Here is a 519,296-nt window from a genome sequence, read left to right on the forward strand (position 1 = left end):
AAATAGATACACGGATTAGAAAAGTGAGAATGAATCTGTGAGGCCTGGCTTGGTGCCCCACATCTAGGATACTCTAGTACTTGGGAGGCTGAGGCCGGAGTCTCACAAAGTTTGCTGGTCTGTATGATGAGTTCATAGCCCACTGCCGACTACACTGAAACCTTGTGACAAAACACTATGCAGGAGCCGTGAGACGGTCTGGCAGGCAATGGCTCCTGCTACCTAGTCTAATTTAATGTCTTTGAGTTCAATGTCAGGCAATTCCACAAGGCGGAAAGAATACAGGCTCCTAGAAGCTGTCCTCTGACCTCCACATGCATAGCATGGTATAAACACATACAAAACAATGTAAAAAAAACAAAAAACAAAAACAAACTACATACAACCCAGTGAGACAATGGGGATGGGCTGCCACCCTGTGCTTACCTGGAAACCTTGATACTTTTCAGCCTCTGGCACTGGGGACTCTGTGTGTGTGTGTGTGTGTGTGTGTGTGAGAGAGAGAGAGAGAGAGAGAGAGAGAGAGAGAGAGAGAGAGAGAGCACAACCCTCCCTCTCTAGATTACTTCTGAAAGAGGAACTCAAAGGTACAGTTGGGAAAATGGCATCTGGGGGCCAGAGGTCAAGAAAGTGCTCTGCGAGTGGGATCTGTGTTGGTTTGGCAGTTTGAAGGCAATGTGCGTCTAATTCATATATTGTCCCGGCTGGCAGTCCTCACCTCATATCCTACGGTGAAGACGGGTGCACCACTTGCGTCTTTCCTCAAGAAGCCATTCATATTTACAAAGAACCTGCAAGCAGGCTCCAGTGAGGAGTGCCATCTCAGGGGATCCTCCCGGCTCACAGCCACCTTTCCCTGCCACCTCCCTTTTGCTTCCCCTGCTTCCTTTGGGATTCTGAGGGTAGTCTTTCCTCGGTGTGTGCACACTACCAGAAACAGCACCTTTTCCTGGGAATGAAGGGTCCTATGCCATTGGTGTAGACTTCCACCGAGGCGACCACCGAGCCGTTTTTCAAGGGCATGGGTGTGTACCAGTTCAGGATGCACATGGCCTCCGCGTGGCAGTCCCCTGCTGCATGGGGCACAAAATCACAGAGGTATTAGAGACTGCCAGAAGCCCGGGTGGGCCTCAGGGTGCTCCCAGACTACCTATCCCTACCCACCACCACCAAGCAGTTTGGCCAACCTCTGCTGAGCATTGGAGCAGCCTCCAACAAGATCTGCAGATTCTCGGGCTTCCAACGGTAGAAATTGACTGAGTGTATGTAGTCGATTTGGATCATGGGTTTCATCCCCAACAGGTGGCCCTTTCGGGCCAGCACCTCGCTATCCTGACGGGGAGAAGAACTTAGTTTCAGGGTCCACTGCCCGGAGACTCCTGGAGTAATGCTCTGCACCTGAGCTAGGTGGACATAGCAGGCTCTCCCCACCATGGAAGGGTAAGAGAGCACAGCTCTGCAGCCTGCTGGGATGGCAAACACTTGTTCCCAGTGCTCCAGCGGGAGAGGTAGCACGCTCTTTAGTTCAGGAGGACATCCAGGGGGTTTGAAGTCAGCCTGGGCTATAAAGTAAGGCTGTCTCAAAATAAGCAAATCAATAAAATCTAGAAGCCGGGTGTACTAACATTCGCCATTTACCCTCTCAAGAGATGGAAACAGGAGAATCACCACAAGCTTGAGATCAGTCTGGTCTATACAGAGAGTCCTAAGTGAACCAGGACTGTGTATCTGTCTCCTAGGTTTTTAATTCTCTCTTCAGGAATCTGTAAGCACCAGGCACACATGTAGTATACAGACACATACATGCAGGCAAAACACCCATGGACATAAATAAAATGTTTTAAAAAACGGAAACTTTCAAGTCAAGGGTGGTGAATTGATTCTGTGATCCCAACACTCAGATAACAGAAGCAGGAGAATCACTGTGAATTCAAGGGTAGCCTGATCCAAGCAGGGAGTTCCAGAGCCCTGTAGTAAGACACTGTCTCAAAAACACAAAAAGAGAGGTTGGGGATTTAGCTCAGTGATAGAACACTTGCCTAGCAAGCGCAAGGCCCTGGGTTCGGTCCCCAGCTCCCAAAAAAAGAAAAGAAAAAAAAAACCACAAAAAGAAAGCTGGGCATGGTTGTACGCACCTAGCAACCTATCATCCCAGTACCTGGGAGAAGGAGGTAGGAGGATCCTGAGTTGAAGGACAGACTGGGCCACATATGACCCTAGTTCAAACCAATACAAAAAGCAAATGGTACTTGGATGACTGCCTAGCCCCTTGATCTTTGTAGCTTAGTCAATTAACTTTTCTAAGAACAAATTAATACTTTGGTGATGAGTTATATCATGAGTGAGTTATAGCTCAATAAACTTAAAACCTTTGGTGGTGTCTTGAGAAAGGATCTTCCTACATAGCCCAGGCTAGACTCCGTTGTTCTGTAAACAACATACACTGACGCTTCTTTTTTCACTCCCTTGCTTTAGATTTACTTGTTTTACTTAACATGCATAAATATTTTGTCTGAATACATGTATGTGGACCATGTGCATGCCTGTTGTCTGAATGCGTGCGTGTGTACCATGTGTGTGCCTGTGGAATTCCCTGGAACTGGGGTGATGGATGGTTCTGAGCTACCAGATGGGTGCTAGGAATCAAACTCTGGTTCTCTGCAACAGCAACAAGTACTCTTAACCAATGAGCTACCTCTCGGGCCCTGCTGTCAGACTGCTTTCCTAGTAGGCATGAGACCCTAAGCTCTTTTCCCATCACAGAATAAAATAGAGTGCAGTGGTGCACACCTGAAATCCCAGTACACTCCCATGGAGCCTGCAGGGGTAAGACACTCAAAAGTTTGAGGTTATTCTTTGCTACAGTCAGGTTAGCCAGCCTGGGTTTCATGAGACTCTTCATCAAAAACAGTAATAAAAGCAGCAGGTGGCGATGGCGCACACCTTTAGTCCCAACAACAAAGGAGGCGGAGGCAGGTCGATCTTTGTGAGTTTGAGACCAACCTGGTTTACATAGCAAGACCCTGTCTTCAAAGAAAAAGCCTACAGGATAAAGCACAGCATTTTCAAATCATCTGCATGACAAACTGCCCTCGTTCAAAATCTATAATTTTCACAAATCCATAGTTAAAAGGTAAAAAAAAACAAAAAACAAAAACAAAAAACCTCTTCATTCTAAAATGAGCAAGGGAGGCTGGAGAAATGACTTAGAAGTTAAGAGCACTGACTGCTCTTCAAGAGGACCCAGGTTTAGTTCTCAGCAACCACATGGTGGCTCCCAACTGTCTGGAACTCCAGTTCAGTGCACTTGACACCCTCTAGTAGACATACATTCGGGCAAAACACTAATACGCATAAAATAAAAAAAAATTATTTGGGCTGGAGGGATGGCTCAGCGGTTAAGAGCACTGACTGCTCTTCCAGAGGTCCTGAGTTCAATTCCCAGCAACCACATGGTGGCTCACAACCATCTGTAATGAGATCTGATGCCCTCTTCTGGTGTCTCTGAAGACAGCTACAGTGTACTTATATGTAATAAATAAATCTTTAAAAAAAATTATTTTAGAAAATAATAAAATGAGCAAAGGAAGGCCAATCAAGATGGCACATGCCGGGGTCGGGGATTTAGCTCAGTGGTAGAGCGCTTGCCTAGCAAGCGCAAGGCCCTGGGTTCGGTCCCCAGCTCCGAAAAAAAAAGAAAAAAGAAAAAAAAAAAAAAAAAGATAGCACATGCCACCTTTGATCCTGGCAGAGGCAGAAAGTCGAGTTCCAGGACAGCCAAGGAAGGTCTCTTTAGAAAGACCCTGTCCTAAACAAACAAACAAACAAACAAACAAACAAACCAAAATGGACAGGGGGAGGTTGGCATGATGGCTCATACCTACAATCCCAGTACAAGAGACAGAGGCACAAGAACTGTTGTAAGTTCAAGGCCAGCCCAGGTTAAATAACATTATCCTGTATCATGAAAGAAAGAGGGTGGGGCTGGAGAGATGGATGGCTCAACGGTTAAGAATGTGTACTCACTGTTCTTCCAGATGACCAAAGTATGAGTCCCAGCATTTATGTCAAGCCACAATGGCTGTTACTCCAATTCCAGGGATTCATCACCCTCTTCTGACCTCCATAGGCAACTGCATGCACATGCATATACCTCCATATCTATATCTATATCTATATTATACATATATAATTAAAAATAAGATGAATCCTTTTTTAAAAGAAAGATTAACTCTTAATAGACACACGGTTCTTATTGAAGGTAGCAGAAGCATTCAGGAGAAAGATAATGAGGTTAGTGTGATTGAGTGAGGGCAGCCCCTATATATAACATACGCACACACACATGTATGTATGTATGTATGTATGTATGTATGTATGTATGTATAATAGGCACCTATGTTTGAATGCTTGGTCCCTAGCTGTGGGTCTATTTGAGTAGTGTTACATATGGCCTTCTTGAAGGAGGTGTGTCACTTGGGATAGAAGGTCTCCAAAGTCTGCACTATTCCTAGTTCTCTTTCTCTGCCTTTTGCTTGTGAACGGAGGTATAAGCTCTCAGCTGCTGCATGATCGCCACCAGGTTCCCTGCTGTGGTGCTCATGAACTTTTATCAGGTTGCCTTGATCATGCTGTTTTTGTCATGGCAATAGAAATGTAGCTGAGACAGGTGTCTGACTCTGTAGATACACTAAAATGTACTGATCTGTAGACTTTAGAATGTCACCTTTAGGGGCTGAGGTCACGGTGGTAGCATGTGCAAAGCCTTGGGTTCTGTCCCTAGCCCCTAAACAAAACAAATGACGACCTACATCTCAATTTTAAAATGGGGGAACCTCATTTTAAACACCTCCCTATTGTGTTCTTGTATCTAGTGGGAGACTGAATCCCTAAGGCCTTCAGGGTGGTTGAAGACTACTATTAAACTGTATTGAAAAACATTACTGAAAGTGATGGGAAATTGGAGACTTACAGAAATCAGTCCACTCACACTGTAAACTCTCACCTCTCCCGGACACGTAAAGTTGATTTGCAGGTAGTAAGGAAAGCTCAAATATTTCTGTAAGGAAAGGTGGGGGAAATATCTAGTCACTGACTCATGATCCCTCTATTTACTGACCTCAAATCCCTTTGATATTCTTGATCTCACTTCCCTTACCTCTTGCGGATCAACTGGCGAGTCTACCAACTTACTGAACACCTCAGACACTGTATCGACAGGCTGGTGTTCCAGAAATCGATCCTTGCTGAGATGAAAGCCTACATTCTCGAACTTGTTCAGGACAACAAGCCAGTGGCAATTCTGTAAAGTACCTTCCGTTCTCGACTTCAGCGACAGCAATAGCACTAGCCGCAGTACCCAGAATGCGCATAGGTTTGGTTTTCTCGGCCACACAGGGCTGACAGGGGACATGGCTGGCCAGAACACCATGTAGCTAGAACCTGGAGAACGTGGGGATCAACACCCACTTGCAAGTCGGCTAACTGAGACTGATCTCTAGGAAACCGCTCAGTTTCTGCCCTTTTTCCCATTCCTTTTTCTAGCCCCACATTTGATCAGGCTTCTGGGACCTGCCCTGACCCTGCTCTTAGGCCTTGCCACGCCCTTACTCTCAGCTCCTCCCCTACTAATACTTCTTGCCCCTCTCCTGCTCTTGGCCCCTCCCCTACTAATACTCCTCGCCCCGCCCCTGCTCTTGGCCCCTCCCCTACAAATACTCCTCGCCCCGCTCCTTCTCTTACTCGCAGCCCCTCCTCTACTAATACTCCTCACCCCGCACCTGCTCTTAGCCCCTCCCCTACAAATACTCCTCGCCCCGCCCCTGCTCTTGGCACCTCCCCTACTAATACTACTCGCCCCGCACCTGCTCTTGGCCCCTCCCCTACAAATACTCCTCGCCCCGCTCCTTCTCTTACTCGCAGCCCCTCCCCTACAAATACTCCTCGCCCCGCTCCTTCTCTTACTCGCAGCCCCTCCTCTACTAATACTCCTCGCCCCGCCCCTGCTCTTGGCCCCTCCCCTACAAATACTCATCGCCCCGCCCCTGCTCTTGGCACCTCCCCTACTAATACTACTCGCTCCACCCCTGCACTTCCTCCCGGCCCCGCCCCTACTCTTACTATGGTCCCTACCCCTGCGGCTCTTTTCACCCCGCTTCCTAGTCGCTCTCCCCGCCTTTACCCTGCTCTTGCTCTTCTCTGTTCCAATTCTTGGAACTACTAACCTACTCTTTGCCAAGTCTCTCTTTTTTTTTCTTGCCTTGCCCGAGCCCTTCCTGCATTCCTCTCGACTGCGCCCCTCAGCGGTCGGCGACTGGGCTCCGCCCTCACAAGGTTCCCCGCCCTCACACTGCTCTTCACCACGCCCCTTTCCCGTCGCTTCTGCCTTGCTCAAGAACCGGTTTGTAGTGTTCGCGTTCTTTCGTGAGTCCTCGCCCACACCTCCCTCCTTGCTAGACCCTTTGCCTGGGCTCGAGCTTTGAGTCTTTTTGGAGATCAGGTCCTCGCTACGCTTTCTCTCCTGGCCACGTCCCAGGTCCTGGCTCAAGTCTGGAGTGTTGCCATAGAGCAGATCCTCACTCTGTCTTCTCTCTTGGCCACGCCCCTGGCCCTGATTCAGGCCCGGAATATTGTCGTAGCTCGAATTTACGTTCTGCCTCCTCTCCTGGCCACGCCCCTGGTCCTGGCTCAGGTACCGAGTGTTGAAGTAGTTCGAATCCTCGCTCCCCTTTTTCTCCAGGCTGCGCTCCTGGTCCTGGCTCAGACCCGGAGTGTTGTAGTTCGAATCTTCGCTCTGCCTCCTCTCTTGGCCACGCCCCTGGTCCTGACTCGAGCGCCGAGTTTTGCTGTAGATTGGGTCCTCTCTCCCCTTTCTCTCCTGGCCACGCCCCTGGTCCTGGCTCAGGTACCGAGTGTTGAAGTAGTTCGAATCCTCGCTCCCCTTTTTCTCCAGGCTGCGCTCCTGGTCCTGGCTCAGACCCGGAGTGTTGTAGTACGAATCTTCGCTCTGCCTCCTCTCTTGGCCACGCCCCTGGTCCTGACTCGAGCGCCGAGTTTTGCTGTAGATTGGGTCCTCTCTCCCCTTTCTCTCCTGGCCACGCCCCTGGTCCTGGCTCAGGTACCGAGTGTTGAAGTAGTTCGAATCCTCGCTCCCCTTTTTCTCCAGGCTGCGCTCCTGGTCCTGGCTCAGACCCGGAGTGTTGTAGTTCGAATCTTCGCTCTGCCTCCTCTCTTGGCCACGCCCCTGGTCCTGACTCGAGCGCCGAGTTTTGCTGTAGATTGGGTCCTCTCTCCCCTTTCTCTCCTGGCCACGCCCCTGGTCCTGGCTCAGGTACCGAGTGTTGAAGTAGTTCGAATCCTCGCTCCCCTTTTTCTCCAGGCTGCGCTCCTGGTCCTGGCTCAGACCCGGAGTGTTGTAGTTCGAATCTTCGCTCTGCCTCCTTTCTTGGCCACGCCCCTGGTCCTGACTCGAGCGCCGAGTTTTGCTGTAGATTGGGTCCTCTCTCTCCTTTCTCTCCTGGCCACGCCCCTGGTCCTGACTCAGGTACCGAGTGTTGAAGTAGTTCGAATCCTCGCTCCCCTTTTTCTCCAGGCTGCGCTCCTGGTCCTGGCTCAGACCCGGAGTGTTGTCGTAGTTCGAATCTTCGCTCTGCCTCCTCTCTTGGTCACTCCCCTGGTCCTGACTCAAGAGCCAAGTTTTGATGTAGATTGAATCCTCTCTCCCCTTTCTCTCCTGGCCACGCCCCTGGTCCTGGCTCAGACCCTGAGTGGTATGGTAGTTCAAATCCTCACTCTGTCTTCTCTCTTGGCCATACCCCTGGTCCTGACTCAAGCTCCAAGCTTCGCTGTAGATTGAATCCTCGCTCCCATTTCTCTCCTGGCCACGCCCCTGGTCCTGGCTCAGACCCTGAGTGGTATAGTAGTTCAAATCCTCACTCTGTCTTCTCTCTTGGCCATACCCCTGGTCCTGATTCAAGCGCCAAGCTTTGATGTAGATTGAATCCTCTCTCCCCTTTCTCTCCTGGCCACGCCCCTGGTTCTGGCTCAGACCCTGAGTGGTATGGTAGTTCAAATCCTCACTCTGTCTTCTCTCTTGGCCATACCCCTGGTCCTGACTCAAGCGCCAAGTTTTGATGTAGATTGAATCCTCTCTCCCCTTTCTCTCCTGGCCACGCCCCTGGTCCTGGCTCAGATCCTGAGTGGTATAGTAGTTCAAATCCTCACTCTGTCTTCTCTCTTGGCCATGCCCCTGGTCCTGACTCAAGCTCCAAGCTTCGCTGTAGATTGAATCCTCGCTCCCCTTTCTCTCCTGGCCACGCCCCTGGTTCTGGCTCAGACCCTGAGTGGTATAGTAGTTCAAATCCTCACTCTGTCTTCTCTCTTGGCCATGCCCCTGGTCCTGACTCAAGCTCCAAGCTTCGCTGTAGATTGAATCCTCACTCCCCTTTCTCTCCTGGCCACGCCCCTGGTCCTGGCTCAGACCCTGAGTGGTATAGTAGTTCAAATCCTCACTCTGTCTTCTCTCTTGGCCATACCCCTGGTCCTGACTCAAGCTCCAAGCTTCGCTGTAGATTGAATCCTCGCTCCCCTTTCTCTCCTGTCCATGCCCCTGGTCCTGGCTCAGACCCTGAGTGGTATGGTAGTTCAAATCCTCACTCTGTCTTCTCTCTTGGCCATACCCCTGGTCCTGACTCAAGCTCCAAGCTTCGCTGTAGATTGAATCCTCGCTCCCCTTTCTCTCCTGTCCATGCCCCTGGTCCTGGCTCAGACCCTGAGTGGTATAGTAGTTCAAATCCTCACTCAGTCTTCTCTCTTGGCCATGCCCCTGGTCCTGACTCAAGCTCCAAGCTTCGCTGTAGATTGAATCCTCGCTCCCCTTTCTCTCCTGGCCATGCCCCTGGTCCTGGCTCAGACCCTGAGTGGTATAGTAGTTCAAATCCTCACTCTGTCTTCTCTCTTGGCCATGCCCCTGGTCCTGACTCAAGCGCCAAGTTTTGATGTAGATTGAATCCTCGCTCCCCTTTCTCTCCTGGCCACGCCCCTGGTCCTGGCTCAGACCCTGAGTGGTATGGTAGTTCAAATCCTCACTCTGTCTTCTCTCTTGGCCATACGCCTGGTCCTGATTCAAGCGCCAAGCTTTGATGTAGCTTGAATCCTCTCTCCCATTTCTCTCCTGGCCACGCCCCTGGTCCTGGCTCAGACCCTGAGTGGTATGGTAGTTCAAATCCTCATTCTGAGTTCTCTCTTGGCCATGCCCCTGATCCTGACTCAAGCGCCAAGCTTTGATGTAGATTGAATCCTCTCTCCCCTTTCTCTCCTGGCCACACCCCTGGTCCTGGCTCAGACTCTGAGTTGTATGGTAGTTCAAATCCTCACTCTGTCTTCTCTCTTGGCCATGCCCCTGGTCCTGACTCAAGCGCCAAGCTTTGATGTAGCTTGAATCCTCTCTCCCATTTCTCTCCTGGCCACGCCCCTGGTCCTGGCTCAGACCCTGAGTTGTATGGTAGTTCAAATCCTCACTCTGTCTTCTCTCTTGGCCATGCCCCTGGTCCTGATTCAAGCGCCAAGCTTTGATGTAGATTGGATCCTCTCTCCCCTTTCTCTCCTGGCCACGCTCCTGGTCCTGGCTAGCTCCTCTCCTTGGTTCCTGGGCAACCTGGCCCCACTGCTCGTCGCACCCCTTCTCTTTAAAGCCCTTCTCCCTCCCTGGTGCTTTTTCCTCAGCACCAGCCTGCCCTTCGGTGCCAGCCTTCTCCTTAGGGAACCTTTCCTGATTGTTGGGCCTCTCTACTCCTTGGGGTCTCTCCTCGCCTCCGGTTTTGTTTTCGCAGGATAATCGATCCTCACTCCAGTCCTTTATCTTTCTACCAAACCTGTCCTCCCATTTGGCTCTCTCTTCACCGAACCCCCTCTCGTAAATAATTCTTTCCTTGCCCCAGTATGTCTCTCTGCCTCGACTTCCCTCATGATCTCTGGGTCTCTCCTGGGTAAAGATTGTCCTTTGGCCGCAAGACCTCCCGTCGTTCCACACCCACGCTGACTTCGCGATCCTCACTGTCCCCACAGACAACTTTTCTCTCCACCTCTCACCTCTCCTGTCCATTCCCTGAACCTCAACCTGCTCTATGTCCCGCCTCTTCTAGCCATGCCCATACTCATAGCAGGCTCCAGATCTTAACCACGCCCTAACCTTTACCCCGCCCTTTCTTTGCCTGGTCCTGCTCCTTCCCCAGCTTTTCCTTGCCTTGCCTTTCCACCCCTCCCCTCCCCTCCCCTTCTCAACTCCCTCCCGCCCCCCTCATCCCCTAGGATCCCCGCCCCGCAGTACCAGTCACTTGGTTAAAACCGGTCAACCGTTGCTTGGCAGCGCCTGTTCTACCCCTCTGGCCAGCTCCTAAAATGGCCGCTTGGACTTCCACCTTGCGCGAGGCACGCCTGTGTGGCGCGCGCGTTTCCATGGCAGCGCGCACCCCCCAGTCCCCAACAGGCGCTTAAGGGCTTGAGAACAAGGCTTGAGCAAGTCAGGCTCACAGGTGTGTGGCCCGCAAAAAAAAAAAAAAAAAAGAAAAAAAAAAAAAAGCTGAAATCGGTAGCTTTGTGCTCAGAAGGCCACGGAGGAATTTATAACGGTTGTTCTGACAGAGGCACTGTGCCTGCTTGACCTCTAGATCAAAACTTCTCCCGAGGAAAAAAGATTTTCCAGAACCTTTGTGGAATTGAGCTAATGTGATCTGGAAGTGGGCAGATCACATTCAATTAGGAAGCTAGTTAAATATTAGCCAACTTAGAGTTAGGCCTCTCTAGTCAACAGCCTGTAAAAACAAAGGGCCAAAACTTTAGTTACTGGTCACACAAATAGGACCAGAGTCATGTCTCTGATCAGCCACACTGTGAACTGGATAACAACCTTGCCGGGCACTTAAATGGTGCACATTTGTACACTTCAATAAATGATTTAATTAAATTTAAAGATTACTGCGTAGTAGCATATACCTTTAATCCCATCACTTAGGAGTGGGGAGGCAGGGGAGCTCTCTGTGTGTTGGAGGTCAGCCTAATCGACATTGCCAGTTCCCAGACAGCCAAATCTACACAATGAAATCTTTCTTCAAAGAAAGAAGGGGGTGGGGGTGGGGGCAGAGGAGAAGAAAGAAAAGGAAGGAAAGGGAGAAAAGAACAGAGGCTGGAGGCTCAGGGATGTGGTAGAGTCTTTTGCAAGTGAGCTGATAAAACCCCCTATTGCAAGAGAATCAAAAGTTTTAAGATCCTCTTAGGGAGGTCAAGGCCAGCCTAGGTTACAAGAGACCCTGTCTCAAAAAGGAGAAAAAGCTGGTTCCGGTGGTTTGAGCCTTCCAGTTCGTCCTCCGTCGAAGCTTAGAAGAGCTGGGGTTACAGACAAGTACCACTTCGTCCAGTTGCCTTTCCTGCATCCATGAGCTCTAAGGATGAAATTCAGGCTTGAGTGGCAAGCCCTTTATCACTGAACTATCTCCGGTTGGTGGCCGGTCTTGGACTCACATCCTCTAGTCTCTCATTCCTCAGCATATCCTGGCAGCATACGCCACGATAGCTGGCAAGTAATTTCAGAACTAGTATGAAGCCTGCGTAGACCATAGATCTACAATGGTCCCTTTGGTCATTGTCCTCTCAGCCCCTGAGAGTTTAGCCATCTGCTACACTATGCTCTTACATGTCTCCTGAATTCTTTCAGAGAAGATCACTACAGGGAGGCAACAGAGGTCTCAATGGCACCTTAATTCCTGGGTCCACATAGAAAATACCTAGTGGGTCAGAGCTTTATAGTGAGACGACAACCACCACAACAACAACCCTAATACCTGAAGGACGCATGGCCAGGTGTGGCTGCCCACACCTGTAGACCCAACCCTTAGGAAACTGAGGCATGAAAATCATGAGTTTGAAGTCAGCTTGGCTACACAGAAAGCATAATCCTTGGCCCAAGGAAACATTCGATGAGTTAACAATTTTCCATTATATCCTGGTGCCTGCCACATAAGCATTACTGATTATTTTTTAATACTTATTTGTATGTCTATGAGTACATTGTCACTGTCTTCAAACACACCAGAAGAGGGCATCAGATCCCATTACAGATGGTTGTGAGCCACCATGTGGTTGCTGGGAATTGAACTCAGAACCTTGGGAGGAACAGTCAGTGCTCTTAACCGCTGAGCCATCTCGCCAGCCTAGCGTTGCTTATAATAATCGGGTGAAGGACACTGTTTACACTGAGCTCCTATAGTAACTAACTGGCCAACAGGACAGTGTGACTCGTGTTGAAATTCTACACCACTAAGCAAAAGCCAAATATTCAGAGCAATAAGGAGAGGAGACAAAAGCTGAATCCTCATCCTGGCTAGTTATAAGTTCCCTGTAAACTCAGAGGTGCCTGCCTCTGCCACTCAGATGTTGGAATTAGAGGCCCAGCAAGTCCACACTCTCAACTTTGAGTCATGGCTCTCTAGCCCTGATGTTCTTTTGAGATTGGGTCCTAATATAACTAAGGCTGGACTAGAACTCCCAATGTACCCAAAGATGGGTTTGAACTCCCAATCTTCCTGTCTCTGCCTCCAGAGTGCTGGGACCACAGGCTTGTCCTGCCTACCACTTTTGGCTTACTGAAATTTTTTTTTTTTTTTTGGTTCTTTTTTTCGGAGCTGGGGACCGAACCCAGGGCCTTGCGCTTCCTAGGTAAGCGCTCCACCACTGAGCTAAATCCCCAGCCCCACTGAAATTTTTGAGACAGGTCTCACTCTGCTTTCCAGACTTCAAGCCCAAGACAACTCTCCTGCCTCAACTTGCCAATTCCAGCTTAGATCATAAATGTATGTATGTAGGTATGTGCACACACACACACACACACACACACACACACACACACACACACATACACACATTGGAGTTATTACATCAAAGACCATCTAGGAGCTTTGGTCCTTATTAAGAAACAGAGTTCAAAAGTGAGGGAAGAATTAGGTATTTTATTGACTCCCTGATGGTGCTATATAACAGGATTTACAAGCATTAGATTGCTGGGTGTTGGAGTACCTGAGGTAATGCTGTACAATACCCTTCATAAACAAGTAATCTGAGGCACAAATGAAATACAAGGACAAGGGTTCAAACTTACACACAGAGTTCTGCCTTCGAACCAGGAACAATTACCACTTGCCATTGTTGGTATCCTTTGTGTAGGGTGGGAAAAAACAACACGCACACATATATGCACACCCACAGATTGCTAGTTCCTGCATAACCTATGTGCAGATAAAGACTTGAGAAATCAGTCATACTTGGGTAGAATGTTTGGTTTCAGACCCCGGGACGAGGGATTGAAGTGCATATTTTTTTTTTAAGATTTATTCATTTATTATATATAAGTACACTGTAGCTGTCTTCAGACACACCAGAAGAGGGCACCAGATCTCATTATAGATGGTTGTGAGCCACCATGTGGTTGCTGGGAATTGAACTCAGGACCTCTGGAAGAGCAGTCGGGGCTCTTAACCACTGAGCCATCTCTCCAGCCCCTGAAGTGCATATTTTACATATCAAACATGGCCTCCAGGTTCTCCCAGCATTCCTCAGTCCCTACCTACCATACCCTGCCCCCAACCTTAAACTTTTTAGCTCAGGGGCTTGGCTACCCTGCCCTTCCCCCAGAGGCTCCTCCCTATATAATCCAGACCTCTCTCTCCCTCCCTCTCCCTCTGTGTGTCTATGTGTTCTCTCTCTTTCTCTCTCTCTCTCTCTCTCTCTCTCTCTCTCTCTCTCACACACACACACACACACACACATACACACACACACACACACACACACACACACGTGTGTCCTTTCTCTGCTCCCCAATCCCCCATGGTAATTTCCCTGGCCTCAATCCTTGGGACCAGTGAACTTGCCCAAGACCAGCTTCCCAATAAACCTGCCTTTAATCTAATCTAATCTGGCTTGAATTGGCTCACTTCACTGGCAGAGAAATAACCTATCAGATGGTGGCGCAACCCAGAAGTCCCCAGCCTAATGGCCCATGTCTTTCCTGTCTACTCGGCAACCACTTCTGTCCCTCTGTCATTCTCTGTTAGGTACATCATCTCTTTGAACTCTGTAAGTTCCATCCCCATCTAGTCTGTTAGAGTCCAGGACCCTCCGGGTTCTCTCTACTGAGTCATGGCTGTACCAGAGTTAGCCTCATCTGAACCAAGACCAGGTCTTTGGGGGGAACCTCTTATACAGGGAGGTCTTCTTTGAGGTTACCGCCCCAGCATAAGCTGTTTTGATCTCAGACTATGAATTGGGATGCTGATTCAATAGTGTTGGGATCTCCAGCAACTGCTAGGAAGATGGATGCCATAGGATCTAAAGCAGAAATGTATTCAAATTTGAACTCCCATGTCCAGTTCTTTTGAAAGCTGTGTTCTCCCACTGCAGCCCAGTCCCCCTTCCCCACCTCCCATCTGTCCTCGAATGGCCCCAGTGGCAGTGGGGACAGCCACAGTAGCAGCAACAGCAATTCCAACAGTGACAGTGACTGACCAGCCTGCTCATTTTAAATCATCCTGGTCCACCTACAGGAGCAGTGACAACCCATGGTCTCCAAAAAGATATGGACACAATAAGAAAGGACTGTTGGGGATGGGTTCTGTGATGGTTTGTACATGCTTAGAAGGTGGCCCTGTTGGAATGGGTGTGTCACTGTGGACGTGGCCTTTAAGATCTTCACCCTAGCTGCGGAAGCCAGTCTTCTGCTAGCAGCCTTCAGATGAAGATGTAGAACTCTCAGTTCCTCCTGCACCATGCCTGCCTAGATGCTGCCATGCTCCCACCTTGATGATATTGGATTGAACCTCTGAACCTGTAAGCCAGCCCCAATTCAATGTTGTCCTTATAAGACTTGCCTTGATCGTGGTGTCTGTTCACAGCAGTAAACCCTAAGACAGGTTCTAATGCTTTGATTTCGTCTGGAACCTGCTTGTTCAAACCCTGAAGGTCCTGGTCCCCAGTTGATCAACCAATAAAGATGCCGGTGGCTAACGGTTGGGAAGGGGAGATGGGGAGGGGCCTTTAGATTTGCATGGGCTAGGAACTGGGAAAAATGAGACATTCAATCCTTGGGATCAGTGAACTTGCCAGAGAGCAGCTTCCCAATAAACCTACCTTTAATATAATCCAATCTGGCTGGAACTGGCTCATTTTGCTGGTGAAGAAATAACTTATCATGGAGGTCAAAGGGGAATGAAATCTGGGGAGTTGGTTCTTTCCTTCCACAGAACCAACCCCCAACGGAGTCCTTTCTTGCTGGGTTCCAGGGATCTAACTTAGCTTGTCAGGATTATATAGCAAGCACTATCCCCTGATGAGCTATATTTTGCTGGCTCAGATTTTGTGTGTGTGTATGTGCGTGTATGTGCGTGTGTGTGCGTGTGTGCGTGTGCGTGCATGCATGTGTGAGTTTGCATATGGAGGCTAGAGTGTAATATTCATCTTTTTTCCTCAATCACTTGTCACACTATTTTTATTTTTTAGTTATTTTGTGGAGGCAGGGTCTTACTATGTAGCCCTAACTGTCCTGAAATTCACCACATAGACCAGGCTGGCCTTGAACACACAGAAATTCCACCAGCTTCTGTCCAGATGCTGGAATTAAAGGTGTGTACCAGAGGGCTCTGCTTGGACCCTATTTTCTTGAAGCCGAGTCTTTCAAGGAACCTGGAGCCCACTCATTTGCTCTGGATACTCTAGCTCTGCCCTCCACCCACAAGCTCCAACCCCCACTAGCCTTGGGATTACAAGGCTGCACCATGACATCTAGCATTTTTTAACGTAGGGCTTGGTGAGAAACTCAGGTCTTTGGGCCTGCCTGGCTAAGCCGTCTTCCCAGCACCTATACTTGTAAATTGTTCCTTTAGCACCTGAGGTAGACATGTCCCACCGTGAACATCGCTAACTCCCTTTGGCGTTTTCTGGTGTCATTATCTGTTGCCCCTGCTAGCCTAGCCTCAGGACTCTCCAGCGTCAGCCACCACAGTGCTAGGATGACAGGTGTGTACCAACACACCCAGTTCCCCTGCGTGACTTTCCAGGGTGGTTTGGTACTGAGCCAGCCTTCCTTAAAATTCTCAGTATACTGGCTGAAGTTCCTATAGCTTGCGCTAGGAATAACATGTCTGGGTTCGATGCCTGGGTCTCTGGCAGCCATTTGGACACCAGGAGGAGAGCACATTTGGAAGCTAAGTCTTCTGTGGAGAAAAGAGAATCTGACCCCAGGGCCACCGTGCTTTTCATAGCCACACAGAGTATCATGCTCAGGGCTCTCCCTGACAGTGTTCTGTCCAATTACAACTTAACAATTAGGTTACTTCAGTTCGGGTTTTGTGAGTTGTAGCCAAAATCTGTCTCTTTTTTAAAAAAAGATTTATTTTTTTCTGTATATGAGTACACTGTCGCTGTCTTCAGACACACCGGAAGAGGGCATCAGATCCCATTACAGATGGTTGTGAGCCACCATGTGGTTGCTGGGAATTGAACTCAGGACCTCTGGAAGAGCAGTCTGTGCTCTTCACCGCTGAGTCATTGCTCCAGCCCGCCAAAATCTTTTTTTTTTCCCCTGCCAAAATCTTTAAGTGATATATTGTATAAATAAAATAAGTCCCAGCCCTGAGGGTTATACATCCTTCTATAGCCTACTCTCATGTCCCTTTAAGCCTGGCACTATATTCCATTGAACATATCATCATCATCATCATCACCACCACCATCATCATCATCATTATTATTATTTTATTGCTTACATTGTTTTATTGCCTGGCTCCTGCCTTTGAACTCTCAAGCCTCCTGCTTCAGCTCAGGTTACAGGCATGTGCTACTGGTTGAGTTCGCCTTTTAGAGTAAGCGTTATTATGGTCACCATTTAGGAGACAGAGTCTGAAAGGTAGAGTGACCGTCCAAATGCATTGGTGAAACATGGCCCAGTCACAGGGCACGCCCAGGAAGACTGGCTCCAGAGCCCACGGCTATCAATGCCCAGTAAAAGACATGGTATCACCACAGGAACTACGCTAAGCTGCTTGTCTCATGCCACTTGGATCTCGGCTCATATCCTGGGTCAGTTCCTTGCCTGTTAAGTCACTGAGGGAGATGCTGGCCCATTGCAGGCCTCTTCCCACAGGTACTATGGCCCATAGACACCTGAGGAGAAGGGACTATTTTTTCTCTTGACTAGCAGGTCTTGGGTTAGTTCCTGTCCCCAGGAAAGATAACCCTGAACATATCAGGTTCACTCCTCAGTCCTGGCTACTCTTGCCTCTTCTGGTGCCCACTGGAGCTTGTCACTGTCAAGGGACCAGTCGGTCAGTTTACCTCACTGGCTGAAATGGAGCCCAGGGTTGGAGCCCAGAAGAACTGGATGTGCCAGATGTACTATGCAAGAGAGTGAGATACAGAAGAACAAGAACAAAACAAAACAAAAAGGCATAGAAACCACCACTCTCACAAAGTCAGAAAGCCCAAACGGTCAGAGTCTGAGAAGAAATGGGAGAAAAGATAGGAGGAGAAAATGACTGTGTCAGGGCCCTGAGGAGCGGAGGACACAGGAGCAAAGCGGCTACTCCTCACCTCCCAGTGGAGAGTGTGAGTGGGCTTTCTAGTTGATCTAATCACATGGGGCCCAAAGCCCAGGCCAGGTGTGTCCAGGTCGACAGCTACCTGGGGATGGAGGCGTAATTAGCGTGGGAGGCAGCAGAGAGATGCTGATGCAGATCTGTCCGGGCATCCAGAATGTCCACCTGGTCATCCTCATCCTGGTGGAGCCTGGCAGGGTCGGGATCCGGCAGCAAGATGAGTTCAGTGAGGCCATGGAGGTCAGAAACACGGCGGAAAGTCTGCAACACCAGCACCATGGCAACAAGGCCGAGGAAGAGGTATGCTATAAACATGGGGGAGGGGAGACGGAGAAGTGGCAAGTTGATCGCTCATCTTCCAGCTCAGCCTCCAGGGCAGCAAGGATGTGGTCCTAGAGGTACCTCTCCCTTGGGGCTGCTGGGAGGTTCTCAGAGCCCCTTCAACACCTCGTAGAACAGGGCCATTTCTCTGCCCAACCCCAGCCCCCACTGCCAGCCCGCAGGTGCCCAGCCAGCTCTCCAGCTCACCTGTGACAAGCACCTTGTAGAGGGATCGGTAAGGCTGGCCCGGGGCTTCCCCAGGCACATAGTCCCCCAGGCCAATGGTGGACAGAGAGATGAAGCAGAAATAGAAAGCATCCAGAAAGCTCCAGGCCTCCTCAAGGTAGGCGAAGACCGCAGCCGGGATCAGGAAAAATATAGCCACTATGACCATCAGTAGGGCCACCAGGTGCCAGCGGGCTGCCCGCTGCGGGTGCCAGCCCCAGCGCAGGCTCAGCCAGGACAGGGGTGCGTGGGTGAGCAGCAGTGACAGGCGCTGGGCTGAGGCAGTCAGAAGTAGCATGGTGATAGGCACGCCCAGGAGTGCAAAAACGATGGAGAAGGCTTTGCCTGCATCCGTCAGTGGGGTCGTGTAGCCATAGCCTGTGGGGAGAAGAGTCCTCCTGCACACTGGCCCCTCCACAGCCTGAGGCTAACCTCCGCTCAACCCTACAGCTCCCCCACTCCACATCCTCCCTGATTTCAATCGTGACACCTCCATCCAAGAGCTGTGATTTCTTCTGATGCCCAGGGAAAATCCCACAAATAAACCCTCTGGACCTGCTTTGAGTTAGTCACATTTAAAAAAAAACTTTACCCCACCAAGTTCTGGGAGATCAAACCCACAGACTGGTGTAGCTAGGTAAGCACTCTATGTGCCCCCAGGCCCCTCACTGGGGAATTCTGGGTAGAGGCCCAACCACTGAGCCACGCCCCCAGCCCCTCACTGGGGAATTCTGGGCAGAGGCTCAACCACTGAGCCACGCCCCCAGCCCCTCACTGGGGGATTCTAGACAGGGGCTCTACCACTGAGACACGCCCCCAGCCCCTCACTGGGGAATTCTGGGTAGAGGCTCAACCACTGAGCCACGCCCCCAGCCCCTCACTGGGGAATTCTGGGCAGGGGCTCAACCACTGAGCCACGCCCCCAGCCCCTCACTGGGGGATTCTAGGCAGGGGCTCTACCACTGAGACACGCCCCCAGCCCCTCACTGGGGAATTTTGGGCAGAGGCTCAACCACTGAGCCACGCCCCCAGCCCCTCACTGGGGAATTCTGGGCAGAGGCTCAACCACTGAGCCACACTCCCAGCCCCTCTCTAGGGGATTCTAGACAGGAGCTGTACCAGAGTCACATCCTGAGCCCCTCACTGGGCATTCTAGGCCATCACTCACATCAGTCACATCACTGAGCCATTCCTGCAGCCCTTGCCTGACACTGTCAAGCTTGGTCATCTCTCTCTCTCTGCCTGCTGTCCCCCTCTGGGCTCTGTCCCCTCTCTGACCAGAGAACTGGAGGTACAGTTAAGCTACCATGAGAGTGCTCAGAACTGAATGTGGTTCCTCTGCCAGGTCAATAAGTGCCCTTAACCACATCCCTTCAGCCCAAGCATCAGACTCCTGCGTGCTGAGATGACCCATGTGAGCCACCATACCCAGCCTTATCATTCACCCAGTCACCCTTTCCTGTGTCCAGCACCAAGCAATCCTCTTCATCTTGGTGTTTTATTTCACTAATCTTCTGTGACTGACCTTGCAGTGTGCTGTTTTGATATATTTAAGTGTTGAGTTCTTTTAGGACACATGTGCACGCATGCATGCGCGCGCACACACACACACACACACACTACACACACCACGTCCCTTACTAGTGATTTCTCTGAGGAATCTCTACTAATGACTAAGTCAAGCCCCAGGTTCCCCTGGTGTATTCTAGGCAGGTGTTGAACCCCAAGGCTTCTTTTTTAAGACAGCATCTCATTAAATCTTCCAGGCAGGCTTTGAAATTGGGATTCCTCCTTCTTTAGCCTTCCGGTAGCTGAGAATGAAGCCACCAGGCCTGGCCACAGCATGTTTTTTTTTTTTTTTTTTTTTTTTTTTTTTTTTTTTGCATGCTAAGCTATATGAACCAGCTCTAAGACAGCACTTCCCTGTTCCCACTGACTCTGCAGGCTGGCTTTCAGAACTGACCTCAAAAGTCCTACTCAGCTTGATGGAACCAAAAATCTCAGAGGACCAGAACACAGGGAACAGAACAAGAGCCCTGTGTTCCGGATTTGAAATCAGAAGTGCCACCCACAGTAGTAGAAGGGATCAGATGTATCCACAAGTTCCATCAGGACCAATGTACCTGGTATAGACCATTTCACCGAAAGTCAATGTTAGAGCCACTTGGCCTTCTATTTCCCCAGCTGTGAAGATGGGCTTAGGAGGCTGGAGAGATGGCTCAGTGGCTAAGAGCACTGACTGCTCTTCCAGAGGTCCTGAGTGCAATTCCCAGCAACCACATGGTGGCTCACAACCATCTGTAATGTACTACTCACATAAAATAAATAAGTAAGTCTTAAAAAAAAAAGAAAAGAAAAAGAAAGAAAAGACTCCTTAGCTACTGAATCGTAGAACTGTATCTCCACTTCCTCTCTGTTGGCAATTTTACCAATGTTATTTGCTTTCGTTGTTTTGTTTTGAGACAGGGTCTCACTACATATTCCTGGTTGGATTGGAACTCACTATGTAGTCCAGGCTGGCCTTGAACTTTTAACAATCCCAGAGTGCTAGAACTAAAAGCAGGTGCCACAATGTTCTGTATTATCCTAGCTATGTGATTATGTCCAAGTTGGCCAAGCTTCTTAGCTGTATAGTCAGAAAGACAGACAGACAGACAGACAGACAGACAGACAGACAATAAGTGGCAGCTACCACACAAGGCTATGGTTATGGCATTGCCTGAATTGTAACCCGGATGTGGTGAGTTCCTGCCACGCTTTGGCTGAGACATTGTGATCTTGGTTCACAGTTGAGGTGCAGCTGTGCAGATGCTCAGCCGGGCTATGTCTGTTGCACCTCTGACCCCCCCTCACCTGTCACCCGTCAGAAGTGAGAAATCTGAGAGGAGATGTTAGGGCTGTGACCCATGGAAGTCCAGCCCGGGAGCAGGTCAAGCCGGATCAGGGAGCTTGAGGAAAGCTAGCCCCAGGGGAGACTGGTTCATTGTTTTCTTTGAAGAGACACCCAGCTGTTGCCAAGGACCTCAGTTTGCTGGTCACATGCCATGAGCACCCCAAATGGGGGACAAAGCCACCCACAGTCCTTTAACCAGCTCAGTGTGGCTCAGCCTCCTCCCTGTTTCAAGTCCCCAAAGGAAGTCACCTCAGGGAGATGGAGGGTTGAAGAGCAGCAGAATCTGACCTCCAAGCCAGCGGTGGGGTTTCCCAGGTCTGTGGTCTGAGGACACAAGGGACTTTCTGAGAAGAGTTTCCCAGGGTTCTTAAGTACCGGGGATGCAAGTAGGGGTGGGTCCTACCTGGGCCTCAAAGAAAGCTCTGCAGGGCGCTAATATTTGTGTGTAGGTGGTGCTTTTTTATTTTATTTGCACACACGCACGTGTGTGTGTGGTGCGTGAATGTGTGTGCATAGGTGTGCACAGAGGTCAGAGGAGACTTGCCAATCTCTGACCCAGTGCTGGTGTGGCCATACTCAGCATCTCCATGAGCACTGGGATTTTGAATCCAGTTTCTCATAGGCACCTCCCCCCATGGCTTCTCCTTCGTCCTGTTTTGTCTTGTAGAGACAGGGTCTCACACAGTTCTGGCTGATCCTCTTGCTTCTACCTCCTGAGGACTGAGGTATCCCACCATGCCCAGCTGGGGAGTCCATATCCTTAAATCAAGACCGGGGTCCTGGTTTAAAGTGAGGCCTTGGGGGCTGGAGGGATGGCTCAGTGGTTAAGAGCACTGACTGCTCTTCCAGAGGTCCTGAGTTCAAATCCCAGCAACCACATGGTGGCTCATAACCATCTGTAATGGGTGTGTTGGAAGACAGCTACAGTGTACTCATATATAATAAATAAATAAATAAATAAATCTTTAAAAAATATAAAAAAAAATAGTGAGACCTTGGGGTCCTGGTTCCAGAGGAGGTACCAGCAGATATCATCTGGGATGTGTAAGTTCTCATGCAGCCAGAGCTCTCAAACCCAGGATATCTGAAGGAAGGAGGTAGACATTGCTAAGGTCCTTTCTGGCTGTCAAGTGGAGCGAGTAATACTTTTGGGGGGTGGGGTTCTGTCATAGAGGGCCCTGAATGTCCCAGGTTGAGAGAATGTCATGTCTCAGGCTGGGGCAGGGCTGGGTGGCAAGGGGATTCTCAGCTGTGGGGTGTGGAGGAGTTCCAGCCCCAGGACACCCCCTGTTTGTGAAATCCTCAGTGAGCCTGCTGGTCACCTGGGTAGCATAGTGACAATTTTGGAATCTTGTTGTTGGTTTTGTTTTGTTTTTTTTTTAAACACAGGAAAAAAGTGGGGGTAAAGAGATGGTTCAGAGGTTAGGAGCACTGGCTGTTCTTCCAGAGGTCCTGAGTTCAATTCCCAGCAACCACATGGTGGCTCACAACCGTCTGTAATGGAATGTATTGGAATCCGATGCCCTCTTTGGTATATCTGAAGAGCAACAGTGTACTCATATAAATTTTATATATATATATATGTGTGTGTGTGTGTGTGTGTGTGTGTGTGTGTATGTAAAGTCTGACTCTAGCACACAGTACTGAAAATTATACTGTCGTAGATGAACTCAAGAACAATGGGTACTAAGGCTGCAGGGGACTCTAGAACATTCTGAAAGTCAATCTAACCAACACAGGAAGTGGAGGCACTGGGCCTTCTGTCTAGTAGGAGCTACAGCCTTTAAACAGAGCTTCCAGAAGGAAAGCAAGCTCTTTCTGAAGTCCGGGGTGAGGGTGGGGTTAGGTGGAGTGGGGTGGACCTGTTTAAAAAAAAGGAAAATCGCTTCTCGGCCTTTTGGCTAAGATCAAGTGTAAAAAAAAGGAAAGAAAAAATCCACAAAGATATTATAAGAATATGTTTTTGTTTTAATCCTAGGTGTGGGACATGAGGCTGCTTTGGACAGTCCACAGCAGCTGACTACCATTTGCCTCGTTCCCTCGCAGGGGCTGCAGACAGTTTCTGCAATTGTGTCATCTGGAATTCTGGGACCTTTTAAAAGGGCGTATGTAATGCTAGAGCCCTGAGGCCATGCTGGGCTGTTTGTTGGTCACTGTTGGCTGTGGTGTGCAAAAGAAACAAGAAGTTAGATCAAACGTGCCCCCAAGGAACTTGACTTCCTAATCAGCAAAAAGTCTAACAATAACATTGCCCCTTTCTGACCCTTGACCTTATTCAGAGATCTCTTCCCTTTATCCTTTTCTTTTTGCCCTTATCAGGGGTTGAAAGGGTGGGGGGAAAAAACCCACGAAGTAGCAAAAGACAGCTACGTGGTAGGAAAGAGCAGATAGAGAGAATTTGTTTGGATTATGTGCTGGGGCGAGGATTGGTTCTCACTGAGTAGGATCCCTGTCTGGAGAAGGAATAGGATTCCCATTCATGAGTTTAGGCGTTTTGTGTTTTGAGGTACTAATGATTGAACTCAGGACCTCACACACGCTAGGCGAATGTTCTACCGCTGAGCTACACCTCATCCCTCCTCGACTGAGTTTAAAGAGACCCTCATGAAAAGGGTGAGAGGTTTAACCAGAAGTGGTTTGGGGTAGGAGTCTCAACTTTGAGGACTTCAAGCTGGACAGCGATGGTTCTTCCGTGAGAACACTCTTCTGGTTTGTTCCTTTCTTACACCCAGCTGTTGGGTGTAAGGTCCGAGAACCCTAAGTCCAGAGTGGAAGAACATTGAGACGGTCCCAACAACCCAGGGGAGGTGGAAAGATGGGAGGAGCCCTGTATTAGAGTGGGAAATGCTGGAGCAGGAAGGGGAAATAGGAACTTTCAGTCTGGAGCTCTTGCTGGAGAGTTCCCAAGGCTGAAGGGATCCTAGAAATGGCCTCAGGTCTGGCTAAAGTCTCTTCCTAGAAGACAGGCCTCCAGTAATGGTGCCCTGGGATTACTGACTAGCATGCATGAAGGCCTGAGTTCAATTCACAGTTCACTGGGTCATTGAGTTCAGGAAGAAGCTAAAGTGGGTTGTTCCAGGAAGGACCTACCTGGAGCCAGGAGACAAGACTGGAAAGAGATGGTGCGCCAGCCCTATTGTAACACAACCCCTGAGGTTAGACCCCCAAGGAAAGTCCTCGGCCCCTGCTGATCATCTAGGATAATCCTAGGGTTAAGACAAGAGTGAGCCAAGCCTGGTGACACCCGTAATCTCAGCATTTAGGAGACTGAGGCAGAAGGATGAAATTCCAAACCAGCCTTCGCCTAAAGGGAGATGCTATCTCAAAACCAAACAAAAAGGCACCAGAAGGGATGCTATCTGAGAAAGTATTATGAAGGGAGTCTCTCTACTCCCAGAGAACTGGGGTGTGTAGTACCTGAGAGGGGCAGCTCGACTTGCACGACTTGCACGAGGACTCTCCAAATCGAACAGCTGCAGCCAGTGCGGGTCAGTTGAGAATGGAGGTTGTTCCTAGAGGATCACCCGGCCCCGGGACTATTGGGATGAAGGTGTATGTTGAGGGACCTGGACGCTGGCCGGGAAGTGGATGATGGACGGCGCTCACTTACCCACGGTGGTGACTAGCGTGCTGGCGAAGAAGAGCGCCGAGGCAAAGTCCCACGCGGGGTCCGAAGCGTTGGCGGGTCCCGATGCGTTGGCCAGCACTGCGCGCCCCAGCCGTCCTGCCGCCAGCACCCGCTCCACGAAGGCGTCCAGGGCGTGAGCCGCCACGCACGGGCTGTGCCGCAGCAGCTGCTCCCGCAGCGTCCCCAGCTCTGCCCGCAGCCGGGCTTCGTGCGGCCGCTCCAGCCGCGCCACAAGCAGCGCGCCGAGCGCCAGGTACCCGGCGTAGGCGACCAGGGCGCTAGCCAGGAGCGCGCCCCGCCGCATAGTGCCCCTGCAGCCCCGCCGCCCGCTGACGTGGCCCCCGCCGGCCCACCGCCCGCGGTCCGCTTTTAGTTCCGGGAGCTTCAGGCGCGGCCACCGACGCCCCGAAGAGGAAGAAGAAAAGGAAAAAGGGGGAGGAGCGGGGCTGGCGGAACGCCCTGCCACTGGGAAACTGAGGCACGCCCAAACACCTGGTGTGTAGGAACAGGGACACCGGAGGGTGGAGTTCGACGCTCCGGGATCCGGGAGACAAATGGGATGGGGAGGGTGGCCGAGCCCTTTCTTGCCCGTCGTTCCTGTGGGAGTCGTGACTTCTTAACTCAGAACTGAAACTCTCCTCTGAAGTGGGAGTTTTCTGTCTGTAATCTTAACCACCCGGGAGGCTGAAGCAGGATCGGGTGCGAGTTCAGGGCAACCAGGGACAGAGCGAGACAGGCCTCTGGTGATCAGGCCTTAAAACACTTGTCTGACAACATCTGTACCCGGTCTTTGCCTGAGGCACTAGGATGTGGGATAAGTTGTGGGTGGGCGGGAGGGGGAGACGATTTCAGAATAATTGACCAGGAGTGTGTGTATGTGTGTGTGGGGGAATTGTTGGAAGGATTCTGTCTCAATAAATAAACAAAATATAACTTACTTTCATGGTGGCGCACCCCTTTTTCCAGCACTCAGGAGGCAGAGACAGATATATTTCTGAGTTCAAACCAGCCTGGTGTACATAGTAAATTCCAAGGCTACATAATAGGACTCAGTCTCAAAACAAAACAAAACAAAACAAAACAAAACCTATAAAACAAATGCAAAAGATGAACAAATAAACTTCCGGTGTGGTTGTGGTGACTTACACACAATACCCTTAACATCTGAGAAACAATCTGGGCCGTCACGGACTCCAGGCCAACCTGGGCTACCTAGTGAATCCATCCATGTCTCGAACAGGTACTGTGGAGTGGCTGGAGAGATAGCTAAGTGATTAAGGGTATTAGCTGCTTCTACAGACGACCTCCCTCGGTCCCACACATCCCCAGTGCTCACCTGGTAACTAACAACTGTCTGTAACTCCAGTTTCAAGGGACTCCAGAGAATCCAATGCCCTCTTCTGTCCTCCTGGGAAGTCAGGCCAACACAGAGTGCACAGACATAGGTAGGCAAAACACCCCTAGGCATAGAAATAAATAAGCTAATATATTTATATATAAAACCAGGGTAGGGATTCCTACCCTGATAGATCCCTTCTACCCAGGAAGCTGAGATGTTCCTACATACATTTGAAATTTTAAAGGTGGAGGAGTTGGGCATAGCCCTGTCTCAAAACAAAACAAAACAAAAACCAACAAGAGGCAGGGGCAGGGGCAGGGGCAGGGGCAGGGGCAGGGGCAGGGGCAGGGGCAGGGGCAGGGGCAGGGGCAGGGGCAGGGGCAGGGGCAGGGGCAGGGGCAGGGGCAGGGGCAGGGGCAGGGGCAGGGGCAGGGGCAGGGGCAGAGGGCTCTCTCTGAGAGGCCAGCTTGCTTGACAGAGGGAGTCCCAGGTCAGCCAAGGTTACAAAGTGAGACATTGTCTCAATATTAAATTTTCTCCTGTGGGTTGCCCCACACCCCTCTCTGGCCTGAACTTAGAGCTCTCTTACAGCTGTATAGGGCAGACCAGAATCCTCCCCACAACTAGACCACAGCTCAGATACATGCAACAGGCTCTATTTATAAAACTGTGGTAATTCTTGGGACAGAGCCCAATTTAGGGCTGGCAATCTCTAGGAAGAGATGCCTGATAATAAAAACAGCAACAATAGTTACAATGTCCCAGCGAGGGCTTAGTCAGGCCCTGTCTGTGTACATATGCCCTTTTATGGAGGCCTTCACTCTCCCACAGGATTCCCAATAAACGAAGGGGAAAATTAAAGCTTACCGCAGAATGCAGGAACCGGTCAGATGGGTCAGCGGCTAAAGACACTTCTTGTCTCTGTAGGTGCGGCAGTACTGCACCCAAACCCACTTACCTCTACGTATTCACACACACACGCACGCACACGCACGCGCACACGCACACACACACGCACACGCACACGCACACGCACGCACGCACACACACGCACACGTACACGCACGCACGCACACGCACGCACGCACACGCACAGGCGCACGCACACGCACGCACACGCACGCACGCACGCACACGCACGCACACGCACACGCATGCACGCACGCACGCACACACACATAAACAAACACAAACACACACCACGCCTAAGGACCTGAGATCAATATCCCTGGGACATGTTGAAGGTGAGAACTGACTCCTATAAGTATCCTCAGACCTCCATAGGCAAATGGTCACTCTCATGCCCACACTTACACACACATATGCACGCACACACAACAAACACATACACAATGGAGTAAAAGGCAGACGTAATAGTAGTGCGTGTCTGTAAGGGCTCGGGAGAGAGAGGCAAGAGAATTGGAAGTTCGAGGCCATCCTCAGGTACATAGTGAGTTCAAAACAGCCTGGATTATGTGAGAATCCTTTCACAAATAAATACAGGAGACAGAACAGACAGGTATGGTGGCGCTCACTTCTTATCCTAGCAGTAAAAGGAGAGAGAGGCAGGAGAATGACAGATGTCGCAGGTCAGCAGGTAAGTGCACTTGCTACTCTTCCTGAGGACTGGAGGTTCAGTTCCCAGCCTCAAGGGGCAGCTCACACCCATCAGTAACTCATTTTCCAGAGGATCCGGTGCCCTCTTCTGGCTTCTGAAGGCACATATGTGGTACACTTGCAGGCAAACTATCTATCCATCCATACAGACAAACATGTATGGTATCTTTTCTGAAAAAATTAAAAGCAGAAAAGAACAAATATTTTCGAGTTCGCATCATTCATGCCACATGGCTCACAACGCCCTATTAACTCCAGTTCCAGGGGCTCTAACGCCCTCTTCTGGCCGCTGTAAGAACTACACCCGAGTGCACCGCCGCCCCCCCCACTCATACCCACATAGCTTAAAAAATAATAATAATTTTTAAGTTGAGTTTTAACCTAGTGGTGGTGTTGCACACCTTTAATCCCAGTATTCAGGGAGGCAGAGGCAGGCGGATCTCTGAGTTCAAGGCCAGCCTTTACTCTTATCACACCATTGCTATACCACCACCACACTGCTTTTTTTCCCTAAATTTATTTTTATTTCATGTGCAGTGGTAATTTGCCTGCATGCATATCTGTGTGAGGCTGTTGGAGCTTCTAGAACTGGAGCCATAGACAATTGTGAGCTGCCATGTGGGTGCTGGGAATTGAACCCAGGTCATCTGGAAGAGCAGTCAGTGCTCTTAACTGCTGGACTGCTGAGCCATCTCTCCAGCCCCCCCCCCCTTTTTTTTTGAAGCAAGGTTTCTATGTGCAGTCCTGGCTGTCCTGGAACTTGTTCTGTAAATCGAACTCAGAGATCTACCTGCTTCTGTTTCACAACTGTTGGGTTTAAAGGTATGTGTCATTATTAAGGGCCCTAAACTCTTGATCCTTTTGGCTCAATATCAGGACTGTCACATACCTCATTTTACCTTTTTCTTTTCTTTTTTTTTTTCTTTTTTTAAGATTTATTTATTATATATGAGTACACTGTAGCTGTCTTCAGACACACCAGGAGAGGGCATCAGATCCCATTACAGATGGCTGTGAACCACCATGTGGTTGCTGGGAATTGAAGTCAGGACCTCTGGAAGAGCAATCAGTGCTCTTAACCACTGAGCCATACTGTCCAGCCCTCTTTTTTTTTCTCCTTTTTTTGAGATGGTTTTAAGTAGTTCATGCTGGCCTTAAACTCAGTATATAGCCACGGATGGTCTTGAACTTCTGAACCTCCTGCGACCACATCCCAAGTGCTGGGATTACAGGTGTGCACCAACACATCTAGCTGCACTATTTATATAAAAGAGGAGCATCGAGGACCCTGCATTGCAGGGATTCAGCAGACATCTGTATATAGACAGATGCCTATCTATAGTCACCCAAGAGGCCCACAGCAGGCCCACATTGTCTGCCTTATTAGTTTTTTTTTAAAGATTTATTTATTTATTACTTATAAGTACACTATAGTTGTCTCCAGACACACCAGAAGAGGGCATCAGATCTCATTACAGAAGGTTTTGAGCCACCATGTGATCGTTGGGAATTGAACTCAGGACCTCTGGAAGAGCAGTCAGTGCTCTAACCACTGAGCAATCTCGCCAGCCCTGCCTTACTAATTTTAAAAAGGTCATAGATGGGTTGGGGATTTAGCTCAGTGGTAGAGTGGTAGAGCGCTTGCTTAGGAAGCACAAGGCCCTGGGTTCGGTCCCCAGCTCTGAAAAAAAGAACCAAAAAAAAAAAAAAAGTCATAGATGATGGATTGAAGACGAAGACTGAGGTTGAGAAATGGAGGTAGGGCCCAGGAGTCGGACGCTAACACAGAGGCAAAATGATGTGTCTCAACAAAGGACTACATCGGATGCAGGTCTTCTCCCTGAGAAGCCAAATTCAGACGAGGAAAGGGAAGCCACATGATAGGGTCACTTGCTCACCACCTCCTTCTGGAGTGCTATCACTTCCCAGAGGAATTTCTGACCATTTTTCTTTGCCTCCGATAAGTGAAAAAAAGAAGGACAAAAAGGGCTAACCATGGGTCGTGGTGGCACACGACTGTAATTGCTGGATTTGGAAGGTAGAAGCAGGAAGATCAGGAGTTTGAAGTCAACCTGGACTGTGTGAGACCTTTTCTCATATCAAGTGGGGGCAGATTAAGGAAGAGAGAAAAGAGACCCTGAGTGAAACAAAGGAGGAAGTCGGTTTTCAGGGTTCTATGCTCGAGGTGCACTTGTGTGCATTCAACTGTGGGAGCTGTGTGCAGTACCTGTGGCAGACAAAAGTTTTGAGGGAAAATAGCCGTGTGAGAAAAATTTTATGAACTTCTGGGAAGTTGCCTAAAGGTACCTTCAAAGAAAGACACCGGCTCTTCTTTTTTTTTTTTTTTTTTTTTTTTCCAGAGCTGGGGACCGAACCCAGGGCCTTGCGCTTGCTAGGCAAGCACTCTACCACTGAGCTAAATCCCCAACCCAAGATACTGGTTCTTCTGACCTAATATGCTGAGGGCCTCTTTTTCTTTTCTTTCCCCTTCTTTTCCTTTCTTTCTTTCTTTTTTTCTCTTTTTTTCTTTTTTTGAAACTAGAGCTCACTATGTTCAAAGCATAGACTGCCTTTGAACCCGTGACTTTCCATTTCAGCCTCCTTAGTATTGGGAATTCAGAAGTGATCTACTAAGCTGTACTTCGTTTCTCAGCCTAAATGGACGCTGGTGCCACGTTCCTTTAATCCTCAGTCAGACATATCTCTGTGAGTTCGAGGCCAGCCTGGTCTACAGCGTGAGATCCAGGTCAGCTAAGGTTACACAGAGAAACCCTGTGTCGAAAAACCAGAAAAAAAAAAAAGTGAGTGCTACTTTTGTGTAAAGGATAGATGAGCGGGCATAACTGTGATAACCCATCATTCTCCCCGCCTTTCACCCTTCTTCAGCCTTCCTGTGTTCTCAGCTAACTAAATCGAGTGCCTGCCTCTACAGAACTACATTTCCCGTCGACTTCCGCGCTCAACACTAGGAACGTTTTCCTTCCTGCCTGAAGCCTTCTCCTCCTAGGCTCCGCCCCGCTGCCGCCAAGGTCCGGCCTCTCCCTTTACGTCATGGGCCCCAGTTCCCGCCTCTTATGTAAGCCACCGCCCACTCAACCAGTTTGCCCCCCCGGGGGGCGTGGCTCACTCGCGCCATCGTGAAATCTATTGGGTCGCTCGGTACCATTGGGGTGTGGCTACGGAAACCGGGCGGGCCCATTCCGAACTGCGGCTGTGGCGTTCGCGGTGGTGGCTTCTAAGCATGCACGCGACAGGTTTGGCGGCGCCGGCGGGGACGCCCCGGCTGCGTAAGTGGCGTACGTGGCCGGCTGAGGAGATCGGGCGGGCGAGGGTGTGGCGGGGCCGTCGTGACGGTTGGCGAGGTCACTCCAGGTCAGACGGAGGTCACGAGATCCCGGACCTGGAGTTTCTAGGTGTGCACAGCGCAGGGATGCCACGTCCGGGTAGGGGGCGCATCGCGGGTAGGTTCTTTAGAAAATTCCTTTAAAAGAAAGCAAGTTGGAGGAAGATTTAAGTGTGATGTTCAGAGAACCGCTACTTCCATTCATTTGCAGTCAGCGATTTGACCTCCTGTGCTACCCCACCTTTCCAAGGCTCTCCAGTGCCCACGAGCTGTCACCCACGCTCCGTAGTACGGCCCCTGGGCACTCCCTGTGCAGACAGGACCATATTTACAACCCATTTACAATCGCCACCAGTACTTATTGTCCTGTTAACCTCCTTTTTCCAGCTCTGTTAACCTCTTTTCCCAGATGTGAATTTGAATTCCTCCTGGTCTCTGTATATATATTTCTTTCTTCTTTCTTTCTTTCTTTCTTTCTTTTTTTTTTTTTTTTTTTTTTTTTTGGTTCTTTTTTTCGGAGCTGGGGACCGAACCCAGGGCCTTGCGCTTCCTAGGCAAGCGCTCTACCACTGAGCTAAATCCCCAACCCCTGTATATATATTTCTATGTCCTGTTCGTTTCATTTATTCATCTAACATACCATTACTCCAGTGAATCTTGTCTCAGGCCTTGGGCTAGAATTCGGGTACACACTAGTACCACCAAAGCCCTGTAGTTCTTACTTTCTTACAGCTAGAGTTCAGGAGGAAGATAGAGGGAAAAGATAGAGTTCAGGAGGAAGGAAACGCGTCAGTCAACAACAGTAGTTGGGGAGTAGTAAGAACCAGAGAGAAAGAGGGGTGAGGGTGGGATCCGGATTGTGAGTAGGGTTTGAGGAGGTTCCATTTACCCCTTCGCTCCTTAGCGTCTGGCCGGCCTGTGATGTGTAGCCAGCCAGCATTTATTCCTGTCATAGAACTTCCAGTACAGAGCAATGGGACTGCTGTGTGGGGGAGTGAGGGGTCAGTGCACACTTGGGAGTTGGAGGGAAGAGGGTTATGGGTTCGAGGCCTGCCTGGGGCAATCTGTGTTTAAAGAAAGCGATGGGAGAAGTCAGGGGTGGATTCCCAGAGATGGCTCCAGTAAGGGCACCTGCCACAAAACCTGACAACGTGACATTGATCTATGGTGGAACAAGAGAATGATTGTCTAACTTACACACACACACACACACACACACTCCTAAGATGAATTAGTTCTTCTTCTTTTTTTTTTTTTTCCAGAGCTGGGGACCAAACCCAGGGCCTTGTGTTTGCTAGGCAAGTGCTCTACCACTGAGCTAAATCCCCAACCCAGAATTAGTTCTTCTTAATAGGGTGCTGGGCGGATGGGTTGGGTCTGGGATGGAGGTGTTGAACTCAGTTGTTCGGGCTGGAGGTCTCCTTGCGTCCTTGAAGAGGGCATGCTTAATGATGAACCGTAGGGGACTCCTGGAGAGGGTGGCAGTGGAGGCCTGGGCCAACAAGATCCACAGTTGGGTTGAAGCTGAGGAGGGAATTCAGGAACCTGGGCGTTATGAAAAGGGACATCAAGGGAGAACGTTTGAGCAGAGTCCTGAGTGTGACTCCTCCTGGGGGATTGAGGATGAAAGCACTGTGTGTGAAGGAGAAGAGGTTGTCAGCGCTGGGACCGGAGAGGCCTTGGGACTGGGCCCAGAGCCACTGACTGGGCTGATGACAGGTCACACAGGGCTGAGGAGGTGTTAGAATTTGATTCTCTGCATAGTGGTCCTTGATCTCGGGCAGAGGATGAAAAGGTTGACGTTCATTAAAGGGATCTTACTGGCGATAGGCCTGTAAGGCAAGTAAGGCATTTGTAGTTCAAGCACTGGTAAGGCAGAGGCAGGAGGATTACCCATGAGTTCAAAGCCAGCCCAAGCTACAGAGTGAGTCCTAGGACAGCAAGAGCTACATAGTGAGGACTTGCCTTTTTTTTTTTTTTTTTTTTAAAGCCAAAAAGATAAATATATCAGAGGATCACAAAGCAAAGACTGTAATCCCAGCCCCATGGGAAGGAAAGGTAGGATCTCAAGTTCAAAGCGGCTTATGTCATTCCTTCTAAGTCAGCCGTACCTGGGGAACTTAGCAAGACCCTGGTTTTGGCTTTGTTTGTTTTTCTTTTTTTTTTTGGTTCTTTTTTTCGGAGCTGGGGACCGAACCCAGGGCCTTGCGCTTCCTAGGTAAGCGCTCTACCACTGAGCTAAATCCCCAGCCCCTTTGTTTGTTTTTCTTTTGAGACAGGTTTCTACTATGCAGACCAGGCTATCCTGGAGCTCACTATGTAGCCCAGGCTGTCCCGGAGCTCACTATGTAGACCAGGTTGCTCTCAAACCTATAGAGATCCTCCTGCCTCTGCCTCCTTAATGTTGGGATAAAAGACATGCACCGGGGCTGGGGATTTAGCTCAGTGGTAGAGCGCTTACCTAGGAAGCGCAAGGCCCTGGGTTCGGTCCCCAGCTCCGAAAAAAAAGAACCAAAAAAAAAAAAAAAAAAAAAAAAAGACATGCACCACTGCACCCCAGCAAGACCCTGTCTGTAAAATAAAAGGGTTGGAGGTGCAGCTAAGTGTTAAATCCCTGACTAACACGCACAAGGCCCTGGCTTCCAGTGCTCAGTACTTTTAAAACATAGCATCTCTGGCTACCCCCTGGAGACTTCCTTCAATGGGGCTAAGAATAGGCAAGGAACCCGGTGTGGTGGTGGCACACACCTAAAAGGCCCGCACTGCAGAAAATCGTGAGTTCGAGGCCAGCCTGAGCTACATAACAAAGCCCCGACTCAAAAAACAGAAGGAAAAAGAAAAATAGGTGAGAAGAGGCAAGATGCTTAAATCCAGTAGGCAGGGGCAGAAGGGAAGGTGAGAGGCACTGTGAGAAACTAAGGGACGGTTGGCAGGATGTCAGAGGGGAGCAGGAGGGCAGGAAGGTGAGGCCTAGAGGCAGCTGGTGGGAGTGCTGTTGGGGGCAGCACACCTGGGACTCCGAAGGCCTTGGGAGCGGTCAGAGATGGAGCCAAAGGCACCGTGTCTGTGAGATTACACTCTGTGGGAGGAGGGCAAGAGTGGAAAATCAGGTCACCCATTTCTGAGAGCTGGAAAAGATCCAACGCAGAGATGTCAGGGAGGGCAGGAGCCCTGGTCATCTTATCTGCTGCTATGTCTACTGTCAACAGGGCCTTACTGACAGACGCGCCAGCCAGACGCTTCTGGGCAAGACATGTGAGGTGAATCGGTGGTTTTGTGGCATCTCGGGAGCAGGGCTGGAGGTTGGCACCACCTGGGTTGAGGAGCAAATGCTCATAGGAGTGGAACAAGCTAGGCCAGAGAGAGAGAGGCCTGTTGTCGTAGATACATGGAAGATGGAGGCAGAAGGGTCCCGAGTTCAAGACCAACCTGAGCCAGCTACATAATGAGAGCCTGTTTCAGAAAAGGTGTGGGAGGGGGTGGGGAAATGACTTAGTCAAGCCAAGTGCACCTTGCTCAAGTGGAAGAACCTGAGTTTGCACCTACGTAAATAGCCAAGCACGGTAGTCCCTGCTGTGACCCCAGCCCTTCAGAGGCCAAGACAGGGTTCCAAGGGCTTGTCGTCTGGCCAGGGCAGCCAGACCAGCAAGCTGCAGGTCCAGTGAGAGATCTTGCCTCAAAATGTGAGGTGGGGAGGGATTGAGAAACAGCTGTTGTTGGCCTCTGTACACACCTGGGCCCTGTGTGCACACACAAACACATACAAGTGGCCCTGGAGACATTGGCTCACCGGTTAAGAACACTCGTTCAGCCAGAGGACCAGGCTCTGCCCCTAGCACTCATAGGGTGGCTCTCAGCAGCAGGCAAAACTCAACAACATATAAATAAAATGTCTTTAAAGCCAAAGTGGCGGGCTGGAGAGATGGCTCAGAGGTTAAGAGCACTGACTGATCTTCCAGAGGTTCTGAGTTCAAATCCCAGCAACCACATGGTGGCTCACAACCATCTGTAACGAGACCTGATGCCCTCTTCTGACCTGCAGGCATACATGCAGGCAGAACACTATACATAATAAATAAATAAATATTAAAACCAAAGTGGCACACGTTCAGGTAATCCTCTGGTCTCTGCCTCCTGTGCTGGGATTGCAGATGTAAGCCACTGTGCCCAGCTGCCCTGGCAGTGTGTGGGTGTCACAGCACCTTCACTCACAATCTGACTGCTCCTCCCAGTGCTCAAGTATCTGGGACCCTGGGCTACCCTGTCTCTGCAGACACCGCCTCCCACCCCTGCTTAGATCAATCTGAGAAGACAAGGGACTCTTCTCGCTTCCTCTCCTCAGCCCAGTTCCGCACAGATTCAGCACGCCCCATCCCCGGCTCAGTACTTAAATGGCTACCTTCCATATCCCCGCCCCAGCCCTGTCCGCCAGGGTCTCTAGCCTGGCCCACTCAACCGCCTCGACTTCCCGTGTTCCCCCCATGAAGTCAGATGGAACTCTTACAAATAACTTTGGGGTTTTGTTTTTGTTTTATGCCATGCAGGGGAATTGAACCCTGGTCCCTGTATGTGGATGCTCGAGGTCAACCTTAGATTTCATTCCATAGGCACTAGCTACCTTGGGTTTGGGGTTGTTTTTGTTATTGTCCTAAAGATTAATTTTTTATTTGTGTGTCTGCGTGTACCAGTAGAGGCCGGAAGTGGGTATCAAACTCCCTGGATTTGACCAGTTCCCTGGCGGTCACGGGTGCTGGGAATTAAACCTGAGTCCTTCAGAAGAGCTGAAGCACTCATCACAGCTCAGCCCTTCTCCCAGGCCTTCCACCTCATTGTTGGTTTTGCTTTGTTTTTTGGGAGAGAGTTTTGTTTGGTTTTTGAGATGTCCTGGCAAACTGTATGCATTCCTCCTGGCTCTCCTGGAACTTGCTATGTAGACCAGGTTGGCCTGGGGCAGAGATCTTCCTGCCTCTGCTTCCCACACCGGAATGAAAGGCATGCAGCACTGTGCCTGGCTGGGCCAGCCCTTGAGGAGAGCATGGTCTTGTGGTGCTGAACCTCAGGGTCCTTGGTCTTGGTCCTCTCTATGAAATGTGGGCAATAGCAATGCCTTGAGAAGCCCATGGTCATCTGGTACATGTCACCTTTTGTGACGCTTAGAGAAGCTCTCACCCATGCTCTCGGAGGGTCTTTTCTTCCTGACCCTTAACCCTGTGCTTAAGTCTGACTTGGAGCATGTTTATTGATAATTTAAAGATGGTAATAGCATCAGTTGAATCGGGCTGGCTGTGAGTAAACGAACTTAACAGTTGTGTTGTACTCCATACTAGCCAGGGAGCTGGCTGGGTTGTTTCCCATATCTGTCCCATAGGGCAAGCGCCCACTCGAAGCTTGTTCTGGGAACAAGAGGCCATTCCCACCCTGGGGACCCTACAGTGAACAAGAGAAAAGAAACAGCTCGTCTGCCAGTGGATGCTCAGTTGCCGTAGACATCAGTAGAGGAGGGATTGGTGGGGGCTTCCCAGAGAACAAGAGCTTGGGGCAGAGAGCAGGGAACCACGAGAGTTGGGGGAGAGCATTGCAGGCTGAGGTATGGCCGGTACCGAGCCCCGAGCTGAGTATGTGCATGTCAGGGACACTGAGGGGCCGGCTGGTGGAGACTCAGGGGAGTCAAGTCGGGAAGGGGTAGGAGCAGAAGCTCTGTTTGTCATGGTTGGTACAGTATTTATGCGGAGACCCCAAGACGAAGGGGCTGTCAGCATTGTCATTCGTTTAGATGGAGAGGGAGGGGGTGAATGGTGGGTGGGCGACAGATGGGTAAGTAAAGGATGGGTGAGGGGTCAATAGATAAATGGGTGATGGGTAAGTAGATGAATTAGTGGATGGATGATGGATAAATAGATGATGGATGATGGATAAGTAGATGAGTGGATGATGGATAAATGGATGGATAATGGATAAGTAGATGAATGAATAGATGATGGGTAAATAGATGAGTGGATGATGGGTAAATGGATGGATGATGGGTAAGTAGACGAATGAATGGATGATGGGTAAATAGATGAGTGGATGATGGGTAAATGGATGGATGATGGGTAAGTAGATGAATGAATGGATGATGGGTAAATAGATGAGTGGATGATGGGTAAATGGATTGATAGATGATGGGTAAATGGATGGATGATGGGTAAGTAGATGAATGAATGGATGATGGGTAAATAGATGAGTGGATGATGGGTAAATGGATTGATAGATGATGGGTAAATGGATGGATGATGGGTAAGTAGATGAATGGATGGATAATGGGTTCAGTAGATGAATAGATGAATGGATGATGGGTAAATAGATGAGTGGATAATAGATGGTAAATGGATGGATAGATGATGGGTAAATGGATAGATGATGGGTTCAGTAGATGAATAGATGAATGGATGATGGGTAGATGAGTGGATGATGGTTAAGTAGATGAATGGATGATGGGTAAATGGATGGATGGATGATGGGTAAATGGATGGATGGATGATGGGTAAATGGATGGATGGATGATGTGTAAATAGATGGATGGATGATGGGTAAATAGATGGATGGATGATGGGTAAATGGATGGATGAATGATGGATAAGTAGATGAGTGGGTGAATTGTTGATGGCAAGATAGATGGACAGATGGATGATGGACGTAGGGATAGTTGGCTGATGGATGGGTGGTAGATGTTACAGCAGGGGCTATTTTGGTGACCCTTGCCCCAGCTGTGGCAGGAGAGAGTGATGGAACCTGAGCAGAATTAATGAACCCCCTCCCTTTCTCTCTGCAGCCTCAAAGCGGAGGGTCCCAGTGTCCCAACCGGGCATGGCTGATCCCCACCAGTTTTTTGACGACACGAGTTCAGCCCCGAGCCGGGGCTATGGAGGCCAGCCATCACCTGGTAGCCTGGGTTACCCCACCTCTTCATCGGAGGCAGCCTTCCTGGCTGCTCCTATGTCCAACATGGCGATGGCCTACGGGAGCAGCCTGGCTGCTCAGGGCAAAGAGCTGGTAGATAAGAATGTGAGTGGGCCGGCATGGTGGGCTGTAAGCTGGGAGCAGTGTTGGTGGGGCCACAGGGCCTTAGGTTTGAGTTCTGCTTCTCCAGATCGACCGCTTCATCCCTGTCAGCAAGCTCAAGTATTACTTCGCCGTGGACACCGTGTACGTGGGCAAGAAGCTCGGACTGCTCGTCTTTCCCTACCTTCACCAGGTGAGTAGCACCCGCTCCTCACCTGCCCAGAAGCAGGGTGGAAGGACCCCCCAACCTCCACCCAGGGTGCTGCCACTGCCCCAACTCTCTCCACAGGACTGGGAGGTCCAGTACCAACAGGACACCCCCGTGGCGCCCCGCTTTGACATCAATGCTCCAGACCTCTACATTCCAGGTTGTCCCCTCCCACCAGTGCCCGGGCATGTCTGGGACAGGTATTTTGGTGCCTGGTGCCCAAGAAGGGCTTCCTCCCTCTGATGAGTGTCTGTGTCTACCTTCCACAGCCATGGCTTTCATAACCTACATCTTGGTGGCCGGCCTTGCACTGGGGACCCAGGACAGGTAAGAATCCTGGACCAGGGCAAGACCGGGGGATAGGAGGCCAAGAGCCATCTGAGAGACCTCAGCTCTGTCCTGGGACAGCCCCACCTTGTGGCCAGTCACTTCAGTGACACCTTTTACCCATCAAACCCATTTGTGCTGGGCCTCCTTCTAAATCCAGCCTTCCTTCCTCTTGGCCTCCGCCCACAAATCTACCCTTTATGTCCACAGTTCCCTATATAAGCTGCTTCCCACCTTCACCCCTTATAATGTCTGCATAGCAGCAGCTAAAACAAAAGCTCTAAGAGGTGGGCCTGGCCTCCTCCCCATCCTGTACGCCGTCAATGGCTCGAAAGTCAAGCAGCTCACCTGGCCCTGCTGCTGCTGCCTCAGGGCCCTTCCCCACCAGTCCCTGACTTTGTCTTCAGCCCAGCTGTCCTTTCTTTAGGGAGGAACCTTCCTGGTACCCCCTCACACCGCTGAGGTCCCCATCTAAGACCTGACTTGAGTGTCACTGTCTAGGGAGAGACCCAGATCCTTGGTGGTCTCTGTTCCATCTCCTGTGCTGTCAACACAGGGCTGCCTCGGCTGACGCTCAGGGGTGTCTCTTCTGGCAGGTTCTCCCCAGACCTCCTGGGACTACAGGCGAGCTCGGCACTGGCTTGGCTGACTCTGGAAGTCGTAGCCATTCTGCTCAGTCTTTACCTGGTCACTGTCAACACCGACCTTACCACCATTGACCTGGTGGCCTTCTTGGGTTACAAATATGTGGGGTGAGTGCTCCTGCCCTTGCCTGCCAGTCCCAGACTTGGCCTCTTCTCCACACTGATTCCTCTGCCCCCTCAGGATGATTGGCGGGGTCCTCACAGGCCTGCTCTTTGGGAAGATTGGCTACTACCTGGTTCTTGCCTGGTGCTGTGTGTCCATCTTTGTGTTCATGGTGAGTGGGGCATGGGGTGGGCTTGGGGGGCAGGGTGAGGCTGAGGCTACAGGCCTCCTGGACAGGCTTGGGGAGGTTTTTGGAGCATCCAAATCTCAAATCTGGGGGCTAGGAGGGCCTCCTGGAAGAGGGAGTCTCTTATGTGGGTGAAGAGACTGTCAGGATGCTGGGCTAGGGGCCGGGGTTGCCCAGTACACAGGCTCTCTCTCTCTCGCTCTCGCTCTCGCTCTCGCTCTCACTTCTATTCCTGTCTGCTGGGCTCTCTGCCAGCATGTCCCTGAGTCCTTCCAGCTGGAGTAGAACCCCGACTGGGGCCATGGAGACCGCCATGTTTGGGTGTTCTAATCTGTACTCGAGTGAATCACCTCTTCTACTTAAGCCTCAGTTTCTCTTGTAAAGTAGGATGCCTGGTGACCGCATCCTCTTGGGAGGATTAGAGCAAGCATGAGGGGGAAGCAGGATGGCAAACACTGGCAGTGTCCCACAAGCATAAGACTGGTCATCATGTAACGTTGGGGGTGCTGGAGAGATGACTCTGTCAGTAAGGAAGACCTGACTTCAATCCTTGGACCCCACATTTTTTTAAAAAAAGACCCAGAGTGGATATACCCTTACGGTCTCAGAGCTAGGAATGTGTAAACAGGGCATCTGGTGCTCATTGGTCTACCAGCCTAGCCTACTTGGTAAACGCTTGGTTAATGAGAGATCCTATCTGGATAATAAAGTGGACACTCCCCAAGGGTCCTCTAGCCCCAACAAATATATGTACATGTATACACACGCGCGCGCGCGCACACACACACACACACACACGCACATCCAAAAAACATCAGGGCCTGTGAAGTGTCTAAGCAGGTAAAGAGGACTTGCTACCAAGCCGGACAACTTGAGTTCTATCTCTGGAACCCAAATGGTGGAAGGAGATATTCCGGTGGGCGTGGGGGTGGGGGTGTAGGCATCTGAGCAAAAACAGAAAGAAAGTAGCTCTTCTAACTTGTCTTCTGGAGCTGGTGTGTTTTGGGAGTGTTATTCAGTGGTAGGGCACTGGTCTGTGAGGATCTGTTGCATGAAGGGGGACCCTGTCTCTGGGTAGGTGGAAGCAGCCGGAATCTACAATTGGTAGGAGAGGCTCATCTGGCCTCTGCCTTTGCAGCTCACTATGGTTTGCTCTGTGTGCTTGGGGGAGGTAGCTATTCAGTAGACCCTTCTAGGAACACAAACTGGAGGCCACAAAGGGGCAGGGACTCATCCCAGGATACCTGTGCACTTACGGGTCCACCACGCTGACCCACCTTCCCCTTGCTACCCAGATCCGGACACTGCGGCTCAAGATCCTGGCCCAGGCAGCGGCCGAAGGAGTGCCGGTGCGCGGGGCTCGGAACCAGCTGCGCATGTACTTGACTATGGCGGTGGCGGCTGCGCAGCCGGTACTCATGTACTGGCTCACCTTCCACCTTGTACGGTGAACTGCCGGCCTGGCCTCCAGCTCCCACACTCATCTCGCTTGACCAGGGCCCCCGCCCTCCAGGCCCGCGCTCTCCCTCCCAGCCAAGGTGCTCTTGTAGCCAGCTGCACACCCGCAACAATAAACCTGATGGGCTCGGCGCGGCCTCCGCTCCTGCCCGGCAGAGGGCGCCGGGGAGCGGAAAGGGCTGCAAGTTTAATAAGTTAATGGGGAGTCTTCTCTTTCTTTTTCTTCTCCTTCTTCACTTTGGGTTTCTTGGCCTTGTCTGAGGAGCGTTCATGCTTCTTGCAGCCAGCGGCGTGCGCCTGGAGAACCGAGGACAGTGGGTAGGAGAGGAAGTGGCTCGGTTGGAAGCGGTACTGGACCCGCCCACCACCCGGGCAAGGAGCCTAGACTGACCCTGACCGTGGCGGGGCCAGGGTTTGAGGTGGGAGAGAACATGCTAGGAGAGGGACGGCCTCTTACCTTCCCCTCTGCCTCTGAGTCGCTGGAGCTGCTGCTGCTGCTACTACTGCTGGAGTCGGAGGAGCCGCCAGGGCCATGCTAGATGAGGGTTTGGGGGTGGGAGTGTGACAGTGAGGACAGGGACTCGCTCGAGCAGCTTCCAACCCAAACTGGAAGGCAGATGTGTGGCCGAGGACCCGGAACGGAAGTTGGGCCCTCAGGACTCGATGCTGGTGGTGAAGTGACTTACCCTCGGCTTGTGAGCAGCGCCTGCCTCTGGCCGGCCCGGCGCCTTTAGAGGACAGTGTTTGGGGTCTCCCACTTGACCAGCCCCCTCTGGCTTCTTAGAACCAGGGCCCAGGGCTGCAGAGAAGAGGGGAGTTAAATGAGTTGTGTAGGCGACGGGACGTCCCTTCTGTAGGAATCCCAGGCTTTGAGTCCGGCCCCTTGCACCGCAAATCCACCACTCCCGGGGAGCGTACCAGCAGCCAAGTCAAACTCCATGGCGGTGACCAGTCTGTACGGATGGCCGGAAGCTTTAGGCAGTGCCTAGAGCAGAGGGTGGGACTGCAGGACCTGCCCACCTCAGGAATTCTGCGAAGCCCCACCCTCCGGACCTTTGTCCCTCTCAGCTCTCAGGCCCTGACTCACTGCACTGGCGCTCCCTGCTCCACCCAGACTTTCCTAAGTGGGAAGTGGGGGGTGGAAGTGACTGTAGGTTTCTGGGAGAATGAGACTAGTCATCAATTGCCCCCTTTGCGGGGGCATTTGCTTCGGAGAGCACCTTCCCTGTACACTGAACAAAGTTAAAGTGCACCCTGGGAGCGACGAGGTCCGTTTCCCAGCTCCTCTGACCTGAGATGAGATAGTGTCTGAGGGACTTGGTGGCCAGACTAGCGTGCCACTGCAGCAGCTGAAAGACATCAGCAAAGTTGCACCCTGGGGTGATGGTGGAAGGCAAGGCCGATGGGTTAAACTCCTAGGCTGGTGTTTGGCGGAGTGCGTGGTGGTGAAAAGTGTTGCATTGTTTTGGTAAGGGCAGGTGTCTTAATTTGGGCTGCTAAACACAACAGAAGTGTTTAAGCAGTTATTTACCTCATAGTTGTCAAGGCTGGGGGCCAGGCATAGGCAGAGAGATCCCTAGGACAGAGATGGCCTGTTTCCTGCGAAGTTGGCTTGGCTTTTCATGTCTGAATATAGGATCTCAAATTAGGGACATGGCTTTGCCATGTGACTTTTGGGAACACAAACAGGAGACGGAGGCAGGAGAATTGAAAGTTCTATCATAGCCTGGGCTACACAAAATTACCAAGTGTTGGGCTTGGTGGCACACACCTTTAATCCAACACACAGGAGGCAGAGGCAGGCAGATATCTGAGTTAAAGGCCAGCTTGGCCTTACAGAGTGAGGTCTGTGCCAGTCAGGGCTATACCTGACTCAAGAAAATTGGAAGATCTGCCATGTTAATGAGCTGAGTCTAGTCACCCAGAACCTCCTGGACGAAGAGAACTACAAATTACCTTTGGTCCCCCACACATGCACAAAACGATAATAGAAACAAATATCCAAAACAAAACACCTATATGTTCCAAAAGTGGGCACCTCTCGGCAGGAACGGGTGGCTACTTCAAGGATCAAGCTGGACATGAGCCACCTCGGTCGGATACAGATGCCTGCTTAATAGCGATTTGCAGAAATGCTTGCACTGGTCATGCAAGCTCCACATCCGTCATTGCGGCACACACTTGGTGCTCACCCTTATCTGAAAAACTTTACCTTTAAAGGTATGTGTGAATGTTTCCATGTATGTGTGTGCTGGTGTCTGTGGAGGCCTTCCCTGGAATTGTAGTTACAGGCGGTTTTGAGCCACCACCACAACGAATGCTCCTAACCACCTTCCAGTACCACAGCTCTTTACATTTTAATTCTCCCCCCACCCCCCACCCCCGGGGCTGGGGACCGAACCCAGGGCCCTGCACTTGCTAGGCAAGCGCTCTACCACTGAGCTAAATCCCCAGCCCCTACATTTTAATTCTTACACATGATGATGCTTTGCCTGTGTTTGTATGTGCATTCATGCCTGCCGCCTGCAGAGGCCAGAAGAGTGTAGGGTCCCTGGAGCTGGAGTTAGAGTTGTGAGCCACCGCCACCGTGTAGGCTCTGGGAACCAAACCCAGGTCCTCTGGAAGAGCCGCCAGTGCTCTTCATCTCTGAGTCATCTTTCTAGTACCCACCACCCTCTTTCTTTCATGTGGACTTAACTGGCCTATAAGTCAATATACAGCAAAGCACTGTCTTCAGTAACAGTGAACTCTGTATCCAAAACCCAACACCCACTCCACCAACCAAAGGAGTAAAGGCAAGGAGAAAAACAGTGGGGTGTTAATTGTGTGGTATGTTGGGGAGGGCTTGGATTTATTGTTGTTTGAGACAAGGTTACTCTGTGTAGCCCTGCCTGTCCTGGAACTGCCAGGTGCTGGGATTGCAGGTGTCCACCGCCACTGCCTAGCTATTTTTTTTTTTAAATAGAGGTTGGATTGTTAAAGTGAAAACCTCATTGCAGATGTTTGCTTGTGGTTTTGAGGCAGGCTGGGTCTCCGATAGTCCAGGCTGCCTTCAGGCTTGCTGTGTAAGTGCAGGCCACACAGGTATGCCACCGTGCCAGCATGCTGTATTGTTTTGTAATTTCAAGACTCTACAAACAAACAAGGCCAGTCTGTACACGTTAGCAAGACCCTGTCCCAAAGGAACAAAAGGGGTGTTGGAGGAGGGCTTTCCCTCAGTGATAGAGCACTTGCCTAGCATATGTGTGGCCCTAGGTTAAATCCTCAGTAAAATAAAAACTTTAAAGTTAGAAGTGGACCAGGCCTGATGACCCAGGCTCCAGAGGCAAAGGCAGGCAGAGTTTGAGGCCAGTCTGGTGTATGGAACAAGTTCTGGGACAGCCAGGGCTACCCCGAGAAACACTGAAGATATTGTGGTGGGTACAAGGGTTCACAGGTGCAAAGGCAGGGAGGCCACCCAAGGATCTCTGAGGAAGTGGGGGTGGGAGGGTTAGATAAGAGGGAGAGGCAGAGGTACGGAGGGAGTGGGGGACCTTTGGTCTGTATCACCATGGGTGACGGGGAGGGGCTGTGTGAACAGTGCTGGCGGTTGAGGCCACAGCTCCTTACAGAACAGGAGAGAAAGCCTGTCCAGGCAGAACATAAATTCCAAGAGGGTGGGACCCTGTCTGCTCTGCTCCTCACCCAGACAAGTGACTCAGAGTGGTGTGTCCTGTCGTTTGGTGAATTGGTTTACCTCTGACCGGGCAGTGCTGTGCTAGCAGATCATAGGGGTTGAGGACAGGTACACCTCAATTACCCCTGTGAAGGTTAACACTCGCCTAGCACACTGCGAGGCCCATAATCCAAGCACTGGGAAAAGGAAGGAAGGAGCGATGGGAGGGTCACACCCACCGTTAGAAGACAGCATGAGCGCCACAGTAAGACCCTGTCTCAAAACATCAAGTTGAGCGGCCAGAGATGGCTCAATGGTTAAGATAAGAGCATTTGCTCAACTCTCAGCATCCACAGGTATCCTTTTCTGACCTCCATGGGCACGGGGCATGCATATGGTGCACATACATACATACATACAAACAAACAAGCAAAACAATCACACACAAACCTAAAAGAGAAAAGATGGCTTGAGGGGCTGTAGAGATGGCTCAGTGGTTAGGAGCATGCGCTCTGAAGACCCGAGTTGAGTTTCCCTGAACTCGCACCAGGAACTGCATGGATCTGGCAATCTGACATCCTCTCCTGACCTGCACAGGTGTCCATGGCATACACTCACAGACACAAATCTACTTTAAAGAAAATCTATGATGCATTTGAGAACCCTTATTAAGGTAAGTTTTGAAAACTCTTAAAAAAAAAAAAGAAAGAAAGAAGATCTATGTTTAAGAAAACAAACCGGCCTGTGTGGCAGTGTGTGTCTCTGACGCCAGCACTCAGGAGACAGAGGCGAGTGGTCATCTGTGAGTTTGACTGAGACCAGCCAGGGATATATAAGACTTTGTCTCAAAACAAAACAAAAAGCCACACAACTGACCGCTCTGTAGAGCTGGCTGAGACAGCACATGTCTGTAATCTCAGTGTCCTGAGGTGAGATGGGAGGCAGAGAGAGAATACAGGTTCTCACAGACCAGCCAGTCCAGCACACACACAGAGCAAACAAGATTTGTCTGGACCAGAGAGATGGCTCAGCAGTTAAGAGCACTAACACTTCCAGAGGCCCAGATTCAACTCTCAGTGCCCACAAGGTCAACTCACAGCCATCTCTAGACCTCCTGTTTCTAGAAATGAAAGGCCTCATGGCCTTTGCTGGCACTTGGATGCACACAGAACTAACAAGTCTTTAAAAAGGGAAAGAGCTCTTGTCTTGTGGTAAAAAGGACCAATGTGTGTCTACATACATGCATACATGCACACAAGTACAAAGCACACTCTGACTTCCTTGTGCTCCAGTGTCTACATGCACACACAAAGCACATGTACATACTAAGTGACGGATCTTAAGGCTCAGTGGTAGGTAGAGCACTTTCCCAGAATCCAGTGAGGGGGCTGGGGGCGTGGCTCAGTGGTAGAGCCCCTGCCTAGAATCCCCCAGTGAGGGGCTGGGGGTGTGGCTCGGTGGTAGAGCCCCTGCCTAGAATCCTCCAGTGAGGGGCTGGGGGTGTGGCTCAGTAGTAGAGTCCCTGCCTAGAATCCCCCAGGGAGGGGCTGGGGTGTGGCTCAGTGGTAGAGTGCTTGTCTAGCAACTACAAGATCCTGGGCTCCATGTCAGTCCCCAAATAATAAAGTGTTAAAAACCCAAATTTCTTTTTTTTTTTTCTTTTCTTTTTTTCGGAGCTGGGGACTGAACCCAGGGCCTTGCGCTTGCGCAAGTGCTCTACCACTGAGCTAAATCCCCAACCCCAAAACCCAAATTTCTTATCTCGTAAAGTAAATGTCTTTGCAGAACCTGCTTGCCCTGAACAGGCAGTGTTCAGTAATGTCAACTCTTATCTTTAACCCTCCTCTCGGCAGGGCACGGGGGTGGGGGGTGGGAGGGTAGGGGGAGGGGATTGGAATTGGTGTTGAACCTCTGCCTTGGCCTCCCTAGGGTGTAGCTAGTAGGCCCTGAGGCAGCAGGGCTTCTGTACTCTGGAGATGAGGAATGTCCCATTGTGCTGTCTCGGAGTGGGAGAATGGTAGGTGGGAGAGGACACGACCTTGTCTCTGTACACATAGGATACCAGACTCCTACCCTTCCCCTCACTTGCCTTTCTGGAAGTCTCAAGCTTACGGAAGTTGTGTCCTTCCTTTTGTCACGTGTAAGCCCAGGCTGGTGGGAAGCCATTTCCACCTGCCCTTCTCATGTCAGGATCCTTCCCCTCACTGCTGCAGGCACTCCTGGGTCCTTCCCTCTTCTCACCTGAAGAAAAGGCACCCTCAGGGGCTTACTCCAATCCTGCCATTTTATTTAGTTTTGTTTTGAGACAGGGTCTATATAGCCCTTGCTGTCCTGGAACTCTCTGTGTAGACCAGGTTGATATCCAACCCCTGGGGATTTGCCCGCCTTTGCCTTCGGAGTACTGGGATTAAAGACCTGCACCGCCACTGCCCAGCGAGCCCTGGGGTTTTGTTATTTCAACTCACAAAAATATTTCTGGTCAACAATTACAGTGGGCAGGGAAGCCAAGGTGCTGAGGGGCCCAGTTAGATAGCTATATGGCCAAGGTCCCTCCTACATGCTTGAGGTCAATGTTTGTCTGGAAACGGGATTATGGTGAGGCTTCGTTTAGTCTTTCCTGGAGTTCCCAGGAACAGGGGCTCAGCTCCTATAAACAACATTATCCCCATTCAACCACATCCTAGCAGCTGGACGCCCTCGAAGCACGTAGGGACTGTCCTCTTATCAGACTGAGGCACTGTACTGGCCTGTGACTAGTGGGCTAAGCTCGGCCTACACCCAGTCATCAGTCCAGAGTTTATTTCCTTCTGCTTCTAAACTAACATCCTGGCTGTTAACCTCTAGACTCCCGGGCCAGAAAATGGCCTCCTAGCTTCTCCTCTGTACAGTTTTCTTTGCTCACAGGACCCCACATACATCCATGCATGCCTGGGCGGTAGGCTGTGACAAGGGAAGAACACAATTAGGTGAGGGTGTGTCACAATGGCCTGCCGATTGCCCCTGCATCAACAAGGGGGTGTTATAAAGCTTTACACCAGCAATCAGTTGCCCCTCCTCCTTAAACAGGAAGTGCTCAGGATCACCCGTCCTTAAACCTTGAAACCCTAGGGCCTGGGGTTCCTGGTCCCAGGATGTGGCAAGGATAATAAGGGTGTGTTCCCATTCCAAGGAGCAGCTTCACAGCTTCCTCCTCCAGGGCCAGGTACTCACCACAGTCCCACCCGTGGAGAGTTTGATGCAAGCACAACCAATTTGAAACTTCCCAAGAGTAAGACCTGCAGGACCAGAGGCCCGTGTGGGTGGACTCTCCTGTAATCCAGTGTCCAGCTCTCAACCACGGGTGTTCACTGCGTACGGACGCCACTCAGCACTTTGATCAATCCCTTCACACTGGTTCATCCCCAGGCAACACTGTACTACCCAGGAGCCTCAGGCTGGAGAAGGGTGAGCACACCTTATAGACTGGGTGGCTCTAAGGGTCTGCCATGTACTGGACCCACACTGACGGACCAGGCTGACTTGTGACTTCTGGTGCACTCTCAATCACAGTCTTAAGGGTCAAAGACAAGTGGCAACTGCCCAATACTGAAAATGGAGGTATTCTGGGGTGCTGGACAAAGCAGGGTTCAATGCTGACGGTGGTCTCATCTATTTAATTTTATGTGTATGAGTGTTTCGGTTGCATGTTGGTGTCCCGGAGACCAGAAAAGGGTAGTCACGGACAGATGGCTGTGAGTCACCATGTGCTGTTGGGCATTGAAACTGGGCCTTCTGCAAGAGCCATTTCCCTGCCTGAGTGTTCTTGTCTTTGAGACAGGGTCTTATAAGCCCAGGTTGGCTTTGAACTGAGATCTTCCTCCTGCTTCTGAGTGCTGGGATTACAGGCATATACTACCAAGCTGAGGGCCCCTGCCTAAGGCAGAACTTGGCTTTCCTGAGTCTCCCAACAACGCTATCACAAATGGACTCTGGAGGTCAGAGGGCAGGTGGCAGAAACAGTCTTTCCCAACACCCAGAGTCTCAGAGTGTCCGTAGCCAGAGAAGCGAGGCTCGTGGATATGTCCAGGAGAGTGGTCAGTGAGTACTCAGGAGTGTGAGAGGGGCTGGGGAGCCGGGCAGTGGTTAAGGGCTTGGCTCCCAGGCCCTCCATGGTGGCTCACAACCCTCTCTAACTCTAGTTCCTAGGGATCCCATACCTTCTTTTGGCCTCTTTAAGTACCAGGCATGCAGCACATGGTAGACAAAGATACATGCAAGCCAAACAGTTATATGCATAAAATAAAAAATCTTAAAAATTTTGGGGGTTGGCTGGGGTGTGGTGGTGGCGCACATCTTTAATTTCAGCACTTGGAAGTCAGCGGCCTGCGGACTGCGGTGAATTTGAGGCCAGTCTGGTGTATAGCGGGAGTTCCAGGACAGCCAGGGCTAGACAGAGAGACCCCTGTGTTGGTGGTGTGTGCCTGCACAGCAGATCAGGACCCTGGGCTCCACCCTCAACCAGGATAGTCCAGGTACAGGACACACACCTGAAACCAGCACCTAGGAGCTGGCAGTAGCAAGCTCAGGTCATCTCTGCTACGGAAGAGCTCATGGTCAGCCTGGGACCCTGTAGGGTCTAAAAAGACAAATGCTCTGTGTCTAAGACAAGACAGGAAAGCAAAGACCTAATTCAAGGATGACTCATCAAGTCCTGAGATGAACCTTGGCACCTGTAATCAGTAGTCATAAGAAACAAAAATTACATAGTAAATTTTAATTTAAAAGGCCCACTTTATTAAACACATTCTTTCTTTCAGAATCCTGATTTTTAAAAAACCTTTATCTACTAAAAAACAGACATATAAATCAAGCAAACAGTTAAGACTACAGGAATGGGGCTCCTAGTGACGCTGAAGGAGGCGATAGGTGGGGAAGGGCAGAGGGCTGTGGGGAGGGAGGTCAGGAAGAGGCTCTACGCAGCCCACAGGCTGGGAAACAAAGACCAAACTCCCTAATGATCTCAGGCACAAGCGTTGCTCTGTCATGGTGTCCCCCAGGCTCTCTGAGAACTGGGGCCTCTACAAGACACAGGTATTCTTCACCAGCTGCTCCTTGTCATCCGCAGTGCTCCAAACAGTGCGGAGAGCACGCTCCTGCTTTCTGCGAACCATTCGGATCAGGAACACCATGGAGGATCCCAGGAGGAGGATCAGGACCATGATGAACAGCCCCACCAGGATCACCGCTAAGGATAAGAGGGGACAGGTAAGACAAGGAGGAACATGGCCTCAGAGGGCCAGTAGGGTGACCAAGTCGATCCAGAACAAGGACCAGATGCCTACTTCAACCTAGGAATCTGGAGAGACTGTCTGCCAGGGTAGCCCCTGCAACGCCACATATATAGAGTGGCTTTTGAAGTTCATGTGCGTTTTGCCTGCCTGAATGTCTGTGTATCGCATAGTGCCTGAAGACACCAAAAGAAGGTACAAATGGTGAGAGCCATCATGTAGGTGCTGGGGTGGGACTTGGGCAGTGAGACTTGGAGGTAAGTGCCCTTGCCTGCTGAGCTATCTCACCAGCCCTATTTTGATTTTTGGGGATTTAATCTCTACTCCCATGCAGCTGACTCTGGCCTTGAACTCCTAGATGGCAAGAGAGAGATGAGTCCCTTAAGGAGTTGTCCTGAGCAGTGCTGTCTGTCAGATGAGGGTGTACCCTGCAGAACCAGGAGGGACCCCGGGGTTTCTAACTGTGGATGAACAGGAACCGCCCCACTCGGGTGGGGGTCCATCTCAGGCATGTGACTCCCTGTGCATTCACCTGGCTCCCTCCCCCATGAGCTATAGGACCTATCTATCCTTTTGGGGCAATCCCCTACCCAACTCCACCCACAGCCAGCCCTCCAGACCTGGGCATCTATCTTTCCAGCCCAGCCCTGAGAACCAGCTTCTACTTCTAGAACAAGGCCGACTTATAGGCCAGTTCTAGGCTCCTTCACAGGGGGAAAAGATCAAGAAAGAGGCCAAACCAGTGCGGCAGGTTCACAGGTAGCACTCATCTTCTACACAGGCTTAGAACAAAAGTGGGAGGACACAGAGCCCCCTCCCCAGGCCAGGCTGCCTACTGTGTCTTCCTCCTGATGTCCCTGACCATCTCTGCACACCCCTGACATGGCAGTTAAGTTCCCTCCAGGCCTGGGGTTGCCATCAGGCTTGTGTGCCCACTCTAAGCACAGGCTGCCTAGGAGACTCCCCACTGGGGCTCAGCCCCCATCTGTGTGCAGTGGTCAGTGTAGGGCAAATGCCCACACAGCCCAGTCGCCTACCCATTTTCATACAGACAGTCCTCTGCCACGAGGACACTCCAGTGGGGAACGATGCTGTACGTGACAGAGAGTACACTGGGCAGAGCCCAGTTAACCCAGGAAGGCGTAGGCGCAGGTGGAGGGCAGAGGCCACCACTTACCTTTTGTGCCCGGGGTCAGGAAAGGATACATCTGCTTCCCTACGGAGAATGCAAACACTAAGGTTAGTCCCCCTTGTTCTCCGGCCTCAGAGATGGGACCAAAGTTGCTCTCCTCTCCCCAGGAGCTCTGAGACCTTGTCATTCAATGGTCTGATGGACATTTCCAAAGGCTTCATGTTAGGGAAAGGGATGGGAAGAGCCTTAGGGGCTCCCGTGGTCCGGGGATAGGGTCAGCTGGCTTACCAGAGCAGTGCTGCATGCACGCTTCCTGGGAGAGGTAACTGTTCTTGTTGCCTCTGCACCCGCCATAGATGAAGCTGCTACAGGAATTCTTTTCAACATCATAGTACCAGCGAGGGAAGGCTGCGCGGCAAGGCCCAGTGACCGCCTTTGGGACACAGTATTCTGGAAGTATGAACAAGGGAGCCTCAGGAGCACAGACCAGCAGCAGGGCCAAGGAGAAGGGGGGGGGGGAGGGGGGAGGGAGGGAGGGAGGGAGGGAGGGAGGGAGAGAGAGAGAGAGAGAGAGAGGAGACAGAGAGTGTGTGAGTGTGTGTGTTTATATGTGTATGTTCCAGAACAATCTTGAACTCATGGCAATCCACCTGTCTAAACATTTCTTCTGCCCAAATGCTGGGATCTCAGCTGCACGCCACTGGCAGTGGGGGAGGGGCTGGCTCCATCCAGGCACTTGTTGCTAAGCGCGTCCATGTTACTGTAGTCCATGCAGTCCCAGGCACTTTGCCCTCTGATCCATCCTAGGACCCTCACCTTACATAGGCATCGGGACTATGTACAGGGCATAGCTCTACCCACAGCCTCAGAGCTAGTGAGAATCAGGGTTCTAGGCAAATACTGGAAGCACATACCCCTCTGACTTCACTCTCCTGGCACATCTGGATTCCCAACAGCCTGAGATACTCACTGAGGCTCTAAAGTATAGCTACCTGGCAAGGTCTGGAGGGACTCTGTAACAAGCTCCTCCTAGTGAACCACTTCCCAACTACATAAGGACATAATTGATTAAGTTATACCTTCATAGTTGAAGATCTCACCAGCGAGGTCCGCAGAATCCTGCTTTCTGGGAACTGCAACACAAAGATGTGGTCGGGAGACACAGCACAATCAGTCGGCCTAGCAGGGCTGACTGAAAGGGCCCACGAAGAAGGCTCAGGCGGTGCTGCCCTTAAGGGGTGGGTCTGCTCTTGGTCCTAAAGTCCCCTGGAGCACAGGACACACTGAACACTGGAGGTGGATGGGACTCTTGCTACCACAGGGGTTACCATGGAAAATAATCACAGCCATGTTTCTTGAGGCAATCAAGAAGATAGCTGTGTTTACCCTCTGAAGCACCCAGAAACGTGTTCTACTGGGCAATTTCATTCGGAAATATGCTGAAAATAAGTGTTAATGGTTCAGGGTCCTCAGCAGTCAGCAAGGGCCAGACCTCACCTGGAAGCCAGGTGAGCCCCAGAAGCCACAGAACTCCTATGTGGGCTCTGGTGTCAGAGACGCAGGGCCAGGGCCTAGACTGTGAGGCATGGGACTACCTACTGGGAGAAATTTTGTCCCCATCAGGAGTATACAGTCTCCTCCCCGTAACCCTGTGGAAGGGCAGGTACTGCTGGCTCAGCTGGGCCCCTAGCCTGGGGCCTAACCCCAAGGGTACAATCACTACTAGCTGGCACAAGGGGCCACTCACCCAGGCTCCTGCCGCAGGGTCCCTTAAGCATAAAAGAGGAGCAGGGCGGCTACAGACAGCTCTACAAAGCAAACTAACACAAAGCTACAGGTGAAGGACAGGCAGGCAGAGGGCGAAGGACTTCTAGAGGGGAGGGGGGGGCAGGACCCCAGTGGGAGCAGAGGATACAAGAAGGCAGACAGCAGCTTAGAGGGAAGGCAGGGCCTTGTGTGGTAAACACAAGTCAGCCCTGTTGCTAGTACACTGGAGGCAGAGGGAGGCATCTGACAGTTCCCAGTTGCAAGTATCCTTTCAGTTACCGCCTGGGTCCTTAGGAACCTACCGCTCAGGGCAGAAGCGCCATCACTGCTCCTGGCCAGACCATCAATGGTGTTCTCTGTGAAGGACAAAGAGCAGAAAAGAAAACTACCATCAAGAGGGCTGCATGTGTCACAACCAGCCCTTATGGAAAAGAGGTTCAGCCTGGGGTGCATGAGGGCCATGATAAGCTTTACTTAGAAATGAGCCCCTGGGACTGCCTAAGGACTCAGTGCAAGCTGAAGCGAAGCGACTTCGTGCATTCAGGGTTCCCGGGGCCGTGCCCATCTACTTGTTTTTAAAGCAGAGGTGGAGTTAGTGACTTCTGTTTTTCAAAATAGTGTTTCTCTGTGTGTCCCAGGCTGTCCTGAAACTCACTGTGTAGACCAGGCTGACCTCGAACTCACAGAGATTCATCTGCCTTTGCTTCCCAAGAGCTGGGATTAAAAGCATTCACATACAGCACGTTATGACATATTTAACAATATCTAAAAATTATTTTGTGTGTATGTATATGTCATGGAACACATGTGGAGGCGAGAGGACAGATTTCAAGAGTTCATTCCCTCCTTCCACCACATTGGTCCCTGGAGTTAAGCCAGGTGTCACTTGGCCTTTACTCCCACCCCCCAGTCATCTCGGTATCCCCACTCAACACAGATCTTACAGAGAGGTGAATGGAGATGCTTAGCGAATGAATAAGACATACCCATGGGTGGTCACATCTTTCCCAAGGAGATCGCCTCTACATTTGGGGGAGGGGGAAGCTTCTCTTTTAAACATTTATTTAAAATACCTTTGTGTGTACGGATGCATGAGTATGAGTTTATGTGTACCACCTGCCTACAGAGACCTGAAGAAGCCAAAAAAGGGCACTAGATTTAGGAACTGGGCAGTTGTGAGCTGCCTGATGTGGATGCTGGGAATTGAACCCTGGTCCTCTATAAGAACAATGCACACTCTTAATTGCTAGGTGGTCTCTCCAGATCCTTATTTTGACTTTTTGAGACAGGACTCTTTCCACTCTGTCACTCGGTCTGGCTTGGAACTGTACAGCTCAAATAGCCTCAGACTTGTTAGGAGTGGTTCACAGCCACGCGCCACACAGCCGGTCTGTAGTTATTCACCTACGCTTTTCAAAGGCACCAAACAGGGCAAACGTATTTAATATTGCTGAACGGCAGTTAAAATGGCTGAGAGGACACAGTAGGCGTGAGGAGACATCTACAGTCAACTACTTCGAAGACTAAGGCAAGACGGTCAAAGTAGACAGCCTAGGCCACACAGACCTTGTCTCAAAGGGGTGGAGTGCAGCAACAAATGAAGAAACTTCAAAATGGTCAGGGATTTTGCTTGCTTGTTAGTTTTTTGTTGTTGTTGTTTTGTTTTTGTTTCTGTTTTTGTAGACAGGGCAACTCTGTATAGTCCTGGCTGTCCTGGAACTCCCTCTGTAGATCATTAGGGCTCTCTAACCTACAGAGATCTACCTGCCTCCTCTCCCTCCTAAGTGCTGGGATTTAAGGCATGCACCACCACTATGACAAAATGGCTAGGTTTTTCTTTTTTTAAATTTGGGTTGTGGGTCGGTCGGTCGGTCGGTCGGTCTGTCTGTCTGTCTGTCTGTCTCTCTCTCTCTCTCTCTCTCTCCTTCTTTTTTGACACATTTGCTACATTGCCTAGGTTGGTCTCTTAATTCCTGGAATTCCTGCCTCTACTTCCCAAGTTTGCAGGTGGAACTACAATTGGGTTACATCATGCTTGACATCTGATCTAATTTTGTCTCTAGCACAGATTAAGATAGTGGGTATAAGGGGCACGGGGCCAGTCTGATGTCTGTCGCTTAGCAATCACCTCACCCAGGTTCCCTCAGCCTTCTCTGCCCTCATCAAGCCTCTTCCCCGCAACTCAGCAACTCGCTAGAAGGCTTGCTCACTTAGACAGCCTGGTCCCCTGAGAGGTTCCAATTTCCATTACAAATTAATGAACTGGCACAACACACACCTTTATTCTCCCTCAGAACTTGCTTGCCTAGAAAATAGGCTGGCAGAGGGTCAGTGGCACTGGCAGTCCAGCCTGGGTTACACAGAGCGCCAGGAGACGCACAAGCAAAGGCCCACAAAACCCCCAGGCTCTTGCGTCTGGGCTCCAGTTCTGAACCGTGTCCGGGGAGATGCTGTGTGCTTTATGCTCACTGACTCCTGCTCATGTCCTTGTCACTTTAGGGGGACAAAAACATGTCCAATCCCTCCCCTCCACGAAGGAGAGGAAACACACTGAGACGGACGTTTTCTTCACTTAGATTCCTGACAGACAGTTGCCACACAAAAAGTGAAGGACTGGCCTGTACCATCTGAAATCATCTAGGTATGGTGGTGGATACCTTTCAAACTTAGCACTTGAGAGTTTGGGACCAGTGTCCCAAAAGGGGCAGAGGCAGGAAGACCAAAGAAGACCAAAGAAGACCAAGAAGACGATGAAGACGATGAAGATGAAGAAGAAACAACATGTGTTAAGACACTAAATCACAACAATCCCTGTCCATTTGTCCACAAGCAAACTGAAGCACTTCACCCATTGCAGGAGACCAGAGGTCACTGCCCAAGGGCACTGCTGATCTGACTTCACACAACCTGATGATGTCTATCTAATCTCTGATGCATAGCTCAAAGCCAAGAAAGTCTAGCCACAAAGTGAGGAGTCAGAAACCACGAACACCACGGCCTATGGGGGACTGACTGAACGGGGCTCAACACAGAACCTGTCACAGCTTTAAGTCACCAGGCATATCTGCAAGTCAGGAAGGATAGCACAAAACCTTTGTGGGCAGCTCAGCCTTGGCCTGGCCTTGGGAACAGCAGGGAGGGATCCGGACTCAAAGGCTGTGCTGGGCATTCAGGTTTATTTGCACTGTACGGGCCAATTCTACCTTCAAGAGTGGAGATGGATAGATTTCAGGGCGCAAAAGCGTGTTCACTCCTAACACAGCTCTGTGAGCTTTTCAGATCACTTGTCTCAGAGGATGCCTGGGGAACCTGAGCCTGTAAGAGTGCGCAGGACGCCAGCCTTCTTGGGGTGTGGTCTAGTGTTTGCACTCAGAAGGAGGAGGATAGAGGAGGTCAGGTAATAGGCTTGACTCTTTCTGATAAGTAGGGAGCCTGCAGTGAAACCAGTGTGGCCACAGGAACCACCACTGGGTCTGCTTCTGCTTTCGAATCCCACCTCATCCCAGGTTCTGTACTGAGTGAAGACCCAGCAGACAGAAGATGTGCAAATCCCAACAAGGAACTCTAAGTCTCTACTTCTCCCAACTCCAGTCTTACCAGTGATACCAGCACACTTGTCAAGACACTCCTCCTTGCTTGGATAGTTGTTACCATTTCCCTCACAGCCTCCATAAACAAAGGGCTGGCAGGTCCCATCAGTGACATTGTACCACCACCTGGGGATGGAAGCCCGGCATTTCCCCACTACCTTCGAAACTCCACAAGACTCTGAAACAAAACAGAACCCATGTGGGTTGACGGGGACAATCCCAGGGTCAAAGGACACACATGTATTCTGTAGGAGGAAGTTCAAGCTGTTCAAGATACTCCAAGAGGGAAGTGAAGTGTTCTGAGCCTGCCAGTTCCTCTAGACCTGTTCCCAAAGCCAGTGCTGACACTGTTGTCCTTGTATGAAAAGAAAACGTCACCTGGTTACAATGTCCAAAGCACCTGCGGCAGCTGCAGGTGGCGTCTGCCCTTGACTCTTACCAGAAATGCACAGGTGAGGGTGTGGCTCGGCAGAGCACTCACGGTCAGGCGTGTGCCAGGCCCAGATTCCAGGCTCTACACATCCTCCCACAAAGAGGATAAGCACATAGACACCCACACTCAGATCCAAGGTCTTCAGAGACAAGCTTCCTAACTCTTGTTTCCTGTCCTAAAGGGCAACCCAGCTCACAGGCCTGGGTTCCAAGGAAGCCTAAGGCTTGCCCCACTCCAATCAAAGGGAAAAACACCAAGCATGGTATTCTAGTCAGACACATTTGCAGTCACTGAAAGAGGCTGGTCAGGGGGACGTGGACAGGGCAAGGGAATCACCTGAACCAGGAGTCATTCTGGAGGGCCCATGTTCTACAGTGGCACACTGTTCTCCCACCCCAGCCCGAGGGCCAATCTGAACGAGCACCCATGCATCAGCTCTCAAGAGCTGTGCACGTGGCCACAGGCAGTCCTTGTTGTTCTCCAGCTTGCTCATGTCTAGTTTATTCTACTACTGGAAATAACCTTGGAAAACGCAAAGGACAGGATTTGTGCTTCTGTTGTTACGGTGATGGGCATAGAACCAGATATTCTCAAAACACTGATCTATACACACAACACATTGCTACTGTGTAAAACAAAAAAACTCCCCTATTGTATCTCCCATATCCACAAGTAAGTGTTAAGTAACAGAAAAGGAAGATTTCAGGACCAACAAGACGGCTCGGTGGTTAAAAGCACCTTCTGTACAAGCCTGATGACCCGAGTTCAACACCTGGAAACCCCCCACTCCCAAAAGGCTGGAGGCAGCAGTGGCTGGCATCCTGGATCACTCTTAGCCTTCCTCCCGCACTGGCTTAGATATGGTTGCTGCCACACCTGGCTTTCATGTAGCTGCTAGGGATCCAACCGCAGGTCCTCATGCTCGTGACCTGAACCACCTCCCTAGCCAGGCTCATAGCACAGATCTGTAATCCTGCTACTTGGAGGATGGACCAGAGGGATTGAAAGTTCAAGGCCAACCTAAGTTGCAATGAGTTCAAGGCCGGCCTGAGGAGTTTATTAAGATCTTATCTTAAAACAAAACAAAAACTAGAAGAACTGGTGACACCTAACTCATCAGTAATGAAATTGCCTATTAAGTATTAGGCCCAAGGCATCTCACAGCAAAAAAGAAAGCAGCAGCAGCTGGTATACACCTGCAACAGGTAATCTGACAACGTGCCAAAGATCACAAACCACGGGTGGATCGACAAAGCCCAGAGTAAACACACACACAGAATCCTTTGGTTTCTATTTGGCCCAACCTACACACAACCAGACGGAGGAGGCAACACTGCTCCCAACAAGACAAGCTGAGGAGAGCCCACAAGACCTAGTCAGTATCTCTACTGACAACAGGAGGGGACGCAGTGCTACAGAAGCCTTGCTGAGCTGAGTCCTGCCGTCTCCAGCGGCTACTGTGCCATTGTTTCCTGTGCAGTTTTAGGACAGTGTGGTGGTGCACAGACATAATTCCACTCCTGGGAGGTGGAAGCAGGAAGATTAGAATTTTAAGGCTAATCTCACTGAGTACCACAAGGCTCAATTCAAGGCTGGTCTGGCTAGAGTTGTCTTTAAAAAACAACAACAAAAACAAGCAAACCAGAACACTGAGAGGATGGTGTAGCTGCAAGCCAAATGCTTGAATGTGCTCTCTGGTACCTACTTAGTGGAAGAATTCATTCCTACAGTTGTCTTCCTTCCTGTGACCTCAAGCGCTAAGACAAATTTTTGAGAGCAAACATGCACACAAATCTAACAACAATAATAACCTTCCCAATGAAGGAACCACAAAGTAATGCGCTTTACTTCCAAGCAAGGGCACTGGAGCTTGGGGAGGAGATCTAAATTCACACTGACCTGCTCAGAGCCCAGGTTCTGGGACAAGGGCTCCTCAGAGCAACCAAGGGGGAATGCTGAACTGACATCCACAGGCAGTGAGAAAACAGAACAGAGCTGCTTGGAAACCAACATTCCTTGGACTCTTTGCCACAATCTGAGGGTTCACAAAGGCAAATCTCCTTCATCAGAAGCCTCTGCTTTCAGTTACAGAGTCACGGACAGTAACTTGCCAGTCATACTAGCCAATAATTTCAGCAAGTTATTTCGTTTTTTTTCTTTTTTTCCCCCCGAGAGCTGGGGACCAAACCCAGGGCCCTGCACTTGCTAGGCAAGTGCTCTACATTGAGCTAAATCCCCAACCCCAGCAAGTTATTTTTTATGAGGGCTTTACTGTTAAACAAACAAGATTAAAAAATGATTTAGTTGGGTGTTGTACTCAGAAAGTAGAAGCAGGTGGATCTTGAGTTTAGCCAGTCTGGTCATTGAGACTGTCTAGAAAAAGAAAGAAATGTCATTGGTCTGAGTACTACAGGTAACAGTGAAAGGCATGTACAGTTTCTGTTTGCTGGTTTCTTCTTTCCAACCTTGAAGAAAGGTCCAGGGCCTAGATAAGCCTACCCATGAGTCACACAGCAGCTGCAAGTCCTACTGGCATGCACACTCACACAGGCCAAGACACAATTTTGGGGTGACGGGGTCCCAGATGCTGGGATTACAGATGCATCTAACCTAAAATACAAAATTATTTCTACTGCTTCTAAAATGGGTAAGAAAACCAGGGAGGCTGGGCAGACGGGTGGTCACACATTCTATGCAACCCCATAACTAGGAGGCAGGTACAAGAGGATTACCTCAAACTGGCCCAATCTACTCAAATGGTGTTTCAGGCTAGCCAGAGGAACAGAACAAGACTGTGTCTCTCTTGCTTTTATGCCTGCTACCTCTCTTCCCATGAAAACCAGAAAAAAGCTGAAGGAACACACCTAACTTGGCAGGCATTTAGAACATCAGCTGCTATAAAATTGCAGGCTGATGTCTGGGAATGTTGTCAAGAAGAAACAGGTTTATCTGGTTCTCAGGTCACTGGTTTTAACCAAGACAATTTGCCAATGGTTCAATGACTTCACCCTGCTTTGCCAAATGGAAAGACTTACCATCACCTTCCTTCCTTTCTCCTCCTCTCTCCCTTCCCCCCACTTCCCTCCAGGAGCTGGGGACAGCATACCATGACAGGGACTGCCAGCAGCAGGCTGGGATGGAGACATCTCAGAAGCCTGAGGCAGCTCCTTGCAAAAAAGAATGGCCTCGGGCTGGAGAGACGGCTCAGTGGTTAAGAGCACCCGACTGCTCTTCCAAAGGTCGTGAGTTCAATTCCCAGCAACCACATGGTGGCTCACAACCATCTGTAAAGAGATCCGATGCCTTCTACTGGTGTATCTGAAGACAGATACAGTGTACTTATATATAATAAATAAATAAATCTTAAAAAAAAAAAAAAAAAAAAAAAAGAATGGCCTCTGGGGCCCTAAGAAGCAGGAGACACATCCATCCCTCCAGGGGGACTGTCCGCAGTAGGCTGGAATGGAGACATCTCTGTAGCCTGTGGCATCCCTTTGTCAAAGACAGTTGTTCCCATTTCTCCTAACCTACCTGGACAATGGCTGTATAGATTTCCTTTGTGCGTGACTGATTTTCAGTTGACCTTGGTGTGCATAATTATTCTATTCTATCTGACTTTCCTACTTCTTTCTCCTTCTGCTCTGGTGAATTCTGTGAAACTAGATGTTCCTTGATGTAATGAATCTTAAACAACTGGAAACTGAGGCATAGGGGCACAGCACAGCACAGCCCTAATGGCCCAGGTGCATGCTGTGTGTTCTCATCTTGGAAACAGTGTAATAACTGCACAACAGTAGTTCCAGATTAATGCTTGACTTGCAAAGAAAATTTGAAGAAATTTTTAGAAAATGAATTAGAGCCAACACTGGGACCCCACGAAAGGAAAAGGTTATTGAAGTTATGAAATGAGTTTGCACCACATTTGAGAGTGGCTCCTGGATAAGTTAGAACAGAATTATATATATATATATAGAATTATATACTAGTAAAACTAAGTCAAAGTACTGGAATTTTTAGGAGAGTCATTGTGTGCAATGTAAAGGAACAGAAAGCTAGGGAACTGCTGAGTTAAGGGTGAGTTCAGGGTTAACTTGACTATTTCTGGCCACTGCCTGGCAGCTTTGCCTGTGTCATTTGTCATTAGAGCTTCACAGGAAAATGCAAGTAGCTGACCTCGGAGCTCTGAGCTCTGAAGTAAAATAAGTCAAAAGTTAAAGTTTAAATAATGGTAAGTTTGCAATTACTATTATTTTGGCCACAGGCCTGGGAATAGGGGACACTTGAAACTTTGGGGAACAATCGTAATTCTTGGTTTGTTGTGGGATGTGGTTATTATTTTGAATTTGATTTGGCAATGATTATACAATGTCTTTTTTCTACCTGCTTTTGGATTATCAATAAAAGACTGGGGCAAGAGAAAGGCCAGAGAGCCTGTGGAGCACATAAGGTGTGCGTGAGGTGAGTGTAGAGCGTGCGGTGTGGAAATAGAGTAAGAGAGTGAGTGAAGAGTGTGTGAGGAGAGAATGTGTATAAAGAGGAATGCAGAGTGTGTGAGTGTGAGAAAAGGAGCAAACGAGAGCGCACAACCTCCAGCCCAAAGAAAGAGCAAAAGTATATACAGCTTCAAGCTATGAGAGAGAGAGAGAGAGAGAGAGAGAGAGAGAAGAGCGCAGCTTTAAGCATAAGACACTGCCTGTCCGTTTGTACCCCACAGCTGTCAGCTGTTCCTGTGTGTTTATTATGCACCTTCCAGACATCCCTTCTTCCAGCTGAGAACTCTGACCCTGTGCCGAGGCTGGACCCCAACAGCAGGGTCTGTGTGCAGCTTTGCTGGCTTCCTGGACTCTGTGTGCACCAGGTTAGTATCTAACTCACAGCCTAAGAGCTGTCCCCTTCTAAAAAGGACATCACAGAGAGTTTAGGCTCTTAAACATTACCAATCTGATTTATAGGCTTAAAAAGACAGACTGGATCATTTCCCACAGCTGTGAGTACTGGCTGCAAAGGCAGTTTACTTTAGGAATATTTCAAAACGCACAGGAAATACTGCGTATCACTTCTTAGCTTTATCACACAGTTCTAAAGGGTGAGCCTGGGGCCTCATATGTGCCAGGAAAAAAGCTCTACCTCAGAGCGACCTTCCAAACCCTTGCTGATCTTCCCATTAGCTCTCTCCCACCAAATTAACAGCCATCTGGATCTTCATGTTTTCTTTTTTGATAAAACAGGTTTCATGTAGCCAAAGCTAGTCTTGAACTTGCTATGCAGCTGTGGATAGCTCTGAAGGAGTGATCCTCCTGCCTCCCAGCTTTTTCTTTTCAGAGGCAGGGTCTTACACTGCAGCCCAGGCTGGCTTTGAACTTAGGCCTCAGCCTCCCAAGTGCTGAGATTACAAATGTGGACCTCCTTACACCAGCTTCTTTCATGTATGTTTTTTATATCCATTCGGTTTACTCTTGCAAGATATGTGCATTCAAGTAATGAAACCTAGGGTATGACAGTTGCCATCTTGACAACAAAAGGTGTCAGGCAGCGTGAGAATGGACGTCTGCACTACAGCAATCGTTTATGTGCAGTAAAAACGAATTTCATAGAATTCCCAAATCACGACAGTGTCCCTGGATTTTGCTCAGCTATTCAAAAATAAACTCCTGGGTGCGGTGGCACACACCTGTAAACCCAACACTTATGGGTGGAGGCAGGCATTGTACAAAGAGCAGTTTAGGGCCGGGGAGGTGCTTCAGTGGGTAAAGACACTTGCCTTGGAAGTCTGAAGACCCAGGTTTGATCCTACACCCCACAAGGGAAGGAGAGAACTGACTCTTTTTGAATGCGTGGTGGCATGCTAGTGTCTGCCCCCACTCATGGATACCATCATGTCACAAAACACGGTAATAAGTTAAAACTACTACTACTACAACAACAACAACAACAACAAAAAAACAAAACCAAAAAACCCTTTCACTCCCTTCTTTGAAGTGTTTAGAAAACATCATTCACCACCATGGCATACCACAAGCTGTGAAGTGAGAACCCATAACATAGACTTTGAAGGTTTGCATAACACACAATCCTCATCAGTTCATCCTTTGTGAAAAAGTCTAGGCAGTGTAGAAAGCAGCTGTGCTCTTCTCATTAAAGCTGCTTAGAAGTCTTAAGGGTAAGGCCAAAGGCAATCAGGTCATAGCTACAAAGATCTTCAGGTAGTGGGAGGTTCACAAGCTGTCACAGTAGCAAAAGAAATCCAGCTCCAAGCTGGGCCTGGAGGTGCACAGCTTTAACCCAGCATGCAGAAGCAGAGGCAGGTGACTCTCTCTGAGTTCCAGCCCAGCCACAGCAGGATGTGGAGAAGAGGATGGGGAAAGCAGAGGGGAGGGGAGAAACCAGGAAAAGGCAACTGCACAGAGCAGGGGCAACTGTTAGGACATCCACATAGGGCTCCATGCTCAGCTTTATAGCAGCTGAAAAGCCTCACCAACACATCTGTTTGTGCTGGCAAGCAAAACAACTGGAGACATCCAGATAAGGGAATACTCCAAGCTGTTAAAAATAGACACGTGTGCACCGGGGAAGATAAAAATGTCTAAGACAGAGAATGGAGGAGAGTGGTTTTGTTTTGAAGTTAAAGTTTTACAAATGTAGTCCTGAAACTCGCTGTGTAGATCTGACTGACCAAAACTTACAGATCGCCTACCTCTCTGCCTTTTGAGTTCTGGGATCACACATCTGACTATCACTTCCAGCAGGGATCCTTTTAAAGACTGTCCTGAGATTGGGGAGTGTGGATTACCCCCATTCAGGGTAAGCTGTGCCTACCAAGTGGGGATGTGTGCTTGCCCTCCACACGCCTGCAATTGGGCAGATGCCCTTAGACTTACATGGATAGGAAAAAGAAAAATTGTTATAATCACACCCACATCTAAGGGCTTATTCTAAGTCCCATGTATTGTCATAAGGTACAAAGGAAACAGTCAAAGGGAGTGCACAGTAGGAACCACTTAGCACACGTGCCTAGCAGCCTGCAGAGCACCCAGAGCCAGGGAAGAAGCTGTGAATCCTGACTAGCTAGTTTCCCCCACAGTGACTCTGGCCTCCTCCTCTTCACTTCCTCATTCACAGGAACAGTAACAGGACACATGCGGGGTGTGCATGTGTGCGTGTATCATTTCCTCATTCACAGAACAGTAACAGGACACATGCGGGTGTGTGTGTGTGTGTGTGTGTGTGTGTGTGTGTGTGTGTGTGCGTGTGTGTATCTTACCACTAAGCCTGACACCTGGAATTTGATCCCAAGACCCAGTCGCTGGAAGGAGGGGACTGACTCCTAAGGGCTGTTTCTCTGGCATACATTTGCTTGTGAGGGAGCACATGTATACTCACACCCACAATAAAATGTAACAAAACTTAACAAGGGCTAGAGAGAGTGCTCCATGGTTTAGAGCACTGGCTACTCTTTCAAAGGACCCAGGTTTGAGTCTTAGTATCAACATGGTGGCTCACACCCATCTGTAACTCCAGTCCCAGGGGATGTAACACCAACTGCCTGTCTGAAGGGCAGCAGTGCACGCAGGCAAAGCATCCACACCTATAATCTAAATAAAAATTGTAAAAGTTTAAATCCAATGGAATAAACTTTTAAAACATTCCTGAGATTGACCACAGGCCTCACAGATTGCCAGGCGATGGCTCCACCACTGAGGCACACCCAGCTCTTCGAAGGCTTTGTTTTGAGGGTGGGCTGGTCTCGAGGTCGTCTGCAGCCAAGGCCTTAATGCTTGCTTCTCCTGCTTCTATATCCCTGTAGCTGGGGTTCCAGCCCTGTACCACTAGGTCAGGACAAAAAGACTCATATTCTTTGGTCAGCAAGCCCACTTTTTCTAATTTAAGCCTGGCTAAAACAAATACCAGGCAGACATGAGCCCTGACTGCAATGAGGAGGATGCTGAGGCAAGACAATCACTGCGCCTTACTAGCTCAGCCAGCAAGGGCAACACAGCGGAAGTGAACCCAAAACATCAAGTACACGGTTTTCAGGAGCTCCGAGGATAAAGCAAAGGCCTGCCTATGAAACTGCTGTGTCCCTCTGTATTACTAAGGACACTATAAATATAAACAGACCCAAGTGAAGACAAAGGCCTGCCTGTATGATTTATACCGGTTTTGGATCTAGTAAGTACGGAAGTGTTTCTTGGCAAGTTTATTTGCAAGCACTGGACTATGACCTTCCTTTAGACTTAGCTTCCAGCTCTGGAACACTCTGTTAATATTTTATTCCTTGGTTTGAAACCAGGTCTCATGTAATGCAGGGTAGCCTCAAACTCCACTGCTACGTAGCAGAGGATAACCTTCAACTCTTTCTTGTCCCCCCACCCCCAAAGCCCAGAGTGCTGGAATCATAGGCCAGAGCAACCACAACTGGTTTGCAGGCATCAAGGATGAAACCCAGGGCTTCAAGCATTGTACACAAGTGAGCCACATCCACTCCCAGCCCCACACTATCAACCTGGAGGCTACCTTGGCGAAGTAGAAAGTCAGCTTTTTCTGCAGAGTCCCAGAGGTGCACTGTGCTCCCTCCCCCATTCATGGCTGCAGAGCAGAACAGAGAGAACGGAGGTTCTTCTGATATAGTAAATACTGAGAACTTAGGTGCTAAGAAGATTAGTTATGGGTTGGGGATTTAGCTCAGTGGTAGAGCGCTTGCCTAGGAAGCGCAAGGCCCTGGGTTCGGTCCCCAGCTCCGAAAAATAGAACCAAAAAAAAAAAAAAAAGATTAGTTATAAATGCTTAAAATAGCCAAGGGGTGGTGGTGCAGCTCTGTGGTTCCAATACTCTGAGGTCAAGCCTAGACTATTGTTATTTGAGGGGGAAAAAAGGGTTTCCCGAAACTCTACAAAGCAGCAGGTGATGGACAGGGAAAAGTAAAGAGAGCAGCCTCAGGCAAATAGGACAGACCCGTAAGAACCACCACTCTCCCTCAGGAGTCCTCTCCTGACAATGTCTCTAGGGACTTGAACCCTGTCTACACCTTGACATTTTAGTACAAGGGTACAGAGGAGACACTGGGAGGCAGAGAGTAAGGGGAACTAAGGAAGGAAGAAACCTGGACTCCAGCTAGTACGTGGACATCTGGTGTGTTTTGCCTAAAAAAATAAGAGAACATTTTCTTTTGTGGTTGAGACAAGGTCTCATGTAGCTGAGGAGGGCCTCAAACTCCTGACCCTTCTGCCTCAGCTTCCAGAAAGGGGATTACAGGCCTGTATCACCACAGATACTGGACAAGAAGACAGTCAGGGTTATGTTTTAAGAACAAAACAAAACAGACAACACTCTATTTTCTTGAGACGCATGTACATCAGGCTAGTCTAGTACTCCACATAGCAGAGGATAACCTCCTTGAACTCCTCTTCTGCCTCTACCATGCCTGGCCTTGTGCTGTTCTGATTGTTTTTTGAGAAGGGCCTCACCATGCTGCTCAGGGCTTACCTCAAACTTCTGGGCCCAGGTGGCTCTTTTGTCTCCCAAAACAGTATTTTAATCCTCAAGTTCTAAAGCTGACACACACTTTAAAACGCATCCTCTTCTCACTGTGCAGCCTTGCCTGGCCTGGAGCTCACTTTACAGAGCGAGCAGGCCACACACTCTGAGATTCACTTGTGCTTGCCTCCTAAGGGCTAGGAATAAAGGCATGCAAAGGCATACTCCACTCTTTGCCTCGTAGTGATCGACAAAGCCACTTAGTGGCTAGCGAGCTAGCTGACATATCTCAATGCTTACTTCCAGTACAAAGCCCACCAACTAACTACCGTCTCCTCTAGACATTGGTGTCTAGTGACTAGAATGTGTCGTTATTAGGACTAATTCAATATTTATGGGTATTTATGAGGAAAGAACATTTATGACACATCCTACCTAAATTACAAGGGTCATAAAATTTCAGTGTTGTGGATATAAAATATTTAGATGTAAGTTACATTTCATAAGCTGTCAGCTGAATATACACCACTGTCATCCTCAGTTACTACCTGCCCTACTGAGAGTCCTGCCCTACTGAGAATCCTGCCCTACTGAGACAGCTTGCAAGGAAAGAAGTCATTTCTAAGACCTCTTTGCCTCTCTGTGGCACATGCATGAGTTCCCTGTGTGTATCGTGCTTGTGTGTAGCAGTCAGATCTCACACAGATGTGTATTTTTCTTTTTTTGCAGGCTACCTGACAGGCAGGCCTGGAGCTCAAGAGATTCCTATGTTTCTGCCTCCCAGGGTTGAAATAAAAAGCATAGAGCACCATTCCAAGCCCCTCCACTTATATTTTTGAGACAGGGGCTCTTACTGAATCTATAATTTACCAATTCACCTAGTCTGGCTGCCTTGCCTTGCTTTGACTACAGGCCTACCCTGTAATACCTGGCTTCTGACATGTGTGCTGGGGAGGTCTTCATGCTTGTGCAGCAAGGTCTTCACTGGCTTAGCTGGCTCTCTAGCCCACTTCGTTCAGTGCATTTAGTACGTATTTGTAAGTATATGTTAGTTAAATTAATAAGCATTTCAAATAGCATTGCCCACAAGCAGGACAACTCCCTTTTCAATGTGATACCAGTTGATACCATGTCCCGATACACTTCATCTCCTAGCTGCTACGTTGACCATTAGGGTCATACTAACCATGTAAGGAAAGAAAAGAGCCAGGAACTAATGACATGCTCAGTGGATTGGTCGAAAAGTATGCCTTGCAGTTTAGGTGTTGGGGAAGTTGTAATTAACCCAAGATGCTTGAAGTCAGTGGAGGCTCAGGAATGAACACAGCTGGGCTCAGCTCCAATGGAAATTCCCAAGAACCATGAAGGAAGCCAGATCAAGTTACCATCAACAACTCTGATGCCCTAGGCTGGCTGCTAACAGTTACTGCAGCAGGAACTTAACTCATGACTCAAAGGGATTTCCAACTTGGGAGAATTGTTACCTGACCTTGGAATAATGATCAAAATCACCTTATTTCAGCCAAAGTGGTTGGCATGAGTCTATAATCGTGGCTATTTAGAAGGCTGAGGCAGAAGATCCCAAGGGCAAAGCCTACCTGGGCTACAAAAGGAGTTCAAGGCCAACCCAGGCAACTATGAATCCACCTCCAGATAGAAAAGTAGCCAGGCACGCATGATGATGCCTACCTACAATAGGAGCTCAAGGTCATTCTTGGGTATGTATGTGAAGCCAGTCTAGGCTATATAAGACACCGCTTCAAAATAACAAATTTAAAAATTACACAAAGTGCTTGCCTAGCATATGTGAGACCTAGGTGAAACACCCGCACCTCTTAAAAGAAAAAAGAAAATTTAGGGCCCTTTGAAATCAGGGAACAGAGCATTAGGTAAAGAGGCATTTCAATTTAAGGAATATCCCTGAGATCTGACCAGAACTCAAGATATAAAGAGCAGGCAGGTGTATGATGGGAATGTATAATCAGAGACTTGGGAAGTGTGTATCCTGTTTCACAAGGGTCCTTGGCCTTGGCCCCTGGGTGCTGTGTGTGAAAGCAGGTCTGCATTCTGCTCAGGTTCTGTCGGACCTTCACACTTTCAGGCAATGCCCCCCAGATAAAATACTTTTTTTTTTCTATTCTTTTTTCGGAGCTGGGGACCAAACCCAGGGCCTTGCGCTTGCTAGGCAAGTGCTCTACCACTGAGTCAAATCCCCAACCCCCAAATAAAATACTTTTTTTTTTTTTTTTAGATTTATTTATTTATTATATATAAGTACACTGTAGCTGTCTTCAGATACACCAGAAGAGGGCATCGGATCTCTTTACAGATGGTTGTGAGCCACCATGTGGTTGCTGGGAATTGAACTCATGACCTCTGGAAGAGCAGTCGGGTGCTCTTAACCTCTGAGCCATCTCTCCAGCCCAATAAAATACTTTAACTGTACAAATGCCCAACTTTGGAAATCATACAATTATAGTAGGTTGTGACAGCCTCCTGGGGTGAGTCTCCATGGATCAGTGTTCCCCTGCTTGCCTGCCTCTAAGTAACCTGTGGACCTGCCTGCCTTCCCACATGTGACCAGTGGGAGACTCTTCCCACTGTCCTCGGCTACCAACCCTGGCAATGTCAGATCACAGACCCTCAACCACACACAACCCTCACAGCCTGCTGTCTCCACCTCCATCCATCCACACCCTCATTTCTTCCATCTCTTTTCTGAACCTTAAGTAAAAAACTTAAGCCATGACGGAGGTGCACACCTTTAGTCCCACCACATGGGAGGCAGAAGCAGGGAGATCTGGGTCTGATGACAGCCTGGTCTACAGAGTTCCAGGACAGTCAAGGATACAGAGAAACCCTGATTCAAAAAAAACAAAAAACAAAAACCAAACAAACAAACAAACAAAAAAACCCCAAGAGAAACAGAAAGAATAAATTTAATTAAAAAATTAACATTTATTTTATGCCTCAGTGCTTTGCCTGCGTGCATACATAAAAACTACACACATACTTGATACCTGAGAAAACCAAAGGGCATGGACCAGGGCTATGAATGGTGGTGAGCCATCATGTGCTTAGTGGGAATGGAACCTCTGCAAGAACCCTGAGCCATCTCTGCAGTCCCCTCTGAGCCTTCATAATACCTTTCTCTAACAAGAATCTAGACCCATCTTGGGGATTGGTTCTAATGTTCTGTCTTATTTCAGTTTCCAAATGGCCTTGCTTCCAGAGGGGTCGGGAGAGAGAGATGAGAATCGCCATGGCAGGGAAAGAGAAAGATGAAACTTTCTCTGGTGAGTGGATGGAAGAGTGACCCACCAGGAGCCAAGTCGGTTTAACTAACTCACAGCTACACCCCTGCTTCCACACCCCTCTTCTCCCAACTTCCCCAAACCTCTCCAGGGACGGAGATGTCATGAAGGGTAGAAGGTTCACTGCTGACACACATCTGCTCCTCTCCAGTTCTTACCCAGGGCTCACCGCCTAGGCTGTGTTTACTTATGGGGATTTCCATTCAGACAAAGGAGCCTTGTTCTCTGTCTATCCTGCAATGACCTTGTCTTCCACATCACCTCTCAGTCTAACACAACATTTAGATTTCTTCAGGACCCCAGTGTCCTCACCTAGGCTCAACATCCATTCTATCTAGTTTTCTAGGTCTTTCCTTCCAGAACTTCAACTCTAACAGTCTGCTGGCCAGACCTGCCACCTTTCCACTGCCCCTCAGCCACTGGTGAAGATATGATTCTCTGAGAGGCCTTTCATAATCACTCCTGCCCAAGTTCCTCCACTTCCTTTGGTGGCACCATCGTATAGCTGGAATGTGCCAGAGAAACACCTCACCTGAGTACTTGACTTTCTTTGCTGAGAGAAACCAAACAACCCCCTCCACAAAGAACCCCAAACCTATCACCACTGGCTGCCTCAGATGAAGCCGTTGAGGTTTTCAAACAAACAGCACTTGAGATAAGTGAGGGCAGCAGTTCACCGGGCTGGACAGCTAGTGTGCTTCCAAAAGGTCAGTAGGTCTAGCCTGTTCACAAGGACACAGCCTCAACAGTCACTGTGTGTGACCTTCCAAAGGCCTGTGATGTCACCACATCAGGCTGGTTCCAGGCTTAGACCACACAAGAGCTTAGAAAAGCCATAACCTGACACAGTCACAGGCCATGAAACCATAGGTACAAGGCGATATACTGTCTGTACAGGCTGCTGGAGTCTGGTTTATACAACAGTGGTCAACCTCTGTGCTTCTGACTCTGAATCTCTGAGAGCTGAGCCTCTCCCCACTGGGCCTCGGCATTCCCAATGATTCTAGATGTTGCCCCAGTCTTAGACACAGGAATAAACCACTTCTCAGAAGCTGCCACACTTCGGCTTTCTCTTTCTTTTTTTTTTTTTTTTTTTTTTTTTTTTTTTTTTTTTTTTGGTTCTTTTTTTCGGAGCTGGGGACGGCTTTCTCTTTCTTAACGCTAAGGCCTTTGGCCTCACGGCTATGTCCTCTTCTCCCACTTCCTCTCTCCCCTTCCTGACTTCCAGCCTCGGATCACAACCAATTTTACTCTAGACCCTCACGACTCCCACTACTAGGGATACTGGTCCCTTCCATCACTGTTGTTGTCCCGCTGTCTGTTGTCACTGCTTAGTCATTTAATCTTTGGCGAGCAATCTGCATGTAAGTGTTGGGCTCACTGGAATCGACGATCTGCGAACGCAGAAACACGTCTTGCCTTGAGTCAGCCATGATCACTATCTTTACTGACACTCTGCGGGGACTCAGTGAATTCTTTAAACAGAGATCGTTTCAAAGCTGGCTAGTGCTTGTTTGAAGCAGTTAAAAGTTGTAACACCACTTGAAGAAGCAAACCCCAGCTGCTAGATGCCAATACCACACTCTGAAACCAGATGCTCCTACACTGGCAGGCACCCTGGCAAAGCTCCTCCCTTCTATCGCTGCTGCTTTCCTTCTTCCCTGGGACATCACGGAGGGCTGTAGCCATACATGCTATCAACAGGTGTCTGCAGATCGTTTTCCCTGTACCCAAAGCTGCCAACAGGTCTCCCGATCAAATCTCCACCTTCTGAGGACTGGAAGAACGCCCCACCCCCTCCTGGGCTTTCTTTGGCCAAGCAATTTCCGCTTTGTTGAGCTCCTCACCCACTTCCAGCGCCACGCCTTCCTGGGTCAATACCCTTCATCTCCCTTCCTCCCTTCCTCCTTCCTTCTCTAAGGAACACTTTGCTAATCCTTACGCCTCCGCGCTCGCTAGGCTCCAATATGTCCCCAACCTTTACGCCCCTCCACCTGCAGGACTGGCTCCACTGTCCACCCTCGCCATCCCTAAGGAGCCTGTGATTCCTTTGCGCACTGAGTAGCCCACTTCAGCTGCGGCCTCCTCTATCCCCTGCTCCCGGATCCCCCGCCTGGCCCTCACCGTGGACGTCTAGGTCTCTGCTGGCCGCCTGGGCCCCGGAGAGAAGCAGCGAGGCTAACAGGGCGAGAAGCGCCCGGCCCCGCCGCGGCTCACATAGCTGCGCCATAACCTGCTGCCCGCGCCGCGCGCCAGTCGTCGAGCCGCCGGCCGTTGAGGGTCTCGCGAGCAGGTGCGGGAAAGCCCACGGCCGCGCACGCGCACTGCAGGCCCGCGAGCTCAGGTGCGGCTTCGCCCCGCAGAGGACTTCGAGGCGCCCGGGTTCCCGGAAGCCCCTTTTTCTGGCTTTTGGCGCGTGCGACGCCTTAGTTGCCTCCCAACACGGTCCCTGGACGCCCGGCAACACTCTGCCACTCTCCCCAGACTAGGGAGGCCTCCACCCGTTGGAGGGGCGCTACGGAGAATGGCGGACGCTGGGACACAGGAGAAGTTGGCACCCAGGCAGGGGGTGGGGCGCACCTGGCGGGGCGGGGCGAAGACGGCGCAAGCGCAGAGGGCCTGCACCTGGCTCTGTCGCCTGCACCTGGCAGGGCCCCGGCTCAAGGGAAGGGGGCGTGGTCAGCATTGGTCCCGCCCCAACCGGACCTTGAGAGGGGTGGGTGTGCGGAGCGTTCTCGCTTTTCCGTGTGGGCATCTGCCACGACGTCATTGCGCCTTCGTGCTTTCGCTGCGACTAAGGCAAGAGACACACTTTTTAGAAACCTGTGGCTTTCTGCCCGCTTTACTTTAGCTTTACTTCAGGTGTGAGGGATTTATCCTGCCTAAATTCCTCGTCCTCTGAGCCATAACCAAATGTCCAGGATTCAGTAGTGGCCAGGGCAGCTTGGCCTGTGTGTCGTCAAACAGGATCAGCCCGGAGTAGTGATGCGGAAGCAGAGGGAAGAGTGATCAGGAATGCGATGGGGAAATCCTAGAGTTGAATGAGCAGGGGTTGGGACAGTGAAAATCAGGGCATGACAAGAGCCCACATAGGTTTCCTATACAGTGCGACTGCCAGGTAGGCAGGGCACTGCCTGGAAAGAGGTGACAAGTCCCTAAAACGGCAGGTTTCTCTGGACTCTGTACAGAAAGACAAAGACAGCTATAAAGAGGTGTTAGAGTGAAGATCAGAAGCTTACATAGGATGAACAGACCTGAAAGATGGTGGGACACGGGGTCTGGACTGGGAACACCATCCAAAGGAGATTTACCAACCACTACCACAGCACCAGGGTGGGCCGCTAGATAGAGGCTCTATTTAAAGTGGATGAATGGAGGGGTTGGGGATTTAGCTCAGTGGTAGAGCGCTTGCCTAGGAAGCTCAAGGCCCTGGGTTCAGTCCCCAGCTCTGAAAAAAAGAACCAAAAAAAAAAAGAAAAAAAAAAGTGGATGAATGGAGCAAGCAAGACTGACAGAGGAAGTAGAAGACACTAGCAAGAAAATTAAGATGATCACATTATCATTGAAAATACTGCTCTTGGGCTTGCAAAGTGGCTTAGAAAATACACCTGCCACCAAACCTGATGACCAGAGTTCAATTCCCGGATCAAACAACGGGCTTCCTGATGTTCTCTGACCTCCACATTGTAACCGTGGTGCCTACCAGCCCACGTATACAGACACACACACACACACACACACACACACACACACACACACACACAAATTAATGTATTTAAGAAAAAATAGCATTCTTTTTTTTTTCCCAGTTGGCCTCTTTTCTTTTTTCATTTTTTGTGAGTACACTGTAGCTGTCTTCAGACACAGCAGAAGAGGGAATCAGATCCCATTACAGATGGTTGTGAGCCACCATGTGGTTGCTGGGAGTTGAAGTCAGGACCTCTAGAAGAGCAGTCAGTGCTCTTAGCCGCTGAGCCATCTCTCCAGCCCCTAAAGTAGTATTCTTGTTACTGTGAACAAGGTAGGTCTAGTTACACAAGCCTGTACTCCCAGCACTCTGGAGGTGGGAACAGGACTAGGGTAGTTCACAGCCAACCCCCACAACAAGCATCAACCCCCACCCTCAAACAAAAAGCAAAAACAAAACCACCAGGTGTGGGGTGTAATTAATTCACTTGCTAGAGCGATCACCTAGCATGCAGGAAGTCCAGAGTTTGGTTCCCAGCACCACACAAAGCCAACCCTCTTGGCACAGGCCTGTTAATCCCACTACTCAGGAGCTGGAAGCCAGAGGACCCCAAGCAAGAGTTCAAGTTCATAGCCAGCATAGCAAACTCAGACCAGCCAGCCTGTGATTCACGAGACCCTGTTAAACAACAGAGAAAAAAAACAACAACAAACAACAAACCTAAACACTGGAGGGTGGGTGGATCCGGAGCTGGAACAGAAGAAGTCAAGAACTGTCGGTGAAGAAAGGGCTGTGAGAAGCAAGCCTCGATAACTGAAGGCTAAGAGACAAGAGACCAAAAACTGCAGGGCTGGAGAGATGGCTCAGTGGTTAAGAGCACTGACTGCTCTTCCAGAGGTCCTGAGTTCAATTCCCAGCACCCACATGGTGGCTCACCACCATGTAATGGGATCTGATGCCCTCTTCTGGTGTGTTTTGGAGTGCGAGGCTGTACATTCACACTCACCCGAAATGAGCAAACCGTGTGATTATTTCTTTGTTAGAGTTATAGAGAACTTGCCCAACCACTGTTTACTTCTGGTTACTTTTGTCTAAAGACCAGCTCATCATCATCTCCATGAAAACCGGCCTATTTGGAAAGGTTAGCTGTCATCTTTGGAAAAGCATGGCTTTGTAGAGGCATAAGAGGGGTAGGTAGAGCTGGGCTGGGCTGAACCCAGCTCCCAGGCCTTTGTTGCATGCTAGGCCAGCGCTCGCATGGATATGTGTGTATTCTTTTTTTTTTTAAGATTTTATTTATTTATTTTTTTTGGTTCTTTTTTCAGAGCTGGGGACCGAACCCAGGGCCTTGCACTTCCTAGGTAAGCGCTCTACCACTGAGCTAAATCCCCAGCCCCAAGATTTTATTTTATGTATATGAGTACACTGTCACTACCTTCAGACACACCAGAAGAGGGCAACAGATCCCATTACAGATGGTTGTGAGCCACCATGTGGTTGCTGGGATTTGAAGTCAGGACCTCTGGAAGAGCAGTCAGTGCTCTCAACCGCTGAGCCATCTCTCCAGCCCGTGTATATTCTTTATTTAACTTCTAATCTGCAGGTGCACTGGTGCACACCTTTATCCCAGTGGATCTCGGAGAGCCCTGCTTTATCTCTTTCTTCTTTATTCCTTCTAGATCGGATCTCTCAGTGAACCTCGATCTAGGTAAGCAGTCTCCTGTGTCTCCCACCCAGAACCACACTGCTCTATAAAGTGAGTCTTAGGCTCAATAACATTTCCACACCCCCTGTCCTAAGATAACAACAACAATAATGATAATAATGACAATAAGCAGCCTGAGGAGGTGGGGAGAAGGATGGAGACATGGCTCTGAGGTGGAACTGAAGCATATTACCCTCTTGGATGGAAGGACCCTTTAACACTGGTTTGTTTGGAATTGTGCAAAATGTCCTAAGAATGACTTTAGGTTCAGATAGGGTCTGTCTGTGTCTCCAACAATGGCTTCCTGTTTATGTATTTGTGGTCACGGGCATGGACTTGTAGGTAGAGGCCAGAAATCATTATCTGCTGTTTTCTTCAATTCACTTCCACCTTATATTTTGAGACTGGGTCTCTCATTGAACTCACAGTTTGCTGATTCTGGTAGACCAGTTGGCCGGAGGAGCTCTCCTTGTCTTGAATTCTCTAGAACTATTGCACCTCTGTACCCAGCTCTTGTTTTTTATGTGCAGAAGCATTTGCCTGAACGTATGTATGTGTGCCTACTGTGTGGGTGCCTGGTGCCCTTGTATGTCAGAAGAGAATGTTGGTTCCTCTGAAACTGCCACGACAGGTAGTTGTGAGCCACCCTGTGGGCTCTGGAAGCAAGACCTGGGTTCCCTGAAAGAGCAGGCAGTGTTCTTAACCTCTGAGCTACCTCTCCTGTCCCTGTGCCAGGCTAACACATGGGCTAGGGGTCCTAACCCAGGTCCCCATGCCTCATGTCCAGTGCTGTTGTGTGGAGCTGAGCTCAGGGACAGACTTTGGAACAGTCTTTGGAAAAGCACGAGTTGGTGCCACCAGACTACCAGTGAGGCTTGAGCTCACCCAGCCTCTCAAGAATAAGTGAAGTATGGCTCTGCAAGTCATCTTACTCAGACTAGGAGAGCCAGAGTCTTTCCTTGACGCCCTTGGTAACATCACCATCTATTTATCCTTGTCATGTGATAGACTGTACTCACCACACTCACTGTCATTGCCACAGCACGAGCGCTAGGGAGACTCTGTCTTGTGCTGCTGCTTGCCGCTTGTTTCTAGTGCAGGGGCTGACTAGCGTGTGCTGGTGCATGCCCCAGTGCTGAGTGCGTTTTTGAGGAGCCCTCGGGGGCCAGAAGAGGGTATCCAGTTCCCTGGGACAGGAGTTACAGGTGGTTGGGAGCCACCGTGTGTGTGTGTGTGTGTGTGTGTGTGTGTGTATGTGTGTGTATGTGTGTATGTGTGTATGTGTGTGTATGTGTGTGCGTGTGTGTGTATGTGTGTATGTGTGTGTGCGTGTGTGTATGTGTGTGCATGTATGTATGTATGTGTGTATGTGTGTGTGCGTATATGTATGTATGTGTGTGTGCGTGTATGTATGTGTGTATGTGTGTGTGCGTGTATGTATGTGTGTGTATGTGTGTATGTGTGTGTGCGTGTGTGTATGTGTGTGTATGTGCGTGTATGTATGTGTGTGTATGTGTGTGTATGTGTGTGTGTGCGTGTGTGTATTTGTATGTGTGTATGAGTGTGTGTGTATGTGTATGTATGTGTGTGCATGTATGTATGTATGTGTGTATGTGTGTGTGCGTATATGTATGTATGTGTGTGTGCGTGTATGTATGTATGTGTGTATGTGTGTGTGCGTGTATGTATGTGTGTGTATGTGCGTGTGTGCGTGTGTGTATGTGTGTGTGCGTGTGTGTATTGTGTGTGCGTGTATGTATGTGTGTGTGCGTGTATGTATGTGTGTGTATGTGTGTGTGCGTGTGTGTATGTGTGCGTGTGTGTGTGTATGTGTGTGTATGTGTGTGTCTGTGTATGTGTGTGTATGTGTGTGTGTGTGTGCTGGGAACTGAATCCGATCCCTCCACAAGTGCAGATGATGCTCTTAACTGCTGAGCCATCTCTCCAGGTTCCCCCCACCTCCCGTTTTTGAGGTAATTCTCAGCATGTAGCCCAAGTGTACCTTGAATTTTCATCTATCCTCCTGCCTCAGCCTCTCTTGTACTGTCTTTACCACCCCTCCTCAGTAGTTGAGATTCAATTCATCATGCTAGGTCCTTAGGCTTAGCACCAAGCCTCTTTACCAAGGGAGCTATCTCACTCGCCCAGGCTGTCTGTCTGTCTGTCTGTCTGTCTGTCTGTCTGTGGCAGGTCCACAGCTCAGCTTGTCCTGAAGTCTGAAACTCACTCTGTATCCTGTCCTCACCTTGAATCCCTGAATCTCCTGCCTCCACCTCCTAAGTGCCAGAGTTAAATGCTGTTGACACCACTCAGTAAACACTGTGCACTGGAACAAGTGAATAAATGGACGGATAGATGGGTGGATAAGTGCGTGAATGAGTGAGTGGGGTAAACTAAATGATGATTCAAGTACTTGCTTAGCATCCCTGAGGTCCTCGAGTCTGTTCCGATCACCTTCTAGTCGAAAAAGAAACACGGAAAGAACGAAAGAAAGAATGAAAGAAAGAAAGAAAGAGAAAAAGTTGTTCCTCAGGTTTGGAATCGCGTCACTTAGGAAGTGGAGGCAGGAGGTTTAAGAGTTCAAGGCCAGGCGTGGCTAATAAATTTCTCTGAAAAAGAGAAACTTCAGGGGTTACCCCACCCCACCCCCACCCCCACCCCCGTCCTGTACAGCTAAGCCCCGGCGCCCCCGCAACACCCTTCGCTACCGCCAGAGGGCGTAACAGGGCCGACCCCAGAGCGTGTCCCGGGACCCCGCCCTGAGTTGAGCGCCCCGGAGCCCTCTGAGATGGGCCCCCACCCCATCTGTATCCCCGCAGGACCCAGAGGTCGAAGCCTGCACATTAGCCTGCACGTCTCTGTAGGAAGGGAAACTGAGGCCCGCTGGTCGGAGTGGGGCGGGTCCCAGAACACGAGCCCCCGCCCCCGGTGGCCCCGCCCCACCCCGGCCCGTTAGAGACCCAAGCGCAAGACAGAGCGTAAAGTGCAGACAGCGGACGGCGGCGTGATGGCAGCGCAGCGGCTGGGCAAGCGCGTGCTGAGCAAGCTGCAGTCCCCTTCGCGTGCCCGCGGCCCGGGGGGCAGCCCTAGTGGGCTGCAGAAGCGGCACGCGCGAGTCACCGTCAAATACGACCGGCGAGAGCTGCAGCGGCGACTGGACGTGGAGAAGTGGATCGACGGACGCTTGGAAGAGCTGTACCGCGGCAGGGTGAGACCCAGAGGGGCCGGGATTGGGGAACGGAGGTAGCCTGAGACCCTGCAGACCCTGCGACCTGCGACCCTGCGACCTTGGTGACCCTAGTACATGCTCACTGGTGCACCGACAGCGGCCTTTGCTAGGAGGATTCATGCCCCAAGGCTCTGGTCTATGCTTAGAGGCATCCAGCTTGTGGACACCCAGACATGCACTCAGGGTCCCCAGACGTGTGTGTGTCCAGACAACCCAGACAACTGGGAAGGAAGGTCTGGAGATGAGATGAGAAAGAAGGAGGGGGCGGGGGGGGGTAGAGACAACATATTGAGAGAACGGATAGGGACGGGGATGTCCTTAAGCCAAACATAGACATGGGGTGGCAAGGGAGATAGGACAGCAGAGACTCTCAGCAGAGGAAGCAACAGTATACACAGATGACGGAAGTCACAGCCACTCACAGACACAGCACCAAAGTGAGCCGCACACAAACTCACAGGAATACAAGTGGATTAATTTAAGGGACAGCATGGCCTGGCATAGGCACAATAACGCACGCACAGCACAATCACCTCGGCGCCAAGTGAGGAGATGCAGCTGCACAGATACGCATCGGTTTCAGCCGCAGTGCTCCGAGCTCCAATACTATCTGGGGACACAAAGTGACTCAAGTTACATAGGGCCATTATCTGCTGTCAAAAAAAAAAAAAAAAAAAGTCTCACTGCCTACAAACTGAAGGGCAGATGTCACAACTCCACACACCACACACACACACACACACACACATACACACACACACATCTGTGGAAATTACACACGGAACTGGTAAAAGTGTCCCAGGAACACAGAGTGTTAGAAACCAAGAGCTGGGCCAAGAATGCTTGTGATGTCAGCACTTGGGAGGTAAAGGCTGAAGGGTTAGGGGTTCAAGGACAACCTTGGATAAGGAGACCCTGTCTGAAAAACCCAAAGCAAACGTGGTACGGTGACGTACCTCACACCTTTTAGACCCAGCACCGGGGAGGCCGAGGCAGACAGATCTCTGTGAGTTCGAAGCTAGCCAGGTCTACAGAGTGAGTTCCAGGTCATCCAGGGCTACATAGAAAGACCCTATTTAAAAAAAAAAAAAAAAGATAAAGATGGTCCCTACAGCTTGCCATGTCTGACATGAGATAGCCACACTGGAGAGAGGCAGCTGCACTGGGTACACTCAGGTCAAGTAGGCCAGGCACACTTAGATGCCAGAGGTCCCATCTCCCACACAGGGCAACACCTTCACTTCCCAGTTGGACAGCAGGACTTTAGACTGGGAAAGTAGAGGCTCTGGCCCAGGGGCCTCTGGCCCAGGGGCCTCTGGCCTAGGATATCTGGGTCTTGTCCACAACATAACCAGATATCTTTTATACCACCACCATGAGGCCTTAGCCTTCCCTCAGAGACGATTTCTGCTAGCCAGCCATGGTGAACCTAGGTGGTCACTTCTCTGACCCAGCAGCCTGCAATGTGGCCCAGGGAGGCTTGACTGGCCCTAAGCCCAGAAGCCCTTCTTGTCCCCATGGGAAGGGGCCCGCCCCAGCTGGCCCCCCTCCCCCACACCACTGCTAAGACTTTCCCTTGAAAGGGCAGAAGCCAATCCCTCCCGAATCCCAGAATCTGACATTCCGAGACTGGACCGGGCCTGCTTTGCCGAGTAGGAACTGCAGCCAAGGAGAGAGCCCTGTGCCAGCCAGCCCCAAGGACCCCGGGGCTGAGCCAAGGGTGCAGGCATCGGGCTGGTACCGGGACCTGGGCCTCCTCCCGCCCATCTGCCACTCCCCTCACCCCCACCCCCAGACCCAGATGTTTGACTCAGTGGCGCTGTCCCTGCCTGCCACATTATCACTGCAGGCCCGGTCAGCTGGGTCCAGCTGGTCCCGGCTTGGTGAAACGCCTCCAGAGCCCTGGACAAAAGGCTGTGCGGTGGGGCACAGGGGAGGCATGGGCTCTAACCGGCTTGCTCTCCCTGGCCTTAGGAGGCAGACATGCCAGATGAGGTCAACATCGACGAGCTGCTGGAATTGGACAGTGAGGAGGAAAGATGCCGGAAAATCCGGGTAGGTGCAAAGGAGAGAGTTGCCCCTCCCCCCAGCCCAGCAACTCACAGGGCCCTAAACAGGACAGCCCAAGATGACATGTTTATTAAACACTTCCTAAGCCAGACACTAAATCCTCCACAAAACACTATAAAGTGGGCACATTTACCACTGCAAGGAAAGTTAGACTTAGAGAGGCTGAAGTATTTGCTCAGGGTCACACAGCTTGTCCAAAGCTAGGAGCCAAAATCAGACTGCCCTGCTGCCCTGTCCTTCCCTCTGACCGCCCTGCAGAGGTGTGGCCTTCTGGAACTGGTTACTTTCAGCGCCTGATCGAAGCCACTTGGCCAGTCCACCTTGGGGCTGGCAGCCTTTTGTTTGTTCCCTTGGGAAAGGGGAGGGCCTCTGAGGGAATAGGTGTCATTTATTTACTGATTCTTTGTCTTTTTTTTTTCCTCTGCCCCTGCTCCCAGGGACTCTTGGAGGCTTGCCTGAATCCCACAGAGGTGAGTTTCTGGTCTTTCCGTGAGTGGACCCTCACTTTTATGGGGGTGAGAGAGGGGGAGGCAGGCCGTGGCCAGGATGGGTGGGGACAGGCCTAGGGGTCCCGTCTCTGTCCTGCTCTTTGTCATCCCCATCTCCTCCCCCTCCCTCTCCTCTCCCTTCCCCCTCTCCCTCTCTTCTTCCCCCTTCCCCTCTTCCTCTCCCTCCTCCTCCTCCTCCCCATCTGTCACCGGGATCCACAGGCTGCTGCCTCAGAGCCCATCCCCCATGGGGCTCCTGTTTCTGCCCATATGGTGCCTGTCCCTTGCTGGTTGTCTGGGGGGCTCACCCTCTCTCTCCCTCTCTCTCCCCCCTGACTGTCTATACTGTCCTGGGATTCCCTGTATACCTCTTGAAGGGGCCCCCATCCCGCAGGTTCTGAAGCTGGGCAACACGGCCACTCCCACTTCCTTCCCAGCTTTAAAAGGGAAAATATTCATGGTTCTACCCTTAGCTCCTAGATGCCTGAGAGACAAACGTCACCGCCTGTCAGTCTGCCTGGAGCTGGCTCAGACCTGGTCTCTGGGGACTGTTTCCCAGCCTGAGAAACATCTCCTCCTTCCTTCTGAGCCTGTGTCTGTCTATAAGTCTCTCTCAGATCGGGGTCTTTGTCTCCCCATCCCTATTTCTACCTTACTTCATTTTATGTGGCTGTGTGTTTTGTCCCCATGTCTGCCTGTGCACCACACACATGCCTGGTGCCCATGGAGGCCAGAAGATGGCTTAGGTCCACTACAGCTGGACTTACAGACAGTTGTGAGCTGCCGTGTGGGTGCTGGGAACTGAACTTGGATCCTCTGGAAAAGCAGCCACCGCTCTTAACCACTGAGCCACCTTTCAGCACCTTTCCCGTTTTTCTTGAGACAGGTTCTCAGCGTGTAAATTCATAGCAATCCTCCTGCCTGTGGTACAACTACAGACGAGGGGCGTAATTTCAGCCTCCTCCAATCTTTCTGCCCACCCCTCCCCCCTTTCTCTTGCTTATCTTAGGGCCCACCCCTCCCCCCTTGGCCCCAGATCCCACCCTGAATAAACTGTTGCCCAAAGAGACACAGGCCTAGGGGTGTAGGAGGCCTCCCCCCTGCTCTGTTCTCAGAATCCCACTCTGTCCCTAGGACTTCGTCCAGGAGCTATTGGCCAAGCTTCGGGGCCTGCACAAGCAGCCGGGCTTCCCGCAGCCCAGCCCCTCAGATGACCCCAGCCTGAGCCCCCGCCAGGACCCGGCTCACACTGCTCCACCGTGACTGCGCCCGCCTCTGCTCCACCCCCAAAGCCCAGATTGTTTCTAAGTTGTATTTAATGGTTCCGTAACTGGCTCTGGTGTCTGGATTTTCCTCTCTCCCCCTCATCCCCCCCCATTACCCTGGCCTTCTGCAGCCCCTGCCCTCGGTCCCCAAGCCACAGCTGGCCCTGACAGACGGAGAAACATTCCTCTTGGCCACAGAGCCTGAGAACATACCCTACTGACCCTAAGGCGTCCTGGAGACTCGCATCCTGTCCCCACCTCCCCCATATGGACCCAGTCCCAGCTCCTGGGGAAGGCCAGGGCCAGATCCCTGGGCCACGGGGGATGTGCGCGGCCCACTATGACCCCCGCCATCTTCCCATAGAGCATCACACAGCGATGAGGCCACTAGTCCACCCTATGGAGAGTGTGGTTGGGGTAACTGGGAGCCGAGGCCGCAGAACAGCAGTACATGGCACTGAAGTGGGAGAGAAGAGCCCAATTCAGCCAGGGGCAGAGTCCAGAAGTGCACAATGGGCTTAGGTACCAGGGATGGGAGGAGCCATTGCCCCTTCTCCGGCAGGCGCGGAGAACAATGGGACAATAGAGGGCTTGCTAGAAACCACCAGTGAGAGACTAGGGGCGTGGCTCAGCAATAGAGCACCTACTTAGCATAATCAAGACACTGGTTCCATCCTCAACAGGACAAAAATATCTGGGAGGGCTTCCTGGAGGAAGCAGCATCAAGGCAAGAATTTACACAGGTTGCTTCAACCATATCTGCAGCGTGAACTCCGTGGAAGCAGAGAAGTTGATATTAGGGTTCTCTTGGGGATAATACCAACTATTGATCAGGATGAACAGTGTCCCCAGAGCCAGGCAGGGAAATCTACTGATGAAGAATTACTGAGGCCTTCCGTACGTCTCAGAAGTGGAGAGTGGCTATTCACTACAGCCCGCGTGAGATTGAGGCTCTGACCCCCAAAGTTCCGGTGTCTAGGGAAACAACTCACCCATCTTAGTGAGACCGCCCACCCCACGTGCTACCCAGCCGCCTGTCCTGGACCAGTAAGGATGTTTAACATCTAGCTCTTCCTGGCTATCCAGCCCCGCTGGGGGGCCTAGCTGTCTCCACACAGGTGGGCTTCTCAGCCTCCTCCTCCCTCAGTGCAAAGGACAGGGATGGTGGGTGTCGAATGGTTCTCATCACCATCACCTGGCCTCTTGTCCCGGAACACTGTCTGAGCCACAGAATTCTCTACTTCCTTTTCACAGAACCTGTTTTTGGTTCCTCATGGTTGTGGAGGTGACAAACCAGAGTTCAAGCCCTGGATGTTCACTGTGTCAGAGCTGCAGTTGTCTATAAAATACGCACAAGGTTGTCCCAGATGAAGACTCAGAGGCCCAGATCACCTGTGCCATTTGCTGAAAAGCTGGGACACGGTGAGCCCCGGGGCTCAGCTCTTTACTGTTTGACTATGGGAGCCTTATCACCGGGTCATTTTTAGTTCTGGAAGAAGATTGGCTAAATGTTCTTTATTTTAAGATTCATGTATGTGAGTACACTGTCGCTGTCTTCAGACACACCAGAAGAGGGCATCAGATATCATTACAGATGGTTGTGAGCCACCATGTGGGTGCTGGGATTTGAACTCAGGACCTCTGGAAGAGCAGCCAGTGCTCTAACCACTGAGCCATCTCTCCAGCCCTACCTTCCCATCCCCCATCTAATTCTTACTAGGGTGTTGGTGACTGTGCTGAACAGTTCTGGGAGATGATCCCGTGAAAAGGCACTGCAAATATATACATGTGAGGTCATAGCAAAAGCACCAAGAAGCTGCGTGCCTCTGTGGTTAAAAGCCTAAACTGAGAGCCAGGCAGTGCCAGCACACCCCTTTGACACCAGCACTCAGGAGACAGAGGCAAGCAGATCTGAGTTCAAGGCCAGCCTGGTCTACATAGCTCCAGAACAGCCAGGGCTACAGAGAGAAACGCTATGTACAAAAACCTAAGCGGGGCAGTGTTCTGCAGTCCTGGCATTGGGGCAGAGGCAGGAAGACTGACTTCCAGGATGGGTTACATAGCCTGGTCTTTTCTCAAATAGTAAAGAACAAACAAAGAGGCAGCTGCAAAAGGAGCTGGCTGCCAAGCCCGAGGTCTTCAACTCAGGCTCTGGGACCCACTTGATGGAAGAAAAGAACCAGCTCCTACAGGTTGGTCCTCAGACCCCCTTCACATGTGCACCTCATGCAGAAATTCAAGGCCATCCTGGTCTACGTAGGGAGTTTGAGGCTAGCTATGGCTAAGTAGTGAGACAGTCTCTCAAAAAATGCTGGGCAGTGGTGGTGCACACCTTTATTCCCAGCACTCAGGAGTCAGGGGCAGGCAGATCTCTGAGTTTGAGGCCAGCTTGGTCTACAGACTGAGTTCCAGGACCGCAAGCTACACAGAGAAACCCAGTGTACTCATATAGATGAAAATATATAAATAAACCTTTAAAAGAATAAAACAAAACAAAACAAAAAAAAAAGAAAATATCCCTTCCCAAAAGGAGGAGGGGCAGTGGAGAGATGGCTCAGAAGCTAAGAGAATTGGCTGCTCTTTAGAGGACCCCAGTTCAATTCTCAGCACCCACATGGCAGCGCTCAGCCATTTGTAACTCCACTGTTCTCTGGCCTCTGTGAGCGCCAAGTACCACACGTGCAGTGCAAGCAAAACCCTCACCCACTATGTCTTGAGAAGTCCTGTCACCTTCATGAGCTTCCATGCCTCTGTCTGTAAATAAAGGTGATTAGAGCGGTGCCTGCTTCCGAGGGCTGTGAGGTTTCCGAAGAGACAAGGTGTGCACGCAGGATGAACGCGGTCTCGGTGGGAAGGGGGGACAGCCCCCCCCAGATGCTCTGCGTCACGTGCGGGTGGTGTGCTGTCCCTGACGGTGACTAGTGACCCAACTCACCACCCTATCTCGCTGTGCCACTTGCCTCCCTGGGGACCCTCCGCCCCCTACCCGGCAGACAAATGATGAGTTTTCTCAGAGTCCTCTAACATTCTCTGCCCACCCTGTTCCCCTTTCCTCCAAAGTCGTCTTACCCCCACTTGGATAAAAATCCATTTCCGCAGCTGTTGAATTGGCTCAGTGACATCTGCCATTGACTATGACAAAAAGCTCCATCCTCAGGACCCACGTGGTGGGAAGGGAGAGCCTCTCTGCCGTCGTCCTCTGATCTCCACACGTGCCCTCTCCCAAATAATTTTTTTTTTTGCTTCAAAAAGTCAAGTGTGGGTACTTTTCCTATTAGTCAGTCTTTCATTCTTTCTTTTGTTCTCAGTCTGAGGATCGGTCTTTTTTTTTTTTTTTTAAGATCGGGTTTCTCGGTGTAGACCTGTCCTGGAACTCACTGTTTAGACCAGGGTAGCTTTATACTTAGAGATCTGCCTGCTCTGCCTCCTGAGTGCTGGGATGAAAGGCGTATGCCACCACCACCCAGGTGGATCTGCCTTTTTTTTTTTTTCCCCCTGGAGCTGGGGACCGAACCCAGGGCCTTGCGCTTGCTAGGCAATTGCTCTACCACTGAGCTAAATCCGCAACCCCTGGATCTGCCTTTTTGAAATGTTTGTTCGTGTGCCCGAATGTTTTGCCCACATGTATGTGGGCAGCACGTGTGTGCCTGGTGACCAAGGAGCTCAGAAGAGGGTTTCAGTTTCCTAGACCTGAAGTTATACATGGTTATGAGCCCCACGTGGGTGCTGGGAATGCAACCTAGGCCAGGATTTTTATATTTTTTTTTGGTTGTGAGCCTAGCCTTTAACGGCTGAGCCATCTCTCCAGCCCCAGGATTTTTAATATCTGGACCATATCTCTCTCTAGCCCCAACATAAATATTTTTTAAAAAATATTTTTAATTAATTAATTTATTTTATGTGTATGAGCACACTGTCTCTGTCCTCAGACACACCAGAAGAGGGCATCAGATCCCATTACAGATGGTTGTGAGCCACCGTGTGGTTGCTGGGAATTGAAGTCAGGACCTCTGGAAGAGCAGTCAGTGCTCTTAACCACTGAGCCATCTCTCCAGCCCTTAAAAATATTTTTTTTCTTTCTTTTTTTTTCGGAGCTGGGGATCGAACCCAGGGCCTTGCGCTTGCTAGGCAAGCGCTCTACCACTGAGCTAAATCCCCAATCCCTAAAAATATTTTTAAAATAATATTTCTTTATCTCTACTGGCGGCATCCGCACCTCCTGGCTTCTTTCCCACAGGCCCCGCCACCCTGCTTTTCTGAGTCCCAAATCCTCTGTCAGCACTGCCAAGGAACACCTGTTGTCAGAGTTAACCTGATTAAATTTCTTCCAAAGAATTTAAGATGCCATCAAAAGACGCATGAGTTTAATTGAGCTCGTTGCGCTCCTGGCTCCAACAGCGCCGGTCTGTTAGAAGTTGCTTGCTATTAGTGCCCCCTAGTGGTTATATTTACTAACTGCAGCCTATCCAGACCTGAAGTCTCCCAGTGTCTTCCCCTGGCTATTTGAGTCTTTCCCTCGCACTCACCCACCCTCCCTCCCCATCCATCAGGCTATCTTTTGTCTTGTCTGGGTCCCATGTTGCCTAGGCTGACCTAAAAATTCCTATTTAGCAGAGGATGACCCTGAGCTCCTGATTCTCCTGCATCCGCCTCCCGAGATGCTGAGAGTGCTGACACACGCAGCACCTTGCCTGTCTGCTTGAGTTAGTTTTAAAGCTATATTCCAAAGTAGGTGTGGGCCAATCCCAGAGCTCTGGAGGCTGAGACAAGAGCTCAAGTTCAAAGCCGCCCTGAGATATAGCAAGAGACAGAAAAACAAATGCTAGAGATGTCCCAATCCTGGGTTTGACTTTTGGCACAGAAAAAGAAAGAAAAGAAAAGAAAAGGAAGGAAGGAAAGAAGGAAGGAAGGAAAGAAAGAAAGAAGGAAGGAAGGAAAGAATGAGAGAAAGAAAGAAAGAAAGAAAGAAAGAAAGAAAAGATTTATTTTGACTCAGTTTCCAACATTTCATGTAAAGCCCAGCCAGCTCTGCTTTCTAGTCCTTGGGGTCTGAGGTGAGACAGGGCATGTTTCAGGAGGTTTATGAGCCAGAGGAAGCTACTCCCTTCTCCTCCTGGTGTCCCTGAAGCAATGCAAGATGGGAAGAGACCAAGGCTAAGATGTCCTTTGAGGGCCTGTCTTCAGTGACCTACTGACATGCTTCTTCCTGATAGCTCACCTGGCTATTAAGTTCTCAGCGGATTGATCCACTGAAGAATTTTGTGTCCATGCTGAAACTCCAGGCTGTGTTGGGACTCTCTGTACTGTGTAGGCTGTTCTGGAACTTGCTATGTAGACCAGGTTGGTTCTGAACTTGAAGTGATCCTCCTGCCTTAGCCTATTTTTTTAAAAAAAACAATATTTTTATTATTTGGAAATTTTCCATCTTGTACCCCACCAAACTCACTCATTTCCAGTCTGCCCAGGTTTACCCTCCACCCTGATGACCTCCCCCAACACAGAGGAAGAGGAGCAGGAGCAGGAGGAGGGGGAGGAGGAAGAAGAGGAAGAGGAGGAAGAGAAGCAGGAGGAAGAAGAGGAAGAAAAGGAAGAGGAAGAGGAGGAGGAAAAGGAGGAGGAAGAAGAAAAATTTCAAGTCCAATTTGTGTTGCCCACATGCTCCCTGTAGCAGTCTCAAACTCAGTGGCCAGCCCCTTAAAGAGCACCAAGCCCTTCCCATGTACGCCCCCACCAGACACCATCAACTGAAACGATGCACTTAGGCATCCCCAGCACAGATTTGTCTTGTTTTGCTTTTCGAAACAGGGTTTCTCTGTGTATCCATGGCTGTCCTCTGTAGACCAGGCTCAAACTCACAGAGATCCGCCTGCTTCTGCCTCCTAAGGGCTGGGACTAAAGGCGTGTGCCACCACCGCCCGGAACCTATCACAGGTTTTAAGCATTCTCTTCAAGGGCCTCCTGGCTAGACTGCTTCCTTTTTGGATGTTGTCCCAGAGGCTTTCCCTGCTTCTCAGTCTCAGCTGTATGCCTGCAGCCATCCACACAGCTGCAAAGACACTTCCTTGGACTTTACAGTCAGCAGCAGCACGGACCATGACTTCTGCATGGTTTCTGGTAACAGCCTGGGCCACGGACATCAACATGGCTTCGGATGGCAGCATGGGCCATGGACATCCCCATGGCTTTTGGTGGTGACATGGATCACGGATATCATCAACACAACCACCTATAGTACCAGAGAGCATGGCTTGCAGTGGCAGCATCCCCACAGAGTTCAACAAGGCCTCCAGTGGGAGCACAGACCACGGACATCCACACAAGCCTCAGCTGCAGCTCAGATCACGAACACCGTGGTGGCCCTTGGCAGTAGCACAGGCCATCGACGTGGTCTGTGGCAGCAATATGACCCATGGATATCAATATGGCTTCAGGAAGCAGCATGGACCACAGGGCATCCCTGTGGCCTTCAGTGGCAACACGGGCTATGAACAGACCATGTCAGTGGCCTGAGCTGCCACCAAGGGCCACAATGGTATCTGTGCAGCAGGACAGGCCACACACATCTACAGGGACTTTGCACATCAACCCTGACTGGGGTGGCAGTAGGGACCTTGGCTGCCAGCCCTTCTCTCAGCTGTAGCACGGATCGTGGATACCAATATGGCCTCTGGGGGCAGCAAGAGACAGGGAGGTCGGGTGGCTCATAGGCAGAGCCTATGCTAGCTCCAGGCTGCTGCACGCCACCCTGCTCAGCTGACCCTGCTCGGCTCCCTGATGGATTCATTGTATCCTTCTCCCAGCCCCTCACCACAGTGGCTTCTCTAGTTCCACCTCTTTCCACCGCGCACCACACACTTTCTCCATCTTTCCCACCTCTCCTCCAAGTATCCATTTAAGTGGCACTGCTAACTGCAGTGCCTCCCACGGTATAAAACACGCACGGAGACACACATGTTTGTCCTCCCCAGACAGCTTAAATGCAAATATTCATTGCCGTCAGTCATCGGTCTGGCTCAAGGTTTCTGAAGCACCAGGAACCATCCCAAGACTCTTACTGGATATCCTGCTGTGGCCTAGACTCAGGGTGATCTCCGGGCTAGTCAGGGCTTCCCGGTGTGGGATCGGTACCACGAACCTTCCTGCTTTCGATGTCGACAGCCTCCTCCACTGTCTCCCTTCAGAGCCTCCATGTCATGGGTTGTCTCAGGCTTCCCCAAACTGCACTGAAGTCCCGAGGCAGGTACTAGACATCACAGCCACCTTCAACCACAACCATGCTTCTGGTTTTCATCTTTGACGGCAATCTGGTCCTGCAGGAACCAGAATCTGATTCTCCATGTGCTTCAGCAGCTCATAGATGGATCAAATGTTGGGATGGACCAACTTAAAGCTCTGGCCAAGTTGGTCAGAGTGCCACAGTCAGAGCAGGTCTTTTCTCTCTTTCTCTCTCTTTTTTTTTAAAAACAGGGTTTCTCTGTGTAGCCCTGGCTGTCCTGAACTCACTCTGTAGACCAGGCTGGCCTCAAACTCACAGTGGTCCACCTGCCTTGTTCCACCACTGCCCCGACAGTCTTTGTGCTGGTGTTGCGGGTGTGTGTCATCATGCCTGTCTCTTGTTTACCTCGAGACCTGGCCCCAGGCTGGCATCTAGCCTGAAATCCCCTGCCTCAGCATCCCTCCTCCACTCTCCCTCCATGCTGGGGTTATCCGCAGCTCCATTTCTCTGCTGCAGTTTGCCAAAAGGAAACACACAGTTCTGCCTTCCACTCTTCCAGCCACAGGCTTGGGTTTCCTTCTGGGGACACTAGACTACAGTCACATCAGAAAAGACTCAGCAGGCCGGCGCTCCACCACCACGCCGTGCTCAGGGTTTCTTCCCCTTTCCTTCAGACACTCAGGAACACTCTGATGTCCCTTTCGGTCCTCCTGTTGGTTACCTCTGTCTCTCCACCTATTGACTGCCCTCCCAGGTCACCACTCTCCTTTCTAGATCTGTTTGCCTTGTCAGTTCCGACTTCCCCTCTGCATGTCAAGCAGTCCCAACTCCCAGTTGTCTCTCTTAGCTGCCCATGGCCTCCAGACCATCCCCTGGACACACCAGAGGTTGGACAACGTGGCCTCTCTCACATGGACTCCCAGCCCAGGCTGCCCTAGCTCAGGGGATCCCACCTCAGTGTCTCCAGTTGCACCAGCCACAGATCCAAGCCATCTTGTCATTCCCAAGACTAGCTCTCTTACGTATAAAGGCTGTCCATTTTGCAGGGCAGGCAGAATAACACTAGACCCTGGTCACAAGGAAGCAGCTAGAGTTTGCAGATGTGAATGGGCAAATAACTTTTGCCGGGGGGAAGTGGGGTGGTGAGGGTTTTTTGGTAGCTTAGTCTGGTCTCCAAATTGCTATGTTGCTACGTCCTGGTGTCGAGTGTTGGCCAGACGGGCAGTGAGAGAATGAGGAAGGACAGACATTAGACACATTCAGAAAAGCTGGGATCAAGTTGACTATGCTCGTTTTGGTGGAAGGGACCTTTACAACTCAGAACCTCAGCAAAAAGGTGGGGGTGGCTCAGCCCGTCTGTCTGTGGGAGTTCTCTGTAGGGGAGCTGTCTCCAGGCCTGCACTGCAGTCATCAGCCTGGGGGAAGCCTAGAAGCTGCTGTGGGTATTTTTGTTATCCTTCACCGTGGGGAAGCCACTGCCCTGAGTATGAGGCATTGGGGACCTGAATATGGCCGTACCTATGTCAAAGAACACACACTCATTCAAAGCTTTCTCGGCTCCCTCAGCGTCGGTCAAGGATGATGGAGAACTCCTGCGCCTCCGATCTCCACCTCCCAAGGCCTAGGTTTACTGATGCAAAAAACAGGAAGCAGGCTGAAGCTTTTTATCCTCAGCCTCTACCTCACAGGTAGTTACCACCGTGCCTAGCTGTGCCCGGGAGCCTGTGATACCGGGTGTGGGGGTGTGGGAGTGGGGAGCAGACCTGGTGCCTAGGCCTCAAATAGGGTCAGAGGTTCAGAACTAAGTCTGCATCTCCTTGGCAGCCCCCAAGATTTGGGATGTGGCTTCTCCATCCCGAAACACAGGAACCGGCTCTACAGGACAAAGACTGAGCCATACTGCCCTCTAGTGGCCAGTCCTTTCGGTTCCCGATTGAAGAGAAATGACCAAGGGTTTAAGATAACTTTAATGCTAGCACTTGGGTTGAGGACAGAGACAGATGGAGTTTGAGGTCAGCCTGGTCTACAAATCTAGTTTCAGTACAACCAGGACTACACAGAGAACCCCTGTCTCGGAAAACCAAAATATCGATGGTGATAGTGGTGGCGATGGTGGTGGTGGTGGTTGTGATAGCTTTGGTCCCTAGCACTTGACAGGATAGGGAGGTGTCATGGATAAGGAGGTGAGAATACCAGGACCTTTCCCAGTGATCAGGACACATAGGTCAGCCAGAAACACAGAAACACATCAGCTTCACATAGTGGGGTTGGGAGCTCCTTAGGGACCATAGTACTCTGGGATTCCACCAGGGATCCCTTCCTCCAACTTGTTATGCAACCAAAGCAGGCCCTGAATTCCTGATCCTCCTGCCTCAGCCTCTGGAAAGCTACGATCATCATGCCCAGACCCCTACTAACCTTTCTCTCTGCCCTGAAGCTACAGCCCAGGGCTGTCCACTGGGTGAAGTCCTTACTACAGCAGCTGAACCCGCCCTCAATTTAGGCTGCCCCAGGTGTGTGACAGCACAGCCGGCCACCTCACTACTTCTGCCTGCTGTGTTTGTCTTCAGAAATTCACAGGGGACAGGGGAGCGGAGGACGGGGCTAATTTGAGATTTTTGTCTATTTATTCAAGCAGTGAGGACAGAGCTATGAATGAGACCACAAACCCTTTGGAGCCACCATTCTTTCTTCTCTCTCTCCCTCTCTCCCTTTCTTCCTTCCTCCCTTCCTTCGTGTGTGTGTGTGTGTGTGTGTGTGTGTGTGTGTGTGTGTGTGTAGCTAGCCTTGGCTATTCTGGAACTCGCTCTATAGACCAGGCTGGCCTTGAACTCAGAGATCTACCTGCCTCTGCTTCCTGGGTGGTGGGATTAAAGGCATGTGTCACCACCACCGAGGACCAGCGTTCTAATGAGTGGAGTGGAGGCAACAATGGACTAAATGGTTAAATGTGTCATATATATATATATATACTATATATATATAGTATAAATATATATGTATAAATATTCAGAAGGAAATGTACTATTAGCTCCAGACCAACCTAGTCAACTTAGTGAGATCCTTTGTCCAATAAAGAGTAAAAGGCCAGCTAGTGAGATGGTTCGGTGGATAAGAGCATTTCTCAGCAACCCTGTAGACTTGAGCTCTGCCTCTGGGACTCACAGTAGGAGAGCGGGCCTCCCGTGTGTGTTGCTCTCTCGCTTCCACACAAGCGCCATGCACACAGTAGGGGTGCTGAGTGGGCACATGCATTCGCACATGCACACAAAATCAATGTGTCAAATATTATAAAAAGAAGTATGACAGGTGGACTGGCAAGCCAATCCTGAGCCCTGAGTTTATTCCCAGGCCCCACACAGTAGATGGGGACCCTTGTGTAATGGGATTTGGTGATGGGTGTGGCATGCTCTAAGGAAGAAGGGCTTGGAGGATGAATCTCTCTTGGAACACATTGCTTTTTCTGCAGTGGCCTATAAGATCTTACACCATCCGTGTCCTTGCTCACTTCAAATTTGCCTCACTTTTCACTCACCTAAGGTACTTTTTATTTTCTAAGATTTGGTTTTAGATTTATTTTCTCTGCATTAGTGTTTGCACGCGTGTGTCTGTGTACCTTGCCTGTGTCTGGTGCTCACAGAGACCAGAAAAGGATGTCAGACCCCTGGAGCTGGATTTTCAGGCGAGTGTGGACAGCCCAATGTGGATGCTGGGAACGGAACCTGGGTCCTTTGGAAGAACAGGAGGAGTTCTTAACTGCTAAGCCATCTCTCCAGCATTAGAATGTGAACTTCTTGAGAAGAACAGCGACTTCGTCATTGCTGTATTCCCAGCGCCAGAGAGTACTGGCCCATAGGTGCTATGCCAATGGACAAAGACATTGATTAAACCCTTCTGTTCTAAGACAGCTTTACAACAAGTTAGAGCCACTCACACCAGCAGGGACAGAAAAAAAAAATATTCCTTACACCCTGTGGGTCATCCACATCCCTTGGGGTGGTGATGGTGGTGGTGGTGGTGGTATGGGACTAGATGGTGGAAGAAGCCCCAGCTGGGACCTAGACATCCTCAGAGTGGGAAGGATGCTACATTGGGATGCTCAGCCCCGCCCTGTATCCCCAGCAACCAATGGGTGCGCCATACTCCCAACGGCCCCTGGGACGTGTAGTCCCCGCAGGGGCGCCCTCGGGCGCCGCCGCGCGCCCCTAGACTCCAGGTCCCGTCGTGCGCCGGGAGGCGCGGGGATTGGCTGGGCCACGCCCCCAGCCCGCCCCGCTTCGCTCGCGCCGCAGCCCCAAGAATGAATGAAATCGTAGCGCGCTGGGCGGCAGAGCGGGCGTCGCAGGCCGGGCTGGGCCCGCGCGCAGCGGCAGCGGCAGCGGCGCCCCGGGCCGGAGGCGGCCCAGCGGAGCGGGCCATGGCCACCGCCATTCAGAACCCGCTCAAGTCGTGAGTGTCCCTTCCCTAAGTCTGGACCCCCTCCCTCAGGAGCCTGTCCCCCCCCCCCGCACTCTCCGGGGCCGGGGTGGGGGACGCAGCGCGTGGATGGTATAAATGGTACTTGGGGATCCCCTTGCACACCCACTCCCCTGCTGACCCTTCATCCCCTATCGCCTCTGGGGTTAGATACCGGAGCCCTTCTGGATCGCGGGGGCACCTCTTCTTTGTCGCTGTCAGTGAAGGAATGTGCCGGGGGCTAGGGGGTGGTGGAGGCCGTGTCCCCACCCAGAGTGGGGGTAGGGGCTTCACTCGCCTACTCCATCTCTGCTCCTCGGAGTCTTTGGGGTGCCCGACTTCCCCGGGTGGGTGGGAGGTATCAACCTTTAAGTACCGGCCAGGAGCCTCACGCATCTCACCCCATTCCCCCTCATCAAAGCACCATCCTCTTGTCGGGTCTTTCTCCAGGAACCCCGTGGCTGCAGAGTGGGATCTAAGGCCATCCCCATTTGAGTCCTTACTGTCTCCTCTCTTTGCTCCCGGGTCTCCCAGACCTAGAAGTCTTGATGTCTCGGTCGGCTCGGACCGCGGCATTCCTCCTTCTCCCCGCCCATACCCATCTAATGCGAGCACCTCCCATCCCTTTGGGGACCGGTGCCTCGGGAGCTGGTGCTGGGAGCGCCCTCCCTCTCCGGGAATTCCCTCCCTTTCGGTCTGTGCTATACTCTCTGAGTGCTGGCTGCCTGCTGGGCCGGGTGACTGGACACCCGGCCGCCTGGGTCTGAGGCTAGCCCCTCCCCGTCCCTCCTCGCTTTTTTGCCATCGGATGCCAGCTTCACCTCTTTATATCTCCCTCCTTCCTTCCTCGGGATCCCGGACTCCCGGGTCCCAACGCTCTCTTTCCCTCCCACCCCCTTTCCCAGGCGGTGACAGCCGGCTCCGAGTGACAGGAGCGTGGCCGCTCCCGCCCTCTCTCCCTGCAGGAGAGCGGCACTCCCCTCCCCCGCTCCGGGCCCGGCAGAGGAGGCGGAGGGCGAGCGCCCGCAGCGCCGCACAAAGGGGCCGGGGCTACTTCCCCCTTTCCCCACCCCCTGCACTCACGGACTTGACCTTGAGCCTGGAGCTTTGGGATGACTGGGGGTGTGCATCCCCCACCCCCGTCCACCCAAAGAACAGTTGTTTGGACCCAAGCCCCTCCCCGGTCGCTTCTGGTTTCTGGGGGCGGGGGGAGGGCGGTGAGAGTTAGGGGGCCGGGATTTACAGTGGAGCTAGAGGAACTGTCTGGTGCCTGGGTCAGTGTGAAGGGGAGAGTAGTGGTAAGGTGCTCCGCTTGCCTCTCATTCGAAGCCACACACACACACCGAGGTTGCCTTTTTGAGGGACACCCTGAAATCACTGAAGATTGGAGTTTCAATCTGGGTCGGTGGGTCTGCAGACACGTTGGAGGAAGTGTGCGTTTGATATGCTCTCTGCAGGAGTAGAGGGGGCAGCCAATCTCTTCAGGTTATCTTTCAAAGGGTCTGTCTATTGGGCTGGAAGTGGGGACACAACTTGCTCCTCAATGGTGCGGGAGCCACAGGTCGTAGTAGTGTCCCACGCCTTTAATCGCAGATGCAGGAGAATTTCTGCGGGTCTGGTCTACCCATGAGCTCCGGGCCAGCCAGGGCTAGAGCCAAATCCCCTTGGGAAGAAGAGTCCATTGGCACTGGCTTTAGTTCCTTCTGTCTGAATTCACACTTGGCTTTGAAGCCCACTCTGGGCCTCAGTGTTACAGTGTGGGTTGGGCAGAATAGCTGTTTGCATTACCTCGTGGGGGCAGCAGCCAGGCCCGTGGAGGCTGTTGTGTTATGGACATGATCTTTGATACTCAAGCCACCTAAGTCACTAAATCAATGAAGCTGGCCCGGAGTACCTGACTTCCCGTTGACACTTTCGAGGTGCTGGGATTAACAAGTGTGTGCCAGCGAGCCTGGTCCTTGAGTCTTGTGGGTTTTTGCTTGTTAGTTTTGTTTTCAAGACAGAGCCTTAAAAACTCTCTAGGCACCGGCTACCATCCCATGCTAGGGTGACATACCTGAGCCACTGGATCTCACTAAAAGGTCCATCTTTGTCCAGCACTTTGCACAGAGCCTGACTCAAAGGATTGATGTGAATAGTGACTAGTTAGTATTATCACACAGGGCACTGGGCTGGGGACAGGAGAGTTGCCTGGGCAACTGAGAGGACTGGGAGGGCCAGGTTCTGAGGAGAGTGTGTGCAGAAGGGTCTGTGATGGTGATGGGCAAGCAAAGGGAGCCAGGCCCTTTCCTGGTGGTCGCCTGGGTGTCAGAGGTGACCTGAGCTGGAGAAGGAGTGTAAGTAAGGGCAGGACCGAGGTAGAACCGTGGAGCCAGTTGGTGTGGTGAGGATCTGGAGGGTGGTAGAGGACTGTTACAAGGACCCTCCTAGCTGAACACTGGGCCTGGAAACTGGGCATATGGTGGCATGGTCTGGAGATGATACAAAGTCAGGGGTGCCATTTATTCCTGGGTAGGACATAAATTAGACACCATACCAGTGCCGGGGAACGGATGGGTCAAGGCCTTGGATGATTTGATATGGGTGGGCGGATGGGGACATTTGTAAAAAGGAGCTAAGTCTTGAGATGTATTGTGTGTTTGAAGTGCGGGGAGATCTTGAGACTTGTGAGGATGGGTGGACCGCCCCCTGCTGGACAAGAGTGGTTTTGTATTAACACTTGATATGCTAATTTATGCAGCCACTCTAATCAGAATGCTAAGTTATTCCCCAGAGGGTGGGGCTGAGTGAGTGAGTGGTGTGTGTGTGTGTGTGTGTGTGTGTGTGTGGTGTGAGACTCAGTAGGTCAGCTCATTCTCTGGGGATCTCTTACTGTGGGTGATGGTAGGAGAGAAAAGAAGACGAGGCTCCTGTAGGGATGGATGACAGGCGCACGAATCCTACATCCAGACAACAGTCAGGAGCTGCGAACAGGTAAGGTTTCCTCAGGATCTCAAAGTCCTCCTCTGGAAAATGAGACTAGTAAAGGTTTAGCGTGGAGTGAGTGTTAGGTGCACAGTAGGTGTTAAGTATTCACTCAACAAATATTTGTTGAACACCTACTAAGGCAGGCTACTAATTCTTCCTAATAACAATGTTACCGGGGCTGGGGATTTAGCTCAGTGGTAGAGCGCTTACCTAGGAAGCACAAGGCCCTGGGTTCGGTCCCCAGCTCCGAAAAAAAAGAACCAAAAAAAAAAAAAAAAACAAACAAAAAAAAAACAATGTTACCACTTTATGTCTTGGTACATATCAGATCCTCTTTGTAGATATCTTCTCTGTGGAATAAGTGAATTTATTAGTACCTGCCAGAGATTAATTCCAGCACTTGGTGGTGTGGAGTCACACACTAATTCCAGCACTTGGAGAGACAGAGGCAGCAGAATTGACCAGCTTGGGTTGAACAGCAAGATGCTGTCCTTAAAACAGCCACTTACCCTGTTACTACTGTAATCTTCAGTCCGTCGAGACAGGCCCAGAAAGCTTAAGTAATGCGCCTGAAGTCCTATCGGCGAGGATTTGAACCCAAGAAGAATGACGGCAGTTCTGTAGTGAGGTGGCCGCGAGAGTTATCTCTCAGTCACGATGGATTCTCTAGAGTTTGGAGTGCCAGGTGGCGTCTGGCGCGCCGGTGACACCGCCGGGTGGGCACCTGCGAGGTCCCCGCGCCTGTGGCTGGGTGTGCGTGAAGGTGGGGTGAATGGAAGTCTGCGAGTGTAGTGTGACTGTGTGTAAGCGGCCATGTGCGCGTGTGTGCGTGCATGCGTCTGTGCACGTGGGGCTGGGAGTGCATGTGAGTGAGCGTGTGTGAACCACTGCGTGATCCTCCATCCCTCTGGGTCGGAGGACCCGCTAGGGACTACCACTCCCAGCATGGCCTGGGCGGCCCGCCCTGCCAACCTGATTGGTTGAGATCCTCGTGCTCCCGCCCCCCGGGAATGAATGGATGGGCGGCCTCAGCGCCCGCCCGACCGCTGGGAGGACCGACCCGGCAGGGACCTGCTGGGGGCAGGACCCGGGGAGCAAGATGGCCACGGTCATCCCCAGCCCCCTGAGGTGGTGCGGGCGTGCGCGAGGCGGGGGAGTCAGCGCGGGCGAGTCTGTGTGGCTGCGAGTGCGTGTGTGTGTATGTGTGCGGCCGCTGGGGGTGGGGCTGGTGGGGTGTCAGGGGGCTGTCACCGCGTGCGGGGGTGCGAGTGTATGTGACTGTGGGTGTCTGGCAAGAATGGTGTACGACGCGTTGCTCCTGGACGGGTGGAGGGCGTGGGGGAGGGGTCTCCAAGGATTTTTAGGGGAAAGGGGTCATGTCCCCTCCCAGGGATGCTAGGGTTTGAGAGAGGGTAAATGATTTAGAGAAGATGGGGCCTGGGTACACTCGAGTCGAACCCACGCTACCTTTGTCTTGGGGTGTGGAGTGTGTTGTGAGACTTATACATTGCTTTTTGTTTTGTAGCTGAATGTGTGGGTATGTATAGGATTTCTTTTATTCTGCACTACCTATCTGAGTATTTGGGTCTCTAAGTGTGTGCACATGTCTGGTGAAACTGCACCATTTATGTTCCGTGTCTCTGGATAGGGAGCTGTAGGGATAGGTCTAAATATTTGCACGAACAGAGGCAGACCGGACTGTCCCTCTGTTTCCAAGGGGTGTACCTGTGTTTGTGAATGTATTTTAAATTTGGGTTTGTTTTTCCCCGGAGGGTGTGAATGTGTGTATGTGTACCTGTATAAATCTCTGTGATGTCTTTGTATTGTGTGTTTGGCTGAAGTGTCTCTGGATGAATATGTAAGCGCATATGTAAATGATTCTAGGGTCCCTATCTTTTGACAACGTGTGACTGTTGGGATGAGTGTTGTGTGGTGTGTTTCCATGTTGTGGGGCTTTGTGGATAATCTTCCTCTGGACACATCTGGGGTCTCTGGATACATGGCATTCATAGGTAGTTCTATGGATATTCTTTTAAAATTTGGAATATTTGTGTTCTGCAAGAGATGTGCGGCTGTGCGACAGAGAGAATTTGTTTGCTACTCCTTTGTGAATATTGGGATATGTTTCTCTTTGTGTGTGAATCCCGTGTGGCCATGTGCGATTTGTTTGTATTGGATGTTTGGCTACATGTGTGGACGGGTCCCGGTGTGTTTTGGTCTGTTTCTATATTGTCTGTGAATACTTCTTAACCCGAGACATAATCAAGTTTTAGGTAACTGCTTCCCTGCCTGCACCCTGCCCCGCCCCCGGATCCTGAGGGGTGGGAGGAGATGGGGGAGGTGAAGGTGGACCTGGTCGGCTTGCCCTTTGAGGACCAGCGGGAACGGGCCGCGGGGGAGGGTGCTGGGCCTCCTCGCACCAGCCCTTGCTGACAGCCGCCCGCCCACTGCTCGCCCGCCCCCGCAGCCTTGGCGAGGACTTCTACCGGGAGGCCATCGAGCACTGCCGCAGCTACAACGCGCGCCTGTGTGCCGAGCGCAGCCTGCGCCTGCCCTTCCTCGACTCTCAGACCGGCGTGGCTCAGAACAACTGCTACATCTGGATGGAGAAGACCCACCGCGGGCCTGGTACCCGCCGCGAGGCTGGGGCGGGGCGGGGCCTGCGTCCAGGGACCTCACTCTCACAGCCTCTCTCCTCTAGGTTTGGCCCCAGGACAGATCTACACTTACCCCGCCCGCTGTTGGAGGAAGAAACGGAGACTCAACATCCTGGAGGACCCCAGGCTCCGGCCCTGCGAGTACAAGATCGGTGGGTGGAGCTGTGTCCCCTGCGCTTGCTGTGGCCCCAGTCAAGGCCTTCAACCCCCCCTGCTGCCCGTCTGAACTGTCTGAACTTCGTCTTTATTATCTTGAGTGTCTTCACAGCAGGGTATCTGTCCCTGGATGTCTTGAGTTACTTTCTTTGAGTTCCTGAGCTGCCAGCTGTACCTGCTATGTGGGTCAGGACGAGCAGGTGTATGGAGGACGCGGTGTTATCCATGTCTAGATGTATCAAGTCTGACTGTACGTGTTTCTGAGTGAGCTGGGACACACCCGTGTCTGGCAGTGTTTCTTTCTGTGGGTGCTTGAGGGCTGTCTCACCGTGTATGTGTTAAGAGTTAGCCACAGTTCTCCAGCTGTGGGTCAAGACCCCGCATAACCTATTTACATTCACGATTTGTATCTGTAGCAAAATTACTGTTACAAAGTAGCAACGAAATCATCTTATGGCTGGGGGTGACCACAACATGGGGAACTGTATTAAATTTAGGGTCACACTTTTAGGAAGGTTGAGAGCCACTGAGTTAAGGGTGTCTAGTTGTATTCACTGCTTGAGTGTTTTAGAATGCCTGTTCCTTTCTAGGTGTTTCCAAGAGAGAATATGTATCAGAAAGTGTGTATTTGATTGTGTGTGGGTGGTAGGTCTGTGCGTACCTAGCTTTTTCTGGGCTCTATGTGATTCTGTCAGCGCATCCTGTTAGGGTAGTGTCTGTGAGAGCCTTTCTGGGTTAGGTGTTTCTTCTGGAGTTTTCCAGTGTGTTCTGGAAAGGCAGACATTGGTCTCGTCCTCTGTCCAAATGTGTGTGTGAAGGTTTGCTTGTATCAGGAGTACTGGAAGTGCTGACTGGCTGTGATTTCCGGTGTATGTCAGACTGTGTTTCTCTGTGCAAGTGTGTGACCACATTTGAGTGCTTCTCCTTGGGGTTGTCTCTGAGTGTCCAGGTGTATCACGTGGCCTGCCTGTGTCTTCCTAATTAACGAAGGCCCAGATTTCTCTGAGGCTCTGCCTGTCTCTTCCTGAGTATCTCTGTATCCAAGGACTTAATCGTATCTCTTCTGTGTGTCCAGCTGTACTCAAAGGTTGGCTGTGTTCCTTCGTGTGGCTGGCCATCTATCTGCATGTCCCGCATATGTGTCTGTATGTATCCTATTCAAATGTCTTTCTAACTTTCTTTGGGTGTATCTGAGGGTCTAGGCGCCTTTTCACTGTGCAGGTGTTTATGAGGGTCTGCTATTGTTCCTGAGGGTTTCTGGTGTATGCGGGTCTCGCCCTGTCTTCTTTATCTAGTAGAGCTGAGGGCATGGCTGTGTCTCCCCAGGGTATGGGCATTCTTTCCAGGGCCCGAGTTGAATCCTTATGTCCATTGTTGGTTGAGCGTGGGAGAGGCTGCCCCTGCTACAAGGACCACGCTCCCACCCCCACCTGCCTGCAACCTGGGCACTTTGACCACAGCCTCTTCAACTGATACCCCTTTCCCTGTGGACTGTCCCCAGATTGTGAGGCACCTCTGAAGAAGGAGGGTGGCCTCCCGGAAGGGCCAGTCCTTGAGGCTCTGCTGTGCGCTGAGACTGGAGAGAAGAAAGTGGAGTTGAAGGAGGAGGAGACCATTATGGACTGTCAGGTAGGAGCCCCCTCCCTGGCTGCAGGTGCGCTGTCACCACTATGCCTTCCTGCTCTGAGATGCCCGGCTCCACAGGGCCTTTGGGGACCCTACAGCCCCATTCTCCCAGAACACCTCTGCTTGTAGAAGGCTCCCTGACTTGCTCTCCCACCCCACCTGCAGCACATCAGTGCCCCCACCTTCTTGACCCCCCAATCTCCCTTCTACTGGGCCCAGAAACAGCAGTTGCTGGAGTTTCCGCATGATCTCGAGGTAGAAGACTTGGAGGAAGACATTCCCAGGAGGAAGAACAGGGCCAAAGGAAAGGTATCTTCCAGAAGCTTCTCCCTCCCACCTCCTCCCCAGAGCTATGTGAAGGAGTAGAGGGTTTTGCACCCATTCTTATGGGTGAGGAAATGGAAACTCAGTGGATTATAACAATTTCAAAATTGGAGCTTGTGGATCAGAACTGTCTTGCAGACCTGGGTGTGGCAGCCCACACTTGTAATCCCAGTACCTGGGAGGCTGAGGCAGGAGAATTGCTCCAAGTTTGGGAGAAGTGAATCCCAGGCTATTCTGAACTCCATAAAGAGACCATGTGCAAAAAGAAAAAAAAAATCCTAAACCAAACCAGCCACCCAGACAACAACAGCAACACACACACAAACACACACACAAACATGTATGCACACATACGAACACGTACAAACACGTATGCATAACCACATGTGGATATACACACATACAAACACATGGACAAATATACACTCCACATACACACATAAACACACATATACATGCACACCACACACACAAGTGCACCTGCATATACGAACATATACACACATATACCATGCATATACACCACATATACAGACACATATGCAAATACACATTTACTACATGCACACAATCAAACATACACACACACAACACACACATACACACATACACACACACCCTCCATTATGAGCAGTAAAAAAGTGTTAGAACACACCTTTAATTCCAACACTGGAGAGGCTGAGGCAAGAGGACCTCTGTGAGTTCAAGGCCAACCTGATCTGTATAGCGAGTTCTCGGACAGCAAGGACTGTGTGGAGAGACTCTGTCTCAAAACAACACCAAAAAGAACTATCTAATAGGTGTACTGCGAGAAGTTCAAAGGCTCACAGCTAGAAAATGTGCCTGGTTTTAATGGGGAGACTTCATTATTGCTGTGTGGCTCTGCGATGGCACCCAGAGTCTCATACTCCCATGACACCTGCTCTGTCACTGAGCCACACCCCTAGTACTAAGAAAATTTTAACTTTTTTCTTCAGTTTGAATTTTCAAGTCTAAATGAAGAAACCCACTAAGGCATGGTAGCACATACCCGTAACCCAGAGGCAGGAGGATCACTGCATGTTTAAGGCCAGTCTGATCGACAGAGTGAATTCCAGGTCAGGCAGGGCTACACCATGAGACTCTGTCTAAAGCAACGACAGCAACGACAAGGACAAACTCAAAAGCCCCAGGAATGATGAGCCTTTCCCTGGTTTCCTGGCTTCCTTACTCCTAACCCTCCTCCCTACAGGCGTATGGCATTGGAGGTCTCCGGAAACGCCAGGACAACGCATCCTTGGAGGACCGAGACAAGCCGTACGTCTGTGATAGTGAGTTCTGCCGAGGGGAAAGAGAGAGGGGGTGTGGGACCCAGGGACTCTCCCTTTTGGCCCTTGGCAGAGCAGGGGGGTGTGATCCTGGAGACCCGGGGTGGAGGAGGTGGCCCTGGAGTCTGACAACCACCTGCTCACTTCCCCTCCAGTCTGTGGGAAGAGGTATAAGAACCGGCCAGGGCTTAGCTACCACTACACCCACACCCACCTGGCTGAGGAGGAGGGGGAGGAGCACACTGAGCGCCACGCCCTGCCTTTCCACCGGAAAAACAACCATAAACGTGAGTTGTGAGTTGGAGGGTCAAGGCTGGTGGGTGAGGTGCGAGGGGTGGGGCGGGGGCGGTGGAGACTGGTAGTGTCTGGGGAGGTGGAGGCACAGTTAGACATTTCTGGAAAAAATCTTCACGGTTCCCTCCCCCACCAATCATAGGGATGCTGGCTCTAGGGTTGCCATGACAACCAACCCCCTCTCTCTCTCTCTCTCTCTCTCTCTCTCTCTCTCTGTCTCTCTCTCTCTCTCTCTCTCTCTCTCTCTCTCTGTCTCTCTCACTCTTTCACTCACTCCCTTCCCGGGTTTATTTCTGGGTCTGATTTATTGTTTCAATTAGAACCTGGAGTGGGGTGGTAGATGATCCCCTCTCTTCCTAGACCTCCCTTGTCTCCTCTGCTATGCTAGGGTCCAGGGGCAAGGTCCCCAGGGTCCTTGATACCCACTCATGGCTGTTCCATGCCATGACAACTGAACCATGGGGGGAGGGGGCCTAGCTCACCTGTCCCTCAAAGACAGCTTCTACAAATCCACAGGCCTGACCCAGAACCTTCTGTGCTATAACAATGTCCTCCTGATTAGGCGTTGCAGAACTGCGGGCTAAGCGTTGGCCTAGGCAAGCTTACCTGGGGGGTGCAAACACACGATGGTGGCAGCAGCCATGGGTTCTTGCTAAGGTTATGTCTATCCTCACACTTTTACCCAAATAGAGAAAACATACCCAAATAGAATCCTAAGAGTTAGGGTTCTGGTGAGCATTCCTTGTCCCTCCCCCAGCTTTCTTGCTACTTCCCAGTGCCTGGGCCAAGGGTCCGCCCCTGGGGCTGAGGCTGGGGACAGATGGGACCTTGCCTATGGTAAGAGCCCCTTTCTGTCCCCCTACCCCCAGAGTTTTACAAAGAATTGGCCTGGGTCCCCGAGGCACAGAGGAAACACACAGGTAGGGGCACCTCCCTCCTCCCCGACTTCTGCAGTAGTCTTTGACTGGCACGCCTCACCTGTCCTGTGCCCACCGCTGCCTGCTGTCTTTCAGCCAAGAAAGCACCAGATGGCACTGTCATCCCCAATGGCTACTGTGACTTTTGCCTGGGGGGCTCCAAGAAGACTGGATGTCCTGAGGACCTCATCTCCTGTGCGGACTGCGGGCGATCAGGTGAAACTCACTACGTATTTCTGGAAGATCGGAGGCGGGAGGAGGACATCTCAGAATCTGAATTTAGGGAGTGGGAGGCAGGCGAGTAAGGGGCTGTCCCTAGCCTGTCCTAGGGGCTGCCTCTGCTGCAGGGGTTTGTGACAGACTGAGCAGGCTTGCTGGCACAGTGGGAACCAACAGTACAAGGTGCCCTGGCTTTGTGCTTTCCCGGCAAGGAGAGTAGAGAGAAGCTAGGGAGGCATTGTGGGTAGGGGACGGAGGTGTGGGAGCAATTGCACCACCTGGGTGCTGTGAATAGCAGGATTGTGTGCTGTAGAACTGTGGTTAATACAGTGTGGTTTTCCATGGAGGCCTCCTGGGTAGTAAGGCTGGTCACTTGAGCAGCGTGGATGATGGACTGTGGCTGTGATGTGCTGTGGGCAGAGTGCTGTGGCTACTGGCGTCTGGCTCTGAGAGATGTAGTTGTAACCGTTGGGTGCTGTGGGCAGTGGCTACAGGTGCCTTCGCGCCGTGGGAGAATGGCTGAGCCGATTCACACCGCGAGTGTTGTCAGAGGAAGTTCGTTTGCTGGTGCCTGGTGCGGGATGGCCTTTGGTTTTCAGAGAAGCAAGGTGTGGGGACCCTGTTGTGGAACTCAGTTGCCATAGCATCCTGGTTGGCAGAGGTCGGCTGCCACGTTGCTGTGGTTAACAGGAGGGCTGGACGCTCTGCTGTGGGTATTGGAATGTGGCTGCCTAGCGCAATACTTAACAGACTGTGGTGGCCGCGGTGTTGTGGGTGGTAGAACGTGGTTGCCACAGCACTGTGGGTAATGGAATGTGGTTGCCATGGTGTTCTGGGGAGCAGAGTGTGGTTGTCATGGTGGCTGAGTAGGAGACTGTGGTGGCCAACACACGGCTGCTTGCCCGACAGTCGAGCTTCCGGATGTTGGTCTCAGGGTTAGGGTCCCACTGCAGAGCTCACCTTGACCTCTGGGTCGGGGCTGAGGATAGAGCCATTACCTCCCCACGTGTCAGTAGCCACCAGAGGTACAACGACTCCGCTAACGGCCTCCCTGCCCCTCAACCCCCAGGACATCCCTCGTGTTTACAGTTCACGGTGAACATGACCGCAGCCGTGCGGACCTACCGCTGGCAGTGTATCGAATGCAAGTCCTGCAGCCTGTGTGGCACCTCGGAGAATGACGTGAGTGCCCGCCCCACCTCCCGGGCACATCCCCAGCTTCCCTTCCGGCCTGGCTCTGCCACCTTTGCTCGTGAAGCCTAAAGCCTTCCTTGTTCATAACCCCTGGGTGACCAGCATTAGCATGCATTACGGTCACCATCGTCCCTAGTGTTCCTTTGTCATATTCTTCCCCTTGATGCCTCCCAGCCTCCCTTGAGGCTGGTGCTCTGGTTCCCACTACACAGAGACGATACTGAGCTCAGAGAGGGAGAATGACGCCTGAGGTCGCCAAGCTCAGAAGGTCGTAGGGCCAGCATTCGAACCTATATATTGGTCCCAAGTTGGTCTCTGGCTAGTTGAACATCGTTCAGCGTTCTGTAGCTACAGAATCCAGACCACACTGTGTGAGCCGCGACAAGGCCAGTTAGTTTTCTCATAAGGGCCCCTGGGACCCAGCCCCTGCCCCAGCCCCCCACCCCGGTTTCTGGTGCCCGTGCCCCCAGGGTGCCAGCTGGGCGGGTCTCACCCCCCAGGACCAGCTGCTGTTCTGTGACGACTGCGATCGGGGTTACCACATGTACTGCCTGAGCCCTCCCATGGCGGAGCCCCCGGAAGGTGAGGGAAGAGATGGGTGAGACACGGGGTGGGTGGGTTGGAACATTGTCTTCTTGGTGGCAGAGACCATGTGCTCTGGGTGGGGACAGGTGGGGGGGGCGCTCTTCATCGGCTTGAGTCTAATTTTGTCTCACTGGCTTCCCCCGCAGGGAGCTGGAGTTGCCACCTCTGTCTCCGGCACTTGAAAGAAAAGGCCTCCGCTTACATCACCCTGACTTAGACCTGGCTCTGCTTCTCCAGGACCTTTGGGTGGTGCTATCCTCGGCCTCTTGGAGCTCCTGACTTTTCCCGCCTGGTGTCCCCAGTGGAAGGGATAGGGTGAAGCCCAGAGAGGGGCCAAGGCGGTCTCCCTCTGCAAGTGGAATGTTACCCTGAGGGAGGGTGGGTCCAGCAGGGTCCCTCCTGTCCCCCATCTTCATTCCTTGACAAGTGGGCACCAGGCTTCTGCTCCCCTCAAAGCCATACCCCGCCTCTGGGCGGGCATAGAGGGGTAGTGGATGCCAGCCAGTGGCACGGAAAAAGCCTTTTTCTAAAGAAAAAGACAAAACGTGAAAAAAAAAAAAGGAAAAAAAAAAAGAAATTAATATATACAAAGATTCCTCTAAGCCTGGCTGGGTGGGGGGCCACTGAGTGTCTGCTGGGACCTGACTTTACCAGTTTCCTGAATGGCCCCTCCCCACCCCATTTCTGGAGTTGCAATTGTCTCAACTCCCATCTGAGGTGGGTACCACACCTTCCTCACAGCCAGGCCAGGTGGGCATGGTGCCCACACACTGCCCCCTCCCGGTACCCACCGTGGATACTGCATGATGTGAACCATGGTTTTGAACTCTTCCTGCCCCTCCTTTGAGAGCCCCGCCCTGCGCCCACCCGGTGCCTGCCAGACCTGGGGCTTGCAGCTGGGGGAGGCCGGTGGGGTGAGGCAGGCAGGCAGGCAGCCAGCCCGCTGCAATGAGAAGAAGCACAGATTGCAATGGACTCAGTTGTTTTTTGTTTTTTGTTTTTGTTTTTGTTTTTTTTTCTTTCTTTCTCCCTTCTCAACCCTTTCCTTCCCTACCCAGCCAGGCTGGGCTGCCTCCTTCCCCCCATCGCTAGCCATTTTGGGGGTGGCAAGGAGGTGTGGTCGTTTCTCGTGGTTGTGTGTGTTTGTTGTTCGGGTTTTAAAAAAGGGAAATTGAGACTGCAAGTGGGGGGAGGTGGAGGGTCTGGGGGAGTCTGCCCCCCAACCCAGGAGTACCCCCCTTGCCACCAAGTCTCCTTTATTGCCTGCCTCTGCTGTGAATTAACTTGTTCTGTGTATTAAACTGGGCCGGACCCCTCTGCCCACAACTGCTTCCATCTCTAACCTCTCTTGGGGTGTCACCAACATGGGAAGTCAAGGGGCCTCACTGGGGTAGAAGCCACTGTGGCTGGCCCCCACCTCTTTGCCCCTACACCATGCCTCCCTCTGGCTTTGTCCCAGCTCCTCCCTGTCTTGCTGGAGAGAAGAGGGGGATGGGGTGGAGGGGCTCCCACCCAGCCAGCTGTGGTTGCCATAGCAACGGGCTGCTGCAGCTGCAGCGGGAGGCAGCTCAAAGAGGGAGGTGGGAGTGAAGACTTGGGGGGAAGGGAGGGCTGGAGAGACCAGAAGGCAGCCCCCTCCCAGGCTAGGGTTCGGAGATTGCACCTCAGCCGGGTTGGCTGTCACTTGGGATTCCCTGTCCTGGGTGTGGCTAAAAGTGGAGGACAGGAGGACGTCTCAAAACACAGGGATTTAAGGAAACAGGCAGGGTGGGGTGGGGGTGGGAATGGAGTACCAGGGCAATGGTCAGAAAGGAAGAGGATTCTGAGGCCACAAATTTACTGAATGAAAAAAAGAGGACAAAGCTCATTTGTGGGGAGATGGGCAAATGTGAGAGTCCCAGGAACTCCGAGGGAAGAGGACTGGGACGGGGTGGAAGACTAGTCCAGGACATAATAGTCTAAAAGAAGGAAAAAAAAAAAAAAAAAAAAAGCCAGGCTCTGGCAAGACCAGGGGAGGGAGAAGTGGACAGCTATTTGGAGAGACAAGCTGAAAATTTACAAAGTCAGAGGGACAAAATGTGGTAAGGGGACAGGCAAAGCCCCCAGACAAAAGACACGGGGCTGAGGGAAGTGGGTTTTGTTGGAAGGCAATAAAGAATGTAAGGACCGCCATCCAGGATGGTAACACACCATGTGGCTCAGAATCCTAGCACTGGAGGCTGAGGCAGGAGGACGGTGAGTTACATGTCATTCCTGGGCTATGAGACGTCTCTTTAAAAAGGGGTGTGGGGGTGCAGACAACAGAAATCTAGAGAGTGCCAGGCAGATGAGGCCAAAGAGATAGTGTGGCAGGCTGAGGAGAAGTGGGGGAAGGGGCAGGAAAAACTGGGGCAAGAAGGGAAAGGGACTACAGGGTGCAGTGCAGGCGCCATCAGGGTTTGGCGTGCGGGTGCGGGTGCGCGTGTGAATTGTGGGGTGTTGGGAGATGGTGGTATGTCTCCCAGGCCAGGAGAGGATGTGAGAACAGTTTGTTCCCGGGTTCCCTCCCCCACTTGGCCCAGGTTGGTGGGGGGAGGGCTGGGCTGGATGGGGCCCTGAGGAGGGTGGAGAGTGAGGATGTCTGAGTAGCTGGAAACCCTTGCGAGGGCTGATTCTCCCCTGGAACTAGGCAAACACCTTTCGGAAGACATTTGGTGGGGTGGTGAGGGTAGGGTGCGGAGGAGTACCACAGTTCAGCTCAGACTTGAAGAACGTAAAGACAGCTGATGGGGAGGGGGCAGTCCTGTCCAGAGAGGCCGACTTCCCACAGGAGGCGGGTCTTTAGGATCTTCCCGTGGAATTCCTGAGTCTAAATAGTCAGTTTGCCTCATGCCCCGCCCACCCGCGGATGTCCACAGTTTCGGCAGGACACAGATCCAGGGCCCCAAGTTTCAAGCCGCCCCCACCGGTCCTGCCAGGAGGGCCATAGAAAACCTGGTTTTGGCTGAGGCTTCAGGAGTTTGTCTGATATACTTCCTTTACCTAGATGGCAATCTTCCTTTATCTCTGGTCCCCAGGGACCCCGGGGCAGCTCTCCGCTGCAATCCACTCCCTGCTCTATTGGCACAGAGAGGTCCTCCGCACAGTGGGACCCAGTGGAGAGATGAGTAGGTGGGGCAGGGCACAGAAATGTAGCTGGGATGGGGAGGGGTGTGGCTTGGGGCCCAGCGGAGGCCTTCGAGCCAGAGGCTTCACACAAGTCCCACAAACATGCCAGTACTTGCTTTCCCGGCAATCTCCCGTGTTTTTTGTTTCCAGATAGACTTACTCTGTGTAGCCCTGGCTGCCCTGAAACTCACTATGTAGACCAGGATGGCCTCAAACTCAAAGAGATCCACCTCCCTCTGCCGGGATTAGAGGTGCATTATTACCTTACTTTGCCTGTTTTTTTTTTTTTTTTTTTTAACATACCAGAAGAGGGCATTGGGTCCCATGGATGTGGAGTCAGACAGCTGTGCGCATTGACCTGGGGGGTCCTCCGGAAGAGCAGCGGGTGCTCTTAACCACTCAGCCACTTTTTTAAGGGCTTTGATACCACTTGGGGTCAAGCACAGGGTGGCCTCAAACTTGCTATGTAGCTGAGGAAGGTCTTGAACTCCTGATGCCCCTTCACCTCCAAGGCTGAGATTCCAGATGTGTACCAATACAACTGGCCTTGAACTCTCTGGGATCCTCCTGCCTCAGAGAGCTGGGATCACAAGTGTGAACCATCACACCTGGCAAAAGTAGACCGTCCCCTCCCCCTTTGATGACAGGGTCTCGGTGCAGCCCTAACTACTTATTTCCAACAAGCTGGCCTAGAGTGCACAGAGATCCACCCACCTTGTCTCCTGAGCGCTGGGATTAAAGGTTTGTGTAACCATGCCCACAATGCAGACCTAGCTTCTTTTCTAACTTCAGCACATTCTACATCCTGAGGGTCGGGTTTCTTGTCTGGATGCCTAGGAAAAGCTGCAGGGCTGTGTGCTGTGCAGCAGGGGTGTGATATGAGCCTATGAGGAGGGAGCCAGCACTGACTTTCGGGCAGCTGCCAGAGAGCACACCAGCCATTTCTATGAAACGTTTATTTCCTTTGAAACCTCCTGAAACATGCCAGAAATCTCAAGACAGGGATGGGAAGAGGGGGAAAAAAAGACAATAAAGAATGATAAAAAATCCAAAAAGAACAAATCAACATGAAAAAAACAAGCCTGCTGCTAATCTCCAGTCATCAGAGTATCAACCTCAAATTAAATAGATTTCTTTTTTTTTTGCAGAAATTCTTACAAAAATAATAGAACAAAACCAAAAATTATAATTTACAATTCTCAATGTACATGATTAGGTCCCCAAAATGATTTGAATGATCTGAAGATTCGAGGAGACGCATTAAAGAAAGAGATGAAGGGAGGGGGGAGGGGAAGGCTCCAGGTTGAAATCTGAGAGGAGAGGGAGGGGCGGGGGCTGGAGAACCCTTCAGAAAGGGGATCAGGAGGGGGACATCACAGTAGTTGGCCAGGGTTGAGGACACTGGGTGGCCAGGGTTGAGGACACTGGGTGGCCTGGTCTGCCACCATCATCCCATGTGAGTTGAAGGCATGGCAGGCTGCTCCCTCACAACCAGGGTTCCCCAGGGTCAGAGCAGGTCACAGGGAGCTGTGGGTACCCTTTCCTCAAGCCCTGCCCTTCAGCCTGGCCCATCAGGAGCAGAGCGCCTGTCCTGGTCTGAGGGCTGGGCCACCTATGGCTCTGGGTCCAATCTGTGCTGCCAACTACTTGCTGACTGCCTCCCCCATATACTCTGGGTCCTCACACCGACCTCCAGCCCACGGGGGTTGGGGAATCCACAGACTGTGGCCATTCAAACGTGTTCCGGCACAACTCTACATGAAAAAATAAATATATATATATATATTCTTTTCTGTTTGTTTTTAAAGAAGGAAAAAAAGGGGGGGTGTTTCATGTTTCCTGGGTAAGCAGCGTGTCGCCACACCGAGCTGCCCCTTATTGCCTTTGGAGAATCTCTGGGGGCTGGGGGCTGCACTGTGAGTGCTCCCCGGGGAGCACAGTGAGCGTGTCTGGTGGCCACTGGGGGATGGAGTGTGGCCAGGGAGACTTGTAAAAGAGAAGAGGACCATATGGGGGGGGGAGAAGGCTATGCCTCGGCCCTGTCCCCAGGCCCCTCAAAGCCTCTGGAGTGGGAGGCAGTGGCCTAGTTGTCCTAGGGGAGGAGCCCATGGTTGGCCGGATCAGTAGCTCGAAGGTAGACGGGCCTGTGGCTGCTCGGAGAGAAGATGGTAAAAAAGATCATATAAACAGTCCTAGCTGTACAAATGGGGTTTCTCAAAGGAGTGGGTCTGGGTGCTAGCGGTTCCCATCCATTCTGGGGCCCCAGGAAAATAATTTAAACTCTGTGAAAGTGCTCCTGGCTGCTGTATGGAAGGGGGACTCGGGGTGATGTCCATGCTACCTGGAGCCAGTAGTACACTGGGGACAGAGGAGCCCCAGAGTGCTAGGGAGTGGGGGAAGGAAGGGCTCACTTTGTTCCATAGTTCTCATGCAGGGGCTCCTGGGCCCCTCCCACTGTCACAGCTCCAGGCAGCTGGGTCCTAGGAGTGGCCTACGGTGGCCTGTGGGGTGGCAGGGAGCAGCTGACAGGGGCCTGAGACACAGCGGAAGGTCGCAGGGCGGTGGGTGCGGGGCTGCGGCTGGATGCCCTGTTACCCCTGCAACCAGAAGCCCACTGCCTGCCAGCCAGGGCTGTCCAGGGGCCGAGCCCAGGGCAGCTCAGAGTTCCTTCTTCTCCCTGCTGAAGAGCTCTGCGAACTTGCGAAGCTGTTCACTGGCAGCCTGTGACTCCTCCTGCAGTCGCTGGTTGTTCTGCCGCAGGCTGGCCACCTCTGACTGCAGCACCACCTTATCCTGCTTCTCCTGGGAGGGTGAAGGGGCTGGGTTAGTCAGGTGTGGCAGCTGAGGCGCTCCTGGTAGTGCTCAGGACAGGAGAGGACCACAGCCACTGGGTCCTGAGATGTCTGGCTGCAAGGGTTCAAGTCCCAGCTCTGCTTTTCCAGAAGAACCACCCAGGGCAGATGACTTCATGCTCTGCCTTCAACTCTGTGACAGGTGTTTCGGGAAGCCTGCAGGTTAATTTCTTCTTCTTCTTCTTTTTTAAGATATGGTCTTAGTATGTAGCTCAGGTTGACCTCAGCCTCCCCAGTGCACCCCACCACTGACAGGCTGAAGTAGTCATCTGAAAGCCCTTCTCACTGCTACCACCCCACCCCACCAAAGCTTTCCTAGAAGAAACAGCCAAGTCTCACCACGGCAAGGGTGCCTGAGCAGGCTCTGCGCTTCCGGGGTCACGTGACATCCTAGCGCAGGGAACCAAAGCTGTGCAGCATTAAATACTGGGATGGGGATCTGAACTTGGGTCCTGCCTTGTTGCATCGCCTCAAATAAATGAATTAGTAAAGTTTCTCCTCTCATCCCCCTCCACCCTGATATGGGTGCACAGACCCCACAGGTACAACGGCAACATTGCTAAGAATGTGCCCTTCCACAGAGGACTGTCTTCTTTTTATTTTTTATCTATTTTTTGGTTCTTTTTGAGGCAGGGATTCTGTGTAGTCCTGGCTATCCAAGCTGGCCTCAAAACTTACAGAGATCAGCCTGCCTCTGCTTCCCAGCAATGAATGGGGAGGTGGAGGCAGGAGGATTAAGGCTAGCCTGGACCATTTCCCATTAAGTTATTAGCCTGCCTTGCATGGTAGTCGCTGGATAAATCTACTATTCATTTACCCATTTTAACTTTCGTGTGTGTGTGTGTGTGTGTGTGTGTATGTGTGTGTGCTCACACGTGCAGAGGTACCTGTGTCTGAAGAGAGCTCCAGGTGTCCTCTGTCATTTCTTTGTCTCTTTCCCTACCTGTGTCTACCTCTGTGACCCTCCTGTCTCTGCCCTGCTCAGACTGGGGTTACAGGCATGTGAGGTACTACGAGGCTCGACTGAAACGCTAATTGGCTGCAATGGACTCCCACGTGCATGGGTGTCCTGTAATCTGTTCTACCATTACTCCCTTGATGGCCAACATTTGCCTCCCATTTTTATTTATAATTATTTATAATTACCTGAAGGCCTACCCTTGTGTGTCTCAGGCTGACTGACCTGAGAGCTGGGATTACAGCATCTGCCATCATGCCCTGCTCAGGCAGTGTTGGAGCCCAGAGCCTTGTACATGCTAGACAAACGCTCTACTGAGTTACATGCTGATTTTCTCTATCCTTGCTTGACTTGTCAATTCCCTGGTCATCGCATTCCAGAGCAGAGGGGCAGAGTCCGGGCGGGGGGGGGGGGGGGGAGACAGTGCTGCCCAGTGCAGTGGGGAGAGGGAAAGGGAGGGGATGGACAGGGAGGGGGAGGGGGAGAGAGGCGGGGGAGGGGGAGGCGAAGGCACACTGAGGCCTCACCTTCTGCAGGTCCGTGTGCAGCTGTTTCAGCATCACCTCCAGCTGGTACACCTTGCCCGTCAGATCCAGCGGTGACTCCTCACTGGAGAGACAAGGGAAGGGATGGGGTCAATCCTGAGATCTGAAACCTCGGAGGAGGGCTTGTACTCAAGAACTGAAAGAGATTTGGGGTACTGGCCCTCTGGCCTCTGGTCAGTCCTCACCTTCCTGAAAGCCCAGGGTGTGCAAGGCATAGACAAGCAGCTCTGTGGGGAAGCCAGAGGCAGTGCCCTCCCACCCCTGGCTCCAGGCCGCCTGTGAGTATAGGCTGAGGACAGCACCAGGTCAGGCCAAGGCTAGGTGGGAGCTGCCCTGAAATATGCATCCGCCCCTCAGAAGGGGTATGCGTGTGCTTTTAGGAAGAACATTCTTTGTGTACTCAGGAGACACAAAGAACTCACTCAGCCTGCATGCAGTGAGCATTATGGATGAGCCCATCCTGAGCCCATAAAGCCCATGGTGGGCCAATGGACAGCACCACCAAGGATGGCACGATTCACTTCAGTGCTCGGTTTAACAGAATCACTGCCCTCTGTGGCCTGCAAAGGTGCCACACGGCTGCTACAGAACAGGAAGCCCAGGCTGAGACGGAGGACGCTGCCCACTCAAGTGCGGGGCTGGGACCCACTGCCTGGGTTCTAGCTGTGGAGACCCTCCGCCCCAGGTCTGCCTGGCACTCTGCGAGCGGATGGCTCCTCTCCGCATGGAGCTGATGCTAAAGCGATGCTTCGGGGATCTTAGACTTGGAGAGGTTTGGGGAAGGGCTGAGGTGGGGCTGCTGGGTCCTCCTAGCTCTCCTCCTCTTTTCCTCCCCTTCCTGGTCCTCATCTTAGGGGAGCTGTAAGTATGGAGGGAGGAGGGAGGGTAAAACCCAGGAGTGGGCCCAAGGGCCACAGGTCCCATTTTCTATAGCTACAGGTCCCTGTCCCCACCCTTCTGATGGGAGTCAAGATCTAAGACTGACAGGGCTATGAAGGGGGCAAAATACATCTCACAGTTTTCCTCAGAAAAAGGCTTCCAGTAACCATTAAGCACCGTGTAGTCCATTGGCAAACAGAACCCTGTGGGAAGCACATGCAGATGGTTCGAGTGCCCTGGTAATGCCCCGCGCAGGCAGCAAGGCCCCTAAAGCTTTGTCTGCTGAGTGTGAGTACTCAGATTCACGGCATTCGGTCAGAGGAGCCGGGGCGAGATGCTGATGCCTGTCTCCTTGTCCTCTCTCCTGAGGGTGGAGCTTCGTCTTAGCACCTCAGTAGGCTGAGATGGTCTGTACCAGCCCAGCAGTGTAGTGGGTGAGGACAAGTCTGCATCTTCAGAGGATCAAGCTACAGATGGATGAATGGAGATGGGAGACAGCTAGGAGGCTGGGGGACGCTCTGGGGGCATGGCTCAAAGTTGGAAGTACAAGCCCCCTTGTCCTGGGCCATCTTGGGTGGCCTGCAGGGCCTGCTCACTCCTGTCTTGTGCATGTGTGCTGTCTGCTGAGCTCTGGCGGTGATGGGCCCGTTTCCAGGGAAACTTACCTCATGGTGGGAGTGGTTCTAGGAGTCTGGGGGCCTCGCTCCAGGCTCAGATGGCTGTGCACAGGGCTGTGTGCAGGAGGGATATCTGGACTCAGGGCTGGGTCGTTCAGAGAGAAGAGGGACACAGCTCTTTGCACTGCCAGGGAGAAGGAGAAGGAGGTTAAGTTCTGGGTAGACAGGTAGGCGGGCCTTGACTTCTTCCTGACAACTCTTCCTGTCAATTCCTACCTATCTTCATCCCATTCTTCCCACCAACTCCTCTCTGGTCTGGTTTCATTTTGCTGCTCTGGCTGGCCTTGAACTTACAGTGAATCTCCTGCCTTAGCCTGAGCCACCACATTTGGCCCCTCCCCCCTTTTTTGGTAGGCAAAACATCACTGAGCTCAGGCTGGCCTTAAAGCCCTGGAAATCCTGCCTTAGCCTTCTCATGGTGTATCTGTACGTGTGTACCACCAAGCTGGGCTTTCTAAAATAATCTGTGTTCTCCTAATGATATCTTTTTCTTCTCCCCTCCTCTCTTCTTTTCTTCCTTCCTTTCGTTTGTTTGAGACAGGGTTTCTCTGTGTAGTTCTGGTTGTCCTGGACTTTTGTAGATGAGGCTAGCCTTGAACTCAGAGATCTGCCTGCCTCTGCCTCCCGAGAGCTGGGATTAAAGGTGTGCACCACCACGTCCTAGCTCCTTTTCTTTCTTTTGAAACATTCTTTTTATTTATATACATGTGTTTGTCCATGTGAGCGTATGCCACAGTGTGTGGCTGCCTGTGGAAGCCAAAGCAGAGTGTCAGATTTCTCTGGAGGTACAGTTACATGTGGATGTAAGCCCCCAGCGTGGACGCTGGGAACCAAGTCAGGTCCTCTAGAAGAGCAGCAAGTTTTCTTAATCAGTAAGCCTTTTCTCCAGCCCAGAATCTGAAGATTTTTTTTTTTTTTTTTTGGTTCTTTTTTTCGGAGCTGGGGACCGAACCCAGGGCCTTGCGCTTCCTAGGTAAGAATCTGAAGATTTTAAACAGGATCTTGCTATGTAGCTCAGGCAGGCCCCTGGACGTGGGAGGACTCATTAGATAGAGGTTCCTGTCCTTTTCCTGGTTCTCGGGTTAAATATCCAAAATTCATCTGAACTCACAAGAATAAAGCTCATACTACATTTATACTACTATACCATATCTACTATAGGCAGGAGCTCCACCACTGAGCCACACCCCCAGCCCCTCACTGGGGGATTCTAGGCAAGGGCTCTACCACTGAGCCATGCCCCCAGCCCCTCACTGGGGGATTCTAGGCAGGGGCTCTACCACTGAGCCACACCCCCCAGCCCCTCACTGGGGGATTCTAGGCAGGGGCTCTACCACTGAGCCACGCCCCCAGCCCCTCACTGGGGGATTCTAGGCAAGGGCTCTACCACTGAGCCACGCCCCCAGCCCCTCACTGGGGGATTCTAGGCAGGGGCTCTACCACTGAGCCACACCCCCAGCCCCTCACTGGGGGATTCTAGGCAAGGGCTCTACTGTTGCTTATCTCTGCACTGCCATGGTTGGTTCATGAACACTTTAACAAGTACAAGTTTATCTAATATGACTTGTAGGGCAGAGAGATTTTACAGATGAGCAACTGAGGCATGAGGGGTTAATGGCTTGTCACAAAGCTCCTCACAGGCAAAGCTGGAGATCACACGTAGGCGGCAGTCTCCGGTTTCCTTGTCAACCCATTTGGTACTTCCTATGTTGGGAGCCAGCCTAGTTTTTAGATCTGGTCTTGTCCCCACCGCTCCCTCTCCCTCTCGACATCAGGGATCCCAGCAATGCTTGGCCTGACCCCACACTGCAGTGGGGACGTCAGGATAAGCCTGACGTCCTTGGGGCTACTGCTAGATGGCAGAATGCATGATACACAAGCACAGAAGCTCCATTTTAACTAAAATCATTCTTGCTTTTCTACTATGGTCTTTTGGATAGAGAGGTCAGCATAAAAAATGCCCACCCAGTCCATACATGCTGTGTGATGATGGTACTCTGGGCTGGGCTGAGAGGGTGGGCATTCAGAATTACAGGAAACACGACATGGCTGGGCTGGGTCAGGGGTGGTGTCACAGCCCTGCAATTCCAGCACTGGGGAGGCTGAGGCAGGAGGACTACAAATCTGAGGCCAGGCTGGGGAATTCTGAGCTGGGCACAGTGCATATACCTATCATCCTAGTACTCAGTAGACAGACCAAGAAGGAGTTCAAGGCCAGCCTGAGCTACATGGTGAGTTTGAGACTAATCTGGGCTACATGAGATCTGTCTAAAACAGAGACAGGCAGACAGACAGATAGACAGACAGATAAACCCAGGGTCTTATAGCTGGCAGACGGTGGTCCACACCTTGAATTCCTGCACTCAGGAGACAGAGGCAGGTAGAACTCCAAGTCTGAGGCCAGTTCGGTATACAGAATTAGTTCTAGGACAGCCAGGACTACACAGAGAAAGCACTGCCTTGAAAAACCAAACCAAACCAAGCCAAACCAAACACCCTGCCTCCCCAAATCAATCCAAACCAACCCAAACACCAAACCAACCCACCCCCCAAAACACCGAACATAGTCAATAAGCCAAGCCAAACCAAAACCAGAACCAGCCCAACCCACCTCTCCCCTGCAAAACAAAAGAAAGACAACAACCCAGGGTCCCACAGCTGGGCACTCCACCCGTGCTATCCCCCAGTTCACAAATTCCCAGTCTGAATAGGTCCAGCCGTGGGCGGAGGGTCTGGCAAAGAGGAGGTTGGTAAAGGCTTCCCCTGAGGGAAGGTGTGTGTCTTTCTTTCATCCTGCTGGCTGAGGTGGGGATATGGTGGCCAGAGTGCTAACAGTTTTCTCTAACACACGGGGTGTGGCCCTACAAACAGCAGGCCAGTGGCAATAAGGACTCTGGGTCCTGCTCGGTTTCCTGAACTTAGAACAGTAACCTGTAGTCCGACTGCTCAACCAGGATGGACTTTTTGTGAGACAGGGTCGTTCTACATAGCCCTGGCTGTCCTGGAACTTGATATGTAGACCAGGCTAGCCTACAGGGGTTTGCTTTGTTTTTTGGACATGGGTCTTATGCAGCCTTCAGTTGGGGCGCTGTTTGTGGAGGGCTTGCTCTGGGCCCATTTTTCACACGACCATTACGTAGCCCAGGCAGATGGTGAGGGATCTCCTTCCGTAGACCAGGTAGCAGGGGACCAGAAGAGGTCACCTGCTTGGGCTGCATGGTTAGCAAATGACAATGAAAGGCTTTGACTTTGCTCCACGTGACTCTGGCGCACGGGCGTGAGGTTGGGCAAAGCCGCAGGCCCTCTAGTTGTCTTCTGAGGACAGGTAACCACTGCGGACCAGGAGCAGTTGGGTGGAGGGTACCCACCTTCGTAGGCCTTGGCCGCATTCACTAGGCTGGACCACTCAAGGCCAGCAGCCGTGTCGGGTAGTGGCATCATCCCAGGGTCAAGTCGTCGCAGGGGCCGGTCCCGTCCATCAGCCAGTGAGAGCTCCGAGGCTGAGATGGCAGCTATGTGGGAAGGCGGAGACAGGGAGGTGGCTGAGCGTGCTGGTCAGTGTGGAAGGGACAGGTATTTCGTACTGTTCCGCATCAGGGGGAGGCTCCAGCAGGGCAAGGCCACTGTGAGCTGGGTGTCTGTGTGGTGTGGGCAGCTCTCTATATATGGGACTGGGAGGTCCTGCCGAGGTGACGTTAAAGCAAAGCTCTGCAATGGGGGAGGCCGGGGATGGAGCAGCCCCAGGTTTGTGGAACACCCACTGAGGAGGCCTGGGGTAGCTCTGGAAGAGCAGAGTGAGCAGAGAAATGACAAGCCTGGTGGTCACCATCTGAAGTGTCTCGGTCCTTCCTGAGGAGGTGTGCAGGCCACCCCTGAGATGTGGACAGGCTATCTGGCTCTCTCCACAGCAATGCAGGGCAATGATGCCCTTACAATCCCATGGCAGATCTCCTCAGGACTGACGGCCTATGGAAGGCTGTGTAGTAACCTATGTGTTCCTGAAGCAAACACCCAGAGTCCTGGGTATTCCTAGTCCAGAGGGGAGACACCCAGAGTGGATGCGGCTGTCATAGGGAAAGGGGGCAGAGTGGTCAGGCATGGGTGGATGGGAGAACCCCCGAGACTACAGTCTGACAGGCTGAGGGGAGGGATGCTAGGCTGGAGAGTGTGGCAGAAGCGGAGTCTGGGCCTACATACACAGAACTCTCAGCCTCTTCTGGCTCAGTGTTGGGTACGTCCTGGGTACCAGGCCCTACCTAGGAGCAGGCAGGGCCATCAAGGCCTGGGTAGATGGTGAGTTAGGAAACTTGGAGGTGTGGTAGTGTGCTGGCCCCAAGGGACGAGCACAGGGAGACCTGTGACGGATCAGTAGCTTTGTCAGGCGGGAGGAAGAGGCTGGACTACCTGGAAGAGCACAGGTGTGGGGTGCCCTGAGGCAGGGGCCGAGGGAGGAAGGGTTACAGCCTCAGAACACCAAGGCAGGGACACAGATACACAGACAGGGGGTGCCATGAGAGGACTAAAAAACCCTGTTAGCTTTTGGAGGCAAAGTTTCACTAGACCATGTTGGCTTCAAATTCACTGCCCTTGAACTCTGGTCTTCCTGTTTTCGCCTCCTAAGTGCTAGTCATAGGCGTGCTCCCCCATACTTGGCTACTGCAGGAAGATTTTAAGGGATGATATGGCCACCTTAAGACAGCCCAGAGTCCCCTTTATCCAGCCTCCACGTGTGTGAAATACTGGGGCTTAGCTAGATGGTGTGGGGATACGCCCCAGCTGAAATCCTAGGCACAGAACACATGTGAACTTAAGACCCGTCTGGAATTCAGAAAAGAAGGGGCGCCATATACTTCCTAACACCCTAACGGTGAGCAGCGCCCGATGCAGCTCTCGCCAGCACACACCAGCAGTGAGGCTAGCTGCCACTCCTACCAGCACGGGGTATGGAAGGCAGCAAGGAGGGATGGCCTAAAATCCCAGCACTCTGCATCGAGGAAGCTGAGGCAGGCAGATCTCTGCGAGTGAGTCCCAGATCAGCCAGGGCTACTCAGATACTCAAACAAAAGCCCCACATGAAAAAACAGCCTCCAATGTGTCTGGGTGGGCTGTGCCCACGTGAGCATGGTGTAGTTGTACCCACTGCCTGTCAGGGCGTGAGAGAAGGGCTCATGGAGTGCATCTATGCAGTCATGTTTCCTTTTCCAGTTGAGATGGGTGTTGCTAGGATTCTAGGCTGGCCTCAACTCATGATCCTCCAACCTCCAAGGATTGACACATAACAGGACACATAACAGGAGCTGCTGTTCCAGTGGTCCACTTATGGGGCACAGCCCATAAATACATAGATGAAATAAAGGTGTGGAGGAATGTCGCCCAGGGACCCCACACTAAGCATGGCACAATTGGGGAAGTCAGGTCACTAAGTAAATGTTCAGGAAACAAGACTTTTAGGTGGGAGCAGGGAGGCTGAGAAGACACAGCACCCAGGGGGCCGAGGATGTGAGCTCCTGTCCTTGCCCAGTAATAGTTGTTCCTTGTGGTTCCCTGGAGCGCCAGTGCACCCTTCCCTCCCCGATAAGGCCCGGCCGCCTATGACTGGTGGTGCCTCCCACCTGCCCCGGGGAACCTGCAGCCCCCAAATGCCCAGGCTCACATTTCTTCTCTGGGAAGCCATTGCCAGTGGCTGGAATGGTGTTGGGTGCCCCGCTGGGTGGGTGGGAGTGCTGGTGCTGGCGGCGGGCGGGCAGTGTGCTGGAAGGGAAGGTGCAGGTGCTGGTGAAGAGCACGTCGCTGGGCAGGCCAGGCTCCAGGCTGGTAGGGCTGGCATAGCTGGGCTCCCGGCGTCCGCTACACAGGCTCTCATCTGACAGTGTCCGCTGCAGGCTCTTCTGGGGGGACTGCTGCCAAGACAGGGTCAGACAGGGGATTGGCACGCTGGGTTGTGGGTCAGGCCTCAGGGGCTTTTTGGCAAGTTCTTGCCCACTCAGTATCTGTTTTTGTACTTTTACTGGTCAAAGCACTAGACTTCCCCCAGGGCTCCCAACCTGTGCCCAGGCTTCTGAGCCTGTCTTCCAGTTATAAGTTTATATAAGCACTTTCTCGCTGACTTCGTACATGCCTTCTCTTTTCAGAGACGGCCTTAGCTAACCATGTAACCCAGGCTGGTCTCAGTCTCCTGAGAGCTGGGATTACAGGCGTGTGCCACAATACCCAGGGAAGAGCTGCCTTGGTTCCCATAGACAGCAGGCCTGACAATGGGGGACAGGCAGGGCAGTGGAGGAACCACAGTGCCTGCTGCTTTGGTCTCACTGTCTTTGGGAGTGAGAGCCTAAGTTGTTTCTGGGAGCTCTTCCTGTTTGTGGCTGTGCTCTGAGGAGCTAGGTAGAAGAAGCATTTTCTTCTTGGGCTCTGGGAGAAAGGCATGAGACTCAGGGTCTTCGGGGGCCTTCCCCAGCTGGCTTAAGTCCTGGCTCTGTCCCTGACTAACAAGAGACTTGCACTCCCCAACAGGAGCAGCAGACACCAAAGGGGCTGGCGGAGAGCACCACCCCCTCCCGAACTTGCCACCAGGCACACGCACCCCTGTGTCCCGATCCTGCTCTGGCCCCAGGTTGTCCATGATGATGAGCTTCTTTAAGTCATCCTCGATGGTGGACTTGTAATTCTTCCGTGGGGACCGGAGGTCTCGCAGGGATGCCCTCAACCGTGGCTGACCAAAGACGTTTTTTGCATTGGTGTCCACCTGCCTGGAATGAGAACACTGGAGTCAGAGGGCTGTGGGCTGCTTCTTAGGGTCTGGCCTGGAGAAGGCTAGCCTGGGCCTCATCTACATCACCCAGCTCCTTGTGCTCATTGTGCTGGGGACCTGCTACTCCGAGAGCTGTGGTACAGCAGGCAGGGGCTGCACAGCCACCTGCAGGAGGGGACTGACTCTAGGCAAGTGAACAGAGTGGAGCCTGTGTGTGAGACAGAAACTTGTTTTGAAGCAAATAAGGTTAATAGAGGGATGAGATTGGAAGCATTCTTCAGAGGGGCTGACATCTAGGGGGAAGGGGAGACAAGGGAGGAATCCACCCAGAAGAGCCAGCAAAGTGTTGAGGTGATGTCCGGGAGGAGCCAGGGACAGACTGACTGTGTGAGACTCCGGACTTGAGCCACTCTTCAGTCTGTGATTGCTTCTGAGGGAGCTGAGAGCAGGCCAATGTGTGTCCTGATGGGTATGCCAAGAGGATGGGTGGGCGGCAGGACTCATGAGAGCTGGGTGAGGGGGAGGTGAGCAGGTAGGTCCCTGATAAGAATGATGAGCTACCCCAGAAGTCATCACCCCTGCTTTAGGAACTCTGGGGTTTTCTGTCCCATCACATGAGATAACACTCCCCCATACCACAGGGTCCTGAGGTCAAACTGCTGTCACCCTATGCTTCCTGATCCAGAAGGTGTGGGAAGTGGGCTACTGTCCTCCTCACTCTACATCATGCTGACCCACAGCTCTGTCCCCAGAGCATTCCAGAACTACCTCTGGGGTCCCTTGGCCACAGTGGACTGGGGCAGGGACAGGACAGGCTTGGCTCTCAATCATGCTCTGCTGTGAGCCCTCAGGCAAGCCCATCACATCTGTGCTGCTTTAAATGAGGAAGGCCCCCAGAAGCTCACAGTAGGTCTTTAGCTGGTGGATCTATTTGGAAGGGATTAGGACCTGTGTCGCTAGGGGTGGGATCTGAGGTTTTAAAGGACTCTCCATTCCCAATGACTTTCTGACTAGTGATTGTGTCTCGAGATGTGAGCTCTCAGGGTGGCTCCAGCACCAGGCCTGCCTAACCAGCTGACATGCTTGATGGTCATGGACGCTAACCCTCTGATATGGTAGGCCCCGCTCAGGGAGCTACTGTCAAGCACCCAGCTGGCCCCTGACAGAAGCCGATGTTTGGAACAGAGGCCCTGTGGGCTCTCAACTCTCTCCAGACCAGCCTGCTCCCCCATGGCTCCTTGCCTTCTACCCAGAAGCCCCAAGGGCCAGTGTGACTTGCAGGCCTCCTCTTGCCTCTGTTTGTGGCCTGGCTCCTGGCCTAGGACTGACAACCTGGGCTCTGACTTGAGTCCTTGACAGCAGCCAAGGCCTTGCACTGGGCGGACAGCACCTTGCGCTGGGCCTCGGCGTGCTGTTTGCTCAGCATGCACTAAGCTCTAGGCCCCTCAGGTTCAGCATGTGCCGGACGCCAGGTGCCAGCACACACCTGCAATCCGAACACCTGGGGGTGGGGTCAAGAATCAGGAGTTAAAGGTACTCTGTACTGAACCCTCGGCCAGCCTGGGCTACATAAAATCTTGTCTTAAAATACGAACTAAACCAAATGAGAGGCTGGAGAGAAGGCTCAGTGTTTGCTCCTCTTCCAGAGGACACAAGTTTGGTTCACAAGGCCTATGGTGGGCGGCTCACAACCACTTGTCACTCCAGCTCTAGGGAGTCAATGCCCTCATTGGCTGGCACATATGCACACAAACACATGTACACACACACACACACACACACACACACACACACACACACACAATCAAGCAAACAAAAGCCAAGTCACTCCTATGAACATAGGCTTGTTTTTGTTTTCTGAGACAGGGTCTCTCTCTGCAGCCCTGGATATTCTAGAACTTTCTGTGTAGCCACACTGGCCTTGAACATGTAGAGACCCGGTTTCCTCAGTCTCCAGAGTACTGGGATTAAAGGCACATACTGCCATACCTAATTTATTTTTCATTTTAATTTTTACATTTTTATTTTATGAATATGTGTGTTTTGCCTACATGTATTTCTGTGCACTTTTTTTAGTGTACCTGGTACTTAGGAAGGCTGGAATTGTCAACCCTGTGGAAAAGAAGTCAGCGCTCTTAACCGCTGGGCCATCTCCCCAGCCCTTATTTTGAATTAGTTAATTTCTCTGTGAAGATTGGATCAAACCCATGACCTCACGCATGCTAGGCAAATACTCCACACCACACCACACCACACCACACCACACCACACCACACCACACCACACCACACCACACCACACATCTCGGCCGGCCTCCCCTATCCTGCTTTTCCTTTGTTCTTCTTTTGGCTCTTTTGAGAGAGGATCTGCTATGTGGCTCAGGCTAGCCTGGAACACACTATCCTCCTGTCTCAGCCTCCTGAGTGCTTGGGTGAGCACATGAGTCACCACACCTGGCTCTGACTGCCATGTTTATATCACAGACGGACTGAAAAATGAAAGACTATTGGGAATGTGGAACACGGTCACATTTGATTTAGGAAATACTTTGCTTACAGAGCATGGTTTCTGGGAGGTCTGAGGACTGATGGGTACCTCTCGGAGCAGGAGTTCCATTCCACTGTGGAGAGATGGGGCTCTCCCTTCTGAACTGTGAGTCTGTTTTACCATGAGCATGGGTCATGAGCAGCCTAAAGCAGCCTAAAGCAGCCTGGCGCCTGGCCTTTACTGACTGTTCCTGGAGAAAGAGTCTCTGAGCCCAGCAGAGAAGCGAGATGTTTTGGGCTGCGGGAGCCTCTGAGGTCTGCATCTTCTTTGTTTCTCAGTGGCTGCCTGCCTAAGTCAACCTGCAGGCCTAGGGCATGCGGTCTCTGTCCCTTACAAGGAAGGAGTTCTCTGGGCAAATTAAAAGTTTACAGTTGGGGGGAGAGCAGGAAGAGGCAGAAGGACAGACAAAGCAAGTCTCCCACAAACGCTCTTCTGAGGGGGTGGAAGACCTTCCCTCCCCAACCTTGGAATTTTGGCTTTTCTCAGGGTCCTCAATGCAGGTTCCTCTGCTCTGTTGAGGAGCTGGTCTGTCTCAGTGTAGCTTTAATGGAGAAAGCAATCATCCAGCCTCCTCCTCTGGAAAGACTGTAAAAACACCCATGCAATACACTGAAATGGGTACTATCTCATGGCTTAGCATGGATTTAAAAAACAAACAAAAAAATTTTTATTTATATTTTTTTGTTTTGTTTTAATTTTTTATAATGCTGAGGATGAAACCTAGGGCCATGATAAACAATTGTGTTCCCACTGAGCCACGCCCCCAGCCCCTCCCTGGGGGATTCTAGGCAGGGTCTCTACCACTGAGCCACGCCCCCAGCCCCTCATTGGGGGATTCTAGGCAGGAGCTCTACCACTGAGCCACGCCCCCAGCCCCTCACTGGGAGAGTCTAGGCAGGGCTCCACCACTGAGCCACACCCCCAGCCCCTCACTGGGGGATTCTAGGCAGGGGCTCTACCATTGAGCCACGCCCCCAGCCCCTCACTGGGGGATTCTAGGCAGGGGCTCTACCACTGAGCCACGCCCCCAGCCCCTCACTGGGTGATTCTAGGCAGCGGCTCTCCCACTGAGCCACACTCCCAGCCCCTCACTGGGTGATTATAGGCTGACCTGCTACCTTTAAGCTCCATCTTAAAATGCTAATACAAATAATTTCCTCAGAGAGAGGCTGGCTTCAACAGTGCTTTTCTTCTTTGTCCAGCTCTCTGGCTGGTCTGATGCTGCTATGTATCTAAATGCTAAACACTGACCTGGTTGCTGTAAGACTAGCAGATCATACATACCAGCTTTTGTTATATAAACCTTGCCCCCTAAGTTATCCATGATTGGTTAATAAAGATACCTACAGCTTGTAGCTGGGCAGAAGAGAGAAGAGAGGTAGGTGGGGCTTTGGTTCCCAGACTTGGCGGGGAGGCAGGGACAAAGAGGGGAAGAAGAGAGAGGGAGAAGAAGGAAGAAGTTGGCACGGGGAAGGCAGATCCTGAGTGCATGGCTATGAGGGCTGGCCTGCTAGGGTAGGAGCGGCCCAGGTAGAACATAGCAAGCAATACCTTGGGGTTATTGTCAGGAAAGTAGACAAAATAGCACAGAGGGTTGCTCTCTGCCCAGTTCTGGTGCTTGAAGGGTTATTATAAACACAGAGGTTTTGGGTTTTTGATTTGGGAACTAAATGATCTAAGGTGGGTAGAAGACCCCAAATACTATTCACCCCAACACTCTGGTCTCTAAGATCTAATGACCTTAGGGTTGGTGGCTATACCAGTCCCATGGGAAAGCCATTCCATGGCTCTTAAGTGCAAGGCCCTACTGTAAAGCCATCGCCAAAAGATGCGAAGGGAAAGGCACAGAAACACAGTTAGTATCTGTGCTGACACACAAAAAAGGGAGCAAGGAGCCACAGAGGGTGCACATTCCCAGAACTGAAGTAATCACGAGGCTGAGGCAGGGGGACTCGAGTTCAAGGTTACCCTGTTCAGTGACAGTTTTGGGGGGGGGGTTAAGAGAATCCGCTGCCCTCGAGGAGGCCCGCATTTGCTCTCCGGCACACGCACTGTGGCTCACAGCCACCTGTTAACTCCTCTGCTTCTGAGCTGTGCAGGTGACAGGCGTGAAGGTGGTGCAGAGCAAGGGATGGCCACATAATCACGTGTATAGGGTCACTCACGCTCAGCACACGTCTGCAAGCCCAGCCCTTGGGGGAGAGAAGCAGGAGAGGGTGCCCAGGTCATCTTCAGCTACGTACTAAGTTCTGGGCCAACTTGGGAAGGGTTGGAAGGGAGCTCTGGGGCTGGAGAGATGGCTCGGTGGTTAAGAGCACCGGCTGCTCTTCCAGGGAACTCTAGTTAGATTCCTGGCACCCATGTGCAGGCCCACAAACTACAGTTTCGGTATAGCCTGCGACTCCAGTTCTGGGGGCTCCGATGCCTCCTCTGGCCTCTACAAGCACTGCACACATGTGGTGTAAACACAGGCTGGCAAAAACATCCGTATACATAAAATGGTGATGATTTTAAAAACTGAAGAAGCAGAAGGAAAAGGAAGCTGTGTGGTGGCTTCCTCCTCTGGCAGACAGGGCAGGAGTTCAGGCAAGCACCGAGACAGGCGTGGCTATGCGCCATCCCAGGCATCTGCCCTCCAGATGGGGTGGCTCCCTTGGGACCAGGTTAATTAAGCTAATTAGTATGGCTGTCAGCCTGGCAGGGCTGAGGGTTCTGCCAACATGGCTGGCAGAGGCCAGTGGGAAGAGGTAGGGCCAGGCCTACTGTTTGTGGGTAGCTGGTGCCCAGGAGAGGCTCCTCTGGTTCTTTTCTGGGTGGCACTGAGCTGGAGTTGGGGGGGTTCCTGAGCCAGAGGAAGAAAGGAGCCTGGAAGCAGACGTCGACCACCAGGAGCCGGCATCCTCAGCCCACTGAACCCTCAATACCACTTCTGTGTCAGAAGAACTCTACTGTCGGCTGGGGAAACTGAGGGTGGCCATGCCCTCATGTGCTCTGAGCCACAAAGGGACTTCCTCAGCAGACAAGCAGAGCTCAGTGTGCTGGTCTTAGGCCGTGGCCAGATGCTGCGTGTGTAACTGTGTGTATTCCTCAGGTAGCCATGAAAAATGTATTCCCACACCATCTCTACGTCCCTGGCGAGGACACTGATGTTTTTGGTTAAAACAAAGTGGTATGGAACTTGGATGCAAACTTAAGTCGTGTGACCCATGGGGCTGCATTTATTTATTTATTTTTTCTTTTTCTTCGGAGCTGGGGACCGAACCCAGGGCCTTGCGCTTGCTAGGCAAGCGCTCTACCACTGAGCTAAATACAGGCAGCAGCTGTATTAAGACTGTCACCCCCTGTGGCCGCTTACTCTCCTAGGTCCTGGGATGCTCCTTGCTGCCAAGATTTTCTCCAGTCCCCTCCACGGTGCTGTGTGAGTGGTTGTCCTGATTCATGGATGCGGTGTTCATGCCTGGACCCCCAGCAGTGAGTACCCCTCAACAATGTTGCAGGCCCTATGTAAAGGGGTCAGTAGAAGCTGTTCTAGGGGCCTCCTGTGACTAATTCTCAGTCCCTGACAGGACCACTGGGCCTTATAAATCATGTCTCTATAACATACTATGCGGTGGCTCTGAGGGGAGTGGGCTCAGTGTGGCTGCATACTGGAGGACGGGCTCCAGCACGGCTCTAGCAACTTGAATTGTCCCTGGCCACACAGCCACCTAGCTGGGAGGTAGTGCCAGCCTTCCAGCTAGACCAGCCTTTGGGGTGGAGGAACCATGGATGCAAACGGTCCTAAGCAGAGAAGGCTGCCATGTTCTGGCCCTGTGCCTCTAGCACAGGGTGGCTTTCATCAGACACCCTGAAAGACCTCATAGCATCCCTGTAGTAGGAACTACCACCACCCCATTTTAGAGGTGGACCTTGAGGTACAGCCAGTGGTGGGTCTCCCTCCCTTGCCATCCCTCTGGTGGCAGAGTGAAGCCAGAGCTGTTGGTCAGAGCCAGCATGGTGTCCCTGTTGTGGCAGATGCTCAGGCCCTACAGCACAGGGCCTATTTCTCTCTAGCTCACCAAGCAGTGTGTGCTTCCCCCAAGATGTTTCTCTCAGAAGGGAGCACACCATCTTCTATATGGTCCCCATGCTTGAGTCTGAGAGATGAGATGCCCTTGGTTTGAGCCTTGAGTTTGCTGGGCCTTGTCTAGTTGGGGACCATGGTGCCTTTGGGAAATGGGGTAAGAGCAAGGCCCCTCTTGTGGGGTTGCCAGGAGGGTGGGGCGAGGGGGGAAAGCCTGGCTGACAGACTATGGTCCTTGTGGGCTATCAAGATTTACACAAGGCCTGCTGGGACTGTTGGAGACACTGAGTAGGCTCCTTAAGTTCCCTGGTGACCTTGTGGAGGGAAACTCCACAACACTGACAGGTGTGACAGATGCTATGACCAAGTAGCCCAGGTAAGAGACTCCGATTCTCCTGTCTCTGGGACGCAGAGCCCGCCATACCTGGTGACAGGCTGGCAAGGCAAGGTTTCTACCCCTAAGCCTGACCCCTAACAACAGTATTGTATTTCAGTGACAGTGTCTGAACTCAAGGAATTTAGCCAGGAGTCAAAAATAGTGTTTTCTGAAAAACTGGGTTAGATGACTCAAGAGTCTCTCTCTAAGAGACAAGGTCATGATCTTGAGATGCTCAGGCAGAGTCAGAGTAAACAGCTCTGTGGCTGGGATGCGACTCAGCAAACAAGACCTTGCTTAGGACACACAAGGCCTTGGAGTTTGAGCTCTGGAAAATACAATATGCCCCTGTCCCACCCAGCAACTTTGTAAGTCGGGCCGGGAGGGGTGGCCCAGTGGTTAAGACAAATTTCACTCTTGCAGAGGACCTGAGTTCAGTGTCTAGCACCCACATGGTGGCTCAGAACTGCCTGTAACTCTAGTTTAGGATCCAACGCCCTCTTCTGGTCTTTATGTGCACCAGCATGCACAAAGTACACACACAATCACACAGGCAAACACCCATACACATAAAATAGATGAATCTTAAAATATAAAGCATTTAGTCAGTCTTTCAGATTTGAGATTTTAACAACTATATCAGTAGCCAGGCATGGTGGTGCACATATCTGCAACACTAGCACTCTGGAGACAGAGGCAAGGCAAGTTTCTTTCTCAAAGGACCGGGGCTGGGGATGCAGCTCAGGGAATAGAATACTTGCCTACTGTTTACAAGACCCTGGGTTCCATTGTCAGCACCAGGGGGAAAAAAAAGAGAGGGGTGTGTGTGTGTGTGTGTGATATGTGTATGTGTGTGTGTGGTGTGTATGTATGTGTGTGTGTTTGTATATGTGTGTGTGTGGTGTGTGTATGTATGTGTGTGTGATGTGTGTGTGTTATATGTGTATGTGTATGTGTGGTGTGTGTGTATGTATGTGTGTGTTTGTATGTGTGTGTGTGTATGGTGTGTGTGTGTGTTTGTATATGCGTGTGTGATATGTGTATGTGTGAGTGTGTTTGTATATGTGTGTGTGATATGTGTGTGTATGGTGTGTGTGTGTGTTATGTGTATGTGTATGTGTGTGTGAGGTGTGTGTATGTGAGAGATCCGGATCATGGGTAGAGTCCTTGCCTAGTGTGTGCACTATACTGGATTCAGTAAGAGAAAAAAACCAGTGTGAATGTGACTGTACCTAGAAACAGGGCCTCTGGGCAGGCCATCAGGCTGAAATGAAGCCGAGGGGTGGCTGACAGTCTGGTAAGATTGGGGGACAGTGGCCACAGCCCCACCCAGATGAAAAGGCCCTGTGAAGATGAAATGGGTGCTGGTAAGTGGAGCAGGTCCTCCTGCAAAGCAGCGGAGGCCAGAGGGGGCCCTGGAACAGACGGCCTCTCCTCACAGCCACCCATGGGAGACCCTGCTGAGCCCTCCAGAACCGTGAGAAGACATCTGCTTCTACAGAGCCAGTTTGTGTCCCTCAGTACAGTGGGCCTACAGAGCCACACCTGGCAGGTGAGGTGGATGGGAGCTCCAGGCAGAGGGCATGATGTCCATGAGGAGGGGACAAGAAGACAGAAGGCACGAGAGGAACCACAGGACACAGAGGAGCAGGTGAGGCTCTTCAGGGTTTGATCTTCTAGCTGCATGGAAAGGGGGGGGGGGGCTCTCGCTTAATGGGGTTGTAGAATCAAGGGAGATCCACGGCTAGTCCATTTACTGATCAAGCTACCCCAGTGTGTGCGAGGCAGGTCACAAGTGCCCATGACTGAGACAGTGGCACCTGTCTTCCAGTGGGAGAAATGTGAGGCAGATCACAGTGAAGGGACACACACTGACAGTGGAGACTCACCTATCCAGGCTGGAAAGGCCTGTCCGAGCAGGTGGCATTAGCCTGAGACCACATGGAAGGAGACTGTCCCAGGACACTTAGAGGCAGTGCAAAGGCCCTGGGGGTGGGGTCGGCATGCATCAAACTTGAAGCCCAGCATAGCTGGGGCAGAGTGAAGGATGGAGATATAAAACTGACCAGGCAGAACCCGGCAGGAGTCTGTGCAAGGAGGGTGGTACACAGCACATGGTACAGAGCATGCCCAGTGCATCTGAGCCTCTAACATCAACCCTGGGATGGGGAGAGGTGGGGTGGGGCGGAGCGGCTGGAGACAGTAAGAAGGAGAGCGAATGACCAGATTCTAGTTTTCAGAGTCCCCTCTGGCTGTCAGTGAGACATGTGAACTGGATTTTCAGAGCCTGCCAACACCTCCAGGGACCATTTTCTGTCTCCTGGTGCTTCTCTTCCCCCAAGCTCTGTGTCACCCACGGATTTAAACAGCCCCATCCAGGTCAGGAAAGAAGGTGTTAAGAAGAACAGACGGAGGGGCCAGAAACTCCTCAACCAACAGACTGGGAGTTTGGATTTGGCTGTGTGGGCTCTGATCCAAGGGCCATCTCCTACTGCATGGAATCCTGAGCTCAGTCGCCTTATCTGTGAAGTGGGGAGAAGACTGCGTCCTCATGGAGGTGTTGTGAGCCTTCTATAAATGAATGCATTTAGAAAAGGCTGGAGACATGGGAATGGTGCTTGCCTCCAAACTGGAGGACCTAAGTTTGATCCCTGGGACCCACATGGAGGAAGGAGAGAACTGCCCTCTAAAAGGCAGGGGGAGTCTAGCAGGGGCTCCACAATTGAGCCACACCCCAGACCCTCACTGGGGGATTCTAGGCAGGGGCTCTACCACTGAGCCACGCCCCCAGCCCCTCACTGGGGGATTCTAGGCAGGGGCTCTACCACTGAGCCACGCCCCCAACCCCTCACTGGGGGGTTCTAGGCAGGGGCTCTACCACTGAGCCACGCCCCCAACCCCTCACTGGGGGATTCTAGGCAGGGGCTCTACCACTGAGCCACGCCCCCAGCCCCTCACTGGGGGGTTCTAGGCAAGTAATCTGCTAAGTTATGCCCTAGTAACAAAGCCTTTTCTTAACTGCACAGCCTACTTCTCTCTTACTCTATATGGAGCTGGAGAGATGGCTCGGCAGTTAAAAGTGTTTGCTGTACAATCATGAGGACCAGAGTTCAATTCCTGGCACCTATGTAACAAGCCAGGCATTTTGCCCATTCCTGCAACCGCAGCTCTGAGGAGAATCACAGTATCTTGCTGGATTCTAGTCTAACAGAGAATGTGGGAGACCAAGGTCCATGGAGAGACCTTGCCTCAGAGCGATAGGCAGAGAGGGACAGAGAAGGGCACCTGATGCATTTTTCTGGCTTTCACATCCACAAGCACATAAACTCACATAGAAACAAATGAATACGTTCAAAGGCAGGCAGGCAGGCAGGCAGGCAGGCAGGCAGGCAGGCAGGCAGGCAGGCAGGCAGGCAGGCAGGCAGGCAGGCAGCTGGGAGAGGAGGACTCGGCAAGTTAGAAAGTAAATGCCATGCAGGCCACATGACCCAAGTTCAACCCCTGGAACCCATGTAGAAAGATGGATGTTGGGGGACCCATCTAAACTACCAGCATGTCTACTCAGGGACGGGAGTGCTGACATACAGTCGCATGCTGCCATACTCAAATATAGTTCCTTATTCACTTCCTGTCTGTTGTCCCAACTGAACTGTTAGTTCCCTAAGAACAAGGGTCTCTGTTACCCGTCTTGTTCACAGATGTAAATCCTGGGTATAGAACAGCACAGAGAGTCACCCTTTTCCTGTCCCAGAGAGAGGCCCGGGTGGTCTCACGGTGGCACTTACTTCTTGCTTTCGGTGAAGGGGAGTGGCCGTGGTGGGGGCTCGTCTGCTCTCTTCCATCCCGTTGAGTGCTTGTTGTGTGCAGGCTGCTTGGAGAAGAAAGACTTGGGGACCGAGGTGGAGAGCTGGAAGGGGCTGCACTGGGAGAGCTGGGAGGGCCGGGGAGTCTCTGCACTGGTTGTTTTGTAAACCTGAGTCGGGTAGCCGGTCCTGGAACCCATGTCACTGCAGAAGCAAAGACAAACGTGTCGGTCAGTCACGCGACAGTTAAAGGGGCGCTGTTGTTATAACCGCCTATTTACTGTCCCTGTGTGCACTGGGGTGGGACAGCTCTGTGGACCTGGCTCACTCCTCCCACTCTGTGCTGAGGTTGCCGGGTTTGCACAAGAGGATCCACTGAGCCGGTACCCTCACCGCCTTATCTTGATGAACGGCTACAAGGAGCCTCCCGCTATCAACTGCACCCAAACTTTGGAAAGCCAACTGTGCCGGCGGATCAAATCTTTCTCCTGGTGATTTGATTTTGAGGAGGTCTCACACCACCTCCTGGGCTGGCCTGAAATGCACAGCCGTCTTCTTGCCTCAACTTCCCGAGGAATAATAGCAGGGGGTTATAGGTTTGTGCCACTATTTCTAGTTGTAAATTAACTTAAACATTTTTTTTTTAAAGATAGGAGCTGGGAGAAGTGTGCTCCCTGCCCCTCCAGTGGGCCTGAATTTGATTCCCCGCAATCGCCTGTAACTCCAGTTCCCAAGGGGTGCCGTGTCTCTGGCCTCCACGAGAACCTGTAGTCACATGTGACGGTGACAGGCAAATGCACATACTTAGAGATAAAAACAAACCCTTGACACCCTTTTCTTAAAATTTAGGATTCTAATGGCTCACTCTGGTTAGGCACAGTGTTCCAGGCTGGTCGTGGGAGCACTTCCTGTCAGGGCCAAAAGGACAGGGGTTCCAGATCATCTCTGGCTAAATCCCTGGGGTTTTGGCCAGCCTGAACTACATCAGACCCTCTATCAAAACAAACCCCCACCGCAATACCCAAAACACCAGTGAAAACCACATCAAGGATGAACGTTCTGTCAGACCCAATTTCGGATGTCCATGCTGGATCGCATGTGTCACACTCCCAAGTGGTTCGGGTGACTGGACTGTCCACGTCAGAGCAGCATGCGGGGGCACTGGTTCTGCACGTGGCAGTGAGGGGAACGCAAGGATGCAGGAGTAAAACTGAACCCCACACAGAGGGTGCCAAGTAGAGAGGACGAGGCCACCTGACACCTCGGCTGCAGAGGCCATCGCAGAAAACCTTCCCTTCACTGTGGCGAGTGGATGAAGGCTTGGATTTTGCTTCCAGATGAGCAGGGCTGCCTTTGTCCCCTGTGTGGGCTGGCTTTGTCCCCTCCCGTTAGTGAGTCTGCTTTCTCCTGAGAAATGTCCCACTGATGGCAATCCTGAGCTGCACGTGTATGGGGTGGCCTGTCCGGGGCTATGGCCCTGCTTCAGCTAAGGCAGGACAGGGACACGGGAAGGTGCATTCTGCACTGGCGTCCTGTCTTAGCCACAGGCTGGGTGGACATGGCCCTCTGGCTCCGTGAGGCTGTGCAATGTTACTGCTCCATCCGGGCTCTGAGGGGCTGGTAGGCGGGCCTGGATGGAGGATGGCGCACAGGAGAAAGCTGCGGTCCTGCCTTTGGGGGAAGAACAGTATTGGCCAGGGTGACAATGACAAGGGTGACCCCAAAGATCCTGGATACAGGCCTGGTTTTAAATATTTCCCACCTGTCACCTCATACAGCACCGTCACTTCCTGCTACCAGTGCTGGGTTTCGGGTGGGGGCGCTGGGGCTGGGGGAGCCTAGGTAGCTTCTCTATAGTGATGCATGGGACCAAGGTTAAGAGGCCAGCCTCAAGCTTCCTTCTGTACTCGCTGAGGTCATCGGCAGGATAAAGGCATAACAGACAGACTCGAAGCACAGCAGCAGCCGGTATTTCTGAACTCAGCTGTGTGTGTGGGCAGGGCCCATGCCAAATGCTTTAAATTCATGGCCTCACTACGCACATGCCCTTGGCTGGACCACAGCTATCATACTGTTATCACCAAAGTCTGAGAGACAGGAACTCATATATCCTAGGCTGGCCTCCAGCTTTGGGCAACCCTGACCTCCTAACCCTTCTACCTCCTGAGTGCTAGGGTTCCAAGTGTGTAGCACTGTGCCCAGTCTGGCCACCCATTATTGTCCCATCTGATGGAAGAAGGGAGGTTGGGTCTCAGCGACCAGGAGCCCAAAGGAGTTCAGTTAAATTGTGGCTATACCCAAATAGCCCAGGGGGGAGGAGGGGACAGGCTGCACTGCCTGGCTTGTCCCCACCCTCCTGTCTGCAGTGACCTGAGGGTCAGAAATGACGGGTCCTATGTCCATTGCTGTGTGCCACCTCCACCAAGTGCCACCCGCCAGCATTACTACCGCTGCCTCTTCTACCTGCCTTCCCCATTCTCCCCACAGTCACAGGGACCCCAGAACTCCTCGTAGTGCTGGCTCATGCAGACAGGCGGAGACCCCCACAGGTCCCACTCAATCTGCCGCCTCCTGTGTTCCTCAGTTTCTCCACTTGCCTGTCTTCTCTGTAGAAGTCATGTGATGCTATTCCTCCAATACCCAGGAATGTTTCTACTCCAGGGCCTTTGAACTGCCCCTCTGCCCACAGATCTTGGGCACTGCCTCAACCCCTAGAGTTCTAGGAAAATAGCCTGCGTTTCCCCCCCCTTGCTGACAGGTCTATCATGTGTGGTTCCAGTCTCCTGACACAGGCGGGGTGGGCCCCAGCAGACCCCCAGATTACCTCTTAGGGCTGTGCCCGAGATGGATCCCCAGACAGATCCGGAGACTGCTACCGCAGCCTGGGGAGCAAAGCCACGTGCTTCCTGCCTGCTGGGAACGCCCAGCTGCGTCAGCTCCACGTGGAGCAGAGTCTCAGATCCCCCTAGCTGACTGACAAATTGCTCTGGAAACCAGGAGACTTTGGCATGTGCACTGCTTAGGGGCCAGGTAGTTATACGCCTGGGCTTGCTGGGCCATTCAGGTGCCCATGACAGGCGCCAGCACCTGGCAGGGGGCTTGGCCGTTGGGCTGCCATGACGAATGTCTGGGGTGGGGTGGGGTAGTGTCTGTGAAGCTGCTGAAGTTATGGACCTGCACGAGCAGATACAGGCTACGTGGGCTTTGAAGAAAAGAGCTGGGGCTGGGGGAAGTGGGTGGGGCCTTTCTGGGTGTGGCCATGCACATCTTTTCCTGGCAGCTTCCACACTCTGCTCTCTCTCTCTCTGGTCTTCCTTTTTAACAGCCTGTTTCTCTCAGGGAAAGACTGGAGTGCCCCACCTTCCCCCTAAAATTAAAGACTGATCTCACTATCTAGCCTAGGCCGGCCTCCATCTCACAGTCTTCCTCCTGCCTCTGATACTGTGGTTACAGGCCTGCCCCCAGAGTGACATTTAAAAAAATATTAAAAGGGGCTGGGGATTTAGCTCAGTGGTAGAGCGCTTACCTAGGAAGCGCAAGGCCCGGGGTTCGGTCCCCAGCTCCGAAAAAAAAAGAACCAAAAAAAAATATTAAAAAAAAAAACCCAAAACATCATTTTATGGGCTCAGCCCCCTTCTATGGCTCCCACACCCTCCAGGATCAGATCCTAGCAGCCAGTCACAGCAACGAGCCTGCTAGAGCAGGGCTCCTGCCCCCTGAGCTACTCTGATCTCCTGCCGTGCTTCCCTGGGCGAGCCACCTCAGTCTCCTGGCCACCCGACATTCCCAATGTCCTGCAGGGCAGGCCAGTGAGGTACTGGCATTGCTGCCGGCTGCCAGGACCCTTGTTTTCTCTGACAAATCAAGGCACTGCCTGCCTCTCTATTTTCCCCCTGAGCCTTGACTGCCATCTGTGTCTCACTTGGTTGTTGTCTGTCTGTTCATCTGTTTCCTCTCTGCATCAGAGTGTCAGCCCCACGAAGGAGGGCTGGACTCTGTTCCCTGGAGCACAGAGGTATGGATGGCGCTGCCTGCCAAGGAGAGCTGGGCTGGTCCAAGATCCCCCTCCAGTCAGTGGCCAGTCCATGCTCCTCACGAACAGCAGTGAGCAGGAGCTCAGCCCTTGTCCATTCATTCCAGGCCTGTGCCATCTCTGAGTGGGTTCACCTCATCCTCCCTGGGACTCCACCCTCCATCTTACCCAGGGCCAGGGAGCCAGTTCAGCGGAGAAAGGCACCTGCCACCCAAGCCTGGTGACCTGAGCTTGATTCCTGTGACCCATGTAAGGGTGTAAAGAAGGACCCGACTTCATCAAGTCGCTCTGACGTCCTCACAGGGGATACACCATGCACACCGACCCACAATTAGAAGCAGCACACATCTGCCCGTCTCCTCCTGCTGAGACCTTTCCTGGCTGTCTCTGGCCCTTAGGGTCAAACTTAGTAATTACTTAGAAATGGGGAGCCTGTATGATCTCCCTGGCCCCTTGGGCCTGTGCTCAGCAACGTGTGAGCTCACCCTCTCTCCCGGGTCCCAGCTCTTTGTACCTAAAGCTCCTTCTTCTGAGAAACTGCTCTATAACCCTACCTTTCTCTTCTGCTCTTCAAATATGAGGCAAGTCTCACTGTGTGGCTGAGGCTGGCCCAGAAGTGACCAACCTTCTGCATCAGCCTCCAGATACACACACACACACACACACAATATACAACACAAGCAGCCACATAGTGACACCAGCCTACAGACACCAGCCAGCCTGCTCTGAGGATGCAGCTCATCCCTGACTTTGCTACCATTTGCCCGGTGTCTCCGTGGGGCCAGCAGGCACTGGCCCTCCATGCACATACTTGCTCTTGAATAGTTGGTGAGTGCTGGTTGGGTGGAGATAAGGCCGGGGCTCCTGTGACAGGACTGTCCAGATAAGAGCCTCCCCGGTGTCTGGGTGCTGGGTTCAAGAACCATGCTGTCTTTTGTTGTCAAGGACCAGACCACGATGGTGGATGCAGAAGGCTTCAGAACTAGTTGTCCGCTACCAGGGGCAGTGTGGTCAGCAGATGGCAGAGGTGCTTGGGGTCTCCTGAGATGGGGTCTGGTCCAAGCGGGTGACCAGTGACTGCCTCGGGGAATATGTACGTATCCGTGGAAGTGTGAAGAATGGTTGGGGGGGAAGAGCGTAGTGGGACAACACCGACAAATTGCTGCACTGGCTGGAACACCACCGCTCGTGAGCATGGTGTGTGTGTGTGTGTGTGTATGTGTGAGCGTGGTGTGTGTGTGTATGTGGTGTGTGTGTGTGTATGTTTGTGGTGTGTGTGTGTATGTTTGTGGTGTGTGTGTGTGTTTATTTGTGGTGTGTGTGTATATTTGTGGTGTGTGTGTGTGTGTGTATGTGTGAGCGTGGTGTGTGTGTGTATGTGGTGTGTGTGTGTGTATGTTTGTGGTGTGTGTGTGTTTGTGGTGTGTGTGTGTGTATGTTTGTGGTGTGTGTGTGTATGTTTGTGGTGTGTGTGTGTTTGTGGTGTGTGTGTGTGTTTGTGGTGTGTGTGTGTGTTTATTTGTGGTGTGTGTGTATATTTGTGGTGTGTGTGTGTGTGTGTATGTGTGAGCGTGGTGTGTGTGTGTATGTGGTGTGTGTGTGTGTATGTTTGTGGTGTGTGTGTGTTTGTGGTGTGTGTGTGTGTTTGTGGTGTGTGTGTATATTTGTGGTGTGTGTGTGTGTGTGTGTGTTGTGTGTTGTGTGACACAGATCCTCCTGTCTCAGCCTCCTGTGCTGGGATGATGGGTGTGGTATCACTACAACTGGCTGAATATGTTTCTTAAAACCATCTCAATGCTAACACTGTGGTGGCAACTAGGGGTACTACTTCCAGCACCTCAGAGGCAGAGGCAGGAGGATTACCATAAGTTTGAGTCCAGCCTGGTCTACATAGTTGAGTTACAGGCCAGCCAGAGTAAGGTCCAGTCTCAAAAACAGATCCTTTTCCCTGTCCTCCACCACCATCAGCACCAGCACCAGCACCAGCACCACTGCCACCCTCTTTCCCCTGCCACCCACCCCCCTGCCCCCACACACACAAGAGGAGAGAAAGCAAAACCATAAAAGAAAGTCATTGTCCACAGGGTCCAGAGCAGTGTCTGTGAGATGGGGGTGGGTGGGGGTGAGGTGGAGGGGTAGGGGGTGGGGTGGGCTGGAAGCACTGCTGCCTCAGAAGGAAATGTAGAACCATTTAAGAGACAACATCTCCCTCCTCTTAGCACCCAGATCACCTCAGGCACCCCATTTTGGGAAATGCTGTTCCACACTAAAACCCGTTGCCTAGGAGAAAACTTCAGGAAGCAGCTTTAATGAGTAGATAAGAATGACTTGCAATTAGCATCAATTGTCTATATGCAAATTAAAGCTAGCAACCACCAGGGCCACTTGTACAGTGGGGCTCCCCCAACCCCCTCCACTTCTGGGTTTGGCAAATACTTTTTAGATATGGGGTAATTTGTTCCCACCCCCTGCCTCACCCACCATCCATGCCTGGCATCACTGCTGCCTTTATGTCATGGGTTTCAAAACCCTACAAAAATTTTCTTTTCAGCGCTAGGGGTTGAACCCAGGACAGCTCCAACGTGAGGCCTCTGGTTACACCTCCGGCCCCTGCTTAACTTGTTGCTGCTTTGTTTTTTCTGAAACAGGGTCTCACTAAGTTGCTCGGGCTGGCTTTGAACTTGTGATCATCCTTCCTCAGTCTCTCAATTAGCTGAGTTAACAGGCCTGTGCTACCAGGCCCAGCTCCCGCCAATGTCCCAAGAACAGGGACCACAACAGGCTGGAAATGCCCTGCTATGTTCTTGTGTCCACGTCCGGGCACTGCTCAGTGGGCACAGTTCTACTTTTGCTCTGAGTGGTGACTGGTGTAAATCACCTGTGGGGGTGGGCCAGTGTTACCTGGGGCAGCACAGATCTCTGAATGAATGAATGAATGAATGAATGAATGAATGAAAGAAACAGTGAGGTCAGAAGTTGAAAACGACTTGTCTAGGAAGGTAGCCTAAGATAGCACCCTCATGCTGCCTTTTTCTTTGTTTCCATGGAAACCCTCCTGGGCTCCCAGAGTCAAGAGCTACAGAGATGGGGAAGCTGAGGACTCAGGCACTCCCAACATTGCTGGTTTTTCTTTTCTCTTTCCCAGCTCTCCTAGTTCTTGTGGTTCTGGGATTTGAACTCAGGGCCTCACAAATATTAGGCAAACATTGTGCTACTGTGCTACATCCCCAGTCCAACCATGATAGTTTTCAAATGTTAGAGACCCCGGGGGAAATCATGAAATCCTTCTAGTAAAGAGGAAGCTATGCTCCTCAGTTTACGACCGGAGCAGGTCAAGGTGTGCAGCTAATGGGATTCACTGCTTAGAGCCCAGCTATTTCTATACAGAAACGCAGCTCTCTCCCATGTGAGCTTCTCAGAGCGTGGTCCTGAGACTGTGCCCGTCAACAGCTCGGAGCGGGAGAGATGGCTCAGTGGTTAAGATCACTGAAGGCCTTTCCAGAGGACCCAGGCTCAACTCCGAGAACCCACAGTGTGGTACATAATCATCGGTAACTCTAGCTCCAAGGGATCTGATGCCCTCTTCTGGTGTCCTTAGAAGCTGGGCACACGTATGGTGCACAGACACATGAAAAGGGAGAAACAAAACAAAACAAAGAAACAAACAAACAGAACAACAACAACAACAACAACGACAACAACAACAACAACAACAAAGGAAAAGGAAAAGGAAAAGAACGAAGCCAGATATGGTGGCGCGCACCTTTAATCCTGGCATTCCTAAGGCAGAGGCAGGTGGATTGCTGTGAGTTCAGAGACGATATGGGGAGCTCCAGGCCAGTTAGATCTACATGGTGAGACGCTGTCTCAATAGAAGTAAATTTTTTTTTTTTTTTTCCGGAGCTGGGGACCGAACCCAGGGCCTTGTGCTTCCTAGGCAAGCGCTCTACCACTGAGCTAAATCCCCAACCCAATAGAAGTAAATTTAAAAGAAGAAATGAAACAAAGGCCTGGAGTTCTATAGTGGGTCACATGGGGTTCTATAGTGGGTCACATGGAGTTCTATAGTGGGTCACATGGGGTTCTATAGTGGGTCACATGGAGTTCTATAGTGGGTCACATGGGGTTCTATAGTGAGTCACGAGTGCACAGGCAAAGAGGCCAAGAAGCTTTTTCTCCCAGGAAGGCCCTGAGGTTTGCTGGAGGTCGTAGGTTTAGGCCATCTGGGCAGTGAGGCTGTGGCCTCCAGAATTGTGTCAGTGGGCACCTCTACTGAACTCTGCCTCCCTTTCCCCGGCAGACTGCCCATTGCTTTCCCAGGAGACTAAGTGTGAGGGTTCGGACCTCGGGCTGAGGTGCTTCCCTCTCTCTCCTCCACCTGCCTTCTTACCTGTGCTTCTCAGAGCGTGGTCCTGAGACTGCCATGCCCACCCACAGCTAAGAGCTTTAAAAGAAAATGCATCCTCTTGCACTCCACCCAGCCTACCGAGGAAGAACTCAGGGTTGGGGGTGGGTTGATCAGGGGTGGGTTTGGGGACAATGGCTCTAAGCCAGAGGCTGGAGGCCAAACTGGACCTTTGGCGACCTCAGTTGCAGCTCGGGGTGGCTGGGGGAAGCATTTGCTTTCTCCATACAGAGGGGGATGTCAGAGATGCTCTAAGTCCCCTTTGTCCTCTGACCCTATCTTGAGACCAGAGAGCTACCAACACGGTAAGACCAGTCCTCGAGACCTACGGAGCCATGCACAGCCTGCTCTACCCAACAGGGATGTTCAGCCCCTGCTTTTTTGACCTGAAAACACACTTGTGAGAAGATCTGAAACTCTTCACAGAGTTAGAACCATAGAGGGCAGAGAGAGGAGAAGACAGGGTCAGAGAGGACCAGAGACATGAAGGCAGAGTTCGGGGCTGCTCTCCGTCTGTCTATCTAGGTTCTTGGAGGCTGACGGGTATACTGCGCGTGCTTGCCAAAGCGGCTCTGCAAGCACGGCTCTCAGCAAGTGTGTGTGGGGCGAGGATTTCACACAGGGTTGAGGGTCAGAGAGGCGGTCAGCCCTGAGCGGGCTGTGGGGTCTCACCTGGCTTGCCTGGGTGGGTCTCGGCTGCCCCCCACCAGGCCTGGAGGAGTGCTGGAGCCCGAGGAGTACATCTTCGGTCGGTAGCCCTTGTTCTGAGCGGCCACCGCTGGAGCAGGGGAGACTTCCCGCCGTCTGTCTGCAGGGTGGGGTCTCCCGGCCGACTCTCGGCCACCGCCACAGAGACCTATACTTCCGGGGGGCTTGTGTGGCTTGGTGGGCCTCGGTGTTTTGGCTAGGGACATACAACTGGGGCTGGAGGTGTAGAGCGTGGTATCGATGCCACTGTCACTCGAGCCTCCCTTGGAAAAGGGGTCTGGCTCTGGCTCCAGGGGGTCCAGGGGGTCGAACCATCGGTCATCACTATGGCTGCTGGAGGCGTTGCTGGAGAGGGTATTGCTGCTGGAATGGCTTGAGTACTGAGGTTCACCCTGGAAGGCAAGACAGGTGTGTCATCCTGACTCTAGGGATGGGAGCCTCTGCCCTCACTGGCACCCCGGAGCCAGACTTCTCCATATTCTGGCTCCTCCCTTATTGGTACAGTAATGGGATTTACTTTCTCCTAGCCTCAGTTTATACATCTGTAAAATGGGTCTGTGGTTAGAAGTCCTGGCTCATCTGGTCCTTGGACTGATACATCTCAAACTGAATGTTTCTCACACCGAGGTCTGGGGCTCCCTTCCAAGCCCAGCTCCCTCCTTCCATCCTCACATCTTTTCAGCACCATCTCTGCAGACCTGCTGCCTGTATCTTCCAGACACATTCAGGAACTGTCATGTTGGCATCCTCCTTTGTTTTCTCTGGGCCCTGTCTGCCGCAGCTTCCCGTGGGGCTGCTGCCGCCCCGTCCTCTTACCTCCCTAGCCAGATTTGCTCTCAACATGTGGTGAGAGGACAGTTGTGAGCATCTGTATGGAATCACGTCCCTCCCCGCCTCCTGAAACTCTCCTGCGGCCACTTCAGGGTCAGAGTCCTCAGCACAGTGTGGGCCTCAGTGGTTTGCCTCATGCTCTGCTGCCTAAGGCCGCCTCCTTGTGTCTAGATCATCGCTCCAGAAGCAAGAGCCTCCTGTATTCCCTGCATGTGGCAGGGACGAGTCCTGGGCCTTCACACTTGTGCCCTCTCTGTGACACTTTCAGCTCTTTTTATGGTTCCGCCCTGACTTCATTCAAAGTCACCTTCTGCACTGGCTAGCTTCATGTCAACTTGACACAGGCTAGAGTCATTACTGAGGAGGAGCCTCGATTGAGAGAATGCCTCTGCAAGAGCAGGCTGGAGCAGGCCTGTAGGGCATTGTCTTAATTAATGACTGATGGGAGGACCCAGTCCCATAGATGGTGCCATCCTGGGGCCGGTGGTCCTGAGTTCTCTAAGAAAACAAGCTGAGCAAGCCATGAGGAGCAAGTCAATAAGCAGCACCCCTCCACGAACTGTGTGTCAGTTCCTGCCTTCAGGTTCTTGCCCTGTTTAAGTCCTGCCCTGACTTCCTTTCATGATGAACAGGGCAGTGACAGTGTGAGCTGGATTGAGCCTTTCTGGAATTGCTTTGGCCCTGGTTTTGTTTCAGCATGGCAGTGGTGATGTTGGCTAAGACACCAACTCCCAGGGCTTTGGTGAGTATTCCCTAAAGCTGCACTGGGCTTTCTTTTCTTTTTTTTTTTTTTTTGGTTCTTTTTTTTGGAGCTGGGGACCGAACCCAGGGCCTTGCGCTTCCTAGGCAAGCGCTCTACCACTGAGCTAAATCCCCAGCCCCTGCACTGGGCTTTCTTAACAAGTTGCTTCTGCCCACTTAAGGCTTGCTACCTGCATTGGGATGTCAGCTTCCTGAGGACAGTGGCTCCTCTGTCCTTTTTAGGGTCCGGGTGCTCAGCATGAGAAGCAAGGTTGCCAAGACCAAACTAGACATACAGGACTCCATTTTCCAGCAGTCTTTGCAGGGATGGAGCACAAGCCATGGCAATGTGTGTGTGGAAGTGACTCATGCCATCTCTGGCCTGGGCTGAAAAATCTCCCCCTTGAACCCTTCTCCCTCCTACCCTACCACTGGCTGCAACAATGCGGGTCCTAGCCTAGAGAGGGACCCAGGAGAGGGCTTGGAGGACTTGAGGGACAGCAAGTGACAACAGGGAGCCCAAGTCCCTGACTCTCCCTGTGCCACACTGCATCTCTGGGGATAGACTGACCTATGGCCCAAGATCTCTGAGATGCAGGGGTTGCAGGCACAGTACTTGCCTACCAGGACCTCTGTGGTGCAGGGAGGAGGGAAGGGATTTGTCAAAGGTTACTCGGCTGAGGGCTGGAGCCTGGGTGTTATTTAGCCCCTGGAGAGGTGACCGTGGCTATGGCTAAGGATGAGCCCTGCTCCAGAGGCCACACCCAGAGAAAGCTGCCCTGCTGTCTGCAGCCATGGGCTGAGGAAGGGCGCCAACCAGCAACCGGCTAGCGCAGGCCTCGCCCCCTGGATGAGGCCGGGCACGGTACGGTGGGGCGGGGCAGTGACTCACTTTGGAATGCCTGTTGGGAGAGTCTTTGCCAGCCGCGTCCTGCCTGGAGGGATGCTTGCTGCCCATGCTTCCAGTCATGGCGGAGAGCCGGGCCTGGGCTGGCACGTGCCACAGAGGCTCTGCAGGAAAAGAGAACATACACCGGTGGGTGGTTAGTGGTGATGCAGGCCAGGGCCTGATAATCTGCTCTAAACTATGGCTGTATGGTCCCACTCTGGCTAACCTGTCTTCTCTTCAGGGTCTATCAATGCCAGCACTCAGTAGCAGGGGTATTTGATGAGCATGTACTATGCGCCGGAAAGCATTCTTTGACCTTTATGTGGTTAACTGGGGGAAGCGTATGCCCTTCCAGTCCCCAGAGGAGGCTGGGCACGTTTGCCACGTCCTGGCCAGCTGCAGCCATGCACAGCTCCTTCCTGCTGTTTTGGAAGAGACACTGGAAGGTCTTTATGTAACACATTTATTTTATCTCTGCATGTGAGAGTGTGGGTGCCTGAGTGCCATGACAGACGTGTAGGGTCAAGGGCAGCTTTTGGGAGTTGCTTCTCTCTTTCCACTATACTGCTCTTTCCTTTGTTTTCTGTCCCTGAGATGGGAGTTCTCTGTGTGGCCCTGGCTGTCCTGGAACTCGCTCTGTAGACCTGGCTGGCCTCGATCTTAGAGATCTGCCTGCCTCTGCCTCCTGAGTGCTGGGATTAAAGGCGCTAGCCACCATGGAGTACAGACATGTACCGCATTTGAATTATAGATGTGCGCCACCACACCTGGCCTTCCGCGTGGGTTCTAGGGCTCTAACGCAGGCTATCAGGCTGGTGAGGCAACTGCTCTTACTCAGAGCCAACTCCCTAGCCTTGGGTTTATTCATTGACATTTTTACTACATCACTTGTTTGTGTGCGTGTCCATGTCCCTGGGGACAGAATTAAGGTCTTCAGGCTTGGTGGCAAATGCCATCTTGCCAGCCCCTTATGTTTGAGACAATGTCTCACTGTAGAGCCCGGGACTCCTACTTCTGTCTTCCCAGTGTTAGGACTCTAGACACGCGCCACCATGCCTGGCTGCATGGATCAGTTTGCTGGACAGGACCAGTACTACTGAAGTAGATATCACCTCACGTACAAGGGTAATAATGATGCTCAGAGAGATTAAGTAACTGGCTTGAGGTCATGCAGAGAGAAACTGTCAAGTAGGAACTGGAGGTCAGAGAGAGTCTCTGCCACCTAATCCCCCACCATTCTGGGGTTCCCAGCCTGCCAGCAACAACCAGCAGTAACCAAAAGGGCCTGGACAGTATCCCAAGGCTACTGGGGCCTGGTGGGCCTGAGTTAAGACCTTCAACCTTCCTTGAAGGGGAAATGCTTAGGATTCTGCCTCATGTTTGGATCACTATAGTGGACCTGTGTCTGACCCAGAACTTACTCCAGCCCCACGGAGTATGAACTTACAAGCTGAAGTCCTTGAGGGCAGCCCGGAACCTCAGGACCCACGTTCAGTCTAAGGGAGAGGGGCCTGGGCCTAGGAGACACTTTGCTAACCTGAACACTCTGTGGTACAGGAAAACAAGTGGCCTGTATCCACACCCCATGGATGATGGGGTTACCCAACAGGTTCCAGTTCAAATCTCAATCAAGCCACTTACCAGCGGCAACCTCGGGCAAGTGACAACCCTTCCCGTGCCTCACCTGCCTCATTCTTGTACCAGGCAGTCAGGCGCTGCTGCAGTGACTCAGCAGACGGGAACGTGGGGCACTTAGCTCAACGCATGCACACACGTGGTGCACGCCCATGGCGACAAGACAAAACTGGGCTGCTGACATCATGATTCTCTCTGCGGGGCGGCCGGCAAGGCCCTCTGTGTGTCGTTGCTTTGGGTCCTCGATATCCCAGCCACTGTTCTAGAACTTTCCCTTTCATGATTTCTCAGCACAGATCTTCCCAGCGTACGTGTGAGTGCACGTATGTCAGGGAAGGAAGAGGAGGCTGGGACTCTAGAGGACAGAAGGGAGAACGGCGGGGTCTGACACCCCCCCCCCCCCCCCGCCCGAGGGCCTCTGCTGAATGTGTAAATTGTACTTTGCTGTGTTAAAAGAGCCAGGTAACATATTCCTCTCCTTTTTATAATGGAATGGGAAAATAACAAAAAAGACACACATCTGTCCTGGAAACAGACCTCAGACCCATGAGCTCGGCAGGAGCAGCCCACTGAGGAGGGACAAATGGGGTCACAGGCTCTCAAGGCAGCCGAGGGATGACTGGCAAGAACAAGCTAGCACCCCCACCTGGGTTGAACCACTGTCTGGTTCAGGACACCCACGCTCTATAGAGTCCTCCCTTCTGCTAATCCTTGGCATGTGACCGAGGACACCATTCCCGATGCCTGGGAACCCCCAACACCTCCCAGAAGCATGTCCGCCTCTCTGCCGCTCCTTCCCGACACTTCAATAGCCATCTTCCTTTGGAACCCACCTGACTGTCCATCAGAGGTCCTTAGGCTTCAAAGGGTGATAAGGTTGTTATAAGAGATTGTGCTTTAAGCCTTCATTCAGGTGATTTAGGTACAGAATTCATAATTGTGTGTGTGTAAGGTCTTCAATCCCATCAGTCAAAAAAAATGGAAATTAAACTGGACGGTGTGGTCATACATGCCTGTAATCCCAGCATTTATGAGGTATGGACAAGGAGGATTAGAAATACTAGGACATCCTCAGCTACATAGTGTGAGGCCAGCATGGGCTACATAACGTAACAAACAACTTTCTAAATAAATGCATGGATATGTCAGTCTAACCAGAATTGAATTAAAAGACACAAAGAAAACAATACTGTGACAGCAATATCCGTCCACCCCAGGGGCCCAAACAGAAAGGCTGTTAAGGACACACGGCCGTAGAGTGCTTTTATGTCATGGGTGGGTGTGGAAATGGTTCGGCACTTTGGGGTACAGTTTGGTGCAGTTTCTTATAAAGTCAGACACACAATCCAGCTGGTCTACACCTAGGAACGCATGCTCATGGAGAGACAGAGGAGCACGCTTCTAAGCAGCCACAGACTGGTCCCCTCAGCACCCCTCGAACAGCAGAGTGGGGTGTACTCAGACAGTCAGATACAGAAATCCCACACTGCACTCAGTCACGTGGCTGCCGGGCACTAGCATGACATTATGTCACAGAATCCAGAAGCACACGAGCAGAGGGGACATGGCATGATAGTCTACATAGTCTAAATCCAGCCGAGAAGGGAGTCACTTGGGATTGGCGGGGGGCTGGGGGGTGGGCTTTGGGGCCCAGACGGTCTTACCTGGTTTGGGGCGCTCCATGGTGCTCTCCTGGCTGGTCAGGCCACCTGAAGAGGAATCACCGCTGGACATGCCATCGTGGATAAAGTGAGGATCAAATGACAGTAGTGGGTGTGGGGCGGCTGCATACCTGTAGGCAGAGAGGGAACAAAGGTGGGGCCCCGAGGGACAGCACCAGGTGAGCCCATGCCCTGCTTGTCAGTGGCTTTTTAACATCTAGGAGACTGCTGTGGACTGGAGCTACGAGGGAGCTGCTGGCAAGGCCATCTGCTCTTAACTGAAGCTCAGCAAAGAGGCTTGCCCGCCCCGGGATGTCTGCCAAGGGGGTGGTGGTGACAGGGAGTGCAGGGCAAAGCAGGCTTCTCAAGGAGGGAGGGTGCACAGCCACTTGGGCGACTGCCCTGCTTGCTCAGGGTTCTGCCTCTGGGCTGTAGAAGGGGGTTCTTAGCCCCAGCCTCACTGCAGACTCCCTTCTCTCTGAGGGAGCTAAGCAAATCAGGCAGCATTTGGTGGGTACAGCAGACCCAGGCTGGACAGGATGGGTTTCATAACCTCACTGGGGTCTTTGGCCTCTTCAGGTATAATTAGTTCCTAGGCCAGAGCCTCAGTTTCCCTAGCTGTTAGAAGGGGACAAACAGGGAGTTGAGATATTTGGCCCTCAGGGTAGGACAGCATTCCTCTGCAGTTGGGGGAAGATGTCACAGTAGGCAAGGCCCATGGGCTTCTGGCTTGAGAACAAGGCAGTTTTGGGCTCTAACCCAAACTCCAGCCTTCAGTTGGGGAAGATCTGAATTATAGTTCTTTTCTTTTATTGTTGTTGTTGTTTTGAGGTTAACAATTCATTCTTTAAATTTTTTTTATTACATTTATGTAATGTGTGCACATGTGCCTGTACCACATACGTAGAGGTCAGAGGACACAGGAATCTGTTCTCTCCTTCTAGCATGGGTTCTAGGGTCTGAATTCAGGTTGCCAAGCATTGGCGGCCAGTGCCTTACCCACCTCTAGAGATCTCGCTGGCTCTGCCTTTTTTGCCTTTCTGTTTTGAGACAGCATCTCATGTAGCCCACGCTGGCTAGGAACTGGTTATGTAGCAAAACATTACCTTGAACACCCGCTCGTCCTGCCTCCCACCTTCCCTGATGCTGAGATCGCCAGTTGAGTACCACGAGACCATACTGGGCTGCATTGTGGTCTTTGTGTTTGAAAATCACGGTCAAGGTTGGGGAGTGGAGAATCAGCAGAGATATCTGCTGACAGCACTGCACACCAGGCAAGGGCCAGGGCTCTGGGGAGGTGGCAGTGGAGGGCCTTCCCTGTGCGGGCTCCTAGAGATACCTGTTTGGGCTTGAATCTGGAATGACCCCCACCCCCAGAGCCCATGTTTTAGAAGCTTGATCCCCAGCTGGTGTTTCTATTCTGGAAGGCTAGAGGAGCTTAGGGAGTTGAGGTCTATTCTGAAGAAGTAGGTTGCTCCTGGGCTCACACTGTCCTTGGACTCCTAGCCTGCTGCGATGGGAACCGTTATCTTCCTCCACACACACTCCTACAGACACAAGGCCGAGCAGCTATGGCTCAACTGCCCTTGAAACCAGAAATCAGTTCTCCTAAGTTGCCTTTGCCAGACACTTGGGTTACAGTGACACAAAAGCAAGTCCCCCTCTGTCAGAACACGGTCAGGGAACGGAGTTGTGCGAGGGGAATCCTGAGAGCTTGTGAGAAAACCCTAAGAAACCAAGACAAGTCTTATGACCTCAGTGTCTTCAAAAACACGGAATTGTTCTTGGGCTGCGCTCTCGTGCCTTCCTAGTTGTAAGAGGTAGGGTGAGTTTATTTCCGGTTGATCATTACTACTGGCGAGTGTTACTTGTATACATGCCCCTGTGGGAAAACGTGTTTTTGACATATGGCAACCCTCACTCTTGTGACTACACCTTACCATGTAGTTCTTGACTCTCACAGCACAATGTCTGCTGCTCTGAACGATGTTGCCCATTGCGAGAGACTAACTCACCTCACCCATCAGCTCCGATCTCCCAGGTCTCACTGCCTCTAGTGTGGTGAACGCCCCACACCTCCCTCATGCCCATCTGTGTCTGGTATATGGTACAATTATGGCTAAATGTAGGTTTTTAAGATTATAAAATATTTGTGGCTTCCCACTCCCACCATGTCGTGGGCCAGATTTCCTGGCCCCTGGGATTGGCTTGATGGTGAAAACCAGTTGTCACCAACAAGCTGAAAGGAGCGTGATGGTATGGGAAAATGGCTGCTAGGACAGTCTGGGTCCTCTGAAGCTCTGTTAACCAGAGGTGCAATTCTGGAGAAGGTAAGGAACTTTGTTATTTTGGGAGACAGGGCTTCACGCAGCCCTGGCTAACCCTGAAACCACTACATAGCTGAGAATTAACTGGAACTCCAGACTGTACAGTCTCTGGTCTGTGACAGCCCAGTTTAGGGATCTGGGCTCCGTCAAGCTGGGCAAGTGTTCTGTCAGCTGAGCTACATCCTAACCCCCTTTGTTTTCTCTTAGGCTTTGGTGCTAGGATCGAACCGAGATCCTTACTCTTAGGGACACACTGCGCCAATGAACTATACCCTCAGCCCCAAGTACATCTTTGCTAACGTAAGTTTCAGATATTCCAGCATAACGTGACTGAAGTGGGCGGGCCAGAGCCCTGCAGCACCTGGCAAGAAAAAGTCCATCTCCTTGCTCCCAAGAAAGGCAAGAAAAGATGGCCTCTGTGGGAATTAGCACTGGCTGCCACGTCTGATGACCTGAGTCCAATCCCAATGTGGGATCCAAATTTGGGAGAGCCAAATCCTGTAAGCTGTCTTCTGGTCTCAACATGTGTGCCATGAAGCATGCACACATTCGCATGGACATGTGCACACGCGCACACACACACACACACACACACACACACACACACACACACGTGCACACACATGCGCGCATGCTATTTTAAAAAAGGCAGTGTGCTGGTTTGATTGAGATAGTCTTGGGCATTTGAATACTTGGCCTCCAGCTGGTGTTGCTATTTTGTAGGCTTAGGAAGTGTGGAGCTGTTGGAGGAAGTGTGGGGTTGGAGGAGTAAGTGTGGGGCTGTTGGAGGAAGTGTGGGGTCGTTGGAGGAAGTGTGGGGTTGTTGGGGGAAGAGTGGGGTCGTTGGAGGAAGTGTGGGGCTGTTGGAGGAAGTGTGGGGTTGTTGGAGGAAGTGTGGGGCTGTTGGAGGAAGTGTGGGGTTGTTGGAGGAAGTGTGGGTTGTTGGAGGAAGTGTGGGGCTGTTGGGGGAAGAGTGGGGTCGTTGGAGTAAGTGTCGGGCTGTTGGAGGAAGTGTGGGTTTGTTGGAGTAAGTATAGAGTTGTTGGAGGAAGTGTGGGGCTGTTGGAGGAAGTGTGGGTTGTTGGAGGAAGTGTGGGTTGTTGGAGGAAGTGTGGTGTTGTTGGAGGAAGTGTGGGGTTGTTGGAGGAAGTGTGGTGTTGTTGGAGGAAGTGTGGGGCTATTGGAGGAAGTGTGGGGTTGTTGGAGGAAGTGTGTCAGCAGAGGTGGGCTTTGAGAGTATGAAGGCTCGAGCCATTCTGAGTTTGCTCATTCTGTTTTGTGCTTGCTGTTCAAGATGTGAGTCTTAATCTGCTGTTTTAGCTGCTATGTCTGCCGCTTGCTGTGTCTGCTGTACCACCATGGCCTGTAGCCCTCTGGAATCCCGAGCCAAGTAAAGTCTTCTATAAGTTGCCCTGGCAATGCTATTATGGAAAAGCACTAATCCAGGTGGCCTCTCATGTCCTTGGTCTGGTGTGGCTTGGTGTTAGATAGAGCACCATGAAGAGAGCTCTGCCTTTCTGCCATCAGCCTGAAGGCGAGGCCATGGCTGAGGGGACTGCAGATGTGGAGATCAAGGCTGGAGCACTTGAAGAGTGCTCCCTAAGCCTGCCCTTTCTGGGTTGCCTCTGCTACATAGAATACATTTCTGTGGCCTTTAAGTCTACTTTTGGTGTCTGTGGTCAAGTGATCTGATGACACAGGTCTTGGATGCTGTAGTTTGAATATGCTTGGTTCACAGGGAGTGGCGTTATTGGAGGGCGTGTGTTACTGTGGGCGTGGGCTTTGAGATCCTCCTCCTAGCCATGTGCAAGCCTGTCTTCTCCTGCTTCCTTTGGGTGAAGATGTAGAACTCTTAGCTCCTCTAGCGCCATGTCTGCCTGGACACTGCCAGACTTCCTACTGTGATGATAATGGACTGAACCTCAGAACCAGTGAGCCAGCCCCAATTCAACATTGTCTTTTACAAGAGTTGCCTTGGTCATGGTGTCTGTTCACAGCAATGGAGACCTTGACTAAGACAGACATGGAGGGAGTGCTGAGCCTCTGTGACCCATGTGATGCTCCTCACCTCTCTGGCCTTCACTTTGGGAGGGGACACAGGAAGGAGAGATGAGCTAAGGCCCTCGACACTCTAGAGTCACTGCCAGCTCGAAGACACATTAGAGCTGGGCCTATGGAGACCTGGTCGAACTGCTAATTCAAGCTCCTGACAGACACTGGATTTTCTGAAAACTCAACTCCATGCCCCTGTCAAGAAAAGACAATCTCCTTCCTAAGACCCCTCCTCGGCCTTAAAGTTCTTCCAAAAGAGATGGAGACACAGCACTAGAGGATCCAAGGGTCCATTCTTTTGTGGTTTTGTTTGTTTGTTTTTGAGACAAGGTTTCTCTGTGTAGACCTGGCTGTCCTGGAATTCACTCTGTAGACCAGGCCAGCCTCCAAGTCAGAGATCAGCCTGCCTCTGCCTCCCACGTGCAGCCTGGGCCATACAGAGAAACTGTGTTTTAAAAACAAAACCAACTAACCAACCAACCAACCAAATGAACGTTCTAAAAAATGTAAGCCGTTTTCAGGGCTGGGGTGCGGTTCAGTAGGCGTGCTGCTTGCTAGCACGCAAGGCCTTGGACTCATCCCGCAGCACCACGTATGTCTGTGTGACACTGTACACCTATAATCTCAGCGCTCGGAAGCCTGAGGCAGGAGCTCGGGGATGTCCTGGCCTATGTGCTGGTTTCCCTGAGCCCCTGAGATGAGGCATGGGGACACGGATATGAATGAGAAAGCAAGCCAGCTGAGTACCAGCATGTGTCTCTCTGCTGCTTCAGCCCACTGCGGACAGGCTTTCCTCACCAGGACTCACTGCACCAACTTAGCACCAAACCGAGGGAAGCCCTTCTTCCCTGAAGCTGCTTCCTGTCAGTCATTTGTTCACGGCACACTATAAGTAACCACAGTGCTGTGATAGTTAAATCCGGGTGGCTTAGGGTCTGAGTGTGCTGGGGATACCTGGCCAAGCTCAAAGCCAGGGAGACAAGGAAATGCAGAGCCATGAATCACAAAGGCCAGGCCTGCGGTACTGGAACCCCGAGAAGAGAGGTGTGGGCTTGGAAGAGCTAGAATCACGGGGGAAGGTCCCAGGGAGGCTGACCCCCACCCCATGAGTGTGACGGTGGGCGGTGTCTCCAGGGGACCATGCACATGGTAACGATCTGGAAATGCTCAGAATTCTTGGAGCGGATGACCTGGGTCAGCCCCTGCTAGTCTCAGGCTTGACTGCTGTCCAGACTGCTTCCTGGCACAGACGTACTAGCCAAGGGGATTCACTTTGCTGAGCCCCAGCTTTACTTCTGCAAAGTGGGGATAATCAATTATGTCACGAGGCTGCTGGAAGACTCCCTAAATCAGGCATAGGAGATGGCAGAGATCAGAGAACTTGGAAAGAAGACACACAGATGTGTCCAATCCCTCCATTATTTTTGCTTTAAGTAGCGAACGCAATGCAGAGGAGGAAGGCATCAGAGGCGGAGGAATGGCTGGAGCAATCAGATATTCTTGACAAAAATGGAAACTTGACCTAGACTTCTCACAGAAACAAAACCAAAACAATCAAGGACACTGACTGCACTGGCATCCACACTGGGTTTTTTTGTGAGGCTGAAGCAAGAGGATCTCATTGTAAAGTTCTGCCTGGGATATAGATGGGCAACTTAATGAAACATTGTATCAAAATAAAATAAAAAGTAAGAAAAGGCTAGAGATGCAGCTTATCAGTACAGCCCCCTGCCTAGAATCCGCCAGTGAGGGGCTGGGGGCGTGGCTCAGTGGTAGAGCCCCTGCCTAGAATCCCCCAGTGAGGGGCTGGGGGTGTGGCTCAGTGGTAGAGCCTCTGCCTAGAATCCCCCAGTGAGGGGCTGGGGGTGTGGCTCAGTGGTAGAGCCCCAGCCTAGACTCCCCCAAGGAGGGGCTGGGGGCGTGGCTCAGTGGTAGAGCCTCTGCCTAGAATCCCCCAGTGAGGGGCTGGGGGTGTGGCTCAGTGGTAGAGCCCCAGCCTAGACTCCCCCAAGGAGGGGCTGGGGGCGTGGCTCAGTGGTAGAGCCCCAGCCTAGGATCCCCCAGTGAAGGTCTGGGCGTGACTTAATGTTAGAACACTTGGGTAGCATTAGAGAGGCCTTGGCTCAGTTTCCACTATGAAGGGGAGATAGGTAAGAATATCAAGGACTTAAAATGCCTAACAGTAAAATGTTTGATTTATATTAGGAGAAAGAAGGATAGTAGAAAATGTTTTGTTTTAAGAAAGACCCTATGAGGGGTTGGGGATTTAGCTCAGTGGTAGAGCACTTGCCTAGCAAGCGCAAGGCCCTGGGTTTGGTCCTCAGCTCCAAAAAAAAAAGAAAAAAAAAAAGACCCTATGAAGAAGACGAAAAGAAAAACTGACAGCCACTCATACAAAGGGCTCTCGAACACTGCAGAGCACTGAGTGAAGTAGAAACCAGGCAAAAGACAGACACTTCGCTGGGGAGGATATGTGGCTGGCAGATCAGCATACAAGATGCTCGGCATGGTTGGCCCTCAGAGCAATGCAAATTACGGCGACAAGAGACAGCACCGTGCACCCATCAGACACATGGCAGTTAGACCGTGGAGACTGGATTACGCATATGCTGCGGGTGGGGACGTGAGACGGACGTACCACATGGCAAGCAGCTGGACTGGGCACTGATCCCAGGAGAATGGAGACTTGTTTCTGTGCAGAAAATGTGTGTGCTTGAACATACATGTTACATGTTCACAGTCTGAATATTTATAATGGCCCAAACCCAGAAACCCCCATGTATTTTTTATTTGGGTAGATGGTTAACCAACTTTATCAATTGGATGCACCTTCTCTTAAAAAAAAAAAAAAAAAGAAAAGGGCTGGAGAGATGGCTCAGTGGTTAAGAGCACTGACTGCTTTTCCCGAGGTCCTGAGTTCAATTCCCAGCAAACACATGGTGGCTCACGACCATCTGTAATGGGATCTGATGCCCTCTTCTGGTGTGTCTGAAGATAGCTACAGTGTACTTATATACACGAAATAAATGTTTAAAACAAACAAACAAAATAAACCCCCAAAACCAAACCCACCACCCTGCAAAGACACCCAAAACAACAACAAAAACCCTGAAACTTTGTTTTATGAGTGAGTGTTTGCCTGCAGGTCTCTGTCTCTCTCTCTCTCTCTCTCTCTCTCTCTCTCTCTCTCTCTCTCTCTCTCTCTCTCTCTCACAGGTGCCTGTGCCTGTGGAGGTCAGAGGAGGGATCAGTCACCTGGAACTGAAGTCACACACAGTTATGAACTGCTCTGTGGGTGCCAGGAACTGAGCCTGAGTCCTCCTCGAGATCGGCCGGTGCCTTAACTGCTCCCTCACTTCTTATTTTTGAGAGGTGGTCTTACTAAGTTGTGTAGGCTGGCCTTGAGGTTACTCTGTCCCCCAGGTTAGCTGTGACCTTTTGACCCTCCTGCTTTTGCTTCTCAGTCCCACCCCCACCCCTTTTACTGCCTTACAGTGTAGGGTGGCTGGGATTGCAGGCCTGTGACACCAGGCCCACCACTATCACATCTGGTGCCAGCCAGTTGCTGCCATTTGCACTCTTGGTCCTTACTGAGGCCCAGGTGTCGTCCCAGCAAGCTACACATTCTGGAATCTTCTTTGCCTCTCTTTCATCCGGCCATTTTGCTCATTCCTGCTTCTTCCTCTCTGTAACAAACTCCCATCAATGTCCCCTGATTCAAATGCCCTATTCCTGGCACGGTTCTCCTGATGGGGCCGTGTTCCCCTCCTCTGTTGATGTGCTCCTCAGTTGTGCGGCTTGTGGGATCTTTCTAGCACAAGCAAGGGGGGACAACAGAAGCCCCAGCAACCGAGTAGGTGGGACATTCCTCTTGGTATTTTACACACCAGAAGCTCTTGGGACTGTGTTCTAATGAGGGCTGCACAGTGGCCTCTAAAAGGTAGAACGAAGGGTTCCTCTCCCCCTTGACTTTCTAACTGAGGCTTAGCATAGCCTCCAACATGGCGCAGAGTGGGGCTCTCAGGGCACTGCCTACCAGTGAGGACAGAAACTCCAGGTTGGGTCCAGGAGTGTGTACTTGGATCAGTCCTCCTTGGGTGAGAACCTCAGGTGTGTTGGCCTGGTCCCTGGGCTAGAGGTGAGTGGTTTTGCTCCTTTCTGTCATCATTACAGACCAAGAATTTGCCTCTTGTCAGCCCCAGTCCCCTGTGCTGGAGACATGGACCACCCGGCAAGCTGTCAATCTGGGAACAAATTCACACTCTCATTTGTGCATATGGACACGGGCTATGCCCTAGTGGCTGGCCTCTCTCTATCATATGTGGCATGTCCCTGCGACTAGCCTCTGTCTGCCTGTCTTTCTGTGTCCTCTGTCTCCTCTTTCCCTCCACTTCCTCTTTTTTATCTCTCTTAACTGGGCTAAGAGAATGGAGGTGGATTGTGGCCACCATCATGTCAGGGACCACAGAGGGAGCTGAGGGGCAGGGCTGATTGCTCCCTTCCTTGGGGCAGGCTTCCAGGAGGAGCATGGCTCAGATTAGGAGGTTGGCCTCTCTGAGGGGTTTCCAGCAAGGAAAACCCCGGGGCACATGAACAGAGTACCTAGAAACCTGAAAGGAGGTGGCTGGTGGGCTGCTATGTGGCATTCATAGTGACTGTGGCATTCCAGGGCCCTTGGTCAGGGCCGGCGAGGGGCAGATCTGAGGGCCAGCCATGCCAGAGGAGGCATGGGTCAGAGTCTGGGAGGCTGAGCAGACTGAGCACAGTGGTGGTGGGGGAGGGGCAGGAGGGATTCAGGATGAGGCTCACAGCTCTGCCTGGTCCTGGTCACATCTCATAGGGACTTGAATGGTGTACTGTCCAGCCATGGAGATTTAGGGAAGATGGCTTACACTGCCAGGTTGGAGTTGGCTCTCAGGGGCAAGTTTGAAATTGGAAAGACCATATGACCTGGATAATACTGATGGCCTGGTTTTGGTGTGTGGGAACTAGAAACAGACGAATGGGATGCTAGGGGAGAGGATGACTTTGCTCAAAACACCAAAACCAAAAAAAAAAAAAAAAACCCAACAAAAAAAACCCCAAGACCAAACAAACAAAACCAAGAGTCAACCACAGGCTCTGCCAGATCTGCTTAGCTCTGATTTCTGTTCTGTTTCTTTGTTCTAAACTTTAAGGAGACAATGGCCTGGTGGTCATTTTCTGACCTCTTGGGGATGGGGGTGGGGTCCATAAACCCGTGACATGGCGGATGAGATAGTGAGGTGCCTTTCCTAGGAATAAAAACCTGCAGCAGCAATCACCAGATGACATCATTTCGAAAGCAAGGGGAGACTCTGACCTTTCAGGAGACGGCTTGTATCTGGCGTAGGTGGCAGAGCCTGGGGTGGAGAAGCTCCCAGAAGGCTGTCGGTAGGGAGGGACTCTGTCGGCCCCTGCTGGTGATGCTGCAAAAGGTGTCTCTGGGAAGCTGACAGGCCTGGAAAGACACAGGAGTGGGGACAGAGGCCGGGTAAGGAGGCATTCCTGAGGAGGGGAGGAGGAGGGAGAGGAAGGAGAGGAGGAGGAGGGGGAGGAGAAAGAGGAAGAGGAGGAGGAAGAAGAGGAGGAGGAGGAAGAGGAGGAGGAAGGGGAGGAGAAAGAGGAGGGGGAGGAGGAGGGAGAGGAAGAAGAGGAGGAAGAGGAGGAGGGGGAGGAGGAGGAGGGAGAAGGAAGAGGAGGGGGGAGGAGGAGAAAGAGGAGGGGGAGGAGAAAGAGGAGGGGGAGGAGGAGGGAGAGGAAGAAGAGGAGGAAGAGGAGGAGGGGGAGGAGGAGGAGGGAGAAGGAAGAGGAGGGGGGAGGAGGAGAAAGAGGAGGGGGAGGAGAAAGAGGAGGGGGGAGGAGGAGGAGGGAGAAGGAAGAGGAGGGGGGAGGAGGAGGAGGAAGAGGAGAAAGAAGAGGAGGAAGAAGAGGAGGAGGAAGAAGAGGAGGAGGTGGGGAAGGAGAAAGAGGAGAGTGGGAGGAGGAGGAAGAAGAGGAGGAGGAAGAAGAGGAGGGGGAAGGAGGAAGAGGGGGGGGAGGAAGAGGAGGGGAGGATGAAGAGGAAGAGGAGGAGGAAGAAGATGAGGAGGGGGAGGAAGAGGAAGGGGAGGAAGGAGGAGGATGAAGAAGAAGAAGAGGAAGAAGAGGAGGAAGAGGAGGAGGAGGAGGAGGAGGAGGAGGAGGAGGAGGAGGAGGAGGAGGAAGAGGAGGAGGCGGCTGCATACAACTACAACAGACCTGCCCCTCAAGTCCAGCCAAGTTCTGGCGGCTATCCACTCCTTGGATCTGCATGCAAGGGAGAGGGAAGAGGGGAGCCCCCTCCTCCCTCTGTGCTCCACACTCAGCTCTGCAGCTAGGACTGCCCCTGGAGCCAATTCTCTGCCCTTTCCTGGGAACAAAGCTGTTCCTCTGCCCCTTCATTTTAGGGAAACTTAAATATGTGTGTGTGTGTGTGTGTGTGTGTGTGTGTGTGTGTGTGTGTGTGTGTGTGTATTTAATTTTTTAAGATATATTTACTTTTATTTGTATATGACTACTTTGCCTGCATGTATATATGGATACCGCATGGGTGCCTGATGCCTGCGGAGGGCATCCGCTCCCTTGGAACGGGAGTGTAATGGTTGTGAGCTACCATGTGGGTGCTGGGAGCTGAGACCGGATTCTTGGCAAGAACAAGTGCTTTTAAGCACGGAGTTATCTCTCCAGCTCCCTTACTTATTTACGTTTGAGACTTAGTCTCACTCCCAGCTCTAGCTGGCTGGGAACCCAGGACCTAGGCAAGGCTGGCACTGAGCTCACTGAGGTCTGCAGCTTGGCTTTTGTTACTTCGTGGGCTCCTTTTTCTTCCATCCTTCTCCATCCCTTTTAACCTCCTAACACTAGGTAAGAAAGAAAAAAAAAAAGGATAAAGAAGAAAGGAAAGAGGTCCCTTGATAAAGTCAAGGGTCACGAAGAGGGCAGTCCTTAGACTACTTCCTGCTGATTATAGCCAAGTTTGATCTTCACCATCAAGATACCAAATTTCTTCTTTTTGTTATTTCTTCTTTGCACACAACTACTCAACAAACTGCAACCAACAACCAATAACCACTCAGGGGGTTATATACCCCTGAAAAGTCTCCAGAATTCCAAACAGCACACTTGCAGAAACTCTCTGCTGCTGGCAAAATCATGCCTCTGCTAGGGCACGAGGCAAATCACAGTCAGCTGCTGTGGACGATCTGAAGCAGCCCCATATCCCACATTTGGGAATAAAACAAAAACATACAATAGTTGTGTGTGTGTGTGTGTGTTTTTAAGAGACCAAAATCCCAAAATTGTTACTACAGAGATCCAGCTGCCTCTGCCTCCCAAGTGCTGGGATTAGAGGTGTGCATTGCCTTGTCTGACTATTTTTATACTTATTTATATATTTATGTATTTATTTATAGAACGGGGCAAGACCGAGGGCCATACGCACAGCATGCTTTATCTCTTAATATATAATGCATCCAAGTGAGTATTTCAGCTGGGTCTGCCTGGTGGTCCAGACCTGTAATCCAAGTTACTGAGCGGTCTGGAGCAGGAGGCTTTTCAGTTTAAGAACAGTCTGAATAGCATAATGAGATCCTGTTCTACAGAAAGGGGAGTGAGCTGAGGATGTGCTCAGTGGTAGAGCGTCTGCCCAGCATGCCTAAGGACCGAGGTTCAACCCCCAGTTATCCATAAACACAAAATAGTATAAACTAAATACCAGTATCAAAGTCCCTGAGGCGACTACCAGCTCAGGGACTTGATAGCGGCTATGAGATCCACTTTTGTGGGTCTCCCTTGGACTGCTTCCCAAGAAGCCAGTCCTGCAGGTTTTATTATTGGCCTTGGAAAAAAACCTTTTTCCAACCTCCTATAGAGAGAGTTTTCTGTCCCTGTCCTGGGCCCTTGGGCCAGCGCAGGAGTGGGGAGAGAAGGAAGAACTGATGGGGAGGGCAGACAGAGACGGAGGGATAAGACAGGAAAATGGCCAGGCAAGGTGAATACCTTTAATCCCAGCACTCTGAAAGCAGAGTCAGGGCAGCCTGGTCTACAGAGTGAGTTCTATCTAGGACAGCAAGGACTACACAGACAAGCTTTGTCTCAAAAAGTCCAAAAAAAAAAAAAAAAAAAAAAAAAAAAAGAGGGCTAGAGACGTGGTTCAGTGGTTAAGAGCACTGACTGCTCTTACAGAGGTTGAGTTCAAATCCCAGCAACCACATGGTGGCTCACAACCATCTGTAATGGGATCTGATGCCCTCTTCTGGTGTGTCTGAAGACAGCGACAGTGTACTAACATACATGAAATAAATCTTTTAAAAAAAGAACAACAACAAAAAAAAAAAAAGAAAGAAAGAAAGAAAAGTGACAGAGGGGAAGAGGAAGAGGGAGGGTGGGAAAAGCAGAGGGGGGGAGGGGTGGCTCGTGGGCAGGTGGGACAGTGGACAGCAGGTGTCCTGGGGGTCCTTACCTCTTGCTGTGCAGTGGCTGGGACTCCCGGAAGGGCACCCCGGGTGTGTGCTTCGGGAGTCGGCTCAGGGACTGGGCATGGCCGGGAGTGGCAGGGGTGGTCCACTTGGTGGCTGGCAGGGAGTTGTGGGAGGCAGGCCCGCTCCACTGCCAGGGAGCGTTGCTGCGGTAGGGGGGTCGGCCCCCAGGGGTGGCGGCTTCCGACTCCATCTTGGGTTCCGACGTACTCATGTCATAGGTCTCTGGCCACCCCCTGGAAAGACAAGTTTATTACTTGTAAGCTCTGGGCCCGCTAGCACACGGGCCTTCTGCTGGAGAGGGATCAGCTGTCCTGCTTACAGTGGGCCAACTCCAAACGGTGGTGATTCATCTTAAAGCCTGAGAGGCAACTTTCAAATTAGGCCTGAAGCTTACGCAGGGCTATAACCCCTAGACCTGAATCTCTTTTTTCCTCCAGGTCTTGGCTTCTCTTCGTCCCTTCCCTTTTCTCTGGCTCAGGCCTCTAGTTGGCCAGTGTTTTCAACGAACCAGCCCCTCCCAACACCCCAAGCAGTCCTTTGGGCCGGAAAAGCCAATGCCCTCAAAAATCAAAGGACAGTCCCTGCCTTGTTCCCTAGAATCTCAGATGCTGATGGAAGGGAGGCAGGTGACCTACTTTGCAAGGTGGCTTAAAAAAGGAGAAAAGCACACGAAACCCAGAACCCTGGAAATAGACGCAGGCCCGTGTCTGGCTGGCACACGCACCACAGTGCAGAGATGCAGCTTGGGGTGTGGGGACCCAAGCTGGGCAGGCAGCTTTGCCATCGCTGCCACAGTGTGCCACGCAGCACGGGAGGGAGCCCGAGCTTACAGAAGGCTAAGCTCAGGGAAAAATCCTCCTCTTAGATCACAAGGGCCAAGCTCTGAGAGGCAGGTCCAGAGGATCTCATTCCGACGTTCCTATGGCCTGAGACGCGCTCGGGCCTGGCTGCAACAAAGCCATGTCACCTGAGGGCCTGAGGGCGTGTTCCTGTCCCAGGCCCTACTCAGGGTACCTTTCTGCAGTTGTGTGGTAGAGCTGATGTTCAGCGTTCCTTATGGCTGTTTTGGGGATCAGAAGCCCCCAAGCACCAGGTAGGGAACAATGGGGATGCACCCCTCTGACAGAGCCACCAGATAGGCCAGGCTGGCAGAGGTGTAGGAAGGCCACATAGCCTGAGATTGCTCTGAGCTCTGAGCCAGGCAGAGCTCACCCCTGGATGCTGGGCATGAGCATGTGATCCGTATCCAACCAATCGGGAACGCCTCTCATCCCAGACAAAGTGACTAGTGTAGGACTGTCACGGGCTTTAGCAGTTCCTGTCAGAGCAGTGAGAGCAACCTGGGAGACACTTCTGGAATTACTGGGGTAGGGTGATGGCTTATAGGCCATTCTGCTGTGCTCCTCCCGGGGACCTAGTGGCGCCTTATGTCATCGCTTGCTGCAGCCAGGTGTGATCTAGGCGCAGCAGTGTATAAAAAGGACCGTTTGCTCCCCTGCACCCTTTCTCTCTTTCTGTTCCCATGTGCTCCCTGCTGGCCTCTCTGTGTGTCCTTTCTGTCAGTCTTTGTGTCCCTTTTTTGCCCTCATGGCTCTGCTGCTGTCTGTCTGCCTCTACTACTTCTTCAGGCTCCCTTCCCCTCCCCTTCCCCCAAATAAATGTCACATGGCTTGATTTCTCAGGGGGACGGACCCTCAGGCATCCCCTGACACTGCACGCTGCCGCCGCACAGCCGTATTATATTTTACAACAGGGCAGTATAAAGATCTATTTTTGCCATCGTTGCTATGCTGGGGAGACCCAGTCCAGAGCTGTGTTGTTGTGGTGGGAGACTGACTGAGAATGACAGCAACCAAGCTCAAGACCTTGAATTCTGGGTCCTCTGGCCTCCACTTCCCCAGTGCTGGGATTGCAGGTGCATGCCACTACATCTGGGTCATGCAGCGCCGGGGGAACCGAACCCAGGGCCACGTACGTGTTATATGAGCACCCTACCATAGCCTCAGCTCCAGTGTATGACCTTTCACAGCTAAAGACACTGAGCTGGGCTGGAGGCACATGTCTTTTTTTTTTTTTTTTTTTTTTTTTCTTTTTTTCGGAGCTGGGGACTGAACCCAGGGCCTTGCGCTTCCTAGGTAAGTGCTCTACCACTGAGCTAAATCCCCAGCCCCGGAGGCACATGTCTTTAAACAGCACTAGGCGCGGGGGCAGGTGACTCTGAGCTCGAGGCCAGTCTGGTCTATATAGCACTCCAGGACAGCAGGGTTACATAGTGAGACCTTATCTTAAGGAAACAAAACAAAAGCCAAAACAACCGACTGAACAAAGCAAGCGACATCCGTGTCATACCCAGAAGTCAGCATTCCACGCCGCTCCCTCGCCACCCTCCCTCCAGCTCTCACACGTTGTCTGCCCCCTCGTCCATGCTCCCAGAGCCTTGGAGAGGATGCCTGAGCGTTCAACAGCCATGCGCCCTCTGTACTGTGACCAGTGTCTGCAGCCACCACTGTCACTGTAAAGAGAGGCTTCTGCAACCAAAGCCGACAGCGCCACCACCCACAGGCACAAGCAAGGTTATTCAGAAGACATTTTGACAGGTCCATCAGGCCCCTACAGCAAACAATAGCAGTAGCGTTCTCCAGTGGGGCCTCTGGCCTTCCAAGCCAAGGTGGATTCCCTTCTGTGGAGCTGGCCTCAAATTCAAATCAAAGCCACTGCCTGCCCCATGCCCACCCCTTCTTGAGACTGGATCTTTCTTCAGAGTTGAGGCTGGCCTCGAATTCAGGCGCACCCCCCCCCGCCCCCAGCCCCCAGACCTTGTGTGTCTACTTCTGGATCTATCTCTCCCTGTAGAACACAAAACGGCTTACTCTGCCCTGTCCACTGTGCCAGGCCTAGCACTGCAAACGGAGCTTGCATATAGCACGGAGCCCAATAAATGTCCCCGTGTCCTGCTGTTTTCACACTTTGTATGCCATCTGGAAAAGGTGACTACTAATGTATGTAATGTAATGGGTGCTGGGGAGGTATACACCGGGGACTAACATTGAGAACCAGTCCCCACAAGACCCTCATTTACGCCACTCCCACTGTCATTAGCCCTCTGAAACAGGGCTTATCAAAGCGGTTCTCAACCCGGAACCCTTTCTCAGGAGTTGCTTAAGACCATCAGAAAACACAGATATTACATCGTGATTTATAACAGCAGCAAACTTACAGTTAGGAAGTAGCAACAGAAATAATTTTATGGGGTGTGTGTGTGTGTGTGTGTGTGTGTGTGTGTGTGACCACAACACAAAGAGCTGTGTTAAAGGGCTGCAGCATTGGGAAGGTTGAGAATCACTGACTTATAAGGTTCCTTCACTGGGGTCTTGGGTGACTTATGACAGGGGAACCCCTTGCAGTCATCTGGAAGCTGCCAATCTTGTCCCCTACCTGCCCCCCAGGGTGATGCTCTTACCGTCGGGGAGTGCCGTCTTCAAAGGGTGGGATGATGACCACCTTCACGGTGACGGAGGTGCGCAGCAGGTCGATCATCTGGTCGTGGCTTAGTGTCACCACGGCCACCTTGCAGATCTCTACCAGTCGGCTGCCTTGCCGGAGGCCAGCCTGCCAGGCAAACCCATAGTCCTCCACTTCAGCCACTGTCCCATCGTACTTCACGTGGAAGCCCAGCTGCCCCAGCCCATTCCGCCGCAGGGTCATATCCACCGTCTCCCAGCCATTGGTCATCACCTGTGGGAAGTGGGAGGGATGAGTCTCAGCTGTTTGGCTCAGAGGCGGGCTCTGAAGACCCCTGTCCAATCAGTCCCCTCTGAGAGGGACTGGCAAGTCCCACTTGCCTTCGAGGTGTCACCAGGATCCCAGTCTGGGCAGGAAATATATACATACCACTCTGTGTAGCCATGAACTGTATTCTCCAAATATTCCTGTTTCCTCCCTCTCCTCTCAGCCCACTGTGGTCAGCTGTGCGAGCTGTGAGCTGAGCAGTCCTGGCCTTTTGGTTGGGGTACTAACTAACTGATTGATTGATTGATTTTGTGGCACTAGGGATGGAATATAGAATTATGTGAATTCTAAGCAAATGTTCTACCACTGAGCCACACCCAGACTCTCATTGGTGGGTTCTGGGCAAATGCTCTCACCACTGGACACCTTCAACTCCTTACTGGTAGGGTGCATGCATGCGTGTGTGTGTATGCCCAGACGTGTGTACGTACATGTACACAGAAGACATCAAGTGTCCTCTCTGGATCTCTGATTACTCCCTTGAGGCTGGTCTTTCTCTGAGCCTAGAGTTGGTTGCTTTTTAGTTAGGACAGTGGCTAGAGGAACCCACTGATTTGTCTGTCTCTCATGCCTAGCGCTGGAGTCCACATGGCTATGTGTTATGTTGGATGCTGGAGCTGAAACCTCAGGTCCTCACACTTTTACAGACGTTCCCACCACACCGAGCCATCTCCCCAGTGCCCCCAGCCTTCTCTGTGACTTTTAATTTTGAAGCAGGGTCTCTCCCTGAATTGCCCAGGCTGTTCTTAGACTTGTGTTTTTCCTACCTCAGCCTCCCTCACTGAGGCCTGGGTGAACATTTAATTGCCGATGTGAGACTGCATGGGCCTTTTTGGGTTCTGCCATGGAGACTAGTAATGTTCTAGGTACGGGAGGCTGTCTAGATGGCTGGAGGCCCCAGAACTAGAAGAGGGTTGGGCAGAGCCCTTGGTCACTTGGATAACCGTGTAATATGATATAAGCCCTTGCTGTTTTAACCATGAGTGTGTCCTGACCTGCACAGTGGTCCTAAGCATTGCAGTAAGTAGGGAGTGTGGTAGGCTGCAGTGTTAGGTGACCGTCACTGGCTTGGGGTCTCATGTCACATACTTCCACTTGGTGGCATTGTTCTTGGAGGCCCAAACCTCCCAGCATGGGGCAGACCAGGTCACACAGGCCTTATTTCTCATTTCTTTCAGCTTTGCTCATGCGTGATGCCTTAGTGCTTATACATGAACGTCAGACATAAATACATGCTGACTGGAAGCCCCAGGGTCTGCCTACCATTAGTGAATCTTCTTGGGACGCCAAAAAACCCTTACCTTTGCTATGCTACCAACCTGCCAGGTAGGATGTGGTCACTGGTGCTACAGTGGCCCGGACAGAAAGGACATCACCAAGCCTTCTGCCCTTTTCTTTATGTATCTCTGTGTGTGTGTGTGTGTGTGTGTGTGTGTGTGTGTGTGTGTGTGCGTGCATGCGTGTGCACACACAGGTCAGGGGAGGACAGTGAGTGTGCTGAGCTAGCCTTTCCCACTTTATTCCCATGAGACAGGCTCTCTTTGAACCAGGCTAGCTTTCTGAACTAGACTTGCTATCTGCAGCCAGCAAGCCCCACCAAACATCCTGTTTCTGTCCTCCACGTTGGTGGGGTACAGGTATGTGCATGGCCTCACTTGGCTTTTTATGTGGGTGCTGGGGGGGGTTGAACTCAGGTTGTCCTCAGGCTTCTGTAGCAAGTGCTCTTACTCACTGAGAGCCATTCTCCCCAGCCTTGCCAACCACTCTGAGACTGCACTGGAGGTCCACTCCTCAGGAAGGAATGGTCATAGCCTACGGTTTGGGCGGGCATAAGCCCTAGTGGGAAAGCTAGTTTGCTAAACGGAATGCAATGTGCCAGTCAGATTGCCATCTAAACAGTCATGGTCTCGCCATCGATTAGTACTGCCACCAGCTTGGTCACACATGCTTCCTTCTGTAGTGGTGTCTTGTTCTGGGGCTGGGGAAAGCAGTGGCGGTGTTAGCTGTAGGAGACTGGATGGCGGTTTAGACTACGCCGCCTACCCGCTCTTCCACTTCTACTTTTCCAATGTGTTTTGTGTTTTGAATGAGGCTACCCTTTCCTTTCATTAGGATGATCACTACTCACTGCTTGGGGAGGCCACTTCTGCAGGGCGGACCTCCTCACAAGCCGGGGTGCTAGGGGACAGTGCCTGCAGTCCATGTGGGTGTGTCACTGACGGGTGTCATACTTGTGCTCCTTTGACCCACCTGACCAGCTGACAGCTGACCGCGTCTGTGTACCTGGGGACCCACTCCATGTAGACTCAAGGTCTAAGGGAAAACAGCAGCAGCAACAAAGCCCAACGCACAGTACAGAAAAGAAGGCAACGAGGCAGATGTGGCAAATGGTTGGAGCTTACTGGCAGGGTCTTCAATTCCAGACAATGAGACCACAGGGGACATGTGACCAAAGGCTTGCAGGAAGGGAGTGACTAGGCCATGCTGCGGCCAGAGAGTTTCAGTAACAAGGGATTAGAGTACAAAGGCCCTGAGGTCGTACACCTGCCTGGCAGGTCTGTGTGTGAGGAGCAGGGTGCGGTGGGAAGCGGCTCCTAGAGGGATTAACAGGGAGTGAACGCACAGGCCGCCTGCTTTGTCTTTCACCTAGGGGAAGATAGGGTTTGGAATACAGGACCCAGGTGAATAGACCCCATGCTGAGGTCAGATCACAACGGAACAAAGGGAGAGAGAGAGAGAGAGAGACAGAGAGAGAGAGAGAGAGAGAGAGAGAGAAGGGGGTTGTGTGTGCATGTGTGTGCCGTGTGTAAGTGCACCATGCACACATGTGTGTAGGCTCCTGCATTAATGTATGTGTGCATGTGTGTGTATATGCACCATGCACACATACGTGTGTAGGCTCCTGCAATAATTCGGGAGAGGCTAGGCATGGTGGAGCAGGCCTGCAATCTTAGCATTCCTGAAGTTGAGGTAGAAAACCACAGCTTCGAAGCTAGCCTTGGTTACATTATGAGAACATGTCTTAACTCTCCCCCAAATCCAGAGCCATGGGTGGCTTGTGTTATGGGGTAGGTATGGATGGGAGCGGGAGAAGCAGCTTCAGGCTGCTTGAAGGTGGCGCTGACAGATGGGGTGTGGATGTGAGAACAAGGGGGTCCCTGGCCGATTACAAGTTCCCTGACCTCAAACAAATAATGGACTTGGCCTTTCTGAAACAGGAAGCATGGGAGCATGGGAGAAACCACAGCTTGCAGTGACTGTGAGGTTTCCGGGGTCACTTGGGCAGCCCTGGGAAGATTCTGAGGAAGCAGCTAGAGACCAGTCTTGTGTTCTGATCGAGAATGTCGGGAGGCAGAACAACTTGGAATCAGAGGACAATTCTGCTACCCGCAGGCCATGTGGGCACATGTGAGTATGTTCCTCTCTGAGCCTGAGTTTCTCCATCTACATCAAATGGAGAGAACAGCATTTAAGCTGGCAGAGGACGTTTGATTGATCCGCGTTCGTTGAATGCCTACTGGATGCCTTTGTAAACTTAAGTTTGAGATCAGAAGAGATGTAGACCCCTGGGGTTCAAACCTTACTTTTTCATCAGAGTACTAACCAGGCCCAACCTGTTCAGCCTCCCAGCTCATACAGATTGGATATGTTTGGATTGGCCGTGCTGTGAACGGGACCCCCCTTTCTGTCAGGCGACTGACACACTAGCTACAGTGGTTTCACGAAGATGTATGAATTGTGAAGTCAGGCAAGCTGAGATTGGAGTTTAACCAATCCCACCTGATTTAACAGAGAGTGATGCTACAGGGCGAGGTCATGGCCAAGCAAGTCGAGGAAGCTCGCCTAGGCAACGTTAAGTCACTGATACTTTAAAACTTTCATAACATATATATAATAAAATGAAATAAAAATTTGCATATTATATAGGACTCCCCCCCTCCTTCCCTCCCTCCCTAAGTACTAGAGACTGAACTGAGGCCCTCAGGTGTGCTAGGCAAGTGCTCTACCACTGAGCTCTGTCCCCAGCACTGACAGGATGACTACTCTTTCTGTTTCCCAGTAGAGAAACTGAGTCACTATGATGTTTAAGGTTGCCAACCTGACTGGGAGAAGGGGTTACCTTACCTGTGGGTAATGACTGTGATTCTGCTAACTAGATAGAAAGATCTGCCTACAGCGGGTGATGCTATTCCCTGCGTCCCCCCGCCCCCAATATATTATCATAGCTACAGGATCACACAGAGTAGAGTCTAAGTGTGTCTGGTGGTCACGCCGCCAGAAAATGACAATACTGGTGGTTTGAAGCCAGTCTATAGACCCCATACTCTTAACCACTGTGGGTACGGCTTTCTCTGGCATGCTTAGCACGCCGCTACCGACCAAAGACCTCAGAGCTGACCCCAGTGCACTCTCTGTGCAGTTCAGGTTCGATCTCAGCTCTTCTCAACACAATGTTCCAGGCTGCCATTACCACTCATTTGATGCTAATCGACCGCTCTTGGTTAGGCCAAGCGTTGAGCTGTCCACAGGAAGGAATTAAGACTTTTTAGCCCTTAATCTGACCCTGCCTGGTGGTGCTGGAGATGAAACCCAGGGTCTCAAACATGCCAGGCAATCAGTACTCTAACATCAAGCTATATCCTGACTCAGGGATTAACTTCTTTGTTTTATTCTGAGACAGGATCTTTCCACAAGCTCTAGATGTCCTGGAACTCACTCTGTGACCTGGCTGGCTTTGAACTCACACAGACCTACTTGTCGCCTCCTGCTAGTCCTGGAATCAAAGCTGTGCACCACACAAGCAGGGTGAGAATAGAATCTTCATCGTATTTTATGTCCTTGTCTTTTATTACAGAAAGTCAAACCATTCATGATCATTGTGACTACTGGTAAGAAACAGAACCCAGTGTCTTTCTTTGTATTTTCTCATTATTTTTTATGTTTCTTGCCCCTCCTCTATACTTTAATGGTCTAAACTGGGGTAGGCAACCTTTTGATATCTGATGTGGTGGTATGGTCTACAAATGTTCTGGACCACATTCATAGCTATCCTGGTTTATGTGGGGCTTAAGGGCCACAGGTTAGACCAACCTGGTCTAGAATCTTTTACGTAATTTTCACTTTTGTAAAAGTGTGTGTCTGTGGGCCGGTATGTGCATAACAGTGTAGGGACTTGGCACCCATGGAGGCCAGAGATCGGAAACCTCTGAGGCTGGAGGTACAGGCAGTTGTGAGCTGCCCGATGCAGACGCTTGGAATTGAGCTTAAGCCCTCTGCAGGAGCAGCACAGGGTCTCAACTTCTGAGCCATCTCTCTGTCTCCAGGAACCTTTTCTTCTATTGTAATTCTCCCAGAGAAAAGCTCTCTCAGTTTTGGTACTGGGAAATGGACCCAGGCCTTGTCAAATGCTCTGCCTCTGGGCTTATTCCTCCAGCTCCTCTGAGACTTTCAGTGTGTTTACACTTGCGTGTTCTACCTACTTTCAGGGGGTTGGTTGGTTTGTTTTTATCCTTCTGAGGGGAAGGGATGGTTACCACAGACTGGCCACATCTTCTCCAGAGCAATGGGGCTGAAGGATTCACCAGACTCTGTGTGTGTGTGTGTGTGTGTGTGTGTGTGTGTGTGTGTGTGTGTGTGTGTGACAAAGACCGAGACAGAGAGTGAGTTCTGATTCATAGGGCATGTTACGCCTGACTGCCTGGGCCAGGGAAGGTATCACAATCCTTCTGGAACCTTCTGCCAAACATGCAAGACACCCACTATTGCGCCCTCTTCCTTACCTTTAGCCTCTGGACAATGTCCCTGATGTCCTCCACAGAACCCTCTGCAGCCTGTAGAAAGATGTGGTCCCCTCGGCCGTAGAAGATTTTTATTGTGGAGGAGTCTGGTGTCCAGCCAATGACATCCCCACAGTAGCAGTTGAATACCACCTCCTTGGTGCGCAGGTCCAGGAGCACTACAAACTCGTTGGAAATCCCCAGAATGCAGTCGATCTCTGAGCCCTGGGCGTAGTCCTGAGCTGCCACTCGCCAGGCAACGGCCCCGGCACTGTGCTGTTCTGCTCCTGCCCTGGCCTTCGTCTTCTCCTTTTTCTTGGAGGTCAGGGAGATGAGGTTGAACTTGCCGGAGGAGTCAATGGGGGTGTTGGAGACACAGTTTTCAGCGAGGTCCTTCAGGTACTCCTGACGGGTCCTGGTGGCCATCGTATGGAATTTGTCAGATTTGTGAGCAGCGTTCTCAGCATTAATTACCTTGGCTAGCAAAAAGTCTCTGAAGACATCAGACTTGCGGAATGTGGTTCCGTTGGGGATTGGGGGGCCAAAAGGAGGAGCGTCTTTGGATCGGGTCACGGCCATGCTGAGGAGGGAGAAACCATTTAGAGGAGGGGTAAAAAAATCCAACTTCTTAAAACTGATAGGAGATATACTTGCAACCCCAGCACTTGGGAGGTAGATGAAGGATCGGGAGTTCAAGGTTGGTCTGGGCTACTTACAACTGTCTCTAGCCAGGGTGATAGCAAGCCAGGTGTGGTCAGCCTGGTCTACAGAGTGAATTCCAGGACAGCCAGGGCTGCACATGGAAACCCCATTCCCACTGACACCCACCTCCCCACCCCAAAAAAGGAGATAAAGCGCAGATCTTGTCTCCTTCCTGTCTGCCATGCTGGAAATGGAACCATGGAGCTAGGCGAGTGCTCTGTACTGAGCCATATCCTAGCCTTGGGGTTTCTTTTATGAACAGAAGCATATATCTAATCAATAAATGGTTAGTCAATTAGACTGGAAAGTTAAAGAACACGTATATATATATAGTATATATACATATGTAAAAAAAAAAAATATATATATTATACACATGCATGCGCACACGCACACAGTGCCGGGGATCAGACTTGGGTTTTCACATACTGAACAAGTGATTTACCACTGAGCTGCATCTTCCGCCGTCCTTGGTTTTCCTAGACAGTCTAATGATGAAGCCCAGTTGACCTTGAACTTGAGACACCCCATCTCAACTTCCTGAGTGCTAGGATTACAGCTACAGCTCCTGGCTCCAGTTACTGGCTTCACTTACTCTTGTTTTACATAAACTATGTGTTAGATTACGGTTTGGGGGGGAAAACACCAAACAACTTTCTGTCCTCTCTACTCTCTACTGTCCTAGTCAGATGCGAGCTTACTGCATGCCCGCTGATCACATGATTTGATTTGGCCGACGCCTTTATAGGAGGATGGAGGAACATGTGCTTCCGTACTCTTAAGCTGCAATGGCATGGATGGGCCCTGGGGAAAGCCCACTGCTCTTAAGAGGGTGAGGAAAATCTGGAGCCTGCTTGGACACGAGCTGATTCTAAGGGAAAGGTCTTTCCCTGTGGGTTGAGACCCCTTGGTGGGGTGGTGCTGGTGCTGCTGAGTAACTCTTTCAACAGAGGCTACATATCAGATACCCTGCGTATCAGGTATTTATATCATAATTTATAACAGTAGCAGAATTACAGTAACGAAGTAGCAACGAAATAAGTTTATGAGCTGACACATGAGCTATACTAAAGGGTTGCAGCGCTAGGAAGGCTGAGAGCTGCTGGTCTAAGGCAGGGGTCAGAGCTGCAGTTCTTGTCGGGCACTGTCAGTGTCGGGCTAGTTGGCTGGCCATGGAACACGTGTGTGCGACTTCGTGTTTTAAAAACACTTACTTGATACTAATATACATTGTAAATCATATCAACAAAGAATTTGAAAATCTGTGTGGTGGCACATGCTTATAATATAAAAACTCAGGAGGTAGAGGCAGGAGGATCAGGAATTCAAGGTCATCAGACCTTTTCTCAAAAGGAATAAATAAAATAAACAGACTACAGATTATACACTACCCTATGCGACCCAAATACAGCCCAATGCCTGCAGGCATTTTGGTTGACCTCTCTCTACAGCACTGTCCCTCATCTTGACAGGGAATGGGGTAACATTCACCCATCTGCTTGACAGGGGCTTCCTGGATGCTCCTCTCAGCTTTCGGATACAGAGATCCTGGTCTTTCCACAACTGCTAACTCAGCACACGAATAAACAGACACTGATGAACACAGAGTGGTGGCCAGGGCAGGACAGAAGCTCCTGCTTTGGACAGCAGTGTCTGGGGGTGGGGTGGCGGTGGGGCTGAGAAGGTGACAGCTAAGACCCCAGAGTCGGGGAAAACACAGCAGACAGAAGGAACAGCATGTGGGGCAGCCCAAGTGGGAAAGAGTACATGCAGGAGGCAAGCCCAGGCCAGAGCTCAGGCGACAGGGGCATGCCACACATGGCCCTGGAGGTGTCTCACACTTCCCATCTGCCATCTTCCCATCTGGGAGGAAGGCCTCTGTACCTGGGGTCCTACAGGCACAAGCTTCTAAGTAAGTCTGGGGAAAGGAGCCACTGGTAAGAGGAAAGATGCTGGGGTTCACCCACGTGCCACCTAGTGATGTGTGGAGAGGCCATCTTCCGTCACTTTGTGTATTGTGTTGTCTACTGATGACAGGGTGTAAGCATGCCCTGCAAAGCCTATGCAATGGTTGGTTTAACCATTAACGCCATATTCCCTGCTGCTAAATACAACTGTATTCACCTTTCTCCTTTCCTTCCCGCCAGGCTGCGACAGTGGCGGGGGCTTTGGCTTGATACCTTAGTCACAGCCACGGCTCTTGCTAGGCAGCCCCTTTCTCAGAGCCACAACTCTCACCAGCTTCTAGAAACTCCTCTCAGGCCCCTTGGTTTATGGGGTGGGCGATACTGGTTCCTTGCTGCCACTAGTCCTGGATACGGCAGTTCCCTGCTGTCCCCTGAACCATCCACACTGAGTCTGTCAAGTCCTCAGTGGTGACAGCAGTGGCTTCTGCTTCTCTCTGACTCCATGACAGAAAAAGATGCATCTGCAAAGACCACTGTGGCCGCCTCAGATGCACTGAGCAACCAAGGAGCCCCAAAGGTTAGCCTGAACCCTGCCTTTCATTTCCATCATCCTAGCAGTGTCCTTCCCAAGTGGGAGGGCCCCACATGCCCGCCAATCCGGCCTCAGTGGGTTCTCCAGCATCAACCCAGGCACCCATTACTATGGTGTGTGGATAAACACTGGGAGAAGAAAATGTATTCCACCAATAAGCAAGGGTAAGTGTGACCACAGAGGGTAGTGACAGTGCCCTAGCCAGGTCAACCAGGATCGCTGTCTCAACTCTAAGGGAGCTCTGCAACTTCCCCTGGCATTCAACTGCTCGCTGACAGGCTGGCTTGCCTCACATCCTGACTCATGATTTGGAGTCATGAGATTGTAAGCTGCTGATGGTTCTGGACAGCTGGAACGGCTGGCTCCTCAGTTTTAGCTGGAGGGGCTAGGCTTCTTTACAACCCTCAGGCTCAGGGAAGATGCTGGTGGCCATTAAGGAATGGCACAAGCAGAAGATGTGTGGCCACCAGGCCTCCTTGTCCTCTAGAGCTCAGCAGGAGCTTCTAGGACATGTGCAATTAGTCATTCAACTGTTGTTCTCTCAGGGCCAATAGCGTGGATCACCGGCCTTTCAAGGTCCTCTGATGCATTAGCCGGGCATGGTGGTACACACCTGTAATTCTGCCACTTGTGACAGAGAAGCAGGAGTCCAAGGCCATGATTGGATACACAGAGTTTGAGGCCATCCTGGGCTACATGAGTACATGTATATGCACGCACGCACGCACGCACACACACACACACACACACACACACACACACACACACACACGCATACACATGGTCCAATGGGGCCAGGAGGGAGGGTGGGGCAGGCTGGCCTCGGTATTCTCCTCAGAGCTGGGGGAGGCACTGAGGGTAGGTCTGCCCAGAGAGTGGGTGCCTGGGAATGGGTGAGGCACAGCTGTTGTATTACTAACATTTCCTTTCTTTAAAAAAATCTAGAAAAGAGGAAACAGTGAGGCAAGGAAGGCAAAATGCTAACATCTGTTAAATCTGCTGGCGGGGCACATGATCCATTATTTCCTGCACTTTTCAGAATGTTTAAAATATGGCATAATAAAAATCTTTCAAAATTAAATCGTGGGGGCTGGAGAGAGGGCTCAGTGGTTAGAAGCATGGACTGCTCTTCCAGAGGCCCTGAGTTCAAATCCCAGCAACCACATGGTGGCTCACAACCATCTGTAGTGGGATTGGATGCCCTCTTCTGGTGTGTCTGAAGACAGCAGCAGTGTGCTAGTAACATAAAAAAAAAAATTAAATCATAAGACAACAGCAACAACAAACCTCCCCAAACTAAGAAGGGCTGTGTGTCAGGAAGAAGTCACGCTGGAGAGCAAGCCTGAGAACCCGGGAGGTGGGAGGCAGGAACAGGCTGCTGGGACTATAAGGTAGGGGAGGAAGGCACAGATAGGAGGACAAGCACTGAGTGCAGCAGTGTACCCCTATATTCCCTACATTCGGATAGCTGAAGCGGGAGGATCACATGTTTGAGGCCAGCCTGGGCTATATAGTTGAGTTGCAGGCTAGTCTGTGCTAGAGAGCAAAATTGCCTCAGAAAAGTCAAGGGCATGGCTGGGGCTATAGGTCAGAGGCACAACACATGCCTAGCATGAGTGAGGGCTGTGTCCAGGAGACACACACACACACACACACACACACATACACCACACATACACACACGCACACCACAACGGCCAACCCACTGTACCCCCAAGCCCCAAAGAAATCCTGACTTAGGGGTGCTTTGACACATTAAGTTTGTCATGGTGCCTCAGGTTTATAATTCCAGTACTTGGGAAGCTGAGGCAGGAGGATGACTATGGGTTTGAGGCCAGTCTGAGCTATAGAGCATATCTGAGACCAGAGTGGCTATGCGAAAGTCTACAAAAAACAATACAAACCAAGCCCTAAAAATAAAGCAAAACAAGGGTTTAATGGTAAAGTGCTGCCTAGCGTGGACTCAGCCTGCATTCGATCCCCTATCCTGTGCCACTCCCCTGCCAAAGTAGAAAGGTCTGAGGATAGGGGAGAAGGGCTACCTGGCTACCTCAGCCTCCCTGCTGACTCTGAGACACAAGCAGGCTGCTTGCTCTTCCCTGGCACGTGTGAGCATCTGTTCTCTGTCACCTGGGCTATCTTTCAGGTGTGGAGAAACAGCCAGCATCCTGCAGCTGCGACAGTATGTTCCAGTAACGAGGGGGGTGGCCTTGGGCCAGGGCAATGACTGATGGTGCTGGTCCCCAGCAGCCACTGGGCAATTCGTCCCACACAGCAGCTCACATCAGCTGCATGCTAACATCAAACTATTAAATACCTCCAGCTCTCACAAGACCAAGTCTACCAGTGTACATGGGCAGGGGCCCTTGCGCCCCCACTTCCACTGCAACCATTTCCTAGACAGCTCCATGCTTGATGGTGACTGCAATGAGTGCAGAAATGAGGTGACTGTCCAGGCGCCAGCAAAGCGTCCCAATGCCTGTCCTTGGAGGGCAGTGGGAAACTGTCACGTATCCACTTGACAGAATTCTGGAATGCAAAGACCTCGGAGACTGCTGAATGGAAGCCCCTAGGCTCTAGAGCAGAGGCTCTAGCTAGCCAGCACTTGTGCTGACAGGGAACACTATGTACAGGGACTAGAGACATAGAAGCAGCACTCTGGTGAGGACGGCTGTGCGGGGGAGGGGTGATGCAGCTGCACGCCCGCCCTCCTGTAGTCTTGGGAAAACAGTATACCTGTTCCAGTCCCCACAGCCTGGGCCTGGGCTGCTGGGTTCAGTGCTTCTGAGGATCCAGCTCTATCCTGCTCCTAGTCTCCAAGGGCTTCCCCTTTAGGTTCTGGGGACAGCCACTAACGTGGGGTAGCCCTGCTATTGCAGAGGGTAAAGAACAGGCTTGAGGCCTAGGTTACACATCTATGTGGGGACTAAAACCTCCCAATTCAACATGCCTATCATCCTAACATTCAGTCAGGAGGAATGTGAGTTTGAAGATAGCCTGGGCTACATAGTGAGACTCTGTCCCCCAAATCTTCTCAAACCATATTCCCCAACAATACCATAAGCAGGGTACCCATGTAGGTGGTCCCAGAGAGCCTCCACCCCAGTTTCGTCAGGGTCTGACTCCAGGTCATCACCCCCGTAGCTCTCTGTTGTCACGTACAACGCCAGGCCAGGCATTTAGCTCCCAGAGGCACCTGACTCCGGCCAGGCCAGAGGGTCCCCACAGAGCCTCTGCTCAAGTCCCAGTGACTGACTGGTGAGGTTCTTTATCTCTTTCCCTCATTGAGACAGGGTCTCACGTAGTCCAGGCTGGCCTTAAACTTGATATACGGCTGAGGGTGACCTTGAACTCCTGATTCTCCTGCCTCCACCTTCCAAACACTGGAGTCACAGGAATGCACCACTGTGCTTGGTTTACGTAGCACTGGGCATCAAACTCAGGACTCTGTGCGCTAGCTATGCCTTCTGTGAACTGAGCCACACCCCAACCCAATCAATTTTTACTCCCTACAGCTGGGAAGATGTTAAACTGAATGCTGCCAGAAAAGGAAGTTTCCTTCAGGACCATGGGACACCAGGCCGAGCCTTCCTGCACTGTTCCCAAGAGCCAATACATATGCGCACATCTCCCTGCGGGCCATGATGAGGTGGTTTCCCATTACTTACAGGCAGAAAATTCCAAGAAATATAGGCCCTGATGGGAACCTGGGAGCCAGGAAGAGAGGTGAGGTGGGACCTGCGACCAGGTACATCCTTCCTCAGCCTCTCAGGACCTGGCTGTGGTGGTCAGGACATTGGCAGCCATACCTATAGCAGACATTCTCAGTGCAGGGGTTATGGACTCGGACGATGATGAAGACATGCTGGAAGTGCGAGCGGATGTTCTTAGGGGTGAAAGGTAAGGCGCCGGGCTCCTGGAAGATGATCGTCACGATGTCATTCCCTATGTGCCTCTTCCTCAGCAGCTGGAAGCAGACAGGGAGGAGGTAAGGGTCACGGTCCAGCTCTAAGAATCCTACCCGGACTGCCTTGCTGGCTTCCCATGCCCACTCCCACCAGAGGGCGCATGTGAGCACCGGAGTCAGGCCTTGTCCCTAGAAGCTCAGAGCCCTTCTGGCTCCTTCTCACTCAGGGGAATGGACTAAGCCAAGAAGCCCCACACATGGCCCCCCAGCCTCTGACACAGCCTGTTCTCCTCCCACACCTGCCCGGATGCTCTCCAAACATTCCAGGAAAGCCTTCCTCTTGCAAACTGTGGGAATGGCTGTCCCCGCTGCCCGGGAGCCCATGTGGCTTCCTTCCTCCTTTACTCCTCCTGGAGGGATTTCTGTCATCCACAGCAAATCTCTAAGATCTGACATGCCCCAGCATGCCTTTCTTTGCCTTTCTGTCTTCCTTATCTGATATTTATGGCCGCATTCTGCACAAAGAGGCTCTCTCTCTCCCTGTTCCTAGTTTATCTCTTCCCATTCAGGTTGTCAGTGACAAGAAAATGGGACATTGTTTTGACTGTTGCCTGTAACCGTACCCTTAGTTCCTAGCAAAGAGCTGGACAAACTGGAGTGCTCGGCAAACCGTATTTGCTGCGGGAGAGCTCAGGATGGAGACCTGGGATCTGCTCAGGCCAATGAGTCTGACCAGAGTGCACAGGCAGGGCCAATTCTAGGAGGTGCTCTCTCCTAGACTCCCGAGAGTTGGGGTTCCAATGTCCCAGGGAGCCATGTCCTCTCCCCTGCTTCCATTTCCAGAATGGGTGTCCTCCATGGTGTCTTATTTATTTGCCAAGACTACAACTGACATCCCCGACCCCTTTTTCTCCTTTTCTGGAGGGTAGGGAAGACAGGTCTCATGCAGCCCAGGCTGGGGACTCAAACTGAGGAAGCAGCTGAGGATGATCTTCAACTCTCTATCCCCCTGCCTCACAAACAGAGTTGGCTACCATACCCCGGATTGGCCTTAAACCAAACTGGGCAGTCTCCTGCCTGAACTACGATATCCAGCCTTAGTTCTTTTTCATTTGTCCATTTTGAAACAGGGTCTTCTACGTAGCTCTGATTGTTCAGGAAGTCCTGAAGTATACCATAGTCTAGAACTCAGAGATCCACCTGCCTCTGTCTCTCCAGGGCTGGGATTAAAGGCATGTGCTGCCAAGCACAGAACCAAAGGTTTTTAAACTTAGTAATTTTTATGCATGTGTGTTTTGCCTGCACGTATATCTGTATACTAAGTGTGCCCTCAGAGGCTGGAAGAAGGCATCAGAGCCCCTGGGCGGACATTTGTAAGACACAGTGTAGATGCTGGCAAGTGACCCTGGGTCCTTTAGGAGGAGCAGCCAGTGCTCTTGAGCGCTGAGCTGTCTCTCCAGCCCTGCCTGTTAGCTTTCTAGTTCTTCATGCCTCTGAACTACATGAATGAAGTTACTAAACACAAAAATTGCTTCCTATGGCTGACCCCAAGAGGCCTACCTCCCAGTCAGATCTTAAATCTGAACCTTGCCCAAACCCTGAGTGGTAGTGACTCATGTGACTGCTTTTCATAAGATGGGAAAATTTGGTTCAGAGAAGTTAAAAGTGACCTCTGCCTTCTGTCCTGCAGGGATGAAGGCAAAAGGGTGGGACCCCCAACTTGCTTTTGACTTTGACTTTGCAGGACGAGCTTTCTCCAGGCCCTGGTACTTAGGAACAGGCCCCTGCTTCCTAAAGGTATTGGCTGCCTCGTGCTCAGGGTCTGCTCATGGAAGCACGGATCTTTCCTAGTACCCGTGCAGTATCATCAGGACCATGTTGTCAATGTGTGGAGCAAGGACCTGTGGCCTAGAGAGGTACTGTCACTTTCCTGAGATCACACAGCAAGCAGGGGACAAAGAGCTCAAATTTATGTTTAATCCCGGTGCCAATGCTCAAAGTGTGTTATTAAGACAGCCTTAGGAAATGGCCTGCATTTGACCGGTTTTGGCCTACAGAATCTACATTGTGAGCTGTCCTAGCAAATGAAAGAACAAAAACAACAAAACCAAAACCAAAACCCATGTTCTAAATTCCTAGTACTCTGGGTTCCTACCCACTAGAAAGTAGTTCCATTGTCCCGTTGGCTTCCCATGCTCAAGAGAGGGAGCTGTCACATCTGCAGTCTCCTGTAGCCCCCTTCCATAGGTGTCTACTGCTATCTCCCAGCACCCAGCCACTGAACCATTCGCCCTTTCCAGGATGGTCACGTATTTCATTCAGGCTTGGTTCGAGGGCCCACTCCCCGCCAGCCCTACTCTCTTTCCTCTGTGTGGCTGAGTGGTGAGATGAGAACGTGGACTGAGGGGTGCATCTCTGCTGTCACTAAGACGACCGGTGAGTGTAGCCACTACAAGGAGCAGTGGAGGGTGAGGACTCTCCTTCCTTTCTTTGTTCTTCGGGACAGGGTTTCTCTGTGTGGCCCTGGCTGTCCTGGAACTTGTTCTGTAGACCAGGCTGCCCTCAAATTCTAGAGCACTCTAGAATTCAAATTCAGGAGCCTCTGCCTCCTGAGCACTGGGATTAAAGGTGTGGGGTACACCATCCGGCCACAGGTGAGTGTTAAGACTGAACCTCAGGATCCAGTCATACCTAAAACCAGCCCTCTCCGAGAACTCTGGTTACACAATCCCATCTTACGCTTTGCTTACGCCAATTTGGTTTGCGTTTGGAGTAAACTCTGTTGACTCGTTTATTTTTCTCACTCTTAAAACTGGTGATGACTATCAAGAGACCCCTGGAAGGCCCTGAAAGGAGAAGGGTCAGCTGGAAGGAAGCAGAGTGGCGTGCACCAGACGGGCCTCGAATCACATCAGGCGTTGTCTGTGACAGCGGGACAGAGGGCCACTGACCTGCTGCCTGTTGTTGGGAGTATAAGGGAGCAGGGTGGAGACGTGGAACATGATCTCGTAGTCCTGGTACGTTGTGTAGAGGGAGTGGGTCCCCGTGGAGTCGGCTGGGATAGAAACAGTAGTTAGTACCACGGTCCCTGAGCCTCTGGCTTTCTGCTGTATCCCACAGGCCATCTGCCGGTTTCAAAGCTTTTACTTACCTTCGCTCTTTAAAAATGAAAGAAATGTAAGGCAATCTCCCATCGTATTAATTATTATGTTTTTAAAGGCAAAGTCTAGCTATGTAGTCCAGGCTGGCCTTAAATTCAGTCTTCCCAACTTAGCCTCCTAAGTGCTGGTAACAGCATGCGCCACCATGCCTGGTGAGTGCCTTAGCGTTTACTATCAGCCAACAAACCCTCAACGTCCTGCTATGCTCTTAAAATACTTGGCACTTAAAAGGCACCCTTCAGTACACGGTCTCCTGAGGCTCACTGCGTGTGACAGGCGGCCCTCACCTGCGTCCCTGCTCTGTGAATACACAGTCCTGTGGCACTCTGGGGTGCTCTCCAGCTGCCCATGGCTGTGCCCAGGCCTCATATCTGATGCCCACGGCACAGTGTGCAGAGCGCGTGTCTAGGAGTGCCACTGCTGAGTCACACACGAGGGGTGACTTCACACCTCCCTAGAACACTTCCTGCTGCTTCCCGAGTGGGGGCGCTGTTCATTCTGACAGTGGTGCTAGGGACCTCCCACCGGCCTGCACCCTGGCATCACCAGACCTTTGAGCTGGTCAGGCAGACAAGCAGGGGTGGCTCCTTGACATCTCAGTGGTCCCTACTTAGCAGATTTCCTGATGCTCCCCCCTTCCCCCACTTACTTATCTATCTGTCCATCTGTCTGTCCACCCGCCCATTAGCTATCTATTTTTTTTGAGACAAGGCCTTGCTCTGGAGCCCTGGCTGGCCTGGAATTCACTATGTAGGCTAGGATGACCTCGAACCCGGAGATCTGCCTCCCTGATAATCCCACTTACTCTTGACATCCAGCTGGGCGGCATACTTGGTGAAGCCCTTCAGACAGACCTTGTCGCCCAGGAGGTCCAGGAACTCCTCGAAGGCAGGGCCGGCCTCCTCGTTGTTGTACATCTCCTCCTCTGAGCTCTGGCCCGCCTTGCAGTAGAGGATGCCGACCTTGTGCTTGCGGCACAGCTGTGTGGGTGGAAGAGAGGTGTAGGTTCAAGGGGGTTCTGGCCAATGGCACATGGGGGGTCCTGAGCGCTAAGCCCCACACTGCTGGGACCTCTTGGGGACTCGATGCACGGCCCGTGGGGAAGGAACCAGTGTGCGGCATGTCCCAGAGGAACGCGGGAAGTATACACTCTGTCACCTGTCTTTGTATGGCTGTGCCAGTGTATGGTGCTCTTCAGGCAGAGCTGGGAGCTGGGGCTGGCTTCCTATAGATGACTGGGTACAGGATGAGACCCTGCCAAAGCAAAACCTCAGCTACTTGGGGTCTGCACATGTCTGGAAGTCCAAAAGCAATGCCAGGGGCTATGGACGGGCCAGATGGCAGTGAGTGGGTTTGTGTTTGTGTGCTGGCACACGTTCTTTCTCCCTCTCTCATAGAAACCTTGTGGTGTCAATCTCATCCCCAGGCTGTTTCTATGACAGTGCTCTTGGTACCCTCACAATGTGCTGATGGCTTCCTCCTGTTGCTCAGTCAGGCTTATAAGTGAGTTTGCTACTTGTTAAAAATAAACGTAGAGATGGAGACAGAAAGGGTTGCGGGAGTGGGGCTGGGGTTCCTCAGCCCCTGGCTTACCCCTTGCTCGTCGAGCTTCAGCAGCTGCTCTGTGACTTTTGGAGTGTTGAGAGCCAGTCGCAAGCAGTGGATGTTGAGCTCTGGGATGACATACTCCAGGGCATCCTTCAGGGGCAGGCCCCGCCCTGTCCCGTGCTTGGTGGCTGTAGGTGTGGCATCCTCTAGAATGGAGCCCCGCAGCGTGATGAGCTGCTCAACAGAGAGAGGAGATGGTCAGGGGTGATAGGGGCTTTGCGAGGGTCCTCCCTTCACAGACAGGTGTAGCCAGGCCCGGAGCTGCACTTCTGCAATCCTAGGTACCATGAAGGTCAAGGCTGGAGGGTTGAGGCCAAGGCTGACCTGGGATACACAGTGAGAGTCTGCCTCAATGAAAGAAAACCAGAGCTGGGTGTGGTGGGCTGTAGTCCTAGCTTTTAGGAGGTAGAGATGAGAGACTAGAAGTGTAAGATCACCCCTGGCTACAGAGTTAGTGGCTAGCTTCTCTACATGAGACCCTGTCTCAAAAAAAAAAAAAAAAAAAACCAAAAAAAACAAAAAAAACCAAAACAAAACAGGGGCTGGAGAGATGGCTTGGTGGTTAAGAGCACTGACTGCTCTTCCAGAGGTCCTGAGTTCAAATCCCAGCAGCCACATGGCGGCTCACAACCATCTGTAATGAGATTTGATGCCCTCTGCTGATGTGTCTGATGACAGCTATAGTATACTTATATAATAAATAAATAAATACTTAAAAAAAAAAAGAAACAACAACAACAAAAAAATCCCCCAAAACCCTAAAGCCGAAAACCAACCACACCTCCAAAAAGGGGAGGGGGGATGATGAGAGGGACCCTAGGAGCTTGGAGGCTGGGTATGGAGGATGGGCCAGGAATCAGATTTGCTATCTCTTTCCATGGCCCTGACGAAGGGACCATGGGTCTCTGAGCCTCAACCCTCTCTCTCTTCTGTGGGACAAAGGCAGGCAATGGAACATGAAGGGGAGGCTGAGTGAGACCGCACATCTTCCTTGGTTCAGCACACACACTGGCTGCTGCCTCCTGTGTGCCGATCCACTCTAAGCAAAGACCCTGGAGAACTGACAGGTGGGAGGGCTGGGGCAGTCTATTAGGAAGCAGGGCCCAGGATGAACCAAAGAGGCTCCCCGAGAAGGGGCCCTCAGTCTCTCCGGCGCCATCTCGAGTGGTAGACATGTCAGTGTATGCTCAGAGACCTGCCCCTCTAGGATGCTGGTGCCACTTTGCATCTTGAATTGTGGCTCCTGCTGTGGTTCAACCGGCTTCATGGAAAACATCACCCAGGTCTGCAGTTTGGTCTGGGGTGGGGCTGGACACAAGCATATGCATTTACGTGTCCTTGTGTATGTGTGTGAGAGTGTTAAACCTTTCCAGTTGCTTCTGCTGCGCTACAAAGGTTGAGAATACTTAGTCAAAGGCCACCTCGTGCCTCTTCCCTTCTTCCTCAGATGTTACTACCTCCCAAGTGGTTCCTAAAGCTGACCACATGACCAATTCCAGGAAATGAAACGTGAGAATCCTGTCTGCCAGGACTTTTTTTTTTTCCTTTTCTTTTTTTTCGGAACTGGGGACCGAACCCAGGGCCTTGCGCTTGCTAGGCAAGCGCTCTACCACTGAGCTAAATCCCCAACCCCCTGCCAGGACTTTTTACTGGCCCACATTTTCTTGCTGGGGACAGTAGTGCAAAGATGAGCCCCCCGCCCCTGCCGTCTTTCCCCCTCGGCTGTCCCAGAAATCACTGAGTACACCAGGCTGGCCTAGAACTCAGAGATCCTTCAGTCTTCCGAGAGCTGTGTTCATTTTATTTTTTTAAGACAAAGTCTTGCTATGTAGCCTAGTCTGAACTTGCAGAGACCCTGTCTCAGTCTTCTGAGTACTGTCACTATAGGCAGGCAGCACCAAGATGCCTTAAGAGACTACCATTGCCATCTAGTACAATCTACATATATGTAGATACCTGGTGTATGGCCACCGTGATTAGGCTCGGGTATGGACCCTCAGGGTCAGTGTCTTCCTGCCTGTTTGGAGCTTCCCGAATCTCGCATTGTAGCTGTTTTGTCAGGAGTGTGTTGGGGGCTGTGACGGAATCGTGGCCTGCTAGGGAGTGCTATGATCCGGATCCCAGGGTGCAGCTGGCAGTTACTGTTCTCCTGTTATCTGGCTTCCTGCTCTACCTGAGTCAGGATCTCATGTAGCCCAGGCTGGCCTCAAGTTCCTGACTCCTGCTTCTCCCTCTTGAGTGCTGAGACTATAGGCAAGTACCACCATGCTTGGCTTCTTTCTCTCTTTTTGAGATAGGGTCTTATTCTACAGTCTAGGATGGCCTTGAACTTGAGATCCTTGTCTCAGCCTCCCAAGCCCCGGAGTGACAGGTGTAGCCGTTGTTTACTGCTTTGTGTGTTCTCCTTCTCCATCCTTTTCCACCCTTTCAACCCTCTACCACTAGATAAGAGAGAAAAAAGGATAGAGGGGAAAGAGAAGAGCCCCTGAATAAAGTCAGGGGTGAGAGGGGCGCAACATTATCATCAGACTGCTTCCTGCTGATTGGGGGGGGGGTTCCTTGGGGGCAAGTTTGATCTTCCCCATCAGGATGTCTAATTTCTTCTTCCTGTTTCTTCTTTGTGCACAACTATTTAATAAACGACCAACAATCAACTAATAATCCACCCGAAGGAGCAACCAACAACCGACACCCATAACCCACCTCGGGGCCCTAGCATTTATATGTGCCCTCTGAAAAGCCCCCAGAATTCCAAAGGTCACACATTTGCAGAAACTCTGTGGCTGGCAAAATCACGCCCCTGCTAGAGCACGAGGCAAATCACAGTCAGCTGCTGTGGACGGTCTGAAGCAGCCCCACATATCCCACACCTGGGAGTAAAACAAAAACAGACTTTTATAATATTTCTGTGTTTTAAAGAAACCGAAATTCTAAAATTGTCACTCAGGCAGCTTGCCACTGTGCCCGGCTTGGCGTCTTTCTCTGAAGGGTGTGCGTGTGGGACGCCAGTGTGTTGTGCGGAGAGGATGAAGTCTGCACTGCTGTGGATTTTCATCCTTCCCAGTGCTCAGCACAACTGCTTCCAGGACTTGACAACTGAGAATGGCACTGCTGGGGACAGCCACAGACGCACCTCTCGGTGCCCACAAACACATTTCCTTTTGGGTTTATACCCTGGAGACAAGCTGCTAAATCATTCAGACATGCTAATCTTCAGTTTTACCCAAAGTGCCAAGTAGTTTTCCAAGTGGTTGTTCTGATCTACACCGCTAGCCCTGAGAGCCCCCATAGCCTCGTCCTCTTGACAGTTCTGACCACCAGCTTAGGCCAGGCTCTGGGCCAGCAGAGTAGGTGGTAGCTGCATCAAGAATGCACAGAAAGATACCTGAAATACCACAAGAAAGAAAAAGGAAAACCCTCCCCCGGGGCCTGTTCCACGCACCCCAAACCTACTTGGTGCTGCCCCTTAAACACGAAAAGATGATCGGTGTTAACTGTAAAAACACAGTCTCCTAAATCAATGGGCACACAAAGCAGCAAACACATGCCACGGTTTTGCTGCCAGGCATGCAGCCCACCCTTGCCAAACAAGACCCAGGCAAGAGGTGTGTGGAAGGAACGGAGTGAGCTCATGGTTGGGAGTTCCACGGTTCTGACCGTGCTCCTTGACACACACACACCTCTCTTATCGAGAGTAAAGCAAGCGTGAAACATGGGGAGCAGTGATGGCGTCAGGGGTTTGGCTCTCCCGTCTGGTTGGCCTTGGGGTTGTGCGCTTCCTTAATACAACCACAGGACCGGCATCTTTGTACCCTACTGATGCTGCTCCACAGCGCTCTACGCTGGAGAGCCAGTGTGGACCAAGAATCCTCTGACCTTCAGTGCTGCCCGCTTGCAAACCTCCCGGCTCTCCTTCTGGCGGGGGGAGGAGAAGCAGGGCACTGACAGGTCATGAGAAGCTGCCTCGCTCCTCCCTGCCTTGGTCCTCTGTCACTTCCCGCTGGCCCCATCTCTTGGTCTCCCCGCCCTTGTCCCACTGCCAGCCCATTTTCTCCATAGCAGCCTGAATCAGATCTTCTGTGAGCCCTCTGACATCTGGTATCCCTTTGCTGAGGGTGACAGACCAAGTGAGCTGTAGAAAGGACACCGTGCCACACAAGCAGAGGGCCTATCTGTGAGTCAGGCCCATGACCGAGCCATGAACAGGTTGGCTGCTCTTTGTGCTGGGTGGTAGGTCCCTTCAGGGACTTTAGGGAGGGCACTTGGCACTCTCAGCCTGTGTTTCTGATCCCCAGCTTCGCTTTCTCCCTAGCGCTGCAACCCTGAGCAAACTGCTGAATTTCGCATCCCATTCCCCATTTCCTCCCTCCCTCCCTTCTTAGTTTTTGAAACTGGTTCATGGAGCGCAGGCCCCCAACTCATGCGGCTCCCAGGCACCAGGACTGCAAGGGTCACCCACCACATTCTATTTAGGGTAGATTTTTACTGATAGAGTTCTGCTATGTCCAGTCCTGGCTGGCCTCCAACTTTCGAGATTTCCACTTTGGAGCCTCTCACCTCACTGCCTTGTTGACAAAATGGGAGTAAGAATGTGACCTTGGCCAGGTGTGGTTGTGCACACCTGCAATTCAAATATTCTTGGAAGCCTAATAGGATGGAGAGCTCAGGCCAATTGGGCCAGCTGAAGGATACGGTAAGGAAGCTCACACAGAGCTCACCACTGTATCTGAAATACAGTGAGAGCTGGGCAGACCAAATAGCTAAGCCCAGAACCTTAAGGAGAAGGCTATGGTCACCACCCACTTCTCCTCAATAGGACAAGTTAGAGATCTGGGGAGGCACATACAGGAAACCAGATGTGCCGATCCCACCCACAACAGAATTACACTTTTTCCCTTCACTTTGTAAGACCTTCCCCTTTACTTTGCATACTATGTATGGACTAGGTATTACATACACATATACAAAAAAGTAAAAACCAGACTCCTAAGCCTCCCAAAGCTAAGGCCTAACTGGGCACAGCAGTGTATGCCTGCAGTGCCAGCGCCTGGGAGGCTAAGGGCTGGGACTGTGAGTTCCATGCCAGCCTTGGGCAGTCTGTCAAAGACTCCCACTTGCTAGGCTGAAGGAGTGCACTGGGCCAGATGGTCCAAGGCTGGCTGGGGCACCCCATGTGTCATCTAAGCAGTTACTGGCATGGGGCAGCCAGTGCTCAGGTGTGTAGTGCCTCAGCCCAGCCCCGGGTATGCTTCTGCCTCAGTAGGAAGCTTGGCTCTGCCAATACTCATATGCCATCTGCTGAGAGACATGGGCCCACTGGAGCCTGTCTGCTTGGTGGCTAGGGGTGGGCATCTAGGACAGACCAGCCGGCTGGCTTGGAAAACAGCCTGGGCCCCATGCTCTGGTTTGTAGGGGCGAGAGGTGTGGTTGTGTGGACAGGAAGATGGAGCTCTGTCTAGTTCCCCGGCATGGCCCCGGCCTCCTGGAAGAGTTATAGTTACGACAGGCTGCTAGTAGGATGGTAGGATCTGCCACTCAGAGCTCTTCCTGTCCTGAAGTCTTTGTGGCCACTTCCCAGCCTCACTAGGAGTCAGGAAGACCCTCTCCTCACCTCACTAGGAAGTCAGGTCACAGCTCCAAGCCTGTTTTACAGAGGAACAAACAGAAACACATGGAACCTGTCCAAGTCATGGGGCACTGAAGGAGGGCACTGGCCAGGCAGCCCAGAGCTGTGTGATCCTAACTCAGCCCAAAAGATCCTGGTGGTGGGAGTGGATTGGAGCAGGGCATCCAGGCTTTAACACTGGGTGACCTTGGAAAAGTAATTCTCTGGCTCCAGTGTCCTCATCTGTGGACACGGTGGGATGAGATGATAATGGGACCTCTGTGGTAAGAGCTGAGAGAAACCGCTGGGGCAACGTACCTGAAACACTGAGATTAGTGCCCGGCAGCAATGTGTGTTTAGACTTTAGTGTAGGTTTCTAGGCTGCTGGCACAAAATGGGGACTGTGTGACTCTCTGCCCTGCCCCCGCCATGGGAAATGAGGTGAGGCGAGCCTTGAAGTCAATGCTTCTCTTCCAACTCCAGATGATGGGAGGTCAGGCCTGAAGGCCTTACAGGGTAGCTCTGCAGGGGCTGGGGCCAGGGCTGGGTCTGCAGGTGAGGGCAGACAAAGGCTGCATGGTGAGTGTGTGTGTGTGTGTGTGTGTGTGTGTGTGTGTGTGTGTGTGTTTGTGTGTGCGCGTGCACACATGCGTTTATGTGCTGAAGCTCAGGCTGGACTTGAACTGATGGCAGTCCACCTGCTTCAGACTTCTGAGTGCTGCAGTTAGAGCTGTGAGCCACCACACCTGCTCCCTGAGCTCCCTGGCCATTTCAGAGGTGCCTCCATCAACCATCCTGTCTGAAGATCTGACCCCCTGCCTCTGCCACCCATTTCCCTGCTGTGTCTTCCACCTTACCATGCCTACCTGGCATGGGCTATGAGGGTGCCTTGTGTAGCACTGCTGCTGTCTTCCCCCAAGAGAGCAGCCTTCAGGCCACTTTGCTGCTTTGGTTGCTACTGTACTCCCAAAGCACAGCCTGGGGCTGTGAGGTGACCGAGTCTTGGTGGGATGGGCGGCCATGAGCCAAGGGCAGCATGGAACAGCTTCAAGTTATCAGACGAGATCGGGCGCGTTCAGGGTGGTATGGCCGTAGACAGCTTCAAGTTATCAGACAGGAGCCAGAGCAGAGCAGTCACCCCTGGCCTGCTGAGGAAGCACTAAAGTGCCATGGCCCTCAGTGCACGTGACATGATGTCATTTATCATTCTAGGGGGTGAAGAGTGATGGTTTAGCATTTAGGAGCACTTCCGTACGCCAGGCACGGAGGCGCACACATTTAGTCTCAGCACCTGAGAGGCAGAGGCCTCTATGAGTTCAAGGCCATTCTGGTTTATATAGGGAGTTCCAAGCCAGCCAGAGCTGCACAGTGAGACCCTGTCCAGATAGGATTAGATAGACTGGATTAGATAGACAGACAGACAGACAGACAGACAGACAGACAGACAGATAGATAGGAAGACAGAAAGAATAAAGAAGAAAGAAAGAAGCACTTATAGAAGCCTCAGGTGCCATTGTCTATAACCCCAGTCCCTGGGGCTTCAATGTCCTCTGACCTCCATGGGCATTGCATGTGTATGTAAATGAACTCTTTCATCATGAACATGCCCGGTGTGGAGCAGGGAGAGGGCTGACCTGTGTCAGGTGACTGAGGCAGCTGAGTGGGATGGCCAGAGGATGGAGGACAGAGAGCTACTTGGCCCCGCCCATTCCTGGAAGGTCCTGACAGTTCTGTACCTGCTGCTCTGTCATAAATGAGGGTGAAACTATGGGCTGATGTGAGCCAGCCTGGGCGAAGGAGTGAGGCCCACACTGCGGTGCTAAGCCTGTTTGCCGCCACTGCCACTGTGAGAGCATGCATTTCTCATGTACGCGCACAGGCTTTGTCACTTCACCAGCATTTGCTCACATGTCTGAAGCTGGGTGAACTGTCACCTCACATTCTGCCTCAGTGATCAACTGGCCAGAAAGGTGAGCAGAAGGAGAGAGGGGCTGGCTAAGACACGGGTAGAGACCACCTGCAGTCTGGGCATGTGATTTTGGGGCCCGCTCTCCTCAATTGACACAGAGCCTGTGTCATCCAGTTGAAAGCCTCTGATGGGTGGGTTGACTGTTCTCATCTGTCTGCCAGGAGGAGCTCCCAAACCCGGCCGGCCCCAAACTCCAAGTCCATGGCAAGAGTATCATGCTGGGTTTTTAATGCCGGCGTGAGGCCTGGCATACGGGATCCTGGTGTGTGGGCCTGTATCAGTTGGCAGCCGCCTCTCTAGAAATGCCACCTTTAGGGACAGCTGGGGATCAGACTCAGAGACAGGGAGCGGTAACTCAAACCTCCTTTCTGTTGGATGTGGTAGTGCACGTCCAGAATCTCAGTGTTCAGAAAGTGGAGGCAGGAGGATCAGGAGCTCAAGGCCAGCTTCAGATACACAGTGAGTGGGAGGTCAAATTAGACTGCATCATACACGCTCTCAAGAGCACACCCAGAAAAACACAGAAATATTACAAGAACGTGCTTTACGTTTAATCCCAGGTATAGGGACGTGGGGCTGCTTCGGACTGTCTATGGCAGCTGACTGATTTGCCTCGTGCTCTAGAAGAGGCGTGGTTTTTCGAGTAGCAAATAGTTTCAGCGACTGTGTGACATTTGGAATTCTGGGGACTTTTCTGAGGGTACATAAATGATAAAGCCCCAATAGGCGGGGGGGGGGGGGAGTGGTTGGTTGTTGTTGGGGGTGGTGGTGGGAGTGGTGGCTGCAGTCATGCTCAAAGAGGAAACAAAAGGAAAGAAATTAAGGAAATTAGGTTTCTAGACACCCCCTCCTCAACACATACTCTATTCTTTCTCCCCTATCTACTGATAGGGGGTGAAACCAGCACGGATAAGGGGTGAGAAAAAGAACCCACAAAGTAGCAAAAGACCAGCTGCACCCAGGGAACTGTCGATCTCAGTGTGAGGGTGGCGCTAGCCCTCAGGTGGATTGTGTCCTAGATCTGGCTGCATATCTTTCTCACCCTCTGTCACCCCTGTCGGTGCCTGGCCCAAGGTGTGGGCGTGGGATCCATGGAGAGCCAGTCGGGGATCCTGCAGAAGTGAATCATCCTTCTGTATAGAAAGCTATCAGGATCTAGAAGGCCTGGACTGAAGACAGTTTGCTGGTGACAGAAGAGAAGGGTGGCGGAGCCAACAGGGCTGAGCGAAGAAGAGTTGAGTTCTGCAGTCTCGCAGAAGACTGGGTCAATCTGTGCCCGGAGCAGGGTCCATCCCTCACCGATAGTGACAGAGATCAGTGAATCTCTGTGACTTTAAGCCAGCTTTTAAGTCAGAAATGCATCCTGTCACAAACCACTTGTGTTGGTGTGAGGGTACAGCAATATGCCTTCTCCCCATTGTTGGAGCTAAGCTTTAATCAGGGATGGTTGGGCAGGACAGTGGAATTCTTAGCTGAGAGGAACAGGCTTGTTGGGAGAGGTTGAAGCTGCTTAGCCTGTCAGGGCTTGTTGCTATGCCCCAGGCCTGCTCAGACTGAGACTTGAAGTCTTCCTTAGTACCTGAGTCCTAGAAAGATCCCTCTCCTTCCTCCTCAACCGTGTCTTTTCCTCTTATGCTCACTGGAATCAGTCTCTTGAAAATAGATTTGGTGACCCTGAGCTTTGAAGTCACCTGCTAGGTTCGGATCCTGGCCTGGCTTATTTGCTACAACTTATGTGATTTCTGAGGATCAGTTTTCCCCTCTGTAAAATGGACAGACTCACAGAATACTGGACCTCTTATGAGATGTGGCAAGGAAGTTTGGCCTGGAACTTGGTAGAACCAGGACATGGAAGCGGGAAGGGTTTATGGCTCCTGTTTACCCAGCAGGCATGTTGGCATCGGGCCCTACCTCTCGAGTCCGGAAGATTATCCTGTACTGGTACTGAGGTCCGTGGTCCTTATGATCCTCCAGCTTCTCCCGCTTGATACTCACGGCCACTGGCCCCAGCTTTTCATCCACGCCAAAGTAATTGGCGTGCTCTGAAAAGGGAGAGCAGGAAGTGTGGTCAGATGTCTGGAAGGAGAGGGCACAGCCCCATGGCAGCCTGTCTGTGGGGTGATGGGAGCGGGGATAAGGCAGTCTCACATAAAATTTATGAATCAAAGGTCAACAGAGAAACCCTGAAGTTTGATCAAAGCTGGGATTTCTGTACGGGTAAAGTCACAGGCCTCCCCTGAGCCCCAGGGCTGTCATCTGAGGAACAGGGACTCAGAGGTTATTCAGAACTGGTGTGTGAGAGTGATAGGTCATCAACCCAGGGCCACAGGGATTAATCCTGGCTCTGTTAATGGCTTGCCTGGTTTAGCTCCCATTAGCCGTTGTGGAGCAGTTAAGCCCTGAGCCTAGGGAGTCTCCTGCCAACACAAATTCTGGGTTGAGATTAGATGTGTGGCCCCAGCCAGGTCACATGATGAGGTTCTTAGCAGTCAAATGCGCTTAACTCAGCAATGTGAGGATTAACTGAGTTAGCACAGCGCCAGGCTGGCACACAGCAAGCACGCGGCTTAAATGCTGGCCATCAGTAGCCCAGGACCTCAGAGGAGTTCAGGACCCTGAGACACAGATCCCTAAGTCATGCCCGTATCTAACCAGGCTTCTACAGATCCACGTAATGGGAATGCTGAGAGTAACAGTCAAAAATAAGACAAGGGGCCAGCTTTCTGCTCTCCCCTTTCTCCTACACAAGCCGCCGAGCATTCTACCAGGGAACAGTTCTTTCTGATATCCAACCCTAGTGGGTTAGGGTTTGTTTTGTTGTGGTTGCTGTTGTTAAGATGGCGGCAGCAGCCTGCATGATTCTGGTTCAGGGTCTTCCTGTTGTAATCAGCAAAAATTCAAAAACACAACAGATAACGGACTGCTTTTTGTCCTCACCCTGGTATTCTGTATATTTAACTGACAGTTCCCATTTTTAGATGCTCCTGGGCGAATCTAAGGCTAACCCAAAATAATGGGTGCAAACCAATGAGGACAGCATCAGTACTAATAATGCACACTGTATTCCGCAGGTGAGAGTTTCCTCCTGAGGACGCCACAAATTGCTGTTGGTTTTTCTACCTATGCACAATGCCCAGCATCGCAGAAATCCCAGGAGATGGTCAGTGCCCAGTAAACATTAAATCAACCACAAGCCTCTGTGGCTACAAAGAAGTTAATTTAGAAAAGCTACTTTAAACATTTTGGGGCTTAGACAAGGTCATACTATACCATTCTGTGTTGTCTTTGCAAGTGCTTATGTAGACTAACCAGGCCTCACACTTGGAATCCTCCTGCCTCAGCCTCACTACTGGGATTCACCTGTGCATCACCACACCTGGAGGGACATGACTATCTGCCCCCATACCTCTACTTTCTCTCCTTTTTGAGGCAGGGTCTTACTGTGTAGCTCAGCTCTACCTCAAACTGAAGATCCAGCTGCCTTGGCCTCCTGAGGGCTGGAATTAAAGATATGCGCCAACATCAAACAGCCCTTTCGCCCCTTAGGCTCTTTCCATCTTGGGATCCCACGCTACTGACATGGAGCCTCAAAGCCTCCATTCTGCTGGCCATCAATTTCACCCCTTTACCATTCATCTCAGTGCTATTCTGGAGGGGGTACAGGATCCACTACAATGGATCCTGTACCACTGAGATCAGTCCCATGAGATCAGTCTCAGGGTGAAATCTCTCATAAAGTCAGCAAGCTATCGGACAGACACTCCAGTCCACGGTCTGTCTGACTGCAGAGACCACTCTGAGCCCTGTGGACGACCTAGCTCACATCTGCTATACCTGACAAGACCCATTTATTATTTGTTTGGTGGCGCTGGGGCCTGAAACGAGGGCCGAGTGGGAGATGGGGTCAGATGGATGTAAGCAGGGGGTGTGTTTCAAAGACAAGCCGGGGCCCAGCCACTCATCACCTTTGCCCACAAAGTAGTCCTGGTAGTAGCGAGCGCCCAGGTCCACGTGCTCGATGCTGTACTGCCTGGGCCGGCTCTGTGTCCTCTGCTGCTCCTTGGGCACCTCCAGCACCGAGATGCTGGCATTTGTACGGTGGGTGCTCAGGGCGGGCTCAGCCATGTGGGCCTCGCTGCTGCCCCCTGGGGAACCCACGGAGGCCCTGGAGAAGCTGACATTGCGCTCTCGCTCCCCGCCAATCTCATTGCGGAAGTGCGGGCAGCTAAGTAGCAGGTCGTTGCTATTGTCGTCGCCCAGGTCCTGCTCCAGGTTCTCTTTGCAGTTCAGATCCTCCGTGCTGGTGAAGGTCGGGTCCAGGGTCCCCAGGCTGTGGGCCCGTGATGCTGTGAGCGCCACCATAGCTGAGGCGGCAGAAGCCGCTGAGGCCCCTGTGGTGGTGTTACGCCTCTGGGCCACCGACACCCTGTTGGCCGCTGCCTCGTTGAGGTCGAACAGCATGCTCTGCACGTCAAAATGGGCAAAGCTCTTCTGGCAGACCCATGGTCTGCTGGCTTCTGGGGGGCTTCGGCCTTCCTCAGTCTCTCCCAGGGGTCGCCCCACTTCCCCCTCTGGTTTACTGCTCCTCAGTTTCCTGAAGATGGACGAGTCCACAGTGTCCCCACTGCCCAGGCCCCGCACCGGTTTCTTCCGGGCCTTCTCCTTCTCCTTGAGAGGCTGTAGACTCTGGAGACTATCTTTGGTAGGCTGGCCATTGCGGGGGTCTCCCTTAGCTCCACAGCTGCCCCCTGAGAGGGCGCCGGGATCCACCCGCAGGAGCTCACTGAGGTTCTGGGAGCCCCGAGCCTCTGGCTGCTCGCTGCGGAACTCATTGAGGATGTCGAAGAAACTCTGCTCTGGTACGCCCTGCACGTCGATGGAGGACGTGCTGCCATACTCTCGGAAGAGGGGCAGCACCCCCGGGTGCCGGGTCCCCCTCGGGTCTCCGGGTTCCTCTACATCACACTCACTGAGGGTGATCTCGCTGCTGCTCCGATGCCGAAGAGGGAGGAAGGCCCGGCCAGGGGACCGTGGCCACCCGTCCTGGAATTCTACATCTTTGGACCTTCTCCTGGACAGTCGGTGGAAGGCTCTGGATCCTGAGGAAGCTGGGGTGCTGGAGGGGAGCTGTCCATTCTGTAGGTTCCTCATGGAATGGGCTACTTTGGTGGTCTTCACACCATCTGTGTCCTGTGAAGGGCTGGGGTTGCTCTGTTCTCTCAGGGCATCTCGCTTGGGCGGCCAGTCAGCCACTCTGGCCCGCACTCCCATCTTGGGCATGGCAGGGGTGGTGGGGCTAGGGCGGGTAGTGGCGGTGGCTGGGCTCTCACCAAGAGGCTGGGACATGCTGCCATTCTGGGCCCAGAATCCCATGGGAGTGTAGTCCCTGGGGTGGGGCCCAGGGAGGATATCAGTGCTCCTGGCCCCACAGCTGGTTGCCAGGTCCACACCATCATTAGGAAGAGGCCGATAGGTGGTCATAGTCCTCGGGCACTGGAGTGCTGCTGCCCCTGGAAGTTGAGCTGCAACTCTATGGGGTCCCCTGGCCCTCAGCCATTGTTCAGGCCTGCCAGTCCTGGGACAAAGGGTGTTGGCCCCCGAAAGTGCACTTGAAGGTTGTGAGCCTGCAGAGTCCAGTTCTTCACCATCGCTGTGGACAGCAGCGCAGATGCAGCCTCAGGAGGCAGGTATCATGGGGGTGGGGGGTGGGGGGCTCCAGATGCAGTGGCTCAGTGGGGCGGAGAGCATGGAGGCTTCAGGCCATGGCCTGTGGGTGCTGGAGACGTCTTCTTGGCCATCTGCAAGGGGAGAAAAGAAACAAGTGAGGTGAGCAGAACGCTGCTGCCCAGAGGCAGGGGATGCGGCTTCTCCTGATGGCGAAGACAGCTTTACTCGTTTGAAGACTCGTTATTATGGAGTCTTGTCTGCCTGCTCTCTCCTTTCCTTTCTCAGACAGGGTCAAGCTATGTAGCTTTGAACTTGTAGAGATTCTCCTGCTTCTCCCTCCCGACTGGGTGCTGGGATTACAGGAGGACAGCGCTGTGCTGAGCAGGAGTTAAAGGCAGAGGAAGGACGGTGATGGGGCCGCATCCCCAGCTCCAGCATCCCCAGCTCCAGCATCCCCAGCTCCAGCACCGTTAGGGCCTTGCCACTCCTGTTTCACCTATTCACTGGTCCTGGGCATTGACCCCGAGGCCTGTGCATGCCAGGCAAGCGCTCTGCCACTGAGCTATACCAACGGGCACGAGCTCATTCCATCCACAAATACTTTACAGTTCACAATGCTAGTAGACGAGGTCTTTGTGTGTTTTTTTTTTTTTTTTAAGATTTATTTTATGTATGTGAGTACACTGTAGCTGTCTTCAGACACACCAGAAGAGGGCATCAGGTCACAACAGATGGTTGTGAGCCACCATGTGGTTGCTGGGAATTGAACTCAGCACCTCTGGGAGAGCAGTCAGTGCTCTTAACCACTGAGCCATCTCTCCAGCCCAGTAGAAAAGGTCTTAAAAACAAAACAAAACAAAACACTACGGTCTCATTTCATACCCACCAAAGTTCACAGGAATTCATTATTAGCCCATAATACTCTGTCCGCCCCAAGTCCTGGTCTGTCATCTCAAAGGGCCTTTTGTTGAGCTGGTCTGCCCAAAAGAGGACCCAAACAAGGTCCTCAGTGCTCTGGTGGATGCTCTTCCTGTCTCACCCGCTCCGTCACAGCCATCTCCCCTACTTCCCATTTCCCTCCGGGCTTAAGAATACACCTATTAGGGCTGGAGAGATGGCTCAGTGGTTAAGAGCACCCGACTGCTCTTCCAGAGGTCATGAGTTCAAATCCCAGCAACCACATGGTGGCTCACAACCATCTGTAAAGAGATCTGATGCCCTCTTCTGGTGTGTCTGAAGACAGCGACAGTGTACTTATATATAATAAATGAATAAATCTTAAAAAAAAAAATACACCTATTTCTCTACCTCACAAATGGTTTCCTACCCCGTGTGGATGGGAACCACTGGTAGGTCCTAGTATCGTAAGAAGAGGCAGGCAGGCTTGGCTCCTCATGCACACCACTGTGTGCTCTCAGGACCGCAGGGATGTGTCTCCTGTCTGTTAATGAACCCACTGCTTCTCCTGCCCAGAGCCTTGCATATGCTAACAGGCACTCTACTGCTGAGCCCAACCAGACCCGAACTTTCATCTGACACTTCTCTTCTTTTTTAAGACATGCTTTCTTCCCCCCCCCCCCCCCCCCGGAGCTGGGGACCGAACCCAGGGCCTTGCGCTCGCTAGGCAAGCGCTCTACCTCTGAGCTAAATCCCCAACCCCCAAGACATGCTTTCACATGTAGCTTGGGTTTGCTTCTTGTCATGCTCCTGCCTCAATATCCTCTGGAGTCCTGGGACTGCAGGAATGCTGGGATTAGAGGTGTGTTCCACCGTGCCTGGCTAGTTTTGCGTCGACTTGACACAACCTACAGTTATTAGAGAGGAGGGGGCCTCAAGAAAACGCCTCCGATAGACTTGGCTGTGGGCAAGCCTACAGGGCCTTTTCTTAGTGATCAATGCGGGAGGGCCCAGCCCGCTGTAGGTGGTGCCATCCCTGGGCTCGTGGTCCTGGTGTCTAAAAAAAAGTAGGCTGAGCAAGCCACGAGGAGCAAGCTGATAAGCAGCTCCCTCCGTGGCCTCTGCTTCAGTTCCTACCCTCACTGGTTTTGGTAATGAACCATTAACTGCGAGTGAAATAAACCCTTTCCTCCCCAAGTTGTTTGGTCATCATGCTTCTTCACGGCTAGAGAAACCCCAAGAGGGGAGCATTACTGAGAAACTGCAAGGGGTGTCCACAAAGTCGAAGGTGAGTTGGACATGGGTAGGGAAGCTGGGTTGCAGCCTCTGGTGACTGGTAGGTCCCACAAGATGGAGATGTTCACATCCGCTTATGGACTGACTCTACTATTAAACCAGCAGTTCGGGAACACGGGGGGTGCTTCTTCCCAGGACGGCTGTGCAGAGCTGTGCTCAGTAGGGCGTTGTGTGGCCCTTGTACTGCACAGAGGCAGACTTTTTCCTCTGATGTTGGCACACTGGGGCTGTGTGAGACAACTGGAGGCTAAGCAGGGAACCTGAGCTGCTGTGGTGTGTACCTCCTGCCAGATGGGCTCTCCTGATGGTGTTTGGCTCCGGTTCTGTGGACGCTTTTAATCGAACCTTGCTGTAAATACACGCAGATGTTCTACAGGCCTGAGGCGCTGTAAACATCTCCCCAGGCGTGCGACTGGGTCTCTCTGTGCTGTTCTGAGCTGAGTGGTTCCCCAGCCTCTGGAGCGTGTCGAGTGTGCTCCATGCAAAATAAACAACCCCCAAACCCCCCAGGTCTTCCGGATGGGGAATCCAGTTAGGAGAGAGGCGTGGTGTGCGCCTGTGAATCCAATGGCCAGGCTCCAACTGTGGTGTGCCGTGGCCCAGTGACTGACAGTACCCCACTCTCACCGTGAAGTGGGGAAATTCTTGCTTCCCGTCTCCTTCCAGGCTGAGCATTCCAAACTCGAAAATCTGAAACATATTAAGTGTCACGTGGGCATCGTGACACACGCCAACCCCAGCCTTGAGAGGCAGAGGTGGTGAGGATATTAAGTTCAGGGACACCCTTGGTTACACAGAGTCCAAGGTCACTCCTGACAGCATGAGATCAACCTTCCTTCTTCCCTCATTTTAAGGTTTAAGTGCCAATATGACGTAAATGGAAACTTTCTCTGATGATTTCTAGTAGGTTTAAGTGCCAATATTTATGACTTCCCCTGATGACTTCTGGTCCCAAGCATTCTGGACTCCATTTGTACTCCCATTCTTCCAGGAAGTTTTGGGGGAACTTTGTCCCACTCCCTCCCACCCCCGCATTATGAACACAGGCAAGGTCTGCTGAATTTGGGGGAGAGGAGGTGGTGCATCTCAAACCGCAGTATACCTGGGTCTGTAGAGTGTCGCTCAGTAGCAGGGACACTGGCTTGGCTTTTCCTGGGACTCTGGTTCCCTCTGGCTGGTGCTCCCAGTGGTTCTGTGAGTTACTCAGTGACTCTCTCTGACTGAGATCACCAAGCTTCTCTGGATTCTGGGACCACATACCAAGAAGAGAACTGGGGAAGTGTGAGTGGAGCAAAGGCTGGGCAGGCCCAGGGTCAGCAAGGCAGAAGAGAAAGGCAGTGGTTAAAAGTCAGCAGGACCTGCTGGGTGAAAAGTGTGGTGGTTTGAATAGGTATGGCCCCATGACTCAGGCGTTGGAATGCTTGGCCCATAGGGAGCGCCATTATTAGGAGGTGTGACCTTGTCGGAGGAAGTGCGTTACTGCGGAGGTGGGGGGGGGCAGGTTTTGAGGTCTCATCTGCTTAAGCTATGCCCAGAGTGACACACAGTCTCTCCTTGCTGCCTGCCAGATCAAGATGTAGAACTCTTGGTTCCATCTCTAGCACCATTGTTGGCCTGTATGTGGTTATGGTTCCTGTCTTGATGATCATGGACTAAACCTCTGAAGTTGTAGTAAGCCAGCCCCAATTAAATGTTGGCCTTTACAAGTGTTGCCTTGGTCATGGTGTCTCTTCACAGCCATAAAACCTGAAGATTGGGGGTTGGGGATTTAGCTCAGTGGTACAGCGCTTGCCTAGCAAGTGCAAGGCCCTGGGTTCAGTCCTCAGCTCTAGAAAAATGAAAAAAACAAAACAAAACAAAACAAAACAAAACAACAAAACCTGAAGATAGAAATTGGTACCAAGAGTGGGGTACTGTTGGGACAGGCCTAACTGTTTTTGTTTGGAGGATCATGGATTTTGAGACTTTGGAATAGGAAAGCAGTGGGATGCGTTAAGGGGGGCTCAATGGGCCACCTTAGTAGGAACAGGGAAGAGAGTGGTGCTAAGGATGATCTCAAATGTGTGTGGGGTGGGGAGGCTGGCTCAAGAGGTTCCAGAGGAGAATTTAGTATTCTGTCTAAAGACCATTCATGTGATATTTTGGTGCTTTTTTGTCCTTGTCCAAAGAGTCTATCAAAGGCTAAGGTAAAGAGATTTAGATGAATTATAATAACAAAGGAAATCTCAAAACAACCCTGTATAGACTCTGATCTGAGTGAGGTTCATTCTTATGGAGAGAGTTTTGATGAAATGGAGCAAGCTAACCAAGGAAATATACAAAATGTATAGTTCAATGATTAAAGGGGCATTAGGAAATGGAATGGAGTTAAATCCCGTGTTAAGGGATATTAAATGGAATTAAGGGAGTAGAGACCTTGGGGCAAAACCTCCCACTCAGCTAAGCTTCCACTTTGTGAAAGAGAATTAGAGAAAAGCTTAGGTCTGGGTGTGGTGGTACATGCTTCTGATCCCAGCACTCAGGAGACAGAGGCAGCAGATATCTGAGTTCAAGGTCAGCCTGATCTATAGAGCGCATTCCAGAAGAGCCAAGCTTAGGCAGTGAAGTAAACCATCAAAACCAGAAAGCTGGTGAAGATGTACTTTAACAAGGAGGCCATGTTCCAGTCCCAGCAAGCAGTAGAATTTGGCAGCTTTGACCATGTAGAATCAAGAATAGAAGAAAGAGGTTATGGAATCCCTTCCATGACTAAGGAAAGGTGCTGAGGTCAGGTGTGTGGCAGGAATGTCCCTACATGGAGGCCTAGAGAGGCCATTGCATGAAGCTGTGAGGGTGAAGCCTAGACTGCCCTGGAGACCTCAAGTTGTTGGCGATGCCAGAGCAGTAGGATGCCTGCCAGGGAGAGCTGCTAATGGGAGTGGAACCAGCCGGAGAGAGAGAAGTGTGTTGCAGGCAACAAGGCTGAAAGGAGTTGGAGAACTGAACAGTGCTCTGACATCAGACAAGGAGATGCAGAGTTTGGAGTTTGCCCAGCTGGTTTTCAGTTTGTTTTGGTCCAGTATTTCCTTACTACAATGCCTTTTGGAATGGTAATATACATCCTGTGCCATTATATGGTGGAGGCACATTATCTGGGTTTTTTTTTGTTTGTTTGTTTTGTTTTTGTTTTTGATCTCATAAGGGAATAGCGCTAAGGGATTGCATGAATTTCTGAAGAGACTTTGAACTTTGGACTTTTTAAACAATGTTAAGACTGTGATAGACTATGAGGATTTTTGAAGTTGGACTAAATACATCTTGCAATATGTTTTAACTACAAGCCTATGGGGGCCAAGGGGTGCAATGTGGTGGTTTGAATAGGTAAGGGCCCCACAGACTCATGTGTTTGAATGCTTGGCCCATAGGAAGGAGCACTGTTAGAAGGTGTGGCCTTGGTGGAGGAAGTGCGTCATTGCAGAGGCAGGCTCTGATGTCACACATACTCAAGCTATGTCCAGGGTGACACACAATCTCTCTTTGCTGCCTGCTTGACCAGGATGTAGAACTCTTGGTTTCATCCCCACCATGTCAGCCTGTATGCACCACGGTTCCTGCCATGATGATAATGAACTAAAGCTCTGAAACTGTAAGCCAGTCCCAACTGGGGACAAATTTTGTCCTTTACAAGAGTTGCCTTGGTCATGGTAGCTCTTCATAGCGATAAAACCTTAAGACAGCAAGTGGCCAGACTTCATCAAAAGGTCGAAATGAGGATGCAATTATTTCCAAAGTAAGGGCCCAGGGATGGCGGCTCTAGTCCTGGTTAGAGAGATAGGGCTGTGACATTAGGTGTGTCTTATTCTTTCTGCCTACAGCTTTTGTTGTTTCATGGTCAGGAGCTGGTGGGCCTTGCTCCATACTGAACCTCCAAGACTCAGGCAGATAGGAGACTTTCCGGGAGCATCCTTTGACCTCAATCCTTCCATATCATTGGGTAGAATGAGGTCATGTGGCCAATTTCAGTTGCAAGGAAAACAGGGAGAGACAGAGCGGTACTGTGGTTGTCCTGACTGCCTGTGGGCCAGCGGAGATTAGAAGAGCAGATAGTCAGCGGTCAGTCTGTGTTCCCACTGCCACTCGTGAAGTCTGGGGCTCAAAGAGTGTGAATGTTCCTGATGAGGCCTTCAAATCTTAGGGGCAGTATAGCACAAGGGTGATCCTCTGTGGCTATGCATCCCACATGCAATTCTCTGATCCGTCCCAGTCTCTTCCCCAGTAGCAGACCAGGTTTCCTTTGTGGGCCTCTGCCTACCTGCCTGTCCACAGTGGCTCTGTGCTCTGCTCAAGAACAACCCATGTACCCAGTCTGGTCCACTAACACCAGTGAGGTCTGTCCGGAATGCTAGAGCTGAAGGCTGCAGTCACCTTTTGGCCATGAGAGGAGAACGATCCGTGAAAGAAGGAAGCTAAGAGTTAGAATTCGAAGGTGCTTGTCATGATTTGAGGCTCTACACCAAGATGGGCGTGAAGCCAGTCCCGTCCCACTTCCCCAATGAAGATTTCAGTCTTAGAACAGACTTTTCCGCGAACAGAGGCAGCACGTGCAGCAGCAGCTGCGGGGACGGCCGTCTTCCTGTGGGCCGGGTTCCTTCCTAAGCACCTGCCATTTGCTAACTGCTTTTTGCTGAGCCTCACAACCCCACAGGACAGCTTTCATCACCACCTCCATTTTACAGATGAGCGAACAGGAGCAGACAGATGAAGCCATGTGCCCAAGGCCAGGACGTCCGAGCCCAGCTCTTGATCCCTGATTTGGACTTGAGCCTTAACCCTTCCTGCAGTCACAGGCGACACGCTGGACTCTGCAGCTTCCATTTCCCCCGTGGGAAGAGACAGACAGATACTTCTAGATCCAACCATTTTGCTCTTCGGCTGCTTATGATGTCCCTGGGAGCAACTTGCTCGCACTGCAGATAGAACCCTTCCTTATCTCCGTCCGTAGTCAGGACGGCTAAGCTTTGCTGCAGTAACAAATGACCCCAGATATGCGGCAGGGCACTCGCACATAGGTGCACATATGTCACAGGCTGGCTGATGGCTCTGCTTGTGTCACCTTGGCTTCCAGCGCAAAGTGGCTTTGCCTGAGGTGATGACCCAAGTTCAGAGGAAAGAGGAGTGGCAAGAACATGTCATGACCCTTAAAGCCTCCTGCTTCGGAGCGATACTCCACTCCATGGGCTGAAGTCACACGGCCAGCACTGATACCAATGGGGTGGGTCACCAGAGAACTCAGTACAGAAGGCAGCTGCATCTGAGTTGAAAGGCACCCCCTACCCCCAAAAATGGCTAAGGTTGGGCCTATCCATGCCATCCTTCCTATAGGCCCTCCCTCCCCTCTCTCCAGCCCTGAGGATCCTCCACAGCAGTCCAATCCTCCCTGGACCCACAGGCCTGGTCTCAGTTGCAGTAACTTCTCTGTGGACAGCTAGCTTCAGCCGTGGTGTTCTTCCTACTACAGTTCAGACTGCCCTAGTGACCTCAGACAGAGGACAGAACTCAATGATGTCACCTTAGCCCTTGTGCTTTCACTGGCTGAGGCAGGAGGACTGTGAGTTTACAGCTAGATTGGCTACACAGTGAGCTTCTGCCTCAAACAGAAGAAGCAAGCGTTACAATGTTCCAGTCACGTGACCCGTGCATTCCCTGTACCAGCTCTGAACATGTGAAACCATCGCTGAATCAATGCATCCCTCCATCCCCTTTTTGAGACATGGTCTCTGAGTAGCCCAAGCTGACCTCAAATTCCTAATCCTCCTGCCTCAGCCTCCCAAGTGCTGGGATTTCTACAGAAGTCCACCACTGCTCCCAGCCTAGACTTGATACTGTTGACTTGTCTTGCGCTTCTCTAAATCACTGCTATAGGTGTGAGGAAACAGCTCTGAGGGGAACAAAGAGGAGTCAGGGAACCAAGAGAAAGTGGGGCCCCTCTTCAGGGTGGTCACCCTTATAAAGGGAGGAAATGCATCATAAAGCAGGGGCTATAACTGAGGGGTAGGGTCGGTGATCTGCATGACAGGAGGGAAACTGTATCAGCTTTCCAGTGCTGTGAGCCTCCCCAGACCCCCCAAATGGACAATGCAAAAGAAGTTTGGTTTTGGCTCAGTGATCCACTGTATAGTTGCTTGGCCAAGCCCACTGGGCTTGTGGCAAGTCCAAACATCACAGCAGGGAGTGCAGGTGGGACAGAACTGACCACAGCATGGAGAGAAATGGAAGGAGGGATAGAAAGAAGGAGGGAGAGGGAGAGGGAGAGAAAGGGCCAGGGTCCTTGTACCCCTGCAAGGACATGCCTTCCAGGGATCAGAGTTCCTGTCATTAGGCCCCACCACCTTCCAACAGTATCACAGGCTAAGAATCTAGCCTTCAGTATGTGAGCCTTCACGGAACATTCTAGATCTAAAGCATGGTAGCACTGTGTGCCAGAGTAGAAGGATGGCCAGGAAACCCTTACAGAGAACTGGACTAGAGGCATGAACAGAGGTTCCTGAAGAAATCCTGAAGAAACAGGTGTCTGTGCTTAGCCCAAGTAATTCCAAACCAGCGACTCTGGCACTCAGAGCAGAGAGTGTGGAAAGTAAGTGAGCAACTGGTTCCAGTATGTGGCCAGTATGCGGCCAGCATGGAGGTCGGACAGCAAGCGGAAAGACATTGATCTGGAGGCATACAGTGTTTCTGACAAGGTCAAGGGGGTGTGACCAGAGCAGAGTCAGGAGGGCCGTGTAAGGCTGAGCAGCTGTATGACCTGGAAGTCCCAGGCAGTCTAGGTGCTTTTCCTTATCACTGTGATTGACCAGCCGAGACAAACAACTTGGGAGAAAGACAGGCGCGTGCTCTGAGAGGGTTCACTGCGTCGTGCTGGAGAGCTCAGATGGAACAGGGCCAGGGCTGTACCCCTCTAGCTCAGCCGGTGGCCCTTTACCTGCCAGAGAGCCACATAACCAAAAGCTTCCACTCTCTCCCACTTGGTGGGGACCAAACGTTCAGATGACACAAATCTGTGGAGCGTGCTTTGGATCAAGCCACAACCTTGGGGATGGGTACTGCTGAGGGTCATGTGTGGTACAATCACTGGAATAAAGGGAAGGCTCCGGAGACCTCTGCAGGAGATACTCCATGGAGCAGAGCTGCTGAGAGCCTGGTCCACTCGCATCCTCTGACCTCCAGTTGTTGCTGGCCCTCTGTCTTCTTCCTGTCACCTCCACAGAGCTCTCAGGGCTCCAGATGACTGAATCCATGAGGTGCTGGGAGGACTGGGGTCTCATTAATGGAAGGAAGGGATGGTGGGCTAATAAAACGACGAAGCCAGATATCCTCTGCCCAATGCACCGTGTTCAGGCTTTCTGTGTTAGAATGTACTAACCTGTATGCACTGACAACCCCACACAGCGGGGACCTCCACCGTGCCCATCTCAAACAGGCAAAGACGGTGGCTTGACGGGTAGCAACGACAGTCTGGTTCCCACCCTTGACCACTCTGCTCCAAAGAAAAAAGTGTGCTGTGGGAACACATGACCGACACATGGATTCTGGAAAGAGCAACAGCTTAGTGGGTCCAGCTGAGGCACTGGGTTTCTTCCTGGCTGTCTCTGATCTCAGTCAAAGCTTGAGCAATACCAGGGACCACGTTACAGTACCCTCAGGAGCCAAGACGGATGGACGCACTGGAAATCTTATTAGAAGTGTCGAGGCAAAGACAAGTCCTTCAACCTCACTCAGGGATCCAGGTCTTGACCATGAAAACCTATGTTTTATATTCAGTGCCAAAGAAGCCAGAGGATTCATGCTTCTAACTGAAAAGGGCAGTGTGCACCTGCAGCACTCGGCCTGGCCCTGGTGACCTGCCCTGCTTTTAAGGCTGTTTCATAGGCACGGTTCTGCTCCCTTGGGGAAAGAGGCATAGTGAATGGAAATTATGTACTGAGGTTCTTTTTTTTTTTTGGTTCTTTTTTTCAGAGCTGGGGACCGAACCCAGGGCCTTGCGCTTCCTAGGTAAGCGCTCTACCACTGAGCTAAATCCCCAGCCCCATGTACTGAGGTTCTTGGGGTGCTCTCTGCTTTATTTTTATACCATGGCATGTCAAGGCAGGTATGCGGGCGTTCGCGCTGCTGTCAATACAGAAGAGCTGTAAAGGCCAGATGCCCGGGAGCAGAGGCTGGGCGAGTGGTTTCCTTGATCCAGAAAGGACAAAGCACTTGTAGCAAAAGTGAGACAGAGCAGAGCAGAGAAGCAAGATGCACAGGAGCCTGGAGCTGGCGGGGGTGGGGTGGGGTTGGGGTCGGTGAGTACACACCGAATGCACACTTACAGCCTGAATGCGTGCTTACGGCACGCCTAGTGCACAGCAAGGGCTTTATGCATGAACCTGCCTAATCCACAGGACGAGTCTGGGAGGGAGGGGCTGATGCTCCCCTTGCCTTAAAGCTACTGGTCTAGGTGAGGTGGTGCATGCCTGTCCAGGGGAGGCCAGGGGGCCACAAGCTGGCTGGCAGCCTGAGCTACACATCAGACCCCAGTACAAAACAAACCAAAGTCTGGAGACTCGCTTGCTCCACTGCTGGGCAGTTCCTGTGTCAGCCTTGCTCTAGGGCAGAGTCCTCAGGCCCACCACCGAGAGGCTGGGCCCACTCAAAGGCTTACACTGCCACATCAGCCTCATTTTGACTTTGTTCTCTTGTATAGTTGAGTGCACACTGGTTAAGGGCTTGTGTGCTCGTGTGCTCATAAAGGGAGAGGGGGGAAAAACAAAGCAAACTAGCAAACGAGTCGATGCCTTCAGAGTCCACCGCCTGATCCTGGAGGTTTCCCCTGCAGGGCAGCCATGGCACTGGGGACTGAAGCGGAGATCACTCAGGCTCCATCTGCCTGCCACCAAACTAGCTAGGCCTTGGGTACACAGAGGACCCTTTCTATACCTCAGTCTCTCATCTGTGAAGTGGAGATGACAGGGCTTCAGCCTGAGCAGAGTCTGTGTCTGCATATGTCAAGGCTCAGCGGCTCACTGCCTGGTGATGTCCTAATAGGTACTAAGCAAACCAAACGTGGCCTCCTGGTGGCACCTGCTGAATCAGAGGAGCAGCCAGCCGTCTTTCCCAGGAGCCCAGAGCCTGGGGTAGGGGAGGTAGCCCCTGGAGCACCTGTGGGACCAGATGGACGAGGGAAGGTGTCACACCTCCCCCAAAGCGCATGTGGCTTGAACATCTTGTTCCAATCTGGGCACAGTCAGTCCCACTCTCTTAAATAAATGAGACTCTGAAGTGCACAATTGGAAAGCTGCTTCCTGGCATGTGAGCTTAGGAATGGGCCCACCCAGCAGCAACAGCGAGGTCCCTGAGAGGGGGAGGGTATGACAGAGCCAGCCTCAGAGACAGGAGAACAGCCTTTGGGGGTGACTACATGTTGGGGGACATGGCCTCTGCTCCAGGCTGCCTGTGGGTGTCATCAGGGGTCCATGCTGCTGCCTCTGGTTTCCACTGTCTCTGTAAGGGGCAGGTGATCCCCATGGGCCATATACCCAGGCCACACTCAACAGACGAACACTTAGGGCGTCCCCCTGTAAGGCTTGCTCCTGTGGCTAAGCTAGGCTCCTGGGCAGAAGATGGCGTCCTGTCAGCATGGGGCCTGACTTGCAAGCTAATTCCAGCTAATTGCCACCGAAACCTGCTAGGATCACATCTGTTGGGCCTGGAGATTAAATCAATATTTGACAATCTTGATTAAACACAGCCAGGGAATCCTTGTAAAAGAACAGCTGTTCGGGCCGCATCCTGTTCCTGGGGGCTTGAGGGGGAGGGCTGGGCTGAGGAGTCTCTGACTCTCTAAGCCTTCACCTGAGGATGGCTGGGGGGCTGGGAGGATATTGGGGGAGGGGGGGTTAGGGAGAGTCCAGGAGACTGAAGGGCTTCTGCAGGGAGGGAAGGGAGAGAATGGGGTGCAGGATACACCCTAGGTAGCGTTCTCTTGCTGCAGTGGTCATGTTTCGTTGTCAGTGCTCCCTGATTCCTCACTGCCACAACCTTGTCAGAGCACAGGACACCAGGCCCTGGGCTCAAGCTTCTATCTACTATCAAGGGAACGCTCAAACAAAATGCCCTTGAAACAGGGAAAATATCCGAGATGGCCCACAGAAAGGGGAGGAAGAGAGGGACCCTACGCCTGGGTTTGCTGGCTCCAGGGTCAGCTCTGTGACCCCTCAGCAGTGCAGCACCTTTTGATGGCACCAGATGTCACAAGTGGGAGAAACCCACCCTCACTTCTGTAGTGGTGAGGCCTCAGCTGCAGCCTGCTCATCAGGCACTCAGGACTGCCCAGTTCCACCCCCAAACCCCACAATCTCTCCCTCATGATCTTCTCCACTTCATAGAGTAGAGTTCTGAGGCTCAAAGCAGCAAGCCACCTGCAGTGAGACCAAAGGTTCAAGTGGGATTCGAACCTCGGTACATCAAATCCACAGCCATCATGATCACAGCCATGGGTACGGCCCTAATAAATGCCTGCCCTCAATCTCTGGTGACTGGCAGAAATGCTCAGGCTCTGGTAATCAGCGATCAAACTGCAGCCCCACTAAGTACCATGGAGAACTGCAGTGTCACATGTGTCCCTGCTAGTGTACCCAGCAAGAAGGTTCCATGAGGTACTCTGCACAGTAAATGGCACACCACAGACACTGGTACTGCTAACCCATCTTTCCAGCCCCACTGGGGATACAGCTCAGGGAGAAGTGTTTGCTTAAGCAATCGTGAGGCTGAACTGACAATATATGGAATGTAGGGGAGGAGTGAGAGATATCCATAGGCCTTCAAGACACTGGCCATGATGGTGCCAAGATCAGGTCTAGGAGGCAGGGAGAGGCTGAAGAGAGGGTCTGGTAGGTGAAGAAGTGCTTGCGATGCAAGCATGAAGGTCTGAGTCTGAATTCCCAGGATTCACATAAAAGCAAGGCATGGCAACGCACACTGGTAATACCAGGTAGAGGCAGGCTGATCCGGGGGCTTGCTGGGCTGTTTAGTCTAGCCTAAAGGGTGAGCTCCAGATTCTGAAAGGGCCCCTGCCTCAAACAAACAAACAAACAAACAAACTAACAAACAAACAAACAAACGAGTGAGTGAGTGAGCGAGCGAGCGACTGAATAGAGAGCGATGGAGGAAGACAGCTGAATTTGATCTCTGGGTTCCATGACACACACACCTGTACATACACATACATATTCCCCCTGCAGGACTGCCTTTGTCCGCAGTTTAGAGGATGCTCACCATCTTGGCTCACTCATTCAGAAATAGAACCATTCAAGAAAATTAGTTACTTTTACCAGTGATTGAAGTAAAAAAACAAAACAAAACTAAAACCAACATGGAGTTCAAAAGAATGGCATATTATCTTTTGTGCTAAAAAAAAAAAATCACCATATTAAAAAAACATGCTAGGGGTTGGGGATTTAGCTCAGTGGTAGAGCGCTTGCCTAGCAAACACAAGGCCCTGGGTTTAGTCCCCAGCTCCGAAAAAAAGAAAAAAGAAAGAAAAAAAAAACATGCTAAAACTGTTGTGGCCATTTTCCTCCCTCCCCTTCACACAGGTCAACATTGTGGAAAGGTCTAGAAGGCTGACCGTGGTTCCGCCTGTGTGGTTACAGTGTACAATCAGGTCCTCAGGATACCCAGCCTTCCCCCAAAGAGAACCCTCAACCGTGAAGCTCCCCAAGTCCAGCACCTCTTCTCCAAGATGGTGGTGCTTTTGAACAAGGCACTTGAGATAGACTTTGCTATACCAGGTAGTGGGCTCATTGTGTTTTCTCCCCCTTCTTAGTCATTAAATATAATTTAGAGCTGAGTGTGAGGATGCAGACTGTAGTCCCAGCATTTGGAAGCCGGAGGCAGCTGGGTCAGTAGGTCAAGGTCATCTCGGCTATTCCATTTTCTTTTAAACATTTATTTATTTATTATGTATACATCATACAGCTTTCTGCCTGCATGCATGCACCTGCAGGCCAGAAGAGGGCATCAGACCTCATTACAGATGGTTGTGAACCACCATGTGGTTGCTGGGAATTGAACTCAGGACCTCTGGAAGAGCAGACAGTGCTCTAACCACTGAGCCATCTCTCCAGCCCCTCGGCTATTCCACTTGAAGGCAGCACAGGCTCTGTGCTTGGTAAGCATGCACAGCCAACTAAGTTATATTTCCAGCTCTAAACAATGTCAAAATACTTGTCTTAGATATCTAATTTTTTCTGAGTGGTTCTATCTTCATTATCTTCATTCACACACACACACACACACACACACACACACACACACACACACACAGACATGCACACACATATATTGCACACACGTATACATACATGTACAACTTCATCTATGCATATAATGTATCTTGATGATGTCACTTTCCTGATATCCCTGAACGTCCTTCATCCCTATTTTTAAAAATATAGCTCATTAGGCCAGTGGTGGTGCATGACTTTAATCTCAGCACTTGGGAGGCAGAGGCAGGTGGATCTCTGTGAGTTTGTTGCCAGCCTGGTCTACAGAGCCCTGATGGCCAGGGCTATACAGAGAAACCCTGTCTCAGAAAACCAAAACCCAACCCAACCAAACCAAAGGGACAACAAAGAAACCCACTCAATATGGCTGGTGCTCCCTGGGTTCCTGTGGGTGCGGGGTTTCTGCTACTCCCCCTTCCTCAGCAGCTCCTCTGCCATGGGTGGGGCCTTGTTGGATATGTGATTGTTTAAAAATCCTTTCTCTGCCTTAGAAGCACACACCCACCCTCCACCCATGGGCAGGGTCTGTGTGCAAACACACCTCTGGACCTGTTGGGAAAGGAGCATTTCTAAAGATTTATTCATTTTATTATATATATAAGTACACTGTAGCTGTCTTCAGATACACCAGAAGAGGGCATTGGATCTCTTTATAGATGGTTGTGAGCCACCATGTGGTTGCTGGGAATTGAACTCAGGACCTCTGGAAGAGCAGTCAGTGCTCTTAACCATCTCTCCAGCCCCCGAAAGGAGCATTTCTGAAGTAGAGGGGACTGGGAGATCTGGCCTGTGCAGTCTCAGAGCAACTAACCACGGGTTATCTGGGGACAGAGGAAGGGAGGTGGGCACAGACCACAAGGGATGACAGGATGGCAGGAACATGAATGCCAGCCCTGTGCCTGCAGCAACACTACGGAAGGCTCTGGAAGGGTTACAGTTTCCTCTCAGGCCCATTGGTCTGGCTGGCAGATGGCGAGAGCTGGCTGCTCTGTTCATGTACCATCCTGTCCTGGGGCAGTGCTGCAGGGGCTGCTGCCTCAGGCTGGGTGGAAGGAGACAAGGTAGAGGCCCAGGCTCCCAGGAGGCCAGGGCAATGGTGGCCCGCCCAGCACAGGACGCAGGAATGGAGCCCTCCAGACTACAGTGTTTTTAAACAAAGGCACACGCATGCACACATGGTGAAACCTTTCTCCAGGCAATTTGGCAACCAATTTAAATGTAAAAATGTTTTTGCCCTCTGAACTAGTATCGCTACCTAGAATTGATCCCAAAGAAATAGCTAGAGATGAAAAAAAAAAGATTAATGGCGTTGATTATAAAGGGAAACAAAAACGAAGATGGCACTGGCCCTAATGATGGCTTGTGCAGCGGGGGGAGTGTGGTCCTGACCCACTGATGACAGCCGCTCCGGCAGCAGACTACACGCGCTCGGAGAAGGGCTGGGCCGACACTGCTGTTCATACTTCATGGATTTCCCCATGCTTTAATCCTTTCCTTTCCCTGCCATCTCCTCTCCCCTTCTCTCCCCTTTCCTCCTCTTTCTTCCACCTTTTTCCTTTTCTTTCTTTTCCTCTTTTTTCCCCCCATCTTCTTCTTTAAAGACAGGATCTCTCTAAGCTGTCCTGGCTGTCCTAAAACCTGGATATCCTGGAACTCCCTATGCAGTTCAGACTGGCCTTGAACTCAAGGGATCCTCCTGCCTCTGGAGGTGTAGGACTATTTGCCTGAGCACGAGCATCCGTGCGTGCGTGCGTGCGTGCGTGCATTAATTGCAAGGGTGGGGTGCAGTTACAAATGTTTCTGAGACCCTAACCTGGCTCTTCTACAAGTGCAACAAGTTCTTAAATCACTCTCCAGCCCAAACTCCACTTCTCTTTTCCCGATCTCGGGGTTGGGGATTTAGCTCAGTGGTAGAGCGCTTGCCTAGCAAGCACAAGGCCCTGGGTTCGGTCCCCAGCTCCGAAAAAGAAAAGAAAAAAAAAAAAAAAAAAAAAAGAAAATGTTCTCTTTCCCCAGTCTCACTATATAGCTAGGGCTGGCTGTAAACTGGACCTCTCCTCCATCAATCTTCTGAGTCAGTGGCTCTCAACCTGTGGGTCTCCACTCTTTGGATCCAGTGACCCTTTTACAGGATTCACCTAAGACCATTGGAAAAAACAGATATTTTCATTGTGATTCATAACAGTAGCAAAACTACGGCTATGAATAGTAAGAACAAAGATAATTTTATGGCTGGAGCTTACCCCGGCAAGAGGAACTGTATTAGGGTCACAGCATTAGGAGGGAAGGTCGAGAACTGCTGCTCTAAGTGCTGGAATAATGGTTGTGCACCCCCAGGCCCTGCTAGTGTATTCTCAACATGGGTGGGGGCAATCATCACCAAGTTTGGGGCCAGCCCAGGCTGCAGGGTGAGAACCTGTCTCAAAAAACCAAACAACAAACCCAAGGAAGCCCCCACACAATCGCATTTCCATTCACTCAATGCACAGCCCTGAGATCTCCAAGTGCAAGGCTAAGCCGGAGCTGGAGGCGAGGCTTAGCTATGGGCATAGCCCTAACCTACCTTGAGCAGCTCTGGGCTTGACCCCCAGCTTCTCATAAACTGGGTCCTGACCTGGCACTCAGGAGGTGGAGGCAGGAGAATTAGAGGTTCAAGGTCAATCTTGTTTCTGAAGATAAAGCCAACCAACCAAAGGAAAAAATGTAACAATTTTCTACGTCAAAGCCAGCCTTCCCGGCTCCAGAGAGGGGGCGGCTATTAACCTTCTTTCCCTAGGGATCTCGGCAGACCCCAGGGCAGGCAGTGCCACTCCCACTGCAGGTGAGGTGGGGGGGTGGAGAGTGGGAGGATGATGGGGGGGTGATGGGGTGGGGGTGACGGGTGGGGGTGGGGGTGTGGGGAGTTGGAGGGGTGATGTTTTTCTTTGTTTCCTTTCTGGAACCACAACCTGGGTGTACAGAGTGAGGACGGAAGCTGCTAACACTGTCCCCTAGGACACCATGGCAGGTAGATGAGCTGGGTGACAGGATGCATAGCCAAAGAGCAGCTCTGGCAGGTTAATTTAGTTACTACAAAGGTAAAGGGAAGTCCAGTAGGGGGAGGGGAAGACATCTGTGCCAAAGGCTGCTTTCTTAGTAAAAAGGAGTAGCCGCTCCCAGCATTTCCCTTTCAGCCTTCTGAATTTGAATGCTTCTGTCCTGTGCCACCCCCCCCACACACACTTTCCCCCCCTTTTCCTGAGACAGGGTCTCATTATGTAGCCCTGGTTGGCCTGAAGTTCACTATGTAGACCAAGCTTGCCTTGAACTCACAGATTCACCTGCTTCCCCTCCAGAGTGCTGGGATGAATCAGAGTGATGGATGACAGGGATGTGCCTCTAGACGCTCGGATGCTGTCCCCACTATTCTTCTCTGTCTAGACATCCACCAGACTCATCTTCTGTCCAGGGACAGATCTGGTTCCTGAGCTTTGCCTTTACCTGGGGTTTCTGTCTTCCAGTAGACACATCAGGCACGGGACAAGTCACGCCTACTGTGTGACCCTCCTCATCAAGGCCATCTGATGAGTGAAGGAGAGACATCCCAGCCTGTGTGCACAAGGCCTGTTCTCCACCAGGCCCCGCTCTAGGCACTGTTCCTGTGTTGGCTCATTTGATCGGCACGATCCTCCTAGAGAGGTTTTGCCGCTATCCCCTCTGTACACAACAGGAATTGAGGCTCGAGAATGAACATAACTTGCATGAGGCTGCATTGCTGGAGGAGGTTGGCCCGCTGACTAAAAATGTCCTTAACTGCTAAAATCCCCCACCTTGGACCATAACCAAAGGTGGCTTTGTCTATGCCTTGAGGACACCCTGGAGCCAGATCTGAGTGCAAGGCAGAGTTCACTTCCTGGTGCGAGCAAACACTCACTGGTTCCCCAAAGCATTCCAACCCTTCTTTCTGTTCACCTGCCAACCCCGAGGATGAAAAGGCTTGTGGAAGAGAGGCGGGCTTCTGATAAGAGAGTAAGAGGTAGGTGAAGTGGAAGCTTCTAGGTCTTTGGAAAGTTGGTTATATTAAACGTTTTGCTGGGACACACAGGTGAGAGGATGTCTTGCTGAAGCAGAGATGTGAAGGACTGTTGTCCTGAAGCAGACACGGGAGAGCGGGTGTTCAGATACAGCTAACACATGAAAGGACCCGGGATGAGGAGCATAACCGTGATCCCACAAACAGTGGGAGACAGGCACTGAGCTTTGCTTTGGTTTGCTCCGCCTCGCTATTGTACACTAAAGACACACGCGTATTGGTTCACCTTACACAGCGTTGTTGAGCTCAACTAGTGATACACCGCCATTGAGAGAAGCTTAATGTTCCTGTCCTTAAGCCATCTTGTAACCATGAAGGTCAACGTGACTTCCGAAGCACAGGCTGGGGGCTTTGACACGTGGACCCAATAACTAATTCTAGATTTAAAATCATATTTGATCATGATGCTGGAGGACTTCAAGAAAGACATGAAGAACTTCCTTAGAGAAACACAGGAAAACATAAATAAACAAGTAGAAGCCTATAGAGAGGAATCACAAAAATCCCTGAAAGAATTCCAGGAAAACAAAATTAAACAAGTAGGAGACTATAGAGAGGAATCACAAAAATCCCTGAAAGAATTCCAGGAAAACACAATCAAACAACTGAAGGAATTAAAAATGGAAATAGAAGCAATCAAGAAAGAACACAGGGAAACAACCCTGGATATAGAAAACCAAAGGAAGAGACAAGGAGCCGCAGATACATGCTTCACCAACAGAATACAAGAGATAGAAGAGAGAATCTCAGGATCAGAAGATTCCATAGAAATCATCGACACAACTGTCAAAGATAATGTAAAACGGAAAAAGCTACTGGTCCAAAACATCCAGGAAATCCAGGACTCAATGAGAAGATCAAACCTAAGGATAATAGGTATAGAAGAGAGTGAAGACTCCCAGCTCAAAGGACCAGTAAATATCTTCAACAAAATCATAGAAGAAAACTTCCCTAACCTAAAGAAAGAGATGCCCATAACCATTAACTAATTCTAGAACTGTCTTCTTTCTTGGCTTCATGTTAGATAATCCACCTCCAATGAATGTGTGGGGCCTGGAATTCAATTCCGAGCACAGTGGACAAAGCAAAACAAACACAACACAAACAACAAAACAGAACCAGATCCCATTTTATGGCCATCAGGCTGGCTGGTGGGCAGAGGAGGCAGCAGAGGGCAGGAGGTGGTGGGCATTAGATTTGCTTGCAGCCAAGCTACTATGGTGATGTGAGTACCTGCAGCTCTGGAGAGGACGTAGGCTGTCCACTGTCTCTCAGCAGTGGCACAGTGCTTGGCACAGCAAACAGTTCGTTCCTATTGGGTGGCAGGGTACAGAGATTATACAGCAAGCCCTTTGGAACACAGATATTCAAGTGGCATGTGTGAGCGTCACTTCCTGTCTCCTCTCAGGGAAGGCATTTTACCTCTCCATGCCTCAGTTTCCTTATCTGCCACCTCCGAGGTGAGCTTTATTTAGCCAGCCCCCATTATGACGATAGGGACATGTTCTTGCACACAGCCTCTGACAACTGCTCAATGTCTGTCAAATGGTGACAACTGACTCTGGCATAGTGGGACACCGCTGGGATCTTAGTACCCGAGAGGCTGAGACAGGTTGAAAGGCCAGCCTGGGCTGTATACATGGTAAGGCTGTCTCAAAAGGCAAAACCAAACCAAATCAAACCAGACCAGTAACAAAGGCAGTAATAAGAGTAACTGCATGGCTTAATCCTGGAACTCGGGAGGCAGAGGCAGGCAGATCTCTGTGAGTTCAAGGCTAGCCTGGTCTACGGAGCGAGTCCCAGGACAGCAAGGGTTGTTATACAGAGAAACCCTGTCTCAACAAGAGTGACTGCTAACACTGTCATAGCACATATGTAGCAGGCGTGGTTTTACCTGCTTTACCTATACAGTCCCATCAGACCAACAGAATACCAGCACATAGGTACGTACTATCGCCGGCTCCATTTTATAGACATAGAAGCTCTGGGACTTAGAGAGGGTTCACCTATTTGCCAGATCACAGGCTGGATTAGCATCCAGACCACTGACTTCAGAACCTCCCTTCCTGAGTGTGTCTTCACCGATCTTTGCCAAGAAATACCTGGTACTGACCAGACTGCCCATCGATGGAGATGGATCTGTGTTGAGAGCACTTGAAGTCTGGTGACCAACACCCACATCCGGCAGCTCACAGTCACCTATAACTCCAGTTCCTGGGGGTCTGACACTCTCTTCTGGCCTCTGCACACACATACCCATATGCATAAATAAAAATAATAAAGAACAAATCTTAAAAATGTGGCAGAGCACTTATTAATCAGCGTGTACAAGGCCCTGAGTTTGATCCCTGAACAGCAAAGGAACAGAGAAACAAGCACATCTCCAGATCACATTTTATACCCGTTAGCTGGCTGGTGAAGAGGAAGCAGAGTGGTGAGAAGCCAAAGCGGGCTGGGGGCGTGGCTCAGTGGCACAGCTTTTGCCTAGGCAGAATCCCCCAGTGAGGGGCTGGGGGCGTGGCTCAGTGATAGAGCCCCTGCCTAGACTAATCCCCCAGTGAGGGGCTGGGGGCGTGGCTCAGTGGTAGAGAGCACTTGCCTCGTATGTGTTGGACACTGGGTTTGATCTGCAGCACCACAAAAGCAAACAAAAAGGAATCCGAGAAGCCAGGGCTGTGATCAGTGAGGAGTGTGAGGAGGAGCTTGGGTGGAATGAGAAGGAAAGTCCCCTTTACATCAGCCCACCATTGCTGCCCAAGGCAGACCCTGAATTGGGGCTCACACATTCACAGAGGCACAGGCATGTCGACACTCTGAAGCACTTTTTGCTGAGGTGTGGATCTGGTACAACTTGGTACCTCACACTAGGGGACCAGAAACGTGAGCTGTGGCAAGGAGCACCAGGGGGACAGTTGGACTGTCACTGCTGGTACACAACATTGTAGCTAGCTCTCAAACACAAGATGTTTTGTGAAAACCGTAAGAGACAGAAAACACATTCCTGAGGCTGTTTTTGGAAGCTGGTGCGTTTTCTTGTTAGGAGATAGGGTTTCTTACATAGTCCAGGCTGGTCTCGAACTCAGAGATCTACCTGCGATCTACCTGCATCTGCCTCCCAGGTGTGCAACCACCACGCCCAGCTAGAAGCTGCTCCTTTACTCAAACTTCAAAATATATCGCGCAAGAATAGGTCCATAGCCATAGCCGTACCACAGACATAGGGATAGAGAAAACAAAGGAAGAATATCGACCCAGTGTGAGGAGGAGGAAGTTCTTCATGGCTCTAGTCTCTGCTTTTCTCCCTGTGGGGATGTGAGGCTGAAGGAGGCAAGCAGGAGGAAAAGACACAGGACTCAGGCCTTTTCCAAAGGAAAACCACACTGCTTTATTCTCAAAAGTTACCAAACCACTGTGTCTGTGAGCGTGTGAGCTCCAGTCAGGAACAGAACAGAGAGGCCTCTCTACCCTGTGATGGGCAGTGAGGTGCCTGGTCAATTCCCACTTCCTCAGCTCCTGAAAGAGGGACTCCAATTGGTCAAAGGCAACAGGGTGAGTTGCTCCTCTCTGATCTGACTGGCTGATTGGCAGGGACACATGACCTAAGATGGACCAACTATAGCCTGAAAGGGCCAATAGCTCATGGGGGAAGGGTCTTTTCAATGTGATCTTTCTCAATGCCCATAGACAAGAAAGCATGCGGCCCTAGATGTCACCGGAAGCCATTCTGGGACCTCGGGACATGAGGAGGAAGCTGAGGTTGAGAGCTGGCATCCGTGACACACATGTTGAGTAGCTGATTATATCCAGTCTGGTGTCGCCTACCCCTGGGCTTGCAGAACATATGAAATGGCTTTCCTGTTTGGCCAGATGGTGCCAGTGTGTTTCAAGCACAAGAATCTCGATGTGGATTTGCATGCTAGCCAGCTGTCTTTGCTCTGTTTTTCTAAGGCAGGTCCTGTTACACAGCCCAGGCTGGGCTTATGATTCTGCTGCCTCGGCCTCCTGAGCACTAGGATTACAGACATGTGTCACTACCCCTGGCCTGGCCAGTTAACTTTTTGATTATTAAAGGAAAATCTCTACAAGAGAGAAGTGGGCAGCGGCAGCGGTGGGAACGGGAAGGCGACTTCCTGTGCAAAGAGATGGCTTGCAGCTCTCAGGTGGCGTGTCTCCAACTCGGAGGGCACAGAGCAGTCCTCAGTGATGGCCTGTGTATGCAGGGCTCCAGAAGCCTCAGCAGAGTGGCCCACTGCACCCTCCCCATTCTCATGACAGCTGCCTTGCGGCAGGTTCTGTCCCCCAGCGCCTGGCAGCAGCAGGGGGTTCGTCCCCAGCTGCTGGGGCTGAGGATGAGAGGCAGCCCCAGCCCTGGCTGGCTTTCCTGCAGCTGCTCTGTTCCTGCATCAAAGGTTGCATTTGAGGATCTGGGCCACTGCTGTGTGCTCTGAGATGGCACATGGCCCGAGGAGGACCTCGGTGTGGACCTCCCAAGGCTCCCATGCGGTGAAAGGGCACTGGAGAGGAGTGGAAAACAAAGGGAAGCTCTCTCTGAACTCAGCCTGCCCCTGCTCCAGTGCTCCTGTGACTTGGAGGTCTGTAAAGCACCGAGTCACAGCTTGTCACAGGGATTTGGAAAGCACTTAGCAGAGAGTGCCAGGCACATGGCTACTTCATTACTATTGTTATTTGACAGTGTATAGCTATGTATTTAATCCCAGAAATATAGTTACATGCTGTAAAATATAAGTTTTTAGTATATATTTGGTGACCCCTCCCCCTTTCCTTTTAGCCTGGAACTCTGTAGGTAGCAGAGCAGAGGAGGATACAGAACCTCTGATCCTCCTGCCTCAGCCCCTGAAGTGCAGGAATTACAGGTGTAAGCCCCCGTATCTAATATGTACTGTTTGATAAAACATCAAGTGTTCAAATATCAGAGTCTATGGGGCCATCTTACTCCAACCACCCTAACTAGTGGTATTTGATGAATTCTGACATGCCTACAACTGTCTAAGTCTGGCTGACACATACTGAGTAAACTGTCCCCAGCACCTCCAAACAGATCTTCTCTGTGCCCCTTCTTAGGACAGGGTCTCGAGGGCTCCAGTGTTTGGGGGCCCTGTGGAAGCCCAGGGGTGATGAATAACCTATTTCTACAAGATGAAGAGGTTGGAGCCAGGGAGGCTTTCCTGTGCTCAAAGTCTGTCTTCCATCCATCCATCCATCCATCCATCCTTCCTTCCTTCCTTCCTTCCTTCCTTCCTCCCTCCCTCCCTCCCTCCATCCCTCCCTCCCCCTCCTAAATATGTGGGCAAACAGGAGGTTGAACAAGCAGCCTGGATCCTAGCCATCGCCCTAACCCTGTCATCTGAGGGCTGGTCTGCTGTCCTCCTCCTCCTCTCTGGATGGTTGGTGACTTTTAATGTCTCTAGCTGCTGTTCTCTGACACGGGTCCCTGTACCGCTGCTACAGCCATCAAGTGATGGTGCGAAATCTGGCCAGCTCCCTCCAAGGCCTGAAGGTCGGCTCTTGGCTGCTCTTGGCCGCTCTTGGCCATGGCCCGCCTCTGCTGAGCCACCCTCGCTCTTTCTGTCTCTATCTCACAGTAAACTTCTCAGTTTGTTTTGGAGATAAGGTCTCCCTGTGTAGCCCAGGCTGGCCTAGAACTCCAGATCCTCCCGTCTCAGCCCCACCCCCGCCTGATCTTAAGGTTACAGACATGTTCCGCCATGTCCAGCACCACTGACGACTTTTTTCTTTTTGAGACAGAGCCTCACATAGTCCAGGCAGACCACCAACTCAATGCGTAGCTCAGGATAACCTTGAACTCTGGACATTCCCACGCCTACCTCCCAAATGCTGGGGTTAGAGGTATATATCACCATGTAACACTGGCAACTTTTCAAATGAAAAAAAAATTTTAGATTGTGTATTTTCCTTTATTTTTATGTAACAGATTTGTATACAGAGTCTCTTATTAGAGAATTTGAGCAAGACAGTAGTCTACAGTTCACATAAAGACTCAAAGGAACACGTTGCACAGACTGATTCTGTGAGGTTCCAAGAACAGCAATAATGGTAGCAACCGCCATGTTCTGAGTCTGGGTATGCCGGGAGCCGATTAATCTCATCGAATAACATCGTTATTGAGATTACGGTAGACTCACGTGCGATTGTGAGACATAACAGAAAAAGTTACTAGTTTGTACGTGCTAACCCTGGACACAAGGCTAGAACAGTATCATGACCACATGCAATCTATTGATTTTATTCAGACTTTTTTCCTTTATTGTCTAAGACAGGGCCTTACAGTCTACAGCCTGTATTGTCCTGCAACTCCCTACCACAGCCTGAGCTACCACTGAATTTGTGGTTACTCTCCTGTCTCAGCCAACTTTAACCTCCTGGCCATAGCTTTGCAAGGGCTGGGCACTGCCCCGCCCATCCTACTGAGACCACATCATACTCAGCTTTTCTTCTTAGGAATTTTAATTTGTGCAGCAGGAGGGAGCACAGGTGCCGCAGCGAGTGTCTGTGGTGCCACACGTATGAGGGCTATGAGGTTGGTTCTCTCCTTCCATCTATACGTGGGTTCTAGAGACTGGAGTTGGGTGACCAGGCCATTATGTGTTGAGCTACCTTGCCAGCACATTATACAGGTTCTTTATATGTGGTGTGTAAGTGTGTGTTGTGCGGTGTGGGGTGTGTGTGTGTGTGTGTGTGTGTGTGTGTGTGTGGTGTTCTCCACAAGCTTATCGCATGCATGTTTATGTATTCACCACCATAGTGACAGGAGCAGGGAGGGTGTATGGTTGACCTTCAGTGAGCCCCGGTTTCACCCCGCCCCTGTTCTGGAAGACTTTTTCATGGTTAAGATCCCTCGAGCGGCAGCTCGTGGCCCTGACTGCCTCCCACCAACTCCTGTTCCTGGCCATGTAGATATGTCCATGGCCCAGCCCTGTAGCTCTTCCATGAGCAAATGCTTCCTACTGGACGCGCGGCACAGCGTTCTCACTCAGCACTGTCCCCCATGGTTCCTTCAGCCTACCTCACACACCCACCACAGCTCTCTCTGCTGAGGACGGAGGAGCAGTGCCAAAACCCCAAAGCTTTGTTTACCTGGATACCGGGGCTGTTTCCAGATGTGGTAAGGAGTAAAGCTTTCCATGGACAATGCTAGGAAGATTTTTGTGTGGACATCGGTTTTATTTCTCCGGGCTACGTGCCCAAGAGTTCACCGGCTGGGTCAGCTGACAGCTGTGTACTTAGTTTGTATGAAACTGTCCATGTGTTATTTTTGCATGGATGCCTTACTTTACATTCCTGCCAGCACTGTCTGAGGGACCCAGCCTCCACTCTTCACAGTGACTCAGTTTCATTCCTCAGCAAAGGTCCCCTACGGGGCTGTTGTGGAGCAAGTGCTGGTCTAGAGCTGGGGACAATGCAATGAACAAGTCTGCAGTTGAGCTGTAGTGTGTAGTGGCCATCCAGGAGGACTGGGAGGCTAGTCTGTGCTAACTGATCAGACCTCCACCTCCAAACACAGAAAGACAGTTTACTGGCTGACTGGCAGACAGGTAATATACAAATGCACTGAACGATTATGCTAAGAGCTGAAGGAAGCAGAGGACACAATAATAAAAAATGATGAGCGCACGGGCTCTGGCTACAGGGCCAGGCAGGCTGGAGCCCAGTCCCAACTCTGTTACATCTATTGTGAGTGTATAGCACAGGCAAGGGACCTGGTCTACCTGCATGTCACTTCCCCATCTTAAAACGAGATGGCAAGCCTCAACAGAAGTAAACAGAATGCTTAGGGTGTAGCTCAGTAGAAAAGTTCTAGCTTAGAATCACTAGTGAGGGGGTTGGGGATTTAGCTCAGTGGTAGAGCGCTTGCCTAGCGAGCGCAAGGCCCTGGGTTCGGTCCCCAGCTCCAAAAAAAAAAAAAAAAAAAAAAAGAATCACTAGTGAGGGGCTAGGGGTGTGGCTCAGTGGTAGAGCCCCTGCCTAGAATCCTGAGGGGCTGGGGGGCGTGGCTCAGTGGTAGAGCCCCTGCCTAGAATCCCCCAGTGAGGGGCTGGGGGTGGGGCTCAGGTGTAGAGCACCTGCCTGGGGCAGGTTTGGGGGCAGGGTTCAGTGGTAGAGCCCCTGCCTAGAATCCTCCAGTGAGAGGCTGGGAGCATGGCTCAGTGGTAGAATGCTTGCCTAGGACCGATCCAAACTACTGGTAAGAAAAACACCTTCACAGGTGCTGGAGGACTAAGTGGCTGGCCACAGCACACTGGCAGCAAAGACGGGCTTGATGGAGACCTGTTGATGGGCCTCTGCCTGCACCTCAGTCATGGAGGCAGTGCTGCTAAGAAGCCATACAGCTGTGAGGACTTCCAAGCGCTACAGGGCATGGGGCGCCCCATGTTCTGAAGGGAAGCCCGTTCTGCTGAGGACTGAGAGCTGTGCCACAGTGGAGGAAGGGACAGCAAGGCTGCTCACTTACCCAGCAGCATGCAGTAGTGTGGCAACTAGGGCAAAGGGGAACCTGGGACTTTCCACACCCAGGGAATCTGCCACCATTCACAGGTGACAGCAGCACCTGTGCCCACCACACTCTGGGCCCACAGAGAAACCACACTTGGGAGAGAATGGCAGTGTGGGAACCCCTGCTGGCCTGCCTACGTCAGCTGATACCTGGCCAAGAGTACTTGGTTGATATCCTATGAAAGAAGCAGGGAGATGCGGTAGGAGCAGGGAGCAGGCAGCTCGGGGCCTGGGAGAAAATGAGGACACCCATACGGAGAGCGGGAGGGAGCCTTGGCTCTGAGAGGACAGTCTGAGTCATGGCAGCCTAAGACTTTTCTGAGGAGCGTCAGAGCTGCAGTGACCTGCTTTGTGGGCCTCCCATGATCTAGAGTGACCAACAAGCTGCTGTGTCCTAGGGCTGAATCTAGAACTGGGGCACCTTCTCTGGTGCAGAAAATGACTTTGAATCCTGCAGGTAGGGCAGCCAGTTGGCAGGGCGATGGTGGAGCCTCTGACCATGAGCCTGGCTTTACTGGAGGAGAAGGGCACTGGGATGCTAAGCCTTGAATGTGCACAGAGGAATTCAAAACCAAACCATCACTTCATTCCTTGCAACCCTTCCATGAGACCGTGGTCTCAAACCGTGGAAACTGATCAAGGGTATCATGAGTTCAAGGCCAGCCAGGGCTATATAGCAAGACTCCATCTCAAAGAAAACAAATAAATTAGTCACACTCTTCCTTTAAACAAATATCCTTCTGCAACTCCCAGGGGCAGGAGAAAGACAGTCCAAACTTAGGGCAGCTCACTGTGCCCACTGTGGCCCACTGTGGGAAGGCCCATTGTTGCCTTCCCTCACAATGCTGGGATGACTGTTAGCTTCCCTTACACAGCCAACACCTTCCTGCCTCAGGCCCTCGTTTGGTTTTGGTTTATCCAGAGAAGATGCAAGGCCCACAAATTATGCAGCCGAGTTTCCCGAGTTTGGGAAAATTGCAGGGGTCAGCACACCTAGAGTGCAATGGATGCGCCTGCTGGGTAAGCAGGGGAAATATTCTACCACAAACAACAGGGCCCCGGCATACCAGTGTGTGGGCTCCTCTCTACCTTCGAGATGAAGATTGATGGCTGATGCTTCAGAAAAGCCTCCCACCCCGTTCTAGAAGGTCTCCTCCCTCTGATCTCTCTAGATAGTCTGTCTTTCCGTTAGTTACCCCAGGTAAGCCACAAGGCTACGGAGTGACTGCTCACCCAGCCAGTGGGGGTTATGATCAGACTCTTGGTGACACAGTGTAACTCCAACAGCAGCTCCTTGCTAAACACCCACAGCGCTTCCGCTTCCTGTGTCACCTCAGGGACTGGACCCCTGAAGCTGAGGCCGTATGAGGAGCTTCTCATAGCTCCAGGGGGCTACCATGATCCCAGTTTACCAATGGGGACGGCAGGCCGGGCCTGTCCAATAGCAAGGCAGTCAGGAGTTTAATCTGGGGAGGATTCAGAGAGTTGGGCAACCTTTCCAATGACCGCACTTCCTAACATCTGCTGGTGACGGGAGGTCAGAAGCATAGAACCTGCCACACCACTGGGTTGAACAGCTCATTCCAAGGGCACTTCCCAAGAGTGCTAAACTCCGCCCACCTGAGAGGCAGCCATTTAAAATGTAGCCCGTGGTTACAATGTGTCACCCACGGCCTTAGCATTAGAGGGAAACATAAATGTGTATAGGGCCACACATTTACCTGAAGTATCTATGCCACCCTGTACCTCCCATCGGAGTCTAGAGGCCAGCTCTGTATCCTTCTAGCTCCTCATATGGCTTCAGCTTCAGGGGTCCAGTTCCTCTGTCCTCCTCCCTCCATTGGCCCCCATTTCCCTGCTTTTTCTGCCTCTCTTCACATTTCCCCTGGGCAACTGTTCCTCTCTCTGGGTGCATCCCTCCTCCAATGATGACCCTGGGCCCCTGGCTTTCAGCACTATGTTTTACTGAGGACCCTGAGTTTCTTCCTGCCGAGGCCTCTTCTGTCCACCCCAGAACCACATGCTCCTGCCATCTTGCCATCTCTCATAGCTACCTGGCCAGCCTAGAGCTGTGCGCCTGGGTATTCACACCTTCTTCTGCATTGTTTTTTTTTTTTTTTACAAGGCTTCACACTGATGCATTGCTGTAGCCATCTCCTCCAAGATGAAGCATCCCACCTTGGAGCTCATTATGACTCAGGGTATTGTTTGTCTGTGTGAAGCAGAGTCGCTCTCTGTAGTCCTGGTTGGCTCAGAACTATGTAGTCCACAGTGGTCTAGAGCTCACAGAGATGGGTGTGTCTCTGCCTCCTGAGTGCTGAGATTAAAGTTATGAGCCACCATACCAAGTGATAGAGCCAGGATGTTCTAAAGGGAGATGAAACATTCCCTTCTTTCTTGGCTATGTTTCCTTAAGATGAGGATGCAAATAACTCAAGAGCTTCAGGAAGTCCCTGAAACTGACCAGATTCAGTAGGTACCTCTCTCAAGGTTACATAAACAGGAAGAAGTGTAAGATACTGTCAGACAAGACACGCCACCTGAAAGAGACAGAAAGTAACCAAATTGCCTGGAAGCGGCAAATCAATGAATTGAAGAGCTGCCTGGAAGAGGCGCTTTCTGATTTGTAGAGCTGCAGTTGCACAGCGAGCTCCAGGGTCCCAGCTTCTGAGAGCCATCATGGATGCTGGGTGAATGAGCTCCAAGTTATTTCTGCTCCTGTAAGTAATCCCTCACCCATACTCCTGTAAGTGACCCCAATAAAACTCATTGGCTCATTAAGTTGGACTTTGATGGTATCCTTTGGCAATCTGTCATTGGTCCCCTTATCTAGGGCAAGGTGACATCTGTTCACGTCTCCCAGGCAGAGTGTCGTACAACAGGTAGCCCAACTCAATACCCTCACCACTCACTTGACAGTTGGGTCTAAACCACACCTTAGGCTCCTTCCCCCACACCCCCAAGCAGGCTACAAGCCTCTCTGAGTCTAAGTGGGAGCTGCTCTTCCCACACCATCACCTGCTTTACCGTGGTGGATGCTACAAGGAGATCCTGTTGCCCACACAGCCCGGGAGCCCCTACTCACATACAGGTCAGATTCCCTGCAGCCCTGTAGGGAAAGGGCTTGTGTCCCTACAAGGCTACACAGGGAGCCCTGTGCTCTTCCTGTTTTTGAGCCACTGAGTGCGTGTGTGATGGTATCTCCTTGTGATTATCACTCGCCTTTCGGTAACAACATTACGAGTGGTGAGGTCTGAGCTCTAATGGTAACAGCAACGATAACGAGTTGTGGGTTGACGCTGACGCTGTATTTATTATGAGCCACACACATTCTGGAATTCTGAGCAGTTTGGGTTTTAGGAAGGCAAACTGGCCTGGTCTGGGGAGCGCTGATAACTCATCCCAAGGGGGCCTCTGCAGTGATGGTGGATATATCACCATAGATACGTAGGCCTCTGGGACATGAGGGCCCATGACCACACCCCAGCTCCTCACTGGAGGTCTACGTCTTAGCCCCCAGATCTAACACCAGTTTTGATTTCACGAGTCGCCATATTTCATAGAGTAGATAACATAAACACAGGTAGATGGCTATGTTGACTATATCTTTCAAGTTAAATTTTACATTTATTCACTGCATGTGCATGTGCATGCCACAATACACTATAAAGGTCAGAGAGAACAACCGAGACAATGGCTCTCTCCTTCCATCCCATGGGTCCTGAACAGCAAACCCAGGTCTTCTGCTTTGACAGAAACACCTTTCTTTCCCCTCTGAGCCACCTTGCCAGCCCTGTCTTTTTGTTTTGTTCTTTTAGGAAAGGGTCTCTCCATGTAGTCCTGGGGTGCCCTGAACTCGTGATTCCTTTGCTTCGGTTCCCAGGCATTATGGGTGTTCACTGTCATTACCGTCTTGTTCTAGGTTTTTCATGTGTTTACTTTGGGATGACGAGGTCTCTCATGTAGCCCAGGCTGGCCTTGAATTCCTGATCATGACAGCACCACCTTTTCTTCCTACTGGAACCCCTATCTCAGTTCCACTCAATGGAAAAGGCTCCGTAAGCCTTTTCCCTACAGGGCTGCAGGGAATCTGACCTGTATGTGAGTGGGGGCTCCTGGGCTGTGTGGGCAGCAGGATTTCCTTGCAGCATCCACCATGGGAAAGCAGCCCCCTCCCATGGCAGGTATCTACACACGTCAGCCTCTCCTCACATGAATGCCCGAGCTCTGTATCTTCTGCACTGTCAGCCCATGGTCTCCTAAAGATGGAAAGACTGGATCACTTTGTATTTTCAGAGTCCCAAGGAGGCATGGTATGCAGTCGGTGCTCAATAGGCACCACAGGGATCTACTCTGTGGCTACTGTATTCTTCACCTTTCCAGCTGGAGGTGGAAGTGCATGCAACTGCTCTGTGCACTGGGCTACCCTCCTGTCCCTGAGCTTTAAGACAGGAGAGCCTTAGTCAGGGCCTGGGCCCCTGAAACATAAAGTCAACGCTCTACCTGACCTGCCACACGCCACATGTCCCCAAGAAGGAGTGCCTCCTTAGAGCCTTGCTAGTGGCTGGCAGTCCTGTGAATGAACAGTCACTAGGGGCACAGACGCTGCGATCGGATTTGGTGGCTGCTGGAAAGCGGCAGTCTCTGGCTGCAGGGGTTACAGCACTGAAAGGCCTGGGGGAGGGGCAGACGGAACATTTACTCCCTGGGAAGCGCTACTTCCACTTCCTGTTGGGAAGATGAAAGGTCCCACCCAGAGCTGACGTCTTTAGATAAGGCTGCAGGCTGCCTCATCAAACACAGTCACCTCTTCAGGGAATCACACGCGGCCAACCTCCAGCCCCCTGGAGACAGAGGAGGCTGCTTAGAAGCCAGAGCCACCCTGGAGACCCTGTTAGCTGGAGGATGCTTCAGCAGCACGGATGCATGAAGGGTGTGGGCTAATTCGGGCTGACAACCTTCCAAAGAATCGCCCACTGGGGCGCTGCCCTCCCGCTCCGTCCGAGAGAATAAATCACACTGTCAGGTCTAATTTGGGATTCGGGTGATGGGCCGTACAGAGCATCCGTGTGTTCCGACTGCAGAGGTCAAGGGCAGTCACAATCCCGAGGCCAGGGCTGAAAAGCCTAGGGACTTCATGGGAAACTAGGCTGGGAGACCAACAGCTGTGGGTTCCTGGCGCGCACCAAAGAAAAGTCCTGTTTTCTCTTGGAAAACTCCTGGCCCAAGCCTTAAGCTAGCAGCAAATTCCCGTTCCCAGAAGATAGGCTGGTTACATCCAGACACACTGTGAGTTTGGCATTTGGTGGGTAAGGATCGCCATGGCGGCAGGGAACATTGGTAATGGTAATGGTAATGGTAATGGTAATGGTGTTGCTGCAGCTGCTGGTAGGTGGCAGCTACAGCTTTAAGGGCAAACGCATATGAGCTGCCACAGCCACAAGCCATCAGCACCAGCAACACCAGCGTCATCGGTATCCATTAAGTGATCCACCCACCCCCACCCCGTCCCATGCTAGGCACTGTCCCAGGTACTTAAGTTTGTAAGCACATTTAACCTTTGAAACCACCTCTAGGGACAAACAGCAGCCCCTGCGGCTTAGGCTGCCCAAGTGGGCCCAGCCTGTGTGCAGTTGAGCCAGGAACCTGGGTCAGCTGGACTCTGGGCTGGTGTGCTTGGGTTCCCTGTTAACCTATTTTGATTTGACTGACTTGGAGAAGGCAAAGTGAGGGCTAGGTGTCTGCTTGGGATGCCCACGGCCCTGTGGGTTTCCTGGTTACAGCTCTTGTCATTCTGCTGACATGCTGCACTATCGGGATGAGCACAGGGGTACATAGGATGCGTGGTCTGAAGCATCCTGCAGGGCGCCAGGCAGGCGGCAGAGTGGGGCCCGTTTAGACACAATAACTAAGGGTGCGGGTACTGTCTGCTGGGAAAGGAAGACCAAAAGTATTTTCCCTGTCAATTTACAAGCCCTCCCATGCTCCTTGAGTCTGGCAAGGAGGCTGGATATGTGACTGGTGGCACACCCCAGATCAGACCAAGACTATTGGGAGGGGCTTACATACGGGCATAAAGCAAGATAGGTTGTCTGTCCCTGGCTGGAAGATTTCGGACAGAAGCTGGACAGGAGTACCCGGGCCTGACATGGCTCTGGAGACAGGCTGCTGCCTGAGTTCCGTCCAGGCCCCACTACTCTCTAAGCACTCTCCCCATCCCGTGCCTCAGTGTTCACACCACTTCTACAGGGCTATGATGGCGGTGACCTCATGGGGTGGGTGTAAGGACAGAGTGAGCTCATGCGTGGAGAGTGCTTACAGCAGGACCTGGCCCGGAGTCAGCTCCCATTAATACCAATTATTACCGCTCTGCTCCCCTGCGGAGCCAGACGTTGCTGGCCAGTTCGCCATCTGACTCTCTCCACTGCCCTTTCCTCTGGCCAGAAAGTTGAAACTTAGATGAACTTTCCTACCTGCCTTGCTGAGGGGGGTGGTGATGGGACACCACTCTGCCCAGGGAGATGAAAGTGGTGTCATCTAGGGGATTCTGGGAGTGCTCACCCGGGTCACTGGAGTTAATCCCTACTTTTGTGTTATCTGGAACCAGAGCAGCAACCCTGCAGCCAAACCGGGGAAAGCCCACAGAGATGGGCGGCATCAAGCCATGGCACTGGCCCACCACAGAGTGTGAGAAACTTTTTTTGTTTTTTTAAATCAAAGGTTGTCAGCCTTCCCTCTAGCCCTTTGCACCAATTAGCCAAGAACTGTAGCTAACAGATGGGGAGGGTATGGGGACATTGCAAAGACACCTCAGTAGGCACCGAGAGGGGAGACAGCTCCGAGCAGATGCTGGCATTAGTGGACGGGAGCCTGTGGATCAGCAGGGCTTCATTTGGAAAATGATGGCGGGGTTGGCAGGGGACACCGGGCAGACAAGCACCACCAAGTGAGTCGGATGACACTGGGGTGATAATCACAGACACCGTGGGTCCCTGGGCTAACACCCTGAGGAGGAGACATCATTTCTGTGATACTCTTCCCATTCACAACATCGCCTTGATAGAGTCAAGGGAACACATCAAACAAAGCTAAATCCAGACAGTGCGAAGTCCCAGAGCGGGGTGCTTCCTGAGTCACAAAAGACAAGAGAGAGCTGGAACCTGGTACAGACTGGGGGACAGTAAGACGTCATGACTGGATGGGGAGATAGCCTAGTTAGTGAAGTGTCTGCTGCTCAAGCACGAGGACCTGGCAGTCGTGCAGAGAGCCAGGTGTTGGGGCACATACTTGTAATCCCAGGGCTGGGGGGCAGATAAGTAGATTCCTGGGGATCACTGGTCAGCCAGCCTAACCTGACTGGAAGTCTGTTTGGTCCAGTGTGAGAAGCTGTCACAAAAACCAAGAGAGAAGGCTCAGCAGCTAAGCGCACATATTGCTGGCACAGAGGACCCAAGTTTGGCTCCCAGTGTTTGCACGGGGCAGCTCACAACCACGGAACTCCAGCTCCAGAGGAACCCAACACCTAGAGGCACAACCTTTAGATTCCAACCCTTGGGAGGCAGAGGCAGGCGGCAGACTGTGAGCTCAAGGCCAGCCTGGTCTATGGAGTAGGACGACCAGGGCTTTATAATGAGACCTTGTCTTGAAAACAAACAAATAAGCAAGCAAGCAAACCAAGGTGGCAACCCCTGAGGTCTAACACCTGCATACCCATGCTGAGTCTGGCAGCTCAGGGAGGAACCACGCGGTTTCCCGAGGTTCACTGAGGGCCTCCCTGTCCTTCCAGCATCAGGCAACACTGCCTCCCCAGCGCCCCAACATAAAGGCGTTCAGGGACGCTTCATTAGGAACCAAAGAGCGTGTACCCTGAAACCGACTTCACCACCTAAACACTCGTTAGAAAAAAGTAAAAATTCTCCCAATTAGCTTAGATCTATGCACCAGATAAGTATTCACTACACACACACACATTTCAATCGTACGCCAGAGGCCGCCGAGTTTTAAACCTGCAGACAAGAGCGGCAGCTTTCGGCAGGGTGATGGGCCCGTTCTGTGTCTCCCTATGTATCGGGGGAATTCCTTTGTGAGAACTTTATAAGAACAAACAAAAAAAGTGGAGTTTACTCTACATAAAACTTAACTTGAATTAAGACAGTATAAAACCAAACACCCTGAGTGTGACTGCCCGTGAGCAAGGCTCTCTGAGACACACTGTTGCCGAGGGTGCTCCAGAAGCATCTGTACAGCATGGGTCTGTTCTCAGACGACAGACTGGAATACAAAGTGTGCATATGTGTGAGTGGGAAAACGGGGTAGCAGCACATGGCGCAGTGAATGACGGAACTTACCTCTGAGGGCGGGTGGGAGGCAGGGGCAGTGATGGAGACCGTTCTCTTCTCTGATGGTACTTTGTATGCACATTTGAATATCACAGAGGCATGTGTGTTGTTTATAAAACTTAGACAAACAGCCACAGTACTTACCTTAGCATGCACTGGATGCTAGTGCACCTTAGAACGTTGTCGAACGAGAGCCAAGGTCAAAGGTCAAAGGCCAGGGTCAAAGGTGATACTATACCTATGAAAAGGGAAAAGAAAAGGTCATGCCTTTCCTGCTGTAGCAGTCACCTGTCTCACTTGACCGACGCAGATCAAAGTCTGGCACTGAGAACACAGTAGAGTCAGGAGAGCTGCTCTCCTTGGGGAGTAGAAATTCTGGGGGAGTGGGGAGGCTGTGGCTGAACTAGCACACAAGACCAGGGCTGGCTGGTGTCTGATACGAACTGAGATGAGAACACGGGGTGGGGGAGCACGGCTGCCAACACTATGACTACCCTGGAAAGAGCTTCCAGGCCACAGGGCAGCTGGTGCAAAGGCCCTGAGGCAGGAGAGGCTCCGGGCAGGAGTGCATGGCCACCATGACAGTGAGGACAAAGGATAGATGCAGAAGTGTGGGACACACAGGAATGTTCCTTTCAGAGAGCTATGTGCGGAGAAATGACAACCAGGGCTTTTCTGACACGAGTCTAGGCATGACATGACCTGAGTATTTGTTTTGGCTGTATTTGTCCGAATGATAAGGTTTTGAAATTGTGAGTGTATAAAGTGTGTGTGAGAGCACACATGTATGTGCACGTGTGGAGATCAGAAGATAGCTTCTGGGAATCAGTTCCCGTCTTCTACCTTTATGTAGATTCTTGGGATCGAACTTGGGCTGTCAGGCTTGCTTGGCAAGTGCTTTACCCCCATATCGACCTTGCCGGCAGCTGGTGGGGCACTGTAAGCATAAAGAGAGCCTGTTCATACATGTGCTAGCATGCATGGCCCTGAGTCAGAGGAGATCTAGGGGGGCAACCCACAGATGTCCACAGGAAACGGGTATGAAAGGTTGCAAAGGCCCCAGTTCTATCTAGAGATGGAGATGTCCTAAAACAAACCAAATCCGTGCGTGCTTGCTTTTCTTTCATTTCATGTGTGTGTGTGTGTGTGTGTGTGTGTGTGTGTTGGGGGCGGGGCTGACTCTGTAGCTCAGGCTGGCCCAGTCTCCCGGGTGCTGGGTGAGGTGTGCATCGGTGTGCTTGGCTCCATCCGCACACTTGCTACTTTACCACTGAGGTCTAGTGATTTAGAAACAGGTGAGTAAGGTACGCTAGGTGTGGTGGCACAGTCAGGAGGCTTAGGGGCAGGGACAGACGCAAGCTCGAGGACCTCTGCAGCGCAAGGCCCCGCCTAGACGGGCATTCGTTCCAGACCTGGCTTCATGCTGAAGTCACTGCACTGCTTTTCCTGTTCCTGGCCAGGACACCAGGTAAGCTGAGCCGTGACCAGCAGCCCCAGGACAGGGAGGAATGTGAGCAAAGAGGTGGCTCGCTGACTCTGGGGGATTGGTCCCTTACATCTCTTTACATCAAAACAACACAGAAGGGCTGGAGAGATGGCTCAGTGGTTAAGAGAGCACTGACTGCTCTTCCAGAGGTCCTGAGTTCAATTCCCAGCATCCACATGGTGGCTCACAACCATCTAAAAATAAAGTAAATAAATTATTAAAAAAAAAAACAACAACACAGAAGACCAACTCGGACCACCACTGACTCAAAGAGCCAAGAGCTAGCACCCTGGTCACTGCTGGGAGGCCCCTGATCCTGCAATTCCCGATGATGCCTTGTTAATGGATGCCTTGTTAATGGGCTCTCCCCAGGCTGCATCTGGACAGTCCCTCTTTTACATAAGCAGGATGGCTTTCATCTGTGTTGGTTCTCAAGAAAAATAGCTCCCAACTAACACAGAAGGGCAGAGGCCGCTGCCTTCTCACTGCTTCCCAGAGCTCACTACCAGGCCATTTAGGGAGGCATAGGATAAAATTAGCAACAGTCACTATTCACAGAGCCAGCAACTCCAGGAAAACACACACTTCACGAGAGCCCAGAAGCAGCCCCTTGGGTCCTTGCCTGCTCCTCAGCAGGCCAAGCAGCTTTGAGATGTTCCACAGGATGGGAGGGAAGCAGAAACACAACACTGAGGATGCCTCCTGTGTCCCGGTTGGACTTGCCATTAGCAAATTCCTTGGATGACAAGGAAGCCTCTGAATAAAGTGCTTGTAAAAATTTTACCAGGCCCTTTAAGGATGCAAGGGAAACGGCTTTTCTTATTTTTTTTTTTCCTTCCTCTTTAGTTATACACATTTTTGTTTTCTGAGACCAGGGTCTTACTATGCAGTCCTGGCTGTCTTGGAATTCACTATACAGACCAGGCTAGCCTTGAACCCACAGAGCCTTCTGAACTCCGGGATTAAAGGTGCCCACCACCACAACATGCCCCAAGTCCCCCTCCCCCACTCATCCAAAGACAGGCTACCCTGGACTCAAGCTTTTCCTGCCTCAGCTTGGCAGTCCAGAAGGGCGAGAGCACTATGGAGCCCAGCTGCATCTGGCTCTCTTTCTTTGAGGGCTGCAAGAGACTGGAGGCCTATCTGCCTGGGGTCACCACACACCATGTGGAGAAGGAAGTAAAGAGCATCCCAGGGGACAGCGGTGAGGGAGGGCAACAGAGCCAGTCCAGCCTGCTGGGACACCTGAGCCTTCTCCGAACCCCTGGGGAGGGAGGACGCCCAAGGCCGCAGCTCAGCAGTCACAGGCCGAGCTCCTCACTGTCCACAGGCTTAGGCCAAGAACACAATCCTAGGGAAAGAAAGACGGCAGGGAAAGAAAGACGGCAGGGAAAGAAAGACGGCAGGGCCGGGTTCCAATAGGGACTCTCAGGCTGGAATCTTCCTCCCCTTGGCCACAGGCATGGGCTTGGAGAGGCATGGCTGAAGCAGGCCAATCAGAGCTGGCCCTGGGAGTTCTGCTGCTGTAGAGAAAAGCTAGTAGTAGACAGGGACTGACCAGGGCTGACTTGACAAGCTGGCAAATTCTCCAGAGGAATATGGTAGGTAAATGGTGACCGGTCAGGCCAGATCTGGGATTCCCGCATTCCAAGCTATTAGGTCCCTTTTGAGGTTTAAGACAGGGCAATTCTGTCCTAACAAAAACAAACAAACAAACAAACCAACAAACAAAACTAGAGTGGGAAGGGACTTGAGAGAACAGGAGTGCGTGGTCATCTGTGTTTAAGGGAACATGACCCTTTCAGGACACCCAGCTGCTTCTCTCCAAGGGAGCAGTCACACTGTGAGGCTGAGGAAAAGGGCACTGTCATCTTATCTGACCTGTCCACTCGATGGACAAGAAGACTGAGGTTCTGACTTATATGGGGACCAGGGTCAGCCTTGAGGACACTGAAAGGTCTACTCCAGCCCCAGAGGGAGCACAGTCTCCAGTGAGACCGCAGTGGAAAGACCATGACACAAATGACCCCCTCTCCCCCCCCCCCCCCGCCCCCAGCCCTGGCTCACAGTCATACTATTTGCTTCCTGTTTCACAAAATGGGCTTCCGGGGCAGTGTCTGACCAGAGTCCCACAACTCCTAATTGCTACTCCAAAAGCAATCTTTTGAGGGCTATTCTCAGGTAACCGAACATGGATTTGGCCCTCACTGAACCCTCCTGAAGCATGCATAATTATCATGGCCGGGTGTGCTCCTGGCAGCTCCAAACAAAAGGGCCAAGAAAGCCTGGGGGGAAGCCCTGGAACTGTGAGCCAAAGTAAACCTTCCCTCCTTTAAACCTACAGTCTCAGGTACTGTGTCACAGCAATGCGAGCTTAATCAAAATGATCCCCTTACATGCTTTCTCTTCTTTGTATGGAGGCTGGGTCCCACTATAAAGCCCAAGCTACCCTCACATCTGAGAATCCCCTGCCTCGGTCTCCCGAGTGCTGGAATCACAGGCATGTTACCATCCCGGGCCTGGCTAGACACCCTCTCTTAGCGTGTGTCATGATGAGTAGCCACATCTCTCTCCTCCACGCAGCCAGCTGTGCGAGTGGCTTCCTGGGCATTCCAAGCTGAGCATACCCTGTAGCCTTCCACCATGAGCTACGTTCTCCTTTCCAGACTGTCTGAGATCGTCCTCTGGGGCACGAAAAACTCGGCAACTGACAAAAAGTTGCTCAGTTTAGCCTCATTTAGGGGTGATTCCCCAAATATATCCAGCCCCACCCCATCGTTGAAATATCAACTCAGGGAAAGATCTGCTCATTCCACTGTCTCCCTCACATTCCAACAAAGAAGAGCTGATACAGGAAGAAAGAATTCTGCCTTGGGAAAACCGAGGCCCTCGGCAGCCGCTGAGCTCACGCTGCAATTAATCACGTTTTCTTTATGACCTACATTCTATTAATAACCCGCATGATGATTTAGCATGTGCCCTTGGTGACGGATGCCACCCTCAATGACTACGACTGGGTCACTGACTTGAAGGACCTTACCTCACTGCCCACGGCCCTGACTGACCTGCCTCTGAAGCTATGCTGGGGGCCCAGGGGAAAGGGCTACAGGAACACCACACGTGCCGGGGGAGGGGGAGGGGGAGCTAAGGGGGCTGGGGAGGATGCTGTTCTTCCAGCCTGCAGTCAGCCCAGGTAGGCTGCATGGCTCACGGGCAGACCTCCTCGACGAAGCTGCTTAGAGAAAGCAACCCTGTGTGACCGTTTCACACGCAGCAGATTGGCCAAAATGTCAGAGTCTGATGCCACCAACTGTGCTAGTGCTGGAGCCAGGGGAACTCTCAGTCACTGTGGGTGGTGACAGAGCTGGAACAAACGCTTTTGAAAAGAAAGTTGGCAAATTTCTTTCTTTCTTTCCTTTTTTTTTTTTTTTTCCCTTTTGGAACAGGGTCTCACTGTGTGGCCCAAGTCAGCCTCCAGAACGCAGGGACTGCAGGCCACAGCTACAGTCCTGCAACCTCTCGCAAAGGCAAAAGTTACTTCAGCGGCAGACATCTTCATTCTCCCACTGACTTGTGTTCAGGGCTCCGTGGAAACTCCCATTGGAAGGACAAGCATAGGTTGTCTGTTTTGCTCTGCGTGTGTATAAGCCACTCTTTTCAACTCCTGACGACTGAGCCACCAAACCCTTAGAGCGACCTGTTCCCCTAGCACCCACATTCCTGCCTGTCCACTGTGAAACTGGGTATCCGATAGCCCAAGATAGCCTTGGACTCAGGATGTAGCTGAGGATAACCTTGAACTCCTCATCCTCCTGCCTCTACTGCCTGACTGGCTGATTGACCGTAGGCATGTCAGTGACAGCACATACTGAAATCAGAGGACATGTGAGGGAACTGCCTCTTTCCTTCTACCATGTGGGTCCTGGGGATCAAACTCAGGTCAGTAAGCTTGCAGCAGGCACCTTTACCGGTGACATCTCTTGCCGGCCACCCTCTCAACAGATCAGATGTCCTGGTTAGTTGTTATGTCAGCCTGACACAGGTTAGGCTGGGAAGAGGGAACATCAATTGAGGGAACGCCTCCACTAGGCTGGCCTGTGAGCAAACTTATGGGGTATTTTCCTGATTAATGGTTGATGTGGGTGGGCCCATTCCACAGGGGGCAGTGTGCCATTCGGGGGTGGCTAGCCCTGGATGGCATAACAAATGGAGCTGAGCAAGCCTTAAGTAAACGGCACTGCTCCGTGGCCTCTGTGTGAGTTTCTGTCTCCAGGTTCCTGCCCTGCCTGAGTTTCTGATCTGACTTTCTTGGATGATGGACTACAAACTGTAAGACAAAGTTAACCCTTTCCTCCTCAAACTGCTTTTGGTTACAGCATTTTATCAGAGCAATAGGAACTCTAGCTAAGACACCGAGATAAACTTCATTCAAGATCTCATGGCAGAAAGGCGCTGAAACCAGGGGATTCAAATCCAAAGCCACCAACAAGGGCAGCGGTGGCGCACACCTTTATTCCCAGCACTTTCAAGAAGAAGCAGGTGGAGTTTGAGGCCAGCCTGGTCTACAGATGCAGGACAGCCAGGGATACACGGAGAAACCCTGTCTCAGAAACAAAACAAAACCAACCCAGTCTGAGCTACATAGTGAGATTGTCTCAAACAAAACATGTCAATCACTCAATCAATCAATCAACCTCTCTCAACGAAACCACCACCAATACAACAGGGAGGAGAACAGGCCTGCTCTTCACCCTACTGCCTATCCCTAAGAAGACATCAAAGGCTCAGAGACGCACAAGTGAACAGGAAAACAAACTCACTGAGCACGGAACAGCACAGGAGTACAGCTACATCACCTGGGGCAGCCATGGCATCTTTGCTCCTTTGTTTAGCTTCAGTCTATTTGAGACAGGACCTCACTACGAAGCCTAGGCTAGCCCGGAACTCACTATGTAGAGCCCAGGGTTATGACGCCTTATCCAAGGATGCTGGGAAAGGTTTGCACCTTCGCCTTTCTCAGCTTGGAATGCTGATGTGACAGCTAGATTTGAGATGGTCCCCTTCTGTCCACAGAAGAGATGGGGGTTCCTCTGGGAACCCTGGCTTCTTGACAAAGGTGGGTGCAGCAGCCATCTTGTGGGTATAGGTTGGTGATAGCATGAGCTATGCTGGAGTTGACCTGCCACCTTCTCTTTCCAATGTTGTTTTGCGGGTTGAAATGACAGGTCTGTGAATGGAGATGCTCACAGTCAAATGCACGAGACGCCTGGAAGCCATGCTCTAGCAGTTGTGGGCTGCTCCATCACATGGCTGGTGGTCAGACGCAGCCTGCAAAGTGTCTTAAAGAGACAGACTCAGTGGAAATCAAAGCTTTCTGCCCAGCAGGATTAGTCAAATGCACCTAGAAAGCAGGATGTGTGGGCTGAATCAATTCTCAGAGGACCTCAACCGAGTCTAGCTTTTTCTCTCAGCCTTCAAGAGCGTCGGCATAAAGGTCATGTTAAGGCTAAGTCCAGGCTGGGCCCAGCCTGCCCACACATCTGCACGTGCTCTGCTGGCTGGGAAATCCTGCAGAGCTCACAGATCCTTTCTCCTCCTGTCACCAGCCGGTTGCTAGATATGCCAAGAGTTAAGCCCCTTCCTGCACTGCACTGAAAACAGCCTGTCAGTGTGGCTTCCGCCCGCCCGGTGCATTTCCACAAAGCGTTCCCCCAGCCTCAGCTAATCAGGTGAAAGTTAGGACAGTGGTCAAGCCACCAAAATAGGTCAAGCTTTGGTTTCTAATCCTCTTATTCACAACGCAGTAAAAGGGAAGAATTTATCAGTGAAAACACCCACAGCTCCTTAACCTTTGAGTTCCTTCGTTTTGGTAAGTAGGAATAATGAGGGCTCCTCTGGGAGGAATAAGTTTAAAAAATGATTCAGTGACAACTGTTTACAGCAGGATCTGTCCTCAGAAAGTGCTTAACAGATGTGATAATTTACTCATAATACTGGTGATACAGTGGGACTTCCACTCATCTTAAAGTTTTATCCCTTGATCAATTGGACGTGTGGAGAACTTTGCGGCCCCAATTCTGGCCCTTGTAGGGGGTTGTGGAGAGCAGTACGAGGGCCCAGGCTGACAGCACAAGAAGCTGCTGTGGCCCAGGCTCTGTGGGAAAGAAACAGACAACAGAGATGCTGCAGTAGCCAGCTGTCCACCTGGCAGCCAGGCTTCCCTTCCTCCCAGGACTACACTTCCCAGCCTCTCTTGCAGCTAGCAGTGGCCGTAAATGAAGTGGGAAGCTGTTGTGAGGGTTTGAGGAAATTTCCTCCACAGACATGAATCTGGCCTGACTGCAAGCTATCTAGGGACGACTGACAGCTTTGATCCAGGGACAGTGAAGCAGAAGGATCCTTGACGAATGATCCTGCTTTTCTGGTGACCTCAGGCGCCACGCTATGGACATTTTACTCAGTGGGAAAATCACCCTGGTGGAGTTTACAATGCCATCTTTCGAATCTCTGCTACTGACAGTCTTTTGCCCTCTTTTGCTTGAAATAGGTTCTCACTGGCTGGCCTAGAGTAGCCCAAGCTGACCTCAAACTTTTGGTGATCTTCCTACCTCTCTCTTCCAAGTGCTGGGATTATGGGTGTTCACCCTCGCTCTGACAGCCATCTGGAATGCACCATTCAGGTGACACTGTGGTCTTCCACAGGAGAGGACTAGACACCAGAATTCAGTGGCTGAGCACCTGTTAACATTTAAAGCATTCTCGGGCTCCAGGACCTGCACACTGTCCGCATCGCCAAGGAGAAAGCCACAACGTAGCATTCCCCAGAACTCTGCTTATACCGTGGTTACACTGCTTTACTTGAGGTGAGACCATAAATGAGCAACAGGGGATTCGCCGAGTCGTTCACCAGACAACTCTCGAGCATCGTCCTACAGTGGATGTGTCAGGGAGAAGTGCCAGGCACTGTGAACTGAGGTACACGCAGACGGGCCCTCAAAGCTCATATCCCAGATAACGAGGAGAAACGCACAGGCGCACACGCGCCAATGGAAGTACGGGCATCGGGAATTAGCATGTGGAAAGCCAGTATGAGTTTAAACCTAGAACTTAAAAAAAGGAAGCTACGTGTAAAGGACATCCACCATGGGAGCACTGGTTAAGCAAACGCCATACATACATCCATACCATGAATATTCAGTTATGGAAAGAAACAAAAACCTGACTTCACGCACAATAGAGATGAGTCTTGAAGACGCTAAGTGAAAGAAGCCTAGCTGAGGTGATGAGGGAGGGGCTGCTGCGGGCTGAGAGGCCGTCTCAGCACCATTTCTTCTAGTCAGCACTGAGGGTAAGCAGGATGAGTGTGTCACGGAAGGCAGCACGGTGTCACCCAAAGGTCATCATTCTCACTCCACTGGCCAATGTGTGTCTTCTGAGAGCACGTGACTCTGGGAGCAGAGGACAGAATGTAAGGGGAGAGCATGCAGAGCTTCACTGGGCACTATAGCTGGAATGCTAAGGGTGCCCCAGGGTAGACCAAGGAGGCAGTCCTGTGGGAACATGGCCTCTTACAGCATATTAAGGACATGGTAGGAAGATAGGCATGATAGGGCATGCATTTAATCCTATCACTCAGGAGGCAGAGGCAAGCAGATCTCTGTGAGTTCAATGCTAGATTGGTTTACATAGTGAGTTCCAGATCAGGCAGGAGGACATACAAATACCCTCTCTCCAAAAAAAAGAAAAGGTAGGGGCATTCACAATCCACGTGCAGCTTTCTATCACCAACAGAGAGGCGCCCAGGTGAGCATCAAGGCCAGTGCCACCACTCCCACCTGTGCACTGCTCCCACCTGTGCACTGCTCCCACCTGTGCACTGCTCCCACCTGTGCACTGCTCCCACCTGTGCACTGCTCCCACCTGTGCACTGCTCCCACCTGTGCACTGCTCCCACCTGTGCACTGCTCCCACCTGTGCACTGCTCCCACCTGTGCACTGCTCCCACCTGTGCACTGCTCCCACCTGTGCACTGCTCATCACTCTTTGAGGAGCATATGTTTTGACACTGTGACAACACTGCTCTAAGTGTCCCTTTGCACCAGGGCTATGTCTTTCTGTAGGGTGTTGCTTTAGGACTGGCAGTGCTAGGTCAATGAACTGATTTCCAAGTCAAGCTGAGTGCTTCTTCCATTTATTGAGAGGACAGCTGACACAGGGGTCCCCTGTGTGGGGTGTGGGGGCTCAGGGTGGCAGGGACTGGGTAAGGAGTCTCTCTGTTCACTCTACACCTCGCTGCTTTTTTCTGAATGTTTCCTCACATGCGCATTCTGCTCATTCAAACAAGTAAGAAGCCCTCCCCCTGCTGACTTCTGTAAAGGTCGCAGTGATTCACTTTCCCCAGCAGCTAGGTAGACTCACTCAGTTCATTCATGCCCTACATATTCCTCCCTCAAGGCTGTGCACATACACATGTGCACACACATGACACGTTTCTCCCCCTTTCCTCTCTTCCTTTTGAACCTGGAATGGGCTGAGGCACATCATAGTCACCGTCTTTAGACTTGTGGTCCCTTCTAGTCTCCGGCCAGTAGGATGGCATGCTGAATTCCCACAGATGCAGCTCTGACAAGACGCCTGGCCAGGGCTGGGCCCAGGTCTTCAGGGCCTGTGGGCCCTGATGGCGGAAGGAGACAAGGACACTCTCCACAGCCGATTTCCAATTCACCCTAGAGGAGCTAACCTCAACAGCTGGGTGACACAGAGTTCCCTAGAAGCCTGAGGCCCTCCTGAAAGGGCGAGGGAGACCTGCAGCAGCAGCGGCAGCAGCCATCACTCTTGGGATCTGTACTCCCAGGAAGAAGGAAGAAGGCCCAGAGGGAAGGGACAATGCTTGAGGGACAATCACCTCATACAAACAAGATGGCTTCTGATACATCTCCTCCAGCCCTGGCTTCTCCTTGACCCAGAACCAAATCCTGCCCGGTTGGTACTGAGTCCCTGGGAAGGCAAAGCAATCTGAACTCTGCCATGGTGGGGAGAACTTCAAGACATGGGGGAGCATGAGAGACTGTCCACAGGTTAGCACCCCCTGTGTCTCATGGCTTGGAATGGGCTGCTGTCTCTAGAGGCGCTAAGCTGGGTTTGGGATGTGGTTCTGTGCAGCTTGGCTGTGAGGGGGCCTGGCCTTTGATTGGGGGTTGGGGGTGGGGGAGGCTCTCTTGAATGAAATTTCTTGCCCTCAACCCTTCTAGACTCATCCTGCAGCTCAGACTACAGCAGCCTGGGGTGGGGACGGGGTACCGGACTGCCCATCAGTGGGGATCAGTTAACAAACCAATATGGGGGGGGGGTAAGGGAGGTGGGCGGGGGAGGGGACTTGTCTATCCAGCCTTCTGGGATTAGCAAGCTCTTTTATGTCACTAGCTTTAAAATATATCCAAATCCATTCCCTTGTCGCCTCCTTTTTCCACACCCAAGCAACCACCATTACTCACTTGGACACACTCATCAGAGCCCTCTGCAGTCAAGCTCATTCCTGCCTTCCTGGATCCTCCTCTGTAACCAGCCAGATAGATCAGATCAGATAGGGGCCTCATAGCTGCCAGTCAAGTGCACCACCATGCAGCCCCTCCCTGGGGGAGTCTAGGCAGGGGCTGTACCACTGAGCCACGCCCCCAGCCCCTCCCTGGGGGATTCTAGGCAGGGGCTGTACCACTGAGCCACGCCCCCAGCCCCTCAGTGGGGATTCTAGGCAGGGGCTCTACCACTGAGCCACGCCCCCAGCCCCTCCCTGGGGGATTCTAGGCAGGGGCTCTACCACTGAGCCACGCCCCCAGCCCCTCACTGGGGGATTCTAGGCAGGGGCTCTACCACTGAGCCACGCCCCCAGCCCCTCACTGGAAGATTTTAGGCAAGTAGTTCGCAACTGAACGACACTGCAGTCATCCATGCATTCACAGCATTCCAAGGTAAAATGGAACTAGAATCTTTACAAAACCTCAATGCTCCCTCCATTCTCTCCCCTTTTCTTGGATAAAGGGGTACTAGATAATTATGACTGGGAAACTGGAAGTGGTGGTGCACGCGTGTAATCCCAGTACTTGTGAAGTAAAGGAGTAAGGATCATATGGAGTTCGAGGCTAGCTGGGGTATACAGCAAGTTCTAGACGAGGGTTACATAGAGAGATCCTGTGTAAAACAACCACCCACCTACCACCCCCCCCCCAACCAATACAAAGCAAAGCAAAACCAAACAAAGGAATCCACTTCTGTGACTGTGGCGGCACGAGGGCTGAGTTTTCAAGGGTTAATTCTGGGTAACCACACCCACTTATGAGTGTTCTGGTTAAGACCCGTCTTCTCTTTCCACCACACTGAAAACCCAGACTCTGTGGCTTCAGTCCCCACCTCTCTACTCCCAGCAATGTCAGCCAACAGTGTGGGAGGCCTTGTCAGGGGAGAAGACCATGCTGTCTTCCCAAACGACAACCTTCCACTTGCTCTCTGAGGCAGATAGCAGTCCCTAGCCACGGACAGGCTGGAGCTTGCGCAGGCCTCATTGTTCCACCCGCCCTTCCCAAATGAGAAGTAAGGAAGCCACCTTCATTTCCATTTTTATACTTGGTGGCATGCCACACCCACAGAAGGCCACCCAATCCGGCGTCCTCCCATCTTTATAGCTGCATAGTGTGCCACTACACAGGCCTCCTAAGTCATTCATTCTGCACCCCAGCACCACACAGGCTCGTGTGTGTGTGTGTGTGTGTGTGTGTGTGTGTGTGTGTGTGTAGATCCCCTGGAGCTGGAGTTACAGGTGTTATAAGTTGCCTGGCATGGGTGCTCTGGTCCTCTTCAAGGGCAGCAAATGTTCTTAACCGTGGGACTATCTATCCGACCCTTCTTGTAACAGGAGTGTTGTAAAATGGAAAAACAAAACAAAACAAAACAAAACAAACAAATTAACCTTGAGCCAGGTGTGGTGGCTCGCAGCTTTAATTTTAGCATGTGGAAGGCAGAGGCAGGCATCTCTGTGAGTTCAAGACCAGGTCTTCCAGGTCACCCAGGGCCGCTCAGTAAGACCCTATCTCAAATGAGTAAATAAATAAATAACCTTGGACACAATCACTTCCCACACTTGGGAACACCTATGTGCAGAAATCTCCAAGAGTAACGTTGCTGAGCCAAGAGAGATGACAGGCCATGTAGGCAGAGAGACAGCATCCGGCCCCCTCCCACCAGCAACAGACAAGGCCCTGGTGGCTGCTCAGGCCTCTCCCTGGATGGTACATTCATTTAGTACTCAATGCCTCTCCCTCTCCCTCTCACCCTTCCCTCTCTTTTGCTATCTACCCTGGGAATTAAAGAGATAATAAAAGGCCTCAGGCTGGACTTCCTGCATGCCTCAACTTGGCACCATCCATGCCCTGCACTGACTGTTGTGCGAGCTCCACCCTTGCATGGCAGGTCTTCCAGCTCTTCCCCACCCCAGGGCCTTATTGTGCTGCCTTCTACCCTGAAGTTACCCTTGGTACCATCTGTCCCTTAGAGTGCACCTCAGGCTCGCTACAGCCTCCCTAACGACCTCATGTTTTCTTGGTACCCGACTGACTCTAGGACCACTATTTCCCTGAGACGTGAGTCCTCCACGATCAGGGCCTAGCCTGGCACAGCAATGGATGGCCAGGCAGTTTGCAGAGTGACCGAGACAAGCGCTAAGGAAGAGGCAGGTGGCTGGCCCTAAGGGTACAGCACAGATACCAGACTGCCCTCATTTAGCTGGGTCTGTTCTCTTCAGCCAGCATCTCCTCCTCCTGAGGCTAGCGGGAGAGGAGAGCGGGTGAGGCTAGTGGGTGAGGCTAGCGGGAGAGGAGAGCGGGTGAGGCTAGTGGGTGAGGCTAGTGGGTGAGGCTAGTGGGTGAGGCTAGTGGGAGAGGCTGCTGGGTATGTACTTCCTCCGGATGCCCACAGCACCTATGCTACCCGCATGCCTCTCCTATCCCAGCCCCAAGTTTTGTGGCTTGCCGCAGTCTAGGGACATGGGTCTTGTCTCTGTAGGTGGATGTCCAGTTCTGGGAGGACATGTTCTAGAGCTGCCTTGCCCCTAGAATAGCATAGCCTAGGCTAGACTCAGAACAGCGTTCAGTAAGTTTTCAGAAATAAACAATGGCAACAAAGACTTTGTTGGTAGAGGAAACTGTAGTAAAACAGCACACGGACCCCTTAGCCATCCACACCCTCCATGCGCACGACACAAGGGACACTGAGACAGGTAAGTTTGGGGCTGGAGGGAGCCAAGCACTGCTGCTGGGAACAGGGAAGAGGAGGGTCCTTTAAGCAGAGGGGACAGAGAGTACCATCTTTGATGTTGGCATGTTTGCTCCTCCCCTGGCTGGGAAATGAAATTCGATCACATTCCCTCCAGCGTAACCTGTGTCCTCAGGCCCTCAGAATCTGGGCCACACCGATTATTTCTTACCCCATCTGTTCCTGGTTGTCAACTTGACTGCATCTGGAAAGAGCTAAAAACCCAGAGGACTGGGCACATCTGTGAGGGAAAACCCACTTCTAATCCAGACCTTGGAGGTGAGAAGATCCACTTAATCTGGACCACATCTGATGTCAGCCCGTTTAATGGTCACGGAAGAAGGAAGCCGGCTCTGTCACTGCCTGCTTGGCTGTCGCTCTCACGGGCAGGCCTACTCCTTCCTTGGCATCGCAGTCGACTTCTTTGGGGTTCCAGCATGCACCCTCAGTGAGCTGAGCAATTACTGGATTCTATGTTCATCCTATCAGTTCTGCTCCTCTAGAGAACACTGACTGACACACGCAAGAACTTGGCGATGATGCCCATCACATCAGCACGCACTGTGAGCAGCCAATGAGATGGGGAGGCAGGCTGGGGAGAGCTGAGGAGTGGGCTCAGCGTATCAGGAAGGGACAGCTTTGAGAAGAGACTCAGGGCCTGGACTTGGGGTGGCAGAAATGCTAGACACAGAGCCACGGCTGATGGGGATGGTGGGAAGTAAAATGTGTCGTGGAGAGGAGAGAGAGAGCCAGAAAACACTGTTGGGTGGGCGGGTATCTGGAAGAACAACCCACGCACAAAACTGGTAGATGTGGAAGACGAGCTTGGGCAGCTGGCAGACAGGGTGGGAGGGTGACTCTCCACTGTAGTCAGATGCTGCACTGATGTGGCAATGAAGACCCTTCCCCTAATAATGTCAGCACCTGATAGCATGCCTGTGTTCGCACAGTGATAAAACCGCCTAAGAATACTTCCCTGAGTTCTCTCCTGCATCGAGCATGAAGTGATATAAAACTGTGTTGGGCTGGGGGGCCTGGCTAAGTGGTAGAGCCCCTACCTGGCATCCACCAACGAACGGTGTGTGGACCAGAGACAGCCATGGTTACTGGTTTTGTGTGTGAGGAGTTGTTCTTCCAGACGACTCGCCCACCCACGGGTGTTTGTTGGCTCTCTCCCCTCTCACCATTCCCGTCAGCCATGGTTCAGTTTCCAGTGTCAGCCGCACAACACTTGCCTATATTCTACCATTGAGGGGCTGGGGAGATGCTTCACCTCGGTAGTGAAGCTCTTGCCAACCGTCACAAGGTCTGTTCCCCAGCACTGCAAAACTTACAAGGAGATATAAAAATTCCACAGATAGATTCTAATTATCAAACTTGAAAATATTAGCTACTCAACGAATGGTTGGAATCACGGCTCTGGTACATATATCAATGCATACGTACACGGCAAGCTGGTACTGAACTTGGAGCCAACCCCAAACACATGATGGTTGGATCTCTCTCTCTCTCTCTCTCTCTCTCTCTCTCTCTCTCTTTCTCGCTCGCTCGCTCTCTCTCTCTCTCTCAGATTTATTTTATATAAATAAGACCTTGGGTCTTGATTGCGGAGGCTCTACTGGTGACTAGATGTGTGCCATGGCCAAATGACAGACACTATCTAAGGCTGTGTCACCACCACAAAAGGGAGAAAAGGCAGCAGTGAGATGGGGCTGGTGGGACACTGCTCTCCCCTTTCCTCAACTGTCAAGTGGGTTCAGAATCTATTGGTCTGTTACTGTGGTTGTTTCTGGGAAAGATACATCACCAGCGCATCCCATCGGAGAGGAGCTCCGACATTTTGCAACACGGCTGAGGGTTAACTAACCTCCCCGCTCTCTTGGGACAGGGGCAGGGTCGTACAACTCCAATTACACTGGCAGCTTGACCTCCAGCCTCTGGGGAGGCCTTGATGGAAGGTGATGCTGAAATCAATTGCCTCCTCTGAACCAATGGAGGCACAGAAACGAAGTAGGTCACTGGGCACAGTCCCGCCCTCCTGACTAACCATCACAGACACTGACTCCGCCTCTGGGGTTTCTGGGAGGGTAAGCCATCCCTACCCCCATCAATTTGTGTCAGGACCAGTTGCTACTTGTTATTTGCAACCAAGGAACTGCCTGGTCCGTAGACCTTTCTGAGGCCCAGCTCTGGTTCCCTGAGCCACATCAGCATCCTCTGGTTAAATCCCCTCCCTTTTGCCTAAATGGCTGCCTTGGAGAAATCTGGCCAATAACTTAAGCTTACCCCCTGCTGCAGCTTCTCCAGCTGTGAAATAGGGAAATTATAAACACTTGATCAAATTGTTAAAAGGATTAGAAATTATTTAAAGATGCCTGAGCACACTTGAGCTCAGTCATGTGTGCACCACATGACGTTTTAGCGTAGAGCATGGTGGGCCCGTGCCATGGTGCTGCTTGAAGCCTCCTCAGCCATCTCATGTGAAGATGCTGGGTGATGCTGGATAGCAGATCGGAATTATTCTATAGCGCTGAGAGGGAGCTGGGCAGTGTCAGTCCCAGGGAGCAGGGAGCCACAGACTTCCCTCATCTTGGTGGCAGTTCCTTTGTTTAGGTCAGAGATCCCTTTCTTCTCCGTGGCCAAGAACAGTGAGCCCAGTTTCCGCCAGAAGGGTGACAAATCAGCCTTGGTGGGGGGTCTGAATAAAAGGCTGGCTATTGGCTTCCCTAGGAGCCGGGTGGTAGAGGAAGCTCTCATGAGCTCATGTCTCCACCAGACACAAGCGGGACTCTAGTGTTTCCAAGCACAGGCTGAGGCTTGCTGTCACCATCCTGAGAGGAGACAAAAGAGAGCATGCTGGGACTGGAGCGAGAAACTGTGACACGGCAGGTTCTACAACTGCCTCTAGCTGGAGGAGGCTCTCAGGCTGGATTCTAGCCACATCCGCCCTTCGAGCAGTTACAAGGCAGCAGGAAAGAGGGACCCCACCACGTCTGTATTTACAGCTGGGAACTGGCACCAGCATGGGAAACTAGCAAATAAGCTCAGTCAGGAAGGGAGAGGTGGAGGATGCTTCCATGGCAACGCCCATCTGGAGATCCCTGACCACAGCTGGAAGCGTTCAGGGGAGAGGCCGACTGAGAGATGGACGCACTGCAGCATTCCTTCCTCCTGCTTGCACCCGGACTTTGATACGTATGCTACACTTCCTTGGGCAGCCTCTGTGAGCCTCTTGTTCTACAGCTCAAAAAACCCACTCATTGTCTGAACGCTTACGCAGATGGCTGCAAGTTTCTGGTATTTTCCTCCAGACTGTCTGCCTGCCTTGCTCATCAGTCCTGGCCTGGAAGAAGTGTCCAGCTGAAAAGGAACTGCCTTGTTCTCCTATTCTGCTATTCATAGTCAACTTATTCTAAACCGAGAATGAGTGTGGCAGGGAACAGAGCGCTTGCTACAGTGGCGAAGGCCGCAATCGTGTCGCTTTCAAAACGAGATTCTTATCAACAAGCGCCGTCTGGCAGAGATGGAAACCTGAACCCCCGGGATGAGGCTGAACCCCTATCCTACACCAGGTGCAAAATCTAACTCAGAACGCATCCGAGATCCCAATGTGAGAGCTGAACCCGCAGAAGCCTTAGAAGACGCAGAGAGAGGCTTCTCGGCTCTGAACCAGGCAGCAATTTCTAGTTACAACACCCAAAGTGTGGATGGCCATGACAATGGCAACGGCAGCAGCAGCAGCAGCAGCAGCAGTAACAAGAACAACAACAACAAAAGACTGAACATATTTGAGAGAAAAACTTTTGTGTATTAAAAGACACTGTTCAACAGGGTAGGAAAGCTGCCATGGATGGGAGAAAGTATTTGCAAACCACATCTGCTAAGAGGTTAGGGCCAGCAAGAGGGCTCAGTGGGGGATGGTTCTTTGCCATGTAAACCTGGCAGCCGCAGCCTGAGTTCGATCCCGGGAACTCACATAAAGGTGAAGGAAAGAACCAGCTCTACAGAGCTGTCCTCTGACCAAGATGGAATAACACTTTTTAAAAGGAGGTTAGTGGGGCTGGGGATTTAGCTCAGTGGTAGAGCGCTTACCTAGGAAGCGCAAGGCCCTGGGTTCGGTCCCCAGCTCCGGAAAAAAAAAAAAAAAAAAAAAAAAAAAGAACTAAAAGGAGGTTAGTACTAAGAATACATGAAATACTTGTAAAACTCAGCAACCAAAATAAGCAACCCAATTAAGACGTGGACAAAGGTGTGAAAGCATCTTTGATCTGACATGTAACTGTCATCTCAGGCTTACTGCTGAGCAAGCTCGCCCTTTCTAGTTCAGAGCTCTGGTTCACTGGTTCGACTCAGCCGCTCTGGTTCAAACGTCTCTTCAGGCTGACTGATTCAATCTGGCTTCTCTCAGCTTCTCACTTAATTGCTCTGCTTGGCCTCAAACTACCTCTGGCAATTTGTTCTAATCTTCTGGCTCCTTCCTACTCTCCGGCTTCAACTGCGCCTGCTGACCTGCACTGAACTGCAGGAACTCACAAACTCAACTTCACTGCACTGCGCTCACTGCACCGACTCCCAGCTGACCGACGAGCTGAACTCCACCCTCCCTGCGCTGGTGCTCTGAGGTAGCTTTTCTTTCCTGTGCTGTTCTCGTGAGAGTTAGGCATATTCTATCTCTGACTTGTTCTGTCAAATCTTTCTCTGATTGGACATTTTGTCTGACCCTCAATTAGACGTCGTTTTCAAACATGGCTGCTTCCTTCTACAAACTAACCTTACCTAACCTTCACTGTTTGAGATCAGTGTGTACTAAGGGTGTGTCTGTATCCCAGTCACAGGGATTGAAGGTGCGTCTGTATTCCAGATCACACAGACCCACAAGGTCTCTGAATGTGATCCCTTGCCAGAGCAGCCATGTTGCTGGATCAAAATTCCTCTCTATAAAGGACTTGAGTAGCCATTCCTCCAAAGAGGAAACACCAAGACCATGATTCTCACGATTCTCAATTTCTTACTTAGTAAGTGCAAACCAAATGGGAGGTGCCCCCACAGTTTGTAAGATGGCTGTGACTGTAGGACACGGTGGTGTACCTGGAGCTCTCAGGAGGAGCAGTCTCAGGAGGGGGCAGAACTTGGGTGAGTTCCGGGTCAGCCCTGTCTACGTAGCTAGACATCATCTCACCAAAGAGCTGGAGAAGCTAACTCCCTGTGTCCCGCTGACATGAATGCCAACAGGGCAGCCACTGTGAGAACGGGACGGCAGCGCCCTACAAAATTAACTGGTGACCTAACTCAGTCCAGCAATCCCACTGCTGTGCACATAACCCCAAAGAGATAAAAGTGGGGACCCGGATGTGGTGACACAGGAGGCAGGAGCATCGAGGGCATCTGTACTACACAGAGAATCTGGAGTCATCCAGATTCTCAGAAAAATCAAAGTGAAACGGAAAGAACTGGGGACTCAGCATACACCCATGCTGGCTATCACTGTAGTCGAGCAGCAACCGTCCATCAGCAGATTGGGAAGGAGAGAGACTGACATGCCACAGTAAACCTGACATCACTATGTGAAGTGTGTGGTAGGCGGAGGGGCAAGTGCCACAGCCCTGCACTCAGTGTGTGCATGCACAGTGCTCAGTTTCACACCGGCATGGAAGGGACAGCAGTTGCCGGGAGCCTGAGGAACTACTGTTTATGGGGTACGAGCCCAGCTTGGCAAGATGGGAATTATTCTTTAGATGGATGTGACAGCGACTGTGTGATAATATGAATATAATTACTGCAACTAAACAGCGTGGTTAAAATAGCTAAAATGGGCCGTTTGGAGGGATTACATTTATCAATCAAGTAAGACAATGGGATCTAATATCTGAAAACTAGATTCTTGAGCGCTAGGTTACTATACATTTTGTACATATTAAAGAGGAACAGTTTTGTGTGTAAATTTTATTATTTGTAAATATGGATGCATACAAATGTGTACACACATGCCTATACACAAATTATATTGTAGAATAATCGCAATCGATCATAATCATACATCTAAAACAGCAAATTGATATTCTCTTATCACAATAAGAAACTGTTTATTAAATTATCAAATAGGTTACACTCACACACAGAGACACACACACACACAGACACACACAGAGACACATACACACAGACACATACACACAGAGACACATACACACAGACACATACACACATACACATAGACACACACACAGACACACACAGACACACACAGACACACACAGACACACACAGACACAGAGACACACACACACAGACACACACACACACAGACACACACACACACAGACACACACATAGACACAGACACACACACACACACACAGACACACACACACACACACGATTCTAGAGTTCTGCCATGCCAAGAATGAGGATGTGCCCCACAGGGTGATCTTTTATATAAGGAGCTTCTGAGTGACAATTTTCTATGCCTGGTAGGAGGCAGTGGAGCAATGGACTCTGGAGGACACTGGACAGGACACTGGGTTATACTCGGTGAAACTGTCGCTAACTACCTCACGTGCCACAGCATGCCTGCTTTCCACCTTTGTGTACTAGTGCACGTGTGTGGGTGTGCATGACCATGTGACAACATTGTCCTGTCATCCTCCATCACTGACCACCTGAATTTTCAGACAAGGTCTCTTGCTGAACCTGGAGCTAGCCAGTGACCCCCCAGCATGGGGCTCTAGATTGTCACTGAGCAATTTACATAGATGTTGAGAACCTGAGGTTAGATCATCCCATGTGACAAGGACTTCACCAACCTATTTCTTGTCTTTCCAAACAGGTTTCCTGCTGGGCACAGTGGTTCATGCCTCTAACCCAGCACTCACTCAGAAGGCTGAGGCACGAGGATCATGCAGAGTTCAGGGCCAGCCTGGGCAACGGAGTGAGATCTCAAAACAAACACAAAGTTCCAGTGAGACGCACACCTGCGATCCCAGCACTTAAGAGGCGGAGGAAGGAAGAGCAGGGGGCCGAGGTCAGCCTGTGTAAGCTGCCTGCACAGCTGTGGGAATGTGCATCACCCTGTATGCATCTCCGGAAGTCTGAGAAGAAAGAAATGCACTCCTAACTCCCACTGACGATCAGCACCGTGAAGAGGGAAGCTCGCTGCCTTCCCATCTTTCCCCTGAGGAAGCGGCAGACGGGCTCTCTTTTTCAGTCCTTCACCCAGGCTTTCCCAGGAGACTTTAGATAAGTAAAAAATGGCATTTGAGTACACGATGAAAATTGTTAGGGAAAAAAGTCAAAGCTATGTGTTTATATCTTTAAATAGTGATAAACATTAAAGCTCTTTCTCCCAATGGGAGGCTGGAGGAGGATGAGGCTTCTTTTTCTTGAGTTTCTGCATCCAATGGAGCCCTTAGTACAGGCACACAACCAAGTCAGACAGTGCTGGGGACGGGGTTTGTTAACTGTGCAACTTCTGTTTTGGCCGGTTCTTTTCTTTATTTTGGGGATGGGGTTGAGGTACATGCTTGGTCTTAATCTGGAGCACGGGTCGTCTTAGAATGTCCTAGAGTAAATAGCTCAGGATGTCCTTGAACTTGAGACACTTCTCCTTCCTATCTCAGACTCCAGAATACTAGAACTTGTGAGCCAAGTTCTAGCTTAAAAGCCATGTCTGGCTTAAAAGAGGTGAAGCTTAAAACTTTACAGTGATTATTTTATTAACCCCTATTATCTCAGGGGGTGAGCACGACTATCATTTTACAAAGATGTGAGGCACAGAGACCTAGTGACTTTCCTAATGTCACATGACAACTAAGAGGCAATGTAGGGACTTGAACCCAGGACACCTGGCCCCATGTCTTCGCTTTCCCCTGTTCTGCAGTCAGGACACCAATGACAAGCTTCGGGGCCAGGCTGCCAAGAGCTGCATCACCACTATTCATCCTTCTCTTCGACTCATTCTGTTTCCTGAAGGAAATGAGAGATTGCTGGAATTCAGCAAAAGTGAGACAACGGAAGCTGCAGCTGACCACAGGCCCACGTGGGTCTTCTGCAGGGCCTTTGGGGAAAATTCCTAAGTGATGACCTTACTGCACAGACCAAAGGCCAGATCCTGGGTGGGTCACCCTCTGCTGCCTGGGACACACCCAGTACCAGATGGGACTGGGCCTCATCTACCTTCCACAGCATGGAGGAGAAGAGAAGACAGAGGACGAGAGCTGTTGGCTCATAGCCACAAATCCTTGCCCAGGAGACCGAGGAGAGGCCGATGACCATGAGTGTACAGACACTGAGGGCTGCCCATGTGTGTTCAGAGCGTGACGGGGGCAGGGGCCTGGTGAAGCCCCACGGAGCTCAGTCAGTCGTTACGCAGATCCTTGTGGGAAAGCAGATAGTGGCTTCCCCAGCTCACAGGGAAATCAGACCTACCAGTGAGAGGAATCCTGGAAATTAACCACTGGGGAGATCTGTCTCGCCTCCCAATCAGGAAGAGATGAGAAATCATGACTTTGGAGGGAAAACTAAGATCATACCAAACGCTGAGCCAAAGAGTCCTAACCCAAGGGACCACAGTGTCACAGACAGGACAGTGCCCGACAATGACAGCCCAAACTACTTTAGTATAACTTCTCACAAACATGCACTGTCATTCAGTCTCTTGTCCTCTTCTGTCTCTTTCTGCTTCTATGTCTGTCTGTCTGTCTATTTTGTTAACATTCCAAAGAATTAAGAAAAGGTGTAATAAACATCCATGACTCGAACCCCAACTTAACAGCTGTCAAGACTGCAACATTTGCTTCAGCTTCTCCCATTTCTCCTCATACTGAAATATCGTTTTTGAACAAGGTTCCTCCGTGTAGCTCTGGGTGTCCTGCAACTCCCGGTGTAGACCAGGATGGCCTCAAACCCCTGCCTCTGCCTTCCCAGTGCTGGGATTAAGGGAGCGTGCCACCATGACTGGCCTGAAGTGCTTGTTAAGACAAGTCCCAGACACCATGTTGCTCCAAATTATGTACTCCAGTTTGCAGCTCTGAAGAATATGGGTGTTTTGAATTGTACCCAATGGTGGTATACGCCTGGAACCCCAGCACCCAAAGAGTTGAAGCCAGAGAATTGCTACAAGTCTGAGGCCAGTGTAAGTTACACAGCAACTCCCTCAAAAACATAAAACAAAATAAAGGGCAGCCCAGGGAGTGAGGAAGAGGGGAGAGGGTCGGTAGGGAGGGTGGGGAACAGGGCACACTGGTTCTGTTCTCGATCCCAGTGAGTGTGAACAAGCACACAGACCCAGGACTGACAGACCCCAGAGCAGGGTAGTGGGGCACCTCGGTTCTTGAGATGGAGCCATCCTTGCCTTTCTGGAAGGCCTCTTTGCAGTGCAAATCCAAGAAAAGCTTCGCAGGCCCTGGGCTCTCCTGTACCCATCAGAGAAAGTCCTCTGAAGTCGACCACGTGCCTGGCAGTGCCCAGGGTTACCCGGCTCTTTCACAACTGAGCCTGGGTTTGACCTGAAACAGGTGCTGGCATGATGCCAAGTGAGACCTAACAAATTAGGTCATAGTCACAAGCTCCTGGGTGCTCCTGACTCTGATGGTGAATGTCTGCAGAGGGGAACCTCCCAGACCTGAGGTATGAGGAGGCAGTGATGGGTCTATCCCTGCAGCTGTTTAGGGGAAATCTGAGTTAGACAATGATGGCATCATATTACACACAGTGTGTGTATTAGGGCACATATGGTGTGCCCAGCCTCCTTTCCCCCGACCCCCGGCCCCCAGCATCCCCTCTGTAGCTAGGCATCCCTGTTCCTTGGAGTAGGGTGGGTGAAAACAGGGTGGGTACTGAGCACTGTCTTTAGTCTTAGCAGAGGCCAAACACTTTGAGTTTGGGGCCAGCCTGGTCTATGGAGTGAGTTCCAGAGTGGCTAGGGGATACGTGGTGAGACTGTTTCAAAAAAGGAGCTGGGACTGGGAGATGCTGGGCAAAGGACACCAAGGTTCAGGTACATAGGAGGAACAAGGTCAGAGGAGGTAGCTGTAGGCTCTTCTAACAGGAAACAATGATGCGAAGTAGTGTACATGTTAACGAGTGAGCCGACCCACAGTGTACATGTATACCAAAGTCCACGATGTTCCCCATCAACATAAACAGGGTCGGGGTGGGGTTCATCAGAGTTCCGGGGTGCATTCCCAACACACCTTCGATCACCCCAATCTTCAGTGTCTAGAATTTCCACTTATCCAAAGAAATGAAAATGGAAACTATAAATCCTCTTTCTATTAGGGTAACAAGGGGCTCTGTACCTGGATCCAGTGTGCTGGCACACTAAGGGCAACATGGCTGGAGCAGAGCCTGTGAAAGGGTGGGGGACCTATGACATGGAATGCACACACCCACTCAAGCCGACAGAGGCTCTACTCCTCCAGACTTCCTGACTGTATAAGAAGAGGCAATTCCCAACGGCCTTGATTAGCCCCCAGCCCACACCGCCCAATCCACTTTCCCACACCACTTCCAGGAACCTGGCGGAACTCGGGCTTCACTTTAGCACCCAGCCGTCACTCCTCTCAGTTCCCGGGTGGGCCCAGGCAGAATCTACTCTTACTGATGCTCCACATGACCCAGACTCACCCGCCTGTGTTACGGCCATCTGGGTGTCTGGGCCCTGCTGGGGAGGTGGTGTCTACAGGAGGTAAGACCACAGGCTCTGCAGGCCAAGAAACTATGGGTTCCACCTTCTCTGGGCACTCTAAGCTCTTTGGATCCTGGCAAGCCATTTTCCCTTCCTTCTGGAGGTGATTTTAATGAGAATGGTCTGTATGGGCTAATACAGCTGACCAGTTGGTTCCCTACTGGTGGACTTGTTTGGGAAGGATTAGGAGGTGTGGCTTTGTTGGAGGAGGTATGTGACAGGGCTTTGAGATTTGAAAAGCCCAGTCCATTTCCAGTTAGCTCTGTCTCTATGCCTCATAGTGGTTGTCCTGACATGTGAGCTCTCAGCTTCTGCTCCGGTTCTGGGGCTGCCTGCCGCTGCTCTCCCCGCCATGATGGTCATGGACTCGCCCTCTGAAACTGTAAAGTAAATCCCTATTTAAACGTCATCTTGCATAAGTTGCCTTGGTTTTGGTATCGCTTCACAGCAACAGATGGGTAACTGAGGCACTTGCAATCCTTAACTCTTCCTGTCTGCGGAGGACACAGGAGCAATCCGAAGCCATAGCGGACAGCTGCCCGTGCAGCTGAAGGCCACTGCCAGCCCTTCTCTGACTTGCACTGGACATCCATGGGTTTTTCACCATCCCTCCTCTAGCTAGGGGACTCCTTTACGGACAAAGAGGTATAAAAGCCTCTGCTAGGCTTACAGTCCTTTCAAGACCACATGACAGCCAATGGACTAGCCAAGGAGCCTCTGCACTGACAGGTTTGTCTTCCTCAGGCTGTTTGAAGCCACAATAAGTCGTCTCTACCGCCTGGCCCAGATTCGCCAGGTATCCTGTGACCTGCGTGCAGAGGTGTCGCAGTAGATAGCCTCGCAGAGTGAAGACTCAAGACCATTCAGAGCAGAAGCACTTGCCACACTGACACTCAACATCCGTGAAAGTCCTTAGTGCTCGCACAAGCAGACCCTTGCGGGGTAAAAGGTGCTGGCAGCAAACACTCTGTCCTTCCACTTCATCACCCTCCTACCGCCTACCCTGGAGGAACTGCGGCTACTGGGATGCCGCTCCACTCTGAGTGGCTGTCATCGCATCTTCAGTGGCACTTGAGAACCAAGGAGGAGGTGCAAGGAGGGTCGGCAGCCTCCACGGTGAGCTGCAGCTTTCGCAGAACTGAGAAGCACAAGGGTGCACCTAGCCCGCCCCATGCTTCTCGCTCCTCTGTCACCCAGGTCCGTCCTTCCAGTGGCCAGTGTTCACCCTGCTCAGACCCCGGTGCCCTTACTTACTTACTTTGCACTTTGTTCTAACTAGCCTTGTTTTATTTTTGGCTTCAAAACCAACAACGGGCCACACCCAGAGCAGAAATGGCACGGAGTACTAGGCTTTGCTGTTTAAATTCTTTTCCTGTTACACATGAAAATAAAAGTAAGGCTGTTAAATTGCAGAGTGTTTACTCAAACACCACCTCCAATTACCCTGTGGGAGGGAGGAGCGGCCTGGGGACGGAAGCCTGCCCCTTTCTGTCCAGCTTCCCTCTTGCAAGTCACATTATTTAGTCCTCAAAGGCCAACTTTCTGGAGAGAAGGAAGTTTGCGCAGGAGGCCCACATCACCGTCTATAACAGCAAAGATGGTGTTTTCTAAAGTTAACCCGCTCCTAACACCGCTCTGTGCCTACTGTCTCCTGGCTGACTGCTGGGCTTTGGGCCCACGTCCTGAAGCAGTGGTTAGATCTGATGGCTCATGCTTCACTGACTGACTCACAGGACGCTCACGGCATCTTCCTGGGTAGGGACATTACTTCTCTGGCTTGGGGCTGAGGAAATATAGCCCCTAAAGGGGAAAGCCACTCACTCAAGCGAGGCCCCAGGGCTGGGAGTGGTAGCTCCAGAGGCCCTGCCCTCACCCACCTGCTGACACAACCTTTCCAGGCACTGAGCATGCTCACTGGGTATTAGGCTCTGGGCTGACCTCAGTTGCCGCCTGCTCCCAGCTCCCACCCAAACAACCCAATGAAGTCTTTAAAATGAAGAGCCGAGGCTCAGGGTAGTGAAGTCACCCACACACAGCCACAACTCCAGCACACGTGAAGCCAGAATATTGTTTCCTGGCAATGTAACTCCAAAGCTATCGACTTGCAGGCTCCAGCACCCCAGACCCAGGTTCACCAAGAGCCCCTCTTCTGTATCTTGTCCCTAGAAAGATGCTGAGAAAGACCAGTCTCCAAAGTTAGGGAATGACAGTGGGTCACTTCTGCACCAGAGCCTCAGAAGTCTCTTTGTCGAGTCTATAGAGAAAACTACAGGCAGCAGTTGCCCTGTTCCAGACACCACCATTCTGCATGGGCCTACTGGACACTCTCAGGATCTAGGCCAGGGCTTCCCGGGTGGCAACAGTGACCAGTGAGAGCTTTTTCCTTGGGGGTGAGTAGGCCTGGAGTGTCTCAACCTTCCCAGGATTCCATGCTGATAGGACCTTCCTCTGTCCCCATACAGACTGACTGGCAAAGCTCTGCCCAACTGTCCTGTAGCCATGGAGGGGAGACTTTGAGGACTTAGTTGGAGTTCTTGCCTGGGCTTCATGAAGCCCCGACTTTTATTCTTCAGAGGTATGGGTCTTAGGCTTGTGATCCTCAGGACTCAGTGAGGAAGGCCTTGTTCATCAAGGTCATCCTTATAATCATAGCCAGTTTCAAATGAGTGTGGACTACATGAGACACCCCAACACACACACACACACACACACACACACACACACACACACACACACTCACACACACACACACACTCTCTCTCTCTCTCTGCATATGGCCCACACTCAAATCTCAGTTTTGTCATTTACTAGCTGTGGGTCACTGGACAAGTTCTTTCCCCTCTCGGTGCCTCAGTTTCCTCATCTGGAAAGGGGTTAATCATAGCACTGCCAGTAGAGTTGTTACAGGGATTAAGTCAGAGCCAGTGTTGGCTATTGTCAGTTCTAGCAGCCCAATGAAGCAGTCACACTCTGTGATGACAGGTATCTCCCAGGCCTCTGAGATGCTCAAATCTCCCAGCAGCTAGCTGCAAGTCTTCAAGGAGCAGCATGCTGGCAATGCTGACACGCAGGGCATATCCACCTGGAGTTAGGATAGGGCTCTCGGTTCCTACTGAGCAACAATGACAGCGGCATCCATCGGCAATTATCTGGCTGTTTGGGAGTTTATTCACCTCCACTGTGGCCAGGAAGAAGATCCCGCAAAGGCAAAGCTGGCATTCCAAAGCCCTCGGTTCCCACAGCAGGCAAGCCAGCATAATGAGCACCCAGTGATGCCAACTATCTCCTCCCAGCTGCTGTTCACCCTCTGATGCCCAAGCGCTGCCCCCACCCCCCACACAGACGGATACTTAGTAAAGAGTGAATGGATGAAGATCCTGGGTGGTTAACAAGAACGCTCACCTCAGCTGGGCCCCTGGCCCTTCCATCTGCACCCCAGGCAACTGTCCCCCTTCACAGAGTAAGACATGGGTCTGGAATGACCTGAAAATCCATTTACGGTGGCTTGGAAACACAAGCTGACATTCCTTAGAATCCTGGCAAAGGCATACCTAAGAAGTCGTCCCCTCAGGTCTACCTTTGCGAGCCCTAGACACATGGCTCTTCAGACACCGCCAGGCCGTATGAAGGCCAGGGATGGGAGTGGGGGAGAGGGGCGCACAGAGTTGCCTCTCCTAGCTGTACCAACTAGCACAGCAGTGAATCCCATCTGTCCCCCTGCAGGGGCTGGCTCAGGAAAGCTCCAGCAATCCCACTGCCCAGGTGAGGGCCCGAGGCCCAGTGTGGATATGCCAACCCTGAACCGGCAGTGCAAGGTGTCAAGTTAACGAACTATCTAAATTCCATGAGATGGAATGCCCCAAATCCATGGGAGACCTCAGGCTGGGACATGTTACACCGGAACCCCAGCTTCCTAGTCTGTAACACTGAGCTCAAGCCGGGTCCGCTTTGTGGGGCCAGGGAAAGGACTCCAGAGGGCAGACACAATGGATACCAACAAGCAACGCTCACCCTCCTTCCTGCCTCTTAACTCTTTCAGCAAACACAAATACCAAGGACAGGTGAAGATATGGCCTCTGTCTAACGGGGAAGACCTCTGGGGAGGGGAGATAACAAACAGTGCAGCTTTTACCAGGGATCATGGCTAGGCTAACAGATGCCTCACTAGAGGCAACAACCTTAACAGAGACCCAAGGAGGAGGAAGGAGATGGGCAAGAAACCATCTGTGAGCAGGGCTGTGGATGGTGACAAGCCAGCACACGGCCCCAAAAGAGCCAAGCTGCCCTGCTGTACAGGACAGGAAGGAAGACAAGACCACTGAGGGGGGTGGAGATAAGGGAAGATGAAGTGTGGGGGGTGGGGGGTGGGGAGGTGCTTATGGGCCCTGCAAAGGACAGTGATGACAGTGAGCCAACCACAGGTTTCTGACCAGGAGAGGGACACGACCCAACTCAGGGGCTCAAAGACACTCCCTGGCTGTGGCGGGGCATAGGCTGTTAGGGGTGGCTGTACAGATATAGTGAGAGCCGTTCCACAGAGCAGGGGGGTGAGAGGGACAGGACTTGCAGAAGAGAAAGACAGGGAGATCAACATGAAAAAGTGGGTGACAGTGGCCAGAAGAGAAGCTACACCACTCCTAGAATGTTCTTACTAAAGAGTGACTCACACCACTCCTTACTAGCCCAATAAGAATGCCCAGCACAATGTCTGATAGTCTCCTCTGCTTGATTAGGCTACGCCTACCAACACAGGGAACAATGGACCCACCAGGAGGCTACCAAGACACTCCCTAGAACTAAGTTGCTGAGACTGACGGTATGGGGACATCACTTTTGAGTATCCAGCTGGCCTGGGAGGTCCTAGGCACAGTGAAGTTTGAAGGGATGAGGCCTCTGGTGCTCAATAGAGGCCACTTTGCCACCCCTATTCCAGGGCACAGTTGGAGACATTTCTGATGGCCTCTACGGGAGTTGAGGAACTTGTAACTGGCACCCAGTGAATGGAGACCAGGCATCCCACAATGCACAGGGTCATTCTCACAATCAAGAATCTGACCCCGAAGGCCTGTAGTGCTAAGGCTGAGTCCGTGGTTCTGTCTGTGAAGCCCTAATAAATGGGAGATGAGAGAAAGTGCCGAGTTTTGCCCAAGACTCTACATAGACGTCAGACCTCCAGACTCTCAAAGATATTTAGGGTACAGCTGTAATACAACCCTCATTAATTAAAACCTGTACCACAACAAAGTCCTCCGGTAACTCTCAGGCAACTGGAAAGCCTAAAGTTGTAGGAAAAAGAATCCTGTCCAGGCCTCAGGCCCTAACTAACGCTGGTCGGAGTGAAGAAAACTGGAAGCAGGCTAGGCCCAGGCTTCAGCTGTCTCTACCTCACTCACTCCAGCAAGCGGCCAGGGTGGAGAAGGAGAAGCAGGCAGCTGCCATCGAGGAGGCTCCGCTTACTCCCAATCTCCGTCAACAAATATCTTGCTGAGCTTAGCTTCCTGGCATCAAGTAACCTGCCCCCCAGAAGCAGGGCTGCTTTCTGGCAACTGAAGCAAGCGCCCAGACAGATGCCAAGTTCCCAGACTGAAGAAGGGCTGGTGTGGAGAGCTGAGGATCAATTCCAAGTGACTTAGCTGTTGACAAGAAACTAGAAGAAAGAAACCCATCTCATTGTGACTTACAATGGAACACAGTGTCTGTCTGCAGATGAAAACACAGGGCCAAGTCCGCAGATGAAAAGCTGAGGATAGTGGGGAGGCCACTCTGCCAAAGTCGTGAGACAGGGCCCAGTGAAGCCAGAGCAGAAGCCGTCGTCTGACCCCTCCAAGCTCTGCTGACTTAGCCGCTGCTTCCCCACTAAGATCTTTACTCTACCACCAAGCAGAGTGAGGCCTGGCCTGGCAGCTTTCTGGGATGGAGAAAGTGGGCTATGCCCCACTGACAGCATGACTGGACCACCTTCAGGGTGAGAGCAACCACATTCTAGTCTGGAATGGGAACCGCTCAGGACCTGCGATGGCTAGTGACTGAGAAGCTGAGTCTCTGTTTGCACACGGCCATGAGGCCAGAGTCAGGAAGTCCCAGGCTTTGCCTCTAGGTCTAAGACAGTACAGGCTTGGGGGCATGAAACTCCCACTCTTTTTCTTTCCTTTTTCCTTTCCCTTTCTTCCTTTTTCTTTCCTCCCCCCCCCCCTCTCTCTTTCTTCCTTTCTTTGAAAGAAAAGATCTCACTGTGTAGCCCAAGATAGCCTCAGATCTGGAGATGAGCCTGTCGCTTCAATCCAAGTGCTGGGATTAAAGGCAGGCGGCACCATGTTTTTACCAAATTCAACCAACTGAAGGCCCATGCTGAGTCTGCTCTTTCCCATAACGGAGCTTATTTATTCTGATACGCTTGACACATGCTGTGCTCTCTGCCAAGCATCCCCTTCCTCCCTCTGCATGGCTGGCTCCTCCTCTCTCAGACTGGGTACCACCTTCTCCGACATGCTCCTCTCTTCTTCTTTACTGTAAACTATCAGTACCACACACTTCACAGCCAGGAGTCTAGGTCTTGGTCTAGTGTCATGTCTTGTTTTGTCAGTGTTACCCTTCCTCTCTTCCCTTCTCTTTAAGAGTCCTGGGGAGTCTAAACCTCATACTCTGCATACTAAGAAGTGCTTTAACACTGAGTTACACAGCTACTGATTTATCTGCTGTCTGCCTGTCTATCTATGCCAGCTTATCTATCTATCTATCTATCTATCTATCTATCTATCTATCTATCTATCTATGCCAGCCTGCCTATCTATCTATGCCAGCCTATCTATCTATACCAGCCTCTCTCTCTCCCTCTCTCTGCCAGTCTCTCTCTCTCTCTCTCTCTCTCTCTCTCTCTCTCTCTCTCTCTCTGCCAGCCTGGACAGCAGAGTGAGTTCTAGGACAGCCAGGGGCTATACAGAGAAAACAAACCTGTCTTAGAAAACAAAACAAACACAACAACAAACTCACCACCATTTATTTCCAGTAGATTTCCCATTTGTAATAAATCTGATTGTCTATGTGATTAAGGCTGGGCACAACAGAACCTGGCACAGACTAGAAACCCTATAAATGTGTGGTGGTGCGTACCTGTTTAATTCCAGCACACAAGAGGCTGGGGCAGGGGACCAAGTGTTTTGGGATAGCCTGGGCAATACGGTGAGAACATATCTCGAAACACACAATGGAAAAGGCCTGTAAACACGCTAAAGGAACACAGGTGCCTCTGCACCTAGCAGCTGCCCTCTCCTTGAGGCTCACACACCAAGGCGCTCTAGTTTGCAGGAAGTGTCGGCTCAGGGGACATGGGAGGACACCTGCCACAACCCACAACAACGGAGGGGCAGCAGGGGTGTCGGTATCGCCGTTCTCAGGCTTGCGGGTTCCCATTCCCATGAAACCGAGCTTGCCTCTTCATAAGGCTGAAGCTGCTGGCCTTCTGTTAACAGTACCGTGCAGCGCCTAATCACACAGGCTGACTCTCACACTGAGCCCATTCCAACTACCTGGGCAGTCCTGTTATAACCCCGCCCACCTCCCTGAGCGGAGTGAGGTGTCCGGAGAGTGTCAATCCTTTGCCGGAGGTCAGGGGCCAGAGCCACACCTGAAACCCAGGCAATGGCTCCAGGGTGTAAGCTTTTAATAACGACCCTTCATTGCATCTCAATCCCTATTTGGCATCTGCCAAAAGACACTGTGAGCGAGTGCAATTTAGCTGCTAACTGCGCCTCGTGAGTCACTTCTTCACGCCTGCACTTTGCCATGGTTTTCAAACCTACTGAATCGAGCTAAGGGAACAGATCTCAGAGCCCTCCTTGCCAAGTATACAGCATTGACAAGTGCAAAGGCAATTTCCATTCAGCCTGGCTGGAACTGTCATACGGAGAGCCAGTGTGGTATGCGTTACAGACAAGCCTTGATGCCAAGAAGGAATTACTGAAGGCCTACGTGAGCCCACAAGGTCATCTCCAGAAGGGCTAGCCAGAAGACACCCAGAGTGATGATGTCCTTGCCTACCTGACACCGATTCCCCTCTTCTGGAGAACTCTGGTCACGGTGTCGGTGCACAGACTTCCCAGCCCGAGGCTCCGCACCCTCTGTACCTCCCTACTCTGCAGCCTCATTTACAGCGACATTACCCAGGAGTGCCCTCCCTGAGCTGCAACACACCAGCATCAGAAGCCAGGGTGTCTGGAGGAGGACGCTATGGATGAAAACACACGGCCTGTGCAGCTGCTAAGAGAAACTGTTTTTGTTTTTTTGTTTTTTGTTTTTTTGTTTTTTTCGGAGCTGGGGACCGAACCCAGGGCCTTGCAAGCTACCACTGAGCTAAATCCCCAACCGCTAAGAGAAACTGTTAACTGAGACTGAATGCATAGCTTCGAACTTGCTGTGTGACCTTGGACAAGTGACTTAGCAGCCCTGAGTACTTATCCAGGATGGGCTTAATGCCCTTTGCCCTCCTGGCAGCCATCGCTAGCACCGTGGACAGCTCCACACTGCCACTGCTCCCCCTCCACACCCCACTTCAGGTGCCTCTCCCCTACCCTCAGGCTTAAGGGGACCAATCATTTCCAAAGAGAGGATTCAAGCCAGAGACAAGGGTTGAGTAGAAGACCTCTGAGGGCCAGTGGGATTGTCCATGTAGTCAGACAGAAAGTAAACAGACTTGCCCCCAAGAGGAGAAACCAGTCCTACAGCTTCCCCAACATTGCTCTGGGCCCAGTTCCCAGGGCCAGTCTTTGATCTAGAAGAGTTAATTGTTTCCCTGGTTAGACAGACACAGAGCTCGCAAGGCTCTAGAACAACTGTGTTCCTCACAGGCTTCCTTTCAGCTCTCCGGATTGGAGCCAGGTGCTCCAGCATAGGCCGTGGGCAACTTCTGCAAATGGATCACAACACCAAAAGCACCGGGCTCCTGCTGATGGCTACATGCACCGGCAAGCAGACTCCCGTGCTTGCTAACGCTCTTAGACTGTTATCTGTAGTCTACAGGGGCAGATAGCTGGGAAAACCCTACATCCGAGGCCTTCATAGAGTTAAGGGTGGTCATGTGGCTTCTCTAGCTGGTGACTCAGAGTCAGGTCTGGCAGGTTTGACCAGAGTCCTCTGCTCCAGTTACCTTGACAGAAAAGCACTGTGTCCTTCGGGAAAGGTGAGGTGTTGCTGCTAATGATGGGCACCACTTCCTGAAACTGCCACCAGGTCCCCTGAGCCTTCCGTTCTGCAGAGCTCCAGACAGAAGGCAGAGCGTGTGAAATCATAGTAATTATCATAACAGCTGGCATCCGTTGATGTCACAGCATGTGTGTGCCCATTTTCAGAGTGTCACAAGTGTCAGCTCACTTCATCCTGAGCTCAGGAGCAAGAGGCAGGTACCAAGACCACCTTCAGTTACCTGTGGCCAGAGCCACGTACAGAGCGAGTACTGTGTCTGGAGCAGGGCACCTCAGATGGGTATTAGAACCCAGACAGTCAGGCTCCCGAGTCAAAAACTGTTTATTTAGGTTTCTTGGAGTTTTGTTTGAGACACGGTCTCAGTGTGAGGTCCAGGCTGACCTCAGACTCAGCTTCTCCCCATGATGGGGTAAAAAGTGTGCCGCCCTGCCGGCTCCCTCACCAGAGCTACTGACCATGAGCTTTGATTAAATAAAAAGAAAAGGTAGGTGGCCAAACTCGGTCTGTGAAAGCCCAATCCACTGCTATCACATACTGGGTACTGACTGTGACGGACGGGCTCTCCAGGACAGTCCTGGCCTTCCCTTGCTCACCTACAATGAAGGCCATGTATACCTGGCCACAGAGAAAAACAGGACACAGAAGGAAACAGAGCAGAACGCCATGCCCAGGTGCTCTCAGAATCAAGGCCATGTCTGCTCCCTGGCCATAAGCCTTGCTGCCTGCACATGCTGTTCATGCAAGAATGGTCTTCCTCCAGCAAACAAAAGCCTGCCCACCCTTCAGTACCAGCCGGAAGCCACAGGGAGATCTAAGATGGATGCACTTTTGAGCTAAGAGCCAAGCGCTAACGGGATGTTGCATAGGCTGGCTTTTGTAATAGAAAGGAGGACATACCAAAACAGATCTGCCTATCTGCTCCTATTTACAGAGTGAAAGGGGTGGAGGGGCCAGGTAGGCAGGGCAAGGGGGAGCAGAGCCCTCTTGCTGGGGTGTCTGTACACACTCATTCACAGAACTGATTTTGACGTATGTGAGTGTCTAATCTGTCTTTTCTCTTTTGAGTATCACAAAAATAAAAACAAGGCAGGGGTGATGGGGAGCAGGTCAGAGAAGGTTGTGAACACAGATCTGAATAAACAGAGACAATGTTGGCCTCCCCCACTGGCCCATAGATTCCTGCGGGCAGGCTGGAACCTGTGCTGGCTGCTGGCCAGGGGCCTGCCCAGCAGCTGGTGCCCCAGCAGGGCTCAGAGTGTGTAAGCGAAGACACCAGCAGAACCCACATCCCTGGGTTGCCCACAGCTTGCAGCTGGGCTCCACCTGAGGGCAGAAGGCAGGGAGAAAGGCACGCAGCAGACAAGAGGAGTGCTGGGAGCCAGTCCTCTCTGAGGGGCACAGGCTGAAGAAAAGTAGGGAGAGCCAGAGAGAAAATACTGAAAGCTTGGGGACGTACTGTCTCTTGCAATGGCTCTATAGTAGCCACAGACGATATATAACCAGACAACAAGGCTGGGCCCCACACACTTTATGACGTTGAAACCGTCATCTGACATGTCACCAGACCTGATTTTTCTTTCTTCTAATAAAAACAGAGAACAAACCACAGAGAGCCTATTTTTAGTTACCAGGTCATACGATAACAGGCAGTGGGCCAAATGCAGCCATGCCTCTACTCTACAGCCCGTGGTATACCTACCATGTTTATATATGCTTGCATTCACGAGGAGTAGGCCGCAAGCTGGGCCTCGGGGTACAGGCCTGTCATTTGAGCTAATCAGAAGGCTGAGGCAGGAGGATCTCAGGCTCAAAGCCTAACTGAACAACTCAGGTCTGGTCTCAAAATGGAAGCAAAATGGACTGGAGGTGTTGCCCAGAGCAGGGCCTTGCCCAGCGTGTGGGAGTCTAGGGTAAACACTGGCGTGCAAAGAAAACACAAATAGCTCGCAGAGGCCGCTGCTGTGAAAAGTCTATTATGTGTGGGAAGGAAAGGGTCTCTGCAGTTTTAAATTCTGAACAAATCAACTAAAATAATGGTTTTAATTTCTTTTTCGTTGTTGTTGTTGCTAGGCATTGAAGCCAGGGCCTCAGAGATCCTAAGTACCTTCTCTTCAACCGAGCATAATCCAGGGCAAAATAAAACGGTTATAAAGACGATACTAAAGAGAAGAAGAGCCCAGTCTTTGGTACAGGAGATCAGAGACACGTTTCCGAAAGGACTCTGCATTTGCTGGGCACTGAGTAAGCACACTGCTTCACAACTCCTCACGCCTCTGTGCGTTAGGCCTCCCAGGCTGCGGGGAAACTCTCTGGGTTCATGGTTCTGCACAGTAGCAGGTATCAGAAGTGGGGTCACAACGCTCTTTGCTATTGAGGAAGCTAAGTGTTACCAAGGCTGTAAGCCCCACCCCCACCAGCTGCTTGTGACTGAGGAAGTCACCCTGCATCACCAACTGCACTGCCCAGAGATGCACCTTGTAGCCACATCTCTACATCCCGGTCAACAGAGCGTGGCTCCCCAACATGGGATCACTTAACTCCAACATGGGGTCCGTTAACTGTCACAGTGGATGAACTATAGGACTGTGCATCTAAGAGATCATGCAGTCCCATTTATTAAATGCCTGTGAGGCACCAGGGTAGGACCTCACCTTAACTAGCTCTGATGCTGGAACTGGAAACTGGGTTTCTTTCTTATCTTCTTCTTGTTTGTTTGTTTGGTTTGATTTTGTAGACAGGGTTTCTCTGTAGCCCTGGCAGTCCTGGAACTCACTCTGTAGACCAGGCTGCCCTCAAACTCAGAGATCTGCCTGCCTCTGCCTCCTGAGCGCTGGGATTAAAGGTGTGTGCCACCACCAAAAGGTGCCTGCTCTTGCTGTACATTCCCACCAGCATCTCCATTCCCTGAGTGTTTGTCTCTTCAACAAGTATTTACTGATGACCTCCTCAGGCTCAGGAGCTGTTCTCAGCACTTGGCCTCTTCCAGCCCTGTTGGGCTTTGCCCTGGAGTTATCTGTATTTTGATGCTAATTCTGATAAATCCAGGATGGCTGCCTAGTCATGTGCTCAGGTCTCACATGACTTCACCAGAACCTTCTCCCCATTGAATTTGTAAAATACAGGTGAGGCAGGTACAGGCTAGAAGGAGGCCTGTCATTGGATGAGAAGGAAGGATGGGCGGGAGAGAAGTCTGAAGGAAGAGGAGGAGACTGGAACAGAGAGAGGGAGAGAGAGGGGGAGGTAGAGTAGCTGGTAGACCACATGGCAGGTGACGTTAGGATTCTGCTCTGTATTTAGTTATGAATGTTCCTAAGGGATGGATGGCACTGGGCTTTGTATGTTTAGGTGGGAAACTATAGCTTATCAATTGGGTTATTGTGTTGTGTGTTCTCTCATGTGCAGATTTAAGTGTAATGGAGTGTGGGACAGCTGGTCTGGGCCACCTCGGAGTTGGGATGTGTGCTTCTGGCATGGAAACCTGCCGGGCACTAGATAGGTAGAGAGATTGCTGACGGCTCAGAGAGAGGCCGTCGGCAGTGTGACGTGGGATGGAGCAAAGTGCGTGAGACGCTTTGCTGACTGAGAATTAAGATATCTATCAGATATCATGGGGCATTGCAGTGCTGGATTAAAGCAGGTAAAAGATAACCCTTATATTTTTTATATTCTTACAACAACAGAGCCCCTCTTCTCTCCATGACTGGAAGCTCAGTGAAGTAATGTTGTTCCTCCACGTATGAGTCATGGCGGGAAACTAACTATCAATATTGAGTCAAAGTACTGAGCATGTAGGACATTTGTCCCAACTCCTGATCACATCTGTCCACTCTTCTTAGAGAAACTGCTGTTCCCCCATCCGCCTCGTAGAGGTAAGTTGTGTCTCAGTATTAACTGTAGCTTGACACAGTCTAGAGCTACCTGGAAAAAGGCTCAATGGGGTAATTGCTGGTTTGTGGGCGTGCCTGAGAGCTTGTCTTGATTACTGATGCAGAAGGGCCCAGCCCACTATGGGCGGCAGCATCCCTAGGCAGATGGGCCTGGGTCATATAAGTCAGCTGAGCATACATCTATGAGTCAGCCAGAGTGAGCCAAGATCAGTGTTCCTCTACGGTTTCTGCTTCAAGCTCTTGCCTAGAGTTCCTGCCCTGACCTCAATGATGAATTGTGATCAAGTGTATACATACCATAGAAGCCTCTCCCAAATTGATACTGATCACAGCGTTTTATCAAAAACAAAACAAAACAAAACAAAACAGGTTGGGGACTACCAATCACAGGGTTCATAGACACATTGATCTAATCTGGACCAATCAGTTCTTGTACAAGGATTAAAATTTCAAGTTGTCCAAAAAAACAAACAAACAAAACAAACAATGGCACCAACCAACCAAACACCAAAAAACCCACAAACAGCAAAACAAACAATGGCAACCACATTAGCAACAAAATAAAAACAATGGCAGCTAATACTTATTTGGCCTCATGTTCTGTACTTGGTTCTGTTCTAAACTCAACTCAAAACCCGCTTACTGCATCCTCATGGCACCCACCTGTTCTCAGCACCCACCTCAAACCAGGTGCAAACAGGGCAGACAGTATGGGGGAGGCCCTGCTGTTGGCGAGCATGAGGCCGGCTGCAGAGGAGGGCCTGAGAGGGTGCACCTCAGCACCCCACTGGGGACACCCATCCACAGCTTGCTTCACTCTCGCTGCCTTTGTAGCCCAGGTTGGCTTCTGTCACTTGCACCCTACAAACCCTGCTTGGCAGATGACACTTAGGGTGAACGATCTTCTGTTACTGGACTCATCGCATGCATTACAGGTCACTTAGCACCCTTGGCCACCCGTGTCCTAAACTCTGTCACCTTGGTTCACTGCAAAATCAAAGCTGCCCTCTCTGACAGCTGTGCATAAATCCTCTCACAATCCCAGGGTCTCTGTCCCTTGACCCTCTCTCTCTCCAAGTCCCCGAGTTTGTATATGTCACAAAACAAGCCCTAGCTCATCACATTCACAGATGCGATGGGTGCCCCAACTCAAATAACGAGGAGGAAACTGAGCAGTGCCCGCAGCATGACTCGTGCAAAGGTATAGGATTCTTTCTGCACAGCAGAGTTCTGAGTACACTGAAGTGGGCCCTATCACTACAGTGCCTGGCCCTTTCCAATACCCTGCTCTCTCTGCTACCATTCAGCTCTAAGCCTCAGAGCAAGCATGTGCCTCAGGCTGTCTGTCATGTCCTCCCCTACCACTGGGGTCTACACACCACTTGGCCTACATACACTGTGTCCTCCTAGCTCTGAGTGTTTGTTCCCTCCTTCACGGTACGCCTCGTGGCTCTTATGGTGGTTTCAATAGGAATGGCCCCATAGGCTCACAGATTTGAATGGTTGGCCACCAGGGAGTGGCGCTATAAGGAGGTGTGGCCTTGTTGGAGAGAGGGTAGTGCTTGAGGGTGGGCTTTGAGGTTTCAGATGTCCAGAGGCTCACTTGTTCTTCTTGCTGCCTTCCGATCCAGACGTAGAACTCTCAGCTACCTCTCTACACCGTATCTGCCTGTGCGCCATTGTGCTTTCCACCCTGCTTCCCACCATGACAGCAAGGGACTAAACTTAAGCTCCAGTTAAATGCTTTATTTTATAAGAGTGGCTGTGATCAAAGTATCGCTTTAAAGCAATACAGCTTTGACTAAGACAGCTGGGTTTAGGGCAAGCTACTTGTTAAACGCATGTGTTTCCTGCCTCTTCCTCCAGACTCAGCTTCAGGAGGGCAGTCACTGGCTTAATGATGTCCTGTGTCTGGAAGGTCCGGCAGGGCACCTGAGCTACGCTGTATGTGCTGACCGGTGAGCTAACTTCCCTCCCTCCCCTTTCGTGTATGTGCTGACCGGTGAGCTAACTTCCCTCCCTCCCCTTTCGTGTATGTGCTGACCGGTGAGCTAACTTCCCTCCCTCCCCTTTCGTTTTTTACAGTGCTGGTGACTGAATGCAGGGACTCACACAAGACAATCAAACTGCAGCCCCGGTCAAAATCCCTTTTAAATTTTCATGTTTAAAACTAGGGCAGCAAAATACCTATTCCTAAAACCTGAAACCGGGGTGGAGGGCTGACCTAGAATCCAGGGGCATCAACCAGAGCCACTGGATCTGTAAGCAGTGGCACTGGAGACGGGAGACACACTAGAGGTGCTGGAAGAGCAGCAGGTAGTCCAGGCTGGCATGAGCTCAAAAATGCAAAAGCCGTCATTAAAAATAAAGACCACGGAGCTGGTGAGATGGTTTATCAGGGAAAGGTACGCACTGCCAAGCCTGATAACCTGAGTTTGATACTCAGGACCTCCATGGTGGAAGGAGAGAACTGACTCTTGTAAGTTTTCTTCTGCTATTCACAGGTGTGCCGTGGGGCTCATACGGCTGCTCGTATGGCCGCTCACACGAACGAAACAGACGAAAGCACTCAGGAGTCAGTGGCCATGAGCACTTGCTGTTCTTGCAGAGGACTGGGGCTCAGCTGCCAACACCCACAGGGTGGTTCGCAACTATCTGTAATGCCGGTGCCAAGGCAATCCCTTCTGCCCTCCAAGGGCACCAGGCACGCATACGGTAATATGCATGCAGGCAAGCAAAGCATTCACACACATTAAAAAAAAAAATAAAGACTAGCTATGGCGCACGGCTGTGATCCCAGCGCCTGGTTGACTGAGACGGGAGAATCAGGAATTCAATCCCAGCCTGAACTACACAGGAGTTCCAGGCCAGTGTGCTACAGGAGACCCTGACACAAAAAAACTGAGGATGGGAAAACGGTTTAGATGCCCCTGCTGCCCAGCCTGATGATCTGAGTTCAATCCCCAGGGCCCGTGTGGTAGAATAAGAGAACTGACTCCTGAAAGTTGTCCTGTGACCTCCATTGCACACACACGCACGCATGTGCGCGCGCGCGCGCACACACACACACACACACACACACACACACACACACACACACACACTAAATAAAATGTAAGATAAACTTTAAAGATACAAAAGTACCAGGGAAATAAAAGAAACAAACACAGCCTGTTCTGTGCAGAATTTTGCCTTTGGCCCCAGGACGGTACCGTCCGCTAGAGACAAGGGCTAGAAAGCTTCTCGGCGGAAGCCCACCTGTCCCAGGAGCTAATGACCATACGTGTGCGGCACGGGCAGGTCAATTAGTCCCGTGTGCCAGGAAATGGAGGTGTAGGTATTCGTCTCATCGGCTGGTGAAAAAACAAGTCGCCTGAGAGCCAGGCGCACGGCAAGTGTTCAGTAAAAGCCAGCCATGTGTCATTCTGCCTCCACAACCAAGACAAAGAGGCCATGTCTGCCAGTGAGCCGTCCACACCTTGCTGTTCGCTACCCGGAGGCTCTCGCTGCCTACTCGGGTGACTGATGTTCTCAGGCCGGCCAATCAGTCCCTCCTCTGCTGAAGGTGGGTTTCAACACCTAGAAGCAATGTTTCCAACATACCATTCCCACCTAGTCATCTGAGAAGCCAGCCACGTCTTACTGCGCAGGAAGAAGGTACAGGCATGTGGCTTCATGATGTGGCTACAGCCAGTGTCTTCTTTATACGGATAAATTCAAGTTAAGTACCTGACCTCTCCGTCCCTCACTAAAGGACAAACAAGGGAAGCAGACCAGATGTCCAGCCATTCCACTTCATGAGCGCTTGCTCTGGTGTGAACACTATGGCAGTGAGCATATGCTCTTCCCTTAGGCAGGCCGAGTTCTTGAGACATCATGGGGGCAGCTCCCACACTGGGCACTCTATTGACTCCAGACGCTTCCCGTACACAACACGGCCTCGAAAAACAAGCCTGAATCCTTCCGAAGGTGCTTATCACTAATAAGAAATGTTCTGAATCCGGGAGAGAAAATGGCTGCATGGGTGAAGTATTGGCTTAGCCTTATCTTACTACCCACGCCTTCCTTTAATAACTGAACCCCTACATTGTAGTCAGAAAAACAGCTGACTTGAATGAAGAGTCTCTCCCCCCCCTCTCTCACATACACACACACACACACACACACACACACACACACACACACACACACTTCCTTACAGCTAGATGTGGCCATGTGACTGAGTTCAGACCAATGGGAAGGGAGTAGTAGAAGTGTATAGATTTTGGGTCAAATCCTATAAAACACGGAAGAATTCACGGGCATATTAATTTGAGGGCGATGAAGCTGCCCCTCTATTTTCCATTAGCCTCTAATGAAATCCAGCATTTCCTTTAATTATGGCACACAGTTTTCCAACATCTGTAAATGTGTCACCCACAGAAACTACAAGTATTAACACCATATGTTCTAACACATCCCAAGATGACATTTATGCCTTTTGCTATTTAGAAACTATGGTACTAACTGGATGGGTTTGGCTGTACTATACCTCAAATACACCTTCACACTAAAAGACCTAAATCTCAACTGGTCTTTTGTAATATCGACTGTTTTATGAATTGAAAATGTCAAAGAGTCTGTAGTAATCAGATATAGCAGCAAATATCTGTAATCCCAGCACTGGGGAAGGCTGAGACAAGAGGACTCAAATTCCAAGCCAGTCTGGGATCCACAGTGGGACCGAGGCTTTTACAGAGAGAGGAGGACAGCCTTTAACCCTATATGGTATACAGGCACACATTCAGGGGAACTATCTGTATCTAATGCCTCAAAAAGTTAAACTTAACTACCATGTGACCCAATGATTTCACACTTAGGGTTGTGTGGTGTGTGTGTGTGTGTGTGTGTGTGTGTGTGTGTGTGTTTATCTCCATCCAAATACAGCCTATCCAGGAATAGTCATAGCAGCTCTTTTTGTAATAAACACCAACAGGCCTACCAACTACTGAATGGATATTCAAAATTCAGCCTATCTTCACAATGGAGTACTGTTCATTCATAAAATGAGAGGGGAAGTCCTGCTGGGTATCCTAACACGTATCTGCAATCTCAGTGTTTGGAAGGCAGAGAGGACAGAGGATCAGGGACTAAAGACCAGTTGGAGAGGGCTACACACTGAGTTGAGAGGCCAGCCTGGGCTACATGAGACCCTGCCTCAAAAAACAAAAATGAAAACAAGAAGCATTGATTCATGTACAAGACAGACCAATCTTTAAAACACACTGTGGAGGGGGAGGGGGTCATGAGTGCCCTCCCAAGCTGAGACGCTACTGACAGCTGATGGTTTATGACACAGGGAGGCTCTGTTGTTTTGTTATTTTTTTTAAGGGTATGGCTTCTGATAGGTCCATATACTTCAGTAATGGCCTCGCACCCCGTGAGTATATATATTGGCATAATTAGACTCAATGGGTTAAAGGAAAGAAGGAAGGAAGGAAGGAAGGAAGGAAGGAAGGAAGGAAGGAAGGAAGGAAGGCAGGCAGGCAGGGTGGGCTAGAAGTTAAAACTGTGTGGGGAGGTAGAGGGTAGATCTGGAAGGAGTTGAGGGAGGAAGATCAAAACAGACTGTATACATGAATGAAATCCTCAAAGAGCAAAAGTTTATTTTTAATATTATGCTAGGGCTGGGCCCATGGCTCAGCCACAGAGCACATGACAGAGCACCTAAGCAGAATCCAGTGGTGAGGGTCTGCAGAGGGGGCTCGGTAACAGCAGCCCAGAATGCTTCAGGCCCTGAGCTCCATCCTGGGCACAGCAAACAAGAGCAGAAGTTATGCTCGGCAAAAGGAGCTGGGCATGGCGGACATATTACATCACGCCATTTACGTGGACTATCCAGAGCAGGTAGCACAGTCCACGGAGGCTGCCAGGGTACAGTGGGTGGGGGAGGTCAATGGCAAGTCCAGGATTTCTTCTGGGGGCAATGACAATGTCCTGTAACTGGACTGTGACGATGGCTAGCCAACCTGTGCATGCACAGAAATGGCTGGCACCAGTGCCGTGGACTCTTGTGACATATGGATTCTGTCTTGACTAAACAGAGCAGAGCAAACTCCTGCCTTGAATGGAGAGCTTGCCTCTTCTTTTCTATCTCGCCAGCCAGAGTGCACAGTTGGTGACCATATGAGTCCCTTCAGACCAGGCAATGAAGGTAGCGACCAAGGAGAGACAAGAAAGCAAGGGCCTAGGTCCCCAGTACTATGGCACTGTCACACCAGCTGAGTTATAAGAGAAAAAAAAAATGCTCTCTGGTCTAGGCCACTGCTACTATGTATCTGTTCCAAATCTATAGATAACTTTTTTTTTTTAAATTTTAACATAGGCTCTTAAAAGTGGATGGTGGGAGGCAGAGGCAGGTGGATCTCTGTGAGTTCAAGGCCAGCCTGGTCTACAGAGTGAGATTCAGGAGAACACTTCCCCCACCCCAGATCCCCGCCCCCAAATCCAAAAACAAAAAACCAAAAAAGATAGGCTCTTATTAGGTAGCCCCAGCTTAACTCAGAGATCCACTTGCCTCTGCCTCTCAAGTGCTGGGGTTACCATACCTGATGATAAGACATCTTAATCTTTTCTGGGGAGGGCAGGCACATCTGTGTGCACACATGTGCAGACGGAGGGTTGATAGTACTAGGTGTCTTCCTCAATCCCTCTCTCCTTATATTGAGCCAGAGTCTCCCTGAACCCAGCGTTTGCTAATTTGATCAGCCAGCAGCTTCTTCCAGGGATTCCCTTCCCCGTACCCAAGCGCTGGGATGGAAGCGGCCGCCATGTAAATGCCCCACATTGACAGAGGTGTTAGGGATCTCAGCTCAGTTCCTCATGTTACACAGACAGCACTTTATCCACGGCGCCATCTCTCCAGTCCTCAGCCACTTCAGGACAGGGTTTTTGATGTAGCTCAGCGTAGCTTTGAACTCATGAGCAGTTTCGCTCAGCTTCCAGAGCGCTAGAGAGGCCAGCGGGAGCCGGCATCGGTGCTCTGACTCTGTGGCGTTTCTGCAACTACTGACGCTAATTCCTCCAGACACACTGCTCCTTCTGGAAGGTCCCCAGCCCCAGTCCGGGGACCTCCCCACTCTCATCCAAGAGGATGGACAGATGGCTTTAGGGATGACCTGGTGAAAGGCTTCCGACCACAGGAGAGAATCAGAACTGCATGAACCCCGGAGTACCCACTTGGTATTCGACACTGCTTGCCCTGGCCCGAACACGAGGTGACGAAGCATCTAATTAGAAATGTATTCATCATCAGACTCTCGCTAATGTGCCCAAGAACTCTGGCACTTTGGGTTCCACTCATCCGGCAGCCTGTGAACGCGGGGCAGGGGCACATACTCACTTCATCCACTCGTAAAACTCTCACTTAGAAAATTCACTGCCAAGGCTTTAAAACTTCCAGTCAGACTCCCATCCCTGCTCGAGTGCAGCGGCACCCCTAACCAAAGGTTTACGGGAGTAAACCACTCCACCCCAACCACACTCATTTCATAAAAAAACTTTTTTTTTTTTTAAATCATCTAGTAATGTACTGGGGATCTATTGTGATGGAAAAAAACAAGTCTGGGCCTGACCTTCTGGGGCTTCCAGCTCGGTAGGGAAGGCAGGCATTAAACATGCAAAGACCGGCATAACGTGTAATTAAATATTATGGTAACTGCTATGAAGCTTTGCCAGGCAGGAATAACAAGGGGCCCAGCTGGGCTTCAGGGCTGCTCAGCAGAGGCTTCGGGAAAACTGGATATGCAGGCTGGAATCTGAGGAGTGAGGCCGGCCCGGGGAAGGCAATCAGGACAAGTCTTGGGAGCCCCGGCAAGAACACACACAAAAGAGAGCAGGGTTTATGAACCTACATGGCAGTCGGGGTGTCCCGGGTGAAGACGGCAAAGGGGCGGGGCGGAGGCAGGGATGGGCGGGGCTTTACAGGTTGTGGTAGGGAAGGCAGCTATTCTTAATAAGGTCTCACTCTGCTCTTGAACACGTGGCAGTCCTCTAGTCTCAGCTCCCCCAGTTGTGTTGGTCTTAGCGACTGAGACCCTGTGCCTGGCTCAAAGGCTATTTTAAATGCTGGACTGTATTAGCAGAGGATTCTCCCCGCCCCTCCCTGTGTTATTTTACTTTTATAAAAGCATCCTGATGTTAGTTGACGCTCAGGTATCCTGACTTGAGGGCCATGACATGTCAGAGATGCCCTAGGCCTATCACAGACCTGACTGAGACATCAAATGGACTCTGGCCCTCCCCTGCTCACAGCCATGGCACAGCTGGACGCGGAACCTCAGCTAGCTGACAGAGAGGAGATCTTATTGAGGTTCTGACACAAAAGAGGTGCACTGTCTCCCTTTCCCTTAGACCCAAACACTGAAATCTGAGGACGGACTTGCTGCAGTCAACTTACAACTAACTACCACCGAACAACCAATTCACCATGAGGCCCAATCGGGAGATCAAGAAAACAAAGTGTTACGGTGACGTCGCCTGACCTCTGACTGAAGCTGCACTTACTGGGGATGACCCAACTTCCTCTGGGTTCAGCCAGGCATCTCCTGGCTTCCTTGTGCCATGAGTTTGGTTGTGATTCTGGTGGCTAGACACGGAGGACACCCGAAGGGCTCACGAGTTGGGCATGTGTAAACCACGCCTTCACTTACGGTTTTATGTTTGTTTTTGACACGGTTTCTTCTATAGAACCCAGCTGGCCTCAAATTTGTGTTCCTCCTGCCTTCAAAATGCTAGGATAATGACAGGGTGTGCCACCACACCTGGCTCGCCATTTGTTTCTGGAGAATAGAATGGAAGGTCCAAAAATAGAAGCAGCAAGTCAATGGGAGCTGTGAGTCCTTCTAAAGATGAAGATGTCAGAACTCAGGAGCGAGACTTTGCTCATACTTCATACAGGGCAGCAACTGGCTGAGTACTATTATTTTCTGTTATGGTTTTAATTTGCAACACCCATCATTCACATTAAATGCTTTACTTAGTTATTTTGATTTTGTGTATGTGGTACTAGGAACTGAACTCAGGGTCCTGTGCATACTTAAGTACTACTGAGCCCCACCCCCAACTATCATTGGGGGGTTCTAGGCAGGGGCTCTACCACTGAGCCACGCCCCCAGCCCCTCCTGTTATAAACCTTACACTTTGCATTTCCTTAGAATGCGACCTCATTTGGAGACTGGGTAGCTGGAGAGACAGTTCTTTAAACGTTACCATGAGGTCTTTCGAGATGGAGGCAGGAGGATGTCTGTAAGTTTCAGTCCAGTCTGGTTTAAATATTCAGTTTCAGGACAGCCAGGGCTACACAGTGAGCCCTTGTCTCAAAGAACAGAAAACAACATTAAAAAAAAAAAAAAGGCAATAATACTAAAAGGAAATAAAAGCACAAGGGGCTGGAAAGCTGTCTCAGCAGTTAAGAGCACTTGGCGCTGTTCCAGAGGACCCAGGTTTGATTCTCAGCAACCACATGCAGCCCACAGCCATCATCCAATTCCAGACTATCACACATCCTCTTCTGACCTCCGCAGCCAAAACAGCTATGTGCATAAATGAAGAATAAATAAAAGCATGAGCTGATGTCACACCTGAGTAGGGGAGGCCCCTGATCCAACATGGCCTGGTGTCCTAATAAGGAGAGCTAGAACCCAGTGGTGGTGGCTGTAGCAGCACATCCTTTAATCCCAGCACTCAGGAGGCAGAGGCGGGCAGATCTCTGTGAGTTTGAAGCCAGCCTGGTCTACAGAGTGAGTTCCAGGACAGCCAATGTTACACAGAGAAACTCTGCCTCAGAACAAACAAAAAGGCTAGTCATAGACACAGACATGCACACACAGAAACACCACACGAAAAAAGCAGAGACATGGTAAGGTTAAAAAAAAAAAAAATTCCAGGAAACTCCAAGGCCAGACAGCTCCCAGAAGCCATGAGATGGCCTTCTTCCCAGAGCCCGGAAGGAACCAACCTAAGACCATACCTGAGCTCAAGCTTGCAGCCTCAGAACTCTGACGGCTATCCTCAATTTCTGCTGCTTGAGCCGACCAGCTTGTGGCATTTTGCTCTGGCAATCCTAGCCAACCAATACTGTAGCTAAGCCCAGAGGACGCTGCCGTCTGTGCCAAATTCCTCAGCTTGCAGTGGGGGGGTTCTGGGCCTGCCTTTGGGGACCTGTGTTGCCAACCCCTGTCTGTTGATTCCTGACCGTGGGAGGAGCTCTCCCGCCCCCACATGCTCTATGACTCCTGACTCCACCTGACACCTGCTTCTCCTCCATCCTCACCTGCCCCCAGGGCCTGGGTAGAAAAGAAAGATGAATGAGACCAAAGAAGGGGGGCCTGGAGGCTGCGCAGCAGTGGGGCAATGCTGAACAGTGCTCTGTGCAGAAGAAAATGTTGAGGAGGAGGGCGGAGGTGGATCAAAATCACCTCCCTACCCAACTGGCTGGCACAATGCAATTCAGCCTCACCCACAGTGCATGGCAGAGAACAGCCCGCTCCAGACGACCAAGCAGAAGGAAGGAGGCCACTAACAAGAACTGTAGACACCCTTAGATCCCAGAGGGGCCCAGGCTTACCCCTGTGAATGTAGCAACTGACTTTCCAGCAGCCTCAGGGCATCCAGACCCATAAGGGAGGCTCTGTCCAAACCTGCCCTCAGCACCTGGAACAAGTCTCTGTCTGTGCCGTAACTGTCCTGGAGCCCGAGGCCTGGGCTTGTGCGCCTGGCAGAGGCCTGAGGCCACTGTGGCAAGCTAGGAACTACCTCCAGACACGGTGGTTTTGGACTAAGGCTGTGGCAGGCACCACTAAAATCCAAGTGGGACTGGAACCAATTAGCAGTTATTTCAGGAGAATCAGTAAGTGGTGGATCACACAGCAGGAGTGTGGGATTCTGTCTGTGTCTACACCAGCCGTGGCTGACAGTGTCGGTCGGTCGGTCGGTGGCTGGAGAATGGAGCCAAGGCATATCCTTGGGCCATATGAAATTGTCAAATCACAGCTTGTTGCTTCTGATGTACACATTCCCGAGCTCGTACCACAATCCAGAGTTGAGCACAGGCGGCAATGCCCACAGGCACTGAAGCTGCCCCTGACACGAACTTTTTATATGAGGACAGCAACTAAAATCACCTACCACGCCGAACATGGTGGATGCCGCCATGGTCGTCAGCAAACACTGAATACGATGCAGAAACGCACAAGTTTTCTATCACACAAAAGTTATGAAAAGAAAAACAAAGCACAAATCAAAATGTTTAAAACAAGTCACCAGAAAGCTACAGAGAGGCAGGGTGTGGTGGTGCACCCTGCCATCATAGCACCCAACAGAGCTGGAGTTCAAGGCCAACCTCAGCTGTACCAGACCCTGTCTTAAAACAAGAAGAAGAGATTGCAAGAGAGCTGGCCAAATCGTCGTTGTTTTTTCTCATAAAAGCCACATCCAAGCGATGCAAAATAATAAACACAACAACTTGGATTCGATTTCTTCTATAAACCTCTTCCCTAGAAATAGATGGAATTTGTTCTTTAATCAGATTTCCATGAATATTCATAAAGCCTGTTACATTAGGGAAAAAAATTCTCAAATTCCCCCATAGAAAGTTTTTCCTACCATAACACCCTGACTCTAATCCATTAAAAGGTTCGAAAGCACACACACGCACTCATGAACATACACACACACACACACACACACACACACACACACACACACAAAGTACCCAGACTGGGTGGCTCACAACCACCTCCGACTCCAGCTCCAGGGGATCTGTCTCCTCCAAACTCTGGCTTCCTGGGGCACCCACACACATACAAGACAGACACACAGACACAGATAAGAAAACCATTTTAAATAAATAATTTTGAAAAACTGGGTTTTTACACTAACTTATTTGTATGTCCTGTGTAGCTGTCTTTTCTACTTTGTGGGTTCTTCTTCCCACCCTTTACCTCCCTTCCTCCATCCCCATTTCACCCTCTATCGCTAGATCAGAGAGAAAAGGAGGAGGGAGGGAGAGAGACCTCTGAATCCAATTCCTTTTGTTCCTTCTTTGACCATGACCACTAACAAACCACAACCAACTCTCCTTAACAACCACTAACCCCACCTCGTGGAGGCCCAGCATTTACACGCCCTCCGAAAAGTTCCCAGAATTCCAAACCTCACACAGTCGCAGAAACTGTCTGCAGCTGGCAACACCATGCTTCTGCTGGAGCACGAGGCAAATCGCAGTCAGCTGCTGTGGACAGTCAGCCTCCTTATCCCTTCTTATAACATTCCTGTGTCTTTTAAAGAAACTAAAATTCCCAAACTGTCACCACAATCTTGTACATAAATCTCTGAAAAAGTAAACAAACAAAACTTGCAATCCTTTTCTCCCATTCTATGGGCTGCCTTCTTATGGTCTTAATGCCCCAATCTCAAAGCTCTTACTTGTGATTGAGTCTGATGTAACTGTTCCTTCTCTTGTTTGAGCTTTGGCGTCCTACCTAAGGAATATGGCTCAGAGTCACAGAGACGGACTCCTGTGCTTTCTTCCAAGCAGTTCACGGTCTTAATTCTTACATTTAGATCTGAGGTGGCAGGCACCTTTAATCCCTGCACTCAGGAGGCAGAGGCAGGTGGGTCTCTGAGTTCAAAGCTGCCTGGTCTACAGAGTGAGTTCCAGGACAGCCAGGGCTACACAGAGAAACCCTGTCTCGAAAAACAAACAAACCAATCAAACCAAAACAAAGCTCTGACCTAGATTAATTTTTGTACGTGGTGCCATATAAGAATTCAGATTCATTTGTTCCCCATTTGTCCTACCTGTAACCATTTTGCAACTTTCCACGAAATTGCTTCCATGTAAAAGGGAAACGGAGGCAGAGGTGAGAGGATCTCTATGAATCTGAGGCCAGCCTGATCTACAAAGTGAGTTCTAGGTTAGCCAAGGGCTACATAGACCAAAACAAACCAAATAGAAAAAGGTGCAAAAGAATTGTTTTAAAGGACTGAAATCACACTAAGACATTATGAAATTTAATTTTAAATCAATAGAAAGAACTGTGGTAGACCTCCAATTAAACAAGGTTAGCTTATTGGATTGGGACTTTAAGATCAAATGAAAATAATGGGTTTTCTTTTCTTTTTAATTCCTGCCTTCTTTTTCTTTTTCTCTCTTCCCTGGTCCCCCCTCCCAGAGCTTTAGTGTTGCTAGGGCTGGTCTCAGAGGCCACCACCTCAGTGATCCCTCCTCTCCACCCTCCAAGGTAGCTGGGGCGGCAACAGGTGTGCGCTACCATGCCCAGCAAGGAGGACACCTCTAAAGAACTCACAAGTCAAGCAAGAACCAGGAGGAAGAGTATGGTGGCTCACACGTTAAATCCTAGCACTTGGGAGGCAGGTGGATCTCTGTGAGTTCTGGGTCAACCTGGTTTCCTCAGTGAGACCCTATCTCCCAACAGCCATAAATAAGTAGATAGTATTTTAAATGGAAGAAAATAAAACACTTGATATCGGCATTTATAGGACACTATTAAAGAAAGGTAAATAGCATTTATAGCTTTAGGTGACTGTATTCAACAAGATTTCAGATGAATCATTTCAGCTTAGTTTATTTGTAAATCAGTAACACGTGGTTATAATTAAAATAGGAAATGTACAACTGAATATACACAGGAAAGGTATTTGAAAAATACTCATTCATTAAAAACAAAACCATATCCCTAGACCAGTCAGATGGCCTGGTAAACTGAGTTCCATTTCTGAAATCCACACACGAACATGGCACACCTCACCCACTACTATATGCACACACAGACACACACAGATACACACAGGCACTGAAACACACAGAGATACACACAGGCACACACAATCTTCCAGAGGCCAGTCCAGAGATGGTTCAGTAGACTGAGTGCTTGCTGCCCTTTCACAGAAACTGAGTTGGTCCCCAGCACCCACGTGACTCACAACTGCCTGTAACTCCATCTCCAGGGCATCTGAAGCCTCTGTGACTTCCGTGGGCATCCTCGCTCACACGCACATGTCCATACACGGACATAAAATTTAAAAAAAAAAAAAAAGAACAAAAAATGTCTAAATTAAAAAAAAAAAAAAACTCCCAGAGTCCTTTAAATTAGAAACAAGAAAATTTCTTCACCCTGGTAAAAAATACACATTTGCCCCCTGGTTGCCATCATCTCTGGTGAGGGATGAACTTCTGTCTGATGTGGAGGGCAAGGTAAGGACAGTCACTCTCACCTGAGTTTCCCAGGCAGCAATTCAGAAAGAGGAAAAAGAATGGCTAAATTATGTGCATTGTTTTAAATGAACGGGAATCAAATTGTTAAGGAAAAGAAGGAAGAGAGTTCTCTGGACGCCATGACCCTGTGTGTAGGAACTGAGTGCCCTGATGCCATCCCACCCGCACTGTGTTACATCTGCTCCTGGGCACTAATCCCCCTCTCCCAACAATGCAGGAAGGAGCTCCTCTCTGAAGGCAAGAGAGAGATGCATGCCCCAGCAGAGAGGGAGAGCCATTTAGAGCACGTTTTAAAAAGGCCTTTCTGAAGCAATGCCCTCTCAATCCTTCAGGCAGAGCCCTGAATAAAGAATTCAATCACAGCCAGGCATTGATGGCGCTGGCCCTTAGTCCCAGTGTTTGGGAGACAGGGGCAGGCGATGGATCTCTGTGAGTTTGAGGCCAGCCTGGCCAAGGCTACTCAGAGAAACCGTCTCAAAAAGCCAAAACCATTTTAAAGTTTCATATATTCAGCTCTTACCTCTTAAGGCTTGAGAGCTGACTCGGTGGCTCACAGCACTTGCTTGTGTAGAGGACCCAGGGACTCTGGCCGGCCTTGCCCTTCTCCCCATTCCCTCTGCCTTCTAAACCATTAGCGATCAGTCGTAAAGCTGGCTGCCAACATCTGCTCCCTTATGTGGCCACTTCCTCCTCCTGAGGCTGACCACCAGGGTCCAGATATCAAAGTACTGAAGCCCAGCAATCAAACACCCCTTCCCCCCTCGGCTACCACCCTAATTACTATGGGCAGTTAAGATTAAACACCTCACCCTAACGCAGGGGTTATCTCTCCATTCACAGCTCTTTGTCTCTCCAAAGCACGCATCCCATCACATCTCCCTCATCCTCTGTTTCCTGTCTTTGCCCCTTATTCCCTGACCTCTGCCCTTCTGGGGCAAATAAATCTTTGCGCTGAGAACTTGGTCTTGGGATAGCTGTTCCCTTTCAGTAATCCCCTCGCTCAGGAGGCAGGAGGATCTTGTCTGGAGCCAGCCTGGGCCATAAAGTGAGACTTTAGCCCTTAAAAAAAAACAAACAAACAAATATCCACGTATGTATAATGTACAGATTGGCAAGTTATTGATTAATGACTGGCATTGAATAAGGGACTTTTTTTGCTCGTTTGTTTGTGAGACAGGGTTTCTCTGTGTAGCCCTGGCTGTCCTAGAATTCACTCTGTAGGCCAGGCTGGCCTTGAACTCAGAGATCCGCCTGCCTCTGTCTCTCTGGGACGAAAGGCATGCGCTGGCACTGCCCGGCTCTCATAGAAGGTGTGATGGCAGCTGCTGACAATCCCAGTACTGTAGGTGGAGGCAGCAGGTTGGAAGTTCAGGTTTGTCGAACTGTTCCATAATGAGAAGCCAGGCCTGGCCACACACCATCATTCTCTTTGTTTTGTTAGTTTGAGACAGGGTCTGTCTACATAGTCCTGGCTATTCTAGAACGCACTATGTATGTAGACCAGGCTGGTCACCACACCAGGATAAAAAATGAACTTCTTTAAAAAATGCCTTGCTGGGGTTGGGGATTTAGCTCAGTGGTAGAGCGCTTGCCTAGGAAGCGCAAGGCCCAGCTCCGAAAAAAAGAACCAAAAAAAAAAAAAAAAAAAAAAAAATGCCTTGACACAGGAATGGTGGTAAATACCTTTAATTCTGGAACCTGGGAGGCAGAGGCAGGTGAAGTCTGTGATTTCTAGGCCAGCCTGGGTTACACATAAGATCCTGTCTTTAAAATCCAATCAATCAGTCAATCAATCAATCAATCAAACAAATAAACAATAACAAAAAAAACCCAAAGAAACCTTACAATTCAATTAGAGATCGGGGTGGAGCAGGGGCTGAGACTCAAAGTCAACATCTGCTTAGCAGGCACAAGGCTCTAAGTTCGATCCCCAGCACTCCAGAACATGGGGTGTGGTGGCACCCAAGTTTAGGGCCAGCGGTTCATGAGATGCTAGACCCTTCCTCTCTAGTCACTGCTGAAAGGGCTGCACAGTGGTGCTGCACCCCCACCATGCTGTACCCCCGCCATGCTGCACCCCCACCATGCTGCACCCCCGCCATGCTGCACCCCCACCATGCTGCACACCTGCCATGCTGTACCCCCACCATGCTGCACACCCACCATGCTGCACACCCGCCATGCTGCACACCCACCATGCTGCCATGCTGCACACTCGCCATGCTGCACACCCACCATGCTGCTGCAACAGCAAGTGCCAGTGAGGTGCACAAGCCCTGGGCTCCAGCCAACTGCTGCAAGGCTACAAAATGGTGCGACCCCGGGAAAACCATGGGGTGGATTCACCAAAGGTCAGTCACCAGATGCATTTGTGAGTAGAAGTGAAAGCATCTGTTGACATGAAGCCTTTCTGGAAATGATCATAGCAGCAGCAGCAGCAGCAGCCGCCTTACTCATAAGCGCACCTGCCTGGCAGCAGTATGGATCTACCAACCACCAAGTGGGCAACCGACCAAGTGGGCAACCGACTGGCGTAATCATACGACAGAATACTTCTTAGCAGTGAAAAGAAGTCGACTGCTGCTGCCTGCTCTAACACGATGGACCTCGAAACAGTATTTGAAACGGCAGAGGCCCGGGGCCCAAAACCATTAGCCACCCTATGACTGCGTCTATTTTAGCTCTTCAGAGAGGGCAAATCTACAGAGATGAAAAGCAGATTGGTAGCAGTTTGGCAGGATGCCGGAGTCAGGGTGAGGATGAGGCCGCACAAGAAGGCTTTGGGGATGATGGTAACATTGTAACTCTGGACTGGGATAACAGCTGTACAGCTTTACAAATTACCCTAAATGGGAACTGAATATACAGACTGTGCTCATGTAAGTGTGGGAGGTTATACACCCTGTCCCAGAACACACTGCACTCCGGTAACCTTCAAATCCCCAGGTTTCTACTCTGACAACTACTGGAAGTTTTAAGTCAATGCTCTAAAGGCCTGGATGATGTGCTGGTCTCTAGGAGAACATAGAAACTTACAATGAATTCAGCAGCACGGACACTTTTAAGGGAAGGACTCTTCTCCCTCTCAGTTTTCACAGGTTCCCCTTCCTAACACTGGTCCAAACCGGAACCGCCCTGCCTCCTTGATAATGATCTGTCCCCTACAGTAACAACTTCCCACAGCTTGCCAAGGGATCCAGGGGTGTGTAACCCTCTAGGACTCCAAAAAGGAAGGCACCCAAGTCAGTTCAGGGGAGTCACCTTTAATAAATATCTAAGCATCTTCACTCCTGCACTCACCTACCATAATTTTTCTGTCAAAGATGAAATTTGGATTTAGAAACAGGATATCCTGACCCACATGGGATTATGAACCACTAAGCAGTACAGGTTAGTGTCCTGACTTTAAAGAGAAATGTTTTTCAGACTGCAGAATTTTCCAAAGTTTATCACCAAAGAAAGGAAGAGAAGGAAAATACACACACACACACACACACACACACACACACACACACACACACACACACACACACTCATGTATTTCTTTTTGATTCTGACGTACTGATGAGGTAGTGAAACCATTTGCTACTTTGTGTGGACAGGTCTTCCCTATGTTGCCCAGTATGGTCTCAAGTTTCCTGTCCTTAGTCTCTCCAGAAGTTGGGACTGCAAACAGGTAGTTGCCACCAAGCTGGGCTGTGCAAGCCACTTTTGTGTAATTAACCACACTGCCAGTGCTCCAGTTATATCTGGCCTCCACCTTAATGCACTGCCTTATAAAATATGTACTCTCTTTTCCCCCACAAGAATAGCCTAGAGCCACTCCGAAATTATTATAGCTGACAGCCTTCTAAATGTGTATATAAGAGAGGTGTGGACTTAATAACTTGTGTGTGTGTGGTGGGAGGGGGACCGCAACATGGCAAAAAAAAAAAATCAATTTACATATGAATGACCTTGGCCGGACCCATGCTCTAATTCCTAGTGCTGACCAGCAGAAACTCCACAGGGCACAAATCCTCAGGACAATGACAAAATCACACGTGCCCGGGGGAAGGGGGGAACAGGGCCAAGGGGATGGGTCAGCCAGGCTTCAGAGCCCCACCCTCAGGGGCCTCAAAAGTAAAGCTGCTACATGAGAGTGTTTGAAAAGGGATTTTCTGGCCCGATGAATCAACTCAAAAGACTCTCTTTCACACAAGAGAAAGAGGCCTGTTGCCTCTCCTTCACCTCCGAGTAGGAACAAGCGTGCACACCCACACAGCTAGGGGAAGCACTCCCTTTCTGCTTGGAATACCACAGTATTTTGTTACAAAGCATACCCTGCTCTTTCCAAAGTTGCTCAAGGCGGATGCATATTGTTTACAGTTGTAGTGAGCTCATCTAAGCAGTCACCCAACACACATGCAGTCTAGGTGCTAGGTCCATATGCCGTACCCAGTGCTAAGGCCGACGAACAGGCAGGAGAGGAACAAATCTTTCTAAACAGCTTTTCAAACTGTAGGCTGAAATCCCTTTGGGGGGGGGTGTCGAACAACCCTTTCACAGGGGCCCCATATCAGATGTTTACATACGATTCATAACTAGCAAAATCACAGTTATGAAGTAGCAATGGAATAATTTTATGCCGGGGGGGGGGGGGGGTCAGCAAAGCATGAGTAACTGCGTTAAAGGGTCCCTGCTTTAGGAGGTTTGAGAACCATTGCTCTAGATTCAAAGTCCCCTGGTCTCTCTATCTAAGGAAACCTTAGGGATGGTCCTCGCATGATGCCCACGCTTGTCAGTCCACGATTATCAGAAGGGTTCACACGCTCTCGTGAATGTACCCAGTCACTGGGAGCACTGTTAAGAGCTCAGCTACTCGGCCTGAAACCAGGAGTCTTCTGCAATTTGGAACAGAGCCTCTGTATTTTTAACAAGTTCCTTAGGCAAGTCTGCTGCTCACTTAAGACTAAGAACCACTCAAAAAGTCTATGAAGTGTTTCTCCAACATCTGACTCATAGAAACCATCCCTGGAGACATTTTAGAGTGCGGATTCTGGGGCCCACAAAAATAACTAGAGTACTTGGGATTCTGGGTTCCAAGTGGCAGAGACCCAACTGAAAATAGCCTGGAAAGGGGGAAAGGCAGCCACACGACTCACAGATTGGAAAAGTTCAGGAGTTACTATGACTTTTCTGTCCTATCCTTTGGGCTAAGGTGGCACCTGGCAATACTAAGGCTATGCCCAGGCACTTGGCACCCTTTCCCTGACAGGCTAGCCAAAGCCTTCTTTCTCTCTCCATTCTGATTGGACAGGCAGGACTGGTGAGCCCTCCCCCTAGACCAGTCACTGATAGAAGGAGGCGGCTTGGAATGGCCTAGGCCTGCTGCAAACGGTTACACATCCTCATTATACCTGCCCAGAGCAGTCCACTTAGTAGGGGTTTTTTAAGTGATTGTTTTGACTTCCCCCCTTCTAAAAGTTTCTAAAATCTCCAGATAGAAAATGTTAACAAAGAAGAATGTGGCTCTGAGATTAAGATCACTCAATGCTCTCTCAGGAACCTGGGTTCAGTTCTGGGCCCACCTGGTAGCTTCCCAGCAGCTGTACCTACTCTTCCAAGATTCTGATTAAAAGCTTTTTAAACCTAGTAACCAGCACAGAATCAAGTGCCTGGGGGTCCAGGTCCTGGGGAGGCTGATTCAGAACTGCTTCGTCTAGGAGTTCAAAGGTCAGCCTAGGCAACTCAGTAAGACTTTATCGCAAATAAACAAAGTGGGTTTTGTTGGTTTTGTTTTTTAATTTAAACATTCTAGGCTGGGCGTGGTGGTACAGAGGCAGGTGAATCTATGAGTTTCAGGTCAGCCTGGTCTACATAGTGAGTTACTTGTAAGACTGCCGGGGCTATATAATTGGGTCCCATCTTTTAAAAAAAAAAATCAAACTTTCAGAATATTTCTCCTCAAAGCTAAGCATATGCATTGTCCCTTCTTAACTAGAGCCCTGCTCTATTTAACAAAGCATTTCACTGTGGCTGGGTTTTTACGACAATCCCTCCCAAACAGAACAAAAGCCAAGTATTCTAGTCACTTCCATATTTGCTTAGCTGATGCAGCCTGTGCTTCCTCTTTCCCATGAATTGGTTCTTGTTTTAACCACCAAGGATGCCAACAGGTCTTTCCCGAGAAGAGTGACGATCTCTCAGTCACAACTATCAAAATCAGGAAGCCAGTCAGGGATAATACTACAGGGCTCGCCCTGCAGTCAACGCCTCTGTCTGCCGTGGCCCCGCATCTGTAGTAGGCTAGCGCCTTGCACACACAAGCCTCGGTGAGGATGAACAATGATGAGGAACGCTTCCCAGGGAAACTGTTCAACAAATAATGAGTGGCTGTTGGGGGCTCAAGAGCATGATCTGGCCACAGGAAGGACAAATCGGGACAAAGCACACATCTCACTCAGACTAAGTCCCCAGCGCAGACTTCTTTTGTTGTTGCTGCTTTGCTCTGCTGTGTTTTGTTTAGTTGGTTGGCTTTTCAACAAGACAGGGTTTCTCTGTGTCGTCTTGGCTGTCTTGGAACTCAACTATGTAGACCACACTGGCTTTGAACTCACAGAGATCTACCTGCCTCTCCCTCCCAAGTGCTGGTATTAAAGGCATGCACCGCCAAGCCCAGCTTAACGCAAACTTCCTTAAGACACCACCTAAGTAGAAATATGTTCTCTCTCCCTTCCTTAAAGACAGGGTCTCAAGCAGCCCAGGTTAGCCTCAAAATGGACTACGAAGCCAAGGCTGACCTTGAGCTCCTGAGCTGCCTCGGCCTCCAAAGCACCAGGATTACAGGCCTGGCCCTCACCACCAAGTGCAGCCATGAATTGTTCGGAAGTGCCTTCAGCATCTCCACTTGAGAGATGAAGAAACCTTTAAAAAGTCGGCGGAGATGAAGTGATGACCGCAAGGTACCCAGCTTTCAATCTAACTAAGCCTGTGCCCGAGAGGCCATCTTGGAATTCTTAAAGGGATTCAACAATATCCCTGCCTAAGCAGGTCCCCATGCAGGGAGCCTGGAGGACAAAAAGTCTGAGACACCCACCCCTGCCAGCACCCTGCACTGGGATTTAACTGATCAGAGACACAGCACAAAGCCACAGAGACCACCATGGTGGACAAAAGGATGGGAAGCCAAGAAGCTGCAGGGAAGAAAGGCTGCTGAAAACACTGCAGTCCCGAGGCTGACTGCGGAGTCTGAGCTCTGCCAAGGGTGAGATGAGGAGCAGGCAGCAGCCTCCTCTGCGATCCTGTTTCCTCAGAGAGTTCAAGCAGGGAGCCTGGAGGGGGCACTGGACTCCAAGCCATTCATTCAGACCAAGCCAGGAGGGGTGGCAGATGCCTGTAATCCCTGAACATGGGAAACTGAGGCCGGAGGGCTGAGTTTGAGGCCAGCAAGGACTACGCATTGAGACCTGGCTCAAGAAAACCAGACGACCAAGACAAGGAAGCTGACCAGGGCCTTATTTATGCTGATCTTCATACTGGTGGGACAGGACAGATTATTTGGTCAATCGTATAGGAGCCAGCACTACTGAGTTGATAAAGAGGACATATGTATCTCAACCTGGGCCAAAATCGATGTCAGATGTTGGACACGGTGAAGGGGGAAAGTGTGTTGGGGGAGGGACCCCTAACTGCAGAGACACTAAAGACAGACAATTAAGGAATGCATTTGATTAATAACCATATAAAAGTTAGCTTGTAGAAAAGCAAAGGAAAACTGAGGGCCGTTTTTGGTCACAGCAGCAATGATCTAAGGAGTATTCAGAGGAAGAGTGGGTGCAGATCTGGGAAAATCTGGGCTCCCTCAGACTAATCAGACTCCATATTGATAGAACCTTGCCTGAATACAAGCCAGCAATATATATCACTGGGTTTCCGCAGTTAGCCATTTACTTTGTTTCAGTAATTGCAACTCTAAGACTTGTCTGAATAAAAACCAAAGAAGCAAACAAAGGGTGTTTGGAATCAGAGATAGTGAGAGTGAAAAGGCAGAACGATCCGTCCATCCAGCAAGGCCCTGATAGGAGAGAACGCCATGCCACAGGCCTTGACCCACTGCCGTGGGAGGAGCCCCAAGACAGACCATTTCAAGAAAGGTAGAGCCACAGAAAAACTAAAAGGCAGGCCAAGAACACAGCCAGCCTGTGTATGCTCACCATGTGCCAGGAGCAGTCTGACTTCTCTGCCTCACCTGGCCACTGAGACATCTCACGGTCTCAGACACGTGCCAATGGATACGGGTGTGGTAGTGAACGTCCGTGAAGCCAGCATTTGGGAGTGGACACAGGGGATTGGGACTCCAAGGCAGGCCTGGTCTCTGGGAGACCTTAGCTTAAGACAGACTGAGAGGGGGTTGGGGATTTAGCTCAGTGGTAGACCGCTTGCCTAAGAAGCGCAAGGCCCTGGGTTCGGTCCCCAGCTCCGGAAAAAAAAGAACCAAAAAAAAAAAAAAAAGACAGACTGAGAGAACCGACAGACAGAGAAGCCAGGTTTCACAGCACACACCTTTATTCCAAGCACTTGGGAGGCAGAGGCAGGCGGATCTCTGTAAGTTCCAGGCCAGTCAAAACTACTTAGTGAGACCCTGTCTCAAAAGAGAGGAGGGGGGGGGTTTGGGGATTTGGCTCAGTGGTAGAGCGCTTGCCTAGCAAGCGCAAGGCCCTGGGTTCGGTCCCCAGCTCCGAAAAAAAAGAAAAAAAAAAAAAAAAAAAAGAGAGAGGAGGGGGAAGGGAGGGGAGGGACATAACATCCCCCTGGGCAGGAACTAGGTAGTAGGCCAGTCCACAGACAAGGCAAAATGTTAACAAGGGAAGTCGCTCATTTTACACACATTCCACTGTGTGGCTTCTCAAGATTTAAATAAATGTAAAACTCCTTGCTGTAAGGCCTAAACTCAAAGTACTCAGTGATGAGTCTCAATTTGTGCCCCTGAGGATGATCAGTGAGAACAGAAGCCAAACCAGACTTGTGGGTGGGTGGGTGGGTGACAGTCTCCTCTGAGACACCAAGTAAAGTCTTGGTTCACACACCCTGTGTTGGGGGGCTTCCCTTGCCTGCTGGCTGAGCACTGGGGAAGGTGGAGAGAAGGATCTGACAGAGGTGAGAAAATGGAGGTGAGAAAATCTTCAGCCCATTGGTTCAGCAGGTCAAAGGTCAGGGCCTAGCCACACCTTATCAGAGTCACATGTAGAGTATACCCAGGTCAGCAGTCAAAAAGTCCCTGCTTTTTGCCCTGTAATAAATACTGTAATAAAAGGCATGTCAGGATCTGGGCTGTCGGGGAAGATGTTAGGAAATGCTGCTGGTATGCTTCCCCCCACTCTGAATCCATGTAGGATTCAATCACTGTGGACTGAAGGCTGTGGCTGGAAGGAAGGAGAAAAGGGTCACTCCACAGCCAGCAGCTCCCGCCCCAGCCCCAGTGCTGTGTAAACAGTAAGAGAGTGTCGCTTCTCTGGGCCTCACGCCCCTGGTTCTGCAAAGGGTATATGAAGCAATGAAGGTGGTGTATGCCTGTGCTCCCAAGGGCTAGAGAGGTGGAGGCAGGAGGATGAGGAGCTCAAAGCCATCTTGGCTGGATACTGAGTTTGAAGCCAGCCTCACATGAAGGCTACCCACTATGTGTATGGCTGTGTGTGTGCACCTTTATGTGTATAACCACATCAATCCATGTTAAAGGGGATTGGGAATACCTGGCGATTGTGGTGCACGCCTTTAATCCTAACACTCAGGGGGCAAAGTTCGAGGCCAGCCTGGTCCACAGAGTGAGTTCCAGGACAGCCAGGGTTACACAGAGAAACCCTGTCTTGGAAAGAGGGGGGCGGAGAGGGAGGCTGTGGTTACTGTGTTAAGTTACACTACTCACAGACCAGGCCTGAATTCTCTGGATAATGCTCTACCCTTCTCACTACCCTTCCTGTCAATTCCCCCATCAAGTTTAGCAAGGTCACAGCTCCCTCCACAGCATCAAATCCGGCACTCTGACCCTGCATGGTGCCTTTCCCTTCAGCTGGCCCAGGCTGCCCCAGAGCCCCACTTTCATGTTTCCTTGGGTAGCTGGGAGACAGGAGAGAGGCAACTCCCACACGCTCCTCCAAGCCCTCACCCTAGCCCTTCTGTTGCCTCCTCAGGCTCCAGCCACACCAACAACACTTCTCACACACCCCAGCTTCAGCGCCTTGCACCTGCTCTTATGCTTGTGAGGAAAGCAAGTCTTCGGCTGTCTTTTTATGAGGCTGGCACCTGTGAGCCATTCCACCTCCGTGGATGTGTCCCAACCCTGGTCCAAGGGAAGCTCCCCTACAACCTCAGCTGCCCAGGCTCCTACCCCCACCCCCACCCCGTCCCCACCTTCCGCCCAGGTGTGTCTCTCTCACCATTCTGCTTTAATGATTACTATTATTCATCCTGTCATTACCTTATTAGTCACTTACTTCTTGTTATCTGTACCCCTCACCTTGAACATAAACTCTAGGCGACAGACCTCAGGCTCTGTCCCCAGGCCTTGAAACATTCGTAAAGCTCAATGAATAGTTACTAAATATGTCAACAATCCAGTGGATTAATACACTGCCCTTCACTGCACATCCAACACTCCCCTCTCACAGAGAGTAACTCTCTAGAAGTCAGGAGGCTCTTGGGGATTGGGTAGACAATGCATAACCGGTCCCAAAGCATCCAAATGATTCTAAGCACGCTATTGCTCTAAAGAATTCATGACCCAGATAACGAGCCCAGGGTCAGAGCTCCCCCTGGCCAGGCCACTAGCAGGAATGGCCTCTCTCCACCAGAGCAGACCCCTTCATTGTTCTTTTGTCAGAATTGGAAAGCCTCTTCAGGAGCAGCACAACGCTCAGAAGCCTCCTGGCCCAAGCAGAAAGAATGAAACCTGGCTGCTGGGCAGACCCTCAGCAGACTCCCAAAGTCAGAAAACATTCTGGGGGTGGGGGATGGGGACTGTTAACAGCCTAGAGTTTCTTCCTAGTGACTGGACTAGACTAGCAAATACCAACGGTCCCACCTGGCCAAAGGTGAGGCTTGGGGCAGCCACGCCCGCCCAGGTGACAGCTGGGACCCAGTATCTGGGTGTGCAGTATCGAGGTCCTGTAAAGATCGAAGGGATGAACATAGACCCACAGAAGACTGGAATCACTGTTCCAGATTGTGCAGATTAGAAACCAGGCTGCCGGTTCAGTCTTCATTTCTTATGTAAGCAAAGGTTCAAAAGGGCCAGAACCCAGGGGGCAGGGGGGTGGGGATGAATAATACATGTGGTTTCTCCTTCCAGCACAAGTCCAGCAAGACGGAGAGGGCATATTATAATGTCACAATGCTGGCAGACCGCCAGTGACAAAACAGACCTAGGCAACAGTCACCCATGGCCACTAACACACAAGACAATGGACTTTCTCCATGGTGCCTACTGGATGCAGGGACAGCAACACCAGGAGACGGTCATGCCCTTCCTGCCAAAACAGTGTGCGCATGTGCCCCTGTGTGAGGGTGTGAGCATGTGTGCCCACGTGAGCATGTGTGCGTGTGTGAGCGTGTGAGCATGTGTGCACGTGTGAGCATGTGTGAGCATGTGTGAGCATGTGTGTACCTGCTGTATATCAAAGCTGAAGCTCTCTTGGTCTCTAAATCCAACTACTCGTTTACAGCAAACACCGGGAAAACACAGTCCACTCTAGACCTCACTGCATACAGGACAAATGACACAGCTTTCTTCACCAGGTAAACTGCCAGAAAGCTCAGATATGGCGGCGTAACCTGCAATCCTAGCACTCGGGAAGCTGAGGCAGGAAAGTCTTTAGCTCCAGGCCAGCCTAGGGGTCAAAGCAAGTAGAGGCCAAAGTGTGGGGTGGCAGAAGGTTCAGAGGGTCAGGTCCAAGTACAAGGGACCTGAGATCAAATCTCTACTCTCCAAAGAAAAGACAGGTAATGTGTGCCTGTAACCCCTGAAAGCTGGCTGGCCTAGCCTAGCCAAAACTTCAAGCTTCTAGTTAAAAGAGAGACCCTGGGCTGTCTCATAGTCTTCTGGACCCAAAACCTGCCCAGAAAGAGCAGGTCTCCGAGGAGCGCTCTCCTAAGACCACAGGTTCACAGGTCCACAGGAGGGACAAGCTCCAGTCAGAGACAGCAAGACCAACTAACACCAGACATAACCAGATGGCAAGAGGCAAGCGCAGGAACCCAAGCAACAGAAACCAAGACTACTTGGCATTGTCAGAACCAAATTCTCACACCACAGCAAATCCTGGATATCCCAACACACCAGAAAAGCGAGATCTGGATTTAAAATCACATCTCATGGTCATGATAGAGGACTTTAAGAAGGACATAAATAACTCCCTTAAAGAAGTGCAGGACAACACAGGTAAACAGGTAGAAGCCCTTAAAGAGGAAACACAAAAATCCCTTAAAGAATTACAGGAAAACACAACCAAACAGGTGAAGGGATTGAACAAAACCATACAGGATCTAAAAATGGAAATAGAAACAATAAAGAAATCACAAAGGGAGACAACCCTTGAGACAGAAAACCTAGGAAAGAAATCAGGAGTCATAGACGCAAGCATCACCAACAGAATACAAGAGATAGAAGAGAGAATCTCAGGGGCAGAAGATATCATAGAAAACATTGACACAATAGTCAAAGAAAATGCAAAACACAAAAAGATCCTAACCCAAAACATCCAGGAAATCCAGGACACAATGAGAAGAGCAAACCTAAGGATAATAGGTATAGAAGAGAGTAAAGACTCCCAACTTAAAGGACCAGAAAATATCTTCAACAAAATTATAGAAGAAAACTTCCCTAACCTAAAGAAAGAGATGCCCATGAACACACAAGAAGCCTACAGAACTCCTAATAGACTGGACCAGAAGAGAAATTCCTCCCGACACATAATAGTCAAAACACCAAATGCACAAAACAAAGAAAGAATATTAAAAGCGGTAAGGGAAAAAGGTCAAGTAAAATATAAAGGCAGACCTATAAGAATTACACCAGACTTCTCACCAGAGACGATGAAAGCCAGAAGATCCTGGGCAGCTGTCATACAGACACTAAGAGACCACAAATGCTAGCCCAGGCTACTCTATCCAGCAAAACTATCAAAATAGATGGAGAAAGTCCATGACAAAACCAAATTTACACAATATCTTTCCACAAATCCAGCCGTACAAAGGATAATAGATGGAAAACTCCAACACAAGGAGGGAAACTACACCCTAGAAAAAGCAAGAAATTAATCTTCTTTCAATAAACCCAAAAGGAGATATCCACACAAACATAGTTCCACCTCTAACAACAAAAATAACAGGAAGCGACAGTCACTATTCCTTAATATCTCTCAACATCAGTGGACTCAATTCCCCAATAAAAAGACATAGACTAACAGACTGGATACGTAACAGGACCCAGCATTTTGCTGCATACAAGAAACGCACCTCAGTGACAAAGACAGACACTACCTTAGAGTAAAAGGCTGGAAAAATTTTTTCCAAGCAAATGGTCCTGAGAAACAAGCTGGAGTAGCTATTTGATACATTTTGCTCATTTCTCTGTTCTGTTCAACTAAAAGATAAGATAATAGATATTTGAACCAACCCGAAGTGTTATTCTGATACATAAGAGTTATAATATCAATTGGGTATTGATCTGAACAACCCTGAATCTCCTGACATTGACATAGATTGAGTTCTAATTTTATTTTCCTGTTCTTAATAAATGATATTGACTCATTAAAAAAAAAGACCCTGTTTTAAGGAAATAAAAGAGAACAATAGAGACAATAGATGCCCTGCCCTCACACATGCACACATGTGCAAACCTGTACACACACACACACACACACACACACACACATACACACACACGCGTGCCCCAAGATAGGAGAGAGAGAAGATGCTCTACCCTATAAAAGACTAAGAGAAACTTAACAGGGTTGGGAACTAATCCAGTGGGAACTAATCCAATGTCCTAATCAGAACAAACAAGTCCTAGACAGACAGCGAGGGACCTAAACGCTAACACTGCCCAGTCCACATGATGTAAACGCTTACTTTGAATTACCTTAATCATGACAACGGTCCTGTCTTTAAAGAAGCCTTTTCTTACAGGGACAAACACTGGCTGTTTATACAGCAATGGAGGACTCAGAATGTACAGGTTACAAGGTGGCGATGCTAGAAGCCAGTAGGCTTTAAGCTTTAAGGCATCCTTGGTGAGAACTTAGGGTGACTCGTGATCACTTTCCCATCTGTGTACACCCTCTCCTCCTCGGAGCCCTGACAAGGCTCACCTCACTCTGGTGGATCTTTCCTGCAGCCCGAGGAGCCCCAGGTGATCTGCCCCCACCCCTCCACACACACTGCCAACATTCTCCCACTCATGGAGATCCAGAGTCCCTCCCATGCCCCAGGCACCATCTCGCCTCAGGCCCTCTGCACTGGCCCTATCCTTGTACCCCAATGCTCTTCCTCCCCTAGCTATCCAGTGCTCCCACACTGGAGCTGGCACAAGTTTGTTTGCCTCCGTCCAGGCCTCTTTTCTTGCCTTGTCACACTTTCCGATGGCTCCCTTCATAACCAGGGACAGGAACTATGCTTCATATGGTGCTGTCTCCTTGGTTCCCAGAACGGCTAGCCCTCTCGGGTGCTTGACCAGTATTTGTGGAATAAATTTACTAACGTAAAAGGGCAACATATAAAGCTTCCATCCCGGTATCTGGCAAATCCTTCATTTTTAGTAGGGTGTGGTGGCATTTACCTATAAACCCAGCACTCAGGAGGAGCATATAGGATCAGGAGTTTAAATTCTGCCTGGCCTACATGAGACCCTCTTTGAAAGAGACAACGATCTCTATTTTAGGGTATACCACAAATTAGTAAAGTTGCTAGCTGCTCATTCTACTGTTTGAACTCTTCTGTTAATTTAGGAAGAAAAGCTAATCTAATATGAAATGAAACTACTTTTCCCAGAACCCCCTTTCAGTTATACATGCCAAGTCGAATTTTTGCCTGAAACTCCCATCAAGTCTTTCTACAGACGAGGAGAGTAGCCAGGTAGGGCAGTAGCAGGGTAAGGAGAGTAGAAGTGTCTGGTCTCTTACAAGAACACGGCCTGGTCTGCTTAACATCAGACTCCTTCCTGTAAGAGAAAAATCTGTTTCCCATGTACCTACCAGGCCACTGTTATTTTGTGTTTTTATCGTTTTCTTTACCTGCAGCTGAAATTAATCCTGACACATGGTAGGTGTGTCAAACACACAGACACTGAAGGGGGGTCCAAAAGTGACACCGTAAAGTAGGAGCACCCAAAGACTGTGGAGGTGGGGAGGGGACACCCAGGAGGCCATGGAACTTTTATTAGCTCAAACAGCACTGGCAAGCGGGGTGGATAAAAGACACTAACAAACTAATGAAGGCCAGGCATGGGGTTGCACGCCTTTATTCCCAGCGCTCAAGAGGCAGAGGCAGGTGGATGTCTGGGAGGGTGGTCCAGAAATGCCTGATCTACAGAGCGAGTTCAGGACAGCCAGGGCTACACAGAGAAACCCTGCCTGGAAACAGCCAAAAAGCAAACAAAACGAAACGAATAAATAAATAAACCTGTGAAAAAGTGGCCACCAACGCAAAGCAGAGTGGGAGTGAGGACAAAACAAAAAGTGGCTTTGCCTTGCACAACATTTCCAGAACACTGCGAGTTCACCACAGTAAGGCTTCCTGTCACGTCCATTACACTAGGAAAGCTCTACCCAGCCAGGTAGAGTTCAAAGGAACTCGAGCTACCGTGCTGGGCAATCGCAAACTTCCTGTCCATGAATACCTAGAAATAAGCCCTCACCCAGTTGGAGTAACGCATGGTGAGCAAAAACAACCATGGAAACCAGCAGCATTCCTGTGGCCTTTGAAGCGACTACGAGAAGGTTGAGCGTGAGATGGCTCAGCATATGACACTGGGCCACAACCTGAATTCAATCCTCAGCACCAACTCCCGATCTCCACATACGTCCCACACACATACAACATATATGCACATCAATAAAACAGAATAAATGTAATGAATAAAAAGGAACATGACTAAACAGAAACACAGTCTAGTAGTTTTTTTTAAAAAAAAAAAAAGACCCACGGCTGCATCCATCGGTCTGGATCAATCTTAGAATTGTATTAAGCAAAAAACATGGTTTCAGAAAATACCTACATGTGTTGGGGTTTGATTTTTGAGACAGTATGTCGTCTGAGGCTCCCAATTACTGGGATCACGGGCACGCGCCACCATTCCGAGCCTCAGTAGTTATCTCTTCCAAAGCATGAGAAGTTGGGAGTTGTGATGCGGGCTCTTGGGTCTGCACAGGAATAATGGCTGCCTGGTACTGCACAACACACTTCTGTTTGTGTATTATGTGTTAAGGACCAGGGGTTTTCCTATTTTTTTCTTAAACTAGGTGTATTCAGGCCTAAGGATGGAGGTTAGTCAAAGAGCCTGCCCAGCCTACGGAGGCCTTGGGTTCCCCGCCCAGTGCTTTTTGACGAGGCACATCTTGATCCAAGGGACAAGCCACTGTCTTCTCTGCACACCGACGAGGCTGGGGCCGGAGTGCAGGGGAGGGGACAGTGGGTGGTTTCTGGTTTTTGTTTGTTCTGGTGTCACAAGCCCATTTCAGTAAGGAACGTTTCTAAAATAAATAAAGCAATGTGACAAGAAACTCAGTTCCTGGTTTCTAGGGCCACACGAGAGACTGAGTCAGCTCCATGGTGCCATCCCTGATGGACACGCACCGAGTTACTGAGCCAGCCCATGTCTCTGTCCTCCATGTGAGAACTGGGCATGGCGACAGCATCCGCTCCGGGGGACTCCCATAAAGAAAGTGCTCGCAGTGGCTTCACCACGCAGGTGAAGACTGGGTACTTCACAGCCATTTGCCTAACCAGTACCCAATGAGAGACGATCTAAGCCCAAGACCAAGACCTGCAGATGATCCTGACCAGTTGACTCCCACACGGGTTCACATCCCTGGTCCCTACAAGCATCCTATGAAGCCTGGTGTGTGGCTGACCCTAAGGACTTATTGAGTCATTGATAACTGAACACATGGCTGCCGGGGTTTACGTAACCACTCCTGTGGCTGTGAACAAAGCACTTGTACAGGACCCCATCCAACACATATGTCTCCTGCAACTACTCCTTCCTTACCAGTCCTTTGCCCAGACTAGCAACGCACCCTATAAAGCTACGTTTCCTAGACTTCCTTGCGGTGGTGGAGAGTGGACATGTCGGGGATTTCAGGAAAGCTTCTGCTTCCCTGTGGCGGTGTCTCCCTCCCCAGCACTCCTTCTTCCTCTCACAGGGATGTGGGGAAACGGGCTGTGGTGGTGTTCACGGGTGAACCCCAACAGGGTACCTTCCTGGCATCGATTCTTGCAGCATCCCTCCTCACAAGGCTGATACAGTGGCTCGCTTCAGCCAACAGGAGGAGGAAGGGGTAGGAGCTGGCTCTTGCCCTAAGCCATAAGAAAACCTAAGAAGTCAAAGAGGCAGGTACGGTGGGGGTGCACGCCTGTAGCTTGGGGCAGACACTAAGTTCAAGGTCAGCCAAAGCAAGATAGCAAGACCCTGTTCCTAATAAATTCAAACAAGCAAACTACAGAAGAAGGAGGAGGAGAAGGAGAAGGAGGAAGATGAGGAAGAAGAGAAGGAAGAAGAGGAAGAGGAAGAAGAGGAGGAGGAGAATGAGGAGGAGGAGGAGGAGGAGGAGGAGGAGGAGGAAAAGGAGGAGGAGGAGGAGGAGAAGCAGCAGCAGTGGCGGCGGCCACTGTTATACAAGTCTGGCTGACTACGAATGCTACATGGAAAGAAAGGTCTAGAGACCACACACACAGAAAGTTGGACGGCCATCCTAGAGGCCATTTGAAGGAAAAAACATCTGGAATATTCTAGCCCTGTGTACTCCCGACTTGCAGCCACTGCAGGACCAGCTGAAGAGCCATCCCATCCAGCCGAGCCTCAGTCAGCGGCACATGCATGAGAAATAATACTCGGTTGACATCTTAAGACATTCGAAGTTTGCCGGATGTCCTGTTGGGCAGCAGAATCTCATCCGAATGTTTCAAGTTTTACGGCGACAGGCACATTCCCAAACTGAAGCGCTCTCTATGAAACGGCCAGCAAAAAAAATCTCTTCCACATTCTGACTTCCCAACAAAGATTCTTAATAGGAAAGAACACGACCCCTCCCCTCCTGATTGTGTCCTAAGTACCCATTAGGCACAGCTCATCTGTATAATAATGATGCCTCTATTAATCATTTCTATAATTAAAAAGCACTTGGCGGAGGTGGCTCATCACTGCGCTGGGCCTGGCGAGCACCTCCAGAACACACACCTTGAGTCTGGACAAGGGGCATCACTCTTATGCCACCACTGCTCACGCTCAGCCTCAGAGGCCGACAGGGCTGAAGTTAAAGTAGCTAAGCTCCAACACCTCTGAGCTAATTAAAGAAGGCCAGCAATTGTAAAAATAATTTTGGGGAAAAGTTAGAAACAGAAGGAAAGCACATGACATCTAGCCAAATAAATTATGGCATACCCGCCAGAGTATGTTTGGAATAGGAATGTGGTTCAGTAGTAGAGCCCCTGCCTAGACTCCCCCAGTGAGGGGCTGGGGGCGTGGCTCAGTGGTAGAGCCCCTGCCTAGAATCCCCCAGTGAGGGACTGGGGGCGTGGCTCAGTGGTAGAGCCCCTGCCTAGAATCCCCCAGTGAGGGGCTGGGGGCGTGGCTCAGTGGTAGAGCCCCTGCCTAGGATCCCTCAGTGAGGGGCTGGGGGCGTGGCTCAGTGGTAGAGCCCCTGCCTAGAATCCCCCAGTGAGGGGCTGGGGGCGTGGCTCAGTGGTAGAGCCCCTGCCTAGGATCCCTCAGTGAGGGGCTGGGGGCGTGGCTCAGTGGTAGAGCCCCTGCCTAGAATCCCCCAGTGAGGGGCTGGGGGCGTGGCTCAGTGGTAGAGCCCCTGCCTAGGATCCCTCAGTGAGGGGCTGGGGGCGTGGCTCAGTGGTAGAGCCCCTGCCTAGAATCCCCCAGTGAGGGGCTGGGGGCGTGGCTCAGTGGTAGAGCCCCTGCCTAGGATCCCTCAGTGAGGGGCTGGGGGCGTGGCTCAGTGGTAGAGCCCCTGCCTAGAATCCCCCAGTGAGGGGCTGGGGGCGTGGCTCAGTGGTAGAGCCCCTGCCTAGGATCCCTCAGTGAGGGGCTGGCGGTGTGGTTCAGTGGTAGAGCCCATGCCTAGACTCCCCCAGTGAGGGACTGGGGGCATAGTAGAATATATGCTAGGATGAAATATAAAATATTTTTTAGATTTTTATTTAATGTATATGAATTTTTGCCTGCATATAAGTGTGTACCTGGTACCCACTGAGGCTAAGAGAGGGCATCAGATCTCCTAGATTTAATGATGGTTGTAAGTCACGATATAGGTGCTGGGACCTAAACCCAAGTCCTCTGCAAGAGCAGTAAGTGCTCTTAACCAACTGAGCCATGTCTGTCCCCCTTCCTTTCTTTTCCTTTTCCCCTTCCTTCCTTCTTTCCATCCTTCCTTTCATTTATGGCTTTTTTTTTTTTTTTTTTTTTTTGAGATAGGCTTTCTCTGTGTAACCCTGGCTGTCCTGGAACTCACTCCATAGACCAGACTGGCCTCGAACTCAAGAGATCAGCCTGCCTCTGCCTCCAAATGCTGGGACTTAAAAACATGTTCCACCATCGCCCGACCATTCTTTTAAAGAAGAGTGAATTGGAGGAACACTGAAAGATGGAGAAATACCTCTCTATGGTACTGCTGCGTGAAAGCGAAATGCGGGGAAATAAAGTCTGTGCTATCCCTAATGGAGAAACACTGTTCCCTGTAGCACTATATAATCACGGAGTTAATACCCGTAGTAAGATGTGGGAAGATGCTGATGTGGGAGGGCACTGCTTGTCCTCAGATAAGGAGGGGAGAAAGAAGAGCCTCGATGAGGGGGGTGGGGCAGACTGAAAACACTCAGAACTTAAAAGTCAGCTCCTGAACACTCTCCCTCCCCACTGTCTTCACTTCAGGAGTCTTCTGGCACACTAGCTGTCATCTGACCTCTCTTTAAAGTCTCGATTACACAGACACTATCAATTAACACCATCTTCCAGAAAAGGCAGCTAGGGCCCAGGGTTCAGGCAGCACAGGACTCAAACATTACAAGAAATGGCGCTTCCTCAACGTCCCCCAGAGTGATGCTCCTACTGCCACGGCAGCCCTCCACACTGCATCGGGATCTGGAGGGTGAAGGCACGTGACTGTCATATGGCAACAGTGGGCCCATGAGGTGCCTCAAAGCGTGGGGCGGGCAGCTGGGAGAAGCCTGAGAGGGCGGGCCCCTGACCTGGCTCCTGGGAAGCCTTGGGGAAACCTGCCTAGGATATTTTTACAGCATCAGTAGCTGCTACCTGGAGTCAGAAACAGAGAATGTGTCAGTTACGACACAGTCTGATTCCAACTCGCTGGTTAATTAAGACCTGCTCGGTGCAAAGCGAGAGTTATTGCCTGTTGAAGCAGAAAGAAGGACAAACCTGGATTGCTCCAGTTCTCCTGCCTTCCTGCCATAGAAACCTGGAGATAGGTCACCATTCCGCACACACGGCAGACACGCACATGGGGGCCTTCCACAAATCTCTGAGATTACCCCACTGTTCTCTAACTCACTAGTATCACACTTTCTCTGCCATGCGACGTGCCCAGAATGCCCAAATGGGCCACTGCCAGTTCCGGGCTGTGAAGCCTGAAGGGGCTGAGGGCCAGGAAGCCAGCAGCTTGAGGCTGACAGACCCCAAGAATGACCACAGAGAGACAGGTGCACAGGCCACGCCAACCATTGCCATGGCTTCCTGGAAATACTGGTGGCACTCTAGCCAACCCCAAATGACAGCAGCTTAGCCACCATCAGCCAATGGGCCACTTAGTAGCATAAATGCATTCACAGCATAACTGACGTTGCACCCACCCACATGTCAGGCACTGTTCTACAAGGATCAAGGCCTTGCCTGTGCTCCCATGGGAAGCAGGTGGAAGAAAAATCCAGTGGAGGAAGAGGCTCCAGGGTGACTGAGAGGAACGCACCCAGGGACGGGAATGTCTGAGCAGAGACTGGGGGGTGAGGGAATAGGGGTGTAAGGGGAGGTGGCTTTGGAAGGTTAGTCCTGAGAATGGCTGTGTGACTATGGGAGGGTAGGTGGACATGCTACCCAAACTACATCCACAGGCAGAGGACACAGCTAGGGAGAGGCTAGAGCAGGGAGCCAGGGACCCGAGCTGGACTACACCAGGTAACACAAGCGCAGGTCAGAGGAGCTGGGGCACACGGCATGACAGCTCAGTGGGTACTACTGCTACTTCCTATTTCCCCCAAAAGAGGAAACTGAGGCCCGGGAGGAACAGGATTCGCAGAAGTCTAGACAGTGTGCACATCAGGCTGGGGAACCCACAGTCCCTGGTAACAAAGTCTGCAGACAGCAGGGGCTCAGCTAGAGTCATCTCCTCTTTCCCTGGGAGTCCGTGGCCTCCATTTTCTTTTCACTTACAGACAGGTAACCACTTCATGGGAAAAGAGGAGGTAAGAGAAAGAGAAAAATGTAAAAGCCTGCGTTCTCAAAGAAGAAACACATTATTAACTTTCTCTGAAAGGTGCTACTGAAGTTAGGAGACATTGCTTACCTACCGGGCGTCCCGGAACACAGCCGCGATTACACTCCAGGAAGATGGCTACGAGGTTGGCCCCAGGTGTGGCTCCTGTCCCAGGTTTTCCCTAGGCAAGGGCCACCTGCCCCAGCTCCCTAGGCCGACCTGGGGTGGTGCCTCCTCCTGTGCTGTGGGTGTCTGGAATGCGGAAATGGGAACCAGCCGTGCCAGCTTCTAACGACTTATTCAGCGGCCTCCAGGCCATGCCAGCTACCGGAGTTCCCCTGAGATGGCTGCTCTCTGCATACAGGCACATTCCCAAAGAGGCTGTTTTGCCAATATTCCCTTTGGGGAAGGGAAATAACAGGATTCCTTACTCATCAGACACGTGGTCTTGGGTCTGAATGAGTTTGGGAGAAAGCTCAAAGGTAACAAAGCCTGCCTGTTACAGGCCACCTGCTTGGTGCTGAGCCAGGACTGGGTCAGCGCCACAGCATCCCTGCCCTGAGCCCAGCAGTTTCATTCACACAACCTTCCCACCCACAGGTGGGCCCCTCGCCTCTGCCGCCAGTGCTGGCTGCAGAGGCTGGAAGCTTAATGATTAAACCTGGGGAAGATCCTGCCGCCCCGCCTTGGATGCACAACTCTGCTCTAACCACTGCCATCTCTCCAGGGCCTCACGGGTAGCCTTTAGGTCAGAACTAAGGCCACTCCTATTCTACAGATAGTGTTGAACAGAAGTCACAGGACGGAGGTCACATAACAAGTAGGTGTTCAACCCAAGCAACATAGCTCAGAGTCCAGCTTCTGACTGCTGTGCTAATATGGCCCTGTGAAGAGACTAGTGTCCACCTTGGGAATAGGAATGGGAGTCAGTGAGGTCATCATCGCTCTGGAGCCCGATAGCTTATGACTGTATCAGCACTGGAAAAGAGAAACAGAATTTCAAGGCCATTCAAAGCTGCATAGAGAGTTGGGGACGAACCTGAGCTACATGAGGCTGTCTCAAAAAACCAAACCAAACAAACCAAAAACCACCAACAAAGAACAACCAACTGTTCCATAACTCACCGTTGCGTTATCACAGGCTGCTCACGCCTGAGCCTTTGAAACGGAAAACAACTGCTCAGTTACAGAGCTTAACCTCCGGACTCTGATGGAAATGTGTAGACTGCTGCACTTGGGGGAGGCTGAGGTGAGAGGAACTGCTACAAGTTCAAGGCCAGACTGGCCGTCAGCATTAGACCCCATCTCACAGGAGCCAAATTAAAACTCACTACTTCCCTCATCAAACTGCAGTGAACCAGAACCACGATACTCTAGCCTGAGGGAGCTCTCAGTCACCTGAGAACAATCGGGCAAAACAAAAGAATGACGGGGCACTGTCAGGCATTAAGCACAGCACAGGATTTCACAAGCTTCAATCCCCCCAACCTAGGAGAATGGATCGGTTCCAGCTCTACCTTGCAGACACGGACACCGTGGGGCCATGGGGCTTACCGGAGATCAATACAGGGCCCAGGAGGACCCAGGACTTGCACATAGGCTAAGTCACATTTCTCAGGCCCTCTGCAGTCTCCCGGGGCAACCACTGTCCACAGATAGGTAGAGGAAAATGCTGCCTATAAGAGGAAGGTTGGGGATTTAGCTCAGTGGTAGAGCACTTGCCTAGCAAGCGCAAGGCCCTGGGTTCGGTCCCCAGCTCCGAAAAAAAAAAGAAAAAAGAAAAAAAAAAAAGAGGAAGGTCGCTTTCATAGATGGTTGGGGACAGGGACAGAACCACCAGAGTTCACAATTTTGAGCTGGCAACCTGCACTTGACCTACATTCTCCCCTCTGTCCGCTCAACAGCCCTCCAGAGTCCTCAGAGTTGAGCCTCTGTGAGAAGCATCTTGCTCAGGAGTGGGAGGGGGCAGAGGGGACCCCAGGTGGTGCCAAGCAGCGAGGGTTCTCAGAAAGCATGCCTGCACCCCCAGTGTTGTGCCCGACTTGGGAGTCCCTACACTTTCAGACAAATTTTGGTAGCTGACTCGACAAAGGGCTCCTAGGGTACAGGGACTACGCACGGGTTTTCAAAGTCAGCCATGATTAAAGAGTGCACAGCTAAGTAACTGAGTAATTACAAATCTGAGAAGTGCAGCACAAACAGCAAAATGCAGGGTACTGTGGTTCTGCTGTCTCACCCACATCTCCGGCCGATCCTCGCACACTCTTGTGTGCTCCTGAACAGCGATGTGAGTTTAATCCCACAGCGCTGGCCTTGGCCTCTGATTTGCACAGACAGGGTTATGTGTCAGGCTATTTGTTCCAGTGCTACCCCGAGAGACCTAAGAGGAATCAGGAGGCAGGGCCTAAGAGCAAGGTTCCTTCTCTCTTAAAGGGACACACAGTAAGAGGTGCCCTTAACTGCTGCTGCACAGGGCCCTATAGGGTGTGCAAACTGGAGCCACACAGGGAGCCAGGGATCATGAGAGGTGCACAGCCGATGGCTGAGGGACACAAAGGACCCTTGCTGAGACCTATGGGAGTCTTTGTGATATCTCATTTCCAGTCCATTATGTTGGGGCTTCCTATGATAGATCAATGAGTCTCAAAACGTGGTTCCTAGACATGGACCCTGGTAGCTCCTGGGGGATTAAAAGTGCAAATGTTCACTCTCACTGGACCTGGAGCATAGAGCTTTCTGGACAAGCCCACTGTGATTCTGCAGGCCTGAGAACCACCCTTTGACCTCCAAAGTGAGTTATTCAAATTCTACAAAGGGAATAAGTGGGTTAGCTGAAGGGGTGGTTGAGAGGCTTGGGGTAAGTTGGTTACTGCGTGTAAAGTACCTAGCACCGTGTCCGGCACACATTAGATGCCTAAACTTGTTTTTGCTCCTGCTGCCACTACCGTCACCATTACCGTCAGCAGCCAAGGCCACACCAACCAAGGCAACTTCTGGCCCAGGTGTCCCAAGGCTGGGCCCTGCCTCGTTTGCATTTATCTTACACCAGGAGTCGGTCCTTGGGGGGGATCCTTGAGGACTTCTGATTATCTTTTTGGTCAGTATAAGGGTGTGGCAAATGGGAGGGGCCAAAGGGTGTTCTTCCTCCTCCACACCATGACTCCCAGACCTCTTCCCAAGCCACTTCCTCTCCACTGCAGCCCAGCACACACCACCATGGCCACTCTAAACTCAGGCACCAAGATGAGAAGGCTGAAGACTGGCCTACCAGGTCCCGTCTGGTAGGGAAGGACTCTGTCAGACTGCACCAGAGCCAAGCCTTGAGGCTTAGCTGGACAAGGGCTCTTACTCTGAGCTGTTACAGGCACTGCAGGCCATCAGTGAAAGCAAAGGAGACACAGGGTCTGCTCTCTGGCCACCAACCCTTAGAGTGAGTAGGAGTGACCAAAGCCTCTTGCTCATGGAAGGAAGCTGTCAGACCTAACTTCCTAAAGCTCAATGTTAAACCATTCTTAATCCACCCACGACCCACAGTCCGGTTATTGTCCAACCCAATACGAGTCAGGGAAGCTCAATACAATGTGAGGGACCGCAGGCTGGCGAGCACCGTGTCTCTCATGAAGGGACCTGGATGTCTAAGTTCCAGCCCACGCAGCGGTGGCTACCACGCAAATAGCAACACTATTTAACAGTCAACCCTGCAGTGGGCTCCGTGGCACCGAACATTCAGATTTCTCTTGTTATTTTAGAGAACAGGGAAGAACGGGCTCTTACCACATCCACCTCTGTCGCCCCCATCTCCCTAAATTGGTATTATGCCCCAGGAGCAACTCCACCTTACTCCTCTCAGGACCTTTGCATAGCCCTCGCCACACACGCCTACCTCCTCCATGGCTGTCCTCTGGCTTTTCTGCTTAAAACTTCCTCTTCCGACCTAATACTTCATATTCCCTCCTGACTAATCTCCTCCCCATAGTGTCTGCTGCTGTCCTACACCGCGCACAGCTTCTCTGCATTGTTTTCTATGGTTTTCTTAATCGATATTTCCCACACATGTGGAAGTCAAGAGACCAACTTGCGACTGTTCTCTTTTCTTCCACGATGTGGGTTTAGGGATCAAAATCAGGGTTTTATCCCTTGAGGTGTGTTCTTGGCCCCTTTTGTTCTATTGGTTTTGTGTTTCTTTTAGGTAGGTTTCAGGTAGCCCAGGCTGGCCTCAAACTCAGGACACAGATGAAGGCGGCCATGGATTCCTGAGCACCCTGCCTGTTTCCTAGGCTGAGGTTACAGGTGTGGACCACTAAGTCCCCTTCACTATTCCTGTCTCCCAACCTCACACTCGAGTGGGCCCCAGAACGGTGGGAAAGGTGAGGGGTGGAGGCTGCACTGCTAGGTAACTCACCTTCCACAACTCTCATGAGAGCATCATCACCCAGTAAGTTTAAAAACCAAAGCTAGGCTGGGCGGTGGGCGTACGCCTTCAGTCCCAGAGGCAGGCAGAGCTCTGTGAGTTCAAGGCCAGCCTGTTCTACAGAGTGAATTCCATGACAGCTAGGGCCATGAGGAGAGAGAGAGAGAGAGAGAGAGAGAGAGAGAGAGAGAGAGAGAGAGAGAGAGAGAGAGAGAGACCCAGCCTCAAAAACCCAAGACAAAAACAAACAAAAAAATCCAATCCGGGGGCTTTCGAGATGATTCACGGAAGGCACTTGTTGCCAAATCCTGACCTGAGGTCTACTCCCGGGTTGCGCATGGTAAAAGGAGAGAACTGATCCCCAGAAGAACTGACTCCACATGTATACCACAGCACATGCCCCATGCCCCCATACAGAGTTTAGAGAAAACTCAAAGCTCGACATTATGGCACAAGCCTGTAGAAACAACACTTGAGAAGCACAGGCAGAAGGATCAGAAGGCGTCTGAGGTCAGCCTGGGCCGCATGAAACCCTGTACTTAACTAGAAATAGTGCTGAGAAGATACAGAGCTCACTAGAGAAAGCACTTGCTGTGCAAGCACAAGGACTTCAGTTCCATCCCCAGAACCCACATTAAGAAAAGCGAACTCCTGAATCCCAGATGTGGAGAGGCAGGGACAGAACTGACCCCTGGAGCTGATGGCCATCCCACCTAACCTACTTGTGGAATCCTGGCCACTGAGGGGTTGGGGAGTGGACTGTGCCTAAGGAATGACAGCCCCATGTCTTCACATGCGAGTGCTAGCACTCATGCATGCACACCTGCACGCATCAGTGTACATGAGAATAATAAATATCAAATGCATAGTGCCAGCATTTGGGTTTTGCCAACCCTCGGATCCATCGCTGTGGGTCCACACACACATGCATGCCTCTAGCCTGACGAGGAGGAGACTGGTTTAGAACAAGGTACCTTAGAGAAGGATCCTCAGCTAGAACAAAGGGTGCCAGCTGTCGGACATAATCACACCAACTCTGTCACACCTGCCTCCTCCCTAAGACCTGCAGGAAGCAAAGGGGCCAGCAGAGGCTCCTCTGCCTCCCATTCCCAAGGGTTTCTGCTCTTCTGCCTGTCGGTTCTACAGAGAGATTCCATCATGGCCTGGGAAGTGAACACCGGCAAAAAGCAAATGCTACAGGGGCTTCGACATGGTGTGCCTGGGGAACACAAGCTGGCTGTGGCATTCACACCGTTGGCCAGTTATCGGGTCCCCCAAAAATGTCCCAAGCTGCCCCTCTTCATTCTTTGGTCAAAGCCCGGAATGAAAGCGGACATTTCCACTGCAGCGCTCGCTGCCTATAAACCAAAGGCTGGCTTCGGGTTCCTTGTGGAGCCTTCGCAGGGCCCTGAAGAGCCAGGGCTGGGTGTCAGGGCTGCTTTGGCTGTCTTGAGTGACGGATCAAGGGAGGATCTGAGTGAGGCCTCCTGTTGAAACAGGTCTTGGGAAAAAAAAATGTAGGTGGAGCCTCACAGTCAGGTGCTGGAAGGAACCATGAGGGACCAAGGGCCCCAGGAGGACCCTGGGCGCAATAGAAGGGGAAGCATGTGGCTACCCGGGCCGGCCAGGGGTGCTCGATGCTTCCAGAGCCTCGGCCACTTAATAACTTGCATAAGGAAGAAGAAGGGGAGCAAAAGCAAATAATTGTATTATGTAAGTGGGCTGAGCAGAGGCAGGGAATCCCCCACATGTACACTTGAGCCTGAACCACACAAATGCTGAGTGAAAGCTCCCCGTACTTGACTCTAACTTTTCTTGACAAGACACTTCAAACACACGAGGGTAAAGGGAGGCTATAATAAGCCTTCCCCGCCCAGCTGCAACCGTTCCCAGCTCATGGCCAATCTGGCTCCGGCTCTCACTCCCTCCCACGCCTCCACTCCCCCCCCCCACCCCGGCCAAGCGCTGCAAGGCACATGCTGGACACCCCAACAGTCCACTCACGGGGATTTCAGAATGTACGTCCTACAGATAAGGGCCGGGTCATGAGACCGTGATCACATCTGAAAAACTCACAAGACTGCACACACCCAGATCGCTTTGTTATTTTGGTGGAGCTGGGACCAGAGAAACTCCAGGCCCAGCATGGCAGTCAACCTCATGGCCCAAAAGCAACTGGAAGCTGCTGCAGGAGTTCCCCATAGGAGGTGCACTGGACGAAGAGGCTGGGACATCTGCCTGTCTGTCATTTCACGGACAGACCACAGGTAGCACAGGCTCTGGAAGAGTCACTTGGTGACTCTAGCTTCTCTCTATCTAGTTTCCCCAGATAATAAATAGTGACCTCGCTATCCCATGGAGTGGACCAAGGAATCAAAGCTCTTACCCAACAGAGCTCCCAGAATAGTGCTCCCTCGTATGGTCAATTCAGTCAATAGTGTCACAGCGCATGTTTTACACACCAGGCATTGCCAGGAGGTGAGCGTGGATCACCTTGGCAACATAACAAACTCGGAATCCACCTGCTCTGTTTGGCTGGGAGGTGTAGCTCTCTCCATCTTGCCCCTTCTCAGGTCTCAGGTCGTCTGTATATCTAGAAATAAACTCAAGCCAGAGGAGAGAAGGATTTCTGGTGGTTAGATAAAAGCCAGCATTCCTCAGGAACTTGTGAAACCGGTTCCCATGGGTCAAAAGAAGTCATTTCCCTTACCTCTGGCGAAAGGGACTATGGATACCTTCGGCTCCCATCAGCATATCGAGACCCAGGCTGGTTTCCAGGCTCCCTCAGTATCACAAGTACATCCAAGTACACACTAGTATCCTGACCCTTCCTTACAACCCACGCTGATTTCTCTACCCCACAAACTCTCACTCTATCTCTTGCTGTCTTGCCATTCTCACGCCTCCCTCCCTCTCTCCCTCTCGCTCTCTCGCTCTGCTCTGTTCTGATTAGTCTACTTCCTTTTCTCTCTGCTCTGGACTCTGCAAAAGCTCTGCCCCATGCCCAACCTAAAGCATCTCTGACAGTGGCCATGATGCCACAGCATCCCGTACTGTTTCCCTATTGTGTGAATGAGGTACTAAATACAGCTCCCAATGCTTTGCCTATCAAATAACCCAAAAAAGAAATGCTGTGCCCACTTCCCCCCCTGGCCTTTGCCTCCTAAAGAGGACCTGCAGTGAAGAGTATCAGTCTGCAGGGATCTCATTGGTTTGGGGGTTTTGTTTGCTTTGTTTTTTTTTCCAGACAGTGTAGCCCTGGCTGTCCTGGAACCCACTCTGTGGACCAGGCTGGCCTTGAACTCATGGAGATCCACCTGCCTCTGCCTCCCAAGCACTAGGATGAAAGGCATGGGCCACCACCCACCGCCGGGCTTCAGTGATCTCTTTTGTAAAATGAGTTCAATGAAGTTAGTTACGTCATCAGACTACTGATACTGTTAACTGAGGACGAGCAGAGCACTTAGCCAAGCACCTGGCCGCAAGTCCGCGCTGCTTAAATGTTAGCAACTCTGATTATTATTACTTTACAAGCTTTAAAGAAGTGTGAGCTCGGAGAACAGAAATCCACCCTATTCCATCCAGTGACAACAACATTGCCTCTGTGGCAAGTTCATTCTAACCTCCTGGCTCTGCACTTGATGTTCCCTCTGCCTGGAACTGCCCCTCAAGTTCCCCCCACCCCCAACTCCTGGCATAGGTGATGCCCTTGCTCATTCAGGTTTTACCTCACATGCCTTTCCCTCCCTCAGCTCGGGAGGCCATTCCTGATCACCCAGGCTATATCAATCACCCCCTCCCTACCACTCAGCCCTCCCCACCAGCTCTCTGGCCGTTTACCCTGCCATTTCTCCCTGATGTAAAACCATCTGAAAGTAGCATGAACTGGTTTGTTTTTTTAACTTCTAATCAAACGAACAAAACCCTGAAACTACCTGGTTTTAGTCTCCCCAGGTAGTCTGCAAGCCCTAAGAGAGCAAGGATCTTATCTGAGCCAGACCTGAGTCTGTAATCACAGAACTTGGGAGGAGTAACAGAAGCCCTAGAGTTCAAGGCCAGCCTGGGCTACAGTGCAAGAGAAAAAAACTGAGAATAAACCCTGCCTGGCTCATGCACTGTCAAATCCTCCAGTACCTAGAAAAAACCCTGGCACATGGAAGATGCCCAGTAAAACTGGTCAACTTCGTAAGATAAGAACAGTCACTCGGGCCTGACCCAGAGCTGACTGCAGCCCAGCAGGCCAGGATCTTATAGACATCTCATTCAATCTCCACCAACCACTGAGATAGAGACAGAAGTCGAATGGTCAACATTTCATAGAAGGAAAAGCTCCACGAGTATCTCATATGTTAGTGGTTATACGGGATTTAAATCCAGAGCTGCCATCTATGCCCCCTTTCAAGTATTTCCCAGTTCTTGCAAATATGAGGACCGGTACTCCCTACTGGTGCTCCCCCATGAGTCCCCAGCCCCACACCTGCTGTGGTGGACTCCTCCTTTTCTGGGCAGATTTTTCTCTTCATTCCAAGCAGTTAAGCCTCTCATCCCAAAGCCAGACATTTCCAAGCTGGTACCTGCCTTATAACTCCCCTGTATTTTTTCCTGTTATCTCCGATGGCCAGGGTAGCTCCTGCTGTGAGGAACTTTGGATTTCAAAGCAGCAACAACGGACCCTGCCCTTAAAAGTCCGATACACTTTTTCTCTCAACAGCTACCCCAAAGGAAGGTCCTGGTACCATTCTGATGTTCAGATCCAGAAACGGAAGCCCAGGAGAACATGTGCCATACCCAAGGGAGTGCATGAGACCCTGTCTCAGCACACGAACAGGAGCTTGGTCCCCACGCTTTCCTTTTTAAGGAAGGGATAGGAGGAGGAGGAAGAAGAAGAAAACAGTTGATATAAGCACAAATTGATAGACGTAACACACATACACACACACACACACACACACACAGAAGCATACAGCCAAATTACCAAGGCCAAGGGCATCTCCATTTTGTTCTCTTTGGTGCTCTAAAAGCTGACAGTAGACACTTATTACCCTTGGTCTAGATGAGCGGTTATCACAAGGGTTTGAGACTGGTGTGGAAGGCGGTACTTACTGCTTTCTTTCTATACCTCTGTAGTGCTTGGCATGTTACGGTGAGCTTATCTGCCTTGAATTTTTATCTGCCTGGTTTTTGAGAGAGGGCATCTCATATAGCACAGGCTAGCCTTGATCCTCCTGGCCAGCTCTACTGCCAAGTGTACAACAGCACGATCATTTTGCATAAATTCAACCACACATACACACAGAAGGAGGGAGAGACAGACAGACAGACTATGGCCACAACAAGCCTTTAAAAAATTAGCATTACAGATTCCCTCTCATTCTAGTAGCTGAAAACAAAAACCAGAGAAAATGATATTGTACTCTTTTATTAAAATGTAAGTACATTTAATTTAGCCTTCGCAAGATATTAAGCCTAAGCCTGAAAAACACAGACAAATACGTTTCACAGCAGAAAAGATCAGCGATCACAGCACATTCCATTCTTGATTTACCGCCTAACAACTGCAACATCTGAACGCCAGGCTCACCGTTAACTCTTAGACCATTCTCCCCGAAAGGTTTAAAAACCATTTGCTGTTGTCACTACAAGGGAGATAGCCCAGGATCTGTTTTAAGTCAGTGCCTTAATACTACAGATTGAAAAACAAAAACCAACAAAAAGCAAACAAAAACTTAAATGTGATGGCATCATTAATTTGATTAAGACCAGTTTGCCCACCTCGAATAAAATTGCAAGCACAGGTTTACCCTGACACAGGGTAAACCTCACAGAGACCCGGCACAATCCTTTCCAACCTCTGCCCTGGTGTGGTGGTGGTGGTGGTGGTGGTGGTGGTGGTGGTGGTGGTGGGTGCAAGCACGCGTGTGCGTGTGTTGCCTTCCCACACCGGATATTCTCATGCACTGAGAGTGCAGCTTTTCAGAAAGCAATTATTAACCAGCTTGTCTTTGGCAGGTTAAAGACCACAGAAATGAGTCGCCTGAAAGCCAGGCCTCCCTGACACATCTGTAGCCACAGCAGTCTGGCCAAATTCCCACTGTCTTCTCTGGGGCATATGGAGCACATATACACATGTATATCCCATGTGCATGCGTGCTGGCCTAAAAGAAACAACCGGACCTTGTCGGGAAAGCCTCTCTCCACAGCTAGGTTCATGCCTGAAATCCCAGGAGTTGCAGACACAAGGATGAGAAGTTCAAAGTTATCCTTGGCTACCTAGTGAACATAGGGCAACCTAGGTTACTTGAGACCCTGTCTTGAAACAGACAGAAAAGGCCACCTTCAGGGGATGGGGAAACCTCCAGCTTGGGTTCAATGATGTGCCGCTTCTGTAACAGGACAGCTCCGCCCTCCCCTCGGATCAACTGGATTTGAGAAGACTTTTGAGTTACTGCCTTGGGCAACCTGGTCACAGTTAGCCGATGTGCCGTGATGGCGACTACTAAGTCAAGGAGGAGAAAGAGGAGGAAGTGTTCGGATGGGGCAAGCTGAGTGTACAGTGCCCAATGTCCGTCAGGGGACATCAAGGAAATAGAAGTTCCATGTCTGGAATGGAGGTGAGGGAGATAGTGTCTTTGAGACGCAGAGTCCAGAGCTCTACACTGGGGTCCAGGGTTTATGTCAGCTGTAGAGTAAGTGTTTAACATGTATGAAGCCCTGGACTCCATCCGCAGTATATGATGATGATGATGATGATGATGGTGGTGGTGGTGGTGGTGATGATGATGATGATGATGATGACGACGACGACGACGACGACAACAACAACAATAAATATCGAACTGGAGTGAAATATACTGCCTTAGAGGAGAAGGGCATGCACAAGAGTTGCTGATGGCAACTGCAGGTCAGCAGTGCCTCTTTGGGTCCTTATACTAAAACGCGTTCATATTAAAATGATTTAAACTTTGCTGAGTAAACTTTTAAGGATGGGGGACACTTAACCTTGCACTCTGCCCTATAGGTACAAACAGAATCAGAAATGGCTTACTGCAGAAAAAAAGAGGGGTACATTCATCAAGTGCTTGGGGCCCTGTGCTTAAGCACCAACTATCTCCCCGAGTCAGAACAATCCTGGCGTAGAAGTCCTATGACTACCATTTCGCAGATGGGACACTGAGGCTGGGAGCAAAAGTGTGGGGGAGCTCAGGGCTGTCATGTCACAGCCCACAGTCAGGCAGCCTCTGGGCCAGATGGAGAACACTGAAGAACAATCATAATACATACAAACTGCTACTCAGTGAAGGATGGCTCAGCCTGGTGCCCAGCAAATCAGCACACCCTGACCAAGGTAATACTGCTATTGTCCCGTTTTTATAAACGGGAAACCTAAGTCTGGCAGAAGGGAAAGCCAACTGGACTCAGTGTTGAATTGGCCCAGTGGGTAGACCAAGGCTACAGTCAGAACCCTGCTCAGAGAGGGTCTCTAAGCTCCCCAGAAACGCTGAATAAATGACAGCATTTACCGACTACTGTGTGCCAGCGGCTGTGCTAAGCACTTGACACGGGGTGCTCTTATACATCTTCCAAACAATTCGATGAGGTGGCTTCCATTGAAATCTCCACTTTATATTTACGCATAGAAAGGGAAACTAAGGCACAGAGGGGTAAAGGTAGTAGCCCAAGGTCACACAGCTTGCTGGTGCATGGCAAAACCTAAAATTGAACGTGAGTCTCTCTGCTTCACAAGCACAAGCTCTTATCAAAATGATCGCAGTTAACAGCAGCTACTCTGCATTGAGTGTTAACTATGGACTCGGGTCTTTACATGCACACGGTCAACTAATTGGCAATCTATAGTACCTTCACCTCATTCCTCCAGGAACCAACAATAATGCGAACCCGTAATAAGTATCTTCAATGTGAAACGCCTTATTCACCAGATCTCAACACCTCAGAACAATCACCAGCAAAGGACAATTCCTCCTTCCTGGTTTTACCGAAGGCAAAAACGAGGTTCGGCGCGGTTTTCCCAGACCGCAGCTCCAGAGTGGCAGAGCTGGGACGTGCACCCACGTCTCCCGGACTCTAAGCTCTTCCTCACCGTGCCAGGTTGCACGTCTGGAAAGTTGAGCCATGAGGGCACGAGTCCCGCCGGGTACAGAGGGCGTGAGTCCCCGCGCTGCCGCCCCCCACAGCCGATGCCCACACCCGGCCGTCCGCCTGGTCACCCCGCCTGCGCTGACCCTCGGGGTCCGAGCAGCTACCAAATCACCACCACCCTTGCCCGAGACTGCTCCTGCATCAGGAGCCACGTACCTGGGCGTCCCAGCTGCACGCCCCGCGGGCTCCTCGACCGCGGCGTTCAGCACAGCGCGGCTCGCTAGAGACGCCGCCAGCTCCAGTGGCCCGAGTGACTTCCAGGCTGCCCACTTCCAAGCCGCTTCGCGCGAGGCCTCGTGGGAACTGTAGTTTCTCCCTAAGAAGCAGCGCACTGAAGAGAGCCTGGCGCGCGGGGCCTGCCGGGAATCGTAGGCACGCCACCGCACCACCTTCTGGGAATCGTAGTTTACTGGTCGCTTCGGTGCAGCGCCAGTCTCCAGAGGACTTCCGCAGCCCCGAGGGGTGTGAGGCAGGGAGGCGTGTCTTGTGTCGGCTCCAGCCGGGGATCCTGGCTCTTCACCCTGTTTGACCGGTTTCTCCTTTCTCCTAGCCACGTCCGCCTTCTCCCTCTGCTCAGGGAACCTTTCACTGTCCCTCTCCGCAGGGCGGGAGTCTACTACTCCGAGCCTGCGAGCCTGGGGAGGGGCGAGAAGACCGGAGCCGTGCGCTAGACCCCCTTCAGCGCTGGGCGGAGCGGGACGGCGGCGGCGCGCCCTCGCGCACGCGCGTTCTCTAGCGGACTCCGGCCAGGATTGCTGGGGGTGGGGGTCCCCCTGGGGCGGGGGTCGGAGGACTTCTTTTCCCACCCCCTTTTGGAACGCGTGCGCGAGCTACCGTGCACACGCGCGAGCTACCGTGCACACGCGCGAGCTACCGTGCACACGCGCGAGCTACCGTGCACACGCGCGAGCTACCGTGCACACGCGCGAGCTACCGTGCACACGCGCGAGCTACCGTGCACACGCGCGAGCTCTGGTTGCCGGGGTCAATCCGCCAAGTGCCGGGCTGCGGGACTAACCGTTCTGTTGGTGGGATCCTCCCACATCGTTTTCAAACGTAGCTTCCCAAGTCCCCTCTAGGTCTGTTCGTCTACACAGGAGCTCCGGGGTGCCGCAGAGCTCGCTGTCCCTTGTCGGGAGTCCTGTCACAGGTAACAGGCGCGGCTCCCGCCCAAAGGAGGTGGACACACCTACTAGCTCCCGCCCTTATGGATTCCCGGGAGCCGGAACGTGAGGACGCGGCTCCCCGTGTTCCTCTGGGCTCCAGACCGGTCCCGGAGATGGGAGGCGCAGAATCACGACCTGTAGGGGCTGCCTGGCAGGCCTTCTCTATTCATTCAGTAATGACATAGTCTGACGGTAACTAGTGTTTGTTGAGTGCCTGGGAAATATCGAGATTTAATCCACTCGTGGAAATGAGCGAAGATTCAACCTTAAAAAAAAAAAAAAAAGAAAACGGTGTTGCCACTCGCACTCCATAAGGGATTCTGAGCAACTGGACTGGGATTGCTCAAACCTCTAAATCTCATGCATTCACTTTCTGATTAAGCCTGCGTCCTGGGAAGGTGTTCATTATGACATGATGGAAAGCACTTATTTCTTATCGGGACAGATCAGAGGCGTCATTCACTTGTTCATTCAGCAAAACATCTCATGTAATCTAATCCAGGTCATTGTAATCACAAGCAGTAAATACCTAGCAAAAATACCTGCATAAACTATTTTAGTTTAATTTTTGAGACTGGGTTTCCCCATGTAATTAGCTGGCCTGGAAGTTTTAATGTACACTAAATTGGCCTTGAACTCACAACGGTTTGCCTGCCTCTGCCTTCAAGTGTTGCAGTTGAAGGCATGCACTACTATGCCTGACCAACTTCAATTTTTTTTTTTTTTTTCGGAGCTGGGGACCTAACCCAGGGCCTTGCGCTTGCTAGGCAAGCGCTCTAACACTGAGCTAAATCCCCAACCCTCCAACTTCAATTTTTACAGAAAGCCAGGCCTCTAACCACAGCACTCACAAGGCTGAGGGCAGGAGGGTTACTGCATATCATCTTGGGTTATCAAGTTAGAACTTTGGGGGGGGCATAATTTTCTATTAAAAATTCCTGAAGCCTACCTTTCCCTGAGACTCTGTAGGCTTAAAGTTAATGGTTGCTGGGGAGAGACATTTTGTTCAGTGGTATGGCCAATAGTTCATGCCCATGTGAATAAAACCTCGGCCATGCTCTTCTAAGTAACTAAACCAGCTGGTTCACATAAATAAAGTTTACATACAACAGTCAAAGATTAATCTCCACGGGCATGGTGGCACATACCTTTAATCCCAGCACTTGGGAGGCAGAGACAGTCAGGTCTGTGTGAGTTTGAGGCCAGCCAGGTCTACAAAGAAAATTCCAGGACAGCCAAGGTTGTTTACACAGAGAAACCCTGTTTCAGAAAAGCCAACAAATAAATAAATAAATAAATAAATAAATAAATAAATAAATATTAATCTCAATAATGAGCTGTGATACCTTAAAATGTAAATATGTTTTCCATTCCATTTACAATTTAATTAAAAGTATGAGACACCAACAAAGATAGGAAACTGCCCAGTGTCTCTTAATAAACCAAATACACTGGTAAAGGGTCTGTAATTTACAGGGAAATCTACTTGGGAAGTAGAGGCAGGAGGATTGGGAGTTCCTTGGCTACACAGCAAGGTTGATGCTAGCCAAGGCTACATGAAATACCTCCCCCACCACATACACACACACAGGACCAATATCTATTAATAGGAATTTGTGTGACTGAGCAGTCAGATACTCTGCAGCTGGCAACTGTTACAGAGTGAAGTCCAGTTGTATATTAGCATCAACTAGTCTCTAGATACAGAGAGAATGTCTGTATATTGTATGCAGACATATGTAGACCACGCGTTATTATACTTCTATATGTACAGAATGCCTCTAGAGACATACAGAAAAAACATCACCAGGTCTCTGTCATGAAGAGGAAACAGAGGTGGCCAACTGTGAGATGGTGACTTTTTGTTCATATGGCCCTTGGTATCCCAATATTCTTTCCATGTCCATCTCAAAAAGCTAAGGAGAAATAATAGCTAACTCATAGTACCATCATAAGAATTAAATGGGGCCTAGGGAGATGGCTCAGAGGTCAAGAGCGCATATTCTTGGATCTCTTGACATGGGCCCAGCCTCCAGCACCCATGTTGAGCAATTCACAACTACCTGTAACTCAAGTCCCAGGGGGATCTGACACCTTCTTCTGGCCAACTTCCAGGGCACCTACACTCATGTGCACATGCCCCCCCACTCCCAGCACATACACAGAATTTAAAAATAAATTAAAACCGTATTAAACGCTGGTCAGTACTTTGTGGCCTTGTGCTCTTTGTGTTTGTGGCTAGGTGCTGTGGTTCCCAGGGATCTGAGCTACCTCTCTGCTCACTGGAAACTAACCCACCGTATTAAAATACGTTTGTCAGCCATAAAGAAAGTTAAGTGCATTCTGGCCTATTGAATCTGCCCAAAGTCCAAGACTGTGTGGGCGCACTTCAGCTCCTTAGCTGTAATGCCACTCAAAGAACAGAGTAAGTCAAGGTGGCCTCTCCAGTTTTATAGTCAGCGAATGAGGCCCTCTGGTCCCAGCTGGACTACCGGACTCCTGCCTTTAATTCATTCAGGGATGTTTCTCAAAGCATGGGACGCACATCCCCTTCCTTTTGGGTGCTCACTGCTTGTTAAAAACACTCACAGTACTTTGTGATATGATATCAGCTACCATAGCCAGCTCCCCAACCGAGACTGAGGCAGGAGGACCACCTGAATCCACAGTTCAAGACTAGCCTGAGCACACATGCTCAAAGACATGTGGTGTGCAGGCACACCATGGGTATTAGACCAGGGGATTAAGTTTGAAACAGTTGAAAGCTGCAGAAGGAAAAAACTTTAGTGACCCATCACTCCAACTGTCCCATTGTTAATTTTGTGACCATCTGTTGTTGTCTCCTTTTCCTGCTAAACTGTAAAGTCTAGGAGGCAAGAAGTCTTTATCTCATATGCTGTTAGATTCTATGAAACCAATTGAGTGCCCAGAAGCATGTAGTGTGGTGGAGTAGAGTGCCCCCTGCAGGCAGGTCTCTTATAAGGCAAGTAAGGCTCTTCCTCCACAGGCTTTTCCTTGAATATTGTCTGTATATTGGACCTAAGAAAAATCAAATCCAAACAAACAAAAATCCCCACAGACTTGGGTTTTCTCTGCAGACAACAGGAAATAGCATATCTTAGTCCCAAATCCTTTGTCTCATAGTCACCCTGACTACAGACTGAGTGCTACCAGTAAAGCAAGCCGGTTGGTCAACCCCATGGGAGCTAAGTCTTCCAGAACTTACTCCACACTCATTGTTAGGGATTAGCCTGAGACTGAGGAGGAAGTTGGGAAGGGCTGAGGGGAGAGGTTTCCTCTGGGCCACCCTATGAATGAGCTCAAGGTAGGACTGACAGAAAATACAAACCTTGGTGAAGATTCATTTATGCCCCTCCCCCAATCCCAGCAGCGATAACCCAAAGAATCCCGACTGAATTTTTGTAGGCTGGGGAAGAAAAGGGGGACTCAATGCGTATGCCTAGAACAATAGGAGCTATTGGTGGGGACTGCAAATTTTCCACACATGATATCATTTCTGGTTCTGGGGACTAAGGAGGACCCAGTGAGGTAGATTGTGGGTATGGGACTGGCTTACTGCCGTGCAGTGGTGAGCTAGCAGAACCTCCCTATCTGTGATATAGATGAGTTCAGAACTGTGAATTGGCTCTTAGGTCTTGATTTGAGGGTTGGGGATAGGGTCACTCTCTGTTTAACCCAGGATAGCCTAGACCCCAATCGTTATCCTGTTCTCCTGCCTTAGCCACCCGTGGACTAGAATTACAGACAGTCTTGAACATATCTCTTTTCTTCTCCAAACAGATTCCCACCCACTCCGCATGTATGCTCTGCCTGCTGCTTTCTCTCTGCAAACATAGGGCCCTAAGCTTAGCCATGCCAGAGAGGTGATTTTGCTGCTGGCTTTGCTTCAAAAGATCCAAGCCAAAAAAGACCGTGAACTCCAACAGTTTCCTGAATGGATGGCCTTCCACTTTAGTGTGCAGGAGACCCAGCAGCTAGAGAGCTTGTTAAAAGCCAGGTTACCATTGGGTCTTATATAGGTGTTTACAGTGCAGTAGGGTCAGGCTTTGGTCCATGAAAAATTTGCCCTTCCGTCCTTCTCTTCTGCTCCCCTTTTTCTTCCTCGTTTTGGGGGTGGGGTGGGAGGTATTGAGATAGGTATCTCTAGAGGAGGACTTCACAGAGATCAAATTCAGAGAGATTTGCCTGCCTCTGTCCCCACAGTGCTGGGATTCTAGGTGTGCGCCACTGCGCTCAGGCTAAAAGGACCAGCACTGAAAAATCTAAGGAGTTCCTAACTCTGCTGAGTAGCACCCCTGGAACACCCTGGGAATCACTTCTCTGACACTGAGGGTTCCTTCACGTGGCAGTCATGGTTGGGCTTCACTGCCCTCTGCTGGCCAGAGAATAAATGTAGTCATCGTGTTTATAGAGCAATAGGAAATAGGAAGGGAAGGGGAAGAAAAGAAGAAGGCAAAAGGGAGGGGGAGGAGAGGAAGAAGGAATGAGTAGGGAGGGGAAGCAGAAAGCTGGGGATGAAGTAGGGAGAGAAATGGAAACCAAAGGCATCTTGGAGCCAATGGTAGTTGTCTGGTTGCTTCAGGGTATACATATCAAGGCTTCCTCAGGAATTCTGTCTGTTCGCAACGACAAAGACATAGCGCAGTACAAAGCAGGCAAGATTGGAATTTTCATCTTACAAGTCAGAAACGCGGGCTTGGGGAGGAAGCTCCGTGGCGCACGCTCAGCTCGCACGAGGCCCTGGGTTCTATCCCCTGACATTGCATAAGCCAGGCACAGCTGCAATCCCAGCACGGAGGAGGTATGAGCAGATGAAGTCACCCTCCGATATACGAGAAGTCCAGAGCCGGCCTAGGATACACAGGATGTCACGAAACAAAGGAAAACACAACCCAAACCATGGGCGGAACTAAGCACCCCTCTTTTGGGTACCCACAGGCTCGCAAGCAACAGTCCTAAGGAGGACCAGGGGGAAACCAGGCCAAGATGACCACCTCCAGGCTCATTCCCAAGTGGAATGAGTTTTTGATGCTTGTGAATGACATCATTCAAGAAAACAAGGTAAGGGCACTAACATCATTATCAGTTGGCCTCTTATCCATCTCACGGTAATAGGCACTTTGTGAAAGCAAGAACCAGGACAGACCATTGTGGTCCCCTCAACAGAAGGGGGCCACCAATTTCCAAATAATTGTACAGACATAACAGCGGGGCATCACGATAGTGGAACATAGACATTTGGGAGCCTTGTCAGAGGAACCACCCTGTGTGGGAAGAAACTTCCTGGAAGGGAAGAGTGTCTTCGTCACTGTCCTGTGCTGTGAAGAGACACCGTGACCAAGGCAACCCTTATAACAGGAAGCATTTAGTTGGGGGCTGGCTCACAGTTTCAAAAGGCGAATCTGTCGTCACCATGGCCGGGAACACACTGGAGAAGCAGCTGAAAACTATATCCTGATCCACGGGCAGCAGGCAGAGAAAACCGGACCTGGCATGCTCTTTTGAGACACATCCTCCAGAAATGACACGCCCCCTAAATCCTTTCCAATGCTCTGGTCATCTAGAGCCCATTCAGGTGTGGTTCCATTATGCATCCAAAGTTTCTTACACGCTTGTAAAGTGTGTCATATGCTATGCACATGTGAGGTAACGGGAGTTGGGGGGAAGGGGGGATATGTTCTAGTTTGCTTTCTGTTGCTGCGATAAAACACTGACCAAATGAAAGTTGGGGAAGGAAGGGTTGTATGCAGCCCCCCCCACACCCCCACTCGGTGGGCCCAGCCCTGACATATCAATTATCAATCAAGAAAATGCCCTCTAGACTTACCTACAGGCAGACCTGACTGAAGCAATCGTTTGGCGAAGCAGCTCTCTTTCCAGGTGTGTAAAGGTGACAACCAAGATAAGCCATCATAGTATAATTTGGGAAAGCCCTGCAATCTTGCCCCACCCCCACCCCCGCCCCCACTCCCCCATCAATATGTTAGTGCCTAATCCTCCGGTTATGCGCATCTCTCCCCCAGAAATCCTCAGCGGAGGAACAGAAGGACGTTATCGTGCTGAGTGACCGATCCCAAGTACTGTACAAAGAATCTCGATATCCTCTCACTATGCCGATCATATGCTATTACTTCGTCGATGCTCACTTCTTTGCCTCCCTCTCCTGGGCGTCATCCAACATAAAAGAAACCCTGGTAAGGTCCCTTTCCTTCTCCTTCTCAGTCTCTCCAAAGGCCACACCCTTGTAGCTCTCAACCCAGAGCCATCCTGTGAATGAACACTGTCCAGACTCAGGGTTTGCCCATTCACGTCCTTCATTCTGTGTAGACTTCATGGTCAACGTTAAGTTGGTGAAAGGATTCAAGCTTCCCTCCCTCCACCCTCTTTCCAATTCCCTAGAAGGCAAAAGTCATCCCAAGCTTCTGATACCTCCTTAGCAAAACAAGGAAGCCTGACACGACGCCACACGCCTGTCATCCCAGGGCTCAGGAGCCTGAGATGTTCCTTTCATATCTGGAGGAGCAGGAGTTGAAAGCCACCTTGGGATACAAAGCAAGACCCTGTCAAAAATAAATATCCAGGTGGTGGTGGTGGTGGTGGTGGTGGCGGCACACACCTTTGATCCCAGCACTGGGGAGGCAGGGGCAGGTGGACCTCTGAGTCCAAGGCCAATCTGGTCTACAGAGTGAGTTCCAGAACAGCCAGGACTACGCAGAGAAACCCCAACATGGAAAAACCAAAACAAACAAATAAGAAGGAAAAAAGAAAGAGGTCAACCAGGTCCCCCTAGTAAATTCTAAGCCAGTCAGGGCTATATAGGGAGACCTTGTTAAGAAAGGAAAAAGAGGAGGAGAGAGAAGAATAGAAGATGGCTGACTGGCTCTCTTCTCCTCTACTGCCTTTTACTGTCTGCAGGCTGTAGTGTGGGTGAAGAGCAAAACTGAGGACATGGTTGAAAAGAGAACATTCCCCATGTTGGAGCGACTGCGGCCTATCCAGGCAATGGTGCACACAGGCCCCTTTCATCTCATTGTGGCCTACTGTGGTGACATGGTCTTGAGGCTCTTTGGGGACCATTTTAGGTCATTCAGACCCCTGGGTACCGTGCCCTGCCGCTTTGATATCAACTGCCTCTGCTTCGATCCAGAAACAAAGATGCTCCTGTCCGGCATCCAGGGGGCAGTGGTCACTTGGATCATTGATCCAAGTGGCAAGGGCCTTCACTTGATTCAAATATCTCCCATCTCTGGCGAGGAGATGATCCAAAACATCTCCCTGGATGGCCCCAATGGCTGCCTCATAGCCCTGTGTGAAACTACACTGAGAGTCCTGGAACGCCAGGGCCAGGGTCAACTGGTAGAGTCCCAGAAGTTCATAGCCATTAACTGTGGAGCTCCGATCACCTGCTGCTTCACTAGCCTTGAGGACAGCCTTCTCTACGCCGGCAACAAGGCTGGGGAGATCTATGTATGGAGTCTCATGCAAAGTCAGTCTCCCCACAGTTTCCGGGCCCATCCCTCGTTAGTGGTGTGTATACAGAGCCGGTCCGAGGCCCACACCCTGCTGACGGCTGGCAAGGAAGGCGTAATCAAGGAGTGGAACCTCACTTCAGGGAACTTGCTCCGGCACCTGGAACTTGGCGAAGAGCTCTATAACCTCAAGTTTATCGACAACACTACTTTCTTCTGCCAGACAACGCACCATTTTTCCTTACGCTGTCTACCTGGCTTCTACAGTCTCTTCAATATCTGCGGCTCCGTTCCCCAGCAGTTACGTCGAGTCCGCTATCGGGACAGCTGCTTCCGGATCCTGTGCGTCACCGAGGATGGCCTGTTGCGCTTCGTGTCTCCTGTAACGGGGGATCTTCTGCTTGTCATTTGGCCCTTCTCAGTCCTTGACCATGCTGTGGACTGGGCCTATGATCCGGGGAAAGAGGAGCTTTTTGTAGCGATAGGCACCACGGAGGTGCTAGTGTTTGACACAACCCGCAATCCTTGCCCAGTCAAGTATCTCTTGTGCACCTCACCGGATGCTCAGGACTATGTTCATTGCCTGGCTTTCGGGAATTTCCATTTGGGGCGGGGGCTGGAAGGACTGATATTCTCTGGGCATCAGAGCGGTATGATCAGAGTGCTTTCCCAGCACAGCTGCGCCAGAATTGAGAAAAGTGTTCACTTTGGGGCCGTGCTGGCTCTGTCAGTATTCTATAGGGGGTTTTTGGCTACCCGGGACAACTCTTTGGTCTGTTCCTACGGGGTAGATGACTACATCCATTTGTCAGAAGCCGTGTTGACCGGGACCAGATTGCAACTTAGGTCCCTCGCTTGCATTCTCAGCAGCCGCCCACTAAAGCACCTGATCCTCCTACCGAGGGCCGTAAGTGCCATTACGGACACCAACTGCCTACGGCTCTGGAAGTTCCACGATTTTATATCCTTTGGGTCAAGGCAAGGCACCAAAGTCATAGAGACGTTGCCTCTGCACCAGTGCGCCATCACCTCCTTCGATGTCTGCTTGGCCTTGAGTATTTTTGTCACAGGCGGTTCTGATGGCTCCGTCCGCATCTGGGATTTCCATGGTAGACTTATAGCCATGCTGGACTCGTCCTTGCACTTTGGCCCACTCTGCTTTGCCAATGACCGGGCTGACCTACTTGTGACTTTCAACCAGAGTATTTACCTGGTGTCCTGTCTGCAACTGTTACCCGTAACCTTACTCTCTCGCCTTGCCCTTCTGAGCATAACAGATGACATGGTAGAAATGCCCAAACCTTTCCTGCCAAGCTTCTTCTTCTCTTTTGAGACCTTATTTGTGCCTAAATATAGCTACCAAGGTCAACGGAGACAGGACCTAGAAGGCCTGGTACACCTTCCCAATAAGCGAGCTATTGCCTTTGATCATAAGGTGCCACATGTCATAGAAGAAGAAGAAGACGGCAGCACTGTGCTACTGGCCGCTCCCCGTTCCGTTCCTCTGGAGGAAAGTAAGTTGCTGCCTGGGATGGACAAGCAACCCCAAACTCACTACGTGGTTCCTCCCCAGCTGCGGTTGACCGCCTGGGACGGACTGAACCCCTATGAGATCCTGCGGTGCTACTTCGGACATGGGAAGAAATGGCTCCTTGCCCCGGATTGCTACATCCCTAACTCAGTGATCCGCGCCCGTCTTTGGCCAGAGGGCAGCCCAATATTCCTCAAGTGCAGCCTGCACCCACCCCAGCGGACTCTGGAGTGGGAAAAGGATCAGCCATTCTTCTTCTGGCAGAGCAGGATAAGAGCTACGAGCGAAGCGGGCCAAATCCCACCCAAAGAGGATGAAGAATTCCTGGAAACGAGACTCACCAAGGACGTCACCTACAGCATCCTCACGGATGCAACGAACCGCAGCTGGCTGGGGAAGAAGATGAGCGAAGTGGCCATCAGCAGCCTGATTGAGGCAATCCTAAGCATCATGGCCCATGCCAACCCGCTGAAGTACCAGTGCAGCGTCGGCGCGTTGGGACAGATCTTCGCCTCTTACCAGGTGTCTCCACCTCTGCGCTCCGAGACCGCACACCGTCTGCTGGACGACACTACCCATCCCAACCCGCTCATCCGAGAACTGGCCTGGGAGGGGCTGAAGCGCCTGGGCATGATCACTCGTCTCTTTGCCTTGCCCCTGGCCCAGGGACTGATGGACAAGGACCAAAGAGTGAGGACCAAGGCCCTGAACCTAATGTCCGATACCGGAGTCCATTCCAAGAGCTCACTCTTAACCCTGATCCAGAAACCAGGCCTCTTCCAGGAGTTGCAGTGAGTCGCTTCGTGCCTACCTCCATTCTTTGCTGCTAGCTTTAATCTTCTCCCAGCTCCAACTTTTTCCTCCCCCGCCCCCTCCAGCACCCCCCCCCACATCTTTATCCCTAATCATTATCACTCCCTATATCGGCTCTTCTTCTTTTTCACAGCCCCTTGTGATTCCTGAACTGCCCTCTGATGGCCTCAGCTGCCCCCTCTTGCTTCTTCATCCCTTCGTCTATCCCTCTCCGTCTCCTACCCTGGTGGGGTTCCAGCTTCATCCTCACCATTGCCCTCTTGGCTTTTGCATCATACGCTGTCCTTCCTTGCCCCACCTCTGCTGAACCCCATGTTTGCTCCGCAGCACCTCTCTTCTTCCTGCTCCCCAGTTGTGTCTGATTCAACACAGCTCTCTCTCTCTCTCTTTCTCTCTCTCTCTCTCTTCTTGACTTTCACAGGCAAGAGATGATTGGGGAGGAGTCCCTGGACCATCTTCTGGGGATCCGGCCCATAGACATTCAAACCCTCACTACTCAAATAGAGCTTCGATTAAGTGATAACCTGTCAATATTTAAAGGAGATAAGGTTGATTTTTCTTTGGATGTCCCAGGGTTTTTTACACCTAGTCAGACCATCTCCTTGCTCCTACTTCCCCCAGCACCTCAAATACTTGAACTCAAGTCCACCAAAAGCCAAAGACGGATCCGGTCAGCGGGCAGAAAACGGGGTAAGTACAAGGTAGCCGGGCCCATGGATTGGATCTCTAAGAGCAAGGCTAGTTGGGATTAGAGAGGGTCCTGAGGTACAAGGTAGGAAGAAAAGTAGAGAGCTTGAATCAAAGAAGAGAACTCTCCTAGGGGATGTCTATATAGACTCTGGAAAACCTCAAGGTCCACACCCCACCCCACCTTCGATAAGGAGGCACAACTTGGGAACACACCTACCGAGGGAGAATTTCTTAAAGGAAAAAAAAAAAACTAGCCCTCCCTCTCTGTACTCTTTATTAAAAGTTTCATTTACCTGACATACTTTCCTCATCTCCATATCTTGTTCTGCCCCCCCCCCCGACCCCGCAGCCCGGAAAATATTGCGAGGCCTCAGAAAGTTGAAAGAGGCAGCTAGACAACAGAAACAGGAGGAACTAAGTGACCACGGTGAGGCAGAAGCAGTCGAGTCAGACCTCAAAATAACCTACTCCAGGTCTTCAACTGATAGCCTACTGAAGAGCCCCAGAGAGCCTGAGATCTCAGAGAAAGATATCCTGAAGGAACACATTTCTGTAGCCATGAGACTGAGGAAAAGGCTTCACCCAAGAACCACAGACAAAAAAGACAAGAAAGCTCACAAACAACGCAAGCACAGGAAGAAGAAGAAAGATGTTGCTCCAGAGGAAATCTTGCCTCCTGAAGTGGATGAGTCTCTTCTTCCTCCTCTAGAATCACCTCCACCACCATCAGCGAGGAAGAGAATTCATAAAATGTCTCAGCGGGGTGTCGGGGGAATACCAGGTAGGGTTCTCCCTCCGGACAGTGAATGGCGGGATGATCTCTGTCGGCTCACAAACCTGAGGATAGCTGATAACCAACCATGGATGGTGGATGATCTAAGCGCTGAGCTAGTGGCTACTGCTACTGAGGTGCTGGTAGATAAATATCCGAGCTGGGAACTCTTTGTGGACATGTGCCCCTTACTGGAGAGAGAAACGGGAGCTGAGGCTGAGGTGGAGGCAGAGGCGGGGGCAGGGGCAGAAGCGGGGGCTGAAGCTGAGGCTGAGGCTGAGGCTGAGGCTGAGGCTGAGGCTGAGGCGGAGGCGGAGGCTGAGGCTGAGGCTGAGGCTGAGGCTGAGGTTGGGGAAGAAGCCCCGCAAGAGGGAAAACCAGTTGTTATTGGTGAAGAGGCAACTAAAGAGGGTGTGGAAGTTACAGGTCAGGAAGAGAGGCCAGAGGCTGGAGGGGAAAGACTAGAAAAAGGACAGAAACCACAGGAAGTGGAGCAAGTGCCCTTCAAAAAGGACCAAAAGAAGGAAGTTGCTTTCTTAGAACCAGAGGATATAGTGAAAGAGAAGGAGAAACACAGGAAGGGAAAGAAAGCTAAGGAGGAAGAAATGAAAGAAGATGAAAGAATAGAGGAGACTGTCTTCACCGAAAAGCTGGCTGTGACCCCGAAATCAGAGGAAATGGCTGAAGGGGGAGCAGAAGGAGGAGAAGGAAGAAGAAGAAAAGGAAGAGCATGGGAAGAGGAGGAGGAAGAAGCAGAGAAGTGGGAGGAGAAGGAGAAGAAGGAGGAGAAGGAGGAGGAGGAGGTGGAGGAGGAGGAGAAGGAGGAGAAGGTGGAGGAGGAGGAGAAGGAGGAGAAGGTGGAGGAGGAGGAGAAGGAGGAGAAGGAGGAGAAGGTGGAGGAGGAGGAGGAGAAGGTGGAGGAGGTGGAGAAGGAGGAGGAGAAGGCAGAGGAAGAGGAGGGGGAGGAGGTGGAGGAGGAGGAGGCAGAGGAGGAGGAGGCAGAGGAGGAGGAGGAGGAGGCAGAGGAGGAGGAGGAGGAGGAGGAGGAGGTAGAAGAGGAGGAGGAGGAGGTAGAGGAGGAGGAGGAGGTGGAAGAGGAGGAGGCAGAGGAGGAGGAGGAGGAGGCAGAGGAGGAGGAGGAGGAGAAGAAGAAGGAGGAGAAGGAGGTGGAAGAGGAGGAGGAGGTGGAAGAGGAGGAGGAGGAGGAGAAGGTGGAGGAGGAGGAGGAGAAGGAGGAGAAGGAGGAGAAGGAGGAGAAGGAGGAGAAAAAGAAAAAGGAAGAGGAGGAGGAGAAAAAGAAAAAGGAAGAGGAGGAGGAGAAGAAAAAGAAAAAGGAAGAGGAGGAGAAGAAAAAGAAAAAGGAAGAGGAGGAGAAGAAAAAGAAAAAGGAAGAGGAGAAGAAAAAGAAAAAGGAAGAGGAGAAGAAAAAGAAAAAGGAAGAGGAGGAGAAGAAAAAGAAAAAGGAAGAGGAGGAGAAGAAAAAGAAAAAGGAAGAGGAGGAGAAGAAAAAGAAAAAGGAAGAGGAGGAGGAGAAGAAAAAGAAGAAAAAGGAAGGGGAGGAGCAAATGATTGAACTAAAAGAAACAATAAAAGACATGGCTGAGAGAAAGCTGTCTTGGCAAGAGTGGAAGAGGTCTTGGGATGAATGGCAGAGAGCCCAGACTCAGAGGACAGTGCTTTGGGAAGACTGGAAGAAAGAAAGTGATGAGAAGTATTTCAAAGAAGAGAAGAGACTCCAGGCTGAAGGGAAGCTGCCACCAAGTGAAGAAGTAGTAGAGGATCAGGAGAAAAAGAAGCTAACATGGGATGAGTGGAAAGACGTCTGGGAAAACATCATCTCAAAGACCCAAACTGAGAGAGAAGTGGATCTGGGAGAAATGCCATCCAAGGAAGAGGAGGAAGAGGAGGAAGAGGAGGAAGAGGAGGAAGAGGAAGAGATAGAGGAAGAGGAAGAGATAGAGGAAGAAGAAGCAGAAGGCAGAAAGGCTCTTAGTAGAGAGAGGAGACAGATCCAAGAGGCACAGAGACAGGCCAGGGCAGAGTGGAAACAAGCCCGAGCTGTGCGGCAACGAGCCAAAGAAAGGAGGTCGCTCGCAAAGGAAGAGGAGAAACTCGCCCAGGAAGAGAAAAAGCTAGCCCAGGAGGAGAGAAAACTGGCCCAGGAATATGTGAAAATGGTTACCAAGGGTGGAAAACGGGCCCACATAGAGATGACCCTCGGCGAGAAAGAGAACTTTCTGGGCCAACAAGAGGAAATCCTAAGCCAGGAAGCAGAGCTACTGGCCCAGAAAAAAAAGAAACTGGCCAGAAAGCTGGAGAGAGCGGCTCACGAAGAAGAAAGAATCGCAAAGAAAATAGATAAAGTAGGGGAGGTGAAGGCAGTGTTGGCCCAGAAAATAGAAGCCATGTTGGAAAAGGAGAAGAGTCTAGAGTTGGAGGAAGAGGAGTTGAAAGAGGAAGCCAAGAACCTGGAGTGGGACAGGAGGGAGCTAGCTCTGAAAGAAGATGAACTGTATGAGGATGTGGAAAAACTGGCGGAGAAGAGTGAGGAGCTGGCTAAGGAGGAGGAGAGGCTGGCCTTGTATGAGAAGTATCTGTCCTTGGAGGAGATGCTGGCCCAGGAGGAGGAGGAGCAGTTGGAGGAAGAGAACAGACTGGCCTGGGAGAAAGGCAAAACACCTGAAGAACTGAAGATACTGCAGGAAAGGGAGGAGAAACTGAGGGAGAAGAAACAGAGACAGGCCCAGGAGAAGGAGAGATTGGCCCAGAGAAAGAAAGAACTCAAAGAAAAGAAGGCAAGAGTCGCTGAGATGGAAAAAAGTCTGGACCAGGAGAAGCACTTGCTGTCTCTGGACAGAGGAAGGCTGGCCAAAAGGGAAAAGGCTCTCCACGATCAGGAGACAAAGCTCCTTAAGGGGAAGGAACAATTAGAGGACATAAAAGGCAAACTGGAGTCGTACAGGGAGAAGCTGATTAACTTGAGCAAGAAGCTGGACAGAGAGATGGATGCCTTCATGGTAAAGAGAGAGAAGCTGGCTGACACAGAGAAGAAAGTGGAGCAGGCAGATATGCTTCTGGCAGAGAAGCGAGGGAGGCTGTCTGAGGAAAAAGTAAAGTTAGCCCATGAGATCACGAAAATAATCCAGAAGAGCCAACCCATCAGAGAAGAGCCGGAGATTATTAAAGATGGGGAGAAGCTGACCTACGAAATGGAAAGGGTGGCCAAGGAGAAGGAGGAGCTGGTGGAAGAGTCAGCACAGTCCCCCACGAGAGACATCCAGAAAGCCATCTTAAGGAGAGGGAGGCTGGCCACCCATGAGATAGATCTAATGAGGAAGAAAGTGTCCTTGGAGGAGAAGATTCTCGCGTATGAAGACAGACTGCTGGCCACAGAGGAAAAGAACGCTGCCAGAGAGAGTCTGGAGCTTACCAGAGAACAGAGGATACATGCCCACGAGGAAAGGAAACTAGCCAAAGCCTCCAGGAAACTGGGCAGACAGAAGGGCATTTCCAAGGAGCTTGCAGAGACTAGAAAATCCTTAAAGGCACTTCAAAACCTAGCCAACAAAGAAAGGAAACTGGCCCAGAAAGAAGCCAAGATGACAAAGATAAACCGGTCACTGTTAATTAAGGAGGCCAGGCTAAGTGCGGAGGAAGAGAGACTCAATGCTAAGGAGTTGGAGGCCGGAGAAGAACAACCAGAGATAATCATGGAGGAGAGGAGGCTAGCTAAGATGCAAAGATGGCTGGCCAGGCAAATGAGAAGGCTGAGAACCCAAGAGCAGAAAGTGGCTAAGGAAGAAGGGGAACTTGACTGGGAGTCAATGAAGGTCTCAGAGGAGGAAGAGGAAGAGGAGGAGGAGGAGGAAGGGGAGGGGAAGAAGAGGGACCTTGAGGTAGAGGAGGAAGCTCTATCCTTTAAAAGATCGAGGATTCGGAGAAAAGCCTTCGTGGGTCTTCTTCCTGGGACAGAAAAGTTTTACAACCTTTTAAAACAGGTGAAACGCGAAGAGACCATTTCTCAGGACATGGATAGCCTGCTGTTTGAGGTAGAAGAAGAAAGTTCTGAGTCTGAGGAAGAAAGGGAGGAGGCTGAGGAAGAAGCTGAGGTGGAGGCTAAGGCGGAGGAAGAGGAGGAGGAAGAGGAGGAGGGCGAGGAGACAGAGGAGGAGGGAGAGGAGACAGAGGAGGAGGGAGAGGAAGAGGAGGAGGAGGAGTGGAAAGAGAAGAAAGGACAAGTGGAGGAAGAGGAAAGGGAGAAGAAAGATGAGGAGCTAGAGGAATGGGAAGGAGAAAAAGAACTGGAGGAGATAAAAAAGATAAAAAAGAAGAAAAGAAAGGTTAGAAGGGAGAAGGAGGGAGGGAAGGAACAGAAAGAGGAGAAAGAACAAGTGGAGGAAAAGGAAAGGGAGAAGAAAGATGAGGAGCTAGAGGAATGGGAAGGAGAAAAAGAACTGGAGGAGATAGAAAAGATAAAAAAGAAGAAGAAAAGAAAGGTTAGAAGGGAGGAGGAGGGAGGGAAGGAACAGAAAGAGGAGAAAGAACAAGTGAAGGAAAAGGAAAGGGAGAAGAAAGATGAGGAGCTAGAGGAATGGGAAGGAGAAAAAGAACTGGAGGAGATAGAAAAGATAAAAAAGAAGAAGAAAAGAAAGGTTAGAAGGGAGGAGGAGGGAGGGGAGGAACAGAAAGAACAAGTAGAGGAAAGGGAGAAGAAAGATGAGGAGCTAGAGGAATGGGAAGGAGAAAAAGAACTGGAGGAGATAGAAAAGATAAAAAAGAAGAAGAAAAGAAAGGTTAGAAGGGAGGAGGAGGGAGGAGAGGAACAGAAAGAGGAGAAAGAACAAGTGGAGGAAAAGGAAAGGGAGAAGAAAGATGAGGAGCTAGAGGAATGGGAAGGAGAAAAAGAACTGGAGGAGATAGAAAAGATAAAAAAGAAGAAGAAAAGAAAGGTTAGAAGGGAGGAGGAGGGAGGGAAGGAACAGAAAGAGGAGAAAGAACAAGTGGAGGAAAAGGAAAGGGAGAAGAAAGATGAGGAGCTAGAGGAATGGGAAGGAGAAAAAGAACTGGAGGAGATAGAAAAGATAAAAAAGAAGAAGAAAAGAAAGGTTGGAAGGGAGGAGGAGGGAGGGAAGGAACAGAAAGAGGAGAAAGAACAAGTAGAGGAAGAGAAAAGGGAGAAGAAAGATGAGGAGCTAGAGGAATGGGAAGGAGAAAAAGAACTGGAGGAGATAGAAAAGATAAAAAAGAAGAAGAAAAGAAAGGTTAGAAGGGAGGAGGAGGAAGGGAAGGAACAGAAAGAGGAGAAAGAACAAGTGGAGGAAAAGGAAAGGGAGAAGAAAGATGAGGAGCTAGAGGAATGGGAAGGAGAAAAAGAACTGGAGGAGATAGAAAAGATAAAAAAGAAGAAGAAAAGAAAGGTTAGAAGGGAGGAGGAGGGAGGGGAGGAACAGAAAGAGGAGAAAGAACAAGTGGAGAAAAAGGAAAGGGAGAAGAAAGATGAGGAGCTAGAGGAATGGGAAGGAGAAAAAGAACTGGAGGAGATAGAAAAGATAAAAAAGAAGAAGAAAAGAAAGGTTGGAAGGGAGAAGGAGGGAGAGGAGGAACAGAAAGAACAAGTAGAGGAAAGGGAGAAGAAAGATGAGGAGCTAGAGGAATGGGAAGGAGAAAAAGAACTGGAGGAGATAGAAAAGATAAAAAAGAAGAAGAAAAGAAAGGTTAGAAGGGAGGAGGAGGGAGGGGAGGAACAGAAAGAGGAGAAAGAACAAGTGGAGGAAGAGGAAAGGGAGAAGAAAGGGAAAGAGAAAGAAAAAGAGAAAAGGGGGATAGAAAAAGAAAAGAAAAAGGTGGAAAAGGAGGTGCGTGAAGAGGAGGAAGAGGAAAAGGAGGAAGAGACTGAAGAAAGCTCAAGTGAGGAGGAGAAGACGAAAAGTGTGACCCACGTAGAAGAGAAAAAGGAGAAACACTTACGGGAAGAAGAGAGGAGAGAAAAAAGAGAAAAGCCAAAGGTACAGGTAGAAAGAAAGAAGGTCCTACCAAGACGGGAAGTGTTCCCTCAAGAAATCCCTGTGCTCAGAGGAAGCTCTATGAGACTGGAAGCCCTGAGCAGACCTTTTGAGAAATTGACCCCAGTATCCAAGGAGCCGGAAAGTAAGGAGCCAGAAGCAAAACAGATACCCAGGAAAGAAGATGCCACAGTGAAGGAGATACCCACAGTGAAGCCCTTGATATCCCTGAAGGCAAAGGTGCTGGATAAAGAGAGGGAGCTGATGGAGAAATATAAACTGGAACCCCTACGCCTTCTGGAGGTGATCTCAGAGTATGAAAGGGCAGGCTTGGCCACGCCATTCACGTCTCGATTAGTTAGAAAAGCCTTGGAAGCCCACAGGCCCCAACTCAAAACGAAGTTGGTTTTGCAGGATCACCCTTCCCTGGCAGGACAACCGATCGGGCAGTTGCATCTCCCAGAGATCTTGGCAGAGGAACCATACTCAGAGATAGGGGTATCGGACATAGAGTGGCTGCATGGGGTCTTGAAGCAGATGGAGGCAGGAGAAGAACTTCCCAGATACAGTTTCCACAGACTGTGCCAGCTCCTCAAAGACTTCACCAAAACGGAAGAACTGCAGTGGGTGCACCTGGCGGTACTTGAAGCCATCGTGCACCGTCACAAGCAGACTGTGGATTCAGAATCTTCAAAGCCTTGCAGAGAACCTATGAGCCCCAAACACCTGAAAGTGATTCCTCCCATAAAGGGAAGGGAACAGGATGAATGGCTGGAACCTTCCGCGGTTCCCGTACCAGAGTCATTAGCTACCAAAAGGGTTACAGACCCGAAGCGTATACACTGGCGTCTTCTAGGGGAGCCGTACAGAGGTGCTCGGCTGCAGCAGTTATCCAACGCCCTCGACGAAATGAAGACACAGTATCTCGATCCTACCACCAGAGACATTTTGACCGATGCTCGTTCTTCCGTAAACGAGCAGACCCTGGCACTGATGTTTCAAAAGGACTTTGGGGACCTTAAAAGTAAAAGCAGGTATCCCAAACTGCCCAAGTTGGAGAAAAAGCCGATCTCCAAAAAAAAGGAAGAGGTGCCCCCGTGGGAGACATTTGTGGCGCTCTACCATGTTTTGCGGATGCTACAACAGCGGTACGCCACAGACAGGGCTGCTTGGATGGAAAAGTTTTACCAGCTCATGGACCTGTACCAGATTAAGTCTCCTGGAATCCAGAGGCTACTGCTGGACCTGCTAGTGACTGAAGAGCCCCAATACCAAGAGTTTGTCCCCAAAGAGACTGCGAAGGCCGAGGAGCTGGTGCCCGGGGAGCGGCTACTGTACTGCGTGGTTTGCGGTAGCTCCCACACCCCACATGTCCCTCCGGGGTTCCGGGAAGTCATACCCCTCCCCGAAAAGAATAATGTGCATACCCTCAGCCCCAAAGGCATTACCAAGTACGGAATCCTCGAACTTGCCTGGAAGAGTCTGCCCCAAGCTGATATTCACCTCATCAGGAAAGAGTCCCACATCACTGTCCCCACTCCCTAGCTTGGGACTGGCTAAAAGGTCAGGAGCTTCCTCGGCTGGAGAAACTAGACACACCTTCATCTCCAGGGCCCACGAAGGGGAAAGCCAGGTCAAAGTCGTTTGTTTTTCCATACCCAGGTCTAGAAAGACAGTTTCTGTCTGTGGAATAGACAGAAGGGACTCATTTGCAACAAGCTTTGATGTGTCCCTTCAAGCCAGTGTTAAATGTGTTTTCCAGAGAAAGCAGCCATGTGTCTGACAGCAAGACAACCTCCCCGAAGCCAGTTGGTGTATACCCCGTTAAAGGTGAGGAGGTCAGAGCCTCCCCTACCTTCCTCACCATCCACAGTTAATCCTAAATAAACAATAGAGAAAAAAAAAACAATTAGAAGACTTTCCCATTTAGTGCTTGGTGGCAGGATGGAGGCCATGGCTCTCTTCCCTGGGGAGGGCTCTGCTTGCTAATGACTCGAGACTTAAGTAGCAGGAGTCCAAGGGATTGGTTGTTTTGGGGACAGGATCTCACTATGTAGCCAGTGAGCCAGCCTGACAGCAAGCAGTTTACACGCTGAGCCATCTTACTGGCTCCCTGACTACATACTATTTTAACCCCATCATTGCAATAAAATTGTCCTGAGTCACCCGAAGTTAAGAGCCACCTGCGTGTGTCTATCATTAGATACACCAGTTCCGACGAATGTGGGGACCCCCATCTGCCCCATGGCCCCAGCACTTGGAGCAGTGTGCACCCAGGAGCTACTGACGTGTATTCTCCACCAATGAAATGAGCCAACTCAAGCCAAATTAAAGGATGCAAAGGCAGGTTTATTGGAGGGAGCTCTCTGGCAGGTCCACTGATGTTACAGGAGGCTAGGGAAGTAGCCACAAGGATGACTACAGAAAAGCAGGGAGGAGAGAGAGAAAATGCATGCACACAGAGAGAGGGGGAGGGGAGGGGCAGGGGGGGTAGAGAGACAGAGGAACCCAAAATGTCTGGGTTATAGAGTGAAGAGCCTCCGCTGGAAAGTTCAGGGTACAGGGTGGGGTATGCCAGCCATGCCCTGAAACAGGTAGGGACTGAGGAATGCTGGGAGAACCTGGAGGCCAGGTCCACTTTGGTATGTTAAATGCTCACCTTAGCCACTTGTCCTAGGTCCGCCGAATTTCAACAGCAGATCTGTCCATATTTCTCAAACTGACTTTTAATCTAATATTGCCTCCACCCCTCCCCCCTTGAGGACTATAAACACACCTCAGCTTCCTCTTCATCAGTTTAGTGACAATGAAACTCCCCCTAGGTATGTGTTTCAAAGGCGGTGAGTCCCTTGACCCCGGCTTTGTAACAATGACTGAACAGTCATACTTCATTCCTTGTTTCTAGTGGTTTTCATGAATGGATCCTGTGGTCTTCAGTGACACCTTAGACAAATGTCTTAACCAAATGGTGAGGTTTCTGAACACTCAATGGGTGGTAAATGTTCTATCAAAACAGAATTAAGTACTCCCCGTGCAAGGTGGCTCACGCTTATAATCCTATCATTCGGGAGGCAAAGGTGGTAGGATTCCCACAAATTCAAGGCTGGCCAGGGTAACACAGCCAGATTCTGTCTCTAGACAAGGACCCAGCCAGGTCTAATGGCGCTGCAAGGAACTCAAAAAACTCATTCTTGGGGCTGGGAATTTAGCTCAGTGGTAGAGCGCTTACCTAGGAAGCACAAGGCCCTGGGTTCAGTCCCCAGCTCCGAAAAAAAGAACCAAAAAAACAAAAACAAAAACAAAAAAAAACCTCATTCTTGGCCACACAAAGAATCTGAGATCAGTAAAAGCACATAAGCCATCGTTGCATAAGGCACACACATCACACGCAGAGATAAACATTTAGGTATACATAGTAGATCTGAGAGTTGAGCCGGTGCTGCTGACGTGGAAAGCACGTATCCTACCACTAAGCAGTGCGTCTCTAGCTCCTGTTTTTGTTTTTGTTTTTTTTTTTTTTGAGATGTACATGTGTTTTTGCCCTTATGTATTCATGTGCACCATGTGTGAGCCTGGTGTCTGAGAAGTCGGGAGGGCTTCAGATTCCCCAGAATTGGAGTTACTCACAGCCACTGGTCCTCTACAGAACCCAGGTCCTCTTCAAGAAGAGCATGTGCTTGCCAGATGTAGTAGCACACATCTTTAATCCCAGCACTGGGGAGGCAGAGGCAGGCAGATCTCTGAGTTCGATTCCAGCCTGGTCTACAGAGGGAATTCCAGGACTGCCTGGGCTGTTATACAGAGAAACCGTGTGTCAAAACAAAAAGAAAAAGGAAGACAAGGGGCTGGAGAGATGGCTCAGGGGTTAAGAGCACTGGCTGCTCTCCCAGAGGTCCTGAGTTCAAGTCCCAGCAACCACATGGTGGCTCACAACCATCTGTAATGAGATCTGATGCCCTCTTCTGGTGTGTCTGAAGACAGCTACAGTGTACTCATATAAATAAAAAAATTAATTAAAAAAAGTTTAAAAAAAAAAAGGAAGACAAAAGGCAAACAGAAAAGAATGGCATGTGCTCTCCACTGTTGCGGTGTCTCTCCAGCCCCCAGCTAATAATATTTAATAGATGCACTATAAAGCAAAACAAGTATATGATTTGCAAATAACCATGCAGATATTGGTATGAATGATAAAAGGCTTTATTGGTTCAATGTGCAATTTTTTTTTTTTAAATTGAGCCAGTTGTGGTGGCGTACACTGGTAGGATTTGCTGAAGGAGGCAGAGGCAGGAGGATCACGAGTTCGAGGCCAGCCTGGGCTACACATTTTTTGGGCTGGAGAGATGGCTCAGTGGTTAAGAGCACTGACTGCTCTTCCAGAGGTCCTGAGTTCAATTCCCAGCAACCACATGGTGGCTCACAACCATCTGTAATGAGATCTGGTGCCCTCTTCTGGCCTGCAGTCACATATGCAGGCAGAATGCTGTACATAAATAAATAAATCTTAAAAAAAAAAAATTGAAACCACTGTTAAAATGAACACTTGTAGACTGAGGATCATGTTTCTCTAGAGAGAAGAAAGTCAATAAAAAAAGTTGATCAAGAATCTTGCCAAGGTCTGAATTAATGGAAGAAAACAAACTTCCAGGGCCGGTAAGATAGCCTGGTGGTTAGGAACACTTGCTACTCTTGCAGAGGGCCCTAATTTGGTTCCAAGCATCCACATGGAGTCTCAAGCTGTAACTCCAGTTCCAAGTGATCTGACGCCCCCTTCTGGCTATCTTCAGCGCTTCAACACGTGCTGCACATATGAAGGCAAAAACGCGCACATGAACATCAAATCTTTTTAAAGACAGATATTTTAGATAGTTCAATCAGATGATTTTTTTTTTTTTGGTTCTTTTTTTCGGAGCTGGGGACCGAACCCAGGGCCTTGCGCTTCCTAGGTAAGCGCTCTACCACTGAGCTAAATCCCCAGCCCCCAGATGATTTTTAATTATGTGGTGGGGTTGTGTGTACGCCATGGTGTGTGTGTGTGTGTGTGTGTGTGTGTGTGTGTGTGAGAGAGAGAGAGAGAGACAGAGAGAGAGAGAGAGAGAGAGAGACAGAGAGAGAGAGAAACAACTTTGTTTTCTGGCCAAGGCAGTGTCTTGTTACATTTCTGTCACTGCACTGCATTGTCCCCTGAATGGCCAGCGGTTCTGTCTTCACATCTCATTGCAGGAGTGCTGGCAAGTGCTTTTACCTACTGAGCGATCTCCCCAGCCCCTGGTTGAGGTGTAAAATAGGGAACTGGTTATAAACACAACAGGGGGCTGGTAGAGCTGGTCGTGCTGGTGCATACCTTCTATTCCAGCACTCAGGAGGCAGAGGCAGGCAGGTCTCTGCATTCGAGGCCAACCTGGTCTGCAAATCGAGTTCCAGGACAGCTAGGCCTACACGGAGAAAGTCTTGTCTCAGAGAGGAGGGGTGGGGAAGAGGAGGGTAGGAGAAACAACTGGAAGTGTGAGCCCTGCGGACAGACGGACGCTAGGAGGCAGGTAGGATAGAGCAGCTGCTTTACTTCTGATGCACATTCACAGTTGGTGGTAGATTGCCAGAGGTAGAGGAGACCTACTGGGACTCCCGAAACCCAGTTACACCCATTCCTAGTGCTGATGGGGCAGCCACCATGGCCTCCGAGGTCAGAACTATGCGGAATACATCTTTCTTCTTCCTGCTTTTCTAATTTCTTGCCAGTCTCTCCGGAGGATCTCTGGTGGATCCTAAAAGGAAGGTAGCAGTCAAGGGATTGTGTCTATAGGTTGGTTCCCTCTCTCGGCTACTGGTGAGGCCGGCTCCTTTGAACACAACTGTAGCCATTTTGTATTCAGTCTCCATTTTGCTCATAAGGTGAGATTAAGTTCAGGCTCTCAGGTAATTATCCACAGCTGACACTGACAGCTTCCCCTAAAAGGGCATGGCACTATGGTTGTAATTCTCGTGATCTGTTACCTCAGTGCTCTGAAACTTACCTGTCCACCACCCGTCCACCACCCCTCACCTCACTTAGGACCAATCAGCTTAAAAGTCAGCTGATAGGGTTGGAAATTTAGCTCAGTGGTAGAGTGCTTGCCTAGCAAGCACAAGGCCCTGGGTTCGGTCCTCAGCTCCGGAAAAAAAAAACAAAAAAACAAAAAAGTCAGCTGATAATACTCTGTCTAGTTAGCCAAAACGGAGTACTGCCTCCGCCCCAGCCTTCTGAACGTCTGAACTTGCTTTGCCCTATGAAAAGACCGCCGTAACAGACCGACATCATAACTACCGTCCAAATTCTTCTTGTCGTCACGATCCGTCAGTCTTGGGGCGTGCATTCAATAAACTCTTCTTGCTTAACTGAGATCAGTGTTTGTACGGTTTGTGTGGTGATTCCTGAACCCCGACGATTACTACGCAAAACAATAAAACATTAAATGATCAAATCATATCAACATTATTTTCAGCATTTACATCAATTTCTAGAGAAAAACAGAGCCCTAACAAGGAAAGGCTTCGGGTCACAATAGATACTCTCTATTTCATGATTCACGGAGAGCTAAGAAAAACGGTTCAACCCTGCTTCGTGCGTGGTGCGTGCTTTTTTTTTTTTTTTTTTTTTTTTTTTTTTTTTTTTTGAGGATTGGAGTTCAGTTTCCAACCATCCACAACTCCAGTTTCAAGGAAGCTGTCTCCCTTTTCTGACCTCCACAGGCACTGCACACATGTTGTGTATAGACATAGGTGGAGACAAAACACTTATACACAGAAAATAAAATCTTTGCTGCTGTTTTGAGACAGGGTTTCTATGTATAGCCCTGGCTACCCTAAAACTACCTTTGTAGACTAGACTGGCCTCGAACTCACAGAGGTCTGCCTGCCTCTGCCTGTATGCTGGGATTAAAGGGGAGCATGACTGCCACCTGGCTCAAGAGAAAAAAAAATGACAGAAAGCATTTTATTTATTTTTCAATTGGGTTTTTCTTATTTACATTTCTTTTTTTCTTTTCTTTTTTTTCGGAGCTGGGGACTGAACCCAGGGCCTAGCGCTTGCTAGGCAAGCGCTCTACCACTGAGCTAAATCCCCAACCCTCTTATTTACATTTCAAATGTTATTCCCTTTCCAGGTTTCTTGTCCTTAAGTCCCCTAACCCCTCCCCCTGCCCTTCTACAAGGGTGATACCCTCCCCATCCACCCACTCCCCTTACTGCCTCTTCCCCCACCCCCAACAATCCCCTACACTGGGGATCTAACTAAGGACTTCTCCTTCCATTGGTGCCCCAACAAGGCCATCCTCTGCTACATATGCAGTTGGAGCCCAGGGTCAGTCCATGTAGAGTCTTTGGGTAGTGGCTTAGTCCTTAGAAGCTAAGGTTGGCTGGCATTGTTGTTCATATGGGGTCTCAAGCCCATTCAGCTCTTTCAGTCCTTTCTCTGATTCCTTCAACGGGGGTCCTGTTCTCAGTTCAGTGGTTTGCTGCTGGCATTTGCCTCTGTATTTGACATGCTCTGGCTGTGACTCTCAGGAGAGATCTATATCCGGTTCCTGTCAACGTGCACTTCTTAGCTTCAACCATCTAGTTTGGTGGCTGTATATATCTGGGCCACATGTGGGGCAGGCTCTGAATGACTGTTCCTTCAGTCTCTGCTCTAAACTCTGCCTCCATATCCCCTCCTGTGGCTATTTTTGTTCCCCCTTTTAGGAAGGAGTGAAGCATCTGCATTTTGGTCGCCCTTCTTGAGTTTCATGTGGTCCGTGGATTGCATTTTGGATAATTCAAGCTTTTGGGCTAATATCCACTAATCAGTGAGTGCGTACCATGTGTGTTTGACAGAAAACATGTTAAAACAAGATGAAATTTTAGTGACTATGAAGTTCAGATAGTTCAGCTGACAAAACTATTCTGTTTCTAAAGTTGTGAACTGCAAAGATGACCGTTCATAATCCTTCTGCAAACTAAGAGGTTAAGCAAAACAGCTGACTGTGTTGGCTTACACCTGTACTTCCAGATCTTGGAAGGCTGAGGCAAGATGAGTATTGTGAGACTGTGAGGTCAAGGCCAGTCTGGGTATCAATGACCCCATAATCCCCAGTCATAGTTCTATGGGGTGAATGCTCAGTCAAACATGGGTTTAAGCCAATAATAGTCTTTATTAGCTGGCTGGGGACTACACTGGGTGTTCGAGATTCCACAGTAGCAACAAGCCGCCTTCAGAGTGCGAGTTTCAGCACAAAAACCATATCCTGGGTCAACATACTTCAGTTAACAAGAACAGTTAGTCAGAAGCAGAACTATGGAAGCCAAAAAGCACGGTTTGTGTAGTTCCAGACTTTCCCGAAACTATGGGCTTTGATGGATCAGGTCTTTGTTTTGGTTTTGGTAGGTGTTGCTGTCTATGTGCTGAGTTTTACAGTCTGAATGGTACTTCTGCCATGGAGTCAGTTGTGCTAAGGTCTGGGGATTCTGTTACATTCCAACCTGGTCTTAGTGATTTGAGTTAAATCATGGACTCTTCCAGTTCGAAAGAAGGATAGTTTGTCCCAAAGGTCATTAATTTTACTGAACTGATACATAATTGGCCATATAATTTAAAATGCACTGACCCCCCATTAGTCCAATCAGAATGAGAAATACAGGTCCAGGCAAGGCTGATTGACAGAGTAGTCAGTCAGAGGGACCAAGAGGACAGACACTGGTATTATCTAATTTATTTCTATGTTTTTTCTTGCTCTCTTTTTTTAAACCATGGCAATTTTTTGATCAAATTGTCTTGATCAATTAGCACAAAAACAACCAGGTCTTTCCAGTTTTGTTTTTCACAGGTCATGCATAATTTCCTTCATCTCATGAGAAGTCATTTCTGCAAGAGACTCTAACTGTTGTTTTAATGCCTCTGGGTCCCAGTGAACCTCTTTTGGCACGCTCAGTCAAACACTTAGCACACACCCACTGAGTAGTCTTAGGGATTCAGTAACACTGCTGTTGTGAATTAACCCCCAAGTTGGAACAACAGGCATCAGAATAAGAGAAGTTCCTAGATTAAAGATTTTGGATATTAGACAATTTTTAGACTCATAAGCCCTCTAACGTTAATTCGGGCTGTCTAGTCACAGTGAGTTTTCCCAGTCAATGGGTTGACAGTCTGATTAGTTCCTATCCCTATGCAGTACAGGGATTGGCTGAGTTTTGGCTATGATTGATTAACTCTATCCCCAGGGCCTGTTTCTGTGGCATAGAGTTTGATTCTTCAGATTTTTCCTGTTTTTAAAAGCAAGAATTCTTCCTAAAGGAAAATTTGGTTTTATAATCCACATATATAAAGTGGGCGTTAGTGAGCAAAGGTCAAGATAAACATGTGTTACTGGTATATGGTCACACTAGCTAATCTCTTCCTCGTATCTGTCTTTCTCAGTTCCCAGATCTAGGCTTGATGGTAGTGGGGATTGTACCGTAACCCTGTATTCACACCAAACACAAGTCTCAGGATGGGGCAGTGGGCAGGGAGTAGAGGGGCACTGGGTGCAAAGGAACCTTGATTTCAATGAGCTCATGGTCCAGAGACAGTCCATTTGGCAGCAGCATCCACGGCTTTTGTTTTCTTGATCTGGGTGTAGTGGATCCATGGTGTCACGCCAGCCACTTTCACAGCTATAGGAGTAGAGAGAATCACTGTGTAGAGTCCTTTTCAAGTTGCTTCCAGTGGCCCCCTTGGCTACGTGCCTGACTCAGGTTCACTGGAGTTGAACAAGGGGTGCAGGGGCCAGCCAGTTGGTCAATATAAAAACCATGACCGGAAGAGTGAAGATGACTACAAGGAAAGGCAGAAAGAAGATGCAAGGCACAGTTATGGGAGGGGCGTGGTCAATGCCATACCAGCAGCGAGTGCGTTTTCTCAGTGTCTATGAAAGGCAAGCGGCAGAAAGCAGGACCACGTGGAGGAAGATAAACAATGAGCACAAGTGCCTCCATGTCAAGTTTATGGTACACAGTATCTATGTCCGACGGAGGTCGTTTCCTCCAGGCCTGGACAGTCTCTCAAGGACGCCTGCATGAGCCGAGGAACTTTGCAGAGTATAATGTACGTCCAAACAAACCAAAAGAAGTTCATTTTTAAAGACCTGTTTCTATTTTTAAAGTAAATCACTTTCTAAAGAATGTATTTGCTCGGGGTGGGGGAGTTAGCTCAGCGGTAGAGCGCTTGCCTAGAAAGCGCAAGGCCCTGGGTTCGGTCCCCAGCTCCGGGGGGGGGGGGGGGGGGGAAGAATGTATTTGCTCGGGGGTGGGGGAGTTAGCTCAGCGGTAGAGCGCTTGCCTAGAAAGCGCAAGGCCCTGGGTTCGGTCCCCAGCTCCGGGGGGGGGGGGGGGAAGAATGTATTTGCTCGGGGGTGGGGGAGTTAGCTCAGCGGTAGAGCGCTTGCCTAGAAAGCGCAAGGCCCTGGGTTCGGTCCCCAGCTCCGGGGGGGGGGGGGGGGAGAATGTATTTGCTACCTTAGGTAAATTTAGCCAGTCCAAAAAGTCTTATTTCAATACACATACCTGAGCTCAGAGCTAACATAAAAAAGCTAGGCATGGTGGTGCAGGCTTGTGATCTCAGACTGTGGAGGTAGGTACAGGCTGGTTTGGAACTTCTTAGTAAAATAGAAGAGTTGAGAGATGTCTCTGGAGATGTAGGTATGTGTTGTATGTCTATGTGCATGTGGACTCGTGTGTGTGTGTGTGTGTGTGTGTGTGTGTGTGTGTGGCCTTCACCTGTATGCCCCTAAACACACACACACACACACACACACACACACACACACACACACACAACCCCACAATGCATACTTACACCCAGCACATACACAAATTAACCCCATACCCACACCTCTCCAGACCACCATTGGGCCATTTTGGTTGTTCTGTTTCATTTCTTGAGACACTCTTTGAAAATATGAGGTGCATTTCGTCCTCAATTTCTTCTGCAGTTCCTTCACTAGAGATGTTACAGAAGCCTGCAGAGGCTGCAGGAGCCTGGCAAGGCTGGAATCAAGACGGAATCTCGAAGGCAGAGAAGTCAGAATGAATGTAACATGCCATGTTAAAAATTCCTGACTCTCAGGCAGCATCTGCGGGGCTCTCTACAGACAGGAAAGTCTGAATCAAACAGAAAGATAGGGTCGGGGATTTAGCTCAGTGGTAGAGCGCTTGCCTAGGAAGCACAAGGCCCTGGGTTCGGTCCCCAGCTCCGAAAAAAAGAACCAAAAAAAAAAAAAAAAAATAAAACCCAGAAAGATAACCCTATGCTCAAAGAGGTGGCACAGGATTGCCAACTGTGGCGGTTTGAACAAGAACGGGCCCCAAAGGTTCAGATATTTGAATTCTTGGGTCAACAGGAAGTGGCACTATTAGGTGCCTTGGCCTTGTGGGAGTAGATAGGGCTTGTTGGAAGAAATGTGTCACTGGGGTAGGGCCTTGAGGTTTCCGAAGCTCAAGCCAGGCCCAGAGGCTCATTCTCTCTTCCTGTGGCCTGCTGATCCCGATACAGAACTCTCAACTTCTCCAGCACCATGCTTGCCTGCATGCTGCCCCCATCCCCCCTCAACCCACTCCCACCCTCCCACCCCCCACCCCCCACCCCCTGCCCCGTGACAGGCATGAACTGAACTTCTGAACTGGAAGCCAGCCCCAATTAAGTGCTTTCTTTTATAACTGCTGTGGTCATGGCGTTCTTTCACCAACAATAGAACACAGACCAAAACGTCAACAAAACTGAGACTTTTGGGGTGCGGTATGTTAAAGTATGTTAAATCTACCTGATCCGGTTATTCTGTTGTACTCGCATTGAAAATGTTAACATACAAGTTCCCAGATGAAATGGTCTGTCTGTGGCAGCTGCCCATATTTCCTGCCACAACACAACGTTGTCCTGTTGACCTCTGCCTTGTCAATATGTCTAGGTATCACGAAGTGTGGATTCAGCCCATACCTGTCCACTCAGAAACTGATATGCCCATCACCATCAGGGCTCAAAGACCCCCGGGAAGCTCTTAAGGCACAGTGCAGGCTTTTGTCTACTTCAGAGTAGCTGCTGGAGGTCACATGCGACGCAATGGATTTGTGACATGGGTATGGGGACATCCAGTGTTTCTCAAGAACAGGATTAGGAATGCCAGCAAATGTGGAGAGGACACAGAATGACTGTAGGGCATTTGTTAACTTCTAGACAACAGGGTAAAGGATGCTCCCACCCCTTAGTATCACCATGACTGTGATGTCAGCCTTAACTTCTGCATGAGACATCTGACTGTAATGGCCTCCTTTTCAGCTGCTGTGGCTTTTTGGAAAAGCTTTCATTTCTTTTTTTTTTTAATGATTTTTTTTTGTATGTGTGTTCTATCTGCATGTACACCTGCATGCCAGAAGAGGGCATCAGACCCCATTAAAGATGGTTGTAGGCCACCATGTGGTTTCTGGGAATTGAACTCAGGACCCTGGAAGAGCAGTCAGTGCTCTTAACCGCTGAGCCATCTCTCCAGCTCAAAAGTTTTCATTTCAAATGAGGCATCTCTGGGTGGGTAGACATCCGAGGAGGCCAGAAACATTGGATTCCCCTGGAGCTGCAGTTACAGGTAGGCATGAGCTGCCAAGACCTGGCATCTGGGAATTGAACTCAGATCCTATGTAAGAGCCAGGATGCTCTTAACCACCAAGCAGTTTATTTTTCCTTTGGACAAGGTCTTACTATGTAGCCCTGACTGGTCTGGGACTCATTCTGTAGCCCACGCTGGTCTCAAACAATAATAGACCCACTTGTCCCTGCCTCCCAAATGCTGGGGTAAAGGTGAGTGCCACCATGGCCAGCTGTGGCGGCTTCTTTTCCAGATGTGGTCTATGTGGCACAGTGCTAACTCTGCATCGGGAATTACTTGGGTGACCTCAAGAAGGAGCTGCTCTTCTGGTTGTCCTCCGTCGGCACGTGAACCCTCTGACTACATTTCAGCTCTTCCAGAAGCTCTGGCCCAGAAACCCTGAGAATCTTTGGTTAGTTTTTATCAACACACTTAATTCTGACCCAAGGAATTAAAAAAAAAAACCCCAAAACCCTCTGATCATAGTAACTTAATCACATTCATATCATTTTTGTCTTTCACCCATACACATGAAATAAAATTTAAATTTAAAAATTGCCAGGTGTGGTAGCATACATCTTTAATCCCAGCACTGGGAGACAGAGACAGGAGGATCTCTGTGGGTTTGAGGTTAGTCTGGTCTACAGAGTGAGTTTCAGGACAGCCAGGGTTATACACTGAGACCCTGTCTCAAAAAACCAAACCAAACAAAAAACCCCCCAAAACCAGTATGCAGTGGGTAAAATGCTTGCTATGCAGGTAGGAATAACTGAGGTCAGCACCCCAACATGTGTAAAAGCCAAACATGGCAGCTTCTGCCTATAACCCCAGCACTAGAAGTGGGATGGTGGGAACAAGTGGATCCTCTGTTTTTTGGCCAGCTGATTTAGCCAAAACTATAAGCTTCAAGTTCAGGGAGAGAGCTTGTATCAAACAATAAGGAGGACAGTGACAGAGAAAGGTAGCTGAAGTTGACTTCTGGCCCCACCACAGACAGACAGACAGACAGACAGACACAGACACAGACACACACACACACACACACACACACACACACACACACACACACACACACTGGGCCTGCCATGAGCTTTTGAAACCTCAACACAGGGGCAGGTTGTGGTAAACCTCCAAGCCCATGTAAAGAAAACGCAATTCAGTTATATATGTATAAACTGCACACCTATATTGGGCAGATCTCCCTCTACGCCACTTTCTTCCCCAGCTATGAAATCCCTGCTACTTGCAGTTCCGCCGGGCCATGCACTTCTGCTCCATCTTCCTTCCGACAGCCCTCACTCTGTCCTCCTCCGTTTGCTGCTCCTGCAACTCCTCCTCCCCTCCTCTTCCTGTCTGGCCTGGAAAACCCGCCCCCTCATTTTGGGCCAGTGATTGGCTATTTGTCATCTTTTTTTTTTTTTTTTTTGGTTCTTTTTTTCGGAGCTGGGGACCGAACCCAGGGCCTTGCGCTTCCTAGGCAAGCGCTCTACCACTGAGCTAAATCCCCAACCCCTTGCTATTTGTCATCTTTATTAGCCAATCAGATAATTAAGGGAAATACCTCTACAGTGACACACTTCAACAAGACCACACCTCCTAATCCTTCTAATTCTTTCAAACGGTTCTACTCCCTGATGACTAAGCATTAAAATATAGGAGCCTGCAGGGGTCATTCTCATTCAAACCACCACTCATTCTTCAGTTGCCCTCTGCCATATATTTTGTACATTTTTAATAATTTTTGGTTGTGAGCCTAACTTTAATGGCTGAGCCATTTTTCCAGCCCATTTTTTATTTGGAGTGTGTGTGTGTGTGTGTGTGTGTGTGTGTGTGTGTGTGTGTACAGAAGTCAGAGATAACCTGCAGGAACCAGACTCTCCCTCCACTATGTAGGCTCCAGGGATTGAACTCAAGATGTCAGGCTTAGCCTCAAGCCCCTTTACCCACTGTGCCATGCTGTTGAACTGTCACCTTATTTTTCATTAATTATTCACTTTACATCCTGATCACAGCTCCCTCCCTCCTCTCCTTCCAGTCCCACCCTTACAAATCCCTTCCCTTATCACCCCCTCCTCTTTTCCTCAGAGAACCTCCCTTGGATAACACCCCATGCTGGGACATCTAGCCACAGCAGGACTAAGTGTCCTCTTCAGCTGAGACCTGACAAAGCAGTCCAGCTAGGGGAAGGGGATCCAATGGCAGGCAACAGAGTCAGAGGCAGCCTCCGCTCCAATTGTTAAGGGACCAACATGAAGACCAAGTTGCACATCAGCTACAAATGTACAGGGGGCCTAGGTTCCAGCCCCTGCATGCTCTTTGGTTTGTGGTTGAGTCTCTGGGAGCCCCAGTGGCCCAGGTTAGTTGACTTTGTAGGTCTTCTTGTGGCCTTCACCTTATTTTTTGAGGCAGTGCCTTTCACTGAACCTGGAGGAGCTGGTTGATGGAACCAGGCTGGCTGGCCAGCCTCTACCTCACCTGCCTTGGGATTACAGGCACATACAATGTCCTCCAGCTTTCTGGTGTGTGATGGAGACGATCAAACTCAGATCTTCAAGCTCTCATGGCAAGAATCTTACAACTGGGTCATCTCCCCAGTCCCCAGTGCCTATTCTTATGCAGCTGATGAAGATGCCCCCTGAATTGTGGTGTAATAACCACTGGGCATAACTGCCCCAATGCCTCACCCACCCGCTGACAGGGCCCTGCATGAACTGCGGACAAACAGAAGACAACTAGAGAATTGATTGCTGCACGTTGCTTCAGACAAGGTGAACTCAGTCTCTCCCATGTTCCTCCTCCACAGGAAAAGCCTCTCTACTTTCTGGGTCTGATGGCCAAAGACTGCCTCTGTCCTCGGTGCTACAGGGATGCAGGACGATGGGGTAACTGTGTGGGTGATGGAATATGGACTAGCCTCTGTCATTTTAATTCCTTCAAGTCCTCCCATCGCATCGATGGCTACTTCTAGTTTAATGGCTGGACCACAGGCAGCTAGCTTCTTTCTTCAAGGTAATCCACTACTGAGTTAGTTCATTGGTTAATTTGTCAGTTACAACTGTTAGGTCTCAGGCTGGAGAGATGGCTCAGTGGTTAGGAGCACTGACTGCTCTCCCAGAGGTCCTGAGTTCAATTCCCAGCAACCACATGGTGGCTCACAACCATCTGTAATGAGATCTGATGCCCTCTTCTGGTGTGTCTGAAGAGAGCTACAAGTGTACTTATAAAATAAATAAATCTTAAAAAAAAAACAACTGTTAGGTCTCTTGTTTTAAAAAGGCAGACAGGTTTGCATCATTAAGAGGCTTCAGATTAAAAGATAAACAGGTTTCAGATGTGTTGGGGATTGGTTCTGATGCTTTGTCTTAATTTTGGGAGCTGTGGCTCCCAAAAGTCACAGTCCAGATGCTGAGGGTCCCTGCCCCCCAGATAGCTTTGGGTGCCATACATCCAATGGCTGGCAGGGAGATGGAGGCGGGACTTTTAGATTGCATGGGCAAGGGACTGAGGGGGAAGGAGAACAGACAGAATCACCATAATCGGGGGGCAGCAGAGATATCAGACCTAAGGTTCCCCCCGCCCCGAAATGTAAGAACAGGGGCCACTCCCCTGACTGGGTTTGGAGCAGCCAAGATAAAATATAGATTTAGAAAATGTTAACTAAGACTCACCAGAGGCCTAGGGGAGGTTCAGGAAATTCTCGGCCATAGAGCTAGTTAGGCATATTAAGCTGGTGTGTGGTGTGTGTGTGTGTGTGTGTGTGTGTATGTGTGTGTGTGTGTGTGTGTGTGTGTGTGTGTGTGTGTGTGTGTGTATTCATTCACAAATCCAGAGAGCTCTGGCGGGAGGCTAGAAGCTTGATCGACCAACGGGAGCTCTAAGCAGGTTAGCTCTATACTGCTACACAGTTGCAGCTTTTTACTGTTCCTTAATTAAACTTGCTTTGCAGTAACTGCTCTCAGTAACAACTACTCGTGCCTCTGATAAATGGTTAGACGGAAAGAAAAAGGTTCAAAGTGTATGGAAGTTCCGTGTGTTCTAAGGCATATAAAAGTCTGAGGAGGTCAAGGCTTAGGTACGTTCTGAGGGTCTGAAAATTACCTAAGGCAGACAAATGCAAGTTGTAGAGGGATAAGGAAGTGACTCGAGGTATCTGGAAAGTGGAAAGTGTTTCAGATTTCTTTCCCTCATCTGTGCTTATCTTTTTTTTTTTTTAAAGATTATATATATATATACACACACACACACACTGTAGCTATCTTCAGATACACCAGAAGAGGGCATCAGATCTTATTACAGATGGTTGTGAACCACCATGTGGTTGCTGGGGTTTGAACTCAGGGCCTCTGGGAAAGCAGTCAGTGTTCTTAACCACTTGAAAGACCCCAAGAGAGGACCTTTCCCTCAGGAGGAGTCCCAAGCGCCCAATGACCGAGCCGAGTCCACTCGGATGCAATCAGCAAGAGGGTTTATTGGAAAACACAGGTACCTGCGGGCACACAGTCTCTTCGGAGGACTTGCGCGCCCAGCAGCTCCAGCATGGGGCTTTTATAGGGATTGGGGAAGCAGAAGCGGGCGTACAGAAGCAGATGCATAGTTACGGGAATTGGTGGATTCAAACGAGGCACATAGACATGTTCACATATGACTGGCTATTTCACATGATGAGGTAATAAGGTATAGCTACACACATTGGCAGGTTTGGGGCGTCCTGGATGTCGGGGGCTGGGGGCTTATCTCTTCCTGCCAGGTGGCCTGTGAGTCAGGTCCGGTACTCCTGGTCTGTTCTGCATTCCTTTCCTTTTATGGTCTGTTAGTTCTAGCGGCAGGGCGGGGCTGCCTGGACTTGCTTTTCACAGTGTTTAGTCCTGAGTTGAAACATACTCTTTTAACTTCATATTTTTAAACCTTAAATCTGTATAATTTTCCTTTCATTCCCCTCTTCTTCTACTAAGTAATTCTAATCTTAGAATTTTGATATCAAGTCTCGTATTTGGTCTCACCAGTTGTCCTAACTGACTGGTACTGTTATCTCAGAACCATCAACCGCACAGCACTCACTCGATTTGTAACAAAAGCAATTAACCTGTTTGTCACGCAGGGTCCAAAAACTAAAACCAAGAAAATTATTAGTAATGGCCCAGCCATATAGCAGAGAGTAGGGTAGTCATCCAGGGAGACCGAGTGAACCAAGACTCAAACCAACCTTGTTGAGCGTCTCTATCTTTTTGTAGGAGTCAAACCTATTAACTAGTTTCTCTAACACACATGGACCTATAATCAGAAGCAGAAGCAAAACTAAGAAGGGTCCCATAAGGGAAAATACCAGAGTAGTCATCCAAGGAGATCTACTAAACCAGCTCTCAAACCATCCCTGATGCGCTTCTCTGTCTGCCTTTTGTCTAACCTTTCTCTAAGTTTATTCATGGAGTCTTTAATTACTCCTGAATGGCAGTTCTGAATTCTCTATAAGCCTTGTATTGCAACAGCAGATGTCCTTGTGCTGCCCTTGCAGCACCTAGATAGCCTTAGCCCTAAGTAATTCTCAACTCCTTTTTTTGTGTCTTACTAAGTCTTTAGCATCAGGATTCCAATCTGGACACTATCTAAACCTACACACCAAGGTCATGACTAGCTTTTAGAACTTTTAAACTTATACAGATTGTGATCCCTGAGGCACAGTCCCAAGAAGTGTTAGGAGTACTAACATATGCAATGTTACATCATTTGTAATAGAAATCAAGCCTATCCCCACACCTATCTTGATAAAACCCGGGGCAAACATGAAATTAAGTCTAGGGAGCTTTTTGAAGATCTGAGTTTCCCTCTACATCCCAGCTCTCAGCCCCAACAGCTAGTACACGGCTGGTGAGGGCTGAGAGTTGATGGCTGTCAGGGTGGTCAGCAGCACCAGGTACGGTCCTTTCCAGTGAGTATCTGGGTTCGGTGCCATCGTATGTAGCCGAGTCTCCAACCTGGAACTGGTAAGATGTCTCAGGGGTCCCCAGGGCATAGGCTGCTGCCAGCTCTGAGCAGATTTCTTTCTGTATCACCTGTAGGTCTTTTAGCCTGGCACACAAATCATTATTACTATGGCACTATGACATGTTGGTTCAGTAACATCATCTAATACAGTCAGGGGGGCTGAGGCCCCATTTAAGATCTCAAAGGGGGTAAGGCTGAATCTGGAAGGGGTATTTCTTGCTCTGAAAAGAGCAAGAGGGAAGGAGTGTCACCCAGTCTGCGCCAGTCTCCATGGTTAATTTGGTCAGGGTCTCTTTTAGAGTTCTATTTATTTACTCTACCTGTCCTGAACTTTGAGGTCTGTAAATACAATGTAATTTCCAATCGACCTCTAAATACTTGGCCACACCCTGGCTTACCTTGGCAACGAAAGTAGGGCCGTTGTCTGACCAGATTACCTTGGGCATTCCAGACCTGGGGAAGATTTCTTCCAGTATCTTCTTGATGATTGCAGAGGCCATCTCTCGTTTGGTGAGGAAAGCTTCTATCTATTCCTGAAAAAGTATCTACAAGCACTAGGAGATACTTGTGATTATATTTTTCTGGCTTTATCTCAGTGAAGTTCACTTCGACTTTTCACTAAACTCTCTAGGTCTCTTTGCCCTGTTTGCTTGCTAAGCATTCACTTATTGACATACCTTATACTTTCTACTGTCTCTCTGGCTAAAATCTTAAAGTCTGTTACATACACTTACCTACTTGGACAAATTTTTTTATCTCCTAAATGAGTCCATTTCTGTATTTGGCAAAGTGAGTCTTTTCTTTGTTCTCTGGGGAGTATAGCTTTCCCCTCAAGTGCGTCATTGTCTTTTTTTTTTTTTTTTTCGTTTAAGCAATTTGGGCCTTTTCTTCTGTTTTACATTCTAAGTGAGACCATCCCTTAGTCCGATCCTAGTTCTCAGTGGCTGTCTCTTGCAGGCCTGCAACCAGGATAGGCTCCTGCATAGCCATTTCCCGAGCCACTTTATCTGCTTTGTTACTGCCCAATGCCACTGAATCTCTTCCCTCCTGATATCCTGAGCAATGAATAGTACTCACAGTTGTTGGCTTCACCAGGGCATCCAAGAGATGGCAAAGGCATCTGCGGCACTGATGTACTGGGGGGTTGAGGTTCAGCCATCCTAGATGACATTGTGTTGTCCACCATGGCAGCACCCACTTATCTCTGACCTTCATGAAGAGAACTGTTCCCGTCTGTGGACAAGGTAGCCTCGGCTTACAGCAGGGGTCAATCAGCCAGTCGCAGAGGTCTTTCCTCCACCCATGGGCTTCTGCCAGTGCTTGACACTCGTGCTGTGGTGGCTCCAGGTCGGATTGGGCAGCAAGGTGACCAGATTGCCCCCAACAGGTGGAGAATCTAGTCCATGGCAGCTGACCAGTGGTCCCATCTTTTGGGACACTCTATTCAAAGGCAAACATCAGCCACTCTATCACAGTTTAAGTCCTGGATTGGGTGATAATTGTTAGTGCCCGGCTGGCAGGAGTGATATGTTCCAAGTAGAACAGCGCTAAGCCATTCATCTCCCAGCATCAGGTACTGGTGCACTGAAACAGGTCTTAAGCTCCGCATACACAGTCTGTAGATATGCATACACATGGCCTCACCCAGCCATTTCAGCCCACGCAAGCCATTTTGGGGAGCAATTTTCTCATGAGCAAGGGATGGGGGCAGTCAGGGATGACTATGAACTAGTGGGTTACCCGGCCCACGCCAAGGTCCACTGTTCTTCGGGCAGTCCATAGTATTGTTTGTTGCCAGTAGCCCCCTGTACCCAAGGTCTTTGGATACTGGCCCACTGGAGCATAGGAGCACAGAGCATTGGGTCCCTGTATCCATAAAACAACTGGGCAGGCTTCCCTCCTATCTCTGCACATAGCCAGCACTCCAGGACCGAGAGGCTCTCCAGTGTCCCCTCTTGTTCTTTCTGGGGCAGTCCCTGACCCAGTGTCTTTTTTTTTCTTTGCATTAGGCACACTGATCTTTAGCCAGGAATTCTCTTCTGTTGCCAGGTACTGTCTTCCTAGGTTCCCTAACTACTGTGGCCAATATATGTTCCTCTCTTGTCTTTTATCTCTCTTTAGCTCTCTAGCTTCCTCTTCTTTTAGTCTCTTTTCTTCCCTAGCTTCCTGCTCTTTTTACCTTCTTTTCTCTTTCTCTTTGTTTAACCTTACTTTCTCTGTAACTTATACTAACTCTCAGCAACTTAGCATAACCCTTCAAATTTCTGTAACTTTCTCTTCATACCCTTTTCCTTATCTTAGCCAGATTGGTGGGGCATTTTCCAGCCCCTAGGAGACCCACCCTTGGAGCCTGGGGGCAGACCCGGAGCACTCCCTACCTTCAGGCGTATTGAAGTCAGTCGGGAGTGAGGGCCTTCCATCCATGTCTGGAACATTCTTTCTGGCCTCTAGTAGGATTCTGTCTTTCCTCAGTGGTAAAGAAGACCTGTAACAGTTACTAACAAGCATCTCACGTGGGATGGTGAGAAAACAAGAAGGGAATCTAGAGGAGAGAGGTCCACTGAAGAAGACAAATAGCGTTTAGTAACAAAAGGATGGAAAGACGTTAGAACCTGGGTGCTAGATACTAAGCAGCTGACAAAAGAATTGTAACCAGTTTACCTGGGGCTTTCAGGACTTTAGTAGCAGCCCTTTACCAAACTGTCTCAGTGGGCTATAGGCCCATGGAAAAGAAAACATTAATCCTGACTGGCAAAACAAAGTTCTTCACAGTTGTAGATTCTTTGAAACTATTTTAGGGGCTCTTTTTGTCCCCCAACCTGGGGCATTTTAACCATAGGGGAGGAGGCTCAAGAGAGAAAGATAAAACTCCTGGCAGAAAACAATTTCTCTCAAGCAAATTATTTTCAACTTTTAACTTAAGCACCAACAGGACCAAGTAAAACTCTTTGAGGAACAAAGCAAACAGTTTCATGATTTCAAACCCAGTCGTCAGTCCAAGATTTTAAACACAGTCGTCAGTCCAAATTCAAACACAAAACAAAAGTCAAAAAGACACTAACAGACACCAACACGTCCAGAAAACCACAGTCAGGTCACAAAGTAGACAAACAATTCCAACAGTCAAACAAGTAACAAACAGACGCGCCGCGAGGCTTCGGTACCAAACTGAAACCAAGAATTCAGACGGAGTCAGTGAGGGTCTTGGATCCTCTACTCCAATAAAATTCAGACGGAGTCATCAAGGGTGCGGATCCCTCCGAAAACGAACGGAGGTGCCACGGATCCGGATCTCCCTCTCCTCCAACCACCCTTGGAACGTCTTCCAGGGCTGCGGGGGAGAAGTCCGAGCTCGTCAGCTCCTTCTCTGGCCCGCCCAGATAGTCCCCAGATCTGAGCCTATTGATCGATCGTTCACAGGACAAGACACAACAGACAAGACAAACGCCGGCCGGCTTACCTCCCGGTGGGTGGTCGGTGATCTCTGGGCGGAGGGTCTCCAAATCCCGGACAAGCCCCCATAATGAACGACCCCCAGAGAGGACCTTTCCCTCAGGAGGAGTCCCAAGCGCCCAATGACCGAGCCGAGTCCACTCGGATGCAATCAGCAAGAGGGTTTATTGGAAAACACAGGTACCTGCGGGCACACAGTCTCTTCGGAGGACTTGCGCGCCCAGCAGCTCCAGCATGGGGCTTTTATAGGGATTGGGGAAGCAGAAGCGGGCGTACAGAAGCAGATGCATAGTTACGGGGATTGGTGGATTCAAACGAGGCACATAGACATGTTCACATATGATTGGCTATTTCACATGATGAGGTAATAAGGTATAGCTACACACATTGGCAGGTTTGGGGCGTCCTGGATGTCGGGGGCTGGGGGCTTATCTCTTCCTGCCAGGTGGCCTGTGAGTCAGGTCCGGTACTCCTGGTCTGTTCTGCATTCCTTTCCTTTTATGGTCTGTTAGTTCTAGCGGCAGGGCGGGGCTGCCTGGACTTGCTTTTCACAGTGTTTAGTCCTGAGTTGAAACATACTCTTTTAACTTCATATTTTTAAACCTTAAATCTGTATAATTTTCCTTTCACACTGAGCCATCTCTCCAGCCCCACCTGTGCTCATCTTATACCACCATTATACTAGGATTTCAAAAGTTCAGAATTTTAACATCGGCCACAAGTCCAGGATTGTAGTTCCCTTTCTTGTCGCCTGAGTGTGTCTTCTGAATGACGTAGAGGTGTTTCTAATCATGCCAAGACCATCTCTGCTCTGTCTGTACATCTGAACCGAGAAAAGAGTGTTCTGTGCCTTTTGACCCAAACCTGTCGTTTTACTAGGTCTCAGAGGCACGAGTCTACTCCTGTCGCCTTACAGACACCTGTTAACTATATTTCTAAAATACGGATTTCAATACCATGGCAAATACCAACGTTCATCCTTTTGTAAACTAAAGTTCACATAAGCTTCAGGGAGTCAAGAGTCCTAAGACTTGGATCTGCCTGCCGCAGGTCAAATGGACTCCAGATGAGCTCACCCGCCTGTCCTTAAAAACAGGATTTCCTCCTTGGCCTTGGGATTTCTTAACTTCTGGGCCTAGTTTATTTTTGTCCAAGCAGATTTTCACCCAGCTGACAGCCAGGGACCACCTGAGGACTGCAAAGTGCTGAGCTAATCACTTAACCAGCTTAATGGTTACGCTGGCTCCCCATCTTTCAGATGCTTCTGACAAACGCCTCAATTGCCCTGCCTTTGGCTAGCATTTCAGCTTTCTTGGGCCCCTCTGACAATGTCCTAATGCCAGGAAGAAACAGATACAGAAAAAAAATACAGCGTCCATTACCCCACCTGTAAGGGTAATGGGATGCTAAAAGGCCTGTGTTTTGCCAATGACATATGATTCTTAGGTCCCAATTGACCCCTTAGCCAATGACTCGGAAAAAAAAAATCAACAAATCAATGATTTGATTCAGGTACTAGTCAGAGGAGGGGATGAGAGGACTGAGTTAGCCAGGGCCAGGCTGACGCCATCATAGGCTACAAACTGGCAGTTTGGGAGACTAGGCCTAAGTTTCTGTTTCCCGGAAATGAGAACCCGGATCCGGGAATCTGTGGTCAACCGACCACACCTAAGAGCAGCCAGTCTGAGGACACCTCGTCATCTGGCCTGAAGTAAGGTAGCTAGAATGAGTTAGCAACGCCCTGGGAGGTCTCTGGAGGCTAACCAACTGTAGAATCAGTCAGACCCCTGGAGACAGCTAACCAATCCAAGGCACACACCCCTCCCTGGAATTCCCCTGACAATAAAAGCTGGGCCTAAGAATCCATCAGAAATCTCCATTCCCAAAGGGGGAGGCCCCTGTACGCAGGGAAATCAGTTGAATAGATGCTCTTTGCTTTTGCACACTTTTTGAGTCTGGGGTATCAATCTTTGGCAACTCTTGGACCCTAACACCGAGTGAGGGGTGAAAAGGTCCTACACCTGACAGTATCTTTCCCAACATTTACTATGGCTCAGCACTTCGCTTTTAACTGCCCTTTCCTTTATGTGCTGTGGAATGAACACAGAGGCCTGTTCCCTTATACCCTCAGCCAGCACTTCTTAAATTGCCAAACAAGGGCCTGGGATCTAGCTTTGGAGTGTAATAGTTGCCTAGAAGATGCAAGGTCCTGGGTTCAATCCCCAGCATCACCACAAAAAAAAATTGTCAAATTTTATTTTCATCTGTAGGTACACCACGGTTGTACAATGTACACTGTGGCGGTCTTTCCAAAAGCGGACAGCTGCCTTTGACTCCATGTTCCATTAGATAACCTCAATACTTGATGGAACCATTTCTTTGATCTGCTGGTGGTAGCCTGATGTGAACAGATGTTTGGTTCCTAAACCTAAATGGTGAGAATGCCTGGAACTGGCTGTGGGAGGGTCCAGACCACTGTGGGTGGTGCCACCTCTGGGCAGTTGGTCCTGGGTAATTTATGAAAGCAGGTTGAGCAAGCCAGTAAGCAACAATCAATCCTCCATGGCCTCTTCTTCAGTTTTTGCCTTCATGATGGGCTGTAAAATCTACAAAGAAATAAGCCTTTTCCTCTAACATCAACCATCAATAAGGAAAACATTCCCATAGATTTGCCCGTAGACCAATCAGATGGAGGCATTTTCTCGAGTAAGCTTCTTTCTTCCAGAAGGACTCCAGTGTGTGTCAAGTTATCAAAAGACTACCCCCGCATACAAGGCAATGAAATATACCCATCTGCAATCCAGAAGACATGTTAGGACTTAGGTTAAATGTGACAACCATGGGTATGTAGGATTTGTAAGACTGGATGAGATAAACAAGGGAAAAGGGGATGGAAAGAACAGGATTGAAGACAGAGTTCAACTGTTAAGAGTTTCAGACAGAATTGAAGGAGGCAGGACACGAGTCAGAGAAGGAACAAGTAAAGAGATTCAAAGCAAACCAAGAAGGCAGACATGGTGGTTCACATCTTTAGTCCTAGCACCTCGGGGGCAAAGACAGGAGATCTCTGAGGCTACTTTGGGATACATAGTTCCAGAACAAACAAAAAGAAAACGAAATAAGAAAGTCTATGAAAGAAGAGGGGGAAGGGATCCTTCGTGTCAATGGCTCCTAGCAGGTTGAGCAAACGATCTGAAGTCAACCATTACATTTAGCATGGTGAGGTCAGGCCTGTGTGGTGGTGCATGCCTTTAATCTCAGTGCTCAGGAGACAGAGGCTAGCAGACCTCTGTGAGTTCAAGGCCAGCCTGGTCTACAGAGTGAATTCCAGGACAGCTAAGATCATGTAGAGAAGCCTTGTCTCAATAATAACAACAATAAGAAGGTATTATTATTAAGCATGGTGATTACAGGTGATGTTCTTTCCTTAGTTTTAGAGACATACTGATGGTTGGTACTCTTGTACCGTCATAGGTTCTAAAGTCTGAGGTTGAGATTCAGCTGAGATCCAGACAAAAGAAATTTAAGGCATACTATACCTATTTTTAGTTCTAGAAATGATAGTTGGCAATACGAAAGGAATTTAAAAGCTGCCATACTGGGGGAACTGTTCACGATAGTATCTAACTGAAGTCTGGGGGTGGGGTGGGGGGGGTAAATGGTCCATACTTTCCTCAACTCACAAGATAGAAAGTTTATTTTTAAGATTGGGTCTCACTAGGCCAGGGTGGCCTCAAAAACAGGGATCCACCTGCCTCTGCCTCCTGAGTGCTGGGATTTAAAGAGTGTGCTACCTCACCTAGGAGGATGGGAACTTTAATACCATCCCGTCATGATCTGTCACCAAGGAATCCTGGCTAAAGTTTAAATTAGTAAAGGGGGAGACTGCTGAACTTGGGAGCCATTATACCTGAACGAAATTCTCCAACACAGTGAAATCCAGCCTTGCAGCCAGCATCACTGAACACTTACACGTAGTTCCATGGTTCCAGGGTGCGGTTCCCAGGCCAGAGACTGAAGGACAGCACAGCCTCACAAGACAGTTCCTGAGGCAGTGCGGAGGCTCCAAGAGCTATGAGCTTGGGACGGGGCCACAGACACATCTAAAGGCTCTTAAAATAGCTCCGCCTCCCGGTGCATTTGCATGCGTCTGCGTCTCTCCCCTGAATGTCTTTCTTGCCCTAACCCACCCTCGTGCTACACGCATGCCCATGCGCATGCATGGTAGGCGGGGCTAGCCGACTTTCCAACTATTACGTGATGATACAACCTTATCTTGTGGTCTCTCCACCCAAGCAGGCCAGAATGCGTTTTTGCAGAACGTGGGAGAGAAGTAGGGTGGACAGGATTGATTTGGGGTAGCCTCTCATCCATCACTGCTACAACCCAATCCTTGGAAACACTTACTTACTCCAGCTTGAGTCCCAAGGCCCGAAGATGGAGGGCCGTGATGTGAATCCGAGGGCTCCCTCTTATTTACCTTACAGAGGCCTCACGGTCCTACCCATTTGGGCTTTTGAACTGGGAGGAACGTGGTACCCTCGCGGTCTCTATAATAGGTTTGCCTGTGCTCCTTTGAGCTTGGTTCCCATGCTAACAGTAATAAAGGGTGGCATAGAAACCCCTGATAATCACAAAGAGCCCCTCCCTAACACGTGGGCGGCTGATGCAAGGCCTCTGTCATAAAGACCAGCGTTACCAAGGCGCATCCATGCATATCCAGTGACTCTGCCAGGCCTGGAGTCTGTCTCTCTGACCCTGCCGCATTCTATTTGTGGGGCTGGATTTTCCTTTTCTGGAAAAGGAAGGGATACTAGGTTGAAACGAAGTTAGCAAGTAAAAACGTAGGACAACCGATTAAAATTTAATTTCAGGATGGGGGGAAAACACACGTTTGTGGATTTTTTTTTTTTTTGTTGTTGTTGTTGTTCGTTTATTTGGCTAGTTCAGGTTGTTTTCCTTTGGGTCCTGGTTTTGTCTTGTTTTTGAGACAGAGTATCACCTATCTGCCCTTGGTCTAGCGCTTCCTCACCTCCCGGGTGCCGGGACTACTGCTGTGTATTACCATGTCCGGCTTTATGTGGTACTCAGATCAAATCCCAGGGCTTCAACCATGCTAAGCAAGCATTCCACTAACTAAGCTACATCCGCAGCCCCAAACAGGTGATTTCTTCTTAGTACAAGCTGTGTCCTGGTGTCCAAAATTTGAAGTTACTTTGTCAGCCCTACCTTAGGGCAGTTAGAAGCCGAGCAGACAAGGACAGCATTGGAGGCTTGCAAACTCAAGAAAGGTTATCTAACCATGCCCATCTCTTGTCCTACCTTCAACACGTCTGCCACCACAGGCTCAGGACCAGAGAAATCCACTGCGGTGAAAACCCCCCTCCATTCTGTTTCAACACAACACCGACTTCTTAAACCCATTGTCCTTTTCCCCATCCCCTTATGCCTCCCAGCACCAGGGCATTCCCTGGGGACTTTCAGGTTCTTTGGGAAGTCGAAGCATCAGAGAACACTTGTGGGGTGGGGGAGGGGGCTGGGACAGCTCAGTGCATTATGATGTTGGAGGCAGTGAGTCACTTTCTACGGAAACCTGTCAGTGAACTGTGTCTCTTGAATTAAGGGTATGTAGTCCTCTTGGGTAGTGAAGGTCTGGGAAGGGGGAAATGGAAAGTGAATGGGAAGCTTATGGTTTCGGATGATATAAGAAACAGGGCCCCCCAGTTGGCAGGACGTGTGAAAAGTGGTATCAGTTCCTCTGAGACCATTAGGACATCTGCTCTCTGTAAGATAGGACTCTTTGGTCTGAGAAATCCAAAGGAAAAGGGTCAGGGGAGCACCAGAATCTGGGGTTATAAATGTAAATTTGTGGAGCCCAGCTTCTGTCTTCTCTCTCCTTCGCTCTCGATCTCAGTGCAATTCTTCACAGCCCTTGTTGTGTAGTGCGTTTAAAATTTGTTTGATTGGAAAGCCCTGTGGTTCTTATTCGCTGACTGTAGTCCTCGGGCGCTTTAGTTGAGGAAAGGAAACATTTCTTGCCAGACACGGTGGCTCATGCTTCTGTTCTCAGCACTCAGGGACCAGAGACTGGTAGAGCTCTAGGAATTTAAGGTTTCCTGTCCAGCCAGAGCTACATAGCGAGACTATGACTTGGGGAGGAGGGTGAAGAAAATTCAAGCCCTAGATTTGTTTTCTGTCATTGCTGTTTTGAGACAGGGTTCTAGAGAGGATATATCATGTTTGCTGTATGGATGCATCACCTGTCAATTAAAAAGCCTGTGGCCTATGGCTTAGGCAGGAAATAGAGGTGGGGCATCTGGGAGGCAGGATTCTGGGATAGAGCTGGGTAGGAGATTTGCTTGGAAGATGAGATGGACACATGGTAGCGGAGCACGGGTAACCAGCTACGTGGTAGAATGTAGGTTAAAGTAAATGGATTGTTTTAAGTTAGAACTAGTCAGAGAAGGGGGCCAAACTTGAGTCTGAGTCTAATTTCTGGAGCTTGAGGCTGGGAGACAGAACCAGGCCTAACTTCTACATGGGGTTTCTCTCTGTAGTCCTGGATGTTCTGAAACTCACTATGTGTAGGGAGCGGCATGATCTATAAAGATGGTGCCGACATCCGGTACTCGATTGTGGTAAACACCCACACAGCGCATGTGTTGACATGCCTCCGGCAGCTATCAGGCCGGAGTGATATTCATGCTAATGAGGTCTTTCATGCTCCACCAATCCCTAGAGGACAAGTATATAGCCATAGCCTCGAACTCACAGAAATCTACCTGCCTCTGTTTCCTAAGTACTGGGATTAAATCTACGTGCCACAACTGTCAACCTAACTTGGAAAAAAAATTTTTTTTTAAATTATGTGAGTGCTCTGCCTGCATATACATCTGCCTGCTAGAAGAGGGCATCAGATCCCATTGTAGGCAGTAATGACCCACCATGTGGTTGCTGGGATTTGAACTCAGGACCTCTGGAAGAGAAGTCAGTGCTCTTAACCACTGGGCCATCTCTCCAGCCTGCTTATGTACAACTCTTGAAGAAAACCCAGACTGGATTACCAGAACCCGCATGGCAGTTCCATGGCATTTGACCCCCCTCTTCTGACCTCTCACAGGTACCAACCAGGCCTGTGTGTGGCGCACAGAAATACATGCAGGTAAAATGCTAATACACATAAACCAAATAAATCTAAAGACGCTTTCCTCATTGACAAGTGCTCGTTCCTCCCTTTGTAACTTGCTGTCCCCTCCCCCCATCTCTCTCGGTTCCCTTGGCTTTCAGTCTAATACCAATCAGATGATGAGGTTCAAATATTCTCTCTCCTCTCTCCCAGGCTCTACACTCTGAGATGAATAGGAATAACTGGAAGATTAAGTCTTCTTCCTCACCTAGACTTGTTCCCGAGTGGAAGAATTTGAAGACCATCATCCATGATATCCTGAAGGACAGTGAGGTGATTTGTGGGAAAGCTGTGCATATGGTGGGCCTGGGTGAATGACCTCTTCCTGCCCTGGGAGGATGGGGCATGGGTAGGACACGAACAGTTTTGTACAGCTGAACGACATTCTCCTCTACATTAGAACAGTAGCATTCGGGGGCTGGAAAGATGGCTCTTTAAAACATGTATGCTCGCCCAGAAGACTGGAGTTCAGTTCCCAGAACCCACACCAATGCCAGCTCAGAGAGGTCTCACGCATCTGATGCACGCATGCACCTATTCACACAGAGAGAAGCAGTACGATCCCCTGGAGTGCAGTCTTGACCTTGCTCAATGGACGGATAACTGCTTCGTAGTGAAGGTACCCACAATACACGTGGCGTACACATATACATATAATTTTGTTAGTCAAGTCAGGGTTTCCCTGTGTAACCCTGGCTGTCCTGGAACTTGCACTGTAGACCAGGCTAACCCCAAGGTCACAAAGATCCATCTGCTTCTGTCTCCTGAATGCTGGACTAAAGGGATACGCTAGCATGTCAATACACATAGTTTAAGAGCTTTAATAAAAATTGATCTTTAAAAGAGATGAGCTCATTAAACTGGGCGTGGCGGGGCTTACCTGTGACCCCGTAACTTGGGAGACTGGTGCAGGGTGGTTACAAGTTCCAGAATACCCTGGGCTCCATAGCGAGGCACTGCTTCAAAAGAGCCAGACAGGGCTGGAGAGGTGGCTCTGTGGGGAAGAGCATTTGCTACTCTTCTAAGGGACCCAGGTTTGGATCCCAGTTCTCAGGTGGCTCAGAACTGTGTGCACCTCCAGCTCCAGAGGATTTCGCCCTCTTGTGACCTTTCTGTGCACTGCACATAGGTGTCTCATGTGTACAGGCAGACAGACCCCATGTGGATGAGATAAAAGTAATTATGTTTTAAAGTAAGAAGAGGATCCAGCCGAGCCATAAAGCACTTACCTCAAATTCACTGTTGAGGGGCCAGAGATGGGGCTCAGTGGTTAGACCCTTGCCTAGAATGCAGGAGGCCCTAGATCCAGCCCTTAGTGGTGAGAATCAAACGCAAACGAAACCGTGAGGAGCTTCAACCAGCCACTTTTGACCAAGCCCTCAGTGTGTCTTCGGTGAGCAGGGGCTGGCTCATTCTTCTCACCTCCTGATACTTTTTTTTCTCTCAGGTTCATGAAGAAGTCAGAAAAAACATGTGTATCCCGAGTGACTTGCTCCAGACGCTGTACCATGAGCCTTATCATTTACAGAAAATGCCTTTCATGAGCGTCTACTCACTGGATGCCAACTACATTGTCGCCTTTAACTGGGTGGAATACTTTGAGAGACAGGCACAAGTAAAGCTACTTCATTTGTGACCCTTCCTTTATCATAGGTCCCATATCTAAAATGTCCTCATTCTAGCAAGAGATTCTGAATAAATTCACGTTATACATTCATGTTATACATAGGGTCTTCCTATGTTCCTCAGGTTGGCTTTAGATTCAATATATAGTACATGCTCTCCACCCTAGCATCCTGGGTGCTGGGATCGCAGACATGTGACCCCCACACCCAGAAAATTAGTTCATTTTAATACCTGGCTCCAGGTTCCAGATTGACCTTTTACGCCAGTAACTGTCAGGCCCAAAGCATACATGTTCATTATAAAGTAGATGGAAGGCCAACAAAAAAAGGGTCTTGAATCCAAGGCTTCTATCGTAAGTCTGGTACCCAGTACTGTGAACCCCATTATCACCAAATCCTTCCTTTGTCTACAGGAGGAGACAGGCAGGCTTTTCTTTACAGCACAGTCCGGCAGATGCTCTGTTCCGTGATCAGACTCTGTTGTTTTCTACCCTCTTCTAGGTAGTACTGTGGATACAGGAGAAAGGTATAGGAGGGGAAAGTAAGGTCACGAAGATGAAATTCCCAATGACGGATGAGGTGCCGCCTGTCAAGTCGATGGCCCATGTGGCCTCCCGTTGCCTGTTGATAGTGTACTGTGACGACATGCGCCTGCACGTCTTTGGAGACCACCAGCAGGCCTTCATAGCTCTGAGCACAGTACCCTGCCCCTTCTCCATCAGCTGTCTCTGCTATGACTCAGAAACTGAGGTGCTCTTTTCGGGGACTTTGGGAGCCGTGGTTTCCTGGTTCATTGTGGCAAATGGCAAGGGCCTTCAGATGGCTCACAAAATGGCCCTGGGCAGCTATGAGCTTGTACAGGACTTGTACATGAGCGCACCCATGGGCTCCCTGATAGCTTTGTGTGAGAGTGCAGTGAGGGTTTTTACCCGCAAGGGTCAAGGCCGGCTTAAAGAAGTGAAGGTGTTCACTCTCCTGTCCAGCGGCTTCTCCCTTACCTGCTCCTGTAGCTGCGTGCCACAGAACACCTTCTACGCTGGGAACATGACTGGAGAGGTCCACGCTTGGGACTTAGACAGCAGTAAGTTTCTCCACAGCTTCACGGCCCACCCCACATCCGTCATATCCATCCACAGTCGGCCGGAGACCTACACCTTGTTCACAGCGGGCAGCGATGGGTTGTTGAAGGAGTGGAATCTCACTTCTGGGAACCTGCTGAGGCAGCTGGACATCGGCACGGACCTGCTGCAGCTGCGATGCATTGACAACAGCACGTTCTTCTGCCAGAGCAAGTCTAGTTTCTCCTTGTACTTACTGCCTCACTTTTACAATCTCTTCAACGTCTGCGGCTCAGCCCCGCAGAAGCTACAGCGGGTCTTCTGTGGCCGTAACTGTACTAGGATCCTGTGCGCCACGGGGGATGGCTTGCTCCGCTTCTTGTCTCCAGTAACAGGGGACCTCCTCATTGTCACCTGGCCCCTGCTCATCATGGACAAGGCTGTGGCTTGGGCCTATCACTCAGATAGGGAGGAGCTCTTTGTGGCAACTGGCAGCTCGGAGCTGCTGGTGTTTGATGCCACCCGTTCCCCGTGTCCGGCCAAATACCTCCTGTCCACTTCGGAAAACGACAAAGACAAAATAAAATGCCTGGCTTATGGCGGCTCTCGTTCGGTCGACAGTAAAAAGGGGCTGATGTTCTGTGGTCATGAGAGCGGCACTGTGAGAATCCTATCCCAGCACTGTTCTATCCGGACGGAGAAGAAGATTCACTCTGGGGCAGTGTTGGCGTTGTGCACACCAGAGGGTTTTGAAGAAAGTTCCTTAGTGTGTTCCTATGGAAAGGACAACTACATATACCTCACAAAGGTGGTGCACTCAGAGAGGAGAATGGTCCTGGAGCCCGAGACTGCAATTGCCTGTATTTATCCCTTAAGACACGTGGTACTCTTGCCGGGTTCTGTGGGTGCCATCACTGAAAACTCCTGCTGGTTTGTCTGGAACCTTCAAGATTTATCAGCATCAGCCTCCCGGCCTAATATGAGGGCGAGGCACACGAACTGTCTGCATGAGTGTGCAGTCACTTCCTTTGACATCTGTCTCTCCCTGAAGCTCTTTGTCACGGGAGCTACAGATGGATCGGTCCGGATCTGGGACTTCCGTGGGAAACTCATCACTCAGTTTGAATCTGAGCTGCATTTTAGTTCACCCTGCTTCGCCAACAGTCGAGGTGACCTGCTCTTGACCTTCAACCATAGCATCTACATAGTGTCCTGCCTCAGGCTGCTCCCTACCAACTACCTCATGCATCTAAGCACCCAAACCCTTGAAGACGATTTGCTCGAGACCCCAAAGCCCTTCCTCCCCAGCTTCTTCTTCCTGTTCGAATTGATATTCGTACCCAAGTTCACGTACATGGAACAGAGCGTCCGAGAACTCGAGGGACTAGAGACCCTTGTCAACCAACGGGTCATCGCTTTTGATGATGTTGTGCCCCACGTAGTGGAGGAGGGCAGACACATGTCTACCTTGACTCAAGAGAGACCTGGGTTGTACTTCGCCCAGGAAAAATTCGTCGAGTTCTCCTCTTCTGGCTCCAAGCTACCTTACGGCGATGCCATCCTTGCTCAGTTACAGGTCCCAGGCTGGGACGGACTGAACGTCTACCATATGTTCAACTATTACTTTGGCAAAGGGCAGAAATGGCCCTTTGCTCCCGACTGCTACATCCCTAACTCGGTGATCCGTGCCCGCCTTTGGCCAGATGGCACCCCGGTTTTCCTGCGCTATGATCTGTGCTTATCGTACGAAGAGATAGTTGAGGATATCCCTGAACTGGTGAGAATCTACTCAGTGACGTCCCTGAGTTCAGAAGATATGGACGTGCAAACTAGGAAAGCGAAGGATCTGTACCAGGAGCAGAAGAGACAATCCTACGGTATCCTTGAGAGCATGTCAAACAAGAGCTGGATAGGGAAGAAGTTTAGTGATGACATTATTGAAAATATGGTAGAGACCATCCTCAACCTCACGGTTTTCTGTTCTACGGAGAAGTACAAGAAGTATTTCGAGGCTCTGGCGGGCATTTTTGCCACCCACCAAGTCCCTTCCAGGATGCGCATTGAGACGGCCTGCCGCTTGCTCAAAGATATAACGCACTACAACGCCAGCATCCGGGAGCTGGCCTGGGAAATGCTAGAGAGGTTAGGCTTCATAAGTCAGGTTTTCACTGTGCCCCTGATCATGGGGCTGATGGACAGTGAGAAGACCGTGCGGGCCAAGGTCCTACACCTTTTGTCCAAATACACGGGCATCCAAAGCAAGGCCATGCTGTTGCACCAGTTGAGACAACCGTCTGTCTACCACGAACTGCAGTAAGTTGGGTGTTGGGCTTCCCCGTTCACGGTTTCTCTTGGGCTTCTGCTCTTTACCCCCTTTCACTGCTTTTTTCCCGCCATTTCCCTCCTCTGGTCTGCAGTTGTTTTCCCTCAGTGCCACCCTGACCACTTCTCAGTCCTGATTAATTTTTCCGTCGTTCCCTCGCTTCTCTAAGATTTTTTCAAAACAGCACCCCAGTACAGGTATGCACACCCTGTAATCCCAGCACTCAGGAAGGTGAGGCAGGAGGATCGAGGGTTTTAGACCATGGCTCAAAAATACAACAAGAACAAACCCCAAAGACTTCTCAGGATTTAAGGCCACATTATCTTCCAATCAAAAGAGTGGCCCACATCACTGTGACTATTCTATCTTGTTATTCTTTCTTTTCTTAATCTTTCTTCTTTCTCCAAAATGACTTTAAAACAAAAACAAAAACAAAAAACACATGTGGGTACCCTGTTGCTGTCCTCAGACACACCAGAAGAGGACATCAGATCCCATTACAGATGGTTGTAAGCCACCATGTAGTTGCTGGGATTTGAACTCAGGACCTCTGTAAGAGCAGTCGGTGCTCTTAACCGCTGAGCCATCTCTCCAGCTTATTTTTTTGTAATGCTAAACAAAATGTTGTTACACAAATGTTGTCACGGAATGGGGACTTCTCTACTTTGCACATGCTTATTCTCCCTCATGATGGAAAGGCTGCTCGAAACCGCCCTATCTGGTGACACAGCCTTACAGTCCTGACTTTGACAGAGAGTAGAAGTGCTTCTGAGATTTAAGGCGGAAGCAGGACACTGGTATATGGCTCTCATGCCCAGGACAGGGATGTGCACAAACGTGTTTATTTAGAAGCACAGGACAGATTATCTGGTGGCATAGCTGATGATGCCAATAAACATTCTATAATATGTAATATATTGTAAACTGAAAACATTAACGGATGGTTCTAGTGACCAGCCACCCCCTTTCCCCCTCATTTTCTTCAAACGACTGCTCTGAAGTTGTTGGGGAGGAAGGGCACCTGCCACAGGTGGTTGAGGAGGGCAAAGCTCTGGTCTGGGAGTTAGAACGTGTCACCTCTGGCACTCACTCCACCCATTCCAGAGTCCTTTCCTTCCTTAGGAATTTCTGTTACTACAGAACCTGTCACCCATCGGCATCCAGGAAAGAAGCTCTTGCAGCCTTTGTTGGATCAAGTATTCCCCTTTTCAGTGAATTCACAAAATCACCAAGCATCACGTCATAGCCAACTTCTCCATAACCAATTCATTAGGTGTTCAAGGCAAAAATACTTATACCTGTTGAGCCGTCTGGTCTTTCATATTTGGTTTTAAGCAAGTTTTTGTTACTTTTTATTTATTTATTTATGTATTTATTTATGAGTATGTGTGTGTGTGCGTGTGTGTGTGAGCGTGTGTGTGTGTGTGTGAGTGTGTGTGTGTGAGTGAGCGTGTGTGTGTGAGTGTATGTGTGTGAGTGAGCGTGTGAGTGTGTGTGTGTGTGTGTGTGTGTGTGTGTGTTGTGTGCAGTGTGCAGAGCCTATGGGGACATGAAGAGAGGGTCAAATACCCTGAACCTAGAGTTTCCACCACCTTGGATTCTGGAAATCAAACTCAGTCCTCTGCAAGAGCAGCAGGTGAGGCATCTCTCCAGTTCACTTAAATTTGCTTTTTGAAAATGTAGCCTCATGCTCTACAGCGATGGCTTAGCAGTCAGGGACACGAACTGCTCTTGCAGAGGACCCAAGTCTGGTTCTCAACACGCACACCGGTTGGCTCACCACCTATAGATCCAGTTCCAGAGAGCCCGATCTCCTTGGACACTTGTACTCATTTGCACATGCCCACACCCGGATACACACATATAAGAAAAAATAATAAAACATAGGTCCTGGGAAGATGGCTCAGCAGTTCAGAACACTGGCGACTCTTCCAGAGGATCTGGGTCCAGTTCCCAGCACCCACATGCAGGGGATGCAGCACCCTTACACTGACATGCATATGCAGACAAAACACCAATGCACAGAAAAACAAAAATTAATAAATAATTAATTTAAACAAAGAAGAAAAAGAAGGTACAGTTTAGCCTGGCGGTGGTGGTGTGTGTCTTTCACCCCAATACTTGGGAGGCAGAGGCAGGCAGATGGTTCTCTGGGTTTGAGGTCAGCCTGGTCTACAGAGGGAGTTCCAGGACAGCCAGGGCTACACAGAGAAAAAAAAAAAAACAATCAGATAAACAAACAAACGTTTTCCAGACTGGGAATAGTAGGTATGCCTTTAATCCCAGTACTTTAGAGGCAGAGGCAGATGGTTCTCTGAGAGTTTGAGCCCAGCCTGGTCTACAAAGTTCTTCATTAGTTTCACAGGGCTTCATAGTGAGATCCTGCCTCAATAAACGTTAGTTTTTTTCTCATACAATGTATTTTGATCATATTTCCCCTCCCCCAACTCATCTCAGATCCTCCCCATCTCCACATTCTTTCTCATAACAACAATAACAACAACAACAACAACAAAACCAGACCCCCCCAAAAAAACAAAAACAAAAAAACCCCAATAAAATAAAAATCATGGAGTTTTATGTTGGCCAACTACTCCTGGACTTGGGGCCCTGCTCTGAAGTGTGTTGGTTATATCCGATGACACTCAAGTGGAGGAGACAGATTCTTCCTCCCCCAGCAGCCATCAGTTGCAAACACCTCCTTGTTTAGGGGTGGACCTCATGCCTGTTTCTTCCCTAAGTGCTGGGGTCCATTTGGCTTGCACCCATGGGGGTCTCTGCATACTGCGCTGTATCTGTGAATTCATACGTGTATTAGATCTGTTATGTCTGGAAGGCACAGTTCCCTTGGAGGCACCCATCACCTCTGGCTCCTACAGTCCTTCTGCCTCCTCTCCTGCATAGATCTCCGAGCCTTGAAGGGAAGGGTTTGATGAAGGCGTCCCATTTAGAACTGAGTGCCCCAAAGCCTCTTCCTTTCTGCACAGTGTCCAGCCGTGGGTCTCTGTGTTCGTTTCCATCCACTGCAAGAAGAGCATTCTCCTGAGGAGGGTTGAGGGAGACATGGATCTAAGCGCAGAACAATATGCCATCAGGAGTCATTTTATAGCTATGTTCCTTGACTGGAATAGTTAGTACTAGGTTTTCCTCCAGGTCTGCTTACTCAGTCTCAGGTTACTTGGCTCCTTTGGCACCAAGTATCAGTTTCATCTCGTGAAGCAAGCCTTCAATCCAACCGAAAAGTGGTTGGTTACTCCCACAATGCTTTGCCACTACTGTGGCACTCTGTCTTGCAGAAAAGTCCCTGTTGAAGGTCACAGGGTTCGTAGCTGGGTGACATCGAGGATTACCATTCTCTGGTGGCAGACGGAGCATCTTCTAGGACCGTGAATGTGAAAGAGCTGCCCCTAAATTTGGGGAGCCTCTCACTCTAGTCTCGGGATGGAGTTCCCCAGGAAACTCGAGAAGCCGGTCTTGATGTAACAGCAAGAGGTAGCGTTTATTAACGAGATCTCCGGCCGAAACGTGTCTCACGCAGGAGACAGAGGAATCGACCCCCAAGACTCGAAATTTAAGGCTTTTTATAGGGGAAGGCAAGGGGATTCAGCGTGGTTATCAGCAAGGGAAATGGGTACAAGGTCTCATCTGCAAGCAGTACGTGAGGGCTGGGGTGTTCTCAATATAGGAGAACGTCTTATCTTTATCTGTAGAGCAGGGAGTCATCCGTCCGGATGGCCCCCTTCCTGGAACAATCCCTCGACCTTGTTTTTAGGCTTGGCCGGGCACATCTCAGGCCTGCTCTGTCCTGTCCCCTTATCTGCTGTTCTTTTGCAGTTTTTATGAAGTTTTTATTTTAACTCTTCAAATGCTAGTCAGCAGGGTTAGAGCTTCTAGTTGGGCACCAGTTGTCTTCTCCATGTTCTCTTCCTCTGTTTCTTCATCAGTAGAGCTTTACCATCAGGTCGTGGAGAGCAGCCTTGGTTCATAGCCTTGGTTAATCTCTTGTGGTGTTTGGGGAGATCCATGGGGTCCCTCTGGCCAATGACTCAACAAGATGTAACCCATTCCTGGCACTGGGGGTTTGACTCGGAGGGATAGGATGTCTGGCTGGGACATCCTCTCCCCATTATGTGATGACTCCATTTAAATTCCTTTCCTATATATGTATTAGGATGTTTCTATGACACCAGTTCCTCACCAATTTTTTTCCCCAGTGGCAAATTGAAGCCCTAGGCTGGTGGTTCTCAACCTTCCTAGTGCTGTGGCTCTTTAATCCAGCTCTTCATGGTGTGCTGACCCCCCAACCATAAAATTATCTCATTGCTATCTCATAATTATAACTTTGCTACTGTTGCAAATCATAACGCAAACATCTGGTCTGCAGGGTATCTCACATGCAACCCCCAAGCAGTTAGTATGCACAGGCTGAGACCGCTACCCTAGAGGGAGCAGAAGGAAGGGCTGTTTAGGAAGAATGGACAGAGATTAAAAGCAAAGATCAGCAGAGACACTCCCCACGCGCCCCCAGGATTAATATCCTAGAAGCATTGCTGCCGGCCTTCTCTATTGTCACTAGGACAAAGGTCGATGCTTCTGAGTCTAGAATATGCAGGGGGAAGGGCTATTTTGTATGGTCTAGACAAAGATTTGTGATAGCCGTTCTTTTGGTTTTGAATTGGGTTTAAGTAAATAGTACATAACGGTAAAATAAAAAAAAAAATCACACATAGCAGGTCCAGAGCTCCAGCTGGCTGCCTCAGCAGAACCAGTCGGTAGGCATACATTAAAGCACCATCAAATTGGGGGCTTCGGAACAGTCAACAGCAATCATTGAGGTAGCCCAATCAAGAAGAATAAATAAAAGATAACACAGAATCGGGAGCTTATAAATGTCCTGCAGAAATCCAGCGGGGAGGTTCCACTGAGGCAGCCAGCTGGAGCTCCGGACTGAGAGACCTAGGCAGTGCAGAGTGGCCTCAGGTATGGTTTCCAAGTCAGTGGACAGATAGCAGCAGATAGAGGGCATCATTCACTTGTTGGCTAGCAGAAACAGACTGAGGAAGCCTTGAAACAGTTATGTTGGAGTCCTGATCAGGACTTTCACAGCCCAGAGCCTTCTCTCCAGAGTTGAGCTTCGGTTCTCCTTCTCACCATGGGCATTTTGTCGGATGGAGTTCATCTTCTAGCTGTTCTCAAGGTCACGATGCTGTTAACACCCTTGGCTGCTTGTTTTTCTGTTCTGTCACAGAACTGGCGTGGGGGGTGGTGACCTCACACAGAATCTGGGCTTCTGGAGACTGACATTAGAAGCCGTTCTTGCTTCCAGACCCAGCTTTCAGGTGAATTTGAAAAGCAGTTGGCAATTCACCAATAAAATATACATGACCAGATCTAACGGGGTTTCCTGCCTGGTGCCTAAAAAGACAAATGGTGGTGTTCATGACGTCACCCAGGCGAAACCAGACTGTGGCTATAATTTCTTCCTAGTCTAGCTTTCCTTTAGTTTTAAGTTTGTTTTATTTGCTTGGTGGGTTTTTTGTTTAGTGTTCTGAGAATGTTCCTTCCGCCACAAAACCTACACTGGCCTGGAACTCTGTATGCAGCCCAAGCTAGCCTTGAACTTGTGACCCCATTGCATCAGTCCCCCAGGTTATAGGTATAAAGTCACCATGTCTATTTCTGATGTGGGCTTTCAGGAAAGGGCTGTTCCTCACAACTCTGGAGCTGATTTGAAGCCCAGAAGGAGAAATGGCGAGAGCATATCTCATGCACAGAGTATGGGCAAAGTCCTGTCCATTTTTTATTTTAATTGCATTTTTTTAGATTTATTTCATTTAATGTATATGAGTGCTTTTTTGGCATTTAAGTATGTATGCTGTGTGTGTGTGTGTGTGTGTGTGTGTGTGTGTGTGTGTGTGTGTGTGTCAGTGTGTAGGGTGTGTAGAAGTAATTTTAAAAGATGCTTTTTTTTCTCTATCCTGGTTAACTCCCAAATGAATAAAACAGAGACTATAAGATTTATTTGAAAATAGCCAAAATCTCCATATATTTGCAGTTTTAGTATTGATCCGCCTCTCTCTGCTTCAAGTGTATTCTCCCATGATGTCTCTCTGAACCCCTTCCTCATGCTGGCTCCTCTCCTCCTCCTCTTCTTCCTCCTCTTCCTCCTCTTCCTTCTCTACCCCCCTTTCTCCCTGTCTTTTCTTCCCTCCCTCCTTCCCTCCCTCCTTGGCTAGTTGACTGGCGGAAATCCAGCCCTATTCTCTCTTCTGCCCAGCCATTCATTGACTGATTAGCTTTAATTAACAAGTCAAAGAATAAATGAGGAACAGTGCTTATACAAACTTGCAACTAGAAATGGGGCAGTGAGACCAGCATTTGAAAAATACTAGGATGACTTTGCACAGTGCACAGAACATTACACCGACAAGTGAATTTGAAAAGCAGTTGGTAATTCACCAACAAAGGCCAGCAGGAGAGGAGGAGGAAGTCAAAACTGGGTTAAAGGAACTGAAGTTACAGGCGGGTGTGAATCACCACAGGGGATCTGGGAACTAAACCCAGGTCCTTGACAAAAGTAACGTGTCCTTAACCACTGAGCCACCTCTCCAGTGCCCCTTGTAACTCTCTTCTTAACAGGAAACCGTTTACATACCAAACTTCAGCCATTTTATTGATCATGGAACCAGGTAGGACATGTTAGATCAAGGCTTTGCTATTAGATGTTAATTAGATCAGAAACTTTGAATACAAGGAAAGGGTCTTTAAACACCTAGAAGTGCCAACTAAAAATTTGAATATATACATGTTTTCTTGACTGAAATTAGAAAAAAAAATTAGAAAAAAAAGGTGAATCCATTGCAGGCCAGGACATGAGTGCCACCAGATACATTTCAGAGGTAGGAAGTCTGGGCAAAGCCAACACTGGGAAATTAGGACACACACCACCACAGAGGAAACCCTGAAGGGTTCAAGGCCATACACTGCAGGAGTGTGAGGGATCTGTGCGATTCCCTGAAGCTGCAGCTCAAGTCTTTAAAGTAAGGCTCCAGAAACTCCCAACCTCAAAGTACATCCTGAAGTGGGAGTTTCTGGTTTATTTAAAAATTCAGTTGTCCACTGTGATGTTTTCGCGGAAGCTGTCTTGAGAGAGAACATGTAGTGTTTTGCTGAAAACAGACCCTCGAGAGGGTTAGTGATGTTATAAAAGAAGATAAATGGAACCCTAACCAAGAGTGAGAGGACACTTTTTATTGCAATGCCTTGCTGGTCTTTGCCAGCCTTTGGCAGTCTTTGCTGGCCTTTGGCAGTCTTTGCCAGTCTTAGCCGGTCTTTGCCGGCCTTTGCCGACCTTTGCTGTCCTTTGCCGGCCTTTGCTGGTCTTTGCTGGTCTTTGCTGGCCTTTGCCAACCTTTGTGGGTCTTTGCTGGCCTTTGGCAGTCTTTGCCATCCTTTGCTGGTCTTTGCCAGTCTTTGCCAGCCTTTGCAGGTCTTTGGCGGCCTTTGCTGACCTTTGCTGGCCTTTGGCAGTCTTTGCCGGCCTTTGGCAGTCTTTGCCGGCCTTTGCTGGTCTTTGCTGGCCATGTAACACTTTGCTGGCTTTCACTGTCTGTGCAATGCTTCATTGGACTTCAGTTCATAGAGAGAAACACTCCAAAGAACCTTTCGTGGTATTCTGGCTGTTTCTGGCCACTTCAGCTGACTTACGCTGATTCTGTGGAGCCTTCCAGTTTCTGTTGGACCATGCCACCTGCTCTGATACATGTGTGGTGTTTGCTATTGATTTGAGCTGCTGGTATCCTGACAACAAGAGTTGGAATCATCCCAAGGAACTACATCTAAACAGGTCCACAACTCCCTTTTCCTATTAGCCTTCTTTTCCCCCTACCTCCGGCTGATGGGCTAGAAGGGAGGTCAAAGGACCCTAGATAAAGTGGGTTTAGAAAAATCTAAGCCCAGAGCACCTTGTGGTCCATTGTGTTAAGTGTCTTAGGGAGCCTTGGACATGTGCCTCCATTACTTGGTTGCCAATGTTAACCCACAACTTCAAAGATATGACCAGACAGAAGACTCCTTCATGATGCATTGACTTCAGAGGCCGTGGTGGCAGCAGTGACTTTACCCTGGGACTGCGTTGTCATGAGAGTGCTTCACACGTCATAACCTACTATTTCCTCATTCCTTCTAATTTCCAAAGACTAAATAAATAAATAAATAAATAAATAAATAAATATAAGGATAGATATAGAGATAAAAGCTTAAGCTGGTGAGATAGCTTAGATGGTACAAATGACTTCTGGCAAGCTTGAGGAACTACATTCTGTACACAGGGACCAACATGGCTGGAGTTGAGAACTGACTCCCAAAACTTGATCCTTGTCCCCTATCCATCCACCAGGCAGCACAGGCACTTTCACAGAAAAAAAAATGTAATAAACAATAAAAAAATTTCCCTGAAGAGATACTTGATAATTCCAAAACAACAACACAACACAACACAACAATAACAACACAACAACACAACAGCAATAACAACAAAACAACACAACAAAAACACAACAACACAACAAAACAACAACACAACAACAATAACAACAAAACCCCAAACAAAACAAAACAAACCACAAAAATGTGTGCTCTTAATGTATTGTGCTTTTCAGAAAAGACTGCATTTGGATGAACGAATAGACACTTTTACCCTGACAGCTATGGCCTCCCCTAGAGGAAGCCTGCTGTATTCCTGGTGACACAACGGGCCACAGAAAGCTGGAAAAAGCACAAGAACCAAGGGAGCTCCTGAAAACACATACCCAGGAGTGACAATTCATGAATGTACTCTTATAGGCAAATGAATGGCACCAGGCCTCCCAGGGCTTCCTCCGTCAGTTATCTGTCAGACCCACACTCTTTTAAAGATTTATTTATATGTACGAGTGTTTTTCATGCATGTATGGGTGTGCACCGTGTGCATGCTTCATGCCCATGGGGGCTAGAAGAGGGTGTCTCACCCTCTGGAACTAGATTTTAAAGATGGTTTCGAGCTATCAGACAGGTGCTGGGAACTGGACACAGGTCAATTGTTAAAGCAGCCAGTGCTTTGAACTGCTGAACCACTCATTGCTCCAGCCTGTACAGTCTTTTTTTTTTTTTTTTTTTTTTATTTTGGTTCTTTTTTTTTTTTTTTTTTCGGAGCTGGGAACAGAACCCAGGGCCTTGCGCTTCCTAGGCAAGTGCTCTACCACTGAGCTAAATCCCCAACCCTACAGTCTTATTTTTAACCTTTGTCTATCCACATTTCAAGATAAATTATTCAAGCCGGGCATGGTGGTACATGCTTTGTAATTGTGCCTTTGGGAGACTGAAGTAGATAGACAAGGACATTGAGAGTGCCCTGGGCTGTCCGCCAAGCTACTGCCTCAAAAAGAACCAAAGACTACAGAGAAAGAAGGGAAGAAAAAAGAAAAGAGGGAGTACCAACACAGGCTGAAGCTTTGGAAACCCAGAGGTTGCAGAAGATCTGCTCTATGATGTGTTTAGGCTTGGGGAGTGTGAGGTGGACAGACACTAAGCATCCTTGTGATGGTTTTCATAGTTTTGGCCCCCATAGATTCTTTTGCTTAAGGACTTGGCCAAAGAAAGTGACACTATTAGGAAGTGTGGCCTTATTGGGCTTTGAGGTCTCTTGGGCTCGAGCCCCCACCCAGTGTGGAATCAGAATCTTCTGGCTGCCAGAGGAAGATGGTCTCCTACCGCCTTCGGATCAAGGTGTAGAACGCTCGCACCGTGTCTGATTGCCATGCTGCCATGCTGCCATGCTTCCTGCCACAATGATACTGGACTGAACCTCTGAACTGTAAGCCAGCCCCAGTTAAATGTTATCCTTCATCAGACTTGCCTTGGTCATGGTGTCTCTTCACAGCAATGAAATCCTAAAATAATCCTCTTCTCAGGAAATCTTACAATGACCTTCTACATTTCTCCATTAACCCCCTGGGCTGTGCATGGATTATATACCCTGAGTCTTGGGTTATACTTTAGTTCCCTGAAGTGAGCTTTATTATGTTCTTGCTGTTAGGCATCATGAAGGAGCAGTTGCAGCAATTTAACCCTAAAAATCCCAAATCATGCCCATAACCCCAGCACCTGGGAGCCAGGGGCAGGAGGCTCTGGAGTTTATGAGACCCTGTCTAAAACAAAAACAAAAACCAAAACCAAAACCAACAACAACAACAAAAAAACCCCAAAAAATAAAAAACCCAACAACAAAACAAACAAAAACAAAACAAAAGCAAAACCATCCACCCCCAAAACTCTACCAAGCAAAGATTATAAATTACTGGACTCCCTTAGGCAGGTATGGTAATGCACACTTGAAGTCCCAGCAACTAGGAGCTTCAGTAGAAGGATCACATTTGGGGCTAACGGGCTACTTCTAGTCCAGGCTATACTACACAGACATTCTAAAAACAAAACAAAACACCAACCAAGCAATGAGCCCTGCGTTCTCTCTCTGTCCCTTTGCTCTGCCCCTTACTGCCAAGAGGGACTGCTTTGTCTGAGTGGCTTTGAGAACCCAAAAAGATCTCTTTTCCAGATTTTTATGGGGCCAAAGAATATTTTTTTTCCACTCACTCCTCTATGCTTTCCCCATGTCTGCTTCAGCTCACTGTGCTTTGAATGACTCCCCGCCTCTTCCACTGTGCTTTGTACATTTTTCCTCCCCCGTATTTCCTCTTCCATTTCTTTATACTTTCTGTTCTCTTCTCTTTTGTTTCTTTGAAAATGTGTTAAAAGATTTATTTTTCTTTTACGTGCATGTGAGTGTTTTGCCTGCGCGCGCACACACACACACCTACCATGGGTGTGCAGTGCCTGCACAGATCAGAAGAAGGCATCAGATCCCCTGGAACTAGAGTTACAGACAGTTGTGAGACACCATGTGGGTTCAGGGAACCAACTCAGGTCCTCTAGAAGAGCAGCCAGTGGTCTTAATGGCAAAACACTGAGCCATCCCACCCCCGCCCCCCATTCTCTCTTTCCTTTTTTCTTTTCTTCAAGACCAGATCTCACTGTATAGCCTGGCTGTCCCAGAATTCCCTCTGTAGACCAGTATGGCCTCAGACTCACAGAGATCCTACCTCTGCCTCCTGAGGGCTGGGACTAAAGGCATGAGCTAAGGCCACTGCCACCACCAGCCCCACCTCTCTTTTTAAATTTTGCCTTTTTTAAAATTGGATATTTTAAATTTACATTTCAAATGCTACTTCCTTTTCCAGTTTCATAAGCCCCCTATCCCTTCCCACTCCTCCTCCTCCTCCTTCTATAAAGGTGCTCCCTCTTCCCAACAACCCCTTCCCACCTCCCCGCTCTGACATTCCCCTACACTGTGGGGGGATTCAGCCTTGGCAGGACCAAGCATTTCTCCTCCCATTGGTGCCCAACAAGGCCATCTTCTGCTACATGTACAGCTGGAGCCATGGGTCTGTCCATGTGTACTCTTTGGATGGTGGTTTAGTCCCTGGGAGCTCTGGTTGGTTGGTATTGTTGTTCTTATGGGGTTGCAAACCCCTTAAATGTTTTTGTCTTATCCATTACTCAGAGTTGTCTTCCTTTCTTCATTACTTTCGTAGTCAAGAAGTGATGGATGATTTTTCTCTAAGTAACATACTGAGGATTCAAGACAAGGACTTGCAGGACCTGCGTGGGTACATAAAGGAGCGGTTAAATGAAGACCTGAGCTTGTCACACAGAGCTGACTCCCTGCGCTTTTCTATTGATGTGGAGAAGGACCTGGAGATAACTGACAAGGAAACATTTGTATATCCATCAGATTCTAAAATGATTGATGGGCTGAAGAAAAGAAAGAAACATGTTCAAAGCAAGACCAGGAAGATTGGTATTTATGGGGATGAACATGGGGATAATGGGTGGGACCTATTTGGGGCTAATAAGGCAAAGGGACATAAAAAACAACCAGTGAAGTGGGAGGGTCTGGCTCATAGGAAGCAGTACTCCTAAGAAAGCTCCCCAGAAACAAATGCCAAGGTCAAAGCATGGATGAAAGCATTTATAAACTCTAAAGCCTCAGTTCCCTTTGCCTTAATAGCTCTACTCTCAGTTCACTAAACTAGCTATCACAGAAAGCCTTACAACCCCCACATTTTCTTACAAATTTTCTCCAAATATCCCACAGTTAGAAGAACCCTGAAGATAACCAAGAGAAGCAGAAAGACAGATTTTCAAAAGGAGCCTTTAGAGACTGCAGCGGAATCAAAAAAGGTTAAGAAACTCATACAGACTGACACCAAGGATGTTCCCTCAATGCTGGAACTGCCTCTTGGCTCTGAAAAAACCCAGGAAGAAACCAAAGAAGCAACAGAAGTCAAGGAGACATTAATAGACAAATGGACCTTAGGAGTCAAAAGGGCTTTGGGAATCAAAGGGGCCTTGGGAGTCAAAGGAGCCTTGGGAGTCAAAGGAGCCTTGGGAGTCAAAGGAGCCTTGGGAGTCAAAGGAGCCTTGGGAGCTGAAGAATCCTTGGAAGCTCAAGAATCCTTGGGAGTTGAAAAGGCCTTGGGAGCTGAAGAAGTCTTGGGAGTTGAAAAGGCCTTGGTAGCCCTGGAAGCCACAGACAAGGTATCCCTTAAGCCAAAACACCAGACTCACTTAAAAAAGCTTTGGAAAATGGAAAAAGACAACTTAGCACAACAGGAGTTAAAAGAGATGGCTGCCAAAGCACTGGAGGAAGAAATCGAAAAGAAATTACCACTCCCTGATGAGCTAGAACAAGACACAGTGATTAAACCTGAAAAGCCAAGTCGTGGTTTAGCAGGTGTTCCTGGGCATCCGAGCTCTCCCGAAGAGAGGAAGTCTTGGCGAGAGGATATTTGCCACCTTGTCACTTCAAGAATAGCAAGTTCTCATCCAGGGATGGAAAGGGACCTGGGCAAAGAACTGGAGGATTTGGCTGAGATGGTGCTCATTGATCAACCCAGCTGGGATCTCTTCACAGACCTATGTCCCTGGAGAAGGATCTCACAAACGCTACCATTAGAACCCGAGGAAGTCATTCAGGAGCCACCTGTCCATAAAAGAAAGGTGCCTAAAAGAGCTACCAAGAGGGAAGTAAAATCTGCAGATCAAGAGGGAATAAGCGTTGGGAAAAAACATGATATTTCTCCAAAAGACAAGACAAAAAGGACAGATTTCTTAGACAGTCATGGGATGTTAGAGAAAAAGAAGTCTAAAATGACAGCAAAAATAACCGAAGACAAAGAGGAGTTGACAAAACTCAAAGAGAAAAAGACATCAATAAAGTTCAAGGAAACAGAGACGAAAGGGAGGAAGTTAATTAGAAAGGAAAAGAAACCAACCAGTTTAGAGGAGGAACCAGAGGAGGAGGAGGAGGAGAAGTTAATCACAGAGGAAGAGAAGTTAATGCAACCAGAGGAGAAAACAAAGGAGAAGGGAAAGTTAATCACAGAGGAAGAGAAATCAACCAGTCCAGATGAGGAACCAGAGGAGGAATCAGAGGAGGAATCAGAGGAGAAATCAGAGGAGGAATCAGAGGAGGAAAAAGAGAGGAAGTTAATCACAACAAAAATGAAACCAACTTATCCAGAGAAGGAAGCAAAGAAGGAGAAGGGGAAGTTAATCACATCGGAAGAGAAATCAACCAGTTCAGAGGAGGAACCAGAGAAGGAAAAGAGGAAGTTAGTCACATCAGAAAAGAAACCAACTCATCCAGAGGAGGAAACAAAGAAAGAGAAGGGGAAGTTAATCACTTTGGAAGAGAAATTAACTGGTTCAGATGAGGAAACAAAGAAGGGAAAGAGGAAGTCAATCACATCAGAAAGGAAACCAACCCATCCAGAGGAAGAAACAAAGGAGAAGGAAATGTTAATCCCATCAGAAAGGAAACCAACCCATCCAAAGAAGGAAACAAAGAAGGAGAAGGGGAAGTCAATCATATCAGAAAGGAAACCAACCCACCCAGAAGATACGCAGACTCATGACAAAGAAACATCTTATGTCCCACAAAAGCAGTTAACTGTGTTTAAGCAGATGTTACTTGAAAAAGAAAGAGGATTAATTAGAAAGGAGGAGAAACAACTTAGTAAAGAAAAGAAGAGAGAACCAATGATGGATGAAAAGAAATCAACCCACCCAGAAAAGACAGTGGCACCAGAAAAAACAATACAAGAAGTCCCCCAAAAGGAATTAACTACAGATGTGAAGACAGCTCCAGAAGAAAAGAAACTACAGAGACCAGAGAAGAAACCGCATAGAGAAAAAAGAAAAACAGTTACTGAAAAAGGGACATTGACCCCTGAAAAGAGAAAATGGGGATTGGGAAAGACAATGGAAGTTCACAAGGAGGACATGGAGGACAGGCAACACAGGATGCTGTCCCCAGAGAGGAAGAAGGAAGAGGAAAAGAGGGAGCTGGGAAGGGACAAGGGGGAATTGACTAGGGAAGGAAAGGAACTGATCCAGGATATAGAGGGGAAAGTTGGGACATGGGGGAAACATGTCCAGAGAAAGAGGCTACAGAGTTGGGGATCAGAGAGAACAAAGGAGGAGGAGGAGGAGGAGGAGAAGGAGGAGGAGGAGGAGGAGAAGGAGAAGGAGAAGGAGGAGAAGGTGAAGGCGAAGGAGGAGAAGGAGAAGGAGGAGGAGAAGGAGAAGGCGAAGGAGAAGAAGGAGGAGGAGGAGGAGAAGGAGAAGGAGATGGAGGAGAAGGTGAAGGCGAAGGAGGAGAAGGAGAAGGAGGAGGAGAAGGAGAAGGCGAAGGAGAAGAAGGAGAAGGAGGAGAAGGTGAAGGAGAAGGAGGAGAAGGAGAAGGTGAAGGAGGAGAAGGAGAAGGTGAAGGAGGAGAAGGAGGTGAAGGCGAAGGAGAAGGAGGAGAAGGGGGAGAAGGTGAAGGTGAAGGTAAAGGAGAAGGAGGAGGAGGAGGAGGAGAAGGAGGAGAAGGTGAAGGCGAAGGAGGAGAAGGAGGAGGAGAAGGGGAAGGAGGAGAAGGAGAAGGTGAAGGAGAAGGAGGAGAAGGAGAAGGTGAAGGAGGAGAAGGAGAAGGTGAAGGAGGAGAAGGAGGTGAAGGCGAAGGAGAAGGAGGAGAAGGGGGAGAAGGTGAAGGTGAAGGTAAAGGAGAAGGAGGAGAAGGAGAAGGTGAAGGAGGAGAAGGAGGAGAAGGTGAAGGAGAAGGAGAAGGTGAAGGAGGAGGAGGAGAAGGTGAAGGAGGAGAAGGAGAAGGTGAAGGAGAAGGAGGAGAAGGTGAAGGAGGAGAAGGAGGTGAAGGTGAAGGCGAAGGAGGAGAAGGAGAAGGAGGAGAAGGTGAAGGTGAAGGAGAAGGAGGAGAAGGAGGAGAAGGAGAAGGAGGAGAAGGTGAAGGTGGAGGAGGAGGAGAAGGGGAAGGAGGAGAAGGAGAAGGTGAAGGAGGAGGAGAAGGAGAAGGAGGTGAAGGTGAAGGCGAAGGAGGAGAAGGAGGAGAAGGTGAAGGTGGAGGAGGAAGAGAAGGGGAAGGAGGAGAAGGAGAAGGTGAAGGAGAAGGAGGAGAAGGTGAAGGAGGAGAAGGAGGTGAAGGTGAAGGCGAAGGAGGAGAAGGAGGAGAAGGTGAAGGAGGAGAAGGAGGAGAAGGTGAAGGTGAAGGAGAAGGAGGAGAAGGTGAAGGAGAAGGTGAAGGTGAAGGAGAAGGAGGAGAAGGTGAAGGAGAAGGAGGAGAAGGTGAAGGTGAAGGAGAAGGAGGAGAAGGAGAAGGAGGAGAAGGAGGAGAAGGTGAAGGAGGAGAAGGAGGAGAAGGTGAAGGAGGAGAAGGAGAAGGAGGAGAAGGTGAAGGAGAAGGAGGGGAAGGTGAAGGAGGAGGAGGAGGAGAAGGGGAAGGAGGAGAAGGAGAAGGTGAAGGAGAAGGAGGAGAAGGTGAAGGAGGAGAAGGAGGTGAAGGTGAAGGGGAAGGAGAAGGAGGAGAAGGAGGAGAAGGTGAAGGGGAAGGAGAAGGTGAAGGTGAAGGAGAAGGAGGAGAAGGAGGAGGTGAAGAAGAAAGAGGAGAAGGAGGAGAAGGAAAAAGAGGAGAAGGAGGAGGAGAAGGTGAAGGAGAAGGAGGAGAAGGAGAAGGTGAAGGAGGAGAAGGAGGAGGAGAAGGTGAAGGCGAAGGCGAAGGAGGAGGAGAAGGTGAAGGCGAAGGTGAAGGAGAAGGAAGAGAAGGAGGAGAAGGAGAAGGAGGAGAAGGAGAAGGAGAAAGAGAAGGAGGAGAAGGTGAAGGAGAAGGAGAAGAAGAAGGTGAAGGTGAAGGTGAAGGAGAAGGAGAAGGAAGAGAAGGAGAAAGAGGAGAAGGAAAAGGTGAAGGAGGAGAAGGTGAAGGAGGAGGAGAAGGAGAAGGTGAAGGAGAAGGAGGAGAAGGAGAAGGAGAAAGAGGAGAAGGAGGAGAAAGAGAAGGTGAAGGAGAAGAAGAAGGTGAAGGCGAAGGAGAAGGAGAAAGAGGAGAAGGAGAAGGTGAAGGAGGAGAAGGAGGAGAAGGTGAAGGAGAAGGAGGAGAAGGAGGAGAAGGTGAAGGAGAAGGAGGAGAAGGAGAAGGAGGAGAAGGTGAAGGTGAAGGAGGAGAAGGAGGAGAAGGTGAAGGAGAAGGAGGAGAAGGAGAAGGTGAAGGAGGAGAAGGAGGTGAAGGCGAAGGAGAAGGAGGAGAAGGAGAAGGTGAAGGCAAAGGAGAAGGAGGAGAAGGCGAAGGAGGAGGAGGAGAAGGTGAAGGTGAAGGAGGAGGAGAAGGAGATGGCGAAGGAGGAGAAGAAGGAGAAGGAGAAAGAGGAGGAGGAAAAGGAGAAGGTGAAGGAGAAGGAGGAGAAGGTGAAGGCGAAGGAGAAGGAGGAGAAGGAGAAAGAGGAGAAGGAGAAGGCAAAGGAGGAGAAGGCGAAGGAGGAGAAGGAGGAGGAGAAGGTGAAGGTGAAGGAGGAGGAGAAGGAGACAGCGAAGGAGAAGAAGGAGAAGGAAAACGAGGAGGAGGAGAAGGAGAAGGTGAAGGAGAAGGAGGAGAAGGTGAAGGTGAAGGCGAAGGAGGAGAAGGTGAAGGAGGAGAAGGTGAAGGTGAAGGAGAAGGTGAAGGAGGAGGAGGAGAAGGTGAAGGCGAAGGTGAAGGAGAAGGAGGAGAAAGAGGAGAAGGAGGAGAAGGAGAAGGAGGAGAAGGTGAAGGAGGAGAAGGAGAAGAAGGTGAAGGTGAAGGTGAAGGAGAAGGAGAAGGAAGAGAAGGAGAAAGAGGAGAAGGAGAAGGAGAAGGTGAAGGAGAAGGAGAAGGAGGAGAAAGAGGAGAAGGTGAAGGAGGAGAAGGAGAAGGTGAAGGAGGAGGCGAAGGAGGAGAAGGTGAAGGCGAAGGTGAAGGAGAAGGAGGAGAAGGAGGAGAAAGAGGAGGAGGAGAAGGAGAAAGAGGAGAAGGAGAAGGTGAAGGAGGAGAAGGAGGAGAAGGTGAAGGAGAAGGAGGAGAAAGAGGAGAAGGCGAAGGAGGAGAAGATGAAGGTGGAGGAGGAGGAGGCGAAGGAGGAGAAGGTGAAGGAGGAGAAGGAGAAGGCGAAGGAGAAGGTGAAGGCGAAGGTGAAGGAGAAGGAGGAGAAGGAGAAGGAGAAAGAGGAGAAGGAGGAGAAGGAGAAGGAGAAAGAGGAGATGGAGGAGAAGGAGAAGGTGAAGGAGGAGAAGGAGAAGAAGAAGGTGAAGGTGAAGGCGAAGGTGAAGGAGAAGGAAGAGAAGGAGAAAGAGGAGAAGGAAAAGGTGAAGGAGGAGAAGGAGGAGAAGGTGAAGGTGAAGGCGAAGGAGGAGGAGGCGAAGGAGGAGAAGGTGAAGGTGAAGGAGGAGAAAGAGGAGAAGGAGGAGGAGGAGAAGGCGAAGGAGGAGAAGGAGAAGGCGAAGGAGGAGAAAGAGGAGAAGGAGGAGAAGGAGGAGAAGGCGAAGGAGGAGAAGGAGAAGGCGAAGGAGGAGAAGGAGGAGAAGGAGAAGGTGAAGGAGGAGAAGGAGGAGAAGGTGAAGGTGGAGGAGGAGGAGGCGAAGGAGGAGAAGGTGAAGGTGAAGGAGGAAGAGGAGGAGAAGGTGAAGGAGAAGGAGGAGAAGGAGAAGGCGAAGGAGAAGGCGAAGGAGAAGGTGAAGGTGAAGGAGAAAGAGGAGAAGGAGAAGGAGAAAGAGGAGAAGGAGGAGAAGGAGAAAGAGAAGGAGAAGGTGAAGGAGGAGAAGGAGAAGGCGAAGGAGAAAGAGGAGAAGAAGGTGAAGGTGAAGGTGAAGGTGAAGGCGAAGGTGAAGGAGAAGGAGAAGGAAGAGAAGGAGAAAGAGGAGAAGGAGAAGGTGAAGGAGGAGAAGGAGGAGAAGGTGAAGGTGAAGGCGAAGGAGGAGGAGGCGAAGGAGGAGAAAGAGGAGAAGGAGGAGAAGGAGGAGAAGGCGAAGGAGAAGGAGAAGGCGAAGGAGGAGAAGGAGGAGAAGGAGGAGAAGGTGAAGGTGAAGGAGAAGGAGGAGGAGGCGAAGGAGGAGAAGGTGAAGGTGAAGGAGGAAGAGGAGGAGAAGGTGAAGGAGAAGGAGGAGAAGGAGAAGGCAAAGGAGAAGGAGGAGAAGGAGAAGGCGAAGGAGAAAGAGGAGAAGAAGAAGGTGAAGGTGAAGGTGAAGGTGAAGGCGAAGGTGAAGGAGAAGGAGAAGGAAGAGAAGGAGAAAGAGGAGAAGGAGAAGGTGAAGGAGGAGAAGGAGGAGAAGGTGAAGGCGAAGGAGGAGGAGGCGAAGGAGGAGAAAGAGGAGAAGGAGGAGAAGGAGGAGAAGGAGGAGAAGGAGGAGAAGGCGAAGGAGGAGAAGGAGAAGGCGAAGGAGGAGAAGGAGGAGAAGGTGAAGGTGAAGGCGAAGGAGGAGGAGGCGAAGGAGGAGAAGGTGAAGGTGAAGGAGGAAGAGGAGGAGAAGGTGAAGGAGAAGGAGGAGAAGGAGAAGGCAAAGGAGAAGGAGGAGAAGGAGAAGGAGAAAGAGGAGAAGGAGAAGGAGAAGGTGAAGGAGGAGAAGGAGAAGAAGGTGAAGGTGAAGGCGAAGGTGAAGGAGAAGGAGAAGGAAGAGAAGGAGAAAGAGGAGAAGGAGAAGGTGAAGGAGGAGAAGGAGGAGAAAGAGGAGAAGGCAAAGGAGGAGAAGGAGAAGGCGGAGGAGGAGAAGAAGGAGGAGAAGGTGAAGGTGAAGGAGGAGGAGAAGGTGAAGGAGAAGGAGGAGAAGGAGAAGGCAAAGGAGAAGGAGAAGGAGAAAGAGGAGAAGGAGAAGGCGAAGGAGGAGAAGGAGAAGGAGGAGAAGGTGAAGGTGAAGGCGAAGGAGGAGAAGGTGAAGGAGAAGGAGGAGAAGGAGAAGGAGGAGAAGGTGAAGGCGAAGGAGAAGGAGAAGGAGAAAGAGGAGAAGAAGGAGGAGAAGGTGAAGCTGAAGGCGAAGGAGGAGAAGGTGAAGGTGAAGGAGGAGGAGAAGGAGAAGGCAAAGGAGAAGGAGAAGGAGAAAGAGGAGAAGGAGAAGGCGAAGGAGGAGAAGGAGAAGGCGAAGGAGGAGAAGAAGGAGGAGAAGGTGAAGGTGAAGGAGGAGGAGGCAAAGGAGGAGAAGGTGAAGGAGAAGGAGGAGAAGGCGAAGGAGAAGGCGAAGGAGAAGGAGAAGGAGAAGGAGGGGAAGGAGAAGGAGAAGGAGGAGAAGGTGAAGGTGAAGGAGAAGGAGGAGAAGGTGAAGGAGAAGGAGAAGGAGAAGGCAAAGGAGGAGAAGGAGAAAGAGGAGGAGGAGGAGGAGGAAGAGAAGGAGGAGGAGGAGGACTACTGGGAGATGCGTATGCAGGACTATCCTCTGGAAGAGATATCACCTGAGGCAGAGAGTGAGGAAATGTTGGAAACAGAGGGTTTGACAGAACAAGATGATATATTGACTCAAAAGAAAGAAGACTGGTCTGCAAAAGAAAAGAAAAAGAAGGATAGACTTGTCAGGGCAAAGGATGAAGAACAGCAGGAAGACTGGCAAGAGCCAGTTTTGGGGCAAGAGAAGAAAAAGGAAGACAAAGCCAAGGAGAAAAAGCTCTTAGCTCAGGAAAGCAAGAAACTGGATCTAGAAGAAATGGAATGGTTTGAGAAAATGAGGGAACTGTCCCCAAAAGTTAAACCCAGATGGAAACAGGGAATAAAAGCTCAAACAGAAAAGAGAAAAGTTTGGAAAGGGCTAGAGATAAGTGATGAAGGGAGGAGAGCATCCTGGGGAATAGAGAAAGTGAAGCTAGCAAGGGAAGAAGAGGACAGGGAGGAAAGTGAAGCAGAGTGGAAGGGGGAGGGGGAGGAGAAAAGGAAGGAGAAGAAAATGAGGAAACAGAAACAAGCAGCTGAAGAAGAAAAGAGGTGGAGGTCAGAGGAAGAAAGACCAGTCATTCCAAGGGTAAAATTATATCAGAGAGTGGAGGATGAGTCAGAGAAAACAAAAATTCAGCCAAGAGAGAAAACAATACTAGTTTCAGAGAGAATACACAAGCCATGGGCTGAAGAAAAAAAGACACACCCAAAGAAAAAGGAAATATTGATTGTAAAAGGCAAGGAAGTATTTGAGGAAAGAGAAGAGAGGCCAACCCTACAATATAAGAAAGGAAGATTACAGAGTAAGAAAGAGGAAAGTCAGTTTTGGGAGGAGAAGGAGGAAGAAGAAGAGAAAGAGATCAAACAGAAAAAGCAGTTGGTTCAGGAAGAGGAGAAAGTGATGTTTATGAAAGAGGGCCATCCAAGAGCCAGGGAAAGATTGAGGTTAGGAAAGGGAAAAACAGAAATAACCCAAATAGAAAAACAAAGTGAGAAAAAGCAAGGTAAATTGTTCCAGCAAGAGAAAGAATTATCCAGTAGGATCAAACAGAGGCATGTTACTCAGTACTGGAGAAAACCCAGAGAGAAAATCGAGCCAGCAGTTAAGGAACAGGCCACAGAAAGTAGGCCTCATCTTAAAGAGATAGAAGCTGGGGCCAAGGACAAGATGGGGGTAGTTGAGAAGCAAATGTTGAGGGTCCTGGCTGGGGTGTCTAGAGAATTGAATTTAGTGCATTCGAAGAAGACAGATATGCCAGAAGAAGAGAGGCTATCCGTTATGAGAATTTATGAACATGGAAAGGAAGTGCTTAAGAAACAGGAGCCAAAAACTAAAGAAGAGAGAGAGCAGGCTGAGGAAGAAGGTGATGTGGTGACTGAGGAAGACCAGTTGGAGGAGGACTATATGCTGTTAGGGGAGAATGAGGAGGTTTTCCTGGATAGAGCCCAGGTAGAGACACTGTTGAAAAGGTTCCAGGAGGCAGAGCTCTTAGAGCAAAGTCAAGTGGTAGAGCTTCTCAAAAACCTCAAAGAGAGCAAGCTGGGAGAGATCCAGCTGAAGAGGCTGCTAGAGAATATCAGAGAATGGGTTGAGGAGAAAATGGAAGAAGGCTTGACTTACCCATTTGGAGCAGGGGTACCTAAGGAGGAGAAGAAAAGGGAGAGCCTGGAGGAAGAGGAGGTTGTGCCCAATAAAATGAGGAAGTACCTGAAAGGAAAGGTTAGCTTTGTTGAAGAGGACTCACAGAAACTGACTGCAGAACAGAGGAAAATGAGTCTGATCCTAAAAGGGAGATATGAAAAGAGGTTGGTTGAGAAGAAAAAGAGGCTAGGTGCACAGGAAGGCCTGGGCAAAGAGAAGGAGGAGGAACGATTCATCCAGGGGCATCCTGGAAAGGACAAGGCCAGGGAACTAGAGAAAGGGATTCTCCATGAAGAAGAAGAAGAGAGCCTGGTCCAGAAAAGCCCAAAAGAGGCAAAATTCCAAAGTGGGAAAATCCTGAGCAAGGAAAGCTGGAAAAAGAAAATGCCAATCAAGGAAAGGCTAAAGGATGAGGAATGGAGTCTTGGTGAAGATCAGAGCCCAAGTGAGCTGTTTAGTCTCAGTGAATATGAGCGTCTCAGCAGAGAAGAAGGCCTGAGTGAGGAGGAGGAGGGGGAGGAGAGGAAAGTGAGAAAGAAGAAAGAGAAGGAAAGGAAGAGGAGGAAGAAGGAAAGAGAAGGGAGGATGAAGGAAGGGGAGGAGAGGAAGGAAGGGGAGGAGGGGAAGGAAGGGGAGGAGAGGAAGGAAGGGGAGGGGAGGAAGGAAGGGGAGGAGGGGAAGGAAGGGGAGGGGAGGATTAAGGAATGGGATATGAGGAAGAAGGAAGAGGAAGGGTTGAAGAAGGAAGAGGAGGGGACGGAGATGGCCAAAAAGAGGACATTTAAAGAGATGATGCTTTTAGAAAAAGAAAGAATGATGAAACCAGGCTCAATTTTCTCCAAACAACAAATAGAAGTAGAGAGTCTTGCTGAGGAAAAGGAGGTTGTCGCTGGATGGAAAACACTTCTGAGGGATGAGGGCTTGCTTGACAAGGAGAGAGATTCTAGATTCGTGGACAAAAGTCACTTACTAGCACCCCAGGTGTCCTCACAGGAGAAATTGGGACTATTCCTAAAAGAGTTGAAAAACAGATGGGAGAATAGATTTCTTGAAGCAGACTCCAGGGCAAGTTCACAGAGAAGACAAGAGACTGGAATTTTGGAGGAAGACAGGGAGGATCTTTTGCAAGCTATAGGAACTGACTTAAAGACTCAAACCCCAGAGTGGCCCCACATACCACGGCTAGAATTACCCATTATCCTACAACCACAAAAGCCTAAAGGTGACAGGTTGAGTTGGATCTTGCAGAATCAAGACATTCGACTGGAGAAAACTAGGGGTCAGGTTGTTCCCCTTACCCCCGCCTCTTCCCCTAAAGGGCCAACTGAAAGATTTCCCAGCCCAGTATACACAGACACACATATCGTAGATGAGGACTTGATTAATGACACCCTCAGAAGGCTGGAGGCAGGAGAACCAATTTCCAAGGAGAGTTACCAACAACTGTACCAGTGCCTTGGGGACTTCTCTTCACATAGCTATTGGGAAGGGAAACGACTTTCCACACTAAAGGCCATTGTTCAGCACCTACAGCCGAGCCTAGTAAGTCAAACCCCATCGCTCAGTAAAGACATTTTAAGTCTGACACACTTAAAAGTAGTCCCTCCAGTTAAAAGAAAAGAGGGGTGGCAGACATTACCCTCTGCCCCTAAACTGAAGATAATTTCAGCCCCCCAAGCTCGGTACCAAGAAGTCGTCAGCTGGGATCATTTGGCCAAGACTTACAGGGAGAAGCTGGCTCAGCAGATCTCAACTGCCATCAAGGACACAGAGCACCTTTATCGAACTGGAAGGGATGTTCGCAGAGGTGATTATCCGTTTGTGGACAGAGAGTCCCTGGCCTTGATGTTCAAGGATTTCCCTTATTCCAGAAAGAGAGTAGAGATCCCCACATTTTCCAAGAAAAGGAAGACAGTGCCTCAGCCTGGGCCTTTGTTACCACTGATCACCAGTAGGACTATAGACTCAAAGGAGGTAAATTGGCAACTCCTCAGTGAACCACATAGAAGCGCCCGTAGGCAGCAGCTATTTGATTCTCTCAAAGAGATTGAGATGCGACAATTTTACCCCACCCAAAGAGACATTCTCACGGGGCCCCATGCATCTGTAGACAGACAAACTTTGGCACTGATGTTTCAAAAGGAACTCAAGCCTTTAAAGAAGAAAAGCTGGCACCCCAGACTGGCCAAACTGAGGAAGACAACAGCAATCTCAGAAGAGAGAGAAGCACTACCTTCATGGGAGACATTTGTGGCGCTCTACCATGTTTTGCGGATGCTACAGCAGCGGTACGCCACAGACAAGGCTGCTTGGATGAAAAACTTTTACCAGCTCATGGACCTGTACCAGATTAAGCCTAGACTCCAGAGGTTACTGCTGAAGTTGCTACTGGGCCCAGAGTCTCAACCCCAAGAGTTCATCTCTGAAGAGGCTCGGAAGGCCTTGGAGCTGGTGCCTGGGGAACGGCTGTTCTATCGTCTGGTTTGTGGTGGCTCCCGAATCCCTGATCGTTTCCTTAAGTTTTGGAATGTGATACCCCTCTCTGGGCAGAACAGAGTGGATACTGCCCAACACGTGGGTATTGCCCAATATGGGTTTCTAGAACTTGCCTGGAAAAGCTTACCGCAAGTCAATCCACACTGGGTCAAGAAGCTGCCCATCACTCCCCCCAATACTCACTAATGGGACCTAATATCAGGGCTCTGAACATCTGGAAATGATTTAAACAGATTTTAAACCACCTGATTTATTTCCTACATCGATAAGTGGGCTGTCCAAGGACCCATCTCCATTCAGCTGTTGTGTACTAAATAAAATGCCATTCTTCATTCATAATAAATACTGTTTCTTTTTCTTCAAGCCTAGAATCTCCAGAAAAGTGGCCAGAGGAAAAACGTTAAGGGGAGCAATTGTTTTTCAGTTAACGAAGCGCATACATTCCTCTGTGGGAAGGAGCCAATATCTGCTTCCTTTAAATCTCTCCTAGAATGCTTTTCCCCTTTTGATTAACATTTATTGCGGTCAGAGAGCTATGGGAAATCTATCTATGTAGCAAGGATAGAAAAATCAGACAGCCGATTAATTTTGTCTCTTCATAAACTCCCATCTTAACTAACTTTCTAAACATTTCTAAGCCTTGCTGGCTTTGTTTATGTAACAGGATGGGGGCGGGGAGCTGTTGTAGAATGAAATAGTAGTTTAATGGTTTATTTTCACTTATGTACATGCATGTGAATGCCATGTTGTTTGGGTGCCCATGGAGGACAGGAAAGCGTGGCGAATCCACTGCAGCTAGAGATAGAGGTGGGTCTGACTGCTGGAACCAAAATTAACTGCTCTGCAAAGGCCATGTCTCAGTCATCTCTCTGGCCCAAACACAGAGGTTTAAAGAAGTGTCTTGACAGAATCTGTAGCCTAGTTCCTTCTCTGGAAGCTATGTAGTCTCTACTCTCTTTTTTGCTTTCCCCCAAGTTAAAATGGTGATATTAAGGTTTAGCTCAGAGATGCCCATCGCAGTTCTTTCTTATAGATTTTTTTGTTATACTTTTTTCTTGACATAAGGGTAGTGGTAGTTTTGGCTGGCAGGTCACATGCGTGCATCTGCCCAGGAGCAATTTGGATTCATGATAAAACAACACACACACACACACACACACACACACACACACACACACGTTTTTGACCTGTCATAACTACCTCAAAGACTGGCCACTCTTAAGCCTTCCCCTGCTAGCAAACGCTTCCCTCCAATACTACTGAGACTCCTAAACTTTCCCATTACCCCAGGCCAATTGGGGAAGTGGTCAGTGTCCATTTACTTGAATTCATACAAGCTGCTTGGCTATCTCTCTTCTTCCTAGTTCATAGCCCATGAAAATCAAAAGGTCTCACCACAGTCTACCTGCCCAGCCATTGGCTATTGGATCTTTATTGATCAATCAAAAAACCAATTGGAGACAAGGACTTTCAGCATTTGGACATGCAAAGTCCTGATTTTGGAGGCCAGATGAATTCAAAACATTAAAAGCAATCCCCGACACACGAGGCATAGTGAGACTTACACTGTAGTTAAAATTGACCTTGAACTCATGGTGGACCCTACTTCTGCCTCTGGAATTCGGAAATTACAGATGTGCACTACATTTGGCTACCTTTGGATTTTTCTAATTAATTTCAAAAAGGGAAATCATCTGCCTTTCAATTTCAGGAGCTATTCGCATAAACGTTAAATATTTGTTGTCAGGAGCCACCTAAGAGAAGCTAAAAACTAGCAGGTGATCTTCCTGAAATGGTTCTGCTATGGACTGTAAAGTTATGATAGATTCACTTCTTTAGACAAGGCTAAAGAGATTGATATTTGAGGAAAGATTCCTGCTATTAATATGCTTTTCCTAATATATATATATTTCTTAATTTTTAATAATGATCCTACAAGAATTCCTAAAATTATATCAGTAATTAAGATCATTTATAAATGAACTGCTATCGAGTCTTTCTGACGTCAGAACTGCAATGAGAACTCTGCCAGTTTTCAAGTGTCACGAGTTAATTGCTTCTGATATAAAAAGCAGGCAGCTGCAACTTAGAGCACATTCCAAGAGGTTGTAAAAGCATAAACCCAAGGTCATAATAAAGGAACTAATGATTTACTGTAGGTTCAAGAACAGAAGATTAAAAAATTGAATGGGTTTACCTATACAAAACTTCAATGATAATTTAGTTATGGTCTTTAACTCTCCATGAGTCTGTAGATCTAATGACAGATAATGAATGTTTAGCCAGATAATTATTCTTAATGGATATACATGTAAACATTCTCTGCTGTAAACTTACTCAATTTATTATTTGAATTTATATGTAAACTTGTGGTGAACATATTCTGAAAGATGTATAAGTGCTGAGGACAAAGGGAAGAAGAACCTTTTAGAGAACTTTCTTTGTTTCTTTGTTGTTGTTTTTACATTTTATGTAAGTACACTGTCGTCTTAACACATGCCAGAACAGCGTGTCGGATTCCATTACAGATGGCTGTGAGCCATTATGTGGTTGCTGAGAATTAAACTCAGGATGTCTGGAAGGTCAGTCAGTGCTCTTAACCACTGAGCCATCTCTCTAGGCCAAGAAAAACTTTCTTAGAGAACTTTTTGGAGAGAACTTAGAAATAAAGGCTACAATCGCTTTTCAAAGTGTCCATTTTTCTTCCTGTGACTTCAACCAGCAGGCTTGGAGTTACAGGTGATAGAACAAAGGCTACTTAATCCCCCCAACCCCACTCCACTCCTGCTCTTAGGCTACAGCTGTTAATTGCCTAAGCCAGCAGTTTTTAGCCCTCAGAAAGAGGTCTTGATAGAAGTGACCAGCAAACATTCAGTATAGTGTAAGAGAGCTAGAACATCTGGAGACCATCAGTCTTTACAGCGACACCTCAATCTGACTCTGTGTTCCACTTCAACCCATCCCAGGTCGGGCAGGCTCCCAGCAATTTTGTAATTCATTTAACAACAAGCTGGGTAATTTTAAGGGGAATAGTTTTATTTAAGTCTTATCTAAGGATATACCATACTATACATATTGCTTTTAAAGATTTAGTTTTACTTTCTGAGCATGAGGATTTGCCTGCATGTATTGAAAGACCCCAGCTTAGCAGCAGTAACGCCATTTTGCAAGGCTGTACTTAAGATGACTGGTTCAGGGAAAGGTTAGAACACTGAGTACACAGCGGCTGCCAAGCAGGATGTGTTTGGTTGAAGGCCTGGCAACAGGACAACTTCGGTTGAGCACCTGACAATGAAAAAAAAGCCCCGGGAGAGGTCCCACACCCTGGTGGGGGGCCGAGTCAGTCGTTATGTTCCAAGAAGGTAGCTAAGAAACTTGCCCCCGGGCTGAACCCTTGGGGGGCCGAGTCAGTCGTTATGTTTCAGGAAGGTAGCTAGGAAACTTGCCCCCGGGATAAACCCTTGCCATATTAGAATCCACCAATTATATCCCTGTAACCATGCATCTGCTTCTGTATGCTTGCTTCTGCTCCCCAAAATCCTATAAAAGCCCATCCTTGGTTCCGTGGGGCGCGCCAGTCCCCCGAGTGACTGAAGCGCCCGCAGGTGCCTGTGCCTGTGTATCCCGACAATAAACCAAATCCTCTTGCTGATTGCATCCTGTGGTGTCTCGGTCTGGTCTTTGGAGTTAGAGGGTCTCCATCCCGAGGGAACCTGAGAGCTTTTCATTTGGTGCATTGGCCGGGAAAGGAGATCCTCCAGCCAGGGACCACCGACCACCCACTGGGAGGTAAGCCGGCCGGCGTCTGTCTGATTCTGTCTCGTTCTGCCTTATTCTGTCTGTTCTGTGAGCGCTCAGCCAGGTCTGTTCTGTGAGCGCTCAGCCAGGTTCTGTGAGCGCTCAGCCAGGTCTGTTCTGTGAGCGCTCAGCCAGGTTGTTTGGAATTTGGGCGGGACGAAGAAGGAGCTGACGAGCTCGGACTTCTCGCCCCGCAGCCCTGGAAGACGTTCCAAGGGTGTTGGGGCCCGACTTTTCGGGGCCCAATCTGGGAGAGGAGAAAGATCCGGACTAACGGCACCTCTGTCTGTATTTTTGGCTTTCAGAGGGCCCCGGACCTTTGCCACCTCCATCTGACTTTTTGCTTTCAGTTTGGTACCAAAGCCGTGCAGCACGCCTGTCTGTTGTTTGTTTGACTGTTGGTGTTGTTTGTTTTCTCTGTGTTCTAATCTTCCTTAGAACTAACATGGGACAGTCCCTAACAACGCCCCTAAGTCTCACTCTTGATCATTGGAAAGACGTCCACGGCCGGGCACACAACCAGTCCGTCGAGGTTAAAAAAAAGGAAAATGGCAGACTCTCTGCACATCCGAGTGGCCCACTTTCGGAGCGGGATGGCCAGTGAATGGCACATTTAATAAGATCATTATTTTACAGGTTAAAGATCGGGTCGTCCACGGACATCCTGACCAGGTTTCTTATATTATCACTTGAGAGAGTCTCGCCTTAAACACCACCCCCCCTGGGCGGAACCCTTCGTGGACCCGAATTGGCCTCCCCTCAACCCCCAGCCTGTCCCCTCGGCCCCGCCCGGTCTGCCGGCCACGTCTTCCTCTCTCTACCTTTGTGAAATCAGAGCCTTCTAAGAAACCTGTCCTCCCGGCAGACCCAAACTCCCCTCTCATAGATCTTCTCTCTGACAGGCCCGGCTAAAACGGAGGAGGCAGAGCCGCCGGCCAGATCAGTTGCCGGGCCACAGTCTGATAAGGGTTTCTCCCCTGTCGCAGGGAGATTGCGCAATAAGCGCGAGGTGATGTCAGATTCAACCTCCCAGGCTTTCCCACTTAGACAGGGAACCGGTGGCCAGACCCAATACTGGCCGTTTTCAGCAGCTGACATTTACAATTGGAAACAACACAACCCTTCTTTCTCCAAAGATCCGGTGGCACTCACCGACCTAATAGAATCTGTTTTACTTACCCACCAGCCTACTTGGGATGACTGCCAACAGCTCTTACAGGCCCTCTTAACCTCAGAAAAAAAAAACAAGGAGTGTTCCTAGAGGCCAGAAAGCATGTTCTGGGAGATGATGGGCGTCCCACCCAGCTGCCTGAGGACCAAACTGGGATTTTAATACAGCTGAAGGTAAGGGACACCTACGCCTTTATCGCCAGTTGCTTCTAGCGGGTCTCCGAGGGGCTATACGACGCCCTACTAATTTGGCTCAGGTAAAACAGGTATTACAAGAAGCAGGGGAAACTCCCTCCGCCTTTCTAGAGAGACTTAAGGAGGCCTACCGTATGTACACTCCCTATGACCCAGATGACCCAGGACAAATGACGAGTGTCTCTATGTCCTTCATCTGACAGGCTGCTCCAGATATCAGGACTAAGTTACAGAGGTTAGAAAATTTGCAGGGCTATACATTACAGGATTTACTTAAAGAAGCTGAAAAGATTTTTAATAAGAGAGAGATAAAAAAAGAAACTAAGAATTGAGTCGAATCTTGGCCGCCGTAGTTCAGGGCCAAAAAAGGAAGGGAGATAGCGGGGGAGCTCGAAAGGGGCTGAAGCTGGATAAAGATCAATGTGCCTATTACAAAGAGAAAGGGCACTGGGCCAGAGAGTGCCCCAAGAAGCCTGGCGGACCCCGAAAGCCTCGACCACGAACCTCCCTCTTGGCTCTAGATAAAGATTAGGGAGGTCAGGGCCAGGAGCCCCCCCCCCCGAGCCCAGGGTAACGCTTAAGTTGGGGGGCAGCCGGTTACTTTCCTGGTAGACACAGGAGCCCAGCATTCAGTCCTCACTCAAGCTTCAGGACAACTCAGCGACCGGACGGCCTGGGTACAAAGAGCTACTGGTGAGAAACAATACCGATGGACTACGGACCGCCGGGTTCAGCTGGCTACTGGTAAGGTGACCCATTCCTTCTTACATGTTCCGGACTGCCCGTACCCTCTGCTGGGCCATGACCTGCTCACCAAACTAAATTCATTTTGAGGAAGGAGGGGCCCAAATAACTGGCCCCCACGGAACTCCCCTTCAAGTTCTAACCCTACAACTAGAGGATGAATATAGACTATATGAACCGGGACAGGACAAGCCACAATCCCTAGAAATAGACACTTGGGTCACGAATTTTCCACTGGCTTGGGCAGAGACTGGTGGGATGGGGTTGGCGCTCCAACAGCCCCCCTTAATTATACAGTTAAAGGCCACTACAACTCCAGTCTCCATAAAACAATACCCCCTGTCACATGAAGCTTATCAAGGTATAAGGCTTCACATTACGAGGCTTCTAGATCAAGGCATCCTAGTCCCCTGCCGGTCGCCTTGGAATACGCCTCTTCTGCCTGTTAAGAAACCCGGCACTAGAGCTTATAGGCCAATACAAGACTTGAAAAAGGTCAACAAGAGGATAGAAGATATTCATCCGACTGTTCCAAACCCTTACAATTTGCTCAGTAACTGTTCATCGATGAGAAACAGGGGTATGCTAAAGGGGTCCTAACACAAAGGTTGGGACCCTGAAAACGCCCTGTGGCCTACCTGTCTAAGAAATTAGACCCTGTGGCCTCCGGCTGGCCACCGTGCCTAAGGATGGTGGCTGCTATTGCTGTCCTGATCAAGGATGCTGGAAAATTGACTTTGGGACAGCCACTCACCATCCTAGCACCCCATGCAGTGGAGGCCTTGGTAAAGCAGCCCCCAGACCGCTGGCTCTCTAATTCTCACACCAAGCCTTGTTACTGGATGCAGAACGGGTTCAGTTTGGGCCCGTAGTCGCCCTCAATCCTGCCACCTTGCTTCCTCTACCAGAGGAGACAGAACAACATGACTGCCTACAAATCCTCGCAGAAGTACATGGAACCAGGCCGGACCTATCGGACCAGCCTCTTCAGAATGCTGACCACACATGGTACACGGATGACAACAGCTTCTTGGCAGAGGGAGAGCGAAAGGCCAGAGCTGCGGTCACTACGGAGGACAAAGTGATTTGGGCGAAAGCCCTGCCTGTTAGTACCTCCGCACAACGGGCTGAACTCATCGCCTTGACTCAGGCGCTCAAGATGACAAAAGGTAAGAGGCTAAATATATATATACAGACAGCCGTTATGCCTTTGCCACGGCACACATCCACGGGGAGATCTACCGGAGGCGGGGGCTGCTCACATCTGAGGGTAAAGATATGGCTAAAATTCTGGCCCTCTTAGAAGCCCTATTCTTGCCCAAAAGACTGAGTATTATACATTGTCCAGGACACCAGAAAGGGCACAACCCAGAGGCACGAAAAAACCGGCTGGCCGATGCCACGGCGCGAAAAGCGGCCATGAACAAACAAATCTTGCCCTTAAATAGCCCAGACCAACCCACGCCCCCACCAGTGGGACAAACCAGTTGGGTTTATGCCCATGAGGACATAGAGCTCCTAAAAAAATGGGGGCCATCTACCACCCTCAACTAAAACAGTGGGTCTAAAAATGACTTTTGAATTGATCTCCTTTTTACATAAATTAACCCATTTGGGGTTTAAGAAGATAAAAACCTTACTAGATCGGGAAGAGATAAATCTGTGTTTTTTGAATCGGGACAAAGCGATACAAAAGGTGACTGAGAGTTACAAAGCGTGCGCTCAGGTTAACCCGGAAAGGACCATGATTGGACAAGGAGTTCGTCCTAGGGGACACCGTCCCGACATCCATTGAGAAATTGATTTTACTGAAATTAAACCACGTATATATGGATACAAGTATCTCCTAGTATTTGTAGACACCTTCTCAGGATGGGTCGAAGCCTTCCCCACAAAACACGAGACTACAAAAATGGTCACCAAGAAGCTCCTCGAGGAAATCTTTCCCAGGTATGGCATGCCTCAAGCGTTGGGGTCGGACAACGGGCCCGCTTTCGTCTCCCAAGTAAGTCAGTTGGTGGCCAAATTGCTGGGGATTGATTGGAAATTACATTGTGCCTATAGACCCCAGAGTTCAGGTCAAGTAGAACACATGAATAGAACAATTAAGGAGACTTTATCCAAACTTACGCTTGCAACTGGCTCAAAGGATTGGGTGGCCCTCCTTCCCCTAGTTCTATATCGGGCCCGAAATACCCCAGGCCCCCATGGTCTAACTACTTTTGAAATAATGTATGGAGCACCACCCCCATTTGTCCATTTCTTTGATTCAAACATTGCTGATTTTGCTGACAGCCCTTCTCTGAGGGCCCATTTACAGGCCCTACAGATTGTACAGAGAGACGTCTGGAGACCTTTGGCCGCTGCTTACCAGGACGAGCTTGAGCATCCAGTGGTGCCACACCCGTTCCAGATTGGAGACACCGTGTGGGTGCGCAGACACCAGACCAAGAATCTCGAGCCACGGTGGAAAGGACCCTACACCGTCCTCCTGACTACCCCGACCGCCCTAAAGGTAGACGGAGTCTCGGCTTAGATCCACACACCACACGTCAAGACAGTCCGGTCTGAGGAATTGACTAATCACAACACTACACCCCAGACATGGAGAGTTCAGCGCACTCCAAACCCCTTAAAGTTAAAACTCCTACGTGGCTCCTCCTAGTCCTTTTGTGGCCTAGAGTCAGTGGGGGAATAAGCCCCCACCAGACAGAAATTTCTTGACCAAGTCGAGTGAAAGATTTCACTCAAAGTTAGCAAAAAAAAAAAATGGGGGAATGAAAGACCCCAGCTTAGCAGCAGTAACGCCATTTTGCAAGGCTGTACTTAAGATGACTGGTTCAGGGAAAGGTTAGAACACTGAGTACACAGCGGCTGCCAAGCAGGATGTGTTTGGTTGAAGGCCTGGCAACAGGACGACTTCGGTTGAGCACCTGACAATGAAAAAAAAGCCCCGGGAGAGGTCCCACACCCTGGTGGGGGGCCGAGTCAGTCGTTATGTTCCAAGAAGGTAGCTAAGAAACTTGCCCCCGGGCTGAACCCTTGGGGGGCCGAGTCAGTCGTTATGTTTCAGGAAGGTAGCTAGGAAACTTGCCCCCGGGATAAACCCTTGCCATATTAGAATCCACCAATTATATCCCTGTAACCATGCATCTGCTTCTGTATGCTTGCTTCTGCTCCCCAAAATCCTATAAAAACCCATCCTTGGTTCCGTGGGGCGTGCCAGTCCCCCGAGTGACTGAAGCGCCCGCAGGTGCCTGTGCCTGTGTATCCCGACAATAAACCAAATCCTCTTGCTGATTGCATCCTGTGGTGTCTCGGTCTGGTCTTTGGAGTTAGAGGGTCTCCATCCCGAGGGAAAGTTCTCCCTGAGAGCTTTTCAGTATGTGTTGCAATGTGTGCCTGGTAGCAGCAGACATCACATGTCAGATGTCGGATTTATCTGGAACCAAAATTATGGATGGTTGTAAGGTGCCTATTTAAACCAAAACAACGACCCACTCACAAAGAAATGATTTAAACCTGGGATGTGGAGCACTCGGTGATGTATCCTGCACTCTTCAAAATTATAAACAATGAGGCTGGAAATGGCTGTCAGTAATGTGGTTGCTGTACAATCAGAGGACCTGAATTTCTTCTCCCAAAACACACATTAACAAGTTGGGTGTTGAGCATATCCCCAGTACTTGGGAGAAAGAGACAAGAAGATCTGTGGGGCTTGCTGGTCAGCCGCTCTTGTCAAATAAGCAAGTTTCAGGTTCTTTAACAAGTTCTGTCTTTTGGGGTTGGGGATTTAGCTCAGCGGTAGAGCACTGTCTAGCAAGCGCAAGGCCCTGGGTTCAGTCCCCAGCTCCGAAAAAAAAAAAAAAAAGAAAAAAAAAGTTCTGTCTTTAAAATAAAAGAGGTAGAGAGGTAGCTCAGCAGTTAAGCACACAAGTTCCTCTTCCAGAGAACCTGGGTTCAATTTCCAGGACCCATATGGTGGCTCACAGTCACTGTAACTCTAGTCCTAGGTGATCCAATACTGTCTTCTGGGCACTTGGGCAGTGTATGCATGAGGTGCACAGATGTGCAGTCAGAATAGCCATATACCTTCAAATTTTTCTCAACCCTACTTTTAGTAATGGTTCTTAAACGCTTTAATTTCCCTTCTAGCCAACCACCCACCAGAAGTAATGGAAAAAGAAAGGTTATTATAATACAGGGCAAGTGCACCTGTTTAGAAATTTTCTTTGGAGCCAATCGCATCTGTGTTGTCAGGAAAGCAGCAGTTCAGTTCATAGGAATTGTAAGACTCTAAGTGAGTCTTAACTACCAGGAGACCTCCCCAAGTGAGACACAAGAATGGAGTTGGAGGGGTTGGGGGTTTAGCTCAGTGGTAGAGCGCTTGCCTAGCAAGCGCAAGGCCCTGGGTTCGGTCCCCAGCTCCGAAAAAAAGAAAAAAAAAAAAAAGAATGGAGTTGGAAGCAAACACAAGAGGTTTATTTTCCAGCACGTTGGGATCGACCCTCAATCAGCCCGTTGTGGCAAGTGACTAGAAGGCGACCCCGAATGGCTGTAACAAGCAGTTTTCATACTTTTTAGGGGTACAGGTTACATCAGCAAGGTTACAGTTTAAACTTATTGGCTAAACATACTGACCTTTGAATCTATTGGCTAGCAAGCCTGGGCAGATTATGACATGCATTCGAACTCTATCTGGGACCAGAGGGTCAGGTGACTGTAAGTCAGTACATTCTGTGGTTTTTCACGAATGTTCCTGCTCCTCCTGAGAACTGTGGGTGGAGAGTGGAACTTGGCCTAGCCCTGGCCTGAGGCAGGTGGGTATAAGGCTGGCGAAAGGCCATGGGGTCCTTCGGAATCATCACCAATCATCAATCATCATTGTCATCGTTGTCACTGTCATCATCATTATCAGCAGCAGCAGCAGCAGCGGCGGCGGCAGCAGCAACTCGATCCTGTTTAAAATACTTCATGAATACACCAGCAGTCCAGTTCAGCAGTGTTGGGAATAGCAAACACAAATCAACAGCTGTGGCACGACCTAGCAGAAACAGCCAGGTCTCAAACAAATCAGCACAAGCCAGAAGGATCAATTAGGACAGAAGAAGCTCTTTTCCCTGCCACTCTCAACGAAGTGAAGATCAGCAGAGGGGAGACCGAGAAGCGCTGCAACGCTAGCTATACAAGCAAGCCTCCATCACTGTCCATTGAGTCCTATTTACACTCCAAACATCGAGTGTCCTCCATGGGTCTTGCCCCACCCCGTGTCTTGTTTCGGCATGTGACCCTGTCTTAGCAAAACCCATGAGAGTCTGTGTCAGCTGACATCACTCCAGAAAGAAGCCACCAGAATATCATGAGAAGGTTTCTGGTGAGTTTCTCTCCACGGAGTGACAACAAACTGAGCTCAGCCATGAACTGCAAGGTGAACATGCAGGTCATTAGTGAAGAGTCCTTCACCACACATCATTTCCCACGTTTGCTTTAGCAAAACATCCGTTCCCTGTGTCTGCTTCAGTGAAGCGTTCCTTCAAATAGCTATGTACTTTCACCTGTGTCCTCTTCAGAAAAACACTCCTTTACGTGTGTCTGCCCAAGCAAAACACCATCCAGCACATCCGACTTTCTAAGGAAACCATAAGTTTCCACTTCAGACACATATATAAGAGTTTTATACACATAAGATAAGAATTTTAAATATTTTTTAGAAATGAGGTGGAAGAGTGATTAAGGAGGATACTCACAGACACACACACACACACACACACACGTGTACCCTCCCACAAATGCACATGTACACAAACATGCACACATACAAGACACAGTTAAGAGACAAAGGGAAAACTCTGGGGATATGTTAAGTCGGGAGTTGGAATTTTTCTTTAAAAACTCTTAGATTAATCTAACAGCAACAAAACTGCGTGGATGTATATGTGTGCCTGAATTTATGTGTACTACATTAAATACACTCAGGTGCCCAGAGAGGCCAGATGAAGGTGTTTGATGGATTCTCTGGCACTGGACTTACAGGTAATTGTGAGCTGCCCATTATGTATGCGGGGAACCCAACACAAACCCAGGTCCTCTGTAAGAGCAGTTAAGACTCTTAAGCGCCCAGGCACCCCTCCATTTTCCCTACATCGATGGTTTTTCTTTTAATCAATGTGGATTCCCTGAAGTACATTAAGTTAACGTTAACGCTGATACTAAGGTGATCTTAAGAGGTTTCTCACACTTTTTAACAATCTGACAAGATTTCTCACCAGTATGAAATACGCAATATATCATTAAGGTGTTAACATAACTGAAGGCCCTCTGATGCTCTGCCTTTATAAGGTTTCTTGCCGTCATGAATGCTCTCGTGCCAAACTAGGGCTGAGGTACAAGGAAAGGGCTTTCCACTTTCCTTGTTTGCTTGGTTTCCTCAGTATGAATCCTATGGTGTACCCAGTCAGTGGCTGCTGAATGAGTGTGTTTCAGTTTTCCTCTTACTTAGTTCCCAAGTAACTGAGACTGGTCTATTACATCTCCTTTTCAAAATCTAAGGATGCAACAACTGAACGGTTACTCTAGGTTAATCCTCTAAACTCATCCGGGTGCCTCCCGGCAGAGTTCCATGACGACTGTGTGTTACTACTGACTGTCTCTCTGGGCTCCAGGTGCTCTCTCCTGATATCTCCTGGACTCTCTCCCTGTGACTTATCCCTGATTCTCCCCACTCCCTCCCCTGCCTGGAAGTCCAGCTCGATTCTCTCCCCTGCTCAGTCATTGGCTAACCAGCTAGCTGTAACGTTAATTTTTTTCAAAGCCTATTATTTTTTTCTTTTCTTTTTTTCGGAGCTGGGGACCGAACCCAGGGCCTTGCGCTTGCTAGGCAAGCGCTCTACCACTGAGCTAAATCCCCAACCCCTCAAAGTCTATTTTTTTTTTTTTGGTTCTTTTTTTTGGAGCTGGGGACCGAACCCAGGGCCTCGCGCTTCCTAGGTAAGCGCTCTACCACTGAGCTAAATCCCCAGCCCCTCAATGTCTATTTTTAAGGATGTTTTCAAATGCTCTTTACCCTCCCTTCTAGCCCACCACCCACCAGAGGTAGCGGAAAAGAAAGGATACAGGGGAAGTGGACCTGTTTACAAATGGTTCTTCAGAGCAACTCCCCTCTGTTTTCAGGAAATCGGCAGTTCAGCTAACAGGTCGGCGGCGGCAGCTCAATGTACTGTCAAAACCTTCATGATTATACCAGCAGTCCAGCTCTCAACAGTCAGTAGACTAACACAATCAGCAGCAGAGACAGCCAGCCGGGCCTCCGCCTCAGCTCCAGTCAGCAAGATCAGCGGGGAAACCAGGAGAAGTTCTCTCTGCCTCTCTCAGGGAAGCAAAGATCAGTAAGGTGAGGTAAACAAGCATTTAGCTATGCAAGCAAGCCGAGCAGGCTCCATAGGCAAGCCTCAACCTCCATCGCAGTCTGTTGGGTCTTTTTTATACTCCCTCCAAATATCACATGTCCTCCACAGGTCTCACCTCAGCAAGTGTCTTGCCTCAGCTGTCTCAGTTGACATCACTCTGCCAATCAGCGCGAGTCCAAGGGAGCGGCAAGAAACTGCGGCACACCACCACGAGTTTTTTTTGCTGTGTTTCTCCCTATGGAGTCCTAACAAGCGGAGCTCAGCTATGGCGTGGAAGATAGAAATCTACACCACAGTTGAAGGTTGTTCTACTCTCGGCACTCGTGGTGATTTTTCACTAGTATGAATTCTGTCCCGCTACACAGAGAAGAGGTGAGATACATTTGTGTGTCAAATTGAAAAGGGGTAGACTTGGGATGGCTATTCTTGGTTGTCAACTTAGTTAATTATATCTAGTAGTCATTAAAGAATTATCTATATATTTACTACATTATTTCTCACATATAATATGCGACATATGGCATATAATATGCTAGATGACATTTGATATATAAATATAATAAAATATGAAATATGTAATATGCAATATAACACGTAGTATGTAGTGTATAATGTATAATATGTTGTTGTAAAAATATAAAAATAAAAAGTATTGTGTCTTTTACCCCGCTTGGTCTGCACCTCGGTGCCCAAATATCTGCTAGATATCTTGGCGGAAACACATCCCAGCCGCACACTTTCCTACACTCAAACCCTCACATAAAAGACCACACAACACAATTATCTTAGATCCAATTGGTAAGATATAATTGCCCACTTAAACATACAAAGCCTGGTACCATCCATCCCTTGAGAACATTAATAACAACCTGTAAATACACAGAGCAGAATCTTAACATCACCTGCCATCTTGTCCTGCCACGGCTTCTCTGCCCCTCTCCTCTGCCCTGTCTCCTCCTCCCTCCCCTCCTCTTCCTTCAAACTTCTCCCCTGCCCATCCTTCCTTATCCTCCAATGACAGGCCTCCTTCTATCCTGTACCTGCCTCACCTGTGACATCATCCTACAATAATATATAAATATAAATGATATGTGATATATAATATATAATGACTAGTTCTAGTAGTCATTAAATAATTGTTTTCTGGGGTTGGGGATTTAGCTCAGTGGTAGAGCGCTTGCCTAGGAAGCACAAGGCCCCAGGTTCGGTCCCCAGCTCCGAAAAAAAAAAAAAAAAAAAAGAACCAAAAAAAATAATTGTTTTCTATATATTTTTGTATATTCATATATACATAGTTAATATACATAACTATAAGCAAATATTTATTATAAGTAATTATATTTTATATATAATTATACATGACTCTATTACATATATGATTATATTATAAAATAGTATCAATATGTTAATATGTAATAAATACAAATAAACACAATTTTATCATAATTAAGTAATTAATTATTACATTAAAAATATGAGTGCCTGGGCACACATGTGAGAATTTTTTTTCTTATATATTTGGTTGTGAGCCTAGCCTTTAACGGCTGAGCCATCTCTCCAGCCCGAGAATTTTTTTTCTTAAATGAGAAGATCTGCTTGTAATCTGCATCTTTGAGGCGGTAAGAGCCGTCTTCCATCTGGACTACACCTTCTGCTGGCACGCGGAGCAAGAAGGTTTGGCCGCTCTGCTTGCTTGCTTTTGCCCACTCCAGCAAGTCCATTCCCCCACTGGCCTTCGTGCAGCCTACTTCTTTGAGATTCTGACATTCCCTTCTGTTGGTAGACAGCCATTGTTACGCTATTCTAATAATCATATAATGATTTTTATATATTTATTAGAATATATTTTCCCCCACATATAGGATTTCCAATTTGCCAACACAGTTACTGAAGCCTCTCTTGGAAGTTCGAAGAGTACAGAAAGCCCGTGGTGTGGACTATTTTACAAAGGAGATAAATGTATTGGATTATACTGGATCACTAACTGTGGGAGGCAACAGGTTTGGTGACCCTGCACATAAGGAAAATGATGCGGCTTGTTGGCTGCTCCTGGCATTGCTCCTGGCATTCCTGAACAAACTGACAACGGAGAAGTATGATCTCTGTGATAAAATCAACCAACTGCTAGCATCTCGGAATACGGCAAGGACAGTGGTGAGAGCAATGATAAAACTGACTGCTCCAGATGTGCATCAACGGTGTAAAGGTTTCCGAGTGTGCCCTGGAGGACAATCTTCTCTCCAGAAGCCACAGAGCTCAAGTTGCAGACAATCAAACCAAAGCCCCCATTCTGTGGTTGGCAGGGTTAGAGTGAAACTTCAAGTCCTGGTTAAAGTGAGGGCATTCACTGGTTAAGAATGGGATAGAGGGGAGCTGGGGATTTAGCTCAGTGGTAGAGCCCTTACCTAGGAAGCGCAAGGCCCTGGGTTCGGTCCCCAGCTCCGAAAAAAAAAAGAACCAAAAAAAAAAAAAAAAAAAAAAGAATGGGATAGAGGTGCATGAGGAAGAGCTGAACTGAAGCTGAGAACTCTCAGATTCTCAAAGGTTTATCTGACCCAAGGAAAAAGTCTCTCCATCCTCAGAAAACATACTTCCCCCCTAACCCTCTGAAATACTGTCTCTTCCACCCACGACTAAGGAAATTAATCTTTGTGTGCTAAGCCATCAGTGACTTTCCCTAAACAGATGCCACATGTGACAATCCTGATGTCCCTCAGGGCCCACCAATAGTTGCTTCTAGACCAAACACCAGACAGGAGACAGAACATAGGACCCAGGGGGAGTGCACACTACTGCTAAGGAACTTAAAGAGTTTGCTAATTCAGTCAAGCAGGAGTCTGGGGAATGTGTGTTAGAACAGAGTATACGGGTGGGAGATAATGGAGGAAGGAACATAAAACAGGGCCAGGCTGAGTTTATTGATTCCAGCCCTCTTTGAGTGACGAGTCTAGGTTTAATATGAAAACGTGCATTTGGGCATTCTGGCGCGGAGCGCAGCAGCAGTGGGCGCAGCTAGCGGGTCAGCTGCGGAGCAGGGGTGCAGCGCGCTTTGCCCCCCGTACCCCTCCCCCTCGGACGCAGCCCCACCCCTCTGCCCGCCGGGCTGTCCCAGCCGAACTATCCCCTGCGGCGCCAGCGCGGGGCGGCTCCGGGCGCCCCCAGCAGACCCCCATCATGGGCAGCCAGAGCTCCAAGGCTCCCCGGGGCGACGTGACCGCCGAGGAGGCAGCGGGCGCTTCCCCCGCGAAGGCCAACGGACAGGAGAATGGCCACGTGAAAAGCAATGGAGACTTAACCCCCAAGGGTGAAGGGGAGTCACCACCCGTGAACGGAGCAGATGAGGCAGCTGGGGCTACTGGTGATGCCATCGAGCCAGCGCCCCCTAGCCAGGAAGCTGAGGCCAAGGGGGAGGTCGCCCCCAAGGAGACCCCCAAGAAGAAGAAGAAATTCTCTTTCAAGAAGCCTTTCAAATTGAGTGGCCTGTCCTTCAAGAGAAATCGGAAGGAGGGTGGGGGTGATTCTTCAGCCTCCTCACCAACAGAGGAAGAGCAAGAGCAGGGGGAAATCAGCGCCTGCAGTGATGAGGGCACTGCCCAAGAAGGGAAGGCTGCTGCCACCCCGGAGAGCCAAGAGCCCCAGGCCAAGGGGGCAGAGGCCAGTGCTGTCTCCAAGGGAGGAGACGCGGAAGAAGAGGCAGGGCCCCAGGCTGCAGAGCCATCCACTCCCTCGGGCCCAGAGAGTGGCCCCGCATCTGCCAGTGCTGAGAATGAGTAGCTGGGCGGGGGCTGGTGGGTGATCTCTAAGCTGCAAAAACTGTGCTGTCCTTGTGAGGTCACCATCTGGACCTTGTGCCCTGGCTGCCTTCCTGTGCCCAGAAAGGAAGGGGCTTGTTGCCCCGTCCCAGCCACGCTCCCTCTTCTCCCTCCTGTGGATTCTCCCATCAGCCATTTGGTCTTACTATTAGGCCAGTTGAAGATGGTCCCTTACGGTTCCCAAGTTAGGTTAGTGATGTGAAATGCTCCTGCCTCTCTCCTTCCCAAGCCCCATCCCCGCTGAAGGCAACTGCTGGGTTTCCAATTCTTTTCCAAGTTCGTTTTGTTTATCCTGCTTCTCAAGCCCCTGAGCCAGAAGTGGGGCTTACACTCCCAAACCCCGAGCGTCCAGCCTTTCCCTTGTTGAATTCTTAGTCTCTTGTGCTGTGCCCTGTGGCACCTGGGCTGGGGAGGGCATTGCCCCTGTCTGGGTTTTTATAAATGTCTTACTCAAGTTCAAACCTCCAGCTTGTGAAATCACCGTGTCTCTGACTTGATAAGCAAGTATTAGGCTTCAGGCGGGAGGGAGGTCTGTAATGTGAAACAACTCCTTGTTGTCTTTCCCCCCTCCCATTGTTGTAAATAACTTTTAATGGCCAAACCCCAGATTTGTACTTTTTTTTTCTAACTGCTAAAACCATTCTTCCACCTGGATTTACTGTAACATTTGGAAAAGGAATAAATGTTGTCCCTTAAAAAAAAAAAAAAAAACGTGCATTTTTTTAAAGGTCAAAAGTTTGAGGGGTTGGGGATTTAGCTCAGCGGAAGAGCGCTTGCCTAGCGAGCGCAAGGCCCTGGGTTCGGTCCCCAGCTCCAAAAAAAAGAAAAAAGAAAAAAAAAAGCTTGAATTGTTGGCCGAGGCATTGGTCAAGAGATGGCCTACAGAAAAGGAGTTAGAGATGCCCGATATCCCTTGGCTTAGTGTCCATGAAGGGATTTTAAGGCTCAGGGTAATTGCAAGGCTGGAGTGGATACATTGTGTAAAACCTACTCCTCCACCATGGGAGGCCCAGACAACACACCCCTCATGAATCCTATAAGACACACAGTGGTGACAGGGGCACCAGTCCGTTTGAAGAGCTTTGCTGTTGCCCTTTCCCTTGTACCAGACCTTAGAGTTGGAGACATTGTTGCCTGGTCGGATGGATTAAGTGCAGTGCCCTTAATTGAACCCCAAAGTAGCAGGGGCCAGGTGGCAGCGCTGAATCACCAAAGGCAGGATGATGGCAGTTGTCACAGTGGGCAGCACAGACAAAGCAGCGTCTGTAAGGGTCAGCACAGGTAAAGTGAGTGTAACGGTGTCTGACTTGTATGGACCTTTGGAACCGGCTATTCAACCATGGTATTTCCAGGCCGGAAATAGATAAGAAACACTGTGTTTTTGTTCCATCTGTGTAAATAGAAAAATTCTCAAATACATGGAGAGAAACAGACTACCTTGGATCATGGCAAAGAGAATCTAGGCCTACGAATCACTTTGCAGACTTGAGCTGGTTTCCAGACCCAGATCCCCTTGGATGAAGGAATGGCTATGTCCCCGTGAGCCACCCCCATCCCCCAGGAAGGATGGCAATAAAATACTTCAGAGTTTTAGTTAGCTTTTCTCCAGTCCTTCCATAGAGGGACTTATGACCTTTCACTTAGTAACTTCTCCCTCTGAACTTGGAAGAACCTTTTACTTCTGGTTTTCCATTTCCTTAGTCTGGAGGTGGATATGAACGTTACCCTACCCATCAGACCTATTGTGAAGATTATATAAAGCTTTTCAATTAAGATGCTGAAAAAAGATGTTTGCCCACTCGCACTAACTTCATTTCTCTAGGAAATGTGGAGGTATGCACTCACAGCTTTCCAGAAAAATACATCCTTTTTCAGCAAAAAAATCCTCTCATAAGCCAGTTTCCAGAACAACATCTCATGACATGACTGACTCTCCAAAGAAACCAGAAATTCCCACTTCACACATCCTTCCAAATAAAAGGGGCGAGGCCGTCTGAGGAGTCGGCCATTTGCCTTTCCAATTGGGACTGAGCCTTGCCTTATCAAAGCCATTTGGAGATAAGAATTAGGGCCCCTGAGGATAGCTGCTGGTCTCCAGAGTGCATGGGCAGTGGCTGACTTCCCCTACCGCACTTCCCTGCTCACAAGGCCTGAATGTAAAAAATAAAATCCTTCTAGTCCCTTCTCCCAGAATGACAACTCTGAGACTACATGTTTATTAATAAATGCCTAGGTCATAAACTTTGGCTTGTTCTCTGACTTTCTCTTAATTTATTATCCCTTTTATTCTAGCCTGCGTTCGGCTATGTTGCTGGTTTTCCCTCCTTGTCTTCTTCCCTCTGTCTCCTCAGCATTCCGGGGGCAAATCTCTCTTGATTCTAACCCGAATTCATCTACCTGCTCATTGGTTACCTCTCTCCTTCAGTCCCAGCTCACTTCTTCCTCGGTGTCTAGCTCATGAATCTCCGACACCTCTCACCATTTTCCAGCATCCTCTCTCTTCCGGCCAATGTCCCACCTCCTATTTCCTGCTTCAGCTCATTGGCCATAGGGTTGCTTTGATTGACAGGTGATACTTAACACGGGATTCTTTCTACACCTGAAGAAATAGGCATTTGTTCAGTAAGACCGCTGTGACCATCAGTTTCGATTGCCAAACCTTGAAATAACATAAGCGACAAAACTTTGGATATCTTCGGGAGTTTCCAGATGGTTTAACGAAGGAGAGAAGAACACCCTGTATGTGGGAGGCATTACTGTATCTGTTGGGGTCGCAGACTGAAGTAAAAAGGGGAAAAGATAAAAAGGAGGTGGTTTATAAAAAAGGAGATGGACGAAAAGGAAATGGAGGAGAATCTGGAGGATGCGGTCCTTTTAGGTTGACTTGTGAATTCAGTGAGATCTTTATGACCACAGACTCTGGTATTTGATGATGATGATGATGATGATGATGATGATGATGATGATGATGATGATGATGATGATGATGATGTCAGAGGCCTGAGCCAGGACCTTCAAAGCTCATCCTAGTAAGAAAGAACGACAACATCGAAGTGAGGGCAAGGCCACCAGCTAGCGATCCTGACGCCTGCTGGTCGAGTGTGATCTGGAATTGAAAGATCCCACGCAGAGAGACCCTTACTCAAGTCTTGGGAAATCGCGGACCCCAGACACAGAGAGACCATTTTGGATGTAATAAGCAAAGGCGAGGTTTATTACGGAGACCTATTACAGAGATCTCCAGGCCGACACATATCCCACGCAGGAGACAGAGGTGTCGACCCCGAGAGGCTGGGAAAAAGAGTATTTAAAGGCAGAGGCTGTGAGCACCAGGGGATGGGGATGTCAAAGGGGAATGTACCACAAGTTACAAGATTGTTTTATGGCTCCAGGAGATAAGGGGACGCCAGAAGGTTTTATGGCCCCCTGGTTCCTGGAACAGAGCTACTAAATCAGGAGAAGGGTAGGGTCTTCAGGTCCTCATTATTTTTAAACGTTTGTCAAAACTGATGGAGCATTTGTATTTGAAACACCTCTGGTTAGGCTTGGGCTGCCCAGTTTCTTGGAGTGCTCTCTGCAGGACACAATGGCTGAAAAGCACAAGTAGGGGCTTATCAGGGTCTGGAGGACATCTGGTTAAAGTATGACTCTGAGTAAGCTGGGGGGACGTCTTTGGATGGTTTATGGGTCAGTCCTCGATAGCCTGAGCTGGATCCTGCATTCCTTTTCTTTATCTTTATGGCCTGCTATTCCTGGCGGCAGGGCTTAGCCCTGAGTTTGTGGCTTTTGGGGCTAACTCTTTTAATTTTATATTTCTAAACCTAGAATTTGTATAATTTTCTTTTCATTCCCGTCTTCTCCTACTAAATAATTCTAATCTTAGAATTTTGATATCAAGTCTTATTTGGTCTCACCAGTTGTCCTAACTGACTGGTACTGTTGTCTCACAACCATCAACCGCACAGCACCCACTCAATTTTTAACAAAAGCAATTAACCTGTTTGTCACGCAGGAGCCAAAGACTAAAACCAAGAAAATTATTAATAATGGCCCAGCTGTAGCAGAGAGGGTAGTCATCTAGGGAGATCTACTAAACTAGCTCTCGAACCATCTCTGATGTGTTTTTCTGTCTGTCTTTTGTCTAACCTTTCTCTAAGTTTATTTATGGAGTCTTTAATTACTCCTGAATGGTCTGTATAGAAGCAACATTCTTTCAGTGTAGCACACAGGCTCCTTCTTTAAGGAATATCAGGTCTAATCTTTTCTTATTTTGAAGGACTACCTCTGAGAGGGAGGTTAGGTATTCTTGGAGGTCAGCTAAAAAGTCTTTAGCATCAGGATTTTATCTGGACACTATCTAAACCTATATACCAAGGTCATGACTGTCTTTCAGAACTTCTAAACTTATATAGGTTGTGATCCCTGAGGCACAGTCCCAAGAAGTGTTAGGAGTATTAACATATGTAATGTTACATCATTTGTAATAGAAATCAAGCCTATCCCACACCTATCTTGATAGAACCCAGGACAAACATGACTGAATTTCCCTCTAGGTCCCAGCTCTCAGCCCTAACAGCTAGTACACGGCTGGTGAGGGCTGAGAATTGACGGCTGTCAGGGTGGTCAGCAGCACCAGGTACGGTCCTTTCCAGCGAGGCTCGAGTGTCTGGGCTCAGTGTAGCTGCTTCCGACCTGGAACTGATGGGATGTCTCAGGGGTCTCCGGGGCATAGGCTGCTGTCAGCTGTGAGCAGATTTCTTTCTGTATCACCTGTAGGTCTTTTAGCCTGGCACACAAATCATTATTACTATGGCACTATGACATGTTGGTTCAGTAACATCATCTAATACAGTCAGGGGAGCTGAGGCCCCATATAAGATCTCAAAGGGGGTAAAGCTGAGTCTGGAAGGGGTATTTCTTGCTCTGAAGAGAGCAAGAGGGAAGGAGTGTCACCCAGTCTGTGCCAGTCTCCATGGTCAATTTGGTCAGGGTCTCTTTTAGAGTTCTATTTATTTACTCTACCTGTCCTGAGCTTTGAGGTCTGTAAATACAATGTGATTTCTAATCGACCTCTAAATACTTGGCCACACCCTGGTTTACCTTGGCGGCGAAAGTAGGGCCGTTGTCTGACCAGATTACCTTGGGCATTCCAGACCTGGGGAAGATTTCTTCCAGTATCTTCTTGATGATTGTAGAGGCCGTCTCTCGTTTGGTGAGGAAAGCTTCTATCTATTCCTGAAAAAGTATCTACAAGCACTAGGAGATACTTGTGATTATATTTTTCTGGTTTTATCTCAGTGAAGTTCACTTTGACTTTTTATTAAACTCTCTAGGTCTCTTTGTCTTGTTTGTTTGTTAAGCATTCACTTACTGACATATCTTATACTTTTTACTGTCTCTCTTGGCTAAAATCTTAAAGTCTATTACATATATTTTAACTATTTGGACAAACTTCTTATCTCCTAAATGAGTCCATTTCTTAATTTGGCAAAGTGAGTCTTTTGTTTGTTCTTTGGGGGGGGGGGTACAGCTTTCTCCCCAAGTGTGTCATTGTCTTTTTATCTTTTAAACAACTTGGGCCTTTTCTTCTGTTGTACATTCTAAGTGAGGCCATCCCTTAGTCTAATCCCAGTTCCCAGTGGCTGTCTCTTGTAGGCCTGTAACCAGGATAGGCTCCTGTATAGCCATTTCTCGAGCCACTTTATCTGTTTTGTTACTGTCCCATGTCACTGAATCTCTTTCCTCCTGATATCCTGAGCAATGAATAGTACTCACAGTTGTTGGCTTCATCAGGGCATCTAAGAGATGGCAAAGGCATCTGTGGCGCTGATGTGCTGGGGGGTTGGGGTTCAGCCATTCTAGTTGACATTGTGTTGTCCACCATGGCAGCACCCACTTGTCTCTGACCTTTATTCATGAAGAGAACTGTTCCCGTCTGTGGACAAGCTCCTCGGCTTTCAGCAGGGGTCAATCAGCCAGTCACAGAGGTCTTTCCTCCACCCATGGGCTTCTGTCAGTGTTTGACACTCGTGCTGTGGTGGCTCCAGGTCCGGATTGGGCAGCAAGGTGACCAGATTGTCCCCAACCGGTGGAGAATCTAGTCCATGGCAGCTGACTAGTGGTCCCATCTTTTGGGACACTCTATCAGCCACTCTATCACAGTTTAAGTCCTGGATTGGGTGATAATTGTCAGTGCCCGGCTGGCAGGAACGGTGTGTTCCAAGCAGAAAAGCACTAACTCATTCATCTCCCAGCATCAGTTACTGGTGTACTGAGACAGGTCTTAAGCTCCACATATACAGTCTATAGATATGTATACACATGGCCTCATCCAGCCATTTCAGCCCACGCAAGCCAATTTGGAGAGCAATTTTCTCATGAGCAAGGGATAGGGGCAGTCAGGGATGACCATGAATTAGTGGGTGGGTTACCCGGCCCACGCCAAGGTCCACTGTTCTTCGGGCAGTCCATAAGTATTGTTTGTTGTCAGTAGGCCCCTGTACCCAAGGTCTTTGGATACTGGCCCACTGGAGCATAGGAGCACAGAGCATTGGGTCCCTGTATCCACAAAACAACTGGGCGGGCTTCCCTTCCATCTCTGTGCATAGCCAGCACCAAGAGGCTCTCCAGTGTCCCCTCTTGTTCTTTCTGGGGCAGTCCCTGACCCAATGTCCTTTTTCTTCGTATTAGGCACACTGATCTTTAGCCAGGAATTCTCTTCTGTTGTCAGGTACTATCTTCCTAGGTTCCCTAACTACTGTGGCCAGTATATGTTCCTCTCTTGTCTTTTATCTCTCTTTAGCTCTCTAACTTCTTTTTTTTTGTCTCTTTTCTTCCCTAGCTTTCTGTTCTTTTTACCTCTTTCTTTTTTAACCTTACTTTCTCTGTAACTTACACTAACTCTCAGCAACTTAACTTAACCCTTCAAATTTTTGTAACTTTTTTTTCATATCCTTTCTTTATCTTAGCCAGATTGGTGGGGCATTTTCTAGCCCCTCAGAGACCCACCCTTGGAGCCTGGCAGCAGACCTGGCACTCCCTACCTTTAGGCGTCTGAAGAGAGCAGGCAGAAGTGAGGGCCTTCTATCCATCTCTGGAACACTTTTTCTGGCCTCTAGTAGGATTCCGTCTTTCCTCGGTGGTAAAGAAGACCTGTAACAGTTACTAACAAGCATCTCAAATGGGATGGTGAGAAAACAAGGGAATCTTGAGAATAGAGGTCCACTGAAGAGGGCAAATAGCATTTAGTCACACAGCTAAGCCAGGAGGCTTTCTTGGGACAAAAAGGCCTTGTGTCTGTGAAACAGAAAAGTGAGCAGAGGGGCAGCCTATCTGCTACCGGCTGTCTCTCCGGACTTAGATTTTCTCTTAAGGAGTACCTTCCTTTAGTGCCAGCTCAGTGGCTTTATCGCTCAAGAGACCCATCCTCTAAATGGCACTAGGCTTCCAGTAACAACTAATAACAAAAGGATGGAGAGATGGTAGAACCTGGGTGTTAGATACTAAGCAGCTGACAAAAGAATTGTAACCAGTTTACCTGGGGCTTTCAGGACCTCAGTAGCAGCCCTTTACCAAACTTTCTCAGTGGGCTAAAGGCCCATGGAAAAGAAAACATTAATCCTGACCTTCGCCACAGCCAAAGTCTGAATTCTAAATCTTGACTGGCAAAACAAAACAAAGTTCTTTACAGTTTGTTGTAGATTCTTTGAAACTATTTTAGGGGCTTCTCTGCCCCCCAACCTGGGACATTTCGACCACAGGGGCAGGAACTGGCTGCTGTGGGGATAAGATCAAAGGCATTCTCCATGCTAATGATGACCAGTGAGAAAAGTAATTTAATGCTGGAGACTGGCTCCTCTCTTGGAATAGGGCCAGCAGATAAGGCAGGCTCCTTAAAGAACTTCTAATGAGCACTCTCTTTCTGTGAGCAAGAGTTGAAGGTCTGGCCACTAAAAGCAGAAATTCTTTTCTTGTTCTTGTTTTCTTTAGAGTCCTCCCCCACCTCACTCTCAGCCTTTTTAGATCATTCTTCCTGTAGCATTTCTAACACAGCCTGTCCCTTTTTTATATCCTGTTGACAGCATTTCTGATCTTTTAGGCAGCTACGCACTAAGTGTCATACCGGCTGAAACTCCGCCTTTAAGATTCCTTGCTCCCAAGCAAAATTTAAATCCTTTTTCAGCTTATCTCAGCTGTCCACCGTGAGATTCCCAGAGATCGCAAACCAAGGTGTAGCAATTCACTAAGAAATCTCTTTGTAGTGTTTCTTTTTATCCTAAACCTTTTTCTTTTAAACAGCTCCTGAAGAGCCAGAAAAATTGGGTGAGACTTGAGAAGTCCCCATGCTCGCTGTAGCAGCTCCGCAGCTAATTTCGCTCCCCCCTACTGTGTGTTGCGAGCACAAGCACAGATAAAACACTATGTTTTAAAAACTTAACGTTGGCTATCAACCAACACACCGCCACTAGAGCGGGGTCCATAAAATTAAGTTTCTTATTCACTATACTTGTTTCATACCGGAGGCCTAATCTGGGGAACTTTTTTATTTATGAGCGGTTTCTTCCTCAAGGCTTTTGTTAATGTCTGTTTACACAACTGTTAACAGCAGCTAGGTTGGTCAAAGGGAGTAAAGGGAGGGGTCTCTCTCCTTGGGGAGGAGGCTCAAGAGAGAAAGACAAAACTCCCTGGCAGAAAACAATTTCTCTCAAGCAAATTATTTTTAACTTTTAACTTAAGCACCGAGAGGACCAAGTAAAACTCTTTGACGAACAAAGCAAACAGTTTCATGATTTCAAACACAGTCGTCAGTCCAAGATTCAAACACAGTCGTCAGTCCAAAATTCAAACACAGTCGTCAGTCCAAAATTCAAAAACGAAACAAAAGCCAAAAAGACACTCGACAATACCACAGAAAACAAGCCAGACAAACAAGACCAAGACAAAGCATCTTATAGCCAACTTTCACAGATGCCTGGTACCTTCAAACTGCAGCTTAACCTTAGCTGCTTTTGGGATGAGATGGACCATCTGATTCCACCTCCCAACAGGATTCCAGAGTGTCCTCTTGTCCTAACGACCAAGCACACTTGTCCGCGCCTATATTTAAATAGGCAGCCGAACTCGACCTCTGACGGAGTGGGATTCCTCGTCCACTCCCGCCTAGGTAAAAGGAGCATTCCATCTCCTTTGTTCCAGAAAACCAGAGTCAGGTCCTCCTGACTGTCCATAGCCGGGCTCTCCCGACTGTTCTCCGCCCCTGGAACGTCTTCCAGGGGCTGCAGCCTCGCGGGCCCGGGGCATCCCCCCTTCCGCAGCCAGGGGGTCCTCACGGACCACAAAGGCAGCTGCACTGAGTGGGGATACACATCCACTCTCCTACAGGGCAGGAATACACATCCACCCTCCTAGCACAGGGCAGGAATACACATCCACCCTCTCAGCACAAGGCAGGAATACCCATCTGCCCTCTTACCACAGGGCAGGAATACCCATCTGCCCTCTTAACACTGACCAGTACTAAGACACACATATATACACACACGGCGGAACCAAAACAGAGACAGACACAGACTGACAATTGCGGCGCCGCTCACACAGAAACACTCAGACAAACATCTAACTCACCTCCAAGGGGTCTTCAGAGTCTGGGGTGGTCGCGAAGATCCCGGACGAGCCCCCATTATTATGAAAGATCCCACGCAGAGAGACCCTTACTCAAGTCTTGGGAAATCGCGGACCCCAGACACAGAGAGACCATTTTGGATGTAATAAGCAAAGGCGAGGTTTATTACGGAGACCTATTACAGAGATCTCCGGGCCGACACATATCCCACGCAGGAGACAGAGGTGTCGACCCCGAGAGGCTGGGAAAAAGAGTATTTAAAGGCAGAGGCTGTGAGCACCAGGGGATGGGGGATGTCAAAGGGGAATGTACCACAAGTTACAAGATTGTTTTATGGCTCCAGGAGATAAGGGGACGCCAGAAGGTTTTATGGCCCCCTGGTTCCTGGAACAGAGCTACTAAATCAGGAGAAGGGTAGGGTCTTCAGGTCCTCATTATTTTTAAACGTTTGTCAAAACTGATGGAGCATTTGTATTTGAAACACCTCTGGTTAGGCTTGGGCTGCCCGGTTTCTTGGAGTGCTCTCTGCAGGACACAATGGCTGAAAAGCACAAGTAGGGGCTTATCAGGGTCTGGAGGACATCTGGTTAAAGTATGACTCTGAGTAAGCTGGGGGGACGTCTTTGGATGGTTTTTGGGTCAGTCCTCGATAGCCTGAGCTGGATCCTGCATTCCTTTTCTTTATCTTTATGGCCTGCTATTCCTGGCGGCAGGGCTTAGCCCTGAGTTTGTGGCTTTTGGGGCTAACTCTTTTAATTTTATATTTCTAAACCTAGAATTTGTATAATTTTCTTTTCAGAATGAGTGGGCAACAGACCCAGAGCACGAGCAGAGTGAGGCTTCTGAAAGCAAGAAAAGACTGCTTTAGGCTCAAATGTGGTCCTGAAGGTTCATTTGGAAATCCTACCTAAGTCGTGCATCATGTCTGTCTGGAGGTGAACGCTTCCGGGGAAGGCGCAATTGGACAAAGGCATGAGAAAGGTTCCCTCCTGACCGATGCTCAGCATTATAAGAGGGAGGGTCTCCTGTGTGAGAGCTGATCCCTGTGAGATTGTAGGGAAGGTTCGTCTCAGGCACTGGCACCTGGATACTGGACTTCTCGACTTAATATAACACTGGTTATTGATAAATGGCTCCATCTTCGGAATTCTGTCACAGTAGTTTAAAAAAAAGAACTGGGTAGGAAATTTCAAGAACAATCTTAAGCACTGAAATCCCGTTTTAAGCTAAGGAAGTCACAACGAAACCCCACAAACATCAAAATTCACGCGAAACAGGCAAGTTTTGTAAAGTTAAAGGTGTGTGCTAAGGATGTGTGTGTGTATTTCCAGCCAGAGAAATTAAGGGCTGAGCTACAAGTAGAAACAGGGTTTTTTTTCCCCAGTAAACAACACAATCTTGGGGGTTCACAGTGATCAAATATCCTGCAACAAAAGAATATCTTTGATATGATATATTCCAAAAATATTGTTTAAAAACTCACCCTTTGAGATCAGCATAACTTATTTGAGCCAATCAACCATTTGGTTTTTTTTTTTAATTATTTCAAATTTTAGTTTCCTAACATGACTCTGTAGTGACTGGGAAATGCTAGTGATCCACCCCACCCCACCCAGAAAATAAACAGACAGAAGCTGATGCAACTCACTGCAGGGTCTTCGTTCTATTCGAGCTACCTTGGAACCCTCTCCCCAACACACCACTGTCACGCAGGACAGTTTTGGTGGTAGGGAGTCCCAAACGTCTATCTGCTTTATAGTAAGCAGCAAGTTGGGGTGGGGAGGGGGATGAGTGTGCACGCATCTAATTGGAAAGCCACTGCGGCCTTTAACATAATTAACTGGTGCTGGGAGTCATATCGTAAACTTAACTTCTGCTCCCCTCTGTATTGGTGGCAGGGGATGGGCTTGTAACCTGGGGTGCAGGTTTGTTGGGGAATAACCTGGAGATGCTGGTCTTGTTGTGGACTAGCCTAGAGACCGGAGCTGGGCTTAGCTTTTGGTGGGGGGCAACTTGGAAACTAATGCCAGGTACCAGCCTGTTAGTTTACCTGAGTTCACACTTAGGTCAGGTTCTCTAAAATGGAGTCTAAATTTAAAAGATTTGGCCTCTCAACTCTTCTATCAGAGCTTTGGAGAACAAGTTGAATGTGACAACTGCATCTGTTTTAGATTTTGCTCCTGTAATAGAGCATAACCCTGGGCAATTCATGTACATCGTACGCGTGTTGGTTTCTCACAGTTTCAAGGACAGCGCTGTTCAGATCAGCGTGTCAACGAGTTCAGTGTTTGACGAAGCCTCTTTCTCAGCGCAAGACGCATCACGTGAACAGAGGCTGTGGTGGGACTGTGAAGGAGGGGGAAAGGATCCACGTACTCCCCTATCTTACAAGGACAGAGTCATCCAAGGGTCCTGTCTCACGGTACGGCCACTTCCTGGATCCAGGCTGTGCCTCTGAGAAGTTTCACACTGAGAGACTCTACATGAACCAGGAGACACGCTAACACCGAGGTAATAAGAGTCATTAAAATAATAAGAGGTAATTAAGATAAAGTTAATAAAAGGTAATTAAAGGCCTGCAAACAATAGCCAAACCTATGAGGCCTCTCAAATTGCCCTTATGATTCTGGTAAAACATGACGTTCCCAGCTCAGGAATGTACCCGTATGCAAAAGAGGCCATTAGAGGAGTCCAAGGGCGACGTCAGCTGAAACCATGTGGTGACAGTACTGATGACATCACTTGCCTGGGAGCCCACCGTTAGCGTGCTTTTGGCTTAGGAAAGGCTTTTGCCATATGTGCCACTAGAGCCTCAAGCTTACAACCGACGTACCTGGCAGTTCCCCTGGAAAACCGAAAGCGAGGTTCCATGAAGCTTTCTTTGGGGGGGGTGGGGTATTTGCTTTTGATTCTTATGTGAAGACGCAGGAGTTCTGTAGTAAGCTGGAGGAAGAAACTGCAGACGGCAGAATAAGACCTGTAAAGTGTCACACCCTGGAGCTATAGAATATAGGATATTGCAAAAGGAATAAGATTCTAGCTATCCCATATCCAGGTGTATTATTTCCAAGCTGTACACCTAGAATGGGCAGGTTTGGCGCTATCCTAACTTATTTCCCAGCCATAAACTCCCTTGTTACTTGCTGTTTCTCCTGCCCATGTGTACATGGTCCATCCACCCTCATGGCGGCCTCCTCCACTTCTGTGTCCTTTATTCTTCTCTCTTCTCTCTCCCTGCGACCCCAGCCAGGTAGCTGAAAACCCACCGACTTCTATCTACTGCCAGATCACAGGCTTTAATGCTTTTTTGACTTATTAACTCAGGGAGCAAGGTTACATAGCACCATTTGGTGTTCATGAAGCTCTCCTTGTTGGGGGCAACCTGACCTTGGGGGCCAATTGTAGTTAGACATTTTAATAAATCCTGGTGTGGGGCCACCACCCACTTCGGTGGTTTATGCTTCCAAATGAAACACACACACAGCCTTTATAGTTTAGTAAGTCTTAAGCAGCACAGTAGCTGGGCAACTGCCTACCCTCCATACTGTTGGAATCTACCTCCTACCGAAAACTCCAAGTTACTACTTGCTAACGTCTATGCTTCACCTCGGCTGCCCTTAACTCCAATTAGTCAGTCCTCGGGCCATGTTCTCTTGACCTAGAGTCTAGGCTGCTCCCCTTGCGTCTCTATCCCATGGCAGCTCTTGTCTCTCTTCTGCACACTCTTCTAAGGCATGACAGCTCTCTCCTTCTTCTCCTTCCTCGTGCTCCCAAGCCTGGGAAGCCTAAATTCTGCCTGTCTCCTCTCTCAAGCTATTGTCTGCTGGCATCTTTTTAAAAAAGATTTATTTATTTATTTCATGTATGTGAGTACACTGTATATAGCTAGCTGTCTTCAGACACACCAGAAGAGGCATCAGATCCCATTACAGGTGGCTGTGAGCCACCATGTGGGCGCTGGGAATTGAACTCAGGCCCTCTGAAGAGCAAGTCAGTGCTCTTAACCACTGAGCCATCTCTCCAGCCCCCGGCTGCTGGCATTTTTATTTACCAAATAGAATTAACTGGGGGCAGGGTCCCTCAGTCTTCTTACCTATGGGCTCTCTTCTTTTTTCTTTTCTTTTTTTTGGAGCTGGAGACCGAACCCAGGGCCTTGCGCTTGCTAGGCAAATGCTCTACCACTGAGCTAAATCCCCAACCCCCCTATGGACTCTCTTATACAAACAGTTTTGGGGGCTCAAATTAACATTAGAATTCAAGCAGCATTAGCATTTCCCCCTTTAGTCCAATTAGAGAGGCTCCTTTCTTTCAGATGTAAATTGAACACAATTATAAAAATTACACAAGGGGTTGGGGATTTAGCTCAGTGGTAGAGCGCTTGCCTAGCAACCACAAGACCCTGGGTTCGGTCCCCAGCTCCGAAAAAAAAAAAAAAGAAAAGAAAAAAAAATTACACAAATTGTAAAGTATGATATGCACTTACATAGTCCGCCATATTTGTCAGTTTAGGTAAAGTACTCTACCATCTATGTAACTAACAGAGTTTACAGTTCTTTACCCCAATCATGTTTGACTTTAACTGTATTACTCTCTGAAAACCATCCTTTCAAGTCTGGATCATCTTCTTTAATGCAAACAACTTAAGTTCAATTGTGAGACTAAAAGTAGTCTTCAACCCCACCAGAGATTTGAGAAGGAATTAAATATTACCTGATTATGCAGGAAGCACAGAGACGTAGCTTCTACCCTTGGCAGAGACAGCTGACTGCCTGGACTGTCCCCAGTACTCCTTACACTGTTGAGCTTTTGGCCCAGAACACCTGACAGATCCTAAGTGAAGCAGGAATTATGGAGGATCAGCTTACCCTGTATTGGCAGCGCTTACGTAGTTGAGTATCCTGCATCCATTTGTTCTGTTTCGGATGTGAGGACAATCTGGCTGCGACATCTGTCACCCCATTGATCACCAGGGTTGATTCGGCTGATCTGGCTGGCTAGGCGGGTGACCCCTTCCTCCCTCACCGCTCTCCATGTGCGTCCCTCCCGAAGCCGAGCGCTCTGTTGAAGAGGATGACCTTCCCCGAATAGAGGAGGACCGGTCTTCGGTCAAGGGTATACGAGTAGCTGTGCTCCCCTGCTAGAACCTCCAAACAAGCTCTCAAGGTCCATTTGTCCTTTTTCCACAGTATTTTGTCCCCCCCAAAAATGAGATTAGGGCATTTCTTGCCCACTGGCTAGCTTGCCACAATTGAAGTAACTCTGCCTGAAGATAGTGATGCTCAGTGTTGTCCTCGAAGTGGAATCGGGGCACTGGCAGGAGCAGACATGCCTCCTAGTCAACAGATCTATTAATAGCAAGATGATTTTAAATGGCATATTCCGTGTATCTCTGACACATGTCAAGTCCATCTATCTCTGTATACTATAGCTGGACTGTTAGACATTTAGCTATTTTCTATTTGCATAATTTTAAAAACACTTTATTGTAATTAAATCAGAATGTAGTATGACCATCAGTTTACTAACTATTAACTTGCATTACTTAACCATCCTAAATAATTTGCAATAGCAGTTATCAGAAGGACCGGGTCTCGGGCTTGCATTCTTAAATGAATTGCATAGGCACAATGCCTATCTAAGAGTAACAAAATTAAGTTTAAATCTTGTATTAATATACAAAGACTTATACCAATGAAAACCTTAAACCTGTATCAATATATAAATCCTTTACCAATATAATAAAATATAATTTCAATTCTGCATCAAACTGTAAAGCTTTCTACCAATGTAAGATTATGGTTATAAAATGTTTTGTTTGGGGGCTGGAGAGATGGCTCAGCGGTTAAGAGCACCCGACTGCTCTTCCAGAGGTCATGAGTTCAATTCCCAGCAACCACATGGTGGCTCACAACCATCTGTAAAGAGATCCGATGCCCTCTTCTGGTGTGTCTGAAGACAGCTACAGTGTACTTATATATAATAAATAAATAAATCTTTAAAAAAAATGTTTTGTTTAAGAGTGAATTTAGGGCTGGAGAGATGGCTCAGTGGTTAAGAGCACTGACTGCTCTTCCAGAGGTCCTGAGTTCAATTCCCAGCAACCACATGGTGGCTCACATCCATCTGTAATGGGATCTGATGCCCTCTTCTGGTGTGTCTGAAGACAGCCACAGTGTACTTACATATAATAAATAAATCTTTGAAAAAAAGAGTGAATTTAATAATCTCTCCCTATTTGTCTAATTTCTTTTTTTTTTTTTTTGGTTCTTTTTTTCGGAGCTGGGGACCGAACCCAGGGCCTTGCGCTTCCTAGGTAAGCACTCTACCACTGAGCTAAATCCCCAGCCCCCCTAATTTCTATAATTATCACTCTATCCCCCCTTTTCCCTTTCAACCCCTTTCCCTTTCCCTATAAGAAAGGATAGGAAAGAATAAATGAAAAAATAGAAGTCCCTGGGTCTAAGCTCTCTAGTTTCCTCCCTGTCCAAAATTACAACCATTTACAAATTACCTCTTAAAATGACAATAATCTATAATTCAGAAAATATCCAAAACCAGACACTAGGATGTACGGGATTGGGACGGTGACTTTCCATGACTGCTTCCTGCTGAGTTGGGGCAAAGAATTTATTTTTTCTTAAGGGTTGGGGAGGCACAAGAAAATTAGAAAAAAAAATGGTTAGACTTAAGAAAGCTAGCCACGGCATTTGTTGTCCAGTCTCTCTGTATGCTGAGAAAGTTCAGGGCTTAGCTGAAGTCCCGATTGGAACCATCTGAAAGGCTGGATGAACTGAGGTCATTTGGGATCTGCAGCCACTCCTGAACTATTCCTTGTTGCACGTAATATTAAATGATCCCATCATGCTATCTCTGGCTGTGCTCTAGTAATGTGGTTTCCCCTCCCTCAACGGGAGCTGCAAGCTGTGGTCTTCAATATTCTTTGCAGTTTGCCCGCCTCCAAACTGCTTGCTCCATCTGCCCCCTGGGCTTAGCTGTCACAAATCCTAAAAATCCAGTGAAATCAAAACTCCAGAGGCTTGTAATTTATCAGTCAGATTTATATCAGTAAATTCTCAACCCACAGAGCTCCCACACAATGAACTCAGAGCCAATTGGTATGGATACAAGCTGCCCACCTAGACTGGACAAATTGTCCTGTGTTATTCTATCCCTTCTATGTTTTTTTTTTCATTACTTTTTTTTGTTTTTTGGATTTCTGATTTTTCTTTTTTTATTAACTTGAGTATTTCTTATATACATTTCGAGTGTTATTCCCTTTCCCGGTTTCCGGGCAAACATTCCCCTCCCCCCTCCCCTTCCTTATGGGTGTTCCCCTCCCCACCCTCCCCCCATTGCCGCCCTCCCCCAACAGTCTAGTTCACTGGGGGTTCAGTCTTAGCAGGACCCAGGGCTTCCCCTTCCACTGGTGCTCTTACTAGGATATTCATTGCTATCTATGAGGTCAGAGTCCAGGGTCAGTCCATGTATAGTCTTTAGGTAGTGGCTTAGTCCCTGGAAGCTCTATCCCTTCTATGTTATTCATAGCTACCTGTGGCTATTGAAAGCCATGTGGAACAGATTCGCCCTCTCCTTCCTCTATCTTCTCCGTCCTCCTTCCCTCTCTGTCTCCTTTCCTCTCTCTAAAACTCTCAGTCCACCTTTTTTTTCACCGCCCAATCACAGACTGTAGTCTTATATTACACCTGCCCTCGTCTTCGTATCAACAACAATCCACAATTCTGGAAGCAAGTCTCCAGACTCAGCATCAGGCGAGGCAGGATCAGGCAGGAGCCAGAACGGCAGGTCTTTTCAGCATTTGTGAGTGTGAGTCTTGTCAGAGCCGCATCTTGGTCTGTGATTCTGCGTTATATGAATCTTGGAAGCAATTTTTAGTTCTATAAAGATATTCGTGTGGATTGGGGAAAGTGAAAAGATCAGTTAAGTATGAATTTTTGTTCCTGGTTTGAGCAGGTGAAAGACAACTGTCTTTTTTATGAGTGAGTTTGATCAATAACCAAATTGTAATAAATAGGTCATGATATATGAAAGGATGACACTATAAATTTTGAGGATTCTGTAACCAGAAAGATTTATTGGCTATGTATAGCTGAAATTTTGGCTAGAGACATCTGTAGCATGTAATTATTAAAAACAATCTATGCTAACACCAGCTATGTACCAGCAATGCAGTCTCAGTCTGTAGCCAGTCCTGCAATGTTGCCTGAAATGGAGATCGCCAGTTTCCCCTAGCCAACACCTGTCCCACAAACACTAGTTCTGCCTCTCCAGAGCGCCAAGATCGCTCTCTCCTTCTGCGTGGCCAGCTGCTGCCAAACTGCTCTGCACTCTCAGTTTCTGTAGCTAGCTGTGGGCCAGCCCACACTCTGCTTCAGTTACCTCTTTGTTCGAACCCACCTGAGTTGCCGCAAATATAAAATGCCAGACAATCTTAGTTCAGAATCAAGAGATAACAAACCACTGGGCATGGAATCTATCATCGTAAGCTCATCAGTTCTATACTGGAAATTTTCTAATGGCGGTGGTGGAATCCAGACCTAACATTCCCCGGTCTACATTTTGCTGCCTTTATCTCTTGTCTTGATGTCCAAAAAGGACTGTGCCCTCCTCCCGCATTCCCTCTTCCTCTCTCAGACCCAGAGGGCCTGCCTCCTCCTTGCCCAGAGATTTGCTTCTTATCATATTTATTATCCAATCAATTAATTGGGGAAAAATTCTGCTACATCTTACCTTTTCTGTCCAATTAAAAAAATTTCTCCCATATATGATTGAAAAACGTCATAACAGGTAGACTACATAGTATGAGGTACAAATGACATCCAGTCCATCAGTCTGTCAATTTACATATAGTACTCTACCATCTATCTACCTTAAAAGGTTTATAATTCTACACCGGACTTATATCCTGGTTTAGATTGTATACCATCTGAAAACCATCCCCTCGAATCTATCTTATCTCTCTCAATGCTAAACAGCTTGAGCTGGCTACGAGACTACAGTCTTCAATCCCTCCAGAACTCTGAGAGCAACATAAAATTTACCTGAAAATATAGGAAGCCTAACACAGTTTCCAGAACTGAAACAAATCATAGAGACAGCTACCTGCCTACATAGTCCCCTGTTTCTCAACACGCTGGAGCATCAAATTGTGTCTGTTTGGCCCAGGATCATCTGACAGACCTTGTAATGCAGAATTATGAAGGTCTGATTGCCCCGTCTTGGCAGAGATGATCAGCCAACTATTCAGCATAGTGTGTCCTTTTTCTGGACAGTAATTCTGTCTATAGATGAATAGGCAATTTCTACCCAGTGGCGACCTTGCCACGATGTATACAACCTCACCTGGAGGTATAGAATGATTAGTTTCTTCTTTGAATCCAAGAACGGGGTGCTGTGAGGAGCAGATATGTCTCAACAACAAATGATTGAATAACATTGAATGTGAAATGTGACATTCTGTGGATCGCTGACGTTTTTGAAAACTATCTATTCTATGCAAAGTAATCTGGACTGCTGTCCTTTCACTATTCTCAGCTATTTCTAATTAAAATATGTTGAAAACAGCCTTACAATTAAATCAGAGCCATAAATTTGCCATCTGGGCCTTAACTTGTATGCACAATCATCTAAAAATCAGTTTGCAAAGGCAGTTATAAAAGGACTGGGTTTAAGCTTTGTATACTTAAAAGTTTTTATCAATAGAAGAAATCCATGACGATGAAAACCTTCACTCTGTATCAAAATAAATTCTGTATCAATGTACAAAATTCTAACTTCAACAATTATAACAATTTTAAAGACTTCTACCAAACGAGATTATGGCTACAACTCTAGCTATTTCCCTTCTGTTCAAAATTTTGATCATTTCTAAATCCCCCAGAAAGGCAACCTAGAATAACCACCTCCAGACCCCCCAAACCCAAGGACCCGGGACGATGACAACTGTTCGTAACTTCTTCCTGTGTTGAAATATCTTTGATGGGGGAGGGGAGGGAAAATGGCAGATGTGGGTAGGCCTTAAGAAGGCCGTGCCAACAAACGTTCTTAGTCTGCATTCTGACTGGATCCGTCTGGAAAATCCATGAAGTTAGGAGTTTGAGCAAGTCCATTGAGCATGACTGATGATGAATCCCAGCAAAGCTGCACACTCTGCAATATACAAACCTCAAAACAAAATTTAAGTATCATCGAGCTGTCTGTGTGGATTGCTTTAGTCTGGGTAGGGCGTACAGACTAGTTAGGATGGAATTCTGCTCTTTGTTCGAACATGTGAAAGACAGCCTTTTTTTTTTTTTTACAAACCAATTTTAATAATAACCGATGATAAGTCTTCATTCGTGCCGCGTGAGGGATGGCACAAAGAATCCTTATCTTCTTTGTTTGATTCTCTCCAGTCTAGCTCTTCAGGGGGTCTCCCTCTGTCACATCTGACCCACACAGCCCTGGAAGGTGTCCAGAGTCTAATCACCTTTTCTAAAAATGCAAAGACAAAACCTTTCTCCCAAATCAGCATGCCCTTTAGTCAGTAACCAGGGAAACGTTTAGCTTGACCTCTCTCCCGGAGGAATAATAAACAAAATTCAAAATGACACCCATTTTGATAACCAAAACAATTCAAAGCAAGTGAAGTAAACTAAACGAAACTGTATGAGCCTATTGTTAGGCTTTTTCCTCATCTGTCTTGCCAGGATATTAACCCAGAATTCCCGCGGAGCCCACGTTTGAAGAATATGAGTTATCCTGCAGGACTTAAAGCTTCCCAAAACAATTCTGTCTTCATACAATCTCCCTACTATCCTTAAAAAAAAACAAAAAAAAAACAAAAAACAAAAACAAAACAAAACAAAAAAAAAACAAAAAAAAAACCTTTTGCTTACTGTATAATCCTATTCTCAGGCCTTTTTCCTAATCTGTCATGTCAGGATATTTAAACCAAAATTCCCATGGATCCGAGGTTCAAAGAATTTCAGTTATCTTGCAAACTCCACTATACCATCGTTAAAGCAATTAAATCAAACTCCCACTAATATCTGCCTTTAGGAAGCAGACAGCTTCTACCTACTATGCTCTCTGCCTGGAGCCTTTGTATTTTCCCTGCACTAGTTGAGAACCTCGAGCAGAATTCCCTACCACTCCGGAAAAAGCTGTATTCTTATCTATCTTTAAAAGCAAATAAACCAAGCTTTAAAATTCTGTCCTAAGGTTACCCGCTTGTAGGAAGCAGGCAGCTTCTACCCTTACCATCTTGTCTCTTTTCACAGCAGGGGACCTCAGAGCCTGTGCGCTGAGTTTGCCCCTGTGTTTCTTTGTTTAAGGTTCCTGCACTTGAGCCACCACGCGACTCCCCCTTTTGCTGAGAAACTAAACTTCCCCTCCTTCCAGACCTGCTTCACAGTGTGATCAATCCAAGAAACCCTAAATTAATAGTGGATTCTACCCTACTACGTGAATCGTCATCTGTAAAATCTAATTATTAAAAAGCAATCCACGCTAATGCCAGCTAGGCACCAGCAGTCTTGGTCTGTTCCTAGCCCCGATACATAGCCTGAGACCGAGTGTTTCTCCTTGCCAACACCTTTCCCACAAACACAGGCTCTGCCTCTCAAGAGCTTTGCCCAGCGGTTTGTGTTATATGTTGATTCTAAACTAAGATTATCCGGTGTTCGTCGTTCTTGGCAACTCAGGTAGGCTCCAGGTGAGAGGTAACCACAGCCGAGTGCTGGTGGGCAAGAGTGCACCCCCAGCTAGCCGTGGAAACTGGGAGTGCAGGGCGGTTTGTTAGCAGCTGGCTGCAGGGACTGAGAGAGCGATCTCCCTTCTAAGGAGATTAGTATCTGTGGATATATAATTGTATCTCTTTTAAATTTAATTAACATCCTAATTTAATTAGCTTCAGTTAAATTCCCTTCTACTTTCTGTATGATCTTATTCTCTGTCAAATTTATGGGTCAATGCCAGGCTAGGTGATCACATAATTCCCACAGAGCCAGTTACATACATAGCATTGGCTTCTTAACTTTCCATTGAGTTTTCCATTCCTACCTTACTTAGGCCTACCTTTTTTCTCAGCAGGAGCTCCCAGAGCTTCCTGCCACAGTTTAGAAGCGTTTGAGAAAGCCTTGGACAGAATCCCTAGCCTAGCCCCAGCGTGCCTGCGTCAGCTCGAGGGTGCAGCTGTGTCTTAATTTTAAGCCATGAACCTCGGAATTGTGCATGCCAATTTCACACGAATTTTCTCCTAGTCCCAAGCCTGCACAGCTCGGGGAGAAACCACAAAGCTTGGCTAAGAAACTCATTCTCCCCGCCTCCTAATCTTTTTTTTTTTTTTTTTTTTTTTTTGTTCTTTTTTTCGGAGCTGGGGACCGAACCCAGGGCCTTGCGCTTCCTAGGTAAGCGCTCTACCACTGAGCTAAATCCCCAGCCCCCCCCCCTAATCTTAGAGACGATATGTGTTTTCCACTTGGGAATCTCCTATTAATTTTTTTTAAAGTGAGTTTTTGCTACACGTTGGGCGCCATTTGTAGTTACAAATTTTTATAAATCCTGGTGTTACCACCCACCTCAATGGTTTATGTTCCCTAATGAAAGTCACACACACAGCTTTTAAATTTTAACCTGCCTTAAGCAGCACAATAACCAGGAAACTGCCTACTCTCCATGCTGCCTGAATCTAACTCCTACCAGTAACTCCGAGTTAATACTTACCAATTTCTATGTTCTATCTTTGCTGCCCTTAACTCCAATTAGTCAGTGCTCTGCACCATGTTCTCATGGCCTAGAGCCCTGGGTGCTCTCCTTGTGTCTCTGTCCCATGGTGGCTCTTGTCTGTCTCCTGAACGCACTTCTAAGGCATAGTGGGTTTCTTCTTTCCTTCCTCATGCTCCCAAGTCTGGGAAACCTAAAACCCACCTATGTTTCTTCACAGCTATTGGCTGCTGGCATCTTTATTTGCCAGTCAGAATTAACTGGGGGGTAGGTTCTCTCGATGTCTTACATGTGAAATCTCTTATGCAATCAGTTTTGGGGGGACCCGAACTAACATTAGAATACAAGCGGCATTAGCCCAAACCAATATTTAGCAATTTGAATACAAGCAGAATCAGACTAATCCCCTACAGGATATAGAACAAGTTTATGTGACTGTGTTAAAAAAAATATCAACGTTGTCAGGAAAACATGAGAAAGAAATGAGAGACTGATTTTGTTTTTACTAAAATACATCACATGTATTCAGGAACTAACATGAGATGTTTTAATCCAAGGCGACCTGAGGAGTCCATTCAAAAGTGACTGGTACTGGTACTGACTTCCTTTGCTGAGAGACGGTCAAAAGTCTCTCTTCTAACTCTTTCTTTTTTTTTTTTTTTTTTTTTTGGTTCTTTTTTTCGGAGCTGGGGACTGAACCCAGGGCCTTGCGCTTCCTAGGTAAGCACTCTACCACTGAGCTAAATCCCCAGCCCCTCTTCTAACTCTTTCAAATGTATAGTACATCATCATTGCCTATTTTGTTAGGTTGCTTTAGTTGCTTTGAATTGTTTTAATTATCAAAATGTATGTGGTTATAAGTTCGATGGTTATGATATTAAAAATCCTCTGGGAGAGAGGCGAAGCTATTAAATTGAATCAATCTATACCTTTGATGATTTCTGGTTACTGCAATTTTGGACATGCAATTTTAGGAGAGAGGCTCTGTGTCGTGTTGTAAGACTCTCAGAGAGAATCTTCCCTCAGGAGGGAGATCCTCAAGCCCAGTGACCAGTCCGAGTCCACAGGCTGCAATCAGCAAGAGGATTTTTATTGATCAGGATACACAGATATCTGTGGGCGTCCCAGTCAATTTGAAAGACTGGCGCGCCTAGCAGAGCCAGGGTGGGCTTTTTATAGTATTTTGGGGAGCAGAAGCAGGCTTACAGAAGCAGATGCATGGTTACAGGGATGTGATTGGTGGAGTAAATGAGGCATACGTGTATGTTACCTATTTTGGCTATAATCATAACAGTGAGTTAGCAAAAAGTACATGGTGGTCAGGGCTTCCGGGGGGTCAGGGACTTTTTCTTTTTCCTGTCAGGTGGCCCATGGAGTAGTGCCCATAATTTAGTCTGGTTTCTGCATTTTGTTTTCTTTTCTGGTCTGTTTCGTCTAAATGATGGGTCAGCTTGTCCCACATATCTAAAAACTTATTTTTTACTTCTATAGTTGAGGGCCTTGGGCTTGTACAATTCCCTTTCTGGGAGGGGGTCTTTCATTCCCCCATTTTCTTTTTGTCCTTGAGTGGAATCTTCCACTCAACTTGGTTAAGGTACCTCTGTTTTTTGTTGTTTCACCATCTGATACTGTTGTCTCAGCACAAAAGTTTGAATGACTGAAAGTCTGTATCTCTTATTATTCCTATCTGATCTGCATAGAAACAACATTCTTCTTTTAGTGTAGCACACAGACTCTTTCTTTAAGGAATATCAGGTCTAATCTTTTCCTATTTTGAAGGACTACCTCTGAGAGGGAGGTTAGGTATTCTTGGAGGTCAGCTAAAAAGTCTTTTTTACTCTTTTTATATCTGAGTCAATGGCAGTTCTGAATTCTCTATAAGCCTTGCATTGTAGGGCAACAGCAGATGTCCTTGTGCTGTCCTTGTAGCACCTAGATAGCCTTAAATAATTCTCAACTCTCTTTTGTGTCTTATTAAGTCTTTAGCATCAGGATTCTAATCTGGACACTATCTGAACCTATACACCAAGGTCTTTTAGAACTTCTAAACTTATATAGGTTGTGATCCCTGAGGCACAGTCCCAAGAAGTGTTAGGAGTACTAACATATGTAATGTTACATCATTTGTAATAAAAATCAAGCCTATCCTTACACCTATTCCGAGGGAACCCAGGGCAAACAGGCAAACATGAAATTCTTGTTTCTAAAACACACTCCTCAAGTGAGCATTATAGCAACCTCTCAATCACTTAAGTCTAGGGAGCTTTTTGAAGATCTGAGTGTCCCTCTAGGTCCCAGCTCTTAGCCCCAACAGCTAGTACGCTGCTGGTGAGGGCTGAGACTTGATGGCTGTCAGGGTGGTCAGCAGCACCAGGTATGGTCCTTTCCAGCGAGGCTCGAGTGTCTGGGCTCAGTGTAGCTGTAGTCTCTAACCTGGAACTGATGACATGTCTCAGGGGTCCCCGGGGCATAGGCTGCTGTCAGCTGTGAGCAGATTTCTTTCTGTATCACCTGTAGGTCTTTTAGCCTGGCACACAAATCATTATTACTATGACATGTTGGTTCAGTAACATCATCTAATACAGTCAGGGGAGCTGAGGCCCCATATAAGATCTCAAAGGGGGTAAGGCTGAATCTGGAAGGGGTATTTCTTGCTCTGAAGAGAGCAAGAGGGAAGGAGTGTCACCCAGTCTACGCCAGTCTCCATGGTCAATTTGGTCAGGGTCTCTTTTAGAGTCTTATTTATTTATTCTATCTGTCCTGAACTTTGAGGTCTGTAAATATAACGTAATTTTCAATCAACCTCTAAATACTTGGCCACACCCTGGCTTACCTTGACAACGAAAGTAGGGCTGTTGTCTGACCAGATTACCTTGGGCATTCCAAATCGGGGGAAGATTTCTTCCAGTATCTTCTTGATGACTATTGAGGCCGTCTCTTGCTTGGTGGGGAAAGCTTCTACCTATTCCTGAAAAGATATCTATAAACACTAGGAGACATTTATAACCATATTTTCCTGGTTTTATCTCTGTGAAGTCCACTTCTCAGTAGTATCCAGGCCGTTCCACATGGAGCCTCATACCACAGTCAACTTTCCTGAAAACAGTTACCTTTTGGCCTGGTATATATCAGTGCACTATCTGTTCCACGAGATACTTGAGACCTGTGACATAATATTTAGTTTTTGAAAATGTCTGGATGAGTTTGCTTACCCCTAAGTGAGTCCATTGATGTATTTGTTTTACCATGGCCTCTGCCTGTAAAAATTGTAGCAGGATCTTCTTTCTCGTTGAGGTGTACCAGAGTCTCTTCCTCGGCCTGGCTGGGTCATGTAGGGCCCTTAACAGAGCCAGAATCTCTTTTTTTTGCCCTCAGATGTCAGCAGGCCCCTCTGCTGATGGGCTGTAGCAAAGGCATACCTGTTGTCCACATAAATGTTAAGTCTCTTTCCCAGCTCAAGGGCTTTGGTGAGGGGAGCGAGCTCTACCCCCTGAGTAGTGGTGTCTTCTGGTAGGGCCTGAGCCCAAATGACTCTGTTTCTATCTACCACTGTTGTCCCAGCCCATCTTTTTTCTTCTGTAAGAAGCTGTTCTCATCTATGAACCAGATGGCATCTACCCCCTCTGTTGGCTGATCAGTCCGATCTTTATGCCACTCCTGTGCTTTAGTGAACTCCTGTTGACAGTCATGAAGGGGGGTGTCTAGGTCAGGGTCCGGGAGCAGGGTTGCAGGGTTTAGACTCGTAGGGGCAGTCTGGGATCACAAGGAACAAGTGGGATACCCGGCCCACGCCAAGGTCCACCGTTCTTCGGGTAGTCCATGAGTATCATTTGTTGCCAGTAGCCCCTTGCACTCAAGGTCTTTTGCTTGACACTAGCCCATTTGGGCGTAGGAGCACAGAGTGTTGGGCCCCCGTATTCACAAAACAACTGGGCCGGCTTCCCTTCTATCTTAGCGCATAGCCAGCACTCTAGAACCAAGAGGCTTGCCTTCCGGGTTGCTGGAGAGGCCCTTCTTGTTCTTCCTGGGGCAGTCCCTGACCCAGTGTCCTTTTTCCTTGCGATAGGCACACTGATCTTTAGCTAGGAATTCTCTTCTGTTGCCAGGTACTGTCTTCCTAGGTTTCCTAACTACTGTGGCCAGTATATATTCCTCTCCTGTCTTTTATCCCTCTTTAGCTCTCTAGCTTCTTTTTCCTTTTGTCTCTTTTCTTCCTTAGCTTCCTGCTCTTTTTACCTTCTTTCCTCTTTCTCTTCCTCAGTCTCTCTCTCATATCTTCTGCATCTTCCTCTACAGCTATTAGATGCTGTCCACTTATGTAACTACACTTCAACTTTATTTTCTCTGCAACTTACACTAACTCTCAGCAACTTAGCTTAACCCTTCAAATTTCTGTAACTTTCTTTCTTTATATCTTTTCCTTATCTTAGCCAGATTGGTGGGGCATTTTCCAGCCCCTCGGAGACCCACCCTTGGAGCCTGGTGGCAGACCTGGAGCACTCCCTACCTTCAGGAGTATTCAAGTCAACAGTCAGGAGTGAGGGTCTTCTATCCATGTCTGGAACATTCTTTCTGGCCTCCAGTAGGATTCCGTCTTTCCTCAGTGGTAAAGAAGACCTGTAACAGTTACTAACAAGCATCTCAAATGGGATGGTGAGAAAACAAGAGAATCTAGAGAATAGAGGTCCACTGAAGAGGACAAATAGCATTTAGTCACACAGCTAAACCAGGAGGACTTTTTGGGACAAAAAGGCTGTTGTAAAAATAAGCACAAGCTTTGTGTCTGTGAAACAGAACGGCAAGCAGAGAGGGAGCTGATCTGTTACCCCGACTATCTCTCTGGACTTAAGAACTAATAACAAAAGGATGGAGAGATGGCTAGGACCTGGGTGCTAGATGCCAAGTGGCTGACAAAAGAATTGTAACCAGTTCACCTGGGACTTTCAGGACCTCAGTAGCAGCCCTTTACCAAACTGTCTCAGTGGGCTAAAGGCCCATGGAAAAGAAAACATTAATCCTGACCTTGGCCACAGCCAAAGCCCGAATTCTAAATTATGACTGGCAAAACAAAGTTCATCACAGTTTGTTGTAGATTCCCTCCGAAACTATCTCAGGGGCTTCTCTGTCCCCCAACCTGGGGCATTTTGACCACAGGGGCAGGAACTGGCTGCTGTGGGGATAGGATCAAAGGCACTCTCCATGTCAATGATGACTAACAGGGAAGGTTACTTAATGTTGGAGATCAATTCCTCTCTTGGAATTCTTGGAATAGGGCGAGCAGATAAGGCAGGCTCCCTTAAAGAACTTCTCTTAATGAACACTCTCCTTCTGTGAGCAAGTGTTGAAGGTCTGGCCACTGAAAGCAGCAACTGGAATTATTATTTTTTCAGGGCCAAAAGTCTCATAAAACAACCACTAACTTTATACCTATCTTTTTGTTGTCAAAGCGTCAACCCCAGCCGGCCTCATCACCTTGAAACTCCTCTTACGCTGACTTGGCCTGAGCTGCGCCACTGCCCACGCGCAGCCTGCAGCTTGCTAGCAGGCCTGCATGCTTGTCACCCTCAGCCCCTATATTTTCCTACTCTGTGCTGTCCCTTCCTTAGAAGCTGTGAATGTTTAAGCAACAGGGAGAATTTTTCTTCAGGATCTAAGGTAAAGCTTTCAGGCTCTTGTTAATACCTGCTTCAGACAGGGTCACTCACTAACCTGGAGTTCTTCATACACAACTGTTAACAGCAGCTAGAATGGACAAGGGGAGCAAAGGGAGGGGCATCTCTCCTTGGGGAGGAGGCTAAGAGAGAAAGATAAAACTCCCTAGCAGAAAACAATTTTTCTCAAGCAAATTATTTCCAAGTTAAGCACCAAGAGGATCAAGTAAAACTCCTTGACAAACAAAGCAAATAGTTTCATGATTTTAAACACAGTCGTCAGTCCAAGATTTTAAACACAGTCGTCTATCCAAAGTTAAAAAACGAAACAAAAGTCAAAAAGACACTCGACAATACCACAGAAAACAACCCAGACAAACAAGACCAAGACAAAGCATCCTATAACCAATTTCCACAGATGTTCAAAGAAAATTAGGACACAAAGAAGACAAACAATTTCAACAGTCAGACAGACAGACGCACCGCGCGGCTTCGGTGTCAAACTGAAACCAAAAATTCAGACAGAGGCGACAAGGGTCCGGATCCTTCAGTGGATCCGGCTCTCTCCTCTCTCCTCCAACCCAAAACCACGTATCCTTCCGATACAGGCTGAGCCCCGAAAAACCGGGCTCTAAACACCCTTGGAACGTCTTCCAGGGCTGCGGGGGAGAAGTCCGAGCTCGTCAGCTCCTTCTCTGGCCCGCCCAAATACAAACGGTCTAGACCCAAGCCAAGTAACTAAGCATTTACAGAACAAGTCACAAAGCAAGACAAGACAGGACCAGACAAACACTGGCCAGCTTACCTCCCGGTGGGTGGTCGGTGGTCTCTAGGCAGAGGATCTCCGATCCCGGACGAGCCCCCATATGTAAGACTCTCAGAGAGAATCTTCCCTCAGGAGGGAGATCCTCAAGCCCAGTGACCAGTCCGAGTCCACAGGCTGCAATCAGCAAGAGGATTTTTATTGATCAGGATACACAGATATCTGTGGGCGTCCCAGTCAATTTGAAAGACTGGCGCGCCTAGCAGAGCCAGGGTGGGCTTTTTATAGTATTTTGGGGAGCAGAAGCAGGCTTACAGAAGCAGATGCATGGTTACAGGGATGTGATTGGTGGAGTAAATGAGGCATACGTGTATGTTACCTATTTTGGCTATAATCATAACAGTGAGTTAGCAAAAAGTACATGGTGGTCAGGGCTTCCGGGGGGTCAGGGACTTTTTCTTTTTCCTGTCAGGTGGCCCATGGAGTAGTGCCCATAATTTAGTCTGGTTTCTGCATTTTGTTTTCTTTTCTGGTCTGTTTCGTCTAAATGATGGGTCAGCTTGTCCCACATATCTAAAAACTTATTTTTTACTTCTATAGTTGAGGGCCTTGGGCTTGTACAATTCCCTTTCTGGGAGGGGGTCTTTCAGTGTCAATAGGAGAGAAGCAAAGATTTTGGACCCCTTCAATGGTAATATGGATCAGGTACGACAGGAGAAGACTCCCTGAGGATCCTGGCTACAGAAAAGAAAAGTTTGAAAGAATCAAACGGGACAGGTAACTTGATTTGCTGATCCCTCCACATGGGAACAGCCCTATAACTAGCTTAGACATAAAAAGATGTCTCTAGCCAAAATTCAGCTAAAATTAGACGATAACTCTTGTTGATTGTGGAACCCTTAAGATTCCTCGTGCCATCCCTCACATGACATGAAGATTTATTGTGATTGGTTATTGATCAAATGAACTCTAAGGATGAGTTGTGTTTCACCTGCACAAACAAGAAACAAACAAACAAAAATTCATCCTAACTAATCTGTGCAGCTTGCAAAATCCATACGAATATCTTGATAGTGCTGAGATTTTGCTTGTGGGATTCGTGTATTACAGAATGTATAGCTCTGACAAGATTCAGCTGTGGGGACAGTGAAATGGCCTGCTGTTTCAGCTACCTGCCTCTCAAAACAGCATCAGGAATAGCTGCTGACTTCTGATAGACTCGATTCATCCAGCCCTTCAGACAGGTCCTGTGAGAACTTCAGTTAAGTCCTGAGCCTTGTAAACAAACACAGACTGGATAACAGATGCTAAAGCTAGATTTCTTTTTCTTTTCTTTTTTTTTCTTTTTCTTTTTTCTTTTTTTCGGAGCTGGGGACCGAACCCAGGGCCTTGCGCTTGCTCGGCAAGCGCTCTATCACTAAGCTAAATCCCCAACCCCTAAAGCTAGATTTCTTTTGGTTCTTTTTTTTTTTTTTCTTTTTTTTTTTCTTTTTTTTTTCTTTTTTTTTTTTTTTTCGGAGCTGGGAACCGAACCCAGGGCCTTGGGCTTCCTAGGCAAGCGCTCTACCACTGAGCTAAATCCCCAACCTAAAGCTAGATTTCTTAAGGCTAAACAATTTTTCTAGTTTTCCTACCTCTTCCCACCCCTTTAATAAATTTTGTCACCCCAACTGAGCAGGAAGTTGTGGAGAATCATCATCCCCATTTCTTGGATCTGGGTGTTTGGTTGTGGTTATTTTGTAGATTATAGATAGCTATTTTTTAAGGGATAATTTGGAAATGGTCATAATTTTGAACAGGGGGGAAATAGATGGGATGACGTGGAAAGCTCTTGGGGTCACTTATAGGAATTTGGTAGGAATTTAACCTTGGGCTAGGACAAGGAAGTAGGCTCAAAGTCTTGATCATCTAGACCTGACCATATCCTTAGAATGATATAAAAGCAGATTGGATAAAAATAGACCCACTTCAGCCTCAGCACTGGCTGGAGCCATGTTATAATGTTGTCTAATTGTTGTTTTACTTTTGATCCTCACTTTCTCCCGTGAGACCTAGTTGACTGACCGAGCTGGCTTGGTCAGAATGGATTACTAAATTTATTCTTAAGCAAAGCATTATATAGCCATAATCTTACATTGATAGAAATCTTTCTAAGTGATGCAAGATTGAAGTTATAATTTCTTACCTTGTTCCAGAATTTATATATTGATACAGATTCAAGACTTTCATTAGTGTAAATCTTTGTACAGTGAAAAAAGTTGAAATCAATATTGTTACTCCTGGAAAGGCATTGTGTGTAGGAGGTGATTCTGAAGCTAAGGTCTTCTCCAGTCAGTTCTTAATCAATCAATAAAGATGCTAGGGGCCAATTGCTGGCCGGAAGGAAAGAGGCAGGACTTCTGTGTCTCTGCAAGGGGGTGCAAGGAGATGCGGGGAGAGGAAAGGCAGCTTCAACATGCCTCAGAAGGACAAAAGGTAACCAGTCATGTGAGATCTAGGATGGACTGGCCATTGACCGTTTCCCCAACTGGGCCTGGGATAGCAACTAAAGCTGAGGGCTGATTTAGGGTGTTGAGGAAGAGCTCACTAGTTGCAGGATATTAGATGCACCTAGTAATTGAGCTAAAAAGGCAGGTTGAAAATAGGCTAATGTATGTGTGTCTTTCATCAGTGGATCTGAGGGAACCTGGGTGGGGTTGGTAGCATGGTCCATCCAGAGCTTAAAGCAGGATAGCACATCTACATGCTACAAACATGCCTATGCACTCATTTAATAATACAAGGCTTAGACCCTGTCCTTCTATAGCTGCTATTACAAACTGCTTAGAATGATTCATTAACACAAGGTAAGTAACCCATGGTTATATTAGATTCTGATTTAATTGTAATAAAGTGTTTTCAAAATTATTCAAATAGAAATAGCCCAGGTTAGTCAATGTTTAACAGTTCAGATATACTTTACATAGTCTTCAAAAACATCAGAAGTCCACAGAATATGGCATGTAAAGTTACTTCATTATTAGATTTTTGATTAAGAGACGTATCTGCCCCAGACAGTACCCCCTTCACAGTTCAAAGAAGATACTGAGTATTATAACCTCCATGTGGAGTTGCTCCAGTTGTGGCAAGGTAGCCACTGGGCAAGAATTGCCCTAATTCATTTACAGACAACAATTACTGTCCAGGAAAAGACACATGATATGTCATATTCAACATATTAGCTCTGCCCAGACTGAGTAGACTGATTCTTCATGGTCTCTGCTTTACTTAGGTTCTTTCAGATGCTTTTAAGCCAGAGGCTGAAGACAGATGCTCCAACACTTTGAGGAATGGGGGACTGTCCAGGTAGTCAGCTGTCTCTGCAAATAGGTTAAATTTTGGAAGCTATATTTTTGTGCTTTCTTTTTCTTTTTTCCTTTTCTTTTCTTTTCTTTTTTTTTTTTTTTTTTTTTTTTTTTTTTTTTTTTTTGGAGCTGGGGACTGAACCCAGGGCCTTGCGCTTGCTAGGCAAGCGCTCTACCCCTGAGCTAAATCCCCAACCCGTTTTTGTGCTTTCTATATATTCACTTAATATTTAATTTGTTCCAGGATCTCTGATGGGATCGAAGACTAGTTATAGCCTCACAATCAAACTTAATTTGTTCAGCACTAAGGAAGGTGATCTAGATTTGAAAGGATAGTTTTCAGATGGGAATGCAAGTTAAAATCAGAAAATAATGCAGGTATAGAATTGTAAAGAATTTAAGTTAGGTTAGAAGTTAGAATAATGTCCCTAAATTTACAAAATTGATGAGCTGGACATTATTAGTATGTTTCATAATTTATAGTTTACATAACTATTATAACTATGCTCATTGAATATCTGAGAGAAAGGGCCTTTTTAATGGATGAAAAGGGTAAGGTGTTGTAGATTTTGTTTATTGCTTATATTATGTTAATTCGGTTCCCAAATTACATGAAAATCTGTATGTCTGTGTGTGAGATGCTGAGGGTTCCTGCCCCCAGTTGGTTCTAATTGATAAATAAAGTTGCCAGCAGCCAGTGGCTAAGCAGGGAGACAGAGATGGGACTTTAGATTTCCTGGACAAGAGAATAACAGGAAGGAAGAGGTGGTAGGATCACCATGTCAGGAAACCAGTGGATCAGAATTGAGAGCTGCAGGAGAGAAAGCATCCAGCCATGTAACAGTCTGGGAAGAACAACCCCAGGGGCCCTTTCCCCAACTGGGTATTACATATCAAAAATGTAATATAAATTTAGTAAGTAATAATTTAGGATTATCAGAAGAGAGAGTGTGTTACCCATGGGGAAGTTTGGAAATGCCCAGTCATTGAACTGTTTAAATATTAAAAACAAGGCTGGATATGTGGGTCTTTCTTTCTGGAATCCAGAACATTTTGGCAGATGGTGAACAATTCATACCGCAGCTGCTGACGTTATGATTTGAGTAGCATAATTAATTTATGCAATAGATCTCATGGGTGAGATGATGTGACATTTGTCCATGTCTTGCTTACTAGGATTCTATGAGAGCTACGGAAAATGACAGGTTTCTGTTGTTTTTGTGGTTGTGTTGTTTTTACTCAGGAGTTGCAGTGTGTAGATTACTTCCATTTCTTGGCTATTGTGAATCCGGCTGAATGAATACGGGAGTGCTCAGATCTCCTTAACACAGTGATCTCACTGCAGGCCTGGATTTCCAAAACCTACTTTAATAAGGGTTCTCAAAAGCTTCGTCCCTCCTTTCTAGCCTACCACCCAAAGGACTGAATATAAATTTGACTTTTAAACTGATGTCTATGGACTTTTGACCACCATGCTTATTTTGTCTGATTTGTAACCTACCATCCCCATCTTATTTGCACCTGTATAGCATGTTGGTGTCTCTGGAATTGGAGTTCTCTTTACAATACATAGAGGAATCCAATTAGTTCTTTTTATAAGCTGTATATATTTGCTTATCAGATGTTAGTTTTTAATTTCACCCAAGTAATTACTAAAAGCTCTTTCCCAATTCTTCATTGATCACCCATAAAGAATAATCTCAGCATTTTTAAGAGGTACTACAATTTTGGCTAGATTCGTTCCTGACAATTGACGTAATCTTATTCTACCTTTTGTAATTAATTCAGAAATCTTTTGCATATATGTCTTCAGTTTTTTACTTTGTTCGTGATCTTAAGAAATCCATTCCATAATACTATCTTCTCTTTGTATAATGAGTCCGGTAGCAGAATTAATTGAAGGCAAAATGATAAAAATACAATCAAGTTTAAGATCAATTCAATTTGGAAATTCAATTCCTGTCATGTCTTATTTTTTTGGATCATGGGCACAGCTTGTGATTTTTCCTGATTACCCATATCAATAACTCCCCCAGGAAGATCTACCAAATTGCACTTAATTTTCTCATTTGTTGCCCCTGGAATTTTAGGAATCTTAATTTGTGTACCTCATTATTGTAAAAGATCCCTTCTCTGTAAATTTATGAGTATGTCAGCCACATAATGTTTCAACTTCCCTGTTTGCCCTTCTGGTCACACACAATTAACTCAATGGACACTTTGACTTATTATTGATAATTTACCAATTCCTATAAACTGTGTGTAAACTTTCTAAAGTGGCCAATCTGAATTCCAAGATTTTGGGGGAAAGTATCCTAACATCAGCTCTTATATGTATCAAGCCTTATATGTCAAAACCATTCATTTGCACCATAAATTTTGGTCTTGGATCATTAACCATTGTTTACTAAAACACACAGTACTTCCAAAAGACCCTGTCCTTTCTACTGGAGTGGCCTTGCCCTTGATGTAAGGAAATAACAGTTGAGCAATTCTATCCTTCACATCAATTTGCATCTACTTTCTCAAATATGCCATGATCCAAATTTCTTCCTTGGTATTCCCATCTACTATACTGGGATGCACAATAAATCTTTGGGATGTTAGTCCACTTCTTCCCAAGATTATTCCCACTGTTGCTGAGGGTAAAGGGCCATACACACCAGTAATCGAATTGTAACATCCAACTTTTGGGGATAGGGTAAGAGGAATATCTATGGCCAGATCCAAAGCTGCACTCCCCTCTGTAGCATGTATAAGGTCAGAAATATTGAATTTGAAATTCTTGTCCACTTGGTACTGCCTGGCTGACAAAAGGAAAATGGCTTGTATTATTGGCTGTGGGGCCTCAACCTGACAGGTCCTTCTGTTCATTTGCCAAAGGCAAGAGGTTACCTCGTCTGTCTCTCTTGGACCTGCAATCCTTTGACCAATGTTTACCCTTTCCACAGCAGCTACAATACTGTAGCTCATAACAGCCAGAGCCTCCTTGATCTCTTCTATGAATACTGTATTTCCAGAGTATCTGCTATTTTGAACCCTGAATCTTCTAGCTTTACAACCTCTTTGGAAATGGACCAATTCACCACAATTAATAGATTGGGCATTTTTGTTTCTGATACATCTAGCTACTGTGTGCCTTATGATATTAATTTGATGCTCCTCAAACCAATACTAGCTATATCTCTTATCCATTCATCTATTGGGTCTCCTCATGCTTCAATGGTCTAATTGCTCTCTTACATTCAGTTTTCCTGTTTCTAAAGGCCAATATTTATATCAATGACTGTCTGGTTTCAGGGTTTGATATGGCTCTATTTATAGCTGAACCCGATCTCTGTGAGAAATCAGTGAATGCTTCTGCAGGTCCCTGTATCACCTTAGTAAATGAGATGGATTTTTTTTCACTGACTCCTCAACCATATCCCAAGATCTTAAATCTGCAAAATGATATTATTCAATTACAATATCATCAGATTGAATATGTACTTGTAGGTCAGCATAACACCCTTCTTCAAGCAGTTGGTCTTTGGCAGTATATATCTCCCCCCATTGCTATATTGTTCAATTTCTGTGGCTTCATGCCTCCATCAGGACAACCATTGTAATTGCTCTCCAGCCTCTAGTACAGCTGACATCAACCCTTTCCAATCTTGCATAATAACTCTATGCTGCATAGCAGTTACTTAACATTCTTTGACAAAAGGAGAATGCAATACATACAACATAATAGCCTCTTTAAAATGCTTTAGATCTAGCATTTCTATCAGATACCAGGTCAACATATCCAAGACAGGGCCACCATCATTAGCAGGCATTATGCTGCACAAAGACTGGGAAGGCTGAAGGTGCCTGAGTATGCATAAGCAAAAACTCTGGTGGTACACTTGGCTGAGCACTATCCAGTTGTACCTGTACCATCTCCTCCTCTTCCTGGTCCCTTGTTTCATGGAAGTTCTTTGAGTGATTGGCAGTGAAAGTATGTGGAGAAGGGTAGGGCAGCAGTTTACCCTCCAGCCTATTATGCTTCCTTTTTCTATTGTGCAGTACATTTCCAGTCTCAGACATCAAGCCTGAACCTTGTTGTTCTCCTCCCAGTGACATTTTGTTTCCCAAGCACTTCTACCTCTATGTGTAAACTCTCTAAGTGCTTATCCAACTCTGCGAGCTTCACTAACATAACAAAATTGTCATCTGTCCCCCAATCTTTTTCAAAAGAATATATATAAAGACCACAAACCAATACCAGAAAACCCCCTTTGGGAACAACATAGAAACCCACCCAGGAGTTGTAGCTGCTATTTTGCCAACCTCCTTTAAAAAAGCATTGATTGTTAACCCCTCATATCTGTCTTTTCTCTAGCACATTGGAAGCAGAGTTACCTATCATGCCTAAGTCACATTGGCTGCCACCTGCAGGCTTAGATTTTTCAAAATTGACTTTAATAAGGGTTCTCAAAAGCTTCAATACCCCCCACCCGACCATCCAAAGACAGTGGAGAAAAGATGGTAAATAAGACAAGGGGATGTGGGCCTGTGTAGAATTAGTTCTTGGGGGCGATTCCAATCTCTGTCATCAGGATACCAGCAGTCCAGTCCAGTAGTATCAGGATGCCGACAGTCCAGTTCAAAGGTGTCACCAAACATGAATCATCATTGGCAGAACAATCCAGCAGATACAGGCAGACCTCCACTGAACCAACAGGAGCAACCAGAACCAACCAGAAGGCCAGAGAAGGTCTCTGCTGTGCCTTTGTCAATGAAGGGAAGATCAGTGAAGATACAAGACCAAGGACACATTGCATGTTAGCAATGCAAGCATCCCATTACTGTCCATTGAGACTTACTCATATGTCTACACACACACACACACACACACACACACACACACACCACAAACACCACATACACACACACCACAAACACCACACACACACACACCACAAACACCACACACACACCACAAACACACCCACACACACCACAAACACACACACACACACACCACAAACACACACACACACCACAAACACACACACACACACCACAAACACCACACACACACACACACCACGAACACCACACACATACACACACCACAAACACCACACACACACACACCACAAACACCACACACACACACACCACACACACCACAAACACCACACACACATACCACAAACACCACACACACACACACACACACCACAAACACCACAAACACCACACCCACCACAAACACCACACACACACACACACCACAAACACCACACACACACACACACACACACACACAAACACCACACACACACACACACACACACACACAGGCAAAATATCAATGCACATAAAAAAAAAACATTTTTTAACCGTTGAAAATGTACAGACATGAGCCTGGACTTGAGGACCACTTTTGCCCTGAAAGTGACACTTTGAAATTCCAAGTAACTGGCAGAGACAATCCAGCATGTGCCAAAAGTGAGACCCTGATCACTCGGTCACCCCAAAGTCACATAGAGAACTTTACCTTTGAAGTAAGGTTGTATGGAGAGTAAACTGCCCCCGTTAACCTGGTGTTAAGTCCCTTGGTCCAAAGTCACCTTGTCAAGTTAGTCATGTAAGTGACTAGCAGAAGTTAATCAAATATTTAATTAATCCAAATTAAAATCACATGTAAAAATAAAAATATGTATTTATGTATATTTGTTTTTGAAGGCCTACCTCACTCAGTATTCCTGGGAAGTCTTCCAGAGCTGACCCTGCTAGCTTCTGAGTTCACATGAGATGGGGTACATTGAGGGCAGTTATGGCCTTAGACAATAATAAATAATTTTTAAAATAGAAGTAGGTATTTTTTTTTTTTTTGGAGCTGGGGACTGAACCCAGGACCTTGTACTTGCTAGGCAAGCGCTCTACCACTGAGCTAAATCCCCAACCCCTAGAAGTAGGTTTTTAACCCAACAAAATAAATCTAAGAAAAGAGACAAGAAAAAATTAAAATATAAGGTAGGGAAATTAAAGATGTAAAAATTGAAAACCGATCGTTTGTCAACATGACAGGATCTTGAGTAACTTGGAAACAGTGTCAGTGAGAAATTGTCAGGATCAGGCTGGCCCCAGGGGCATGTCTATGAGTGACTCTCGTAGTAACAACAGTAGCCAATGTGGAAAGACCCAGTCCTTGGTGGGCAGCACTATTCTCTAGGCTTGGGGGTTCTTGGGTTCTGGGCTATGTAACAAAGGAGATAGAACTGAGTACTGAATATGCACATATTCATTTTTTTCTGTTCTTGACTATGGGTGTGACTAGCTGCTTCAGGATCTTGCCTTTAATTCTCTACAATGATGGAGTACAACTTGGACATGTAAGTTAAACCTTTTACTCCAAGTTATCTTTCACTGAAGTATTTTATCACAGTAACCAAAATGAAATTAGGATACACAAGTGAATCAGGAGGTAAATAAAAGCAACAAACAAGTCAATAAACAGATACAAAGTAGTCTTAGACACTAGAAGTCAGGCTTAGGGTAAACTGGCTGTTTGGTGAGTCCAAGAAGATAAACCATTGAAATATTAGATATCAAAGAGGTTTTGAAAATAACTAAGTGAAAATGTTGAGCAGGGAGGAAATAGGTGGAATGGATTGTGTACCATAAACTTTAAAAAAATACATTATTTAATGTACATGAGTACACTGTAGCTGTCTTCAGACATGCCAGAAGAGGACATCAGATCCCATTACAGATGTTTGTGAGCCACCATGTGGTTGCTGGGAATTGAACTCAGAACCTCTGAAAGAGCAATCAGTGCTCTTAACTGCTGAGCCATCTCTTTTTGCCCATAATCTAAATTGGTAGAAATCTTTATAATTGATGCAAAGTTGAAGTTATAACTTCTTACATTGGTATAGAATTTATTTTGATATAGATTTAAGGTTTTCATTGATAAGGATTTCTTATATTGATACACAATTTTGAGATTAATATTATTACTCTTGGGCTGGAGAGATGGCTCAGCGGTTAAAAGCACTGACTGATTTTCCAGAGGTTCTGAGTTCAATTCCCAGCAACCACAAGGTGGCTCACAACCATCTCTAATGGGATCCGATGCCCTCTTCTGGTGGGTTTGAGGACAGCTACAGTGTACTCGTATACATAAAATTAAAAAAAAATATTGTTACTCTTAGATAACAGCTACAGAGCTCATTTAAGAATACAAAGCTTAGACCCAGTTCTTCTAATAATTGCTATTATAAAACTGATTTTAGATGATTAACCAATATGAGTTAAGGGCCAGATAGCAAACTCATAGTTATGTTAGATTCTGACTTAATTATAAAAGAGTGGTTTTGATACACTTCGATTAGAAATAGTTAAAAGTAGTCAAGCTTTAACAGTTCAGATTAAATTATATTAAAAACTTCAGAAATCCACAAAATGTGACATTCAATGTTATTTAATCATATGACAATGAGACATATATTCTCCTGACATCACCTCCTTTTTGGTGCAAAGAAGAAATTGAGCATCTTCACCTCCAGGTGAGGTTGGTTATCATGGTTAGGTAGCCACGGGGAAGAAATTGCCTATTTCATCTGCAGACAAAATACTTTCCAGGAAAAGGACACATTATGCAGAATACTCCACTGCTGGCTCTGTCAATACAGGGTAAGCAATCCTTAATAATTCTGTTTTGCAAAAGTCTGGCAGATTATCCTAGGCCATAAGGCTGAAGAATGATGCTCCAATGTTTTTAGGGGGCTGTCCAGGTAGTCAGCTGTTTAAGTTTGAGAAGATATGTGTCTTACTTAGTTAGGGCTTCACTGCTGTGAACAGACACCATGGCCAAGGCAACTCTTATAAGGACAACATTTCATTGGAGCTGCCTTACAGGTTCAGAGGTTCAGTCCAGTGTCCTCAAAGAAGGAACACAGCAGCATGCAGACAGGTATGATGCAGGCAGAGCTGAGAGAATTATTACATTTGGTTACTGACTAAATTAACTCATAAAAAAAGACAATTGTCTTTCACTTGCTCAAAGAACAACATTTCATCCTTGACTGACCTGTGTACCTTACATAATCCATATGAAAAACTTAATGGCACTAAAACTTTGTTTGTGAGATTCAGATATTACAGAATGCACAGCTTTGACAAGATTGATCTTCAGAGATGCTGAACTGTCATGCTTGGCCCCCTGCTTCCTGTCCTAACCCATGAGTCCAATTAAGGAAAGAGGGGGTGAAAAAAGCCACCAATCCCTGAACAAGAAAAACTCACCAACCTCTGAACTTTCCACAAAATCCTCCAATTTATATGCATGAAAACCCACCAATCTCTGAACAGGAACCCCCACCAATCCCCAGGCTCCCCGAGCTCAGGACATGAAATCCTACCAATCCTCATTCTGGAACTTTCTGCCTGGAAACCTGTACCCTCTAGGAAATCTTATATAAGCCCTGTCCTTTGTTCAGTTTTCTGCCATTCACTCCCTGGAGTCATTCCTCCAATAAGTCTTTTTCATAAAAGTTGCTGCCTGATGTGACTCTCTTATGGGAAGAAACAATGAAGAGAAGAATGTAAGAAGTAGAGCAGGGCTGAGGCTCCTGATCCTCAACTTAGCTGGGGATCGCCTGCAACACCTCTGCTTTAGGAGGCTTCCTCTTAGAGCTATGTGGTTGATGGGCTCTCATGTCTCAAGATGCCCTTCCATTGGGACACTGTCTCACCTCAGAGCTGTGTAATTTCTATGCTCTTGTATCTCAAGATGGCCTTTCATCTAAGCAGGGATACTTACAGTTTTACAAGATCCCTTGATTAGTGAGTTAAATGGAGGGTGACTAACTGGTGCACACTCCAACCATGCACCTATTTGAGGGTGTTGCACAAGGAAATCAGTGATGAGTGGTGTCATGGAACAGACATCCACCATTCAGTCATTCCTATGTAGAATGGCATCTAGACTTTGTATTGGTTACTTCTCTCATTGCTGTATTTAATCTCACATGAGGGTTTCTTCCCCAACCTTTGACCATTCAGTTCCCAGGTAAAAGATACGACACTTTTATATTTACAATTAGCCTTATGCACAAGAGCTGGGAAGATTTCTACTTTCTAAGCTATTAGTTTTTACCTTCCTATCAATAACCTTGATGTATGACTTACCATGTTCTGATGTTCTGTGTAGACCACTCTTATTCTAATTGGCCAGCCTACATGGCCAGTTTTTACAATCCCTTACTCCATGGAATCTTCCCCTCTCCTTCCTCCTTCTTCCTCATGGCCCTCTTCTAAACCTAAGCCCAGGGACCACAAACTCCACCTATCTCTCTTCTGCCCAGCTATAGGCTGTAGGCATCTTTATTCACCATTTGAGGATAACTTGGAGGACAAAGTTAGTCACTTGGGTCTACATGTAGACTCTCTCATCCCTGGGGCAACCAGGTCATGGGGACCAAGTATTTAGCATTACAATATATAATAAAAAAAACCCAAACCTCAACAATTCCCCTATTTAGTCCAATAAAAGGTATATAAATTCAGATATAAATTGATAGTCTGGCATGACCTTGATGGGGGTGGAATGACATAGTTCCCTTCCCTGGAACTGGGCCAACAGGGATAGGCTTCCACAAGTGTGGATGGCTGCTGCGGGTGTAAGACCTGTTTGTATAATAATGTACATATTTTCATGTTCCTCCTTCAAGGAATGTCCTCCTTGTTAACGTTAATGTCTCCACAATAATCAGAGACAGCATGAGTCCAGGAGTCAAAGGTGTGGTACTGTTGCTGTAAAATTAGAAAAAATTTAATGCTTTCTTTTACCCCCACTAGGTCTGGCACCACAGTGCCCCACGATATCTGGTAGATATCTTAATCTCAGTCAGCAAAGCCTCTCATCCACTTTGCTCCATCCCATAATACACTGCCTATGGCCTCTCTCTGAGCCTAACAACGATCTCTGTCCCCATCCAGGTCCCAGAAATATACATCTCAATTCCGTGGTGGCTTAGTGTCCCCATACTCTCTTAAACTTAATTCACCATAAGAAAGAACACACAACACAATAACCTCTGATCCAATTGATAAGATATAATTGCCCACCTAAACATACAAAGCCCTGTACACATCCATCCCTTAAGAACATTCATAACAACCTGTAAAGGTACAGAGTGGAATCTTAACATCCGCCTCCATGTTCTCTCAGCGTCTTCCTCTCCATGTTGCCTTGTGTTCCAATCTCCTCCTCTTCACTCAAACTTTTCTCCTGCCCATCCTTCCTTCTCATCCAAAAACAGGCCTTGGTCTATCCTGTACCCGCCCTCACCTGTATGACATCTTACATGGTACTGCCTCAGCAAAATAGTAAGCACTGGGATCTTCAGGACAGTTCTTCAGTCTGTGGATAAGAACTCAAAAACATAAGTTCAAAAATATGTAATTTCTCAGCTATGCAAAATGTAAGGATACAATATGAATTATATAGAGAGCTTCACAGACCTAAAGGAACAGAGGCAGGTGTACTATGAATCAACATGTCAGAATGATGCTAAGGAAGGAGATAAAGAGATCTAGGGAGTGGTGATCACAGGAGATGCCACTAGCTAAGTTTTTTGTTACAGAGGTAGAGATTCCTGAGTTCAGGGGCAGTCTGGGACAGAGTAAGTTTTTAGCATGCCAAGGTATGGTAGAAGTGGTAGTTTCATGTCTTGGTCCTACCCAGATAGCTTGTCATCTGTGCTTAACAGAGGCAGGCAGATCTCTGAAGTCTTTTGCAATGTTAAAAAACATGTGCTTGCTATCTCCCAAGAATCAATGGGCTGGGGTCATGGGATGCTGATTGATGGGATAATCAAAAGGGAGCCTGGAGCAAATGACTAGGTTGATATGTAAAATAAAAGATTGGGGTTATGATTTGCAAGAGATGAGCTATCCAGAGAATTTTTTTTAGAATAGTAAGAGAGAACTGCTTGGAGAACTGTCTTGAGAGAGAGAGAGAGAGAGAGAGAGAGAGAGAGAGAGAGAGAGAGAAAGAGAGAGAGAGCGCTGTCTGGAGATCTCCAGAGAAGGCAGGCAGGAAAGCTGTCTTGTGTAGCACAGCTTGGAGTTATAATTTCACTTATAGTTGTTTTTGCCACTCCCAGCCACCTCTTCTCTCAGAATCCTTCTCCAAGCTGAGGCTTGTCCTTGGCAGAATACAATTACAAAAATTATGAAAACTTTAGGTATGATACACATTTATAATGAATAATAGTCTATTTATAATTAGCAACTTAGATAAAGTATTCTATCATCTAGCCTATCTTGGTGAGTTTAGAGTTCTATATCTAGATAAGTTTTCTATCCTAACTTGTACTAATGACCTATAAACATCTTGAACCTAGAGCATCTTCTTAAACCCTAAATAATTTAAGCTTGTAGTAAGAATATGACTATCTAGACTTCAACCCCATCAGAGACCTGAAAAGGATTAAATATAACCTGAAAGGGGTTGGGGATTTAGCTCAGTGGTAGAGCGCTTGCCTAGCAAGCGCAAGGCCCTGGGTTCGGTCCCCAGCTCCAAATATATATATGTGTGTGTGTGTGTGTGTGTGTGTGTGTGTGTGTGTGTGTGTGTGTGTGTGTGTATTGTAAAAGCTGAGTATGCAGCAATCACAGGGATACAGCTTCCAAACATTATAGACATGACAGAGACAGCTGACTGCCTGGGAAGTCCCCAGTGACCTCGGAAGTGTTAGAGCATCATCTTGAGCCTTCTGACACAGGTCGTCTGACACACCTCATGTGAAGCAGGAATTATAAAGGACTTGCTTACCTTGTATTGGCAGAGCTTGGAAATCTACTATCCTGCTTTTATTTGTCTTTTTTGAACAGCATTTTGTCTCCAGAGGAAATGGGGCGTTTTCTTTGCCCAGTGGCTAGTTTTGTCATAATTGAAGCAACTCCGTCTGGAGGTTACTGATGCTTATCATCGTCTCTGTAGTGTAATGGGGTTACTGTCAGGAGCAGACCTGTCTCATCATCAAAAGACCTTTTAATAATAATAGTAATTTGAATGCCATATTCTGTGGATCTCTGAGGTTTTGAAGATCATCTATTTATAGCAAATCTATATTGTCAAATTATTATTCTTAACTATTTACTATCTGAATAACCTTGAAAACATTTTTATGTAAATAACTAAACTAGTATCTAATATGACCACAATTTTGATTATCTGACATAAAACTGCATTACTTAATTGTTTTAAAGAGTTTATAATAGCAGTCATTAAAAAGACTGGTATTAGACCTTGTATTTTTAAAAGTTTTGCATAGCCATAATACCTATACAATTGTTGAAATATACAAATATTATGTTGTAACAATTAACCTTAAATTTTTTATCAATATACAAAGATTTATACCAATGAAAATCTTAAACCTGTATAAATATACAAGATTTTGTACCAGTGTAACAGTATATAGCCTCAATTTTGCATCAAAATATAAAGATATTTACCAATGTAAAATTATGGCTATAAGATGGTTCTGCTTTTGGTTTAACAGTAGATTCAATAATCTACCCATATGTATCTAATTTCCTATAATATTTATATATCCCTTTTTTCTACTCAACCCTCTTTATCTAAGAAAGAAAAGGGATAGAGAAAAAAATGAAAGAGAGAAATCCTAGTTTAAGCTTCTTATTTAGTTTCCTTCCTGTCTAAGACAACAACTATTTGTAAATCATCCCCTAAAATGACAACATATCAACAACTCATAAAATGACCAAAACTATCCACCCCAGCTTAAGAGGTGGTATGACAGTCTCCTTATAACTGTTTCCTGCTGAATTGGGGCAAAGGATTTCTGTTTGGAGACCCAGAAATTGGGAAAATGGTTAAGTTAAAAGAAAGCTTAGCTGGCATCATTTGCTGTTTACTGTCTGTGTGCAGAGAAAGTTCATGGCTTGATTGAAGTCCTGAACAGACTGAAAGGCTGAATGAACTGAGCAGTTCTTTGTGAAGCTGTTGTAGAAGCAAGTCTCTGGAAACAGCTTCATTTTGAGGCAGGGTCAAGCAGGGAGCTGGAACAGCGGCTCTCCGCAGGGGTGAAGGGGTCAGGGTCGTTCTCTTCATCTTCCATTCTGCAACATACAAACCTTACAAGAAATATATAGTTCTATAAAGACAGTTACATGAAATGTGCAGGGCGTATAGATCAAATAAGGATGAACTTTTTTGTTCTTTGGGCAGGTGAAAGACAACTGTCTTTCTTTTAAAATTAGTTTGACCATATAATCAAGTTGTAGTATAAATCCCCATTCATGCCATCTGAAAGGATGGTATATAATAATAAGTCATGAGAATTCTCTAGCCAATAAGATTTATTGGCCATATAAGCTGAAATTCTGACTGGAGACATGTATGTCCCAGTCAGTTTCAGGGTTATTTCAATAGAGGGTTTAGCAATATAATTACCAATGTATTTGGCCCTTTTGATTTTTCCTGTGTGCAGCTGAGATCTTCTGGGATCTCCCTCTCTCAAATCTGATTTTTATTACTTGGAAGGAGTTCAGAGCCTTTTCTTTCCTATTAAAACAAACACGGAGCCTCTCTCCCAACCCAGCATGCCCTCTGTCAGGCAGTCTGATGTCATTAAAAGTATAGATGGTTCCAATTTAGCAGCCTTCCTTTTACCTAGGCTTGCTTTATTTTGATCTCTCATAAAGGATGTATAATATTATCATAACCACTGAATGTATAACCACCTTTACTTTGATAATATAAAACAAAACAATTTTAAACTATTATTATTATTTGTATTGTTGTTGTTGTTGTTGTTGTTGTTGTTGTTGTATTTATTGAAACAGGGTTTCTCTGTGTAGCCCGGGCTGACTTAGATTTGTTCTGTAGATTAGGCAGGCCTCGAACTCAAAAGGAGCCTATCTGTCCCTGCCTTTGTTTCTCAAGTTTTGAGATCAAAGGTCTGGATTGATTGATTATCTATGTACTCTTGAAAGCATTTATATCAACTCCCATTTCTTCTCCTTTCTTTAGAGATTAGTATCTTTGATAATTTAAAACAATTACTATCTGTTAAGACAGGGTTTCCACCATGTAACCCAGGCTAATGTGAATTCATTCTGTAGATTAGGCTGGTCTCAAACTCACAAGGAACCTATCTGTCTCTGCCTTCGTCTCCCAAGTATTGAGATCAAAGGCATGCATTTATTTATTTAATGTTTATGCACCCCCTTTTTCTTAGTTTAATATCCTTCTCTATATTCAAACTCATATTAAATTCTTTTGTGTTACTGTATAAGAATATTCCCAAGTCATCACTTTCGGGTGTCATGCTTAGCCATCACCATTTTCCCTGTAGGGGCCCACACTCAAGAAACCAGTTACTTAAGGTAGCGTTGACACCTTAGTTAGTGTTTTTATCTCTATTTTTTATTGCAGGAGGCATCCACCTGCTCTCCTCTCTCTGAGTGGTAAAGTTTTGCCCGCTTCTTTGCACAGTAGGGGCTTTCTGCTGCGTCTGCCATTTGGAGAGTGACCGGTTTGGGGGCATAGCTATATTTTAGTTCACACTTCAACTCCTGGAATCACACTCACCAAACCAGCATGTATTCCAACCAGTGCTGGAGCTCTCCAAGCTTGGGGAAAACCCAACCTTGCTAGAACCATGTCTCCCTGCCTTCTTATTCTTTTTTTTTTTTTTTTTTGGTTCTTTTTTTCGGAGCTGGGGACCGAACCCAGGGCCTTGCGCTTCCTAGGTAAGTGCTCTACCACTGAGCTAAATCCCCAGCCCCCTTCTTATTCTTAAAGTGACAATGTGTGTTTGATTCAAGCATCTGAAATCATTTTGTTAAAAGCGAGTTCTTGCCACACTTTGGCTCACCAGTTTTTGCTAGTAGATATTTAATCTCAAATTGGGGTTTCTACTTTGCCTTTGAGCATTCAGTTCCCAGATAAAAGACACAACACTTTATATTTATAATATGCCTTTGTAGCATTACAGCTGAGCCAATATCTACCCTCTAAACTATTAGGTTTTATCTCCCTATCAATAACCCCAGGTTATGACTTGCCATGTTCCGGATAGGCTGCCCTTACTCCAATTGCTCAACCCACATGGCCAGTTCTTAAGATCCCTTATCTCATGGCCTCTTCCTTGTGGTCCTCTCTAAGCTGAAGCCCAAGAACTGCACCCCAAGCCATACTATCTTTTTTTTAGCCCAGCTATAGGCTGTAGGCATCTTTCTTCACCAACCAGGGATAACTTGAGAGCAGGGAGAAGGCTTCATAGTGCCACTTGGGCTTGCATGTGGATTCTCTCATCCCTGGGGGCTACCAGACCTTGGAGGCCAGTATTGAGCATAACAATTTGGCAAAAGACCGAATCTCAACAGCTGTGGTCAAATACCTGGCCAGAAGGAACTTAAGGGAAGGTTGATTTTTGACTTACAGTTGAGGGGATTCAGCCCATCACATCAGGGAAGGCATGACTGTGGGAGCATGAGGTCATGTTCCTGCCTGGGACAGGAAGTCATGTAATTACCAGGAAACAGAGACTAAATAGGAAGTAGGACTAGTCTATCAAAGGTCAACGTCCTTACACACAGTAACTGACTTTTTCCAGCCCCATCTCCCAGAGAGTCCATAACTTTTTAAACTCAGGAGCCTATGGGGGTTATATCATGAACAAAACGTAATGGGCTAAGCACATCAGAGTGTTTTGAAAGAGGAGCATTTGTAAGTAGAGTTTAACAAACCCTATCAGGTATTAATATGGCAGCCCAGCCCCCAATAATTAAGGCAGAGTTCTATGGATTTTTTTTAAATCAACTTTAGCACAATTACTGGAGTGTAGGGAGCGGCGCGGCAGCTGTATGATAATGAGGTGAATCTGGCGCCCTCCTAACAACAGTACTGAGCATGTGTGGGGTTTTGCACCTGACGTCAGTCTGGCTGGGGCGGTACTATGCTAAATGGGAGTTCATGCTGTGCCAATCTCTGGAGGACAAGTAGCTGGGATGGCAGTGGGGTGACTCGTGCCCCACCAATCCCTGAAAGAATATTAGCATAGTGTTGTGTATATAAGCCGAGCAGCTTTGCCGCTCAGCGGGGTAACACTTAAAGCTGTAACACTTGGAGCTGTAACACTTGAAGCTGTAACAATTAGGGCTGGCTGCCGCAGCCTCCCTGTATCAACAAAGAAGGTGTCCTGTAGTAAAGGCTGTTGAGAAGAATCCAACAGTGTTGCGTCTTCCTTGCCTGACGAGGTGGGCGAGACAAAGTGGTGGCCCGTACGGGGACGAGGACATCCTCGTGGATCTCAGAACTCTTCAGATTCAGGACGAGCGACATCGGAAAAGTTCCCGGTAAAGGACGATAAAGTTCTCTGGAGGTGAGCAGAGACGATGGAAGCCTTGGTTTAGAGGCTAAAAGGTCTGCAGTCTGCAGCTATGTTGTTTCCAATGGATCCTTTGTGGGTAAGGCTTGTAATTTTGTTTATTTTTTTCTTTGTGTGGGAAGCCATTAGAGCAGTTAGGCCAGGTCAGAGGGTCCTTGCAGAGCAACAAGAAAGTATGTCAGAGGGAGAAAAGGTCTCGAAAGAAAAAAAGAAAAGAAAAGGAGATAAAAGGAACAGAGAGAAAGCAGAGATTAAAAAAAAAAAAAGAGGATAATCAGGACCAGGAAACAAATAAGATATATTCTTCTTTAAAAGCCTTGACCTTAGAAATGTCAGACAATCTGGAAAGCATCACCGACAGTGAAAGTAAAGGTAGAACCATTGGGTCCCGGGCCTCCCGCAGAGCAACAAAGCGAAGCGCAGGACTCGACCTCAGTTCCACCACCAGACTCACCCCTCGAATGGGAACTCAGGTGGTGGATACAGATTTTAAAGGCCCCAGTAAGCAGAATTCAGAAGGATCACAGAAATTGAAAGCGTGTGCAAAGATAAAGATTTGGGGTAGTGGTAGTGGTCAAAAGGGGACAAGGTAATAATGGTAAAATGTTTTTGTGTATGTGTTTTAGAGTTATGTTAAAATCTAGAGAAACAAAGTCGATTCTCATAGATACTTTTAGTCTTTGGACCCTGACTAGAGACAGTTTACACCCTAGACAAGAGAGAGAATGGGGTTGAGAAAAACAGTCCTCCCCAACTCTTCACAGATGCTTTGGCAGAAGAAGGAAATGAGCTTAAGTTTTTTGAAGCTCTCCTGGGAACAGAAGGAGGTGGGAGACGTCTTGCCTCCTTGCTGGCTCCTATTGGAGAAGTGCTTATTTCTGGTTCTGGGTTCTTTAGGTAGGATGTCTGGGTCCCTTTGGTGGAACACCATCTAGTTCTTTTCCTCTGTGTCTATTGTTTGTCCTTGGTGCACCAAGCTGTGGATGTATGTCAATTTATGTCTGGGTTTTGCTTCTCGTTGCTTGAATGTTTTGTGTTTCATGTTTAAAAGAAAAAAAAAATGGTTAAAACTTTAAATGCTGGTTGATTCACCCATTGATGTAGCTTTAACTCCTTTCAAGTAAGGAACAAATACATAAAAAGTTTCAATTGGCTTTTGGAGCCTGCATCTGTAGCTAGAAGCCTAAGTCGGCTGGGCAAGCTCCCCAGGGGGCTGGCTAAATGTTTATACTAGCCGCCCTAGAAGCGGCCTATACAAAAGTGGTTAAGGTGCTTAAAAACAATCAATTGTTCATAGCACCTGAAAAGGTTCAAATGGGCCAAATGGGAGAATATTTAGGAACAAAAATCTCTGCTCAAAATATTTCTCCTCAAAAAATTGAATTACGAAAAGACCATTTAAAAACATTAAATGACTTTCAAAAATTACTAGGAAGCATAAATTGGATTCGACCCTATTTTAAAATGCCCAATGTAGATTTACAACCACTTTATGAGATCCTGAAAGGGGATTCTCAGCTTACTTCACCCCGTGTTTTAACCAAGGAAGCACGATTATCCTTGAGGAAAGTAGAAGAAAGACTGGAAAAGGCAATGCTAAGAAGGTACAAGGAAGAGGAAGATCTGCTTTTGTGTATACTGAGAACCTTTAGTCAGCCTACAGGAGTGCTATGGCAACAAGGACCACTTCTGTGGATTTATCCCCATATTTCTCCTAATAAAACCCTTGAATATTACCCTTCTGCTGTTGCACAGCTTGCTGTATTAGGCGTTAAATCTTACATTCAGCATTTTGGTATTTCACCAAAGAAAATTATTATACCGTATACAACTGCTCAGGTAGAAACATTGTGTGCATTGATAGATGATTGGGCCATATTGCGCTGTAGTTTTGATGGAGAGTTTGACAATCATTATCCTAAGGATCCATTGCTACAATTTTTTACTGAACATCCAGTGATCTTTCCTAAGATCACTGCCTCAGAGCCTTTGTCTGGAGCATTAGATATTTATACAGATGGCTCCAAAACAGGTGTAGGTGCCTATATGGTTTACTCTCAAGAACCAGTATTAATTCAATATAGTCCAGGTACCCCCCAAATTACAAAATGTAAAATAGTATTGGAAGTTTTCAAAAGATTTCATGATTCTTTTAATTTAATTTCTGACTCTGTTTATGTGGTTAATGCGGTGCGCTCACTTGAAATTGCAGGGCCAATTCGGTCGACTAGTACTGTATGTCAAATTCTTTTAGAATTACAAAATTTGATTTGGGCCAGAAAAAATAAATTTTTCATACAACATATTCGAGCCCATACTAATTTGCCTGGTCCCATGACCAGTAATAACGCCCTGGTGGATGCTAGTACTCGTAGAGAGTTTATTTTTCATGCTGCTCTGGTTGACCTCGCTAGAGAATTTCATCAAAAGTTTCATGTACCTGCCTTTACTCTTCAACAAAAATTTAAAATCTCTAGAGCTGCAGCTCGTGATGTAGTAAGTTGCCAGAATTGTGTTCAATTTCACCACCCTCCTCATGTGGGGATTAACCCTCATAGTCTGATCCCGCTAAAACTTTGGCAGATGGATGTCACACACATATCGCAATTTGGAAATTTAAAATATGCTCATGTTTCTGCTGATACATGTTCTGGTATTATACATGCTACTCTGATGACTGGTGAAAAGGCTCGTAATGCCATTAGCCATTGCTTAGAGGCATGGGCAGCCTGGGGAAAGCCTGATAGTCTCAAGACAGACAACGGGCCTGCCTACACTGCAAAGTCCTTTCAGGCATTTTGCCAGACAATGCAGATCAAACATACTACAGGATTGCCATACAATCCCCAAGGTCAAGGAATTGTGGAAAGAGTACATCGTACCTTAAAAGAGCTGATAAAAAAACAAAAAGAGGGAATTGCCAGCGGCCGAACACCAAAAGAACAACTTTCTTTAGCTCTTTTTACTCTAAATTTCTTAATTTTGGATGCGCATGGCTGCTCTGCTGCGGATCGCCATGCTGCTACTACACCTATAGCTAATGCAGAAGTAAAGTGGAAGGATGTCTTAACTGATAAATGGCGTGGCCCAGATCCCGTGATCTCGAGATCTAGGAGAGCTGTTTGTGTTTTTCCGCAGAATCAAGAAAATCCAACTTGGGTACCTGAGCGCTTGACTCGAAAATTGCCTTCTGCTCTTCCTGAAGATGAGACTACGAACCCTACTATTGCTACTGGGAATGATAATACAGGTTAATTCGATCACCCTGTGGGCTATTGCCAGATCCTGGCCAGTACCCATGCCAGTCCATAGCAATTCTACTGTTTTACCAACCTTTTTCTCTACCTCCTGTTTGCGTGATGTTCCCTGTATAGTGCCAACTGGAGAAATGCCCCAACGGTATGCCGCCACTAACGTTTCTCTGTTGCATACCTTATGTTTTACCATTAAAGACTCTTCCCTGCCCTGTATTTGGTTGCGTAGAGCCACATTAGCTAATTGGTTGAATCCTGTGAGTGACAGCGCAATGAACACCGGGATCATCCTGGCTGCTTTGAGTCAAATCGCCCAGGGAGTCTCTTCACCCAGTGAGGACATGTCAGTCGATAGTTCTGCTGATCTGAACATTACAACACTAATTGTGATGCATAATTGTAGTGTTCCATCACACCCAGGGCAAGGTAACTATGCACAGAATAGCTCTACCCGTCGTAGAGTCTTACCCGCTTGCCCCCCGCATCAAGAGTTTCCACCTAATTTTACCCCATGTCAGAGTCCATTCCATAGAACAAAACAATTCCTACCGGGATTTGAATTTTCCCCTCCTCTTGGCCATGTACAGTATGATTGGGGGGAGAATAAGACTGGCAAGCATAATCTCTGGCCTTGGTTTCAGTGGGTGCTGTCCAATGAGCAAGGGGCATATACATCCCTGACCCCCTTTGCTAGGTTGATGGGTGAGAACTTCACGCTGTATAATGTTTCGGCTACCAGAAAAAATGATACCAGGTTGACCAATATTCAATATAATAACCTCTTGGAACATAATACTGCCACTAGTACTTCAGTATGTGTTAGATCACCTTTTTTCTTTCTGATAAGCACTAATGTAAGCAATGGTGCTTTAAATTGTAATAGCTCTGATGTAGTCTGCTATTTAGCTGAATGCTGGGATGGCAACAATGACACCGCAGTGATGGTCAAGATTCCCTCCTTTGTGCCAATCCCAGTAGAGGCAAACCCAGATAGTTTTCCTATTCTTAATTTGCTGAGAACCAAAAGAGATTTTGGAATTACGGCAGCCATAATTTCAGCCATTGTGCTGTCTGCTGCCGCAGCTACCACAGCTGCAATTGCTATGACCAATCAAATACAGACGGCTGAGACTGTCAATCAGATTGTAGAAAGAACTGCAATGGCGCTAGAGATACAAGAAGAATTTAATACTCATTTGGCATCTGGCCTATTAGCCAATCAAAGGATAGATTTAGTTCAAGAACAAATTGAAGCACTGTATCCTATAACACAGCTGTCTTGCATTTCCTCCCTAAGAGGTTTATGCATTACTCCTTTGCAAGCCAACTTTTCTCAGCATTCTCAACAGAGCAAAGAAATCTCAAATTATCTGAAAGGAAACTGGTCCATGAAAGCAGAGCAACTATCCAGACAATTGCTGATGCAGATTGCTGTCCTCAACAGCACTAGGCTGGACCCCATCACAATTGAAGACTTTACCTCATGGGTTACCAATGCTTTCTCCTTTTTTAAGGAGTGGGCAGGCATGTTTGCCTGGGGAGCTACTGTCCTCCTGGGATGCGGAGTATGTCTCTGGCTTATTGGCCGTTTAAAAAGGGAACATGCCAGACACAAAGCGGTTGTTTACCAGGCTATGACCGCCATTGACAATGGTGCTTCTCCCAATATATGGCTGGCCTCTTTGAAAGATTAAGAGTTGGCCCTAGATCATTTTTGTCACAGTCATGTCGGGTCATTGTATCCAAGGACGGGCAACTTTCCTCGAGCTCGGACCAACCTAAGACACGGGGCCCGGTAGCAATAGGGTGACCCAATGACGGGTAAGGCCAAGTCATCGTCAGGAACGACCTAAGACAGGAGCAATGACAAGATTGACGTGACACCCAGATCTAGACCAGTCATTTTATTAAACAAAAAGGGGGAGATGTAGGGAGCGGCGCGGCAGCTGTATGATAATGAGGTGAATCTGGCGCCCTCCTAACAACAGTACTGAGCATGTGTGGGGTTTTGCACCTGACGTCAGTCTGGCTGGGGCGGTACTATGCTAAATGGAAGTTCATGCCACACCAATCTCTGGAGGACAAGTAGCTGGGATGGCAGTGGGGTGACTCGTGCCCCACCAATCCCTGAAAGAAGATTAGCATAGTGTTGTGTATATAAGCCGAGCGGCTTTGCCGCTCAGCGCGGTAACACTTAAAGCTGTAACACTTGGAGCTGTAACACTTGAAGTTGTAACAATTAGGGCTGGCTGCCGTTGCCTCCCTGTATCAACAAAGAAGGTGTCCTGCAGTAAAGGCTGTTGAGAAGAATCCAACCGTGTTGTGTCTTCCTTGCCGGACGAGGTGGGCGTGACACTGGAGGATTACCCATACTCTTTATTTCTATTTACTAGTCTGCCTACTTCCCAGCTGCATTACTCAAGAAACTTGTTCTCTGAATCTCACCCACATGACTTCTGCCCCAGGAGTCCATCCTGGGAAGGTATTTTACTCGGTCATGTGCTCCTGGTCCATCACGTCTACTGAAGACATCTTGTTCCTTCCATCTTCTTCCTACTTCATTCTCCTTCCTCCCTGCCTGTGACTCCCAGCCAAGTAACTGAAAACCCAGCTACCTCCATCCCCACCCCCCTGCCCAGTAATCTGTAGCCATTTTAATTTAACCAATAGTTTTACATTGGAAAACAAGGTTCACACAACAAAAGCTGGTGTGTGTGGGAATGCGCTCACCTTGGGTCAACCAGCTCTTGGGGTACATAATTTAGCATTTGAACACATAGCAGCACTAGACCAACCCCTGACACTTCCCCCTTTATTGTCTAAATAAAAAGGCTCTTTCTCTTACAATAATAAATGACATATAGTAGGAACAAATATGAAACAGTTATGAACATCTTCAGGAAAGAATTACATTTAAAGCCCAGTCTCTCTGTATTTGGCAACTTTGGGTAAAGTGTTTATACTGGCTGATTTTGTGTGTCAACTTGACACAAGCTGAAGTTATCTCAGAATCAGGAGCCTCATTTGAGGAAATGCCTCCATGAGACCCAGCTGTTAGGCATTTTCTCAACTAGTGATCAAGGGGGGAGGAGCCAACCCATTGTGGGTGGTGCCGTCCCTGGGCTGGTGGTCTTGGGTTCTATAAGAGAGCAAACTGAGCAAGCCAGGGGAAGCAAACCTGTAAGTAACATCCCTCCATGGCCTTTACCATCAGCTCCTACTTCCTGCCCTGTGTGAGTTCCAGTCCTGACTTCCTTTGGTGATGAACAGCAATGTGAATGTACAAGCTGAATGAACCCTCTCCTCCCCCAACTTGCTTCTTGGTCATGATGTGTGTACAGGAATGGAAACCCTGACTAAGACATTGTTCTATTGTCTATCCTATTTGGGTGAGTTTACAGTTTCATATCTAAATCATTTTCTATAATAACTTGTATTACTAACTTAAAAACATCTTCTAGGGGTTGGGGATTTAGCTCAGTGGTAGGGCGCTTGCCTAGCAAGCGCAAGGCCCTGGGTTCGGTCCCCAGCTCAAAGAAAAAAAAAAAGAAAGAAAGAAAGAAAAGAAAAAAACATCTTCTAGGACCTAAAAGCCCCTTCTTAAATCCTCAAGAACTCAACCTTAATTGTGAGCCTATAATTATCTAGCCATCAGCCCCATCTGAGTCTTGGGAAGGAATAAATATTACCTTAGTATGCAGGAAGTGGAGTCAAGCAGCTTCCAAAACTAAGAAATGTCTGAGGAGCTTGCTACCTGAACAGTCCCCCAGAATTTCTCTAAAATATTGGAGCATCTGTCTTCAACAACCTGGTCCAAAATATGTGGCAGATCTTCAATGAAGCAGGAATTATGAAGGACCACTTACCCTGTCTTGGCAGAGTTCAGCAGTTGACTTTCCTCCATCACATTTGAGTACCACTGAATCTATCCTTGTGATAACCACTATCCCCACTTTGTTCTATGAGCACCTCCTTAAATTTTTGTTAGATCTCTCCGTAATGGCTTGAACCTGTAGGACCGTAAGCTCCTAAGTTTGGAACAGGCTGTATGCTGTAATGTTCATACAACTGCTGTTTTCTACTGGATACATATGCCTGAGCACCATCAACTCTGATCAACACAGACATCTCCACGACAGTCGCCGTCTCTGACGAATGTGTGATCTTGGAGTCAGCTCTCTAGAACTCTGAATACGCATCTCTAGCACAATGCATCAAAGCATGGACCTATCTCAACTCTCCACACTCTAAAAAATAAGACACACTCCATTGTGTGACACCGTCTTAAGGTAGCATCATTAGGTAGAATCTGGATTCTTTTTTTTTTTTTTCTTGGTTCTTTTTTTCGGAGCTGGGGACCGAACCCAGGGCCTTGCGCTTCCAAGGTAAGCGCTCTACCACTGAGCTAAATCCCCAGCCCCTAGAATCTGGATTCTTAACTCAATATATTGTATCTTTATGGCTGCTGTATTAATTCTCTAAGTCTTTGTAGACTTTTCTTATCTGAAACTGCCTCTTTGCATTTCATTGTCAGTTCCAGGCTGGATTCCCCCACCCCCAAAGGGTCCCTATTTTGATTCAAATAATCCTCCAACGTCTGTTCCATGGTTTTCAATCTGGCATTTAATTTCTCAGTCTCTTCTTTGTCTGAGTCTATCCTATTTTTTTCTTTCCCTGATCTCTCAGCCTTTTCTTTAGTCTGATTTTTAAATTTGTAAAGAAGTTCTCTAAGTCTTTTTTTCCAAATGTCAATTCTCTCATTTTGCTTTATCTCTGATATTTTGTATTTTTTGTAGTTCAAATTTTCAAAAAAATTTTTTTCTAAGACTTTTTCTCTGAGAAGATAGAGAAAGCCACTAATCTTATTAGGATGAAAATGAGGATTATAATTAGTAACATGACAGTTTCAGTATCTTTTTCCTTTATTTCCATCTTTGAGCCATTTAAAAGCACATCAGACAAACTGCAGAACCCTCATGTTAGTGTGTTTCTCTCCATTTTTAACATAAAAAATATTTAAATTTTTCCTTGAGGATTTCAATTTACCAGCTTTAAATTTAATACCCTACTAGTTCAGAGTTTTGGGTTTTTCAGTTCCATTGCAACTCTGGGAAAATGTCCTTCTGTCCTGAGCATTTTTAGGTTCCTCGGGCCAGCATACATCTATATCTGTTAGATCTGCCCCTTTGACTCAGTTTACCCTTCAGCCCAGGCCTTAGAGTAGCATGTGTTCCCATGGTTCTCTTGGGCCCGTGTGCCACCCTGGGTTACTGTTTGCCAGCACATGCCAAGCCTTTCCATATTTTAGGCCCTTGCACAACTGTAGGCTTTCCTGTGGGCATACATTGATTTCCCTTGGGCTGCACCATGCAGGCTGAGGGACCCAGCTGGGTGGTGTTCAGTCCCTCTGCCATGCCTGGGAAGTGCCTGAGGCTCAGGTTAGCCATGGTTGACTTTGTTACTCAGCAGGGGGTCTAACTGTGCTGTGCTCTGAAGCTCAGGTTCCCCAAGCCTCCTGTGGTCCAGAACATTTAGGTAAAACCTGAAACTAATGTCCTAATATTGCTCCATGTTGGATGTGCCTGGTTCTACCTCCTCTAGTAATTGGCTGTAGCCACCTTTATTTAACCAATAGTTTTATTTTTTTTTTTAGAATAACAAAAAATATTTTACTAAAACATAAGATTTACAGAAGTTTCCAGACAAGCCATACAAAATGGTCACAAGCTTTTTCTTCGTCTTTTGGGGGGGGGGGGGGGACAGAGAATCTACACCTGACGGCAAAGTCACAATGTTATTAGTGAGGGCTGTGATGTTTATTTAATGTTCCCATTTTGGATCAGACAGTCAAGCTTGTCCATCTACAGCGTCTAAAGTTAGACTTGGCTAGAGAGCATATTCTAAAACACCGGTTAGCTGCATTTAACCACTGCAATTAGATCCCTTAAGAGAGGGGAGGCCATAAAATTAAAATAAAACTACTTTCCCCCTAAAAAATAAAATAAAAACACCCATGCCCCTGGCAGCTAACCCTGACAACTACCTTCATTCACAGTGCCTTGTACTTAGACCATGATGGGGAAAGGAGTCAAAGCAGAGAGTCCTGCTTCTCAGCATCTCTCAGCAACCCGGGTGATGCTTCTAGCCTCTGCTCATGCTTTACAACAGTGAATCAGGACAAGACAGGTTTGCTAAGTGCATGTGATCACCAAAGATGAAGATGCCTGGGCTTTTATTCTGTAATGTTTCTAAGACTGTGTCCATTAAATGCAAACAAAAAAAGGAAGAAGTCTTGGCAGAACAGGAGAAGTGGTGTACACTTGATGATCTGATCGACTTAAATATTGTTCATGGCATATAGCCTAGTCCATGCTCTTGCTGTTTCTATGGCTTGGGCTTCGTTGCTCTTCCACTGCTCAGCTACATCATTTGCTAATGGATCATCTGGATTAGGAGCACTTAACAAAGCCTGGATTGATAGCAGAACTGTTCGGATCTGCAGTGCTGGGGACCACTTATTTTAGGTGCTGCCATTGGGTATTCTTCTGGAAGGAATAGTTCAAGTTTAAAAGTCCCTCCCTCAAAGGGGGAATCCTGGGGACCAGCAATGACCACATGAAAATAACGGGCGTTGCTCTCATCTGGTTCTGCTTTAATGCCAGGAACTGGTTCTGCCAGCAAACGCTGGGTTTCCTTGATGATCCTGCGGGGCAGCCCGGCCATCTTGTCAGATCCCGAGTTCGGCCTCTGCTCTTGTCTCCTAACCAATAGTTTTAAATTGGAGAGCAAGGTCCACAACAAAATCTGGGACAATCAGATCTTGGGATACAGAATTTAACATTTGAGTACACAGCAGCACCTGACCAAACACCACAAGCATTCATGTTTGCAACTTGGAAATACATAAAAATGAAATATAGATGGTGCCCTACTTAACTACTGCCAACCTGGCTGGGCTCTGAATGAGAATGATCCCTTCGAGCTCATATGTTTGAGTACTTGGTCTGCAGTTGGTGGAACTGTTTGAGAAGGATCAGGAGGTGTGGCCTTACTGAAGGAAGTGTGGGCTTCAACACTGGGGGGTGGGCTTAGAGGTTTCAAAACACTCATACTTCCCAGCATACCTCCCTCTCTGCCTCCTATTTGCAGGTCACAATGTGAGAGCTCATAGTTGCTGTTCTGCCCCCGTGCCTTCATTCCACCAATACAGACTCTGAAACCGTAAGCACAGCCCTCTGAAACCACTAGCCAAATTAAATATTTTCTTTCACATTTTCATATTTTCTTTCTTGCCTTGGTCATGATGTTTTGTTACAGCAATCTAAAAGTAACTAAGACACCTAAGTAACTGGCACAACCTAGAGACACCTTTAAAAAATGTCTCAGTTGAGCAATGATCACAGTGATCTGTAGACATGCATAGAACAGATTGTCTTGGTTTCTTAATGCATATTGGTAAGCTTATCCTACTGTATGCAGGACCATTTCCTCTGAAAATGTTCTTGGACAATGTAAAATAAACTACATGAATGTGAGCCACAGTGAAAGCCTTCAAACAGTCTTCCTCCATGGCTTGCACCTTCCGTGAGTGTTACAATTCTGAGGGGAAAGGCGTCCTGGCAGCTGAGAGCCAAAGACCACAAAGCCACACTACACAACAAACCTCACATGAGATTTGCTGAGAGGGAAGAGCCCAGGAGGGCTGCTTTCTCTGCTCAGGCAAGAAGCAGAGAACTGAGCAGAAGAGAGGACTTCTATAGGATTTCTTGAGGGTGGAATGGGGCAGAGTTTTTCAGGGTAGGGATTTCCAGGGTGGAGGATTGGTGGGATTTTTTTCAGGCTGCATGTCTGCCTCGATACTGGGGAGCCAGAGTGCCACTGACAAACTGCTCAGGGGAGGCAGAACGCAGTCTGTGATGGGGTCCCAACCCACGCCTCCCCGGATGAAAAACAGCAAGGTTTGGGATGGATGCTGTGATGCTCCGTCTCCTGTGTACCCAGCTACCGACTGGGTACCTTTGGGAGTTGAGAAGGGGTGGGGGGTCTACAGGTCCATCTTCCCTAAGCACCAGGCAGATAGGAGATAGCTAAGCCTGGGAAGGGAATGCAATCTGGTTTGATTCCAAGTGAGTGCAGAGAGCACCAAGAGGCTGGAAGTGAGAAGGCCCTTGCCAGAAAATTTAGGCAGATTCTTCATGATGAAGACCTTCCCAGAGTAGAAATCCTTGATGAAGGACATGATTCTTGCTTATCCAAATTCTTTATTTGATGGTGGATGTGAATGCATACATTTTACTCCAGATAAATCAGGAATTACATGCCTTTTTCAGGAAAGAATGCCCGGGAAGGGAAGCTCATTGGATAAATACTTGGGGGTCTATGTAGACACCTTCAGAATAATGAGAGACCCTTGTAGTGAGAATTTTGGAGTTTTGGTTTCTTTAATATACACACAGACACACATACACACACAGAGAGAAACAGAGAGACACAGAAACACACACAGACATACATACACACACACAGAAACACAGACATAGACACACACAGACACAGGCACAGACACAGGCACACAGACACACACAGACACACACATACACAGACACACACAGACACACACACACACACACACATATACACACACAGAAACACAGACATAGACACACACAGACACAGGCACACACACAGACACAGGCACACAGACACACACACACAGACACAGACACACACAGACACACACAGACACACACACACACACACACACACACACACACACACACACACACTACAGGAATGTTTTCATTTTAATCCCAGGTGTGGGAATTGGAGGCTGCTACAGACTGTCCATAGCAGCTGACTCTGATTTGCCTCATGCTCTAGTAGGGTACAGTTTTGCCAGTGGCAGATAGTTTCCTTGATTGTGTGATGTTTGGAATTCTGGGAATTTTTCAGAGGGTGTATAAACCCTAGGTCGCCAGGGGGGTGGTGGGTTGTAGGTTGGTTGTTGTTGGTCACAGTTTGTTAAGTGGTCATGAGTAGAGAAGAAATAACAAGAAGAAATTAGATATTGAAGTCCCTGAACTGCTCACTGAAAAAGCCAGCAAGGTGGTGGTCAGCCTCTCCTTCCTGCCCCAGTTTATGGCTGCCACCAAAAGATGTCCCACAGGAGCTGACAAAATGGCAGGACCTCAAGACAGCCTGCAGCAGTCATGAGGAGCTGTCCACAATGGTGACATCTTTCCTGTCTCAGGCTGCAGCCACCATGAGGTACCATCACAGGAGCTGTCCATGTGGGCAGCACCTGATCTCCAGCCTCCCTGAGCAGCCCCACGGGGATGAGACCTCTGGACTTCCCATCCTAATCCACACAGGGGAAAGGAGGTGAAAAACAAAAAGGCAGCAATCCCTGAGCTCCCCGAGTCCAGGACTTGAAACCCCACCATCCTCTATAGTGGTGAATTAGTTAAACCGCTTTGACTCCCAGTGGGTCACGCACGTGCACTGAACTCACCCAGGAGCCATCTGTATCCTCAAATGAAAGATATACACATGCCAGGTAATTTAGATATTCCTTGACTAGCTCAATGGATGGGAATTTCTAAACCTCCTGCACCTAGCACACATTTCCCTCTGGTAGTCCTGGCTTAACACCTCCTAAATGTATGTTTTTCTAAATGTATGTTTTATCTTTGCTGCCCTGTGACCTTCTGGGCAGCCCCTCCCCCCAATATGATCTCTTTCCCTTTCCACCTACATTGTGGGATGATTTTTCTTCTGCAGCTCTTAAATCTGATCCCTCTCCCTCCAAGTCATGGTGCTTATCCTCTTCTCCCCTCCCTTCTAAGTCCCTTCCCTGCACAATCTGAAAATCCCATCCCATCTCCCTGCCCCACTGTGATGGTTTGTATATACTTGGCCCAGGTAGTGGCTCTATTAGGCAGTGTGGCCATGGTGGAGTAGATGTGTCACTGTGGAGTGGGCTTAAGACCCTCATCCTGGTTTCCTGGAAGTCAGTCTTCCACTAGCAGCCTTTAGATGAAGATGTAGAACTCTCAGCTCCTCCTGTACCATGCCTGCCATGTTCCCACCTTGATGATAATGGACTGATGATATGATAACTTGATCTTTTTGACAATGGAGCTAAAACCATCCAGTGGAAAAAAGACAGTATTTTCAACAAATGATACTGGCTCAACTGGTGGTCAGCATGCAGAAGAATGCAAATCGATTCATTCTTATCAGTTTGTACAAAGCTCAAGTCCAAGTGGATCAAGGACCCCCACATAAAACCAGATACACTCAAACTAATAGAAGAGAAAGTGGGGGAAGAGCCTCAAATACATGGGCACAGGGGAAATTTTCCTGAACAGAACACCAATGACTTCTGCTCTAATATCAACAATACACAAATGGGACTTCATAAAATTGCAAAGCTTCTGTAAGGCAAAGGACACTGTCATTAAGACAAAATGGCAACCAATAGGTTGGGAAAAGATCTTTACCAATCCTATACCAATATATACAAAGAACTCAAGAAGTTAGACTTCAGAGAATCAAATGACCCTATTAAAAATGGAGTACATCGGTCCCCAGCTCCAAAAAAAAAGAACCAAAAAAAAAAAAAAGAGTACAGAGCTTAAGAAAGAATTCTCAGCTGAGGAATATTCAATAGCTGAGAAACACCTAAAGAAATGTTCGGTATACTTAGTCATCAGGGAAATTCAAATCAAAACAACTCTGAGATTCTATCTCACATCAGTCAGAATGGCTAAGATCAAAAACTCAGGTGACAGAGATGCTGGTGAGGATCTGGAGAAAGAGGACAGTCCTCCATTGTTGGTGGGATTGCAAGCTGGTACAGCCACTCTGGGAATCAGAAAATTAGACACACCACTTCCTGAGGACACAGCTATCCCACTCCTGGGCATATCCCCAAAAGATTCCCCAACATATAACAAGAACACATGCTCCACTATGTCCATAGCAAGCTTATTTATAATAACCAGAAGCTGGAAAGAACCCAGATGTCTCTCAACAGAGGAATGGATACAGAAAATGTGGCACATATGCACAGTGGAGTACTCTCGGCTATTAAAAGCAATGACTACATGAAATTCATAGGCAAATGGATGGAACTGGAAAGTATCATCCTGAGTGAGGTAACCCAGTCACAAAAGAACACACATGATATGCACTCCCTAATAAGTGGATATTAGCCCAGAAGCTCAGAATCCCAAGATACAATTTACAGACCACCTGAAGCTGAAGAAGAAAGACCAAGGTGTGGAGGCTTCAGTCCTTCCTAGAAGAGGGAACAAAATACTCACAGGAGGAAATACAGAGCCAAAATGTGGAGCAGAGACTGAAGGAAAGGCTATCCAGAGACTGCCACACGTGGGGATCCCTCCCACATACAGTCACCAAACCCAGTCACTAATGGGGATGCCAAGAGATGCATGCTGACAGGAGCCTGATATAGCTGTCTCCTGAGAATCTGCCAGAACCTGACAAATACAGAGGTAGATCCTCACAGCCAACCATTGAACTGAGAATGAGGTCTCCAGTGGAGGAGTTAGAGAAAGGACTAAAGGAGCTGAAGGGGTTTGCAACCTCATAGGAAGAACAACAATATCAACCAACCAGATACTCCAAAGCTCCCAAAGACTAAACCGCCAACCAAAGAGTACACATGGAGTGACCCACGGATCCAGCTGCATATGTAGCAGTGGAAAGCCTTGTCAGGTATCAATGGGAGGAGAGGTCTTTGGTATTGTGAAGGCTCGATGCCCCAGTATAGGGGAATGCCAGGGCAGGGAGGCAGGAGGGAATGGGTAGATGGGTGGGGGAGCACCTTCATGGAGCCAGGAGGTAGGGAGATGGGATGGAGGTTTCTGAAGGAGAAACTGGGAAGGGGGATAATATTTGAATGTAGATAAAGAAAGTATTCAATTAAAAAAATGAAAAAAGTTGACTATCATAAACCACTACTCCATGTTCCACCTTTATAAATTTGTTTTGCATAAATCTTTTTTAAAAGAAATACACACACACACACACACACACACACACACACACACACACACACACACAGTAGTACCTGTCTTCAGACACACCAGAAAAGGGCATCAGATCCCATTACAGATGGTTGTGAGCCACCATGTGGTTGCTGGGAATTGAACTCAGAACCTCTGGAAGAGCAGTCAGCGCTCTTAACTGCTGAGCCTTCTCTCCAGCCCTTGCATAAATCTTTTATTGTAGGTTTAGATTTTTTTTGAAACCTACTTTTAATAAGGGTTCTTAAATCCTTTAACCTCCCTTCTCCCACCACCCACCAGAGATAGTGGGAAAGAAAGGTTATCAGGAGATGGGGGATGTGTTGTCAGGATATCGGAAGTTTAGTTCACACGAATCAGCATAAGCAGTTCAATCCAGAAGTCTCAAGGCTCTGTTATATGCTGTTTAAAAGTAGTTATTTGGGGCAATTTTAATCTCTAATCGTCAGGACACCAGCAGTTAAGTTCAGTAGTGTTAGGATAGTAAACATGGATTAGTGGTAGTGACGCAGCCAAGCACAGACAACCAGGCCTCCACCGAATCTGCACGAGTCAGCAGGGGTGACGAGGACCAACAGTGACGCCAAGAGAAGTTCTCTTCCATGCCTCTCTCAACGAAGCAAAGGTCAGTGAAGACGTGAGACCAACGGGGCATTGTAAAGCTCTCCGTGCAGCCCCATCACTGACTGCTGAGTCCTATTTATGCTCTCTCCAAACATGACGTGTCCTCCATGGGTCTTACCTCAGCAAAACTCCACGTGCGTCTGTATCAGCTGAGGTATCCAGAAACTTCCATTTCATGCTGCCAATTAGTTCAAGTCTACAGAAGGGGCAAGAAGCTGTCAGAGCAGCACCAGAAGGTTTATGGTGCATTTCTTTCTATGAAGTCATGAAAAAATCTGGCCATTAAAGTATGGCAGGGTGAACCAATACCGTCCAGGGTCGTCCGCCATGTTGGGTTCTTCTTAACATCACGTGTCCTTTCACCCGAGTGCCTCAGCAAATCAACATTTGACATAATTGACTTTCCAATGAAACCAGAAGTTTCCACTTCATGTCCCCCTTTCTGTTTAAGAATTTACATTTCCTCTAACATTAATAATCTATACACAATAGAAGTCATTATAAGAACCATCACATTTTTTTAAAAAATGGCTTATGTACAACATAGTCAAACAATAGTGCAACAAAATAACCTTAAATTTCTATCAATATACAATAATTAAGCAAAAAACTTACATTTCTATTATATACAATAATTTTTAAAACTTTATTTTTCTATCAATATGCAATAATTAAACAAAACGTTAAATTTCTATCTATATACAATAATTAAACAAAATTACTTTAAATTTTTCTTAATCCCTTGCTGCATGTAATATTAAAAAAACAGTCCACGCTATCACCAGCTACACTCTAGTAACGTTTCCCCTCCCCTGTTGGGAGCTGCAAGCTGCAGTCTTCCCTTTTTTGGTTCTCCTGCCTCTGAACTGCTGCATCTTCCCAGCCATCTGCCCCCTGCGGCTAGCTGTCACAAATCCCTGTAATCCAGAGAAATCAAAACTCTAGAGGCTTGCAATATATCAGTCAGATTTGTATCAGTGAATTCTCAACCCACAAAACACCCACACAATGAACTCAGAGCCAAATGATATTGATACAAGCTGCCCGCCTAGACTGGACAAATTGCCCTGTATTATCTATCCCTTCTATGATATTCATAGCTACCTGTGGCTATTAAAGGCCACGTGGATCTGGTTCTTCCACTTCCTCCATCTTCTCTGGCCTACTTTCCTATCTGTCCCCTGTCCTCTGTCTCTGAAACTCTCAGCTCCGCCTTCCTTTTTCATTGCCCAATCACAGACTCTAGTCTTATATTATAGCTGCCCTCACCTGCATATTGACAGCAATCTATAATCCCCATTATAACCAATAGCAACGTTCCACCTTAGATGATAACGACCATAACACATCAAGCAACCAAACCCCCAACTTAAGGGATTGGGACAATGGTCTTCTCATATTTATTTGCTTCCTGCTGAATTGGGGAGAATTCCTGTTTGGGGGCCCCTAAGGAAAAAATGGTTAGTCTGGAAAAAGCTCTATCTATAGCATTTATTGCCCAGCCTTTGTGTTTGTCCAGTTCTGTATTGTCTGTCCAGTCTCTGGGTTTCAGGGTCTAATATGGCTCTATTCACAGCTGAACCTAACATCTGTAAGAATTGTACAATGGCTTCTCCAAAAAACCTGCATTCTTTTAGTAAATGTGGTGGATTTCCCCTCCCAGTCCCCCCCCCCAGGAGCCTCAACCATACACCAGGCTCTTAAAGCAGCGACACGACATTGTTCAAATATGCCATCATCAGATTAGATTTGTTCTTGTAAATCAGCATAAGACCCTTCGCCAAGCAGCTGCTCTCTAGTAACATTTATCCCCCTTGCTACATTTTGTTGTCCTAGTTTTGGGGCTTTGTGCCTCCACCATGACAGCCATTGTAATTGAGTCCAGCTTCTAGCACAGCTGACACCAATCCCTTCCGATCCTGTGGGATAACCCTATGCTGTTTATTTAGCACTTAGCACTTATTCGGCCTTTCTTTAACAAAAGGAGAGTGTAAGCTATATCATATAACAACCTCTGTGAACTGCTTTAGATCTAGCATTTCTATCGGATGCCAGGTCAACTCATGATAGACAAGAGCACGATCATTAGCAGGTACACGCCGCACAAAGACTGGGAAAACTGAAGGTCCAAGCAAATCCTCTGGTGGAGCCCTCGGCTGAACCCTATCCCACTACCTTCCCAGGCTCCTGCTCTTCCTGGCCCCTAGTTTTGTGGCAGTGCACTGGGCTCCTGGCAGGGAAAGTGCATGGAGCCAGGCCAGGGCAGCAGTTGATCTTCCAGCCTAGTTTGCTTCCAGCTTTCATTGTGCAGAAATTCCCATTCTCAGTCACCAAGCCTGAACTATTTTCTCTTCCCATCAGCTCTTTGTTTGCCAAGCACTTCTACCTCTATCAGCAAACTCTCTGAGTGCACAGCCAACTCTGCCATCTTCTCTAACAGAAGAGGACTGTTGGATTTCTCCTTAACGTTTTGCAAAATAGTATCCATGAAAACAATAAGGCAAAACCAAAAAACAAACCTCCTTCTGGGAGCAAGGAAGGAGACCACCCAGCAGCAGGAGCAGCCATTTTACCAATTTCCTTAAGAAACATTGCTAACCCCTCATAATCTACCATTTCCTCTACATTAGAAGCAGGGTTACCCATTATGCCTAAGCCATGTTGGGCACCACCTGTTGGGTCCATTTAAAAAATACCCAATTTTTAATAACCTCTCTTCTAACCCATCACCGCCAGAGGTAGTATAAAAGAAAGGTTATTTGGATATGGGGGAAGTGGACCTGTTTAGAAATAGTTTTTTGAGCAAATCTAATCTGCTCTATCAGGATATATCTTAGCAGTCCAGGTCAGTAGTGTCAGAATAGCAAACACGAATCAGGAGCTTTGGCACAACCCAGCAAAAAGAGCCAAGCCTCAGCCAAATCCGCACAAGTCAGCAGGAGCCACCAGGACCAGCAGAGACGCTAGACGCTCTCTGCCATGCTGCTCTCGACGAAGTGAAGATCAGCAAAGCCTCAAGGCCAGTGAAGTGTTGCAAAGCCATCGATGCAAGCCCCTCTCACAGTCTGTTGAGCCCTATTCATACTTCCTCCACACATCACATGTCCTCCCACGGGTCTTGCCTCAGCAAAACACCTCACGAGACTGTCTTAGCAAAAGTCCCAACGAGTCTGTGTCAGCTGACATCACTCTGCCCAAATCTGAGGAAGTAACAAGAAGCTGCCAGAACACCACCAGAAGTTTGCGTTGCATTTCTACGAAGACTTGAAATGGAAAAAAAAATATTGGGCCAGGTCCAGAGGCTCTCTCACATTTCCTCTATGCTTAGATTTTCCCAGATGCACCAATTCTTCAATGTACTTTAAGGGGTGAGCCGTGTCTGCAGGACCTCCCATGCTGACAGCATATGTGACGTTTCTCACGAGTGTGGATTCTCTTCCGTTAAGCAACGATGGAAGCAGACTGAAAACCTTCCCAAATCCTTTACGTTTGAAACGTTTTTTTACTAGTATGAATTTCCTGGTGTTGTGTAAGATGATGTGCCCTCCCACCCCCAGAAGCTGTCAAGCATGACAGCTTTTATCAAAATCGTGGGATCACACATTTCCTCAGTCTGTAGACATCACAGGAGCTGTCTGCAGTGACACATCTCCTTTCCAGTCTCAGCAGGAGGGGAAATTCTTATGAAAGAGATTGATTGGAGGGTCTGGGATGTGGAGGGAGGAATCTAGAATGGCTGCCTCTGCTTCTGGGAGTGGTCAGTAGAGAACTGGACAACGGGCAGGTCTTATATAGGATATCTGAGGGGGTGGAGCTTCTCAGGGCAGAGTTTTCCAGAGTGAAAATTGGTGGGATTGCAAGTCTTGAGCTTGGGGAGCTCAGGGATTGGAGGGTTTTCCTGTTCAGGGATTGGCGAGTTTATTTTCACTCCCTTTTCCCTGAATGGTCCCATGGGCTGGGGTGGGAAGTCCCTCCTGGCTGCAGGCTTTGGCTGAGGTTCCATCTCTATGGATCTGCTCCGGGAGGCTGGGGAGGAGATCCTGCCACTGTGGACAGCTCCTGTAGTATTTCTCCAGGGCTGTAGGCTGAGGCAGGAAAAGAGGTGTCACCACCATGGACAGCTCCTGTAGGCTGAGGAAGATCGATCTCACCTCCGAAGAACTATTTCTAAACAGATCCACTTCCCCCATATCCTAATAACTTTTCTCTTCCACCACCTCTGTTGAGGTGTGGGCTAAAGGAGAGGTTGAAATTATTAAAATTTCAACGATTATTAAAGTAGGCTGCAAAACATTTACACCTACAACCCCATCGTGGGTCGAACGACCCTTTCACAGATGTTGCCTAAGAATGTTTGAAAACACAGACGTTTACATTAAGATTCATAACAAGGTTAAACGTATAAAGTAACAAGAAAAGTAATTTTATGGTTGGAGATCACCACCATCTGAGGAAGTGTATTAAAGGGTTGCAACATTAGGAAGGTTTGAGAACCATTATTCTAAAATGTTGAGAGTCTGAGGCCTCTGGTATACAGTGAGATCCCATCTCAAACAAGAATAAAACAAACCAAAACCAAAAACAAAAAATGAACTGGCTTTAGAGGCTTGATTAGTTCCTCAGCAAATACTTATGTTTGTTTTGTTTTTCCAAGACAGTTTCTCTGTGTAGCTTTGGCATTCTAGAACTCACTATGTAGATCAGGCTGATCTCAAACTCACAGAGATCCACCTGCCTCTGCCTCTGCCTCCTCGGGGATGGGATTAAAGTCATGTGCCACCAACTGGTGGTAGGCTTTATCTCTTAATGGTGGCCAGCTGCTCTAGTGTCCCCAGAGAGGTAGCTGCAGCCTTACACCCCCAACCCTTCATCAGCAAGTCTTAGGGGCATCACAACACTGCCTTCTGGGAACCCTAGTCATCAGCTAACAGTGCCTATTGCTTCTTCAGAGGATCTGAATTCAGTGAACGAAAAACGGGACTGAAACTGTGTTGTGGAATTTGTGACCCCTGGGAAAGACTCAATCCAATTATAATTAAAAGATTTATTGATTACGGGATAATCTCTGAGCCAAACTTGAGATCGTCTTGAGGAAAGAGTAAAGGGTCAGGATTTTATAAGGGGGAAAAGCCACACACAAGTAAAAACTTCCGTTCTACCAAGTTAAGTGATTAAGGCAAGTCAGAACAGTCTTTGGGTACCGGCGTAAGCAAGTTACAGAAACTAAAAAAGAAAAAGAAAAGCAGTTACATTTTGGGTGGGTATCACTGAGTCAGGGTTAACGAGAACTTATCTGCTAGGGACTGGAGTCAGAGACAACTGTTGGTGGGTACCAAGATGGATGCACAGTATAAAACGGAACTTCTTTAGCCATAACAACTGGATGCTGTGTTCAGGTTTACACGCCACTCTGAGACTTGTACGGAACTGATACTTGATTTCAAAGACCACCAACACAACACCACCAACACCAACACCAACACCGCCTGCCTCCCACTGTTAAAAATGCTGTCTTCTTGCTGAAGAACTTCTAGGAATCAGCTTGTGACTTCCCTCTCACAGACCTTTGAGTGTCAGCCCCGAGTAGTCTGAGGAGAAAGAGTGGTGAAAACAGCAAGGAACCTAGGTGGGTCATTGATAGGTGGAATTACACAGTCCAAGCAAAGTAAGGGACCTGCATCTCACAGCCTGTGATGCCACGCACAGCCACATAGTCGCCAGACGTAGTTTCTCACTGTGTTTCCTATTCAGGAGAAATATTCCAGCCCTTCCAGACACAGCCCTCTTCCCCAACATCCGCTGTCTCTCCCTCTTTCCTCTGTCTCTGTCTCTCTTTCTCTCCCCCATCTCTCTCTCTCAACACCTGCTGTCTCTCCCTCCTCTCCCTCTCCCCCTCCTTTCCCCTTTCCCCTCCCCTCCCCCTCTTCCAACCCCTTCTCCTCCCTTCAAGCACACACGCATGCACGTAAGCACGCTCCCACACATTCCTTCACACGGACACACAATGCAATCTTCACAAACGCAGAGGCCTCACATTCCAGTAACAACTAGCGGCTTCTCTATGTCCAAATCAGGAGCTCCAAATTCGAGACGTTTGTCTAGAGCCCTCCTCCACTGCCCTTAGACTTAGGCTGAATTCATTTTGCGAAGCACTGAGACCCCTGTTGGGGAGGGGTGGTATTTGTGGACTGGGACTGGACTGTAAATTGCCTGCGCCCGTTGTTTTCTGGGAAATGTAGTTCAAAGCGCGGGTTCCAAGCCGCCGTGACTTATGGGAAGAATAAGCAAGAGCCCCAAATCCTCCTTCGCGTAACACCTGCCACAATATCTACTCTAAGCCGGTTCACGGAGAATTCCTCTGGGGTAGATGTCTAGAAAGGGTCCAAGGAGGTCCCGAAAAGACCATGAACCTAGAAATCGAAAAAGCAGAATCTGGAGTTCAGGCTCTCTCTCTCTCTCTCTCTCTCTCTCTCTCTCTCTCTCTCTCTCTCTCTCTCTCTCTCTCTCTCTCTGTCTTTCCCCCAGCCCCGGGAGACAGGGTTTCTCTGTGTAGTTTTGGCAGAGATCTGCCTGTCTCTGCCTTCCGACTGCTGGAATTGAAGGTGTGCACCACCAACTGCAGGCTACATGTTATCTCTTAATGACAGAATAGCTGCTCTAGTGTCCCCAGAGGTAGCTTCAGCCTTTTACATGGTAGTCAAGTATTATACTGCTGTGTGCATCCCTAGCCAAAAGTACTGCTCTTTTCCTGGGGCTGGAGGGATGAGCCACAATTACCTGTCATTTTAATTTAAGTATTACACGAGACGTCCAAATGCATGTGTAGGACTGCTAGTAAGAGGTACAGCGATTAAAACATTTAAAGGTCATTATTTTTAGATATGATTTGAATTAGATATTATATTAATAGAACAGTCCCCGTTTCAAATTTTATGGTGGATGTCTGGCATACACACCTGTAGTACCAGGCATACACACCTGTAGTACAATGGGAAGATTGAGGTAGAAATATGGAAACAGGGGTTGGGGATTTGGCTCAGTAGTAGAGCGCTTGCCTACAGGCCCTGGGTTCGGTCCCCAGCTCCGGGAAAAAAAAAAAGAAAGAAAGAAAGAAAGATGGAAACATTAAGGATTGCCTAGGCAACAAATCTTGCCTCAAAAAGCAATAGGAAAAATTAAAAAGTAAAATATCACAAGTCCATTGGAAAACATAAATTTATGAATTCAAGACTTACTGCTAGATATGATGGCTCAGGTCTGTAATCCCAGGAGGCTGAGACAATTAGTCCAAGTTCCAGGTAAGAGCTTGTCTCAAAAACAAACAAACAAACAAACAAACAAACAGCAAAGTCAGCGTAGCATGGTGGCATGTCCCTTTAATTCCAGCACTTGGAATGCCAAAGCAGGAGGATCTCTATGAGTAAGAGGCCAGCCTGATCTACATAGCAATCAAGCTCCAGGCCAGACCACCGGCCAAGTCTACCTAATAAGACTCGCTTCTGCAACAACGAAATCAACCAACAATAACCAAGACTTGTGGCACGGTGACGCCTACTTTTATCATAGCAAACAAGAGGCAGAGACATTGGGATCTCAGGGTTTGAGGCCAGTATGATCGACATTGAATTCTCGGTATATTAGTGTGACAATATTAAAAAACAAAAACAAAAAACAAAAGGCACGCCGTAAAATTTAATCCAACATAAGTGGTCATGATTGGCCTAACATGAGTGCGTGGAACCGAACAGAACGTGCTCTTAAGCGCTGAACCATCTCCTTTTTGGACACAGGTTCTTAGGTCGCTTTGGCTTCAAACTTGATTTGTAACCGAGGCTAGCATTAAAGTGCCTGATTCTCCTGCCTCTACCTCCTGAGTGCTGGAATTACAAACATGCAGTGCTCATCCCAGTCTAAGGCAGCACATTTAAATTAGTGGCTATCGAGTGTAAGTAGATTAAATGTTCCAGGGAGAGGGGAGGGGATGGGGGCTTTTGGACAGGAAACCGGGAAGGGGGATAACATTTGAAATGTAAGTAAAGAAATATATCTAATAAAAAATTTTTAAAAATAGGGCGATCTTTGCCCTATCCAGTCATCCCCAGTCCTAATGGCCTTGTTTCGTTGCTCCAGGGGCCTTGGGACACCACACTGGAAAAATTCTTACACTTCGACAGTCAAGAGCAGGATGAGTTCTTTACTGAGAACGCTGTCCGTGATGGCTTCTGGGAAATGTAGTCCTAAACTGGGTCATTTTCTTGGGTTCTTGCCTCACTTCTGTAACTGGAATCAAGATCCAACCCACCGTAGAGCCGAAGCTGCTTAAGTTTCAGAGGCTTCAATCCCTGGATCCTTGAGAAATTCCCCCTTTAGAAAACTAATCGTACGTTCTCTTCTTCCAGTATTCAACTTCCTCTCTCGGACATTGAAACTCTCCTGAGGACTCTAGAGCAGCACATCCTTCTGGGAAATGTAGTCCACTATAAAAGCTCAGACACATGGCGGAAGTGGCTGGAGAAAGGTTGTTCCGGATCATCTCTGTGCCCTACCCGACCTAACCCGGTACTGTCCTGGTTGGTATTCGCCTGTCTTCCGAGTTCGAAGCCGTGAAGACTCAGTTTATACTTCTGAGGTGAGTCTACCCTTGGTTTTAGGTACTTTGTGTATGGGGCCTTAAGGCCTGTATTTTTGGTCGCTGGCTGCAGGCTGACTCTAGGGGACCCACCCGGTTTCCGGGATGGGGCTAGAGGTTTAAAGAGGTCTCCTCCGCAGGGACTAAGGCGGCGCGAGTGTGACTGCTTGGGCAAAAAGATTTTTGGAGGATGTGGATTGTACAGGAGGGTGAGAGAGCGTGCGCGAGGTCATCAGAACATGGGTGATAGGTGGTCACCCGATCCTCTAGTCTTCCAACGCAAAGTCGGGAAGGGGGATGGATTAGGGGGAGCGAAATATGTCTACTTCTCCTTTTATGTCAAGTTAACTTGAAAAATTGGAGAGAAAAAAAAAAAAAGAAAGCTAAATAGTAGAGACGATAAGGATTTCTGTGCTCATCAGTTTTACCAATCAGCGTGACTTTTAACTGTAGTTAGGAGTTAGATATGTTGACCCACATCTATAAATTAAGCACTATTGAGGACAACCATTGGAACTTAGTGAGTTCCAGGCTACTAGGAGCCTCATAGTGAAATCCTGTCTCAGATACGTATGAGTGTGTAGAAATTGTATTTGAAAATACTCAATTACTGTGGGAGTCCTACTTTTGTGTCAAACCCTCCGAGTAGGTGATTAGCCTTGTTTAGGGAACTCTTCAAGAATCTGTAAGTCTCTGTTGACTGCTATTAGAGAAATCAGGATTTGAAGTTCATGATTCTAGGTGATCCACTTGAGGTTCTAAAAAGACACCTTCCTCAGCTCCAGGCTTTTACGTCAGGAAACAGACATAGTGAGCACCCTGCACACTTGTACTCCATCGTCACCCTGTCCAGATTATAGTTACAAACCCAGTCCTCAGTATGGTGGGTTTAGAAGGTGGGGGCTTTTTGAAGGTAATTATATGGGAGCAGTGTCCCGGCTCCCGGAGCTGCCGGTGAGAGCGCAGTACAGAAACTCCATCTGTGGACGGGGAAATCGGTTTTCACCGGACACCAAATCTGTCAGTGCCAAAATGGAGATTGCTCTGCCACCACGACTGAGAACTAAATTTGTTGTTTATAAGCTTTGTCTCTGGTACTCTGGTATTTTGTTATAGCAGCTTAAATGGGCTAAAATGGACTCTGATACTGCACCTGCCCAGTTCAGAAACTATTTGAAGATCCTGAAATGTACTTTGTTTTTTTGTTTTTTTTGTTTTTTTTTTTTTTATGGTTTCCAGAGAGATCAAGTTCCTCTTTTTTTTTTTTTTTTTTTTTTTTTAATTTGCTCGAGTGGAGGAATCCACAGAAAAGCCGTTCTTCATGACATGAGGAACACTTTCTACTGTCCCAGTCAAAGAAAGAGTGGGATGAGATAGAGTTGGGGGATGATTAATCCTGGGGTGAGGTGGGGTGGATGTGGAGGTTTTGAAAATTCTTGAGCCTGTTGATGATGGGAATACGGAAGCAGCCTGGAGCCACAGCTTTGATCTCTGGACAGAATTTCATTTTATTTCTTATGTTATTTTTTTGTATTACTGGGCTGGGCCTGAGCCTTTCAATGTCAGGCGAGATTTCTGCTACTGAGCTCCCATGAAAAGCCCTTAGATGTGGAGAGGAACCCCAGGTCAGGAAGAGTCAGGCAGAAACAGGGATTTCCTTATGGTTCCTTTGGGAACTCTGGGGAGAAAACTATGTTCTGAGATGCTCACCAAGTCTCTGAGCTATCCAAGTCTCCTGAAAGATCCTAGCCATTGTGGAAATAGAAGCTCCACTCACAGTGGCTGGACAGATGGCTCAATGGTTAGGACCACTGGCTGCTCCTCCTGAGTCTGGGTTCAGTTCCTGGCACCCACATAGCTACTCACAGCCATCCATAACTCTAGTTCCAGCAGATACAGTTCTTTCTTTGTGACCTCTCAGGGCACTAGGGCACCCGGCATACGCACGGTACTCGGACATACGTGCAGGTGAAACACCCTCAAACGTAAAATAAATCTTTTTCAAAAACAATTCTGAGCATAAACTCTCAGGGAGAAGCTTTATTGGGGGAAGAAAAGGGAATAAAAGGCGCTCGTCTGGAGAGGCTCAAGCGATCTGCAAGGAAAAGAAAAAGAGCAGGTGTTTTCCTGGGTTCTTAAGGGGCCTAGGGCATCAGTTGTGGACATAGCATGTTTTTAAAAATTAAAGGCTGGTCATGGTGGTGCACACCTTTAATCCCAGCACTCAGGAGGCAGAGACAGGTAGATCTCTGTGAGTTTGAGACTAGCCTGGTCTACATATTTTCAGGATAGCCAGAGCTACACAGTGAGACCCTATCCAAAATTAATTAATTAATTAATTAAAATTAAAAAGTAAAAAAAAAAAAAACAGGAGGAAACAAAAATAAAGGAGCCAGGTATATAGTACATTTCAAACTCCAGTACTTGGGAGGCAGAGGCAAGTGGATCTTTGACTAGGAGACTAGCCTGGTGTGCTTAGTGGGACCCCATCTTTAAAAAAAAGAAGAAAAATCTCCTTATGTTTGTAAGAAGGTTTTGCCATGTATGCTTACAGATGCACGACAAGTTTGTCCCTTGGAACATTAATCCTGTAGCTTGTGGGTTATCCCCTTGTGGTAAGGGGATATCAAAAGGTATATTCCTCACCCTATTAATGAGGTAGGATTAATGGGTGGGTCATGGGCCTTACAAACTGAAGGAACGGGGGTCTGTCTTAGTCCCTGTGAGTATCTCTCGGGAATACTTCAGTTGTCATTATTGTTGTTTGTTAGTTTCTGAGGTAGAGTCTCACTGTGTAGCAGCCCTGGCTAGCCCGGAACTCTCTGTGTGTAGACCGTGCTGGCCTTGAACTCACAGAGCTCTTCCACAGACTTTCCTACCACATGAAGAGCAAATGCACCTTAACATTCATCTGTCAGCGCAGTCTGAGGGCATGGGAAAACGGGTCCTGGGATGCTTGGCCTGGTCTCTCCCAAAGCCATCTTCCTTCTTCAGTTCTGCAGTTTTCCCAAAGTGCCTGGAAGACCGGAGAAGCATGGCCGTTGTGGATGTCAACACCGTGTTCAAGGTGAGGTGGAATTTCTCCTGTCAGCTATCTTCTGGTTCCTGAAATGGAATTGTAGCCACATTGTCATGGTAACCATGAAAGGTTTGAGCTTCACCAGCTTAATTCTTTCTCCAGTATATGTGAACTGTAAGGGACTGTCTGGGTTTGTTTTTCTTTTCTTTTCTTTTCTTTCTTTCTTTCTTTCTTCCTTTTTCTTTCATAATTTTTTATTTTATTTTATGTGCATTCGTATGTGGGTATCAGATCCCCCAGAACTGGAGTTATAGACAGTTGTGAGCTGCTATGTGGGCGCTGGGAATCGAACCTGGAGCCTTTGGAAGAACAACCAGCGCTCTTAACCACTGAGCCATCTCTCCAGCCCTTTTTTTTTTTTTTAAATTCAAGTACTTCCAGGCCATATAAGGAACCCCAGTACTTATCTGTTCACGAATTTATTTTCCTATTCCTCGGTTTCCTCATCTGAAAGTGGAGGAAGTAATAGAATTTCCTTTAGATTAGTTTTGACTAAATTGATGCATGTAACATGTTGAGGGCCAGCTTCTTTCAACGTATCAGGGTCTGAAGAGGAGGGGTAGAGTTGGCCGAACACATAAATAGTTCAGACAGGTTCTCTTACTTTATTTTTGGTGGGGTTCAGGAGTCACCCCATAAACCACACAAACACTGATCTCAGTCAGACAGGGATGGTTTATTGAATGCACACCCTAAGACTGACCGATCAGGGCCATTGCTCAGAATTCAGGGGCTGAGGCTGCAACCTCAAACACTTTTCTGTGTCCATTTATAAAGGCTAAAGCTGCAAAAACCATAATGAACTCATACACAGGTGCTGGAAGGGCTGCCCAGTGGTCAGCCCTGACTCAAACCAATTTATGCTTAACGGTTCACAATGACCTTTAATTTGATGGGTCCAAAGTGAAGCCTGTAGTTGAAGAATTTATTAAAATTAACAAACCTCATAATCTACAGAACTAACAGGATAGGTGGTCAGCATGGCCCTGCTCTGAGTCAAGTTACTTTTCTGTGTCAGTGACTAGCAGGCATGTTACAGCAGCAGCATGAAACAGCTGGGGGGTGTGAAACAAAATGGCTGCAGCTATGCTGAGGGGGCAGGCCTCAAAAGGTTTTCTTCTGAGCTTATATCCCCAACAAAATCTTTCAGGAAATGCATAGGCTACAATGTGGCTACATTCTGTTTTTCTTCAAGTGAATAATTACAAAGAGTACAAGGAAAAGGCCAGCATGTTCCCCAATACTTTTATATGGTTAAACATTTTAGTATTACCGGTGAAAACCAATTGATCCCTAGGACCCTCATGCATTCCTGTCTAAGCAGCTTGTTACAGATTAACAAAGGGTAAGCAGGCAAGAGAGCCTCAGCCAGTGCTCTTAAGGCAGGCCGCACTTTCATGGTTACACAGAAAGGCTCGATCATTTTTATTATTTATCTTTGGATCGATCATTTTATTATGTGTCTCAGAAAGTAATCTTACATAAAAATCTTAATCATAAATCTAAACTTTTATATAAAAGTCATTCCACTTTAATTCTTTTCAAGCCCTCAGGGTGTATACCTACTCATTAAATTTGTTATGAAAGCATAGAATCAGAAAGCCGAGGGCATAAACGGCTATAAGAAGTTAATCATGCCCTTAATCAGGACCCAGCTTTACCAAGAAAGTCTCACCAGCTAGTTATTACCAGGCTGCCATCGTTGCTGTTCCCTGACCTCAAGGAGTCCCTCGCTCAGCTTTCAAAAATGAACCTTTCTGAACTTTAAATTCTTGCCCAAGATTTTCTGAATCAAAGCCACTAACAAAAACATCTTAACCTAACTTTACTAACAATATACATCTCCAAATTCTTTCCAGGGGTTATGGTAGATGTATCTACCTCCCTCTGAGGTCTTTTCTAAGGGAGGTGGTCGAGTCTTTAATCTGCTCCAGCAGCAATGCTTGGGAAAGATGAAGCACTATTATCGTAAGTGCCAGTGACAGTGGGCGGGGAGGGGCTGGAAGCCCCTCAGAGTTTTCATACAACCCATAGGTTTTGAGGGCCACTCAATAACAGCATGAGGCACACCCAGCATGGTTATGCCAGCCAGTGGGCCATCCTCTCTGAGTTCTAAAGTTGCTTGCTCTTTTTCTCACTGTAAATCCAAGGCCACTCCATGCCACCTTGTAAGTTCCAAGCTCACTACATGAGCCCTGTCTCAAAAAACAACAACAACAACAACAACAACAACAACAAGATTCCACAAAAGAAAAGTGTTGGTAGATACTTGCAAATAAAGAAAACTGCTGTTGCTTTTAAATTCACAGGTCTTTACATTTTATTTTGCTCAATCATTTAATTGTGCAGAGTCTTATTACATCTGCAGCTTGCTATGTAGATTACTCTGGCCTTGAAGCCATAGCGATCTGCCTGCTTCTGCCTCAGCAAAGGCTGAGATTAAAGCCTGGCTGTTTATTAGGTTATGAGTCGTAACTGAGGCTAGCTTTGAACTCGGATTAGAGCCAAAGATGGACGTGAACTCAGGATCTTTCTGTTCTCACCTCGTTTATTGGTTGCACATCCTTTGATCACCCCTCCTCCGAGAACAGACGTATAATCTTCTTTTTCATGATTCCCATCAGAAACCCTGTCCTTTTTTTTTTCTGTTCTGCTCAATAACTTTCCACCTAGAAAACCAAGTGCTTAAAAAAAAAAAGATGTATTTTTATTATTTTAAAGTATGTGTGTGTGTGTGTGAGTCTGTATGTGGGTACACACGTGTGAGAGAGGGTGCCTGGATTGACCAGAGGAGTTCTGTCTCTCTGGAGCTGGAGTTACATGTGATTGTGAGGCACCTGACATGATTGCTGGGAAGAGAGACACCAAAACTGTTGACCTGTGGTGCCTACACCGCAATGGTGTTCCGCTTTGGAAGGAAGGAGATAGCCTCGGCAGGCATTGCTGGCGTTGTCTTGAGTGGTCCTCATCCCTGCTTGCAGAGGTCTGCTAGTAGCCAGTGCAGAGGGGACAGATGCCAAAGGGGGCAGGGACTCAGCTGTTCCCCTTACTTCAGTTCTCTTAAGGACACAGTGCTGTTTGATTTCCTAAATGCCTTCTGTGTCTCTTCTGCCCGGGAGTATGCCCATGGCTATTTTGTGTTTCTTCTCCCCTGGAGTATGCCCATGGCTATTTTGTGTCTCTTCTCCCCAGGTATGCCCATGGCTACTTTGTGTCTCCCTATTACTATTTTAATCATAACCCAAATGCTTCCACTTGAGCGTGTCAAGTTCGGAACAGGTGGCCTCTGCAACGAATGGCTCCATCCTTCCGGGCAGCTGATGTAATTATACCGAGACAATTACATTCCCTAGCTCTGGGCCTCTCGAAGGGCCCCAGTGCAGTGCTGGATGCCTCTTACCCTCAAATGCAGTACCCCTTTGTGGGGGTGGGTGTTGAGTTTGTTCTCTTTTTTTCCTCCTTGAGATAGGGTGTCATTGTGTAGCCTGGGCATCCTGGTTAGTGTTTATGCCAATTTGGCACAAACTAAACTGATCCGAAAGGAGGGAACCTCAGTTGAGGAAATGCCTCCATAAGATTAGAATGTAGACAGGCCAGCAGGGCATTCTTTTAATGATCAATGGCAAAGGGCCCAGCCCTTTGCGGGTGGGGCCATCCCTGGGGCTGGTGGTCCTGGGTTCTATAAGATAGCAGGCTGAGCAAGCCACGGGAAGCAAGCCAGTAAGCATCGGCCCTCGGTGGGGTCTGTATCACAGCTCCTGCCCTGGCTTCCCCCAGTGATGGACAGGTACCTGGAAGCCATCAGGAATACACACCTTCCCCTCAGAATGCTTTGGCTTTGATGTTTCATCACAGTCATGTGTAACACGGCTATTTTCGAACGGTAACCAAGTCTCTTAACTCCCTGCCAGCCCTCCTCCCCGTTTCCAGCCCATCCCCTTCCGCTGTTTCTCCAGCCGTTCCTCCTCAGTTCCGAACAGTGCTCTTCGACCGTCTCTCCTCCCGGTTTCCCCAGTACTAGCAGCTCCAAACTGTAACAACCGTTCCAGCCTCTCTGCTCAGCTCAGTCTCCTAACATTTTCTCCACTAACTCTTCTCTTCTCACTCTGCCAGCCCCATTCCTTTTTTCTATGCCTCAGATGGATTTTTTTTTTTATAACCTACCCTGTCCCCAGAAATCTGAGAGTCAACCAAGCCTGAAGGTCATAAGGTCAAGCAGTTTTAACAACTAAGAGTTCTTTTTTTTAAATTGTATTTACTTAGAAGCATTCAGAATGTCAACAAAAACAGCTGCATTTTTTTTCTTTTGCAATTACAGAGTGGTATTCAGTTAACAGAACAATTATCTTCATAGAAGCTGCATTAGACACAACTGAAGATGAAAAATAAAAAAACCCAAAAATAAAACCAAAATTAAAAAACAAAACCCAAACTCCTGTCCCCATACATAACTAATTTGTGCTGTGTACCAACAAGAACCTACTTTATTTCCATGCCAGTTTCCACCCCCAGACTGTACCAGGCAAGGTTAGTGGCTATGGAAGACACCACCAGGACAGGGCTAGCTAGACACACTCGGTAGTGTGTTACCTAAACATGAAAAGACACCGTGCAGCTTACAAACAAATCTGACACAGCCTTGCATTTCAATTATTTTCTTTAAAAGACGTGAGTTGTGTACAGGGGGTTGAATGCTTTATAGATAAGAAAAAAACTGTGCTAGAACCAACTTTTCTTCCTCATCTTCCTCCTCTTCCTCATCCTCTCCATCCTCCTCATCTTCCTCTTCTTTTTCCTGCTCTCCTCAGCCTTGACCACCCCCCTTTTGCTGCACCAGGTTCTCCTTCAGCAATGTCCTTCTCATACTTCTCCTTCAACGTGGCGGCCTTCTTCTGGCTAGACTGGAGTGATTCTTTGGTTGAATTTCCAAGATGGAGAGAAGCAGCTCTCCTCAAACTTATGAATTTATTCCCAAAGAAGGCAAATTGGGAGAGAGAAATTTGCCAAGGACAAAGTCTACATTTGTGTCATCCTGGTGGGAGCCTAGAGACAGGCTTAATTCTCCCAGCCATGATGTGAGACAGCATGTAGACCGTGTGGCCAACAAAGGACGCTTGGCTATGCCCTTTCCTCTGGGATTTTTGTTGCGAGTACCTACTCAGCCACATCTCATCTATGTTACTGACTCTGCGACCTCCTAGAAGTCAAGCTGGGACAGGCCAAGGTGTCAGGCATACAGTAAAAAACAACAAAAAACAAACCCCCAAAAAACCGCACCTCATCAGACTGGACACTCAAGGGCTCAGGTTTCTCAGGGGCCCAAGGCTGCTGCTTTGAAATGCTCAGTTTCCCTGCTTTGGAAAGGGATATATATGCCTTGTGCTGGCACCCCTAAAAAAGGAGTTTTAACATTTCCCTGAAGTAACCCTCTTCCCTGTTGTGTGTGTTACCTACCGCTTTCATTTCAGGAGTTAGTGGTGTTCAGGGATGTGGCTATTGAGTTCGGTAAGGAGGAGTGGGAGTGCCTGGGCCCTGAGCAGAGGTCGCTATACAGAGACGTGATGCTGGAGAACTACAGCCACTTTGTGTCCCTGGGTAAGTCTGTCCCTCTGTACCTCATAGTTGAGAAAATGGTTTCCGTAAGGGCTACAGCTGAAGACCTGTGGGAGCTAAGTCCACCACATGCAGCCTGGAACTATTGAGCCTTCTCTCCATCCCTACAGCCGTTGCCCCACAGCGGCTGCCCCACAGCTGCACAGCCGATAAACAGCTGCCTTTGAAGTCCTTTGCTACGCTTCAACACATACTCTCTCAAGCAGAAACTTTCCTGCTTCTTTTAATTTTCATCAAGCAACAATTATTTACTAAGGTGCTTGCTAAATGGTGGCTCCCTCATTCATTCATTCATTCATTTAAAATGGCGGTCATTCTGAGGATCCTCGATTTGCTTTAGGTTCAGTTAGCTCTGTAATGAATGCCTTTTGCTATTGTGCCTTGTCTCTCTCTATTTACGTTCTCTTTCTTCGAGTAGGACTTGCCATTTCTAAGCCATCAGTAATTTCACTACTGGAGCAAGGCAAAGAACCATGGAGAGTGGAGCAAGCCGGGTGGTATCCAGGTGAGGAGCGATGCTTGCACATGTGACAAAACTCCGATGCTTATTAAAGATGAGAAAACCCACATCAGTTTGTTTGTTTCTGATCTTTCGTGTCTTCTAGCGCTAATGGACTTACTTTCTTTCAGATTTGCTGTCTGTAAATGAGGCTAAGAATTTGTCTCTAAAGCATGGCATCTTTGGGAAGGAATCATTAAAATGGAAAGTAACAGAAAGAGTTGGGAGTTCCTGCCTCGAGGAATCTCGTTTTGGAGATGATTGGAAATGCAGGGGGCTCCTTGAAACAAAACTGGAATCTCCAGATGAATATTTACAGGGAGTGGCAGCCCCGTCGGAAAAGGCGTCAACCGAATTCATTCAGCCTGCACCCATCGCTCTGAGTGAAATGACTCACTCTGAAAGGAAGCAGTCTGAGCAGGAAGCAGGTGAAACCATTACTCAGCAAGTACGAATTCCCACCAGCGACAAACTTAATGAAATGTACGAGAGCGCCTTTATCTATTACACAGATGAGATGAAGCGTCAGCAGGCTTTTGCTGGGGACAGATGTGATGAACTAAAGGGATGTAGCAGAGGATTTGCCTATGACTTCCAGCTCGCCCCGTATCAGATCAATAAGAAGCCCTACCAGTGTGAAATCTGTGGTAAGATCTTTGAGAAGCATGCTTACCTTGTTCAGCACAACCGCTTTCACACGGGGGAGAAGCCGTGCGAATGTAAGGAGTGTGGGAAAGCCTTCACCAACTGCTCCCTGCTGGTCCAGCACCAGAGAGTGCACACAGACGAGAAGCCCTACGAGTGCAAGCATTGTGGGAAGGCCTTCCTCTACTTCTCCACGTTTTTTCAGCATCAGAGAACCCACACCAACGAGAAGCCGTACGAGTGCCACAAATGTCAGAAGGCCTTTAACAAGAGCGCCAACCTCACCAGACATCAAAGGATCCACAGCGGCGAGAAACCCTACGAGTGTAACTTGTGCGGAAAGACTTTCACTTGGGCTTCCAACCTGAACGACCACCAAAAGATTCACACCGGTGAAAAGCCTTATGAGTGTAACTACTGCGAAAAGGCCTTTCTCTGTCACTCGGCCTTCATGAAGCACTACAGAACTCACACGAACGAGAAGCCCTATGAGTGCCAGGAGTGTATGAAGGCCTTCAGGCAGAAAGCCCATCTCATCCAACACCAGAGGGTTCACACTGGCGAGAAACCGTACGAATGTAAGGAGTGTGGGAAGGCCTTCGCGTGTCCGTCGTACTTTAACAGACATCAGAGAATTCACACCGGAGAGAGGCCTTATGAATGTAAAGAGTGTGGGAAGGCTTTTATTGATTGTAAAACCCTTATTCTGCACCAGAGGATCCACACTGGCGAGAAGCCCTTCCAGTGCCAGCAGTGCAGCAAGGCCTTTAGGCAGAGGTCCCACCTCACGCAGCATCAGAGAATCCACACCGGCGAGAAGCCCTACGAGTGCAAGGAGTGCGGACAGGCCTTCACTCGGCTCTTACAGGTGAAGAAGCACCAGAGAGTGCACACAGTGGGGGAGATCCTGTGTATTTGAACACTGCCCTCTATTTATTGAAAAGCCCCGTTGAGCATCCGCACCAACATACAGAAGATAAACATTGATAAATCAGAAATATGGGAAACGCCTGTGTGTGTCCCCCAGCTAAGCAGACTGCTGGGGAGAGCCTTCTGGAAGTGAGGCGTGTGGAACGCCTCTCATACCGTGCTCATACACTGTGTAACTTATACTGTGTTCAGAGTGGGAAACCCTCATCACTCTCCGCCGTTCATCATGGAACAAGAGTCTGTCAGAAGCATCTGATGACTGGACTCTTTTTTTTCTTTATAACCTACTTTATATTGAGTATTAACTCACATAGGAAAAATAAAAATTAAATTATGAATAGGAATCCTAATTCCTCACCAGTCAGTGGGTTCTATTTAAGGATAGCTATAAAAAGTACCACACAGAGAACAATGGTATGCGTGTTGTTAGCGTAGAAGCCTCACGTGCATCGTTTGCTGACTGTAGTTTACTAAGCTGACCTCAGCCCTGCCTCCGATTGCTGCCTTGTTACCTGGTAGTTCGGTTATTTTGAGGATGGGATGAGTCAGTAAGCGGGGCCTTTCGTGTAGCCTCCACACAGAAGCCACAATCAGGAAGGGTTTGGAATCATCCTCTTTATGACGCTCTCTGTTACTATTTTTGGAACATTCATATCCATTTTATTAATGACATCTGTCAGTGCTTGTCCCATGCCAAAGCTTTCAAAAGGAGTCCCGGAGTGACAGTGATTGAAACAGAACCTGAGCAGATTTCCACTTTGACATCATTTGAATCAGAAAGTCGACCCTAACCAGGCCACATGGACTCACTGCTCAAAGCGTCCACCACAGCAGAGGCACCGTGACTTCCTACTCATACTCAGAACAGTCGGATCTGCACAGGACAGGAAAGGAACTGGAACAAACCTGTAATCTACCACCATCACCATGTGACTGTTGGGTCACATGCAAACGCAGTCTGAAAATACAGCTTTGCTTCAGTGTGGAAGAATGGCGGCTGTACGCACTAAAACCAACGAGGTTCATTTGAGTAGATGCTATCAAATATCCCCCACCCCCAAACAAGCAATAAATCTTAGAATTGACAGCAGAAATACATGTTATGTACAATAAGTGTTAATGAATTTAAAGAAGTTCCTAAAAACCATCAATAAAGTGGATTTTAAAGCCTTTTCCAAACCATAGACTAGATTTCCCAGGCCTTAAGGACACATTTGAAAGACACAAACACAGCTGTCAGTGTTCATGGGAAGTAGGACATTCTTAGAAATATGTTTGTTCAGTTGGCTTTGGTGGGTTTTCAAGACAGGGTCTCTTAAACGTGTGGCAGTCCTCCTGCTTCAACCCATTGAGTGCTGGGATTAGAAGTGGGTGCCACCACACTGGCTTGAACTCAGAGATTTGAGCCTGCTCGGCTTGTTCTGTCCTGAGCTTTAACCCCAGCCCTCTTTATTCTGAGACAGGGTCTTGCTGAATTGCCTAGGCAGGCCCTGAACTCATGATCCCCTTACATTAGCCTTTCAAATAGCTGGGACTATCGAGCTCCGTCGCCAGGTACAGCTAGAAAGTTTTACTGCTATAAAATAGTGTATTCATTATTATATCGGATAAATTTGAAGTGCTCGGCGTAAATTCTGTGGGAATGTATATGAATTTTTTTTGATTGGCTCGTAAACCTATAGGAAATTCGAATAAAGCCTGGCTCCTCTTCAAGAAAATAGAAAAATGTGTTGCGTTACCATATGTGAAGCATGTGGTAGTGTTTATTTGAGATCGGGCCTTCTGTGGCCCAGGTTAGCCTCAATCTCATATCGTTAGCTTCCCAAGTGCCGGTGTATCAGATACCAAGGAAATTTGAAACAGATTGTCAACAACGCATTTGCCAATCCATCCTTTTTACTGAGAAAAAAGGTCACAGACCACCAGAGTACATTGGTGCATGTAATCCCAACCCAGGGAAGGCACAGGAAAATTAGAACTGTTCAAGCCCAAACTGGGCCACGTGAGACCCTGCTGTATGCCAGAATACTCAAGAAGGTGTATAAAAAGCAGCCAGATTTCAAAAGCAGGCGGCAAGCAAAGGCAGAACATGGACTCTGCCGGTGGGAAATTGTGCGGTAGAACGGCCGACATGAATTGTACCAGTAACTCCAGTAACTATTTGGGTGGGCTATTGCCATAGTTGAAAACGAGTCTTTCCTTATTTAAATGGAGTACTAGGTTGGCGTGGGACATACCTGGAATCGTGTCCCTGGCGAGGCGAAGATAAGAGTGCTATTGCTTCAGATTAGCCCGGGGTCCATAGAGCAGCCCCATCTCAAAAATGGAGAAAGACAGACAGACAATGCTATGGAAAGATTGAAACTGAGGGATGGGGCGAAGAACCCATGCTGTTGAGAGATTAACCAAAAGAATCGCCTGAAACCAGGAAAGGGAATAACAATTAAAATGTAAATAAGAAATACCCAATTTAATAAAGATGGAGGGAAAGAAAAAAAGAATCACCTGAATTCAAGAAGAAATAACAAAAAATGGCTTACCAAAAAATTAGGGAAAAAAACCATGATGTCCACTGACTCATTAAAAGGATCGGGATATTTTCATTTGTATATTACCAATAGCACAAATGAAAAGCAAAAGTTAATCAAAACTACCAAGAGAAAAGCCGGCTTGGATTTTAACATGCCTGTCATGCAAAATCAGGACAGAACATGTGGACGAAAATGATTGAAAGGTCCAACACGCACATGGCCTCTCCCAAATTTACAAAATAGTCTTTTATATAAGAAATTATTTTCTGTGTCTTGAACTTCAAGTCTGAATAAGTGTCAGTCAGTTCAAATCTTATATAATGCTTTCTTACTTGGGCCCAGAGATGTCATTCCAGATATTTGGAAATATAATTTTAAATAACCTCAAAACAACCATTAGTTAAACAAAACTTAATGGAGCTGAGGTGGGGAGTGATAATTTATGGAATGCAGTTGTGTGTAGCCGACAGGGTTTCCAGGAAACAAGCGGGTGAGGAGAAGCAAACGTAATACGTTAGGAAGTTAGTGGGAAGCAAAAAGTGATACAAGTTTTTTAAATGATCGACACATTCTGGGATAATCTTTAGCTATGAAGGAATTACTGACGTCGGTAGTGATGTCTCTCACATCTTTAGTTCTAGCCTTTAGGAGACAGAATTTAGATGCTCTCTGAGTTCTAGGCCAGCCTGGTCTACATAGCAAGACACTGTTCTGGGGGAAGAAAAAGAAAAGTGGGGGCCGTGGGGATCCTAGGGCCTAGTTCCTAAGGCCTGCATTCCAGCGCTAGGGGTGTAGGCCTTGGGCAGCCTTGGCTACCTAGCGAGACTCCTTCTCAACACGGAAACAATCTACACATTAGTGAAGAATGAGTCCCTTCGTGCTTCTGAGTGTAGAAAGTGGACTACGTTAGAAAATAAAGACTAACAGCTTCATTCACAGTCCTTGTCTGTGTAGTGGGGTTTTGGCCTTAACCACAGTTGGTTGAATCAGTCCCTTTCTGAGGTGTATAGAGGCCCCTTTCTCCCCTGGAGTAGAGAGTGAGGTGATGACCTTTGTACATATTAGCTCCCATATGCAGATAAATATTAGAGGTCCCTCCCTGGGTTGGATTCGCCACTTTCCAGTATATGAACACTTACAAAAGGCCAATGTTGCTAGCATTTGGTTCTTTCTCCTGTGTCATATAGCGCCCCTATCCAATACCTTTGCTGACACCTTTTTGTTCCTTAAAGCTTTGATCTCACTACTTCGTTTAAGTGAAAAGTATTATGACAGTTTTAGTTTGCATTTTTCCTGCTGTATGTAACTTGCATCTAATGCCATATTTTCCTATTCTCAAATATTACATCTTCTGTGGAACGTCTCAATACCATTTTCTGTTGAATGACTGTTTTCCTGATGGCTGTGTAAGACTTACAATCCTCTAGACTATGGTTTTATCAGTTTTCTTTCTTTATGCCTGGTTTGAATTTGTAAACTTTGCAATTCACAGTTGGAAGGCATCTGTCTTGGTGTTAATGCCTGTAAATCATTTCTTTCCATTCCAATATATTTTCCAAAACCCCACGCTTTCCTCTCATGGTTTATGATTTAAAATGTAAATGCAGGACTCCGGGCAGCTTGGGCTGTGTCGAGTTAGGCAGGGGACACCGTGTTACTCTTCATTGACGGTGACTTGGTGGTCTGAACACTTGATCCTGTCATTAAGCACAAACTCACAAGCTGGGTTCCTGTGTTTTTTGGACGTATCCCCTCCCCTTTAAAATCCGTTTTCCTTTTGAGATAAGTCCTGCTATTTAGCCAAGGCTAGCCTTCACCTCCCGATCCTCCTGTCGGTCTCCCATGTGTTGGAATTACAGGTGTAACCCACCACACCCAGTTGAACCTCCATCTGTCTGATTTATTGCCTCCTTTCCTCTCCCTCTGCTCCCTGCTCTTCTCCCCATTCCCCACTCCTCTTTTTAAGACTTAATTTTATCTGGACATGGTGCGCACACCTTTAATCTCAGAGCTCAGGATGCAGAGGCCGGTGGATCTCTGTGAGTCTAAGGGGAGCTTGGTCTACACAGAGTTCCAGGCCAGCCAGGCCCTTGTAGCGAGAGTCTGCAGTCTCATGTGTGTGGTCTGTGCCTATGAGGGTAGAGGCCTTCAAAGACTTAGGTGGCACCAGAGGCATCAGCTTGCCTGGCGCTGGAGTTTAGATGGTTGTCGGGCAGGCACGGGGGTGTTAGGAACCGGGAACTGGACTGCGGTCCTCTGCAAAGCATGCTCTTAAGCACTGAGCCGTCCCTTCAGCCCCCTCTTTTCTTTTAAAACTCACTCTGCGGCTTGTTTTGCGTTTTACATGTATGAGTATTTTGCTTGCATGCATTGCCTAGTGCCCAAAGAAACAAGAGGAAGGCATTGTATCTCTGGGATTGGAGTGACAAATTGTGAGCCACCATATTGGTGCCGAGAGTTGAACCTGGGTCCTCTGGAAGAGCAGTCAGTTCTTTAAGTATTGAGCTGTCTCTCCAGATGCCTCAAATATTAAATGCCATAATATCTTCAGTAATAATAATAATAATAATAATAATAATAATAATAATATCAGTGTTAGAAACCTATCAGAAGACAAACTATTCAGTAACCCAGTGTGGTGTCTAATACCTATAGTTCCAGCAGAAGGGAGAGACTGAACCACAGGAATCACAAGTTCCAAGCCAGCCCGGGCTGTCGTTCAAATAAACAGAGCCCACCATTGTTGGGCTTCAGGGGTTCCCACAAACCAAAACTTGGAAAAAAAATAGGCATTAGAATGAAAGAAAGAAATTATAACTCATTAAGAATCTGTGCACACATGCTGTTAGACTGAAGAAACGGACCAAAGGAAAACTCTTCCTCACGTACGAACTCTCGTAGGGTTTTATTGCTGTGAAGAGACACCATGATCAGGGCAACTTTTATAAAGGAAATCATTTCATGGGGGCGGGCTTTCAGAGGTTCAGTCCGTTGTCATCATGCGGGAAAGGTGGAGGCATGCAGGCAGCCGTGGTGTACCTTGAGCATGGCCTCAAAGCCCTGCCTTCACAGCGATACACTTCCTTGAATAAGGACACACACAATATCGCTACTCCGTGTGGCCAAGCGTTCAAATACATGAATCTACAGTAGCCACACCTATTCAAACCACCACAAGAACATAAGAATACCGCGGAAACCAATCAATTATTCTTTCAGAGACACCCACACCTATGATTTCAGGTGCTGTCATTCTGAGCCACTCTCCTAACCCTCATGCTGAAGCCTATATTAAACCCCAAGCCTGCTTCATTAAAAGAAACCCACACCTTCAAATTCTACCACCACAGAAACAAAGGCAGGTGGGTCCCTGAGTTCGAGGCCAGCCTGGTCTATACAGATTGCTGGCTAGCAAGGGCTGCATAGAGTTGGTCTCAACTAAATATTTAAAAAAGAAAGAGGGGTTGGGGATTTAGCTCAGTGGTAGAGCGCTTGCCTAGCAAGCGCAAGGCCCTGGGTTCGGTCCCCAGCTCTGAAAAATAAATAAATAAATAAGAGAGAAAGAAAGAAAGAAAAGAAAAGAAAAAAGAAAAGAAAAACTGGTAAAAACTGACTCAGGTAGAGGGTGAGGTGTGATGGTGTGTGCACTTAATGCCCACATTCGGGAAGTTTGCTGGAGGAGCAATTCAAGTCCAAGGTCAGCCTGGTGGTCACAGAGAAATCCAGGGTCAAGGCCCTGGGTTCGGTCCTCAGCTCCGAAAAATAGAAATTAAAAAAAAAAAAAAAGAAAGAAAAGAAAGAAATCCAGGGTCATTTAGGGAGACCACGGCTTAAAAAACAAACAATAGATGTCCAAACTAGTGTAAGGGACGTGGTTCAGCAAGTGCTCCATGCTGGACCTCAAAGCATCAGGGAGTCAGTTTGTCCAACGCCAGAGTTACTGCTCTAAGCCTAAAGACTTGGCCATTTCGGCCCAACCCTGGAACCTGGAGTCAAACTGTCCCCCTCAGTCCAGGCCCGCACAAGATGCCACTGAAACCTCCCTCCTCCCCGCGGTTCCCTTGCGCGCATGCGCACTGCTGCAGAGACGCACACAGGCCCTCCCATCCCTTGCCCCAGTCCTTGAGCTGGGGTCCTGGCTCTGGAAGCCCAGAACCCAGTCAAATCTAGTGGCGCTCAGTCTCTGGTTTGAGATCTGATGTCCCAGCGCCTTCAGTATCACCACCCATAGCACTTTGGTGCCACGGCGGCAGCGCTGAGAGGCCCGGGTCACCGCTGCTGCCGGGCCAGCGCACTCGCAATCCACCCTTCGGGGTCCGTCACGGGGGTGGTCCCGGTGCTTCTGCGTCCTACGCTCTTCTCCGGGGACCTTTTCTGAGGATCCCTGGGACTCGGGTGGCGGTTCGTGGGTGCGGTTTACGTGCTACACCTAAACCCCGGCCTGGTTGAGGACCGAGAAGGCGGGGGCCGCGATTTGCATCTTGGAGATACCCAGTGCAGAACCTCAGATTCCCCGCAGACCTGAGGAGCTGAAAGCCGGGGACACATCTGACCTAGAGGCCGGGCAGCCCCCAGAGTGGTAACCCGGGGAAGCAGGGTGGCCGAAGCAGCAAACTCGGGCACGATGACCGTGGGCTGCTGCAGTCTGTCTCGCTTGCGGGGATACATACCAGTGGGGTCAGCCGGGACCCCTGACGCGTGGAATGGGGTTCTGATCAAGTTCAGAAAAGCATAGGGGTGAAGCCAGAGAGCGTGGTGGCACACACCTGTCCTCTCAGGATTTGGAGGTGGAGGCAGGAGGAGAAGGCGCTCTGCTGCCTAACATTAGGTTGCAAGAGACCCCTCCGAAAGAAAAACAAACAAGGCCTGGAGTGTCTTCAATTCACTTTGCCTCTTCAGAAGAGGCAGCCACGACTTCTGTTTATAAGCGAGTTATGTGTGAGTTTCTAGTGCTTCTGTGTTGCTGTGAAATATGCTTAGGGGTTGGGGGGGGGTTGAGTTTTTGTTTTTTGGTTTTTTTTGGGGGGGGGGTTGAACATGAGTTTGTTTAATTAACTTCTCTTTGAAAGCCGTCTGTGAACATGTTTCATTCAGCTGTGAGTGGTATTGCTGCCGCTCCACGAGGATCAGGCATTCTAGGCCAGCCTGGGCTACACTGAGACCCGGTCATGGCTTTGGGTCTGAGAATTTCCCTTCATTTTCAGCGGCAGAGACCTCGTTTAGCGTGCAGTGCCTGTGGTTCTGTGGTTATGTAGCACCCACGTGCTACACACTTAGTTGCCCCGTTTTTCTTAGGGTTCTCTAACACAGAAATACCTCTGCTAAAGGCTGATGTGTGATTTGTTAAGGACTAACATGCTATCTAAATGTTTGATTTGGTGCAGGAGGGACCACTGAGGCACTTCCTCAGGTCACCTGCACCTGGAGTAACAGATGGTTGTAAGGACCACGTGGGTACTGACTATTGAACTCAGATTACTCTGAAACAGCAACCAGTGCCCCTAACCACCGAGCCATCTGACTACCCACCCTACCCAAGTCTTTTGTAACCGGTCTTCTAGGTGATCCTGGTGCGTACTGAGGTCTCACTGCCACATTTTGCAGCTGAGTTCCCTGTCGTCTTGAGGAGGATGTATTTCTTTTTTTTTTTTTTTTAAATAGATAATTCTTTTTTTTTTTAAGATTTATTCATTTATTATATATAAGTACACTGTTGCTGTTTTCAGATACACCAGAAGAGGGCATCAGATCTCTTTACAGATGGTTGTGAGCCACCATGTGGTTGCTGGGAATTGAACTCAGGACCTCTGGAAGAGTAGTTGGGTGCTCTTAACCGCTGAGCCATCTCTCCAGCCCTTTTTTTTTTTTTTTTTTTTTTTTTTTTGGTTGTTTTTTTTCGGAGCTGGGGACCGAACCCAGGGCCTTGCACTTCCTAGGTAAGCGCTCTACCACTGAGCTAAATCCCCAGCCCCAGAGGATGTATTTCTGTATAAGTCTTTTCTCACCACTCACAGCTTGTGTGTTGGAAGCCAGGTTGTGCATAAGAAGGGAGAAATGGGATGACACATTGACTTTTAATTTTGGAAGCTCTGAGACAGTTCTGATCTCATGGCTGAACCCTCTTCCTCCAGCTCTAGCCTCTGTGAACGGCTTCTCCAGGTCATGATCCTTGATGAAGGACAAGCCAGTTCTTGCAAATCCAGAATCATGGCTCATGTAAGTTCATTTCTCTGTACTTGATATTCTGACCTAAAAGATAGATAGATAGATAGATAGATAGATAGATAGATAGATAGATAGATAGATAGATCTCACTGTTGATTTATTTGTGTTTCACATGTGTGCATGCACATAGGGGCTTATGCGTGCTGTGGCACACATGTGACGGTCCCAACTTTTGCACGTTAGTTTCCTTCTCCTTTGTGTGACCTGAGGTTTGAACCTGAATCCTCAGCTTCCCTTGTGGGTCCTAGCGATCGATCGAGCTCAGGCATGGATTGATTTGCATTACTCAATTTTGAGGGCGTGGGAGGTGCCACAAGTGTCCGTGGAGGTCAAAGGATAACCAATTCTCCTTCCACCGTGTGTGTCTCTGAGGTGGAACTCGGGTTACCTGGCTTAGCAGCAAACACCTTTACCCTTACGGCTGCCCCGCCATTTTTATTCTGTCAGGTTGCACAAATACTCTGCTACTTTGAAACTTCCTAACAGAACCTGGTCCTACAGATACACCCGTCTCTTCTGTTCCACTGAGCGATGGAGCCTCCTCTGTACTCTTCTCTCCACCTTCATCCAAGGGCACGCTAGTCGAATCAGTCCCTAACATGGGCCTATTTAGTGTGAACCCCTGAAGATCAGAAATTTCCTCCTTAAAGCAACACTGCCCCCATAGAAATTATAGTGTGTGCAGTAACTACATATATAAATAAATTTTTCAGTTGCTGACATAGTAAAAGTCATATGATATACAAGGCACATATATGGTCTTACTTATTTTATTTATTATTATTAATTGTGGTAGTGGTGGTGGTGGTGTGTGTGTGTGCGCGTGCGCACGTACATGTATGTTCAAGACAGAATTTCTCTGTGAGGCCCTGCTGTCCTGGAACACACTCTGTAGACCAGGCTGGCCTCAAACTCAGAGCCCTGCCTGCCTCTGCCTCCCGAGTGCAGAGATTAATGGTGTGTACCACCGCTCAGCATCTTTTATTATTTTTATATATTTATTTAATTTTATTGTATGTGAGTGTGCGTGGGTGTGTATATGCACATCACATGCATGCGGGAGCTTTCGATGTCAAAAGAGGATGTGAGATCTCTTGGAACCAGAGGCACAGGTTGTTCTGAGCCACCATGTGTGCTCTGAGAACCAAACCTGGATCCTCTTCAGAAGCAGCAAGAGCTCCTGACCTCTGAACTGTCTCTCCAGCCCCTTTAAAACACTTTCTCAAAATGTTATTACTTATTTATGCGTCTGAGTGCATGTACGCACACACGCGTTCTGAGTGTTCAGTACAGGTTCTGGGAACTCTGGTCTTCTGCAAGAGCAGAAGATGATGACTGATAAAATGAAAATAATTTGGATGTGTGTTAAGGGTGTGCCAGGCGGATTTAAAACACAAAAGATTATCTGTGAAGAAATTAGATATGAAACAGACAAAACTATTATCACCAGCCAAGTAAGCTTTTCCTTGTTGAAAGGGAAGGGAAATATGAGAAAGAAATGGCAAACTGAAGTAGAGAGGAAATGACATCGGTGACTCTATTTGACCAATGAGCCATCTCTCTAGTCCCCAGTGGCCATGATAGTCTCATATATTTGAAAACGTGGTCCCGAGTTATTGGAACTACATGAGAAGAATTAGGGGGTGTGGCCATGTTGGAGGAAGCTTGTCACCAGGAGTGTGCTTTATGGCTTCAAAAGCCCATGGCAGGTGCAGCTTCTCCCTCTTCTTCTGCCTTCTCTGTATGTGTGTCTGTCTGTTTCTGCCTGCTGCCTGTGAGTCAGACTGTGAAGCCCTCAGCTACTGCTCTAGAGTCACGCCTGGCTGCTTCCCGCCATGATGGTAATAGACTAACCTTCTAAAACTGTAAGGAAGGCCCAATTCAGTGCTGTTTCAGGACTTAGCTTGGTCATGGTGTCTCTTCACAACTATAGAACAGTGTGACTTAGACACACATGCACACGCACACACACACCCTGACACACACACACACACACCCTGACACACACACTCACATGCACACACACAGGCACACACACTCACATGCACACACACACACACACACAACCCTTATACACAATACATTTTACCCCATTTTTTTTTTTTGGTTCTTTTTTTTGGAGCTGGGGACCGAACCCAGGGCCTTGCGCTTCCTAGGTAAGCGCTCTACCACTGAGCTAAATCCCCAGCCCCCATTTTACCCCATTTTTTACGCTGGTACGCTGGCTTGTCATTGCAGAGTATGGTGATGTTCCGAGATGTGACTGTGGACTTTTCTCAGGAAGAGTGGGAGTGCCTGAGTTCCTACGACAGGGATCTGTACAAAGATGTGATGCTGGAGAACTATAGCCACCTAGTGTCACTGGGTAAGCTCATCTGCATCAAACCACGTTCCCGGGGCTGACGTTCTAACTGCCAAGACCCTCTCCTTGTGGTTTAGAACAGGCACTCTGTGTGGTCCCACGTAACAAATTCATAGATATAATTTAGCTTTTACAGAATAACTTTTATAAATGTAACTTATATTATATATTATGTATTATAAAACATAAGTTTTATAAAATAAAACTTTTATTAAAAATACCTTTTGGGGCTGGGGATTTAGCTCAGTGGTAGAGCGCTTACCTAGGAAGCGCAAGGCCCTGGGTTCGGTCCCCAGCTCCGAAAAAAAAGAACCAAAAAAAAAAATACCTTTTAAAAGGATGGGGTTGTAAACAAAAATAGAACCTTTCCCTACAAGAATCCTAGTTTTAATGTTTTTCCACCCTGGTAGTCATCTCTGTTTTAAAGACTTGACTACATAGAGTCTTTCTTTTGGTTCTGGAGCAATGCCCCCGAGGTTAAGAGCACTGGCTGCGGGGTTGGGGATTTAGCTCAGTGGTAGAGTGCTTGCCTAGGAAGGGCAAGGCCCTGGGTTTAAAAAAAAAAAAAAAAAAGCACTGGCTGCTTTTGCAGAAGACTTAGGTTTGGTTCCCGGCATCCACATGGCAGTTCACCAACACTGCAACTCCAGTACCAGGGGATCCAACGCCCTCTTCTGGCCTCTGAGAACTGCATGCACATAATGCATATGCAGGCAAAGCATTTAAATAAAAGTTAAAAAAAAATCTAAAACAGCTGGGCACGGTGGCACATACCTTTAATCCCGGCATTCAGGAGGCCGAGGCAGGCAGGTCTCTGAGTTCAAGTCCATCCTGGTGTACAGAGTGAGTTCTAGGATAGCCAAGGTTACTCAGAGAAACCCTGTCTTGAAAATAATAATAATAATAATAATAATAATAATAATAATAATAATAATAATAACAACAACAGCTTCCCTACAAGGTATCATGTACCTCATCTTGCATTCACTACGTAGCCATGACACCAAACCCCTGATCCTTCCTTTATCTCCGAGGTGCTGGGGTCACAGCCATGTACCTTCCCACCTGGCAAATAGATCATTCTTTAAATATATTCTGTTCTTTTTTTTCAAGCAGGATGTTCCATTTCTAAGCCAGATGTGATCAGCCTGTTGGAACAAGGGAAGGAGCCCTGGATGATTGTGAGGGCTGAGAAGAGAAGGTGGAGCCAAGGTAAGTGCTCGGCTGGCACAGGCAGCAGTGTGTTGTACGCCCACCTCGGCCAGCAAGGAAGACGCAACACGGTTGGATTCTTCTCAACAGCCTTTATTGCAGGACACCTTCATTCTTGATACAGGGAGGCTGTGGCGGCAGCAGCCAGCCCTAAGTGTTACAGCTCTAAGTGTTACAGCTCCAAGTGTTACAGCTTCAAATGTTACCGCTCCAAGCGGCAAAGACGTTGGCCTTATATACACAACAGTATGCTAATATTCTTTCAGGGATTGGTGGGGCACGAGTCACCCCACTGTCATCCCAGCTACTTGTCCTCCAGAGATTGGCGCGGCATGAACTGCCATTAGCATAGTACTGCCCCAGCCAGACTGACGTCAGGTGCAAAACCCCACGCATGCTCAGTACTGTTGTTCACCACAGGAGGGCGCCAGATTCACCTCATTTTCATACAGCTGCCCTGACAGGGGACAAGCCTGCGCATGCGCGGTAAGTTATTCACATTCGGATGGGCTGGCTGTCGGCGCCATCTTTACTTCGCCGTGCAGCTCCCTACAGTGTGTGACTGCTCTATATCCTTTAGTGGAGGACCCGCCCCTAAGACGTCGGTGGGGAAGAGAAGTGAAACTTGAAAAGAAAACTTCCCTCCCATCAGCCTTGTAGTCACCAGTGCCTCCAGTGTAAAGGTCACGTCCGATTCTTCCCCCAGCCCTAAGCTCTCAGAAATAAGGCTCGGACTCAAATATATTACAGATACCTCAGCCATCTAGCTAGGCTGTTCTCTGACTAGATCACAACTAGAGATAACCCATTTGTTTTAACGTGCCACGCGGCAGGTCACCTGTGCTCAGGTACTACATGTCTCTCCTCACATCTTCCTGGGCAGATTTCAGGTGCCTCTAAGAATTCTATCTTAGAATTCTTTCCAGGGGCTGGAGAGATGGCTCAGTGGTTAAGAGCACTGACTGATCTTCCAGAGGTCCTGAGTTCAATTCCCAGCAACCACATGGTGGCTCACAACCATCTGTAATGAGGTCTGATGCCCTCTGAAGATACACTCATATATATAAAATAAATAAGTAAATAATTTTAAAAGAAAAAAAAAGAATTCTTTCCGCTTCCTGGATGTTCCACTTCCTATTTCCGGCCTAAGCCACAGGCTGTGGGCCTTTTAATGGACAGGCGAGGCATCCAGTACAAGGTACAAGATGGTCTCTGTACATTCCAGAGCACTCATCTCAAGTTCCTTAGGAGGGCATCGCCTTAACCATGAATAGCTTCAGTTGCCTGCAGGAACGCAGTCATTGTCATAGTCAAACTTGGGCGCAAATAAACCAACTCCTTGTAGCAGAGCCTGTTTATCTACGGAAGAGTCTCGAGCTTGAGACTGATCACAGTGTCAAATTCTGTTAAAAAAAAAAAAAAAGACTGGGTCTTATCCTGTAACCCTGGTTGAAATGGAACTCACTATGTAGACTATGCTGACCCTGAACTCACAGATCCACCTGTGTCTGTCTCCTGAGTGCCGGGATTCAAAGCGTGTGCCGCTACATCTCACCCTTTTTATTTTCAATTGTGTGTCTGTGTGTCTGTGTGCATCTGTGTGTCTCTGTGTGTGCGCACAGGTGTGAGGTGTGTGCATGTGTGTGCATGCACGTGTGTGTATTGTGGTATGCATCTGTGTGTGCACGCGTGTGTGAGTGTGTTGTGTGTGCGTGTGTGATATGTATCTGTGTGTGCATGCACGTGTGTGTGTGCATGTGTGTGTGTGTGTGCATGTGTATGTGTGTTTGGCTTTGTTTCCTTTTCAGTGCACTAGGGAAACCGATCCTCATTGTTGCATGTATCGTGGGTTGTCCCTCTGGGTGCTGTGTTGTGTTTGTACGGGGTCATTTACTTAGCTATTCTTCTCCTGAAGGAGACTTCTTTCCAGTTTGGGCATGTTACAGAGAATGTTACTATATGGTATAAATTCTTTTTTAAAAATATCTTTTTTCTTTTTAAAAATTATTGACCTATCAGGCTGGGGTGTGGCTCAGTGTAGAGAGCTTGCCTGCTATGCATGAAGCCCTGGATTTGATCCCCTGCGCCGCATAAAACCAGACATGGTGCTGCGTACCTGTAACCCTATACTAGGGAGACGGAGGCAGGAAGATCAGAAAGTGTGAGGTCACCTTTGGTAACATGCTGGGCTCAAGGCAGGCCTGGCCAACAGGAATGAAACCCTGTCTCAGAATAAATCACAGTAAACAACAACCTAAGACTGTATCAAATGCTTTAAAAGATGTCTCTGTGTTTGTGTGCATTTACTAGGCTGTTTTGCCTGCATGTTTCCCTATGCACCATGTGTGTAATTTGTGCCTGCAGAGGCCAGAAGATGGTGCTAGGTCCCTTAGGATTGGAAATACAGACAGTTGTGTGCCACATGGGTACTGGGAACAGAACACGGGTCCTCTGCAAGAGCAGCAGGCTCTCTTAGCCACTGACCCTACTCTCTGGTCCCTAATTTAGTAGTTTAGAGGAGGCAGTATAGAGTGCCCACTATAAGGAGCAAAGGGGATAATAATGTGGATATAATAAACACAGGGAATAGTATTCATGGGGAAATGGTCTTCATTCATTCTTCCTTAAAAACGAGTCATTCATTAGCTATTCAGTGAGACTGTATAAAGAGAAAAAATTATAACAAATCATATCTCAATAAAGCTTTAAAAGGGAAAAAAAGGCCATTCGATTGTTTTAAGTGGCGAGGCTTGAGAACCAACTCAGCATGTAGAAGTGCTAAGTGGACTTGCAGAGGAAGTGAGCTCAGTCGCAGAGTTCTGAGTCAGAACCGGAATGGCGGCTCACAACTGCGTACGACCCCAGTTCCTAAGGGATCCGGCCTCGGTGGTCTCCTGCACAAACGTGTTGCGAGCAAACGCATATGAAATACATAGGACTTAAAAATGAATTTAGAGCGGAGATTCTCACATTTTGATCACACCTAGATTATTGAGTCGGACCATTTTCGTTATCCTTCCTAAGCCTTTTTAAAAATCACATGATTATTTTGGGGGCTTTTAAGTCCTTTCAGCTGTTTGTTTTGTCTTCTTTTCCTGGTCTCGCGCGAAGTCTTGTGATGAATCTCAGGCTGGCCTGTACCTGAAGCTTTTACCTCAGCCGCTCGAGTGCTGACGTCACAACCTGCTAGAGGCTTGTTTTGGTTACTTCTATTTCTTTATTTCATCCCGATTAGGGCGACGGACTCATGCCTTTATCTTCTTTTGCTTTCAGATCTGGAATCCAGATACAGAAGTAAAGTGTTATTTCCAGAAAAGAACACTTACGGAATTAATTTACCTCGGTGGGAGATAATGGAGAGAATTAGGAGGCGTGGCCTCGAGGACTCCCTTTTTGGGAAAGATCTTGAATATAAAATATTTGAAGAACAAGAGAACTCTCGTAGGGTATATTTCAGTCACGTGAAAAAAAACACCCCGGGAAAGAGACCTCCGTCCAGAAAACGCACCTCTGTCGGCCTCTGTCAGAAAAGTGCTAACGGAGAAAAGCCCTACGAGTGCGGGGAGTGTGGGAAGGCGTTCAGAGTGCGCCAACAGCTCACCTTCCACCAGAGGATCCACACGGGCGAGAAGCCCTACGAATGCAAGGAGTGCGGCAAAGCCTTCCGCCAGTGCGCGCACCTCAGTCGTCATCAGAGGATCCACGCCTCCGACAAACTCTACGAGTGTAAGAAGTGCGCCAAGATCTTCCCGTGCAGCCTGGACCTTCGAGGGCACCAGAGGTCTCACGTGGGCGAGAAGCCCTACGACTGTAAGGAGTGCGGGAAGGCCTTCCGAGTCCGAGGACAGCTCAGCCTCCACCAGAGGATCCACACCGGCGAGAAGCCCTACGGGTGCACCGAGTGCGGGAAGAGCTTCCGGCAGGTGGCGCACCTCACTCGGCATCAGAGGCTCAACGGCGGCGGCTCGCGCCACGAGTGCAAGGAGTGCGGCCAGGCTTTCCTGTGCAGCACGGGCCTCCGGCTGCATCACAAGCTGCACACCGGGGAGAAACCCTACGACTGCAAGGAGTGTGGGAAGGCGTTTCGGGTGCGGCAGCAGCTCACCCTGCACGAGAGGATCCACACCGGCGAGAAGCCCTTCGACTGCAAGGAGTGCGGCAAGAGCTTCAGCCGCGGCTACCACCTCACCCTTCACCAGCGCATCCACACTGGGGAGAAGCCTTACGAGTGTCAGGAGTGCCGCAAGTTCTTCCGCCGGTACTCGGAGCTCATTTCCCACCAAGGCATCCACGTTGGGGAGAAACCCTATGACTGTAAGGAGTGCGGGAAGGCTTTCAGGCTCTTCTCCCAGCTGACTCAGCACCAGAGCATCCATTTTGGGGAGAAACCCTATAAATGTCTGCAATGTGAGAAGACTTTCAGACTCCTCTCACAGCTCACGCAACACCAGAGCATCCACACGGGCGAGAAGCCCTACGACTGTAAGGAGTGCGGGAAGGCCTTTCGGCTCCACTCGTCCCTTATTCAGCACCAGAGAATCCACTCTGGCGAGAAACCATACAAGTGCACCGAGTGTAAGAAGTCCTTCCGTCAACACTCACACCTCACCTACCATCAGCGAATTCATAAGAATTCTTAAGGATCCTTCCACGAACCCTTGCATTGCAAATTAAGGAGCGTTAGAAAATTAGAAAATCAAAGAAGGAAAAAAGGTTTTAGTCCTTTTTTGCTCTGTGTTCACGAGTAACAGCATAAGAGGTTTCAGTCAAAGGAAAAAAGGTTAAACTTTTGGAAATCCTTTCGTAAACGTATAAAAAATATTCTGTACTGTATGCCTACCTAAGGGGATAGTCAGGGTACCAACTCATTTTGAAAATTAATAAATAAAAAGAAGTGTCGTTTAGCGTGCATTACCTGCATAAGCTCTCAGAGCTACTGAAAGTGGTTGAGGTACAGTTCTTTTTTTTTTTTTTAAGATTTATTTATTATATATAAGTACACTGTCAGCAGTCAGTGCTCTAAACCCCTGAGCCATCTCTCCAGCCCGAGGTACAGTTTTCGATTAGAGAGTTTCATCAGAATCACGCAGAGTCATATGGAATTAGGAGGTTGTATCAGGAAACCCATTTTGTAACGCACAATAGAGCAGGGATTCTCAACCTGTGGGTCGTGACCCCTTTGAGGTTAGACCCACTCTTTCACAGAGGTCACCTAAGACCATCGAAACACAGATTTGCATTACGATTCATAACAGTAGCAAAATTACCGTTATGAAGTAGCGACAAGTAATTTTATGGTGAGGGTCAGCACAACAGGAGGAGCTGTGTTAAAGGGACTCGGCATTAGGGAGGTTGAGAAGCACGGCTTTAGAATTTAGCCATTGGGCGATAGACTGGCTTGTACTTGCTAGTAAATCGGTCGGGCTGGCAGCATCTGAACGCACTGATTCATCTCACCACCAATGTAGCACAGGAAAGCATTCAGTGCCTTGCACTGGGACAGTGTGACATTGACACCTAACTAGATGCAACCAACCTCTAAACCAATGAGACAACCACCAACAATTTAAAAAAAAAAAAAATTAGCAAGGGCTGGAGAGATGGCTCAGCGGTTAAGAGCACCCAACTACTCTTCCAGAGGTCCTGAGTTCAATTCCCAGCAATCACATGGTGGCTCACAACCATCTGTAATGGGATCTGATGACCTCTTCTGAGGTCTGTCTGAAGACAGCTACAGTGTACTTATATATAATAAATGAATAAATCTTTTAAAAAAATGAGCTTAAAAAAAAAGTATAATCTAGGCCAGATCTTCACAATCCTTCTCGTGTGTTCTTTAAGCCTTTTGCATATTGAAGATGGAAGTGAAATCTGTTTATACACTTTTTTTTTTTTCCGGAGCTGGGGACCGAACCCAGGGCCTTGAGCTTCCTAGGCAAGCGCTCTACCACTGAGCTAAATCCCCAACCCCTGTTTATACACTTTTTAAAAAAAATACTTTCTTAAAAGTAATAAAGACTTTTTTATGGGCAGTGATGTCAAACGTGGATTATTTCACTGTGACCACCCACATGGGCTGTTTCTCTGCACCACATCACAACACCACTGGTCTTTCTACTCTAAGTGTAAAATAGAACCAAATGCAAGTGTCTCCATTCCTGACTAGTACACTGTATACTGGGGTCTTTGAGGTATGATAATCCAAAACTTCTCAAATAAAATCTGAAACTTGATAGTATTTGAGGTAATCCCCCAAGAAACGTTCTCTTTTGTTTTGTTTTCTTCTCTTGGAGGTGGGCCCTCACTGCCTGTCTCAGACTCACTGACTTCTGCCTCTGCCTCCTGACTGCTGAGATTCTAGGCAAGCACCTCCAAACTGGGCTGCTGGGTGATGCGTTTTTAAAATGGTACTGTAGTTAAGTGAGAATATTAATGCTGCGTGTAGAGAGAATCTCTCACGAGCATCACTGTTGTTGAAAATATGTATCCCAAATGAGGTTTCTACCCCACCCTTCACCAGTCACCAGAGAAACAAGGCACAACCTTTGTATCTCTAATAAGCGCTAACCAGCACTAGAGCTGGGCGGATGCCTACATATCTAAGCTTTTAGGATCTATTTCCCATCAAAAACCCCAAACGATGATTCGCAATGTTCCCTCTGGCCTGCTCTGAACTTTGATTGGCCAGCCCTCACGGCCAAAATTCCATGACGCACCTAACCCGTGGTGTCTTGTCCTCTACCCGAGTTCTTTTCTCTTCTTGCGGTTCTCCTCTGACCCCAAACCCAGGCATCCTAAAACCCGGCCTATGTCTCTTCTACCTAGCTATTGGCTGTAAGCATCTTTATTTGACCAATGGTTTTAAATTAAGGAGCAGGGTCACATTGTATTTGCAGATTCTCTTGTCCCTTAGGCAACCAGGCCTGGGGGGTGGTGGTGGAATATTTAGCATTACAATACATAGGAAAAGACCAGACCTCAACACATCACCTGTCAATAAGAAAACCTACGGCCAATAAGCTGAGGCAGGAAGTAGGAGGTGGGACACTGGCGGGAAGAGAGGATTCTGGGAAATAGCGAGAGACACAAGACATTCGGGCTGGAATCCTGAGGAGACAGATATAAACCGGCAGGTAGCTGAACTCAGAATGAAAAAGAGGTTTGCCCCAGACTTGAACACATGAAACTGAGGACAGGTATCTAACCATGTGGAAGACATAGAAGAGTTTGAATGGGTTAAATAAGTGACGAGATAGTCTGGAATGAACCTGAGCTGTGGCTTAGGTGTCTTTTTTTTTTTTTTTTTTTTTTTTTGGTTCTTTTTTTCGGAGCTGGGGACCGAACTCAGGGCCTTGCGCTTCCTAGGTAAGCGCTCTACCACTGAGCTAAATCCCCAACCCCTGCACTTCCTAGGCAAGCGCTCTACCACTGAGCTAAATCCCCAGCCCCGGCTTAGGTGTCTCTTAATAAATAATTAGTCTCAGTCCTCATTCTGGGAGCAGGGACTGGGAAGGAAAAACTGATTGATTTTTACAAATGCGTATTAAAATTTGTGCTTTCTTGGGAGATGAAACTAAAAACTTATCCAAACAAATAACTCAGATTTATGGGACTATTTAACCTAGTTATCTCACATGCACGCTGTCACTCAAAGTCTGTGAGTGTGATTAGGATATTAGAAACTGGTAAACGGGCTGGAGGGATAACTCAGTGGTTAAGAGCACTGACTGCTCTTCCAGGGGTCCTGAGTTCAAATCCCAGCAACCACATGGTGGCTTACAACCATCTGTAATGGAGTCTGATGCCCTCTTCTGGTGTGTCTGAAGACAGCTACAGTGTACTTACATATATAATAAATAAATCTTTTAAGAAAGAAAGAGGCTGGTAAATACTGCAGCAAGTGAAGGAGAAGATAACCATGCTGAGAAATTTAGGCCTTATAGCACAGATGCCCCTACAGGTTTATTCCCAGGGTATAGCAACCTACATAAGGGCTATAGATTGGCTTGCTGTTTTTCTACAGTAATTAGACATTTTAACCTTAAGGAACAATCTATGACTGGGCAACAATACAAAGAAATCCCCAAAGCATAATTCTGAGCAAAAACAGGCATAAAAGATGGCGCCCTGCCCGGAAAGGTAGCTCAGTTGGTAGAGAGCTGTTTAGCAGGCAGGAAGTCCTGGGTTGAATCCCCAACACTGCCTGTGCCACTAAAATCATAGAACTTGAGAGGTAGACACAGGAAGGTCAGCAGTGTTGGGGTCCAAGAATCACCTCACAAACCACAGGAACACTGATCTCAGTCAGACAGGGATAGATTACTGAGCATACACCCCAGGACTGGTCAACCAGGGCCATGGTCCAGATTTAGGATCTGAACCGTGACCCTGAGTTAAGGTTCTAGAGGGCTTTTAAAGCCTGAGATTTATAAACATCTGTGGATTTCCTTAGAAATATGTATGTGTCATACACTTCTCCTGCTCCCATTGGCTGATGTATTCAACTATGGCAGGGGACTTGTCTAATATTCATGTCTTAACTTGCCAACCAGAATGCCAGTTACCCACATACATATCTCTTTCTACCAAATAGGATGTCAGTTTCCCAGGGAGGTCTTGGGAACTTAAACTTTACTGGACCCTTACTCAAAATGGAAGTCTTATTCCAAATAGTGTCTTATATGGGTGCAAATGTCTCTTACGTTGGGGTCCACCCCAGAGCAGCAAATACCATAAAAGCTTATATGCAAGTATAAGAAATGCTGCTGGATGGTTGGTTTGGGTCCAAGCTTACTGTGGGTAACTATACAAAGCAGGTCTACTAACTTCCATTGTGATTGGTTTCCAAGGGCACAGAACACAACAGAATATGTAATCAGCTTGGGAATTAGAAAGTTTCCTAACAACAGCAGAAACATATGTGAAAGTTTCCTTATAATATCAGTAAGAGCACAAAATGGCAGGCAAGCCAGGTAACAGTGACGTAGGGTCTTAACATTTTATCGCCTTAACAAGTAGGAGATCAAAGCCAGCCCAGACTACATGAGTCCAAGGGTGATTTGAATATGTTTGGCCCAGGGACTGGCACTATCAGGAGATGGGACCTTGTTGGAGGAAGTGTGTCACTGTAGGGGTGGGCTTTGGGACCCTCCTCCTAGCCCTGTGAGAGACAATTTTTCTCCTGGATGCAGTCAGATCAAGATGGAGCTCCTCCCATACCATGCCTGCCCAGAAGTCGCCATGCTCCTCTGAACCTGTAAGCCAGCCCCAATTAAATGTTGTTCTTATAAGAGTTTTATAAGAGTTGGCTTGGTCATGGTATCTCTTCACAGAAATAGAAACCCTAAATAAGACACTCAGTCTTTTTTTTTTCTTTTTTGATTTGTTTTAAGACAGTGTTTCTCTGTGTAGATCTGGTTGCCCAGAAACGTCCTCTGTAGACCAGGCTGGCCTTGAACTAATAGCAATCCACCTGCCTCTGTCTCCCAAGTGCTGGGATCAAAGGTGTATGAAGTGGGAATTTCATGTTTCGATGGAGACTCAGTTTTGACATGTGATCTTTTCCTGGAAACTGTCTTGTGAGAGAATTATTTTGCTGATGCAGACACAGAAGAGGACATTTTGCTGAGAACAGACACATTGTGTTTTTCTGGACGCTGTCTAGCAAAAAGGCATTGCTGGAAGGGATGCTTGAGAGAACACATGATGTTTGGAAGGAGTGTAAGTGTAACCCAACAGACAGTGGGCAATGCTCTGGCATTGGTTCGCCTTGCAGCTCTTTGCTGGTCTCCATTGGGCTTTGCTGAAGCTGTTCTCCGCTGGTTACATTCTTGCATTGGTTTGCCTTGCTTTCTTCCATGCTTTTCATTCGTAGTGACTTTGTTGCAAGAACTGCACCAAAGAACTTCCCCCGGGTATTCTGGCTACTTTTCTGCCCCTTCCACAGACTCATACCAATCAATAGAGCCTGGAGATTTTTTTTTTTCTGGATCGAGCCACTGCTACTGATTTGTGTTCGGTGTTTGCAGAGTGGACTGGGCTGCCGTTGCTGATTTGGGTTTGGTGTTTTGCTAGTGGTCTGGATTGCTGACAATGAAATTGGGAATTGCCCCAAAGAACTATTTCTAAACAAGTCCACAACCCCCAGTTCCTATTAATCTTTCTTTCCCCCTAACTTTGGTGGGTGGTGGACTCGAAGGGAGGTTGAACCATTAAAGATCCATTATTAAAGTAGGTTTTGAAAAATCTAAGCCTACAGGCATGTGCCACCACCGCCAGGCAGGAGACCCTGTCTTTCAAAGAAAAAAAAAAAAAAAGTAATAGTCTGTGATTCTCTGTATAATAGATACAAAACTCAATACCTTTTCCATGTAGTTAGAAGGTGGGATTAGTAATTGGGGTAGGGTGTGCTGTCCAAGAGTAACAGCAATAGAAGCAGCCTGGGGGCTCTGGGGACAGCAGCATGGGAGCTCTGGGGACAGTAGCATGGGAGCTCTGGGGACAACAGCATAGGAGTTCTGGGGACAGTAGCATGGGAGCTCTGGGAACAGAGTGGGGTTCTGGGGACAGCAGCATGTGGGCTCTGGGAACAGCAGCATGGGGGCTTTGGGGACAACAGCATGGGAGTTCTGGGGACAGCAGCATGGGGGCTCTAGGGACAGCAGCATGGGAGTTCTGGGGACAGCATCATGGAGGCTCTGAGGACAATAGCCTGGGGGCTCTGGGGACAACAGCATGGGAGTTCTGGGGACAGCAGCATAGACGCTCTGGGGACAGCAACGTGAAGCTCTTAGGACAGAGTTGGGGTTCTGGAGACAGAGTGTGGGGCTCTGCGAACAGCAGTGTGTGGCTCTGGGGACTACAGTATGGGGCTTTGGGGACAGCAGTGTGTGGCTCTGGGGACTACAGTATGGGGCTCTGCGGACAGCAGTGCTTGGTCACTGGGTCTGGTGCTGATTTGACAGATGTATTCAGTTTGTGAGAATTCACACTGTACACAAGTCCTTCACTTGTCCATACATTCTGTATAGATGTTGCACAAGTAAAAGTTTTTAACTCAGGCAATGACAGTAAGTCCATATTAAGTTTCAAATTTAATATCACCACTTTCAACTTTATTCTTGTGGCTTTCTTTTTATTTTACACCAAGGTTTCTGATAGCAGCCATCGCTCTAGAAGATGCATGAAGTGCTACAATGTAAAACCAGCCTCGCTAATAATCCTGAATGAAGCTGAAGTCTTTAAATTGCTGTCCTTAAATATTCACCAACACAAGGCTGGAGAGATGTATCGGCGGTAAGAGCCCTGGCTGCTCTTCCAGAGATCCCCAGGCTCGATTCCCAGCAACGGCATGGCAGCTCACACAGCTGTCTGTAAATCCAGTTCCAGGGATTCTTGAAGTGGAAGTTTCTGGTTATGTCATGTGATGTAGACTCAAGTGGTGTTTTGCTGAGGCTAGACCCTAGCACATGAGGTGCTTGGAGAGAGTATAAACAGGACACAGTGGACAGTGACATGGGCTTGCATAGCTAGCTGTGCAGCTCTTCCTTGGACTTGCTTATTTGCTGATCTTCCCTTGATTGAGAGAGGCACAGCAGGCAACAGCTGGCGTCCAGGCTGGTTCTGGTCACTCCTGCTGACTCATGCATGACTCACGACTATTCAGCAGAGGCCTAACTGTTTCTGCTGGATCGCACCACCACTGCTGATTCGTGTTTGGTATCCACTGCTAAACTGGACTGCTGGCATCCTGACAACGGAGATTGGAATCGCCCCTAAGAACTCCTTCTAATCAGGTCCACATCCCCTTGTCCAATTTACCATCTTTCTCCCCTACCTTTGGACAGTGGGCTAAAAGGGGGGATCAAAGCATTTGAGAATATTTACTAAGGTTGCTTTTTGAAAACTCCAGGCTTACAGGCGACACCCAGTGTGGCTTAGGCAGGATGGGTAATTCTGCTTCAAATGTGGTATAGGAAAGGTCAGGTTATGAGGGGTTAACTTCTTTAAGGAAGTGGGCAAAACAGCATCTATGGCTGCTTTGTGACCTCCTACATTGTTCCCACAGGGGGGTTTTTGGTTTTGTTTAATGGAATTCATGTATGTCCTTTTGAAAAAGATCAGGGAGAAAGCTGACAATTCTCTTATGTTAGAGAAGATGGCGGAGTTTGTTGAGCCTGTGGAGAGTTTGCAAATAGAGTCAGAAGTGCTTGGAAAATCAAAAGAGCCCCTGGGATGAGAACAACAAGGTGCAGGCTTGATGTCAGAGACCAGGAATTTACTGCACGATGAAAAGGGGAAGCAAAATACACTGGAAGGTAATCTGCGACCTTGCCCTGCTTCACAACTCTTACTGCCAAGGGCTCAGAGCACCTCTGCAAAACTAGGGGCCAGGAAGAGCAGGAGATGGTACAGGTACGACTGAATAGTGTTCAGCCAAGCGCACCACCACAGGATTTGCTTGGGCCTACACAGGCACCTTCAGCCTTTCCAGTCTTTGTGCAGCACATGCCTGATAATGGTGGTGCTCCTGCCTGTAATCAACTGACCTGGCATCCAATAGAAATGGTAGGTCTAAAGCATTTTAAAGAGGCTGTGGTATTGTATGGCTTACACTCTCCATTTGTTAAAGAGATGTTAAACACTTGGGCTACACAGAATAAGATTATCCCCCAAGATTAGAAGGGATTGGTGTCAGCTGTTCTAGAAGCTGGACAAAAACTTACAATGGTTATCATGGCGGAGGCACGAAGCCACAAAGATAGAACAGTGGAATATGGCGAGGGGGAT

General features: G+C 49.1%; 13 protein-coding genes, 5 long non-coding RNA genes and 2 pseudogenes across 88 annotated transcripts in view; 10 read left to right on the forward strand and 10 right to left on the reverse strand.

Annotated features, from left to right (window-relative positions):
• Positions 1-10,727, reverse strand: part of Catsperg (catsper channel auxiliary subunit gamma) — a 31,046-nt gene extending 20,319 nt beyond the window's left edge. For 4 of the 25 annotated variants that reach the window (XR_015683239.1, XR_015683236.1, XM_087653554.1 and 1 more), the window contains exons 1-6: positions 10,328-10,468; positions 5,159-5,442; positions 4,973-5,059; positions 1,188-1,332; positions 944-1,073; positions 719-791 (exon numbers count right to left, since the gene is read on the reverse strand). Coding sequence is in view for 13 of the 25 variants with exons in the window: in XM_087653554.1 (XP_087509680.1) it covers positions 719-791; positions 944-1,073; positions 1,188-1,332; positions 4,973-5,059; positions 5,159-5,442; positions 10,328-10,457 (849 nt within the window). In the remaining 12 variants the exon portion in view is untranslated. 25 annotated transcript variants of the gene reach the window in all.
• Positions 10,728-16,417: 5,690 nt separating this feature from the next.
• Kcnk6 (potassium two pore domain channel subfamily K member 6) lies at positions 16,418-25,049 on the reverse strand. Of its 6 annotated transcripts, none has more exons than XM_087574846.1 (4): positions 24,689-25,049; positions 24,496-24,551; positions 18,168-18,563; positions 16,418-17,944 (listed from the first exon to the last, which is right to left on the reverse strand). In XM_087574846.1, exons 3-4 carry the CDS (start codon positions 18,481-18,483, stop codon positions 17,721-17,723), a joined length of 540 nt encoding a protein of 179 aa, XP_087430972.1. In that variant the 5' UTR covers positions 18,484-18,563; positions 24,496-24,551; positions 24,689-25,049; the 3' UTR covers positions 16,418-17,720.
• Positions 22,960-23,103, forward strand: LOC147996778 (U2 spliceosomal RNA; annotated as a pseudogene).
• Positions 25,050-30,859: 5,810 nt separating the features above from the next.
• Positions 30,860-41,172, forward strand: Yif1b (Yip1 interacting factor homolog B, membrane trafficking protein). Of its 5 annotated transcripts, XM_087653666.1 has the most exons (9): positions 30,860-31,123; positions 34,215-34,265; positions 37,817-38,049; positions 38,135-38,239; positions 38,336-38,414; positions 38,524-38,581; positions 39,178-39,333; positions 39,407-39,500; positions 40,811-41,172. In XM_087653666.1, exons 3-9 carry the CDS (start codon positions 37,852-37,854, stop codon positions 40,964-40,966), a joined length of 846 nt encoding a protein of 281 aa, XP_087509792.1. In that variant the 5' UTR covers positions 30,860-31,123; positions 34,215-34,265; positions 37,817-37,851; the 3' UTR covers positions 40,967-41,172.
• C1h19orf33 (similar to human chromosome 19 open reading frame 33) lies at positions 41,096-41,932 on the reverse strand. Its single transcript, NM_001402286.2, is given in 4 exon segments — positions 41,096-41,270; positions 41,431-41,508; positions 41,660-41,772; positions 41,892-41,932. Coding segments are annotated over 4 exon segments (315 nt in total). The 5' UTR covers positions 41,914-41,932; the 3' UTR covers positions 41,096-41,168.
• A 7,446-nt stretch (positions 41,933-49,378) lies between these two features.
• Positions 49,379-72,131, reverse strand: Spint2 (serine peptidase inhibitor, Kunitz type, 2). 3 transcript variants are annotated; one of them, NM_001082549.1, is made up of 7 exons: positions 71,730-72,120; positions 56,392-56,562; positions 53,097-53,150; positions 52,107-52,160; positions 51,316-51,477; positions 51,073-51,111; positions 49,379-49,852 (listed from the first exon to the last, which is right to left on the reverse strand). In NM_001082549.1, exons 1-7 carry the CDS (start codon positions 71,833-71,835, stop codon positions 49,686-49,688), a joined length of 753 nt encoding a protein of 250 aa, NP_001076018.1. In that variant the 5' UTR covers positions 71,836-72,120; the 3' UTR covers positions 49,379-49,685. The 3 variants fall into 3 exon arrangements, with proteins under 3 accessions (NP_001076018.1, NP_954518.1, XP_087509800.1); NM_199087.1 differs by lacking the exon at positions 56,392-56,562; XM_087653674.1 differs by lacking the exons at positions 49,379-49,852; positions 51,073-51,111; positions 51,316-51,477; positions 52,107-52,160 and adding an exon at positions 52,740-52,847 and having other exon boundaries at positions 71,730-72,131.
• LOC148007311 (uncharacterized) lies at positions 60,954-72,037 on the forward strand. 2 transcript variants are annotated; one of them, XR_015650510.1, is made up of 4 exons: positions 60,954-61,045; positions 61,532-61,675; positions 69,501-69,587; positions 71,606-72,037. It is a non-coding gene; the product is annotated as an uncharacterized LOC148007311 (long non-coding RNA). The 2 variants fall into 2 exon arrangements; XR_015650509.1 differs by lacking the exons at positions 69,501-69,587; positions 71,606-72,037 and adding an exon at positions 67,021-68,128.
• A 5,847-nt stretch (positions 72,132-77,978) lies between the features above and the next one.
• On the forward strand, positions 77,979-82,120 carry Ppp1r14a (protein phosphatase 1, regulatory (inhibitor) subunit 14A). Of its 3 annotated transcripts, none has more exons than XM_087567785.1 (4): positions 77,979-78,206; positions 80,202-80,282; positions 80,735-80,767; positions 81,259-82,120. In XM_087567785.1, exons 1-4 carry the CDS (start codon positions 78,006-78,008, stop codon positions 81,271-81,273), a joined length of 330 nt encoding a protein of 109 aa, XP_087423911.1. In that variant the 5' UTR covers positions 77,979-78,005; the 3' UTR covers positions 81,274-82,120. The 3 variants fall into 3 exon arrangements, with proteins under 3 accessions (XP_087423911.1, XP_087423970.1, NP_569087.1); NM_130403.2 differs by having other exon boundaries at positions 77,984-78,206; positions 81,920-82,120; XM_087567844.1 differs by lacking the exon at positions 80,735-80,767 and having other exon boundaries at positions 80,202-80,286; positions 81,901-82,010.
• Positions 82,121-93,545: 11,425 nt separating this feature from the next.
• On the forward strand, positions 93,546-107,294 carry Dpf1 (double PHD fingers 1). 23 transcript variants are annotated; one of them, XM_087584615.1, is made up of 12 exons: positions 93,546-93,715; positions 99,156-99,316; positions 99,390-99,497; positions 101,003-101,130; positions 101,347-101,436; positions 102,683-102,761; positions 102,914-103,045; positions 103,922-103,972; positions 104,066-104,185; positions 105,258-105,370; positions 105,853-105,964; positions 106,114-107,293. In XM_087584615.1, exons 1-12 carry the CDS (start codon positions 93,567-93,569, stop codon positions 106,182-106,184), a joined length of 1,314 nt encoding a protein of 437 aa, XP_087440741.1. In that variant the 5' UTR covers positions 93,546-93,566; the 3' UTR covers positions 106,185-107,293. The 23 variants fall into 23 exon arrangements, with proteins under 23 accessions (XP_087440741.1, XP_087440743.1, XP_087440759.1 ...); XM_087584617.1 differs by having other exon boundaries at positions 105,883-105,964; XM_087584620.1 differs by lacking the exon at positions 93,546-93,715 and adding an exon at positions 97,695-97,819.
• Positions 107,295-110,055: 2,761 nt separating this feature from the next.
• On the reverse strand, positions 110,056-316,824 carry Sipa1l3 (signal-induced proliferation-associated 1 like 3). 6 transcript variants are annotated; one of them, XM_087653687.1, is made up of 22 exons: positions 316,729-316,824; positions 230,627-230,720; positions 193,346-195,178; positions 191,292-191,422; positions 181,792-181,980; positions 181,004-181,178; positions 179,989-180,092; positions 176,940-177,097; positions 169,933-170,509; positions 163,824-164,098; positions 160,345-160,596; positions 157,186-157,323; positions 147,469-147,596; positions 144,173-144,291; positions 141,673-142,100; positions 132,545-132,766; positions 121,606-121,771; positions 120,679-120,922; positions 118,394-118,537; positions 115,014-115,149; positions 113,452-113,533; positions 110,056-111,916 (listed from the first exon to the last, which is right to left on the reverse strand). In XM_087653687.1, the coding sequence occupies exons 3-22, from the start codon at positions 194,859-194,861 to the stop codon at positions 111,773-111,775; spliced, it is 5,328 nt and encodes a 1,775-aa protein (XP_087509813.1). In that variant the 5' UTR covers positions 194,862-195,178; positions 230,627-230,720; positions 316,729-316,824; the 3' UTR covers positions 110,056-111,772.
• A 735-nt stretch (positions 316,825-317,559) lies between these two features.
• Wdr87 (WD repeat domain 87) lies at positions 317,560-337,201 on the forward strand. Its single transcript, NM_001447364.1, is given in 6 exon segments — positions 317,560-317,722; positions 322,698-322,820; positions 323,783-323,953; positions 324,675-327,550; positions 327,994-328,262; positions 328,612-337,201. Coding segments are annotated over 5 exon segments (11,361 nt in total). The 5' UTR covers positions 317,560-317,722; positions 322,698-322,745; the 3' UTR covers positions 336,582-337,201.
• Positions 337,202-340,575: 3,374 nt separating this feature from the next.
• LOC102550982 (uncharacterized) lies at positions 340,576-362,597 on the reverse strand. Of its 6 annotated transcripts, none has more exons than XR_015650506.1 (4): positions 362,417-362,597; positions 344,583-344,859; positions 341,338-341,461; positions 340,576-340,798 (listed from the first exon to the last, which is right to left on the reverse strand). It is a non-coding gene; the product is annotated as an uncharacterized LOC102550982 (long non-coding RNA). The 6 variants fall into 6 exon arrangements; XR_015650508.1 differs by having other exon boundaries at positions 344,583-344,699; positions 362,417-362,596; XR_015650505.1 differs by lacking the exon at positions 362,417-362,597 and adding an exon at positions 361,502-361,695 and having other exon boundaries at positions 344,583-344,699.
• A 1,622-nt stretch (positions 362,598-364,219) lies between these two features.
• Positions 364,220-393,547, forward strand: LOC148007312 (uncharacterized). The gene is made up of 8 exons (XM_087603333.1): positions 364,220-364,256; positions 364,434-364,553; positions 365,728-365,895; positions 366,407-369,276; positions 380,917-381,182; positions 381,480-383,929; positions 387,185-387,247; positions 387,302-393,547. Exons 1-8 carry the CDS (start codon positions 364,251-364,253, stop codon positions 393,404-393,406), a joined length of 12,048 nt encoding a protein of 4,015 aa, XP_087459459.1. The 5' UTR covers positions 364,220-364,250; the 3' UTR covers positions 393,407-393,547.
• A 15,964-nt stretch (positions 393,548-409,511) lies between these two features.
• LOC103689966 (MARCKS-related protein-like) lies at positions 409,512-411,056 on the forward strand. Its single transcript, XM_087606977.1, has one exon. The coding sequence runs from the start codon at positions 409,708-409,710 to the stop codon at positions 410,305-410,307; it is 600 nt and encodes a 199-aa protein (XP_087463103.1). The 5' UTR covers positions 409,512-409,707; the 3' UTR covers positions 410,308-411,056.
• A 2,480-nt stretch (positions 411,057-413,536) lies between these two features.
• On the reverse strand, positions 413,537-420,222 carry LOC148007313 (uncharacterized). The gene is made up of 2 exons (XR_015650513.1): positions 419,970-420,222; positions 413,537-415,131 (listed from the first exon to the last, which is right to left on the reverse strand). It is a non-coding gene; the product is annotated as an uncharacterized LOC148007313 (long non-coding RNA).
• Positions 420,223-433,759: 13,537 nt separating this feature from the next.
• Positions 433,760-439,361, reverse strand: LOC148007314 (uncharacterized). Its single transcript, XR_015650529.1, has 2 exons — positions 439,147-439,361; positions 433,760-435,217 (listed from the first exon to the last, which is right to left on the reverse strand). It is a non-coding gene; the product is annotated as an uncharacterized LOC148007314 (long non-coding RNA).
• A 28,379-nt stretch (positions 439,362-467,740) lies between these two features.
• On the reverse strand, positions 467,741-468,860 carry Ube2n-ps3 (ubiquitin-conjugating enzyme E2N, pseudogene 3; annotated as a pseudogene).
• A 10,951-nt stretch (positions 468,861-479,811) lies between these two features.
• Positions 479,812-483,244, reverse strand: LOC148007315 (uncharacterized). The gene is made up of 2 exons (XR_015650555.1): positions 482,018-483,244; positions 479,812-481,192 (listed from the first exon to the last, which is right to left on the reverse strand). It is a non-coding gene; the product is annotated as an uncharacterized LOC148007315 (long non-coding RNA).
• Positions 483,245-483,296: 52 nt separating this feature from the next.
• Positions 483,297-498,274, forward strand: Zfp84 (zinc finger protein 84). Its single transcript, NM_001107500.3, is given in 5 exon segments — positions 483,297-483,411; positions 486,406-486,478; positions 491,959-492,085; positions 492,522-492,608; positions 492,734-498,274. Coding segments are annotated over 4 exon segments (1,680 nt in total). The 5' UTR covers positions 483,297-483,411; positions 486,406-486,445; the 3' UTR covers positions 494,167-498,274.
• A 2,523-nt stretch (positions 498,275-500,797) lies between these two features.
• Positions 500,798-512,745, forward strand: Zfp30 (ZFP30 zinc finger protein). Its single transcript, NM_001446430.1, is given in 5 exon segments — positions 500,798-501,646; positions 502,840-502,924; positions 505,172-505,298; positions 506,412-506,507; positions 509,781-512,745. Coding segments are annotated over 4 exon segments (1,644 nt in total). The 5' UTR covers positions 500,798-501,646; positions 502,840-502,870; the 3' UTR covers positions 511,148-512,745.
• The last annotated feature ends 6,551 nt before the right edge of the window (positions 512,746-519,296 follow it).

This window comes from Rattus norvegicus, chromosome 1 (genome assembly GCF_021556685.1).
Source record: "Rattus norvegicus strain SHRSP/BbbUtx chromosome 1, alternate assembly SHRSP_T2T, whole genome shotgun sequence".
In the NCBI taxonomy this organism is placed as follows: domain Eukaryota; kingdom Metazoa; phylum Chordata; class Mammalia; order Rodentia; family Muridae; genus Rattus; species Rattus norvegicus.

Bases quoted from the DNA above. Each gene is read 5' to 3' on its own strand.
- Kcnk6 (XM_087574846.1), bottom strand. From the start codon at position 18,483: ATGCTACTTCTGACTGCCTCAGCCCAGCGCCTGTCACTGCTGCTCACC. The intron at 17,945-18,167 runs GTGAGCTGGAGA...CCATGTTTATAG, and splicing joins CTACAAGGTGCTTGTCACAG to CATACCTCTTCCTCGGCCTT.
- Yif1b (XM_087653661.1), top strand. From the start codon at position 30,904: ATGCACGCGACAGGTTTGGCGGCGCCGGCGGGGACGCCCCGGCTGCGT. The intron at 38,050-38,134 runs GTGAGTGGGCCG...CTGCTTCTCCAG, and splicing joins AAGAGCTGGTAGATAAGAAT to ATCGACCGCTTCATCCCTGT. The intron at 38,582-39,177 runs GTAAGAATCCTG...CTCTTCTGGCAG, and splicing joins GCACTGGGGACCCAGGACAG to GTTCTCCCCAGACCTCCTGG.
- Spint2 (NM_001082549.1), bottom strand. From the start codon at position 71,835: ATGGCGCAGCTATGTGAGCCGCGGCGGGGCCGGGCGCTTCTCGCCCTG. The intron at 56,563-71,729 runs GTGAGGGCCAGG...GTTTTGTTTCAG, and splicing joins CAGAGACCTAGACGTCCACG to AGTCTTGTGGAGTTTCGAAG. The intron at 52,161-53,096 runs GTAGGTTCCTAA...TTTGTGTTGCAG, and splicing joins TGGCGCTTCTGCCCTGAGCG to TTCCCAGAAAGCAGGATTCT.
- Ppp1r14a (NM_130403.2), top strand. From the start codon at position 78,006: ATGGCAGCGCAGCGGCTGGGCAAGCGCGTGCTGAGCAAGCTGCAGTCC. The intron at 78,207-80,201 runs GTGAGACCCAGA...CCCTGGCCTTAG, and splicing joins AAGAGCTGTACCGCGGCAGG to GAGGCAGACATGCCAGATGA. The intron at 80,768-81,919 runs GTGAGTTTCTGG...CTCTGTCCCTAG, and splicing joins CTTGCCTGAATCCCACAGAG to GACTTCGTCCAGGAGCTATT.
- Dpf1 (XM_087584615.1), top strand. From the start codon at position 93,567: ATGAATGAAATCGTAGCGCGCTGGGCGGCAGAGCGGGCGTCGCAGGCC. The intron at 93,716-99,155 runs GTGAGTGTCCCT...CCGCCCCCGCAG, and splicing joins ATTCAGAACCCGCTCAAGTC to CCTTGGCGAGGACTTCTACC. The intron at 101,437-102,682 runs GTATCTTCCAGA...TCCTCCCTACAG, and splicing joins AGAACAGGGCCAAAGGAAAG to GCGTATGGCATTGGAGGTCT.
- Sipa1l3 (XM_087653676.1), bottom strand. From the start codon at position 194,861: ATGACCACCTATCGGCCTCTTCCTAATGATGGTGTGGACCTGGCAACC. The intron at 160,597-163,823 runs GTAAGAGCATCA...TTGTCTTTCCAG, and splicing joins GAAGACGGCACTCCCCGACG to GGGGTGGCCAGAGACCTATG. The intron at 113,534-115,013 runs GTAAGTTTCCCT...TTGTCTCTCCAG, and splicing joins AGAACCACTCCCACCATGAG to TGAGGAGTCACCGCTGGATC.
- LOC148007312 (XM_087603333.1), top strand. The intron at 383,930-387,184 runs GTGAAGGCGAAG...GAGGAGAAAGAG, and splicing joins AGAAGGAGAAGGAGGAGAAG to GAGAAGGAGGAGAAGGAGGA. The intron at 387,248-387,301 runs GAGAAGGAGAAG...GTGGAGGAGGAG, and splicing joins AGGCGAAGGAGGAGAAGGAG to GAGGCGAAGGAGGAGAAGGT.
- LOC103689966 (XM_087606977.1), top strand. From the start codon at position 409,708: ATGGGCAGCCAGAGCTCCAAGGCTCCCCGGGGCGACGTGACCGCCGAG.